The 433,137-nt window shown below is 43.0% G+C and overlaps 3 protein-coding genes and 2 non-coding genes across 5 annotated transcripts; 3 read left to right on the top strand and 2 right to left on the bottom strand.

Annotated features, from left to right (window-relative positions):
* Positions 1-409: 409 nt before the first annotated feature.
* Positions 410-255,285, bottom strand: LOC124718677 (ras-related protein Rab-8A). Its single transcript, XM_047244302.1, has 6 exons — positions 255,162-255,285; positions 138,280-138,340; positions 45,025-45,163; positions 31,174-31,263; positions 12,356-12,469; positions 410-511 (listed from the first exon to the last, which is right to left on the bottom strand). The coding sequence occupies exons 1-6, from the start codon at positions 255,283-255,285 to the stop codon at positions 410-412; spliced, it is 630 nt and encodes a 209-aa protein (XP_047100258.1).
* Trnat-agu lies at positions 125,916-125,989 on the top strand. The gene has a single exon. It is a non-coding gene; the product is annotated as a tRNA-Thr (tRNA).
* A 742-nt stretch (positions 255,286-256,027) lies between the features above and the next one.
* LOC124718988 (zinc finger protein ZFP2-like) lies at positions 256,028-341,080 on the top strand. Its single transcript, XM_047244658.1, has 12 exons — positions 256,028-256,136; positions 256,267-256,389; positions 256,521-256,796; positions 259,928-260,050; positions 272,738-272,864; positions 287,774-287,887; positions 290,338-290,487; positions 295,842-296,089; positions 297,864-298,103; positions 304,771-305,018; positions 320,360-320,533; positions 340,798-341,080. Exons 1-12 carry the CDS (start codon positions 256,074-256,076, stop codon positions 340,976-340,978), a joined length of 2,067 nt encoding a protein of 688 aa, XP_047100614.1. The 5' UTR covers positions 256,028-256,073; the 3' UTR covers positions 340,979-341,080.
* Trnat-ugu lies at positions 286,262-286,335 on the bottom strand. Its single transcript has one exon. It is a non-coding gene; the product is annotated as a tRNA-Thr (tRNA).
* Positions 341,081-398,546: 57,466 nt separating the features above from the next.
* Positions 398,547-427,300, top strand: LOC124718956 (coiled-coil domain-containing protein 12). Its single transcript, XM_047244623.1, has 3 exons — positions 398,547-399,022; positions 399,212-399,350; positions 426,577-427,300. The coding sequence occupies exons 1-3, from the start codon at positions 398,877-398,879 to the stop codon at positions 426,778-426,780; spliced, it is 489 nt and encodes a 162-aa protein (XP_047100579.1). The 5' UTR covers positions 398,547-398,876; the 3' UTR covers positions 426,781-427,300.
* Positions 427,301-433,137: the final 5,837 nt, after the last annotated feature.

Below are 433,137 nucleotides of genomic sequence, written 5' to 3'. Positions count from 1 at the left end.
TAGTGCAGCAGTAACTCATTCGAGGGCATTCTACTGGTGGCAAAATTTTTACTATTTTTGGTGAAAAGGAGGAAGAAATGAGAAGATTTATTTCAGTGTGTACAATACGGAAAACACATCCATGTTTCCTCTTCGCTCCCGCTATACGCGTCTCCGTGTGTGCAGATCTCTGCCACCTCTCGAACCGGCGGTGCTCTGCCACCGCCAACCTTCGGTGAGATGAACTACAAAAGGTTTTAAAAAAAGGACACACAACAAAAATGACTTTTCTGAAACGGTGACATCAGTGGAGTCACCAGAGACAGTAGCTGCCCAGACGACTGCAGGACGCCGGTGCAGGTGAAGCGCGCGTCCCCCGGCACTGCGACTCCCGGAGAGCCGGGCGGACGGGCGTGGGGCAGCAGGCAGACTAGCAGCCGCAGCGCCACGACTCAGCTCCGGCGGGCAGTTTCGACTTGCTCAGGTCCACTTTGGAGCCTTCGGACTTCTCGTTGCTGTCAAAGAGGCTCGCCTGCAAGCAGAATCGGGACAGAAATGTACAGTGCGTAATGGAACTGGCCGGTGATGCTCACACAAACTGTTTACTAAACAACATGGTACACTAGATTAATATACAACACAACACTAACATATTTCATTTACAATTTATGCAGATTTTATCATTTATTTGTCTAATCTATTCGTTTCATAATTTTTGTTGTTCAAATACGAGGGTCACTCAAAAATAAATGCACACTATTTTTGTAAAAATACAGTTTTCATTCTGCACATGTGAAAGTTTTACAGTTTGTAGCTACATCCTTCCCACTTGTTTTCGAACTTAGTTCAACCTGCTCCTGTGAGTGGCGCCGTCACAGCATGTCTTGAAGATGGCTGCTACACTTGACGTTCGTCAGAAGCAATGTGCTGTCATAGAATTCCTGTGCTGTGAAAACAAGACAGTGGGATACATCCACAACAGATTGAAAAAGGTGTATGGAGATGCTGCTGTTGATTGCAATACAGTTAGTCAGTGGGCAAGCAGGTTACGTGATAAAAGCGGGCACCTAAGGGGGGGGGAAATTTAAAACCACACCTTCTGCTGGAAAAGTTATGGTTACGGTGTTTTTCAATTCCAAAGGTCACTTGCTTGTGGACATCATTCTAAATGGAACCACCATAAATTCTGGTGCATATGTGACGGCACTGAAGAAACTTCAAGCTCGTCCGAGTCGTGTTCGACCACATCAGCAAAAGTTGGATGTTTTGTTGTTGCATGGTAATGCACGGCCACATGTCAGTCAAACAACTGTGGAAGCGATCACAAAACTTGGATGGACAACACTGAAACATCCGCCTTACAGTCCTGACCTGGCTCCATTTGACTATCATCTCTTTGGGAAACTGAAAGACTCTTCGTGGAACAAGGTTTGAAGATGATGACTCCCTTGTGCATGCTGCCAAATAGTGGCTCCAACAGGTTGGTCCAGAATTTTACCCTGTGAGTAGCCTGACGCTGGTTTAAAGGTGGCGTTAGGTAGTCGAGAGGGATGGAAATTATGTGGAGAAATGAAAATATTGTTCCTAAAGGATGTATCTACACACTGTAAGACTTTCAAACATGTAGAATAAAAAATGGATTAAAAAAAAAATAGTGTGCATTTCTTTTGGAGTGACCCTCGTAATGATAAAATTCTTGACGGAATGTTAAACGGTAAATTTTCTTCCTTCCTAGCAATTAGTCAAATGCTCATACAGAAAAATTGAGACCTTTTACAGCACTCTTTGCCAAACTTTAGAGGAAAGAGGGAAGAAATCTGTATCAACTCATGTCTCCGAGAAGTGAAAATTACAGTTCACTTCTAGTGACAATATCATGAAAAGGATTGACCGCTACTCACCATATAGTGGAAATGTTGGGTCACAGACAAGTAGTCGGGAGGTTAGATGGAGGGGCAGTGAAAAGGAAAGAAGTAAAAAGACTGTCGGTGTGTTGGTGGAATTGATGGCTGTGTAATGCTGCAGTGGGAACAGGGAAGGGGACAGTTGACTGAAGGTCAGTGGCTAACAAATGTTGAGGCCATGAGGGTTACAGGAATGCATGATATATTGCAGGGAGAGGTCCCACCTGAACAATTCAAAAAAGCTGGTGTTGGTAGGTAGGATCCAGATGGGGTAGGCTCTGAAGCAGTCATTAAAATGAAAACTGTTGTGTCGGGCAGTGTGTTCAGCAACTGAGTGGTCTCGTCTACATCTTCATCCATAATCCGCAAGCCACCTGACGGTGTGTGGCGGAGGGTACTTTGAGTATCTATCGGTTCTCCCTTCTATTCCAGTCTCATATTGTTCGTGGAAAGAAAGATTGTCAGTATGCCTCTGTGTGGGCTCTAATCTCTCTGATTTTATCCTCATGGTCTCTTTGTGAGATATACATAGGAGGAAGCAATATACTGCTTGACTCCTCGGTGAAGGTACGTTCTTGAACTTCAACAAAAGCCCGTACCAAGATACTGAGCGTCTCTCCTGCAGAGTCTTCCACTGGAGTTTATCTATCATCTCCGTAACGCTTTCACGATTACTAAATGATCCTGTAACAAAGCGCGCTGCTCTCCACTGGATCTTCTCTATCTCTTCTATCAAGCCAATCTGGTACGGATCCCACAATGGTGAGCAATATTCAAGCAGTGGGCAAACAAGTGTACTGTAAACTACTTCCTTTGTTTTCGGATTGCATATCCTTAGGATTCTTCCAATGAATCTCAGTCTGGCATCTGCTTTACTGATGATCAACTTTATATGATCATTCCATTTTAAATCACTTCTAATGCCTACTCTCTGATAATTTATGGAATTAACTGCTTCCAGTTGCTGACCTGCTATACTGTAGCTAAATGATAAAGGATCTTTCCTTCTATGTATTCGCAGCACATTACACTTGTCTACATTGAGATTCAATTGCCATTCCCTGCACCATGCGTCAATTCGTTGCTGATCCTCCTGCATTTCAGTACAATTTTCCATTGTTACAACCTCTCCATGTACTATAGCATCATCCACAAAAAGCCTCAGTGAACTTCCGATGTTATCCACAAGGTCATTTATGTATATTGTGAATAGCAATGGTCCTACCACACTCTCCTGTGGCACACCTGAAATCACTCTTACTTCAGAAGACTTCTCTCCATTGTTTCTCAGCCACTGTTTGTCAGTGGCCATTCATGTGGACAGACAGCTTGTCAGTTGTCATGCTCACAAAGAACACAGAACTGTTTGCAGATTAACTTGTAGATCACGTGACTACTTTCACAGGCAGGACTGTCTTTGATGGGATAGGTGATGCTTCTGACCAGACTGGAGTATGTGATTGTGGGAGGATATATGAGACACGTCTAGGACCATCAGAGGGATATGAGTCATGAGGCAAGGGGTTGGGAACAGGTGCAGAGTAGGGGTGGATGAGGATAGTACATAGGTTTGGTGGGCTGTGGAATACCAGCATGGGAGGGATGGGGAAGACAGTAGGCAGGACATTCCACATTTCAGGACACGATGAGAGGTAGTCAAAATCCTGGTGCAGAATGTGATTCAGTTGCTCCAGATTTGAGGGGTACTAAGACATGAGTGGAGTGCTTCTTTGTGGCTGGACAGACAGACATTGAGAGGTGGTGGGCGACTGGAGCAATATACCATGGGAGATCCGTTTTTGTACAAGGTTGGGAGGGTAATTTTGGTCTGTGAAGGCTCAGTGGGGGCCTCAGTGTATTTGGAGAGGGACTGCTCGTTGCTACAGGTGTGACGGCCACAGGTGACTAGGATGAACAAAGGGACTTCTCAGTACGGAATGAGAGGCAGCTGTCAAAATGGAGGTACTGCTGGTGCTTGGTAGGTTTGGTATGGATGGAGGTATTGATGTAGCCATCTTTGAGATGGAGATCAGCATCGAGGTAGGTGGCTTGTCAGGTTGAGGAGGACCAGGTGAAGCAAATGGGGGAGAAGGTGTTGAGATTCTGGGTGAATGTGGATAGGAAGTCCTCACCTTTGATCCAGATCACATAGGTGTCATTAATGAATCTGAACCAGGTAAGGAGTTTGGGATTCTGGATGGTTAGGTAGGATTCATCTAGCTGGCCCACAAATAGGTTGACACTGGATGGAGCCATGTGGATTCCCATTTCTGTAGCACAGATTTGTTTGTAGGTAACTCCTTCATTGGTGAAGTAATTGTGGGTGAGGGTATAGTTGGTCATGGTAACCACGACAGATGTTGTAAGTTCGGAATCCATCGTGCATTGGGGAAGGTGGTGTTCAATAGTGGCAAGGTCATGGGCATTAGGGATGTTAATAAAAAGAGAGATGGAGTCAATAGTGATGAACAGAACACTGTGTGGCAAAGGAAGGAGGGTAGGTTGCATGTGATAGCCTGAAGATACTAGAGATCCTCTAGGAGGTGGCACAGTAGTCAGCCATGATGGGGCATCTTATGTGGACTCATTTATGGACGTTAGGAGGTGGGAAATGGTAGTGGCGAGGACAGAGATAGACTCATAGGAGAGATTCTGGGATGGGCCTAAGAATTTGAGGAGGGACTGGTGACATTCTACATGACTTAATGTTCAATTATCATTCTTCAAACCAGGTATTGATCATTATTTTGAGGTAAGTTGCTTCAAAAGCCACATATGCGTCTAAAATTCTAAGTTATTTCTTAGCTGATTATTTTGTCAGTGTTCTTGTTGTCTCCAGTAGGGCACGGTGGTGACTGTGGATCCTATTCTTGTATGAAGATTAACTGCTGAAAGGAGTGTGATATTCGGGTGGTTTCCAAAGATTATTGAATGAAATAAAGTTTCTGAATTTTGAAATAATTATATTCAACAATATTTCACACCCCTAACTAGTGACATGAAATACATCTGTCTCCAGCAGTTCTACAAAAGCATACCATCTCCATTTACAACCAGAGTCCCACCAAGACTGTTCATAATAACAGTCGTATCACACATAAACGAAAGACTTTATGTCTCTGAGAATAACAATCAGTGGTACATCATTAAAAAATTATTAAAATGGGTAACAATTTTAGGCAGAATGCTTCAACATTAATTCAGATATGCAGAATATGAATATTTAAGTATGAAATAACAAGTTTTTATGAACATGCTTTTATATGAAGTCATTTTTTACAACCTAAGATATCAATACTCTCTGGACTCTTGTTGCTCTGTTGGCTTGATTTCATTATGCTAGCCATGAAGTTTCCCTTTTATGCAACATTATTCTTGTGTTAAAGGGCTTTTCTTCTTAACTTGGCATCAAATTTGAAAATTATGTATTCACCTTCCCCTTTCCACCACATAACATCTGGAGCACTCTCAATTCACAACTTGTAAGATTTGAAGATCAATGTTTGGACAAAAAACTTAAGAACACCACCTTCAAAAATTTGAAGATTTGCAAGTAAAAATCATTTCCAGTGTATTTTTGTATTCATTGGTAGGTGAGTGCATAGTGTAGAGATTGGGCAAATGTAAAGTCGGAGGTTCGAGTCCCACTGCAGCAACAACGTTTTGTTACTTTCATTAAAATTTGATGTTCATTACCAAATGAAAATGTTACTTGACAAATATTGAGCAATGATTTTATTAATAAAAGTAACATCTTTTAATTTAAATACAAGTGAAGAAAAATAAAAAAATGCCAACTCATGCACGCTACACACTCACTTCCCGAAGTATGTGAAAAGCAGCTGAATTTTTTATTATTGACAGCATTCTGAAATTATCTTATGTGCAAATGTAATTGTTTTTGAGGATTGTATGGTACTGATTTAGTGAATTGATGTCTGGGCATTGACCTTCAAATGCCATATGCTTGTGAGATGCCCATCCCCCAACCAAATCCCCGTGTCCTCTGTGAGGAAGGGACACGCTGTTCCAAAAGTTAGGAGTGTTTTTCCTTTCTTTTCTGCCTTCCTGTTTTAACTGTTTCTATCAACAGTACTGGCAGTTGTGCTGCTTAAGGCAAGCACTGGCTATACTTCCTTGTCTCTTTACAATTTTAAAAGGTTTCTCTTGTTTTTGCTTTGAATTTTCCATTTTATATAGGTAATTATATTCTCTGTAACTTGCTAAATCAACATTCTATGCCTGTGCACCTAAAGTAAACTAAGTGTTCATTGGGCACAAGTGAACATTAAGAATATTAAGCAAAGGAGATAATTGTACATTTTGCAGAAATGTATTTTAAGGATGTATTGGAATCAGATTCCTGGCCAGCATTGCTCTGTCTACGTTTGTGTTAATGTTTTTAGTTTTGACAGACATAATCCTATGATTATGCGTCTTTATTCTGTTTTAATTTTATCCTGTGATGTGGACAACATTTGGCCCTCAAAATAATTTAATTTTTGTTCTGAAGAAGATACAATTATTCACATCGACACCTGGGTAAACTAAGAAAATTTTACCTCGCAAATGTAGGCTGAATTTCTTAACTTCTTGAACATATTATCACTTTGAATATAATAAATTTTCTCGAGACAGAGAAGCTTATGTCAATGAATCAACATGTTTTTAGAAAGCATCACCTGTGCAAAACTTGGCTTGCCCTTTTCTCATATGATATATTGAGAACTATGGATGAAGGGCAACAGGCAGATGCCATATTCCTACTTTTGTGGAGGCATTTGACATGATGACTATTGGGGATTGTTAACGATGGTACAAGCATGTGGAATAGATTCAGAGATTTGTGTGTGGCTCGAAGACTTTTTAAGTCACAGAACCCAGTATGTTGTCCTCAACAGTGAGTGTTCATCAGAGAAAAGGGTATCATCTGGAGTGCCCCAGGGAAGTGTAATAGGATGGTTATTGTTCCATATATACATAAATGATTTGCCAGACAAAATGGTGTGGCATACGATAAGGTGTCAAAGTTGTGTGACTATAGGAAAATATAAGATGACTTAGACAAAATTTCCAATACGATGCTGTTGCGACCTATTCTCGACTATTGCTCGAGTGTTTGGGATCTGTACCAGATCGGACTTAAGGAAGACATCAAACTCAGAGGTGGACTGCTAGATTTGTTTTGATGCTTTCGGAACTCAAATGGGAATCCCTGGTGGGAAGGCAATGTTCTTTTTGAGGAACACTGTAGAGAAAATTTAAAGAACTGGCATTTGAAGCTGACTGCCAAACAATTCTATTGCCACCATCATACATTGGGCTTGAAGGCCATGAAGATAAAATATGAGACATTAGGGATCATATGGAGGCATGTAGACAGATATTTTTGCCGGCCAGAGTGGCCGAGCGGTTCTAGGCACTACAGTCTGGAACCGCGCTACCACTATGGTCACAGGTTCGAATCCTGCCTCGGGCATGGATGTGTGTGGTGTCCTTAGGTTCGTTAGGTTTAAGTAGTTCTAAGTTCTAGGGGACTGATGACCTCAGAAGTTAAGTCTCATAGTGCTCAGAGCCATTTTTTAGACAGATATTTTTCACTCGCCCTATTTGCCAGTGGAACAGGAGAGGAAATGACCAGTAGTGGTACAGCGTACCCTCTGCCATGCACCATATCGTGACTTGCGGAGTATGTTTGTAGATGTAGCTGTTTTACAAAACTCCAGTGACTCATACTCTTCCCATGTTGGGCCAAAGTATTTCTGCAGGAGATATTTTTATGTCCTATTTTTTTAGAGACAGGAAGACCAATGCCTTTGATCACTGTGTGATTGCAGTAATAATCCCACAAATACGTAAGTTATTAAGGAAGATTGTTATTGCCATTGTACAGATGAAATATTATGTCTTCAAAAAATGTACAATATAAGGAATTATTTTGCCTAATGATATGACCTCAATGTTGCATAACCTGGCAACACAAATTTCCAGACAAAAATGCTGTGACAAGAAGATTGTTGCTCACTCCTTGACACAGCTGGTTATGAATTCATTGTCTACAAGACTTGGCTCATTCTGTTATGTTATCAAGAATTCAGTGCTCTATAACATGAGGACATGGCTGATTTTGAAGCGTACCATTGTTTCACCTGATATACTTCTACTTTAAATTGATAACTGTAACTCATTTTCACAAATTTTGCGACTTGGCCAGTTTTGACACTAGATGCCTCATGTGTGATGAGGTGTGGACTTTCAGCAACTTCTCACCTACTGTCCCTCAACCAGTTCCCTAGATGCTTGCAAAACAGCTGCCCAACTTCATCTGCTAGATGCTCATTCCCAGGTACTGGACCATAACAACAGCCTTTTGTCAGAATTGCTTGTGTCAGTGGATCTCTACATTTGTACCCGGTTTCCCCAATCATCTGTGCTCTGTTTGTATACTATCCTTGCCACTTATTGTCCCTGCACTGCCACTGAGTAGTATTCAGTCTTGCAGTTGTCAGTGATTGTGATGTTCTTCTTCATCTGTACATAAATCTACAACAGTTAAGCGATAATTTTACATCACTGCTACTCTCATTAGAATTAACTTTCCATACAGGGTGAAAAGTATTTAAACCAACAAACTCTGGGAGGTTGTAGGGAGCATCAAAACAAATATTTTTCCTTAATGTCACTTTTTCCTATGAGGATTATTTAAACTGATGGAGGCTGTATTACGCTCTTCAGTTGTTAGAGGCCTTATTATGATCTTCAGTTGTTAGAGGGCATATTACGCTCTTCAGTTGTAGGCAACTGCTGTCCACCAGTGTAGTAGTGCATTGTCTGTGTTTACTAATGGAGCGATACACCTGGAGTGAGTACACTGATATGGTTGGTGCGTACTACGTAGCGCACTACAACGGATGAGCTGCACAGCAGGTTTATCAACAACAATATCCTAATCACCGTATCCGGCATCATACGACCTTTGCTGCTGTGTACCAACGTCTGGACAGGGACACCATTAACGCTAAGAATGCTGCAATTTGAGGAAGCTGTCTTGCAGCATGTGGAGTGGGATCCTTCAATCAGCACTCGTGCAACTGCACGTAACATGGGCACGAATCAGACAAATGTAAGAACAGTCCTTCGAGAGCAATTGTTATGTCCATTTTACTTACAGTGTGTACACAACCTGGAACCAGTTGATTATCCACCCAGAGAACAGTTTTCGCGGTGGTACCTGGAACAGTGTGAAATGTGTCCTACATTTCCATCTTCTATGTTGTTTACCGATGAAGCAATGTTCGGGCGCGATGGAGTCTTCAACATGCACAGTTCGCATGTTCGGAGTGAGGATAACCCACATGCCATAGTTAGTAGTGCTCATCAACTGTGGTTCTTCGTTAATTTGTGGGTCAGTGTTGTTGGGGACTGTTTAATTGGGCTGTATCTGCTACCTAGGCCATTAAATGGCAGGCACTATTTCAATTTTCTTGCCAGAGCATTGCCAGAATTGCTGGAAGTCATCCTGCTCCCTACCAGACAACACATGTGGTTCTAACATGATGAGGTGCCGGCACACTTCAGTTGCCATGTGCGTCGATTCCTGGACCGACGGTTCCGAGAAACGTGGGATGGCAGAGGTGATCCTGTACTGTGGCCTGCTCAATCCCCAGATATGTCGCCTCTGGGCTTTTTTATGTGGAGAGAGGTGCGCAACCTTGTTTACACAACTCCTGTCGCATCAGAAGAGGATCTGGTTACCCGGATAGTAGCAGCAGCAGGAACAATTCAGGATACTCCTGGGGTTTTTGCCCGTGTCAGACAGAACATGGTCTGATGGTGTAACCTTTGTTTACCTGTCAATGGAGGCATTTTTGAAAATATACTGTAATTGAAATTGAGTTGTCTTTATGTGTTGTCTCTTGGTCATAAAAAATGGAAAAGTGTTTGTTGGTTTAATTAATTTGCCGCCAGAGAAATCTTCCTCTACCGGTATAAATACTCATCATAGGAAAAAAATGACGTTAGGGAAAAATATTTGTTTTGATGTCCTCTACAACCTCCCAGAGTTTGTCGGTTTAAATACTTTTCACCCTGTATATACTCTAGTATTGTGTTCCTTATTTCACAAGGAGAAGTTTCAGGCCTGGAAAAGAAAAGTTGTCGGGTTGTATAGTGGTCAGACCATGCTATAATTATTTTTATTATTATTTTAGGGAAAATTAGTTTCATCATCTTGATCTCTTATATTTTACTTCAGAAAACAATATTTTTGCTCCTCAAAATTGACAATGCGTTCATTTTCAATAGTGTACTAACATTCAACTTACTCATGTAACATTGGGTTTCAAAACTTCTCCATACTTATCCAGCAAATCAGCATTTTAATATAATGGTGAAGAATCAAATTTTTTTGATAGCCTTAATTTTATACACAAATTGCAAATTCATGTTACATAAACAACAAATCAAGTACAGTGGAGATGCTGAGTCGCAGATAGGCACAGCAAAAAGACTGTCAGAAAATGAGTTTTCAGCCAACAAGGCCTACGTGGGAGATAGAACGTACACACACTTATGCAAATGCAACTCACACACACATTACCACAGTCTCTGGCTGCTGAGGCCAAACTGTGAGGAGCAGAACACTATGGGAGACGCAGCCTGGTGGTGGGGGTAAGGAGGAGTGTGGGGCAGAGAGAAAGGGGGGGTGGGAGGTTAACAGGGTAGGGGTTGGGGACTGTAAAGTGCTGTTTGTGAGAGCACACAGGGATGAGCTGGAGAGAGAGTAGCGCAGCTAAATGCGCCGGGAGGTGGGAGCTCAGAAGGAGGGTGAGAGGTGGCAGTACAGCAGCCAGAGACAGTGGTCTTGTGTGTGTGTGTGTGTGTGTGTGTGTGTGTGTGTGTGTGTGTGTGTGTGTGTGTGTTGTCTATTTCAGAAGAATACTTTCTGGCCAAAAGTTGACATGTTTGACAGTCTTTTTTGTGCCTGTCTGGGATTCAACATCGTCACTGTGTGATGAGTAGGAGTCTATCCTTTTCATAGTATTGTTATTATTCCACACTGGATTTTCCATTGTTTGATTTTGCCTCACAACTTTTCTTCCATACCATAACCCAGTGCTGTTTTCCTTTGTTACTATTTTCTATTGCATTACTTTACTCAGTGTCCATATCTTCTTCCAAACCACACCACACGCTCTGGCTTATGAGTCACACCCTATCGACTGTCTCATCCACGTGCAACACACGGCTGCGAGACCACGCTGACAGTTTGTGCAGCATCTTGCATCGCACATCACTCCCACTGATATAATTAATCCTAGACTTTCAAATTGATCACTCTTCCTGGCTCACTCTCGTGTATTTTCGCGTGCTATTTTCCATACCTTCCTGTACCATGTGATCTTGTACCTCATCCTGTCAACTCACATGTGGTGTGGCTGTCCCCATTCTTCAGATGTATCTTCCCACTGACCTGCAGCCCACATTACCATCTTTTTGCTTATTTTTATCTTTGATCTCATTGTGATGTCATGTCAATTTCAGTTTGTTTCTGCCTTTCACTATCGGGCCTACTCTCTCAGATTTCATCTTGATTCCCCACACTTCAACTGCTCCACCCTTTCTGTGATTTTTCCCAAGCATTTAGCATATTTCTCAAATATTTTCACATGTATTTCTATGTAATTTACATATTGTTATGCATTTCATTTTTATCCTCCAACTTGGATCCTCCTCCTTGCGCCAATACAAAAATTTTCCTTATCCCTGCCCAAAACCCAGTCTCACATACTATTTCTGCATTACTGCATGGCTCACAGAATCCGCCTAAATGGCCTTAACATCAAATCTACCCACCATTGGCTGCAACCACTCCTTCCACAGTGATATCCATCTGTTCAGTAACACATTGGTTACCACATGGGCTATTGTATATGTACAAATTTATTGAAACAGTTACATAATTTCAGAATGAATATTTCACACTGGAGCAGAGTGCATCCATTTTGATATTTCCCTGAAGATTAAAACCGTATGACACCCCTGGATTTGAACCCAGAAACTTGCCTTTTGAAGGCAGTGCTCTTACACCTAGGCTGTGGGCATTCTATTTCTCCAGTATATCCTTTCTGTAAGTAGTGCTCAACCAGCAAGGTATGCAGGTGAACTTCTGTGAAGTTTGGTAGGTAGAAAAAGATGTGATGACAGAAATAGTGCTATGAGAAGCAGGTTGTGGGTCACACCCCAATGAGATCTGCCTGAGAAAGGTGTGAACAGTCGGACTGGGCTGAGGTCTAATGTAGGATACAGTTATAGACTCTGCATTAAATTTTGATGAGGGACAGTTTTCTCAGTTCTCAATCCTGACTATTTCTGAAATTTTGGCCTGTAATGTCACATCCACCTGTATTCAGAATATGATATTAGAACAAAGAAAACACTAGCTTTGAGAAGTGAGATGCACAGATACATACCCTGCGCTCCCGCTGCTCTCTTATTCTCCTGGCTAACGTCAGGAATGCTTCTTCGATGTTTATGTTCTGTTTGCATGAAACTTCAAAAAATGGCATGTCAAAGTTTTCAGCAATCTGAAAAAAAAAAAAAAAAATCAAAGGACTAAGTACTCATGTGTTTAGGTCTCTGAAAAATAGCTAAGAGTTGTATGAATGAAACTTCAAGGGCTGTGAAGGAGTCACAGCTGGTTGTCACTATAAACTATATCAGTCACTTAGGACTAATGATAAATCCGTTCACACAGATGGTTATGGAAACTACTTCTACATTAATGCATGAAAATCAGACACTTCAAAAAAGTTACATGAAGTACATTAAGTACATTAATGCATGAAAACCAGACACTTCAAAAAAGTCACTTGTCTTCTACATACTTCACTCAGATATTTTAAATGTGAACATTTTATGTTAGGCTTTACCTTGAGTGTTATTGACATCAAATGAAACAACAAGTTTACTGTTACCAGTCACTGTTTATTTATCTCCATGCCACATTTCAAAGGCTTAAACCTCCATCATCAGGTGGATTTATATTTGTTGTATGACGTATGTGGATGTTGTGTTGTTATAATTTTAGGAGGAACTTATGGCACTGTCTGGTGGAGAAACAAAACACTATTTTGGAACATTCTTCTTTTTTTATATAAAAACTAAAAGTAGATCTACTGATAAAAATAAAATAAGTGAAATAGAATACCTCCAGTGGTCACAGGGTCCTTTCACAGTTGCATGTTATTTTTTATTCTAAACATTTATACTGCCACCTGGTTGGTGTTCAACTGTGAATTTTATGTTTTCATGGAAGTTGTTGTATAATTTTTTCAACTCACTGATGTCATATTTTGTGCCATTGATTAAAATGATGGTATCAGACTACATGTCTGTAGTAGTAGATGATATTTTTTGAATAGGTGGTGATTGGAATTCAGATTTTTGTCTTCTAATTATTTATAAATATTTCAGGTAACCATCTGGAAAGGTCTGAGCCCATTGCCAGGCCATCTGTTTGTTTGTTTGTAGAGTTTATTCTATACCACCTGAAATATTTATTTCAACATCTCAAAATAAAGACCTCCAAAGCCCTTTAAAATTTATTTGTGATAATGTTGTTATGATGTATATATTCTTTGTACTTTGTGATAATGTTTCTGTTTTGCTGTATGATCCTTGCACTTAATAGTTTCCAGATGTCATCTTTGTTTACAAAATATGACAATATACATGTCAATGTTACAAGAGTGAAAGAAACCTGTGACCACTAGAGGTATTCTGTTTTAATTATTTTATTTTTGCCGTTAGATATAAGTTTAGTTTTTGTTATGTAAAAAAAATATGTTCTGAGATAGTGTTTTCTGTCTCCACTAGACAATGCCTTAAGTTCCTCCAAAAATCATAACATGACACACACACATGGCATATTAACAAGTGTAAATCCACCTGATGAGGGAGGTTTAAACCATTTAAATGTATCATGGAGATAAATAAACAGGAACACGTATTATGTTCGAGTATAATGACTTTTCTGGAGACTAGAAATCTACTCTGTAGGAATCAGCATGGGTTTCGAAAAAGACGGTCGTGTGAAACCCGGCTCGTACTAATTGTCCACGAGACTCAGAGGGCCATAGACACTGTTTCACAGGTAGATGTCGTGTTTCTTGACTTCCGCAAGGCGTTCAATACAGTTCCCCACAGTCGTTTAATGAACAAACAAAGAGCATATGGACTATCAGACCAATTGTGTGATTGGATTGAAGAGTTGCTAGATAACAGAACGCAGCATGTCATTCTCAATGGAGAAAAGTCTTCCAAAATAAGAGTGATTTTAGGTGTGCAGGGGAGTGTCATAGGACCGTTGCTATTCACAATATACATAAATGACCTTGTGGATGACATCGGAAGTTCACTGAGGCTTTTTGCAGATGATGCTGTGGTGTATCGAGAGGTTGTAACAATGGAAAATTGTACTGAAATGCAGGAGGATCTGCAGCGAATTGACGCATGGTGCAGGGAGTGGCAATTGAATCTCAATGTAGACAAGTGTAATGTGCTGCGAATACATAGAAAGATAGATCCCTTATCATTTAGCTACAAAATAGCAGGTCAGCAACTGGAAGCAGTTAATTTCATAAATTATCTGGGAGTACGCATTAGGAGTGATTTAAAATGGAATGATCATATAAAGTTGATCGTCGGTAAAGCAGATGCCAGACTGAGATTCATTGGAAGAATCCTAAGGAAATGTAATCCAAAAACAAAGGAAGTAGGTTACAGTACACTTGTCCGCCCACTGCTTGAATACTGCTCAGCAGTGTGGGATCCATACCAGATAGGGTTGATAGAAGAGAGAGAGAAGATCCAACGGAGAGCAGCACGCTTCGTTACAGGATCATTTAGTAATCGTGAAAGCGTTACGGAGATGATAGGTAAACTCCAGTGGAAGACTCTGCAGGAGAGACGCTCAGTAGCTCGGTACGGGCTTTTGTTAAAGTTTCGAGAATATACCTTCACCGAAGACTCAAGCAGTATATTGCTTCCTCCTACGTATATCTCGTGAAGAGACCATGAGGATAAAATCAGAGAGATTAGAGCCCACACAGAAGCATACCGACAATCCTTCTTTCCACGAACAATACGAGACTGGAATAGAAGGGAGAACCGATAGAGGTACTCAGGGTACCCTCCGCCACACACCGTCAGGTGGCTTGTGGAGTATGGATGTAGATGTAGATGTAGACTCAGCTATTGTTTTTACCTGATACTTCTTACTAGACATAGAACATTGTTGCCTGTTTGTACAGGGTGAGACAGCTAAGACAGGCCATCCCAAATATATCCAGAATGAATAAATATATTGAGGTGCAATTTTCACCAAGTTATAGTGGACAATATGGCATATTTGATGATGTCTACAAGCAATTTTTAACATTTATAGTCAGAAAATTACAACACAGACTTTGCCTTTTTTCCATACTTTTTTCTGTGGCATATGAAAGAAGCTTCTATGAGAACTTCAGTGACATAAGATGTATGGGGCTCACTCAAATAGTATCGAGATAACAGTGCTGCAAACCAGTGTCTCACTGTCAGGAGAAAAGATTCGAGGAACATCTGGCCTATTATACCAAATGTAAGCAAACAGGTAACTCAGGTATGGTTCGCATGTTTACTATCATAGCTGCCATACCAAGGGCTCAAACTGTTGACCTTGAGTGTTACTACACACTGTAAAAAGATTCTGCAGAAACAACACTGCACATTTAATTTCATCTGGAATTAACGGCAGCACAGGTCTGTGTTAAAAGGCACTTCAGGCCTTCAGAAATCATCACCTCATTGATATTTCACAATAGACATCTCGTTTTAACTTTCACCACAGATAAAAGTATAGAAGTGTTAAGTTTGGTGAATGTGCAGACCATTCTGCATTTCCTGAATGACCTTTTGAATGCTCTCAGAATGTTCTCCTAAGAGCATCAGTTATTACATGTCCAGAATGGGAGGGACATCCATCATGTTGCTACCACCCTGATTGCCTTATATCCAGTGGAATATCTTCTTCCAATAACTGCAGCAGTAGCGTATCTTAGGAACTCTAGATACTTGAGTGTATTTGGATTCCCATCAATAAAACAGATAACAGTGATGCCTGTCTTGAAAAATATGCACCAAATACTGACAGAACAAAAATGTCACTTTTACACACTTCTTTGAGCCAGTGTGGATTTTCAACTGATGACTGGTGCATACTGTGAAGACTGGCTTGCCCGGGTTTGTAAACAATATTTACTTCTTAAACAAAATTTTGCACAGATGTGTCACACCTCTTGGCACTTTTGGCAGATAACATTTGGAGAGCTATGACCAATTTTGGAATTCTGCTGCTAAAATGTTAGTATTGTTTGTTTCACCAGTTTCTCTTCTTTTTCTTTGGTGCACTACATTCTGCACATTGCCAGTTTCTAGCACTTTTTTTATAATGTTTGCAAAAACAGATCATGAGTGCTTGGCATGATCTTGGTGCTCTTCAGCATACAACCTGCACTGGTGCTCTAATTCAATTCAATTTAATTCAATTCAATTTATTAGCGTCCTTGTAGTACATCATCGAAATGATATAGGACTTGTCAACAAACATTACAATTTAAAATACATATACATGAAAATTTGTAATTGAATTTACATGTCACAGACATTACAATTTTAATAGAACTTTTAGAACATTAACATAAAAATACACAAGTAGGATAACAATGTACAAAAAAAAAAAAAAGGTTAGTGATTCTCACATCAAAGATTATTTACATTCTTACATTAACAGTTTCACACTTTCATAGAAACAGCAAGTATTTAAATGTGAGCAATTACACATATTTAGTATGTCAGAGAAATATTAACTGCGCTTTTATTGTCAACGATTCACAAACTCTTCAATATTGTAAAAACTATTGCTCAATAACATGTTTTTTAATTCTCTTTTAAATATGTACAGTTTTGGTATTATTTTTAATTCTTTGGGGAGAGCACTGTAGAGGATTTTGGGTTGGTATAGTACACTTTTGTGATGCATAGCTGTTTTATGAATTTCTCTGTGGAAATCATTCCTATTCCTTGTTTTGTAGTTGTGAAATTCTCTGTTTAATGTAGAAAATTCCTCGTGTTCTTTTAAGAAACATATGCTTTCATATATGTATAAAGATGGTAGTGTCATGATTTTTAATTCTTTGAAAGCTTGCCTACAAGAGTCTCTATATCCTATACCTTTTATTATTCTGACTGCCTTCTTTTGTAGTCTAAATGAGTGTTTTGTTAGACTGATGTTCCCCGAAAACTGTACGCCGTATCTTAATAAACTGTGCATGAATGAGAAATAAACACATATACTGTTTTAATATTACACGAGCTTTTAAGCATTCTAAGTATATAATAGTTTGGCAATATTCACCCTAGACGGTACCCATTTTTTTTACTGTCGTATGCATTATGAATGTCTCAATAGCTTTACAAGCAAGTTATCTGATTGCTACAACAACAGAATACCGATAGGCTTCAAGTGCACAGGTAAACACAAGAACCTTATATGAGTTATGTGCTTGCTCACATTTGGTATGATGTGGAAAAAGTTTGTGGAACCTCTTCTCCTGGTGGTGGGACAGGGTCTGCATCACTGTTATCTTGATACTATTCGATCAAGTCCATACATGTTATGCAGCTGAAGTTCTCCTAGAAGATTCTTTCTAATGCCATAGAAAAGTATATAGTTCCACAAGAAAAAACAAAGTTGGTGTCATAATCTAGTGACTATAAGTGATAAAAATTACTTGTAAATGTCAAAAAATCTGCCATATTATCTTCTGTTACTTGGTGAAAACCACACTGTCATATATTTATTCATTCTAGATATATTTGGTGTTGGCTGTCTTAGCTGCCTAATGTACAGGGTGATTCAAAAAGAATACCACAACTTTAGGAATTAAAAACTCTGCAACGACAAAAGGCAGAGCTAAGCACTATCTGTCGGCGAATTAAGGGAGCTATAAAGTTTCATTTAGTTGTACATTTGTTCGCTTGAGGCGCTGTTGACTAGGCGTCAATGTCAGTTGATGCTAAGATGGCGACCGCTCAACAGAAAGCTTTTTGTGTTATTGAGTACAGCAGAAGTGAATCGAACGAAGTATGGTGTTAAACCTCCTGATAGGTGGTGTATTAAATGTTGGTATAAACAGTTTACAGAGAATGGGAGTTCGTGCAAAGGGAAAAGTTCTGGATGGCCGAGAACGAGTGATGAAAATGTAGCACGCATCCAGCAAGCATTTGTTCGCAGCCCAGGAAAATCGACTCGCAGAGCTAGCAGAGAGCTGCAAATTCCACGATCAACTGTATGGAGAGTCCTACGAAAAAGGTTAGTTATGAAACCTGAACGTCAACTACCCGAGGCGATGGATCGGCCGCCAGGCAGCCCGTGACAGAGCACTTCATCACTGGCCTCCAAGAAACCCTGATCTTACCCCCTGCGATTTTTTCTTATGGGGGTATGTTAAGGATATGGTGTTTCGGCCACCTCTCCCAGCCACCATTGATGATTTGAAACGAGAAATAACAGCAGCTATCCAAACTGTTACGCCTGATATGCTACAGAGAGTGTGGAACGAGTTGGAGTATCGGGTTGATATTGCTCGAGTGTCTGGAGGGGGCCATATTGAACATCTCTGAACTTGTTTTTGAGTGAAAAAAACCTTTTTAAATACTCTTTGTAATGATGTATAACAGAAGGTTATATTATATTTCTTTCATTAAATACACACTTTTAAAGTTGTGGTATTCTTTTTGAATCACCCTGTATATTAGAAACGTCGAAAACCATGTAATGTGAATGTCAGTGCCAACCGTAATTTACATACTGATATGTAGCTAGCCAACTGTGACAGCTGGTAAATGAAAAACCTGATCCCAAATCCATATAGGTGTGAGGAATGCACACTTCGAGTGAAGTATGTGATACATTGTAATTTTTATATGTTTTTACATATTTCTGATTTTATTTCTTTCCTTCACATATATAATATGAGGTTCTTTCAAATGAAACCTGGTCAGTGTGTCTACCTTTGCCTTACATGTAACTGCAGGTATGGTGGCGCCGTCTATGGGTAAAGAGACTGACAAGTGCGCACTGTTTGATGTCGCATAGCGCCAGTGTGGTTTCACACTGAAGAGAGTACGGTCATACAAGTTATCGTCCACTACCAAACATGCAGGCAAGTAAGCAGGAACAACGAGGAGTGATTCAAAGTTTGGTGGCAGAGGAGTTGGAAGCCATGAAATGTATTGACAGATGAAGGCTGTATACGATGAGTACAGTCTGAGTCATTCAAGTGTTGTGGAATCTTGCAAACGATTCCTTGAGGGACGCGAGTCACTGGAAGACAATGCTCATTCTGGACAGGCTCATCACATCGGAAATGGTTGTGGAAGTGAATGCTTTAACCTCGGAAAACCGCAGAATCACCATGTGTTTGGACCTCTAAAACAAGCTATTCACAGACATCAATTCACAATGGATGATGAAGTGTGTGACTGGGCCCAGGTGTGGATCTGACAGCATCCTACTAGCTACTTCAAGGATGGAATCGACCAGCTAGTGTCGCAATGGGGTAAATGTGCCAACAGTTTTGGCGACTATTTTTGAGTATCTGTACTGTGTATAACTACATTTTTGAGTTAATAAAATCATTACCACTACTTTACACTAGTGACCGGGTTTCATTTGAATTTCCCTTATAATATTTACCATCATTGGAAGTAATTTAATGATCTGCAGAGGACAAAGTTCATCATCTCATTTCTAATGCAAAATTATGAATCTGTACCAACTGAAATTTAGTGTAAACCTGTTTCTCTTCAGTTGATTCGATAGTCTTAAAGTCAGAAAGGCAGAAATTAATCCAAGTGATGCAGCTTTTTGTACAAAATATGTATTATTTTCAGATAGAAGTATCTGGAAAACACTGTAATTGTTATAGGTAACTGTTTAAAATGCAGAGAGTTCAAAGCTTCACAATCTCTAGCACAATTTTAAAGTTATATTAAAGTGTTGATATTGGAATGTGAGTAAATGGTGGAAGCAAAACTGATTCCTTTTTTCACAATTTGAATATTTCTTTTATTATTTTTTAAAATAAAATCTTGCAAAACTTTATATACGGAAGTTTTATGTTTAACAAAAATGTTTCTCTGCAATGTCATTTCTTTATGGAGAACATGTTGCCCTACTTAAAACTTTGTGCACAATCTACTTCTCTTTGCAAATCATGATAAATAAAAAATTGTAACAATTTAAATGTTATTCTTATTCATTTATGTATAGACTGTGCAAGGCCAAAGGCCTTTTCTAAGGAGTTGCTAATGGCTGGAGTTGTCAGTCAGTAATGTGGCAAATTTATAGCAACATTCAGACAGACAAAGGCAGTATATTTTCTCCATGTATATAATATATAAATAAATATGTAATATACAACAAGAAAATATCCACAAAAATCTTGGAAAGTTCTTGACAAATTTACTTCAAATTTTTACACATTTATCTAATAAACATTGGAATGGACATAGGCTATACATTTTTTTAAACAACACTGTACAGGTTTTTCTGTACTAACTGACCACAAGAAAGTTAATGCTGTGCTGTGCTGTGCCATGCTATGAAAATGTACAGGTTACGTTTTCTTTCCCGCGATCAGTTTTAACTGTGACAGCAAGCCATTTAAATCATTAGACGAATTGTTTTTACTCTGCATATACTTTTTCCTTACATATAATTTTAAACTGAATTGTATGAGCAACTATTTGCTGTTTTTTCTTCTTCCTTGTAGCCAGTTTCAGCAGAACACAGGAAAGTTGTATTTATGACTGATCAGCTTATGATTAGAATAGTACTAAGGAATCTGAATCGTTCAAAACTTTGTAATCCTATTGATTTACAGATCACAACTATGGAAAATACCATCACTGAATGTGCTATCCTCACAGATCCAGCAGTTGTAGAGGTCTCTCTCACACTCCGTATGCAACTGATTGATTTTAAGTGACTTCATTTCCCAATCAAGATGTTCTTGGCAAAAACAATAAATAATTAATGGAAAATCTCATATAAGATGTGAAACAAATACTAACAAAGAGATAGAGGGGCTGGCCAGTACTTACCTCAGCTCAGTACAGCCGATAGATACACATCGGCTGTACTGAGCTGAGGTAAGTACTGGCCAGCCCCTCTATCTCTTTGTTAAAACAATAAATAACATAGAGAGGGTAAGAGATGGACAGATTGGGGGGGGGGAGAATGGACATAGAGAGGGGGGGGGGAGATAATGAACAGGAAGAGAGAGAGGAGAGAAGGAGATCAGGATGTAAAGCCAACTCTCGTACATACAAGGGCTATTCAAAAAGTAAGGTGACTTTTAAAATTGCGTGGGCAATGTACATTCGATTATCGATCCTGAACGTATATTCACAGTTTCAAGTATACAGTATACTTTATTTGTTTTTGACAGATAGAAAGGTCAGACAGGTTTTAGTGTGCTCAGCAATTTTTGGCTATTATAAAAAAATGGAGCAAAGAATGTACATCAAATTTTGCATGAAAAATGGAATCAATTGCTCTAAAACACTTGAAATGTTGACAGTGGCATACAGTGAGCCTACTCTAAGTAAAAAAAAAGTTTACAAGTGGTGGAAGCTCATCCAACATATCCAACCCCGAACCTCGCTCTGGATGACCCAGCACATCGACAACAGATGATAACATCTAAGCTGTGAAGAAAATTGTTTTGGAAAATTCTCAGATTACCATAGGAGGAGTTTCTGAGGATGTTGGCATGTTGGTCGGTTCATGTCATGGAATTTTTTTGGATATTTTGGGCATAATATCTGTGTCAGTGAAATTTGTTCCAAAACTTCTCAATTTTGATCAGAAGAACTGTCACATGAGCATTGGTCAGGAGCTCTTGAATTATGTCAATGATGATCCTGATTTGCTCAAAAGGGTCAGAACTTGTGGTGAAACATGGGTTTATGGTTATGATGTTGAAACCAAAGCCCAATTGTCCCAATCAAAGCATACCCGAGAGCCAAGACTGAAAAATAGCACTCCAAGTTCGATTATGTGTCAAATTCTTGCTCACTGTTTTTTTGAATTACCATATATATAATGAATTTTTGCCTCAAGGTTATATGGTCAATAAGGATGTTAAGCACTGTTTGTGAGAAGCAATACACAAAAAACGGCCAATTTGTGGAAAAATAATTCATGGCTTTTGCATCACGACAATGCACCTGCTCATTCATTGTTGCTTGTGAGAGACTTTTTGGCGAAAAAAAAACACAACAATCATGCCTCAGCCACCATATTCACTGTGACTTTTTCCTGCTCACAAAACTGAAGAGCCCTATCATAGGATGAAGATTTTCAACAATTGAGGAAATAAAAACTGCATCGTTGGAAGTATTCAAGGCTGTACCAAAAAGTGCTATTGGAAGTGCTTCGAGGATTGGAAGAAGGATTGTATCTCATAGGGATTACTTTGAAGGGGACAACATGAACATTGATGGATAAATAAATATTTTCACAAAAAGTCAGCTTACTTTTTGAACACAGGTCGTATTTAGCAATTGTGAAACACTACTGGGTTCTCTAGGATTGTATATTATCCATTTTTCCCTATAGCTTACTGCTGTTTTCCTCAGAATTTCAAACATCAGGCACCATTTTAAATTGCTGAACACTTTTTTGAAGTTGACAGATTCTATGAAGTGTCTTGATTTTTCTTAAGTCATGATTCCATTATCAGTCACAATGACAGAAATGCCCCTCTGCTCCCTTTACCTTTCCAAAAGCGAAAAACCATCATCTAATGGATCATCAGTTTTCTTTTCCATTCTTATGTACATTATTTTTGTCAGCAACTAGGATGCATGGGCTATTAAGCTGACTGTCCTCGCTACCTTCAGAACTGTGTGAATGATATTTTTCTGAAGACGGTACACCTTCAGACTCATACATTCTACACACCAACTTGAATAGTGGCTAAGTTGCCACTCCCCCAAATTATTTCAGAAATGCTGAATGAATGTTACCTATACCTTCTGTCTTATTGACTGTGCACTTGAAAAGCTGACGTTACTATTGCAACCGCTATGTCTTCTGTATGGACTCCAATTTTTTCATCAATCACACCATCAGATAAGTGCTTACCTTCATTGATGCCTTCAATGTATTCTCTGTCATCAAAGTAATCTTATTATTAACCACATGTATCATTAGGCACTAAATTTGTAGGCTTACAGGTGTAAGAACCTGAAGGTCATGAAGAGGTTACACACTTTACACAAAACTTTTACTGCACAATGCACACACATGCATATTGGCCATCACAGACTGTGAAGCTCATGTGCTGACATTACAATATTCCTTCACAGACGGCAATCTCGTGCTCTCTTTGGATTCTGTTTTCGTGGACACCCAGCTGCTGAAGGTGCTTCTGTCGTTCAGCCTCCAATCACTTCCTTGATGTTCCAAATGAACGAGCTCTGTCAGAAGGCATATTCTCTGCACTTTCATTTTCTGAAAGGCATTCAGTTGTTTCATCAATCTTTACAGTTCCTGGTTCTCTCTATGTCTCCAGGTGTTCTCTTGGTGGACTGGTCCAAGGACATTTCTCACAATTTTCTGACAAAAATTGACAGGCTTTTTTATCTTTATTGGTGGTGCTTAAAGTGTCTACTCCATATGACAATACAGATACCATCACTCTTAACTGATAGATTTTATCTACTTCAGACTGAAGTAGGTTTTAGACAGATTGATAATGGATTGATTAATTTCTTGTTTTAGGTTTATGCCTTTTTAAACAGATGCCAAGGTATTAAAAATTTTCCACTTTGGCTGTGTTCCCCATTCCAACCTGTAAAAGGGTATTATTAGGGGCTTCTCTGAATATTTCTATCATTTCAGTCTTCTCTGTATTAATCCTCTGTCCAATTTCACTGACATTCTTTGTTAATTTGAAGAACAACATTTTTGCACTAGACTGTGTATAACTCTTTTTTTTATTTTTCACATTAACAGATTTGGGCATTGCCCATTCTCAAGTGTGTCTCTAGTAACGTATGTCGCTACAATAGTGTCATTAATTTAAAAATTGGTGTCATGCATAATTGTGCAAAGCACAGTCACCAAACATCCTCATTTGCAGTATTTCCTACAAAACACACTCTATACACTCATTCAATGAAGTGTCACATGTGCAATTTGCAATTTTTAAATTATCGATGACCATATAGTGACATATGTTACTAGAGACACACTTGAGAATGGGCAATGCCCAAAATCAGTACTGCGAAAAATAAAAAGAATTAGACACAGTCTAGTGGAAAAATGTTGTCCTTCAAATTTATTGAGGCTGTGGAGCTCACACAGAAGAAAATATTCTTTGGTAAATTCTCTATTATTTCTGCCATCTGTTCCTCTGACTCCACTATGGCTTCATGTCATCTGCACAACCCAATAACTGTGTTCTTCCATTTAGCTTCACCCTTTGTCTTCTCTTTTTATTTCCTGAGTTACTTTCTTGGGAACCAAATTAAAAAGCAATACTGAAATGGCATCACTTTCTCTCGTGACTGTTCTGATGCTGAACTCCTCGGTTAGCTCCCCATGGTATTTCCCCTTGGTTTTTGTCTCTGCTGTACACACCCTTCACCCAGTCAATTAACTTCATCGATATACAAAGCTGTCTTCGGATGTTGTGCAAATGTAATCTGTGTATTCTGTCATAAGCCTTTGAGAAATCTACAAATGTTACCACGACCCTATGGTTGAATCCTAGCATTTCTCCCAGAATTGTCTCATAGGGAAAATTTGATCCACAGTTGATCCTCCTGCCCAAAAACCAGCTACTCTCCAAAAATATATTCAGCAAATGGCTTCCACTTTTCAGGAATTATTAATGATAGAACTTTCTATGATACGCTTGACAGAGAAAACCTATGTAAATACTACAATTCCTTTTATTGTCTTTCTGTGCAGTCGGACAATGGTAGCTGACTTCCACTCTTTTGGGATCTACTTTCTCCATACTTCACTTCTGAGACTGTATCTCTCATTTGGAACTGTTTCACCTCCTGCCTTCAGTATCTCTGCCATCATTCTATCTTCTCCTTTTGCCCAATTATTCTTCAGTTTCTTGATCACTTACCTACACCCTGTAGAGTCAGTTCAATTTCTTCCTCCTCTACTCCCTCTCCAATTCTTCCTTTTGGGAAGACATTTTCAAGATTTTCAGCATTCAGCAACTCCTCAAATATTCCCTCCACCTGTCCACACTCCTTTCCTTATCCTTAGCATATATGCATTCTTTGATCATTCCTCACACATTTCATCTTCTGAAACAGACTGCACGCTTTGATAGAATTAATACTATTTTGATGTTAGCAGCACAGTCCACAGTGCATAGGAAAACAGGGGGGAAGAACATATGCAAGACCAAGGTGAAAGGTTGCCAGCCTTGCAGCCAGAGAGAGCATTCATTAAGCAACAACACATGAGTATTTGAACACAGCAGTCCCTCTTAGATCAATGCACTTTGTAGATTTCTTCAGTGAGCAGTTTCCATTTTGAGAAGCTGATTCTGAAAGGCCTATAAAATACAAATTCATGTTTGCCACTATCTCTTTGTTGGATTCAAAAAGTTTTCCAGTCAGAAATTTTTGTACATAAGGTGGAAGTGCGATGTTGACTACAAAACACATTAGGGAAGCAGGTTCACTGCCCTAAAAAAAGAAGAATTCTTTTTTGTGTGCTCCATGAGAAGAATGCCTTTAGCACTGCAGAAAACACTGGCTGTAGCCTTTGAAGTGGGTGAAACTGACTTCACATTCATCAGTGCTGATCGCGACATGTTCCGCCCTCAGCAGTGCTGATTTGTTTCTCATTTGAGGTGCTCCACCCACATTTTATTCGTGGTAGAAAATTGCCACACTAAATCAGTTTGATTATTTTTGCAGCAGTCAAAACACAGACGAGGAAGACATTACTCACTGACTTTGAACTTTCAGTTTCAAGTACGCTACAAGCTTAGCTACAACAACTCTGTTTAGTTTAGCAAAATCACTCCACACAATTTTTACTCTTCTAATATGATGTGATGATGATACTTTCATTATAAGGCCTTGCAGAGAAAAAGAACTCTCAGAATTTTTAAATTTTCTTGATTATATTAATTCTAATACAAAGTTCATTTCAGAAAAGGGGAAGGAAGGTCAGATTCATTTTTGAATCCACATGTACTTGGAAAAAAGACAGAACTTCAGGGCACAAGGTCTACAGAAAGGCCTCTTGCATGGATAGATACCTTCACAAAAATTCCAATCACCATCTGAAGCAGAAAAGGGGAGTGATCAAAACATTGGTGAACTAGACTAAAACAATCTGTAAACCACAGTAGTTGGAGGTTGAGTTCCATCTTTTAAGAACTGCTTTCAGAAGAAACAGATACTCTACCAAAGAAATATAAGGGGCATTACATCCTAAAAGGTTTAGCACTTGTAATGAAAAAGAACCAAGTAAACAGACGGTTTTCCCTCAACCTGTAAAAACAGTCACAGCTCGCAATGGCCGAGTACTCAGTAATGTAGTATTGATACAGTGTTTAAATCCATAAGGAAGGTGAGAAAATATTCAAACACTGCGTAGGATATACACCCACCATTTGCCACATTAGGAGCACACAAATTCAATTGCACATGCAGTCCAGTGCACATAGCAAATGCGAATAGAAGTACCGATACCTGCCTCAAGATAAACAAGGGTAATTGTCATCCAGGGAACATGTATAAATTGGCCATAGCAGATCGTGCACCATTGTCAAGGAACCATCGAATTTGTTTCTCCGATACTACAGTTTAATAAAGATCCAATCATTAGTATAAAAGGGTGCAGAGAGAGGCCATAGAATTTGAAAAGCACAAAAATAACTTTAATAGAAAAGAAAGTCTGAAATTAGAGAAGTTGTGTGCCTCAGTGTTAAATAGCACAAACAGTGACAACTCTTCTCCACTACGAGCTATGTAAACACACACTGCCTCAACTCGAGCGTCTGGTGACATCACAAACCAATGTTTGCTTGGAAATGTACAGGGTCTCTCAAAAGAAAGTTTATATTTGAAGAGCGCTCTGCATACGTGCAACAAATCGGAGGGGGCTGAGAGGTACATTCATCGCTCACTTCACCTTTACAAATTCAGTGAATATGGAGTGCCTCTCAGGAGCGGACAGCATGTTCTGTGTGCAAGAATTTTACAGAAATGGTGATTCAGTGACTTTAGCACGGAGAAAATTTTTGCAGTGATCGTGGATTGCATAATGTAAATGATGTTCCAAGTGTTCCCCTCATCCGGAAATGGATAAAAACATTTGAGGAGACCAGTTCAACAGTGGCCAGACTGAAACTCAGGTGGTCAAGGTCATAAAGAACGGATGAATCCATGGAGAGTGTAAATCAGTCTCTTCGTGACAATCCTAATCTCTCCATTCGTAACCACACAAGTTCTTTAAATGTGCACAGATAATCACTGCACCAAATTATGCAAAATGACCTTGAACTGCACTCTTGAAAAATGCAACTGGTGCACGAATTAAAGTCTCAGGACGCTAGACACAGGCTGCAGTTAATTAATGACATGACTGAGTGCGCTACAATTAACATCATCTTTTTTCTGACAAGGCTCACTTTCACATGAACAGTCACACCAGTAAGCAAAATTCCTACTAGTGGAGTGCAAACAGAAACATATGAAACCCTCTTCATTTTCCAACAGTTGCTGTAAGGGCTGCAATGTTGGCCCAAGGAATAATTGGCCTGTGTTTTTTCGGGGATGAGAGCGATCGTGCAGTTACAGTGAATTCAGAACATTATGTGACAAAGTTAAATGACTTTTTGGTGCCTGAATTGCAACAATTTTCTGGTTATTACCAAAGAACATGGTTTTAGCAAGACAGAGCCACAGCACACACATCCAATGTGGCTATACTGTGAGTTAGTGAGATTTTTCCCAGCCAAATTGATCACCGTGTAGCCTGACACGAACTGGTTGCCATGCAATCCAGATCTGATGCCAATGGATTTTTTTTATGATGTGAAGTCAAATCTAAAGTATATGTCAATAACCCAACTTCTCTGGTGTAAATGAAAGAAAATATCCGTAGCGAAGGTGCAGCCATCGCTTTGTCTACATACTGAGCAGTTGTGCAAAATTATGTTCCTCATTTAAATGAGTGCCACAGGTGTGCTGGATTGCATTTAAATGACTTTATTTTTGAGAACTGAATTCCTAAATTGTATATTTCAGTTATAAATAAAGATTTTGTTTATAGACTTCAACCTCTATTTTATTATGAGACATCATACATCTTATACAAACTTTATTTTGAGAGACACAGTTCATGTATATCTACATGATTACTCTACAGTTCACAGTTAAGTGCCTGGTAGATGGTTTATCAAACAAACTTCGAGCTATTTCTCCATCATTTTGCTCTCTAACAAAGAGTGGGAACAATGAGCACTTAAATTTTTCCGAGAGAGCTCTGATTTCTCTTACTTTGTTGTGATGATCATTTCTCACAATGCAGCTGGGCACCAACAAAACATTTTTGAATTTGTGGGGTAGAGTTAGTGATTGAAATTTTGTGTAAAGATCTCGCCACAGAAAAAAAAAAAGCCTTTGCCTTAACAATTATCACCCGAATTCGTGTACGATGTATGTGACACTCTCTCATAATTTGTAATATTACAAAACAAGCTGCCCTTAATTGAACTTTTTCAATCTCTTCTTCAATTCTATTTGTAAGGATAACATACCCACAGCAATACTCCAGCAGGGGATGGACAAGTGAAGTGTAGGTGGGCATTTTAGTACACCCGTTGCATCTTCTAAGTGTCCTGCCAATAAATCACAGTTTTTGATTTGTTTTCTGCACAACATTATCTACGTGACCATTCCAATTTAAGTTATTTGTAATTGTAATCCCTAAGTATTTAGGTGAATTAACAGCCTTTAGTTTTGTGTGATTACCATGTAAACAAAGTTTAGCACATTCCTGTTTGTACTCAAGTGGATTACATGACACTTTTCATCGTTTACAATTGGCAATTTATGAAGCACAAACATACCTTGCCTGAAGCATTTTCCAACTGGTTGGCTTGCTGAGCTCAATTGAGTTTACAAGTGTTTTCGGATTTTCTGAATTGATATTGACTGTGATGATGTCTTCGGCACTGGAAGGCAAAAGATAAGTCCTGCTGTCCATAAAACTAAAAACACCAAGGATGGTTTAACTCTCCTTTTTATTTCTTCTTCCATCCATCCAGTGGCTGCCATAGAAGGGTTGAAGAGGAAGGAAGAAGGGTGCAGGTAAAGGACTGGAGAGGTCTAGGAAAAGGGGTAGATTTTGGGAAAGTCACCCAGAATTGCAGGTCAGGAGAGACTTAGTGTATGGGATGAGAAGGAAAGACTGATTGTTGGGGACTGCATCGGACAAGATTTGAAAACCTGAGAGCTTAAAGATGGAAGACAGGCTAATATTAAAGACAGAGATTACTACTAAAACATTGTGCATGAGTTAATAAGAGGAAAAGCAAAGTGCATTGTACATAACAGAGGTGGGAGGGGGGCAATGAAAAATAGATGGTAAAGACAATGAAAAATGTAGAAAACTAAAATGGAGTGAAGCAAAAAGTAGTTATAGTGAAGAAATTTTTAGACGGAAGAAATTAGCGAAAATTAAGGCCAGGTGGGCGGAGAGAACCAAGGACATATTGTAGTTAATTTACGTTAATTTCTTCCTTCTCAGCATTTCTTCACTGTAACTACTTTTTGCTTCACTCCATTTTAGTTTTCTACATTTTTCATTGTCTTACCCATCTATTTTTCATTGCCCCCCCCCCCCCCCCCCCCCCTCCCACTGCTGTTACATACAATGCACTTAGCTTATCACTCTTATTAACTCGTGCACAATGTTTTAGTGTAATCTCTGTCTTGAATAAAACCTGTCTTCCACCTTTAAGCTCTGAGGTTCTCAAATCTCATCCAGTGCAGTTCCCAACAATCACCCCTTTAACTAGACCTCTCCAGTATTTTACCTGCACCCTTCTTCCTCCCCCCTTGAACCCTTCTACCTGAAGTAGGAGCCACTGGCTCCAAAAACTTGCCAATTACAACGGTCTTTTATGTGTGTGTTCTGCCACTGCTTGGTGAATAGATTTTTTTTATCTGTTCAGTTAAATTATTCTGTCAACGATTGATTGCATGTGTGTGTGTGTGTGTGTGTGTGTGTGTGTGTGTGTGTGTGTGTGTGTGTGTAAATAAACTGTACTAATTAAGAATGAAATATTGGGAGCATAAATTAAAGTTGTGTGAAGTACTTTTGATAAATGAAACAGTTCTGAAAAGACACATATCTGAACATTTAGCTGGGCAAACTATAAGAGACAGTCAAGTGAAAACAAGACAGATGGATAAAAAGAAGATAACTTTTTATTATTTCAAAAGTAAACATCATAACTATTAGTACCTTTACCTGACTGTGAGACAAGACAGTCAATACCTTCATGGAAAAATGTTTGCAATTGCCTATGGTATTACAGCTGTATATAGGCACGCATCTCTTCATCTGAAGCAAATTGACTGCCTCGAATGTCTTTCTCGAGGGTTCCAAAAATATGGATATTTCCTGGGGAGTGATTGGGACTGTATGGAGGATGTGTAAGCACTTCTCAGAAAAACTTCTGCAGCATAGTCAAAACAACATTGAGAACATGTAAGTGGGATGCAGAAGGTTTGCTGGGATGCCCTCACACATTCTCCATACAGTCTCGATCTCTCCCCACCCAAGTTCCATGTTTATGGAGTCCTGAATAAAGATATTCACACCAGTCAATTTATTTCTAAGGAAGTGGTACATGCCTGAGTACAATCGTGGTTCTCTAGGCAACCGAAACATTTTTCCACAAAGGCATTGAATGTCTTGTCTCACAGAGAGGTAAAGGTATTAACAGTTTGGCGATTACTTTTGAAGTAATACACTGTTTGTTTACTTTTATCTTTATCTGTCTTATTTCATTTGACTACCCCTTACAAATGAAAGTGGCACACTCAGAAGTATAGCCACGGATGAACTTTGAGTTCAGTAGTTTTAGCACAACAGCAGTGTTCATTGCATACAGTTTACCTTCTGGCCACGTTCCGCATCCACCGCCCTCTCAGCCACCGCGTCGCACTTGTTGCCGGCGAGAACTTTCACCACATCCGGGGATGCATTCTGCAGACAAAGAGAGTACAGAAACAAACTTGCATGCATTTACAATGAGAATGGCTATGCAGTGGAGTAATGCCTTGAAGAACTTTACCTACACTCATAAGCAGTGGAGTAATGCCTTGCAGAACTTTACCTACACTTATAAGCCTAAACATAATGATTACTGTGCACCTCAAGACTGAATACACAGTGGCACAGCAAACATGAGATGTGGCAATGAAAGTATACGAGTGCAAGTGATACAAATGTGGGATCATTCTAGCGACGATACAGACCGCAAACGGGGAAATACATTGACATAAGTGAAACAATGGAAAATCCAGGATGGAATGTAACAATATTATGAAAAGGAAAGTTGCTACTCACCAGAGTAGCGGAGATGCTGAGTCACAATAGGCATAACAAACACACAGTTCCCAATAGAGCTTTCAGCCATTAAGGCCTTCATCAACAATAGACGACACACACACACACACACACACACACACACACACACACACACACACACACACACACACGACTGAAATCTCAGGCAACTGAAACCACACTGTGAGCAGCAGCACCGGTGCATGATGGGAGTGGCAACTGGGTGGGAGTAAGGAGGAGGCTGGGGTGGGGAGTGGGAGGGATAGTACGGTGGGGATGGCGGGCAATGAAGTGCTGTAGGTTAGGTGGAGGGCAGGGGAGAGGTGGGGAGATGGGAGGGGGGGGGGGGGGAGTAGCGGAAAATTAGGGAAGAAAAAAGACTGGATGTGATGGTGGAATGACGGCTGTGTAGTGCTGGAATGAGAACAGAGGAGGGACTGGATGGGTAAGGACAGTGACTAATGAAGGTTGAGGCAAGGAGGGTTAGAGGAATGTAGGATATATTGCAGGGAAAGTTCCCACCTGCACAATTCAGTAAAGCTAGTGTTGGTGGGAAGAATCAATATGGAACAGACTGTGAAGCAATCATTAAAATCAAGAATGTCATATTTGGCAGAGTGCTCAGCAACAGGTTGGTCCAGCTCTTACTTGGCCACAGTTTGTCAGTGGCCATTCATGTCATGCGCACATAGAATGCAGCACTGTGGCTGCAGCTCAGCTTGTAGACCACATGACTGGTTTCACAGGTAGCCCTGCCTTTGATGGGATAGGTGATGTTAGGGACCAGACTGGAGTAGGTGGTGGTGGGAGGATGTATGGGACAGGTCTTGCTTCTAGGTCTATTACAGAGGTATGAGCCATGAGGTAATGGGTTGGGAGCAGGGGTTGTGTAAGGATGGACGACTATGTTGTGTAGGTTTGGTGGATGGTGGAATACCACTGTGGGAGGGGTGGGAAGGACAGTGGGCAGGACGTTTCTCATTTCAGGGCACGATGAGAGGTAGTCGAAACACTGGAAGAGAAAGTAATTCAGTTGCTCCAGTCCTGGGTGGTACTAGGTTACGAGGGGAATGCTCCTCTGTGGCCGGACTGTGGGACTTTGGGAGGTGGTAGGAGACTGGAAATATATGGCACGGGAGATTTTTTTTTGTACAAGCTTGGGAGGATAATTACAGTCTGTGAAGGCTTCAGTGAGAGTCTGGGTATATTTCAAGAGGGACCACTTGTCACTGCAGGTGTGATGACCACAGGCTGTACGGAAGAGACGTCTTGGTATGGAAGGGGTGGCAGTTGTCGAAGTAGAGGTATTGCTGGTGGTTAGTAGGTTTGATCTGGATGGATCTGTGCTGTATGGTGAGTAGCAACTTTCCTTTTCATAATACTGACGTAAGTGACTCTGATAAAGGGCATGTCATTACGGCCCAGTAGCTGCAAATGAGCACCTCAGAAATGACAAAGCTGGTCGGCTGTTTGTGTGCTGCTGTCTTGAGTATCTAAGGAAACTGGTGGACCAGTGGTGAGACCGTGACTAGGGGATGAGCGTCAGACATCCACGCCTCTCCACGGCACATGTAGGTTAGATTAGATTAGATTAGATTAGTTCTCGTTCCATAGATCCGTGCTGAGGAGATCCTCGTGGATGTGGAACATGTAATTTTTTGTTTTAAGCTAAAATAACAATACTAATAGTATGAATATATACAATACATCATTTGTTTCTATTAAAAAATTCGTCAGTGGAGTAGAAGGAGTTGGCCACTAGTAAGTCTTTCAGGCTCCTTTTAAACTGATCTTTATTTGTAACTAAATTTTTTATGTTTACTGGCAAATTATTACTGTAATGTAGGATAAGTGGCAATCTGTGGCAGATCAGATGACAGAGTACAGTGCCACAGCAGGCGCAAGCGTTTCAGAGCTCACCATTCACTGCACACTGTCAAGCATGAAGCTCCACAGCAAGTGACCTCTGCATGTTCCCGCATCGATGCGATGACGTTGTCAATTGAGATTGCTGCGGATACTGAGTCACTGCTGTTGGACCAGTAGAGATGACTCACTCGATCTGACGAATCGTGTTTCACATTGCACCAGACTGACGGTCATGCCGAGATACGCTTTCATCCAGGCAAGTTCGAAACATGCACCGTCTCACTGACACAGGCTGGTGGAGGCAATATTGTGCTATTGGAAACATTGACATGGGCTTCTGTGGAACTTGTGGTAGCAATTGCAGCAACCAGAAATCTGTGGAATACGTGAAAATTATTGCTGGTCACCTGCATCCCTTGACACTCTATGTCATCCCCAATGGCAATGGCATTTTCCAGCAGGATAATAGCCTTTGTCTGAAGTCCATAATCTTACTACAGTGGTTTCAGGAGTATGACAGTGAATTGGGGTGGAAGTCCTGGGCACAAAATTCACCTGGTAACAACCTGAAGGAACACGGGGGACGTTATGGGGGTGCCAGTTCAGCATTCACAAACCACTGGCCCGCAGTTTACAAGAAATGAATGGGCTGTGCATAGAAGTCTGGTGCCACATACCTCCAGAAACATACTTAGGACTTGTCGAATCCATGCCACGCAGAAACACCACTGTATTATGTGCCAAAGGTGGAGTGACATGCCATTGACTAGCTGACTGTTAATGCCTCATCATCAGAGTTATGTCTCATCATCAGAGTATACAGTATGTCATGGATAGGCTCCAAATACAACTGTCAGCACATGCGAACACAACAGAAGAGTGCACGGTGAAATAACTTGATGACTGAGGAGTACAGTGGAGTCTGCTCTCTTCTCAGAGCTTCAGTACTGCAGCACTATTTCAATGAACGACTACCCTTGGAGCAGGCCACTACATCTACACAAATACTCTGCAAGCCACCGTTCAGTAGAATGTGTGTAGTGTACCAGTATAATCTTCGAACTCAATGTGCTCTGCTGTAGGGTGTTCAACTCAAAGAACGGCTATCAATAAGGCTCTACACCAAAGAGCCAAGACATGATGACTAAGGTTCTTGTTTAGTCAATAAGTCCTCAGTAGGTTTCTGCAGGTGTGTGGCACCATACGAAATCGCATCAGTCATGGAATTCCTGTAAATTAAGGGCCGACCGATTATGGGAGCAGAGCTGGTCTTCAGTACCGTCACAGATGTCTTCTGCCAGGGTCACATCGGGCGGTTTTGGTAGTCGAGACATCAACTTGTGTTCCCTATCATGCTCCACAACCTCTACAGTGCGATTCTGGCCTCTCCACAGGGGCACTTATCCCGCTGAAAGATGCCACCACAATCGGGGGGACACATCGAGCATGAAGGAATGAAAGTGGTCCGCAATAATTTTCACGAAGTGCGTAGTTGTCATGGTGCCATCGTTTACTACAAAATATTCAGTGGAAGTACAGGTTATAATGAATCCAATCCTATCAGAACTTTTGTTCAGTTACTGAACTTTTCGATACCATGCAAATTTCGTTACATAAATTATATAAATCTTATCAGTGGATGTTGACAGAGATTTCTGACTGTCAAATAAAATCTCTACTTTTACTATGATATATGATGAGGTATCGATCTCAAGCATGGAAAACTAGCAGTCACAACTTTAAAAGTATATAATCTCAAAACACGGGGTGCACTCAGCCCTTGTGAGGCAAACTGAGAGGAGCTACTTGACTGAGAAGTAGCGGCTCCGGTCTCGTAAACTGACATACGGCCGAGAGGGCGGTGTGCTGACCACGTGCCCCTCCATATACGCATCCAGTGACGCCTATGGGTGAGGATGACACGGCGGCCAGTCGGTACCGTTGGGCCTTCATGACCTGTTCTGGGGGAGTTTGGTTTTTTTTTTTAATATGAAAAGAAGTCTACATTATATACAATAACTTTTATTCTTCTGTCAAATAAAACTATATGGTTCCAGACAACTTTTCAAGTCTGTAAAATGTATGATGTAATTACACAGACTGAAGTGACAAAATTTGTACCAAGACCAGGATTCGAACCCGTGTCTTCTGCTCACTAGGCAGATGCACTAACCAAACGGCGCCCTGGCACAGCGACTTTGCACAACTGCACAATCTATCCTAGAAAGCTCCCCTTCTAGATCCAAATTTCCATTCCCAGATTCGAATCCCAGCCTTCGCACAAATTTTCATTCGGCACTTCGGTCTGCATATACAGGGCGAATCACCTAAAACCTGCGCAAATATTCTGGAAATGGGAGGTGTTACTGACGTGCGGTTTTCACAGAATGGATTGGTAGTCAGGGGCTCGTGTTGTTAGCCAATAAACAACTGGTATAATACTTAGAAAGTGAATTTTGTGTGCAAGCATAGGCTCTTTAAATGGAACAAAGTAGGGTAACCTGGACTGTTGTGGTGTTTGTTGCACAATCAGATGATGGCTCTGAGCACTATGGGACTTAACTTCTGAGGTCACCAGTCCCCTAGAACTTAGAACAACTTAAACCTAACTAACCCAAGGACATCACACACATCCATGCCCGAGGCAGGATTCGAACCTGCGACCGTAGCGGTCGCGCGGTTCCAGACTGTAGCGCCTAGAACCGCTTGGCCACTTTGGCCGGCTGTTGCACAATCCTAGTGCGAGTGGTTTGTGATGTATTGTACACGACTGGCCATTAAAATTGCTACACCAAGAAGAAATGCAGATGATAAACGGGTATTCATTGGACAAATATGTTATACTAGAACTGACATGTGATTACATTTTCACGCAATTTGGGTGCATAGATCCTGAGAAATCAGTACCCACAACAACCACCTCTGGCCATAATAACGGCCTTCATACGCCTGGGCATTGAGTCAAACAGAGCTTGGATGGCGTGTACAGGTGCAGCTGCCCATGCAGTTTCAACACGATACCACAGTTCATCAGGAGTAGTGACTGGCGTATTGTGACGAGCCAGTTGCTCTGCCACCATTGACCAGACGTTTTCAATTGGTGAGAGATCTGGAGAATGTGCTGGCCAGGGCAGCAGTCGAACACATTCTGTATCCATAAAGGCCCATACAGGACCTGCAACATGCGGCCGTGCATGATCCTGATGAAATGTAGGGTTTCGCAGGGATTGAATGAAGGGTAGAGCCACGGGTCGTAACACATCTGAAATGTAACGTCCACTGTTAAAGTGCCGTCAATGCGAACAAGAGGTGACCGAGACGTGTAACCAATGGCACCCTGTACCATCACGCTGGGTGATACGCCAGTATGGCGATGACGAATACACGCTTCCAATGTGCGTTCACCGTGATGTCGCTAAGCACGGATGCGACCATCATGATGCTGTAAACAGAACCTGGATTCATCCGAAAAAATGATGTTTTGCCATTCGTGCACCCAGGTTCGTCGTTTAGTACTCCATCGCAGGCACTCCTGTCTGTAATGCAGCGTAAAGGGTAACCGCACCCACGGTCTCCGAGGTGATAGTCCAAGCTGCTGCAAATGTCGTCTAACTGTTCGTGCAAATGGTTGTTGTCTTGCAAACGTCCCCATCTGTTGACTCAGGGATCGAGACGTGGCTGCACGATCCGTTAAAGCCATGCAGATAAGATGCCTGTCATCTCGACTGCTAGTGATACGAGGCCGTTGGCATCCAGCACGGCGTTCCGTATTACCCTCCTGAACCCACCGATTCCATATTCTGTTAACAGTCATTGGATCTCGACCAACGTGAGCAGCAGTGTCGCGATACGATAAACCGCAATCCCGATAGGTTACAATCCGATCTTCATCAACGTCGGAAACGTGATGGTACGCATTTCTCCTCCTTACACAAGGCATCACAACAATGTTTCACTAGGCTATGCCGGTCAACTGATGTTTGTGTATGAGAAATCGGTTGGAAACTTTCCTCATGTCAGCACGTTGTATGTGTCGCCACCAGCGCCAACCTTGTGTGAATGATTTTAAAAGCTAATCATTTGCATCTTCTCCTGTTGGTTAAATTTCGCGTCTGTAGCACGCCATCTTCGTGGTGTAGCAATTTTAATGGCCAATAGTGTATTTTGAAAAGTGGTAGCACACACTAAAGAACAAGTGCATTCACTAGTGATATGGATCTGACCATTAAAGAGACAACTGATCTCACAGGTTGTGTTGAAAACGATCAAGATTCCAGTCTGGTAAGGAATGACTGCTGCACACGTGCTAGCTTTTCAGTAGCGATGTCTGGACAGTCCGCAGTAATACGTCGTCGCAAATCATTGGGTGTAGTTGGTATATCCTTGTAGACAACGTCTTTCAGCTTCCCGCCTTTGCGTCCAACCCAATGTTTGGTAACAATTGTTGAAGATATTCTGTAATAATTTATGCACTATGGGTTGGACAGCCATCATGCTGGTACCATGGGCTGCTCCTCGTCTACAAAGGAACGTCTTCTAGCACCTGTGGCAGATGGTTTGATAGCAGGCTGCAACACTTTTACGATTTCAGTGTTACGTTCATGAAAAACAGGCCTATAAGCTGACCGTTAACTATACCACACCACACGTTTATACTCCATGGACAATGAAGTTCCACCTGACAAAGCCAATGGGGATTGTCAACAGACCAAGAATGCACGTTTTGACGATTTATGTGGCCCTGATTGGTAAATGTAGCTTCATTGTTAACAAGATACATGATCCATTTGGAGTAGGTTGGTTGGTTTGGGGAAGGAGACCAGACAGCGTGGTCATCGGTCTCATCGGATTAGGGAAGGATGGGGAAGGAAGTCGGCCGTGCCCTTTCAGAGGAACCATCCCGGCATTTGCCTGGAGTGATTTAGGGAAATCACGGAAAACCTAAATCAGGATGGCCGGACGCGGGATTGAACCGTCGTCCTTCCATTTGGAGTATCATGTCTTAATGTCCATGTACAGAAGTTAATATGATTTCACAATTACTTCCATGATGGAGAGAGTTGTGATAGGGGTGGAACCCATGTCGATGGAAAACGCGTAGGACACTTGCCTGACTCATGCCACTTCCTCTTGTGATTGCACGGGAGCTAATGTGCGGATCAACTGCAACAGCAGCAAGAACATTAATTTCCTCCCTCTTCTGCCATCACTTGTTTCCTTTTGTTATGTTGTCTAGGTGTTACAGTACTACATTGACGTAACTTGTTGAAGAGATTGATAAATAATGACTGAGATGTTTGACGTCTTTTGTGATATCTTGCCACAGACACCGCACATGAACGAACTGCATTATTTCTACATTCTCTAAACACTATGAGAATATCGACTTTTCCTGCAGTCACGACCTACTCTTTGTACTGTCAACTACTAACTGACTAGCAAGTCGCGATGCACTGTATGCAATCATAACAATGTCATACCTAGCAACTACGCAGGCTGAATGTCACAAATAAGTGTCAGTGGGGGAACTTTTAAAAACACAATACCTAGTCAACTACTTCCACTAGAATCCTGCAACATAAACTACTGACAGTCAATTTACACTATTTTCAGTTCCCTTTAAAAAACTATATGTTTGCACAAAAAAAGCACTGCAGGGTAAAGTAGCCAGTAAGTACACTGCACAGGTTGTTATGCTACTCCCATTTCTTCAAGAGAAAGGTGGTGTGCTTTTTCAGCAGGACAATGCACGACCATGTACGGCTGCTGCAATGGAACGTGCTCTTCGTGGTGCGCAACAAGTGCCCTGGTCGGCAGGATCATCACACCTCTCGCCAACTGAACACATACAGGACACAGACGAGTGGAAACTTATTCGTTCTCCAGAGCCCGCAAGGACTGTTACCGAACTGCAAGAGAAGGTCAAAATGCTTGGGACAATTTACTGCAGGATGCCAGTCAGCAACTTAATGATCATTTGCATGCAAGAACACATGCTTTCATTGCCTGCAGAAGGGCATACACTCTGTATTGATGCGACTGTTGGCACCCTTTACTGTGGAATGTGTTTCATTCAGTCTGAATTTTCTATCGTATACTCGTACAATGGTGAATTACCTATCACACCACTTATTAATCAAATGATCTCATAAGAGTGTTTCTTTTTCTCCGGCATTGTACAACTTTTTTTTTCGCTAACAGCTTTTAATTATCTCAGGAATGGTCTCAAATAGAAATGAATTGTCTCTTCTCTTAATACAGGGTGACACAGAAAAACGGGAACAATTCCACACTACAATAAAATTAGAAGTGATGACGGAAAGAAATTGCATCCATAGTAATTGAAACCTTACAACTTTGCCATTTACGAAACACTGATTGCATTTTTCATTTTTTTAAAAATTACAACCTTTAGATGGCGTCCTCATGTACGAATACATTAGTGAAATCTGCTGTTGAGATTCCTCATTGACCGCTGCAACACTCAGCTGGGATACTGTGAATTGTGTCCCGAATTCTCTGTTTTAACTCATCCAGGTTTCTTGGTCGAGTCGTGTAGACTTTGATATTATAGTAGGCCCACAAGAAAAAAATCACAAACGGATAAATCTGGCGATCTAGGAGGCCAGGGAATGTTACCGAATCGTGAGATCACACGGTTGCCGACCAATTCTCGCACATATGCCATTGATTGCCGTGCAGTGTGTGACGTCATTCCGTCCTGTTGAAACCAGGCTTCTCGAACGTCTGGAAAGTTGTTCAATGTAGGTGTAACAAAAGTTCGTAACATCTCCATGTAATGATCGGCATTGACATTTACTGTGTTTCCCTGTTCATTTCCGAAAAAATACGGTCCGATAATCCCATGTGACGAAACACCACATCATACTGTCACTTGACTAGTGTGTAAAGAGCGCTCATTAGGATTTGTGTTTACCCAATGACGGTAGTTCTGCTTATTTACATAACCTGTCAGATGAAAATGTGCCTCATCTGACATCCACAACTTGTTTAGAAACTCATCGTCATTGTTTATTTTTCTTACCATTTCTTGACAGAATCCTAATTGTAACCGGTAATTGTTGTCCTTCAGTTGTTGCATCATCTGTAGATTGTACGGATGAAATTTTAAATCAAGATGAAGAATTCTGCGAAAACTCTCCCAGGACATCCCAATCACTGCTGTTCGTTTACGAATTGAACACCGTGGGCTCAGTAAGACAGACTCGCGTACATCATCAATGTTCGCTGGAGAACGCACACTTCTTGGCCGTCCTGTTGATTTCTTCTTGAGGGCACATCGAGTCTCTTCAAAGTTATTAATCCAACATTTTCTCGCGTGCTTAAAAGGAACGGTATCATAACATCCTAGATTATAAAAAACGTCAAAATACCCTCTGTGCCACTACCAGACTGTCATTGTTTTTATAAAACATTTTTATGGCTTACGCGCGCTGTTGTCCGTTCCACTGAGCCATGATTACTGAAATGGCTGACTGTTTAGTCGCTAACGGTCACGAACCCGCAGTGCTGCCATCTGCCCATGGCTGCCACTACTCATTTCAAACATTCCCATTACTCTGTGTCACCCTGTATTTAGCAGTAGAATAAAATTTAGACATTTGTTTCTGTTACAGAGTGATGTCCATGCAGGAGTTATTTTTGTTGTGGATTGGCAGAAGAGCCAACCCGTATGAATAGAGGAAGCCGAAAGGCACGCGTTTAGCTCACGCAGGCTGGCGTGAGGTCTGGAACAGGACAAGGATATTAGAACTTAGAAAAAAAGGAGGTAACTGGTGGAATACTTAACTGTAACCCATTAATGCTGAACGTAGCTCTTGTCTGTACATTATTTACAATATCAATAGCAACTGATAATGGCGCCTTGCTAGGTCGTAGCAAATGACGTAGCTGAAGGCTATGCTAACTATCCTCTCGGCAAATGAGAGCGTATTTTGTCAGTGAACCATCGCTAGCAAAGTCGGCTGTACAACTGGGGCGAGTGGTCGGAAGTCTCTCTAGACCTGCCGTGTGGCGGCGCTCGGTCCGCAATCACTGATAGTGGCGACACGCGGGTCCGACGTATACTAACGGACCGCGGCCGATTTAAAGGCTACCACCTAGCAAGTGTGGTGTCTGGCGGTGACACCACAATTTTAAAAGAAGGAAAACAATCCTCTTGCATGATCACTAGATTCAGATCTCTTTTTCACAGTCTTATCAAAAACCCAACGGAAGATAACATACGTCTGTGGGAGGGGGGGAGAGACAAATGACGTGTCGCTCGTGTGGAGAAACGTTTCCTTTACCGGTCCTGGGTTTCTACATCTACATGGATACTCCGCGAATCACACTTAAGTGCCTGGCAGAGGGTTCATCGAACCACCTTCACAATTTTATATTAATCCAATCTCGTATAGTGCACTTAATGAACACCTATACCTTTCCGTACGAGCTCAGTTCCCTTATTTTATCGTGGTGATCGTTTCGCTCTATGTAGGTCGGTGTCAACAAAATATTTTCGCATTCGGAGGAGAAAGTTGGTGATTGGAATTTCGTGAGAAGATTCCATCGCAACGAAAAACGCCTTTCTTTTAATGATTTCCAGCCCAAATCCTGTATCATTTCTGTGACACTCTCTCCCCTATTTTGCGATAATACAAAATGTGGTGTCACCGCCAGACACCACACTTGCTAGGTGGTAGCTTTAAATCGGCCGCGGTCCATTAGTACATGTCGGACCCGCGTGTCGCCACTTTCAGTGATAGCAGACCGAGCGCCACCACACGGCAGGTCTAGAGAGACTTACCAGCACTCGCCCCAGTTGTACAACAGACTTAGCTAGCGATGCACACTGACGAAGCCTCGCTCATTTGCAGAGCAGATAGTTAGAATAGCCTTCAGATAAGTCAATGGCTCCGACCTAGCAAGGCGCCATTAGCCTTACACAGCTTGTATCTAAAGAGTCTCACTTATATCATCAAGAACGATGTATACAACAAGGATGGATTAAAGTTAAGTATTCCAGAAGCTACGTACTTTTCTTTATAGCATTCATTACGTAACCTGTTTCAGACCTCACGCCCATCTGCGTGAGCTTAGCGCGTGCCTTTCGGCTACTTCCGAGTGGCGTGGCTGTCTTGTTACGCCAAAACACAAAACATGCTGCCTTTCTTTGAACATTTTCGATGTACTCCGTCAGTCCTATCTGGTAAGTATCCCACACCATGCAGCAGCATTCTAAAAGAGGACAGACAAGCATAGTGTAGGCAGTCTCCTTAGTAGGTCTGTTACATTTTCTGTGTGTCCTGCCAATAAAACGCAGTCTTTGCCTAGCCTTCCCGAAACATTTTCTATGTGTTCCTTCCAATTTAAGTTGTTCGTAACTGTAATACCTAGGTATTTTGTTGAATTTACGGCTTTCAGATTAGACTGATTTATCACGTAACCGAAGTTTAACGAGTTCCTTTTAGCACTCATGTGGATGATCTCACACTTTTCGTTGTTTATGGTCAACTGCCACTTTTCGCACCATTCAAATATCCTTTCTAAATCGTTTTTCATTTTGTTTTGACCTTGTGATGACTTTATTAGTCGATAAACTACAGCGCCATCTGCAAACAACCGAAGACGGCTGCTCAGATTGTCTCCCAAATCGTTTATATAGATAAGGAACAGCAAAGGGCCTATAAAACACTACCTTGGGGAACGCCTGAAATCACTTCTGTTTTACTCGATGAGTTTCCGTCAGTTACTACGAACTGTGACCTCTCTGACAGGAAATTGCAAATCCAGTCACATAACTGAGACGATATTCCATAAGCACGCAATTTTTCTATGAGCCGCTTGTGTGATGCAGTGTCAAAAGCCTTCCGGAAATCCAGGAATACGGAATAGATCTGAAATCCCTTTGAGAGGTGGCATGAGCCCCTCTCATATTTCTGTCTTACTCTGAGTAATTCCATTTTCCTCTTTAATTGCATGCGGTGAAAAGTTGTTATCAAATTTCTCTTCTTCGGGAAGGCTTTCCTTGCCATTGCCAGTCTACATTTTATATCCTCTCCACTTCGACCATCATCAGTTATTTTGCTCCCCAAATAGCAAAACTCCTTTACTACTTTAAGTGTCTCATTTCCTAATGTAATTCCATTAGCATCACCCGACTTAATTCGACTACATTCCATTATCCTCGTTTTGCTTTTGTTGACGTTCATCTTATATCCTCCTTTCAAGACACTGTCAATTCCGTTCAGATGACAGAATTACAATGTCATCGGCGAACCTCAAAGTTTTTATTTCTTCTCCATGGAATTTAATACCTACTCCGAAGTTTTCCTTTGTTTCCTTCACTGCTTGCTCAATATACAGATTGAATAACATTGGGGAGAGGCTACAACCCTGTCTCACTCCCTTCCCAACCACTGCTTCCCTTTGATATCCCTCGACTCTTATAACTGCCATGTGGTTTCTGTACAAATTGTAAACAGCTTTTCGCTCCCTGTATTTTACCCCTGCCACCTTCAGAATTTGAAAGAGAGTATTCCAGTCAACATTGTCAAAAGCTTTCTCTAATTTCCACAAATGCTAGAAACGTAGGTTTGCCTTTCCTTAATCTAGCAGGAGCCAAAGTCTTTTCTACTCCACTTGCAGGGTCGATTACAGTCAGTTCGCGTTTCTTCTTAATCGACGTGCAACAGAAAAAGTCGGAGTTAGAAAAGGGGGGGCTTAGAGCATAATTTCCATATGAAGATTCTAGAAGAATTTAGTCTTAAATACACTTCTAGCCCCGGCACCTCACAGCCTGTCAATAGCACTCAGCACTTCATGTGAATAAAGAGCTAGTTTTGTTTCACAGGAACGATGTTTTCTAAACCCATGTTGACTGTGTGTCAATAGACCGTTTCCTTCGAGGTAATTCATAATGTTCGAACACAATATATGTTCTAAAATCCTGCTGCATATCGACGGTAACGATACGGGTCTGTAATTTAGTGGATTACTCCTACCACCTTTCTTGAATATTGGTGTGACCTGTGCAACTTTCTAGTCTTTGGGTTCGGATCTGGATTTGGGAAACATGTGCAAGACTGAAACTTCCTGGCAGATTAAAACTGTGTGCCGGATCGAGACTCGAACTCGGGACCTTTGCCTTTCGCGGGAGAGTTTCATATCAGCGCACACTCCGCTGCAGAGTGAAAATCTCATTCCGCAAACATCCCCCAGGCTGTGGCTAAGCCATGTCTCCGTAATATCCTATCTTTCAGGAGTGTTAGTTCAGCAAGGTTTGCAGGAGAGCTTCTGTAAAGTTTGGAAGGTAGGAGACGAGATACTGGCAGAAGTAAAGCTGTGAGGACGGGTCGTGAGTCGTGCTTGGGTAGCTCAGTTGGTAGAGCACATGCCCGCGAAAGGCAAAGGTCCCGAGTTCGAGTCTCGGTCCGGCACACAGTTTTAATCTGCCAGGAAGTTTCGTATCAGCGCACACTCCGCTGCAGAGTGAAAATCTCACTCTGATGTGCAAGACTGCCTCACCTCCTGTATGTTTCGCAGCCAGTACGACAGGTGGTTGAAGGACTCCATGCTGGTGACGTCATACATGAGGAGGATGCCCATGGCGCCGCGGTAGTAGGCCGTCGTCAGAGTACGGAACCGCTCCTGGCCCGCAGTGTCCCTGTAACACAGCCAAGCAGTTGCAAGTCAGCAGTCGTCCAGAAAAACTCTACCCAAATGCAACATCTTTACAGTCAAGACTTGCTGCAGCGGCTGGAACCGAAGCGCCAACAGCAGGGCCATATTTACACAGCAGACCACCTGAAAAAAATCTGAAACGTAAAACCGTCATTGTTTTAAAACTGTTACCGTACTAAAAGACGTAGACATTGGTGAAAAATCAGCATAAAGGCAGGATTCATATGAAAGTAATATACACTACTGGCAATTAAAATTGCTAGACCACGAAGATGACGTGCTACAGACGTGAAATTTAACAAAAAGGAAGAAGATGCTGTGTATGCACATGATTAGCTTTTCACAGCATTCACACAAGGTTGGCGCCGGTGGCGACACATACAACGTGCTGCCATGATGAAAGTTTCCAACCGATTTCTCGTACACAAACAACTGATCAGCGTTGCCTGGTGAAACGTTGTTGTGATGCCTCGTGTACGGAGAAGAAATGCGTACCATCACGTTTCCGACTTTGATAAAGGTCGGATTGTAGCCTATCGCGATTGCAGTTCATCGTATCGTGACATTGCTGCTCGCGTTGGTCGAGATCCGATAACTGTTAGCAGAATATGGAATCGGTGGGTTCAGGAGGGTAATACGGAACGCCGTGCTGGATCCCAACGGCCTCGTATCAGTAGCAGTCGAGATGACAGGCATCTTATCCGCACGGCTGTAACGGATCGTGCAGCCACGTCTCGATCCCTGAGTCAACAGATGGAGACGTTTGCAAGACAACAACTATCTGCACGAACAGTTCGACGACATTTGAAGCAGCACGGACTATCAGCTCGGAGACCGTGACTGCGGTTACCCTTGACGCTGCATCACAGACAGGAGCGCCTGCGATGGTGTACTAAACGACGAACCTGGGTGCACGAATGGCAAAACGTCATTTTTTCGGATGAATCCAGGTTCTGTTTACAGCATCATGATGGTCGCATCCATGTTTGGCGCCATCGCGGTGAACGCACATTAGAAGCGTGTATTCGTCATCGTCATACTGGGGTATCACCTGGCGTGATGGTATGGGGTGCCACTGGTTACACGTCTCGGTTACCTCTTGTTCGCATTGACAGCACTTTGAAAAGTGGACGTTACATTTCAGATGTGTTACGACCCGTGGCTCTACCCTTCATTCCATCCCTGCGAAACCCTGCATTTCAGCAGGATAATGCACGACCGCATGTTGCAGGTCCGGTACGGGCCTTTCTGGATACAGAAAATGTTCGCCTGCTGCCCTGGCGAGCACATTCTCCAAATCTCTCACCAATTGAAAACGTCTGGTCAATGGTGGCCGACCAACTGGCTGGTCACAATACGCCAGTCACCACTCTCGATGAACTGTGGTATCGTGTTGAAGCTGCATGGGCGGCTGTACCTGTACACGCCATCCAAGCTCTGTTTGACCTAATGCTCAGGCGTACAACGGCGTTATTACGGCCAGAGGTGGTTGTTCTGGGTACTGATTTCTCACGATTTATACACCCAAATTGCGTGAAAATGTAATCACATGTCAGTTCTAGTATATTTGTCCAATGAATACCCGTTTCTCATCTGCATTTCTTCTTGGTGTAGCAATTTTAATGGCGAGTAGTGTACAATGTTAGAAGCATACATGTACCGAATTTATTCTGAAGATGTAGATACATACAAGACAGAAACATTCGTGACCGAATTACACTGAAGCGCCAAAGAACATGGTATAGGCATGTATATTCAAATACAGAGATATGTAAACAGGCAAAATACGGCGATGCGATAGGCAGCGCCTATATAAGACAAGTGTCTGGCGCAGTGTTACAGTCGGCGCAAGAGCGATGGGACACAGCATCTCCGAAGTAGCTATGAAGTGGGGATTTTCCCGTACGACTGTTTCACGAGTGTATCGTGAATATTAGGAATTCGGTAAAACAACAAATCTCCGACGTCGCTGCGGCCGGAAAAAGATCTTGCGAGAAAGGGACCAAGCCGGCCGCGGTGGTCTAGCGGTTCTAGGCGCTCAGTCAGGAACCGCGCGACTGCTACGGTCGCAGGTTCGAATCCTGCCTCGGGCATCGATGTGTGTGATGTCCTTAGGTTAGTTAGGTTTAAGTACTTCTAAGTTCTAGGGGACTTATGACCACAGATGTTGAGACCCATAGTGCTCAGAGCCATTTCAACCATTTGATCCAAAGGGACCAATAACGACTGAGGATAATTGTGTAATGCGACAGACGTGGAATCTTTCCGCAAATTGCTGCAGATTTCCATGCTGGGCCATCAACAAGTGTCAGCGTGTGAACCATTCAACGAAACATCATCGGTATGGGTTTTTGGAGGCGAAGGGCCACTCGTGTACCCTTGATGACAGCACGACACAAAGCTTTACACCTTGATTGGGCCCGCCAACACCGATGTTGGACCGTTGATGACTGGGAACACGTTGCCTGGTTGGACGAGTCTCGTATCAAATTCTATCGGGTGGATGGACGTTTTCGGGTATGAAGACAGCCTCACGAACCCATGTGTGTCAGCAGGGAACTGTTCAGGCTGGTGGAGGCTCTGTAATGGTGGGGGGCTTGTGCAGCTGGAGTGATATGGGACCCCTGACACGTACGTAAGCAGCCTGTTTGATCATCTGCATCCATTCGTTCCACTGTGCATTCCAACGGACTTGGGCAATTCCAGCAGGACAATGCTACAGAATTGCTACAGAGTGGTTCCAGGAACTCTCTTTAGATTTTAAACACTTCCGCTGGCCACCGGACTCCCCAGACATGAACATTGTTGAGCATAACTGGGGTGTCTTTCAACGTGCTGTTTAGAAGAGATGTCCATTCCCAGGTACTCTTACGGATTTATGGAGAGCCCTGCGGTATTCATGGTGTCAGTTCCCTCCAGCACTACTTCAGACATTAGTCGAGTCCACGCCACATCATGTTGTAAGTAGGGTGTACAGCGAATTTAAGAAAAAGGATTCCTTGAGTTTTCCAAGTCCATTTTTATTTTTTTCCATGGTCTTGTTGTGATTAGTCCCTAATAAACTTGTCTGTATATAGGAACATAATGGGGGCTTTAGTACTAGTTGAATGAAGAAAACCCTTGAAATAAAAGTGTTTTATTTTAACAAAAAAAGAAACATACCAGTGTTTGACAAAATAATTCAACTGTCAAAAGTAATATGGACAAAAAGTTACAAGATGAGAACAGGTTTCAAATGAAATAAAACATTATTATTAAAACATTTCCATCATAAAGAAATACGAGGGCAGTTCAATTGGTAATGCACCACATTTTTTTTCTCGGCCAATTTTGGTTGAAAAAACCGGAAAATTCTTGTGGAATATTTTCAAACATTCCCACTTCGTCTCGTATAGTTTCATTGACTTCCGACAGGTGGCAGCGCTGTACGGAGCTGTTAAAATGGCGTCTGTAACGGATGTGCGTTGCAAACAACGGGCAGTGATCGAGTTTCTTTTGGCGGAAAACCAGGGCATCTCAGATATTCATAGGCGCTTGCAGAATGTCTACAGTGATCTGGCAGTGGACAAAAGCACGGTGAGTCGTTGGGCAAAGCGTGTGTCATCATCGCCGCAAGGTCAAGCAAGACTGTCTGATCTCCCGCGTGCGGGCCGGCCGTGCACAGCTGTGACTCCTGCAATGGCGGAGCGTGCGAACACACTCGTTCGAGATGATCGACGGATCACCATCAAACAACTCAGTGCTCAACTTGACATCTCTGTTGGTAGTGCTGTCACAATTGTTCACCAGTTGGGATATTCAAAGGTTTGTTCCCACTGGGTCCCTTGTTGTCTAACCGAACACCATAAAGAGCAAAGGAGAACCATCTGTGCGGAATTGCTTGCTCGTCATGTGGCTGAGGGTGACAATTTCTTGTCAAAGATTGTTACAGGCGATGAAACATGGGTTCATCACTTCGAACCTGAAACAAAACGGCAATCAATGGAGTGGCGCCACACCCACTCCCCTACCAAGAAAAAGTTTAAAGCCATACCCTCAGCCGGTAAAGTCATGGTTACAGTCTTCTGGGACGCTGAAGGGGTTATTCTGTTCGATGTCCTTCCCCATGGTCAAACGATCAACTCTGAAGTGTATTGTGCTACTCTTCAGAAATTGAAGAAACGACTTCAGCGTGTTCGTAGGCACAAAAATCTGAACGAACTTCTCCTTCTTCATGACAACGCAAGACCTCACACAAGTCTTCACACCCGAGAGGAGCTCACAAAACTTCAGTGGACTGTTCTTCCTCATGCACCCTACAGCCCCGATCTCGCACCGTCGGATTTCCATATGTTTGGCCCAATGAAGGACGTAATCCGTGGGAGGCACTATGCGGATAATGAAGAAGTTATTGATGCAGTACGACGTTGGTTCCGACATCGACCAGTGGAATGGTACTGTGCAGGCATACAGGCCCTCATTTCAAGGTGGCGTAAGGCCGTAGCATTGAATGGAGATTGCGTTGAAAAATAGTGTTGTGTAGCTAAAAGATTGGGGAATAGCCTGGTGTATTTCAATGCTGAATAAAACAACCCCTGTTTCAGAAAAAAAAATATGTTGCATTACTTATTGAACTGCCCTCGTAGATGTTGGTAGCACACATGGGGTATAAAAAAAGCATTATCTGCTTCAGTATAAATTATACTTTTCACGAGCAACTCTAGAAATAAAATTCACATACAATTTTAACACAATAATTATTGAAAAATGGTAACATTTGTTTGGTATTGACACAAATGTGAACACTAATTCAAATCACGGACAAGCATTTTTAATGATATAACTTCTTGTTTGATCTGAGCAATCCCTCTATCAGTACTTTCTAAATGTTTAGTTTTTTTTTTTTTCTTTTGTAGCTCTCTTAACTTTTCGTTAATATCTTTGCTCTTTCTCTCATTTTCTTCTGAGGACTTTTCAGCTGCCCTCTCCTCCGCTAGTGCTTCACTGCATCTACAATGTGCATTTCGAAAGATCTGGATTAATTGTTTCGTGATGGGTACGGATCGAACACCACCAGCAACCTTGGCTGCATCATTAACAGTATTAAGGGCTATGAGAGACGGTTCGGTCAAATTTTCGACAAGAACGGAGGAGTTGTCAGAAAAACCTCTTTCAAGACTGGCCTTGCCATGGAAGAGTATGCAAGCAAGCTTGACAAATTTCTTCAAATTTTCGTATCCCTTATTATCCTCAATGATCATCATCCAGAATTTATCAGTTCGATCACGATTTGCATCAAATTCTTTCAGCATTTCAAAATGGCTCTGAGCACTATGGGAGTTAACTTCTGAGGTCATCAGTCCCCTAGAACTTAGAACTACTTAAACCTAACTAACCTAAGGACATCACACACATCCACGCCCGAGACAGGATTCGAACCCGCGATCGTAGTGGTCACGCGGTTCCTGATTTCAGGATTTCCTTTGTGGTCCTAGTCTCTAAAAGATTCTGGAATTCCCTAGCAATGGAATCAGCCTCATGACCGCCAAAGCAATTTAAGTCTGTCAGAGTTGTTAATGCTACACTTAGACATCTCTGCGCAAGGTCAGAGTTAATGGCCACTTCTGGGTCCAAACATGTGACGCCCTTCGTGAAGGAATATGGGCGGGGTGAATTGTCCAGAATTTTGGATACCATACTCTTCATATATGTACGACACTCATTTCAGAACACCAAGATATCTTCCTGAGATACATCACATCGATCCAGAGCTTTTCTAGTTCCATACCCATAGTCCACTTTCTGAGGTCCAATAGATTTGTGGCCGGCCGCGGTGGTCTAGCGGTTCTAGGCGCTCAGTCCGGAGCCGCGCGACTGCTACGGTCGCAGGTTCGAATCCTGCCTCGGGCATGGATGTGTGTGATGTCCTTAGGTTAGTTAGGGTTAAGTAGTTCTAAGTTCTAGGGGACTGATGACCATACATGTTAAGTCCCATAGTGCTCAGAGCCATTTGAACAGATTTGTGCTCTCACTCAAATCTATTTTGAACATACTCTGCCTCTCCAAAATTTCGGGCCTGACAAATTTTTTTCATTAACTCTCTGACAATAGGGTGGAGGAGGTGTAAAGGAAAGGCACTAAGGGGGGCATCCGACTGAAATTTCGTCAGGAATTGCCCAACGTGGGCAGCCATAGTCTCAAGAAAGGCGAAACGGTCCCTCAGCATCTTGTCTCTCAAAGACTCGTGCACTAGCTTTGTAGCTATGATTCTTTGGTATTCCAATATTGATCTTACATTTAGGCTTTTCCTGTTCATGTTCCTTCTTTAGCTTTTCTATTTCGTTCACATACTTTTGAACCACTATTAAAATCTGCTGAGCCCACACTACCACATTTTCCACCCACCGCATGGCACAAACCTTCTGCGGAAAAACAGAAGTGGTTCAAATGGTTCTGAGCACTATGGGACCCAACTGCTGAGGTCATAAGTCCCCTAGAACTTAGAACTACTTAAACCTAACTAACCTAAGGACATCACGCACATCCATGCCCGAGGCAGGATGCAAACCTGCGACCGTAGCGGTCACGCGGTTCCAGACTGTAGCGCCTAGAACTGCTCGGCCACTCCGGCCGGTAAAAACAGAAGTGCCTGTAATACTGGTGAAATCAGCTCTGTGAGAGAGAACATTTTTTAACAGATTATATAATGCTCTCAAAAAGTGAACAATGTTCCAACCAGCACTAGCACCATGAACTGTGTGCAATCCACATGTCCCAAAAGCATGGGATCTTCCGGATTACCCAGAAATTTAAGCTTGCTTTTTAGTTCTTTTTTGAATGACATGTTAACATTAGGGCCATCCATGGACACTTGGACAACCCGATTTTTCACATCTACTTCAGATTGGGATGCACATGCTTCAAACGCTTCAATTAAATTTTTTGCAGCACTTTTCAACAAAAACACTGATATGGGGTACCTGCTCGATACCTGTCCCAGAAACATACAAAGAGATCCATTTGCTGGTTTTGGCTAATCTTGTTAAGGCTCTCAACAAAGCCAAGTGTGACAATGTCACAGGAAGCAACAATATCTTCCAGCTCTTTCGTGAAAAATGGACCCGGTCCAAACACAATATCATAATTTGCTTTTGATTTTTGAAGCTGCACTTTGGAGGCTATGTCAGTGTCTGGAAACATATCTGGTAACAGACTAAAAAGACTGCCAATATCCCGTGAAGACTGGTGTCTCACAGCAGCGAACAGACACGGCCGGATTTCCGCCTTGGTCACAGCATCCCTCTGTGTGTAGCATAGCATCGTAGGTCGCCGTCCAGAACTTCCTGCAGTAGGTACCTGATGAGTTTGCCTCAGATTAGGACCTGGCTGCTTGGCCACATCATGACTGCACGACGCACTCCCTGTATGCATCGCAGAGAACTAAAACTACAGAGACTAATTAGAGATACTACTTTTCTCCATTGAAATTAATAATTTACTTTTATAATGCACCTGTCAAGTTGTGCACCGTCACAATTGTCCTTTTCATTGTCAACATTGACAGTAAGCTGACTGCGTTTAGCAGTGGCAGGCGGCACGAACGTGGCTAGAACTGTGGAAGCACAGCTGTGTCCAGCAAATACACTACTGGCCATTAAAATTGCTACACCACGAAGATGACGTGCTACAGACGCGAAATTTAACCGACACGAAGAAGATGCTGTGATATGCAAATGATTAGTTTTTCAGAGCTTTCACACAAGGTTGGCGCCGGTGGCGACACCTACAATGTGCTGACATGAAGAAAGTTTCCTCCCGATTTCTCATACACAAACAGCAGTTGACCGGCGTTGCCTGGTGAAACGTTGTTGTGATGCCTCGTGTAAGGAGGAGAAATGCGTACCATCACGTTTCCGACTTTGATACAGGTCGGATTGTAGCCTATTGCGATTGCGGTTTATTGTATCGCGACATTGCTGCTCGCGTTGGTCGATATCCGATGACTGTTAGCGGAATATGGAATCGGTCGGTTCAGGAGGGTAATACGGAACGCCGTGCTGGATCCCAACGGCCTCGTATCACTAGCAGTCGGGATGACAGGCATCTTATCCGCACAGCTGTAACGGATCGTGCAGCCACGTCTCGATCCCTGAGTCAACAGATGGGGACGTTTGCAAGACAACCATCTGCACGAACAGTTCGACGACGTTTGCAGTAGTAGGGATTATCAGCTCGGAGACCATGGCTGCGGTTACCCTTGACGCTGCATCACAGACAGGAGTGCCTGCGATGGTGTACTCGACGACGAACCTGGGTGCACGAATGGCAAAACGTCATTTTTTCGGATGAATCCAGGTTCTGTTTACAGCATCATGGTGGTCGCATCCGTGTTTGGCGAAATCGCGGTGAACGCACATTGGAAACGTGTATTCGTCATCGCCATGCTGGCGTATCACCCGGCGTGATGGTATGGGGTGCCATTGGTTACACGTCTCGGTCACCTCTTGTTCGCATTGATGGCACTTTGAAAAGTGGACGTTACATTTCAGATGTGTTACCACCCGTGGCTCTACACTTCATTCGATCCCTGCGAAACCCTACGTTTCTGCAGGATAATGGACGCCCGCATGTTGCAGGTCCTGTACGGGCCTTTCTGGATACAGAAAATGTTCGACTGCTGCCCTGGCGAGCACATTCTCCAAATCTCTCACCAATTGAAAACGTCTGGTCAATGGTGGCCGACCAACTGGCTCGTCACAATACGCCAGTCACCACTCTCGATGAACTGTGGTATCGTGTTGAAGCTACATGGGCAGCTGTACCTGGACACGCCATCCAAGCTCTGATTGACTCAATGTCCAGGCGTGTCAAGGCCGTTATTACGGCCAGAGGTTGTTGTTCTGGGTACTGATTGATCAGGATCTATGCACCCAAATTGCGTGAAAATGTAACAACATGTCAGTTTTAGTATAATATATTTGTCCAATGAATACCCGTTTATCATCTGCATTTCTTCTTGGTGTAGCAATTTTAATGGCCAGTAGTGTAGATTGGATTCTGGCACTGTTCTCTTTCTAGCAGCCTCAAGCCCAGTGTGCTTATTACCCCTCGCATGACTGCACAAGGCCTGCTTGCCCGTATTGCTGAGGGAGAAGTTCGTTTTGCTGAGCACGCAATGAACACTGGATTTTTCAGATGTGTGCTCAGTGGCCCACCAAAATTCTGGATCCTCAGCCCAGCGAGGGTTGAAAACACACTTGCAGTTCTTTGGTTCCGACCTATGTAAACATATAAATTAGAAAGAATTACATAAACAATATAGACCTAGTGAGACGAGTCCAAAAGCGCACAAACAGATTCAGACATTATTTTACGCATACTACTAGAACTCTAGAACCAGTTTTATTCACACACTAGCTGAGAGCCCACTGCTTAACCATAATTTTCATAGACGCAGCTTTAACAATGCTTTAGTTATTCTCTAACCATGATTTATTTTCAAAAAAATTTCACCTACTATTTCACCCCCCTTCAGGGTTGATTTTCCAAAAATCCTGGAACACGTATATTTTAATTTCTGATTGAGAAACCAAATAGCAATTTTCTTAGTTCTATCTTCGAAATTGCCTTTTTTTTAAAAAAAAAATGTTCATCCCCATTCCAGCGCCTCAGGGGTGGAATTTCGAAAAATCCCTCCCCAAATTTCAAGTTTTTTCTTTAGTAGGTTGGGCCTAGGCGTTGATGAGTCAGTCAGTCAATCAATCACTCAGTCAGGACATCGCCTTTTGTGTATAGAGAGAACAGCAATCAGAGGGATAGCTACGGGCATACTTTAGTAATAATTTTTCGGAATTCATCTAAAACAACGTATACTACAATAATTGCCATACTAGGGATCTAGGGATGATCGATATTTATCGATGTTAGATTAACATCGAATTTTAGTGGGGAAACATCGGATTTTTACATTAATGTCAAGTCCTTTAAAACATCTACACATCGATGGCAAGAGAATAATATCGGAACATCGATATTTCCGTACTCAACTCGTTGATCGAATGAAATTTTGGTATACTTTAGGATGAAAAGCCACAAACGAAATACACACATCAACAAAAGTTTTGCATCACCCCAGTTCCCGGAACTCCCGAAAATAGACGTTGACTGTGGATATTTTATCACAGACACAGTTCCTCTGACTGTTCAGAGAAACCCACCCAAAGATGTAAACAGGCATGTATGAGCAGCGCCTATTAGACGGAGGGGGTCCGACAGCCGATCAGTTCCGGTCATTCCACCAGGAAGAGGGCACACGGCTCGTGTTCTCTGCAGTTCAACCACGCCTAGACGGTGAATACCGCGCTTCGATCGCGTCCGCATTGTTACTCTGTGCCAGGAAGGGCTCTCAACAAGGGAAGTGGCCAGGCCTCTCGGAGTGAACCAAAGCGATGTTATCCCGACAAGGAGGAGATACAGAGAGACAGGAACTGTCGATGACATGCCTCGCTCAGGTCGCCCAAGGGCTACTACAGCAGTGGATGACCGCTACCTACGGATTATGGCTCGGAGCAAACCTTACAGGAACGCCACCATGTTGAACAATGCTTTTCGCGCAGCCACAGGACGTCGTGTTATGACTCAAACTGTGCGCAATAGGCTGCATGATGCGCAACTTCACTCCCGATTTTGAGATATACGAGTAATATGTGTCCATAGCTTATCTGTAAGAGGAGTGATGCCCTACTTCCTAAACTGCATAAGTGCCGAAAATTCTTCTGAAATTGGGCCACTTGAGACTGATGCTTTTCAGGAACATGTGCGAATTTTCACACAAATTTTATGGAAATGCGTTTTAAGCTCATGTTGGAATCTCTACACCACTTGGCACGGAATGATGAAAATCAATTGATTCGAATTGGTCGCGACATTCCTTTTTTGGACACGTCTCTGTTACCATATAGTGTTAAAACAACGCAATACTTACATTTGAACAGCAGTAAATGTGAACCACGACAATTATTCTTCAGTTCCTCAGAACACCGCGTCAAGATTTAAGTATGCACAACACAGCACAACAAACGTTAGCACAGGCACTGCAAGGTTACTACTGGAACTGCGACTGAAACCATCTACTTTGCTAGGCAATTCGAAATAAACCATAAAGCCACACCGTAGTTGCTGTACAAACTGGAGAACATATGTAGCATGGAGACAGAAATAAAACAGAAAACTACCGTCCCATATCACTTCTTCCTGCTTCCTCCAAAATATTAGAGAAACTGATGAAATTGAGAGTCACTAGTTACCTAGACAATAATAAACATTGGAATAGTAATCACATGGTTTTCGTGCAAAACGAAGCACAGAAACTGCAGTCATAGACTACACCCAAGAAATAATTAAAAATTTGGAGAAAAACAAAAGTGTAGTAAGAATCAATTTAGATCTATCTAAAGCTTTCGATATGGTCTGTCATGAAATCCTCTTTGATAAGCTGGAAGCAGTAGGTATTAGAGAAAGAGTTAAAATGTGGTTTGAGTCGTATCTCAAAAACAGATCTCAGATTGTTGAGCTCACCACTGTAAGTTCAAATCAAAAAATAAGGTTAGTTTCAGAAGCAAAAGAAGTTCCATTAGGAGTAACCCAGGGCAGCATCTTAGGGCCACTGCTCTTTCTCATATATGTCAATGATTTACAGTTACAATATGATACAGCCAAAATTGCACTACATGCAAATGACACAAGTCTGATAGTGAGCCACTTTAAAAACTCGATACAATCAACTACTGACAAAATCCTAAAAAGTATTGAGACTTGGTTCAGTGCAAATAAACTTACACTCAATGCAAAGAAAACAAATTACATACAGTTTGGTAAAATGATTCAGGATGAAGACATTAATCTAGAACTGGATGACAGACTAATAAAGAGAGTGCATTTTGCAAAAGTGTTACGAATGCATATAGATGAAGCTATAAATTGGGAACACCATGTAAAATTTCTTACACACTGACTTAACTCAGCCTGCTTTGCACTGAGAGTTATTTCAAATGTTTGTACTATAGAAGGCATCAGAATGGCATACTTTGGATACTTTCATTCTGTTGCCTCATTTGGAATAGTGTTCTGGGCCAGCTCAAATTCTAATTTGAAAGACATTTTTGTTTTACAAAAATGGGCTGTTCGTATAATTACCCACAGTCCGACACAAGCTCACTGCAGACCTCTTTTCAAAAAGTTAGGAATACTTATTCTGCCATCAGTCTATATACTTAAATGTGTACTCTTAACCAAAGCTAATCTAAGCGATCTCCACACAAATGCAGACTGTCACAACTATAACACAAGGAACAAGAATGATCTCCACATAGAACAAGTAAGAAAAACACGAACTCAGAAGCATGTAAGCCACATGGACATTAAGCTCTATAATGCACTGCCTCAGTACATTAAAGATTTAAAGTGTGGTGTCACCGCCAGACACCACACTTGCTAGGTGGTAGCCTTTAAATCGGCCGCGGTCCGGTAGTATACGTCGGACCCGCATGTCGCCACTATCAGTGATTGCAGACCGAGCGCCACCACATGGCAGGTCTGGAGAGACTTCCTAGCACTCGCCCCAGTTGTACAGCCGACGTTGATAGCCCTGGTTCACTGGCAATTACGCTCTCATTTGCCGAGACGATAGTTAGCATAGCCTTCAGCTAAGTCATTGGCTACGACCTAGCAAGGCGCCATAGCATTTGATATTATTTTATGAAGCATGTACAATCAAGAGCGATGTACACCGATTATGGATTAAAGTTAAGTATTACAAGACTTTCGTACTTTATTGCAATTCTCAAGACATTGTCCTGTTCCAGACCACACGCCAGTCTGCGTGTATTTAAACGCGTGCATTTCGGCTTCCTCTAACAACACAGTGTTGGCTCTTCTGCCAACACTACACATGGTGACGAGCTAAATCGCGTTTGTACTAATTGATAGACTGATTTCATTGTGTCATGGCTTCGCCACATTCTCCAGATGTACTGTCCGAATTTTATCGTTTGCAGAATAAGCAGACGCAGACCTTATTGGATGCCCTTGGACAGCTCGTCCAGGGTCAACGTGCAATGCAAAACGATGCGGCAGCCGCCGCTCCACTGCTACCGCAGCCACAACACGCTATTGCACCACCTTTTCATCCGTTTGATGCGGCACTGGAAAGCTGGATGGAGTGGTCACGCCAATTTGGATTCCATCTCGCCGCCTACAGAATTCAAGGTAACGAGCGGCAGCCTTTTTTGTTGGCATGTGTAGGTGTGTCCACCTACCGTGTGATAGTGAAATTGTTTCCCGGACGCGACGTAGCAACTCTGTCCTACGAAGAAATTTTGTCTGCATTGGATGCATATTTCAAGGAATCAGTCAATGTAGTTGCAAAAAGGTATACTTTCTTTCGTACCAAACGTACGGCCGGTCAGACTGGGTTGCCACTTTGCAAGGCCTTACTAGGGATTGTGCTTTTGAGTGTGAATGTGGACTCCCTTATTCAGATACAATGGTACATGATGCAATTGCACAGAACGTTTCTGATGTTTGTATAAGGGAACAGATTTTGAATTTAGTCAATCCCTCCCTTCAACAAGTGATGGACATCTTGGATAGGCAGGACACACTTGACTTTGCTCAGAAATCATTTGAAACTTCGCCGGCCATGTGTCACATTAACCGGCCCGCCGGGCGCGCTGCGCGGCCCGGTAAACTGCCCTCGCGCTCATCCGCGCAGCTGCCGCCAAGCTCTCCACTATGTTTTCCGCGTCAGCAAGCAAATGCAGTGCTAAAATCATGCCCGCGGTGTGCTACTAGATATTCGCATGAGAATCGCCCATCACGCCAAGCTATTTGCTTTTTCTGTAATAAAAAAGGACATGTTCAGAGTGTTTGCCAGAGAAAGCTCAGATCGGACACTAACAACCATTCCAGGCCATTTGCTTCGCGCCGGAATCGAACCAAGAATACTCAGGCTCGTGAACCTTCGCCCATGGACATTCATGTAGTTCATTCCACTCCGCCCAGTGCCAATCTCTCTAACAGTGACTGTCCCACAAAAAGTGTGCATCGACGTCGCCGGAAATCACGTCAATTAGCAAGTGATTCTGTACCAGTGTCTGTTCACGTTGCACGAGACAGTCGCTCTTGTCGTCAGCAGGACAATAAACTTTTTGTAGACTTAGACATTCATGGCCACGTGATACCATTCCAGCTCGATACCGGAGCTGCAGTTTCATTGATCAATAAAGACACGTACAAACAACTGGCCACACCTCCGTTGCATGCCACAAATGTTAAGTTAACTAGCTATTCCGGTCAGAATAACCCTGTGTTAGGACAGTGCAGCTTTCTTGCAACATACAATGGACAAACAAAACTTGTGTCATTTTACGTCCTTCGTTCTTCTTCTGCAGTGAACTTGTTTGGTTTAGATTTATTTCAGTTGTTTAACTTGTCTATAGTAAATCAGGTCCTATCAGTGAACCAGACTGTGCCTTCAGCCAGTGTTTCTCGTCTATGTGAAGAATTTGCAGACATTTTTGCACCGGGCCTTGGTTGCGCTAAGAACTATAAAGCACAATTGGAACTGAAAGTAAACGCGCAACCGAAATTTTTCAGAGCGCGCAATGTTCCCCATGCATTGCGTGATGAGGTCGCACGAACATTACACGATTTGGAATCACAAGGTGTGATTGAACGTGTGCAGGCTTCTCTCTGGGCATCACCCTTAGTAATTTTGCCTAAACCTTCCGGAAAATTGAGACTTTGTGTGGACTTCAAGGCCACATTGAATCCACAACTAGTGATTGCAACTTTTCCTTTACCCTGCCCGGAAGATCTTTTTGACAAACTGTGCCCGGGTAAACATTTTTCGAAGTTGGACCTAGCAGATGCGTACTTGCAAATACCAGTGGACGACGAATCCCAGCGCGTCTTGGTGGTTAACACGCATCTTGGTTTGTACCGATTCAAAAGACTGCCATTCGGGTGTGCATCCGCCCCTGGATTGTTTCAGCAATATCTGCAAACTGTTTGTGCGTCGGTCCCTACTGCAGCAAACTATCTGGACGATATTGTGATCTCCGGAAAGACGGAAGAAGAACATTTCGCCAATCTCAGAACATTATTTCAGGTTTTGCGACAAAATGGTCTTCGATTGCGGAAGGACAAATGTGTGTTTTTTGCTCGTGACTTACCATATTTGGGACATGTAATCAATGCACAAGGCATGCATCCCAGTCCCGAGCACCTCCGTGCCATACGGGACTTGCCTTCGCCGCAGAATTTGAAGCAGCTCCAGAGTGTGTTGGGAAAAATTAACTATTATCACGGATATATCCCGCATGCCTCTTCCATTTCAGCTCCGCTTCATCGCTTACGCCGTACAGGTGTTCCGTTCGTCTCGACGACGGAATGCGAACGCGCCTTTCGCCAGTTGAAATCGGCGTTGCTTTCCAATACTTGCCTTACGCCATTCGATCCCCAGAAACCCCTTTTGTTGATGGTAGATGCATCGGATTTCGGGATCGGCGCTGTGCTTGCGCACAAAGATGGATCGCATGATCGCCCTATTGCCTTTGCGTCCAAATTGCTCTCGTCTGTGCAAAGAAGTTATTCTCAGATCGAGAAAGAAGCTTTGTCTCTCGTCTTTGGTGTTACTAAGTTTCATGATTTCTTGTATGGGCGTCACTTTACCATCATCACGGACCACAAACCTTTGACATCGCTTTTTCATCCGACCAAGGCTGTACCTCCACGTACAGCGCAAAAATTCATTCGCTGGTCTATTTTCCTCTCGCAGTACCGCTACGATATCTTGTATTGGTCCACTGCTAAGCACGGAAACGCTGATGCGTTGACCCGTTTGCCTGTTGCTGAGGATAGAGCATTCGATTCTTCCGAACTTGATTGCCTGTTCATTGATGCGGAAACTGATGACGTGGTCGAATCGTTTCCTATTGATTTTCATCGTGTGGCTACAGCCACAGCTGCTGACCCTGTCCTTGCTACCATTTTGCGTTTTGTTGCTACGCAATGGCCCTTGTCAAAGTCACGGATCGAGGATCCGTTGGTTCGCCGATTTTTTGCTCACAAGGAGAAACTTTTTGTTCGACGTGGTGTTTTGCTGTTGCGTTCTGATAATGATCAGTCCAGGGTCGTGGTCCCATGTTCGTTACAGTCCTCTGTCTTACGGCTTCTCCACCAAGGACATTGGGGTATAGTGCGAACGAAACAACTTGCTCGTCAGCACTGCTATCTTTTGCATTGAAGGTCTTCCACAGACTATTGTTTCCGACAATGGCCCACAATTCATGTCTGCAGAATTTCAGTCATTCTGCAAGGCCAATGGTATTCAACATCTGACATCCGCGCCGTTTTCGCCTCAGTCAAACGGTGGCGCTGAACGATTGGTCCGGACTCTCAAGTCACAGATGTTGAAGTTGAAAGAGTCGCATTCTCGGAAGGACGCGTTATAGCTCTTCTTGTCTTCATATTGCTCTCAGCCCCGAGATGGTCGCTCGCCGGCTGAGTTGCTCCACAGTCGTCCTCATCGAACCTTGATGTCTTTGCTGCACCCGCCGCATCAGGTTCTTGTGCAGCGGCAGCCACCTGCTTTTGCTCCAGGCGACGTTGTATTCTATCGCAACTATCGAGGAACACGGCGTTGGCTCGCAGGGCGCATTCTTTGCTGCCTCGGCCGCGCTCTGTATTTGGTTTTGGGGGCCTCTGGTGAGGTGCGTCGGCATCTCAATCAGCTGCGCCTCTGTCGTCGCACGGGTTCTGCCGCTCCCCGTCTGCTTTCAGCGACGGTGCCGTCCGGTCAGCGCCCTGGGGCCGCCCGCAGTGGACGCTTCGCTGCTGCCGCCGGGCATTGTCCTGTTCCAGACCACACGCCAGTCTGCGTGTATTTAAACGCGTGCATTTCGGCTTCCTCTAACAACACAGTTTGGCTCTTCTGTCAACACTACATAAAGGACAATACAACTTTTAAATGGGAACTTACAAAATTTTTAAATGATAAATGTTACTACTCAATAAATGAATATCTTGAAGACCAAGAAAATGACTTTACAAAATAACCTCCAAAATTTTCTATCTTCGTTTGTTTCAGCTTTTATTATACTTCACCATCTATAGTACTAGTTATATATTGTTACTAAGAAACAAATTACTATAAACCATTTATGTCGAAAGAAACTGTAAGATTGTTGTCATTTGTTGTAGACAATTTCATTTTGTACATTCTATATTTTAATTTCTGTGTATGACAAGTCCAATTGTACACAATTTCATTTTGTATATTTTATATTGTTAATTTCTATGTATGACAAGTCCAATATCGTTTGTACGATGACACGGATGCTAAATAAATAAATAAAATAAATAAATAAACTAATTTCCACCTAGTAATAAAATAATAATAATCAAAAACTCATGAAATTAATTAAACAATCAGACTGCCATAAGTAAATACTCGTAATCGCCAAATTTCACAATCATAATCTATTGCAAAGCCATATCCTCAACTATGTCTAAAAATGTGGTCACAAACTAACGGGTAGGTTAGTTGACAGAGCCTGCAAAAGATCGGAAATAGTTTCGAATTAACGATTTTATACTAAGTTTCGTGGAGCGTTTCTAAATAACTGTACAATGTGCCAATTGCCCCTGTGTACTCATATAGTTTATGTGAAAAAATGAAATCAGATTAATGAGCCGATTATGAGGTACAGACTCCCGAAAATCATCCAAAATTGTGAACCGAACGATTTTATAGCAAGTTTATAACGGGGTAACTAAATAACTATACGATATCGTCACATACGGCTGTGTACATACGTAGTATAGCATGTCCTCAAATATATGTGAAAAACTAGACGCATCTGAATGAGACGATTAGGAGATACATTCCTGAAAATCGTCCAAATTTCAGAAACGGCCGATTTCATTCCAAGTTTAGACTGCCGTAAGATTCGACAATTTGGCGAATATTTTGGAGCCTGAATCTCCCAATCAGCTAATTAACGTGCGTTCATTTTTTTCCGGGACAAGTTGAGGAAATGCCATGAACGCAGGTACATGCGGCGACGCCATGTAGTCTTTTAGTTACGTTGCTCGGAACTTAGTATGAAATTAGCAGATTCGCAAATTTAGTCCATTTTCTGAAGTCTGTGTCTCCTGATTGGCTCAGTAATCTGCGTCCATTTTTTTTTCATATATATGTCTGAGGATGTGCTATACTATGTTTCTACACTGCGGCATGTGACGACAGCGTATTGTTCTATTAGTAAAACATCGCTGATCCGCAACTATTTCCGATCTTTTGTAGTCTCAGTCTACTAGGCCTCATGCGCTAAGCAATTTGTTATCACATTTTAGACATAAGCGTATTTCACGTAATGTGCCATTTCACAATGATGAGTAATTACTTGTGGCGTCCGATTTTTGATTTGCCTTGATACGTTTTACGTTATTATTATTTAGATGGGTCTATGTATAATAATTTTCAGAAGAGTGTTACGAACACAAATTTATTTTATTACTAGTGAGAGGGTGGCGATTACGGTTTCTTGGCTATATATTTTCTCCACTTTGTACAGTAACTACGGACTGAGCGTACGGTTTATTTCGTAAATTAACAGTTGGTAGTACGGCTCTTGCGCCTGGCAGTGAAACGTAGAAGAAAACAAAGCGCCTTTGAAACCGGCAGGCCTTTGTATTGGACTGTGGCAGGGGTTGGGGGTGTAGGGGACGAGGGTTTGGAATCGGGAAATCCTGTCGGCGACCGGCTTTAGGATAACGGCACTGAGCAGAACAGAGCAGAAGGTTCTGCCGAAAACCGAAGCGGGTACTGAGCGGACGAAAAGTGAATCGGGCACTGAGCTTTTTCCAGGTGTTTTTTGAAAAAGCCAGAAATTCCCTGAGTGGTGGTGGGGAGGGGGGGGGGATTTTCTATGGGGTAAAAATTAAACGATTCGATTCTGTTTCAGTCATGAAACTAAATGAGTTTCAAAAGACCATTATTATTATCACATCTTTGTAAAACTCCAATAGTAATTATATATGTTATAAATAATTGCTTTTTCTCAATTAGTGGCATTAATGCTGTGGTGGTTACACGTTCCTCAAATAGTCCACCCATTACAAACATATGTTGCGCATTGCCCTGTACATCGCTGATGATAAAATTGAGACATATACATTATGTGATCAAAAGTATTCGGACACCTGGCTGAAAATGACTTACAAGTTCGTGGCGCCCTCCATCGGTAATGCTGGGATTCAGTATGGTGTTGACCCACCCTTAGCCTTGATGACAGCTTCCACTCTCGCAGGCATACGTTCAAGCAGGTGCTGGATGGTTTCTTGGCGAATGGCAGACCATTCTTCACGGAGTGCTGCACTGAGGAGATGTATCGATGTCGGTCGGTGAGGCATGGCAGGGAGGAGGCGTTCCAAAACATGCCAAAGGTGTTCTATAGGATTCGGGTCAGGATCCTGAGCAGGCCAGTCCATTACAGGGATGTTATTGTCGTGTAACCACTCAGCCACAGGCTGTGCATTACGAACAGGTGCTTGATCGTATTGAAAGACGCAATCACCACCCCCAAATTGCTCTTCAACAGTGGGAAGCAAGAAGGTGCTTAAAACATCAATGTAGGCCTGTGCTGTGATAGTGCCACGCAAAACAACAAGGCGTGCAATCCGCGTCCATGAAAAACACGACCACACCATAACACCACCGCCTCCGAATTTTACTTTTGGCACTACACACACTGGCAGATGACGTTCACCGGGCGTTCGCCATACCCACACCCTGGCATCGGATCGCCACATTGTGTACCGTGATTCGTCACTCCACACAACGTTTTTCCATTGTTCAATCGTCCAATGTTTACGCTCCTTACACCAACCGAGGCGTCGTTTGGCATTTACCGGCATGATGTGTGGCGTATGAGTAGCCGCTCGACCATGAAATCCAAGTTTTCTCACCTCTCGCCTAACTGTCATAGTACTTGCAGTGGATCACTGGATCCTGATGCAGTTTGGAATTACTGTGTGATGGTCTGGATAGATGTCTCCCTGTTACACATTACGACCCACTTCAACTGTCGGCAGTCCCAGTCAACAGACGCTTTTGTGCTGTACGTGTCCCTTCACGTTTCCACTTCACTATCACATAGGAAACAGTGGACCTAGGGATGTTTAGGAGTGTGAAAATCTCTCATACAGACGTATGACACAACTGACACCCAATCACCCAACAACGTTCCAAGTCCATGACTTCCGTGGAGCGCCCCATTCTGCTCTCTCACGATCTCTAATGACTACTGAGGTCGCTGATATGGAGTACCTGGCAGCAGGTGGCAGCACAATGCACCTAATATGAAAAACGTATGTTTTTGGGGGTGTATGGATATTTTTGATCACATAGTGTACGTAACAAATGCTAAGAATGTCAATTAAATTTCTTCTCCAAGTCGTAGATAGTACATGCAGTTGTCCAGAAATTGTTTCGTTACTAGCTTCCAAACAGATAAATGATTCAACTGACAGCACGACACAGCAGTAACTACATCAGGACTATTATTATTATTATTATTATTATTATTATTGTTAGTGGCACATTGTGACACAAAGCATTAACAGCCAGAAGTCTCCCAATCTCTGCCAGTTCACAAGTGCAGCAATCAAGTGATTTACAAACAGTAAGTATAATACACACATTCTAACTTCATTCATTTTACATGGGGTTGCAGTGCGGCAATGGAGAGGAGTAATGCAGGGAAACCATGTTTTGTAACAAGTCTTTACCCTCACTGTGGAAAAGTTAGCTTTCTTTTCTGAGAAGGAGTTGTGAGTAGCACTTGGAGTGCACAACGAATTCCTTTGCCACTCATTCTAACACCCCGCCCCTACACACACACACACACACACACACACACACACACACAGACACACACACACACACACACACACACAGACTAAATATCATACATGTTTCACCATTTTAAACATAAAAGTGTTCCAACAAAAGTTTTCATTCTGCAGTTTAGTTAGGTGCTAAAGTTGGTGATATTGTGGGGGGAGGGTGGGGGGCACAGCAGACGGCAGGGGGACAGGGAGGTACAAGTTAATGTCTAATTGCAATCAAGGATAATGGTCTAAGAAAGGCTACGAACCAGGACCCTATGATGACTCATTTATGATAAATATAGTCAGTTAAAATATCATAATCAAATGCAGTCTCACAAAAAGCCTCTCAGATTCCACATGGTAACGTATACCCTTGATGACTGCGTGACACAAAGGTTTACGCCTCGCCTGGACCCGTCAACACCAATATTGGACTGTTGATGACTGGAAACAGTCTCGTTTCAAATTGTATAGAGTGGATAGACATATACGGGTATAGAGACAACCTCGTGAATCCATGGGCGCTGAATGTCAGCAGGGGACTGTTCAAGCTGCTGCAGGCTCTGTAATGGTGTGGAGCGTGTGCAGTTGGAGTGATATGGGACTCCTGATGCGTCTAGATACGATTTTTGGCAGGTGACACCTACGTAAGCAGCCTGTCTGATTACCTGCATCCGTTCGTGTGCTTTGTGCATTCCAACGGACTTGGAAAATTCCAGCAGGACAATGCGACACATCACACAATTGCTACAGAGTGGCTCCAGGAACACTCTTCTGAGTTTAAACACTTCCACTGGCCACAAAACTCCCTAGAAATGAACATTATTTATCATATCTGGGATGCCTTGCAACGTGCTGTTCAGAGATCTCCACCCCCTCGTTCTCTTACGGATTTACAGACAGCCCTGCAGTATTCATGGTGTCAATTCACCTTCCTCGTTCTAACAAACAACCTTGTCATCACTAATTCTGCAACTATTCCTGCCATTGTCAAAACTTATTCTCTGGTGAACTTCACTAAGCCTGCCAGAATCACTAGTTTAGTTACCACTTGTTTATGCTCCGGCTAGGCATCATTACGTGTTCGTACAACGCGTTTTCCGCGCTATTCGGGGAATAGAACTTCATCGGCTGCTAGCTGGGGACTGTAAAACTGACCCTTAGTGTAGCGATCTGGCAAAAATTTTCTGTGGAAAGTTCATTTTCTTGGATACACCGACAAGATTGTATATTATCTTTATTACATGTTATTTCTGTTAGTCGTTTATTTCCACTTTGCCAGTCTGAATCTACGGATTTTGCTAGTAATTATAATAATGCTGATCATTTGCACACCAAATCAACCACATAAACAAACAGCGATTGGCATTCACCCGTTCGCATAGCCCCATCTCGTTTTGTCTGTGAGGAAGTTTTCTATTTCTAGATGCGACTGGGATTCACCAGGCAGAGACATCACGTACACTATGCACGCATTCAAAAAACGTGCACTGGATTAGAGGCGCTTTGTGAAACATGGGTTTTTTCTTCGAGAATATGAATTTGTCGTTCCCTGAAATTGCCGCCAGGGGCAAGTACTGTCCCCCCCCCCCTCTCCCCTAGACCCCAGGGGAATATTTTGCAGCAGAACATTATCGTTATAGTCGGTGTACATGTTCTTGGACGATCAGTTTTACTGCGAATCTCGTGTTCAGACGTGCTGCACTGTTATTATTAATGCATCACCAACACAAAACACTTGTCCAAATTCCTGACTACTGCAGAACATTTCAGCGCCAGAAAGTATCACTTTGCAGCGAGAGCTAATGAACTTATACGCATCTAATACGCGACGCTATGTTGCCCACAGGTGGTGCTTTACCAACTGCATTGCTGGCGGCGTGATACGGAAAGCCACACCTCGATTGGTGTTACCAGGGCAATGGCGTCATGTCCCCTCCAGTGAGTCAAACATCAAAGATCGCAACTGATTTTAATCGCACTGTAATAATTATAATGAATACCAAAACTCAGCGCCTATATAGCTATTACGACTAAATGAAAAATATTTAGCTTTTTTTATTACACCTACACCAACAGATGGCTTGGGTCTCTCAGACTTATACAGAACTACTGACTGATAAATAGAGTTCCTCTGTTATGCCAGTCCCGCCTGCATATCTGCCTCCCCCCAAATTCTGTAAGTCCCTCCAGATCCTCGAGTGCCATGCACTCCGCCTCGTCTTCCATATATACCTCCCATCCCCCACGCGGATCCTCTACGACCTGATTCCTTTCCCCCATTTACTCCTATTCCTCGAACATATCCGCATACTCTACACTTCACGCCGCCTTGACCCCCTCACCCCCTGGTTGCTCCTCTCCTCCCCAACCCCCACCCTCTGCCGCGCCTTCACTGTTGTGTCCCCCTAACCTCCATCTCTACGCCCTTCATCTCCTTTCCCAAGATGGCTTCCGTCAACTCCCCCTCCATTTATCCCTCCTATCAACTCTGACCCTCACCTCCCCCTCCCTTCCCCTGTCCTTTTCCTGGGTTCCCTCCCCTCCCCCACTTCCATCCTGTTTTTTCCCCGCCTATCCTGTCTCTGCCCCCCTTCTCTCCCCCGAGTCTTTTGCGTTTCCCTCCTCTGCCTTTCCCCATTCCCTCTCGCGACTGCCCCCCCCCCCACCCCCCGATGAGTCCTCTCCCTCCTTCGGGTGTTTGTAAAAAAGAAAAAAAAGCACTTTCTGAGTTTCTCTTCAAAATGTAATATGTATGACATCTGTACAATGTTTAGTTCTTGTGCAATAAATAATTGAAAGTGTTCCCGGACTTTATGTACACCCTGTATTGTAGAGCTAAGAGCTGCCATTGGACACTTGCATCTCTGCGGCGTATTCAAGGTTGCTCACACAAATTTATAAGAACTTTGGTCTCTTAAATTTGGTAATGCCCTATTCGCCCTACAATGTCACAAAGGTAATTTCAGTTTTTGACTAACATTTGATGACAAAGCAACTAGCATGCACCCATTTGAGACATCTGGACCAAAATTATTGGGAAGTGCAACACTCCTTTCGAATACTGTACAACAGACGTCCAGGTAATGGGTTTCAGTGGCAGATGTCCATTCATAATACACATGTCTTCAAAGCCGGAGATATACGGAATTAGGATTTTGATGTTGAATGATTCCAAGACTTATTACATGCTAAACGCTATTCCATAGATTGGGAAGGTAGTAACAGAAAAAAACTTTCTCGTCTTATTATGTTACAAAGTTATCAGAGCCCATTCATGGCACCAATAGGGACCTGACTGCTGACAACTGGCTTATGTCAGTTCCTCTTTATCAGACAATGATTGAAAACTTTGGCTTGAAAATGTTGGGAACTGTAAGAAAAAATAAACCTGAGATACCATAATCATTTTTACCCTTTCAAAATGTCGAAACAACACTATTTGCCTGTGATGTCAATAAGTCGCTACTGCCGTATGTCTCGAAGAAGAATAAAATTGTACTCTTGCTGTGTACTATGCACTACTCAATCGACATGGACAAAACAACAGGAAAACTTTAAATGATAATTTCATAGAATAAAACAGAAGGTGGTACTGACACTTTTGATTAGCTGTGCAAAATTTACACCACTACATGTGCAACATGAAGATGGCCTATGAGGGTTTTCTGTGGGGTTTTGGATCAGTGAGATAAACGCCATGGTTCTGTTTATTCTTTCCAGCACTCAAGTAAAGAAGCCACGAAGGAAATTTCTGCATGCACTGGCATGGAACTTAATTGCGCCTCACCTAAGGTCAAGATTGAATGTACTACCTACAAACGAATGTGATGAGAACTGTAGAAGAAATATTGGAGATATATACTGTGGAACCAGACAGAGCAGAACCTCTAACCAGCAAAGGGAGATGTTGACTATGTTCTAGCAAAAGGAACAAGAAAACAAAAATGTGTTGCCAGGATTGTAAAAGGACGATCTGTGATGAACTTAGAGGCCTAATTTGTACCGAGTGTACTCATTGACAATACAAATGGTGACTGATATATTAGTTACAGTTTTTCCACTTGATTCTAATGTACATTAATTTCATTTTTCTTATGCATTTTTGCACAAACATGCCACCTAATTTTGTAAACACCCTATATCAATTATCCAGTAAAAATCAAATAATCCATTATATTACATTACATTATATTACTTTATACATTCAAGTCCAGACTCATGTTGAATTTATACATTAATATATATATATATATATATATATATATATATATATATATATATATATATATATATATAAACTCATTTTCAGTATAGTATTGAAGTGTAACATGTTCCAAATTTGTAAATGCCGAATGTTACTCATTGTAATAGCTAAATAAAGTCAAGTAAGATATTCTATTGCATTATAATCATTCAAATATGAGATAGTTAAACATAAAAAATACAAAACATTATTTATTAACAATACTGTGCACATTTTATAAATACCATGTGTTACTCATTGTTGTAATAATAGAAGAGTCACCATAGGTAACTACATAGTTATTTACAATGTCCCATATACATACGACAGTTCAATGTATATATTAATAAGCTTGGGACACATGATATACCTTATGATAACATTTTACTGGGGTCCAGTGCAAGGTAATTCAAATCAATTGTGCAGTACGAGGGTTAAAAGAACGTAAATAGAATTTCCAAGAAAGGGAAAGGGGTGGGGGGGGGGGGGGGAGTGGATGAGGGATGCAGTCGGGTCGGACGAATTCAATCCGCCGAAAAAAATCATTTAGAAACGAACCACAGGATGTGCTGTCATCGTATACCCACCATCCCTTCTCCAAACTCCTCCCCCCCCCCCAAAAAAAATCGTTCCGTAAAGGAACTGGTTTTCGTAACTGAGTACCGCCCGAGTGACCATATTGTGCAGTATTTTGCCATTTGCGTTGCTAATGACAAACGATAGAAATGCTACCATCATCGTTTTGGCGATATTTCTGTTGATCAATGCGATTTTTGGGCGACACAGGCAAATCCGAATGTATTTTTATCCGCAGACTCTTATTTTATGTTATTTGTAATGATGTTTATTGCTCTGCTGCCTTGTGAAATAGTGAAATACTGCAACCCCAAAGTTCTACCAGTTTTCAAATAACGACTCCAGTGCTAATATTAAACTTCTACAGTTAATTAGGCCATTACAGTAGTGTGTACATACTTTTAACTTACCATAATGCTAGTGAACGAATCAAAATCGTGTTTACTCTCGTTGCCTGTCACAAATGCATCCATAATTAGAAACTATCACAACAGCACACAGAAAAAAATAATAAACTGCAGCGGTTACAATAAATTCAATTAGAAGTAATAACTGAATTGATTAACAAAACACCTGAGCTCAAGCAAGGCCAACAATGTACAGTAGTTGGTCTTATCTAAAGAAGGGATGGACAATAGTCGATAGTGTTATCGATGTATCGATACATCAGAACTATCTATAACCTTGCTGAATATCGATAGTAAGTACCCTGAGATAGCAGAACGCCACTTACCTCAGATGCACGCTATCTCCCGAAGGTGCAGAGTTGTGAGGTCCCATATTGGCTTTCACTTGAAAACCTGAGGTGCTCTCGAAAACCCAACGCTAATTCTATGATTCGTTGTAATAAAATGTCGAGAAACGACATATTTGTGGTAAAAGAATTATTACAACTTGCGCATTGTGAGAGTATGCCATTTGAAGGTAACAGCATGTTGAGGATCCATTGGAAACGCATTGTTCTTGGTACAGTTTGTTATAATTAAATTTCAATTAAAAATATAACTACGATTAAAGCTTTCAGGACATGGTAGCACGCTAGATATGGGTAAATCACCACCATGGTTGCTTTAGCGCAACGAATACAATCACAGGATGATAACGAAGTTATGACATGTTGGTGGTTTGCATCCCACTACATTTTTTCTAACCTTTGCATTTTTAATAGGTTTTGATACTTCCTTATTCCCGTGTGGAGTTGCTAGTTTTGCATAGGGTGCCTCCCCAGGCGGCGGATTAGGCAACGTTCACCAGATATGGTAGACACCAGTGAAATAAAATACCCGGGGCAGACCAAAACTAGCAAAACAACAACTGCTGCCTTGCAGTTGGGAGTTGGGTGTCTAAAGGCTAAGGGAAGAAAATCCTGATTAAAAATCACCCGTCCCCCGTCTGGTATGATTTTTTTTTCTAGTAATTTAATTGAAAGCTTTGTTGCTTTGGTAAAAATAAAATTGGTTCTTTTTGTCGTGACAGAATAAATTACTATTAATCACACCAGATTTGTCGGAGAACAGCAGCAACATGTGTAATTGATCCAGCTTTAAGAAATTCTATTACCTTTTAGCGGAAAATTCGTGTGGTACTCTCTGACGTTAGAAAAGTCGTGGTGTTCCGTTCGGAGCAGGAGGCGGCTGTCTTTTCTCCTTCGTGATATCGAAAATTACTAAAAAAAATGAACAGAAATTTTTTTTCGGAGGAAGATCGCGCGGAGAAAACAGACGGAAGTTACATGAAAGAAACCTAAGGGACCAACTAATTGGATTTGTACGAACACATAAACGGAACTGAAAGAACTTGGAATAAATACTATAACGATGTCGTCACGACAGCCTCCTGTTCCGACAGAACACACGCTGGATCATAGGCTGCATAAATCTTTTAAACAGGAAAGATTATCACAAGTATAATTAATGAAAATAAGGTTGAGAGATTTTCTTTGAAATTAAATAAACTTCAAGGCTTCAAGTATTATATTATGAAACGGAAACTTACATTAACATGGCCACCCATTGTGGCGGTGGAGCGAATTTTCATGATATACATTCTCGCTTCTTTGTGGCTACATATATTTTTTAATCACTTAAACTCTTAAAGTTACAATAAAATGATTATATCAGTATGGAGCACAATACTTTTGTGTCCGACTCGCAACACATTCACAGAACAGCTAGTGAGCGGCGCGGCTCCCTCCAGAAGTAAAAATTGGCAATTGTTATTTTGAAACATAGGTGCATCTTTTTTTTTTTTACTGATCGATAGCAGCGTATAACAGTTAATAGCTATCGTGATATTCTGCGCTTTTCAGGAGCGCGGCAAAGATATCTGGTTACAACATTCATTGGTATATGTTAAAAGTTCGCACATACTGACGCGAATACAGAAAAAAAAAAACTTTTACATGTTAAAAATCGCAGTGATAAAGGCTGTAATGTCACACCCGGTAGGGGTTGAACGCAGGGTTGACAGCCCGCTCTGTAAAAAACATTGTTGCGAAACTTCTACAGAGTAAAGCTGCTCGGATGAAGGAAGACGGACCTGGCATGGAAAAGGACAGTGACTATGGAATGCAAGTAAACCAAGGAGGGAAAATAAGGAAGAAGAGAAATATAAGGTGTAGATCAAATCTATACATTGGTACTTGGAATGTGAGATCCCTATATCGCCCAGGAGCACTGAAAGTGATGCTGCATCAAATAATGAATCTGATGCAACGTGTAATAGCACTACAAGAAATTAAAAATAGTTCAAATGGCTAAGCACTGTGGGACTTAACATCTGAGGTCATCAGTCCCATAGACTTAGAATTACTTGAACCTAACTAACCTAAGGACATCATACACATCCATGCCCGAGGCAGGATTTGAACCTGCGACCGTAGGAGCAGCGCGGTTCCGGCCTGTAGCGCCTAGAACCGCTCGGCCACAGCGGCCGGCCTACAAGAAATTAGATGGACGGGGAGTGGAGTTTTAGAAAAGAAAGATACGAATATATTCTACAACTGCAGCGAAATATATCATGAGCTGGGGACATGATTTGTTGTACATAATCAATTAAAGCATTCGGTAATAGGGTGTACACCCATTAGTTCAAGGTTATCAACACTCAGGATAAAAGGGAAATTCTTTAAGTATTCCATAATTAATGCCCATGCACCAACAGAAGAATCCGAAGAAGAAGAGAAAGAAGTATTCTACGAATCTTTGGAGAGAGCATATGATGAGTGCCCTGGGCATGATATTAAAATAATAGCCAGAGACCTAAACGCTCAGGTAGGGAATGAACAGATTTATAGAAGGATAATTGCCCCCCCCCCCTACAGCAAACATGCAACAAGTAATGAGAACGGATCAAGGCTTATACTGTTCACAGCATCTAGAAATATGGTAATAGGATCAACACTGTTCCCACATAGAGAAATACATAAAGGAACATGGACCACACCGGATGGAAAACCAGTAAACCTGATCGACCGTGTGTTCACAGATGTGAGAAATTGGATCTATTGGACATGTGGAGTCTCACACACCCAAACATAAATACAGACCATTTTCTGGTATGGGCATGGGTGAGGGCGAGGATATCTAATGCAGCGAAAGGAGTCTGACCCAAGGCACAGAAATATAATATAAAATCTTTAGAATCAGTGGAAGTTAGAGAATAGTGCAGGAGAAGATAACTCGGATTCTGGAAAATGTTGGAGAATATAATAACATCGAAGATCACTGGGAAGCGATAAAAAAGACGGTAGAGACAACGGCAAGAGAGATACTTGGAATTGGGACAAGACAAGTAAGACCATCATGGTTTGATACTGAATGTGAAATAGCAACTGAAGAATACAACGAAGCACACAGAAGGGCACTGCGATCACACTGTACCAGGAGGATAGTAGAAGAAAACAAAGAAAAACGGAGGATTGAAAAGAGTACTCACCAAAGAAAAAAGAGAGAATGGAGCTCATGAGAAGCAGAAATGAAATAAGAAAATTCTATAGCGAGGTGAATGTGACACCGAAGCCCTTTGCTAGTAAAACAAGCTTAATAAAAGATGAGAAGAATATAACAAGTGAAGAGAATATGCGAAAGATGGCGCAGGTATTTTGATAGTCTCTTCAACCCTAGAATAATTATACCAGGGAATCCAATAAAAACGAATGGGAAAGAGCACCTAGACAACAACACTGCCCCACCAAATACAGCAGAAGTGAAACCTGGCATGAAGAAATTGAAAAACGACAAAGCGGCAGGGATAGATGGTATTCCAGCAGAAATGTTTAAGCAAGGAGGAAGAGAGTTGGAACGAAGACTTCTGAAAATGGTCACCAGAATATTGGAAGAGGAGAAAATGCCCCAACAATGGAAAGAGGGTATCATATGTCCCATATATAAGAAAGGAGATCAGATGGAGTGTGGCAATTACAGAGGGATCACACTACTTAATCTGGGATGTAAAATATTCTCTAATATACTATTCGACAGACTCCTCCCAATTATACATAGGGAGATGGGGCCATACCAATGCGTATTTCTCCGTGGGAAGTCAACTATGGATCAAATATTCATCTTAAGACAAATCCCGGAAAAACAAACGAATATGGGGTTGGCACGCGTCACCTCTTTATAGATTTCAAAGCAGTTTATGACTTCATTAATAGAGAGCACTTATATCAAGCTCTAGATGAAATGGGAATCTCGAGAAAGTTGGTAAGGCTGGTGAGAATGACAATTCGCGAAACACAAGGTAGTGTAAGAATAGGAGAAATGATGTCCAATACGATGAGTATTAAAAACGGAGTGCAACAAGGGGATGCATTGGCATGTCTTCTTTTTAATGCCGCCCTGGAGAGGGTGATGAGAAACGCAAACCTTTTGAATAGGGGAACGATGTTCTATCAGTGGAGATACTGGCCTACATGGATGACATAGATATAGTAGCAAGAACCTAAAAAGCAAACGAAGAGACATTTACGGCTCTCGAACAGACTAGTAGGAACATGGGGTTAATTATTAATGCACAGAAAAGAAAATGTATGACAGCTGGAAAAGCACATAGAGAAAATATGCCAAATGCAATAACAATGGTCAATTATACGTTTGAGAGAGTTGAACATTTCAAGTACCTGGGTTCAAAAGTTACCCATCTAAACGATACCTCCTATGAAATTAAGCAGAGATTAATACTAGCCAATAGAGCCTATTTCGCCCTAACAAGACTTCTATCCACAAGGCTCCTGACTCTTACCGCTATAAATCACTTATACGACCAGTACTTACATACGCCTCTGAAACCTGGACATAAACAACTAAAGATATTGAAATACTGGATGCATTTGAAAGAAAGATACTTAGGCGAATTATCGGCCCAATCTGAAAGAGGAAGATGGAGGAGGAGATAGAACCACGTGTTCTATATCATATACAAAGACTAACCCATCAGAAGGACAGTGAAATCATGCAGACTGAGGTGGGCGGGACATGTGACTCGCACGAATGATACAGAAGTACCAAAAAGAATATTACAAGGAAAGCCAGGAGGGCACAGAGGACGTGGTCGACCAAGAGACAGATGTAAGATGGAGTAATCGAAGATCTTAGGAAGATGGGCTATAGAAACCGGATGATGATGATGATGATGATGATGATTGGTTTGTGGGGTGCTCAACTGAGCGGTTATCAGCGCCCGTACAAATCCCTAGTCTTTTCTCAGTCCAATCTCGCCCTGTTTCATGGATAGTGATGAAATGATGGGGACAACACAAACACTCATTCATCTCGAGGCAGGTGAAAATCCCTGACCCCGCCAGGAATCGAACCCGGGACCCAGTGTTCGGGAAGTGAGAACGCGACTGCGACACCATGAGCTGCGGACTATAGAAATTGGAGAGTATTGGCAAAGGACCGAGAGAAATGGAAGGAAATTGTAGAAGAGGCCTAGGCTCATCATGCGCAGTAGAGCCAGGAAAGAAGAAGGACACTTCCTTATTAGTTTAATGTAAATATACACTATAATATTCGATGTTACGTACATATAAGTTCTTGAGGAGTCAGTTTTTTCAATAGACTTAATATATTGGACAGCTTGCACCACTTGCAGCATGGTATTTTATCCTTTTTTTCCTTTAAGTTTTGTAATTCATATGTTGTAGAGATTCTGTTACTGAGTAGGAACAGTGATCAAGTAAGAGTGACCGTAGTGCTTCATTGAAAAGTTCTGATGATCGAACAGTATGTGCATGTACATGTCACCTGTCACAGGACGAACCAGGGGTCCCGTATCACTCCAATTGCACACGCCCCACACCATTACAGAGCCTTCACCAGTTTGAACAGTCCCCTGCTGACATGCAGGGTCCATGGATTCGTGAGGTTGTCTCCGTACCAATACACGTCCATCTGCACTATACAATTTGAAACGACACTCATCCGATCAGGCAACATGTTTTCAGTTATCAACAGTCCAATGTCAGTGTTGACGGGCCCAGGTGATGTGTAAAGCTCTGTGTCGTGCAGTCATCAAGGGTACCCGGGTTTCGTTGAATGGTTTGTACGCTGAGACTTGTTAATGGTCCAGAAGTGAACTCTGCAGAAATTTGCGGAACGGTTGCACTTCTGTCAAGTTGAATGATTCTCCACAATCGTTATAGGTCCCGTTCTTGCAGCATCTTTTTCTGGCCGCAGTGATGTCGGAGATTTGGTGTTTTACCAGATTCCTGACACTAATGGTACACTCTTGAAGTGGTCGTACGGGAAATCCCCACTTCATTGCTGCCTCAGAGATGCTGTATCACATCGCTCGTGCGCCAACAATAAGACCCCATTCATACTCACTTAAATATTGATAACCTGCCATTGTAGCAGCAGTAACCGATCTAACAACTGCGGTAGACACTTGTCTTGTACAGGGTGTTACAAAAATGTACGGCCAAACCTTCAGGAAACATTCCTCACACACAAATACAGAAAAGATGTTATGTGGACATGTGTCCGGAAACGCTTAATTTCCATGTTAGAGCTCATTTTAGTTTCGTCAGTATGTACTGTACTTCCTCGATTCACCGCCAGTTGGCCCAATTGAAGGAAGGTAATGTTGACTTCGGTGCTTGAGTTGACATGCGACTCATTGCTGTACAGTACTAGCATCAAGCACATCAGTAAGTAGCATCAACAGGTTAGTGTTCATCACGAACGTGGTTTTGCAGTCAGTGCAATGTTTACAAATGCGGAGTTGGCAGATGTCCATTTGATGTATGGATTAGCACGGGGCAATAGCCGTGGCGCGGCATTGTTGGTGATGTCTTGATTGGGCCCCATGTACTTCCACCTACACTCAATGGAGCACGTTATCATGATTTCATACGGGATACTCTACTTGTGCAGCTAGAACATTTTCGTTTACAAGTACGACACAACATGTGGTTCATGCACGATGGAGCTCCTGCACATTTCAGTCGAAGTGTTCGTACGCTTCTCAACAACAGGTTCGGTGACCGATGGATTGGTAGAGGCGGACCATTTCCATGGCCTCCACGGTCTCCTGACCCCAACCCTCTTGACTTTCATTTATGGGGGCATTTGAAAGCTCTTGTCTACGCAACCTCGGTACCAAATGTAGAGCTCTTCGTGCTGGTGTTGTGGACGGCTGTGATACAATACACCATTCTCCAGGGCTGCATCAGCGCATTTGGGATTCAATGCGACGGAGGGTGGATGCATGTATCCTCGCTAACGGAGGACATTTTGAACATTTCCTGTAACAAAGTGTTTGAAGTCACGCTAGTACGTTCTGTTGCTGTGTGTTTCCATTCCGTGATTAATGTGATTTGAAGAGAAGTAATAAAATGAGCTCTAACATGGAAAGTAAGCGTTTCCGGATACATGTCCACATATATTTTCTTTCTTTGAGTGTGAGGAATGTTTCCAGAAAGTTTGGCCGTACCTTTTTGTAACACCCTGTATAGGCGTTGCCGACCGCAGTGCCGTATTGTGCCTGTTTACATATCTTTGAATTTGAATACGCATGTCTATACCAGTTTCTTTGGCGCTTCAAGGTATAAGAATATTCCCATCAGCAGTTCGTTTACAGTACACACAATAAATGAAAATCTCCTTCCAGTCAAACTGGACAGGAACTCTAACACGCCACACAGCATTTCAAAAAGGTCAATAAAAAAGAAAAAGAAAAAATGTTAAAGCATGATGCACTGGGAGTGTTACTGCACAAACACTATAGTCTGGTGGATCTGCGTACGGCGAGAGCTTGCTGTTTCTCACTTCTGCCATTGTGTATCTAATTCAGGCATCGCCCTCTTTGTTACTATCCCAGACAAGACAGTTAACCCGTTAATCGTTAATTTACGAAGTTAGCTTTTCGAATAATGTACCTTTTAGGTTAATTCTGGGGAGCGTTAACATACTCTTTAATTTCCGTTCACTTTCTTTGAGTCCGTAAATTTTAATTAGGTACCCACTACACTACTGGCCATTAAAATTGCTACACCAAGAAGAAATGTAGATGATAAACGGGTATTCATTGGACAAATACACTCCTGGAAGTGGAAAAAAGAACACATTGTCACTGGTGTGTCAGACCCACCATACTTGCTCCGGACACTGCGAGAGGGCTGTACAAGCAATGATCACACGCACGGCACAGCGGACACACCAGGAACCGCGGTGTTGGCCGTCGAATGGCGCTAGCTGCGCAGCATTTGTGCACCGCCGCCGTCAGTGTCAGCCAGTTTGCCGTGGCATACGGAGCTCCATCGCAGTCTTTAACACTGGTAGCATGCCGCGACAGCATGGACGTGAACCGTATGTGCAGTTGACGGACTTTGAGCGAGGGCGTATAGTGGGCATGCGGGAGGCCGGGTGGACGTACCGCCGAATTGCTCAACACGTGGGGCGTGAGGTCTCCACAGTACATCGATGTTGTCGCCAGTGGTCGGCGGAAGGTGCACGTGCCCGTCGACCTGGGACCGGACCGCAGCGACGCACGGATGCACGCCAAGACCGTAGGATCCTACGCAGTGCCGTAGGGGACCGCACCGCCACTTCCCAGCAAATTAGGGACACTGTTGCTCCTGGGGTATCGGCGAGGACCATTCGCAACCGTCTCCAGGAAGCTGGGCTACGGTCCCGCACACCGTTAGGCCGTCTTCCGCTCACGCCCCAACATCGTGCAGCCCGCCTCCAGTGGTGTCGCGACAGGCGTGAATGGAGGGACGAATGGAGACGTGTCGTCTTCAGCAATGAGAGTCGCTTCTGCATTGGTGCCAATGATGGTCGTATGCGTGTTTGGCGCCGTGCAGGTGAGCGCCACAATCAGGACTGCATACGACCGAGGCACACAGGGCCAACATCCGGCATCATGGTGTGGGGAGCGATCTCCTACACTGGCCGTACACCACTGGTGATCGTCGAGGGGACACTGAATAGTGCACGGTACATCCAAACCGTCATCGAACCCATCGTTCTACCATTCCTAGACCGGCAAGGGAACTTGCTGATCCAACAGGACAATGCACGTCCGCATGTATCCCGTGCCACCCAACGTGCTCTAGAAGGTGTAAGTCAACTACCCTGGCCAGCAAGATCTCCGGATCTGTCCCCCATTGAGCATGTTTGGGACTGGATGAAGCGTCGTCTCACGCGGTCTGCACGTCCAGCACGAACGCTGGTCCAACTGAGGCGCCAGGTGGAAATGGCATGGCAAGCCGTTCCACAGGACTACATCCAGCATCTCTACGATCGTCTCCATGGGAGAATAGCAGCCTGCATTGCTGCGAAAGGTGGATATACACTGTACTAGTGCCGACATTGTGCATGCTCTGTTGCCTGTGTCTATGTGCCTGTGGTTCTGTCAGTGTGATCATGTGATGTATCTGACCCCAGGAATGTGTCAATAAAGTTTCCCCTTCCTGGGACAATGAATTCACGGTGTTCTTATTTCAATTTCCAGGAGTGTATATTATACTAGAACTGACATTTTCACGCAATTTGGGTGCATAGATCCTGAGAGAACAGTACCCAGATACGCCTGGGCATTGAGTCAAACAGAGCTTGGATGGCGTGTACAGGTTCAGCTGCCCACGCAGCTTCAACACGATATCACAGTTCAAGAGTAGTGACTGGCGTATTGTGACGAGCCAGTTGCTCGGCCACCATTGACCAGACGTTTTCAATTGGTGAGAGATCTGGAGAAGGTGCTGGCCAGGGCAGCAGTCGTACATTTTCTGTAACCAGAAAGGTCCGTACAGGACCTGCAACATGCAGTCGTGCATTATCCAGCTGAAATGTAGGGTTTCGCAGGGATCGAATGAAGGGTAGAGCCACGGGTCGTCAGCATATATGAAAAGTAACGTCCACTGTTCAAAGTGCCGTCAATGCGAACAAGAGGTGACCGAGACGTGTAACCAATGACACCCCATACCATCACGCCGGGTGATACGCCAGTATGGCGATGAAGAATACCTCCTGAACCCACCGATTCCATATTCTGCTAACAGTCATTGGATCTCGACCAACGCGAGCAGTAATGGCATGGCAAGCCGTTCCACAGGACTAAATCCAGCATCTCTACGATCGTCTCCATGGGAGAATAGCAGCCTGCATTGCTTCGAAAGGTGGATATACACTGTACTAGTGCCGACATTGTGCATGCTCTGTTGCTTGTGTCTATGTGCCTGTGGTTCTGTAAGTGTGATCATGTGATGTATCTGACCCCAGGAATGTGTCAATAAAGTTTCCCCTTCCTGGGACAATGAATTCACGGTGTTCTTATTTCAATTTCCAGGAGTGTATATTATACTAGAACTGACATTTTCACGCAGTTTGGGTGCATAGATCCTGAGAGAACAGTACCCAGATACGCCTGGGCATTGAGTCAAACAGAGCTTGGATGGCGTGTGCAGGTACAGCTGCCCACGCAGCTTCAACACGATATCACAGTTCAAGAGTAGTGACTGGCGTATTGTGACGAGCCAGTTGCTCGGCCACCATTGACCAGACGTTTTCAATTGGTGAGAGATCTGGAGAAGGTGCTGGCCAGGGCAGCAGTCGTACATTTTCTGTAACCAGAAAGGTCCGTACAGGACCTGCAACATGCAGTCGTGCATTATCCAGCTGAAATGTAGGGTTTCGCAGGGATCGAATGAAGGGTAGAGCCACGGGTCGTCAGCATATATGAAATGTAACGTCCGCTGTTCAAAGTGCTGTCAATGCGAACAAGAGGTGACCGAGACGTGTAACCAATGACACCCCATACCATCACGCCGGGTGATACGCCAGTATGGCGATGAAGAATACCTCCTGAACCCACTGATTCCATATTCTGCTAACAGTCATTGGATCTCGACCAACGCGAGCAGTAATGTCGCGATACGATAAACCGCAATCGCGGTAGGCTACAATCCGACCTTTATCAAAGTCGGAAACGTGATGGTACGCATTTCTCCTCCTTACGCGAGGCATGACAACAACGTTTCACCAGGCAACGCCGGTCAACTGCTCTTCGTGTATGAGGAATCGGTTGGAAACTTCCCTCATGTCAGCAGGTTGTAGATGTTGCCATCGGCTCTGAAAAGCTAATCATTTGCGATCACAGCATCTTCTTCCTGTCGGTTAAATTTCACGTCTGTAGCAGGTCATCTTCGTGGTGTAGCAATTTTAATGGCCAGTAGAGTATTTATAACAAAACTGACACCGCGCCGCCCGCGGAAATCATGTTCTAACAAAGAGGCAGTGTTCTCAACTATGGCACACGTGATTCAGCTGACCAACTTGCAAAATAAGCTAGGAATCGGCTAGAAAAAATATTTGTATGGGGCACAAGATTACTTCTAAATAGGGAATATTAAAGGCTCAACTGGGGTTTTATTTGCATTATGTTCCTTTCTTCAGACTAACTGAACATTAATGTTTCCATATCACAGTAACGTTTTTCATAAGCACAACATGTGAATTCTGAATGGAACAATTCGCGCTATATGAATAAGAGGTACTTCACGGTTCATTTCTTCTCCCATGAATTGTGTTAATGTTGAGGAGGGCTCTGGGTTGTCACTGCTAACAATCTTGCCGTAGGCTTGGATAGTACCTATGAAACAAACAATATTTTGTAAAAAACTGTGGTGCAGACAACCCAAAACGTTTATAAATCTATGCATTATCCCATTATTTCTGATATTACCTATTTTTTCAGAACTATATCTTCAAATTGAAAGCCGTGATAGCACATTTCGAGGCTCCGAAGGTTAGTGCCATTGAACAATTTATTTTCCGTCAGCTGCGTCAATGGCTATCAGTTTTCAAACATGTTGAAACTGTACACCCTTTGTTTCCCGATAAGTTGATGTTTTACTGGATTCCTTATGTTCACGGTCCCCCCCATGAACCATGGACCAAGCCGTTGGTGGGAAGGCTTGCGTGCCTCAGCGATACAGATAGCCGTACCGTAGGTGCAACCACAACGGAGGGGTATCTGTTGAGAGGCCAGACAAACATGTGGTTCCTGAAGAGGGGCAGCAGCCTTTTCAATAGTTGCAGGGGCAACAGTCTGGATGATTGACTGATCTGGCCTTGTAACATTAACCAAAACAGCCTTGCTGTGCTGGTACTGCGAACGGCTGAAAGCAAGGGGAAACTACAGCCGTAATTTCTCCCGAGGACATGCAGCTTCACTGTATGATTAAATGATGATGGCGTCCTCTTGGGTAAAATATTCCGGAGGTAAAATAGTCCCCCATTCGGATCTCCGGGCGGGGACTACTCAAGAGGACGTCGTTATCAGGAGAAAGAAAACTGGCATTCTACGGATCGGAGCGTGGAATGTCAGATCCCTTAATCGAGCAGGAAGGTTAGAAAATTTAAAAAGGGAAATGGATAGGTTAAAGTTAGATATAGTGGGAATTAGTGAAGTTCGGTGGCAGGAGGGACAAGACTTTTGGTCAGGTGATTACAGGGTTATAAATACAAAATCAAATAGGGGTAATGCAGGACTAGGTTTAATAATGAATAAAAAAATAGGAGTATGGGTAAGCACCTACAAACAGCATAGTGAACGCATTATTGTGGCCAAGATAGACACAACGCCCATGCCTACTACAGTAGTACAAGTTTATATGCCAACTAGCTCTGCAGATGATGAAGAAATTGATGAAATGTATGGCGAGATAAAAGAAATTATTCAGGTAGTGAAGGGAGACGAAAATTTAATAGTCATGGGTGACTGGAATTCGTCAGTAGGAAAAGGGAGAGAAGGAAACATAGTAGGTGAACATGGATTGGGGGGAAGAAATGAAAGAGGAAGCCGCCTTGTAGAATTTTGCACAGAGCATAACTTAATCATAGCTAACACTTGGTTCAAGAATCATGAAAGAAGGTTGTATACCTGGAAGAATCCTGGAGATACTAAAAGGTATCAGATAGATTACATAATGGTAAGACAGAGATTTAGGAACCAGGTTTTAAATTGTAAGACATTTCCAGTGGCAGATGTGAATTCTGACCACAATCTATTGGTTATGAACTGCAGATTGAAACTGAAGAAACTACAAAAAGGCGGGAATTTAAGGAGATGGGACCTGGATAAACTAAAAGAACCAGAGGTTGTACAGAGTTTCAGGGAGAGCATAAGGGAACAATTGACGGGAATGGGGGAAAGAAATACAGTAGAAAAAGAATGGGTAGCTCTGAGGGATGAAGTAGTGAAGGCAGCAGAGGATCAAGTAGGTAAAAAGACGAGGGCTAATAGAAATCCTTGGGTAACAGAAGAAATACTGAATTTAATTGATGAAAGGAGAAAATATAAAAATGCAGTAAATGAAGCAGGCAAAAAGGAATACAAACGTCTCAAAAATGAGATCGACAGGAAGTGCAAAATGGCTAAGCAGGGATGGCTAGAGGACAAATGTAAGGATGTAGAGGCTTGTCTCACAAGGGGTAAGATAGATACTGCCTACAGGAAAATTAAAGAGACCTTTGGAGAGAAGAGAACCACTTGTATGAATATCAAGAGCTCAGATGGCAACCCAGTTCTAAGCAAAGAAGGGAAGGCAGAAAGGTGGAAGGAGTATATAGAGGGTTTATACAAGGGCGATGTACTTGAGGAGAATATTATGGAAATGGAAGAGGATGTAGATGAAGATGAAATGGGAGATACGATACTGCGTGAAGAGATTGACAGAGCACTGAAAGACCTGAGTCGAAACAAGGCCCCGGGAGTAGACAACATTCCATTAGAACTACTGATGGCCTTGGGAGAGCCAGTCATGACAAAACTCTACCATCTGGTGAGCAAGATGTATGAGACAGGCGAAATACCCTCAGACTTCAAGAAGAATATAATAATTCCAATCCCAAAGAAAGCAGGTGTTGACAGATGTGAAAATTACCGAACTATCAGTTTAATAAGTCACAGCTGCAAAATACTAATGCGAATTCTTTACAGACGAATGGAAAAACCGGTAGAAGCGGACCTCGGGGAAGATCAGTTTGGATTCCGTAGAAATGTTGGAACACGTGAGGCAATACTAACCTTACGACTTATCTTAGAAGAAAGATTAAGAAAAGGCAAACCTACGTTTCTAGCATTTGTAGACTTGGAGAAAGCTTTTGACAACGTTAACTGGAATACTCTCTTTCAAATTCTGAAGGTGGCAGGGGTAAAATACAGGGAGCGAAAGGCTATTTACAATTTGTACAGAAAGCAGATGGCAGTTATAAGAGTCGAGGGGCATGAAAGGGAAGCAGTGGTTGGGAAAGGAGTGAGACTGGGTTGTAGCCTCTCCCCGATGTTATTCAATCTGTATATTGAGCAAGCAGTAAAGGAAACAAAAGAAAAATTCGGAGTAGGTATTAAAATTCATGGAGAAGAAGTAAAAACTTTGAGGTTCGCCGATGACGTTGTAATTCTGTCAGAGACAGCGAAGGACTTGGAAGAGCAGTTGAACGGAATGGACAGTGTCTTGAGAGGAGGATATAAGATGAACATCAACAAAAGCAAAACGAGGATAATGGAATGTAGTCAAATTAAATCGGGTGATGCTGAGGGGATTAGATTAGGAAATGAGACACTTAAAGTAGTAAAGGAGTTTTGCTATTTAGGGAGTAAAATAACTGATGATGGTCGAAGTAGAGAGGATATAAAGTGGAGACTGGCAATGGCAAGGAAATCGTTTCTGAAGAAGAGAAATTTGTTAACATCGAGTATAGATTTAGGTGTCAGGAAGTCGTTTCTGAAAGTATTTGTATGGAGTGTAGCCATGTATGGAAGTGAAACATGGACGATAACCAGTTTGGACAAGAAGAGAATAGAAGCTTTCGAAATATGGTGCTACAGAGGAGTGCTGAGGATAAGGTGGGTAGATCACGTGACTAATGAGGAGGTATTCAATAGGATTGGGGAGAAGAGAAGTTTGTGGCACAACTTGACTAGAAGAAGGGATCGGTTGGTAGGACATGTTTTGAGGCGTCGAGGGATCACAAGTTTGGCATTGGAGGGCAGCGTGGAGGGTAAAAATCGTAGGGGGAGACCAAGAGATCAATACACTAAGCAGATTCAGAAGGATGTAGGTTGCAGTATGTACTGGGAGATGAAGAGGCTTGCACAGGATAGAGTAGCATGGAGAGCTGCATCAAACCAGTCTCAGGACTGAAGACCACAACAACAACAACAACATGTTCACGGTGCACTCGTGAATAGTCGTACGGGAAAATCCCCACTTCATCGCTACCTCGGAGTTGCTGTGACTCATGGCTCGTGTGCCAACTATAACACGACGTTCAGACTTATTTAAATCCTGATAACCCACCATTGTAGTAGCAGTAACAGATCTAACAACTGCGCCAGACACTTGTTGTCTTATATAGGCGTTGCCGACCGCAACGCCGTATTCTGTGTGTTTGCGTATGTCTGTATTCGAATAAGCACGCCTACACCAGTTTCTTTGGCGCTTCAGTGAACGTACGTTAAAAGCATAGAATTGGACCTTAAGTTAAATTAAGTAGTTCAAAATGGATCTGAGCACTATGGGACTCAACTGCTGAGGTCATCAGTCCCCTAGAACTTAGAACTAGTTAAACCTAACTAACCTAAGGACATCACAAACATCCATGCCCGAGGCAGGATTCGAACCTGCGACCGTAGCGGTCTTGCGGTTCCAGACTGCAGCGCCTTTAACCGCACGGCCACTTCGGCCGGCCTAAATTAAGTAGTGTGTAAGCCTAGGGAGCGATGACTTCAGTAGTTTGGTCGCATAGGAACTTACCACAAATTTCTAATTCTTCCAAACATGAAACAAAATATCAAGCCAGTGTCCTCCACAGCTTTGTCTGTACACATCCACTCCGTGAACAAAATTTTCGACGACTCTAGAGCAAAGTTCTCCTTGAATTTGTTCCATGACACGTCTAATTTTTACCTCGAGTTGAGGGATTGGTCGGGAATTGTTCACATAAACACAAGATTTGACATACCCACACAAAAAACGTCACTTGTAAAATCACAGGATCTCGGCGGCCAGATCTGATAGCCATTGCGAGAGATGGGACGAGCAGAGTATCTTTCTCTCAGCACCTTGTTGTTTCAACAACAGTGTGGTAGGTTGCCAAATCCTGTCGGAACCACGTGTGCTCCACACTCAGTTTTTGCAATTGCGGCCATAGAAGCTGTAACCATGAAGCGATAACGATCACCAGTCAGTGTCATTTCTTTTCCAGTCTCATCTTCAAAAATTTATGCCCCATAATCCACAGCAAACAGTGACTCTACATCTACGTGATTACTATGCTATTCACAATAAGGTGCCTGGCAGAGGGTTCAAAGTACTACCTACAAGCTGTCTCTCTACCGCTCCACACTCGAATAGCGCGCGGGAAAAACGAGCACTTAATTTTTTTTTGTGTGAGCTCTGATTTCTCTTATTTTACGGTGAAGATCATTTCTCCCTATGTACAAGGTGTACAACTTTGCTTCCGCAATTTTTTTCCCCAACATTTGAGGCTTTAATGAAACAAATTGGTTACACATGCATCATTCAAAGTATTTTCCATCGCTGGCCACTACTTTCTCCCATCTTTCGGGCAGTGTACGAATCCCGCGTCGAAAAACTGGTTCATCTTTTGAAGCGATCCACGAATCGATCCAATTTGTGACTTCTTCGTGTGATCGGAAGTGTTGGTCAGCCAGGCCATGCGCCATTGATCTGAACAGGTGATAGTCAGAGGGAGCAGTGTCTGGAGAATACGGCGGGTGGGGTAGGACTTCCCATTTTAACGTTTCCAAGTACGTTTTGACCTCTTTTGCAACGTGTGGTCGAGCGTTGTCGTGCTGCAAAATCACTTTATCGTGCCTCTCGCTGTATTGCGGCCGTTTATCTTTTAATGCTCTGCTCAAAAGCATTGATTGAGTTCGATAACGAGCACCTGTGATTGTTTCACATGGTTTTAACACCTCACAGTATACGACGCCGAGCTGGTCCCACCAAATGCAGAGCATGATCTTGTTGGAGCATGAATATTCGGTTTGACAGTCGACGTGGAAGCATGACCGGGATATCCCTATGATTTTTTGCGTTATCGTACAAACCCATTTTTCGTCCCCGCTCACAATGCGATGCAGAAATCCCTTCCGTTTTTGCCTCTCAAGCAACTGTTCACAAACACACAAACGCCAGTCAACGTGTCTTGGTTTCGGCTCACACAGGACCCAAGTTCCTTCTTCCTAAAACATACCCATAGCCTTGAAACGTTTTGAAATAGCTTTCTGTGTCACTCTCACTAATCGTGCCAATTCTTCTTGAGTTTAACGCGAGTCTTCACTCAGCAATGTCTCCAATTCTGCATCTTTGGATACATTCTCTCTTCCACTCCTGTGCCGGACTACGGCGTTAAAATCACCGTTCTTGAGGCGTTGTAACCACTCACGACACGTTCTTTCACAAATAGCGTCCTTACCATACGTACTTGAGAGAATTCGATGAGACTCAGCCGCTGTTATCTTCATACTGAAACAAAACAGTAACATCTCCCGCAAATGACGAGAATTAGGCTCGTAAATTGACATTTTCAATCGAAAACAACGTTGTGATGCAGACACAAATTAACTAATGTTTGAATGAGGTTACGTTGACCGAGGTTCAAGCTAAATACCTGAAGTCCGCGATCTGTTTCTTTCGACCGCTGCTTACCGTTGTCGCCACCTATCGACAAACGCCGGAAGCAAAGTTGTACACCTTGTAGGTGGGTGCCAACAGAATGTTTTCGCAATTGGAGGAGAAAACTGGTGCTTGAAATTCCATGAGAAGATCCCGTCACAACGAAAAACGCCTTTGTTTTAACGATTGCCACTCCAATTCACGTATCATGTCTGTGGCACTATCTCCCCTATTTCGCGATAATACAAAACGAGCTGCCCTTCTTTGAATTTTTTCGATGTCATCCGTCAGTCCCACCTGATGCGGATCCCACACCGCACAGCAATACTCAAGAATGGGGCGGACAAGCGTGGTGTGAGCAGAGTCTTTAGTAGACCTGTTGCACCTTCTAAGTGTTCTGTCAATTACCAGACCTGTAGCACCTTCTAAGCTGCCAATGAATCGCAGTATTTGGTTTGCTCTACCATCAATAGGCCTATTATCTATGTGATCGCTCCAATTTGGGCATTTGTAATTGTAATCCCCAAGCATTTAATTGAATTTACAGCCTTAAGATTTGTGTGACTTACCGCGTAATCGAGATTTAGCTGATTTCTTTCAGTACTCACGTGAATAGCTTCACACTTTCAGGGTCAATTGCCACTTTTCGCATCATACAGATATCTTACGTAAATCATTTTGCATTTTGTTTTGGTCATCTGATAACTTTACAGGCGGTAAATGACAGGATCATCTGCAAACAATCTGAGAGGGCTACTCAGATTGTCTCCTATGTCGTTAATATAGATCAGGAACAATAGAGGGCCTATAACACTTCCTTGGGGAACGCCGGATATTACTTCTGTTTTACTCCATAACTTTCCGTCTATTACTACGATCTGTGACATTTCTGTCAGGAAATCACTAATCCAGTCACACAATTGAGGCGATACTCCATATGCAAGCAGTTTGGTTAGAAGACGCTGAAAGGGTCCTGTAGTCCCCTATCATTATCATTTTATTTGCTTTCCAATGATACAGAACTCTCTGGCATGCGTGAGTGAATGAAAGTGGGTGTGTTTCATTTTGCTACACACATGGCTTACCCTGCTCTAGGATTTCGGTAAACCATAGAACTTCGTATGCGCAGTTAGGTTTAGTTTAATTTCTTTTGGATGTGCAATCTTGTAAATTGCCTTTCCACAACGCAGAACAACTTTTGCATTGATTTGAACTATAGGTGTAGATGGCATTGTGTCCGTGTTTTATCTTTTTATGTATTGCTTTATATACATTGTAATTTATTATTTCTTTGCAAACCATATCAACCAAAACCACTAAACTTAAACGCAAAACATATCTATTTAAACCAGCAGATAAAAATTCGCTTGATGCCTTCCTAAGAGAGTGTCTCCATTCCTTCCAAGCTAATTGCATAAGTGTAGACCAGATATGGCTCATATTCAAAGATACAGTACCGACAGCAATAGATAGATTCATACAGCATAAGTTAATAAGAGACGGGACTGATCCACCATGATACACAAAACACGTCAGAACACTGTTGCACAAGCAACGAAAAAAGCATGCCAAATTCAGAAGAACGCAAAATCCCCAAGACTGGTTAAGTTTCAGGGAAGCTCGAAATTTAGTGCGGACGTCAATGCGAGATGCTTTTAATAGTTTCCACAATGAAATATTGTCTCAAAATATGGTAGAAAACCCAAAGAGATTCTGGTCGTATGTAAAGTACACCAGTGGCAAAAAGCACTCAACACCATCACTGCGCGATAGCGATGGAAATGTTACCGATGATGGTGCCACTAAAGCGGAGTTACTATACACAGTTTTCCGTAATTCCTTCACGAAAGAAGACGAAGTAAATATTTCAGAATTCGAAACCATAACAGCTGTTAACATGAGTGACATAAAAGTAGATATCTTAGGTGTTGCGAAACAAATCACTTAAGAAAGGCAAGTCTTCCGGTCCAGATGGTTTACCAATCAGCTTCCTCTCAGAGTATGCAGACACAATAGCGCCTTTCTTAGCAATCATATACAACCGCTCACTTGACGAAAGGTCTGTTCCTGAAGACTGGAAAGTAGCACAGGTCATACCAATATTCAAGAAAGGAAATAGGAGTAACCCATTGAATTACAGACCCATATCACTGACCTCAATTTGCAGTAGGATTTTGGACCATATACTGTACTCGAACTTTATGAATCACCTTGAAGAAAATGACTTATTGATACATAACCAACACGGATTCAGAAAATATCGTTCTTGTGTAACACAGCTAACTCTTTATTCCCATGAAGTAATGAATGCTGTCGACAAGGGATCTCAGATCGATTCTATATTCCTACATTTCCAGAAGGCTTTTGATACCGTTCCGCACAAGCGACTATTAATCAAATTGCGTGCATATGGAGTATCGTCTCAGTCGTGTGTGGATTCGTGATTTGCTCTCAGAGAGGTCACAGTTCGTAGTGATAGACGGTAAATCATCGAGTAGAACAGAAGTGATATCTGTCGTTCCGCAAGGTAGTGTCATAGGCCTTCTGCTGTTCCTGATTTATATAAATGATCTAGGTGATAATCTGAGCAGCCCTTCGATTGTTTGCACATGACGCTGTAATTTACCGTCTAGTAAAATCATCAGACGATCAATTCCAATTACAAAATGATCTAGAGAGAATTTCTGTGTGGTGCGAAAAGTGGTAATTGGCACTAAACAAAGAAAAGTGCAAGGTCATCCACATGGGTACTAAAGGAAATCCGATAAATTTTGGGTATACGACAAATCGCGACAAACCCACTAAAGAGACAGCCTAGATTACACTTGTCTGTCCTCTGCTAGAATATTGCTGCGCAGTATGGGATCCTTACCAGGTAAGATTGACGGAGGACGTCGAAAAAGTGCAAAGAAGGGCAGCCCGTTTCGTGTTATAGCGCAATAGGGCTGAGAGTGTCACTGATATAATACGCGAGTTGGGGTGGCAGTCACTGAAACAAAGGCGGTTTTCTTTGCGGCGAGATCTATTTTCGAAATTTCAATCACCAACTTTCTCTTTCGAATGCATAAATATTTTGTTGACACCCACCTACGTAGGGAGAAATGAGAGCTCGAACGGAAAGATTTAGGTGTTCCTTTTTCCCACGCGCCATTTGAGAGTGGAATGGTAGAGAAGTAGTATGAAAATGGTTCGATGAACCCTCTGCCAGGCACTGAAGTGTGAATTGCAGAGTAACCACGTAGATGTAGGTGTAGATGTAGATGGTTCAAATGGCACTGAGCACTATGGGACTTAACATCTATGGTCATCAGTCCCCTAGAACTTAGAACTACTTAAACCTAACTAACCTAAGAACATCACACAACACCCAGTCATCACGAGGCAGAGAAAATCCCTGACCCCGCCAGGAATCAAACCCGGGCGCGGGAAGCGAGAACGCTACCACACGACCACGAGCTGCGGACTAGATGTAGATGCATTGCAAGTGTGGTATGAGGGCAGTTCAATAAGTAATGCAACACATTTTTTTTCTGAAACAGGGGTTGTTTTATTCAGCATTGAAATACACCAGGTTATTCCCCAATCTTTTAGCTACACAACACTATTTTTCAACGTAATCTCCATTCAATGCTACGGCCTTACACCACCTTGAAATGAGGGCCTGTATGCCTGCACGGTACCATTCCACTGGTCGATGTCGGAGCCAACGTCGTACTGCATTAATAACTTCTTCATCATCCGCGTAGTGCCTCCCATGGATTGCGTCCTTCATTGGGCCAAACATACGGAAATCCGACGGTGCGAGATCGGGGCTGTAGGGTGCATGAGGAAGAACAGTCCACTGAAGTTTTGTGAGCTCCTCTCGGGTGCGAAGACTTGTGTGAGGTCTTGCGTTGTCATGAAGAAGGAAAAGTTCGTTCAGATTTTTGTGCCTACGAACATGCTGAAGTCGTTTCTTCAATTTCTGAAGAGTAGCACAATACACTTCAGAGTTGATCGTTTGACCATGGGGAAGGACATCGAACAGAATAACCCCTTCAGCGTCCCAGAACCATGACTTTACCAGCTGAGGGTATGGCTTTAAACTTTTTCTTGGTAGGGGAGTGGGTGTGGCGCCACTCCATTGATTGCCGTTTTGTTTCAGGTTCGAAGTGATGAACCCATGTTTCATCGCCTGTAACAATCTTTGACAAGAAATTGTCACCCTCAGCCACATGACGAGCAAGCAATTCCGCACAGATGGTTCTCCTTTGCTCTTTATGGTGTTCGGTTAGACAACAAGGGACCCAGCGGGAACAAACCTTTGAATATCCCAACTGGTGAACAATTGTGACAGCACTACCAACAGAGATGTCAAGTTGAGCACTGAGTTGTTTGATGGTGATCCGTCGATCATCTCGAACGAGTGTGTTCGCACGCTCCGCCATTGCAGGAGTCACAGCTGTGCACGGTCGGCCCGCACGCGGGAGATCAGACAGTCTTGCTTGACCTTGCGGCGATGATGACACACGCTTTGCCCAACGACTCACCGTGCTTTTGTCCACTGCCAGATCACCGTAGACATTCTGCAAGCGCCTATGAATATCTGAGACGCCCTGGTTTTCCGCCAAAAGAAACTCGATCACTGCCCGTTGTTTGCAACGCACATCCGTTACAGACGCCATTTTAACAGCTCCGTACAGCGCTGCCACCTGTCGGAAGTCAATGAAACTATACGAGACGAAGCGGGAATGTTTGAAAATATTCCACAAGAAATTTCCGGTTTTTTCAACCAAAATTGGCCGAGAAAAAAAATGTGTTGCATTACTTATTGAACTGCCCTCGTAATTAGTGATTCTTCATCAGTGGCGTGTGTCGGTTACTGTACTGAGTGCTTTGCGGGGAATGTCAGTCGATTAGGAGCCTTTGGTTTTATTTTTTTGTCTTGAGCACGGAGTAACTAACTACACGATGGAGACGCGTAGGCGTTCAGGGAGCCGCAATCGGGAGAACCGGTCAGACAATAATGCTGAACAAGGACGAATTCAAAACGTAGAGTCCGCCCAGGAGGAGAACACGGAAAACGCATGTCCAAGCGTTGTCCGTCCTGAGCCCGTTGTAGTAAATTCGAACAATCGGTAAATGTAAATTAGTAGAGGGTAATAAAAAGCAAGCAGAAGAGTTTAAAAAGCAAGCAGAAGAGGATGAGAGGCATCTCGAGGAAGTTACTATAAAATTAAGTAACGAAATACAGAGGAGTCCAAAAAAATGTATCTACTGTTTAAAAGACCATAACTGGCAAACTAATTGACGGTGTTGACTCATCTTTGGTAGTGTAATAGTTTGTAGTTCCGGCAGTCGCCACACAAGCGTTGTATAGCGTTGTTTTGTTTTGTCAGATGACAGTCGCCAGATAGTCAGTGTTTTGTTCTTAGTTGCACCTAGTTACTCGAGTAAACATGGCTGGCGCAAGGCCTACATTCGATGAAAGTTTTGAAGTGGTATTTTAAGTACGAATTAATGAGGTTCAAAGGCAATGGCGAAATGAGTATCAAACAGAGCCACTGACACGTTTAACGATTCGTCGCATTCGAGACAAATTTGAAGCCGAACGCTGTGTTAAAGATGTACACAAACAACAGTCTGGACGACCTGTAACAGTAACAAGTCCAGCTAACTCCCGTCGTGTGCTACAACAATTCACTCGCTCACCACAGAAGTCGCTCAAGTGTTCGGCGAATTTGGAAGACAGCAGACTGGAAGTGCTACATCCCACGATTGCTAGACACAATGAACGAGGACGACCCAGATCGTAGAATGGAGTACTGCGAGTGGTTTACTAACATGGTGCGCAACGATGAAGAGTTTGAAGAGATGATTGTGCGGTCTGATGAGGCACAGTGGTACAGTAAATAGCCACAATTGCATCTACTGGGCCGCCGAAAATCCGAACGTCCATGTAGACAAAGCCGTGTATTAGCCAGGAGTAAATGTGTGGTGTTGGTTGTCTTACCAGGGCTTGATTGGGCCATTCTTCTTTGACGGCACAGTTACCGGTGAGGTGTACCTTCAGAAGCTTCAGACACCCATTTTACCTGCCATCCGAGATTTGTATGGAGACGGAAGAGTTTACTTTCAACAAGATGGTGCCCCAGCCCACTACCAAAATCGTGTTACGGTGTATCTCGACGAAAATCTACCAGGAAGATGGATAGGCAGTAGAGGTGCAGTGGAGTATCCAGCACGTTTCCCAGACCTAACTCCTTTGGACTTTTGCCTGTGGGGAACACTAAAGGACGTCGTTTATCGACAAAAGCCACGCACATTGGATTAACTTCGAGAATCCATCGTACATTGATGATCTGCTGAAACGTTTGAGTTCAGCTACTTATGCAATAAGGGTCATTGCAAATTTTGGTGATAAACATCTTATAAATTAGCTTACTACGCCTATTTTCACTCATTGCTTTCATATGGCATCATATTTTGGGGGAATTCATCACTGAGGAATAAAGTATTTATTGCACAAAAGCGTGTAATCAGAATAATAGCTGGAGTCCACCCAAGATCATCCTGCAGACATTTATTTAAGGATCTAGGGATATTCACAGTAGCTTCTCAGTATATATACTCTCTTATGAAATTTGTTATTAACAACCAAACCCAATTCAAAAGTAATAGCAGTGTGCATAACTACAATACTAGGAGAAAGGATGATCTTCACTATTCAAGATTAAATCTAACTTTGGCACAGAAAGGGGTGAATTATACTGGCACTAAAGTCTTTGGTCACTTACCAAATAGTATCAAAAGTCTGACAGATAACCAACAAGTATTTAAGAAGAAATTAAAAGAATTTTTGAATGACAACTCCTTCTACTCCATAGAGGAATTTTTAGATATAAATTAAGAAAAAAAATATTTAAAAAATAAAAAAAAAGAAAAATAAAAAAGAAAAACAAAAAAACACAAAAAAATAAAGTTGTTATATTAACTTAAGTATGTTGTTAAATTAACCTAATTATGTCATGTATTAGAAAATTCGACTCGTTCCACATCATTACGAAATATCGTATTCATGATCCATGGAACTAGTATTAATCTAATCTAATCTAACATTCATGTGCAAATATCCAACTGAACGCGTTGCAGTTCGGCGGCATCGTTTGTGTGTGGATGTTAATGGTGACCATTTCGAACACCTACAATGATATCTTTAAGCTACACTTTCACCAAAAATGAGACAACTCCGTCAATTAGTTTGCAAGTTATGGACTTTTAGACAGTGGATACATTTTTTGGACCCCTCTGTAGTACAGGGTATCGGAGATACTGGAGAACATCCAACAACGCATCTGCGCTTTAGAGGAGGGGCAGCGGGTCATTAGCAAGCGTGTTGTGGAGCACGAAGAAAGGGTCGCTGGGAATCTCCACGCGTTAGAGGAACAATACCGTAGTGGCCACGCGCCTATTGTATCCCGAATAGAAGACGCTTCCGTTAACTGTCCCGTCAACTTCAGAGCCCAGGTAGAAACCCATAGCCAGGCGCTAATGGCCCTCGAGCGAGATCTAGGGCGAATACAATTGCAGCAGGACACGGCACACCGAAAGATGCGGGAAGAGGTAGCCAAAACCTCGGACACAATAGCAGGCAAATCTGGCGGTAATATGGAAACGAGTCCACCGTCATAGCTGAGAGAGACGACATACGGTCGCTAATGAAATTCAACACGGACAGTGTGAGATAAACAGGCAACAAGAAGGGGTAACCAAAGTGCACGTGAGGGCATGGCCCGCTTACAAGTACACATGAAAGTTGTAACGGCCCACGAACCTAAAATAGATGAGCACAAGGGCAATTCGACAGTAGGAAGATTTTTCTGTTTAGCAAAAGTGACAAAAAGCAGATTTCAGAGTTTTATCTCAAGTACAGATAGTGTTGAGGATCAGTGGACAAAGTTCAAAGCCATCGCACAATATGCATTAGATATGTGCCAAGCAAGATCGTTCAAATGGTTCAAATGACTCTGAGCACTATGAGTTAACTTCTGAGGTCTTGTCCCCTAGAACTTAGACTACTTAAACCTATCTAACCTAAGAACATCACACACACCCATGCCCGAGGCAGGATTCGAACCTGCGACCGTAGCGGTCGCGCGGTTCCAGACTGTAGCGCCTAGTGCCGCTCGGCCACCCTGGCCGGCAGCAAGATCGTAAGAGATGGAAAAGAGCCACCGTGGTACAACAGTCGAGTTAGAAAACTGCTACGGAAGCAAAGGGAACTTCACAGCAAACATAAACATAGCCAAAGCCTTGCAAACAAATAAAAATTACACGAAGCGAAATGTTGTGTGAGGAGGGCTATGCGAGAGGTTTTCAACGAATTCGAAAGTAAAGTTCTATGTACTGACCTGGCAGAAAGTTCTAAGAAATTTTGGTCTTATGTCAAAGCGGTAGGTGGATCGAAACGAAATGTCCAGACTCTCTGTGACCAAAATGGTACTGAAACAGAGGATGACAGACTAAAGGCCGAAATACTAAATGTCTTTTTCCAAAGCTGTTTCACAGAGGAAGACTGCCCTGTAGTTCCTTCTCTAGATTGTCGCACAGATGACAAAATGGTAGATATCGAATTAGATGACAGAGAGATGGAAAAACAATTAAAATCGCTCAAAAGAGGAAAGGCCGCTGGACCTGATGGGATACCAGTTCGATTTTACACAAGAGTACGCGAAGCAACTTGCCCCCTTCTTGCAGCGGTGTACCGTAGGTCTCTAGAAGAGCGTAGCGTTACAAAGGATTGGAAAAAAGGCACAGGTCATCCCCGTTTTCAAGAAGGGACGTCGAACAGATGTGCAGAACTATAGACCTATATCTCTAACGTCGATACGTTTGATACAGTTCCCCACAGTCGTTTAATGAACAAAGTAAGAGCATACGGACTATCAGACCAATTGTGTGATTGGATTGAAGAGTGCTTAGATAACAGAACGCAGCATGTCATTCTCAATGGAGAGAAGTCTTCCGAAGTAAGAGTGATTTCAGGTGTGCCGCAGGGGAGTGTAATAGGACCGTTGCTATTCACAATATATATAAACGACCTTGTGGACAACATCGAAGTTCACTGAGGCTTTTTGCGGATGATGCTGTAGTATATCGAGAGGTTGTAACATTGGAAAATTGTACAGAAATGCAGGAGGATTTGCAACAAATTGACGAATGGTGCGGGGAATGGCTATTGAATCTCAATGTAGATAAGTGTAACGCACTGCGAATACATAGAAAGAAAGATCCTTTATCATGTAACTACAATATAGCAGGTCATCAACTGGAAGCAGTTAATTCCATAAATTATCTAGAAGTACGCATTAGGAGTGATTTATAATGGAATGACCATATAAAATTAATCGCCGGTAAAGGAGATGCCAGACTGAGATTCATTGGAAGAATCCTAAGGAAATGCAATCCGAAAACAAAGGAAATAGGTCACAGTACACTTGTTCGCCCACTGCTTGAATACTGCTCACCGGTGTGGGATCCATACCAGATAGAGTTGATAAAAGAGATAGAGAAGATCCAACGGAGAGCAGCGCGCTTCCTTACAGGATCATTTAGTAATCGCGAAAGCGTTACGGAGATGATAGATAAACTCCAGTGGAAGACTCTGCAGGAGAGACGCTCAATAGCTCGGTACGGGCTTTTGTTAAAGTTTCGAGAACATACTTTCACCGAAGAGTCAAGCAGTATATTGCTCCCTCCTACGTATATCTCGCGAAGATACCATGACGATAAAATCAGAGAGATTAGAGCCCACACAGAGGCATAGCGACAATCTTTCTTTCCACGAACAATACGAGACTGGAATAGAAGGGAGAACCGATAGAGGTACTCGAGGTACCCTCCGCCACACACCGTCAGGTGGCTTGCGGAGTGTCGATGTAGATGTAGACAGTTATTCCGGGAACAATAGTGAGTTTGATTACCGTTACGATCACGGTTGTCGTAGCACGTGCGATCGGCGTGGATCCCCTCAGGAACGTTCGCCAAGGAGTGGAAATCATGAATTTGATTCAAATACTATTTGACGGTGAGGAAGTTTGAAGTTTTCCTCAATTCGGCCACAGGAATTCACCCCCAGGCCTGGTTGCAACAATTCGAATTCTCCCTTTCTCCGACGTGGCCAAATGCGCACAAAATTGGAATACATGTGGGGTTATCTCGAAGGCGAGCCAGCGGTGCGAATGAGGTCAATGCACCCAATTGCTACTCAGGGAATTTCGACAGCATTTTCTTTCTATTTATTGGTCAGTAGCAGCCCAAAAGTCGAGTAAAACACGGACTTATCACGCTACCAGAACTCAACTGGTCGAAATTCTCCAGGCCTGTGCAGATGTTCGAACTTATGCTTCAGGCGAATGAGTATTTAGATAATCCCTAAGGGCCTGCAGAAATTATTCGCATTTGTCAGGTAAAATTTCCCATGCAATTGCGGCATGTTATCCTTGCAGGACGGTGTAAGGACGACATAGAGGGTTTCCGGAATCTGCTCCTTGAACTTGAGAGTGATGCAAACGGCAGCGCGCATATTTACCCCGCAGCCGTTGGGGCAAATGGCACTCAAGTCGCAACAGGTCAATTATAAACAGTACAGCGCAGAAAACAACGCAAAATGCCAAAAACTGCAGATGTGAAATGAAACCTGGCGACATCAGCCATTGCTAGCAGGAGTGGAAGGTGCAGACTATGTACAGAAACACCAATGCCACAGAAGATGCTTTGTAAACGAAAGCGAAACGCATCTGGTGTAATTATTTTTAATTACATTGCAGTCAGCTCAACACAGATAACCTATAACAATAGATTTAATCGCATATTCCTGTTTACATTTCAAATATATATTCTTAATTATCAATATTTTATGAAAGACTGGTAATAAAGGTTGCTTAAATTTATAAGAAAGACATAACAGTTTAGCTTTATAAGGCAAAAATGAAAAACGAAATACTCTTTATTTGGGCTGTGTTCATTGTTTCATACCACAGATGTAGATAGGTGTAGAAACATGAAAAACAATCATTTTCAAAGCATCTAGCACACCATACAAATGCTGCATTTTTACATTTTCCACTGTACCATTACAGTATGAAACCAACAGAACTGATCTGGAGCCAACTTAAGGGATTTGGCCCGAGAAATAAGACTGTTACGCTGCCAGAGGCACTGAAACTAAAAAAAAAAAAAAAAAAAATGTTCAAATGTGTATGAAATCCTATGGGACTTAACTGCTAAGGTCATGAGTCCGTAAGTCCCTAAGCTTACTCACTACTTAACCTAAATTATCCTAAGGACAAACACACCCACCCATGCCCGTGTGAGGACTCGAACCTCCGCCGGGATCAACCGCACCGGCCATGACTGCATCGCCTTAGCAGCTTTTTTTTTCTTTTTTCTTTTTGATCTCATTTTGTTCGATTTCGTTCGTTGCATCTGCTCGGCGCGGACGTCGCAAGACACCCGTTTCAGTTCGTCGTTGACCCATTAACTCAGTTTTTTTATTACAGAGGGCAGCTAACCCTATGACCGAACACGCTGAGCTGCCAACCGCTCGGCTATTCCCGCGCTGCACTGGAACCAACACACGCAGCTTTTCCACATGTCACTGCCGAACGCTGGCGGGATATAGAACAGCACGTCTTAAAAGAAGAGGAGAAAATGCGGCGCCTGGTTAGCTTCGTGGATTCTGTTGTTGATCGACTCGTTATCAATATAGCAGGTGACGATTCCAGAACTGAAATGTATTTCTCGGATTCGGATAACGAAGGAAATAAGAGATTACCAGATAACTGACTGTAATGAATACCTTCGGTGGCTTCAGTATTCAACAGTACGGTGAAATTCATGTAGTATACTTATGCGTCACACATAGCTCGCTCAGAAAAATTACGCTGTTGTAACACATACGGCGCCTCTCGGTGATGAAAAAACAAAAATAGCTCCCAAATTAGCTCCCATGTCCTTAAAATATCAATTCACAAAATGACCAAAGTCCCTCCACAAGTAGTAATTGTTGTTGTTGTTGTGGTCTTCAGTCCTGAGACTGGTTTGATGCAGCTCTCCATGCTACTCTATCCTGTGCAAGTTTCTTCATCTCCCAGTACCTACTGCAACCTACATCCTTCTGAATCTGCTTAGTGTATTCATCTCTTGGTCTCCGTCTAGATTTTTACCCTCTGCGCTGCCCTCCAATACTAAACTGGTGATCTCTTGATGCCTCAGAATATGTCCTACCAACCGATCCCTTCTTCTAGTCAAGTTGTGCCACAAACTCCTCCCCAATCCTATTCAATACCTCCTCATTAGTTATGTGATCTACCCATCTAATCTTCAGCATTCTTCTGTAGCACCACATTTCGAAAGCTTCTATTCTCTTCTTGTCCCAACTAGTTATCGTCCATGTTTCACTTCCATACGTGGCTACACTCCATACAAATACTTTCAGAAACGACTTCCTGACACTTAAATCTATACTCGATGTTAACAAATTTCTCTTCTTCAGAAACGCTTTCCTTGCCATTGCCAGTCTATATTTTATATCCTCTCTACTTCGACATCATCAGCTATTTTGCTCCCCAAATAGCAAAACTCCTTTGCTACTTTAAGCGTCTCATTTTTTTTAATCTAATTCCCGCAGCATTACCCGACTTAATTCGACTACATTCCATTATCCTCGTTTGCTTTTGTTGATGTTCATCTTATATCCTCCTTTCAAGACACTATCCATTCCGTTCAACTGCTCTTTGCTGTCTCTGACAGAATTACAATGTCATCGGCGAACCTCAAAGTTTTTATTTCTTCTCCACGGATTTTAATACCTACTCCGAATTTTTCTTTTATTTCCTTCAATGCTTGCTCAATATACAGATTGAATAACATCAGGGAGAGGCTACAGCCCTGTCTGACTCGCTTCCAAACCACGCTTCCTTTTCATGGCCCTCGACTTTTATAACTGCCATCTGGTTCCTGTACAAATTGTAAATAGCCTTTCGCTCCCTGTATTTTACCCCTGCCACCTTCGGAAGTAGTAATTACGAAAAATAAATAAACAAATAGAGGGAAATATCTAGTATAGAAAGCAAAAGAAAAGAAAAGGAAAATTTAATTATAAACTTTAGAAGTATGGGAAGGGGGAAAAACAGTAGAAAATATTAAAATATTAGTTATTCCAATACGTAAGCAAATCAATATTATAGTCATAGAGCGTAGGTCTGGGACACCAAAGATAGTGTTTATTAAAGTAGAGATAGCCATACGTTGTAATTACGATACTCCAGTCTGTTGTAGTTCGGAAGTTATTTAGGACGTATTTAGAGAACAACAATTGGGACTTTATTAAACGGGGATCAAGAATAGATCGTGACGAGATTGTTTTTGAGGATTGTCAATTCAAGACTTTAATTTGGACATTTATCAGATTAGATAAACGGGAAGGTGAATAGTAATTTGGCTTTAAGATCAATTCGTGTGAATATTTAAACGCTTTACTGAATTGAGAATTTTAATCGGATTCGGACTTTGAAGTGTGATAGTGGGAAACTTTAACTTCACGCGACTAGTGATCATAGTTAATGACTGTTTGCTGATATTAAATAGAAATAACTTATTTACCGAAAGTGACAGGGTAGTATCTAACATCTCTGATGCTAGCGGGAATCCTACTTTGACATCTAATTAAAGAACTTCTTTGAATGAGAGTGTATGAGTGAACCTATTTATTAATAATTCTTGTCAATAAACTGACGTTGTTAATTTGAAACATTGAACATTAATTTAACTTAGATTAATAAACGTTAAGGTTTCGTGATCTATGCCAAGAACAAACTAGCGATTCTCTTCGTTTTCTGGCAACAGGAGATTCATTTCAGAGCCTTGCGTATTTATTTCATATTCCGAAGCAAGCAATATCTCAAATAGTACCTGAAGTATGTGGAACTCTGGTGGCAGTACTGAACGCTTATGTAAAGGTAAGTAAATGAAAAACATCGTAAAATAAGCATCTTTTCCAAATGTTATTATTTGTCAATTACATTACAGATCTCATCAAACGCAACTTCTTGAGTTGTGTTATCACTGTCTTTATAAGTCGTAAATGTAACAGCGGAATTATTACTTGATGATGATGATGGCCCTGCCACATTCATACCCACTGTCAACTGCTGACTTTCCAAATATGCTACATGCTGTATCGTTAACACTTCATTAAGCGCCGGCCGTTGTGGTCGAGCGGTTCTAGGCTCTACAGTCTGAACCGCGCGACCGCTACGGACGCAGGTTCGAATCCTGCCTCGGGCATGGATGTGTGTGATGTCCTTCGGTTAGTTAGGTTTAAGTAGTTCTAGTTCTAGGGGACTGATGACCTCAGCAGTTAAGTCCCATAGTGCTCAGAGCCACGTGAAACGAAATCCAATGAGATTCAGACTAACGTGGAAGAATACATGGCGTAATGCTTACATCATATTTATTCTTATAATGCACGGATATAGTCTCTACATTGTTGACGCATTAGACGCATTTCGCCTCACAAAAATTGCACGAAGCCTTCGATCAGTCGCTGCATAACATTCACCGTACTTTAATTGCACATTCAAAATCTATGTGCGTTGATCCATCGTGTAACGCTCCACTGTAGCTGACAACAATACTCACAAATGCCAACTGACAATGACAATCGGTAATCGCAATGTCAACAGATGACAGTCGATTAAATTTCAGGCCTGGCAATCTAAGAAACTGAAAGAGGCGCTCAATTTAAAAATTGCATTCTTTATGGGACACCCTTTATAAATCTGGTTACCCTTCATCACCCTGTGCTAACATACAGTCTGCCAGAAAAATGTATACACTCTTTGCCAGGCTCTATCGAGATATCGATATTGCAGTTCGATTTGAGTTACGAGTGTCTTGTAGTACGGTCTTTGGTTCGACAGATGTTAGTACTTTAATCTCCGTATTGAGAAAACAAGATGGCTCGAGCACGCATGACATTCGAGCAACGAAAATGTATTGTGAAGTGGTTTTTCAAGTTTGATAATACCGCTGTATAACGTCAGTGGAGGCGGGACTTTGAAACACAACTGCCAACCCACTAACGCACCATTGACAAGTTTGAATTGCACCGAACGATTTGTAATATTCACAAAGGAATATCAGGAAGACAACGTACAGCTACAAGCTCTACTTCGTCAGCTCTCGTGTTGCAAAAGTTTGTTAATTCTCCACAGAAGTCTGCTAAGAAATGTGCACGTGAAGTGGGGGTTAGCAGTACAAGTGTACGAAGAGTTATGAAAGCTGCAGAGTGGAAAGTTTCAAACGGTTCAAATGGCTCTGAACACTATGGGACTTAACATCTGAGATCATCAGTCCCCTAGAACTTAGAACTAATTAAACCTAACTAACCTAAGGACATCACACACACCCATGACAGAGGCAGGATTCGAACCTGCGACCGTAGCGGTCGCGCGGTTCCAGACTGAAGCGCCTAGAACCGCTCGGCCACAACGTCCGGCGTGGAAAGTTTACATTCCACGATTACTGGACGCGATTAATGATGACGATCCTGATCGCCGAATGCAATTTTGCGAATGGTAACAGCAAATGGTAATTGATGACGAACAATTTGTGAGGATGGTAGTGTGGAGTGATGAGCCACAATTTAAACTTAATGGAACCGTGAATCTGCGTAATAGTGTGTACTGTGCACCGGAATATCCGCAAGTTTATGTGGATAAAGCGGTCAATCTACCAGGGGTTCATTTGTGTTGTGGACTATCATCTAGGGGCTTAGTAGAACACTTTTTCTTTGGTGCTACTGTTGCTGGAGAAGTGTACCTGGAAATGTTACACACACCAATTTTGCTAGGTACTCGTGCATTTTATGGAGCTGACGAAGAGGTCTTCTACCAACAGGACGGGACGCCACCACACTACCACCTACCCATACGAGCTTTCCCGGATGACAATTTTCCAGGGCATCAGATTGGACGAAGAGTTCCCTCCACGATCGCCAGATCTAACACCTGTGGACTTTTACTTGTGGGGAACTGTGAAAGATAACGTCTGTCGAGGTAAGGCATACATGCTGGAGGGACTTCGCCAGCAGATTACAGTGACACGTGCAGCAATCTCAGCCGGCCGCGGTGGTCTAGCGGTTCTGGCGCTGCAGTCCGGAACCGCGGGACTGCTACGGTCGCAGGTTCGAATCCTGCCTCGGGCATGGGTGTGTGTGATGTCCTTAGGTTAGTTAGGTTTAAGTAGTTCTAAGTTCTAGGGGACTTATGACCTAAGATGTTGAGTCCCATAGTGCTCAGAGCCATTTGAACCATTTTTTTTTACTTTATTTTTTGCAGCAATCTCCACTGTAACACTGACTGACGTAGTTATGGCGATGGCTCGTCATTCTGTTATGTGTATAGACGCCAACGGTGAATATTTTGAACATTTAAAGAAACTATGTGCTAAACTGAAAATTGTACAACATGTGTGATCAATTATTAAATGTAAAATTGTTGTGTACATAGTTCCGCGTAGTCAGTGCGTACACAACTTTCCCACTAGAGCACGCCCCGCTAAGCACACAGCCAATGAGATTGCTGCTAACGTAGAACCTTTTCTCCTCGCGAATCACACTCGCGCGGTGATACATGAACGCGCGAGGTATTATAACGAGTGTACAGACCTCCGATTAGTCAGTCTGCATTTGTCTGCACCAGTCTGTACGAGTTCTACATTTGTCTGTACCAGTCTGTACGAGTTCTACATTTGTCTGTACCAGTCTATAGTCAAGTTTCAGTCTGCGCCTAATAAGGTTACCATATTCCTGTACATAGCCATGAAGATAAATGTACAGACACTTTTGTCAAGTATCAGAGATATATGTGAGAATAAGATTAACGTACCAAGACCAAAGGAACTTCAGATTGTCAATTGTAAATAGCATCCAGAACCAAGCTAAGTAATTTTTATGCTTGTTATTAGCTAGTAATCGATGGGCATAGTGTGTCAAATCTATTTAACAAGTACTTTATATCCGTTACTGATAGAATGGGATTGTCAGGATCAGTAAATAATGCCCTTGAATATCTGTAACTAGCCTTTACAAATAGCTTCAGGTACATGAATATGTCACTCACTTCACCAAAAGAAATAACCTCCATACTAAAATCTTTAAAACCAAAGCATTCTAGTGGTTACACTCAAATATCAACAAAGTTAATTAAGGCATGTTCTTGTGAGTTTAGTACAATTCTAAGTTACTTGTGTAACCAGTCAATTATAACTGGGACACTTCCTGATGAGCTAAAATATGCAGATGTTAAGCCTCTATTCAAGAAATGGGATAAAGAGAAGGCTATTTACACCTACAGTGAAAAGTACTTAATTCATTAAATAACAAATTACAAGCAGCAGGTATTTTCTGTGATTTGTCAAAGGCATTTGATTGTGTGAACCACAACATCCTTTTAAATAAATTAGAATTCTATGGTGTCACAGGCAGTGCTGCAAAATGGTTCAAGTCATACCTCGCTAACAGGAAACGAAGGGTGTCAGTGCAAGGGACTAGTGAATTAAGTCATCAGTCACCATCAGAATGGGAAGTAATTACATGTGGTGTCCCAGAAGGATCCATGTAGGGCCATTGCTTTTTCTTGTGTACATTAATGGTCTCTCATCAGTTACACTACCAGAGTTCGTTTTGTTTGCAGATGACACAAGTATTGCAATAAATAGTATGTCGAGTGTAGTTCTAGAAAGATCTGCTAATGATATTTTCATGGATATTAATAAATGGTTTAAAGCGAACTCACTGACATTAAACTTCGAAAAGACTCACTATATGCAATTCAGAACCTGTAAGAGGTTTCCACCCAGCATATACAAAAGTATGAAGCAGAGCAGATAGAAGAGGTTGACAGTCTTAAATTCCTGGGGTTACAACTTGATAATACATTCAGTTGGGAGGAGCACACCACAGAACTGCAGAAACGCCTTAACAAATCTGTATTTGCAATTCGAGTGTTAGCGGACACAGACGACATAAAAATAATAAAGCGTGCATACTTTGCCTACTTTCATTCCATAATGTCATATGGTATAATATTTTGGAGTAACTCTTCAAGCTAAACAAAAGTTTTCAGAGGCCAAAAGCGTGTAATACGTATTATTCGTGGAGTAAATTCACGGACGTCCTGTAGAAACCTCTTCAAAGAACTGGGTATACTAACTACTGCCTGTCAGTATATTTACTCCTTAATGAAATTGGTCCTAAATAATATATCTCTTTTTCCAACAAACAGCTCGGTTCATACAGACAGTACCAGGAACAAAAATGATCTGCACAAGGACTTAAAAGCACTTACTTTAGTTCAAAAAGGTGTCCACTACTCAGGAACACTCATCTTGAATAATTTGCCAGCAAACATAAAAAAAAAAAATTTCTTACAAATAAAGATCAGTTTAAAAGGAGCCTGAAAGACTTACTAGTAGCCAACTCCTTCTACTCCATTGACGAATTTTTTGATGGAAACAAATGATGTATTGTATATACTCATAGTATTAATACTGTTATTTCAGCTTTTTTTCTTAAAAAAATGTGACACATTCCACATCCACGAGGATCTCCTCAGCACGGACCTATGGAACGAAAAACTAATCTAATCTAATCTACACACGATGTTCCCGCAAACCGCGCCAGACAGTAACTTTGGGAGAGTCACGTTGATGCTGAATAGCTTCATGTGGATGCTCTGCCGCCCCCCCCCCCCCCCCCCCCCACCCGCAAATTCTGCAGTTATGACGATCATACCTTTCGATTTTAGCAGTAGGTTTTATTTCGCGTAACAGTTGCAGTTTGTAGGCGTGTAACTTAAATCTTTTACACACAACATCATACACAGTATCTTTAGGCCACTTTAGTAATTGTAGACTACGTCTGGCCAATGGCTTCTTCGGGCTCAGAACACAGGAAACGGAAGTCTGTTCAACAACATCTTCAGAAGTTCCGGGTCTACCTGGTGATTTTGCTTTTAAAACACTATCGGTTTCCCTGAAAGACTTTAGCCAATGACGGATAATTTTTGCTGTAGGTGGTTCACCACCATACTGACGTCTAAAATTTTGTTGCACTGTTTAACTGACTCAGTTTTCACAAGAAAAGTAACACTCTGGGCTTTCTGTTGCGGAGTCCACATTGTTGCTGAGTTGCTCTGCACTGCACTGCATGGACGCCTGGACTAACTGAGGGAGCAGAGTAAAAAAACAACAGTGGTGCCGTCTCGAGTTCAAGCAGACCTGCCAACTGCAGGGGAGTCAAAGTTGATGAATCAAACATCACAAACTAGAATATTGTATGTCACTGTGCAGATTCTAGGACATATTAAAACTAGGGTGTTCTTTTTCAAACACACTGTATTTCGTGGATGCACATGATACGAACGTTTGTGCTCAAGTGTGATACTTATCAATAGTGACGAATATGAAATTAAATTAAGCATGCTCTGACAGTGTTGGATCTCTAAGGTTGGCAATGACCCACTACTGAACGAAGTTTATGGACAGTATGCAGCAGGTCATATGGAATACGAATTGGTTAATCAAGGCATCTTCTTGTCTCGGCCGGCATACAGAGGAAGCAGTGCAACACAGAAGTCCTATCACCTTGGCTGTGCATATTACCAAAGATCGCTAAGAATAATGTTCCGTTAAGACCAACTGATCCTGGCTCAACGACGTATAAACTGGCCAAACATTTGGCCCCTCTGCTCCAGCTGCATGTGGGAAAGACTGACACATATGTAAAGGACTCAGGAGATTTCATTGAGAAGCTGAAGGAACTAAAACTTGGACCAAACAACATGCTAGTCGGCTTTGATGTTGTCTCTTTGTTTACCAAAGTGGCGCCACTCAGTGACTCTCTCTAGTACATAGGATCCATTTACCCACATGACATCACCAAGCTCTTTGATGTATCAGAAACCATTTCGTGTGGAATGGCAACTTCTATGAACAGCTGGTATGCGTCGCCATGGGTAGTTCACTTAGTCCAGTGGTGACCAACTTCCTCATGAAACATTTCGAAGCATTGGCGCTGAATTTGGTAACTTGTAAACCTAAAGTGTGATACAGGTATGTCGAAGATACTTTCGCTGTGTGGAGTCATGGTGAGGAAAAGTCCGTAACTTCCTGATCCACCTGAACACCCTCTATGCCGACATTAAACTTACCACAGGGGTACAAAAGAACCAACAGTCATCCTTTCTAGATGTGCTAGTCGCGAGGGATGGTTAAAGCCTGGCATACAGGATGTATTGATTGATTGATTGATTAATTGAGGGAGTTTATGGGACTAAACGGCGAAGTCATCAGTCCCGTGATTCAAAAGTTACTCGCAGAAGAGAGAGAGGGCTGCTAAAACTGGATGGATCCAGTCACAGGAGTCAAACCTTAAAACGAGGAAATTAAAACGCACACAGCAGAAGGCATAAATGGGTATACTAAATCTTAAAAAAAAAAATATGGAAAAACAGAGGGGTAAAAGAGCGCTCTTTGCACAGGGGAGTGGTTGGTCATGTATTTCAGACTGAGAAAACATGCAGAGAGGTCCCAAGGTCCCAACGACAGCCACCCCACCCTTGCTCGAGGAGTAAAGCAAAGTATTATATCCAAAAATAATAACCACTTTCAAGGAGCAAACTGATGACCAGGTCAACCATCTGTGAATGAAACATGTAACACGTCAGGTTCAGTTGCAAAATTTCTATTTTCAACTGAGGCTGACGTGTTACATGTTCAGTTATCACAGTTGCTGACAGGGCTGCACAATGTTAAAACTTCTTAAATCCGTGAATCATCTACTAATATTAAAATTATGGAATCTGGAACTTCATACTTAGCACAAAGAGCCAAACGAAGGGGACATTCCATCAATATATGGGATATCGCCAGTCTGGCTCCACAACCATAGTGTGCGGGTGGTTTGTTATAAAAAAAGAAAACAATGGGTGAGCCTGGTGTGATCAATGTGTAGATCACATAAGTCAGTAGACTCCTTCAGAGAGGAGCACAAGGAACAGCACCAGACTGCACTAGTGTCATTGATTCCACAGAGTTTATTACTGAGCTCAGCAGCACGCCACATGTCATTCCAGTTTTGGTCAAAGAGAGATCTGACATAGATCCGCAAATTCGCAGCTAGAATCTTGAAAGGGTGTGGAGGGCAAGTATCTGCTTCTCTAGTCAAACAGTAAGACAGTTCATTATCTGGGATGCCGACATTACTCGGAACCAAGAGAGAGACAACTGTGCAGGGGGCATAGCCAAGGGCACAGAGAAGGTCATGGACAGCAGAGACCAAAAGGTGACGAGAGCAGCAATGGTCGATAGCCTGCAAGCTGGTCATTGAATCGGTACATATCAAAACACTGGAAGGAAGTCTGAGTAACGAAATGGAGAGCCCTGTTAATTGCTAGCAGCTCCACTGTAACGCACTACATGATCCCAGCAATAAATGGTGTTCTAAGGCAGTAGGAGACGTGAAAGCGTATCTCGCCTTACCTATCGTCTTAGAACCATCAGTGTAGAAGATGGTAGCACCCTGGAACGCTGCAAGGGTGGAATATACACTCCTGGAAATTGAAATAAGAACACCGTGAATTCATTGTCCCAGGAAGGGGAAACTTTATTGACACATTCCTGGGGTCAGATACATCACATGATCACACTGACAGAACCACAGGCACATAGACACAGGCAACAGAGCATGCACAATGTCGGCACTAGTACAGTGTATATCCACCTTTCGCAGCAATGCAGGCTGCTATTCTCCCATGGAGACGATCGTAGAGATGCTGGATGTAGTCCTGTGGAACGGCTTGCCATGCCATTTCCACCTGGCGCCTCAGTTGGACCAGCGTTCGTGCTGGACGTGCAGACCGCGTGAGACGACGCTTCATCCAGTCCCAAACATGCTCAATGGGGGACAGATCCGGAGATCTTGCTGGCCAGGGTAGTTGACTTACACCTTCTAGAGCACGTTGGGTGGCACGGGATACATGCGGACGTGCATTGTCCTGTTGGAACAGCAAGTTCCCTTGCCGGTCTAGGAATGGTAGAACGATGGGTTCGATGACGGTTTGGATGTACCGTGCACTATTCAGTGTCCCCTCGACGATCACCAGTGGTGTACGGCCAGTGTAGGAGATCGCTCCCCACACCATGATGCCGGGTGTTGGCCCTGTGTGCCTCGGTCGTATGCAGTCCTGATTGTGGCGCTCACCTGCACGGCGCCAAACACGCATACGACCATCATTGGCACCAAGGCAGAAGCGACTCTCATCGCTGAAGACGACACGTCTCCATTCGTCCCTCCATTCACGCCTGTCGCGACACCACTGGAGGCGGGCTGCACGATGTTGGGGCGTGAGCGGAAGACGGCCTAACGGTGTGCGGGACCGTAGCCCAGCTTCATGGAGACGGTTGCGAATGGTCCTCGCCGATACCCCAGGAGCAACAGTGTCCCTAATTTGCTGGGAAGTGGCGGTGCGGTCCCCTACGGCACTGCGTAGGATCCTACGGTCTTGGCGTGCATCCGTGCGTCGCTGCGGTCCGGTCCCAGGTCGACGGGCACGTGCACCTTCCGCCGACCACTGGCGACAACATCGATGTACTGTGGAGACCTCACGCCCCACGTGTTGAGCAATTCGGCGGTACGTCCATCCGGCCTCCCGCATGCCCACTATACGCCCTCGCTCAAAGTCCGTCAACTGCACATACGGTTCACGTCCACGCTGTCGCGGCATGCTACCAGTGTTAAAGACTGCGATGGAGCTCCGTATGCCACGGCAAACTGGCTGACACTGACGGCGGCGGTGCACAAATGCTGCGCAGCTAGCGCCATTCGACGGCCAACACCGCGGTTCCTGGTGTGTCCGCTGTGCCGTACGTGTCATCATTGCTTGTACAGCCCTCTCGCAGTGTCCGGAGCAAGTATGGTGGGTCTGACACACCGGTGTCAATGTGTTCTTTTTTCCATTTCCAGGAGTGTACAAGACGCCAGAAGACCATAGAGGCAACAGAGATCTTAAGACCCTGGAGTAGGTCAATCCTAATCTGTGGTCTAGGCACTACCCAAGGAGGCGTGTGGGAGGAAACACACACATTGCAGTGAGTCGAGATGGATATCCTGACGTTCAAAATAGTTCAAATGGCTCTGAGCACTATGGGACTTAACATCTGTCATCAGTCCCTTAGACTTAGAACTACTTAAACCTAACTAACCTAAGGACATTACACACATCCGTGCCCGAGGTAGGATTCGAACCTGCGACTGTAGCAGCCACGTGGTTTCGGACTGAAGCGCCTAGAACTGCTCGACCACAGCGGCCGGCCCTGACAGAGGGAAGTGAGATGCATTCTAACCGGCCAGCAATCCCATACATGGGCAGTTATCAGAAGGGTGACATCCCTCGTTCGCAAAGAGGACAGGGTACATGGGATGATCAGGGAACTGGCGACTGGTAATTGTATAAGAAACCAGAAGTTGGCTGTGTAGAGGAGGAATCCTCACTTCTATGAGGAGTCTGTCAACAGGATTAGTGCGAAAGGCACCAATAGTCAGACACAACCCACAATGGTAAACAGAGTCAAGTATTTTCAGAATGGAAGGAGCCACTGAACCATACACCTGACTATCGTAATCTACTTTGGACACGACCACAGCACAATAAAGACGGAGAAGAGTAGCATTGCTGCATCCCAAGAAGTGTGGGCCAGGAAGTGCAGAGCATTAAGCTTCCACAAGCTTGTAGTCTTCATGTGGTGAACATGGGGCAGCTATGTCACCTTTTATCAAAAATAAGGTCCAGAAAACAGGCTCGTGCTACAACATCTTAGAGCTGGTCGCCTAAATGAAGTTCTAGAACGGGGCTGACGACAAAAATGCATAACCCACGTTCTGGAGGGAGAAAAGTTGAAGCCATGGTAGATGGCCCACACAGAGGCCCATCAGATGGCATCTTGGAGCCAGCACTCAGCAGATGCTAACGAGTGGGAGCTGCACCAGATGGAAAAAAATGGTTCTAATGGCTCTGAGCACTATGGGACTCAACATCTGAGGTCATCAGTCCCCTAGAACTTAGAACTACTTAAACCTAACTAGCCTAAGGACATCACACAACACCCAGCCATCACGAGGCAGAGAAAATCTCTGACCCCGCCGGGAATCGAACCCGGGAACCCGGGCGTGGGAAGCAAGAACGCTACCGCACGACCACGAGCTGCGGGCGCCAGATGCAAAAATCGGCGACATAAAACGACGGGGTAGCCAGAGCATATTGATGGCTATGAGGAAGAGTGTGGCACTTAACACAGAACCCTGTGGTATACCATTCCCCTGAATCCGAGAGTGCTGAGTGAAGTGCCAACTCGAACCTGGAAGAGTTGGTGGGATAAAAACTAGCGGATAGAAGCTGGAAGGGGTCCACGAAAGGCCCAGTCATGGAGGGTAAATAAAATGTGACGGCGCCATGTTGTGTGCCTCATGTAGGTCAAAGAAGACCGTTACCAGTGGCAGTTAATAAGAGCCTCTCGGATTGCTGTTTCCAAGCTCAGTAAATGGTCAGATGGAGATCGTCCTTCCAGAAGCCACACTGATATATGGTCAAAAGGCCTCATGATTCGAGTACCCAACATAATCAGAAGCTAACCATCCCCTCAAGCGGTTTACAAAGTACGAGTACATTCGTCAGGATGATCGGAAAGTAGCTGTCGAGAGATATTGGGCTCCTCCCGGGCTTAAAGACAGAGATAACTACACTGTCTCGCCATTGCAGAGAAAGGCATCCGTAACCCAAATGTGGTTGAGGACCCAGAGTAGATGTTTCCTCTGAGTAATGTCCAAGTGTTGAATCATCTGGCTGTGGCTGGAATCCAGGCCTGGGGCCATGTCATGTGAAGAGGTAAGAGCCCATAAGAACTACTATTCAGGTGAAGGGTGTTATAGGGTTCAGCTTGGTGGTAGGTTGAAATAGAGGGGGAGGGGGGGGGTCTGTTCAACTCAGCATTTCTGACAGAGAAAGGTAGGAGGACAGGAGAAGGACGCCAATGCTGTAGCACAGTGTTTCACAAGGTGTTCTGCAAGGAGCAATGGCTCAGTATGCAGAGCGCCTTGCAGGATAAGATTCTGGCGGCCCAGAAAGCTATATGGCTTGGAACAAACTTGCGAGGAAGAGACAAACGTCCCCAGGGAGGAGACATAGTGCTCCCAGCATTCCTTTTTACTCTACTCAATCAAGTATCGAGCCTTAACACAGAGACACTTAAAAGCGAGGAGGCTGGTCTGTGAAAAGTATTGTTTAAATCGCTGCAGTGCTTGTCAGCAGTCCTCGACAGTGACTGCTACATCCTTCGTCCTCCACAGTACCGGTCAACGACGAGGAGGACCAGTGGCAGTAGCAAGAAGAATAGTGACAGAGATGCTGTGCATGACTGCACCAACGCAAGTCGAGAGAGAGGTGTCGAAGTGCACAGCAATGACTATAAACGCCAATTGGCCCTGTGGAATGCCCAACGTGGGGACCTGTCTGCCTGTCGGCGTCAGGAAAACGATAGAATCGCCGGAAAGTACAGTTACAAAGATTATCATGGGGTGACCAATGTAGGGAAGCCAATAGAGCAGGGGAGGAGATTTCGAGATCGATAGCAGTAACGGTGCCACGAGTGGCCTTGAACTGGGTACGGGAATCGTCATTGAGGAGACACTAATCAAAGTCTGTAATATGTTGGTCAATTAGAAGACCCTTACCAGTCGATGTGGCACTCTCCACAGGGGTTGGTGAGCACTGAGGAGGAGATACAGGTGTGGGAGGCGCTGTGTTAAGGTAGACAGTTTAACAATAGGAAGTGGCCTACCTGGAGGGTTTGCACTCTAACCACTATTGCTTCTAGGCTGGTATGAAGGGGATCCCAGCCACTAATGATATCGGCGCGAACCAAAGTGCAGACCCATTCAGATGCTATCCTGGGGCTAGCACGGTTCTGACAGAAAGCCCAATAACCACAAAACACTGGGTACTGGTCATCATGGAAATGCATTTCGTAAAGAGCAAGACAAAGTGCAGAATAGGAGAAAACAAGGCGTTGTATTTCCGGGTGACAATAATACCGCTGCAATTCCACTGGATTATCATGTAGCAAGAGTCCAGGATAGACATAAAGAAGCTGAGTAGAGGTCATGCCACATGGTCAGTGGTCGTGAGAGACATGGATGGGGGGGAGTTGGCACCTTTGGGGGCACTGTGGGGGCCTTGTACTGAGACTTATGTTTCTTCTTCGTCTCTTTTGGAGGTGGAGAATGGCAGGGCACAGAGGAAGAACAGGCTTCTGCAAGATCAGGAACGGAAAGAGACCAGGTGACTTGGGATGCACAGATGGTGCATCTCGTGGCCGAGTTGTGTTAGTAGGCTTCCGCCCTCAGAGACGTTAGGAGGAGGGGAGGGGTCCCAGGATGGGCCCCATCACCAGAAGGAGCCGAAGAATGGGGGCACTTCTTTGGCTGGAGAGGGGAAGTGGCTCCCAGAGGGGAGGGTGTGGGAACTGCAGGGGAGGAGGAGGTGACATGTGGATACCGCTGCAATTCCACTGGATTATCATGTAGCAAGAGTCCAGGATAAAGAAGCTGAGGAGAGGTCATGCCACATGGTCAGTGGTCGTGAGAAACAGTCGATGTGGCAGAGACAAAGCTGAAGAAAGTGACAAAGAAGAGTCTGTTATATTTTTGGCAAGTCCCAGCATAAGATAGGCTATTTGATCGTCTTTTCTCTCTTGTAAGCTGGGCAATCTGGTGAGTGAGGACAGTGGTGGTCATGACAACTGATGCGTGCACACACAGATGGAGGAATACAAGGGCTTCCCTCACGGAGTGGGTGTCCAGTCACCACACAGAGGGCCTACCATACAGTGGAAGACATATGCTCAAAATGCAAGCAGCAAAAGCAACTCGTGGGAGGTTGAATGTAGCCTACGACTTCATGTCACATGTGTAGCACACAACCTTCACCTTCTCTGGGAGTGCAGTTGTCTTTACAACCCTTCTGCACATGTCGAAAAAATGAATGCTACATCACTCCAGATTAGCCTGGAATACCTCGTCAGTTTGCAGGATGAGGTCCCAAGGAAAAATCACTGCATGGACCATATTCAGAGACTGGTGAGGGGTAGTAGACAGTGGGACATTGCCAAGACGATCAGAAGGACTGGGAGGCTGGGTGGCAGAAGCAGCTTTGATCAACAGGGAGCCCAATCGCTTCTTACTGAGAGACTCCACTTTGCCAAGCTTGTCCTCGATATTCTCCACAAAAAAAACAATGGCTTTGTGGCGATGAAAGTGTCCCCGTCCATCCTAGTACAGACGAGATAGTGGGGAAAGGGTTTCGTCCCAAGATGGGGAGCCTTTCCCTCCTACCAGTGTGTAGTCAAGGAAGTGAAGGCTGCCGGATCATACAAAGCAGCATTGAACGATCCTTTACCATTTGGAGAGATGGCCATTTGACAATGGACAGAGATTGCCCTGATAGCACCCACTCCAATCAAGGTCTCTCCCCACGGGTGCCACCCAGCAAGGGTCGTCTGGTACGGTGGCCGATACCAGGAATTCCGATGCTCCAGGAAGACAAGCAACCATTCCTTGGCAAAGATGGGGAGGGCACAGCTCAGGTATCAGTAGTGTGATGGCTGTGTTGTAAGGGCGCTCAGCCAGATGAGTCATAACAGCCCCACCACACAGACTGACTACACCTGCTGTTGCTCTACAGCAGGGAAGGAAGAGGGGAAGGAAGGAGTGAGAGGAATCCACACGGTAGATGCTAGGGAGTGAGTTCTTCCCCAAATGGCTCACATTAAAAACAGATTTAGAAGTGGAGGTCAGACCTCAAGCAGGGGCGTAAATGCCAAAAAGGATGAAAGAGAACAGGCAGGAGGAACAAAATTGCAAGCGACGGAAGGAACCAGGTGGACAGCAATGTCGACGAACACAGAGAGGGGAAGGAGAACCGGCGGAGAAGGAGTGAGGATAGGGAGGGATGGGGACGGTAAAGGAAGTGCAGCCATGGAAGGGAAAATGGGCTGCAATAACTCGGGGCCCTGTGTGCGCCACACACAAACTCACGAAAGAACCGTGAGCCCCCTGGGGAGAGGGTGTATCGACTCACATGGACCAATTACTGCACAAAGTGTCAAATCACCATGAGAGCCGGAAAAGAGGCGTGATTAATACGCTTGAAATGCGAGCAAGACAAATATGTTAGCCGCAGCACCTCAGATGCGAGATGCAACACTTGGAAAGCGTTCTGAGGAGCAATGGCTACTTCACCAGTTACATGAAAGTGTCACAGAATCAAAAACTCTGTGAAGTGACAGAGCGGAAAAAGAAATGTTGGGTATGGCCCTTTCTGCCATACATTTTTTAAATTAATTAACATTGGAGAAATAACTGAAGTTTCAATCTCACTACATTTCCTGTTATTGATTTTTTCTTCAAGCAATTCTAATTCCTCAGCTGACAGAATCAGCTGTAGGGTTATACTGCGCAAACACGGCATAAATACTATTTATAAATGTAGGGTTATACTGCGCAAACACGGCATAAATACTATTTATAAATCGACATGGAAGGTAAAAGAGTGCCTCAAATCGGCAAAGGAGAAAAGGGAACCACTTGTAGATCGAAGATATACCGTATATTATGTACCTGTGGAAAAGTAATCACAGTGAGACATCTGTACTTCAGATCTTGGATGCTTTTTACCAGGAGCACAAAGGGATCACACCTGTGGAGATTATGCCTTTCCAAATTTTTGTAACCGATCGTACAGATACGCCAGCATACTAGGCAGCGAGAAGATAAGCTTGTTTTACTGCCTTGCTTCTTAATCACATGATTTTATAATATTCCTTGCTTCCTTATTCACTACCGTCTGTCCCTTCTTGCGATCTGAAAACATCGCGGAGGCATACGATACAATTCCAGCGGACAATGGCTCACCAGTTACCAAAGTATGCATTTTTCTCGACAGAAGAAAAACGAAACAAAACTATACGGGTATAAATAACAGAAAAATATAATGTACTAACGAAGAAGAAAATTCGTGAGACAGTAAATTCATGTTCGATGATTCAGGTAAATGATGATGAATTATTCGACGAGTTAGGATATGTGAACGAATATGTTTCTAGAAAACCTGAAGAATGGGCACTCCGTTTCGGAATTCTGTCCCAATAGCTGCTGTGAGATGAGTTTGGCAAATTACACTGTGAGAAAGAAAGTACAATTAAACCAGTCACCAAGATAATTGTGGCCGTTACTCATAAACGGTGATGCTTCTTCGAATGAGAAAAGGTTAACAACTCACACAAAAATAGATTGCCAGTTCTGTTGGAATTTTGGTGGAATCCCCGTAACCTATCGTATTTTTAACACTGAGCGACTGGAATGGAAACTTACCAAATGATTTTATTCCTTCTCTCGATCTGAGTAGTATTTAAATAATGACGAGCGTTCCTTCAGGCGGAATGATAGGCACATGCCAGATACTTGTTTCTTACCTACGGCTTGCCAAACTGACAATATGTGATCGCGAATAAAATAGTTGTTATTGAGAAAAATAAACAATTGATCTGTCGCACAACACAATCGTCAGTGTATTGTCAGCAGCGGAGGATAATGCGCGCGACAGGAATGCACAAGCTAACCATGTGTGCCTTGTGAGCTGGAGTTAGAAAAACATAGTCATGAAAGTAGATCTGCCTTTGTCAGCGGTACATTTCAACAAATTAAATATATCTAATCATAACACTCTTTTAGGACATTCCTACTTTCGTAATAATACCGACCATCTTCTTCATTTTTGTAGCCTGTTGTATAATTAGTTTGTTAATACTGATAAAGTGCATGTAACAACTGAAATGCTTTTTCTCATCATTAAGACATTGTTGTCACGGCTGCAAAATACTAACGCGAATTCTGTACAGACGAATGGAAAAACTGGCAGAAGCTGACCTCGGGGAAGATCAGTTTGGATTCCGTAGAAATGTTGGAACACGTGAGGCAATACTGACCTTACGACTTATCTTAGAAGAAAGATTAAGGAAAGGCAAACCTACGTTTCTAGCATTTGTAGACTTAGAGAAAGCTTTTGACAATGTTGACTGGAATACTCTCTTTCAAATTCTAAAGGTGGCAGGGGTAAAATACAGGGAGCGAAAGGCTATTTACAATTTGTACAGAAACCAGATGGCAGTCATAAGAGTCTAGGGGCATGAAAGGGAAGCAGTGGTTGGGAAGGGAGTGTGGCATGGTTGTAGCCTGTCCCCGATGTTATTCAATCTGTATATTGAGCAAGCAGTAAAGGAAACAAAAGAAAAATTTGGAGTAGGTATTAAAATCCAGGGAGAAGAAATAAAAACTTTGAGGTTCGCTGATGACATTGTAATTCTGTCAGAGACAGCAAAGGACTTGGAAGAGCAGTTGAAGGGAATGGATAGTGTCTTGAAAGGAGGATATAAGATGAACATCAACAAAAGCAAAACAAGGATAATGGAATGTAGTCGAATTAAGAAGTGTGTTGGTGTGGGAATTAGATTAGGAAATGAGGCACTTAAAGTAGTAAAGGAGTTTTTCTATTTGGGGAGCAAAATAACTGATGATGGTCGAAGTAGAGAGGATATAAAATGTAGACTGGCAATGGCAAGGAAAGCGTTTCTGAAGAACAGAAATTTGTTAACATCGAGTATAGATTTAAGTGTCAGGAAGTAGTATCTGAAAGTATTTGTATGTAGTGTAGCCATGTATGGGAGTGAAACGTGGACGATAAATAGTTTGGACAAGAAGAGAATAGAAGCTTTGGAAATGTGGTGCTCGAGAAGAATGCTGAACATTAGATGGGTAGATCACGTAACTAATGAAGTGGTACTGAATAGAATTGGGGAGAAAAGTTTGTTGCACAACCTGACAAGAAGAATGGATCGGTTGGTAAGGCATATTCTGAGGCATCAAGGGATCAGCAGTTTAGTATTGGAGGGCAGTGTGGAGGGTAAAAATCGTAGAGGGAGACCAAGAGATGAATACACTAAACAGATTCAGAAGGATGTAGGTTGTACTAGGTACTAGGAAAATGAAGAAGCTTGAACAGAATAGAGTAGCATGGAGAGCTGGATCTAACCAGTCTCTGAAGACTACAACAGTAACAACATGGAGCAGGCGCAAAATCGTAGGAACTCCTACTTTTTGTTGCAACGTTTTTGTATTCGTACTCATATGTGAAATGTCACAATAGCTACGAGCACTAATGATGTGAGAGGCATTTCACCGCGAAGCTGATGTGTAAAGCTACAAGAAACATTGAAATAAGGATTTTTTGCAGAATGGATTCCATAAAATCGTCTGAGAAAGATGGCAGGGCGTGCGCCATGATTCTGTCAGCGCAGCGACTCGGCGAAGCCTGGCCCGATCTGGATGACGTCACACCGAGCGCTGCGCGGCTTCTGTTTACGATTTATGTGGTGGCTTTGCGGTGCGCTCTCGCCGGAATTCGAGTTCCTGCGGCACAGGCGGAACGTAAACGCTATGCTCGATGTATACCCACAAGAAAAAATCTCGCGGTGTCGAGTTCGGCGACCGCGGTTGCCACTCGAGTAGCGACAGAACGAACAGTTGGCGCAACACGACCTGTCCAGCGACGCGGCTCCGCTGTCAGTTTCAAGTTGCGCGCGCGCCACAACAGTAGTATGCGATACCACTGACAGTCCTCTCAGCGGGAAATCAGGATCCACAGGCTGCCATGTCGCACACAGCAGAGAACGCGTAAACTTTCTCAAAACGCCGAATGTGTTCCACTGTAGCATGTGGATTCTCTGCCTCCAATACGCTTGTGTCGGGTCATTCGATCTTCCCCGAAAGGTGAGAAGTGACTTCGTGCCTGAAGATTAATTTTCTTGTGAAGTCGTCTTTGGCGCAGACTGCCGCCACAGCTAATGGCTTGCACGAGCGGTAATTTGTACAGGTTCACTCTTAATCGAATACTCAATAAAAGCAGGTCTTCTGGTGCAGACTGCCTGAGTATGCTGATGCAGTAGCTCCATACTTAACAATCATACGAGGTGCGGCTAGAAAAAAACCGGACTGATGCTGGAAAAAACATTTATTTACAATTTCATGTTATCTCCTTCAATGTACTCTCCTCCTCGGTCTCCACACCGCTCCATACGAATTTTCCACTGTTCATACCAATGCTGCAGATCATTTTCGGTAAGTCCATACATTACTTCCGTCGCTTTTTCTTTTACTGCTTCAACAGTCTCAAATCTAGTTCCTTTCAAAGCTGACTTGACTTTAGGGAAAAGAAAAAAGTCACAGGGGCCCAAATCAGGTGAGTAGGGTGGATGATCTAAGATGGGAATGTTGTGTTTTGCCAAAAACGCCTTCACTGACAACGCACTGTGAGCTGGGACATTGTCTTGGTGAAGGATCCATGACTTTTTTCTCCACAAATCGTCCCGTTTTCTCCGTACTCGCTCACGTAGGGTAGCCAGGACGCTAATGTAGTAATGCTGATTCACTGTTTGTCCCTCTGGTACCCAATCAATGTGCACAATCCCTTTGATGTCAAAAAAAAAAACCAATCATCATTGCCGTGAATTTCGATTTTGACATTCGTGCTTTTTTTATCGTGGAGAACTAGGAGTTTTCCAATGCATCGATTTGCGTTTAGTTTCGGGATCGTAAGTAAAAAACCACGATTCATCGCAAGTAATAACATTTTGTAAGAAGGTGGGATCACTTTCAATGTTTTCCAGGACGTCAGAACAAATCATTCTTCGGCGTTCCTTCTGTTCAATTGTCAGACACTTTGGAACCATTTTTGAACACACTTTGTTCATGTTGAAACTTTCATGAAGAATCTGCCTAACACTTTCCTTGTCAACTCCTGTTAACTCAGACACTGCTCTGATTGTTAAACGGCGATCTTGTCGAACAAGTTTACCGATTTTTTCAATGTTTGCATCAGTTTTTGCTGACAATGGTCTGTCAGTGCGAGTGTCATCACTGGTGTCTTCGCGGCCATGTTTAAATCGTTTAAACCACTCAAACACTTGTGTTCGCGATAAACAATCATCGCCGTACACTTGTTGTAACATTACAAACGTTTCACTTCCAGATTTTCCTAGTTTGAAACAAAATTTGATGTTAACACACTGTTCTTTCTGTACACTCAACATTTTCCGACGCACAGACAAAACGTCAACTACTTAAAACAGACGCCACGGGCAGACTGAGTGCAGGAGGCAGATGAAACTCGAGCAGTAGGCGGAGCGAGAGTCACGTGACAGACCACGCGACTTTCAGCCTTATTGCATTCGTTTTATTGTTTCACCAGCACTAGTCCGGTTTTTTTCTAGCCGTTCGCTCGACAGTAAGATCCGTACCCAAAGACTGGAAATTTGCGCAGGTCACACCAATATTCAAGACAGGTAGTAGGAGTAATCCACTAAATTACAGACCTATATCATTAACGTCGATATGCAGCAGGATTTTGGAACATATATTGAGTTCGAACATTATGAATTACTCAGAAGAAATCGGTCTGTTGACGCACAGTCAACATGGGTTTAGAAAACATCGTTCTCTTGAAACACAACTAGCTCTTTATTCGCATGAAGTGTTGAGTGCTATTGACAAGAGATTTCAGATTGATTCCGTATTTCTGGATTTCCGGAAGGCTTTTGACACTGTACCACACAAGCGGCTTGCAGTGAAATTGCGTGCTATGGAATATCGTCTCAGTTATGTGACTGGATTCGTGATTTCCTGCCAGACAGGTCACAGTCCGTAATAACTGACGGAAAGTCATCGAGTAAAACAGAAGTGACTTCTGGCGTTCCGCAAGGTAGTGTTGTAGTGTTACTGTCGCAGTAAGTAGAAAACTTAAATTTGCATCCATATCGACAGCTATCATGGCGATACATAAAAGCATGTTCCATCCTCTTGTTACGTAGCCAGCACCCCGTTATGCTACAAATAGTGATGTAACTTCTAGAAAACCATCTGAAGATGATCCTGAAAAGGTTCGAAAAGCGGTTCCTGAAATAACAAATAACTATTAAAAAAGCGACTGGTTGCAGCTTTATGTATTTAAATTAACAGTCACGCGTGTTAAAATATCCATAATGGATAAGCTTAATTAAGCGGAGGTGTATCTTGTTGTGGCTGTTAGTAGTTTCCTGCGTATCGCTTGCAATCATGCCGCCCAAGTGCAATGTCACAAGAGTGTTCGAGCAGTGGTCGATATTATATCGACCCTACGCTGTATCGAGAAATCTCGAGCACGTTCGAACGTGAATATCGCCCTGTCCCTGTGCCCAAAAATTTTTAAAGTTTTTCGACAATTCAACACGTAAGATCTTGCTTCCGAACTAACCGAACACTACCTTGTTTTTGAGTTCATTGAGATTTTGTTTGCCCGCAAGGACTGCACTGTGCTTGGTAGACCCCGCCACATGCAGTGAACATACAGAAGAGACGGAGATGATGTATCTGTAAATACATCAACTTCAGTAGAGAAATTTATTTCTGTTTAATAGCTTGTTTCGTTAAATGGTTCGCACATTCACACTTGTTGATGGCCCAGCACTGAAATCTGCAGCAATTTGAGGAAAGGTTGCAATACTGTCACGTTGAGCGATTCTCTTCAGTCGTCGTTGGTCCCGTTCTTGTAGGATCTTTTCCGACCGCAGCGATGTCGGAGATATGATGTTTTACCGAATTCCCGATATTCACGGTACACTCGTGAAATGGTCGTATGGGAAAATCTTCGATTCATCGCTACCTCGGAGATGCTGTGTCCCATCGCTCGTGCGGCGACTGTAACACCACGTTCAAACTAACTTAAATCTTGATAACCTGCCACTGTAGCAGCAGTAACCGATCTAACAAGTGCGTTAGACAGTTGTCTTATACACTCCTGGAAATTGAAATAAGAACACCGTGAATTCATTGTCCCAGGAAGGGGAAACTTTATTGACACATTCCTGGGGTCAGATACATCACATGATCACACTGACAGAACCACAGGCACATAGACACAGGCAACAGAGCATGCACAATGTCGGCACTAGTACAGTGTATATCCACCTTTCGCAGCAATGCAGGCTGCTATTCTCCCATGGAGACGATCGTAGAGATGCTGGATGTAATCCTGTGGAACGGCTTGCCATGCCATTTCCACCTGGCGCCTCAGTTGGACCAGCGTTCGTGCTGGACGTGCAGACCGCGTGAGACGACGCTTCATCCAGTCCCAAACATGCTCAATGGGGGACAGATCCGGAGATCTTGCTGGCCAGGGTAGTTGACTTACACCTTCTAGAGCACGTTGGGTGGCACGGGATACATGCGGACGTGCATTGTCCTGTTGGAACAGCAAGTTCCCTTGCCGGTCTAGGAATGGTAGAACGATGGGTTCGATGACGGTTTGGATGTACCGTGCACTATTCAGTGTCCCCTCGACGATCACCAGTGGTGTACGGCCAGTGTAGGAGATCGCTCCCCACACCATGATGACGGGTGTTGGCCCTGTGTGCCTCGGTCGTATGCAGTCCTGATTGTGGCGCTCACCTGCACGGCGCCAAACACGCATACGACCATCATTGGCACCAAGGCAGAAGCGACTCTCATCGCTGAAGACGACACGTCTCCACTCGTCCCTCCATTCACGCCTGTCGCGACACCACTGGAGGCGGGCTGCACGATGTTGGGGCGTGAGCGGAAGACGGCCTAACGGTGTGCGGGACCGTAGCCCAGCTTCATGGAGACGGTTGCGAATGGTCCTCGCCGATACCCCAGGAGCAACAGTGTCCCTAATTTGCTGGGAAGTGGCGGTGCGGTCCCCTACGGCACTGCGTAGGATCCTACGGTCTTGGCGTGCATCCGTGCGTCGCTGCGGTCCGGTCCCAGGTCGACGGGCACGTGCACCTTCCGCCGACCACTGGCGACAACATCGATGTACTGTGGAGACCTCACGCCCCACGTGTTGAGCAATTCGGCGGTACGTCCACCCGGCCTCCCGCATGCCCACTATACGCCCTCGCTCAAAGTCCGTCAACTGCACATACGGTTCACGTCCACGCTGTCGCGGCATGCTACCAGTGTTAAAGACTGCGATGGAGCTCCGTATGCCACGGCAAACTGGCTGACACTGACGGCGGCGGTGCACAAATGCTGCGCAGCTAGCGCCATTCGACGGCCAACACCGCGGTTCCTGGTGTGTCCGCTGTGCCGTGCGTGTGATCATTGCTTGTACAGCCCTCTCGCAGTGTCCGGAGCAAGTATGGTGGGTCTGACACACCGGTGTCAATGTGTTCTTTTTTCCATTTCCAGGAGTGTATATGGATATATGAAGACAGTAACTGTTCTCGAAAGAACAGATACTGCCGGCCGTGGTGGCCAAGCGGTTAAAGGCGCTACAGTCTGGAACCGCGCGGCCGCTACGGTCGCAGGTTCGAATCCTGCCTCGGGTATGGACGTGAGTGATGTTCTTAGGTTAGTTAGGTTTAAGTAGTTCTAAGTTCTAGGGGACTGATGACCTTAGAAGTTAAGTCCCATAGTGCTCAGAGCCATTTGAGCCATTTTTTTTCCCGGCAAATGTATATAAGGTAGATTACATAGGTAGAATTGTGGACAGTTGGGAATATGAGTCTCACGGGAAGCGTGCAAGGGATAAGTCCCTGCAGTCGCGCTATTTATCTGTGTCCTCGGTGGCTCAGATGGATAGAGCGTCTGCCAAGTAAGCAGGAGATCCCGGGTTCGAGTCCCGGTCGGGGCACACATTTTCAGCTGTCCACATCGAGGTATATCAACAACACCTGTCGGCAGCTGAGGGTTTCAGTTAAGTCGTCATTTATGTATGGGTTACCGACCGCAGTGCTGTATTCTGCCTGTTTACATATCTCTGTTTTAGAATACGCATACCTAATCCAGTTTCTTTGGCGCTTCAGTGTAGAATATAGGAACAACAAATCGACAGAGATATAGTGAGAAGTGCCTCAAACTTAAAGTGAAAGCTTGTGTAGCGAAAATAAACCATCAGCAGAAGTGATGGACACGAAGATGTGTACTAGTGTGAGACAGTGTTATCAGTAGCTGACAGAGCAGGGAAGGGATCTCATTGTGGATCTATAAACGTGAGGGCAAGCATGTTATGTTATGTTATGTTAACCGGGGACCTAGAAACGACAGAGAGGCTCCATCCCCGCCGCAGCCGCAGTGGTCCACAACCCCACGACGACTGCCGCAGTCCACTTCACCCCTCCGCCGCCCCACACCGAACCCAGCGTTATTGTGCGGTTTGGCCCCCGGTGGACCCCCCAGGGAACGTCTCACACCAGACGAGTGTAACCCCTCTGTTTGCATGGTAGAGTAATGGTGGTGTATGCGTACGTGGAGAACTTGTTTGCGCAGCAATCGCCGACATTGTGTAGCTGAGGCGGAATAAGGGGAACCAGCCCGCATTTGCCGAAGCAGATGGCAGCTCACCGGACCTCAACACAAATCTGACGGGCGGATTCGTGCCGAGGACCAGGCGCTCCTTCCCGCCCGGAAAGCCGTGTGTTAGACCGCACAGCCAACCGGGCGGGGGCAGGTATACCCCAGTTTCCAATCGACCACCACGAGGGGGGACCGCCATATTGTACAGTAAGCTCACGGTAGCAGGCTCACACCTGTGCCCGCCATCCGAGAACACGTAATGGACTGCGTGCAATATTCCGCGTCATCCCGCACCATTAGTCAGAGACTAAGCGGCAGTCGGACTGGGGAATTAACGTTCGATGTGCAGGCCGTCAACGCCACAACCGAAACGGCTGAGTCTGGTGTGCCAGCGTGATGGGGAAGAACATACTGCTGACGAATGGTGCTGTACACCAGATGATCATCTACGGCAAGAATGATGGTGGCCTAAAGAGACGCCTCATTCTTCTTACGTTTTGGAGAGGCTGGTTGGTTGATTTTTGGGGGAGGGATCCAAATAGCGAAGTCATCGGTGTCATCAGGTTAGGGAAGGATGGGAAAGGACGTTGGCCGTGTCCTTTCAATGGAATCATCCCAGCACTCGCCTGGAGCGATTTAGGGAAATCACGGAAAACCTAAATCAGAATGGCTGGACGCGCATTTGAACCGATGTCCTCACGAATGTGAGTCCAGTGTGCTAACCACTGAGCCACCTCGCTCGGCTTTTGGAGAGGCACCCCAGTGTTACCACCATCGTTTAGTAACGAAATTCGGCGGATGCTCATGCAGCAGAGGCTGCTGCACTCTAGGTTCAAATCGGAACGAAGAAATTGTTGTGTACATAGTTCCACGTAGTCAGCGCGTACACAACTTTCCCACTAGAGCGCGCCCCGCTAAGCACAACAGCGCAGGCGCAGCGCTCGTCCGTCTCCGCACTACAAGATGGCACTGCCTTAGAGACGGACCAAATTCTTCTTCCGCCAATCCGCGTATTAATATTTAACGCAGCCAATGAGATTGCTGCTAATGTAGAACTTTTTCTCCTCGCGGATCACACTCGAGCAGTGATACCTGAACGCGCGAGGTATTATAATGAGTGTACAGACCTCTGATTAGTCAGTCTGCATTAGTCTGCACCAGTCTGCATTAGTCTGTACCAGTCTGCATTAGTCTGTACCAGTCTATAGCCAAGTTTCAGTCTGCGCCTAATAAGATTATCATATTCCTGTCCATAGCCATGAAGATAAATGTGTAGACACTTTGTCAAGTATCAGAGATATATGTGAGAATAAGATTAACGTACCAAGACCAAAGGAACTTCAGATTGTCAATTATAAATAGCGTCCAGATTCAAGTTAAGTAATTTTATGCTTGTTATTATTTTAATAAATGTGTGTGAAAATTAATCAAGTTCTGTTTAAAGTTGGTCACCGTCAATTTGCTACTCTAAGCGTGAAAGTGGCATTTCTTTCGTCTGACCTAGCAGCAGAATATAAACACGCCACGATAAGACCACGAGACATATTGCTGACACTCGCCTACTTTGTTAGAGCGACAAGTCAAATAATCTGATGGTGTGTGTACCGAACGTCTTACAGTATGCACACCACACAAATGACGACAAGCAAAGGTTAGTAGAGGTTCGTGCGTCTGTGTGAAAAGATCTATGCGTGAAGCATACAACAACTACCACTGTCATATCGTATGAAAAGAACAGGCAGAGAATCCGAGAGAATTCTGGTCTCACGTAAAATCGCTAAGCGGGTCTAAGGTCTCCATACAGTCCCTTGTTGACCGGTCTGGTGTGCAAAGCGAAAGCCGAAGTTTTAAATTTCACATTCAAGAAATCGTTCACACAGGCGAATCGGACAAACATACCGTCATTTGAGTATCTGACAGGCTACCGTATGGACCACATAGTAATAAGCAACCCGCTGCCGTAGAGAAACTGCTGAAGGATTTGAAAGCAAATAAGTCACACACACCCATGCTCGAGGGAGGACTCGAACCTCCGCCGGAACCAGCCGCACAGTCCAGGACCGATTTTCAAAAAAATGTTTCAAATGGCTCTGAGCACTATGGGACTTAACTTCTGAGGTCATCAGTGCCGTACAATGTAGAACTACTTAAACCTAACTAACCCAAGGACATCACACAGACCCAAGCCCGAGGCAGGATTCGAACCTGCGACCGTAACGGTCGCGCGGTTCCGGACTGAAGCGTCTAGAACCGCTACGCCACCAGCGGCCGGCGGCCGATTTTGCAAAGAGTACTCTACGGCACTGGCCACTTACTTAGCTTGGATTTATCGTGAATCTCCCGCCCAGCACAAAGTCGCAAGCGACTGAGAAAAAGCGCAGGTTACTTCAGTATATAAGAAGGGTACAAGAACGGATCCGCAATATTACAGACCAATATCCCTAACTTATGTTTGCTGCAGAATCCTCCAACATATACTCAGTTCGAATATAATAAACTTTCTTTAGTCCGAGACTCTTATGTCCACGAATCAGCGTGGTTTTAGTAAACATCGTTCGTGCGAAACTCAACTTGCCGTTTTCTCAGAGGACATACTGCGAACTATAGATGAAGGGCAACAGGAAGATTCCGTGTTTCCAGGTTTACGGAAAGCGTTTGGCATCTTGCATCATTGCCGGCTGCTAACGAAGGTACAAGCTTATGGAATATGTTCACAGATATGTGGGTGGCTCGAACACTTCTTAAGTAATATGACCCAGTATGTTGAGGATAATGAAGTCGAATTAAGTCGGCTGATGTTGAGGGTATTAGATTAGGAAATGAGACGCTTAAAGTAGTAGATGAGTTTTGCTATTTGTGGAGCAAAATAACTGATGATGGTCGAAGTAGAGAGGATATAAAATGTAGACTGGCAATGGCAGGGAAAGCGTTTGTGAAGAAGAGAAATTTGTTAACATCGAGTATAGATTTAAGTGTCAGGAAGTCATTTCTGAAAGTATTTGTATGGAGTGTAGCCAAGTATGGAAGTGAAACATGGACGATAAATAGTTTGGACAAGAAGAGAATAGAAGCTTTCGAAATGTGGTGCTACAGAGGAATGCTGAATATTAGATGGGTAGATCACATAACTAATGAGGAGGTATTGAATAGAATTGGGGAGAAGAGGAGTTTGTGGCACAACTTGACAAGAAGAAGGGACCAGTTGGTAGGACATGTTCTGAGGCATCAAGGGATCACAAATTTAGCATTGGACGGCAGTGTGGAGGGTAAAAATCGTAGAGGGAGACCAAGAGATGAATAAGTAAGCAGATTCGGAAAGATGTAGGTTGCAGTAGGTACTGGGAGTGAAGAAGCTTACACAGGATAGAGTACCATGGAGAGCTGCATCAATCCAGTCTCTGGACTAGAGACCACAACAACAACGACAATATGTTGTCCTAGACAGCGAGTGTTCATCAGAGACAAGGGTATCGTCAGGAGTGACCCAGGGAAGTGTGATAGGAGCGCTGTTGTTCTCTGTATACATAAATGATTTGGGGGACGGGGTGGGGAGCAATCTGCGGTTGTCTGTTGATAATGCCGTGGTGTATGGTGAGGTCTCAGTGAGGTGGAACGAGCATGTGAGAACTGTGCTGGGGAAGGTGTATTTTCGACTTCGGTTTATTGGGAGAATTTTTGGAAAGAGTGGCTCACCTGTAAAGGAGACCACATGTAGGACGCTGGTGCGTCCTGTTCTTGAGTACTGCTCGAGTGTTTTGAATTCGTACTAGGTCAGATCAAGCAAGATATGCAAGCAATTCAGAGGTGGGCAGCTAGCCTTGTTACCGGTACGTCCAAACAACACACAAGTGGTACGGAGATGGTTCGCAGAGGAACGCGATTGAGAAAATTTAGAGAACCGGCATTTGAAGCTGACTGCAGAACGATTCTACTGCTGGCAACATACAGTGTGCGCAAGAAACACGAAGATGTTGTTGTTGTTGTTGTTGCGATCTTCAGTCGTGAGACTGGTTTGATGCAGCTCTCCATGCTACTCTATCCTGTGCAAGCTTCTTCATCTCCCTGTACCTACTCCAACCTACATCCTTCTGAATCAGTGTATTCATCTCTTGGTCTCCCTCTACGATTTTTACCCTCCATGCTGCCCTCCAATACTAAATTGGTGATCCCTCGATGCCTCAGAACATGTCCTACCAACCGATCCCTTCTTCTAGTCAAGGTGTGCCCTAAATTTCTCTTCTCCCTACTTCTATTCAATACCTCCTCATTAGTTATGTGATCTACCCATCTAATATTCAGCATTTTTCTGTAGCACCACATTTCGAAAGCTTCTATTCTCTTCTTGTCCGAACTATTTATTGTCCACGTTTCACATCCATACATGGCTACACTCCCTACAAGTACTTTCAGAAACCACTTCCTGCCACTTAAGTCTATATTCGATGTTAACAAATTTCTCCTCTTCCGAAACGTTTTCCTTGCCACTGCCAGTCTACATTTTATATTGTACCTACTTCGACCATCATCAGTTATTTTACTCCCCAAATAGCAAAATTCCTTCACTACTTTAAGTGTCTCATTTCCTAATGTCCCTCAGCATCACCCGAGTTAATTTGACTACATTCCATTATCCTCGTTTTGCTTTTGTTGATATTTATCTTATACCCTCCTTTCAAGACACTGTCCATTCCGTTCAGCGTTCAGCTGCTCACACGAAGATAAGACACGAGAGATTGGGGCTCATACGAAGGCATACAGACAGATGTTTATCCCTTGCTCTATTTGCGAGTGGAACAGGAAAGGAAATGACAAGCAGTGGCACAGGGTACCCTCCGCCACGCACCGTACGGTGGCATGCGGAGTGTCTGTGTAGACGTACTCTATGCGTCCCAGTTGGTGTGACTTTGGGTCAGGCCTGGTACTGAACGAAGGAAATCTTAACAGTACAACGGCACATCACAGGCATCGTTCGTCCTCATGTGTTATGGTATTTCTGCAGGCAGCCGATAGCCAGATGTGTCCCCGATAGAACTCGTCCGAGACCTGTTATATCAGTCGCGGGACAGACTGGAGTCAGCATAGGATGTAACAGCTTTATAACACCCTTCCGACCCGAACTAGTGCATGCATCCGTGCCAGAGGGATACAATACCATGGTCACATGTGCTGCCACACTGCATAGTTCTTTATAAATTTGATTGCATTTTGTAATCACCGCAGTAGCATCACACAGCCTCTGGAACAGTGGAGATTCATTTCGTTTCTTCTTGCCTTCCGGGTGCTGGACTTTTTTGTCCGGCAGTTTATTTTTAATTTGTACTGTTAGAAGCCAAGATCTCTCCATGTGAAACAGTTTATCTCATGACCAGTTTCGACAGTAACTTTTGGATCCCGCCTGGAAGGCGGCGCGTGGGTCTGCTCCTGTAAATTGAAGGATAGTCCGTATGTGGGAAGCTAGGAGGAGCAGGTGATGGTGAAGTACTTCGGTACTGCGTTTAAACTTAATCACCTTTACTATAGTCAGAATTAGGATTACATTCGGCTTACGTAACTTTGGCTGAGATGAGCACGTAGGTGCGAAGTCGTACAGGTGTCAACGCTAACAAAAGTTACACAGGCAAAATCTGTAGTGGCTCGCTGACTATGAAATAGAAACAATGTTGCTTGGTCGTCTACTCAGAATTAAATGGACTAGAATTTGGAGCAGCGCTCTTAGAGGTGCACAGCGCCGGCTAGAGGGCGCTGTCGTCTGTGTCGGTGTCGTAGTGCCAACCTATGAACTAGCACCTACGCCGTGGCATCAAAGCTATCGATACCGCAGTAAGTACCTCTCATCTTCAGGTTCTCGATCTCCAAGAGATATATCTACGCATCAGTCTCGTCGACATACTGAGAACATGCTCCATTTATGCTGAAGCGCCAAAGAAACTGGTATAGGCGTGCGTATACAGAGGTATGTAAACAGCCAGAATACGGTGCTCCGGTCGGCAACACCTATGTAAGACGACAAGTGCCTAGCGCAGTTCTTAGATCAGTTACTGCAGCTGCAATGGCACGTTATCAAGATTTAAATGAGTTGCAACGTGGCGTTATAGTCGGGGCACGAGCGATGGAACACAGCATGTCTGAGGCAGCGATGAAGTGGGGATTTTCCCGTACTACCATTTCACGAGTGTACCGTCAATATCAGGAATCGTGTAAACATAAAATCTTCGACATCGCTGCAAGAACGGCACCAACGGCGACTGAAGAGAAACGTTCTATGTGACAGAAGCGCAAACTTTCTGCAAACTGCTGCATCTTTCAAATACATGTGTCAACGTGCGAACCATTCAAAAATGGTTCAAATAGCTCATCAGTCCTCTAGACTTAGCATTACTTAAACCTAAATAACCGAAGGACATCACACACATCCATGCCCGAGGCAGGACTGGAACCTGCGACCGTAGCAGTCATGCGGTTGCGGTCTGAAGCGCCTAGAACCGCTCGGCCACAGCGGCCGGCTGCGAACCATTCAACGAAACATGATTGATATGGACTTTTGGAGCCGAAGGCTCACTCGTGTACCCTTGATGACTGCACGACACAAAGCTTTACGCCTCGCTTGGACCCACCAACGTCGAGATTGGACTATTGATGGCTGGAAACATGTTGCCTGGTCGGACGAGGCCCATTTCAAATTGTATCGAGCGGATGGATGTGTATCCGTGGACCCTGCATGTCAGCAGGGCACTGTTCTAGCTGGTGGAGGCTCTTTAATTGTGTGGGGTGCGTGCAGTTCGAGTTATGTGGGATCCCTGATACGTCTAGATACGACTCTGAGAGATCACAGGTAATTAAGCATCCTGTCTGATCACCTGCATCCATTCATGTGTATCGTGTATTCCGACGGACTTGGGCAATTCCAACAGGACAACGCGACACCCCACGCGACCAAAATTGCTACAGAGTGTCTCCAGGAACACTCTTCTGAGTTTAAACACAACCGCTGGCCACCAAACCCCCCATTATTGAGCACATCTGTGATGCCTTACAACGTGCTGTCCAGAAGAGATTTCCACCGCCTCGTTCTTTTATGGATGTGTGGACAGCCGTGCAGGATTCATGGCGTCAGTTTCCTCCAGCATTACTTCAAACACTAATCGAGTCCCTGCCACGCCGTGTTGCGGCACTTCTGCATGCTCGAGGGGGCCCTACACGACATTAGGCAGCTGTGCCAGTTTCTTTGGCTCTTCAGTGTATAATAATACAGCTCCACACTGGTTTGTCAGATAGATAAAACTTGCTGAATAAAATACCCATGGCAGCGATAGGTAGTACTGGAGCAAAAACGGGTACATCAGTAAAGATGATCCGTTGACAGCAACTCGCGAAGACTGAGTCGGTGCACCTTAGAGGCAGAGTCAAGTGGTTACAACCACTCTAAAACGCACCAGCTCAGTCTTCGTGAGTTGCCGTCGACGTATCATCTTTACTGATGTACCTGTTTTGGTCCTGTACTCCTTATTGGCATCCGTTTGGCGACTGGCGCCTTTAACACTAGCCCAGTGGAGAGTCTGTATGCAGAAGCTGCCGAACTACCACTGACATACTGCGCTGACTTTCTCCTCAGCATGCACGCATGCCGTTTGTCTGCCATGCCCAGCCACCCATCCCGCGCCTCCTTCTTTGATCGCCAGTATGCGGCGTACCTCTCTTGTCTGCCACCTCCTGGAGTTCGCTTTTGGCTCTTGCTCCGGGAGCTTAACCTCACGCTACCCGCCACTTCCCAGTGCGCCTTCACCACCTTGGCTTCGTGTTCACCTTGCCCTTCATTCGCTCCCTAATGACACTATTCCAGCCTCGCCCTATTGCCTTCAGTTTCACGACCTTTGCGTGATACTTCGCGATAGTACCTTTCTGTTTCTGATGGCTCTCGCACTGACCGTGGTGTCGGGTTCAAATGGCTCTGAGCACTATGGGAGTTAACATCTGAGGTCATCAGTCCCCTAGAACTTAGAACTACTTAAACCTAACTAACCTAAGGACATCACACACATTCATGCCCGAGGCAGGATTCGAACCTGCGACCGTAGCGGTCGCTGGGCTCCAGACTGTAGCGCCTAGAACCGCACGGCCACCCCGGCCGGCGTGGTGTCGGGTGTGCCTTCGTCATTGGCACTGACGTTTCTCGGTATCGCCTTCCGGAACACTGCATAGCTCTTTGCCCTGTATCAGGCCACACAGTACATCCGGCGACACAGGCTTTTCAATTGCGCCAGCTGCTCAAACTCACTCAGAGCCCTTGAAAGCCTCTGCCCGCTGTACACCGTCCATCCCTTAGTGCAACGGGTCCAGGAAAGCTGCCACTTGCTCACTCTTGGTGGAGTCATTGCGATATTTACGTGGGTTCGTGGTCACGTCGGTATGACGGGAAACGAGGTCGCTGACGCTGCTGCCAAGGCTGCAGTCCTTGTACCCCAGCCCCCGAGTACCTACGAGGGTCACTCCTAAAGAAATACACACTATTTTTTTAAATACATCTTTTATTCTACATGTTTGAAAGTCTTACATTACGTAGATACATCCTTTAGGAACAATATTTTCATGTCTCCACATAATTTCCATCCCTCTCAACTGCGCCGGCCAGAGTGGCCGAGCGGTTCTAGGCGCTACAGTCTGGAATCGCGCGACCGCTACGATAGCACGTTCGAATCCTGCCTCAGGCACAGATGTGTGTGATATCCTTAGGTTAGATAGGTTAAGTAGTTCTAAGTTCTAGGGGACTGATGACCTGAGAAGTTAAGTCCCATAGTGCTCAGAGCAATTTCGAATTTCAACCTCTCAACTGTCTTACTTCATCTTGGAACCAGCGCCTGTATACCCGCACGGTAAAATTCTGGACCAACCTGTTGGAGCCACTGTTTGGCAGCGTGCACAAGGGACTCAACATCTTCAAACCTTGTTCCACGAAGAAAGTCTTTCAGTTTCCCAAAGAGATGATAGTCACACAGAGCCAGGTCAGGACAGTAAGGCGGGTGTTTCAGTGTTGTCCATCCGAGTTTTGTGATCGCTTCCATGGTTTTTTGACTGAGATGTTGCCGTGCAGTGTAGTGCAACAGCAGAACATCCTGCTTTTGCCGATGTGGTCGAACACGACTCAGTCGAGCTTGAAGTTTCTTCAGTGTCGTCACATATGCATCAGAATTTATGGTGGTTCCACTTGGCACGATGTCCACAAGCGAGAGTCCTTCGGAATCGAAAAACACCGTAGCCATAACTTCTCCAGCAGAAGATGTGGTTTTGAATTTTTTTTCTTCGGTGAATTTGCATGATGCCACTCCATTGATTGCCTCTTCGTCTCTGGTGAAAAATGATGGAGCCATGTTTCATCACCTGTCACAATTCTTCCAAGAAATCCATCTCCATCGTTCTCGTACTGTTCCAAAAGTTCGCTGCATACCGTTTTTCTTGTTTCTTTGTGAGCCACTGTCAACATCCTGGGAACCCATGTGGCACAAACCTTTTTTAACGCCAACACTTTCAGTATTCTGCAAACACTTCCTTCCCCTATCCCAACGTAGCGTGACAATTAGTTCACTGTGATGCGTCTGTCAGCAGTCACCAATTCGGTAACTCTTTGCACATTGTGTGGAGTGTGTGCAGTACGAGGCCTGCCGCTGCGAGGACAATCGTCAATATTGCCGTGCCCGCTTTCATCACGTAACCTGCTTGCCCACCGACTAACTGTACTGCGATCGACAGCAGCCTCTCCATATAGCTTTTCCAACCTCTTGTGGATGTTTCTCACCGTCTCGTTTTCAGAGCACAAGAATTCTATGACAGCACGTTGCTTCTGACGAACGTCAAGTGTAGCAGCCATCTTGAAGACATGCTGTGACGGCGCCACTCACGGAAACAGGTTGAAGTAAGTTTGAAAACAAGCGGGAAGGATGTATCTACACACTGTAAAAATTTCACCCATGCAGAATGAAAACTGTATTTTAACAAAAATAGTGTGCATTTCTATTGGACTGACCCTCGTACATTCCCGCCGATGGTCTCTGTGTTGCGTCTGTCGGCAGGTGGTGTCACTTTGACATCGCCAATGCTCCTCCCTTCATAGGAATAAGCTCCAGGTTAAAAAGCCCCTCTCAGCGGCTTGGAGGAGCTCCTTTTGACCCTCTCGCCACGAGAAGATCATTTTAGCTAGGTTGCGTATTGGACACTGTCTTTTTAGCTATCGCCATTTGTTAAGTGGTGCTTCCCCATCACTTTGTGCTCATTGCCCTCAGCCTCTGACGGTTCGCCATTTTCTGACATAATGTCCCTTTTTTAACCACTTACGTTCTCGTTTGTGTTTGCCGTATGACTTATCGGCGAACGATGCGCGCGCTGTCGACCGCGATTTACTTCTTATCCGTCGTAGCAATATGGTGAAGGAAATTTAACCTTTAGTTCAGGACGTTTCTCTATGGCTAATTTTATGGTCCTTTCTCAAATTCCCTCTTTTTAGATGTCTTTCCTTTCGTCAGTTGGCCTTAACGAGTAGTCGTTTTTAACTCCTTTTCTCTCCTCGTGTTCTACGGTTCTGACATGGGCGCGTATGATGGTAGTTGGTTTTGCGCCCTAAAACAAAACAAGTCAAACTGACAAACTCCTTATTGGTGGTATGGATATTCTGTTTAGCAACTTTAAGTATCTGACAAACCAGTGTGGAGCCGTATTATTATAATTGGAGCATTTTGTCATTATAACGACGAGACTGGTGTGGAGTTATACTTCTGGGACATCTGAGAATCTTAAGATGACAGCTAGTAACTATGAAAACTGGTCGTGAAATAAACAACTGCGCATTAAGCGAACTTGGCTTCTAATACTACAAATTACAACATCAGATCGGCCCAACAACACATGTAAATTGAATACTATATGTTCACGTACCACTGAATTTCTCAAGTTTTGATGGAAGTTTTTGAAGACTAGTCTTATTGCTTTATTTCTATAGTTTGCATTTACACGTTATATTTATAGACTGGGGTTTTTTGTTAATCATGTAGCAACCTAAAAATATTTGATTGTAATCGGTACTATATAAAGCAGAAAATTAAGCATAACAGTGAGTTACTTACTCGATGCTTTTTTTCGGGCCGTGTTTGTATAAATTGACACAGTGGAAAAATTAGGATAGATGTGGTGTCATGTAAAAATTAACCGTCCAAAAGTTATTATCTCAGCAGTCATTTACGGATACATGGATGGGAGTTTTGGAACAAATCCCATTATTTTAAGAACGCGGTGTTACGATTAATAAAAAAATTACTTTCGGTGCGCCAAATTCCCTCATCTTCCCCTACTGTTATTGAACTGTCTTCCGCGGCACCAACTTAACTAGTGATATAATTACAGACGAGCTATATTTTTACTTTCGTAAACATTCTCGTGTCCAACTTTGTAGGTTTTGCTGATCACGTACTGGCTTTTCGACAGTTTTTCTGCGATCCGCAGCGCTGCTCTAGCGGGCTCTTGGGTGTAGCCAATCGCCAATTTATTGTGGTGTTCCGAAAATTACGCGCGGCAAGACCGTGTGCCTGCTGACCGCTGGTTTTCTTCACTTCATTGCAAAAAGTAGTGCAATGGTGTACTCACCATATCTGCAGTTTTATCGGCGTCCCGTCTAAGTTGATGATTTTCTGTTTGAAGTCCAGACCTGGAAACAGGATAGAGAACTAAAATTAGTGGATCTGTAACTGTCAAATAAATTAGTTTCGGCTTTTACGGAATGATAAAACTAAGTTATTTTTTAACATATACACTACTGGATATTACAATTGCTACACCAGAAAGAAATGCAGATGATAAACGGGTATTCATTGGACAAATATATTATACTAGAACTGACATGTGATTACATTTTCACACGATAGGGGTGCAGAGATCCTGAGAAATCAGTACCCAGAACAACCACCTCTGGCCGTAATAACGGCCTTGATACGCCTGGGCATTGAGTCAGACAGAGCTTGGATGGCGTGTACAGGTACAGCTGTCTTTGCAGCTTCAATACGATACCACAGTTCATCAAGAGTAGTGACTGGCGTATTGTGACGAGCCAGTTGCTCGGGCACCATTGACCAGACGTTTTCAATTGGAGAGAGATTTGGAGAATGTGCTGGCCAGGGCAGCAGTCGAATGTTTTCTGTATCCAGAAAGGACCGTACTGGACCTGCAACATGCGGTCGTGCGTTATCTTGCTGAAATGTAGGGTTTTGAGGGATCGACATGGGTCATAACACATCTGAAATGTAACGTCCACTGTTCAAAGTCCCGTCAATACGAACAAGAGGTGACCGAGACGTGCAACCAATGGCACCCCATACCATCACGCCGGATGATATGCCAGTACGGTGATGACGAATACACGCTTCCAATGTGCGTTCACCGCGATGTCGCCAAACACGGATGCGATCATCATGATGCTGTGAACAGAAATTGGATTCATCCGAAGAAATGACGTTTTGCCATTCGTGCACCCAGGTTCCTCGTTAAGTACACCATCGCATGCGCTCCTGTCTGTGATGCAGCGTCAAGGTAACCGCAGCCACGGTCTCCGAGCTGATAGTCCATGCTGCTGCAAACGTCGTCGAACTGTTCGTGCAGATGGTTGTTGTCTTGCAAACGTCCCCATCTGTTGACTCAGGGATCGAGACGTGGCTGCACGATCCGTTACAGCCATGCGGATAAGATGCCTGTCATCTCGACTGCTAGTGATACGAGGCCGTTGGAATCCAGCACAGCGTTCCGTATTACCCTCCTGAACCCACCGATTCCATATTCTGCTAACAGTCATTGGATCTCGACCGACGCGAGCAGCAACGTCGCGATACGATAAACCGCAATCGCGATAGGCTATAATCCGACCTTTATCAAAATCGGAAACGTGATGGTTCGCATTTCTTCTCCTTACACGAGGCATCACAACAACGTTTCATCAAGCAACGCCGGTCAACAGCTGATCGTGTACGAGAAATCGGTTGGCAACTTTCCTCATATCAGCACGTTGTAGGTGTCGCCACCGGCACCAACCTTGTGTGAATGCTCTGAAACACTAATCATTTGCATATCACAGCATCTTCTTCCTGTCGGTTAAATTTTGTGTCTGTAGCACGCTCATCTTCGTGGTGTAGCAATTTTACTGGCCAATAGTGTAGTAGTTGCCGTACACTAACGAAATGTTACGACAGCTTAAAACTAGAAGTGTTTGGCACCACATGACAAATAGGCCTATTACTGAACGAGAGCACATCTCGCATAGGCTGAATAGGAAAAGCGTTCGAGATAAATGAGGATAGATGCTGCGCATCAAAGGAACAGAGGCAAATGTCATCAATCTCCGGTGTGGCCACACTTACAAGGGAATCTCGAAAACGCAGATTTTGTCGTACGATGGTCCGGTGGATGGTCTGTCAAAAGCTGAACATGGACAAGCACGGGAACAGGAAGAAGATGTATTGAATTGTAAAAAAAGAGCAAAATATAATCATTTAAGGGTCCAAGGTTATCAAGTATAACATAGAGCGCACTGGAAAACTCCTACTTGGACGACCCAGGTTCAAAAACATTTCATTCCATTTACCTTTTTATTTCAGAAAATTGTGAACTGTCCGTGTATTTGTGGTGTCACCGCCAGACACCACACTTGCTAGGTGGTAGCCTTTAAATCGGCCGCGGTCCGTTAGTATACGTCGGACCCGCGTGTCGCCACTATCAGTGATTGCAGACCGAGCGCCGCCACACGGCAGGTCTCGAGAGACTTCCTAGCACTCGCCACAGTTGTAGAACCGACTTTGCTAGCGATGGTTCACTGACAAAATACGCTCTCATTTGCCGAGACGATAGTTAGCATAGCCTTCAGCTAAGTCAATTGCTACGACCTAGCAAGGCGCCATTACCAGTTACTATTGATACTGTGCATAATGTACCGTCAAGAGCGACGTTCACCATTTATGGATTAAAGCTAAGTATTCCACCAGCTACGTCCGTTTTTTCTAAATTCTAATTTCCTTGTCCTGTTCCAGACGTCACGCCAATCTGCGTGAGCTAAAACGCTTGCCTTTCGGCTGCCTCTAGTAACACGGTGTTGGCTCTCCTGCCAACCACAACATTGGCGATGAGGCAATACCGTGTTCTTAACCACACTGCCCTGATTTACTTGTGTAATGGCTTCGCCACCATCTCCAGATGTACTGTCCGAATTTTATCGCTTACAGAATCAGCAGACGCAGGCATTACTGGATGCCCTTGGACAGCTCGTCCAGGGTCAACGTCCAATGCAAAACGATGCGGCAGCCGCCGCTCCACCGCTAACGCAGCCACAGCACGCTGTTGCACCAACCTTTCGTCCTTTTGTTGCTGCACTGGAAAGCTGGACGGAGTGGTCACGCCAATTTGGATTCCATCTCGCCGCCTACAGAATTCAAGGTAACGAGCGGCAGCCTTTTTTGTTGTCCTCAATAGGGGTGAACACGTACCGTGTGATAGTCAAATTATTTCCCCGACGCGACGTAGCAACTCTGTCCTACGACGAAAGGTTGTCTGCATTAGATGCATATTTCAAAGAATCAGTCAATGTAGTTGCCAAACGGTATACCTTCTTTCGTACTAAACGTACGGTAGGTCAGACTAATTGGGAGTGGGTTGCAACCTTGCAAGGCCTTACTAGGGATTGTGCTTTTGAGTGTCAATGTGGACTCCGTTATTCAGATACTATGGTACGTGATGCAATTGCACAGAACGTTTCTGATGTTCGTATAAGGGAACAGATTTTGAAACTAGTCAGTCCCTCCCTTCAACAAGTGATGGACATATTGGATCGGCAGGACACACTTGACTTTGCTCAGGAATCATTTTAAACTTCGCCACCCGTGTGTCACGTTAACCGGCCCGCCGGGCGAGCTGCACGGAACAGTAAACAGCCGAGGGCGCCCGGCAGCGCCTCTGCCGCCAGGCTCTCAGCCACGTGTGCCATGCAAGCAAGCAAATGCAGTGCTAAAATCATGCCCGCTGTGTGCTACTAGACATTCGCGTGAGAATTGCCCGTCACGCCAAGCTATTTGCTTTTACTGTAATAAAAAAGGACATGTTCAAAGTGTTTGCCAGAAAAAGCTCAGATCGGAAACTCAAAATCATCCCAGGCCCTTTGCTTTGCGCCGGAATCGGAATCGAACCAAGGATACTCAGGCTCGCGACACTTCGCCGATGGAAATTCATATAGTTCACTCCACTCCACCCAGTGCCACTCTCTCTAACAGTGACTGTGTTCGTTGCACAAATAATGTGCGTCAATATCGCCAGAACTCCCATCAAGTTGCAAGTGATTTCGTACCAGTGTCAGTTCCCGTTGCACGAGACAGTCGCTCTTGTCGTCAGCAGGGCAATAAACTTTTTGTGGACTTGGACATTAACGGCAAAGTGATACCATTCCAGCTCGATGCCGGGGCTGCAGTTTCAGTGATCAATCAAGACACTTAGAAACTGCTGAGCACACCTCCGTTGCATGCCGCAACTGTTAAGTTAACTAGCTATTCAGGTCAAGAGATCCCTGTGTTAGGACAGTGCAGCCTTCTTGCAACATACAAAGGACAAACAAAACTTGTGTCATTTTACGTCCTTCATTCTTCTTCTGCAGTGAACTTGTTTGGTTTCGATTTATTTCAGTTGTTTAACTTGTCTATAGTAAATCAGGTCCTATCAGTGAACCAGACTGTGCCTTCAGACAGTGTTTCTCGTCTATGTGAAGAATTTGCAGACATTTTTGCACCGGGCCTCGGTTGCGCTAAGAACTATAACGCACATTTGGAACTGAAAGTAAACGCGCAACTGAAATTTTTCAGAGCGCGCAATGTTCCCCACGCATTGCGTGATGAGGTCGCAAAAACGTTACACAATTTGGAATCACAAGGTGTAATTGAACGTGTGCAGGCTTCTCTCTGGGTATCACCCTTAGTAATTCTGAAAAACCTTCCGGAAAATTGAGACTTTGTGTGGACTTCAAGGCAACAGTGAATCCACAACTAGTGACTGCAACTTTTCCTTTAGCCTGTCCAGAAGATCTTTTTGACAAACTGTGCCCGGGTAAATATTTTTCGAAGTTGGACCTAGCAGATGCGTACTTGCAAATACCGGTGGACGAAGAATCTCAGAGCGTTTTGGTGGTTAACATGCATCTTGGTTTGTATCGATTCAAACGACTGCCATTCGGGTGTGCATCCGCCCCTGCATTGTTTCAGCAATATCTGCAAACTGTTTGTGCGTCGGTCCCTACTGCAGCAAACTATCTGGACGATATTGTGGTCTCTGGAAAGACGGAAGAACAACATTTAGCCAATCTCAGAACATTATTTCAGGTCTTGCGACAAAATGGTCTTCGCTTGCGGAAGGACAACTGTGTGTTTTTTGCTAGTGACGTGCCCTACCTGGGACATGTACTCAATGCCCAAGGCATACATCCCAGTCCCGAGCCATACATGACTTGTCTACTACCGCCACTATCGAGGTTCACGGCGTTGGCTCGAAGGGCGCATTCTTCGCTGCTTCGGCCGCGCTATGTATCTGATTTTGGGGGCCTCTGGTGAGGTGCGTCGGCATCTCAATCGGCTGCGCCTCCGTCGTCGCACGGGATCTGCCGCTCCCCGTCTGCTTTCAGCGACGGTGCCGTCCGGTCAGCGCCCTGGGGACCCATCCACTGGCTCCCCTCATCCCCAGGTGTTACCGGCGCTGCCTTCCATTTTGCCCCATGGCGACGCGCCGCCGCCTGTTCTCCCGCCGGCGCCGCCCGCAGTGGACGCGTCGCTGCAGCCACCGGGCTCCTCCCTGGGTCACGCGCCGCCGATCGCTTCCCGTGACCGGCTGTCCTCCGACATGGAACTCTTGCCCGCTCCGGACCGTATGTCGTCTTCGCCCGTCGGGTGCCCCAGCCCGATGGACGTCGACCCTTCGGCCCCTCCTGTCTCTCTACGGGCACATACGCCGCATGTTGGCGTGCACCCTGGAGCAGGTTTTCAGGCGTTTTCTAGCTCCCCGCGGTCCGAATGGTAGGGTGCGGGTGGCACAGCCTCGCCTGTTGTTAGGCTCCCCACCTCGTCGCATACGTCAACATGGGGTCCTCCCCACGGCGGGCGGAAGCCTTATGCCACAACCGTACGCCGATTTGCGGGGGGATGAATGTGGTGTCACCGCCAGACACCACACTTGCTAGGTGGTAGCCTTTAAATCGGCCGCGGTCCGTTAGTATACGTCGGACCCGCGTGTCACCACTATCAGTGATTGCAGACCGAGCGCCGCCACACGGCAGGTCTAGAGAGACTTCGTAGCACTCGCCCCAGTTGTACAACCGACTTTGCTAGCGATGGTTCACTGACAAAATACGCTCTCATTTGCCGAGACGATAGTTAGCATAGCCTTCAGCTACGTCATTTGCTACGACCCAGCAAGGCGCCATTACCAGTTACTATTGATACTGTGCATAATGTACCGTCAAGAGCGACGTTCACCATTTATGGATTAAAGTTAAGTATTCCACCAGCTACGTCCGTTTTTTCTAAATTCTAATTTCCTTGTCCTGGCCGGCCGCGGTGGCCGTGCGGTTCTGGCGCTGCAGTCCGGAACCGCGGGACTGCTACGGTCGCAGGTTCGAATCCTGCCTCGGGCATGGGTGTGTGTGTGATGTCCTTACGTTAGTTAGGTTTAAGTAGTTCTAAGTTCTAGGGGACCTATGACCTAAGATGTTGAGTCCCATAGTGCTCAGAGCCAGCCTTGTCCTGTTCCAGACCTCACGCCAGCCTGCGTGAGCTAAAACGCGTGCCTTTTGGCTTCCTATAGTAACACGGTGTTGCCTCTCCTACCAACCACAACAGTATTCATTGAACTGTTTGTTCTATTTCTGTAGTCCTGGCAGTTGTCATGCTATGTATTGGTCACAGAATATGAGGTGTGTGACGTTACTATCTCAAGTAAACGTGATGAATAGTGAGAGCAGGCGAGATACCACATAGACGTCCCACAGAAATGAAAACAACAAATAAGCGGGAGTGAAATATGTTACAACAAAGGAACTCAAGAGTGAAAACTTCCAAAACGAAATGCAAGTTCTAAAACGTTAAAAACATATATTTTTGACCGAGCACAGAGGAACTGTGTGACTCTGAAACTGTTGCGTTAATTTTTTACAGCTTATGTGACAAACTATTATGTTTTCATTATTTCCTTGGGAGTGATCACATGCCCATTCATGCGAACACTTCAAGGGGGACGTTGATGAAATTGACCAAAAATGTCAATTTTCGATTTATTTTTTGTTTGTTATTAGAACTCATGGAAAATAAGTTTCCGACTAGTTTCAATGTTAACATCGCATCCGAAGTGCCTGAAAATTAATTAAAAGCGTGGCCTCCCTGCCACGCCCACGTTTTGAAGCAGCAGTTCAATACCAGCTCAGAGAACAACGATTCTGTGTATTACTTTCAATCCAAGGTGTGCGGGATACATCTAGAAGGCCGTGATATATACCCTTTGGTTTTATAGATCATCTTTGACTCTGTTCCGCATCTTATGAACTCATATGGAAACCATAGAGTAAATATCTCTAGAGTAAGCATTCACATGCGCAGAACAGATTTTGTGTTGTCAACATACATTGCCGGCATAGAGTAAATATCTCTGGAGTGAGCATTGCGTTCTGCGCATGTTGTCAACATTAAACCAGGATTGTCACGTGATCTCGGGACTTCGCTGTGCCTGTGTGCTTTCTGCAGCGTTTGAAGTTTATAATACCGAGAGTTTTTGTTGTGTTTCACCATTTGTTGATAGTGTAATAGCGATGGTGAATTACGTTGTTGCTACGGATGCAAAGAAAATATGTGAAAGGAGGGATAGTAACTTTTCATGGGTACATTCCATATAGCTCTAATTATAGTTTTCATTTTAGTAAGAGACACTGTATACGTTTAAAAATTTCGAGACGCATTATAATTAAGACTTGATTCTGTAGATCTATTTTTCTACGATTTTATGACTATATAATAGATATTACGGCTCGTACAAAAGCTTACAAAGAATCGCTTCCTCTCGTAAATTTGCTAGTGGAACAGGAAAGGGAGAGGTTAGTTGTTTCAATAAATACTATCCTCCATGCATTTATCAGTGACTTGTCAATTATGTATATAGATTACTCAGTCTGCTATTTATTTAATAAACTGGGGGCAAGTACTTAAAATGCGTTAAATAAATACCTCAAAGCGTCACCAGTAAGAAAAATTGTGCTTTAGGTCGCAAAAACGAGAAAATAAATACGCAGAAATACAAGAAAAAAGGACGAATTAGCAGGGATATAATCGCTAATGTGTGGTAAATTCGGTGTTTTTTGGACACTTGCGAAAGTACTAACGTACTGTCAAGTCGTTTTGCAGGACTATCACTGCAAACATGTACTTCCGGCTCTGTAATACTATAAAGTGCGGTATCATACCAAAAACTACCACAAATCGAGTGCATCTGAACTATGACACCTATCGCAAAGAAGCTGAATGTAATATCACTTGCCCTTAAAAGTTACGTAGCTGGTTTGTTCCCGGTATCAAATGTATACTGTTAAAATGTCTGCGCAACATATATAAATAATCCACTACACGTACGAAGAGAATCCGTCTGTACTAGGGATTTAGTGACATTCTAAATATACAGGGCGCAATACGGACAAACACACGACGTCCCGAGAACACGTGACCAGGCCGGGAATGTATGTTGACAATACAAAATCTGTTCTGCGCATGTGAGTGCTCACTCCAGAGATATTTACTCTATGATTGCCGGCCTGGTCACGTGTTCTCGTGACGTCGTGTGTTTGTCCGTATAGCGCCCTGTATATTTAGAATGTCACTACATCCCTAGTACAGATGTATTCTCTTCGTACGTGTCGTGGATTATTTATATATGTTGCGCAGACATTTTAACAGTAACCATTTGATACCGGGAATAAACCGGCTACGTAACTTTTAAGGGCAAGAGATATTACATTCTGCTTCTTTGCGATAGGTGTCACAGTTCAGATGCACTCGATTTTTGGTAGTTTTCGGTATGATACGCCACCTTATAGTATTACAGATCCTGACGTACATTTCTGCAGTGATAGTCTTGCAAAACGACTTGACAGTACGCTAGTACTTTTGCAAGTGTCCGAAAAACACCGAATTTGCCACACATTACATTAGCGATTATATCCCTGCTAATTCGTCTTTTCAGCGTATTTATTTTCTCTTTTTTGCGACCTAAAGCACAATTTTTCTTACTGGTGACACTTCGAAGTATTTATTTAACGCATTTTACGTACTTGCTCCCAGTTTATTAAATAAATATTACTCAGTGAAAGAAACTAGCAAATATGATAACCACAAGTTATATATACGAATCTGACAAATTTCGTTTTACAGGTGGTTTTCGTGTGGGTACTTTTGGTAGTAGGTGCTGTGGAAAATTAAAAACTGTTGGTATAGCATCTACCTTCAGCCACACACGTCCAAATTTTTCTCTGTCTAAACATTCCTCTTCAAAGTGTTTTGAACACACTTTGGAATATTTTGTGGGGACAAAATTACTCCTCCTCATTTCTGGAGCCACATCTTTACTCGTTGTTCATCCTTCGGGAAACTAAAATATATATCACACATAATCATTGTCCATGTCCCAGACACACTTAACATGGTTTCCTACTGTAACTTTATAGTAAACAAAAAGGTTTGGACACACACATCATACGAAGACAATTAAAGACTCCCACTCTACTGAATTTATCTCCCGTCTTTAAAATCTATATACATAATTCCTATTCCACTAGCAAATTTACGAGAGGAAGCGATTGTTTGTAAGCTTTTGTACGAGCCGTAATATCTATTATATAGTCATAAAATCGTAGAAAAATAGGTATACAGAATCAAGCCTTAATTATAATGCGTCTCGAAATTTTTAAACATGTACAGTGTCGCTTACTAATATGATAACTATAATTAGAGCTACATGGTATGTACCCATGAAAAGTTACTATCCCTCCTTTCACATATTTTTCTTTCCATCCGTAGCAACAACAGTAATTCACCACCGCTATTACAGTATCAACAAACGGTGAAAACAACAAAAAGTGTTGATATTATAAGCTTCAAACTCTGCGGAAAGCACACACGCACAGCAAAGTCCCGAGAACATGTGACAATCCTGGTTTAATGTTGACAACATGCCCACAACGCAATGCTCACTCCAGAGATATTTACTCTATGATGGAAACGATGCCCTAAAAACACATTTGCATCTGCTACAGTTGTCAGAATTGCAACTTATGATGCAGTTACTGTATTTAATGATGGGAACGTCGGGAGGATAAAGGTATTAGAAAGAATGGGCTTCAAGACAGGAAATTTTACTCAAGACATTCTGAGAAAAATAGATTTACAGCGCGTCTCTGCAGCTGAAAAGTCAGTTGAAGTCCTGGTAAATGAAAGAAGACAGATAACAAGAAATCTGAAGAGAAGCCTTGAAGGGAAAGACGACCCAGAGTACAAATGTGGTGTCTTCTGAAAAAGTGACATAAGGAAAGTTTAAATTGCGTTTCCTGAAAAGATTGTTATTTAAAGTTTATGTACCTTTTCCTCAGATTCTATGAATTCTAGAATTATGAAATTTTGTACACATATTTCTGTAAACCTAATAAACGTTGTCTCAAGAGAAAATTTTCAAATTGTGATTGCAAGCTGAGATGTGGGACAAAGTGCTTGGAATTTTGCATGAATTTAAAATTGTACTTGTGGAATTATAATTTAAAAAATGTGAAAATTCACCTATTTGACCTATTCAAAAAACCTCAAGAGAGAAGCTTACAGCATATCAAGAGATGAAACAGAGAAATTTTTGTATAAATCTCTTGAATACTTTCTGAGAAAAAGCAACATACATTATTCTTTAAAAATAAAACTTCAAATTTCATTAAAAAAGTTGAATATGTATAATCAAAGGATTTTATATGTAAATGTGTTACGTTCTTGTAAAGCGTGGTACAAAATTTCATTGCCATATCTCCAAAACTGCGAATTTGGTGCATTTTTGAAATAGTGTGTGTTTTTCATCAACGTCCCCCATTAATCGGACGACGAGGCAAATCAAAGTCGCTCACCAGGCGTACAAATTAGGGGTGTCGGTAAGAGATGCCCGTCATATGACACACGCACAATCACTAATGGCGTGTGTGACACACCAGACGAGTTTTCCGGTGGGGGATTCGGTTCACTTATCGCCTCGTCATCAAACGTCTGCAGTTTCTATTCGAAAGCCATTGCCTTTCAGCTGGTAATAGAGTAGACGTGCAGAATCAACTCTCCTTATGGATCCCTTCTTTAGACCTCGCTGCTGCAAACGGACTTTACACCACGACACAGTCACAAATTTGATTACAGCGAGTAGGAAGGAAAAAAAAAATTGGCAGGAGGGAGGATTGATCACAGCTCACCAACTTGGCAGTCCAACCCAGTGACCACTTAAACCACGACGCCGTTGTTCTTTTAGGCTGTTGTATATTGCAGTTCTTGTCCTAGGACAAGTAAAATTCAATACATATTTTTCCTGTTTTGATGTCTGATCTGTGTTCAATTTTTGACAGGTTGCTCCCCGGGCCATTTTACCACTAAATCTGAGGGGACTGCGATGTGGAGTTTGCCTTGTTGGGTCGCCACAAGCACTGCAACATATCTGTCGACCAACCAACAAATTCTATGTGCCGAGCCTAGTTGGGCGCCTGAACGACTGATTTTGCTTGTCGAGCGGTCTCTTGGATCTGATGTTAAACAATAAACCTTAGACACGCACACTGCGCTCGCTCTATCTCTGCCGTATTAAGATTTAAAATGGATCCCTAAATCATGTGGCGAAGGGCAAAAAACAGTTTCTGTCATTACACACAGCGACAAGAGTAGTCGCCAGTTGCAGATTTTCATTTGCACCTGAAATCAAGCTTTAATTTTTAACAAATGAACCTCTCATAGCAGTATTACACTTGTATTAGTACAGTTAACCGTGCTTCCCAATACTACATTACTGGCCATTATAATTACTACACCAAGAAAAAATGCCGATGATAAACGGGTATTCATTGTAAAAGGATATCATACTAGAACTGACATGTGATTACATTTTCACGCAATTTGGGTGCATAGATACTAAGAAATCAGTACCCAGAACAACCACCTCTGGCCGTAATAACGGCCTTGATACGCCTGGACATTGAGTCAAACAGAGCTTGGATGACGTGCACAGGTACAGCTGCCCATGCAGCTTCAACACGATACCACAGTTCATCAAGAGGAGTGACTGGCGTATTGCGACGAGCCAGTTGGTCGGCCACAATTGACCAGACGTTTTCAATTGGTGACGGACCTGGAGAATGTGCTGGCCAGGGCAGCAGCCGAACATTTTCTGTATCCAGAAAGGCCCGTACAGGACCTGTAACATGCGGTCGTGCATTATCCTGCTGAAATGTAGGGTTTCGCTGGGATCGAATGAAGAGTAGAGCCACGGGTCGTAACACATCTGAATTGTAGCGTCCACTGTTCAAAGTGCCGTCAATGCGAACAAGAGGTGACTGGGCCGTGTAACCAATGGCACCCTATACCATCACAATGGGTGATACACCAGTCCGGCGATGACGAATACACGCTTCCAATGTGCGTTCACTGCGATGTCACCAAACACGGATGCTACCATCACGATGCTGTAAACAGAACCTGGATTCATCCGAAAAAATGACGTTTTGCCATTCGTGCACACAGGTTCGTCGTTGAGTACACCATCGCAGGCGATCCTGTTTGTGATGCAGCGTCAAGGTTAACCGCAGCCATGGTCTCCGAGCTAATAGTCCATGCTGCTGCAAACGTCGTCGAACTGTTCGTGCAGTTGGTTGCTTTCTTGCAAACGCCCCCATCTGTTGACTCAGCGATCGAGACGTGGATGCACAATCCGTTACAGCCTTGTGGATAAGATGTCTGGCATCTCGACTGCTAGTGATACGAGGCCGTTGGGTTCCAGCACGGCGTTCCGTATTACCCTCCTGAACCCACCGATTCCATATTCTGCTAATAGTAATTGGATCTCTACCAACGCGAGCAGCAATGTCGCGATCCCATAAACCGCAATCGCGATAAGCTATAATCCGACCTTTATCAAAGTCGGAAACGTGATGGTACGCATTTCTCCTCCTTATACGAGGCATCACAACAACGTTCCACCAAGCAACGCCGGTCAACTGTTGTGGCATGGACGCGACTAATGTATGAAGCAGTGCTGGAGGGAATGACACCATGAATTATGCAGGGGGTAAGAGGGCGAGGGGGTGGAGATCTGTTCTCAACAGCACGTTGCAAGGCATTCCAGATACGTTCAATAATGTTCATGTCTGGAGAGTCTGGTGGCCAGCGGAAGTGTTTACTCATAAGAGTGTTCCTGGGGCCACCCCGTAGCAAATCTGGATGTATGGGGCGTCGCGTTGTCCTGCTGGAATCTACAAAGTATCTACACGTACCAGGTGTCCCATATCACTCCAACTGCACGTGCCCCACACCATTACAGAGCCTCCACCAGCTTGAAGAGTCCCCTGCTGACATGCAGAGTCCATGGATTCGTAAGATTCTCTCCATAGCTGTACACGTCCATCTGCTCGATACAGTTTGAAACCAGACTCGACGGACCAGGCAACATGTTTCCAGTCATCAACAGTCCAATGTCAGTGTTGACAGGCCCAGGCGAGGAGCAAACCTTTGTGTCATGCAGTCACCATGGGTACACGAGTGGCCCTTCAACCCCGAAAGCCCATACTGATGAAGTGTCGTTGAATGGTTCGCACACTGACACTTGTTGATTGCCCAGCATTGAAATCTGCAGCAAATTGCAGAACGATTTTCTTCAGTGGTCGTTGGTCCTATTCTTTAGGATCTTTTTCCGGCCAAAGCGATGTCTGAGATTTGATGTTTTACCGGATTCCAGATATTCATTGTACACTCGTGAAATGGTTGTACGTGAAAATACCTACTTCATTATTACCGCGGAGATGTTGTGTCCTATCGCTCGTGCGCCGGCTATATGGTGTCGTTCAAACTCACTTAAATCTTGATAACCTGCCATTGTAGGAGCAGTAACCGATCTAACAACTGCGCCAGTCACTTCTTGTGTTGTGTAGGCGTTGTCGACCGCAGATTCGTATTCTGCCCGTTTACATATCACTATGTTTGAATATGCATGCCTATACCAGTTTGTTTGGTGCTTCATTGTAGTATTTTTTTGGTATTCAATGGAAGTGACGAAAGCTTTATATTTTCATTGGCTATGTCAATATTTCATATGTCTATGCTAAGGATCTTTGAAACAGTAGTCTTCAACAGTGAATATATTGGGACACAGAGGTTCTCAGTACGATCACTGTGATCTTTGGTTGCCAGTAGTATTGTCGTTGCGCCGGCATTCTAACAGAATCTAGCAAATGAGTGAGTGAGTCACGTGTTGGCTATGTAACACAGCGGTCTGAAATAGCTTGAAGAGAACAGAGAAAAAGATACTGAGGTAGATGAGTTTAGGAGTATGGTTTGGTAAAGAGTAATTTGACAAGTGATTTGATGTAATGCTGTTGATCCACTGCTTGCTTTTCCATAGTTACTGTACTGCTTGCCCTGGGGAGAACAATATTTATTCACATAGAATTACGAAAAGTGCAATGAATTCAGCTTTCATGATCCTTGAAAGACGCACGGAAAAGTGCACAGAAAAAACATTTATTATTCAACGTAATTGTATTTACAAACAGTATCGATTTATTATGCGTATTATTTCTTGTTCTATGTTAGAAATATTAGGAACTTCAAATGGTTCAAATGGCTCTGAGCACTATGGGACTTAACATCTGAGGACATCAGTCCCGGTTAAATGCGCTGCAGTCTGGAACCGCAAGACCGCTACGGTCGCAGGTTCGAATCCTGCCTCGGGCATGGATGTTTGTGATGTCCTTAGGTTAGTTAGGTTTAACTAGTTCTAAGTTCTAGGGGACTAATGACCTCAGCAGTTGAGTCCCATAGTGCTCAGAGCCATTTGAACCATTTTTTTTGTCATCAGTCCCCTATAACTTGCATGCACTCCGTTAACAGGCCACAAGTGGCCCGTCGGGACCATCCGACCGCCGTGTCATCCAAAGTGGAGGATGCGGATAGGAGGGGCGTGTGGTCAGTACACCGCTCTCCCGGTCGTTATGATGGTTTTCTGTGACCGGAGCCGCTACTATTCGGTCGAGTAGCTCCACAATTGGCATCACGAGGCTGAGTGCACACCGAAAAATGGCAACAGCGCACGGTGGCTGGATGGTCACCCATCCAAGTGTCGGCCACACCCGACAGCGCTTAACTTCGGTGATCTCGCGGGAACCGGTGTATCCACTGCGGCAAGGCCGTTGCCCCCCTAGAACTTAGAACTACTTAAACCTAAGTAACCTAAGGATATCACACACATCCATGCCCGAGGCAGAATTCGAACCTGCGACCGTAGCAGTCGCGCGGTTCTGGACTGAAGCGCCTGGAACCGCTCGGCCACAGCGGCCGGCTATTAGTAACTGTGTAACAGTCGAATGATTTTATGCAATTGATTACTCTGTCCTGATCTTGGATGAGGAAGACGTGAGAGTCATTGTAAGTGTACTTACGTTGTATTTCTGTCAAAAACAGGTGTTTACTTGTTCTTAAAACTTTTATTTACAGGGTGACAACTACTGAACTATATGAAAAAAACTTTAATTAGTTACGAACTAAGCCGTAAACACTTTGTTCAATATATAAACGTCACTACAGATATTCGGATTTAGGTTATGACGTGTTCGATATGCGTGCCGTCATTGGCGATGATGTGGCGCAGACGAATAGCGAAATTCTACGAGACCCGCTGAAGTGTCGGAACACCGATGCCATCGATGACCTCCTGAATGGTTGTTTTCAGCGCAGCAATGTTTTTAGGGTTGTTCTGTATACATTATCTTTAATATAGCCCCATAAAAAAGAGTCGCATGTGTTCAGATCCGGAGAATATGGCGGCCAATCGGGGCCCATGACAGTGGCCTCTGGGTACCCCAGAGTTAGAATGCTGTCCCCAAAGTGCTCCTCCAAGACATCAAACACTCTCCTGCTTCGATGGGGTCAAGCTCTGTCTTGCACTAACCACATCTTGTCGAACATAAACAATACAATAATACATAAATCAGAGTCACTTTGGATAATGGGGCTTAAATCATCTTCCAAAACATTCACGTACCGTTCGGTAGTCACTGTGCCATCAAGAAATATCGCACCGATTATTCCGTAACTGCCGGCCGGAGTGGCCGAGCGGTTCTAGGCACTACAGTCTGGAACCGCGCGACCGCTACGGTCGCAGGTTCGAATCCTGCCTCGGGCATGGATGTGTGTGATGTCCTTAGGTTAGTTAGGTTTAAGTAGTTCTAAGTTCTAGGGGACTGATGACCTCAGAAGTTAAGTCCCATAGTGCTCAGAGCCATTTGAACCATATTCCGTAACTGGACATTGCACACCACACAGTCACCCGTTGAGGGTGAAGAGAGTTCTCGATCGCGAAATGCGGATTCTCAGTCCCCCAAAAGCGCCAGTTTTGCTTGTTGAAGAACCCAGCCAAATGAAAGTGGGCTTCATTGCTAAACCAAAGCATGCATGCACATACTGATTCCCAATATGTCCCGAGACCAACCATGAAGTTTGGAAGTCCTAATGCAAACCGTTCAGTAGTTATGATCAGTTTATTTCATACAGTTCAATAATTACCCTGTATGTACCTTTAGCATCCCTACATGTTAGAAAACTAATGACTTATTTTTTCAGAATGTCAGAACGCTCAATACAGCGCGAGCATATGATTTATTGCTGTCGACCATTCGCACGGCCACAGCATTTTATTAGAATATTTCCAATATTAAACGGCACAGAACCGCGGAAATAACTCACAAAATTTGCATTTTAATTATATCATTTAACTTCAGTGTCATTTTAATTTATTTGCAACAGCTATATTTTATCTCAGCTAAGTAAATCCACAGAAATTAACTTACTCCGAAATGATCAGTGATAAATACGCCACACAATAATATTTCCCTACGCGACGAACCCATGACATTAAAGCACTATTAATTTAAATGAAATTACGATGCAAAAAGAACCTGAGACATTTTGTTAACATACGAGCTAGTAGGGTCATTCACATCGCTCTTTACGTGTTTCTAATTGCACTTATTAAAGCTTCAAATAACATTTCCATAACAAAAAAGGCTGTGTAATTTGCCCGTCACAAGCTATGTTGTCATTTTAGTGTGTGTGTGTGTGTGTGTGTGTGTGTGTGTGTGTGTGTGTGTTTGGCGGCATTAGGTGTGGAATTGCACGTATATGTGCTTACAAATTGTTGTGACTTGGCAAGACAGCCAAGCCACTAGGAGGTGAAACCGAAAGGCACGCGTTTAAGCTCACGCAGGCTGGCGTGAGGTCTGGAACAGTTAAAGGATTTGAGTCTAGCAAATAAAGTACGTAGCTGTTGGAACACTTAACTTTAATCCATAATTGGTGAACATCGGTCTGACGGGACATGCATCACAAGATAAATAGCAAATGATAATGGCGCCTTGCTAGGTCGTAGCAAATGACGTAGCTGAAGGCTATGCTAACTATCGTCTCGGCAAATAAGAGCGCAATTTGTCAGTGAACCATCGCTAGCAAAGTCGGCTGTACAACTGGGGCGAGTGCTAGGAAGTCTCTCTAGACCTGCCATGTGGCGGCGCTCGGTCTGCAATCACACGCGGGTCCGACGTATACCAACGGACCGCGGCCGATTTAAAGGCTACCACCTAGCAAGTGTGGTGTCTGGCGGTGACACCACACAAATCATACAGTTTAATCAACTGCATATGTAAGCACAATTAAAGCACACCACTTTGCGTACAGAACAGAAGACACGAACATACATATTAAAAACAAAACATTACTATATGTTTGAATAACGGAAGCTTACAAAGAAATTTTTCCTTTACTAGTTTGGGTTAGTTAATGTCATTGTTCAGATGTCATTAAATGAAGTCATCAGTTGGTATGGCTTGCACTCAGTTCGAGCAGCACTGAATTACCATTCCCACAGGTAAGCCATGAAAATTAGTTAGGACCAATCTTACATTACAGCAAGGACAATAAGATCATTAACGATTAGGTGTTGCTTTCCAGAATTAATATCCGGTTCAGTTTAGGTAAAATTGAGTTTAGACTGCATTTCTTGAAGCAGACAGTCTCTTTCCTATACACTGAAGAACCAAAGAAAATGGTATAGGCATGCCTATCCAAATACAGAGATATGTAAACAGGCAGAATACGTCGATGCGGTCGGCAACGCCTGTATAAACACAACAAGTGTCTGGCGCAGTTTTTAGATTGGTTACTGATGCTACAGTGGCAGGTTATCAACATTTAAGTGAGTTTGAACGTGGTGTTATAGTCGGCGCGCGATCAATGGGACACAGCATTTCCGAGGTAGCGATGATGTGGGGATTTTACCGTACGACCATTTCACGAGTGTATCGTAAATATCAGGAATCCGACAAAAAATCAAAAATATTTCAAATGGTTCTAAGCACTGTGGGACTTAACATCAGAGGTCATCAGTCCCCTAAACCTAACTGATCTAAGGACATCACACACGTCCATGCCCGAAGCAGGATTCGAACTTGCGACCGCCGTACTGAAGCGCCTAGAACCGGGCAAAAAATCAAGTCTTCGTCATCGCTGTAACCGGAAAAAGATCCTGCAAGAACGGGACCAACGACAAATGAAGAGAATCGTTCAGCGTGACAGAACAGCAACCCTTGCGCAAATTGCTGCAGATTTCAATGCTGGCCATCAACAAGTGTCAGCGTGTGAACCGCTCAATGAAACATCATCAGTATAGTGTTTTGGAGCCAAAAGCCCATTCGTGTACTCTTGATGACTGCGTGACACAAAAGCTTTACGCCTCGGCGGGAACTGTCACCATCAACATTGGCCTGTTGATGACTGGAAACATGTTGCCTGGTCGGACGAGTGTCGTTTCAGATTGCATCGAGCGGATGGACGTGTACGGGTATGCAGACAGCATTAAGAATCTGTGGACGCTGCATGTCAGCAGGGGACTGTCAGAGCTGGTGGAGACTCTGTAATGGTGTGGGGTGTGTGCAGTTGGACTGATATGGGACCCCTGACACGCCTAGATACAACTGACAGGTGACACGTACGTACGCATCCTGTCCGATCACCTGCATCCATTCGTGTCCATTGTGCATTCCGACGGACTTGGGCAGTACAGCAGGACAATGCCACGCTCCGCACGTCCAGGATTGCTACAGACTGGCTCCAGGAACACTCTTCTGAGTTTAAACACTTCCGCTAGCCGCCGAACTCCCCATACATGTACAATATTGAAGATATCTGGGATGTCTTGCAATCAGCTGTTGGGAACAGATCTCCACTCCCCCGTACTCGTACGGATTTATGGACGGCCCCGAAGGATTCATGGTGTCAATTCCCTCCAGCACTAATTCAGTCATTAGTTGAATCCATGCCACGTCGTGTTGCGACACTTCTGCGTTCTCGCGGGGGCCCTACACGATATTAGGCAGGTGTAACAGTTTCTTAGGCTCTTCTTTGTACGTCTCAGCAGTGTACCGTATGCTAACCAACGTAAAAATTATTTCACAACAATCGCTCATTTTACGCATTTAAATACACACGTCAAAAACAGTTTTGCATCACCTCGGTTCCGAGAGTTCCGGAACCTGTACAAAAAATTGGAATAGAGATCATTTCCGAATTTTTCAGTGCTCATGAAAACCAGACATTGCATGTTGTACCACCATACAGCGAGACCTTCAGAGGCGGTGGTCGCGATTGCTGTACACATCGATACCTCTAATACCCAGTAACACGTCCTCTTGCATTGATGCATGCCTGTCTTCGTCGTGGCATACTATCCACAAGTTCATCATGGCACTGTTGGTCCAGATTGCCCCCTCCTCAATGGCGATTCGTCGTCCATAAACAGCCCTTTTCAATCTACCCCAGGCATGTTCGATAGAGTTCATGTCTGGAGGACAAGCTGGCGACTCTAGTCGAGCAATGTCGTTATCCTGAAGGAAGTCGTTCACAAGATGTGCACGATGGGGGCACGAATTGCCGTCCACGAAGACGAATGCCTCGGCAATATGCTGCCTATATGGTTGCTGTGTCGGTCGGAGGATGGCATTCACGTATCGTACAGCTGTTACGACGCCTTCCATGACCACCAGTGGTTTACGTCGGCCCCACATAATGCCACCACAAAACGGCAGGGAACCTCCACATTGCTGCACTCGCTTGACAGTGTTTCTAAGGCGTTCAGCCTGACCGAGTTGGCTCCAAACACTTCTCCGACGATTGTCTGGTTGAAGGCATATGCGACACTTATCGGTGAGGAGAATGTGATGTCAATCCTGAGCGGTCCATTCGGCATGTTGTTGAACCCATCTGAACCGCGCTGCACGGTGTCGTGGTTGCAAAGATGGACCTCACCATGGACGTCACGAGTGAGGTTGCTATCATGCAGCCTATTGCGCACAGTTTGAGTCGTAACACGACGTCCTGTGGCTGCGCGAAAAGCATTATTCAACATGGTGGCGTTACTGTCAGGGTTCCTTCAAGCCATAATCCGTATGTAGCGGTCATCCACTGCAGTAGTAGCTCTTGGGTGGCCTGAGCGAGGCATGTCATCGACAGTTCTTGTCTCTTTGTATCTCCTCCATGTCCGAACATCATCGCTTTGGTTCACTCCGAGACGCCTGGACACTTCCCTTGTTGAGAGCCCTTCTTGGAACAAACTAACTATGTGGACGCGATCGACCCGCGGTATTGACCGTCTAGGCATGGTTGACCTACAGAGCCGTGAACGTCCTTCCTGGTGGAATGACTGGAACTGATCGGCTGTCGGGATCCTTTCGTCTAATAGGCGCTGCTCTTGCATGGTTGTTTACGTCTTTGGGCAGATTTAGTGATATCTCTGAACAGTCAAAGGGACTGTGTCTGTGATACAATATCCACAGTCAACGTCTATCTTCAGGAGTTCTGGGAACTGGACTGATGCAAAATTTCTTTTGATGCGTGTATTTTTACCAAAAGTTTCTTTGAAGATAAGATGAAACAACAGTTTTGCAGAATAAAAATAAGTAAATAAACCGACTATAGATATCAAAAAATGTGCTGAAACATGTCTGGGTGGATACGAAACTACCAGTACGTCTTGCAGAAGACGGAGTACATCTCCAGTTGTGGCAGACATACTTGTCAGTTTGTGCCTGCATCTCATGATCTACTCAGGGAAGGAGAATACAGTATTTTGCGCTGCGTCGCACGAGCGATGGAGGCAGACAGCAGGCGGCTGTGACCGGAAGACGGCAGTTAACTGAGCTCATCAAACTGCGCGCCGCGTCAGCAACGCAATCGTTGTGCGTGCCTGCTTTGCGGCCAACCACGAGAGCAAACGTTCCATTTAACTCTCTGAGGCGCAGTTAAAGGCATTCAGAATCCACCCTAACAGGACGAAACAATAATTTACACCTGCAACTTTTGTAGTCGTGTCGTGCTCAGTTGCGAATAAAATTACTGGTTGTTGATAATGTTTGCTTTCGGACCGTCTAATCACAATTGAATATAACAATTTTTGCGCCAAACGCGTTCCGCCTTAATTCTTTGCGAGACATCTTCAGCGTCCTGGGATATGCATATACAGCTATTTTTGTTGATATTGAGCGGTTAAAGGCGCTACAGTCTGGAACCGCACGACCGCTACGGTCGCAAGTTCGAATCCTGCCTCGGGCATGGATGTGTGTGATGTCCTTAGGTTAGTTAGGTTTAAGTAGTTCTAAGTTCTAGAGGACTTATGACCACGGCAGTTGAGTCCCATAGTGCTCAGAGACATTTGAACCATTTTGTTGATATTATTTAGTTTACGTTTAGGACGTAGTGTGTTTAGTGTGTTTTACAATTTTTGTTTTGAGCCTTAGCACGACATAATAGTACAGCTAAGTCTCGTCACTCGTCGCGATGTTACTCTCATACTCAGACTGTCCCTCAGAAAACTTTTCTAACATCTCCCAGCACCAAATCATCTGCTCGTCCGCCAATCTGTCCAGCACCCAGAGGCAACAAAGTTCCATTACTTGCAATTGATCACACAGAATCGATCGAATTGCTGGTGCATTTATCTCTAAGGTATTCTCTATCCGCTTACGGTTACGCGCCATTCTTCATCTAACATTTTCCTCACAGCATCAATGTTTTCCTCTGTTACTGATGATCGTGAACTTCCCATCCTCTCAGCGTCCTTCAGAGCCACATTTCGTCTTTGGAATTCTCTTTACTGCCTGAATATGGTTGTACGATGTGGTCACACGTCACCAAGTGCGAGAGTCATTTCTTCAAAGCACTGGTCTATGTTTAAACCACGCGCGAAGTTGTACCGTAAAACTGCCCCACCATGATCACGATGCCATAGCATGCACTGCGAACTAACCCCGCTGGTGGAAGCCTGCGCACACAGACTTGCCACAGCGGCTACAGTGCAAGTATTAAGTATTCTCATAACACAGCAACAATTAACTTCCTGCGGCTTATTACTGCGTCGTCCAAAAGATTGGAAAAGGGCACAGGTCATCCCAGTTTACAAGAAGGGAGGTCGAACAGATGTGCAGAACTATAGACCTATATCTCTAACGCCGATCAGTTGGAGAATTCTGGAACACGTATTATGTTCGAGTATAATGACTTTTCTGGAGACTAGAAATCTACTCTGTAGGAATCAGCATGGGTTTGGAAAAAGATGATCGTGTGAAACCCAGCTCGCGCTATTCGTCCACGAGACTCAGTGGGCCATAGATACGGGTTCACAGGTAGATGCTGTGTTTCTTGACTTTCGCAAGGCGTTCGATACAGTTCCCCACAGTCGTTTAATGAATAAAGTAAGAGCATATGGATTAGCAGACCAATTGTGTGATTGGATTGAAGAGTTCCTTGATAACAGAATGCAGCATGTCATTCTCAATGGAGAGAAGCCTTCCGAAGTAAGAGTGATTTCAAGTGTGCCGCAGGGGAGTATCGTAGGACCGTTGCTATTCACAATATACATAAATGACCTTGTGGATGACATCGGAAGTTCACTGAGGCTTTTGCGGATGATCGAGAGGTTGTAACAATGGAAAATTGTACTGAAATGCAGGAGGATCTGCAGCGAATTGATGCATGGTGCAGGGAATGGCAATTGAATCTCAATGTAGACAAGTGTAATGTGCTGCGAATACATAGAAAGAAAGATCCCATATCATTTAGCTACAATATAGCAGGTCAGCAACTGGAAGCAGTTGATTCCATAAATTATGTGGGAGTAGACATTAGGCGTGATTCAAAATGGAATGACGATATAAAATTAATCGGCGGTAAATCAGATGCCAGACTGAGATTCATTGGAAGAATCCGAAGGAAATGCAATCCGAAAACAAAGGAAGTAGGTTACAGTACTCTTGTTCGCCTACTGCTTGAATTCTGCTCACCGGTGTGGAATCCGTACCTGACAGGGTTGATAGAAGAGATAGAGAAGATAGAGAAGATGCAGCAGAGAGCAGCGCGCTTCGTTACAGGATCATTTAGTAATCGCGAAAGCGTTACGGAGATGATAGATAAACTCCAGTGGAAGACTCTGCAGGAGAGACGCTCAGTAGCTCGGTACGGGCTTTTGTTGAAGTTTCGAGAACATACCTTCACCGAGGAGTCAAGCAGTATATTGCTTCCTCCTACGTATGTCTCGAGAAGAGACCATGAGGATAAAATCAGAGAGATTATAGCCCACACAGAGGCATACCGACAATCTTTCTTTCCAGGAACAATACGAGACTGGAATAGAACGGAGAACCGATAGAGGTACTCAAGTTACCCTCCGGCACACACCGTCAGATGGCTTGCGGAGTATGGATGTAGATGTAGATGTACTGCAAAACTTTCCTAGTACCCTTTGTAATTAATCTAATCTTCTTCTCACGATCCCTGTGTAAGCGATACGTAGAGGGTTGTAGTTATCGGCCAGCCTGAGTGGCCGTGCGGTTCTAGGCGCTACAGTCTGGAGCCGGGCGACCGCTACGGTCGCAAGTTCGAATCCTGCCTCGGGCATGGATGTGTGTTATGTCCTTAGGTTAGTAAGGTTTGATTAGTTCTAAGTTCTAGGCGACTAATGACCTCAGAAGTTAAGTCGCATAGTGCTCAGAGCCATTTGAACCATTTGTAGTTATCGCTACAGTAGTCATCAAGCGGTTCTCGAGACTTTGTTAATAGACTTTCTTGCGACACTTTGTATCTGCCTTCAAGAGTCTGCCAATTCAGTTCCTTCAGCATCTCTGACACTCTCCCACGGGTCAAGCAAACCTGTGATCATTTGTGCTGACCTTCTCTGCATACGTTCAATATCCCCTGTTTATTCTCTTTCATACGGGTCCCACACATTTGACTAGTATTCTAGGATGGATCCCAAAGAGAGATTTGTAAGCAATCTCCTTTGCAGGCTGATTGCACTTCCCCAATAGTCCGCCAGTGAACCGAAGTCTACCATCTGGTTAACCCACGACTGAGCCTATTTGATCATTCCATTTCATCTCTCTACAATGTGTTACTCCCACACAATTGTAAGAGGTGGCCGATTCCAATTGTGACGCACTAATATTACACTGATAAGATAACTAAGTAGGCAATCTTACATTTCTTAACATTTAAAGCAAATGGCTAGTCTCTACGCAGTTTACAAATATTATGGTGATTTGACTGATTATTTATGCAGCTTATTTCTGGCAGTATTTCATTATAAATAACTGCATCTACAAAAAGTCTGAAGACACTATTAATAATATCCGCACGGTCATTAAGATACACCATGAACAGCGAGGCTCCCAAGACACTTCCCTGGACACAACCGAAGTTACTTCTAGATCTGGCGACGACTCTCAATCCAGGATAACATGCTGTGTCCATTCTACCAAGGAGTCGTTAATCTAGTCACAAACTTCGCTCGCTACCACATACGATCGTATTTTCGATAATAAACGTACACGTTCTACTAAGTCGAATTCTTTTCGGAAGTTTGAAGGTCATTTTCGCCATATGACTGTCAAAACGTCTAGTTTACACTGAAGCGCCAAAGAAACTAGTATAGGCATGTGTATTCAAATACGGAGATATGTGAACGGGCAGAATACGGCGCTGCGGTCGGCAACGCCTATACAGGGTGTTACAAAAAGGTACGGCCAAACTTTCAGGAAACGTTCCTCACACACAAATAAAGAAAAGATGTTATGTGGACATGTGTCCGGTAACGCTTGCTTTCCATGTTAGAGCTCATTTTATTACTTCTCTTCAAATCACATTAATCATGGAATGGAAACACACAGCAACAGAAAGTACCAGCGTGACTTCAAACACTTACAGGAAATGTTCAAAATGTCCTCCGTTAGCGAGGATACATGCATCCACCCTCCGTCGCATGGAATCCCTGGTGCGCTGATGCAGCCCTGGAGAATGGCGTATTGTATCACAGCCGTCCACAATACGAGCACAAAGAGTCTCTACTTTTGATACCGAGGTGGCGTAGACGAGAGCTTTCAACTGCCCCCATAAATGAAAGTCAAGAGGGTTGAGGTCAGGAGAGCGTGGAGGCCATGGAATAGGTCCGCCTCTACCAATCCATCGGTCACCGAATCTGTTGTTGAGAAGCGTACGAACATTCCGACTGAATTGTGCAGGAGCTCCATCGTGCATGAACCACATGTTGTGTCGTACTTGTAAAGGCACATGTTCTAGCAGCACAGGTAGAGTATCCCGTATAAAATCATGATAACGTGCTCCATTGAGCGTAGGTGGAAGAACATGGACCCAATCAAGACATCACCAACAATGCCTGCCCAAACGTTCACAGAAAATCTGTGTAGATGACGTGATTGCACAATTGCGTGCGGATTCTCGTTAGCCCATACATGTTGATTGTGAAAATTTACAATTTGATCACGTTACTGACGAAACTAATATGAGCTCTAACATGGAAATTAAGCGTTTCAGGACACATGTCCACATAACATCTTTTCTTTATTTGTGTGTGAGGAATGTTTCCTGAAAGTTTGGCCGTACCTTTTTGTAACAGCCTGTATAAGACAGCAAGTGTGTGGTGCAGTTGTTAGGTCGATTACTGGTGGTACGATAGCAGGTTATCAAGAGTTGAGTTTGAACGTGGTGTTATAGTCGGCGCACGAGCGTTGGGTTCAAATGGTTCAAATGGCTCTGAGCACTATGCGACTTAACTGCTGAGGTCATCAGTCGCCTAGAACTTAGAACGACTTAAACCTAACTAACCTAAGGACACCACACACATCCATGCCCGAGGCAGGATTCGAACCTGCGACCGTAGCTGTCCGAGCGTTGGGACACAGCATCTCCGAGGTAAGCGATGAAGTGGGGATTTTCCCGTACAATCAATTCATGAGTGTACCGTGAGTATCATGAATCTGGTAAAACATCAGATCTCCGACATCGCTGCAGCCGAAGAAAGATCCTGCAAGAACGGGACCAACGACGACTGAAGAGAGTCGTTCAACGTGACAGAACTGCAACCCTTGCGCAAATTGCTGCAGATTTCAATGCTGTGTCATCAACAAATCTCACTGTGCGATCCATTGAAAGAAGCATAATCGGTATGGGTTTTTGGAGCCGAAGGCCCACTCGTGTACCCTTGATGACTGCACGACGGAAAGCCTTACGGCTAGCCTGAGCCCATCAACACTGACGTTGGACTGTTGATGACTGGAAACGTCTTGTCTGGTCGGACGAGTCCCGTTTCAAATTGTATCGAGTGGATGGATGTGTACGGGTATAGAGACAACCTCATGAATCCATGGACCCTGCATGTCAGCAGGGGACTGTTCAAGCTGGTGGAGGCTTTGTAATGGTGTGGAACGTATGCAGTCGAGTGACATGGGACCACTGATATATCTAAATATGCCTCTGACAGGTGACATGTACGTAAGCATCCTGTCTGATCACCTGCATCCATTTATGTCCATTGTGCATTCCGACGGTCTTGGGCATTTCCAGCAGGACAATGCGGCAACCCCGCACGTCCAGATTTGCTATAGAGTGGCTCCAGGAACACTCTCCTCAGTTTAAACACTTCCGCTGGCCACCAAACTCCCCACACATGAACAGTATTGAGCATATCTGGGATCGCTTGCATCGTATTGCCCCTCGTATTACTGATTTATGGATAGCCCTGAAGGATTCATAGTGTCAGTTCCCTCCAGCACTACTTCAGTGATTAGTCGAGTCCATGCCATGGCTTGGTGCAGCACTTCTGCGTGCTCACGGGGGACCTGCACGATGTTAGGCTGGTGTACCAGTTTCTCTGGTTCTTCAGTGTATATTCCTATCACGATTTCTGTCCGACAGTGTCGGGTATAATTAGACTTTCTTAAGCCAAGTCGTTGCCACGATCTGTTGAACTGGGTGTCCCAGCGTGTATATCTACATCTACATGACTACTCTGCAATTCACATTTAAGTGCTTGGCAGAGGGTTCGTCGAACCACAATCATACTATCTCTCTACCATTCCACTCCCGAACAGCGCGTGGGAAAAACGAACACCTAAACCTTTCTGTTCGAGATAAGTATAAAGTCATCGAATCGTATGGCAGACGGGTAGCAAACTTTCTCCAGCCATAGAATAATCAAGCTTAGAACTATTAAGCCTCAGTATGAATATCAATACAGTAGTTACATGTGCAGTGAACATGGTCCGAATGTATAGTAGGGAAGATACTTGTTGACTGGTCTGCCTTATCGAAAGGTTAGAAATAATGCATCTATCTGTCCCGGTCCATGGCTTTCAGGAAATCCACGAGTTGGGTTTCACACGATCGATGTCTTCGGAATCCTTGTTGGTTGGCATGGAGGAAGCCATTCTGTTCAAGATACCTCATTATGTTTGATCTCAGAATTGTTGTTCTTGTGGCCTTCAGTCCTGAGACTGGTTTGATGCAGCTCTCCATGCTCCTCTATCCTGTGCAAGCTTCTTCATCTCCCAGTACCTACTGCAACCTATATCCTTCTGCATCTGCTTAGTGTATCCATCTCTTGGTCTCCCTCTACGATTTTTACCCTCCACACTTCCCTCCAATACTAAATTGGTGATCCCTTGATGCCTCAACACATGTCCTACCAACCGATCCCTTCTTCTAGTCAAGTTGTGCCACAAACTTCTCTTCTCCCCAATCCTATTCAATACTTCCTCATTAGTTATGTGATCTAGCCATCTAATCTTCAGCATTCTTCTGTAGCACCACATTTCAAAAGCTTCTATTCTCTTCTTGTCCATGTTTCACTTCCATACATGGCTACACTCCATACAAATACTTTCAGAAATGACTTCCTGACACTTAAATCTATTCTCGATGTTAACAAATTTCTCTTCTTCAGAAACGCATTCTTTGCCATTGCCAGCCTACATTTTAAATCCTCTCTACTTCGACCATCATCAGTTATTTTGCTCCCCAAATAACAAAACTCATTTACTACTTTAAATGTCTCATTTCCTAATCTAATTCCCTCAGCATCACCCGACTTAATTCGACTACATTCCATTGTCCTCGTTTTGCTTTTGTTGATGTTCGTCTTATATCCTCCTTTCAAGACACTATCCATTCCGTTCAATTGCTCTTCCAAGTCCTTTGCCGGCTCTGACAGAATTACAATGTCAGAATATGTTCTAAGATTTTACAGTAAATTGGTGTCAGTGATATTGGATTGAAATCTGCTTCCCTTCATGTAGACGGGTGCGCCGTGTACTTTCTTCCAACTACTGGGCACAGTTTTTTGTTTCAAGAATCTACAGTAGGCTTTGTTTAAACGAGGGACTAAGCCGGAAAATCTTTATATCGAAAACAGTCGCAGTTTTTAAACAGTGGCCTGTGCGGGTGTAATGAGATTAATTGGCGAGACGTGTTTGCCGTTCGGGCGAGGTGCCGTGAACTGCGAAACAGGAAGGCGCCGTGAGTTTGCTGCGGATGCGTTGTACAGCCGCAACGCTTCCGCGGTTCTGTTAATGAGGAGACGGCGGAGGGCCCTCACCCCCACACAGGGGCTGCCGCGGTCCAGACTCCACGCAGACAGGTCGCCGCTGAGTGTACACGACACCATCCTCTGAGCTGGTTGTATGAGGGGCGTTTGAAGGGTCCGTGCAAAAATAAATACTTACGCGTTTGGGTAAACCTTTTTTTATTTTTCGACATAGTTTCCTTATTAGACTTATAAACTTCGTCCAACGCTGTTCTAATTTGTTGATCCCTTCCGAATAATAGGAATTGTCCAAATCTGAATAATAGCTATTAGTTGCTGCAATCACCTCCTCATTTGAATAAAATCTTTGTCCCGCCAGTCATTTCTTCATATTGGGGAACAAATTGTATTCTGAGGGAGCCAAGTCTGGAGAATAGGGGAGATGTGAAACGAGTTGGAATGCTATTTCCATTAATTTTGCGACCACAACTGCTGAGGTGTGTGCTGGTGCATTGTCGTGGTGGAAAAGGACATTTTTGCGGTCCAATCGTCGGCGTTTTTCTTGCAGCTCGGTTTTCAGACGGTCCAATAACGATGAATAATATGCACCTGCAACAGTTTTACCCTCTTCCAGATAGTCGATGAGGATTATCCCTTGCGAATCCCAAAAGACAGTAGCCATAACCTTTCTGGCCAAAGGAATGGTCTTCGCCTTTTTTGGTGCTGATTCTCCCTTGGTAACCTATTTTTTAGATTGTTGTTTCGTCTCAGGAGTATAGTAATGTATCCATGTTTCATCCACAGTGACGAAACGACGCTTAAAGACCTGCGGATTCTTACTGAAAAGCTGCAAACCATCCTTGCAACGACACGATTCCGTTTTTGGTCAAGCGTGAGCAATCGCGGAACCCATCTTGCGGATAGCTTTCTCATGTCTAAATGTTTATGCAAAATATTATATAACCATTCATTACAGACGCTTGCAGCACTATCAATCCCACAAACCTTAACTCTTCTGTCATCCATCACCATATCATGGGTTTTATCAATGATTTCTGGAGTCGTAAGCCGGCCGGAGTGGCCGAACGGTTGTAGGCGCTTCAGTCTGGAACCGCGCAACCGCTACGGCCGCAGGTTCGAATCCTGCCTCGGGCATGGATGTGTGTGATGTCCTTAGGTTAGTTAGGTTTAAGTAGTTCTAAGTTCTAGGGGACTGTTAACCTCAGATGTTAAGTTCCATAGTCCTCAGAGCCATTTGAACCACTTTTGTAGTCGTAACCTCCACAGGGCGTCCAGAACGTTCAACATCACTTGTGCCCATATGGCCACTCCGAAAATTTTGAAACCACTTATAAACTGTTCTAATCGAAGATGCAGTCACCGTAATGGTTATCAAGCTTCTCTTTAGTCTCCTGAGGCGTTCGGCTTTCATAAAGTAATGTTTAAACACCACGCGAAATTCTTTTTCGCCCATTTTTTGACAATCACTCGACTTGCTTGATTCACACGAATGCCAAACACAAAGAAATAGACCTATATGGCTGAAACTTGGTGTGCGTTCTTTCCAAAGATGCTACTAACTGAACATGACCTCGATACGCGCTGGTGGTGCCATCTCTCAGACTTTGCACGGACTTTTCAAACGCCTCTCGTGCTGCTGTTGTGGTCTTCAGTCCGAACACTGGTGTGATCTATCGACGCACAGTCAGCGCGGATTCAGAAAATGTCGATCCTGTCCAACACAATTAGGTCTTTATACTCCTGACGTAATAAGCGCTATCGACAAGTGATCTCAAGTTGATTCTGTTGTGTCTAGACCAGACAGCCTAGACACAATGAGAGGAAGCCGAAAGGCACGCGCAAAGCTAAAGCTGGATGGCGTGAGGTCTGAAAGAGGATTCGTAATGAATGCTATAAAGAAAAGTACGTAGCTTCGGGAATACTTAACTTTAATCCATCCTTTTGGTACATCTGGAGATTGTGGCGATACAAGTGAGACTGTTTAGATACATGCAATGTTACTAATGGCGCCTTGCTAGGTCGTAGCCATTGGCTTAGCTGAAGGCTATTCTAACTATTGGCTCGGCTAATGAGCAATGCTTCGTCCATTTAGTCGCTAGCTACGTCGTCCGTACAACTGGGGCGAGTGCTAGTCCGTATCTCGAGACCTGCCTTGTGGTGGCGCTCGGTCTGCGATCCCTGACAGTGGCGACACGCGGGTCCGACATGTACTAATGGACCGCGGCCGATTTAAAGCTACCACCTAGCAAGTGTGGTGTCTGGCGGTGACACCAGAGATTCTATATTTCTAGAATTCATATTTTTAGATTTCCAGAAGTCCTCCGACACCGTTCCTCACAAGCGTCTTCTAACCAAACTGCGTGCCCATGTAATATCGCCTCAGTTGTGCGATTGGATTCGTGATTTCCTGTCAGAAAGGTCATAGTTCGTAGCAATAGACGGAAAGTCCCCAAGGAAGTGCTATAGGCCTCTATTGTTCCTGATCTATGTTAATGACATAGGAGACAATCTAAGAGGCCATCTTAGATTGTTTCCACACGATGCTGTCATTAACCCAGTGTGCAATTTGCAGGGGGGGATTTCCCCCCCCCCCCCCCCTCTGCATCAGACCACCCCCTCCTCTGGTTTTAGTTTATGCATCCCAACCTGAGATGTTTATTTCCCAAGCACTGGAGTAAAACTTTACATATAATTTAAATTTGTGGAGCCGAACACTGAAAGTTTTTAATAAGTCTTACTATTAACATTATTAATATGTTTCAGTTTTCTATCATCAGAATAAGTACAACTTTTCACAAATGTGCCTTCACTTTTTGAATTCCCCTCGTATATCTGTACCTGTATGTAGATGATTTTGTAAATAAGCTTTACCTATATTGTACTTTTAAAGATATAACAAGGGATGGCTTTTCTGATAGTGCATACGCGTCAATAGTGAGTTTCGGCATTAACATCTATTTATAAATAGCTGTTTAACCATGCGTAACGCCACGGTCCAAGCTAGTAACAATTTAATTCTACTAACCCCCTAAGACATCTCCTCCCCCCCCCCCCCCCCACTGGTAAATGCACAAATCGCACCCTGCATTAATCATCTTGTAAAGTCATCAGATGACCAAAACAAATTCCAAAATGGTTTAGATAAGATGTATGTATGATGCGAGAATTGACCCTGAATAAAGAAAAGTGTTAAGTTATTCACGTGAGTACTAAAAGAAATCCGCTAAATTTCGATTACGTGATAAGTCACACAACCTTGAAGGCTGTAAATTCAACTAAACACTAAGGGATTACAATTACAAATAACCTAAATTGGAACGATCACGTAGATAATATTGTGGGTAGAGCAAACCAAAGACTGCGATTCATTGGCAGAACACTTAGAAGGTGCAACAGGTCTACTAAAGAGACTGCTTACACTACGCTTGTCCGCCCTATTCTGGAGTGTTGCTGTGCGATGTGGGATCCGCATCAGGTGGGACTGACGGATGACATCGAAAAAGTACAAAGAAGGGCAGCTCGTTTTGTACTATCGCGGAATAGGGGAGACAGTACCGCAGACATGAATTAGAGTGGCAATCATTAAAACAAAGATGTTTTTCGCTTCGAAGGGATCTTCTCACGAATTTTCGATCACTAGTTTTCTCCTTCGATTAAGAATACATTCTGTTGGCACCCACCTACATAGGGAGAAATGAACATCACGATAAAATATGAAATGTCAGGGCTCGCACAAAAGTATTTAAGAGCTCGTTTTTCCCGCGTGCCGTTCGAGAGTGGAACGGTAGAGAGACAGCTTGAAGGTGGTTCATTGAACCCTCTCCCAAGCACTTTATTGTGAATAGCAGAGTAATGACGTAGATGTAGATACAATTATTCAGATGCAGTTTCTAATCAAATTGCGTACGTATGGAATATCGTCCCATTTGTACGTCTGGATTCGTGATTGCCTGTCACAAAGGCCACAGTTCGCAATAAAACAGAAGTGGTACCTGGGGTTCCCCAATGTAGTATTGTAGACCTTTTGCTGTTCCTAATCTATATATACGATTTAGGAGACAATCTGAACAGCCCTAATTGCTTGTTTGCAGATGATGCTGTCATTTTCCGTCTGACAAAGTCATCAAGTGATCAAAATCAATTGCAAAATAATTTAGAAAAGATATATCTGTGATGCTAAATTGGGAAATTGACTCTAAATAATGTAAAGTGTAATGTCATCTACATGAGTACTAAAAGGAATTATTTAAATTCCGGTTACACGATAAATGACTCAAATCTAAAAGTTGTTGATTAAACGAAATACTTAGGAATTACAGTTACTAATTTTAAGGTTGGTTGGTTGGTTTGGGGAAGACCAGACAGCGTGGTCATCGGTCTCATCGGATTAGGGAAGGATGGGGAAGGAAGTCGGCCGTGCCCTTTCAGAGGAACCATCCTGGCATTTGCCTGGAGTGATTTAGGGAAATCACGGAAAACCTAAATCAGGATGGCCGGACGCGGGATTGAACCGTCGTCCTCCCGAATGCGAGTCCAGTGTCCAACCACTGCGCCACCTCGCTTGGTCTAATTTTAAGGACTACATAGATAATGCTGTGGGGAAGGGAATCGAAAGGCTGCGTTTTATTGGCAAAACAGAAGATTCAAAAGGCTTGCCTAAGAGACTGCCTATACTACGCTTGTCAGTCCTCTTTTAGAGTACTGCTGCGAAGTGTGGGATCTTTACCAGATAGGGTTAACGGAGTACATCGAAACAGTTCAGAGAAGGGCAGCAAGTTTTGTATTATTGAGAAATAGGGGATCGAGTGTCACGGATACGGTACGGGAATTTTGGTGGGAATCATTAAAACAAAGAACCTTTTCGTTGCAGCGAGACCTTCTTACGAAATTTCTATCTGCAACTTTCTCCGCCGAATAAGAAGATAAAATGGTTCAAATGGCTCTGAGCACTATGGGACCTAACTTCTGAGGTCATCAGTCCCCTAGAACTTAGAACTACTGAAACCTACCTAACCTAAGGACATCACACACATCCATGCCCGAAGCAGGATTCGATCCTGCGACCGTAGCGGTCACGTGGTTCCAGACTGTAGCGCCTAGAACCTCTCGGCCACCCAGGCGGGCGAATAAGAAGATATTTTGATCGCGCCAATCTACATAGGAAAAAATGATCATCATAATAAAACAAGCGAAATCAGAGCTCGCACGGAAAAATTTAAACGTTCGTTTCTCTCGCGCTCTGTTAGACAATGGAATGCCCGAGAAATAATCTGAAGGTCGTTCGATGAACCCTCTGCCAGGCACTTACGTGCGTATTACAGAGCAGTCATGTAGAGGGGGTGGAAACACCAAAAACAATAGATTAGCATGCCTAATACGGTGTAGCAAAACAGCTGGCCTTGAAAACAGTTTCCACTCGTCTCGAGATTGATAAATATCGGTCTTGTAGGGTGTTCTTCAGCATTTCATAGCATTCTTGGTGCAAAACACTAGTAACTTCAGGTAAAGATGGAGGGGGACAGCGATCACGAATCCTTCACTCCAAAGTAAACCACACAGGGTCAATAATACGCTACTGGCCATTAAAATTGCTACACCACGAAGATGACGTGCTACAGACGAGAAATTTAACCGACAGGAAGAAGATGCTGTGATATGCAAATGATTAGCTTTACACAGCATTCACACAAAGTTGGCACCAGTGGCGACACCTACAACGTGCTGACACGAGGAAAGTTTCCTACCGATTTCTCATACACAAACAGCAGTTGAGCGACGTTGCCAGGTGAAACGTTGTTGTGATGCCTCGTGTAAGGAGGAGAAATGCGTACCATCACGTTTCCGACTTTGAGAAAGGTCGGATTCTAGCCTATCGCTATTTCGGTTTATCGTATCGCTACACTGCTGCTCGCGTTGGTCGCGATCTAATGACTGTTAACAGAATATGGAATCGGTGGGTTCAGGAGGGTAATACGGAACGCCGTGCTGGATCCCAACGGCCTCGTATCACTAGCAGTCGAGATGACAGGCACCTTATCCGCATGGCTGTAACGGATCGTGCAGCCACGTCTCGATCCCTGAGTCAACAGATGGGGACGTTTGCAAGACAACAACCATCTGCACGAACAGTTCGACGACGTTTGCAGCAGCACGGACTATCAGCTCGGAGACCGTGGCTGCGATTACCCTTGACGCTGCATCACAGACAGGAGCGCCTGCGATGGTGTACTCAACGACGAACCCGGATGCACGAATGGCAAAACGTCATTTTTTCGGATGAATGCAGGCTCTGTTTACAGCATCATGATGGTCGCATCCGTGTTTGGTGACATCGCGGTGAACGCACATTGGAAGCGTGTATTCGTCATCGCCATACTGGCGTATCACCTGGCGTGATAGTATGGGGTGCCATTGGTTACACGTCTCGGTTACCTCTTGTTCGCATTGACGGCATTTTGAACAGTGGACGTTAAATTTCATATGTGTTACGACCCGTGGCTCTACCCTTCATTCGATCGCTGTGGAATCCCTACATTTCAGCAGGATAATGCAAGACCGCATGTTGCAGGTCATGGTCAATGGTGGCCGAGCAACTGGCTCGTGACAATACGCCAGTGACTACTCTTGTTGAAACTGCATGGTCAGCTGTACCTGTACACGCCATCCAAGCTCTGTTTGACTCAATGTCCAGGCGTATCAGAGCCGTTACTACGGGCAGAGGTGGTTGTTCTGGGTACTGGTTTCTCAGGATCTATGCACCCAAATTGCGCGAAAATATAATCACATGTTAGTTCTAGTATAATATATTTATCCAATGAATACCCGTTTATCATCTGCATTTCTTCTTGGCGTTGCAATTTTAATGGCTAGTAGTGCAACTAAACTGAAAGCCCGAATACATGAGCCCGGACACCGCCTCACGGTACAGAGCACCGACGCGTCCAGAAAACTAGGCCATAGTCGGTCAATCTTGCCACACCATATCGTCACTGGCAGAGGCCGACAAGTACAAATACTCTGACTTCCAAAGCTCAGTTCTAATTTGGCAGCTATCCTGTCTCGAGGAGCCGCCTGCAACGCTGCATCTGCGGTGCGCTAAAATCACTTTGATCTACGATGGAACATCCGGCGCAGTCTCGAGGACTTTGCCGCCGTGGGCTGATGCCGCCTCATCCTTGCCTTCGCTGATGAGAAAACTTGGGCGCCCCCTGCTACCAGGTCTCCTGCAGCCATAGCTGATGTTACCTACTGGTCTCCAAAGTTCCACCATTCCACGGGAGTGCAGTAGTTGCCGGCCCCCCGACCTGTGTCTGCGAGCAGATGCCGGCGTCTCTGGCCGTTCTCTCAATGAGAGGCTGTCACTTAAACATCGATAGCTGGCACATGAAAGACGGTTGTATATGTGGAAGAGGGCTGGAGACACTGGAAGCTATCAGATACATTATACAGGGTGGTCCATTAATCGTAACCGGGCCAAATATCTCACGAAATAAGCGTCAAACGAAAAAACTACAAAGAATGAAACTCGTCTAGCTTGAAGTGGGAAACCAGATGGCGCTATGTTTCGCCCGCTATATGGCGCTGCCATAGGTCAAACGGATATCAACTGCCTTTTTTTTTTAATAGGAACCCCATTTTTTATTCCATAATCGTGTAGTAAGTAAAAAAAAATATGAATGTTTTAGTTGGATCACTTCTTTCGGTTTGTGACAGATGGCCGGCCGCAGTGGCCGTGCGGTTCTAGCCGCTACAGACCGGAACCGAGCGACCGCTACGGTCGCAAGTTCGAATCCTGCCTCGGGTATGGATGTGTGTCATGTCCTTAGGTTAGTTAGGTTTAATTAGTTCTAAGTTCTAGGCGACTGATGACCTCAGAAGTTAAGTCGCATAGTGCTCAGAGCCATTTGAGCCATTTTTGTGACATATGGCGCTGTAATAGTCACAAACGTATCTCTCACAATTTTAGACCAACGGTTGCTAACAGGTAGGTTTTTTAAATTAAAATACAGACCGTAGGTACGTTTGAACATTTTATTTCGGTTGTTCCAATGTGATAAATGTACCTTTGTGAGTTTATCATTTGTGAGAACGCATGCTGTTACAGCGTGGTTACCTGTAAATACCACATTAATGCAATAAATGCTCAAAATGATGTCCGTCAACCTCAATGCATTTGGCAACACGTGTAACGACATTCCTCTCAACAGCGAGTAGTTCGCCTTCCGTAATGTTCGCACTTGCATTCACAATGTGCTGACGCATGTTGTCACGCGTTGTTGGTGGATCACGATAGCAAATATCCTTCAACTTTCCCCACAGAAAGAAATCCGGGGACGTCAGATCCGGTGAACGTGAGGGGCATGGTATGGTGCTTCGACGACCAATCCACCTGTAATGAAATATGCTATTCAATACCGCTTCAACCGCACGCGAGCTATGTGCCGGACATCCATCATGCTGGAAGTACATCGCAATTCTGTCATGCAGTGAAACATCTAGTAACGTCGGTAAGAACATTACGTAGGAAATGAGCATACATTGCACCATTTAGATTGCCATCGATAAAATGGGGGCCAATTATCCTTCCTCCCATAATGCCGCACCGTACATTAACCCGCCAAAGTCGCTGATGTTCCACTTGTCGCAGCCATCGTGGATTTTCCGTTGCCCAATAGTGCATATTACGCCGGTTTACGTTACCGCTGTTGGTGAATGACGCTTCGTCGCTAAATAGAATGCGTGCAAAAAATCTGCCACCGTCCCGTAATTTCTCTTGTGCCCAGTGGCAGAACTGTACACGGCGGTCAAAGTCGTCGCCATGCAATTCCTGGTGCGTAGAAATATGGTACGGGTCCAATCGATGTTGATGTAGCATTCCCAACACCGACGTTTCTGAGATTCCCGATTCTCGCGCAATTTGTCTGCTACCGATGTGCGGATTAGCCGCGACACCAGCTGAAACACCTACTTGGGAATCATCATTTGTTGCAGGTCGTGGTTGACGTTTCACATGTGGCTGAACACTTCCTGTTTCCTTAAATAACATAACTATCCGGCGAACGGTCCGGACACTTGGATGATGTGTCCAGGATGCCGAGCAGCATACATAGCACACTCCCGTTAGGCATTTTGATCACAATAACCATATATCAACACGATATCGACCTTTTCCGCAATTGGTAAACGGTCCATTTTAACACGGGTAATGTGTCACGAAGCAAATACCGTCTGCACTGGCGGAATGTTACGTGATACCACGTACTTATACGTTTGTGACTATTACAGTGCCATCTATCACAAAACGAAAAAGTGGCCCAACTAAAACATTCATATTTCTTTACGTCTGAATATGAGATAAAAAATAGGGGTTCCTATTTTTAAAAAAGCGCAGTTGATATCCGCCATAGCGCCATCTGTTTTCCCCCTTCAAGTTAGACGAGTTTCGTTCTTTGTAGTTTTTTTTCTTTTGATGCTTATTTCGTGGGATATTTGGCCTGGTCGTTATCAATGGACACCCTGTATAATGGTAAGACAGAGATTTAGGAATCAGGTTTTAAATTGTAAGACATTTCGAGGGGCAGATGACCACAATCAATTGGTTATGAACTGTAGATTAAAACTGTACTGCAAAAAGGTGGAAATTTAAGAAGATGGGACCTGGATAAACTGACTATAGCAGAGGTTGTACAGTGTTTCAGGGAGAGCATAAGGGAACGATTGACAGGAATCGGGGAAAGAAATACAGTAGAAGAAGAATGGGTAGCTCTGAGGGATGAAGTAGTGAAGGCAGCAGAGGATCAAGTAGGTAAAAAGACGAGGGCTAGTAGAAATCCTTGGGTAAGAGAAGATATATTGAATTTAATAGATGAAAACAGAAAATATAAAAATGGAGTAAAGAAATATTAACGTCTCAAAAATGAGATCGACAGGAAGTGCAAAATGGCTTAGCAGGGATGACTAGACAACAAATGTAAGGATGTAGAGGCATATCTCACTAGCGGTAAGATAGATACTGCCTACAGGAATATTAAAGAGATTTTTGGAGAAAAGAGAACGACTTGTACGAATATCAAAAGCTCAGGTGGAAAATCAGTTCTAAGCAAAATAGGGAAAGCAGAAAGGTGGAAGGAGTATATAGAGAGTCTATACAAGGGCGATTTACTTGAGGGTAATATTATGGAAATTAAAGAAGAAGTAGATGAAGATGAAATGGGAGATATACTGCGTGAAGACTTTGACAGAACACTGAAGTACGTCGAAACAAGGCCCCAGGAGTAGACAACATTCCTTAGAACTACTGATAGCCTTGGGAGAGACAGCCCTGACAAAACTCTACCATCCGGTGAACAAAAGGTACGAGACAGGCAAAATACTCTCAGACTTCAAGAGGAACACAACAATTCCAATTCCAAAGAAAGTAGGTGCTGACAGGTGTGAAAATTACCGAATTATCAGTTTAATAAGTCACGGATACAAAATACTACCACGAGTTCTTTACAGAAGAAGAATGAGGAAACTGGTAGAAGCCGACCTCGGGGAAGATCAGTTTGGATTCCGTAAAAATGTTGGAACACGCGACGTAATACTGACCCTACAACTTATCTTAGAAGATAGATTAAGGAAAGGCAAACCTACGTTTCTAGCGGTTGGTAGACTTAGAGAAAGCTTTTGAAAATGTTGACTGGAATGCTCTCTTTCAATTTCTGAAGGTGCCAGGGGTAAAATACAGGGAGCGAAGGACTGTTCACAGTTTGTACAGAAACCAGACGGCAGTTATAAGAGTCGAGAGACGTGAAAGGCAAGCAGTGGTTGGGAAGCAAGTGAGACAGGGTTGTAGCCTCTCCCCGATGTTATTCAATCTGTATATTGAGCAAGCAGTAAAGGAAACAAAAGGGATTAAAATTCATTGAGAAGAAATAAAAACTTCGAGGTTTGCCGATGACATTGTAATAATATCAGAGCCAGCAAAGGACCAGGAAGAGCACCAGATTGGAGAGTCTCGTGAAAGGAGGGAATAAGATGAACATCAACAAAAGCAAAACGAGGATAATGGAATATAGTCGAATTAAATCGCGTGATTCTGAGGGAATTAGATTAGGAAACGAGACACTTAAAGTAGTAAAGGAGTTTTGCTATTTGGGGAGCAAAATAACTGTTGGTAGACGAAGTAGAGAGGATATAAAATTTTTGACTGGCAATGGCAAAGAATGCGTTTCTGAAGAAGAGAAATTTGTTAACATCGAATATAGATTTAAGTGTCACGAAGTCTTTTCTGAGTGTATTTGTATGGAGTGTAGCCGTGTACGGAAGTGAAACGTGGACAATAAGTAGTTTAGAGAAGAAGAGAATAAAAGGTTTCGAAATGTGGTGCTACAGAAGAACGCTGATGATTGGAAGGGGAAATCACGTAACTAATGAGAAGGTACTGAGTAGAACTGGAGAGAAGAGGAATATGTGGCGCAACTTGACTATAAGAAGGGACCGTTCTGAGACATCAATGGATCACCAATTAAGTATTAGAGGGAAGTGAGGAGGATAAAAATCGTACAGGGAGACCAAGAGATGAATAGACTAAGCAGATTCAGAGGGATGTAGGTTGCAGTAGGTACCTGGAGATGAAGAATCTTGCACAGGATAGAGTAGCATGGAGAGCTGCATCGAACCAGACCACAACAACGGCAACAACAGTTGACACATACGATATTATCGGTACTTTTTTTTAAACAATCGTTAATCGACCAATTATCGATTGATTTTTGCAGGTATTTCAAATGAAAAAAAAACTTTCTACGATTTTTTATTGTTTAAAATACAACATTACAAGACATACAAAATTTGTTTTATGAAAAGTAAACATGCTATCCTTTAGTCTGCTGCGTTGTTCATCAATTATTTCTCTTGCCTTGGAGAAAAAGCTCTCTGCAAGAACTGAAGTCGCTGGAGAGTACAAATATTCAATGGCCATTATACGCTACTACTATTAGATTTTGCACAATATTATATTCCACAAGCATGCTTGTCTGCTGCAGGTGTTTCAAAATACTGACATAGGTCAGTTATAGAATCACTGACTGATACAACGGCCGGCCGCTGTGGCCGAGCGGCTCTAGGCGCTTCAGTCCGGAACCGCGCTGCTGCTACGGTCGCAGGTTCGAATCCTGCCTCGGGCATGGATGTGTGTGATGTCCTTAGGTTAGTTAGGTTTAAGTAGTTCTAAGTTCTAGGGGACTGATGACCTCATGTGGTAAGTCTCATAGTGCTTAGAGCGATTTGAACCATTTTTGAACTGACATAACGACATCGACCTTATTGTGTTGTTGATCGAGTAATAAAAGCAGATCATCCTATTTCAAACTGAGCCAGTAGACGTATTAGCACTGCTCGTGGATGCTTCTGTTTCAGGTATTATTCTTGGTGTTGATGCGATGATAACAGCATACTATTTTTGAAGGGATTGTTCAGCGTTATTTGCCTCTCGAAATGTTCTGAAACCAAGATTTTAAAATCTAGGATCTAATAATGTCGCAAGCATATTAACGGTCCGTGCATTAAATGGTTTCAGACTTTCTGTGACTGATTTAATCAAGGAATGCAGACCTCTTCGTGCTTCATTAGTTGTTAAGGTGCTTTGCCAGCCTGACAACTTTGCAGAAATACCTCGTATAAGCGGTATAATTACGGAAGCAGTCACGTATGACCGCATTGAGATTGTTGTTGTTGCTACATCAGAATGTTTATGAAGACGTGTAGCTGAGTAATTTTTTGCTGTCATGGCCATCGGTGCTTTTGGACTTTTATTGACTGCAATCGCAAGCTCTTTTCGTACTTCAGATATTCTTTAGAGTACGTAGTATGAACTGTTCCTCCGAGAGCAGGCATTGGCTGCAGGGGAAACAGTGAGTAATGGAATTTATTTTACACGACACTCAGAAGTCGCACTCAGTATGTTTTATTGACTGGTTTTGTACCTTAATTTAACAGCCAAACACTGTCCATTAAACTGTAAATTCGAGGGTTTCTGGTGACGCTCGCATTAGATTAAACACCGAAACCGGCCAATGAAATACACTCGTGCTCATAAATTAAGGATAATGCTGATACACGGAGAAACAACGCTCTGGTGGGCGGTTTGCGGGTTTAAATCACCTCGGGGTATGACCATGCGGTGCATTTGACCTGCAGTGGTCGCACGGTGGCGCTGGCAGCAGTCCACATACGCTGAGGTGTGTTGGTGCATGTCAGAGTACGGTGCAGCGAGTAAGTGTGCAACCGTTTTCAGACGTGCTAATGGTGACTGTGTGTTGAAAATGGCTCAGAGAACACATATTGATGACGTTATGAGGAGTAGAATACTAGGGCGACTGGAGGCTGGTCAAACACAGCAGGTCGTAGCACAGGCCCTCCGTGTGCCACAAAGTGTGATCTCAAGACTTTCGCAACGATTCCAGCAGACATGAAACGTGTCCAGGCGCTACAGTACGGGACGTCCACAGTGTACAACACGACAAGAAGACCGATATCTCACCATCAGTGCCCTCAGACAGCCACGGAGTACTGCAGGTAGCTTTGCTCGGGACCTTACTGCAGCCACTGGAACAGTTGTCTCCAGACACACAGTCTACAGATGACTGAACAGACACGGTTTATTCGCCCAGAGATCTGCAAGGTGCGTTCCACTGAACCCTGGTCACAGGAGAGCCCGTAAAGCCCGATGTCAAGAACACAGTACATGGTCACTGGAACAGTGGTTCCAGGTTATGCTCACGGACAAGTCCAGGTATAGTCTAAACAGTGATTCTCGCCGGGTTTTCATCTGGCGTGAACCAGGAACCAGATACCGACGCCTTAATGTCCTCGAAAGGGACTTGTATGGAGGTCATGGTTTGAGGGTGTGGGGTGGGATTATGATTGGTGCACGTACACCCCTGCATGTCTTTGACAGAGGAACTGTAACAGGTCAGGTGTATCGGGACGTCATTTTGCACCAGTATGTCCGCCTTTTCAGGGGTGCAGTGGGTCCCACCTTCCTCCTGTTGGATGATAACGCACGGCTCCACCGAGCTGCCATAGTGGAGGAGTACCTTGAATCTGTTACACTTAATTTCAGTCACCAAGTCACGATTTCTATACAGTTCTTCCAATTCCTTGTTTCTCCTTATCCTCCATTGCCCCGCCTCATAGACGGCTCCAGAAATCTTTCTTAATATTTTCCTCTCCCATCTTCTCAAGAGCTCTTCTTCTGCTGCAGTCATTGTCCATGTTTCTGAGCCATACATTACCACCCGTCTTACGACTGTTCGATAGACAGCCACAGTTCTATTTTCTGCTCAGGCTACGTGACTGAAGGATCTTGACCATGGCCCAGTAAGCTCTATTTCCTGCAGCAATCCTAGATTTTATTTCTCTTATTCAGCTATCCCTTGCAACCAGCACTCCCAGGTACTGTAACTTCTCACATCTCTCATTATTGCCTCTGTTCAACTTAATATATTTCTCTTTAACAACAGCATTTTTCCTGGAAGCAAAGAGATACTGTGTTTTCGTGTTGTTTACTCTAAGCCCCAACTGTTCTGCCTCCTTCTCAAGTCTGCCAAATCCTTCTTCCATTTCTTTCAAACTTCTAGACAGCATACACGCATCATCAGGATGAGCTAGATTTTGGTGCATACAGTTACACAGAGTGCCACCTCGATTATCAATCTCCACCCTTCGCATCATTCTCTCCAACACTATGTTAAAGAGTAGCGTGGATAATACATCACCCTGTCTTAACCCTTGGTTGACCTCAAATTGTCTAGAAAGGTTTTCTTCTACTTTTACCTGGCATTTTGAGCTGGCATGGGTCATTTGTACCAGTCTGATAAGTTTGCTTGGGAATTCCATCTCCATTAAGGTGTCATATAGCTTTTTCCTTTTAACGATACCATAGGCCTGTTTAAGGTCTACAAAGAGCTGGTGTACATCCACATTATATTCATAACACTTTTCCATTATTTGCCTTATAATGAAGATCTAGTGAGTTGTTGATCTGCCCCGCCGAAAACTGCACTGGTTACCTCCGAGTATTTCTTCTGCAATTGGTGTAAAGCTCATAGCAATGAGTTTAGCTAATACGTTGTACACCACGCTGAATAAAGCAATATCGCGATAATTTTCAATTTGTCCTTCTTCTTATGTATTGGGCATATAATGTTCCACTGGTCGGACATCTTTTCCTTTTCCACTATCAGCTGATATACCAATCTTGTTAGATGTTCACATCCACCATTGATCATCTCTGCTGAAATGTTGTCGTTACCTAGAGCCTTATTATTCCTTAAGCTTTTAACTGCCTTCCTAACTTCCTCTATTGTTGGTATAGGTACAGGTCTTTCATCCTGACTAACATTCTGCCACGGTTGGTCACCCTCTGTTTCATTTACATCACAACACTCGAGTACCACATTGTGCGAGGGTTACTCCAAAAGAAATGCACACTTTTTTTTTTTAAATCCATCTTTTATTCTACATGTTTGAAAATTTTACAGTGTGTAGGTACATCCGTTAGGAACAATATTTTCATTTCTTCACATAATTTCCATCCCTCTCAACTGCCTTACGCCATCTTGGAACCAGCGCCTGTATACCCGCACGGTAAAATTGTGGACCAGCCTGTTGGAGCCACTGTTTGGCAGCGTGCACAAGGGAGTCATCATCTTCAAACCTTGTTCCACGAAGAGAGTCTTTCAGTTTTCCAAAGAGATGATAGTAACATGGAGCCATGTAAGGACTGTAAGGCGGTTGTTTCAGTGTTGTCCATCCGAGTTTTGTGATCGCTTCCACGGTTTTTTGACTGACATGTGGCCGAGCATTGTCGTGCAACAGCGAAACATCCTGCTTTTCCCGATGTGGTCGAACACGACTCAGTCGAGCTTGAAGTTTCTTCAGTGTCGTCTCATATGCATCAGAATTTATGGTGGTTCCATTCGGCATGATGTCCACAAGCAACAGTCCTTCGGAATCGAAAAACACCGTAGTCATAACTTTTCCAGTAGAAGGTGTGGTTTTGAATTTTTTTTCTTGGGTGAATCTGCATGATGCCACTCCATTGATTGCCTCTTCGTCTCTGGTGAAAAATGATGGAGCCATGTTTCATCAGCTGTCACAATTCTTCCAAGAAATTCATTTCCAACATTCTCGTACTGTTCCAAAAGTTCGCTGCATACAGTTTTTCTTGTTTCTTTGTGAGCCACTGTCAACATCCTGGGACCCCACCTGGCACAAACCTTTTTTAACGCCAAAACTTTCAGTCTTCTGCGAACACTTCCTTCCCCTATCCCAACGTAGCGTGACAATTCGTTCACTGCGATGCGTCTGTCAGCAGTCACCAATTCGTTAACTCTTTGCACATTGTCTGGAGTGTGTGCAGTATGAGGCCTGCCGCTGCGAGGACATCCTCAATATTGCCGTGCCCGCTTTCATCACGTAACCTGCTTGCCCACCGACTAACTGTACTGCGATCGACAGCAGCCTCTCCATATACCTTTTCCAACCTCTTGTGGATGTTTCTCACTGTCTCGTTTTCACAGCACAGGAATTCTATGACAGCACGTTGCTTCTGACGAACGTCAAGTGTAGCAGCCATCTTGAAGACATGCTGTGACGGCGCCACTCACGGGAACAGGTTGAACTAAGTTTGAAGGGGAAGGATGTATCTACACACTGTAAAACTTTCACACATGCAGATTGAAAACTGTATTTTTGCAAAAATAGTGTGCATTTCTTTTGGAGTGACCTTCGTACATTAGCCAAAATAATTCCAGAGACGTGTAAAGACGTGAACGGGGTATATGTGAAGGTCAATAAATGTTTAGTGCACTATATGGGCAATAAGAGCTATTTTTATTTTTGACTGATTTAATTATGGAATTAATGTTAAAATAACTACAAAATTAATAAAAAGTACAAAACAGATAAATCGCTTTTTAACTCGTGGCATCCAAAGTTCAAAAATAGACAATGTAGAATGGAAAGCTGAGAAAGAATTTTTTATTTTAGAGTGCGAACACACACACGTGGATCGCTGTAGCTGTGACTGTGGACATGAAGTCAAGTCGCCTGCTGCATATTCCACCTGTCCATCCCCCTCCCCCCTCCCCCCCCCCCCGTCGAAACAAGTTTATTAAAAAGAAAGAGTCGAGGGGACACACCAACTCTGAGCCAAGTTTCCAAACACGTTACAGAGATGTCAAGTAGCTGTAGCGACGCCCGAGCTCCAAGCGGTTACATTTCATGTTGCAGTGCAGTGAACAGAATACGAACGACTTTTATGGTCAAATCTACGGCGAACCCTAGATTTGATCATATGTATTTTATGACGAACGTGATTTGACAAAGTTCCCTACTATACCATCAAATTTCTTTGGCATAAATATCTGACATATCAACTTTGACAAAAAATGACGAAATATCGGCCAACAAAGCAGTTCGTTGTCGTTCGTTTGCCTAGTGTGTACGCAGCTTAAAATAAGTCGCGTGTTCCTACATTTTTCTGGAATCCAAACTGATCTTCCCAATGGTCGGCTTCTACCAGTATGTCTGTACTAATATACACTGAAACGTCAAAGAAACTGGTATAGGCATGTGTATTCAGAGATACGTGAACAGGCAGAGTACGGCGCTGCGATCGGCAACGACTATATAAGACAACAAGTGTCTGGCGCAGTTGTTAGGTCGTTTACTGCTGCTACAATGCACGGTTATCAAGATTTAAGTGAGTTTAAACGTGGTATTACAGTCGGCGCACGAGCGATGGGAAACAGCATCTCCGAGATAGCAATGAAGTGACGATTTTCACGAGTGCACCGTGAATATCCTGCACCTGTAAAAGATCAAATCTCAGACTTCGCTGCGGCCAGAAAAAGATCCTGCGAGAATGAGACCAACGGCGACTGAAGAGAATCGTTCAGCGTGACAAGAGTGCAACCCTTCCGCAAGTTGCTGCAGATTTCAATGCTGGGCCATGAACAAGTGTCAGCGTGTGAACCATTCAACGAATCATCATCCGTATGGGCTTTCTGAACCGAAGGACCACGCGTGTACCCTCGATGACTGCACAACACAAAGATGTACACTCCTGGAAATGGAAAAAAGAACACATTGACACCGGTGTGTCAGACCCACCATACTTGCTCCGGACACTGCGAGAGGGCTGTACAAGCAATGATCACACGCACGGCACAGCGGACACACCAGGAACCGCGGTGTTGGCCGTCGAATGGCGCTAGCTGCGCAGCATTTGTGCGCCGCCGCCGTCAGTGTCAGCCAGTTTGCCGTGGCATACGGAGCTCCATCGCAGTCTTTAACACTGGTAGCATGCCGCGACAGCGTGGACGTGAACCGTATGTGCAGTTGACGGACTTTGAGCGAGGGCGTATAGTGGGCATGCGGGAGGCCGGGTGGACGTACCGCCGAATTGCTCAACACGTGGGGCGTGAGGTCTCCACAGTACATCGATGTTGTCGCCACTGGTCGGCGGAAGGTGCACGTGCCCGTCGACCTGGGACCGGACCGCAGCGACGCACGGATGCACGCCAAGACCGTAGGATCCTACGCAGTGCCGTAGGGGACCGCACCGCCACTTCCCAGCAAATTAGGGACACTGTTGCTCCTGGGGTATCGGCGAGGACCATTCGCAACCGTCTCCATGAAGCTGGGCTACGGTCCCGCACACCGTTAGGCCGTCTTCCGCTCACGCCCCAACATCGTGCAGCCCGCCTCCAGTGGTGTCGCGACAGGCGTGAATGGAGGGACGAATGGACACGTGTCGTCTTCAGCGATGAGAGTCGCTTCTGCCTTGGTGCCAATGATGGTCGTATGCGTGTTTGGCGCCGTGCAGGTGAGCGCCACAATCAGGACTGCATACGACCGAGGCACACAGGGCCAACACCCGGCATCATGGTGTGGGGAGCGATCTCCTACACTGGCCGTACACCACTGGTGATCGTCGAGGGGACACTGAATAGTGCACGGTACATCCAAACCGTCATCGAACCCATCGTTCTACCATTCCTAGACCGGCAAGGGAACTTGCTGTTCCAACAGGACAATGCACGTCCGCATGTATCCCGTGCCACCCAACGTGCTCTAGAAGGTGTAAGTCAACTACCCTGGCCAGCAAGATCTCCGGATCTGTCCCCCATTGAGCATGTTTGGGACTGGATGAAGCGTCGTCTCACGCGGTCTGCACGTCCAGCACGAACGCTGGTCCAACTGAGGCGCCAGGTGGAAATGGCATGGCAAGCCGTTCCACAGGACTACATCCAGCATCTCTACGATCGTCTCCATGGGAGAATAGCAGCCTGCATTGCTGCGAAAGGTGGATATACACTGTACTAGTGCCGACATTGTGCATGCTCTGTTGCCTGTGTCTATGTGCCTGTGGGTCTGTCAGTGTGATCATGTGATGTATCTGACCCCAGGAATGTGTCAATAAAGTTTCCCCTTCCTGGGACAATGAATTCACGGTGTTCTTATTTCAATTTCCAGGAGTGTATGTCTCGCCTGGGCCCGTCAACACCGACGTTGGACTGTTGATGATTCGAAACATGCTGCCTGGTCGGACGAGTCTCGTTTCAAATTGTATCGAGTGGATGGACTTGTACAGGTAAGGAGTGAACCTATTGAATCCATGAACCCTGCATGTCAGCAGTGGACTGTTCAGGCTGGTGGAGGCTCTGTAATGGTGTGGAGCGTGTGTAGTTGCAGTGATATGGGATCCCCGATACCTCTAGATACAACTTTGGCAGGTGACACGTAGTTACATATACTGTTTGAATACCTGCATCCATTCGTGTGCATTGTTCATTCCGACGGACTTGGGAAATTCCAGTAGGATAACGCGACGCCCCACACGTCCAGAATTGGTACAAAGTGGCTCCAGGGACACTCTTCTGAGTTTAAACACTCCTGCTGGCCACCAAACTCCCCACTGTTGTGGTCTTCAGTCCCGAGACTGGTTTGATGCAGCTCTCCATGCTACTCTATCCTGTGCAAGATTCTTCATCTCCCAGTACCTACTGCAACCTGGATCCTTCTGAATCTGCTTAGTGTATTCATCTCTTGGTCTCCCTCTACGATTTTTACCCTCTACGCTGCCCTCCAATACTAAATTGGTGATCCCTTGATGCCTCAGAACATGTCCTACCAACCGATCCCTTCTTCTAGTCAAGTTGTGCCACAAACTCCTCCCCAATTCTATTCAATACCTCCTCATTAGTTATGTGATCTACCCATCTAATCTTCAAGATTCTTCTGTAGCACCACATTTCGAAAGATTCTCTTCTTGTCCAAACTATTTATCGTCCATACATGGCTACACTCCATACAAATACTATCAGAAACGACTTCCTGATACCTATATCTATACTTGATGTTATCAAATTTTTCTTCAGAAACGCTTTCCTTGTCATTGCCAGTCTACATTTTATATCTTGTCTACTTCGACGATCATCTGGTATTTTGCTCCCCTAATAGCAAAAGTGTCTAATTCCCTCAGCATCACCCGATTTAATTCGACTACATTACATTATCCTCGTTTTGCTTTTGTTGATGTTCATCTTATATCCTCCTTTCAAGACACTGTCCATTCCGTTCAACTGCTCTTCCAAGTCCTTTGCTGTCTCTGACAGAATTACAATGTCATCGGCGAACCTCAAAGTTTTTATTTCTTCTCCATGAATTTTAATACCATCTCCGAATTTTTATTTTGTTTCTTTTACTGCTTGCTCAATATACAGATTGAATAACATCGGGGAGAGGCTACAACCCTGTCTCACTCCCTTCCCAACCACTGCTTCCCTTTCATGTCCCTCGAATCATGTAACTGCTATGTGGTTTCTTACAAATTGTAAATAGCCGCCCACTCCCTGTATTTTACCCCTGCCACCATTAGAATCTGAAATAGAGTATTCCACTCAATACTGTCAAAAGCTTTCTCTAAGTCTACAAATGTTACACGATATTAGGAAGGTGTACTCGTTCCTTTGTTTATTCGGTGTGCATTAAAAACGAAAATGTTCTTTTCAAAATGGTTTAACTATTTACTCTTGCGTCAAGTCTGTGTGTGTGTGTGTGTGTGTGTGTGTGTGTGTGTGTGTGTGTGTGTGTGTGCGTGCGGGGGAGAGAATCGCAGCGAGAGCGATCGTGTCTTCGAAGTTCTGGTGGGTTGGGAAATGGGGCAGGGGCCCCACTTGACGCTCTTGTCCCGGGATGCCCACGCCTGCAGTTAGGCCGCTGGTTGTTCTACGAGCTGAGTTGTTTGTTGTTTGGCAGGGCGCACGGGGGAGGAGCCGGAGCGACCTTTGGCCGTAACGACCGCTTGCCGGCTGGGGAGGCGAAGCGGGTCAGCGCGTCTCTGTTTGGTCTGGGCCGGCGGGCCGCATATCGATCCCGGGGCGGCCCAGCCGGCCTGCGCTGGTGACTCACCCGACGCCAGCGCCCCTGGCGGCCGACGCCGCAGGCGCTGGCGCCGCTGCACGCGTTCTCTGGTAGACGTCTGACGTCTGCGGGCAGCGGCGGCGGCGGAGGCTTCGGGTGGATGGAGCAAGCAGGTGCGAGATATTACATCACTACACTGCCGTCTGTTCCTCTCGCTGCTCTTCGAATACACTATCGGAAAGCAGTGAAGAACCCGCACATACAGGGTGGTCCATTGATCGTGACCGGGCCAAATATCTCACGAAATAAGCGTCAAACGAAAAAACTACAAAGAACGAAACTTGTCTAGCTTGAAGGGGGAAACCATATGGAGCTATGGTTGGCCCGCTAGATGGCGCTGCCATAGGTCAAACGGATATCAGCTGCGTTTTTTTTTTTTTTTTTTTTTTTTTAAATACGAACCCCCATTTTTATTACACATTCGTGTAATACGTAAAGAAATATGAATGTTTTAGTTGGACCACTTTTTTCTCTTTTTGATAGATCGCGCTGTAATAGTCACAAACATATGGCTCACAATTTTAGACGAACAGTTGGTAACAGGTGGGTTTTTTAAATTAAAATACGGAAGATAGGTACGTTCGAACATTCTATTTCGGTTGTTCCAATGTGATACATGTACCTTTAACATATTGCTCACTATTTTAGACAAACATTTGGGTTGAGTTGGGTTGTATAGGGGAAGAGACCAAACTGCGAGGTCATCGGTCTCAATGGATTAGGGAAGGATGGGAAAGGAAGTCGGCCGTGCCCTTTCAAAGGAACCATCCCGGCATTTGCCTGGAGCGATTTAGGGAAATCACGGAAAACCTAAATCAGGATGGCCGGACGCGGGATTGAAGCGTCGTCCTCCCGAATGCGAGTCCAGTGTGCTAACCACTGCGCCACCTCGCTCGGTACAAACATTTGGTGACAGGTAGGTTTTTTAAATTAAAATACAGAACGCAGGTACGTTTGAACATTTTATTTCGGTTGTTCCAATGTGATACATGTACCTTTGTGAAATTATCATTTCTGAGAACGCATGATGTTACAGCGTGATTACCTGTAAATACCACATTAATGCAATAAATGCTCAAAATAATGTCCGTCAACTTCAATGCATTTGGCAATTCGTGTAACGACATTCCTCTCAACAGCGAGTAGTTCGCTTTCCGTAAGATTCGCACATGCATTGACACTGTGCTGACGCATGTTGTCACGCGTTGTCGGTGGATCACGATGGCAAATATCCTTCAATTTTCCTCACAGAAAGAAATCCGGGGACGTCAGATCCGGTGAACGTACGGGCCATGGTATGGTGCTTCGACGACCTATCCACCTGTCATGAAATATGCTATTCAATACCGCTTCAACCGCACGCGAGCTATGTGCCGGACATTCATCATGTTGGAAGTACATCGCCATTCTGTCATGCAGTGAAACATCTTCTAGTAACGTCGGTAGAACATTACGTAGGAAATGAGCATACATTGCACCATTTAGATTGCTATCGATAAAATGAGGACCAATTATCCTTCGTCCCATAATGCCGCATCATACATTAACCCGCCAAGGTCGCTGATGTTCCACTTGTCGCAGCCATCGTGGATTTTCCGTTGCCCAATAGTGCATATTACGCCGGTTTACGTTACCGCTGTTGGTGAATGACGCTTCGTCGCTAAATAGAACGCGTGCAAAAAATCTGTCATCGGCCCGTAATTTCTCTTGTGCCCAGTGGCAGAACAGCACACGACGTTCAAAGTCGTCGCCATGCAATTCCAGGTGCATAGGAATATGGTACGGGTCCAATCGATGGTGATGTAGCATTCTCAACACCGACCTTTTTGAGATTCCAGATTTTCGCGCAATTTGTCTGCTACTGATGTGCGGATTAGCCGCGACAGCAGCTAAAACACCTACTTGGGCATCATCATTTGTTGCAGGTCGTGGTTGACGTTTCACATGTGGCTTTACACTTAAATAACGTAACTATCCGGCGAACGGTCCGGACACTTGGATGTCGTCGTCCAGGATACCGAGCAGCATACATAGCACACGCCCATTGGGCATTTTGATCACAATAGCCATACATCAACACGATATCGACCTTTTCTGCAGTTGATAAAAGGTCCATTTTCACACGGGTAATGTATCACGAAGCAGATACCGTCCACACTGGCGAAATGTTACGTGATACCACGCACTTATACGCTTGTGACAATTACAGCGCCATCTATCACAAAGCGAAAAAATTGGTCCAACTACAACATTCATATTTCTTGACGAACTACACGAATATGTAATGAAAAATGGCGGTTCCTATTTAAAAAAACGCAGTTGATATCTGTTTGACCTGTGGCAGTGCCATCTAACGGGGCAACAATAGCGTGATCTGGTTTCCCCCTTCAAGCTAGACGAGTTTCGTTCTTTGTAGTTTTTTCGTTTGACGCTTATTTCGTGCGATATTTGGCCCCGTCACTATCAATGGACCACCCTGTACAGGGGGGAGAAAAATTGTGTCACGAAATTTTAACCCTGGATAGTTGATGCCGGTAGGAACCAAAATTACTAGTGTTGTGTAGCTCGACAGTGCACCATTTTTAAAGTGCGGAAACTTGGCGCCACACGCTCCGATTGGCCGTGGGATTGCCCTGTTGCCGTTCGTCGGTTGATGTGCGGCGCCATGGTTGTCGGTTCTCACATACAAACGTCCCTCGCCCTGTCACTGCCCCAACGTGATACGCACGCGTGTCGAACAGGTTTTGCTGTTTGTCTCCACCTCACGTCAGAGGCATTCACGCGTAAGCTTCGCTTTGGAGCACACAAACGTCACCGCGATTTAGTCATACAGTAAGCATGGCTGAACAGTATTCGTTTGAAGAACGAGATACAGTTTTTGTTTATGGGCCAGCTGACGGTAACGCACATGAAGCTCGACAGTTGTATGAGGGACAGTACCCAACAAGATGCAACCGACACTCGCAAACGTTTACAGTAATTCACCGGCGACTTGGCGAAACAGGCCGTTAGTGGGATATCGTGGTGATGCTGGAAGATGTCGAACAGGCGGGATGCTGCATTTGAAGAGACCTCGAGCGCTTCGAGGAAGCAACTAAGGCAAGAACTCGAGTGGTAGGACACGACACGGAGTTCATTCACCGGTTAGTCTGGGAGATTTTGAGGAATGGCAGCCAGCATCCATTTAGTTTCCACCCTGTCAGAGACCCAAATCCTGTGGCGGACTATGAACACAGACTAGGGTTTTGCCAGTAGTTTCTGGGACGTGTTACACGAGAGTGAATTGGCATATCTGAGAGTGTGCTACCGCCTAGCGGGATTTATGCGAAGGAAATGGGGAAAAAAATCTGCTGCATTGTGTTACCATCAGGTGGCACTGACGTAAACGTTTAGTTGAGTAGTACGGGATAGCTGTGCATGCGGGAATGCCCTGTTGCCAGATGCTCTGGACAACGCAGGACCGCAATGCTTCGCCTGCCAGAGGTCACGATGTATCCATGGCGGCTCACATGGTCGGTGGTAGCGCGCCAGCATTCCACTCTGGCGGCGAATTCGCCAGGGTCCCGAAACATCCATTGACAAGACATACCGGAAACAAACCTGTCAACAGCTGCAGTTCGCATACAGAAAGTGTTTTACAAACTGTGTCGGCCCTGACAAGGGCCTTTCTTGTAGCTGGGACACTGTCTACTTAAAGCAGGTGCTCGAACTGGCGACTTTCTGACACGACACAAGCTCGGTAACTCTTTCAAAGATTCTTGGCATTGTCCTGATTGGCGCCATGTTGAATGCGATCCATTAATGCCTCTTCGTTTCTAGGTGGTTCGCGTCCAGGTGGGTGAACTGGAACCTTGAAGAATCCCCACAGGAAAAAGTCCGGTGGCGTGAGGTCCGGTGATCGCGGGGGCCATGTCCTACGAGCACCTCTGCCAATTACTCGGCCGTCGAAGAGTTCATTTAAATATCTGCGCACAGCACAATTGTTACATGCAGGCGCCCCATCGTGCTGGAACCACATGCGTAACCATATGTCCAGGGGAGCATCTTCCAGCAGGCCGGGAAGAGTTTCTTGCAAAAGTTGAAGGTGATTTGCCCCAATAAGTCGAGGAGGTAGACAGTCTGGCCCAATCAGTTGGTCACCCACAATGCCTGCTCAAATGTTGAACGAAAATCGTTCCTGGTGTCTGTGGACATATGTGGCGTGAGCATTTTCCTTTGCCCAGTAATGAATGTTTGGAGTGCTGTAAAGGCCATCCCGATGGAAGGTGCACTCGACAGTAAACAACACAATGGCGGGGAAGTCGGGATTTTGTGCAACACATCGAAGAACAACCAACAAAACCATAGTCTGTGGTCATAGTCCACCTCAGGATTTAGGTCTCAGAGGGTGGAAACTAAATGGTTGCTGGCCGTCATCTCTCAAAAACTCCCAGACTAGCTGATGAGTGATCCCCATGTCGAGTTCAACCGCTCAAGTACTTACTGTAGGTGCTTCCTCAAAGCGCTTGAGAACAGTCTCTTCAAATGCAGCATTTCGTCCTGTTCGAGGTCTTCCAGCATCACCACAATATCCCGCTAATGAGCCTGTTTCGCCAAGTTGCTGGTGAAGAGCTTTAAACATTTGTAGGTGTGGGTGGCTTCTTGCTGGGTACTGTTCCTCATACAACCGTCGAGCTTCATGCGCATTCCTGTTGGCTAGTCCATAAACAAAAACCATATCTCGTTCTTTTTCAAACAAATACAAGGTGCATTCAAGTTCTAAGGCCTCTGTTTTTTTTTTCTCCGGACTGGAAAGAGATAGAAATATGCGCATTGTTTTAAAATGAGGCCACGTTCATTGTCAATACGTCCCAGAGATGGCAGCACCGTACGGCAGATGGAATTTTACCGCCAGCGGCGAGAATGAGAACTGTTTTAAATACTTAAAATGGCGACGTTTTCCTTACTTGAACAGCGTGCAATCATTCGTTTTCTGAATTTGCGTGGTGTGAAGCCAATTGAAATTCATCGACAGTTGAAGGAGACATGTGGTGATGGAGTTATGGATGTGTCTAAAGTGCGTTTGTGGGTGCGACAGTTTAATGAAGGCAGAACATCGTGTGACAACAAACCGAAACAACCTCGGGCTCGCACAAGCCGGTCTGACGACACGATCGAGAAAGTGGAGAGAATTGTTTTGGGGGATCGCCGAATGACTGTTGAACAGATCGCCCCCAGAGTTGGCATTTCTGTGGGTTCTGTGCACACAATCCTGCATGACGACCTGAAAATGCGAAAAGTGTCATCCAGGTGGGTGCCACGAATGCTGACGGACGACCACACGGCTGCCCGTGTGGCACGTTGCCAAGCAATGTTGGCGCGCAACGACAGCATGAATGGGACTTTCTTTTCGTCGGTTGTGACAATGCATGAGACGTGGATGCCATTTTTCAATCCAGAAACAAAGCGCCAGTCAGCTCAATGGAAGCACACAGATTCACCGCCACCAAAAAAATTTGGGGTTACCGCCAGTGCTGAAAAAATGATGGTGTCCATGTTCTGGGACAGCGAGGGCGTAATCCTTACCCATTGCGTTCCAAAGGGCACTATGGTAACAGGTGCATCCTACGAAAATGTTTTGAAGAAGAAATTCCTTCCTGCACTGCAACAAAAACGTCTGGGAAGGGCTGCACGTGTGCTGTTTCACCAAGACAACGCACCCGCACATCGAGCTAACGTCACGCAACAGTTTCTTCGTGATAACAACTTTGAAGTGATTCCTCATGCTCCCCACTCACCTGACCTGGCTCCTAGTGACTTTTGGCTTTTTCCAACAATGAAAGACACTCTCCATGGCCGCACATTCACCAGCTGTGCTGCTATTGCCTCAGCAATTTTCCAGTGGTCAAAACAGACTCCTAAAGAAGCCTTCGCCGCTGCCATGGAATCATGGCGTCAGCGTTGTGAAAAATGTGTACGTCTGCAGGGCGATTACGTCGAGAAGTAACGCCAGTTTCATCGAAATCGGGTGAGTAGTTAATTATAAAAAAAATCGGAGGCCTTAGAACTTGAATGCACCTTGTACTGATCCCCATGCTTACGTGTGTGTGCTCAGAAGCGAAGCGCACGTGTTAATGCCTCTGATGTGAAATCGAGACAAACAACAAGACCTATTCAACAAGTGAGCGTATCATGTTGGGACAGTGACGGGGTGAGGAACGTTTGTATATGTGAACTGACAACCATGGCGCTGCCTGTCAACCGACGAACGGCAACAGAGCAATCCCACGACCAATCGGTGCGCGTGGCGCCAAGTTTCTGTAGTTTGAAAATTGTGCATTGTCGACCTACACAACATTAGTAATTTTCGTTCGTACTGGCATCAGCTATCCAGGTTAAAACTTCCTGACACAATTTTTCTCCACCCTGTACAGCCACATTCAGACGTCCAACTGAAGTGACACCATAGTTCGTGGTAAGAATCATGTAATCTGAGGTGAAATGTCCGCACGATTTCCCCACAGTATAGATATTCATACTTGTTTACATACGAGTCACGATGCGAGTAGAGATTTCTAATTAAGGGTGCTGAAGAATTTGTCATAATTATGGGTAGCTGCGAACTGCACTAACGGTTTTCGCATGTTTAGATTTCCTAGTGACCCTGAATGAAGAAAAAGATGACCCATAGACTGTCGGAGAACCAATTCGGGAAAAACGGTGCTCAATTGTATATTGTAAATATACGATAATAAAAATAGTTATAAACATGAAATCAGCCATATGCAATTGCGTTTCTTCCCAGTCGAAAACTGTATTTAAGCAGTTCGTCTCAAAATTTTTCGATCCCCGAGATATTTTCGCAACTGGAAAAGTGGAGAGGAATATTTTTTGCTATGGCGTCAAGTCAAGCGCCGGTACGCCAGTCAGGAACGATAGAGGCAATCGCACGCTGACCGACCCCTCTTCAGGACGACAACGCGACAGCAGCGGCCTCTAGGCGAAGAGGACATACGTGCCGCGCCCGACTGTTCGCTGCCCAGTTGATGAACAGCTTCAAGACTACTTATTTCCCTTCTACTATGTAGCATTATCTATACTGAAGAAAATTGCTTTAGGTTCAAATGGCTCTGAGCACTATGGGACTGAACATCTGAGGTCATCAGTCCCCTAGAACTTAGAACTACTTAAACCTAACTAACCTAAGGACATCACACACATCCATACCGGAGGCAGGAGCGGTCGCGCGGTTCCAGACTGAAGCGCATAGAACCGCTCCGCCACGGAGAATATGTCAGAAACGTTCCGATTACTCCACTTGGCACTCCATTTTTTAGCGTCCACAGCTCCACTCACTATCTCTAAATGACAGAATGACAATATGTAAACTCAAAAAGCAACAGTGAATTACAAATAAAAATGACAATCGGTAAATAAACCCATAACAACCGGAATATCAACATGTGAAACAAATTCGCTACGAACTTATGCTCCAACCTAATAGGGCAGTACAAAAGTCCGACAGCCGCGTGGTCCCCTTAGCTGGAGAAAGTTAGAGAAAGGAATCTGCATGCCCATTCAAAGGAGAAACGCTGTTTTCCGCAATACCATATATAAGGAGGTAGGACGTCAAAAATTTTTAAAAATCTGATTTCTCAAAAAATTTGCCTATATGGAGCGCAAGTTTTCGTGAATAGTTTGAAGTATAAAACATACACACTATGTGATCAGAAGTATCCGGACACCTGTGTGAAAATGACTTACAAGTTCGTGGCGCACGTCCTCGGTAATGTTGGAATTGAGTATGGTGTTGCCCCACCCCTAGCCTTTATGACAGCTTCCACCCTCGCAGGCATATGTTCAACCAGGTGCTGGGAGGTTTCTTGGGGAATGGCAGCCCATTCTTCACGGAGTGCTGCACTGAGGAGAGGTATCGATGTCGGTCATTGAGGCCTGGCACGGCGTTCCAAAACATCCCAAAGGTCTTCTATAGGATTCAGGTCAGGACTCTGTGCAGTCCATTACAGGAATGTTATTATGTAACCACTCCGTCACAGGCCGTGCATAACAAACAGGTGCTCGATCGTGTTGAAAGGTGCAATCGCTCCTCAACAGTGGGAAGCAAGAAGATGCTTAAAACATTAATGTAGACTTATGCTGTGATAGTGCCACGCCACACCCAACCCTGCCATCGGATCGCCACTTTGTGTACCGTGATTCGTCACTCAACACAACGTTTTTCCACTGTTCAATCGTCAAATGTTTACGCTCCTTACACCAAGCGAGGTGTCATTTCGCATTTAATGCCGTGGTGTGTGGTTTATCAGCAGCCGCTCCACTATGATATCCAAGTTTTATCACCTCCCGCCTAACTTGCATTGGATCCTGATTCAGTCTGGAATCCCTGTGTGATGGTCTAGATAGATGTCTGCCTATTACACATCACGGCCCTCTTCAACTCACGGGGTCTCTGTCAGTAAACAGACAAGGTCAGCCTGTCTGCTTTTGCGCTGTACGTGTCCCTTCACGTTTCCACTTCACCATCACATGGGAAACAGTGGACGTAGGGATGTTTAGGACTGTGGAAATCTCGCGTACTGACGTATGTCACAAGTGACATCCAATCACGTGACCACGTTCGAAGTCCGTTGAGATCCGCGGAGCGCCCCATTCTGCTCTATCACGATGTCTAATGACTACTGAGGCCGCTAATATACAGTACCAGGCAGTAGGTGGCTGCACAATGTACCTAATATGAAAAATGTATGTTTTTGGGGGTGTCCGGATACTTTTGATCACACAGTGTATATCTGAGAGATTATAAGGCACGTTATTTGGTCTTAAGTGTAGAAAGATGCAGCGACACACCCCTTTGCACGGCATTCTTCTGTCATACGTAAGTGTATTTCGCTCTGTAGAATATCATCACAGGAGTTCTCTAACACCTGCTGTAATGGAAGCCATCAAACCTATATTCAGGGACCTTGAAAAGTCATTGAGGAAATTTCTTCCTGGCGGTACCCAAAACCCAAATGACAGTTTTAAAGAATGTGTATGGGAAAGAGTGCCAAAAACCATTTTTGTGGGAAGAAATGCACTTCTATTGGTGTTTATGATGCAGTTTGTGTTTTAATGATGGTGTGCAAAGCAGGAAATATGATTTAGAGGAGATGGGAATTAAGCCCGGAGTGAACTGCATCAGAGCTTTGTATGTGGTAGACAGAGAGCATGTAGTGAAAGCAAATAAATCATTTTCTGAGGTGATAAAATCAAGAAGAGTGCACCATAGGAATGTGAAAAGGAAGAAAACTGATTTAGAAAATTAAAAAAAAAAAGAACCTGTTTATGGTGCTCGACGTTTCTAAAAGAATTCCATATCAAGCAGAAACTTTAACAGCCATTTTCCGCAAAACACAAATTCCTGTACTTAGGTACATGCGACACCCAAAATAAAAATCCTATTACTTTCAAACTTTATTTATTAAACACAAACTCCTTAATGAAAAACTCTAGAATTTTCCAAATCTATTAAAAACTGTGGTAAGAATTGAAATAATGAGCTAAAAAATTTGAGTTTTTTTCTAAATATTAAAATTTAAAATGTAACAGCTCATTCATTTTTTTCATAAATTAAATAAATTCTAGAGTTTCATTCACTTGTAAGTATGGTTTGTATGCTGTGCAAATTTCATCGAAGAATCTCTCTTACTTATGAAGGGCCGGCCGGGGTGGCCGAACGGTTCTAGGCGCAACAGTCTGGAACCGTGCGACCGCTATGGTCGCAGGTTCGAATCCTGCCTCGGGCATGGATGTGTGTGATGTCCTTAGGTTGGTTAGGTTTAAGTAGTTGTAAGTTCTAGGTGACTGATGACCTCAGCAGTTAAGTCCCATAGTGCTCAGAGCCATTTGAACTTATGAAGGGAAGTGCAATTATAGCAACAAATGCAGCCAATAGTAAGTGAAAAAAATGGTGAAATTTCACATGTAAAAAAATTATTTTGTTTTGTTATTGGATGACCACTGTTATGAGTGTGAATCCTGAATCATTCCTGGTCATACTGACAAAGTTTTATGAATTTATTCGTAAAAATATAGACAGTGGAAATTAAAATGTTTTGTGGTGCCCCTCCTGCTTGAAGTCGGCCCGTTTGAAGTCCTACCGCCCTTAACTAAATTGTGTAAGACCTAAATATGGGACGGCCGATGTGACCGAGCGGTTCTAGGCGTTTCAGTCCGGAACCACGCTGCTGCTACAGTCGCAGGTTCGAATCCTGCCTCGGTAATGGATGTGTGTGACGTCCTTAGGTTAGTTGGGTTTAAGTAGTTCTAAGTCTAGGGGACTGATGACCTCAGACGTTAAGTCCCATAGTGATTAGAGCTATTTGAACCATTTTTTAAACCTAAATCTGGATGGGCAGATGCGGATTTGAACTGACTTTCTCGTGAATGCCGTCCTAGTGATCTAGCCACACTGTAACGTTACGAGCATGTGGGTGAGTTCTCCTCTCGCCTAGGGCTGGTTCTGGGGGGAGCTGGATCTGCACTCTCACAGGATTGGGGCTGAACATCATTACAAGAAAGGCGTTTTTCGTTTCGACGGAATCTTCTCACCAAATTCCAATCACCAACTTTCTCCTCCGAATGCGAAAATATTTTGTTGACACCGACCTAAATAGGGAGGAACGATCACCACGATAAAATAAGGGAAGTCAGAGCTCGTACGGAAGGATATAGGTGTTCATTCTTTCCGCGCTATACGAGATTGGAATAATAGAGAATTGTGAAGGTGGTTCGATGCACCCTCTGCCAGGCACTTGAATGTGATTTGCAGAGTATCCATGTAGATGTAGAGTAGATCTCGTCTGGGTGCGAGTCGCCGGGACTAGGACGATGCGCAGCCGCCCCAGGTGCAGAACAAGAGGTGCATCGCCGCAAATGGGTAAATCCCAAACCAGGGAATTTGAAAGATTGTTGCTCACATGGCCTTTGTGCAGGAGATGTACCAAAAATGGCGGAGTCCGCAGAAAAGCTGAGGAATGGGTTCTTACAGCTATTGGAGGATCTATAATAATTTAGAATCAAATATTAATACAATTTTCACAATGAACCTTTTAATTAACAACTTTTACACACTTCACGCGATTTCAACAATAATTCTCGTATCTTTAAAACAACAATTACAATATTTTCACAATGAACCTTTTAATTAACAACTTTTACATGCTTCACGCGATTTCAACAAATGATGTCTCAAATGATAGCACTGCACGACAGCTATCATCCTAGAAATCCATTAACCTGCATCTAGTTTATTCATTGACTTACGACGTCTTTAACAGCTTTTTTAGTGTGCAAATGTTAGTCAGAACATCATATTCTCCACAATCACACAGCAAATGACAACAGCGAGAATACTTCACACATTGTCACACTTGTGTATTTATTTAATGAACAGTTTACTATTATACCAGAAATTTTATTTAAATGTTAATTGCAACTGCCATTAAAACTTTACTAATTTATAAATTGTCAGTCACATGTGTTAGTACATTCCACAACTGGAAAGAGAACCAAAAGACACTCCTGTCAAGGCGGCATAATAATTGTTTAAAAAATGTTTAACAACAATCCGTTTTCATTTAATATGAGTCCACTTGCACAAGAATACTAATTTATTTATTTCTGAACTAACTATTACTTACATTTATTATAAATTATCTGAGAGTAACCAAATGTTTATGTGGGTGACAAAGAAATGCCAAATAACTATAGATCAATATCAATTGTCCCTATACTAGCCAAAATCATAGAGAGCTGCTCACACAGACAGATTTACATGTATTTTGAGAGCAATAACTTACTTAATGACAGTCAGTTTGGATTTAGAACTAATCAGTTAACCATAAAAGCTATTGAAAGCCTGATAACTGAAATCCACAACGCTTGTGAATGAAACTGACCACCTGTGCAACACTCATAGACTTAAGCAAAGTATTTGATTCAGTATCACATGAGATAATTATTAAAAAATTAGAATATTATGGTATTGTGGACAAACCACTTAAATTAAGTAATACCAACAGTCAGTGTATGTGAACAATGAAAGGTCAGATATAATGAAAATTAAGAGAGGAATTCCACAGGGCTCCATTCTTGGGCCCTTCCTCTTTATTATCTATGTTAATGACTTCTCAAACTATATAGCCTGCAAAAATGTTTTATATGCTGATGACATGACCATGATCCCCACAGGTGAGAGTATGCAAGAGGTGGTAAACAAAAATAATGAACTTTTTGAAAAATGTAGGGTGTGGTGTATTGCTGAAGAGTTATGTATAAACAACACAAAAACAGAGGAAATTTATTTTAATCTGAAGGTATGGAAAGCAGAGAATCACAGCGTCAAACTACTGTGACTAAAAATAGACCAAAGGCTATCATTGGATGACCGTATAAGCTATCTGACAGGTAAACTTGCACGCATAATATTCCGGCTGTATAAACTAAGATATTCTGTCAGTAAAAGTTTATTGATGATTTGTACTATGCATTCTTTCCGTCACAGCTACAATATGGGACTCTGTTATGGGCTAATTCACCAGGCACAAACTGTGTATTCAAATGGCAAAAAAAGCAATTAGATATTTACAAGGATTGGGTCCATGAGAAAGCTGTAAGGAGCACTTCAGTAAATTAAACATAATAACACTCCCAAGTCTCTATATTTATAACTGCTTAATATATGTAAAAGAAAATATACAATAATTTACACAGAGAATGAATTTACATTTGCACAGCACTTGAAACAACTGCGTGCTTGATATACTGTATTCTAGGCTGTCACGGACACGCAACAGTCACAAACATTAAATCTATAGTTATATAATAAACTGCCACAATCCGTCAAAAACCTCACCCACTTTAAATTTAAAGGGATATTAGACACATGGCTAAAAAATAAAGCATATTACTCAATTGAAGAATGTCTTGGAAGTAATTTGAAAGGAATGTATAAACAATGAAATAATGTAACTATCATTAATTAATGTGTAAAACCCTATACTTAATTGGCTCTGAGCACTATGGGACTTAACTTCTGAGCTCATCAGTTTCCTAGAACATAGAACTACTTAAACCTAACTAACCTAAGGACATCACACACATCCATGCCCGAGGCAGGATTCGAATCTGCGACCATAGTGGTCGCCCGGTTCCAGACTGTAGCGCCTAGAATCGCTTGACCACATTTGCAGAGCATTTAAAACACTACAACCATCATCCTACAAACATGGAACAAGAAATGAAAATAATGAGAATAAGCAACCATGACAAACATCTTATACAAATGCAGGAAAACTTCCACATCCAGAAAGCCATAGCAGAAAACAAACATGTGATAAATGAACAAACACACATCAGCACAGGCTCCCTACTACACTTAATAAAGGAAATGATAACATAAAATATATATATATAATACTAAAATACACACACACACACACACACACACACACACACACACAAATGCATACACGAACAGACCACAGATACTTCAATAGTTACACTCATAAGTTTGGCACTTCGACCATAGATATTAGTATCTATGGTCGAAGGTTTGGCAGCAATATTCGATCTTTGGCAAAAACAGTTGACAGTCGGCAACAAAACCAAAACATTGCATTAAAACAAGTGTTCAGTGCATAGTGCTGTGGAATGTGGAAAAAACAGCAAATTGCCGCTCATAGGAAGAAGAACAACACCAAAAATGCAACAGGAGCGTAATATGTAAGAAACTGTCTACGCAACCTGTAAGTATAGTTCAAAACATTACTACTTAATAGGAAATACCAACCACCAGAACTGTTTATAACCTATAGGCACAGTGACAAAAATGTAAATAAAATAGCTAACATATGTACATATTCCAGGCCACTGATGATGCCTTGCAGAAAATAAAGGCGAAACGCGTATGGCACTAAAATTGTGTTTTATTCGGTTGCTGTCAGACGGTCCATAAGTGAAACTTATCAATATACCGTAGTATTACGCGCAACTGAGGAGGACAGGACCACAAAAGTTGAAGATGTCAATACAGCTATGTCAAGCATTCCCTGTCAACGTGTACAACAGGTTCAAGAAAATACATCTGAGACTCCATAAGACGATACAACATATAAAATTCAACAGAACATGCAAAAAGAAAGATTTAATTTCAAGTTACATTAATGTAAAGGTTAAAAACAGTTCTACAGTGGCACAAAAGTCGAAATCATTTGCAGAACGATATTGGTTACTACATGAAATTAAGATGCTCTATTCGAAAAAACAGCACCTAAACATGATGCTCTATGAGAATCATCTAGAATTGGCAAAAAACGTAGGAAACGCCGCAGTTTTCATGGCACTAGTAGAAAAAACTGAGCACAACACATACATAGCAATGTAACATTTACAAAACAAACATAAACACAAGATAATGAAACTAACAGTAAAAAAGACGCAAAAATACATTTACATTTTAAATGTGAAACCACATGAACACCAACACACATTCCATCCACGCTTAGTTAACCTAACAGAGACAGAACTACACGCAAACGAAAAAATGCTCTTGGAAAAAGGTTTGAAACACTGCACCAATAGCAAAGTGAACAATCAATACATAGAAAATCTCATAGTAGAAACCGAACACATCCTTACACGTGAAGAACAACAAAATAATTGTGAAATAAACATAGGACTGACAAGAGAACTAGTAAAAGAAGAAATAAAAGGCATAATAAAACAAACACAGCAGACACACAATAAGAACAACCAAACAGAAGCAGCTACTATGAAAAGGTTAAAACAAAAGTTAACAAACAACAACGTATTAATAACAAGAGCAGACAAGGGAAATGTAACAGTACTCATGGATAAAGAGCAATACATCACAAAAACCAAGGAATACATAAACACCAACGCAATACAAAAACTGAAGTCAGATCCAACTACACGATTCCAGGCAAATGTGAAACAAACATTGAAAAACATTGAACACACACTCACAGACAAACAGAAATACTACTTAACACAGAAAAACCCACAAGCACCAACACTCCGCAGCCAACCGAAAGTACATAAAGACGGAATGCCAATGAGACCTGTTATCAACTTCAAGAAAGCCCCAACATACTGCATAGCCAAACACCTCCAAAAGTTAGTTACAAACCACTATAAAGTAGAAAACAACAGAACAGTGATAAACACAGGAAAATTAATAGGAAACATACAGATACCACACACAGCATCACTGATTTCATTCGATATAGAAAATATGTATACCTCCATCCCTATCACAGAAACAATAGAAATCATAGAACAAAATCTCTCATCCCACAGCAACCTCACCACAGACGCAATAAAAGAAATAACAGATATGCTCAGACTGACAACTGAACAAAACTACTTTCAGTTTGAGGAAGAATATTATCTACAAACTGATTGACTGCCCATGGGATCCCCAATATCAGGAACACTAGCAAACATTTTCATCAGTCACCTTGAAAATCAGATATTTGATAAGATAACCACAAATGAAAGTTTCAAAATCATATATTGGTACAGATATGTGGATGACATTTGTCTGGTAGACAAATTGAAATTGAAAAAAAAAGAAAATCAAATGAATTTTCTTGACATTACAATTAAAAAAGAAAATGGAAAACATACATTTAACATCTTTAGAAAACCAACAGCCATGGACACAATAATACATTCCACATCCAACCACCCCCAAAGCCAGAAACTTGCAGCACTAAGACACATGTTACATAGATTAAACAGAATCCCACTCAGCAAGAGAAACTATGAACAAGAAATGAACACGATCATACAAATAGCTAGGAACAACGGGTATGACACACATGTGGTACACAGGCTCAATCAAAAAATAAAAACACAAATAAAAAACAAACACAACATTTCCACAATACAAAAGAACTCACAAGCTGAAAACTTACAAACACACTCAACAAACACACACAATGACAACACCACACAGAAAAGAACCAGATGGTACACCATGACCTACACACATAAACTAACACACAGAGTTGCAAACATCCTAAAGAGACAGGGCTTCAAAATAGCATATAAGCCTGGGCAAACCCTTCAATCACACATAAGCCAGCCAGCTACCAAACGGGACAAATTCCAACAATCAGGAATATATAAACTTGAATGTCAAAAAGTTGTGATGCAGTATGCATAGGCATGACATGCAGGAATTTTGAAACAAGATACAAAGAACATATCAGATGTTGGAAGTATAAAACAAACCCTTCCACATTTGCAGAGCATTTAAAACACTACAACCATCATCCTACAAACATGGAACAAGAAATGAAAATAATGAGAATACGCAACCATGACAAACATCTTACACAAATGCAGGAAAACTTCCACATCCAGAAAGCCATAGCAGATAACAAACATGTGATAAATGAACAAACACACATCAGCACAGGCTCCCTACTACACTTAATAAAGGAAATGATAACATAAAATATATATATATATAATACTAAAACACACACACACACACACACACACACACACACACAAATGCATACACGAACAGACCACAGATACTTCAATAGTTACACTCATAAGTTTGGCAGTAATATTCGAGCTTTGGCAAAAACATTTGACAGTCGGCAACAAAACCAAAACATTGCATTAAAACAAGCGTTCAGTCCATAGTGCTGTGGAATGTGGAAAAAACAGCAAATTGCCGCTCATAGGAAGAAGAACAACACCAAAAATGCAACAGGAGCGTAATATGTAAGAAACTGTCTACGCAACCTGTAAGTATAGTTCAAAACATTACTACTTAATAGGAAATACCAACCACCAGAACTGTTTATAACCTATAGGCACAGTGACAAAAATGTAAATAAAATAGTTAACATATGTACATATTCCAGGCCACTGATGAAGCCTTGCAGAAAATAAAGGCGAAACGCGTATGGCACTAAAATTGTGTTTTATTCGGTTGCTGTCAGACGGTCCATAAGTGAAACTTATCAATATACCGTAGTATTACGCGCAACTGAGGAGGACAGGACCACAAAAGTTGAAGATGTAAAATACAGAATGTAGGTACGTTTGAACATTTTATTTCGGTTGTTCCAATGTACTTTTCTGAACTTATCATTTGTCAGAGCGCATGCTGTTACAGCGTGATTACGTGTAAATACCACATTAATGCAATAAATGCTCAAAATGATGTCCGTCAACCTAAATGCATTAGTCAATACGTCTAACGACATTCCTCTCAACAGCGAGTAGTTCGCCTCCTGCAATGTTCGCGCATGCATTGACAATGCGCTACGCATTTTGTCAGGCATTGTCGCAGAAAGACATCCGGGGACGTCAGATCCGGTGAACGTGCGGGCCATGGTATGGTACTTCGACGACCAATCCACCTGTCATGAAATATGCTATTCAATACCGCTTCAACCGCATGAAAGCTATGTGCTGGACATCCATCATGTTGGAAGTACATCGCCATTCTGTCATGCAGTGAAACATTTTGTACTAACATCGGTAGCACATTAAGTAGGAAATCAGCATACATTGCACCATTTAGATGGCCATCGATAAAATGGGGGCCGTAATGACGCACTATACATTAACCCGCCAAGGTCGCTGATGTTCCACTTGTCGCCACCATAGTGGATTTTCCGTTGCCCAATAGTGCAGATTATGCAGGTTTACGTTACCGCTGTTGGTGAATGACGCTTCGTCGCTAAATAGAACACGTGCAAAAAATCTGTCATCGTCCCGTAATTTCTCTTGTGTCCAGTGATAGAACTGTACACGAAGTTCAAAGTCGTCACCATGCAATTCCTGGTGCACAGATATACGGTACGGGTGCAATCGATGTTGATGTAGCATTCTCAACACCGACGTTTTTGAGATTTCCAATCCTCGTGCAATTTGTCTGCTACTGATGTGCAGATTAGCCGCAACAGCAGCTAAAACACCTATTTGGTCATCATCATTTGTTGCAGGTCGTGGTGGATGTTTCACATGTGGCTGAACACTTCCTGTTTCCTTAAATAACATAACTATCCGGCGAACGGTCCGGACACTTGGATGTCGTCGTCCAGGATACCGAGCAGCATACATAGCCCACGCCCGTTGGGCATTCTGATCACAATAGCCATAAATCAAGACGATATCGACCTTTTCCGCAATTGGTAAACGGTCCATTTTAACACGGGTAATGTATCACGAAGCAAATACCGTCCGCACTGGTGGAATGTTACGTGATACCACGTACTTATACGCTTGTGACTATTACAGCGCCACCTATCACAAAGCGAAAAAAGTGGTCCAACTAAAACATTCATATTTCTTTACGCACTACACGAATATGTAATAAAAATGGGGATTCCTATTTTAAAAAAACGCAGTTGATATCCGTTTGACCTATGGCAGCGCCATCTAGCGGGCCAACCATAGCGCCATCTGGTTTCCCCCTTCAAGCTAGACAAGTTTCGTTCTTTGCAGTTTTTCCGTTTGATGCTTATTTCGTGAGATATTTGGCCCGATCACTATCAATGGACCACCCTGTATAGCCGATAGCAATTTACAAGCAATGTAAGTACATGATTAAATTCCATATGACGTCCAAAATTCTGCCGTTTGAACTGCTGTATCATTGGCGATAATCAGATAGCCCATCGGGCATGGGGCTGAGAGATTTCTACCGTTGAGCAGGTGTCGGTGATCTTGCTGTTCGCCACATTCGCATAGTTCATCTCTTGGAGAGGAACGCCATTTCTTCAAATTGGTCTTGCATCGGCATACACCAGTGCACAGCCTGTTGAGGACTTTCCGTGTTTTATATGGGAGGCAACGCCCTTTAGCAAGCTCTTCTTTAGGGTTGTTCTGATGGTGAATTACGCCAAAGCGATATTCGACGATTTGCAGGTGGCGTTAAAAGTGGTTGCGTTGAACGGAGGAAACTCTTTCTTGATCTTAATCTTGGATGTTGCTATTCACATCAGAAGAAGGGGTGTCTTGGATCTGTTTCTTGCTTCCGCTTCTCTTTTTCTGCTGCTGTTCTTCTTCTGATATGTGGAGGTGCTATGCCAATGAGATGGTATATTTTATTAATAGGAGTTGCCCGAAAGCAGTTAGTGACAGTGGGTCCTGTTTCATTAAGAGCAATTTCCACTTGTTTGGCATTGTTGGAGTTCTGCCACATGGGTGCTGCACATTCAGCAGCGGAGAAGTATAAGGACAGTGCAGATGTGTGAAGAACATCTGGTTGTGCGCTCCAATCATTATCTGTCAGTTTCCGAATGATGTTGTTCCTAGCAGATACTTTCATTTTTGTGTCCTTGCAGTGGAGGGAACGGTCTAGCTTTACTCCCAGGTATTTTGGGGTATCGCAGTTGGTCAGTTGTTGTCCTGTCCAAGTTATGTTTAGGTTCCTTCTAGACGAGGGGTTCCTAACAAAGTTTTCTCGAGGACCCTCTCATCGTGCATGATTGGTACCTTGTCATATGACAGTATCAAGCACCTAAAAAAGCCATATTAAGAGTCTTTTTATACGTTTTCTATTTTTGGTACTTAGAAAAAACATTGACATATTCATTACTGAAAAAATATTAAGCATAAAACTTTTTCAATTTAGCCATCATTGTTATTCTTAAATTTTTGATTATTGCTGAAAATCTTTGTCTTCAAATCTGGGTGTTTAGTATAACGAACACCTTAAAAAAGTAAAAATTGAGTATGAACTGAAAATGACAGGAAAAAATTGAAACTGATTGTATTGGTCTTTCAAGTGTACTACACTTGAGGTTGCATTGAGTAGATATGTGAAAAAATAAGAAAACACTAATATCATAGAAGGTATTATTTATTTGAAAAAATACGGTTACAACAGAGTACATCAGTATACAGTTAGTTTTAATTTTCAGTTCTTAATGAGATGAGTTCAGTCTCACCTTTCAGTCCATTAATTCTGAAATATTAGGTTCCAAACTTGAAACTTTCACTCTGAAATCCGACCGCATGTCGAGCCGATTCCTATATTTGTTTTTCATGAACGCTTTACAAACTCTACTGTTTTAAAACAGAATATTGAATATGTAAACAGCACGGTCTATGGATGTGGTGTCACTGCCAGACACCACACTTGCTAGATGGTAGCCTTTAAATCGGCCGCGGTCCGTAAATATACGTCGGACCCGCGTGTCGCCACTATCAGTGATTGCAGACCGAGCGCCGCCACACGGCAGGTCTAGTCTAGGGACACTCCCTAGCACCCGCCCCAGTTGTACAGCCGACTTTGCTAGCGATGGTTCACTGTCTACATACGCTCTCATTTGCAGAGGCGACAGTTTAGCATAGCCGTCAGCTACGTCATTTGCTACGACCTAGCAAAGCGCCATATTCAGTTACTCTAATTACTTCAAGAATGTATTCTGAACAGATAATATTGTGAATCATGTACCTTCAAGAGCGACGTTCATCGTTAATGGATTAAAGTTAAGTTTCAAACTAATTACGTCCGCTTTCTGAATTCTCATTCCTTGTCACGTTCCAGACCTCACGTCAGTATAGTTCTTCCCTCCTCACGCCAGCCTGCGTGTGCTAAAACGCGTGCATGCGTGCATTTCGGCCTCCACTCGTAACACGGTGTTGGCTCTTCTAACACAAAAATGAAAGCACTGGCAATAAATTAACAATAGCCGATTGTCGTCTGAAATGCTAGTTTCTGTGTAATGTGACTGTCAGTTGTCAGCAGCAAAGAGGCAGCGCGCGCAGTCTAACGGCATACAGCGGAACTATTTGCCTGTATCTAATTTTAGTTTTGCGCTAGAGTGTGCTAGTGTCAGTTGGCTCTAGGAAGACGATAGACGCAGAAGTTAGCGTTCGCTGATGCTCTGCTCATGCAGGAATCGGCCAAAGCAAAAAATCTGTTATCATACGAAATATATTTAATATATTTTTTATTCTAATACCATCTTGCGGTCCCCTGTGGCATAACTGGCGGACCCCTAGGGGTCCGCGGACCACCTGTTGGGAACCACTGTTCTAGACTATTTGACTGGAGCATCACAGCTACAGGTCTTTTGCTTGCAGTGAATTAACTGAGGGGCATGAAAGCATGTGTGTGCGGCTCGACCCTGTGACTACATCGAGCTATTCTTTTCAAAGAGAGCCGTGCATAGACCAAGTACCTAGAGTATGAGTAACCGCAGGTAGAAACTCAACTTGATCGCTTGTATGGTATGATGTTTACAAGAACAATTAGCAGTAACCGTCGGCTACCGTCGCAAACTCGCCGTTGCCTGGTTGGGCGGTTGTTGTTGCTAGCTGTTCGCAGATATGTATGACCGAGCCCAAGAAGGACGGAAAGAAGTCTACTAGAAGGAGCAATATTCGAGCTGTCGAATATGCCATCTCCATTGTCTTCTCTTTTAAAAACCTCAGTTATTAAACTTTCGTCTTTATGGCTCCGAGGAGCGATATTGGCGAATGATCTATTGTGAATGACGACTTCAATCGCAGCAAAGATTACTGCTCTAAATATCGCTGAGCGTTCGTTTCATAAGGGGAGCCGGCAGCACGCAGGATCAAGGGCACAATTCGGCGTCAGACGCCCGGGCGCTTCAGGGAGATGCCAAACACGTTTACCACTGCCGCTTTAGTGGACATTTTAACGTCGGTAGTAATAAAACAGCTTATGGTTCTCATTCAAATTGATGTGGACGTAGAGAGGGCGTATTATCAACATGTCCGGCTTAAACACACTACTGGTCATTAAAATTGCTACACCAAGAAGAAATGCAGATGATAAACGAGTATTCATTGGACAAATATATTATACTAGAACTGACATGTGATTACATTTTCCCGCAATTAGGGTGCATAGATCCTGAGAAACCAGTACCCAGAACAACCACCTCTGGCCGTAATAACGGCCTTCATACGCCTGGGCATTGAGTCAAACAGAGCTTCGATGGCGCGTACAGGTACAGCTGACCATGCTGCTTCAACACGATACCACAATTCATCAAGAGTAGTGACTGGTGTATTGTGACGAGCCAGTTGGTCGGCCACCATTGACCACATATTTTCAATTGGTGAGAGATCTGGAGAATGTGCTGGCCAGGGCAGCAGTAGAACGTTTTCTGTATTCAGAAAGGCCCGTACAGGACCTGCATCATGCGGTCGTGCAGTATCCTGCTGAAATGTAGGGTTTCGCAGGGATCGAATGAAGGGTAGAGCCACCGGTCGTATCACATCTGAAATGTAACTTCCAGTGTTCAAAGAGCCGCCAATGCAAACAAGAGGTGACCGAGGCGTGTAACCAATGGCACCCCATACCATCACGCCGGGTGATACGCCAGTACGGCGATGACGAATACACGCTTCCAATGTGTGTTCACCGCGATGTCGCCAAACACGGATGCGACCATCATGATGCTGTAAACAGAACCTGGATTCATCCGAAAAAATGACGTTTTGCCATTTGTGCACCCAGGTTCGTCGTTGAGTACACCGTCGCAGGCGCTCCTGTCTGTGATGCAGCATCAAGGGTAACCGCAGCCATGGTCTCCGCTGATAGTCCATGCTGCTGCAAACGACATCGAACTGTTCGTGCAGATGGTTGTTGTCTTGCAAACGTTCCCATCTGTTGACTCGGGGATCGAGACGTGGCTGCACGATCCGTTACAGCCATGCGGATAAGATACCTGTCATCTCGACTGCAAGTGATACGAGGCCGTTGGGATCCAGCACGGCGTTCCGTATTACCCTCCTGAACCCACCGATTCCATATTCTGCTAACAGTCATTGGATCTCGACCAACAGGAGCAGCAATGTCGCGATACGATAAATCGCAATCGCAATAGGCTACAATCCGACCTTTATCAAAGTCGAAAACATGATGGTACGCATTTCTCCTCCTTAGACGAGGCATCACAACAACGTTTCACCAGGCAACGCCGGTCAATTGCTGTTTGTGTATGAGTAATCGGTTGGAAACTTTCCTCATGTCAGCACGTTGTAGGTGTCGCCACCGGGGCCAACCTTGTGTTAATGCTCTGAAAAGCTAATCATTTGCATATCACAACATCTTCTTCCTGTCGGTTAAATTTCACGCCTGTAGCACGTCATCTTCGTGGTGTAGTAATTTTAATGGCCATTAGTGTACGTAATAATCTGAGACGTACCGTAGCTAGCCACATCATTAGATGAACCTAGAATTTTTAACACACGAGGGTAATCCCAAAAGTAAGGTCTCCTATTTTTTTTTACAAGTACATAGACCTGTTTATTTCTATAATGATTTACGTCAGTTTACAGCTTGAACATTTAGCTATTTTTCGACATAATCACCATTTCAAAAAATGTTCAAATGTGTGTGAGATCTTATGGGACTTAACTGCTGAGGTCATCAGTCCCTAAGCTTACATACCACTTAACCTAAATTATCCTAAGGACAAACACACATCCCCGTGCCCAAGGGAGGATTCGAACCTCCGCCGGGACCAGCCGTAATCACCATTTCTGCCGATGCATTTTTGTAGACGCTGTGGCAGTTTTTGTATGCCCATGTCATACCAGCTCGCCGCCATGCTGTTCAGTAAGTTATGAACCTCTTCTTTCACCTCGTCGTCGGAGCTGAATAGCTGGGACCACAATTAACGCTGACAGATACTGTGAGACTCTGATAAAACTCAGACGGGTAATTCAGAACCGGAGAAGAGGAATGTTGAGCAAGGGCGTACACATTCTCCATGTCAACGCTCGCCCACACATCTCTCGGCAAACCGTTGCTTTCCCTGCAGCAGTTTCAGTGGAACATAATCACCCACCCACCCTATAGTCCTGACTTGACGCTCAGTGACTATCACCTGTTCCCTAGGTTAAAACAATATTTGGCCAGAAAGCGATTCAGCTCCGACGACGAGGTGAAAGAAGAGGTTCATAACTTTCTGAACAGCATGGCGGCGAGCTGGTATGACATGGGCATACAAAAACTGCCTCAGCGTCTACAAAAACGCATCGATAGAAATGGTGATTATGTCTAAAAATAGCTAAATGTTCAAGCTGTAAACTGATGTAAACCATTGTAGAAATAAACAGGTCAATGTACTTATAAAAAAAAAACAGGAGACCTTACTTTTGGGATTACCCTCGTAATACGAGTTTAGTAGGTGAAAAAAAGCCGCAAAGGTTATTTTGATCAGCCTAACTGTGTCTGGCGCAGTTGTTAGATCGGTTACTGCTGCTACCATGGCAGGTTATCAAGATTTAATTGAGTTTGAACGTGATGTTATAGTCGGCGCACGGGCGATTGGACGAAGCTTCCCCGAGGTAGCGATGAGCTGGGGATTTTCCCGTACGATCATTCCACGAGTGTACTGTGAATATCAAGAACCCAGTTAAACCTCAAATCTCCGACATCGCTGCCGCTTCAAAAAGATCCTGCAAGAACGGAACCAACGACGGCGGAAGAGAATCGTTCAAGTTGACAGAAGTGCGACCCTTCCGAAAATTGTTGTAGATTTCAATTCTGGGCCATTAACAAGTGTCAGCGTGCGAACCATTAATCGAAACACCATCGATATGGGCTTTCGGAGCCAAAGACCCACTCGCGTACACTCGATGACTGTACGACACAAAGCTTTACGCCTCACCTGGGCTCGTCAACACTGACATTAGGACTGTTGATGACTGGAATCATGGTGCGTTGTCGGACGAGGCTCGTTTCAAATTGTATTGAGCGGATGCACGTGTACGGGTATGGAGACAACCTCATGAATCCATGGACCCTGCGTCCTAGTAGGGCACTGTTCAAGCTGCAGGGGGTTCTGTAATGGTGTTGAGCGTAAGCGGTTGTTGTGATATGAGATCCCTGATACGACTCTTGACACGTCACACGTATATACGCATCCTGTCTGATCACCTGCATCCATTCGAATCCATTATGAATTCCGATGGAGTTCGGCAATTCCAGAAGGACAATGGAACACCACACGCGTCCAGAATTGCTACAGAGCGGCTCCAGGAACACTCTTCTGCATTTAAAACTTCCACTGTCCACCAAACTCCCCAGACATTAACATTGTTGAGAATATCTGGGATGTATTGCAAGGTGCTGTTCAGGTGAGATCTCCACACCCTCGTACTCTCACGGATTTATGGACAGCCCTGCAGGATTCATGGTGTCAGTTCCCTCCCTCACTACTTCACACATTAGTCGAGACTATGCCATGTCGTGATGTGGCACTTCTGCGTCCTCGCGGAGGCCCTACACAATATAAGGTAGGTGTACCAGTTTCTTTGGCCCATCAGATTAATTGTTATTTGTTTTTAAAAAAGTCCAGTAAGTAGAACCACACCGAAGGTTGGTTGGTTGGTTGGTTTGGGGAAGGAGACCAGACAGCGTGGTCATCGGTCTCATCGGATTAGGGAAGGATTGTGAAGGAAGTCGGCCGTGCCCTGTCAGAGAAACCATCCCGGCATTTGCCTGGAGTGATTTAGGGAAATCACGGAAAACCTAAATCAGGATGGCCGGACGCGGGATTGAAACGTCGTCCTCCCGAATGCGAGTCCAGTGTCTGACCACTGCGCCACCCCGCTCGGTACACCGAAGGTCTTAATACTTTGTTACAGCACCTTTAGCAGGTATTAAAGCTTCAATTCGCCTTGTCATACTGCTGATACAGGCTTGTACAGTGACCTGCATATGTTGGTGACTGCAACAATATTTTCAATGAGAGGAATTTTTGTCATGATTGTTTCCTTCGCCACATCTCTTTTCAGCAGCTCCCAAACATTTCCAGTTGGGCTCAGGTAGGGCGAATTTTTGGCCTAGTCTACAAAGGGACGTTTTATTGGTGCAAAAGAGTTTTTACTGATCATTCTATGTGACATGGAGTATCGTCCTGCATAAACACAAATGGTTCTCTATTAGGGAACCACTGTTTTATCTGAGGTAGTAGCCACCTTACCAGCACCATGCATTGCTCCCTTAACCAAGTACAGACATCTAGTGCCTTTCCCACACATGACACACCATATCACGACTTTAGTGAACTACACTCATGCTCATAAATTAAGGCTAATGCTGATAGATGGTGAAACAACGCTCTGGTTGGCTGTTTGCGCGTTTAAATCACCTCTGGGTATGACCATGCGGTGCATTTGAACTGCGGTCATCGCACGGTGGCACTGGCAGCAGACCACATACACAGAGGTGTGTTGGTGCATGTCAGAGTACGGTGCAACGAGTAAGTGTGCAACCGTTTTCAGACGTGCTAATGGTGACTGTGTGTTGAAAATGGGTCAAAGAACACATATTGATGACGTTATGAGGGGTAGAATACTAGGGCGACTGGAGGCTGGTCAAACACAGCAGGTCGTAGCACGGGCCCTCCGTGTGCCACAGAGTGTGATCTCAAGATTAAGCAGACAGGAAACGTATCCAGGCGCTACAGTACGGGATGTCCACAGTGCAAAACACCACAAGAAGACCGACATCTCATCATCACTTGTGCGACCTATACTTGAGTATTGCTCATCACTGTGGGATCCGTACCAGGACAGGTTGACAGAGGAGGTAGGGAAGATCCAAAGAAGAGCGGCGCGTTTCGTCACAGGGTTATTTGGTAAACGTGATAGCGTTACGGAGATGTTTAGCAAACTCAAGTGGCAGTCTCTGCAAGACAGGCGCTTTGCATCGCGGTGTAGCTTGCTGTCCAGGTTTCGAGAGGGTGCGTTTCTGGATAAGGTATCGAATATATTGCGTCCCCCTACTTATACCTCCCGAGGAGATCACGAATGCAAAATTAGAGAGATTCGAGCGCGCACGGAGGCTTTCCAGCAGTCGTTCTTCATGCGAACCATACGCGACTGGAACAGGAGAGGGACGTAATCACAGTGGCACGTAAAGTGCCCTCCGCCACACACCGTTGGGTGGCTTGCGGAGTATAAATGTAGACGTAGATGAAGATCAGCGCCTGCAGATGGCCACAGAATACTGCAGGTAGCCTTGCTTGGGACTTTATTGCAGCCACTGGAAGAGTTGTCTCCAGACACACAATCAACAGACGACTGAAGAGACATCGTTTTTTCGCCCGGAGACCTGCTAAGTGCATTCCACTGGACCCTGGTCACCGGAGAGCCCGTAAAGCCTGGTGTCAAGAACACATTACATGGTCATTGGAACAGTGGTCATAGGTTATGTTTACGGACGAGTCCAGGTATAGTCTGAACAGTGATTATCGCCGGGTTAGGGACTTGTATGGAGGTCATGGTTTGATGGTGTGGGGTGGGATTATTATGGTGCTCATACAACTCTGCATGTCTTTGACAGAGGAACTGTAACAGGTCAGGTGTATCAGGACGTAATTTTGCACCAGTATGTCCGCCTTTTCAGGGGTGGAGTGGGCCCCACCTTCCTCATGATGGATGATAACGCACGGCCCCACCGAGCTGCCATCATGGAGGAGTACCTTGAAACAGAAGATATCGGCCTGCCTGTTCTCCACACCTAAACCCCATCAAGTACGTCTGGGATGTTCTCGGTCGACGTATCGCTGCACGCCTTCAAACCCCTAGGACACTTCATGAGCTCCGACAGGCACTGGTGCAAGAATGGGAGGCTATACCCCAGCAGTCGCTCGACCACCTGATCCAGAGTATGCCAACCCGTTGTGCGGCCTGTGTGCGTGTGCATTGTGATCATATCCCGTATTGATGTCGGGGTACATGATCAGGAAACAGTGGCGTTTTGTAGCACATGTGTTTTGGGACGATTTTCTCCACTTATCACCAATACTGTGGACTTACAAATCTGCGTCGTGTGTGTTCCCTATGTGCCTATGCTATTAGCTCCAGTTTTGTGTAGTGCCACGTTGTGTGGCACCACATTCTGCAGTTATCCTTAATTTATGAACATTAATGTACTTCACAGTCTGAGCAATACTGTTGGGTTGGTACTGTTCACCAGGGAGCCTTCGTAATTGGTGAGATTTGTTTACTACAATTTTAAATGTGGGGTCACCACTGAAGCAGACTTTAAACATAATGAAAAAGTCATCAAGATTTGCTTTAGGTGTGGCGCTGTACTCGGTATATTTATTTATCAGTACTGTATGAAGGGAAATACTGTCTAATTAATGACACTGATTTCCAGAAGTCCAACTTTCGATGCTTGTGCCCCTTTCGCTGCGCATCACGTTTTGACATCATAGCAACGCACAGTTTTGGATTTCGGGCAGGTCTACCAGCCTCGAAGTTCATTTGTAAGAGTTTGCGTCCGACAGTTCTTTCAGATGCAATAACGCCACTGTGTTCGTTTGGTTTTAATTCTTTTGTACAAGTATACCGTTTCTCAAGGAGCACTCAGACCTTAGTGAAAGTATTTCTCTTCTGCCACTCCTGTTCTTCCTTTCAGGGACTAATTCTTCACCAAAATCACCCATCTTCTTTAGACGCCTTTTAGATGACTCCGACATGCCCAACATTCGAGATATCTCCTGATTTGAATGCATATTGGTGCCAAGTGCTTTTACCTCTGCGATCTAAATGGTTCAAATGGCTCTGAGCGCTATGGGACTTAACATCTGAGGTCATCAGTCCCCTAGAACTTAGAACTACTAAAAACCTAACTAACCTAAGGAAATTACACGCCCATGTCCGAGGCAGGATTCGAACCTGCGACTGTAGCGGTCGCGCGGTTCCAGACTGAACCACCCAGAACCGCTCGGCCGCAACGGCCGGCCTCTGCGATCTTTTGAGGCGTCAAATCATTTACATTATCCAAGATTTTCGTTTCTAATTGCTTCTAAAGCCACTCGGCAAACTTTGTAATCAAAGGCTACAGATGGAAAATACACCAGGAAACCAACAATACTAGACATTAATAATGCGCTCACACTTGGAAGACGCCAGCATTTCCTGTTCTCAGAACTATAACCGGCAACTGTTCATCAAGAATCAGTTCTGACAAGAATGATGTAGCACAGAAAATTATCTCTTTGGATTCAATAATAATTGTTTGAATATTGTTAAGCTATTAAACAATGATAGCTGCCAAGTGCTTTTACCTCTGAGACCACAACAACAACAGCTGAGCTAGTTTACAAAACCAAATCCCTGAAATAAACGAATTGTACGGGTGCCTATAATAATACAGAGTGCTTTCCGTAAGTAATGCGACCAATTTTTTTCTGACGCAACGGTACACCACAGCGTGTTCTAACCGGCTGGGCTATGTGGAGGGGGGAGTTACCTTCAAAACGCTCTTTGTCTCATTCGGCTGCGAGCTGCCGGAGAGTCAGGACGTGCGTTTCTGTCAACCGCATTTTGAGTTTATTTAACACGGCACAATGGATCACTCAGTAGAGCAACGGTACACTATCAAATTTTGCGTTAAACTTGGGAAGTCCGCCACCGAAACGTTTCCATTACTTCAGCATGCCTTTGGGACTGATTACTTGTCCAAATCACAAGTATTCCGATGGCAGAAGTCGTTGATAGAGGGCCGAGAGGAGATCAGCGACGAACATCGCAGTGTAAGACCATCAACCGCACGAGTCGACGAAAATGTGATGCGTGTGCGCGGTAGTTTGAACTCTGACAGACGACTGAGCCTTCAATTGACAGCACAATCTCTAAACATGTCAAAAACAACCGTTTTCCGCGTTGTGACTGAAGATTTGAACATGAGAAAGGTGTGTGCCAAACTCGTCCCAAAAGTGTTGACCGACGAACACAAACCCGTGTGAGTGCTTCGGTGCCAAGATATGTTGGAAATGTGTGAAAACGATCCTCATTTTTTAAACTCAGTTGTCACTGGTGATGAGTCGTGGATTTTTGAGTACGACCCTGAGACAAAAGGGCACAGTTCAGAGTGGCACACCACACCATCGCCCCGTCCCAAGGAGGCATGCACGAGCAAGTCCAGGATCAAAACCATGCTCATTGTCTTCTTTGACGTCAGAGGCGTTGTCCACCACGAATTCGTACCTACTGGGACTACAGTGAACTCAGCTTTCTACTTGGAAGTGCTCAAAAGACTGAAAAGGAGGGTCTCGCACTGCCGAAGCGACATCAAGGACACGTGGAAAGTTCACCATGACAACGCCCCGAGTCACAGCGCCTTCATTATCAACGACTTCCTGGCCACGACCAAGACCCCATTGGTTCCCTAGCCTTTCTACAGTCCTGACCTGGCTCCCGCTGACTTTTTTTTGTTTCCTCGGTTAGACGGAGCCGTGAAAGGAAAACATTGGGACACCATTGAAAGCATCCAGGCGCATGTTACATCAGCTCTAAAGTCCACCCCGGTAGCTGAGTGGTCAGCGTGACAGACTGTCAATCCTAAGGGCCCGGGTTCGATTCCCGGCTGGGTCGGAGATTTTCTCCGCTCAGGGACTGGGTGTTGTGTTGTCCTAATCATCATCATTTCATCCCCATCGACGCGCAGGTCGCCGAAGTGGCGTCAAATCGAAAGACCTGCACCAGGCGAACGGTCTACCCGACGGGAGGCCCTAGCCACACGACATTTCCATTATCAGCTCTAAAGGACATTCCGGAATAGGCATTCCAGGATGCCTTCCAGGCATGGAAACACCGCCTCCAGAAATGTATGGACGCAAGAGGGTGCTATTTTGAAAGTTTTTGATTATTTGTACGAATGTATTCAATAAATGATTTTTTATGAATTTGGTCGCATTACTTATGGTACGCACCTTGTATGACCAGGGACTGGGTTTGTTTGCGCATAACTGCTTTGTTCACCTAAACGCACGACAGCAGTCATGTGGACTCCACAGCAGACGGTCTTGTGTGCTTTCTCTCCCGGAGCTAAAGTCTGTTACCCTGGTACAATGTCGTTTTCGACGTGTGCATGGTCTGCGACCAACTGACGATATTCTGACTTAGATAACAATCAAGAAATGCGACAAGTGGTTTCGAGAAACAGGGAACTTCCTTTCGATGTTGGACCACCACAGCAATGTTAGGCCACCACGGCAAACACTCAGTTCCAGAGGCTGACGTTAAAACGTAAATGTCGTGTGACTAGGGCCTCCCGTCGGGTAGACCATTCGCCGGGTGCAAGTCTTTCGATGTGACGCCACTTCGGCGACTTGCGCGTCGATGGGTACGAAATGATGATGATTAGGACAACACAACACCCAGTCCCTGGGCAGAGAAAATCTCCGACCCATCCGGGAATGGAACCCGGGCCTCTTGGGACTGACGTTCTGTCGCGCTGACCACTCAGCTACCGGGGGCGGACAGAGGCTGATGTTGAATTAATACGTACGCCCTGTCAGCGCAAACCTCTGTAGTCAATCCGAAATTCAAATGTACCAGACACCAGTTCGTGATCTATCAGATTTGCGCCATCGAATGCGTCCAGCTGTCGAAAATGTTACGCCTCAATAGCGAAAAACTTCGAGAGAAGTGGAATACAGATTAGATGTCTGTTGCGATATTAACAGTGCGCATATCGACTAGGAGTGTTCATATTTTTAAAGATATCTGGTAATAGATATATCGATAACTAAAAAGCCGCACTACCGCGTCTCGATATAGCGGGAGAGAGTATCGATATATCAATGAAATAGTATCGACATAGCTGCCTATAAAAATATCGGCTGCACAATGTAAGTACAGGATGGTCCATTGATCGTGACCGGGCCAAATATCTCACGAAATAAGCGTCAAACGAAAAAACTACAAAGAACGAAACTTGTCTAGCTTGAAGGGGGAAACCAGATGGCGCCATGGTTGGCCCGCTAGAAGGCCCTTTTTTTTTGTAATAGGAACTCCCATTTTTTTATTACATATTCGTGTAGTACGTAAAGAAATATGATTGTTTTAGTTGGACCACTTTTTTCGCTTGTGATAGATGGCTCACAATTTTAGACGAACAGTTTGTAACAGGTAGGTTTTTATAAATTAAAATACAGAATGTAGGTACGTTTGAACATTTTATTTCGGCTGTTCTAATGTGATACATATACCTTTGTGAACTTATCATTTCTGAGAACGTATACTGTTACAGCGTGATTACCTATAAATACCACATTAATGCAATAAATGCTCAAAATGATGTCCGTCAACCTCAATGCATTTGGCAATACGTGTAACGACATTCCTCTCAACAGCGAGTAGTTCGCCTTCCGTAATGTTCGCACATGCATTGACAATGCGCTGACGCATGTTTTTAGGCGTTGTCGGTGGATCACGATGGCAAATATCCTTCAACTTTTCCCACAGAAAGAGATCCGGGGACGTCAGATCCGGTGAACGTGCGGGCCATGGTATGGTGCTTCGACGACCAATCCACCTGCCATGAAATATGCTATTCAATACCGCTTCAACCGCACACGAGCTATGTGCCGGACATCCATCATGTTGGAAGTACATCGACGTTCTGTCATGCATTTAAACATCTTCTGTTTGCTGATGACACAAACTTGGTAGTAAAGATGATGTGTGCAACATTGACTCAGTTTCAAACAGTGCAGTTCATGACAAGTTTCATGGCTTGTAGAAAATAAACTAATGCTAAATCACAATAAGACTCAATTTTTACAGCTTCGAACACACAATTCAACAAAATCTGACGTTTTAATTTCAGAGAATGGACGCATGATTATTTAAACTGAACAGCTCAAATTTCTAGGCGTTCAGATAGATAGTAAAGTGTCATGGAAAGCCCACTTTTGGGATCTTGTTCAACGACTTAATGCTGACTTTTTACTATTTGAACGGTTTCTGAAGTGAGTAATCGTTCAACACGAAAATTAGTCTACTTTCCTTATTTCCAATCACTTATGTCGTATGATATTATATTTGGGGTCACTCTTCCCATTCTGAAAGGATATTTTTGGCTCAGAAATTGGCGGTTCGGGCAATAAGTGGTGTAAGTTCACGTACCTCTTGTCGACACTAGTTCACTAATCTGGGTATTTTCACATTGCCCTATCAATATATATATTCTCTAGTGGCGTTTCTTGTTAACAATATCAGCTTACCCAAGAATATGCAGCTTTCAGTCGGTAATACTCGGCAGAAATCTAACCTGCATTTGGATCGGATTTCCTTAACTCTTGTGCAGAAAGGTGTCCATTATACTCCTGAATCCATTTTCAATAAGCTACCACAAGAATTCAATAATCTTAGCAGTAATTCACGCGCTTTCAAATCTAAACTGAAGAGTTTCCTCATGGGTCACTCCTAATCTGTTGAAGAGTTCCTTGAAAAATTAAGCTGATTCTTACATTATGTTGTTGACTGCGTTTACGGAATCTGATGGCTTGACGTTTTTGGGTTCATAAACATTTCATTTTTATCTGTTATTACTCTTATGTTGTAATTTCATCTACTGACACGATCCATGACCTTGGAGATTTGCTCCTCAATTTGGCCCTACAGAATTTGATGTGTAAATAAATAAATAAATAAACGATCATTTGAAGCTAAGAAGTCTAGTGAATATGGGCTCCAAAACGCATGCCTTAAGAGCTATGCATCACCCTTCAGAACGATTCTCATTTCTTGTTGAGTGTTCTGTGTTTCAGGTTGCTGCCACGCTCAGTGATCCCAAAGTTGTGATACTGTAACAGCGTAACAGTATGTTCGTTTGTTTGTCTCTGTGGATAATTAAAAAAATGGCTCTGAGCACTATGGGACTTAACATCTGTGGTCATCAGTCCCCTAGAACTTAGACCTACTTAAACCTAACTAACCTAAGGACATCACACACCTCCATGCCCAAGGCAGGATTCGAACCTGCGACCGTAGCAGTCGCGCGGTTCCGGACTGAGCGCCTAGAACCGCTAGACCACCGCGGCCGGCGTCAGTGGATAATTGTTTCATTAATAAGACTAATTCTACTTACAAGTAAATAGTTGAAGCTTCTGGTCCTGCTGGTCTAATTGGAACCGACATCCTCTGCCAATAGAGTTACTACACTGAAGAGGCGGAGAAACTGGTACACCTGCCTAACATCGTGTAGGGCCCCCGTGAGCACGCAGAAGTGCCGCAACACGATGTGGCGTGGACTCCATCAATGTCTGAGATAGTGCTGGAGGTAACTCACACCATGAATCCTGCAGGACCGTCCATAAATCCGTAAGATTACAGGGGGTGGAGCTCTCTTCTGAACAGCAGGTGGCAAGGCAGTAAAGATATGCTCAATAATGTTTATGTCCGCATAAATGTATAAACTCAGAAGAACGTACCTGGAGCCACTCTGTAGCAATTCCGGACGTGCGGGGTGTCGCGTCGTCCTGATGGAAATGCCCAGGTACGTCAGGCTGCACAATGGACATGAATGGATGCAGGTGATCAGATAGGATGCTTACCTACGTGTCACCTGTCAGAGTCGTATCTAGATGTGTCAGGGGTTCCATATCACTCGAACTGCACACCCCCCCACACCATTACAGAGCCTCCACCAACTTGAACAATCCACCACTGACATGCAGGGTCCATGGATTCACGAGGCTGTCTACATACCCATACTCGTCCATCCGTTCCATACAATTTGAAATGACACTCGTCCCACCAGGCAACATGTTTGCAGTCATCAAGAGTCCAATGTTGGCGTTGACGGGCCCAGGCGAGACATAAAGCATTGTGTCGTGCAGTCATCGGGAGTACACACGTGGTCCTTTGGGTCCGAAAGCCTATATACATGACGTTTCGTTGCATCGTTTACACGCTGAGACTTGCTCATGACCCAGCATTGACATCTGCAGCAATTTGCGGAAGTGTTGCACTTCTGTCCTGTTGAACGATTCTCTTCAGTCGACGTTGGTCCCATTCTTGCAGGATCTTTTTCTGGCCGCAGCATTGTCGGAGATTTGATGTCTTACCAGATTCCTGATATTCACACTACCGTTGTGAAATGGTCGTGCGGGAAAATCCCCACTTCGTCTCTATCTCAGAGGTGCTGTATCCCATGGCTCGCACGTTGACTATAACACCATGTTCAAACTCACTTAAATCTTGATGACCTGTCATTGTAGCAGCAGTAACGGATGTAACAACTGCGCCAGACACTTGTTGTCTTATGTAGGCGTTGCCGAACGCAGGCCGTGTTCTGCCTGTTTACCTATCTCTGTATTTGATTACGCATGCCTAAACCAGTTTCTTTGGCGCTTCAGTGTAGATGCGTTGTAAATGTGAACGAGGTGTCAGCAACCCGCTTTGCCAGCAGTTGTCGGCTTTCTGGACCTTAAGTCGCTAATTCTCACTCAAGTAGCTCTTTAATTGATTGAATGCGATCCGTCCCAGTCATCCCGCCAACGACGCTGACCGCTTTTTTTCTGTCGTCTTTCTTTCGATGTGTTCCTTTGTCGTTATGTCGCATTACATCTTTCAGATTCTGTCGAGGAGAATGTCACTCAGTGTTTTTTAAGTGGAGAGAACGACCAGTCCCCTGGTCGAACATGCCGAGCTACCTTGGCAGCAACCACCTAGCAATGGAGACGATTATATTTGAATGCATTGTGCAATATGAAACTCGATCACAGACGTTTAGTATATGTGTTAAATGAAATTTACTACTTATTGCGTTGTATTACAATGGCCCTAATTAATTTAAAGTTCCTTGCTATAAACAAGTGATTCATTCGGAAATGACTGTATGTGGAATGTGCATTCATACATGTTACTTCTGCGCCAAAATTTATACTATAGCAAACTAATTGTTACAAGTCGCACACGCCACTGAGTTATCGGCACTGGAAGAAAAACGGGAAAACACTTACTCTCTTATATTGTCTGTCCCTGCAATGGCCACACAGCTACCTGCTCTGACCCTAGGTAAGCACCCACCTTTACTTAGCTCATGGACGTTACTTAGCTCACGACTGAAATCATCAAAATCAATTAAAATTAATCTACTCGATTCGGGCAGCATGACGATCACTGCTATAGTACACACTTTGATCAGTCATAAAATCATGACCACCTACCTAATGGCCAATAAGTCGACCTTTGGCATGGATAACAGCGGCGATGAGTCATGGCATGGAAGCAAAGAGGCTTTGGTAGACCGCTGTTGGGAGTTGGCACCACATGTGTACAAACACAAGTCACCAAATTCCCGTAAATTCCAGGGAGAGGGCGATAAGCTCTGACGCCAATTTCAATCACATCCCAGCTGTTTTCGATCAGGTTCAGATTTGACAAGCCAAGGGGCGGGGGGCAGCACATCAACTGGAAATCGCCACTGTGTTCCTCGATCTGGATCCACTCCATTATAATCCTGGCCTTGTGATATGATGCATTATCTTGTTGAAAAATGTCACTACCATCAGGAAACATGATCATCATGAAAGAGTGTACATGGTATACAACTGATGTATGACACTCTTTGACCATCATGGTGCCTTGCACAAGATCCACTGGACCCACAGATTCCCACATGAATGCTCCCCAGAGTGTAACAGAGCCACTGTGTGTGTGTGTCCCACAGTACTGGTGTCAATTAGTTGTTCTCCTGGAAGATGACCCATTCATACCCTCCTACCAGCATGATGAAGAAGGTATCGGGGTTCATCAGATATTGAAATGCTCTGCACTGTACCAACCTCCGGTGCCTATGGTCACGTGCCCAATTCAATTGTAGTTGCTGATATACTGGTATTAACAATGACTGGCACATGCATGGGTCACGGGCTGTGGAGGCCCATCGTGAAGTGTGTTTGGCGCACTGTGTGTTCAGACACACTTGTACTCTGCTCAGCATTGAAGTCTGATGTTAGTTCCACCACAGTTCACCATCTGTCTTGGTTTACCAATCTGCCCAGCCTACAATGTCCGACATCTTTAACCAGGGGTGGCCGCCCAACCCCACGATGTTTGGGTGTAGTTTCACCTTGGTTTCGCCACATGCTGGAGACACTCGCCACTGCACTCAAACATCCAATAAGTCATGCAGTTTCTGAAATGCTCGTGCCAAGCCTCTGGGCCAACACAGTCTGCCCTCAGTCAAACTCAGATAGATAGCGCATCTTCTCCATTCTACACACAGACAGCACATTCACTGATACTACATGCACCATGCATGTGTGTGACTAGCAGGCATTCCTCGCCAGGTGACACTGCTATCGCCTGAATGGGTTTACATAGATAGACAGTTGGGGCTTGTAATGTTCTGACTGATCAAAGTAGACACCCACTCGGACCGTCGGCGACGCTAAAGCGCCTATTGGGGATATGGGGTTGTGAGCCTCTCCCATATCTAATCCACCTCACAGATTAACGAGGAGCATCAGTGTGCAGACCAGTGTGGATGTGGTTTTTAGGCGGTTTTCCACATGCCACTAAGTGAATATTGCGCTGCTACACACGTCCCACTGGAGACAGATGCTACACAACACTTAGAAAACATTTTCAAACTTAAAGATGACATCTATAATAGATAGATAGATCTATAATAGATAGATAGATCTTCCCTAAGAAGAGTGGGAACGTCAGAGGGGGCACCAGCCACCGGATGATGCCAACACTGCCAGGTCCGATATCTAACAAGGCTCACCCAGCAAAGAACTGGGCAAAGTCGAAAGGAAAAGAAAAAGAACATACACAGTATTGTGCTTTCCATTTACAATTATCATCTGATGATAGCTTGTTAACCTCTAGAAATCGGTTATGATACTGTTTGCGGGATCTGAGACTGGAATACACTGTCCATCACATTAACGAGACCACCCCTCAAAACCTTGAATAACCATCATTTGCAGCGTCCAACTCGCAAGACACGGCTGGAATGCCCACAGAGAGATGTGCACCCTCCGCTACCCCCACCACTGCAGCATCAACCTCCCCCCCTCCATCCCCTCACGCCATCCCGCCAAATGGTACGCAGCCTACCATACCCAGCTGCAGATCGCTCCCTTAGTTTCAATATCACATCATCCCCATACCTCCAGAAGATGATGACTATGACACTCTTCAAAACGTCACAGTACTTTGTCACTGCCAGCCAGCTGGAAACCTGACAGCTTTTCACCAACAGATGGTCGTAATCTTCTGGCTCATCAGCATATATCATAAGCACTGACTGCCCTATCACATTTCCTTTCTGGTCTTGTTCCGTTAACCGAGCGAGGTGGCGCAGTGGTTAGCCCACTGGACTCGCATTCGGGAGGACGACGGTTCAATCCCGTCTCCGGCCATCCTGATTTAGGTTTTCCGTGATTTCCCTAAATCGCTTCAGGAAAATGCCGGGATGGATCCTTTGGAAGGGCACGGCCGATTTCCTTCCCCATCCTTCCCTAACCAGAGCTTGCGCTCCGTCTCTAATGACCTCGTTGTCGACGGGACGTTAAACACTAAATCTCCTCCTCCTCCTCTTGTTCCGTTAAGATGAATGTACTGACTTCTGTTTGCAACCAAGTTCTACATCTACTCACAAATTTGGTCCTATGCTGGGCAATGTCGTATTTTGTACTGTATTCACCACCTTCATGAAGTAGAAGAACCCATCATAAAGGTGCACGGCGCTATCTTTGGTGCTCTGGATGTCACGAACGAACAAAGTAAGGTGCGGAATGAATGTGGATTTTTGTAGACAACAGCAAGAAGATTTGGTTTGAAATCCGAGAGAAAAAATACGACCGAACCATTTACAGCATACAACTTCAACTTTGCCTTTTTTTATGCAGCACCACCAGTCTATGAGCTACTTCTTGAATTGTCACTTCTGTTCTGACGTGCAGTACCGGTCTAACGTCTCATCCACACTATCCCGAAACTTTATGAATTCTCATCAAAGCAATACAAGCAGCGCGAAAAATTTCATTTACATATTCACTCTTGGTGACCATTCTCCAAATGTGGCAACCACTTTCTGTAATGCTTGTCCATCATTTAATTATCTGTGTAATGTTTTAATGTTTGCCTTACTCCCTCTTCTAATACACCTTTCACGTTATCTATGCCATATACCCTTAATTGCTGATCGTCCTTGATAGTATAATAGACCTTCTAAGAGTCGTCAGGCGCGTTATCCTACATACACACACACACACACACACACACACACACACACACACACACACATATATATATATATATATATATATATATATATATATACACACAGAGTCCTCCAGAAAAATGTGTACACACTTTAAGGAACAAAAAGTATTACTTATGTGTTTATTTTACATCTAATAATTGATCACACGTATTGTAGAACCTTCAGTTTAGCACACAGTTACTTTAAATGTTCAAAATGTTCACCGTTTGCGGCTATATACATAACAGAACGACGAGCGGCCGCCGCAACTACGTCAGTCAATGTTATAGTGGAGATCGCCGCACGTGTCGCTCTAATCTCCTGGTAAGTTCCTCCAGTATGCGTGGCTTACGTCGATACACGTTATCTTTCACAGTTCCCCCACAGGTAAAAGTCCCTAGGTGTTAGATCTGGCGACTGTGGAGGGAACTCAATGGGCCGTCTTCGTCCAATCCGATGCCCCGGAAACCTGTCATCCAGGAAAGCTCATATGGCTATGTGGTAGTGTGCCCCTCCTGTTGATAGAAGACCTCTTCATCAGCTCCATAAAGTGCATGTATACCTGGCAAAATTGATGTGTGGAACATTTCCAGGTACACTTCTCCACTGACAGTAGCATCAAAGAAAATGGGTCCTACTGAGACCCTAGATGATAGTCCACACCACACATGAACGTCTGGAAGATTGACCACTTTACCCACATAAACACGCGGATTTTCCGGTGCCCAGTACAGACTGTTATGACGAGTCATGTATCCATTATGTTTAAATTGTGCCTTGTCACTCCACATTACCTTCGTCACAAATTGTTCGTCATCAGTTACCATTTACTGATACCATTCGCAAAATAGCATTCGGCGATCAGCATCGTCATAATTAATAACGTGCAGTAATCGTGGAATGAAAACTTTCCACTTTGCAGCTTTCAGAATTCTTCGTAGATTTATACTGCTAACCCACACTTCACGTGCACATTGCGTAGCGGACTTCTGCAGAGAATTAACAAACGTTTCCAACACGAGATCCGATGGAGCAGGACTTTTAGGTGTACGCTGTTATCCTAATCTTCCTTTGTGCATATCACAAATCGTTCGAATTCAAACTTGTCAATGATGTGTTTATTTCTTAGGCAGGTTGGCGATTCTGTTCCAAACTCCTGCCTCCACTAACGTTGCATTTCAACGGCATTACCAAACTTGAAAAACCACTTCACAGCACATTTTCGTTGCTTGAATGTCAAGTGTGCTTCAGCCATTTTGTTTTCTCGATACCGAGATGGAAGTACTAGCACCTGTTGATCCAAAGACCACACTCCAACACACTCGTAACTTAAATCGAACAACAATATCGATATAGCCTGACAAAAGGTGTATACATGTTTCTGGCGCGCTCGCGCGCGGACACACACACACACACACATATATATATATATATATACAGGGTAAGTCACCTAACATTACCGCTGGATATATTTCGTAAACCACATCAAATACTGACGAATCGATTCCACAGACCGAACGTGAGGAGAGGGGCTAGTGTAATTGGTTAATACAAACCATAAAAAAATGCACGGAAGTATGTTTTTTAACACAAACCTACGTTTTTTTAAATGGAACCCCGTAAGTTTTGTTAGCACATCTAAACATATACACAAATATGTAATCAGTACCGTTTGTTGCATTGTAAAATGTTAACTACATCCGGAGATATTGTAACCTAAAGTTGACTTGAGTACCACTCCGCTGTTCGATCGTGTGTATCGGAGAGCACCGAATTATGTAGGGATCCAAAGGGAACGGTGATGGACCTTAGGTACAGAAGAGACTGGAACAGCACATTACGTCCACATGCTAACACCTTTTTATTGGTCTTTTTCACTGACGCACATGTACATTACCATGAGGGGTGAGGTACACGTTCGACGGGCGTTTCATAGGACGTGGAGGACGCATAAATTGGCCAGCCCGTTCTCCTGATCTTACACCTCTGGACTTCTTTCTGTGGGGTACGTTAAAGGAGAATGTGTACCGTGATGTGCCTACAACCCCAGAGGATACGAAACAACGTATTGTGGCAGCCTGCGGCGACATTACACCATATGTACTGCGGCGTGTACGACATTCATTACGCCAGAGATTGCAATTGTGTGCAGCAAATGACGGCCACCACATTGAACATCTATTGGCCTGACATGTCGGGACACACTCTATTCCACTCCGTAATTGAAAACGGAAACCACGTGTGTACGTGTACCTCACCCCTCATGGTAATGTACATGTGCGTCAGTGAAAAAGACCAATAAAAAGGTGTTAGCATGTGGACGTAATGTGCTGTTCCAGTCCCTTCTGTACCTAAGGCCCATCACCGTTCCCTTTGGATCCCTACGTAATTCGGTGCACACGATCGAACAGCGGAGGAGTGGTACTCAAGCGTCAACTTCAGGTTACAATATCTCCGGATGTAATTAACATTTTACAATGCAACAAACGGCACTGATTACGTATTTGTTTATATGTTCAGATGTGCTAACAAAACTAACGGGGTTCCATTTTAAAAAACGTAGGTTTGTGTTAAAAAACATACTTCCGTGCATTTTTTTATGGTTTGTATTAACCAATTACACTAGCCCCTCTCCTCACGTTCGGTCTGTGGAATCGATTCGTCAGTATTTGATGTGGTTTACGAAATATATCCAGCGGTAACGTTAGGTGACTCACCCCGTGTATAAAGACCACACTCCTACACACTCGTACCTCAAATCGAACAACAATATCGATATCTCGATATAGCTTGACAAAGACTTTATACATGTTTCTGGCGCGCCTGCGCGCCCACAACCACACACACACACACACACATATATATATATATATATATATATATATATATATATATATATATACGGGGTGTTGGTCAGCTTCTAAGCTTCTAAGGATGTTGCACGCTGGGTTGCGCTGAGAAATAATTGTTAACACATACGATGTCGCCAAACGTGTTGTTCGTTTGGTTTCCTAAACGGAACGAGAGAGAGCGATACAAAACTTGGACGTGGGATGGTACTAATAATCGAACCTGAGCCAAAGGCTGAGCACTCTCGTGCGCTATCATCCCAAGAAATCGCAAATTATTAGTCTTCTCACCATTAGCTCATAAGCTTGTCATAACTGTCCCACACCCACATTGCATAGACGGTTTTCTTCTTCTCCCTTTATTCAATCTGTTCCTCACACTCACCAGCTTGTCCACACGGCATAGTCGCCTGGGAAATTACTCACATGTAGAACATTTTTGTTTTATACACTCTCATAGTATTAACCTTTGAATATACTGTAATGTAAGATTTATTTGTCAGTGTCTGTTTAGGTATTACATCATGATTTGTCTTGTATCGAACAATGTCTCCCTTGTACAGCTATGAAATCTCGCTAAAGTTACGTGGAGGATATGTTTAACATAAAGCAACTTGACGATAGCCTAAGAAGCCGAAAGTCGATTCATAACGAACTAACAAATAGTATTTTGGAACATTACTATGTTATGTTCAAGTTATTAAAGCGCATGATTATCAGAAATATTGGGCGATTCTAACGAAGCAGCTAGATCAGCGATAAACAACAATAAATGACAATTTTAGTAGCTAAATGAAAGTGCGCCTCCAAGCCACATCCCTCCACAGTATGTCTTGAAATGGTAAGTGCTAAGAGTGAAATCAAGAAAAACGAGTTAACTGACGGCAGTTCCAAAGGGATGGCAGAAAAAATAAGTGGTGCCCTGACAGAGAATAATACAAGAAAATTAAACATCGTTCAGAGGACTGAGTGTGTAAACATACTGGCCCAATCCAAAATGAGGTGTACCGGACGAATAATAATCATCATCGATAGAAAATTTATTACACAAACTAAAAAGTACATAGTCTAATTTATTTGGAAAGGTGTGTTACTTCTGGTTGCTACGGTTCATGTGACGAAATCACTTAATGAAGGAGAGCTAGTCTTAACAGACTGTGGGGCAAAACATTCAACCCTTGTAGTGAAAAATTTCAAGTCAGCAGGGTGGGGTATCGCGAGTGGCAATCGATGTGACACGAGGATGCCATTAAATATAGCTCGTGCCTTGCAAACTGCAACATATGTTTTACAGAAGACTACCAACCTAAGATTCTGTGCGTCAAAGAAAACAATCGAAGCTACTGAGGGAAAAAACCGTGTCCCATGACAAACCAAATGAAACACAAAGACTTAAATTGGAAGACGGCCTGTTCTAATTTTGCAGAAAATCCTGTAAGGCCTAGGTTACGCTCAGCAGCCTGCATGTTTTCAAATGATAAAATGACGACGGCTGCGCGACGCCAAAGGAAACTGACTTTAGTCCGATTAAAATTACATGATAGTTGATACTTCATACATTGGAGATGGTTCCCCCCAATCAGAGCGCTCAACGTCACACCCGAACATTTCGCCGTTCAAGCTGCCACAACAGTTGATCAGTTCCTTTCCAGCTCATTGTCTGGCATTGTTTCTGAATACGTTTGGTTCCCGAATAGTGTCGCCAGACGTTCCGAATTTCCCAGGACGTCTCGTATTTCCGGCATAATACATCACTGGCCATTAAAATTGCCACACCAAGAAGTAATGCAGATGATAAACGGGTATTCATTGGACAAATATATTATACTAGAGCTGACATGTGATTACATTTTCACGCAATTTGGGTACACAGATCCTGAGAAATCAGTACCCAAAACAACCACCTCTGGCCGTAATAACGGCCTTGATACGTCTGGGCATTGAGTCAAAGAGAGCTTGGATCGCGTGTACAGGTACAGCTGCCCATGCAGCTCCAACACGATACCACAGTTTATCAAGAGTAGTGACTGGCGTATTGTGACGAGCCAGTTGCTCGGCCACCATTGACCACATGTTTTCAATTGGTGAGAGATCTGGAGAATGTGATGGCCAGGGCAGCAGTCGAACGTTTTCTGTATCCAGAAAGGCCCGTACAGGAGCTGCAACATGCGGTCGTGCATTATCCTGCTGAAATGTAGGGTTTTGCAGGGATCGAATGAAGGGTAGAGCCACGGGTCGTAACACATCTGAAATGTAATGTCCACTGTTCAGAGTGCCGTCAATGCGAACAAGAGGTGACCGAGACGTGTGACCAATGGCACTCCATACCATCACGACGGGTGATACACCAGTATGGTGATGACGAATACACGCTTCCAATGTGCGTTCACCGCGATGTCGCCAAACACGGATCGACCATCATGATGCTGTAAACAGAACCTGGATTCATCTGAAAAAATGACGGTTTGCCATTCACGCACCCAGGTTCGTCGTTGAGTACACCATAGCAGGCGATCCTGTCTGTGACCCAGCGTCAAGGATAACCACAGCCACAGTCTCCGAACTGATAGTCCATGCTGCTGCAAACGTCGTCTAACTGTTCGTGCAGATGGTTGTTGCCTTGCAAACGTCCCCATCTGTTGACTCAGGGATCGAGATGTGGCTGCACGATCCGTTGCAGCCATGCAGATAAGATGCCTGTCATCTCGACTGCTAGTGATACGAGGTTGGTTGGTTGGTTGTTTGAGGTTAAAGGGACAGCAAGGTCATCAGTCCCTTGTTTCAAATAGACTCCATTCTGCTAACGGGACATCTCAGTATAGTCAGAAAAATAAAACGGATAAAGGGGAAACGTAAAAGGGCAGTCACGTTGTCATTAGTAAAAACAAATGAGGGAAGTTGGCAAGAGAACGAACCCAACACTATGCTGAAGCAGCATAGGCAAGACCACCTGTGACTTAAAAGGTACAACTGCTATAATGCAGAAAGTACGTATGGGAATAGAAAAACTAACCAAGCCTTAAAAAGAAGGGGTAAAAACAGAGTAAAAGGGAAAGAAAAGAGGATTCCGGTCAGGGAGGTGAATCGGGAATCTCTGAACACTGCCTACAGTGGGAGACACCCAAACACTCACCGCCCTGCCCCAACACCAGAGGGAGATTAAAAACTTTAAAACTGAGAATAAAAACCACTCTCCCGGAGGAAACCTAGAACCAGAGAGACCATCCGGGAATCGTCAGCCAACATCAAAGGTAAAGTGTGGGGGAGTCTGTACTTAGCACGCAGAGCCAAAAGAAGGGGGCATTCAACCAAAATGAGGCTCCACAACCACATAGCGGGGGTGGCTCATCACGCAAAAGGAAACCATGGGTCAGCCTGGTATGGCCAATGCGGAGACGACACAGTGTGGTCGAGTCCTTGCGGGAGAGGCTAAAGGAAGAACACCATGGGCCTGGATTCACCTTAATGGCACGAAGTTTATTAGACAGTGGAGTAGCCTCCCAAGAATTGGCCCATGACTGTGCAAAGTGAGATTTGATGTGAAGCCGTAAATCCGCTGCAGGAGGGGTTACAGAAAACGGGGGGTAAGTAACTGCTCCCCCAGCCAAACGAGCAGCGAGCTCATTACCCGGGATACCCACATGGCCCGGGACCCATAGGAAGTCAATGGAACAAGCAGCACGGTGAAGATCAGCGAGATGGTCATGGATGGCAGAGACCAAGGGATGGCGCGAAAAACACCGGTCAATAGCAAGAAGGCCACTCATCGAGTCCGTACATAACAAAACGCGGTTGTGTTGGGATTGTTTAATAAAGGTAAGGGCCCGGGAAATTGCCATCAATTCCGCGGTAAACACCCCACATGAGGGTGGCAGTAGATGATTTTCCGTTCCAACAAAGGACGTGAAGGCATACCCAACATGATCAGCAGATTTAGAGCCATCAGTGTAAAAAACAACAGCATCCCGAAACTCCCATAAAATTTGGCGGAAAAAGGAACGGAACACCACCGGGGGGATGGAATCTTTCGGACCGCGGCGGAGATCCATCCGAATTCGAGGCCGAGGAACTAACCAAGGAGGGGTGGAGGGGAGGGAGCGAGGAAGACAGGACAAAGAAGGAAGCCGAAAATCACGGTTAAGAGACGCAAGGCGCAGCCCAACCGGTAAACCCGCCCGAGGGCGGGAGTCAGGCGGGCGACGTCCATGGTCTGGGAATAGGATAGAATAGGAAGGATGAGCGGGAGAAGAACGGATAGTAAGGGCATAAGACACCAGAAGCTGGGACCGCCGAACAACCAGGAGACTATCAACAGGGCTAGTAGGGAAGGCACCGGTGGCCAAACGGATACCACGATGGTGGACTGGATCCAGCACGTGCAGCGTGGAAGGAGCAGCTGAACCATAAACTTGACAACCATAGTCCAAACGTGACAGAACTAGAGCACGATAAAGACGGAGGAGGAGGGAACGGTCCGCACCCCAGGAGGAGTGGGCAAGGAAGCGAAGGACATTGAGTTTACGGAAACAACCTACCTTCAGGAGTCTGATATGGGGCAGCCAAGTGAGCTTGTTGTCGAAAAGAAGACCTAGGAAACGAAACTGTGGAACCACAGGCAATCTTTTTGCAGCGAGATAGAGCTCTGGATCAGGGTGGACCGTAGTACGGCGACAGAAGTGGACCACCCGCGATTTTAAAGGAGAGAATTGAAACCCGTGTGAGAGGGTCCATGCAGAGGCACGCCGTATAGCCACCTGGAGCTGCCGTTCTGCAGATGGCATCGAGGAGGAACTAACCCAAATGCAGAAATCATCCACATACAGGGCAGGGGCGACCAAGGGACCGACAGAGGCCACAAGTCCATCGATAGCAATGAGGAAAAGAAGGACACTCAAGACAGAACCCTGTGGGATGCCCGTCTCCTGGGTCCGTGGAGAACTAAAAGCAGTACCAACTCGAACTCTGAATGACCGATGGATCAGGAACTGGCGGATAAAAATCGGGAGTGGGCCCCGAAGACCCCACTGATGAAGGGTTAGTAAGATGTGATGGCGCCAGGCTGTGTCATAGGCCTTGCGAAGGTCAAAAAACACTGCAACCAAATGGCGGCGCTGGGAAAAAGCCTGCCGAACTGCGGATTCCAAGCGAAGCAAATGATCGATTGGAGATCGTCCCTCTCGAAAGCCACACTGGTAAGGGGACAATAGATCCCGAGATTCGAGGACCCAAGTGAGCCGACGGGCTACCAGCCGTTCAAGTAACTTACAACCAACATTGGTCAAACTAATTGGCCGATAGCTGTCAACAGATAGGGGGTTCTGAACAGGCTTAAGGACAGGAACCACAATGCTATCCCTCCACTGAGAAGGGAAGTCACCCTGGAGCCAGATACGGTTAAACACCCGAAGAAGATGGTGCCGTTGTGGAGCACTGAGATGTTGAAGCAGCTGGTTATGAATGGAATCTGGGCCAGGGGCCGTATCATGAGAAGAAGATAGAGCAGAAAGAAATTCCCATTCAGTGAAAGGTTCGTTGTAAGATTCTGACTCACAAGTGGTGAAACATAAGGTGACAGCTTCAGCCTGCTGTTTTTGATGAAGGAAAGCAGCTGGATAGGAGGCCGACGCTGATGCCACTGCAAAATGGGTCGCAAGATGTTCTGCGAGAACTAATGGGTCCGTACAAATGCCATCTGGGAGGTGAAGGCCTGGGAGGGTGGACTGCCGATGGCAACCCTGGAGAGAGCGAAGTGTAGCCCATACCCGTGACAGAGGGACAGTGGAACCAAGGGAAGAAACGAATCGTTCCCAACATATCCGCTTGCTCTGTTTGATTAAATAACGGGCTTTAGCGCGAAGGCGCTTAAAGGTAGAAAGGCTGGCTACAGATGGGTGCCTCTTAAAGTGTTGCAAAGCTCGACGGCGATCACGGATGGCAATGGCAATGGCCGTACTCCACCACGGGACTTGCCGACGACGAAATTGTCCAGATGAGCGCGGGACAGCAAGGTTAGCAGCGCGAACAATCGCGTCAGACACGTCACGTAGGACGTCATCAATACAACCCGACAAAGAGGGAGAAAACTCGACCTGTGCATTATATAGAGGCCAATCGGCGCGGTGGAAAGACCAACGAGGTAACCTGTCCATCGGGGAGCGGGAAGGGAGCGTGATAATCAACGGGAAATGGTCACTATCACAAAGGTCGTCGTGTGGCGACCAGTGTAATGAAGGGAGGAGAGAGGGAGAAGAAAGAGAAAGATCAATAGCAGAAAAGGTACCATGACCAGCACTGAAATGAGTAGGGGAGCCATCATTAAGAAGGCACAGGTCGTGGTCTGCAATAAATTGGTCTATAAGAAGACCTCGTCTAGATGGAAAGGCACTGCCCCACAAAGGATGATGAGCGTTAAAATCCCCAAGGAGGAGGAAGGGAGGAGGAAGTTGCTGAAGAAGGGTGGTTAAGGCAGCAGGTGTAAGAGTCCTGTCAGGAGGGAGATAAAGATTGCATACTGTGACTGCAGAGTCTAAGTGGACCCTAACAGCAACCGCTTCCAATGTAGTTTGGAGAGGAATCCACGTGCTAGCAATGTCTGTACGGACCAACGTACAAACGTCACCAGAAGCCCACAAGGGTCCGACCCGATTTCGACAGAAAACACGGAACCCACGGAGGGTCGGTGAGTGAGCATCAGTAAAATGAGATTCCTGGAGAACCACACAAGCTGCTGAGTAGGACGAAAGAAGGGATTTCAATTCCGGAAGGTGACGATAGTAGCCATTACAATTCCATTGGAGAACCACAGAACGATGGTTTAAATGAGGGCTGAACACGCTAAATCCAGTCATACCGCCGGGTCCCCACCCGTCACCGACAAGGAGGGGGCGACATCCATAAACGACAGGTCAGAATCCGGTTGTGAAGCCGGGGAAGGGACCTCCGGTGACACCAGAGGCTCTTTGTCCCGGGACTTATGTTTCTTCTTCTTTTCAGGCTGAGATCGAGGAGGGCTGTGTGGCATAATGGAGCCAGCTGCAGCAAGATCAGGAACAGAAAGAGACCGGGCGACCTGGGGGCCGATAGACCGCGGCTCTCGCGGTCGCCGCGCTGCAGCAGACCTTTGACCTGGAAGGTGCCGGGAAGGGGCATCCCGGGAGAGGCGCCCTTGACCGGCAGACGCCGAAGGAGTGGGACACTTCTCCGGCTGGGGAGGGGGAGCGGCGCCCAGAGGAGAAGGTGTGGGAGCCGCAGGGGAGGGGGGAAGGAGAGGGGTCCGGGATGGGGGTAAGGAAGGGGGACGAAGGGATGAAGAGGTAACCAAGGCGTAACTAGATGTCATGGACACAGGGTGCAATCGTGCATATTTCTTACGGGCCTCTGTGTAGCTTAAACGATCAAGAGACTTATACTCCTGTATCTTTTTTTCTTTCTTATAGACTGGGCAATCTGCTGAACGTGGAGAATGACTACCATGACAATTTACACATACAGGAGGGGGAACACAGGGACTCCCCTCATGGAGTGGACGTCCAAAGTCACCACAGAGAGGGTCCTGGGTACAGCGAGAAGACATGTGGCCAAAACGCAAGCACTTAAAACACCGCATAGGAGGTGGGATGTACGGCTTCACATCACAGCGATAGACCATAATCTTAACTTTCTCAGGAAGGGTATCCCCTTCAAAGGCCAGGATAAAGGCACCAGTATCAATACGATTATCTTTAGGACCCTCCTGAACACGCCGAACAAAGTGAACACCCCGCCGTCCGAGATTGTCCCGAAGTTCCTCATCAGTTTGAAGGATGAGGTCTCTGTGAAAAATCACACCTTGTACCATATTTAGAGACTGGTGAGGGGTAATGGACACGGGAATTGTGCCAAGATGGGTACAGGCACGAAGGGCCGCAGATTGGGCAGCCGAAGCAGTTTTTATCAGTAACGAACCCGACCGCATCTTGCTCAGGGAGTCCACTTCGCCGAACTTGTCTTCAATGTGTTCCACAAAGAATAAAGGTTTGACACTGGTGAAAGTATCTCCATCAGTCCTGGTGCAAACTAGATAACGGGGGAAAGGTTTTGCCCCTAGACGACGGGCTTGACCCTCCTCCCAGGGGGTAGCCACGGAAGGGAAGGCCGAAGGGGCAAGAGAAGCAGCACTTGAGGAATCAGTACCACGCAGAGAGACGGCCGCAGAAGAGCGGCCAGAGTTTTGGACCCGTATGCGTTTCATCTGCATAGCGTCCGCCCTGATACCACCCACTCCGATCAGGGGCTCTCCTCACGGGCGCCACCCAGCCACAGCAAGGGCCGTCTGGCACGGCGGCCATTGCCGGGAGTTCCGATGCTCCAGGATGACGAGCAACCACTCCAAGGCATGCATGAGGAGGTCACAGCTCAGGTATCAGAAGTGTGATCCCTGTGTGTTCAGGGGGCTCAACCAAAAGGGTACATAGCGACCCCACCACACGGGCTGGCTACCGTGCTGGCTATGCACCCTAGCATCAGACAACGACGTAAAAGAAAAGGTGGAATGTACTAGTAGGGCACACGTCGGAGACACTAGGTAAGGTGCTCTTCCCCAAATGGCTCACACTACGGAAGAGAAATTTTGGAATGGAGGTCAAACCCCAGAGGGGGACCAAGGAATGCCAAAAGGAGGAGATGATTATGCAACAAAGCCGGAGTGTAAAACCAACAGAACCAGGAGGATAGCGGGGGCCAACATAAAAAAGGACACCAATAGAGGGAGAGGAGAGGGCGAGGGGAAAGGGGTATGGAGGGGAAAGGAGGGGAAGGGAAAGGAAATGCAGCCCGGGAGAGAAAGAAGGCTGCAATGGCTCGGGGCCCCGTGCTCGCCACGCACGTATCCACGAAAGAGTTGTGGACCCCCTGGGGGGAGTGATACGAGGCCGTTGGAATCCAGCACTGCGTCCATATTACCCTCCTGAACCCACCGATTCCATATTCTGCTAACAGTCATTGGATCTCGACCAACGCGAGCAGCAATGTCGCGATACGATAAATCGCAATCGCGATAGGCTACAATCAGACCTTTATCAAAGTCAGAAACGTGATGGTACGCATTTCTCCTCCTTATACGAGGCATCACAACAACGTTTCACCAGGCAACGCCGGTCAACTGCAGTTTGTGTATGAGAAATCGGTTGGAAACTTTCCTCATGTCAGCACGTTGTAGGTATCGCCACCGGCGCCAACCTTGTGTTAATGCTCTGAAAAGCTAATCATTTGCATATCTCAGCATTTTCTTCCCGCCGGTAAATTTCGCGTCTGTAGCACGTCATCTTCGTGATGTAGCAATTTTAATGGCCAGTAGTGTATGAAATGTCCCGCCGAGACAGGCTCTGAGCCGTATTTTCAACCTTGTTCTATTACTGGGATTATTTTGGTACAGTTCCGATCTCTCAGTTAAGAGAGAGGAGGGCAGGGCCGCCCACGAGTGACATCAGATAGAGAAAGCATTATTTGGTTGTAAGGGTACGCTGCAACTGGCACCTGGCCTCACAGCAACCACTGGACGTGATGTATCGAGACAAATGTTGTACAAAGGGCTTCGGCAGAGTGGTGTTTATTGTTGGAGGCCTGCTGTATGTGTAACTCTGACGCTTCTTCACAGAAGGGAATGCCTAGAGTGGAGACGTCAACATCCATCCTGGATGGTCGAACAACTGCCCAATGTTCTTCTCAAAGATGAGTCCCGATTTGGTCTGGAGAGTGATTCTCGAAGGATTCGCCTCTAGCGGTAACGTCGAACACGATTTCAGGAACCAGACATTGTGGAAAGAGACCGATATCTTGGAGGATCCCTAAATGTGTGCACAGGGGCTATCCTGACCAATAGAACAGCTCTTCATGATATTTTACAGGTGAATCGGTTAGGTTTAACTGCTGTCAGGTATCGTGACGAAATCTTGGGACATCATCTGCGGTTACTGCGAGGTGCTGTGGGCCCAGACTTCGTACTGCTGGACAATAGTGCTCATCCTCAGAGTACACGTGGTTGATGTTTTTTCAGGAGACTGAAGATATTGCATGACTTGGCCTGCTAGCTCTCTCGATCTGAGGTCCATAGAGCATGTATGGGATGTGCTATACAGGTTGCATCACGGCAGCATCCACCAACCACTCTCCAAAACTTGTGAGCAGCTCTGCAGGAAGAATGGATGTTACTGTCTTTAGCATGAGACGCATCACTCACAGCATGCCCCATCGTTTATCAGGCCTGTATTGCTGCCACAGGTGGTCACACCCCATACTGAGCGCATTACCTGCACTCATGCTCATAAATTAAGGATAATGCTGATACATGGTGAAACAACACTCTGGTGGGCAGTTTGTGGGTTTAAATCACCTTGGGGTACGACCATGCTGTGCATGTTACCTGCAGTTGTCGCACGTTGGTACTGGCAGCAGTCCACATATGCAGAGGTGTGTTGGTGCATGTCAGAGTACGGTGCATAGAGCAAGTGTGCAGACGTTATCCGACGTGATAATGGTGACTGTGTGTTGAAAATGGCTCAAAGAACACACATTGATGACGTTATGAGGGGTAGGACACTAGGGCGACTGGAGGCTGGTCAAACATAGCAGGTCGTAGCATGTGCCCTCCGTGTGCCACAAAGTGTGATCACAAGATTATGGCAACGATTCCAGCAGACACAAAGCGTCTCCAGGCGCTACAGTATGGGATGTCGAAACCACAAGAAGACCGATATCTCACCGCCATTGCCCGCAGATGGCTACGGAGTTCTGCAGGTGGCCTTGCTCAGGACCCTACCGCAGCCACTGGAACAGTTGTCTCCAGACACACAGTCTACAGACGACTGAACAGACATGCTTTATTCGCCTGGAGACCTTTTTTTTTTTTTTTTTGTGGTTTTAGGGCGCAAAACTTCTATGGTCATTAGCGCCCAGCCCGTGACGTAGAAAACAGGAAAAAAACGAAATTTAAAATCAGCAGCAATGGGAACCAAGTCATAAAATTTGAGAAACTAAAGGCAGAAGGAATGCTTAAAAATCCACTATAGAAAGGGGTTGGTTGTCCCCCAAAAAAAAAGGCTTCAAATGACTGACGTCATTTCACTGTCACTAATAAACTGTAGAACGCGGTCAGCTGAGCGCGTGTCATCTGCTAAAATCGACGATAGATCAGGCGATAGCTGTAGACGGGAGCGTAACGGATTAAAATAGGGGCATTCAATTAAAAGGTGTCTGACCGTCCACGGCTGAGAGCAGTGGGGACAGAGTGGGGGAGGATCACCGCTTAAAAGATGTCGATGACTAAAAAGACAGTGCCCTATCCGGAGTCTAGCTAAAATTACCTCCTCCTGACGACGCGATCGGGAGGAAGAGGTCCATGCGTAAGGAAGGGTTTTCACTTCCCGCAATTTATTATGGGGAAGTGTTGACCAATGCGCATGCCATAAATGAGCAACTTGGCGACATAAACCGCTCCGTAGGTCGGTAAACGGAAGAGACTGAATAGCTGGCCGAGGAAGAGAGACTGCAGCCTTGGCCGCTATATCGGCCGCCTCATTTCCACAGATACCAGCGTGTCCTGGGAGCCAGAGGAACGCCACTGAGACGCCCCCCAGGTGGAGCAAGCGCAGACAGTCCTGAATCCGGTGGACCAGAGGATGCACAGGGTAAAGAGCTTGGAGACTTAGGAGAGAGCTGAGAGAATCTGAGCAGATTACGTATTGTATCCGCTGATGGCGGCGGATGTAGTGGACAGCCTGGAGAATAGCGTAAAGCTCCGCAGTATAAACCGAACACTGGTCGGGAAGCCGAAAGTGATTTGGGGTGTCGCCAACAATATAGGCACTCCCTACACCTAATGATGTTTTCGAGCCATCGGTGTAAATAAATGTGGCTTCCGTCATTTTTGCACATAGAGCAGCAAATGCCCGACGGTAAACAAGTGTAGGGGTACCATCCTTGGGAAATTGACATAGGTCTCTGAGCAAGTCGATCCGGGGACGGAGCCAAGGCGGTGCTGTACCCCAAGTTGTCAAGAAGGTTTTAGGAAAGTGGAAGGAAAGAGAATGGAGCAGTTGACGGAAGCGGACTCCCGGGGGTAGTAGGGAGGAGGAGCGGCCTGCATACCCGACATCAAGGGAGGCGTCGAAAAAAAGGTCATGGGCTGGATTAGCAGGCATGGAAGACAAATGGCTAGCATAACGACTCAGAAGGACTGCCCGCCGATTGGATAGCGGAGGTTCAGCAGTCTCAGCATAAAGGCTTTCCACAGGGCTGGTGCAAAAAGCTCCAGACACTAAACGTAATCCACGGTGGTGGATAGAGTCGAGACGCCGAAGAATAGACGGCCGAGCAGAGGAGTAGACTATGCTTCCATAATCCAATTTCGAGCGCACTAAGGCGCGATAGAGGCGGACAAGGACCACTCGGTCCGCTCCCCAAGAGGTGCCATTCAGGACACGGAGGGTGTTAAGGGAACGCAGACAGCGAGCCGAAAGATAGGAAACGTGGGGGGGACCAGCACAGTTTTCTATCAAACATAAGACCCAAGAATTTAGCGACGTCGGAAAACGGAAGGTTGACAGGACCTAGATGTAAGGAGGGCGGAAGAAACTCCTTACGTCGCCAAAAATTAACACAAACGGTCTTACTGGGTGAGAAACGGAAGCCGGTTTCGATGCTCCACGAGTGGAGGCGATCGAGACATCCTTGAAGACGTCTTTCAAGAAGGCTGGTCCGTTGAGAGCTGTAGTAGATCGCAAAATCGTCCACAAAGAGGGAGCCCGAGACATCAGGAAGGAGACAATCCATAATTGGATTAATGGCAATGGCAAACAGTACAACACTCAGCACGGAGCCCTGGGGTACCCCGTTTTCTTGGGAGAAAGTACGGGATAGAGTAGTGTTCACCCGCACCCTAAATGTGCGCTCTGCCATAAATTCGCAAAGAAAAAGGGGCAGCCGGCCTCGAAAGCCCCAAGAGAACAGTGTGCGGAGGATGCCTGTCCTCCAACAGGTATCGTATGCTCTCTCCAGATCAAAAAATATTGCTACCGTTTGGCGTTTCCGGAGGAAATTGTTCATGATATAAGTGGAGAGAGCAACAAGATGGTCAACGGCAGAACGATGTTGTCGGAATCCGCATTGGGCTTGTGTTAAAAGACTGCGGGATTCCAGCCACCAAGCTAAACGGTAATTCACCATACGCTCCAAAACCTTACAGACACTACTCGTGAGAGAAATGGGGCGATAGCTAGAGGGGAGATGTTTGTCCTTTCCAGGTTTCGGAACGGGAACGACAATAGCTTCCCGCCATCGCCTGGGAAAGGTACTGTCAGTCCAAATTCGATTATAAAGGCGAAGGAGGTAGCGCAGGCTATGGGTTGATAAATGCAGCAACATTTGAACATGGATACCATCCGGTCCTGGGGCGGAGGAGCGAGAAAAAGAGAGTGCATGTTGGAGTTCGCGCATGGAGAAAACAGTATTGTAGCTTTCGCGATTTTGAGAGGAGAAAGCAAGATGTCGCACTTCCGCTGCACGTTTCTTGGGGAGAAACGCTGGCGGGTAATGAGAAGAGCTCGAAATCTCAGCAAAGTGCTGACCCAATGAGTTAGAAATTGCGACGGGGTCCACTAAGGTATCATGCGCGACAGTGAGCCCAGAGACCGGGGAGAAACTAGGCGCGCCTGAGAACCGTCGAAGCCGACTCCAAACTTCCGAGGAGGGAGTGAAGGTGTTAAATGAGCTAATAAAGAATTGCCAGCTTGCCTTCTTGCTATCGCGGATGACGCGACGGCATCGCGCACGGAGCTGCTTATATCGGATACAGTTGGCCAAAGTTGGATGGTGACGGAAAATGCGAAGAGTACGTCGCCGCTCACGTATTGCCTCGTTCCACCAAGGGACTGGGGGGCGCCGGGGCAATTCGGAGGTGCGTGGTATTGAACGTTCCGCAGCTGTGAGAATAACGTCGGTAAAATGTGTGACCTCATCGTCGACGCTGGGAAAGCGACGGTCATCGAATGTCGCTAGAGACGAAAAAAGTGTCCAATCGGCTTGGGCAAACTTCCAGCGTCGCGAGCGCATATATGGCAGTTGAGGCTGCAGTCGAAGGACACATGGAAAGTGGTCACTCGAGTGTGTATCATCAAGGGCGAACCATTCGAAGCGCCGGGCTAGCGGAACAGTACCGACCGCAAGGTCCAAATGAGATAAATTTGCCGTGGAGGCAGACAAAAATGTGGGGACCCCAGTGTTGAGGCAGACTAGATCCGCTTGGTGGAAGACGTCTAGCAATAGTGAGCCACGTGGACAAGGATGTGGAGATCCCCAAAGCGGGTGGTGGGCATTGAAGTCCCCAACCAGCAAATAGGGGGGTGGAAGCTGATCAAGAAGATGAAGGAGATCAGCTCGTGCCAGTGGTGTAGACGATGGAATGTATACCGTACATAGAGAGAACGTGTATCCAGAAAGGGAAAGACGGACGGCGACAGCTTGGAAGGAAGTGTTTAAGGGGATTGGGTGATAATGGAGAGTATCATGGAGCAGAATCATGAGTCCTCCATGGGCTGGAGTGCCTTCAACAGAGGGGAGGTCATATCGGACGGACTGAAAATGAGGGAGAACAAAGCGGTCATGAGGACGCAGCTTTGTTTCCTGAAGACAGAAGATGACCGGCGAGTAGGATCGTAAGAGGATCGACAATTCATCCCGATTTGCGCGAATGCCGCGGATATTCCAGTGGATAATGGACATAGGGTCAACAGAAAATGGAGAAACGTGACCAAGGGTGCTGTCAACTCAACGACTGCTCAGAGCTTGCGACCGACAGCATGGAATGGCATTCAGTCGAAGGCAGAAGATCCTGATCCATAGGTTGGTCAGGAGCAGCTCCTGCCACCAACGATCGGCCAGTTGACCGGCCACCAGCAGTGCGCCTCGGCGACACGGAAGATGGCCGAGGGCGATTTCCGCCAGGTGGTGCTGTAGTTGGGACACGCCTTGGCGGAGAAGGAGAGGAACTGTGTTTCTTCGTAGCCTTCTTGGAGGTATGATGTTTAGATGAAGGAGGAACTGATGGTTGTGAAGTTGCAGTACGTAAAAACTCTTCACGAGAATGCTCTTTTTTCGAAGACTTGGCGTCTGACTTTTGGGCTCGAGATTTAGCAGAACCCGACGAAGGGTGAGCCATAGAGTGGGCAGGCGAAAGTGGTGAGGTTGAACGGGCGATCTTTGCGCTGGCCGATCTGACGACCGTGGTACTAAATGTGAGGTCGCAAGTCTGCGTGGCCGCCTCCTTTGTTGGCCGAGGAGAAGCAAGGACAGTGTTGTATTTTCCTTTCTGAGGCACGGTGGGCTGTCGACTGGCGAGTAACTTTCGAGCAGCAAAGGTCGACACCTTTTCCTTCACTCTTATTTCCTGGATGAGCTTTTCATCCTTAAAAACGGGGCAATCTCGAGAGGAAGCAGCGTGGTCACCCATACAGTTGATGCAGTGAGGGGATGGAGGTGGACAAGCACCCTCATGGGCATCCTTGCCACACGTAACACATTTGGCCGGATTGGAACAGGACTGGCTGGTGTGATTGAACCGCTGACATCAATAGCAACGCGTAGGGTTTGGGACATAAGGGCGAACGGAAATTATCTCATAGCCTGCTTTGATTTTTGATGGGAGTTGAACTTTGTCAATTGTCAAGAAGACAGTGCGGGTTGGAATGATGTTCGAGTCAACCCTTTTCATAACCCGATGAACAGCGGTGACGCCCTGGTCAGACAGGTAGTGCTGAATTTCTTCGTCAGACAATCCATCGAGGGAGCGTGTATAAACGACTCCACGCGAGGAATTTAAGGTACGGTGCGGTTCCACCCGGACAGGGAAGGTGTGGAGCAGAGAAGTACGCAGCAATTTTTGAGCCTGGAGGGCACTGTGTGTTTCTAACAACAGGGTACCATTCCGTAATCTGGAACAAGACTTTACAGGACCCGCAATTGCGTCGACACCTTTCTGAATAATGAAAGGGTTGACCGTGGAAAAGTCGTGACCTTCGTCAGACCGAGAAACAACAAGGAACTGTGGCAACGATGTAAGAACCGTCTGTGGCTGAGACTCAGTGAACTTACGTTTGTGAGCAGACATAGTGGAAGGTGAGGAAACCATTGCGGAAGAATCCCCCATGATTACCGGCGTCTCCGATGGCGCGCTCCTCCCTTGTGGGGGCCCTCACCGAGGGCACACCCGCCTTAGGTGATTGTTCACACCTCAGGTCACACCTCCCGACAAACGGACGGAGGGACCAATCGGCACTTTCGGAAGGTATCAGCTCGGGTAATCACCCCTCCCTGGGCCTGGCCTTTACCAGGGGGTACGTACGTGTCTTACCTGTCTACCCGGGGCGGGGAATTACGCGTTACCCCGTCACCGGCTACGCATGGAAGTGCGTGGGTCGGCCTTCAGACACGCACAGGGAGGAAGAAAGAGAAAGGGAAAGGAAAGAAGAGGGGGTCTCAAACGCCGCAGCGGAGAAAAGGGTAAAGAGAAGAGGTAAGGAAAAGAGAAGGACAAAGGAAGGAAGAAGACATACAAGCAAGGAAGAAGAAGAATGCGGTACATTTACAAGCGTCCGTCTCCGGACGTAGGCGCAAACCATACTCCCAGAGGGGGAGAAAGTGAAGGAAAGAGCCAGAGGTGAGGGGGGGGGGGGTGAAGACAGGGGATGGGGAAGGATGCGGAAAGGGAAGGTATGCAGCCCGGAAAGGAAGGAAGGCCACATTAGCTCGGGGCCCCGTGCTCGCTACGCACGTATCCACAAAAGAGTTGTGGATCCCCTGGGGGGGCCTGGAGACCTGCAAGGTGCGTTCCACTGACCCCTGGTCACAGGAGAGCCCGTAAAGCCTAGTGTCAAGAACACAGTACATGGTCACTGGAACAGTGGTCCCAGGTTATGTTTACGGACGAGTCCTGGTATAGTCTGAATAGTGATTCTCGCAGGTTTTTCATCTGGCCTGAACCAGGAACCAGATACCAACCCCTTTAAAGGGACCTGTATGGAGGTTGTGGTTTGATGGCGTGGGGTGGGATTATGATTGGTGCACGAACACCCCTGCATGTCTTTGACAGAGGAACTGTAACAGGCCAGGTGTATCAGGACGTAATTTTGCACCAGTATGTCCGCCTTTTCAGGGGTGGAGTGGGTCCCACCATCCTCCTGATGGATGATAACGCATGGCCCCACTGAGCTGCCTTCATGGAGGAGTACCTTGAAGCAGAACGTATCAGGTGAATGGAGCGACCTAAACCCCATGGAGTACGGCTGGGATGCTCTCGTTCGGCGTATTGCTGCACGTCTTCAAGACCCTAGGACACTTCAGAAGCTCTGGTGCTGGTGCAAGAATGGAGGCTATACCCCAGCTGCTGCTCGACCACCTGATCCAGAGTATGCCAACCCATTGTGCGGCCCGTGTACGTGTGCATGGTTATCATATCCCATATTGATGTTGGAGTACATGCGCAGGAGCCGGCCGGAGTGGCCGAGCGGCTCTAGGCGCTACAGTCTGGAACCACGCGACTGCTACGGTCGCAGGTTCGAATCCTGCCTCGGGCATGGATGTGTGTGATGTCCTTAGGTTAGTTAGGTTTAAGTAGTTCTAAGTTCTAGGGGACTGAGGACCACAGCAGTTAAGTCCCATAGTGCTCAGAGCCATTTGAACCATGCGCAGGAAACAGTGGCGTTTTGTAGCACTTGTGTTTTGGGACAGTTTTCTCACTGATACTGTGGACTTACAGATCTGTGTCATGTGTATTCCATATGTGCCTATGCTATTAGCGCCAGTTTTGTGTAGTGCCACGTTGTGTGGCACCACATTCTCCAATTATCCTTAATTTATGAGCATGAGTGAGTTGTCAGAATGTGTGTGCAAATCCGTTAAGTTGGGAAAAATCGAAGAACATTTTTGTCTACTGTTACGCATATTGCAGGTTCTGAATTCTTTAGTGTTTACATCATACTATCACCTGTTTATACGATTTCGTGGCAAAATAAACGCAACCTTGAAAAAATTCCATTTGTTGAACACCAGTGTATTTTACTTGGCAGTGACATCATGCAAAAGTTGCTCCGTCAGTAAGTTTCGAATACTAATGTAACTGTAGGTGTGTATCGTTATTTGAAGCTATTTTAGTAAGTTTTTACTGTCTTTTGCTAGACGTGTTGAGCACTTTATTCTGTTTTGCCTATTTTTCAGCATATTTCATTAGTCTGCTGTTTTAATTCAGTTCATGATGTGTATGCGACCTCTCGATTTGTTTGGCGCGCGTCAGATTCTCCTTCCGGTTGCTTCTGTCTCGTTGGTGACAGAATAATGTCCCTTACGTATTAGCGTTAAACATTCAAGTATGGCCTTTACACACAACTGATCAAGCATCCGTCATAGCGACACATGCTAACGAGTCCCGATTGTGGCACGAACTTATGGGTAGTGTGTCATGTAACTAAGTGCAAGAAAAGTAGCCCTCATTTCTCCATGTATTTCTGGTTTGCAATTTACTTGTCAGATCTAAAAAAATAGCTTTATCACTAAATTTGACGTAATGAAAACTAGTATTCTGAAAAAAATACTGTTTGAGAATAAATAAAATGTAGCCAAAAGATTTCTGTGACCCACCAGGATAGCCGAGAGTGCTAACGCGCTGCTTCCTGGACTCGGGTAGGCGCGCTGGCCCCGGATCGAATCCACCCGGCGGATTAACGAAGCTGACTGGTGTGCCGGCGAGCCTGGATGTGGTTTTTAGGCGGTTTCCCACATCCTACTAAGTGAATACCGGGCTGGTCCCCACGTCCCGCCTCAGTTACACAACTCGCAGACATTTGGAACACATTCACACTATTTCACGACTTACACTAGACGCAGACAGCTGGGGTACACTACTTCCGTCGCAGGGGGTATGGGGTGGTGGCAGGAAGGGCATCCAGCCACCCCTTAAAATCAACCGTGCCAAATCCGTTAAACCTGCTGGCCCTCCGCCCACTGCGGGATAAAGGCAGTAGCAAAAGAAAGAGCAAGAAAGAAAGAAAGAAAGAAAGCCAAAGGCTTTCTGTATGTCCCTCGTTCAGTGAATAAAAGAAACAAAGTTGTACTATTTTATTGATAAGAATATGCATCAACAAGTTTTCAAATATAGAACCGCATTTCCGCAGGAAATCAATGTCATACTAGCAACATTATTACATAAATAAATGTATATCAGCTAAAATGACGTTATGTCCTTAGTCATAGAAATTTATGCTGTAGCCTAGAATACGAGGTCCGTTCCAAAAATTTCAGAACATTTGTAGTTTCACAGCAACGGTGAGTTGAAGCGAAGTGCGGTTGGCATACCTGGCCACGCCTGTGTTTAACGTGTAACTGCCAGATGTTTCATTGTCGTAGGTCTGTTAGTTATTGTCCAGTACAGAGTAGAACGTTGTGTCGCACAGTTTGCGAATTTCGCCATAGCAGAGTTAAGGGGAGCCGGAGGTGCCTATGCTGCCCATGTTAAAATCACTAAGTTTGAGGAACATTTATTAATAAACTACCAAATAGAAAAATTTGAATTTTTTTTTACATATAGAGTGGTTTAGTATTGCAGTTATAACAGAGGGATTTTGGAGTATCTTTTCTAGTTTACTTCCAATTATTTTTTTTATTAATGACCCAAATTTTTTTACAAATAATTGCTTTATAATAAAACTGAAATGAAACTACTGAACATATTGCCAAATGGCTGTGTCACAATGTAAGTTTGACCACTAGGAGTGCTGTATAAAAATTTCATCTCTCTAGCTTGAGTGGATTTTGAGAAAATGTTCCTTATATTCGAAAAATTCTAATTTACGGGAAATGGCTATCAAAGTTTCTCAATACATTCCTGCACTATAGGATGGATTATCAGGGTATTCTTCTTCATCTTCCAAAAGCTTCCTCTTCTGTCTTCTTTTCTGGCCTGTTGTTCCATCATACTTCATATGCCTTTCTCTTCTTTCTGCCCCTCTTATCCTTTCTCTGTCAATATTTCTTAGTGCTCGTACAGTGTTGACTCCAGCTGTAAATCCTAATGCCTTCAGAACTTCACACTTCACACTGTTCCCTTGGTTGTAGGTTGCTATTGCATCATAAATGCCAAAGTGCAGTGTTTTTATGCTTACAAACACCCTTTTAGGAATCACTTTCCAAATCAAATTGTTTACACTCTCATTAGGATTCTGCGTCTTTCCGTGTAGACATTTCTGTAACAATTCTGGCTGTGCTAAGTCATGAAAAATTGGTTTTATTGTTACCTCCTGATTCTTGTACATACTGCATATTACCCGCTTTACACAAGAAGTATAATACTACCAACAACAGACGGAACACTGAACTAATTCGGAACGGTAAACACCAAAGAGACGATGTTCCGCGCTCTTATTCATTGTAGTATCGCAACTTGGTATTAGTGTTAATTTTCTTTTCCCTACATTCTTCCTCTTCTTATGTACACGGTTACTAAATCGTGGCATCATAACCAGAACAAAAGTGTACGACAATATTAAATGTAGCAAGATGTTCGAAATTCTGAGGAAAATAGGAGTAAGCTCTAAGGAAATACGGGTAATATTTGTCACAGAAAACAATGTAGCCAACCCTTGCACGCTCGCTGTATGCGTAACATAAGGCGCTATATGCGTAACAGGACGAGAAAATCCCAAGCAATTCGCCAGGAAGTCACGAGAGGGTGTTAGATGCATTCAGCGGCCGCCCATTTCCTCTGCAGGCGCGGGGGAAAATAGTAATAACTCCACTTCTAGGGCGAGGAGAACAATAATTCAAAGTTTACGTTAAAGAGGAATGTTCCAATTAATTTTCGGTAGCAAAAAAAAAAATCGTAATTTTTCGGATTTGACCACCTCCGGCTCCCCTTAAAGGAACTACGCGAACCTTCAGACTGATACATCAAATGATGCAGGAAGCCTGGGATGACGAGTGCTTAAGCCGTACTCGTTACGATTCGTTGACACGGTTTAAAAATAGCCAGTCGGAAGTTAACATATGACGCTCGTTCAGGACGCCCTGCGACGTCTACCGAGAACACTCATGTCAGGAACGTTAACGAAATCGAAGATCGACTCTCCGAGATATAGCAGAAGAATTTATCATTGCAGCTGGATCATGTCATGAAATCTTGACGCAGGATTTTGGAGTGCATTGTGTTGCCGCCAAGTCCGTAACATGGCTCATGATTCAAGACCACAGAGACCTGTGAAGAGGTTTTGGATCGTGCAAATGAGAACTAGATGTTCCTTAAGATAATCATAACTAATAATGAGACGTGAGTATATAGTTGTGATGTTGAGACCAAGGCTCAGTCTTCACAATGGGTCGCGAAAGGTTCTTCTACACCAGGTCAAGTCAAATGTCAAAGCCATATTCATAGTTTTCTTTGATTTTGATGGATTAGTTCACCATGGACAGGCGAAATACCCTCAGACTTCAAGAAGAATATAATAATTCCAATCCCAAAGAAAGCAGGTGTTGACAGATGTGAAAATTACTGAACTATCAGATTAATAACTCACAGCTGCAAAATACTAACGCGAATTCTTTACAGATGAATGGAAAAACTAATAGAAGCTGACCTCGGGGAAGATCAGTTTGGATTCCGTAGAAAAGTTGGAACACGTGAGGCAATACTGACCTTACGACTTACCTTAGAAGAAAGATCAAGGAAAGGCAAACCTACGTTTCTAGCATTTGTAGACTTAGAGAAAGCTTTTGACAATGTTGATTGGAATACTCTCTTTCAAATTCTAAAGGTGGCAGGCGTAAAACACAGGGAGCGAAAGGCTATTTACAGTTTGTACAGAAAGCAGATGGCAGTTATAAGAGTCGAGGGGCAATCTGTATATTGAGCAAGCAATAAAGGAAACAAAAGAAAAGTTCGGAGTAGGTATTAAAATCCATGGAGAAGAAACAAAAACTTTGAGCTTCGCCGATGACATTGTAATTCTGTCAGAGACAGCAAAGGACTTGGAAGAGCAGTTGAACGGAATGGACAATGTCTTGAAAGGAGGGTATAAGATGAACTTCAACAAAAGCAAAACGAGGATAATGGAATGTAGTCGAATTAAGTCGGGTGATGCTGAGGGAATTAGATTAGGAAATGAGACACTTAAAGTAGTGAAGGAGTTTTGCTATTTGGGGAGCAAAATAACTGATGATGGTCGAAGTTAGAGGATATAAAATGTAGACTGGCAATGGCAAGGAAAGAGTTTCTGAAGAAGAAAAATTTGTTAACATCAAGTGTAGATTTAAGTGTCCGGAAGTCGTTTCTGAAAGTATTTGTATGGAGTGTAGCCATGTATGGAAGTGAAACGTGGACGATAAATAGTTTGGACAAGAAGGGAATAGAAGCTTTCGAAATGTGGTGCTACAGAAGAATGCTGAAGATTAGATGGGTAGATCACATAATTAATGAGGAAGTATTGAATAGGATTGGGGAGAAGAGAAGTTTGTGGCACAACTTGACCAGAAGAAGGGATCGGTTGGTAGGACATGTTCTGAGGCATCAAGGGATCACCAATTTAGTATTGGAGGGCAGCGTGGAGGGTAAAAATCGTAGAGGGAGACCAAGAGATGAATACACTAAGCAGATTCAGAAGGATGTAGGCTGCAGTAGGTACTGGGAGATGAAGAGGCTTGCACAGGATAGAGTAGCATGGAGAGCTGCATCAAACCAGTCTCAGGACTGAAGACCACAACAACAACAACAACAGTTCACCATGAATTCGTGCTGCAGGGACAAACTTTTAATCGATGGTAGTATCAGGACGAGTTGCGACGCCTGCAAGAAAATGTGAGAAATGTGGAAGACAATAGCTCTTGCATCACGATGACGCATTCGGAAATTCATCCGTGTTGGTGCATGACTATGGCACAGAAACCGAAATCACTGTGCTGCCTTCATCCTTCCTACTCCCCAGACCTGGCTTCAGCGGCCTTTTTTTTTTTATTTCCAAAGTTGAAAACCACGTTGAAAAGACGAAGATTTACAATGACAGACGAGTTAAAAGAAAATTATCAGACGGCACTTTGCGCGATCCAGCAAGTCGCGTACCAAGATTGCTTCCAGAAGTGGAAATGGCGGTGGAGACGGTGTATAAACTGTGAAGGAGGGTATTTCGAAGGAGACCATGCACAATAAGTAAAAGGTAAGCGCAGAAAATCTTTGTGCACAAAGTTCCGGAATTTTTTTGAACAGACCTCGTAAGTGCAATAAATATGTCTTTGCAGCCTGTCAATCCAAACATCTATTTATCAATATTTCCGTAAATAATGTAATTTTTAAAACTTTTTTGTTTTTTTTTTATTTTGCGGGCGTTCTAGAATAGTGTGTAAAGCTCTGCTTGATCAGAAACTAATTATAGAAAAAATAGCTTTCATGAATTATTTATTTCCGTCGCAGTACTGCTGCAAAAATATGCACACTGCGTTACTAGTAATGTTTGCTGTAAACAAAATGGCTGTGTTTGAAATATGAAGTAAGTATTTGTGGCTCATTACTGATTTTTGTACATGTCATCGCCATGGTGTGTAGTAGAAGAAAATGAAAGTACATCTGTACTCTTATTTTTTCCGGGTACATACCATGACGAAGACAGGTACAAACATCAGTAACGAGCAACAAATATTTATTTCAGGTTTCAAACACAGTCTTTTTGTTTACAGCTTGCAATATGTGCATATTTTCGCAGCGTTACTGCGATGAAAAGAAAATTTTGATATGAAGTTGATTCGGAAACAGTTTCCAGAACTAATTTAAACACGCCAATAGCAACATGCTGAAAATGAATAGGCTATAAAATGCCTTCACAGCCGAGACTGTTCCACGCCTCCTTTTTATTATCTCGTAACGTGCCCTATGGAATAGGCCTACTGAATGGTTAAACGTGTGTTAAATGTTATTGTTGATTTCTAAATATTATTTGCTGTCCTAAAAGCGTCACTCCTGTCTCTTCACATGCAAAGTATTATCTTACGAGCATGAGAAATGCAATCGGATTCATGTGAGAGCGAATGAAGGATTTGTGTTTGTCACAGGTGAAGAACAGCCTCATTCTAAATTGTGTTTATAAAACCGTCAAAAATACCAACAATATTATAGACACAGCTGCTCGTCTTTGATAGACAACGTGAAATATTTATAGACACTAAATAACTTGCGCAGCATATAAGAACAGACATGCATTCGGATAAAAAGTTATCTTGTCCACTACACACGACTGCGCGCGGTCTAATTGCCATAAACGGTAATTCGGTAAAATCTTAAGGCAACATCACAGCGTTAACACTGGTTTAGATAAAAAATTGGAAACTCACACTATTACTTCCAAAGTGATATTAAACCATCGTAACAGAGCAAATAAATTAAAATGCGGGCTTTCAGCCATTGGTAGAAGAATGTGAATTGTTTTGATCAATTCTCAACAGTTTTATGGCATTCACTCGACCTAGAAGAATTGCCTACCGAAACTTTTGTCTCATAATAATATTCGAACAAGATGACAGTGTATTATCTCTGTTAACGTATAACTTAATTTTCAGACTAGTAGAGTGTCCGCTTGCCATTGTTCCATTAAATCTCCGTACACAGCGCATAAAGGGTATACTGCTGAAACAGTAAGGATGTATATCAAAATTAATTCTGTAACACAGCTTCAACGACATGATTTACCATTCAACATTGACTATTGGTGTCCAGCGCGTTGTCAGATGTTATCATTCGATATTCGAACAAAGGTAGCTGCAGTGGGTGGAGACAACTTTGTGAAAATGACAGGTGTATGGTGCTAACGTGATGATAGGGGACTTACCAATGGTGGCGATATACACGTCGTAATATCGTTCGTCGCAATAGCGGTGTACGATGCACGTCTTGCCTACGTTTGAGTCACCCAGGACCAGAACTTTGTAAGTCGCAGCAAAATCAAGCGCCATCTTGCTCGATGTGACAAGTACAGGAACACCCAGCGATTCGCTAGGCGAACACCGTCTGCTGCGATACGCGAATCGATCGGCACGGAAGCGAACGCATCTGCGCGCGCCGGCCGCCCGAGTGCGACTGCGCCAGCGTCAGCGTCAGCGGAAATTTCAGCAACGGTAGACGGCAAGGCGCCATGTTACCACTCGTGGCGTGGTTGGAAATGATAGTTAAATAAGATCTGCGAATGTCATTAAAAAATTACATCATACCATGGAGAACGTCACTAGCGCTAGCTTTAAACACAAACTGTACTTTTCGTATTGCCGCGCCGTTAGTTCGCACAGTCTGCTGTTAACTCAGAGATCACTGTGTGTACCACAACCAACGAGGTTAGAATCTAGCCACCTTGATCACAACTTAACTGCATTACTGTCATACTACCAGGACTATTAGCATATTATAGAAGCAAGGAATACTAAAAAGTTTGAGGTCAAGATTAAAACGAAAGAAAGTACTTTTTCAAGTACGCAGGTTCATGTACGATGCAATACCAGCGAACACCGCAGAAGCAATTTTAAAGCAACCAAGCTGTGAAACATATAACGAGAGACACTTTAAATACCCTTAGCATTAGGAGTACTTGATTTTAATTAAAAATGAAACTATTATTTATTTTCTTGATAAGTTGCTCGAGGTATTTGGGGACAAAAATCGACTTTGCATTGTAAACAAATACGAACTTCTTTGGACGAGCTGTCAGTTTTGTTTTGAAGACGGTGAGGTAGAGAATCCATCTCGTCGAATGGCTATACAAAGTGAAACACTGACGAGTATTTATGTGTTCCTCGGCGACTTTCTGGCGTTTGTGCGTAAATAATACCAGTATTTTATGTTTCATAAATCTATGTTGGTTTTTGTTCCATTGTTGTAAAGTTAATCGCTTGTTATTTATTTCGTACAGTAGAGTTAGTGATGACTTGAGCTTGTTCTTTCAGCTGAAGAGCCACAGATTTTTAGATAGTTACATACTCGTACATCCAGATGTAAACGACGCTGTCCTTGCGCAGAGGGATGAAGAATTTGTTGAAAAACTACTTAATTACCTAGAGCAGCTGCAGGTATGAGGATGATCTTCTGAATATCTTTGATGTCAGTTATGATTTTACAATAATCTGTACGAGACAGGCCGTCGGTGATAAGTTCGGTATATATGACGCGATAAATTTTCTTTCCCTTGTATGCTTGACAGGGGTTGCTGGGAACATGTTCAAGAGAGAAACATTATGGACAGCTCGATGCCACAGAGCCATATTCTTGCTTCGATGAGAGGGAAAAGGCATGCAAGTTACCGAGGCACAGCAGCGATGCAGCGAATACAGCAGAAGACGATAATCCAGGAGTGGAATGGCAAGACAACGCCGCTGGATTCGAAGTAACACCGAGAGCTGAATCATTTGATGCTCTTTTTGAAATAACGCCAAAGGCTGACTCATTGGAACCGCAAGCTGATTGTCACAATTCAGAGGTATGGACACAGTTATGCTTTCTCTCGGCCATGATGTATTATAGTGAAGTGTTTTATACACATCAACCTAGAGTTTGCTTTGCACACGATATTGCTTTCCAAAGTATGACTACGTGGGTGCTGGTGGCAGCGGTGGAGGAGGAGTGGTTTTTATGTGATTTCACATGCTTTGGGCAGTGCAACCAGCCTACCAAGCAGCTATAAAAGAACTTGCTGTTTAAAATGTGTTCAAAGCGTAAGTGTTGATCAATTTTTTTCAGAAGTTTGTTAAGTTGCTAATTAAAAAATTGTATTAACTATCAAAATAAATCCTACAACCAACTACAACATTAGAGCATAAAATAAAGCCGTCTTCAGTCCAAAAATTGTCCAAACACAACTGTGCTATACTAGACATAATCTTCTCAATCAATATTCTGCAAACACTGTGAAATGCACGGCAGAGGGTACTTTCTGTTATGCAACACGTTAGGGTTGCTACCTGTTCAATTCGTGTACACAGAGTAACGAGAATGATTGCTCAAACACCTCTGTGCATGCTGCAGTTTATCTAATTGTGCCTTCATTGTCGATATGAGGGTCATATGTGACGGACTGTTGTGTATTCCTAGACTTATCTATTAATGCTTGTCCTTGAAACTTTTTAAGATGGCTTTTATGGTATTTTTAGTGTCTGTCTGCAACAATTGAGGCACTCTAGGCGCTACAGTCTGGAACCGCCCGACCGCTACGGTCGCAGGTTCGAATCCTGCTTCGGGCATGGATGTGTGTGATGTCCATAGGTTAGTTAGGTTTAAGTAGTTCTAAGTTCTACGGGACTGATGACCTCAGAAGTTAAGTCCCATAGTGCTCAGAGCCATTTAGCCAATTGAGGCACAAAATGTTACAAACTGGAGCAAGGAACTGAAGGGCATAAGAAGCTGTAGATATTGGCTTGCCAAAACCTTCCCATGTTCTGCCCACTTCAGTTGACAGTCAACATGCAATCCCAAGAATTAGGTCTAATTTACACATTCTGATAAGGCATTATTCACTTTGAGTCTAGCACCATCGTGTTTCTTGTTCAGTCGAGAGTTCATACACTTTGTCTTGTTTACATTTAGTGTTACTCTGTTGTTCAATGACCATTTGTGGACATCTTTGACAGCATAATTGTCTTTCTTTTGGTCAGCAGTGTTGGTGTATTATTTGTGATAATTATGGTGCTGTTGTCATTAAACAGCATTTTTTCTCTGTTCTGAACACACTGTGGGAAATCATGACTTGAGATTAAGATATTCTGACTAGCTCCAGCTCTTTGAATGGCTTATCATGTCGTAGATGCTGGTGAATCGCATCGCTTTGAGTCATCTGTGTCAGAGTGAACCTCTGTATATCAATGACTATTGAAGCTCCAGTACCTTAGTAATGTCCCACTTGTCAGTATCATGTCTGATGACATAGATGAGTGGATCTGACGACATAGGCGAGTTGATTTTCCCTTTCCTTTAGCTGAGATACTACTGACCAGTCATACCCAAAGCTGTTTGCAGGCACAATTAGAAATACAGAAGCATCCGATTCCACCCGTCTACTTTGACCCATGACGTCACAAATATGGCGGAAGCGACCATCACTACGACTCCAACATGGCGCCTATGACGTCATTACGTAAACATGACAACAAACACGAAAATACATTGAAAAACCAACACACACACGTTCCAAAAAAAACATAATGCAACTAACAGGACAAGTGTGGGAAATTGGGGGTTTTTAGGTGGGGACAGAGTAAATATAAACAAATTTAGGCACACACCACCATACCAAACCACACAAAACGACGAAAAAAAAACCAACAACACAAAACTCCCCAAATTCCACTAAACACAATATCCTCTGGAATCGGACACTTCCCTTGACCTATATAAGTCAAAAGCAGCTCCCGATCCCACAAATTGGAATCGAACACATCCCTTGACCTATATAGCTCAACATCAGCTCCCAATCCCACAAATAACACTTCCATTGACCTATATAGCTCAACAGCAACTCCCGATCCCACAAACTGGAACTGAACTCTTCACTTGACCTATATAGCTCAACAGCAACTCCCGATACCAGAACACCCACAGCCACAAGCACACATTGGAATCGAACACTTTCTTTGACCTATATAGGTCAACAGAAACTACCGATACCAAGTCATAAAACCCAAAACTACAACCATGTCAACAATCATCACTACCTCAAAAAACACAAAAAACCAACAAAATTGGAATTGAACACTTCCCTTGACCTGTTATCCTTACGGCATCTCCACATACAGCCGTCCCTGGTCTGAGACGCCGGAACTTTAGTAAGCCTCATTTCTTCACAACATACTGAACATTTCACAACTTCATCCAAAATTCTGAATAATTGAAGAAATTTTATTAGAGGCAATGCACTGTCCCCCATTATCGCCAACAACCGAAAACTGTTGACTTTGTCAGTCATATCCATACCTACCAAAGACATAAAAAAAAGCAATTTACCAAAATTCACACACGACGAACAGAAGAAAACTACAGTAATGTCGAAATAACGAAACTAAAATTGTTAACTCACTGACAAATATTCCTCTGAAAGCACAGTCCCGGTACCAAGCACATGCAATGCTATCAGTACCACGCACGTGCAATGCTATCACACAAATGAACCCCATATGCCACGTAAAACGCTACCCATAAACACACCACCAGACAGAACCACCAACTGCAACAATACGCCACTCATAAACACGCCACACACGCAAACTAAACCAAAAACATCACCTGACACACCATCAGAGATCACAACTGATCACACAAAATGACATCTACAAACACGGCAATCTCACAAACTAAATTTGGCGCCGTCGTGATGTCACACATCACAACAGCCTTACGTCACGAGTCAAAGCCGACGGGTGGGATCGGATGCTTTGGTCGACCCGCACAATTTTCCGTCAGGACCCAACAGTACAGCGAGGCTCATCTGCTAATCGTTCTGAGCTTTTTAGTTACTATTTCTGTGGGCTGTATGCACTTTCACCAAATATAATTCTGTTATTGATCTAAAGATGAAAACTAGTTTGTTTTCATCTAAAATAATCTTTGTTTATTTTTTAGAAATCTTCAACAGAGGAAGAAAGTGGAGATGAAACTGCCCAAGATCAGGTTGCTGTTGATCAAGAAGAAAGTACAAACTGCAGTGGAGAAGTGGCCAAAGACAACAGTGTTCAGAATAAAAAGGTCAGCAACCACAATAGTTGAGTAATGTATAGTTATATTTATGACTTGTAGCAAATAAATGATTGGAATAGTAAAACATCAACTCACTGTGTAGTCGAGGAGTTGAGCCGTTGACAGGAATGCAAACAAGATGGATAACATCACTGAGTATGTAGGCAGTTATTTTTTTAAAGAGTAAACTAGCAAAAATCAACAACCGTGCCTACATTGTCCGACTTGACAATGGTCCCCTGATGCTGCAGCTCTGAAAGATATTCTCTGAAAGCTTAGAATTTCGAACACACTCAAACTCAGTACCAAAATATAGCATTATAGTCTCAGTACTTTGATTACAATATACATTTTGCTTTTATTCAACATTTTGATATAGAAAAAATACAGATTTACCAAAGTTTGTTACCTTCAGAGTATAAAAAATAAAGTCGTGGACTTTATGAAGATCACTCTAGTAAGGTATTGTACTTAAAGTATGAGGTGTGTTAAAAAAATTCTGGAACATTCGTAATTTCACGCCATTGGTGGGTTGATCCAAAATGCGGTTGGCACCCCCGCAAACGCCTGTGTTTAATGAGTAACTGCCAAAAGTTTCATTGTTATATGTCTGTTAGTTATCAATCAGTGCTATCGAGTAGAATGTTGGGGTCGACAGAAGCGTCCGATCCCACGCGTCGGCTTTGACCCGTGACGTAAGGGTGTTGTCGTGTGTGACGTCATGACGGCACGGAGTTTGGTTTGAGTGTGGCTGTCTCCAGTTCTGTTTTATCTTACTTTATTTACTTTTCTGATCTGTTTGTTCTATCTCGTGAGATTTTTTTTAAAATTTAAAAACACTTATTACGTATTTTAATTATCTGTTTCACCCAATTTCTGTTTTAGTTTATTATATTTATCTTTCTGATTTGTTCGTTCTATCCCATGAGATATTTTTTTTTAAAAAGACAAAAAACACTAATCAGCTACTGAAGCATCTTTATCTTCTATGGGTTGCAGGGGTTACGACCCCTGGGGAGGTGGGTGGGTATTCATGTATGGCTGTCTTCACTTACACGTTGTAGCTATGCAAGGCATCTAAATTTGTTTATATTTAGTTTGCCCCCCACCCAAAACACCCCATTTCCCGCACTTGTCCCGTTAGTGTCATTAGGCTTCTTGTGGAAAGTGTGTGTGTTTGTTTTTGTTTCCGCCATATTTGTGACGTCATGGGTCAAAGCAGACGGGCGGGATCGGACGCTTCCGTATTTCCAAATGTTATGTCACACAGTTTGCGAATTTTGAGATGGCAGAGTTAAAGGAGCAATGTGTCTGCATTAGATTTTGTGTGAAACTCAAGAAATCCGATACAGAGACACACCAAATGGTGGAGGAAGCCTACGGTGATGAGTGCTTAAGCTGTAATTGGTGTTACGAATGGTTCACACGGTTTAAAAATGGCTCAACAGAAATTATAGATGACACTCATTCAGGATGACCTTCAGCTTCTTCCAATAACCCTCATGTCAGCAACATCAACAAATTTGTGCATGCCAATCGAAGACTGACTCTCAGAGAGATTGTAGAAGACTGTAACATTTCAGTCGGATCATATAATGAAATCTGGTAACGGTATCTTGGAGTGCATTGTGTTGTCGCCAAGTTCATCCCGAAGCTCATGAGTCGTGACTGGAAAGATCTTCACGTGGCAGTGTGCGAAGAGCTTTTGGATTGCGCAAATGAGAGCGATATGTTTCTTAAGAGAATCATAACTGGTGATGAGATGTGGGTCTACGGTTGTGATGTAGAGACCAAGGTTCATTCTTCACAATGGGTCAGGAAAGGTTCCCCCAAGAACAAAAAAAGCTCATCTGTTCAGATCAGGTCAAATGTCAAAGCCATGCTGATAGTTTCCTTTGACCTTGAAGGATTAGTTCATCATGAATTTGTACCACAGTGACAACTCCCTCACCCCTTTTTGCTGCTTGGTGACTTTAATGCCCACTATCCCCTTTGGAGATCTCAAAGAACCAGTCTGAGAGGTGTCCTCTTGACTGACCTTCTCAGCAACTCAACCTCATCTGCCTTAACATGTACCCACTTTCCTCTGAGGCTCCACACACACCTATTCCCATTTGGACTTCTCCTTGTGCACTGCCCAGCTTATCTGTTATCTCTAGTGATCTGCTCTCTCTAACACATACTCATGCTATCCACTTGCCAATTCCTACCCCACCTAAGTGCACCTCCAAATGGCAGCTTTCTATGGCCGAATGGAGGCTTGACTTCTCCCTGCAGACCTTCAATGAACAACATTTCAGTAGTTCTGATAGCAAGGTAGAATATTTTACAAATGTTATCCTTACCGACCAGAATGTTCTATTCCTCGCATTTCATCTTTACTGCGCCATGTCCAAGTCCCTTGCTGGAGTGAGGTGTGTCTTGACGCAATTCGCAGGCAGAGACGTGCGCTCAGCATTTCTAACAGTCATTCTACAATGCATTCATTATAAAGTTGTGTGCACAGTGTTGTCACATTTTCCAAGATAGCAAAAACACTCGCTGGATTTCATTTACTAGTTCCTCTAAAAGTTGTACTCCCTCTTCAGTCAAGTGGGCCAACCAGTGTTAGCTTTCCGGGACCAAGGTTCGTTCCCCAATCTCCAGCCTGACCATAGCAGATGATGTCATAGTGAATCCTACTGCTATCTCCAACACTTTGGGCTACAATTTTGTGGGGATTTCGAGCTCCACCAACTATCACCCTGCCTCCCTCCGTTGGAAATGAGTGGAGGGCTACAATGCCACCTTTACTATGAGGAGCTAGATCCTGCTCTCACTTCATCTCAATCCTCTGCCCCAGGGCCAGGTGAAGTTCACATCCAGATGATGCAGAACTTTTCTCTTGCAGGCAAGCACTTCCTGCTTCACACATACTACTGCCTTTAGGCAGAGGGCACGTTGCACAGATACTGATGTGTCATACCCCTACTGAAGTCCAGTAAGGACAAACACCTCCCTTCTAGCTACCGCCCCATTTCTCTCACCAGCTGTATTTGCAATGTTATGGAATATATGATTCCTGCCTACTGGTATGGTGGATTGAGTCTCGCAGGTTACCAACCACTGCACAGTGTGGATTTTGAGCACTCTGTTCTGCAATTGGCTGTCCTGTCACTTTTTCAACCTGCGTCATGAATGGTTTTCTGCACATTTGTCTCCTCAAGTGGTGTTTCCAGTGCCGTCTTCTTTACTCGTGGAGCAGTGACAATGGCTATTCCTTTTCCATTGACAAAACTGTTTGCATGAATTCCTGGCAGTGTAATTGCTTCCCTACTATCCTTACATTTTCGGCCTGTTGCTCTTCTGTTGATCGAAACTATGAAATTCCTGGGGCTCATGCTTGATAGGCAACTTTCTTGGTCCTCCCATGCGTCTTCCCTGCCTGCCGCTCTATGTGGACCCTCAGTGTGCTACGTATCCTCAGCAGTACTTCCTGGGGAGCAGATTCGACTACCCCCCTCCATTTGTTCTGGTCTTTTGTCTGATCAAAACTAGAGTATGAGCATTTCATTTATGCATCTGCATGCCTGTCTGTCTTATATTGTCTCAGTGGAATCCACTGTAGTGGCATCTGTTTGCCCACTGGTGCCTTGTACACTAGCCCAGTTGAGAGTCATTATGCACAAGCTGCTGAACTACCGCTGTCGTACTGCCACAATTTTCTCCTTAGCAGATATGCATGCCATTTGTCTGCCATGTCTGGCTACCCATTGTATGCCTCCTCCTTTGATGACTCCTTTGATTGCCAGTATGGGGCCTGTCCCTCTTCTCTGTTACCTCATGGAGTTCGCTTTCAGCTATATCCCTGGCAGCTTAACTCCACTCTAACTGCCACTTTCCCAATTGGTGTGAGCCCTTCACCACGTTGGCTTTGTGCGGCGGTCCATGTTCTCCTTGGACTTCATCTGCTTCCTAAGGGTACTACTCCAGCCTCGCTCTATTGCCGTATGTTTCTCGACCTTCACACGGAACTTCATGATAGTTCCTTTGTGTACACTGGTGGCTCTGAGAATGACTGTGGTGTCGGGTGTGCCTTCATCATTGGCACCAACGTTTTTCAGTATTCACTTCTGGAACACTGCTTAGTATTTACAGCAGAGCTCTTCAACCTGGCCGGCCGCGATGGCCGAGCAGTTCTAGGTGCTTCAGTCTGGGACCAAGTTAAAATTAAGAGAACATCCAAAAAATACACAAGGTCCATCGACGAGAGCATAGGCTGCAACACTCTTCACTGGAATCCGATTCTTCTTGTCCCCAGATGTTGTAGGCAGTTACATCTCTTTCATTAAAACTTTCAAGTCCAGGTACACTAGACACTCCGCTACCACCTCTCACTATAGCAACAGTGAACCATCCATTTCCATGAGAGAATGTATCGTTTATATCCAAGCTAAAATTAAGAGAACATCCAAAAAATACACAAGGTCCATCGACAAGAGCATGGGCTGCAACACTACCACCTCTCACTATGGCAACAGTGAACCATCCATTTCCATGTGAGAAAGTATTGTTTATGTCCAAGCTAAAATTAAGTAAACAACCTAGAAATACACAAGGTCCATCGACGAGGGCGTGGGCTGCAACACTCTTGACTGGAATGCGATTCTTCTTGTCTCCTACTGTTGTTGTATGTTCAATGTTTTCTATATTTTTGTAGACTGTTGAGTGACGATGACGACGACAGATCTTTATTTATGAAAATATACAGTACAATCACCAACAAATTTTACATATTCACATACACCTTTACCTTTAATCCAAATAAATACAGATTCATTAGGATTGAGTTTTCTTTTGTTACGTGTATACAATACAAGTGTAGAAGTAGAATCATAAGCAGATTTACCAAAGTCTTTATTAGCAATTTCAAACATATGATAAGTACGATAGGCAATTACATCTCTATCATTAAAACTTTCAAGTGGAGGCCCAGCTTGGGGAACTATGCTTTATAAATTTTTTCAAACTGACAAGATAGACAAGAAAAATTGCATTCCAGTCAAGAGTGTTGCAGCCTCCGCCCTTGTCGATGGACCGTGTGTATTTCTAGGATGTTCACTTAATTTTAGCGTGGACATAAACGATACTTTCTCACGTGGAAATGGATGGTTCACTGTTGCCATAGTTAGAGGTGGTAGTGGAGTTTCTAGTGTACCTGGACTTGAAAGTTTTGATGATAGAGATGTAATTGCCTATCGTACCTATCATATGTTTGAAATTGCTATGGTCGCAGGTTCGAATCCTGCCTTGGTCATGGATGTGTGTGATGTCCTTAGGTTAGTTAGGTTTAAGTAGTTCTAAGTTCTAGGGGACTGATGACTTCAGATGTTAAGTCCCATATTGCTCAGAGCCATTTGAACCATTTGAATCTTCAACCTGTGTCCGACACTACAGTACATCTGGCAACACAGGCTTATGAATTGCGTCATCTGCTCAGAATCTCTCAGTGCCCTTCAGAGCCTCTGGGTGCTGTACACCACCCATTGTGTACTACAATGGCACCAGGTTAGCTTTCACTTGCTCGCTCTTGAAGGAGCTACTGTGACGTTTATGTAGGTCCCTGGTCACACCAGTCTGACGGGAAACGAAGCCGCTGACACTGCTGCCACGGCTGCAGTCCTCCTATCTCAGGCCACTAGTTCTTCCACACCCTCTGGTGATCTCTGTGTTGCCGTTTGTCAGCAGGTGTTGTCACTTTGGCATCACCACTGGTGTTCCCTTCACGGGAACAACCTCCGTGGAATTAAACCACTTCCAGGGGCTTGGTCGACCTCCTCTCGACCCTGTCGCTGTGAGGAGATTATTTTAGCTAGGTGCGTATCGGGCACTGTCTTTTTAGCTATCGCCGTTTGTTAAGTGGTGATCCCACACCACATTGTGCTCATTGCCCACAACTTCTTACTGTTCACCATTTCCTGACGGATTGCCCTTTTTTGTAATCACTTAAATTCTCATTTATGATTGCCGTCTGAGTTATCGGCCATTTTAGCGAACAGCACGCAGACTGTCAACCGCATTTTACTTTTTATCCATCGTAGCAATATGGTGAAGGACATTCAATCTTTAGTTCAGGACCTCCATTGTCTCTATGGCATATTTCTACATCTACATACATCTATGTATTTGCAGCACATTACACTTGTCTACATTGAGATTCAATTGCCATTCCCTGCACCATGCGTCAATTCGTTGCAGATCCTCCTGCATTTCCGTACAATTTTCCATTGTTACAACCTCTCGATACACCACAGCATCATCTGCAAAAAGCCTTAGTGAACTTCCGATGTCATCCACAAGGTCATTTATGTATATTGTGAATAGCAACGGTCCTATGACACTCCCCTGCAGGACACCTGAAATCACTCTTACTTCGGAAGACTTCTCTCCATTGAGAATGACATGCTGCGTTCTGTTATCTAGGAACTCTTCAATCCAATCACACAATTCGTCTGATAGTCCATATGCTCTTACTTTGTTCATTAAACGACTGTGGGGAACTGTATTGAACGCCTTGCGGAAGTCAAGAAACACGGCATCTACCTGTGAACCCGTGTCTCTGGCCCTCTGAGTTTCGTGGACGAATAGCGCGAGCTGGGTTTTAGATGACCGTCTTTTTCGAAACCCATGCTGATTCCTACAGAGTAGATTTCTAGTCTCCAGAAAAGTCATTGTACTCGAACATAATACGTGTTCCAAAATTCTACAACTGATCGACGTTAGAGATATAGGTCTATAGTTCTGCACATCTGTTCGACGTCCCTTCTTGAAAACGGGGATGACCTGTGCCCTTTTCCAATCCTTTCCTACGCTCTTCTAGAGACCTACGGTACACCGCTGCAAGAAGGGGGGCAAGTTCCTTCACGTACTCTGTGTAAAATGGACCTTTCTCCAAGTCCCTGTTTTTAGCGATTTTACCCTCCGTCGCTTGGGCTTAATGTGTAGTCATTTTTAACACTGTTTCATCTTCACGTCCTATGTTTCTGACAAAGGTGTGCATGACCCTAGTTGTTTGCGTGCCCTACAACAAAACAAACAGAAAACTAGATTACCATACAGGTAGCTCATTTGCCAGAAATGTCAGTATGTTGCCATATTATTTGTACTGTACAATCACATTTGCAACACTAGAACAATGTTTGAACATCAATATGAATTATTAGAGCACAAAGGTTTACAATTACATCGTAAATTAAATGTAGAATCGAATGTGTCGGTTCTTAATTGCAAAAACAGGCACACTTTGTATTTGTTAATTACCATGTCATCTACCATGAATAGGAAACAATGGTTTGACTAAACTGTACATTTTTTTGGCATAGAATCCAAATATGGAATAAATATTGGGGAGGAGATGTTGCGATTGGAAAATACAAAGCTGACTATGCCCAAGCAGGAGGGATGGTTAGGTGGTGGCTAGTTTTAGCACAGACAGATGTCTCCATTACTGATGTTAACTTTTCACCTAGAACATTCTTTTTTTCCTTCTTTTTTTTGTGCGATGCATTGTTTTTGAGATATTTAGCTGTCTCAAGTTAGAACAGACAATCTGTATACACTGAAAAGACGTGGATGGGTAACCATTCTAACAGTGATACAGCTCGTGAATCGAGAAATCCACTGACGTAATTGACTTTGGCAAAAGGCAGATTGTTATGGCCCAGCACCTGGGAACATGCATCTCAGAAATGGCAATGTTAGTTGGCTCTTTATTGGCTACTGGCGTAAGCACCAATGGGAAGTGGTTGAAAGATGGCAAAACTGCAAAAAGACAGTGTATTGGGCATCTGTGCTTCGTCACAGAATGTGGTGGTTGAATGCTTGCCCATCCTGTAAAACGTATAGGCAGCAATCTGTGGAAGATCCAATGATGGAGAGCAGTGGTGTTGCAAGCATGAGTGTTTCAGAGCACATCGTTCTACACACATTGTTGAACATGATGCTTCACAGAAGACTACTCCTACATGTCCCCATGTTGACACGATGACATCGTCAATTAAGAAGGCAGTGGGCAGGGGTAATTCAGATTGGATCACACGTTGATGTAAACATGTCACCCAGTCAGTTGAATCGTGTTCCTCATTACACCAGATTGACATTCATCTGTGGATACGCCGTCACAGAGTTGAAAAGGTATATGAAATGTGCTGTGTGCCATGGATGTGGCTTGTGGGGGCAGTATTATGCTGTGGAGGACATTCACCGTGGCATCCGTGGGACTTGGAGTAATAGAAGGCACAGTCACAGCTATGCAATATGTACAAAATATTATGGGATACCTGCTTCCCTTCATGCTTGATGTCTTCCCCATGGCAGTGCCATCTTCCAGCAGGATAACTTCATGTGCCACAAGGCCAGAACAGTGCTATAGTGGTGTGAAGACCATGACAATGAACTCACATTGACATGTCTCAGCCACCAAATTTGCCCAGTTTGAACCTGATGGGACACATGTGGGATGCTTCACACACTCAGACCATCGACATGTAATACAGGGTGTCTCAAACAAAAGTGTATATTTGAAGAGCTCTCTGTGCGTGAGCAGCAAGCCAGTGGAGAATGGGGGGCAGGATGGGTTACGTTCATCGCCTGCTTGGCCTTTAGGATCTCAGACGATACGGAGCCCTTCTCAGGAGTGGACTGCACGTTCTGTGTGTGAGAATTTTACAAAGACTGCAATTTGGTATCTGTAATGTGGACAAAGTTTTGCAGTCATCACGGATTGCATAATGTGACTGATGCCTCAAGTATTCCCCTTGTCCGGAAATGGATCAAAACATTTGTGGAGACCGGTTCAACACTGGAAAAAAAGTCTAGGTGGTCAAGGTCATCAGAACAGGTGAATCGGTGGAGAGTGCAAATTGGTCCGTTTGTGATGATGCTAACCTCTCCATTCGTAAGCATGCAAGTTCTTTAAATGTACATAGCTCATCAGTGCACAAAATTCTGCAAAATTACTGTTAACTGCACCATTACAAATTCCAGTTGGTACAAGAATTAAAGTCTCAGGATGCCAGGTATAGGCTTCAGTTTGTTAATGATGTGACTGAGTGCCCTTCATTTATCGTCATTTTGTTCTCTGTTGAGACTCATTTTCACCTGAACAATCACATCAAAAAGCAAAATTGCAACTACTGGAGTGCACCAAATCCTAAACAGACACAGGAGAAACCGCTTCATTCACCAAAAGTTACTGCAAGGGCTACAATGTCGGCTCGAGTAATAATTGCCACATACTTTTTTGAGGACAGGAACGGTTGTGCTGTTACAGTGAATTTGGAACATTACGTGACAATGATAAATGACTCATTTGGTAACTGAATTGCAAAACATTTCTGGTTATAACAAAAGAACATGGTTACATCAAAATGGAACCACAGCACACACATCTATGCATCTATTCTGTGAACTCATGAAGTGTTTCCTGGCAAACTGATCTCCAGGAGAGGTGACACAAATTGCCCCACGTAATCCAGATTTGAGCATCATGGATTTTTTTCTTGTGGGGATCTGTCAAATCTAAAATATATGTCAATAATCTGACTTATCTGGATCAATTGATAGAAAATATCCGTAGAAAAGTGGCAGCCACCCCACTGTCTATGTGCCGAGCTGCCATGCAAAATTTTGTCGTCATTTAAATGAGTGCCATAGGCATGCTGATTTGCATTTAAATGACATTATTTTTAAGAAGAAAATTCCTAACCTGTATATTTGAATAATAAATAAAGATAGTGTCCGTAGACTTCAGCCTATATTTTATTTTGACACATCAAATATATACTTTCTTTTGAGACACCCTGTATATGGTAACTGTGTGACCTGTGTGTAGGCGTCTGGTGACACACACCTCTGGAAACCTGCCGAGAATTTGTCATGCAGAATTGCTGCTGCATTGCCTTCCAAAGGTGGTCTGACATGCCATTAAATGTTTTATTTCATCTGTGTTGTGGTGTAACGTGGAGTCCCACCTCTTCCTCACAATCAGATAAAAGATGTTCATGTGAAAACATTGTTTATGCAGTTAGTATCAAGAGAATCTCAACTGTGCACACTTTGTTTCATGTAAATGCAGAGGTGATGAAGGAAGCATCGTGGAAGTGTGACAGTGATAGTGTCTGCCTGATAGAAGGAGTTGCTTTTGCTTTGGCTTCACGGCTTGGCAGTGTTTTGAAAGGCAGAGACAAAGAGGTGCTATCTACAATGCCAATGCCCAATTTAAAAGCTGAAGGTAAATGTCACTCTCTTCTGTGATGTAACAATATTAACTTTGAAAATGTTTTTCTGGTGAATATGAGACCTGTTCATACAATGCATGTAAATGTTTCATAAGAGCAACAAAATACAGAAGAGCACTTTAAAAGGCAGTTATTTCATTTCATAACTTGTCGATTACGGAGCTCTTACAGCTCTCAACCCTCTACAGACAGAAATGAAGTCGCACGTTGAGAGTTTTTGGCACTGCATAGCAGGTGCACAGTATGAAGAAACTACGAGAAGGTGTTTATAAGAAAATAGTCAAGGTAAAAGTTCATGAGCAGTATCAGGCTGACAGGTAATTTGTGAGTTTATTGGTTCAATCACAACACATAACCAGAACCCTTTTAAAACTTCAGTGTATGTACACTGATCAGCCAGAAAATTATGACCACCTGCGTGATAGCTGGTATGTCTACCTTTGTAACAGATAAAAGTAGCGATATGTCGTGGCATGGAAACAATGAGGCCGTGGTAGGTCGCTGGAGGGAGTTGGTGCCACATCTGCATGCACAAGCCACCTAATTCCTGTAAATTCTAGGGAGGAGGGCAACGATCTGTGACACCATGTTGAATTGCATGCCAGATGTTTGATCACTTTTAGATCTGACAAGTTGCTGTCCAGCACATCAATTGGAACTCACCACTGTGTTCCTCGAACAACTCCATCACATTCCTGGTCTTGTGACATGGTGCATTTAAAAATGCCACTATCATTAGGAAACATGATTGTCATGAAGGAGTGTGTGTGGTCTGCAACCAGTGTACGATACTTCTTGGCCATCTACTGGACCCATGGATATCCTTGTGAATGTTTCCCAGAGCATAATGAAGCTCCCGCCAGCTTGTCTCTGTCCCACAGTATAAGTGTCAAGTAGCTGTTTCCCTGGAAGATGACGGATTCGTGCCCACCCATCAGCAGGATGAAGAAGGTATTGGGATTTATCAGACCATTCAACGCTCTGCCACTTGTAATCTTACCCTCCCACACATCGCTATTATAGTTCTCTGTCTTTGCACAAATTTTAAAATCTACAAGAGGCGTAAGATAATACAAAAGGAAAAACTTTTTACTTATCTTCATTTTCTCTTCTTGTTGTTGGCTCCGCTTTTTGTGTCCTGGGGTACACTGTTGCGGCTGTAATTTTTATAATGTTGAGGGTTCCTGTTAAACTGAATAATTGATGAAGATTTGACTGTATATTTCTTGAATTTTATTCCTTGTCACATTATTAAATATCACACTGACTTTACGTTTTACACATTAAAAAAAACAATTATTACATTGTTCTTGACAAACTTAGAAAAATTCTACTTTCATCAGAAGCATGCCCACTACTCCTAACATTTTGCAGTACTCACAATATTCCAAAGAGTTTACAAACTATCTTTACAAAACAAGAATCATCGCCAAGATATATCATTATTTTACAAATGAGTCCAGGAATAAATTTAATAATTAGCATTGGATCACATAATTAATAATATTAATTTTAAATATGCCAGAAATTTCGTAATTTCAAATATTTTTTAAAAAAGAGTAATTTTAACTAACAAATTAATTTCTTTTTACACATTTTAGCCTGAAATACAATACATTTTAAAATCTACAAGAGGCGTAAGATAATACAAAAGAAAAACTTTTTACTTATCTTCATTTTCTCTTCTTGTTGTTGGCTCCACTTTTTGTAGAATATGAAATTCATTTAATTAAACAGCTGAGGTAATGTTCACGTATATAAGAATCGATAGTATACATGGTATTGGTTATTTTTAAAAAAATATGGTATTATTAGAGGAGGGTGTCACATTAACACACTGCACCACCATCCAGTGCTGATGGTCGTGTGCCCATTTCAGTCATAGTTGCCAATCTCATGGTGTAAACAGTGGCACATGGGTCGTCGGCTGTGGAGGCCCATCATTAGGAGTGTTGGTTGGCTGCACTGTTTAGAAACACTTGTACTCTGCCCAGCATTAAAGTCTAATGTTAATTCCGCCACACTTTGCCGCATGTCCTGTTTCACCAGTCTGCCCAGCCTACGATGTCCTGACATCTGTAATGAGGGGTGGCCACCCAACATCTGGACATGTTTTACCTTAGTTTCACCAGGTGTTGAAGATACTCACCACAGTTCTCCTTGAACATCCGATAAGTTGTGCAGTTCCTGAAATTCACAATCTGGCTTCTACACACGGGCCACACACTCTGTGATACTACGTGCACCGTGCATTCGTCTGAGCATCAGTCATTCCTCACCAGGTGATGCTGCTATTGCCTGGATGGGTTTATGTCAATACTAGGTCAGTGTTCATAATGTTCTGGCTGGTCAGTGTATTTACTCTGTTTGCTTCATGTTGCACATGCAATATGGTAATGATTTTGTGTTTTGATTATAGGCAGAAGTGCAACAGAGCTTCCCACTGGGATTGACTATTCCCAGGGGTGGGCCGTACATCTGTACAGCATGCCACAAGGAATTCCGGGACAAGGCGACTCTCAGCAGGCACTTCCGCAGACATACAGGTTTGACGCTCTAGTGGATGATTTATTTCTATAGCTTTCTTGTCTTGAGTTTACTGTGCTTTGTGTTTGCCTCCATTGTTGTTACTGTCTTATGGTTCTTTAGAGTTAAATGTTTGCAACCATGTACATAGATTGAGGGGGAGGGGGGAGGTTGTGGGGGCTCAAACCCATCCCGAAATATTGATGAAGCTAAAAAGGGGGAGAAGTGATCTTAAAATCAATTGCAGTGTATGCATTATTTTAAACTTACTGCATATTCAAATGGTGGCTATTGCCAGTGTGGCGCAATGCATGAGGGGCTTACGGCAGTGACGATCCAGAATTGGCTACGATGTTGGCACCAATGTGTTGACTTAGCCTCAAATGAATATTGTTTGTTTGGAGTCCTGTAAAGTCCAACTAGCACTGTCCCTACACTAATTGTCACAGATGTTGAGGCGGATTGTAGTGGGAACACATTCATTGACATGGCTGCAGCTTAGAACTACCATTGGCATTGCACTTCCTAGACAATGCAGAAATCATTGTTATCATGATGAGTATTTTCTTAAATGTTCATTTTAATTAGTGTTATGTAGGAGAGAGGAACAGTTAGCATGCAAAATGCTAGTGTCCGTGCTTTGTTACATTTGTGTTTCGACATTTATGCTTGTTGTGTATTTGTACTTCACAAGCCACAACATGGTATGTGAGGCAGAGTACTTTAGTATCAGCACACTTGCTACCAGCAGTTCCATTCGCGTACAGTACGCATAAAAAGTTTGCTTTTATGCCTGAGCATTTGCTCTGATTTCCCCAATGTTGTCCTAATGATCCACATGCAGTATACGAAGGGGTGTTCAATAAGTAATGCAAAATACTTTTTTTCAGCAAGTTCTGTTGAAACAATGCAGAATTTGTCGTGGAACATTGGAATATTCCTGCTTCAGCCACCATAGTTTCATGAAGTTCTGGTATGTGGCACCACTAAACGTAGCATTCAAGATGGCATCTATAATGGAGGTACGATGCAGGCGGTGTGACATCCCCTCTCTGCCATGTGCTGGTGTTGTCGACGCCGTGGAGCTGTTACTGCTACAGCTCGGTCGGCAATGATGGATATCTCCATCTCAATCGGTTAATGAGAGACAAGATCTGAAAAAGCTCTTAAGAAATTGTTCCTCGTGTAATGATTAAAGTTTGATTGCGAGTCTGCACAGTTTCCTTATTAATGCGAACTGTGCACTTTGATTGTCTCTTATGGTTTGAAGTTGGATTATTATGTGCCCGGTTAACACTTTAGTGCAGTAATTAATGAATCTTCCCTCATGCGCATCGTCCACATAACCAAAAGTAAGGAAAAAGTTCAATTGCAGATCGTATTGGTCATTGTTTGTCTGTTGCTAAGTAAAATTGTTCGCTCTATGTGATGCGAGATCCACAGATACTATTTAACAATGTCTTAATTATCTTGCATCGTAATATTATGTATGTCCAAACCTTCCTTGTCACAACTAACAGTCCATGAATTTATTTCCAAGTTAAATAGTCACTGTTCATTAACTTTTGATGAGCATTTACCAAATATTCATAGAATTATGGAGTGACACATTGAATTTCCACTTTTGATGAACAATTTTATTGTTCCTTTTCGCTAAATACTTTATAAATGTCATGCCACACGCCCACGTAGTTACGTAGCACTGGCAGTTCTATTAGTTTCAAGTATCTTGACAATTACAACAGCTTTAACCCTCGGTGTAATTGTATCTTCTTCATGTATTTGTGTGAATGTCTCCTAAATGTGTATTATAGTCTTTTGAAACTTTGTCCATTCACTTATATGAATGTTGAGTCCAATATTGCCTACTTCCGTTAATAAAGTCCAACAACTCAGTATACACAGTCAGCATACTATCTCGCTTCAAGTCACTAGTCTGAATATCAGTTCACAAAATCCATGCGTCTACGTCATGCAACAGCAACTCTTGAAAGTAAAACAATCTCGTCGCACTCCATTTGCTCAACTATGGCAAGAGCTGCTCTCATTTGACTTGATAGCACGATAGCTAGCAACTGACTTACTTTTTCTGTGAATGAGTATTGTAGACACATCGAATTTCTTTGTTGCATTTACAACTCTCTTCCACATAAAAGTTATCTCTGACAGACATTTCTTTGGACTTAACTTTCATGGTGTTAATTTGCAATTATTACTTAAATGTTTGGCAAATAGCTAAAGATGACCTTTCTTCCTTCCTTTCTACCAAAACACACTCTGTAATGCTTAATGTTGGTGTTTATCAAGACTTTCTGGTGTTATATCATTGGCAAAGTTGTCGTACCTGTCAGGATAACTTTTCCCTACTTTACATCATGATGGTCTTTCCTAATTGGGTTTTGGGGTTCATTAGGGTGTCACAGCGGCGAGCTGCCATTGAATTTCTTTTGGCAGAAAACCAGAGCATCACAGATATTCATAAGCACCAGCAGAATGTCTACAGAGATGTAGCAGTGAAAAAAACACTGCAAATTGTTGGTGAAGCATCTGTCACCATCGCAACAATTTGACACAAATTTGTCTGATCTCCTGCATGTCAGCCAGCGGCAAACACCTGTGACTCCTACACTTTGTGAACATACAGACACTCTCATTCGAGGTGATTGACTTACCACAAATACCTCGCCGCACACTTGGACGCATTGCTGAACAACTGGACGTCTCTGTTGGCACTGATACACTTGTCCACCAGTTCGGGTACTCAAAGGTGTGTACTCACTGGGGATACTCACCACCTAATAGAAGACTACAAAGAACAATGAAGGACTTTTTGTTCAGAACTGCTTGCACATTACAGGTCTGATCATGACAGATTTTTGTCGAACATCGTCACGTGGGTTCGTCACTTCCAACTGGAAACAAAACGGCTATCCACTGTGTGGTGTCACACCACCTCTTTTCTGAAGAAAAACTTCAAAACTGCATCCTCAGCCGGTTAAGTCAATGTGATGGTCTTCTGGGATGCTCAAGGAGTTACTCTGTTTGATATCCTCCCTCAGGGTGCACTGAGCAGCTCTGAAGTACAGGGTGGTCCGGGCCAAGTATCTCGCAAAATAAGCATCAAACGGAAATACTACAAAGAACAAAACTCGTCTAGCTTTAAGGGAGAAACCAGATGGTGCTATGGTTGGCCCGCTAGATGGCGCTGCCATAGGTGAAACGGATATCAACTGCGTTTTTTAAAATAGGAACCCCCATTTTTTTATCACATATTCGTGTAGCACGTAAAGAAATATGAATGTTTTAGTTGGACTACTTTTTTCACTTTGTGATAGATGGCCTGTAATAGTCACAAATGTATAAGTACGTGGTATCACGTAACATTACACCAGTGCGGACGGTATTTGCTTCCTGATACATTACCCGTGTTAAAATAGACTGTTTACCACTTGCGGAAAAGGTCGATTTGTGTTGATGTAAGGCTATTGTGATCAAAATGCCCAACAGGTGTGTCGTATGTATGCTGCTCGGTATCCTAGACGACATCATCCAAGTGTCCGGACTGTCCACCGGATAGTTTCCTTATTTAATCCGCACATCAGTAGCAGACAAATTGCATGAGAATCGGGAATCTCAAAAACATTGGTGTCGAGAATGCTACATCGACATCAATTGCACCCGTACCATATTTCTGTGCACCAGAAATTGCATGACGACGACTTTGAATGTCGTGTACAGTTCTGCCACTGGGCACAACAGAAATTACGGGATGATGACAGATTTATTTGTACGTATTCTATTTAGCGACGAAGCGTCATTCACCAACAGCTGTTACATAAACTGGCATAATATGCACTATTGGGCAACGGAAAATCCACAATGGCTGCGACAAATGGAACACCAGCGACCTTGGTGAGTTAATGTATGGTGCAACATTATGGGAGGAAGGATAATTGGCCTCCATTTTATCGATGGCAGTCTAAATGGTGCAATGTATGCTGATTTCCTACATAATGTTCTACCGCTGTTACTACAAGATGTTTCACTGCATGACAGAATGGTGATTTACTTCCAACGTGATGAACGTCTGGCACACAGCTCACATGCGGCTGAAGCGGTATTGAATAGCAAATTTCATGACGGGTGGCTTGGTCATCGAAGCACCATACCGTGGCCCTCACGTTCACCATATCTGAGGTCCCCAGATTTCTTTCTGTGGGGAAAGTTGAAGGATATTTGCTATCGTGATCCACCAATAATGCCTGACAACATGCGTCAGCGCATTGTCAATGCATGTGCGAACATTCAATGCATGTGTGAACATTACTGAAGGCGAACTGTTGACAGTAATGTCGTTACGCATATTGCCAAATGCATTGAGGTTGACGGACATCATTTTGAGCATTTATTGCATTAATGTTGTATTTACAGGTAATCACGCTGTAACAGCATGCGTTCTCAGAAATGATAAGTTCACAAAGGTACATGTATCACATTGGAACAACCGAAATAAAATGTTCAAACGTACCTACGTTCTGTATTTTAATTTAAAAAAACCTACCTGTTACCAACTCTTCGTCTAAAATTGAGCTATATGTTTGTGACTATTACAGCGCCATCTATCACAAAGCGAAAAAGGTGGTCCAACTAAAACATTCATATTTCTTTACGTACTACACAAATATGTAATTAAAAATGGGGGTTCCTATGTAAAAAAACGCAGTTGATATCCGTTTGACCTATGGCAGCAGCGCCATCTATCGGGCTAACCATAGCGCCATCTGGTTTCCCCCTTCAAGGTATACGAGTTTCGTTCTGTGTAGTTTTCATTTGACGCTTATTTCGTGAGATATTTGGTCCGGTCATGATCAATGGACCACCCTGTATACTGTGCTACCCTCAGGAAACTGGAGAAACTACTTCAGCGTATTTGTCACCATGAAAATGGGAAAAAAACTTGCATAACAACGCAAGGCCTTGCACAAGTCTGTCTGTGAAACTTCATTGGACTAATCTTCCTCATTCACCCTGCAGGCTAGATCGCAACCTCTCGACTTCCATCCATTTAGCCCAAGTGCTGCTCCGCAGGAAGCAGTATGTGGATGATGATGATGTTATTGATGCAGCAAGACATTGGCTCCAACATTGATTAGTGGAGCAGTACCCTGCGGGCGTACAGGCCCTCTCAATAAAGTGGCATTCATATCTGCATCAGTATGGTAACTGAATGGCAGCAATATACCTTGATCTTCATTTGTAAAGGAACACTTGAAGACTGAATTTAACATTTCAGCTATATTTTTGCTGTTTTCTAGTTTGGGTCTTGTATCAGTGATTGATTGAACACTTTAGTTGCTTATCTTCAGCTCACACTTTGCCTTGTGTCCATTATGGAGAATGTGTTGTTTCTTAAGAAGTTTCTTAATGTTGTTTGTATACCGTGGTGGGTCTCTACTGTCTAGTTCTTTGAAGTGAAATATTCAGAGTATATTCTTTCATGCCTAACACTTCTGTTCTTACATCAGATACCAATTTGCTTTGAAGCACGTTATCTTTTGTGAAACAGTACAAAAATACCCTGAATTTTCTTGCAACAATAAATGGTTTTATTTACTTTCGCTAAAGAACTATAATAGCAATTTACACACAAACTCGCAGTGAACAAGCAATTAAATACTGACTCACGAAATAAATCTAGAACCCAAGGTGTAGCAAAATATACATGATTTGATGCAGAATTAATGCTCTACATCCCTGGTAACTTTGAAGTTTTTGAATTTTGGAAGACTTTGAGAAATACAAGAAAAAGTTGGAATTTCGTTAGTTATGATCATGGCTGAAGTTCCACTCAGAAATTGGGAAAAAATCAGATTATTTATACCACAAGGCTATTTGAGTGATTAAAACAGTTTCCAGTACTCCACTAGTTTTTGGATGGCAGAACTCTAATTTTCTTAGCATGCTAGCTGTTACATGTCATTTTGTGGGCGTGGTAATTTGTATTGACAGTAAACTTTATTCAGTAGCCATTCATTGCCAACCGTAGTGATCTTACATGGTTAGAACATGCATAATTCAATTTCATATTCATTACTGTTAATAAGTATAGCATTTGAACATAAACGTTCCTATTCTGTGCTTTCAGGAAATGTTATATTTTTAATGTGTTATTTCAAGCAAAGCACTGAGCAGGGTAGTGTGGTACCTGATGCTCCAGATTCACAGCCATCAAGATTTCAGACTTGGAAGCGACCGGCTCAAGGGAGGTGGACGGTCGGAATGTTGGCAGCACTGTCTACCTCCACTGATCCCGCCGCTTCTGTGTGAAAGCGGCAGCCGGCACAGCACATCGACGAAGGTGACGCGAGACCACTGCTGGCATAACAGCTTGACATCGTCAGGAATACAGGAAGTGGGAGCACTACATGTGTATTCTTAATGCAAGCAAATTCCTAAACACTCCTGTTGAAATTAATTGAATGAAGTTTCTTGTTAGCTATGCTCATTGCTGGCCATTTTGTAGTACTGTGAGCAAAATTAGAAATCGTTGCACTGTTGTTAAATGCTTTATATGGAACTGCAGATGTCACTTATCGTTGATTTCCGAAAGACAGAACTACAGCACAGTTGGACGCCAAAAGAGCTGATCCTGTTAATGTGAATAATGCAAGGATTTGTTCATATCATTTCCTCTCTGAAGATTATGAATGGGACTTAAAGAAGGAGCTACTGGGGTTGCCTTTGAAAGGAAGGTTAAAGGGTGATGTTGAGACACCACCAAAAAATCCAAATTGACTTGTAGATGTGTTTGAGATTGTCACAAGCACCAAAGAAAATAGGAGCACTATGTTTTGATGGGATGAATGTAGGTGGTCATGTGTGCTATGTCGTATCAGATGATGTAATTTTAGAGTCAAACAAAAATTTTATGGTTGCGGTGTTTTGATGTTATCATGGAAACAGCCTTTATTATCTTGACTTGAATTGTACCCTGACTAACGACTTACTCCTGAACATAATAAAGCAGTTGGAAGCAGCTGGAATACAAACTGTAGCAGTAATTTGTGATATGGGAGGGAAGAACTCAAAGGTCTTGAAGGAGCTTGGAGGTTCCACAATAAAAATGTACTGTTGAAACCCTACAGATCCAACAAGAAGATTGTGGTTCTCTGGGATATGCCACGTTTGCATGAATTTCTTAGAAATTGTATTTTGTATGCTGGAGTAACTATGCCCAACATTACAGTTTTGAACAAGAAACTTCTTGAAAACCTGTTACCATCACAGCCTGTACTTAATGCTGCTTGCAGAACGTTTTTCTTAACTTTGTGGTCAACCCGAGGGGAGTGAAAAACCGAATGCATTTTCTAATATTGACTGGTAATAGAGAATACATCCCCTTGTTGGCAAATACAGTGAGGTGACAAAAGTCACGGGGTGGCGATATGCACATACACGGACAGTGGGCATATTGTATGCACAAGATATAAAAGGGCAGTGCATCGGCAGACCTGTCATTTGTACTCATGTGAAAAAGTGTCCGACGTGATGAGGGCCATAAGACGGGAATTAACAGACTCTGAAGGCACGGGATATTCTGTTTCGGAAATCATTAGGGAATTCAGTATTCAGACATTCACAATATCAAGAGTGTACTGACAAGGGAACCTCCCCATCGCACCCCCCTCAGATTTAGTTATAAGTTGGCACAGTGGATAGGCCTTGATAAACTGAACACAGATCAATTGAGAAAACAGGAAGAAGTTGTGTGGAACTGTGAAAAAATAAGCAAAATATACAAACTGAGTAGTCCATGGGCGACATAGGCAACATCATGGACACTGTGAGCTCAGGAGCGCCGTGGTCCCGTGGTAGCGTGAGCAGCTGGAGAACGAGAGGTCCTTGGTTCAAATCTTCCCTCGAGTGAAAATTTTACATTCTTTATTTTTGCATAGTTATTATCTGTCCGTTCGTTCATTGATGTCTCTGTTCACTGTAATAAGTTTAGTGACTGTGTTTTGCGACCGCATCGCAAAACCGTGCGATTAGTAGACAAAAGGATGTGCCTCTCCAATGGGAACCGAAAACATTTGATCGCAAGGTCATAGGGCAACCGATTCCTCCACAGGAAAACACATCTGATATATTCTATACGACACTGGTGACGGCATGTGCGCCACATGACAGGAATATGTTGTCGACCCACCTAACTTGTACACTTGGTGAATGGCTAAAAAGATTCTTCTACCTTGCCCGATTTAGGTTTTCTTGTGGATGTGATAATCACTCCCAAAAAAGTGATGAAAACATAAGAGTTTGTCACATAAACTGAAAATAAAAAATTGAACTTTTCACTCGAAGGAAGATTTGAACCAAGGACCTTTCGTTCCACAGCTACTCACGTTACCACGAGACCACGGCGCTCCTGCGGCCCCAGTGTCCTTGATGTTGCCTATCCTCCCATGAACTACTCAGTTTGTATATTTTGCTTATTTTTTCACAGTTCCACACAACTTCTTCCTGTTTTCTCAATTGATCTGTGTTCAGTTTTTCAAGGCCTATCCACTGTGCCAACTTATAACTAAATCTGAGGGGGGTGCGATGGGGAGGTTCCCTTGTGAGAATACCAAATTTCAGGCATTACCTCTCACCACAGACAGTGCAGTGGCCGATGGCCTTCACTCAACCGAGAGCAGCGGCGATTGTGTAGAGCTCTGAGTGCCAACAGACTGTATGAAATAACTGCAGAAATCAAAGTAGGACACACGACTGACGTATGTGTTAGGACAGTGTGGTGATATGTGGCATTAATAGGCTATGGCAGCAGACGACGGATGCGAGTGCCTTTGCTAATAGCATGAAATCGTCTGCAGTGCCTCCCCCAGGCTCATGATTGTTTCAGTTGGACCCAAAATGACTGGAAAACAGTGGCCTGGTCAGACGAGTCTCGATTTCAGTTGGTAAGAGCTGATGGTAGGTTTTGTGTGTGGCAGAGAACCCATGAAACTGTGGACCCAACTTGTCAACAAGGCACTGTGCAAACTGGTGGTGGCTCCATAATGGTGTGGGCTGTGTTTGCATGGAATAGACTGGGTCCTCAGCTCCAACTGAACTAATCATTGTTACTGGAAATGGTTATGTTGATTTACTTGGAGACCATTTGCAGCCATTCGTAGACTTTATGCTCCCAAACAATGATGAAATTTTTATGGATGACAGTGCGCCATGTCGGCACGTTCTGCACAGTTCGAGTGAATGATTTGGCCGTCGAGATTGTCCAACGTGAATCCCATCCAACATTTATGTGACAGAATTAAGAGGTCAGTTTGTGCACAAAATCCCTCACCGACAACACTATTGCTATTACAGATGGGTGTAAAGGCAGCATGGCTCAATATTTCTGCAGGGGACTTTGTAGTGCCCCCAGAATTTTACGAAAGTCTGGAGACACTTGTGTTTATTTTAAAGCATCGCGTAAAGATGAGCATGGGATACTGCACCCGTTTATTGTTTGTGCAGGTGAAACTGGAAGGGAGATAATTCGTCGGCACTGGCAAGTGTTCAGCACGACCTGCCAAGAATGAGCAAATACGGCCCGGAAGCTGCGTGGCCGGCTGCAAAGAGTAATGTAGCATTGTATTGTTAAAAAACAAATGGAGAGACTTGAAATAGTGGCTGTTTACTAGACGTTGAACTGCTGTTGAGAGTATGGGGACTGGACGTGGATAGTCAGCCACGATAAAAGCTTATGTATTAATTGTGTTCAGAAATGTTTAATTAACTGATTCTGGGTGCCCGGTAATATGTGGGCTTATGTCATAAAGTTTAGTTGTTTTTTTGTACAAAGTGGAAATAAATATGTTCTAGTGCATTGAATGATATTCCAAGAGTAGCGTATTTTTTAAATAAAGAGAGAAAGAGATAGCGAGAGAGTGAAAATTTCCCCTTCCGAGCAGTGAAATCTTCAGAGAAGCATCCGGTGCTAGCAGAAGACATCGGCGCTGTAAGAAGGCAGAACCTGCATTCTTCAACAAGTAAGTCCACGAAAATGCTCAAGCTGTATAGAGAGAGCTTAACATTACACCGGGCCACCGCAACTTCCATTGACTTGTTGAGCTGCTGCACTATGCTGGGCAAAAGAATGTCTGACATGATATTAGAAGGCATCCATGACTTTTGTCATCCCAGTGTACATAATTTTTGATAGTACTAGTGAAGGAACTGAACAGGACTTCATACAATTCATCACAAGTGAGTTGTTTACTCACATAACTGGAAACATGACAGCTGATTTGGATTGCACTAAATTTAACAAACAAGAACTATAACTGATGCAGTTTCCTAGTTATGAACCAAGAACCAGTGATGTATGTGAATTCCAAGATGCACTGAAATACAGTGTGGGTTACATAGCATTTAAATGCAAGCACATTAACAGTTCCTTCTGCTCATGCTCAGACAAACTTGTTCCTGATTCATATTACACCACCGGTAATGACTGGATCTCCATAATGTCCACAGATGGGATCACTTGTCCAACAACTGACTGGTTTAATGAAATAAAGGAGTTTGAAACAATATTTTGCAGTTTCCATGTGGTGACAGAGTGATGCAAAAGTTAATTTCCAAAATAAACTTAGTTTTGTGAAATGCATCACAAAATGATTTCCCTGTACACAGGAACAGGAACCTTCGTTGGAATTAGGCAAGCATTTGAACACAGAATCTAAAACAGAAAACATAAAAAATATTTATAAATTATAGAGTGCAGCAATCAGTCGTTCCTTTTAGATTTTATTACGCAAATCCAGGTTTCAGCTAGTAGCTAGCCATTTTAAATGCACTATTTTCTACTGTCAATGCATGTAAGTCCCTGTTGTTTAGGTGTCAGTCACAGTTCTTTGAATACTCAAAGGGACTTACATGCACTGACAGTAGAAAATAGGGCATTGAGAATGGCTAGCTTCTAGCCGAAACCTGGATTTACGCAATAAAATCTGAAAAGGATGACTGGTTGCTGCACTCTATAATTTATAAATCACATAACAGTCGTTGAATGCAGTCACTTTCCGAATGGAAGGTAATCTGATAAAAATATTTGCCGTGAAGCAGAATCTTCAGTGGGTTGCGTTGTCATCTGCCTGAACTGTAGCAAGTATTTATGAAAGGAGTAAGATGTTGTAGCTCTTAATATTAAATATTTGAAAGTGGCTTTTATTATAACATACAACTGTTCATTTCTTGTATCGTTAGAATTGTTGTTGTTGTTGTGGTCTTCAGTCCTGAGACTGGTTTGATGCAGCTCTCCATGCTACTCTATCCTGTGCAAGCTTCTTCATCTCCCAGTACCTACTGCAACCTACATCCTTCTGAATCTGCTTAGTATATTGATCTCTTGGTCTCCCTCTACGATTTTTACCCTCCACGCTGCCCTCCAATGCTAAATTTGTGATCCCTTGATGCCTCAAAACATGTCCTACCAACCGATCCCTTCTTCTAGTGAAGTTGTGCCACAAACTTCTCTTCTCCCCAATCCTATTCAATACCTCCTCATTAGTTACGTGATCTACCCACCTTATCTTCAGCATTCTTCTGTAGCACCACATTTCGAAAGCTTCTATTCTCTTCTTGTCCAAACTGGTTATCGTCCATGTTTCACTTCCATACATGGCTACACTCCATACAAATACTTTCAGAAACGACTTCCTGACACTTAAATCTATACTCGATGTTAACAAATTTCTCTTCTTCAGAAACGATTTCCTTGCCATTGCCAGTCTACATTTTATATCCTCTCTACTTACTCCCTAAATAGCAAAACTCCTTTACTACTTTAAGTGTCTCATTTCCTAATCTAATCCCCTCAGCATCACCCGATTTAATTTGACTACATTCCATTATCCTCGTTTTGCTTTTGTTGATGTTCATCTTATATCGTCCTTTCAAGACACTGTCAATTCCGTTCAACTGCTCTTCCAAGTCCTTTGCTGTCTCTGACAGAATTACAATGTCATCGGCGAACCTCAAAGTTTTTATTTCTTCTCCATGGATTTTAATACCTACTCCGAATTTTTCTTTTGTTTCTTTTACTGCTTGCTCAATATACAGATTGAATAACGTCGGGGAGAGGCTACAACCCTGTCTCACTCCTTTCCCAACCACTGCTTCCCTTTCATGCCCCTCGACTCTTATAACTGCCATCTGGTTTCTGTACACAAATTGTAAATAGCCTTTCGCTCCCTGTATTTTACCCCTGCCACCTTCAGAATTTGAAAGAGAGTATTCCAGTTAACGTTGTCAAAAGCTTTCTCTAAGTCTACAAATGCTAGAAACGTAGGTTTGCCTTTTCTTAATCTTTCTTCTAAGATAAGTCGTAAGGTTAGTATTGCCTCACGTGTTCCAACATTTCTACGGAATCCAAACTGATCTTCCCCGAGGTCCGCTTCTACCAGTTTTTCCATTCGTCTGTAAAGAATTCGCGTTAGAATTTTGCAGCTGTGACTTATTAAACTGATTGTTCGGTAATTTTCACATCTGTCAACACCTGCTTTCTTTGGGATTGGAATTATTATATTCTTCTTGAAGTCTGTGGGTATTTCGCCTGTCTCATACATCTTGCTCACCAGATAGTATAGTTTTGTCATGACTTCCACTCATTAAGGAAGTGAAAATGTGGCTACGGTACTTGAGTAATGCTAACAGTGTCCAGAACAATAATACTTTTCATAAAAATTCCCCCACTCTTACTCTGCCTGTCTCGCTTTTATCCAGTGATGATGGCCCACCATTGGTAGCTGCAGGAATTTTACCTAGGAATGACACATCTCCAGCATAAGCACAAGAAAACTCCCTTTTATAAGAGCAGGCATCACTGGTATTGGACAGTGTTGAGCTAACTGTGAGCAGCACAAGAGCCTGAAGGAGATCCCAGCAGAGGGATAGAAATGTCGATCGCATAGAAGAAATACGATCCGCTGTAATAACCCCAAAGATTTTACCTTTGATGACAGTGGCCATGAAACTCTGTAGACTTATACAATAACTTTTGTTGTTAGATCTTCCAGGATATAATAGCATACAAAGTTGCTTTGTCACCTTTGTTTTAGACTCATTTATTTTCATGTTATACTCTTTTACCATAACTTCACCTATTTTAATTAACCTGGCTTTGAGGTCTTCTCCACTCTCCAGAATTAAGTATTTTTAATACTTAACATTTCTTAAATGTTATCCACAGGAAAAGTTGCAATGTGTACTGAGCATTATGCAGTCTGTGGAATACAATTTTATGGTCCTTGATCCACATTTCATTGTATGCTCCACCTGCCACGTATGTTACTAAAATGATGACTAACTGACAACCTCAGCTGCCAACAGGTGTTGTTGATATACCTCAATGTGGACAGCTGAAAATGTGTGCCCCGACCGGGACTCGGACCCGGGACCTCCTGCTTACATGGCAGACGCTCTATCCATCTGAGCCACCGAGGACACAAATGAATAGCGCGACTGCAGGGACTTATCCCTTGCACGCTTCCCGTGAGACTCACTTTCCCAACTGTCCACAATTCTACATATGTATTGTACCTTATAGAACATTTGCCCACCCACTCATTACTTGCGCACGCTTTGGCGATTCCCGTAAGAGTTTGGGCAACCTGTGCGCATTCGCACAGACAAAGGTCAATGGCTGGGTAACCTTTAACTATATATACGAATGCGCACAGACGAAGGAATGTGGCTGGGTAGCCTTTAACTATATATACGAATGCGCACAGGTTTCCCAAACTCTTACGGGAATCGCCAAATCGTGCGCGAGTAATGAGTGGGTGGGCAAATGTTCTATAAGGTACAATACATATGTAGAATTGTGGACAGTTGGGAATGTGAGTCTCATGGGAAGCGTGCAAGGGATAAGTCCCTGCAGTCGCACTATTCATCTGTGTCCTCGGTGGCTCAGATGGATAGAGCGTCTGCCATGTAAGCAGGAGATCCCGGGTTCGAGTCCCAGTCGGGGCACACATTTTCAGCTGTCCACATCGAGGTATATCAACAACACACGCAACACAGTGCAGACAGTATGTAAATGTACCACTGAATGTATCCACAAAATCATATCATTGTACGACAGACAATTTGGGAGATATAACACCATAAACACTGAGATATGTGAAAAAGTAGCTGTTTGCTTCAAATGGAGCGCAAATTACCCACTTTATGTTCAACCGGCATTTCATAATGTAAGTATTTAATGACATCTGTCAAACTTTAAGCACAATTTCAAACCTTTCCCAAACTTTTTCTAGCTTACTTTCTCAAAGCGAAGTATTTAACACATTAAGTCACTTGTAAAGTAATCACGCATTTGAAGTTTTTGTATGCGTGGGAGTTCAGTTCTTTAGAGGATCACAAATTTACTGATACATGCATAACATAATCCATGGGTAATAAACTGTGTTTTGGCAATAAACCATGTTTAGGCTATATACCACACACGATCTTGGTCAAACTGTCCGCAGCTCGTGGTCTCGCGGTCGTGTTCTCACTTCCCGAGTGCAGGATCCTGGGTTCGATTCCCGGTGGGGTCAGGGATTTTCACCTGCCTCGAGATCACTGGGTGTTTGTTTTGTCCTCATCATTTCATCATCATTCCTGAAAGTGACGAGATTAGACTGAGCAAAGGTTGGGAATTTGTACGGGCCTGATAACCACACAGTTGAGCGCCCCCACAAACCAATCATCGTCATCGTCATCATCATCATCATCATCATCTTAGTCAGACTGATGCTGCATCAGAATATAGTGAGCAGTAGTGGAATGGTCCATCATACACCCTAAGTGTAGGAATATCATGTTGTGGTGAATGCTGTTATATTTCTGTGTCTTAATTTTGTGATAGACAATAAAAAAATATGTTTTCTGTGTTCAGGTGAGAAGCCATTCAAATGTGAGCACTGCCGAAAGTGTTTCTCATCGAAAGTGAATCTGAGCGCCCACCTGCTCCGCAGTCACAACATCGGCATTGAAAAAGCCCTCTGCTGTGGTAAGTGCTTATATTTTATTAAAAATGGATAACTAATTGGACTGTTTTAGGAGAGTAAGTGATTTGTGTGTGTGTGTGTGTGTGTGTGTGTGTGTGTGTGTGTGTGTGTGTGTGTGTATGTATGTGTGTGTGGGCGCGTGCGCACGCGAGCATGCGCACATGCACATTGGTGGGGGGGCATATCTGTGATACATTTAAGTGCCATGCATGATGTGCTAGTTTTTTACACATCCCACAGTTTATCTTCTTAACTATGATAGGTAGATGTTGTACACACACACACACACACACACACACACACACACACACACACACACACACACACACACACTTCTATAATATGTATTGACAAATAACAACAGCCATTGCATTTGCTGCCACATCTATAGACTTCAATGCAATAACAGATTAAAGCTTCTGTACTACTGGATTCACATTCAGGAGTGCGACGGTTCAAATCTGTGTCCAGCTATCCAAATTAATATTTTCATGATTTTCTAAAATCACTCCAGACAAATGCCGGGATGGTTCCTTCGAAAGGGCACAGCCAATTTCCTTCCCTATCCTTGAAACATTCCAAGCTTGTGCTCCGTCTCTAATGAGCTCGATGTCAATGGGACATTAAACCCCAACTCCCTTCCTTCCTTCCTTCTATCCTTCCTTCAAGTTGCAATAGAACAGATTACGGATAATGATAGACAAGGAAGTCAGTACATCTGATCTACTTCAAGGGCACACCAGAACTGTGTTCGTTGTCCTCTTTTTAAGAAAGAAGGAGATGTTGGAGTAGGGGCAGGGACAATTTATAATTGTCATTGGTGGGCTGCATAATCATAGCTACTCACTGATAATCTCTATATATAAAAGGCAGTGTCCCAATTGACTGACTCATCATCACTCTCCCCCGAGTACTAACGGCAGAAACCTGAGATTTGGCGACAGTGTTCATCGTATACTGGAGGCATCATTTCAGAAGGGATAGTCCAAAATTCGACCCCTAAGGGGTGAAATAAGAGATGAAAGGTTTTTTGAATAATGTTGCTGTTAAGACAGTTTTGAAGGGAGACCTACGGAAATTGGTATTTGGTTCCTCAGTCACAAATAAAGGAACATGTGTTTCAGTATTTTTGGAAATTTAACCCCTGTGGGGGGTGAAATGATGGGTAAAAGATTGTGTTGGAAATAAATTGTTTATTAGAGAACTACTAAAGTATTTTTAAAGTTAAATCTATGGAAATTGGTATTTGACCACTTAAGAAAGTAAAAACAAATTATGTGTTTCGGTGTTTTTGGAAGTTAACCATCTGAGGATGTAAAATAGGGGATGAAAAGTTTATGAAATTATTTCATTATGAAGGTATTTTCAAAGCTAAATTGATAAAAATATTGTATGTGGCACCTCAGTTGGAAATAAAAAAAATATATGTTTCACTATTCAACCACTATATGAGGGGAATAGGGGATGAAAATTTTTATGCAAATATTGCATTTCATTTTTGAAGCTAAACCTATGAAATTTGGTATTTGACTTCTCAGTTAGATACAAAGAAATATGTGTTAGGGGATAAACGTTTCTGTGGTAGTATCACCGCAAGAATTCAAAAGGCATGTTTAACAAAAATGCTGGATTCCAGTTGCCTGAAGTACATTTGGAAAGGACTGTGCTTCTACAGCCTTAATTAGCGTGAAAGTTTACAAGGTGTTGCAATTTGTGAACAGCATAAAAATATGATTAAAGGGAAAAAAAATCTGTGCAAACTATACACCTGCAAAATTGCTAATGCAAATCCTACCTATGGTGGAGGTGGAAAATGAAGAAATATTACAACCTTGAAGCTGCTACTTTTCTTCACAGTACCTGTGTGTATCCTATTCCCATACTTTGATGGCAGTACCAAGATTTGGAGCCTAATCTTCCACATGGCAATCTGCCGAATGCTCAGTCAGTGAGGCAGTCAGGAATGAGAATGACAGCTGTACAAAGTTAAAAGACAATTGCATCAATTTGTGTTCAATGTGCAGCAATATGCTGAGGAGGAGATGTACATTGTTGGAGTGACTTGGCTGTCAAAAGGTCTATGCATGACTTATTCAGTGACTACCTTAGCTAAATATTATTAAGAAAAACCTCCTACAAAACTGAGAGAAATTCTGGTCGTACGTGAAGGCAGTTAGCGAGACCAAATTTAGTTTACAGCCACTCGTGCATCCACAATTCTTTCCATTTTAGACGGTCTCTTTAAATTTACTTTTGCGGTTGATGATCGTAAGTGAAATTGAAGTGTTGTTAGAGAAACTGTTTAACATGCTTCCATACTGTCTTCTTCAATCATTTGCTCAAGTAATTGGAACATTTTTTTTCTGCAGCATTGTGATTTCGGAAAATGTTTCACTTGTTACTCGGTGCAGTCCTTGCCACATGTAACACAGTACTCTATTTTGATTTGCAGCTGTGTGCGGCAAGCTTTTTTCTCGCAAGAATTCGCTGGAAGTGCACATGTCGATCCATCGGGACAACAAGCCGTTTGAATGCCACATGTGCCATCGTACGTTTGCACAGAAGATCTCTCTCAATATCCATATAGCTTCACAACACACAGGTCAGTACTAGTAAATACAGTACGTGGTCCAATTGTTAATAAAAAAACTATTTAAGGGCACCGTAAGCAATGAATATCACAGAGGAAAAAAGAAAAACACTGGTGGGAATGAAAATGTGGTTATTGTGTGGAGGCAACTGCTCCAGTAACTTGTAATGATCCATCTGTGACTTGTTTTGATTAGAACACTAATCATTCTCAGGTGAAGTGTCATTGTAGCTCACAATGTTTTTTTGCATGTAGAAAGATTAATTGTGTGACAAAGTATAATGCAGGTGTATTTGTAAAACTGACTGTTCTGGGATTGTACTGTGTATAAATGCTACAGTTGGGACCATTTAAGTGACACTTAATTACCATTCCACTGAAAAGTTGTTATAACTGGCTGATAAATTATGCTCATTTTGCAGATAAGGAAAATTCTGTCAATTATAAATACAGGGTGTTTATAAATGAATATTGGGGTTTTAATACTTTATAATATTTATTACATTAACTTAGTTATAAATCATATGTCAAATGAAGGAGCAACTCACAGTTTTACCAGAACCTTATAAATGTTCAATGTGAGCACCATTTGTGCCGTATCCCAGCGGAAAGTTTGTGGGCCTTTCTTTTCTGGTGAAACTACTGTAATGACACACTAGAGCAATGGCTCTTCACTCAGTTTGAAGATGATGAGCTGGAGAACTTCATTTTCCAGCAAGATGGTGCGCCACCTCACTGGTGATTGGTTGAACTTCACTGTACCCAAGTGTTGGATAGGCCGCAAGGGGCCCAATGACAGGGCTTGCTTTGCATGGCCTCCACATTCACCCGACCTAACACCATGCAATTTTTTTCCTTTGGGGCTTCATCAAGGATTGTGTGTGCATGCCTCCGCTACCAGCAGACCTCCCTGAATTGAGAAACTGGATGGAAGCAGCTGTTGCTACAATCACTGAAGACACACTTATCAAAATTTGGGAAGAACTCGGCTATAGACTTGATGTGTGCCGTGTGACAAATGGTGCTTAAATTAAACATTTATAAGGTTCATGGTAAAACTGTTTGAGCTGCTCTTTCATTTGACATATCATTTATAACTGTAAGTTTAATATAATAAATATTATAAAACATTAAAACCCCGATATTCATTTATAAACACCCTGTATTTTCTTTTGAGATTTGTTGCATCTCCGGTCAGATACTTAAATGATCTAACTATTTACAAATATATGGTTATGATTTATCACTTACTTTCATATTCAAACAATGGAAAATCCGGAATGGAATACTGACAGTATTATGAAAATGATAGTTTCTACTCATCATATAGCAGTGATGCTGAGTCACAAGTAGGCGCAACAAAAAGACTGTCAAACAAAGCTTTCGACCAAACAAGCCTTCGTCAGAATAGACAACTTACACTTACACGCACACTCACACAAATACATGACCATACTGATGATAAAATTTTCTCGGGTTGACAGCCAAGTCAATGCGTCATTCTCCGGCAACGTTTCAGCAAGTTTCTTACTTGCCACATTCAGGCAAAGACACTCGAGGAGTAGCATCTTGACAAAAATGATATTATGGTCAGCTTTGATGTTAAATCCTTCTTTGTGAGGGTACTGCTAGAGGTCTCCTTGAAACTACTGGAGAATCATTTTGATGAAGACACGGTGGAATTATTCTGCCCTGCACTCACAACCAGGTATCTCCACTGTGAGGCACAAGTTTTACCAACAGGTGGATGGAGTCACTTTGGGATCCCCACTGGCACCATGTATCACCAAACTGTACGTGGAATACTTCGAGCATATCGCCTTGGAAACAGCATGCCTTAAACCCAAGGTCTTTTATCAGTTCGTGGATTATATTTTTGCAGTCTGGCTGCATGGCAAGGACACTCTAATGGAATTTCTCAACCATCTGAACAGCATACACGAGAACATCAAGTTCACAATGGAATTAGAAGAAAATGGGTGCATAACCTTCCTCGATATCCCAATAAAGAGGAAAATGGATGGCACACTGAGACACTCGGTCTACTGAAAGAAAATGCACACAGTCCTGTACCTCAATGCCAACAGCTGCCATCACCTAGCACAATGAAATCTGTGCTCACTACCCTTGTCCATAGAGCTCATGACATATGCGACAAGGACAGTTTATCTGCTGAGATTCAGCACCTGAAGAAAACCTTCCAGGAGAATGTTTACACTGAAATGCAGATTAGGCGCACTCTCAAGATGAGCAAGAAGAAGAAGAAGGAGGAGGAGGAGGAGGAGGAGGAGGAGGACCTTCAGGAAGAAGAGAACAACAAAGGCCTGGGATTCCTCCCATATGTAGGGCCACTCATAGACAGGATTGCCAAAATACTGGAGAAAAACAGGATAAAAACCATCTTCTGTCCTCCAGCAAAAATCAGGAATATGCTGGGCTCAGTGAAGGACAACTTGGGTCTAAGAATACCGTGTGTCCACAGCATTTCTTGTGGATGTGGAAAACAATATATCGGACAGATGCAGCATTATAATACACAACGCATCTCTGAACATGTGAAAAGCGTTCGCCTCAGACAAAAGGAAAACTCTGCGGTAGTGGAGTACAGCTTCGGTGATGAACACACGTTGCAGTTTGAACAAACCAGGAGACTGTGTAGAATGAAAGGTATCTGGGACACTATTATTAAAGAGGCAGTGAAGCTACGGTGTAGAGCTTTGAGAATTTCGGAGTAAATTCTAAAAACACTTGTCTTTCCTCTTTCTTGAACACCCGATATTTTAAGTATCAGTGTGGAATAGTGGAAAAGTATCTACTGTGCCACCAGTTTCTGTGTGCAGGTGGGAAGCTGGCTATGAGAAGACTCTAAGCGTGGCGGTCGATCGGTGCCGACAAGTGTTTGCCGCTCGTGCCATAGGAGCTGTACAGACAGTACAATGAGTAATTACGTGTTATTCCTATGCGGTGGAATAATTGTAATTGTTATAGACAAAGGAAACATGATTTGACTAGAGACTCGTACTTAATCCTTGGTGTAGACTTACTAGAAGCAAGACCTTTCTTTGATATTGTAATTATACTTAATAGAGTCTAGTGGTTAACGACTCAGTTGACTTGCAAGAGTTTGAATGCTTATGTGAAACTTGTGATGTTGTAGTTGTGGGAATGAAAATATACCAGAACTGAACTCAAAGTAAGAGGATCGGCTAAACATTTCAAGTAAGTCAACTGACGTGAGGGTGGTGTGAATTTAGCAACCTAGTCTCGCACCACTTCTCTTGTCGCCAAAACCCATTAGAACGGGTCAGTGATAACCTGGTCAACCAGGACAGCGGCTACCAACTCAGCTCTTGTGGGACACAACATTAGTGAGAATAAGACGAGAGCACACCAAAGCAGGACAGTGGTGGCGGGTGGAAAAACGGCCCCCACCGAGATGAGACGCCGGGACCTGGTGCCCGTGGCTGCCCTCCACCACAAGCCAATTCCGCTTGCACCCGATTGGCCCAACTGTCACTGAAGATGCAGAGAAACCTGTGGTTCAGCAGCTGCAAAGATCCAGACGAGATGTGAACCCGACATTTCACCTGAATCCGTGCATATTTTTTCCCCAGTTTGAAGACAAATACTGGGGTGCACGGATTTATTGCCGTAAGGTTGGTAAGCTCTGTGTGCAACAGTAGATTGTGTTGTACTGTAGCGTTGTTGCGACCTCAGTCTTCGATGTGTCTCTAGTATGTTGGATATTAAGTATTAAGTATTATTAATAATAACTACAAGTTCTTGGTATCACTCATACCCAGCTAAGGAAAAATTTAAAATCATTGAAGAAGCAGAGGGAAGAAAGCACAATGCGAGCAATGACCGGATTCGTGGCTGGCAGGAAAAAAAAGAAAGAAAAAAGCATGGCTTCAAGAAAGAAAGAAAAGTGATTGCTGGGCATTTCACAGCCATAGAGTGTAGCACCTGTAGCTTTTTTTTAAAGGCTCTTACAAGTACATAGATATGAAGCGATAATATGAATATATGGTGACTAGTGAAATGTATATATGGCAATGAAAACATTGATTCTTCTGCTAGTGATGATGACTAGAATCATGATGATAGGAAAAAACGCAGGTGGGCATTTGCTGAAATGTAAGCCCAGGACGGCTCACTATGAAGGACAACAAAATGGTGCCTAGAACATTATTGATGTACCACTGTGCTGTAAGTGTGCCACATGTGACAACTGAAGGTTTTCTGCTGAGAAAAGAAGTGTCACCTGAGACCAGCACTTCTGGTTGTCAGGCTGTATGGAAGACAACACTCAGGTCTGTATCCCACTGCTGTCCGGGACTCGATTTCAAGTGGGACTCATCATTGAAGACAGTTCTACTCCGTTCAGTGAGATTCTAGGCCAAAGACGTGTGTGCAGGTGCCCCGGGTAGCGCTAGGATACCGACCTGTCACCCACCTACCATATGACCTGACAACCGAGAGTAATGGTCCGGAATGTCAGTACTTTTGATAGTAGAACCCCTTTGGTTATCATCTGTGGCACCTTTTCAGCACGGTAGTATGTCGATGATATTCAGAGCCCCAATTTGTTGCCGATCATGGCAAGTGATCCTGAGGTTACATTTCAGCAAGATAATGCCTGCCCACACATGGTGAGAGTTTCTGCCACTTTCTTTTTTTTTTTTTTTTTTTTTTTTTTTTTTTTTTTTTTTTTTTTTTTTTTCATGATTTGATTTGGTACCTCCTCGCCAGTTACTCGATTCACTCATCTGATGGTCAGCATTCTTCTGTAGCAACACATTTCAAAAAATTGTATTCTGTTCTTCTCTGATTTGCTTGTTGCCCTCATTCACTTCCAGACAGATACCTTCAGAGTACAAAATGTTAACAGATTCCTGTTTTTCAGAAAAGCTTCTTAATCTAATTACCTTAGCATCTTCTGGGTCAGTTCAGCCACATCCCATTACCTTTGTTTTACTTTTGTTCAAATTCATCGTACAAGTGCTTTGCAGGTCACTATTCATGCAATTCTCTGGTCTTCAAACTCTTCTGCTCTGTCTGACAGAAATGTTGTCGGCAAACCTCAAAGATTTTATTTCTCCTTCCTGAACTGTGATTCTCTTTTCAAATTTCTGCTCAGTTTTCTTTCCTGTTTGCTCTGTGTAGAATCCCTCACACAAATAAAATCTGTGGTAAGGGTCCTCATCTACAGTATAAATAGCAGCACAAAAAGTTGGACTGGTTCAGTTGTGTAGATATAGCACAGGAAAATGGAACTGTCAGTCTCGTCGAGAACTCTGAAATGTATCTTCCATCAGTAGGATTAGGAAAACCTCATAAACTGAATCTTCACTGTTGCTCGCCAGGTGAACTAAACTACTCGTGCGAAGTCTGCGACAAGTCCTTCGCGTCAGCATCGGCGCTCAACACGCACAGGCTGTCACACGGTGCGCCCCGGTTGCAATGTGATCTGTGTGGCCAGATGTTCCGCCGCCCTGATGTCCTGAAGTTGCATCGTGAGGTGCGCCATGGGCTGCCGTTCCCGCGCACCCGCCGCTGCCCCACCTGTGACGAGGCATTCCGCACGGCTTCCCAGCTCGCTGCACACATGCGGGTCAGTACAGCACTGACCTCTGATATTTCTGTGTGTATTCCTCCGTTCAAGTACGTTCTTCCCAGGTCTACAACTGGATTGCAGAATCACCTCCACACTTATGCAGGGTGTTTCAAAAAGGATTTTACAACTTTACAAATTCATAGAAATTTATTGAAAAAATATATAGAGCTGGGTTTAGCGTTTTTTGTAGGGAAACACATTAAGTTTTTTTTGTTTCTTTTTTCTTTTTTTTAAAAAAATCTAAAGATGCTGCATGTGGCTTCCGTTGGTTATCCTGTACACATCACATCGGAAGTCAATTTCTTCCCAAGCTCACTGCAGCATTGCAGGTATAACTTGCTCAATGACGGTGTAAATTCGTGCTCTAAGTCCAGGTAGAGAAGCTGGCACAGGAGATACAAACACAATACCCTTGATGAATTCCATAAAAAAAAATCCACTGGTGTTAGGTCTGGGGAACATGGGGGACATGGAATTGGCACATCACGGTCAATGTGTTGACCTGGAAAGTGGTCGCTGAGAAAATCTCGGATGTCACCCAGGTAGTGGGGTGGTGCACCATCTTGCACAAAGTAAACATTTTGTTCTTGGTCATCCTCATTGATCTGTGGTATCAAAAATTGTTGGAACATATGCAGGTACACTATCCCATTGATGGTTCTCTCACGGAGAAAAAGGGGGCTGTACACTTCGTTCTTGATCAATGCACAAAAAACATTCAGTTTAGGGCTATCATAAACATGTCGCAAATCCTGCCCCAAATCCTGCAGTTGTGTGTGTTAACCTTGCCACTTAATTGAAAAGTCAAGAAATGTTGATCCTCGTGTAATCACTTTAACATATCCACGCAGAAGTTCTTGGGAGCAATTTTATTAGTGTCCTATTGCTTGTACAAGATTGTCAATCTGTACAGTTGCAAACAGTTTCTTAATACATGCCAAATAGTCATGTGTGAGATTTGCAGTTCACAAGATGCACGCCGGGTCAATTTCGTAGGGCTGTTAATAAAATGTTGTCTCACTCGCTCAGCGACGTTATAAGATGTGCTTGGACGACCTGATGATTTCCCATGTCTTAACTCTTCTGTCATCCATCACCATTACATGGATTTTATTAATGATGTCTGGAGTCGTAACCTCCACAGAATGTTCAGCATAACTTGTGCCCATAGGGCTACTGCGAAAATTTTGAAACCACTTATAAACTGTTCTAATCGAAGGTGCAGAGTCACCTTACTGTTTATCAAGCTTCTCTTTAGTCTCCTGAGGTGTTTTGCCTTTCGTGAAGTAATGTTTAATCACCACTCAAAATTCTTTTTCTTCCATTTTTTGACAATCACTTGACTTCCTTGATTCACACAAATGCCAAACACAAAGAAATAGTCCAATATGGCTGAAACTTGGTGTGCGTTCTTTCCAAAGATGCTACTAACTAAACATGACCTCGATACGTGCCGGTGATGCCATCTCTCGGACTTTGCACGGATTTTTCAAACGCCCTTTGTATTTGTCCACACCTTGTATACCACGACTGGTTCGACAAGCCCGAAGATTGTCTTTTACGATGACACTTCTGGGATATGGTGAACAAATTAATATTGTCCCAGTACTGTGCCTGCTCGAATGTCTTCCGCACAGTTAGTGATTGTCTTAACACAATGTTGTCCAGACCGAGATGACACCCTTTCTCTAATGATATTTGAACTCTATATGTGTTTCCCCTCCTTACATTTTAAGTAGTAGTAACCGTGCTGTACTTTGCTGCATTGCAGACACACGGCGTCAACTCGGAGCCGAAGAAGCTACACGGGAAGGCAAAGAGGACACGAGTGAAAGCGTCGTTCCTGTGCTCGACTTGCGGCAAGAAGTGCTGCCGTCTGAAGGAGCACGAGAGGCGCCACCACGGGGACGGCCAGGCGCCTGCACCCGTGCCTGGCTTTGCGTGCACGTACTGCCCCAAGACGTTTGTCCACAAGGCCAAGCTGCAGATGCACATTGTCAGCCATCTGGAGGTACTGCTCCTTTTAATGCGAACAGTTTGCTCTGGCTTTGCTTCAGACGTGAAATTCAGATGGAGTAGTGTCACTCTTGCATTCGTTCTTAAATCGTGTTCTGGAGGTACCATTGCGAGCGTTCTTTACAGGTAAAGGTATCGTCAGGAGTGCCCCGGAGAAGTGCAATGCGACTGCTCTCGATCTATATATGAGGTGCTACCCAAAATATTCGAGACTTTCATTGTAAAAAGCAGAAAATTATACTTATGTCACGATGTCTTGCATCACCTTTAAAGTAGTCTCCTTGAGCACATACTGTAAAATTAAGTGAATCGAATAAAAAATGGCACTTTTTTTAAAATTTTGCCCATTTACTGTTGTAAAATCGGAATAAAAATTCAGTATGTTAATTTCACAATCTTGATAGTGATATATTCATGTATTACGTTATTTTTTGTTTATACTTGCAGTTATTATTTTAAGTTAACTGTTGAACGGTTTCACCTCCTCAATTGGGGCAAATCCGAACACCATTATATTTTGTATGCGGGAACAGAATCAGACTTCCAGTGGAGTGAATCCAACCACTACTTTGATGTTTAAGAAATATGTTGCTGTACTTGCAACAAAATTTTACAATTTCTAGGCTAAACAAATTGTTACAAGCACATTAAACTTGAGATTCTTGCTATAAAAATACTTGCATTCGTCAAATTTCACAAACAGATATTAATTTTTAGTTATTGTTTGTCATAATCAATATGAAAAGTATTTACTCAATGTCATAATCATCTGTCCCTTCAAAAATAAATTTACCTCGCCTTCTATGTCCTGTAACAAGTTTTTTTAATAATTTGTGCTCTTTCTATCTCAGTTGCATCATCAATTTCTGGAAAGACAAAATAAACATTACCATCAAGAACTTTCTTTCTCAGAAATGTCGTTTCATAGGTGCCATTAGAGATGCTTTCAATTTTACCAATAAAAAACCTTAACCTTTTTTTCATAGGAAATTTTACTATAGTGAAATCATTTTCCTGAAATTCATGCCAATCTTTATCATTATCATTGTCCATTTCTTTATTTTCATTTGACTTATGCTGTTCTGAACCACTTGTAGATGTACCGGATAGGGACCCCCTGCTTGCAGCCCCATCACTATCATTTTCATTGAAGTCGCTGACAATATTTCCTTTTCCTGGAGTTAATGCTAAACGCTTTGCTTGGTGTGGCTTTCCTTTTGTTTCATTAGAGCGAATCTGTTTCAGTTGTATTTCAAAAGCTACTGCCCAAGAAACTTCTGATGAGCGGTGCCATGTGCATTGTTATCAGTTGCTTCTGGAATCTGTGAAATGACTTAATCAGAACAGAAAGGAAAAATTCCTGCTTTTTGAAACCAGATATTACATTTGATTTGGACTTGAAAGCTGTATTTTCAAAGGTTTTTTTCAACAACCTAGAAAATTTGAATTTTGGCTCTACCCCTCTATTCTTCCTTTTCCAGTCATCTAACACATTTATGCAAGCAAGTTTTAAAGATCTAAAAATCCTCACATGAAGTGGCTGACACAAATGAGTAGACTTAGGGGGTAGAAGCACAAATTTAATGTCCTGTTCCTGGTACAGTTTAATCATGATACATGACAGATGACTTGAGAGATTGTCACCTATAATCACTTTAGGTCTCCTTAATTGCCAGGCATAAGGCAAGACAATTTCAACAAAACATGGTTCAAAGATTGTTCAGTCAAACCAACCACTTTGATTTCTGTTATAACCTGCACCAGTTACACCCTCTTTAGTCCAAGTATTGTAGACATGTTTTGCCATATAAACTGTGTATGGTGGGAGCACTCAGCCGTCGGCAGCTGCTACTATCATCACACTGACACTTGACTTAGAACTATACACTATCCTTTCAGGCTGTCTTGTGCCTCGCTTCATTATTACTTTCACTTGTCCAGGATCGTCACAAAAGTTTGTCTCGTCATAGTTTATAACGTTAGAGGGAGGGACACCACTCAAGGTCACTTCAAGGTTTTTAAAATAATCAGTCACTGTTTCTCGGGCAACTGCTGCCTTTGCCCTCTTCGTATGTTCACTTACTCTAACAGTTAGTTCTTTATTTCTTTTCAGAAAAGATTTTACCCACTCGTGTGCAGGTCGATTGTCACAAAATCTTTTTTCAATCCTCCCTACTCGATTGAGATATGCCTGTACAATGTCCCTAACACCTTTATTCCTCAGGCACCCCTCTCCCCATTTTGCACAACCCAATAATCCTTCAACCAGGCTTCTTTCCTCACTAATGATTAACACTGGTTGGCTGTCTGTTTTGTATTTGTACCTTTCCTTGATTTTGTCATTTAATGTGGTATATGGAACTGTGTATTGCTCTGAACCTTTCCAGATGCTTAATTTTCCTGATTTGACAGCTTTGACCACATTTAGAAGAAATTCTGGTTTGTAGTTAGATTTCTGTGTTGGTCCCAGAACCTTTTGGCATACTCGCATGATCGGATTCACCCTATGAAAATGCAGTTTTGCAATTAGGCCTGCATAGTTTCTAAGCAGTATTAGCAATGAACAAATAAACAAAGCTGTATCGCTTAAGACGTTCATATGCAAGCAGTAACATTGCAACTTACCAGTTACACTTTGGAAGTAACAGGCGCCAGCAGTTTTCACACTGTTGTGGTAACTATATGAGCATAACACAAGAATCACACACCTACTGACAATGTGATTTGCTGGTTGCCCACACTCCAACACGCCATTGTTGTTGATAGATTAGTCAAGAATTCACGTCAATGGTCAGCTGCAATGTAATTGTTAAAATGCTACACTCAGTTATCCAAACATGGAAAAATGGGTAAATTATTGGATTGGTACCACATGATCGGATTCACCTCGTTGTATGGTATGCAACGAACCTGGTGGTGTTCCCATTTTTGGAAGAGCTTGTGCAAGTCCGCAGGGTGAAAGGTGTTCGGGATCTGTTTTGTGATTCCACTCGGATGTCTTTAGTCAAGTGAAAATGTCTTCAGAAACAGGTAGACGTCACACTGGGCTAGGTCTGGCAAGTGGGGAGGTTGAGGGACTGTTGCCGTGTTGCTTTTGCCGAGGAGTTCTTCAACAAGATGCGAAGCGTGCACCGTTGCATTGCCATGGTGCACCGATTGGTCTTTTTCCACAACTCTAAACATTTGGGCCTAATATTTTTCCTCAGCAGCCTAAAAATCTTGCAGTGAAACTGCCTGTTGACAGTCTGACGAGGGGGAACAAACTCTTTATGCACTATCCCCAGAATGTCAAAAAAGAATGATCAGCATCAACTTCATGTTGCTGCAAACTTGCCGAGCTTCTTTTGGCCTCGGAGGGGATCGGGTTTTCCATTGTGACGATTGCTTCTCCAGTTCAGGGTTATAACTGTAGACCCCACATTCCTCACCTGTTATGACACTGGATAAGAATTTTGGACACTCTCGAGCTCTTTGTTGCAACTCAGTGCACATCTGGATCCTGGAAGTTTTGGTGGTCGATGCTGGGAAAGCGAGGGACAAACTTTGCTGCAATTCGTCTCATGCTTACCGTATTTACTCAAATCTAAGCCACACCAGACAAATGAGACTCGAAACCGAGGGAAAAAAAATTTCCCGAATCTAAGCCGCACCTGAAATTTGAGACTCGAAATTCAAGGGAGTGAAAAGTTTTAGGCCGCACTTCCAAATCGAAACAAAGTTGGTCCATTGTAATATGAGACACAATTTAGGTTGAATAAATGACGATACAGCTACAGTAGTTTGGTTCGAGTCGTAAGCTTAGCAGTTAAGCTTTACCAGGTAGCCATTGCTATGCGTCAGGCGCTCCGTCCGTATTTATACGGGTACTCTTCCTTTTTCACGTGCTTTGTCTGGTTTGAATCGATTGCTTATTTTTCTTTGATCTGATAAGTGCTGTTCTCTTTGTTATAGGTGTTTACGTCACTCTAAGCTGAAAATGCATAACTGTTCTGTGTCATGCATTGTTTGTCGCATTCTGATAATGTGTGTTTACGACCTGTCGCCGCTCGCGGCATGGCTTGCTTTTGTGCACGCTACCACCGCTTACGATAAAAAAAAAAGAGAGGAATTGTCTCATTAGCGAAACAATGGCAAGAGACTGATATTTGTTGTTACTTACACTGCTGCTTTCTTTGATAATGATCAACAAGAACCAAATAATAGACTGCGTATGATAGAAGATGTTCTGAACGAGAGTTTAGCTAAAATTTTTTGCCGTTTGAAAATCTTTGCAGATGCCTCTTTTGTACATTACATTCTGCACAGAAATCAGAGTCATCTTAGATTTAAAAATCTAGTCAATTGCCGTGCTTCATCTCTGACTATCACTATTAGGCATAAGAATGATACGAATATAAACATGACATGATATGTATATTCTTCCACGTGTGCTGTTGTCTCACACTAGTTTCGTAGTTTATTAGGCAGACAAGATTTAAATGAGAAAGCAGCAAACACGAAAGAATACATGGTAAAATGGTTATATTCGTATTATTCTTATGGTGAAGAGAATACTGCATGTGATTCACAATTCATAAAAGTTCCTAATAGCAACCATCTCTTCTCATAGGTAGGAAAAAATTCAGAACGTAGAGTTGGCCATATTGACAAACATCCCAAACAGTCTTGCCAGTCGGATTTTCATAGTACATTGAAATGCTGCTGCATTCGAAGATGAACAATACGGAATTTGTATTTACTTCGTTGAATAATGTATGAAAATGCAGTGGTCGAAACTCGGGGTGGAGAAAAAAGCTCGTCTTCCACCTTTTTTTAAATTTATTTACTGAATTAGAGGTTTTGGCGCCAGTATTTATCTTTGTGCCTGCAAATCATGTCTGTGTAGCGCTATATATATTTGATGGCAGAAGTTAGTTGTGGCGGCACCAACCAACATTTTTCAGAGCTTCCGCTTACTTTGCACTCGATTCTAAGCCGCAGGCGGTTTTTTGGATTACAGAAACCGGAAAAAAAGTGCGGCTTAGATTCGAGTAAATACGGTAGTTCATTGGCTAGGATTCGTTGAGACACACCGTATGATTGCCCAATTCTGTTACAAACATTGTGAATTGTCTCCCTTCGATCTTTGTGGATCACGAGATGCACTTCCGCGATAATTTCCAGTGTTGTGCATGTTAACGGTCAACCACAATGTGTGTCATCTTCCACGGATTCTCAGCCTTGAAGTGCTTTAACCACTCAAATGTTCACGCTTGACTTCATGCATTCTCACCAAATGCCTCTGTCAGCACCTGGTGAAATTGAGCTGCAGTTTTCTTCAACTTGAAACACAATTTGATGCAAATCTGTCACTCCTTCACATGATCCATTTCACAGTTTTCAGGAGCACTGAAACATGTTCTGATGTGCACCACAACTACTCCCAAATGCAGCCGCCAAAGATGACACAACTTTGTGCCATAGTGGCTAAAATGTGTACCTGAAGACTTCTTGCAGCAGAATATTGTACTGCTACTGGTTTGACTGGTACAATGAATTTCTCAGATATTTTGAGTTGCACCTTGTACATATGAGTCATGTCTGGAAAGTAAGTACTGTACTGGAAAAAACTCTAAAGAACATTTTTTTCACACCAAATTTATTGTTACAAGAAAGACCATTTCTTAAACTATTTTTGTACATAGTTTCCACCATTGTTCAGACATTTGTTGTTATGGAAAACCAACTTTTCTATGCATTCTTCATAGGAAGCTGCTGTCAGTGAAGACCTGCACTGCCGAACACCATTTTTTTAGTCGTTTTCTGCTTGTTGAGTTCCTTCCCAGAGGTGAAACCATCAGTGCAGTATTACACATTGAGAAAACTTCGGTGCTCAATTCATGACAATCCACCACTCTGTTTCACATCACTTGTTTGCTGGAATCCATCTGCCTTTTCATTTCCGACTTTCACACAACTTGGACTTCCACAGTGCATCTCCTCCACTCTGCTTGTTGTCTCTTTTTCCACTCCCTTCCTTTCTAGTGCTTCCCAGACCTTTCTTCTACAGATGCTATCGACTGCTGCTCAAACCCTGTTCAGATTCTGCTCCTGAGGATCTTTTGGTATACCTTGGCACAGTGTGGTATCAGTGTCAAGCGAGGTGGCGCAGTGATTAGCACAGTGGACTCTCATTCGGGAGGACGACGGTTCAATCCCGCCTCTGGCCATCCTGATTTAGGTTTTCCGTGATTTCTCTAAATTTCTCCAGGCACATGCTGGGATGGTTCCTTCAAAACAGCATGGCCAACTTCCTTCCCTATCCTTCCCTAATCCGATGAGACCGATGACCTTGCAGTTTAATCTCCTCCCCTAATTAACCCAACTCTGCTGCCTGCACCATTTCGACAGCTGCTTCGTCCATACCTGGTGTCTTTCCTCCTTTCATCTTGTGTAGTGGCATTTCAATTTTTTTCGGCGCAGAGGTGGACCCCCTTGTAATTTGGTTAAACAGAATAGTTGCCGACATCATGCCTTCCAGAAGTCTGGAAATTAGTGTTACGTATGTTGTGCATTACTTGGCGAAAGTTGAAAAAAATTAAAACTTCGTACATATTAACTGTAAGAGCGACACCAGTGCGAGTGGAGATGCCACACTAGCTTACATTTTCCCGGTGTGACAGGAGCCGCGGTACTCGTGCGAACTTTGTGGGACCCGTTTCCGGCGGAAGGACACCCTGGACCGCCACGTGGCACGCCACGCGGACCCGCAGCCGTTCGCTTGCGACCGCTGCCGACGGCGCTACTCGTCGCGCTCCAGCCTGCGGGCACACGTGGAGGCGCGTCACACCGAGCGGCCGGAGGCGAGCCACTTCAGCTGCGGCACCTGCGGGAAGGTCTACCTGCAGAAGAGCAGCTTCATCGAGCACACGTGAGTGTAGGAGCACCTCTCGCATTAACTGTTGTGTCAGTTCTCTACGGAACCTTAGCTTCCGACAGTATCTGCCACTGTCATTTACATCCACACACGTGTGGTGTATGGTCCCTTGTACCACTTGAAGTCAGCTCTTTTCCTGTTCCACTTCCAAATGGAGGAAGCAAAAAACTGTCTGTATATTTCTGTAGGAGTGTCGATGTCTTCTATCTTTCCTCTGTGGTCCTTACGTGAGGTGCACCTCGGTGGCAGTGGGATAGATCTGCAGCAGTCATAAATACTGGTTCTTTAAACTTTCTCAATAGTAATCCTGTTTAATAAACATGCACAACTGAGCATTATTGTAGATATGGAAGGGTATTAAAAAACTGGAGTAACAATGCTGCGAGCAGGGCTTTTTTAATACACATTTCTGCCGCTAGGTGTGTGTTGCGCAACTCGTTGCCCGTTCAGTACCAACTGTGTTGTCGAACTGGCCTGTACTGTTCATCTGCAGTGATTCTTTTTTATACTGCTGTTTTGTTCTTGTTTTATTTTTTATAATGGGAAGTTTAAGTGAACAATGTATAGCTGTGAAATTTTGTCTTCTACCCAGCACAAATGCTACTGAAACTGTTTCAATGTTGAAAACAGCTTACCAAGGTGACACTATGGGAAAACTCGAGTCTATGGGTGGTTTGCTTAATTTAAAAATGGCAAAATGTCGATTGATGACAAATCTCATTCCGGACGTCCATCAGCTGCCCGAATTGAGCAAAAAATATTGAAAAAGTTCTAGAGATTTTGTTTACAGACAGTATACAGACAATTACTCAACTGTCAGAGATTAGTTGGTTATCTTGGAGCTAGGTTCAGTGATTTTGTGGTAGACAGGAGTTTGGTTCTTCCACCAAGACAAGGCACATGCACTCACAGCCATCTCTGTTAGACAGTTTTTGACTAAAAATGGCACGGCTTCGCTGCCCCACACACCTTATTCACCTGACCTGGCTCCGTGTGACTTTTTCTTGTTTCCAAGCATGAAAAGGGGATGAAAGGACACTGATTTGATGACACTGAAGAAGTCAAGAAAAAAAATGACTGAGAAGCTCTTAGCCATTTCTAAAGATGACTACAAAAAGTGTTTCGAACAGTGGAAGCACCGGTGGGACAGCTGTATTAGTTGTAATGGAGAGTATTTTGAAGGGGATAAGGTTGTTTTGTAAACAATTTGAAAATATATAGTTCTTTTTGTGCTGCCTCATATGGAGTTAAACTGCTTCAGTTGTAAAAGGTTTTTATAAGGTAGTGGATACCAGTAAGAACTATCTTAGCTAGAGTTCTACCTGTGATTGGGCTAGTTCAAGTAAAAAATATAAGAAATGTCACCCAATCCTGGTGACTGGGGAACTGAGAATGGAAATAGAGCCTATATAGATGTAGAGGCATAAAGTAGAGTAAGAGGTTGAAAATCGTGTCCCATCCTACGACCGTGAACTTTGCAAGAGTGAGCAATGCAGAGACGACCACCACAAGCAAGAGGACACAGAGTTGCCCACTCAGATGGGGGAAGTAAATAGGTAAGTTGCTGAATTGGTGGAGCGATGCTATTGCTGTCTGTTAGGGTGAGTCAAAGTGACTACCGTATTTACTCGAATCTAAACTGCACTCAAATCTAAGCCGCACCTGAAAAATGAGACTCGAAATCAAGGAAAAAAAGTTTTCCCGAATCTAAGCCGCACCTGAAATTTGAGACTCGAAATTCAAGGGGAGAGAAAAGTTTTAGGGCACACCTCCAAATCGAAACAAAGTTGGTCCATTGTAATATGAGACACAATTTAGGTCCAATGAATGACGATACAGCTACAGTAGTTTGCTTCGAGTCGTAAACTTAGCAGTTAAGCTTTACGAGGTAGCCATTGCTATGCGTCAGGCACTCCGTCCGTATTTATAAAGGTACCCTTCCTTTCTCACGTGCCTCATCTGGTTCGAATTGATTGCTTATTTTTCTTTGATTTGATAAGTGCTGTTCTCTTTGTCATAGGTGTATATGTCACTCTAAGCTGGAAATGCATAACTGTTCTGTGTCATGCATTGTTTGTCGCATACTGATAATGAGTGTTTACGGCTTGTCACCGCTCGCGGCGTGGCTTGCCTTTGTGCACGCTACAGCCGCTTACAACCTTTTTTAAAAAGAGAGAGAGAGAGAGAGAGAGGAATCGTCTCGTTAGCGAAACAATGGCAAGAAAGAGACTGCTATTTGTTGTTACTTACACTGCTGCTTACTTTGATAATGATCAACAAGAACCAAATAATAGGCTGCGTATAATAGATGTTCTGAACAAGAGTTTAGCGAAATTTTTTCTCCGTTTGAAAATCTTTGCAGACGCCTCTTTCTGCACAGAAATTAGAGTCATCTTAGATTTAAAAATCTAATCAGTTGCCATGCTTCATTTGTAACTGTTTCACTATTCAACATATGAATAATACGAATATAAACATGATATGATATGTATATTCTTCCGCATTTGCTGTTGTCTCACTCTAGTTTCGTAGTTTATTAGGCAGACAGGATTTAAATGAAATAGCAGCAAACACGAAACAATTCATGGCAAAATGTTTATATTTGTATTATTCTTATGGTGAAAAGAATACTGCATGTGATTCACAATTCATAAAAGTTCCTATTAGCAACCATCTCTTCTCACAGGTAGGAAAAAATTCAGAACGCAGAGTTGGCCATATTGACAAACATCCCAAACAGTCTCGCCAGTCGGAGTTTCGTAGTACATTGAAATGCTGCTACATTCGATGATGAACAATACGGAATTTGTATTTACTTCGTTGGATAATGCATGAAAATGCAGTGGTCGAAACTCGAGGCGGAAAAAAATAAGCTCGTCTTCCACCTTTTTTTTTAAATTTATTTACTGACGCAGAGGTTTTTGTGCCAGTATTTATCTTTGTGCCTGCAAAGCATGCTGTGTAGCGCTACATATATATTCGACGGCAGAAGTTAGTTGTGGTGGCACCTACCAACATTTTTCAGAATTTCTGCTTACTTAGCACTCGATTCTAAGCCGCAGGCAGTTTTTTGGATTACAAAAACCGGAAAAAAAGTGTGGCTTAGATTCGAGTAAATACGGTACTCTGGCTGTTCACCTCAATTGACAATCTTAAATACAAGCTGAGGAAGTATACTGTGCAACTTTGCATTTTTTAAATGGTCAGTTTCATGTTTGTCTTATAATACCTCTTTACACTTGAAACAATGGAAACTGCAGGTAGGAATGTCAGCAATGTAGGAAAAGACTGATTGCTTCTAACTGTAAAGAAGACACATTAAGTTACAGACTGGCACACTTAAAAGACAATTAGGCCTACATAGAGTTTTCAGCCACAGCCAGCATCAGTAAAGAGAGATGTACACCTCACACACACATGACCACCAACTCCAGCATCTCAGGCTGGAATGCTATGAGCATTCCGGCTCAAAATGTTGCAATTCGCCGTCATGTGTACATGAGGTGTGCTTGCTTTTGAGTGTGAGTTGTTTGTACGTCTCTCTTACTGATGAAGGTTGTGGCTGAAAGCTCTATGTAAGTGTGCCTGTCTGCAACTTAATATGTCTTCTTTACAGTAAATTGCAGTCTGTCTTTTTACATTTTATGCGCCTTTGTCGTCATTTACATCGTTTCGTAATATGCTTTCTCAGCTAGTAAAGATTGTCAGTTGATGTGAACATCTGAGCTGGTCACTTTCCCAACAGGTCATCCTAATAGGTGGCTATAGTGTTGCTCCACCATTTATTTACTTCCTTTCTCTGCAGGTGCCACCTGTGCTCTGCTCTCACTTGTGGCAGTCACCTCCAATCTGCGCAGCCCATGGCACTTGCGGTAGCACTAAATTTCAACCTGTTATTCTGCATTATGCCTCTCCAGCTATAAAGGCTCTGTCTGCATTTTTAGTTCCCCAGTCGCCACTGCTCTGGGACATTCGTTATACTTTTTAGTGCAACTAGCCCATCCACAAGAAGAATTTTAGCGAAGATAGTTCCCAATTGTATACATTAACTTATGGTTACAAAGATTTGTAGAAGAAGAAGAAGAAGAAGTTCCTTAGTGTCATCTCTTGCTTGTTTTCAGTAACAATACACTTGATGTTGGGCATATGTTAGCCAGAAATGGGTCTTAATATTGGAAGAAATAAAATCCTTTTACAACTGAAGCAATTTATCTCCATATTTATTTTCTCAATAATGTTTCATGAAAAAGAACATCATCTTCTCTATGGGGATGCCGATTTGAGTTACAGAGCATTTCCATAATATCTGCGTGTTGATTGAACATACCAGTAATAAATGTAGCTACATGCTTCTGAATTGCTTTGATATCTTCCTTTAATCTGACTTGCTGTGATCCCTAACACTTGAGCAGTGTTTGAGAATGGGTCACAAAAGTGTTCTGTATGTGGTCTGTACTATAAATGAGCTTCACTACCCTAAAATTCTCCAAATAAACTGAAGACGACCGTTCACCATCTTTACTAGTGACCCCATGTGCTTGTTCCATTTCATATCGCCTTATGATGGCATGCCCTGATTTTTAATCAAAGTATCTCTGTCAATCAGTGTACAACGAATACAGTATTAGTACATTAAAGAGCCATTTTTTCTGCTCATCGGCATTAATTTACATTTTTCCACATTTAGAGCAAGTTGCCAAATGTCATGCCAAATATAGATTTGACAAAAATAATCAATTTTTGAAAATATAATGTAATTGTATAGATAAAAATCTACTCACTGAGTGGCAGCAGGAGAACACACACATATAAAAGTATTTAAATTTGCAAGCTTTTTGAGGCAATGGCCTCTTTTTTTTTAAAAAAAAAAAAAGTCTTATGGGGCTGCTAAGGTCATCAGTCCCTAAGCTTACAGACTACTTAACCTAAATTATCCAAAGGACAAACACACACACACCCATGCCCGAGGGAGGACTCGAACCTCCGCTGGGACCAGCCGCACAGTCCACGACTGCAGCGCAATGGCCTCTTCTTCTGGCAGATGGACTGTAGAGAATTGAAGGGACAGGACTGGTAAGGTTTAGGAAATGGGGAGAGTTTGGAAAAGTTGCTCAGAACCCTAGGTCAGGAGAGACTTACCAGATGGGATGAGTAAGAAAGACTGACTGTTGGGGAGTGCACCCAACAAGATTTGGAATCCTGAGAGTTTAACACTGGATGCTAGGGTGATATGCAAGACAGAGATTACTGCCAAAAGATTGTGCACGAGTTAATAAAAGTGGAAAGCTAAGTTCGTTCTATCTGGTAGAGGTGGGGAATAGACAGATCAGAAAATAAAAGACATAAAAAACTAAAAGGGAGTGAATGAAGGAATAATTACTGCTAAGAAATGTCAAGACTGAAGAAATGAACATAAATTAAGGCCAGATGGGTGGCTAGAACTGAGGATGTGTCTTAATGCCATTTCCCACCTGCAGAGTTCTGGGGAATTGATGTTTGGGAGAAGAATCCAGATATCACGTGTGGTGAAACAGGCATCGAGGTTATCATTGCCATAATGTAAAACATGCTCTGCAACAGGATATTGTGCGATGCCGGTATACACCCTATGCCTATGCCCATTCTCCTAATCGATAACTTTGTGGTAGTAATACCAATGTAAAAGGCTGAACAGTGTTTACATAACAGCTGATATACAACGTGTGTCATTTCACGGGCGGCTTTCCCTTTGGCAGTATGTGTTTTGTCAGTTACAAGGCTGGTGGAGGTGGATGTAGCAGGGTACATAAGGCAAATCTTACAGTGAGGACGGTCACAGTGGTAGGAGCTGCAGGCTAGGAAAATGGGTGGAGAAGAGGCAGGCATCTGACATGGATGTTACAGTGACTAAGAGGGTGATGAAAGGCTATTCTAGGTGTGATGGACAAAATGTTGGACAGAATGGACCTCATTTCAGGGCAAGATTTTACGAAGTCATAGCCTTGTTGATGTAACAGATTGATACATTCTAGACCAGGATAGTACTGAGTGAGAAGAGGTGTAATCCTAAGTTGGTTTTTGGAGGGATTAGCAATACCAGGATTGGATGTGATGGCCCGAGAAATCTGCTTTTGAACTAGGTTGGTGGGGTAAATACTTGAGAATGGTGGTGTGTTGCTGTAAATACTCCGTGTCTGAAGAAAAGTGTTTGCTTCGAATGCCAAGGCTATGTGGGAGGAAATGTTTTACATTGAAAGGATGGTAATTGTCAAAATGTAAGTACTGTTGTTCGTGAGTAGGCGTAATGTGAACGGAATTGTGTAGCTGACCCTCGCTGAGGATGAGGTCAGCATCAAGGAAAGTGGTATGGGATTCAGAATAGAACAATATGAAACTTAATTGGATGAATCTATTTAGAGATTCCAATAATTCTGACAGGTCAGCCATACCACGGATCCTTACGAAAAAGATGTCAACAATGTATCTAAGCCAAACCAGGAGCTGAAGGCTTTCAGATCCCAGGAAAGCCCCTTCTAAGCCAACCACAAGAAGTTTGGCATAGGAAGGAGCCATCCTGGTTCCTGTGGCCATGCCCTTGATCTGTTTGTATGCCTGCCTCTCAAAAGTAAAGTACTTGTTGGTAAGTATAAAGTTTATTAAGGGGAGCAAGAAGGTTGTCTGTAGTTTGGAATCAAGACAGCTCCTTCCCACGCCAGCCTTTTCATGGGTTACTTTGGGATCTTTCCTGGGATTTATAAACCTTCAAACCATAGTTTGGTTTAGATACATTGATGACATCTCTGCATTATGGACCCATATTGAAATTGACCTGTTAAAATTCTTGGAATCTTTAAATACATTCTCCAAATTAAATGTCACATGGTTCTATTCCGAATCCCGTGCCACTTTACTTGACGATCTCATCCTCACTGAAAGTCAGTTACACACTTCTGTTACATTTTGACAGTTGCCGTCCTTCCTGTGTCAAACTTTAGCTTCTATACAGCCTTGGCATTGGAGGCACACACATTTGTTCAGATGCAGACTCTTTACAGCAGTACACCATTTTTCTCACCTTAGCCCTCTCTGGACATAATTATCCCACCAGCCTTGTTCAAAGGCAGATTTCCCGGACCATCACACCCAGTCCAAATGCTCTACTGAGAGAGGTGGCATGGTGGTTAGCACACTGAACTCGCATTCAGGATGACGACGGTTCAAACCTGTTACTGGCCATCCTGAGTTTGGTTTTCCCTGATTTCCTTAAATCACTAAAGGCTAATGCCAGGATGGTCCCTTTTCCTACCCTTCCCTAATCCAGTGGGACCTTGCTGTTTGGTCCCCTCATTCCAAATCTACCAACCAAACTAATGCTGCTGATCCCTCCAAAAAACAACTTAGGGATACACCTCTTGCCCCTCAGTATTATCCTGGTCTTGAATGTATTAATCAGCTACTTTGATATGGCTATGACTTCCTAAACTTGTGCCCTGAAATGAGGTCCATTCTGTCTGACTTTTTCCCCACCAACCAACAATGGCTTTTCATCACTCTCCCAATCTCCACAATTCCTTGTCAGACCCTATACTCCTTCCGCACCCATCTCCCTGCCCTATGGGTCCTACCCCTGTAAGGCTTGCCTTGCACACACCCCTACCACCATCTATGTCAGCCCTGTAATTGCCAAACATGCACTGTCAAAGCAAGAGTAATCAGTCAGGATGAATGGGCATAGGCAGAGGGTGTATACAGGCAACACACAATACTGTGGTGCAGAATATTCTGTAAGACATGGCAATTGTGATCTTGGTGCCTGTTTCACCATACGTGCCATCTGGATTCCTCCCGAAGACACCAGTTTCTCAGAACTTCACAGACAGGAACTGGCGTTACAACACTTCCTCAGTTCTAGCCACCCACCTGACCTCAATTTACATTAACTCCTTCTGTCTCAACATTTCTTCACAGTAACTATTATGTTCTTCACTCATTTTTAGTTTTCTGTAGTCTTCATTTTCTGACCTGTCTATTTTTCATCACCGTCACCTATACCTCTGCCACATACAACACACTTAGCTTTCCATTCTTATTAACTCACGCACGATGTTTTGGCAGTAATCTCTGTTTTGCATATTACACTAGCATCTAGCTTTAAGCTCTCAGGTTTTCAAATCTTGTCTGGTGTTGTCCCCAGTAATCAGTCTTTCCTTATCATCGTGTCCTTAAATCTCCCCTGACATGGGTTTCTGGGTGACTTTTCCAAAATCTGTCCCATTTCCTAAACCATACCAGTGCTTTTCCTACAGCGCTGAGTGTTCCTCTTCTGCCAGGAGGAGGATCATCTTGCTGTAAAAGCTTGCAAATTTAAATACCTTAATAGGTGTGTTCTCCTGCCACCACTTGACAAATAGAAATTCAGCATGCTCCTCTCCCTGTCTGGCACATTGTATTGAAGTGTGACACGAGATTTGTAGGATGGCATGTCCCATTTCCAAGTTCCTGTGACAGTAGTTAGTCAGTTTCGGAACATCCCACTGTGGAAGATGTTATTGTGATATGTGCAGATGGAAGAATGGTTTGAACGCATCAGTTCTACAATGCTAGTGAGTGTCTGTACGTGCTGTGTGTGACCACTTGTTCTGTGGAGCCAGGCATGTTGTTTGGAAGACAAGGAAAAAAAAAATGGCTACAGTGGACACTGCAACAAATGACTGTTGAATTGGCTTTGTAACTTCATGTGATCGTTTGTGACAGGCAGTAGTAATATACACTTTGAGGTGTTAATGTGGGCAGCTCCGCATAAAGTGTTACCCATTTTGCTAGGTTTTTCCATCCTTCTGTTATTTTGTTATCTAGTCCAGACTATGTCCGCAGCTCGTAGTCTCGCGGTAGCATTCTCGCTTCCCGAGCACGGGGTGCCGGGTTCGATTCCCGGCAGGGTCAGGAATTTTCACCTGCTCAGAGATGACTGGGTGTTGTTGTGTTGTCTCCATCATCATCATTCATCTCCATTACTGTTGGAGAAAGGCAACAGCAAACCACCTCCATTAGGACCTTGCCTAGTAAGGCGGTGCGGGTCTCTCGCATCATTCCCCTATGCTGTGTCAAGAAGCATGGGTCTTCATTTCCAGTCTACACTGTTTCAAAATCCTCAGTAATGTATTTTTAGTAATAGAACCATATATATTTTAAAAGTGAGTTGACTTTAAAATATGTTATACATATGTATGTATTAATTGTTTTTATTTATTTATTTATTTATTTGTTTAACCTGATCACATTAGGGCCATCAGGCCCTCTCTTACATCGGACCAGTGTTTCCCACATGCAGCATTTCACACATCAGAGTTACATCATGACAACAGTTTAAATAAGAAAAATTAGATTACTCTAGTGACAATATGAATAAAGAATAATGACTAAGACCTAACATTATTGTTGCTGGTTTAAGAGGACAGTTAGATAATTAAAGCAGATGACAGCTTTAAAAATTTGTTAGATACCTTCAGGTCATGTGGTGTTCTTCCCACCTTGGAATTGGACATTACCATGTATTTTGTCTTGTTTTTCTTTACAGTAAGTCCAATTTTTTGGTCCTTCTGCTAGCTAAATTATATTTCATTAATAACTTCACTTCCTGCCTTTGAGATTCTAAGAGGAAGTTTCACCATATGTAACAACTGCTCTTCTTATAGTGAATAATTATTTAGGAGATTTATGTTTACAATTTTCAGATGTAAGTTTACATTTTGATCTACCTATAGGTTGTAAATTACTCATCGATAAGTCCAGTGTACTGAAATTTGTTTTAATATTTCCAAAAGTGGTCACCCAAATAGCACGGTCAAAAGCTTTGTACCATGCTGTCGTCAAACATAAACGTAGCGCCTCATTTATATTTAAAACCTTCTTTGACACTACTCTCAACACTTCAGTAGCACCTCTAGCCCTTTTTCTGAATTGAAATCAGTTTTTCTCCTCAATCCATTGAGAAGTTATTTGTTCAGTGATCTTATCTCTACAAAAAGTAAGACTGAGGGTCCTGTGATTAGTGCATCTGTTTGTCATTTTGTTTTAAGCCTATATTCACAGATTAAAAAGTTGCTTTAGCTTCATGGCTAGTAACACTATTTATTATAAACGTGTATGACAAGATATAATGTACTGGAAATAGGAGTCTGTGTTTATTGATACTGGTAAATACTTACTTTGAAAAATAATATTGCAGTCAAATAATATTAAGCTAATAACAACAAAAAACAGCAGCTATTTATTATAGCTGAGGAGCAGCAGTTTTCCCCCCCAGATTACCAGCTTTCTTTCTAACTTCACCTTCCTCTTCTTTGTCTTCTTCTCCTCCTCAGCAACTACAGTCCATGATGGATGGAAGCGTCCTCAACAATCTTAATACGCATGAGTACATCTCTCTTTCTGCTTTTCTCTACCATCCTCGGGCCTTCATCTTGGTAAGGCAGCCAACACATTGTCCAGCCATCTAGCTCTAGGTCAGCCCTTCCTTCTGGTGGAATACAATCTGCTTTTCATTATTTGTTTGGATATCCTGTCACCTGTCATCTTCGCCATATGTTCTAACCAACTTATTCTTTCAGATTTAACAAATTTCACTGTACCTTTCCCTTTTATAAGCTCTTGTATTTCATGGTTATACCTTACTCTTCTACCCTCTGATTCTGTAACACACCCATAAATTTTTCACATGATTTTCCTCTCAAATTCTCTTAGGTTTTTCATATCTGCTACTGTAGTTGCCAACATTTCTGGCCCACAAGAAACAACTGGCCACACCATGGAATGGTTTACTATTAACTTGGTTGACATTGTTATTAGAGAATTCTTGAATACTTGTAAGATTGTGTAATATGCTCTGTTTCTGATTAGTATCATTATTCTAATACACAGTCTCATATTATTATCACTAGGTAAGAGGAAATGTGGAAAATGGAAGCAGCTGACAGTTTTAAAACATTTATTAGAAACTTTCAAGTCGTATGGTTTTCTTTTAACTGTAAAATTGGACATTACTATGTATTTTCTCTTGTTTTTGTTTACAGTAAGTTCAATTTTTATTCCTTCTGCTTCCATTATTTCCTGAATTTTTTTTAAAGGATGTTTACATGCCATGTCACAATTGCAGTGTCATCTATGTATGGACATACCTGACTGGATTTCATCATTATTGTTCTTCTCTTGTCATTTTTTTTGTATCAGACTGTGAAGTGCAAAGTTGAACAGGACTGTAAAAGATCATCACCCTGTTCCACTCTGTTTGTAAAACTGAAGCTTTTGGTCATTTTGGTTTCACCTCTACTTTTGCCTTTGTGTTCTTCATTGCTAACTATCTTTTGTAGCTTGTCACAGATGCCCAATTCTTTTAATGCTTTATACTGTTAACACTATCCAAAGCTTGCTTAAAAACAAAACACAGGTTGTGGACATTGTCATATTCACAAAATTTCTCCATTATTTGTCTAATAACAAACAACTGTTCACAGGTGCCTCTATATGGCCAGAAACCACATTGCTATTCTTCAAGGATATTTCCGGTGCACTTTTTTATTGTTTCACTCAGCATCCTGCAAAATATCTTGTAGACAGTGTTCAACAATGTTATGCCTTTATAATTCACAAGATGACTTTTCTCCTTTCTCATTAATAACGCATAGTGTTGCAATTCTCTGGTCTCAGGCATGCTTCCATTTTTCCCATGTATTATTTAGTAGTGTATGTACTTCACATATTACAGGTTTTTCCGTCATTCATGTAGCATTATTGTGGTCTTAGAGTTCTGGGTGTTTACAACATTCCATATGAATTTTGCAGAAGCTACATGGACCAGTCTGTTTGAACCATTTCCCAGCAATGTACCAAAGATTAGCAGCACATCAACTACAGTACTCTAGAATTGTCTCCTGTTGCTGAACACAGCCTTTCAAATAAGTACAAGATCTTTTTCAGGGAGACACAGATTCCAGCCTACACTTCAAACTACACTTATGGGAAAAAATTGCAACATCAAAAAATAATTAATGCAGAGTAACAAAATTTCAGGAATACATTTGTGTAGTTAGCATATTTAAATGATTTACATCACAAGAGTTAATGTAAGCATGAGATAATTTATTGCAAATATTAAATGCTGGTACATAAATAACCAGAGAAATGTCCGCCCCTGGTAGCTGAGTGGTCAGCGCGACGGAATGTCATACCTAACAGCCCGGGTTCGATTCCCGGCTGGGTCGGAGATTTTCTCCGCTCAGGGACTGGGTGTCGTGTTGTCCTTATCATCATCATTTCATCCCCATCAACACGCAAGTCGCCGAAGTGGCGTCATCTTGAAAGACTTGCACCAGGCGAGCAGTCTACCCGACAGGAGGCCCTAGTCACACGGCATTTCCATTTACCAGTGAAATCCCCAGAAGGTGAACGCAAGCATGCAAATGTGCTTGCATTGTGTTGTACAGGTGCCGTATGCCTGTTGCACTTGATCAGTCAATACAAGGATGGTTAATGGTGGTTGTGTGTACTCTTAAGTTGTCATTAGGTGTAGGTCCAGTGTGTTTGGCACACAGACAGTTGGTTGCAGGTCATCAACTGGCCTCCATCTAGCCAATACACAGCCATCAGTGGCACCAAGGCAGAACCAGCTTTCAGCAGGAAAACACAGTAGACCTTCACCCTGCCCTCTAGCGAGCTCTCGCTTGACACCACTGAAGTCACAAATGGAGGCAGTTTGGGGCGAGTGGAATGTGTGCTACAGTGTGTGTGGCTCAGAGCTGTCATTGAAGTAACCAATTTATAATACTTCCTCGCGTCACTGTGATGCCGACTGTTGCCCAAATTGCTGCTGCAGGTTCGGTACAATGTGAGAGAGCCTTACACCGAACACGGCGGTCTTCTCTTTCGGCAGTGCCACTTGGTCATCCGAAATGTAGTCTTCTTGTGACCACACATTCTTGCCATCAATCATATGTGGTGACTACAGTCTTGCCAAATCTTTCTGCAGTATCACAGAAGGTAACTTCTCATAGCCCCATTACGTGACCTTGTTCAAACTCGGTGAGGTGTTGATAATGGCTTCTTCATCACCTTAAAGGCATTCTTGACTTAATATCAATACACCATGTCCAATCTTAAAGCATGTGTGTAAAGTAAACTTGATTTGCCTCCTGATAGCAGTTCTACTGGCACTACTCTTAAGTGACTGGCGCAAAATCTGAATACACGTCATCTTTCAGAGGTAGGGATATGCATGCCAACTTTTGTTTATATCGCATAACTTCTTCTTGGTATTGCAATTTTTTTTCTGTCAGTGCATTTATCAACACCACCAGTGACCTCCATGAAGAAGCAAATATACGAGGGTCACTCCAAAAGAAATGCACACTATTTTTGTAAAAATACAGTTTTCGTTCTGCATATGTGAAAGTTTTACAGTGTGTAGATACATCCTTCCCGCTTGTTTTCAAACTTAGTTCAACCTGTTCCTATGAGTCTTCAAGATGGCTGCTACACTTGATGTTCGTCAGAAGCAATGTGCTGTCATAGAATTCCTGTGCTGTGAAAACGAGACAGTGGGAAACATCCACAAGAGGTTGAAAAAGGTGTATGAAGACGCTGCTGTCGATCGCAGTACAGTTAGTCGGTGGGCAAGCAGGTTACATAATGAAAGCAGGCACGGCAATATTGAGGATTGTCCTCGCAGCGACAGGCCTCATACCGCACACACTCCAGACAATGTGCAGAGAGTTAACGAATTGGTGACTGCTGACAGACGCATCACAGTGAACGAATTGTCATGCTACGTTGGGATGGGGGAAGGAAGTGTTTGCAGAATACTGAAAGTGTTGGCGTTAAAAAAGGTTTGTGCCAGGTGGGGTCCCAGGATGTTGGCAGTGGTTCACAAAGAAACAAGAAAAACGGTATGCAGCGAACTTTTGGAACTGTACGAGAATGGTGGAGATGAATTTCTTGGAAGAATTGTGACAGGTGATGAAACATAGCTCCATCGTTTTTCACCGGAGACGAAGAGGCAATGAATGGAGTGGCATCATGCAAATTAACCCAAGAAAAAAAAATTCGAAACCACACCTTCTGCTGGAAAAGTTGTGGCTACGGTGTTTTTCGATTCCGTAGAACTCTTGCTTGTGGACATCATGCCAAGTGGAACTACCATAAATTGTGACACATATGTGATGACACTGAAGGAACTTCAAGCTCAACTGAGTCGTGTTTCATCACATCGGCAAAAACAGGATGTTTTGCTGTTGCACGACAATGCACAGCCACATGTCAGTCAAAAAACCATGGAAGCGATCACAAAACTCGGATGGACAACACTGAAACACCGGCCATACAGTCCTGACCTGGCTCCATGTGACTATCATTTCTTTGGGAAACTGAAAGACTCTCTTCGTGGAACAAGGTTTGAAGATGATGACTCCCTTGTGCACGCTGTAAAACAGTGGCTCCAACAGGTTGGTCCAGAATTTTACCGTGCGGGTATACGGGTGCTGGTTCCAAGATGGCGTAAGGCAGTTGAGAGGGATGGAAATTATGTGGAGAAATGAAAATATTGTTCCTAAAGGATGTATCTACACACTGTAAAACTTTCAAACATGTAGAATAAAAGATGGATTAAAAAAAAAAAATAGTGTGCATTTCTTTTGGAGTGACCCTCGTATAACAAATGCATAACAGAGGGAAAATTTTTAAAAAAAGCACCAAAACAGACATACATTAATGTGTAAGTGTTGTTTAAAGTGGAGCCCAATTTGACAACCAAGAAAACATGTACTGCAGGAAATTAGTCTAAATTATGTCTGTGATCTCTCAGAATGAGGATAGTGCAAGAGGAAAGTCTGTAAATTTAGCTTAAAAAATCTGAGTTTGCTCGTAACTTTCATTTCTGTTAGAAGCATGCTCAAAATATAATTTACAAGATAATGCACACTTTTCTGTACAGCCTTGAAGCAGGTTTTATGCAGGTGGACATTATTCTTCTGTTTAATGTTCATTTTGTGAATGTTGCTATTCATAACAATAGAAAGCTAATGGGCAAAGGGAACAAACTTGTGTGTTTTAGTGTCCTCAACACTGGGTCTTTGTGGTATTACACATTCATGATGCTGAAAATATTCAGCTACAGTACAGTCCCTTTTTTTCTCCACATTGTTTATTCCTTTTGTCCTTACAGTCTTAACACTTCTTGGTTTCACAGATGCCGTGGTATGGTAATGGAATTAATCATCTTTGCAAGTTAACTGGTTTTCTCTGTGTTACAACCACAAGGTTGTTATTACGCTGATGTGCTGTATTGAGTGCTTTCTCCAATTTAGGAAAACCCACACCGGAGAGTTTCGTTACCAGTGCGAAACTTGTGAGAAGCGATTTGTGAAGCGCAGTCACTACGAGTCCCACGTGCGTGTTCACAGCAGCGAACGGCCGTACCGGTGCGATACATGCGAGCGCTCGTACAAGGAACAGAAGCACCTCCGTGAGCACGTGCGAAGGTGAGTGTGGTGGAGGTGGCAGATTTTCGTGTGTGTACTACAGCGGTGCCAGCTGAAAACTTGATTGTGTTGCTGTGTGTCTGAGACAACAGTCTTAGGGTTCCTCACAGTATTTTATAACAACAAAAATTATTGATGAAATTATTTGCTTGTATAGATAAAAAATCTATTCACCAAGCGGCGGCAGAACACACACATAAAAGACTGTTGATGATTGGTAAGCTTTCAGAGCCAGTGGCTCCTTCTCCAGGCAGAAGGGTTGAAGAGGAAGGAAGAAGGGTGAAGGAAAATGACTGGAGAGGTCTAGGAAAAGGGGTAGATTTTGGGAAAGTCACCCAGAACTGTGGATCTGGGGAGACTTAGCGTACAGGATGAGTAGGAAAGAGTGATTGTTGGCGACTGCATCGGATGAGATTTGAAAACCTGAGAGCTTAAAGGTGGAAGACAGGGTAATATGCAAGACAGAGATTGCTACTAAAACATTGTGCACAAGTTAATAAGGGTGAATAAGCTAAATGCATTGTACGTAACGTAAGTGGGAGGGGACAGTGAAAAATAGACTGGAAAGGCAATGAAAGATGTAGAAAACTAAAGAGTAGTGAAGCGAAGAGTAGTAACAGTGAAGAAAGGCTCAGACAGAAGAAATTAACGTAAATTAAGCCCAGGGGGGTGGAGAGAACCAAGGAAATGTTGTTGTGCTAGTTCCCACCTGCGGAGTTCTGAGAAACTGGATTCTTCCCACAGACACGCTTCTGCTTGAAGAAGGAGCCACTGGCTCCAAAAGCTTGCCAATCACAACAGTCTTTTATGTGTGTGTTCTGGTCAGTAGATTTTTTTATCTGTCCAATTTAATAATTTCACTGCATTTTACATAACAGTAAAAGTGATATGTTTATCTAAACTGCTTTACCTCTGTCTGATGAGATCTGAATTCAAAGTGTCTGAAAAGTCCCTGTACCCCTCGCTGAAAATACTACATTATAGAGGGTAGTCAGAAACATTCTAAAAAGCTCATAGGGATGTCGCAGGGTAGGCTGTGCTGTGGGATCCTTATCAAAAAAATTCGATATGTTGCACCATTTCTGAGTTAATTATCATCAAAGTTAGCCAATCAGGCTGTTGTGTGTACAAATTTGAGCAGCCCGCCAGATACAATAAGCGTCAGTCGTTCTCATAGCGCAGATGACAGTGTAAAACATTGCCCGGGCTTTTGTATGGGTTGGATCCTTTCTACTGTCTCACGTCCGATATCTGTATCGGTCTCTCATTTGGTTTTAGGAAACCAAACAAAGAACATATACGGTGACGCCATTCCGGTGGGCCGCTCATAAATTTGCATGTGCGGTGGCCCGATCGGTTAACTTCACTGTTAATTGACTCAGAAGTGGTGCAATGTATGAGGGTGATTTGAAAAGTTATTGGAATGGAATAGAAAAAAAGTACTTACATCACTGAAACTGTTTTTATTGTTTAATGTAGTCTCCTTGTAGATTAATGCACTCAATCAAATGATGTTTCAGTGCCTTGATTCCATCTTGAAAATGAGCTTCCTTGAGGCCTGCAAAATAGTTGCCAACTCTGGATATCAATTCTTCATTTGAAGAGAATCTTAATCCACCAAGAAAAATTTTCGGTTTTGGGAAGAGATGGAAGTCTGACAGACCATATAAGGTGAATAAGGCAGGTGTGGCAACAATTCATTCCTTAGTCTGTGTAATTTTGCCATGGCGACGGCATATGTGTGCGGGTGTGCATTGTCTTCATGGAAGATGACTTTCTGCCCTTCTAAACCTGTTTTTTTTTCTTTTCTTTTCTTTCCGTTTTTCTTTTTTCCCCTCGCCCCGTGTATCTTTTAATGCAATTTGTCCATGAGGTTAGCGTAGTATTCTCCAGTAATTGTTTACCCAGTGGGGAGATAATCTACAAACAGAATCCCCTTCACATCCCAGAACACTGATGCCATGACCTTTCCTGCTGAAGAAATTGTCTGTGCTTTCTTTGGTGGCAGAGAATCAGCGTGTTTCCACTGCTTCGAGTGGACAGTGTTCTGTGTAGCCATTCTGCAGAACTCACAGACTTCGAACGTGGTCAGGTGACTAGCTGTCACTTCTGTCATGCATCTATACATGAGATTTTCACACTCCTGAACATCCCTAGGTTCACTGTTTCCGATGTGTTAGTGAAGTGGTAATGTGAAGGGACATGTACAGCACAAACCCATACAGGCTGACCTCTCCAGTTGAATGATAGAGACCGCTGACAGTTGAAGAGGGTCGTAATGTGTAATAGGCAGACATCTATCCAGACTGCTGTGTTGGCAGAAGAGCCAACACAGTGTTGCTAGAGGAGGCCGAAATGCACGCATTTAAATACACGCAGACTGGCGTGAGGTCTGGAACAGGACAATGTCTTGAGAATTGCAATAAAGTACGAAAATCTTGTAATACTTAACTATAATCCACAATTGGTGAACATTGGTCTGACTGTACATGCATCCCACGATAAATAACAATCTCCATATAAAATGTTAATGGCGTCTTGCTAGGTCATAGCAAATGACGTAGCTGAAGGCTATGCTAACTATCGTCTCGGCAAATGAGAGCGTAATTGTCAGAGATCCGTCTCTGGCAAAGTAGGCTGTACAACTGGGGCGAGTGCTAGAAAGGCTCTATAGACCTGCCGTGTGGTGGCGCTCGGTCTGCTATCACTGACAGTGGCGACACGCGGGTCTGACGTATACTAATGGACCGCGGCCGATTTAAAGGCTACCACCTAGCAAGTGTGGTGTCTGGCGGTGACACCACATTCCTCCCCCGCAAATCGGCGAACGGTTGTGTTATAAGGCTTCCGCTCGCCGTGGGGAGGACCCCATGTTGATGTATGCGACGAGGTGGGGAGCCTAACAACAGGCGAGGCTGTGCCACCCGCACCCGGCCATTCGGTCCGACGGGAGCAAGGAAACGCCTGAAAACCTAGTCCAGGGTGCACGCCAACATGCGGTGTATGCGCCCGTAAAGAGACAGGAGGGGCCGAAGGGTCGACCTCCATCGCGTCGGGGCACCCGACGGGCGAAGACGACAGACATCTGGTCCGGAGCGGGCAAAAGTTCCATGTCGGAGGACAGCTATTGAGGCGCCCGGCGGTTGCAGCGAAGCGTCCACTGCTGGCGTCGCCAGTGGGAGAACAGGCGGCGGCGGCGGCGCGTTGCCATGGGGCAAAATGGAAGGCAGCGTCGGTAACACCTGGGGATGAGGCGAGCCAGTAGATGGGTCCCCAGGGCGCTGACCGGACGGCACCATCGCTGAAAGCAGACGGGGAGCGGCAGAACCCGTGCAACGACAGAGGCGCAGCTGATTGAGATGCCGACGCACCTCACCAGAGGCCCCCAAAACCAGATACATAGCGCGGCCGAGGCAGCGAAGAATGCGCCCTGCGAGCCAACGCCGTGAACCTCGATAGTTGCGATAGTATACAACGTCGCCTGGAGCAAAAGCAGGTGGCTGCCGCTGTACAGGAACCTGATGCGGCGGATGCAGCAAAGACATCAGGTTTCGATGAGGACGACCGTGGAGCAACTCAGCCGGCGAGCGACCATCTCGGGGCTGAGAGCGATACGAGGACAAAAAGATCAATAACGCGTCCTCCCGAGAATGCGACTCTTTCAACTTCAACATCTGTGACTTGAAAGTTCGGACCAATCGTTCAGCGGCACTGTTTGACTGAGGCGAAAACGGCGCGAACGTCAGATGTTGAATACCATTGGCCTTGCAGAATGACTGAAATTCTGCGGACATGAATTGTGGGCTATTGTCGGAAACAATAGTCTGTGGAAGACCTTCAATACAAAAGATAGCGGATAACGCTTGGATGGTGGCAGATGACATCATGGAAGACATCCGGACAACAAAACGAAAATTACTGAATGAATGTACCACAACCAACCATCGAGCATTCCAGAATGGATCAGCAAAATCGATGTGCAAGCGTTGCCAAGAGGAAGTGGTGTTCGGCCATGCAAAGAATTTCCGCGGTGGTGCGGATTGTTGTTCTGCACACACCATGCAAGAAGAGCACATATTCGTAATCGCAGCATCGAGTCTGAACCAAGTACAGTGCTGACGAGCAACTTGTTTCGTTCGCACTATACCCCAATGTCCTTGGTGGAGAAGCCGTAAGACAGAGGACTGTAACGAATGTGGGACCATGACCCGGGACTGATCATTATCAGAACGCAACAGCAAAACACCACGTCGTACAAAAAGTCTCTCCTTGTGAGCAAAAAATCGGCGAACCAACGGATCCTCGATCCGTGACTTTGACAAGGGCCATTGCGTAGCAACAAAACGCAAAATGGTAGCAAGGACAGGGTCAGCAGCTGTGGCCGTAGCTACACGACGAAAATCAATCAGAAACGATTCGACCACGTCATCGGTTTCCGCATCAATGAACATGCAAGCAAGTTCGGAGGAATCGAATGCTCTATCCTCAACAACAGGCAAACGGGACAACGCATCGGCGTTTCCGTGCTTAGCAGTGGACCGATACAAGATATCGTAGCGGTACTGCGAGAGGAAAATAGACCAGCGAATGAATTTCTGCACTGTACGTGGAGGTACAGGCTTGTTCGGATGAAAAAGCGATGTCAAAGGTTTGTGGTCTGTGATGATGGTAAAGTGACGACCATACAAGAAATCATGAAACTTAGTAACACCAAACACGAGAGCCAATGCTTCTTTCTCGATCTGAGAATAATTTCTTTGCGCAGATGAAAGCAATTTGGACACAAAGGCAATAGGGCGATCATGCGATTCATCTTTGTGCGCAAGCACAGCACCGATCCCGAAATCTGATGCATCTACCATCAACAAAAGGGGTTTCTGGGGATCGAATGACGTAAGGCAAGTATTAGAAAGCAATGCCGATTTCAACTGACGAAAGGCGCGTTCGCATTCCGTCGTCCAGACGAACGGAACACCTTTACGGCGTAAGCGATGAAGCGGAGCTGAAATGGAAGAGGCGTGCGGCACAAATTTGTTATAATAATTAATTTTTCCCAGCACACTCTGTAGCTGCTTCAAATTCTGCGGCGAAGGCAAGTCTTGTATGGCACGGAGGTGCTCGGGACTGGGATGTATGCCTTGGGCATTGATTACATGTCCCAGATATGGTAAGTCACGAGCAAAAAACACACATTTGTCCTTCTGCAAGCGAAGACCATTTTGTCGCAAGACCTGAAATAATGTTCGGAGATTGGCCAAGTGTTCTTCTTCTGTCTTTCCGGAGATCACAATATCATCCAGATAGTTTGCTGCAGTAGGGATCGAGGCACAAACAGTTTGTAAATATTGCTGAAACAATGCAGGGGCGGATGCACACCCGAATGGCAGTCGTTTGAAGCGATACAAACCAAGATGCGTGTTAACCACCAAGACGCGCTGGGATTCGTCATCCACTGGTATTTGCAAGTACGCATCTGCTAGGTCCAACTTCGAAAAATATTTACCCGGGCACAGTTTGTCAAAAAGATCTTCCGGGCGGGGTAAAGGAAAAGTTGCAATCACTGGTTGTGGATTCACTGTAGCTTTGAAGTCCACACAAAGTCTCAATTTTCCGGAAGGTTTTGGCAAAATTACTAAGGGTGACGCCCAGAGAGAAGCCTGCACACGTTCAATTACACCTTGTGATTCCAAATCGTGTAGTGTTCGTGCGACCTCATCACGCAATGCGTGGGGAACATTGCGCGCTCTGAAAAATTTTGGTTGCGCATTTACTTTCAGTTCCAAATGTGCTTTATAGTTCTTAGCGCAACCAAGGCCCGGCGCAAAAATGTCAGCAAATTCGTCACATAGACGAGAAACACTGTCTGAAGGCACAGTCTTGTTCACTGATAGGACCTGATTGACTATAGACATGTTAAACAACTGAAATAAATCCAAACCAAACAAGTTCACAGCAGAAGAAGGACGTAAAAAGACACAAGTTTTGTTTGTCTCTTGTATGTTGCAAGAAGGCTGCACTGTCCTAACACAGGGATATTCTGTCCTGAATAACTAGTTAGCTTAACATGTGCGGCACGCAACGGAGGTGTGCCCAGTTGTTTGTACGTGTCTTTATTGATCAATGAAACTGCAGCTCCGGTATCGAGCTGGAATGGTATCACGCGGCCATGAATGTCCAAGTCAACAAAAAGTTTATCGTCCTGCTGACGACAAGAGCGACTGTCTCGTGCAACGTGAACCGACACTGGTACAGAATCACTTGCGACTTGACGGGATTTCCGTCGACGTCAACACACACTATTTGTGAGACGAACACAGTCACTGTTAGAGAGAGTGGCACTGGGCGGAGTGGAAATAACTACATGAATGTCCATGGGCGAAGGTTCACGAGCCTGAGTATTCTTGATTCGATTCCGATTCCGGCATGAAGCAAAGGGCTTGGAATGGTTGTGAGTGTCCAATCTAAGCTTTTTCGGCAAACACTCTGAACATATCCTTTTTTATTACAGAAAAAGCAAATAGCTTGGCGTGACGGGCAATTCTCACGCGAATGTCTAGTAGCACACCGCGGGCATGATTTTAGCACTGCATTTGCTTGCTTGTGTGGCACACGTAGCGAAGAGCTTGCCGACAGCTGCGCGGACGGGCGCGAGGGCTGTTTACTGTTGCGTGCAGCTCGCCTGGCGGGCCGGTGAATGTGACACACAGCTGGCGAAGTTGCAAAAGATTCCTGAGCAACGTCAAGTGTGTCTTGCCTATCAAATATGTCTATCACTTGTTGAAGGGAGGGATTGACCAGTTTCAAAATCTGTTCCCTTATATGAACATCAGAAACGTTCTGTGCAATTGCATCATGCACGATAGTATCTGAATAAGGGAGTCCACATTCACACCCAAAAGCACAATCCCTAGTAAGGCCTTGCAAAGTTGCAGCCCACTCCCTATTAGTCTGACCGGCCGTACGTTTTGTACGAAAGAATGTATACCTTTTTGCAACTACATCGACAGAGTCCTTGAAATATGCATGTAATGCCGGCAAAATTTCTTCGTAGGATAGAGTTGGTACATCGCGTCGGGGAAACAATTTCACTATCACATGGTAGGTGGACACAACTACACATGCCAACAAAAAAGGCTGCCGCTCGTTAGCTTGAATTCTGTAGGCGGCGAGATGGAATCCAAATTGGCGTGACCACTCCGTCCAGCTTTCCAGTGCCGCATCAAAAGGACGAAAAGGTGGTGCAACAGCGTGTTGTGGCTGCAGTAGCGGTGGAGCGGCGGCTGCCGCATCGTTTTGCATTGCGCGTTGACCCTGGACGAGCTGTCCAAGGGCATCCAATAAGGCCCGCGTCTGCTGATTCTGCAAGCGATAAAATTCGGACAGTACATCTGGAGATTGTGGCGAAGCCATGACACAAGTAAATTAGTGCATCAATTGGTACAAACGTGATTTAGCTCGTCGCCATGTGCTGTGTTGGCAGAAGAGCCAACACAGTGTTGCTAGAGGAGGCCGAAATGCACGCGTTTAAATACACGCAGACTGGCGTGAGGTCTGGAACAGGGCAATGTCTTGAGAATTGCAATAAAGTACGAAAATCTTGTAATACTTAACTTTAATCCACAATTGGTGAACATTGGTCTGACTGTACTTGCATCCCACGATAAATAACAATCTCCATATAAACTGTTAATGGCGCCTTGCTAGGTCGTAGCAAATGACGTAGCTGATGGCTATGCTAACTATCGTCTCGGCAAATGAGAGCGTAATTGTCAGTGATCCGTCTCTGGCAAAGTAGGCTGTACAACAGGGGCGAGTGCTAGGAAGGCTCTCTAGACCTGCCGTGTGGTGGCGCTCGGTCTGCTATCACTGACAGTGGCGACACGCGGGTCCAACGTATACTAATGGACCGCGGCCGATTTAAAGGCTACCACCTAGCAAGTGTGGCGTCTGGCGGTGACACCACACAGACCATCACACAAGAATTCCAAACTGCATCAGGATCCATTGCAAGTACTATGACAGTTAGGCAGGAGGTGAGAAAACTTCGATTTTGTGGTTGAGCAGGTGCTCATAAGACACACATCATGCTGGTAAATGCCAAATGATACCTCGCTTGGTGTAAGGAGGGTAAACATTGGACGATTGAACAGTGGAAAAACATTGTGTGGAATGACAAATCACAGTACACAATGTGGCGATCCAGTGGCAGGGTGTTAGTTGGACGAATGCCCGGTGAACGTCATCTGCCAGCATGTTTAGTGCCAACAGTAAAATTCGGAGGCAGTGGTGTTATGGTGTGGTCATGTTTTTCATGGTGGGGGCTTTCACCCCTTGTCGTTTTGCATGGCACTATCACAGCACAGGCCTACATTGATATTTTAAGCACCTTCTTGCTTCCTATTGTTGAAGAGCATTTTGGGGATGGTGATTGCATCTTTCAACATGATGGGGCACCTGTTCATAGGGCACGGCCTGTGTCGGAGTGGTTACACGACAATAACATCCCTGTAATGGACTGGCCTGCACAGAGTCCTGACCTGAATTCTACAGAACACCTTTGGGATTTTTTGGAACGACGACTTTGTGCTGGTCCTCACTGACCGACATTGATAACTCTCCTCGGTGCAGCAGTCCGTGAAGAATGTGCTGCCATTCCCCAAGAAACCTTCCAGCTCCTGATTGAACATGTGCCTGCGAGGGTGGAAGCTGTCATCAAGGTAACAGGTGGGCCAACACCATACTCAGTTCCAGCATTACTGATGGAGGGTGCTACAAACTAGTAAGTCATTTTCAGCCAAGTGACCGGATACTTTTGATCATATAGTGTATGTTGGAGCTAAATAAATTTGAATGTGGGTTAATTGTTGGCACTCATATGGTAAGCCAACCGAGGCAGCCAAAACCTTTGGTGTTTCAAGAGGTACCATATCAAAGATTTGAACCACATCCAAGGAAACTGGAGAAATGTCATCTGCTAAGTCTTAATCATAGTAAAGTACATGTTGAGTGATCATGGCACATGATCATTGAAGAGGATTGTGACAAAAAATAAGAAGATGAAAGCTGTAAAAGTTGCTGTAGAACTGAATGTCACACTTTCTAACCCGTCAGTGCCAAACAGAACATGAAGGGAACTCCATAAGCTGGAAATTACAGGGTGACCTGGAATTTCAAAAGCACTCACCAATGGTGCAAATGCTTGTAACAGGAAAATGTGGTGCTGAAGTCTTAAAACCTGGACTATGGATCAGTGGAAAATCCTTGATGGAATGTAGCAATATTATGAGGAAGAAAGTTGCTACTTACTATATAGTGAGGAAGAAAGTTTCTACTTACTATATAGTGCAGATGCTGAGTCACAGATAGGCAAACAAAAAGATACTCTCACATTTATAACTTTAGGCCATTAAGGCCTTTGTCAACCATAGATAGAGTAATTTGGTCGGATGGGTCTTTTTTCTCACTGTTCCCAACTTGTGGCTGAGTTCACATCCCAAGACTGACACGTGGCGGAGATTCGATGATAGTTTGGGCAGCCATATTGTGATATTCCGCAGGGCCCACAAGTACTATGCAAGGTCGCATACTGGTTTATGTGGGGAGGTCCATCCCACAGTAGAATGTCTGTTCTGCTCCAATTCACACAACTCGTATCATCCAGGACTGCTTTTGTGAGCATGAGGATGAATTGTCACATCCATTCTGGTCATCACAGTCATCAGATCTCAATATTATTCAGTCTTTGGAGAGAAGGGTGCATGATCACTATTCACCTCCATCATCATTCCGTGGACTTGCTCCTATTTTGCAGGTAGAATGGTAAAAAATTCCCTTGAATACCAGAGAGGACGTGTATTCATCCATTCTGAGATAACTGGAAATTGTTTTGAATGCCAACGGGATTCTTCCATGTGAAGTCAACCAATAAAAATATAAATTGGAATCTTGTTACTTTAGGAATTTGTAATTTAATTAAAGATTTTTGGACATTAAAAATATTTTTTGGTCATTTTGAGGTATTAATTTTTAAAGTTTCTGAAATTTTGTAATTTTTGCCATGTTTTGAAACTTTAAAGCACCATATCCCAAAAAGTATTTGATGTACAGACCAGAAATGTATACAAATTGTTTCAGTTTATTACAGGCTTTAAAAATTTATTATAGGCTTTAGAAATGTGTGCTGTTTGACAAAATTCATCAAAATGCTACAGTTTCCTAAAAAAAAAAACTTAAATTTTGAAAATTTCCACACTGGAATGTTTTTTTGTTTTGAAAAAATGTATGCCAATCATTCAATATTTTTGAATGTGCGTGCAAAATTTCATGATGGTATTCCAAAGGGAATATATGGAATAAATTTTATTTGACTGCTATTCGTATTGTCAAATGTATCTCAACTGCTCATAGTTTGGAAGCTGGTTCATTACAGTATTATTAAAATGAAATTATTGAGTCCTAATTAAGCATACTCTAGTTTGCCATTTAAAATCTGTTCTAAACTATGTCATATAAAACATAAATAACGTAAGAGATAGTATGCAGTTTTCACTTTATATAACTTTTAATTTACTGTAGTTCGTATTTGCAGAGCAACAGAGGTGTGGTGGTGGTGGTGGTGGTGGTGGTGGTGGTGGTGTGTGTGTGTGTGTGTGTGTGTGTGTGTGTGTGTGTAACAAGTGAAACAAAAACAGTCACTTCTATTGACAGTAATTCAGTTCAGTAGAGATGAATTGAGATAAAACTAGCAGAGCACTGCTGAGTGTATAGGACCAGCTTGTTGTGTGCGTGTGTAACTCGTTAAGCACGTCTCCTCAGGGGATAAAGTAGCACAAAAGAACAGGCGTCATGATTTAAAGTGCTTAATCGCCGAACATGACAAGTACTAAGCACAGCCAATGAGGTGGAATGTTGCAATTGTTGTATTCTGACATGAGCGGTTCACTGTTTTATTGGGAAATCAAGCATTTTAACTCTTTGTAACACTGGCAGATATGTGCCACTTTGTCACGTGAGGATGTTCATGTAGAATGAAACCATTGGGTGTTATGCACATAAAATAAAAGACCAAATAACTTTCTTAACATTCGAATTAATCAGTTGTTGAAGCACAACATGATCAATTGTTTCAGTGGGGTAAAGCATGTATTCATCAGTCACTTCTATGTGACAAAGAATGAGGATGCAGCATAAAAAATGAACTTGACTAACAGATTTTATAAAGCCATAACAGTCACTGGCATGCAGAAGTATCATGCATTTATTCGTAGGAGCTGAGACAAATGTAAAGCAGAAATTGTTTTCAGTTTTAATGATTTTGATGTTCATAAAATTCATGTGTCCAGATGCTGCAGCTTGTGAACAGATTACAGGACTTGTTGCTTGTGCCTTCGACAACAAATGGTGGATGTTAGTTAGCGCGTACACAACTTTCCCACTAGAGCGCGCCCCACTAAGCACAACAGCGCAGGCGCAGCACTCATCTGTCTCCGCACTATGAGATGGCGCTGCCATAGAGACGGACCAAATTCTGCTTCCGCCGATCCGCATATTAATAGGTAACGCAGCCAATGAGATTGCTGCTAATGTAGAACCTTTTCTCCTCGCGGATCACGCTTGCGCAGTGATATATGAACGCGCGAGGTATTATAACGAGTGTACAGACCTCCGATTAGGCAGTCTGCATTTGTCTGCAACAGTCTGTACGAGTTCTACATTTGTCTGTACCAGTCTATAGTCAAGTTTCAGTCTGTGCCCAATAAGATTACCATATTCCTGTACATAGCCATGAAGATAAATGTATAGACACTTTTGTCAAGTATCAGAGATATATGTGAGAATAAGATTAACGTACCAATACCAAAGGAACTTCAGATTGTCAATTGTAAATGGCATCCAGAACCAAGTTAAGTAATTTTTATGCTTTTTATTATTTTAATAAATGTGTGTGAAAATTAATCAAGTTCTGTTTAAAGTTGGTCACCGTCACTCTGCTATTCTAAGCGTGGCATTTCTATCGTCTGCCCTAATGGCAGAAGATAAACATGCCACGATAAGACCACGAGACATATTGCTGACTCTCGCCTACTTCGTTAGAGCGACAAGTCAAATAATCTGATGGTGTGTGTACTGAAGGTCTTACAGTATGCACACCACAATCATCATTAAATTTGGCACATACATTAACAAGTAATTTGTGACCAATGTAAATATGTTTTTCAAAACAAAAAAGTTCTGATTTAAAAATTTTCAAAAATCACATAACTGATCATTCAAAAATGAAGGTTTGAAAAATTTTTAATTTGGAATTTTTCATGCAATCAACTACTAGTTCAAATGTACAAAAAATAATGAAAATCTGAGTTGTCAAGAATCAGACTGCTGGCTGATTTCACATGGGCTTACCACTACAACATATTAAGCATGGTAATACATTAAGAATTTGGTGTTTCCACGGTTTCGTCCAACCCCTGTATGTGCCACTGTGAGCAGTGGTGCTGCCTGCTGCATGCAGTTGCCTTCAGTCAGAAAGTGGTAGAGATGGACCTCCATTCACTAGCAGCAGCATTTCCTGTTGACTTTGAAACCAATTATCACTGACAATGTGTTACCTTCATCTCTGGTCCCTGTCGGTTAGAATCTTTTCCGACCTCTGTACTCGTACTGCGTTGCAGGGCCCTGAGTGATACTCCATTCCTTGTGCACACGTTGGGCAATCCGTGTTGATATACCAACAAATCGGGCAGCTTTCTTCATGGTGTGGTCAGTTCAAGCATGATAGTTCCTTTCTGCCATTCTGTCACACCTCCATATTGACCCTTCTTACTGCAGTGACTCCATATGATTGAGTTGTGCGCATGTGCGCGCGCGCACACACACACACACACACACACACACACACACACACACATATATCAGCTTTGTAAACTGCTGGATATCACTATCTTTGCACAAGTCAGTAAGCTACAAAAACTCTGAGTATGTTCAAAATTTTCACAAGTGGCAATACTCGACAATACAACTGCACAAATTATTAGATTTGCTGTGAATGTGATACAATAACTACACACTCTGAATGGCCAAAAATGACTCACTTAGATTTACACACTGTGACTCCCAGGTGCTGGCTATCTGAAGCCGTGACCACACAAATATTTATTGATGTGCACGTTAAACAAACTACAATTTGGTAGAATACTAATCTATTTCATTTCAGATATTAACATAAAAGATTTGAAATTTTTAAAAAAGATATAGGTATAACAGGTAGTGAAGTAAGTTTATTTAATCAAGAGCTGTACTACTAGCAAATAGAAAAATTGTCAGTACTTGTTTTTGGGAGAGCAGTTTTAACGTGTGCAGGAATTCTCAGAGTTCATCAAAAAGTTTTGAAAAGGTGAAATTTTCTAATTGTAATAATTAACAAACTAACAAGTTATATAAGCAACTCTAGATATTTTTGGAAATAGAAAAGTCGAAGCTATAAAACTATTGTACCAAATTTTTGAAAGAATTACTTTTTGGAGATTGGAACATTGTGGAACACAAAAATAACAATAGAAATTGACAAATGGAATAATACATAAAATGAAAGAAAAGGAAGCAATCACCTATAGTAGAATGATGTGTCTAACCTGTTTCCTCTCTCTCTCTCTCTCTCTCTCTCTCTCTCTGTCTCCCCCCCCCCCTCCCCCCCCCTCCCTCCCTTCCTCGTCTCACTCTAGTTTCGTAGTTTATTAGGCAGACAGGATTTAAATGAGATAGCAGCAAACACGAACAAATACATGGCAAAATATTTACATTCGTATTATTCTTATGGTGAGGAGAATACTGCATGTATTCATAAAAGTTCCTATTAGCAACCATCACTTGTCACAGGTAGGAAAAAATTCAGAACATAGAGTTGGCCATATTGACAAACATCCCAAACAGTCTAGCCAGTCTCGGGGCGTAGAAAAAAAAACTCGTCTTCCACCTTTTTTTAAAATTTATTTACTGACGCAGAGGTTTTGGAACCAGTATTTATCTTTGTGCCTGCAAAGTATGCCTGTGTAGCGCTACATATATTCGACGGCAGAAGTTAGTTGTGGCGGCGCCTACCAACATTTTTCAAACTTCCGCTTACTTTGCTCTCGATTCTAAGCCGCAGGCGGTTTTTTGGATTACAAAAACCAGAAAAAAAGTGCGGCTTAGATTCGAGTAAATACGATAACCCTTGCAACTGCTCTCACTAATCAACAGTTAGCGTCACTGTGGCCAAAGTTGTGCGCATTTTGGGTGTCTGTGCGATATAGTATGTATGTGTGTGCTTTCATTAGACAAAGAGTAAAAAGCTCGAAAGATAGCATAAATTTTACGTAATTTTTGACTGTTTGAAAGAGGAAAAGAAGAACTTTCAAATAAGCTTTTCAATCTGGAAGCAAACAGTTTACATCATAATTGAATTCTGACATTTACATGACTTGCAGGTATACTATAAGGGGCAGTCAAATGAAAACGAGACATGTGGAAAAAAATAAGTAAATTGTTTATTATTTCAAAAGTAATTCCTATAACTGTTAATAAATTTATCTCGCTGTAAGATAAAATGGTTACTGCCTTCACGGAAAAATGTTCGCGGTTGCCTATGGAACCTCGATAGTACCCAACCGTGCTCGTCTTCATCCAAAACAAATCGACAGCCACGAAATTGTTTCTTCATAACTACATAAATGTTGAAATCACATGGGAAGAGATTGGGATTATATAGAGGATGTGTAAGGGCTTCCCAGTGAAATTTTTGCAGCATAGTCAAACAACCTGCCAACAAAATGACTGGCCAGATGTCGCCGAGGTTGTTTCAGATATGTTGCAGAAGTTTTTCCCAATGCAGTTCCCATATTCTTGGAGTCCTGACAAAAGATGTCAGTGGCCGTGGATTCACTTTGGATGAAGAGGGGGGTATCTCTGTGCACAGTTGTAATTCCAAAGGTAATTGCAGACATTTTTCCGTGAAGGTGGTTACCATCTTGTATCATTGTAATATAAATGTACTAACAGTTATGGCCGTTACTTTTGAAGTAATAAATAGTTTACTTACTTTTTGCCATCTATCTGATTTTCATTTGACTGTCCCTTATAAATCATAGACATTCTGTAAATAAAATGTTTCTATAAGAACAAACTATACTATTGTCATCAGCAATGGGCTACCATAAGTTTCCCCAAGTGCAGTTCCCTGATATTTCCCCAATTTCCAGACAAGTTTTAGCATTTTTCTGACAAATTTTGAGAGCAAAAGGATAAGTTAAGATATAAATCGACAATCTGTCTTTGCAGCTGTGGTACAAGAAACAATAGTTCAGTGAGGAAATATCTAAAAGAACCTTGCAAGCAGATGGCGTTTTCTGATGTGAGCCAAAATCTCAAGTACTAACATCAACATCTTTTGTAATGAACTGTTTTTAGATGGCAAAAGCAAGCCAATGGTGTATGTGTTTTATTAATACCACTGATATTTTGTTTCAATAAAACAAAACACATTTGGTGGCAAAAATACGCATTTACATGGAGTCACAAGATGGATTTAAAATACCTTCACTGTTTTCAGAAATAAAGAAGTGTATAAGGGGGAAAAATTATGTAAAGAAACACTGTAGGTGACCAGCAGTAAAATTTTGGTTCTACTATGTTCGTTATTGTCAGTTATTATGCACTGTGTTATATCTATCATGAGGGGCGTTTGAAACGTCCGTGCAAAAATAAAACCTACTTACGTGTTTGGGGTAAACCTTTTTTATTTTTCGACATAGTCTCCTTATTAGACTTATAAACTTCGTCCAACGCTGTTCTAATTTGTTGATCCCTTCCAAATAATAGGAATTGTCAAAATCTGAATAATAGCTATTAGTTGCTGCAATCACCTCCTCATTTGAATAAAATCTTTGTCCCGCCAGTCATTTCTTCATATTGGGGAACAAAGTGTATTCTGAGGGAGCCATGTCTCGAGAATAGGGGGGATGTGAAATGAGTTGGGATCCTATTTCCATTAATTTTGCAACCACAACTGCTGAGGTGTGTGCTGGTGCATTGTCATGATGGAAAAGGACTTTTTTGCGGTCCAGTCGCCGGCGTTTCTCTTGCTGCTCGGTTTTCAAAGGTCCAATAACGATGAATAATATTCACCTGTAATAGTTTTACCCTTTTCCAGGTAGTCGATGAGGATTATCCCTTGTGAATCCCAAAAGACAGTCACCATAACCTTTCCAGCCAAAGGAATGGTGTTCCCCTTTTTTGGTGCAGATTCTCCCTTGGTAACCCGTTGTTTAGATTGTTGTTTTATCTCAGGAGTATAGTAATGTATCCATGTTTCATCCACAGTGACAAAACAATGCTTAAAGTCCTGCGAATTCTTCTTGAACAGCTGCGACAATCCTTGCAACACTTCACATGATTCCGTATTTGGTCAAGCGTGAGCAGTCGCAGAACCCATCTTGTGGTTAGCTTTCTCGTGTCCAAATGTTTATGCAAAATATTATGTACCCATTCATTCGAGATGCCCACAGTACTAGCAATCTCACACACCTTAACGTTTCTGCCATCCATCACCATATCATGGATTTTATCAATGGTTTCTGGAGTTGTAACCTCCACAGGGCGTCCAGAATGTTCAGCAGCACTTTTGCCCATATGGCCACTCCGAAAATTTTGAAACCACTTATTAACTGTTCTAATCAAAGGTGCAGAGTCACCGTAATGTTTAGCAAGCTTCTCTTTAGTCCCCTGAGGTGTTTTGCCTTTCATAAAGTAATGTTTAATCACCACTCGAAATTCTTTTTCGTCCAGTTTTTGGCAATCACTAGACATCCTTGTTTCATGCGAATACCAAACACAAAGAAATAGACCAATCTGGCTGAAACTTGGTGTGCGTTTCTTTCCAAAGATGCTACTAAGTAAACATGACCTTGATACATGCCGGTGGTGCCATCTCTTAGGCTTTGCACGAACTTTCCAAATGCCTCTCATATTTTACAGGTGTCGTGCGATTTTTCTTTCGAGAAATATATGAACACATAGCATACGAACTGCAAGCAACTGACAGAATTTTCTTCTTCTTATTGTCCATACTTTCTAACATATAAACTACTTTGGAAGTGCCAAAATGTACTAGACCAAAAAAGTCTATAAAACGCCACACTGTACAAAGTACTTGTGGTGAGACAGTCGCAATTCCTGAAATCCAGCACCTATAGCCTCCTGCTTGCTGAGGAGCACCACAGTCCTGGGTCCATGGATAAATCATGAAAATCCGCAGCATTATGGCACACATAGATAGATGCAGCCAGTGGGCAGATTGGTGAGACCAGATCTGACAGGCAGGGCCTGCACATTAGTGAGAACCGAACGGCTTCAGATCGGCAGGCCCGATCCGTTACAGATACCCACAGAAATGGTCTGTGGCTTTGGCCCGTTGTGGAAATCCACTCTTGTGGATGAGACTGCAGTGATTGATCCGTGCAACAGATAACTTGTTCAAATATTTTGAGAATCAATAATAATGTACTGTGTGCGCGACCGAGACTCGAACTCGGGACCTTTGCCTTTGCCTTTGCTGAGCCGCAGACAGGCTCATAGAAAAGTCGATCTCACACTAACAATTAAATTTTCAAGCATGGCTTTTGTCAGAAAACGGGAGCGCACACACACACATTCACACAATCGCTCATGACTGCTGTCTTCGGTCACTGTACCTACAATCTCTGATAATCATATCCCAACAAACCACTCCTCATGCCTCCCCGCCTCTCTTCGGCAGCTACTAGGCTGGCGGCAAGAAGAGGTGGCAGCACTGACTGCGAGCTGATGGGGGTGGTAGGAAGGAGAGAGCTGGAATGAGATTTTCACTCTGCAGCGGAGTGTGCGCTGATATGAAACTTCCTGGCAGATTAAAACTGTGTGCCCGACCGAGACTCAAACTTGGGACCTTTGCCTTTCGCGGGCAAGTGCTCTACCGTCTGAGCTACCCAAGCACGACTCTCACCCCGTCCTCACTGATTTACTTCTGCCAGTACCTCGTCTCCTACCCTCCAAACTTTACAGAAGGTCTCCTGCGAACATCTGTCGTGCTTCGGTAGCTCAGATGGTAGAGCACTTGCCCGCGAAAGGCAAAGGTCCGGAGTTCGAGTCTCGGTTCAGCACACAGTTTTTATCTGCCAGGAAGTTTCATATCAGCGCACACTCCGCTGCAGACTGAAAATCTCATTCTGGAAACATCCTCCAGGCTGTGGCTAAGCCATGTCTCCGCAGTATCCTTTCTTTGAGGAGTGCTAGTTCTGCAAGGTTCGCAAGAGAGCTTCTGTAAAGTTTGGAAGGTAGGAGACGAGACACTGGCAGAAGTAAAGCTGTGAGGACGGGGCGTGAGTCGTGCTTCGGTAGCTCAGTTGGTAGAGCACTTGCCCGCGAAAGGCAAAGGTCCCGAGTTCGAGTCTCGGTCGGGCACACAGTTTTAATCTGCCAGGAAGTTTCAGGAGAGAGCTGATGGGGATGGTAGGAAGGAGAGAAGCAGTAGTGATGAGGGAGTAGGGAAATGGCGCGCGTACTCAGCTGCACCCAGTGAGCGATGATGCGTGACACCTCAGTAAATGAACCATTTCATCTACTGAGACAGCAACAAGATTTTTCCAGCCTTTTTGTTTTCCAAATGTGCTTGATATTTCCCTGATTTTCCTGATGTGTTTGAAATTTCCTGAGTTCCAGAACCTGTGGCAATCCTAACAGTGAATAATGAAATTCTGCTTGAACAAGAAGTTAGTTGTACAAAATAACTATTGTACAGGGCTATTACAAATGATTGAAGCGATTTCATAAATTCACTGTAGCTCCATTCATTGACATATGGTCACGACACACTACAGATACGTAGAAAAACTCATAAAGTTTTGTTCGGCTGAAGCCGCACTTCAGGTTTCTGCCACCAGAGCGCTCGAGAGCGCAGTGGGACAAAATGGCGACAGGAGCCGAGAAAGCGTATGTCGTGCTTGAAATGCACTCACATCAGTCGGTCATAACAGTGCAACGACACTTCAGGACGAAGTTCAACAAGGATCCACCAACTGCTAACTCCATTCGGCAATGGTATGCGCAGTTTAAAGCTTCTGGATGCCTCTGTAAGGGGAAATCAACGGGTCAGCCTGCAGTGAGCGAAGAAACCGTTGAACACGTGCGGGCAAGTTTCACGCGTAGTCTGTGGAAGTCGACGAATAAAGCAAGCAGGGAGCTAAACGTACCACAGCCGACGGTTTGGAAAATCTCACAAAAAAGGCTAAAGCAGAAGCCTTATCGTTTACAATTGCTACAAGCCCTGACACCCGATTACAGTCAAACGCTTTCAATTTTTAGCGCGGTTGCAACAGCTCATGGAAGAGGATGCGTTCAGTGTGAAACTTGTTTTCAGTGATGAAGCAACATTTTTTCTTAATGGTGAAGTGAACAGACACAATGGGCGAATCTGGGCGGTAGAGAATCCTCGCGCATTCGTGCAGCAAATTCGCAATTCACCAAAAGTTAACGTGTTTTGTGCAATCTCACGGTTTAAAGTTTATGGCCCCTTTTTCTTCTGCGAAAAAAACGTTACAGGACATGTGTATCTGGACATGCTGGAAAATTGGCTCATGCCACAACTGGAGACCGACAGCGCCGACTTCATCTTTCAACAGGATGGTGCTCCACCGCACTTCCGTCATGATGTTCGGCATTTCTTAAACAGGAGATTGGAAACCTGATGGATCGGTCGTGGTGGAGATCATGATCAGCAATTCATGTCATGGCCTCCACGCTATCCTGACTTAACCCCATGCGATGTCTTTCTGTGGGGTTATGTGAAAGATTCAGTGTTTAAACCTCCTCTACCAAAAAACGTGCCAGAACTGAGAGCTCGCATCAACGATTCTTTCGAACTCATTGATGGGGACGTGCTGCGCCGAGTGTGGGAGGAACTTGATTATCGGCTTGATGTCTGCCGAATCACTAAAGGGGCACATATCGAACATTTGTGACTGCCTAAAAAAACTTTTTTAGTTTTTGTATGTGTGTGCAAAGCATTGTGAAAATATCTCAAATAATAAAGTTATTGTAGAGCTGTGAAATCGGTTCAATCATTTGTAATAACCCTGTATATGCAGTGTTAATGAAAAGAGGTGAAACAAGGAAGAGAAAATATTGCCATGAGGAGTGCTTTAAGAACAACCCCATGTTGCTCTGTTACAAGAGGCTGCAATCTCTGTGTGCAGGGTCCACCCGCAGGTGCTGAGCCTGGAAGCCCTGGTCGCCTCCCTGGGGGACGAGGAAGTGGCCACAGTGGATGGTGGCGTGGATCCGGCAGCCTCCGGCGTGGGCGTGACGCTGGTGGCGGGCCACGCGGAGGTGGCCGCTGTGCTGACGCCATTTGTCATCACGGATCTTCCCGGGTAGTGTCGACCTTGACTGATCACTCTGACCGCCTCGCACTGAGTGAGCTCACTCCACAGTGGCATTGCAAACTAATAAAGGAGCTTTTAAAATCATAAGTGTTAAGAGTTGTCCAGTGGTGGCTTATGATTCTTCCACAACCTTGTCTCTCCACTTGTCCTAAGATCCAAATATCCATTTTACACACACACACACACACACACACACACACACACACACACATACGTGCATGGTACGTTATACCGGACGCGCACGCTGGGTGTTTTAGGTGTGTGCGTCCGCTGGCGCGCCGCCGTGATTTTGTAAGCCCGACGCAGCTGCGGGAGGTCAGAACATTCCGCTAGCACTGTGAAAATATTCTAAGTCCAAGCTACTGCATATACTATACAGGGTTATTACAAATGATTGAAGCAATTTCACAGCTCTACAATAACATTATTATTTGAGATATTTTCACAATGCTTTACACACACATACAAAAACTCAAAAAGTTTTTTTAGGCATTCACAAATGTTCGATATGTGCCCCTTTAGTGATTCGGCAGACATCAAGCTGATAATCAAGTTCCTCCCACACTCGGCGCAGCATGTCCCCATCAGTGAGTTCGAAAGCATTGTTGATGCGAGCTCGCAGTTCTGGCACGTTTCTTGGTAGAAGAGGTTTAAACACTGAATCTTTCACATAACCCCACAGAAAGAAATCGCATGGGGTTAAGTTGGGAGAGCGTGGAGGCCATGACATGAAATGCTGATCATGATCTCCACCACGACCAATCCATCGGTTTTTCAATCTCCTGTTTAAGAAATGCCGAACATCACGATGGAAGTGCGGTGGAGCACCATCCTGTTGAAAGATGAAGTCGGCGCTGTCGGTCTCCAGTTGTGGCATGAGCCAATTTTCCAGCATGTCCAGATACACGTGCCCTGTAAAGTTTTTTTCGCAGAAGAAAAAGGGGCCGTAAACTTTAAACCGTGAGATTGCACAAAACACGTTAACTTTTGGTGAATTGCGAATTTGCTGCACGAATGCGTGAGGATTCTCTACCGCCCAGATTCGCACATTGTGTCTGTTCACTTCACCATTAAGAAAAAATGTTGCTTCATCACTGAAAACAAAATTTTTGCACTGAACGCATCCTCTTCCACGAGCTGTTGCAACCGCGCCGAAAATTCAAAGCGTTTGAGTTTGTCATCGGGTGTCGGGGCTTGTAGCAATTGTAAACAGTAAGGCTTCTGCTTTAGCCTTTTCCGTAAGATTTTCCAAACCGTCGGCTGTGGTACGTTTAGCTCCTTGCTTGCTTTATTCGTCGACTTCCGCAGGCTACGCGTGAAACTTGCCCGCACGCGTTCAACCGTTTCTTCGCACACTGCAGGCCGAACCGTTGATTTCCCCTTACAGAGGCATCCAGAAGCTTTAAACTGCGCGTACCATTGCCGAATGGAGTTAGCAGTTGGTGGATCTTTGTTGAACTTCGTCCTGAAGTGTCGTTGCACTGTTATGACTGATGTGAGTGCATTTCAAGCACGATATACGCTTTCTCGGCTCCTGTCGCCATTTTGTCCCACTGTGCTCTCGAGCGCTCTGGCGGCAGAAACCTGAAGTGCGGCTTCAGCCGAACAGAACTTTATGAGTTTTTCTACGTATCTGTAGTGTGTCGTGACCATATGTCAATGAATGGAGCTACAGTGAATTTATGAAATCGCTTCAATCATTTGTAATAGCCCTGTATAAGCTAGCGAGAGCCGCGCAGAGGCTCATTCGTGCTGCTGCTGCTGCTGCACAGGCAACTGCATTGAACGCCGCCACAATGCCTTACAGGAGAATTCGTCGCCGTTCTAAACAGACAGTTTATAAAACCATCGAGAACATTTAGTTCGCCACCACAGCTGGAGACAAGAAGAACCGCGTACCAGTTAAGAGTGTTAGCTGCTACTGCACTTGTCGACGGACCTTGTGTTTTTTGTGGATGTAGACTTAAGTTTAGTATTGACATTAACGATACTTTTGATCATGGTAATGGTTGGGTCACTGTAGCCATTGTACGTGGAGGTACAGGAGTTCCTAATGTACCCGGACTTGAAAGTTTTGTTGATAGAGACATTATTGCGTATCGTACCTATCATATGGCAGAACTTGGAAGCAAAGACTTTGGTAAATCTGCTTATATCTCACCTTCTGCATTACGTACGTACATTCTGGTCATGGAGCAGATTTTCAGTGACAGGACAGTCACATTATTTCAGACAAAGCTCCGCAATTCCTCAATCGCAGATCTATATCACTGTTGATTTGCAGCAGGTTGGTTGGTTTGGGGAAGGAGACCAGACATCGTGGTCATCAGTCTCATCGGATTAGGGAAGGACGGGGAAGGAAGTCGGCCGTGCCCTTTCAGAGGAACCATCCCGGCATTTGCCTAGAGTGATTTAGGGAAATCACGGAAAACCTAAATCAGGATAGCCGGATGCGGGATTGAACCGTCGTCCTCCCGAATGCATTTGCAGCAGGTTTTTTGAACATATACTGTGTGCAAACATTATGAATTACCTCCGAGAAAATGATCTGTTGACAAATAGCTTGGATACAGAAAATATTGCTCTTCTGAAACACAACTAGCTCTTTATTCTCATTAAGTAATGAGTGCTATCGACAGAGGATCTCAAATTCATTCCATATTTTTAGGTTTCCAAAAGGCTTTTGACACTGTTCCTTACAAGCAACTTCTAATCAAATTGCATGCCTACAGAGTACTGCCTCAGTTGTGCAACAAGATTCGTGATTTCCTATCAGAAACGTCACAGTGCATAGTAACCGATGGAAAGTTGTTGAGTGAAGTGGACAAGACATCTGGTGTTCCCCAAGAAAGTCTTCCTAATTTATATAAATGATTTTAGAGACAATCTGAGCATCACTCTTAAATTGTTTGCAGATGTGCTGTCATTTCCCGTCTCGTAAAGCTATTGGAATATCGAAACCAATTGCAAAACAATTTAGACAAGATATGTGCAAGGGGCAAAAACTGACAATTGACTCTAAATAATGAAAACTGTGAAGTCATCCACACAAGTACTAAAAAGACTCTGCTAAATTTCAATTACAATACAAATCATACAAATCAAAGACTGCCATTTCAACTACATACTTAGATGGTACAATTACAAAAAACTTAAACTGGAATGATCACTGTTTGGGGGAGTTGATTTGATGGAAGTGACCAAACAACGAGGTCATTTGGGAAGGATGGGGAAGGGAGTCGGCCATGCCCTTTCAAAGGAACCATCCCGGCATTTGCCGGAAGCGATTTACGGAAATCACGGAAAACCTAAGTCAGGATGAACCATCGTCCTCCCGAATGCGAGTCCAGTGTGCTAACCACTGTGCCACCTTCCTCGGTAAGGGGACCCGGAACGTCCTATACCTCCAATGTTAAATGTAAGCAACATTTTCTTATGAACTACTAACACCAGAATGATGAAACTTTTACAGTATAATATTACATATATTTAATACCATGTACCATATGGATTTTAATTTATTGGTGTTTTTTGGGAAGATATTAATTATTTTGTTACTGAAAATAATTGACACATTTTTTGGCATAGTATCTTTGAAATAAAATCTGTTATCAATTATGTATCATAAAAAGGCTATGATACAAGGTGTATATTGGGACTGTTTACATTCCTTGAAAATTTAGTCTTTATCTCTAATAGTTTAGCAGAAAATGTTCCTTACATGGCAAAAAAGTGAACTTGTGGAAAAAGAGTTTCAAAGTTTCACTAACATTTTAGTGGAGTCCAGCACCATAAGAGGGGTTTTCACTGTCACTAGACATCTCCCCATCTAGCCTTCTTTTCACACCTTTCATTCTTTGTCTGGCTTGCCTCTCACACTCCTTTTCTTTCCTTTCAGCATCCCGTTACCTCTCATTGTCTATCGACATCATTACACTCACCATGTTCTTTCTGGGCATCACATCCAACTTCTGCAGCACATTGCACTTTATAATGTTACCTTTGTTGTACGTAGCAATGGCATCATATACTCCAAAATGAAGGATATGAATTTCCACAAACACATTTTTTGGGGTTCTGGTCCAAATTACATTATTCACACTCATTTTGATTTTGTGTACGTCCATGGAGACATTTCTTCAAAAGTTCAGTTGCAGAAAGATCTCTGAAAATTGGTTTTATAGCCTTCATGACAGTTTCTGGTAGACTGTGATGATGCTTGTATACACGTTCAGATCCCTGATATTTGTTGTACTGCACCAGGAATTGGGTCCCTGTGGGCATAGTCCATGTAGTGGTTCCTCGTCAGTCGATAAGGTGGGATAGTAAAGTGCCATTACAGCCTTTTCCATTGCATCAACACTGAGTATTTTGTCTTATTGTCAGTCCATAGTCTCTCTGCAATCTGTTGATTACCTTATCTATCAATCTTTTAGCTCCACCCAAAGATTTTCCATCACTGAGTACTTGGCCTTTCATTGTGTCTTCAGTCGACGCAGCCTTGTTCCCATACGTTTCTGAATGTGACCTATGCACTCCTGTTTAGTAATGGTAACATCATTTCCTTAAGGTTTCAGCCCAGGTACAGCAACAAAAGACTTCGAACCACCATCACCCAGGAACTGTAGGTATCTGACCTTGTACCACTGAAGAGAGCGACTGAAAATTTCTTTCACACGGAAACTTCCATGGTCCCACTAGACCCACTGTAATTCCTTCGACAGTTTTCTCATCCTTCACTCTTTTAGGACACCTACAGTGCTTGTATTTAATTACAACATCTATAACTTTTGTAGTATCAGCACTTGTTGCCGTTATTACCCCATTATGTGAAGTGTGCCCGCGCTTCTGCCACGTACCATCTAGTGCGACAGTCAGGTCCCGAGGATTCTGAACATCTGGAATTTCTTCATTCACTGCCACAGCCTCCTCCACTGCTTCTTTCACGGATTTTTGGGCAATATCTTCAACACAGGATCCAACAACTGAGTTATATTTTGAAAATTTCATTGGTGGTGGTGGTAGATTCATTACACCACAAACATTTGACCAGCAGAGTATCCCTTACCGATTGACCTTAGAGCATAAACACATCTAATATTTACGCCATAGTACTTGCTTTTCTCACTATTAGTTTCACCTTGGCCTGTTTCGACATATTCTGAGTTCCAAAATGAAACACTGTAATGACAACTAGTACAATGGAGACAGATTTCTGGTGCAAATCCTGTGTGTCACTTGACATTTACTGACATACTCAATTTGCAACATTCCTTACACAGTACTGAACTCTCAATCACCTTTGAGAGCAATGAAATGTTAATTATTTCGTTCACATTATCCTCACTACAATTCTCCAATAAACTGCAGTATTTTTCAGTTGATCCATGCAACTTCTTGCTTGTGCTAGAGACAGGAGTAGATTTCACTTCGTGAATAACGTCACTATTTTCAGAATCATTTCCCAAGGTCGGAGAAATTGTCACAGTTCCACTAGTGTATTTTGGAGAAGGCATCTTTCTCTTGTAAACTCTGTTACTAAATCGAGGCGTATTTGATAAGTTCCAGTTACGCAATAGAAATACAACACAAATCGTGCAATAACCACCAAATGCTCAATGTAAACAACAGTATCCAAAGACTACAATATACAGACAAAACAATTGCCTATCAAATCGTGTTGCCAACATAATGTAAAGTCTTTGGAAAGACCGGAAGTTTTGAAAAACGGTGTTTTCAATGAACATGTATCCATGGAAATTCAATGTCGCGACATGCTCTCTACAGCACATTATTGAAAATAATATTTTCAATACTTGGAGTTGAGCTACAGGTAAGATTAATATGTCATTTTAAAGAGGAAGATCTGTAGTATTTTATTTCACAATAAACTAAAAACCCAAAATTTCACCATTTTTAGGTTCCGGGTTCCCTCCAGTGTGCTAACCACTGTGACACCTTGCTCAGTAATGATCACTGAGATACTGTTGTAGAGAAAGTGAATTAGATACTGTGTGTATTGGCAGAATACTCAGAACGTGTTTTTCATTGCGACTGGATGTTTTCAAGAAATTTCGAACACAGGCTTTCCCCTCCGAATATGAAAATATTTTGTTGGCAGAGGGAGAAATTATCATTGTAATAAAATCAAGAGAAATCAGAGCTCGCATGCTAAAATATTAATGTTTGTATTTCTCCATACGTTTTTTTGAGAGTGGAGTGGTTGAATGAAGCTTGAATGAATGTGGTTCAGTGAATTCTCTGCCAGACACTTAATTCTGAATTGCAGACTAGTCATATAGATGTAAAATTCAAACTGCCAGCTCCTGTGGTCCTGGGATAGTGTCTCTTTGTTGGATCCCACACATAAGATTGGACACAAATGGAAAATATGGGAGTCGATAACAGTATAAAATGGATAGATTGCTACTCACATCACAAAGAATACTGTGAGCAGCATAAAGGCACATTGAAAGAAAGCCTTTATGTATTATAAGCTGTTGGAAAAGTCCTCCTGCAGATGTAGAAAACATACATACAAGAAAATTCTCAAATTTAACTGAGCCTAATTCTGTACCCTTCCTGCTCAGTATTCAGTTTCTCCACACTCCAGAAAGGCCATGTGGACTGCCATACTTACTGGAAGCCGTGCATAAATGGCGCTCATCAGAATGAAGATACATAATGCCTTATAACCAGGGCTGTTTACCATGGAGTTGCACATTGCTTCCACAGCGAAAGGGGACCGGGGGAGCCAACTTTGCTGTCAGGTGATCAGGTGACGTGCACACTGCAGCAGAGTGCGCCGTCAGCAGAGGACTATTTTGCTACGGCAGGTCACGCGCCCTCGCAGCGCCACGTGGATATCCATCTGTGCACGACTATTTAGGCCACTGCTGTACAATGCTAAGTGAGTTATGCCTTATGCCTCGAGTTGGCAGTACTGGCAGTTCAGTCCCAGCACTACAAGTCAGCTGTCCTGGCAGTTTTGTCTTGATGCTCCGTGTGCTAGACCCAGCCCAGTACTGTCCCGGATCTTCATGCTGCCACCGTGACTCTCAAGTTTGTCGTGTAGGCACATCACAGTGTCAGAGGAGAGGCACATTTATTGTATGTACTTGCGTGGATATTCATCTGAGGACATTATAAATGAGTTTTGCTTAGTTAACAATAGCTGCTCCTCACCATATAGTGGAGATGCTGAGTCTCAGATGGGCACATCAAAAAGACTGTTACAAAATAAGCTTTCAGCCAACAAGTACTGTGTCAAAAATAGATGACACACACACACACACACACACACACACACACACACACACACACACACAAAATCACAGCCTCTGGCAGCTGAAGCCGCAGTGGCCTTGTTGGCCGAAAACCTATTTTGTGACATCTTTTTATTGTGACTATCTGCTACTCAGCATCTCCACTATACGGTGAGTAGCAACAGTCCTTTTCATAATATTGTTACATTCCATTCTGATTTTGTTTAGTTAATAAACAGTTATTCTTTCAAAGTGTCTTTGATCACTCCTCAGTATGAGCACACTTAACTCTCAATCGGAAAACACAGCGTCACTGTCTGTCTGCCATCTTCTGTCAAGTGATCGCCTCGTCCATTCCCTCATTGCCTCCTCTGACAGCACTGTAGGTAACTGGAGGGCACGCACTAGTCATAATGTTTATTTACTCACCTGTTAACTGGGTCTTCAGACTAGCTGAACCCCGGTGAAATGATCGCCGTTGCGCTCCAACTGCCTGCCGCCTTCTACAGCAGTGTCAGGCGGAGCACGCTACCCAGAAACTCTGAGTCACTGTTAGCCATTACTATTACAGTGTTTTCACAAGAGTATGAATATACTAATGTGATCAGAGTTCTGTTACGGAGATGGAAATGAATCGTATCCTACATTAAATGAGTCGCAAAAGTAAGTGCGCCGTATGTGGTAAGTAAAGTAGAGGTGACTATTTGTAATATCTAAACGTGCATCACAGATACTTGGAAGTGGTCTCACCATTATACTACTTGGGCATGCCTTCAAGTAAGGTGAGCATTTGGTCCTGCATGGCTTGGACATTTTCTTAAACAAATCATACTGAACAGCTGATGTCACCTCTTAAGTCACTGTGGAGATTGCAGAAGAGATATTTCAGAGTGTCCTTTGACAGTTCTATTTCTCTGAACAGTAGTTTGATGACAGAATGACATTGTTTGCAATATGAATCTTGTTATGTGTAGGAGGTGTGAAGGAACAATATGACTTTGCTCTCTTCCATTATATGAATTCATTCGAAACACAAGGTTAAGTCAATTACTATCTGCAATTTAGTTATATTTTTGTTTATTTGGTAGTACTGCGTTTTATGTTGATGACGCATACTTCGTTTATTTGCTTTGCCATTGCCAAGCTGCTAGGTTAGTTTCATTATCGCTGCTGTGCTGTTAATCATGGCTGCTCCACTGTCTATTTGCACCAAAGAAGAGCAATGTTCAGAGATCCGTTTTTTGTGGTCGGAAGGCGTATCAGGGGACGAAATTCATCAAAGACATTTGGTACAGTACGAGAACAGTGTTTTGCCACAATGGAGTCTATACGAATGACTTGAAAAATTCAGAAATGGTCACACGACCATTTACCACCACAAATGAAGAACCCATTGAGTGTTCACATGAAATGATTCTCTTAGACAGACGATTAACTGTTGACAAAGTGGCTCATTGTCACAGTTCTGCCTACGAAATCATCCACAACAGACTTGGGTTTTATAAAGTTAGTGCAATATCGCTCCAAAAACAACTCACACAGCTGCATAAACAAATGTGCTTGGACATGTGCAAAAAACATTTGGATTGCTATGGTAATGAATGGGACAACTTCTTAGACAGGATCAATTTTGGTGATGAAACATGGATCCATCATTACGAGCCAGAGAGTAAACGGCAGAGTATGGAATTGAAACATCCAAATTCGCTGTTCAAGAAAACGTTCGAGACCCAACCATCTGCAGGAAAGCTGGTGCTTACAGTTTTTTGGGACACACAAGGTCCTGTACTGGAACATTATAGAGAAAGGGGCACAAAATAAACAGTGTATGTTACAGTGAGATGCTCACTCCCAGGCTAAAGCTTGCAATTCAAAGCAAACACCGAGGATTGCTGTCAAAAGGTGTTGTGTTGTTGCACGACAATGCCTGTCCGCATACTGCTGCCCACATTGCTGAAATGCTCCAGAAACTCAAATTTGAAGTACTGGATCATCCTCCAGATAGTCCCGATCTTGCCCCTTCTGACCATCACTTGTTTGATCCACTCAGACAGGCATTAAGGGGCCGTCGATTTGCCTCGGACGAAGCAGCGAAAGAAGCGATGCATTCCTGGCTCGCAGCTCAACCAAGAACTTTCTTTTGTGAAGGCATCAGGAAGCTTGTACAATGATGGACCAAGTGTGTTGAAATGCAAAGAAACTATGTCGAAAAATGATGTTCTTGTAAGTTTCCTATTCGATTACAATAAAATTTTATAGCTACTTTGCGGATAATAATTGACTTACCCTTGTGTTTTTTAGTAACTCATCAAATAGTGGTAAAATCTTCCAGTTCCAAAGAGGTGTAATATAAATGATTGGGGGTTGAAATCGAGAACGTCTTGCAGAGACTGTGATGTTTGCCTGCATTATTTCTTCATTGACTGTCCTCAGAGTCAACGTACAGCATTGCTATACTGGCTGAAAAATGGGGGGAAGGGGTGGGGTGAAGTTCAACACTGACTATTTTAAATGATGTAACCGACAGTTGCGTTTCACTTCATTGTTTACTTTCAATGTTCGCAACCCCCTCTCCCATAACACACAGTTACATGGCCAATTAACTATTGGCAAATTATGATAAGCCTCATTAATAGTTTGCAGGCAAACGTCAGCATACTGCTACAATAGTTTACTGTTGAATATCTACGAGCAGTAAAAGCCCAACCACACAATTCAGTCCTTGCAGAATAATATGGTACATATTGAGCAAACACTGTCGTTATTTAACACATGGCATATTTGTATTACACTTATTTCACAGTTAAGTTGATGCATTGTTGTTGACACAACCAGCACGGGTTTCTTGTCTCAAAATCATCCGTGGACTGACTGTCGCAGAACCAAAAATCAGGCCTTTATATATCGTCACAATAATGGCACTGAAACTATACATTATTCGATGTTTAAGTTACAGAAATTACAATTGAAACATACTTCATTCAGTTAATTGAATATATTGAAAAATTCCATCTTTTTAACAGTTTTTTCTACTACAAGGGTTAAGCTGTATTATTTGTTTAAATCATGGAAACTAACAGATATAGTTACACAAACAATACTTTTGACAAAACTGGTTATTACTTTGGAATTAATTAAGACCTGGCTTTGCTAACATGTTTTCGAATAGAGCCAAACAAATACTTAAAGAATGCCAGTGTTTCGTCTTCCAAATGTTTATAATTAGTACAGAATTTATATTTGTTTATAAGTCAACAACAGAATTTAAGATATGAAACAATTACTGATTTCTCCCTATAACAAAAGATACTAACTAGGAATAGTCAAAATAAATTAGAAAATCAATTACATACATAGCACAAATTTAGATCTGGTGGTATATTCTTTAAGACTGAGGGCCAATGTTTCTCTCATATGGAAATGCAGATTATACTCGTGTAGGTTAACAGTAATTAGTGAAAAATGAATTTTAAGGAGGCAGTTGGCAAAACAAGAGGGGAAGGAAGAATATCCCAGCTTGCTTTGTCACAAGACCAGTCAAGGAACTGGGAATACTAACTACCACTTCCCAACATATTTGAGGAGCCCGATATCAAAGTTGAATACACACAACTTTAATCGAAAACTAGTTAAGAGGTTATTCTACAGCGTGTCCCATATAAAACAGATATACCACATGCCCAAGATTTAAGTAAAAGTCAACTAACTAAAAATGAATAGATAATACAAGTAGTAATGTTAAAAAGTTTCTGAAAGTATTTGTATGGAGTGTAGCCATGTATGGAAGTGAAACGTGGACAATAAATCGTTTAGACAAGAAGAGAATAGAAGCTTTCGAAATGTGGTGCTACAGAAGAATGCTGAAGATTAGATGGGTAGATCACATAACTAATGAGGAGGTGTTGAATAGGATTGGGGAGAAGAGAAGTTTGTGGCACAACTTGACTAGAAGAAGGGATCGGTTGGTAGGACATGTTCTGAGGCATCAAGGGATTACCAATTTAGTATTGGAGGGCAGTGTGGTGGGTAAAAATCGTAGAGGGAGACCAGATTCAGAAGGATGTAGGTTGCAGTAGGTACTGGGAGATGAAGAAGCTTGCACAGGATAGAGTAGCATGGAGAGCTGCATCAAACCAGTCTCAGGACTGAGGACCACAACAACAACACAATGTTAAAAAAGACATCCAGTCACAGGTTTATAAGAGATGCTGAAAATGGTGGTCACGAGTATCTGGGTATCACTGGCTTGTGTGATCAAACAATGGAAAATCCAGGATGGAATGTAACAATGTTATGAGAAGGAAATATGCTGAGTTCCAATAGGCACAACAAAAAGACTGTCACAAATATAGCTCACAGCCATTAAGGCCTTCGTCAACAATAGACAGACATGCGTGTGACACAAACGCAACTCTCACACAGACGACTGCAGTCTCAGGCAAATGAAACCACTTTGTGTGTGTGTTTGTGTGTGTGTGTGGGCCCACATTCGCTTGCATATGTCTGTCTGTTGCTGATGAGGGCCTATACGGCTGTGAGCTATAATTGTGACAGTCTTTTTGTTGTTCCTGTCGAGCATATCCGCCATATGGTGAGTAGCAACTTTCCTTCTCATAAAATTGTGACTTTGTGTGATGACATTACCAGCAACACTCTGTAATTCTGCAGGCTTGATGTTGTAAATTTGTCTAATAATGTTCTACTTAAGATCGTCTTTTGTCCAAAGATTGTCAGCAGACACTTTGATTTTTAGTGTGCCCCATAAATAAACATCACACAACATTAAGTCCTATGACCTTGTGGGGTGACAAGTCTGTCCTCGGCAAATACGTGGTGATGTGGGCCATGCTTTGGCCAGATGTGTGAGTGGTTACTCCATCTTGCTGGAGTACTGCATACAGCTTCTCTGCATATATTAATTGTGGATAGAAAGAGTCCAAGATCTCTAGATATCTGGCAGAGTTTAAAGTGTAATTGAAAAATGTGAGGCCACGGCTGACCATTTCTTATACAGATCTCGAATAGTTCTGTTTGTGGGGAGTTTACCACCAGGATACTTTTCTTGAAACATTTCTTTACATTCCTTGATGGAGCCTGTGTTTATGTAACACTCCACAATATCAATTTGTTGTTCTGATGAAAACTGCTCCATTTCTGTAACAACTCAGCAATATGAGCTTCTCACGACGACTGATGCTCAAACACACATCTGCAGTCAACCTTCCGATAACATGCAATGTAGCCAACTTTTGAGACTGTGTTCCCACTGCACAAGCAATTTGACTAGAGATGATTAAGTGGCATGTGAGGAGTGCCGGTTTTATGTGGAACACCCTGAAGTACAAGTTTTCATCGGCCTTTTAATTCTAGATGTAGTGTGTTTCAGAAGCAGCCAGGAAGTATTTGTTTTTGCATCTGAAATACGAGAATTGTATTATAAGTGGACATTTTGTACACCAGTTTGTATCAGTCATGGACGTAGACATTTTCAGCTAGGAAGGAAGCTTCAGAGTAATAATTTTCAATATGATGATGAATGTGTTGATGCTCTAACTGCTGATTATTAAGTCAGTTTATTGTAAACTGCTGCAGTTTTTAAGTGGCGAAGGAGTTATTTGCGTTAATTATAGTCAAACTGTTGCCAGTTCAAAATATCAACATCCATATTTAATTACAAATATGTTAGTCAGAGAAATGGATCTCCTGTAAAATATGGTTTGATCCTAATCCTCTCATTTATTCCTTAGCAAAATTGGTTACAGTGATATACCAGTATGCCTTTTTCAAAGAGACAACTTGGATCATTGAATCAATACTAAATTAAGAATAATTTACATAAATATAGAATGTCAGTCACTTAGGTCCAGAGAGATATGCACTAGCCAGAAACACACACAATCAATAACTCTCCAGCAACCATAAAAAGTTTTAGTACTAATAAAGTTTATTATAAGGGGAGGCCTAAAGTACTTGTTAGTGGCCAACTCCTTTTACTATATTTCTGAATGTATCTACAAAACCAATACTTTGTTAATGGCATCAATCAAATAAACGTTATATAATCCTGTCTTCAGTGCAGTAATGTGATACATGTGTGTGTTTTTTATTTTCTTATTTATTTTATTTGGCCTTCAGCAGTACAACAGTCTTTAGCCATGGACAGGTGTAATAACTATGATATCGGTCTATCATCTACACAATATTTTAGTAAACACAGACACTAGAAAAAACACTTCACTTGTAATCAATTCCTGATAAAAAAAATGGTCATTACATTGTTTTTATACAATGTTGGTCAAATTTTATATCACTCCTTAAAATGAATCTTGCAAGACATTGAAGCACTGCACGATCTTCACTTATTAGCAGGGTAATAATATTTAAAGGAAATGGAATCCCAAGATGTCCCAGCTCAGACAGGATTTTTTTCTCTATCGTAATCATACTTTTGGCAAGCAAAGTTCAGATAATTAACGTCCCCCATATCTGAGTAGTTTCAGTCATAGGTATTCAAAGTCTTAAGATGAAGGTGAAATAAATGAGTAGGAAAGCTTCTGTGATTGAGTCTCATTCTTGTAACTGTAGAGATCGTGCTTCTATATACAGACAATTGTGAAACCAAGGTAATCTTGGTTGGTGGGGTTGTGTCCATTTATAACATTTGCCATTAGGTGCAGATGTGTGGCATACCTCTTCTTACTGGGTTCTGTTTTCCATTTTTATGTAATGCAAAAGTTCTGAATAAGGTAACTGAGTATTTAAGAAGGTTCCAGAGATTGCAGCTTCCTTGGCCAGCTGATCCACAGATTCATTGTATAAAATACCCTTATGAGTTTTAATCCACAAGAGAAAATTTACCTGTTACGTCAAAAGTGTACAGTCATTTTGTGGGCTATGTCTGTGACAGGTTTACTACTGTACTTGTCCCAATTTCTGCTCTCTATGGCACTAAGAAAGCTTTTTGAGTCTGATATAATTAAGATCCTTTTGTAATTCTGGGTTACCAAGAACTTGATGGCCTTCATGATTGTTACCACTTCCACCGAATAAGAAGCAGCTGTTGGTGGAAGCTTGTATTGTTTGTAGTGACCCGTTTGTGGACATAAGATAGTGCACCCAACCTCACCTTCTGCTGTGATTAGTGATCCATCATTGTAACTTTTGAGAGTGTCATTCCATGTCTCATCGAGGTATGTGCTTGCTATCACATTGTGGCTGCTGTCGTAGCAATTGCCGGATTTCAACTAAAGCACTGGAGCAGGGGATAAGCACACTTGAAAATCACACTCCTGCTTAGGAAGTCTTCTTGATCTTATACGAGGATGGTTTGATAAGTTCTCGAAATCACCACGATAGGTCAGCACTAGCACAACAAGTTGTTCACGTGATATTCATTGGACTGTTGCCTGCAAACACATGCCATGTCAGTGCTCTTGTAAGAGAGATGTGGCGGTGACTTGGCTCTGTTATTGTCCTGCATAGTGATTTGCGAAGACACAAAAAATTGAGATTCGAGCAATGACTAAACACTTCATAAAGAAAGGTATGAAAGCAAAGGACATTCGTGCCGATTTCCAGAATACACTGGGGGACTCGCTCCTTCATATTCAATTGTTCCCAAGTGGACAAATGAATTTAAATTTCGTAGGGAGAGCTTAGATGACGATCCGTGCAGTGGTCGGCCACAACTCCAGAAATCATTGCAAAAGTGCAAAAAACGGTCATGGAGGATCGCCGATTGAAAGTGTGTGAAATTGCTCACTTGCCAGATATCTGAAAGGGTATATCACATGTTAACCGAAGAATTAGAAATGAAAAAATTATCTACAAGATGGGTGCCGCAACTCTTGACACTGGATCAAAAATGCACGAGAATGGACATATTGGAACAATGTTTGGCACATTTTAGGAGAAACGAACAAGATTTTTGTGACCACAGATGAAACTTGGGTGCACTACTATACGCCAGAGACAAATCAACAGTCAAAGCAGTGGAAAAATGCTGATTCTCCGCCACCAAAGAAAGCAAAGACAATTCCTTCAGCAGAAATGTCATGGCATCAGCGTTCTGGGATGCAAAGGGGATTCTGTTTGTAGATCATCTCCCCACTCGGCAAACAATTACTGCAGAGTACTATGCTAACCTCCTGGACAAACTGCAACAAAAGACACGCAAAAAAGGCCAGGTTTAGCAAGGAAGAAAGTCATCTTCCATCAAGACAATACACCCGCACACATGTGCCATCGTCATGGCAAAATTACACAAACTAAAGTGTGAATTGTTGCCACACCCACCTTATTCACCTGATATGGCTCTGTCAGACTTCCATCTTTTCCCAAAACTGAAAATTTTTCTTGGTGGATGAAGATTCACTTGAAAACTAAGAATTGATAGCCGGAGTTGACAACTATTTTGCAGACCTACAGGAAAATCTTTCAGGATGGGATCAAGGCACAGGAATATGTTTGGATCAAGTGCATTAATCTACAAAGAGACTATATTGAAAAATAAAAAAAAATAAAAATTCAGTGATGTAAGTATCTTTATTTTTTTCTATTCCGCTCAGAGAACTTTTCAAACCACCCTCGTAATAGTTTTGGAGAGGTTTTTGAATGAGAGGAAACTTCTAAAAAAAAAAAGGCTTGTAGATAGTATAAGACTGTGCTATTCAAAATAGTGTGTAGCCTATAACATGTATTGATTGTTGGGTGGAGTGTGAGCGCCAACTTTTCCATTACATACTTGTTAGCGAGCCATTGATGCCTGTAAAGCCATTTCCAGTGCTTCTACTAAGAGTACATTGGCAGGAGTTGGTCTGATCACTCATAAAAAAGTCTAGATGCAACTATATTGAAACGTCTCTAACTTATGGAGATACTTGACTCAGGCATTCATATATACTGTGCAACTATACTCACTCCTACTACTGATTAAAGCTCGATATAAGGTTAATAGAATGTCAGGGCTCACAGCCTACTGTACTCTAGTTAAACTGATGTCACATGTAAGAATAATGATATTAAAAACTTCTTTCTTGAAAAGCAGACAGAATTTAATTGCAAAACATTGTTAAGTTATCCAATGTTCCTCTGCTCTTGATGAAGCCAAACTGGAATGGAGGTAACAATCCATTAGTTTCCAGCCAAGCCTCGAGACAGTTATTGACAAGTCTTTCAAGAGTTTTCCCCACAAGACAACTGGTATGTAAGTGGTGTCATTTTTGGGATCTTTCCTAGGTTTCAGTGTGGGCATAATCATCTGTATAGACCATTCCTCCATAAGCTCTCCTCTTCCCCATGTTTCATTGAATATCCAAAGAAGAAGAACTGAAACCTCAGTTGGAATATTTTTTATTATCTCATAATGTACATAGTCTGTTGTGGAGTAATATTTGTAGAATTTTTTAGAGCCACCTCAACTCATGTCTGGAGAATGGAGCTAATAGAGGATGACTGACATCTGTTTCCTGTGGAATAGCCATGGGGGCTTCAGAACAAGATGGAGCAGCTACGTTCAACACACAGCCTTCTAACCATACAGTATCCACTATTGAAGATACAGTTGAATGGAGATGTTTGAGGGAGCGAATTTTCTTCCTCACTTGTGACACATTAGAGCCCTTATTCAGTAATTGATCCAAGCCACTTTTTTATTTTCCTTCAAGAATCTCCTGGTGTTTGCATCTATTCTCCAGGAATCTATGCAGTGTTTGTTCCCTACGACATTTAGTTAGTGCTAACCTTTTAGATGCAGCTTTGGAATATTCAGTATCCCACCAAAAAACACGTGATCTACCAGAGAAAAATTCTGTTTTCCATTGTAAAACTGCATTGCAACCTACTATATCATTAGCTGGCATAAGGGCTGTATAGGCTTCCCTGGTATGAGTGCTGGATGCAGTTTCCCGATTACTTCCTGTATAGGTCATTGATATGTTTTCCAACAGGTATCCTTTATTTTCCATGGGCTGTTTGAGTAACATCTCCTTCTCAAATTTATATCAAGGCCCAGTATTATTTTAATGGGGTAATGGCCTGATCCCATAGAATACTGTAATGTCTTCCCCTTGGAAATTTTGTGAAAATCCAGTGACACAAGAGTCAAGACCACTGCCTATCATTGCCTATAAGGAGAAGATAACATTTTTGGAGACCCGTCATTCAAAATGACCAAATCTGAATCCCCAATTGTACTGAACAGATGACAACATTCTGAATTATTGACAACATTGCCCCAAGCACTGTGATGAGAGTTGAAATCCTCACAGATAAGGAAGGGTGGATGAATCTGAGTAAACAGTTGTTGCCAGATACTGCTACTGGTTACAGTCCTAGAAGCTTTATATATGGATATGATACACAAGTTACCCTCCAGTGTTTCTGTTTCTGCAGCTGCTACACGAAATAATAAAAGTTTAAATGTATCACATTGTAACTAATGGTATTCTTAATTAATAACACTGATCTTCCTTTGCCTTCTGGCCTGTCTGACCATACTAAATTATATCCATTGAAATGAACTGGTTTGTGGTTTGAACCATGTTTTGTCTAGAGCCACAGTGGACATATTTTGTTTTTTTGTCTTTTTCCAGTATTTCTGTGTTCAAAATTGCTGGCCTAGCATTTGATTGTAATATATTATGGGCCACCCGGAAGTGAGAAGATGCTTCTTACTGTTTCTGAACCATATTTTATTTCTTACATAAAATTGAGGAAACCGTATTGCAAATTTATGCTCAATCTACATTGTCTGTATTAGAAGAGGTTAACTGAGTTACTAAATATAATATTTCAGATACTATCCCTCCCATGAACCACGGACCTTGTTGTTGGTGGGGAGATTTGGGTGCCTCAGTGATACAGATAGCTGTACCGCATGTGCAACCACTACGGAAGGGTATCTGTTGAGAGGCCAGATAAACATGTGGTTCCTGAAGGGGCCTTTACAGTAACTTCAGGCGCAAGAGCCTGGATGATTGACGGATCTGGAGTTGTAACATCAACCAAAATGACCTTGCTGTGCTGGTACTGCGAACGGCTGAAAGCAGGGGAAAACTACAGCCATAATTTTTCCTGAAGGCATGCAGTTATGCTGCCTGGTTTAATGATGATGACATCGTCATGAATAAAATATTTTAGAGGTAAAAGAGTCCTCCATTTAGATCTCTGGGCAGGGATTACTAAGGAGGATGTTGTTATCAGGAGAAACAAAACTCACATTCTACGGATCGAAGTGTGAAATGTCAGATTCCTTAATCGAGCAGGTAGGTTAGAAAATTTAAAAAGGGAAATGGATAGGTTGAAGTTATATATAGTGGGAATTAGTGAAGGTGGTGGCAGGAGGAACAAGACTTCCAGGCATATGAATACAGGGCTATAAAACAAGACGAAATAGGGGTAATGGAATAGGTTTAATAATGAATAAAAAAATAGGAACATGCATAAGCTACTATGAACAGCATAGTGGACATGTTACTGTAGTGAAGATAGAAATGAAGCCCACACCTGCCACAGTAGTACAGGTTTATATGCCAACTAGATCTGCAGATGAGGATATCGAGGAAATGTATGATGAGATAAAAGAAGTTATTCAGGTAGTTGAGGAAGCCAAAAATTTAATAGTCATGGGGAACTGGAATTCGGTAGTAGAAAAAGGTAGAGAAGGAAAAGCAGTAGATGAACATGGACTGGGGGAAAGGAATGAAAGAGGAAGCTGTCTGGTAGAATTTTACACAGAGCATAATTTAATCATAGCTAAAACTTGGTTTAAAAATAATGAAAGAAGGTTGTATACACGGAAGAGACCCGGAGACAATGTAAGGTTACAGACTGATTACACAATGGTAAGACAGAGATTTTGGAACCAGGGGCAGGGGTAGATGTGGGCTCTGACCACAATTTATTGGTTATGAACTGTAGATTAAAACTGAAGAACCTGCAAAAAGGTAGGAATTTAAAGAGATGAGACCTGGATAAACTGAAAGAACCAGAGATTGTACAGAGTTTCAGAGAGAGCATTGAGGAACGATTGATAAAAATGGGGGAAATAAATACAGCAGAAGAAGAATGGATAGCTTTGAGAGATGAAATAGTGAAGTAGGTAAAAAGATGAGGGCCAGCAGAAATCCTCGGGTAACAGAAGAGATACTGAATTTCATTGATGAAAGAAGAAAATATAAAAATACAGTAAATGAAGCAGGCAAAAAGGAATACAAACGTCTCAAAAATTAGATCGACAGGAAGTGCAAAATGGCTAAGCAGGGATGGCTACAAGACAAATATAAGGATGTAGAGGCATATAACTCTAGTGGTAAGATAGATACTTTCCACAGGAAAATTGAAGAGGCCTTTTGAGAAATGAGAACAACTTGTATGAATATCAAGAGCTCAGATTGAAAACTAGTTCCAAGCAAAGAAGGGAAAGCAAAAAGATGGGAGGAGTATGTAGAGGGTCTATACAAGGGTGTTGTTCTTGAGGGCAATATTATGGAAGTGGAAGAGGATGTAGATGGAGATAAGAGGTATGATACTATGCAAAGAATTTGACAGAGCACTGGAAGACCTAAGCTGAAACAAGGCCCTGGGAGTAGACAACATTCATCTGGAGTTACTGATACACTTGGGAGAGCCAGCCATGAAAATGCTCTTCCATCTGGTGAGCAACATGTACGAGACAGCCAAAATACCCTGACACTTCAAGAAGAATGTAATATTCCAGTTCCAAAGAAAGTAGGTGCTGACAGGCGTGAAAATTACCAAACTATTTATTTTAATGAGGACAGTTGCAAAACACTAACACGAATTATTTGCAGAAGAATGTTAAAACTGGTAGAAGCTGACATGAAACTTCCTGGCAGATTAAAACTGTGTGCCAGACCGAGACTCAAACTCGGGACCTTTGCCTTTCACGGGCATGTGCTCTACCATCTGAGCTACCCAAGCATGACTCACGCCCTGCCCTCAGAGCTTTACTTCTGCCAGTACCTCACCTCCTACCTTCAAAACTTTACAAAAGCTCTCCTGCGAACCTTTCTTTCAGGAGTGCTAGTTCTGCAAGATTCGCAGGAAAGCTGCTGTAAAGTTTGGAAGGTAGGAAGCAAGGTACTGGCAGAAGTAAAGCTGTGAGGGTGGGGCGTGAGCCATTCTTGGGTAGCTCAGATTGTAGAGTACTTACCCGCGAAAGGCAAAGGTCCTGAGTTTGAGTCTCGGTCAGGCACACAGTTTTAATCTGCCATGAAGTTTCATATCAGCACACACTCCACTGCAGAGCAAAAATCTCATTCTGGTAGAAGCTGACCTTGTGAAAGATCAGTTGGGACTCTGGAGAAATGAAGGAACATATGAAACAATACTGACGCTACGACTTAGCTTAGGGGAAAGGCAAACCTAAGTTTAGAGTAAGCTTTTGGCAATTTTGGCTAGAATACACTCTTTCAAATTCTAAATGTAGCAGGGAGCAAAAGGCTATTTACAATTTGTACAGAAACAAGAAGGCAGTTATAAGAGTCGAGGGGCATGAAAGGGAAGCAGTGGTTGAGAAGGGAGTGAGACAGGTTTGTAGCCTATCCACAATGTTATTCAGTCTGTATATTGAGCAAGCTGTAAAGCAAACAAAAGAAAAATATGGAGTAGGAATTAAAGTTCAGGGAGAAGAAATAAAAACTTTGAGGTTTGCCAATGAAGTTTAATTCTGTCACAGACAGCAAAGGACTTGGAAGAGCAGTTGAACCGAATGGACAGTGTCTTGAAAGGAGGATATAAGATGAGCATCAACAAAAGCAAAATGAGGATAGTGGAATGTAGTCAAATTAAATCAGGTGATGCTGAGAGAACCAGATTAGGAAATTGAGACACTTAAAGTAGGAGATGAGTTTTGCTATTTGGAGAAGCAAAATAACTGATGATGCCCGGAGGATATAAAATGTAGACTGTCAATTGCAAGAAAAGTGTTCCGGAAGAAGAGAAATCTGTTAACATTGAGTATAGATTTAAGTGTCAGGAAGTTCTTTCTGGAAGTATTTGTATGGAAGTGAAGCATGGATGATAGTTTAGACAAGAAGAGAATAGAAACTCTTAACGTGCTGCTACAGAAGAATGCTGAAGATTAGATGGGTAGATCACATAACTAATGAGGCCGTACTGAACAGAATTTAGGAGAAAAATTTGTGATATAAACTGACTAGAAGAAGGGATCCGTTGGTATGACACATTCTGAGGCATCAAGGGATCACCAATTGAGTACTGGAGGGAAGCATTGGTGCATAAAAATCGTAGGAGGAGACCAAGAGATGAATATAGTAAGCAGATTCAGATGGATGTAGGTTGCAATAGTTACTCCAACAATAACAACAGTTTGTCATTCAATGCAGAGTTCTTGTCCTCCCCCTTCTAGAAGTTGTCCACATGTGTGTGGTAGCTGGGGAGTGCAAGCATGGTAATGGGAAGCGTAAGCGTGCTCTATAATGCGGGCTGCAGGTAAATTTATACTGACAAAGAGGCTTAGATTTTTTGGTGTGGATGATTGTCTTGAATATATGCTGTGTATTTTGTGGGAGAGGAAACTCCTTTTCCCAATCCAGTTTACTTTTACACCGTTTTCCTGCCACTCAAGCATATGGTCTATGGCTAACATATTCTTAAGCTTCTTTCAAAGAAATATTGGGGACAGCTGAAGCTTTTTTAATGTTTTGCTGTTTTAGATACACTGGACAAATTTTGTCTCTTGACATGTGATTGCCTTTGCAGTGTACACAACCTGTAGTTTGGCTTGAGCATGTTGGCTCCTCATGGTTACCTCCACAGACTTGAAGCCCACACTCATCACAGTAGTACAAGTTAATATGCCAACTAGCTCCATAGCTCATGAAGAGATCAAAGAAATGTAGAACAAGATAAAAGTAAATACTCAGATAGTTAAGGGAGATGAAAATTTAATAGTCATAGGGGACTGGAATTCAATACTAGGAAAAGGAAGAGCAGGAAAAATAGTTCATAAATATGGACTGGCGGAAAGGAATGAAAGAGACATCCGCCGGGTAAGAGTTTTGCACAGAGTATAATTCAATCGTCACCACCACTTGGTATAAGAATCATGAAAGAAGGTTTTAAACTGTAAAACATTTTCAGGGGCAAATGTGAGATCTGACCACAATTCACTGGTTATGAACTGTAGATTAAATCTGAAGAAATTGGAATAAGGTAGGAAATAAAGGAGATGGGACCTGGATAAGTTGAAAGAACCAGAGGTTGTAGAGAGTTTCTCAAGGAGCATTAGGCAATGAATGACTAGAATGGGGGAATGGAATACTGCAGAAGATGAATGGATAACTTTAAGAGATGAAATAGTGAAGGTAGCAGATGATAAAATAGGTAAAATAATTAGTAGAAATCCTTGGATAACACAAGAGATATTGAATTTAATTGATGGAAGGAGAAAATATAAAAATGTAGTAAATGAAGCAGGCAAAAGCGAATACAAACATAAGAATTTGCGATATTTCTTTAGTGGAAAGAGAAACACTGCCTACAGGAAGATTAAAGGGGCCTTTGTAGAAATGAAAAGCAACTGAACAAATATCAAGAGCTCAGATTGGAGACCAATCTAAGAAGGGGAAGCTGAAAGTCTGCATGGAGGGTTTACACACGGAAGATAAACTTATGAAGGGAAGTGGACGTAGATGAAAACGAGATGGGAGATACGATACTGCAAACAGAATTTGACAGAGCTCTAAAAGATCTCTGTCTAGACAAGACCCCAGGAGTAGATGATATTCCATCAGAACTACTGATAGCCTTGGGAGAGCCAGCTGCAACAAAACACTTCCATCGGGTGCGTAAGATGTACGAGACACGCAAAAATACTGTCTGAATTCAAGAAGAATATAATAATTTCAATTACAGTGAAAGCAGTTGGTGATGGGTGTGAAAATTACCGAACTATCAGTTTAATAAGTCATGGTTGCAAAATACTAGCACGAATTCTTTATAAAGGAATGGAAAAACTGATAGGGGTAATGCAAGAGTAGGTTCAATAACGAATAAGAAAATACGAATGCGAGTTAGCTGCTATGAACAGCATAGTGAACGCTTTATTGTGTCAGTCTTGGGAAAGATCAGCTTGGATCCCGAAGAAATGTAGAACCATCTGATGCTGTATTGACCTCACCACTCATCTTAGAAGACAAGTTTACAGCATTTATACACTTACAGAAAGCTTTTGACAGTGCTATTTGGAGTACTTCCTCTGAAACTCTGGAGGTTGCAGGGATAAAATACGGGGAACGAAAGGCTATTTACAACTTGTACAGAAACCACATAGTAGTTATTAGAATTGAGGGGCACGAAAGGGAAACAGTGGTTGAAAACAGAATAAATAGGGTTGTAGCCTATCTGCGATGTTATTCGATCTGTACATTGAACAAGCAGTAAAGGAAATCAAAGAAAAATTTGGAATAGCTATTAAAGTTCAGGGAGAGGAAATAAAAACTTTTAAGTTTTCCAAAGATATTGCAATTGTCAGAGGCAGCAGAGGACATGGAAGAGTAATTGAATGGAATGGACATTATCTTAAAAGGATGATATAAGATGAACATCAACAAAAGCAAAACAAGGATAATGGAATGTAGTCAAAATAAATCAGATGTTGCTGAGGGAATTAGAGTAGGAAGCAAGACACTTAAAATAGTAGATGAGCTTTGCTATTTAGGAAGTAAAATAACTGACAATACCTGATGTAGAGAGGATATAAAATGTAGGCTGGCAATGGCAAGAAAAGTGTTTCTGAAAAAAGAGAAATTTGTAAACATTGAATATAGGTTTAAGAGTCAGGAAGTCTTTTCTGAAAGTATTTGTAAGGAGTGTAGCCATGTATGGAAGTGAAACATGGACAATAAACAGTTTAGTCAAAGAGAGAAAAGAGGCTTTCAAAATGTGGTGCTATAGAAGAACGTTGAAGATTAGATGAATAGATCACATACCTATTGAGGAGGCACTGAATAGGATAGGAGAGAGAACCAATTTGTGGCACAGCTTGACCAAAAGAAGGGATCAGTTGGGAAGACACCTGAGACATCAAGGTATCACCAGCTTAGTAATGGACAGCAGTGTGGGGGTAAAAATCGTAGAGGGAGAACATGAGATGAATGCAGTATGCAGATTCAGAAGGATGTAGATTGCAGTAGTTACTCAGAGATAAAGAGGCTTGCACAGGATAGAGTAGCATGGAGAGCTGCATCAAACCAGTCTTCGATCTGAAGACAACAACAACAACAAATGTACGCATCTGCTACAAATGTTATGCGGATTTATTGACTGACAGTAAAACTTAACTTTTTGATGGTAAGAACCAAAGTGAATTTACTGTAAGTTTACTGTGACAGACATGTTTACAAATCCTCTATTGAAGAAGTGCTTATAGCTCTTAAGGTATGCATTTTAGAGCTCATGTTTACTAGCCTTTTTTTTCTTGTTTTGGTCCGTACCCCCCGACACCTCTGAAAGTTGCCTACCCTGCAGTCTTAGTAACAAGAGTACCAGTACCTGTATCCCACTGCCAGAGGTACCAGAACGGTTTTCACTTACAACTGTCTACTCATTCATTTCTACTGCAGAGACCCTTACCTCACATTGCTACATTCATCCTTCTCCATTATCCCAGAAAGTTTTAACGTCATCATGGAATCACCTTGTATATACATACATTTACATGTGCCGGTGCCTATAAATTTGATGTGTGATGTTTCCAGACTTGGCTTACTATGTAAAGCTTGTTCTACTAAGTTTTCTCTACAATCTCTATAAGTGTGTTACATGAATTGCGGAAGATCCCTTATAGGACGACATACAAAATGTCAAGAACCACTCATTTTTGTAAACCAAAATGAATGGAAAAACATGAACAGACAGCCATTTTATAAATGTGGCAACTTTCGTAGATAATTACTGGAGAGTGCCTTTAAAATCCAAAACCAGTTGTGAAACAAAATAAAAGTTTAGATAAATAGCAGCCTGAATGGGGAAAAATGACAAGTTCACACCAAACTTTGTTTCTAAGAATAAAACATAGCAAATACCAAGTCAGCAAATCCACAGAACTTTTGAATTGTGTGTTCAATTACTGAAATGGATGGAATGCATTGGAATGCCATTCAGTGAAGACTCAGAACATTAATTCCCTTGAGAGAGCAGATATAAAATGAGTGGTTTCTTCATTTTCTTTAGCTGAAAATCCTCCTCTTGGTTGACAAAGCTGTTTGTAAACCAACTGAAATTTATAGCAACCTTTGTGATGTATACAGAAAAGGAATAATAAGTGAAAGCTAAGCGAGGCAACAGTGCATTGATTTTAAAAATGCCCATACCAATATTCAAGGTGAGGACCATAAGAATGGGTGTAGGTTTGGGACTGGCAAATGGGTGATGAGCCTTAGGGAATGATTCTTGTTGATTTCCTTGAATGTGGCACAACAATTAACTCAAAGAGGTATTGTCAAACACTGATAAAGTTAAGCCAGGTGACACAAAAGAAGCACCAAGGAAAACTTAGTGCAAAAGTTTTGTTTCTTCATGACAACACATGTCCCTACACGACCAATTGTATCTGAGAGCTCCTACAGTATTTTGGATGGGAAGTGTTTGATCATCCACTATACTGTCCCACTTTGGTGCCAAGGGACTACCACCTATTCCCAGCAACAAAGACATGGCTCACTACAAAACGTTCCGATGCTGACGCCAAACGGCATGCCGATATAAACCAGTGGTTGCAATCACAGGTGGCAGATTTCTATATAGATGGTATTTAAAAACTTGTGCCGCTGTGTGATAAATGCCTTATTTTGAATGGCATTATGTAGAAAATCCATGCTGGAATAATGACAGTATTTGAGGATAGATTGATACTCACCATACAAGATCTGTTCAAATAATTCAGGAACATTCATAATTTCATGGCAATGGTGGGTTAGAATGAAATGCTGTTGGCATCCCTGCACACGCCTTTGTTTAATGTGTAACTGTCGGAAGTTTCATTATTAAATGTTTACGCTTACCAGGTGGCTGCAGTAAGAAAATTTTACTCTCCCACTTCCCAATTTGTGGCGAAACAGCCAGAAGGCTGGAGATTTGTATTCACTATCATCATACGGATCAAACAATTGTTATGAGATACTGTTGAGTACATAAAGCAGTCCCCTCTGGCTCTCATAGCTGGCAATTTCGCTTGGCATCCATTACATTGATGACACAGTGTGTTAGTTATTGTTCAGTGTTGTACTGAGTAGAATGTCGTGTTGCACAGTTTACAAATTTCAAGGTGGCAGAGTTAGAGGAACAAGGCGTGTGCATTAAATTTTGCATGAAACTCAAGAAAAAATTTATCGAGACACACCAAATGATGCAGGAGACCTGCAGTGATGAATGTTTAAGTCATACTTGGTGTTACAAATGGTCACATGGAAGTCATCTTTAACTTCCATGACCCTCATTCAGGACGCCCATCAATGCCTACTGACCACACTCATGCCAGGAACATCAACAAAATTGTGTGTGCCAATCGAAGACTGACTGTCCAAGAGATTTCAGAACAACATTTCAGTTGAATGATGGCATGAAATCCTGACACAGCATCTTCGAAAGCATCATGTTGCCGCCAAGTTCATCCTACAGCTCATGAGTCAAGACCAGAAAGACCTTCGGCTCACAATCTGTGAAGAGCTTTTTGGATTGCGCAAATTCCTTAAAGAGAAACATAACTGGTAACGGGATAAAGGTTCAGTCTTCACAACGGGCTCTCCAAAACAAAAAAAAAAGGTCATCAGCTCAGGTCAAATGTCAAGGCCATTCTGATAGATCTCTTTGGCTTTGAAGGACTAGTTCATCATGAATTCACGCCACAGGGACAAACAGTTAATCGGTGGTACTATTGGGACATGTTGCGACATCAGGAGAAAGAAACTGCTTGAAATGTGGGGGAGACAATTCACAGCTCTTGCATTGCAATAACACGCATGCACATTTATCCCTGTTGGTGCGTCACTATTGTGCAAAAAACAAAATCACTGTGCGGCCTCATCCTCTGTTCTCCGCAGACTTGACCCCTGCACACTTTTATTTCCAAACTTGAAAACTGTGTTGAAAGGAAGATTTCCAATGACAGATGAGATAAAACAAAATTTGCATATGGCACCTCATGCAGCCCAGCAAGAGGTGTACCAATATTATATTGCCTCTGGAAGTGGAAACAACATTGGGAGCAGTGTTATCAGTTGTGGAGGAGAGAATTTCGAAGGAGACCACACACAATAAGTAAAAGGTAAGTGTAGAAAAAATCTGTGGAAAATGTTTTGGAATTTTTTTAACAGACCTCATGTACCAGAGATGAGTCGCAGACAGGCACAACATAGATTGCTAAACAAGTCAGATTTCAGCCAGAAGGCCTGAATTAGACATATATACCATACACACATTCACGGCTGCCAGACACAGTGGTTTGTGTGTGTGTGTGTGTGTGCGTGTTTTACATTTGTGTGAATGTGTGTTGCCGCATTCGGAAGATGCCTTTCCGGCTGAAAGAATCCTTTTTGATGGTCTTTTTGTTGCGCTTGTCTGTCACTCAACATCTCTACTATATGGTGACAGGGTTACCACAAAGTCTGAAAATAGGGGAATTTCAAATGTGTCAGGAAAATTAAAAAAGAAAAAAAGAAACACGGGAAAAATCTCGTTTTTGTCTCAGAAGATAAAATGTTTTTTTTACTGAGATGGAGCATTGGCGCCGGCTTGGTGCAGCTGAGTGCATGCACTGCTTCCCTACTCCCTCATTCTTACTGCTTCTCCCCTTCCTACCTCTCCTCTCAGCTTGCAGTCAGTGTTACCACAACTTCTTGCCACTAGCCTAGCAGCTGCCGATGAGAGGTAGCGAGGTGTGAGGAGTGGTTTTTTGGGGTCCGATTCTCAGAGATTGTTGATATAGCGGCTGGAGACAGTGGTCACGTGTGCACGAGCTGTGTCAGAGTGATTGTGTGTGTGTGCTCTCGTTTTCTGACAAATGCTAAGGCCGAAAATTTAGTTGTGAGAACGTGATTGTCTCTGGCTGTGGCTCAGTGATCATCTTTACGGTAGGTTGCTACCTATCCTCATTAGTATTGATTCTCAGAGTATCTGCGCAAGGTATCTGTTGCACGGATTGATCACCAAGGTCACATTTCATCAACATGGTGCCTGTGGAATGAGACTGGCTGGCTACACAACTGGATTTTCGCGACTGGACTAAACCACAGGTACCTTTAACAGATTGGGCCTGCCCATCCGAAGCCCATCATTTCCCACTGATGTGCAGGCCCTGCCCATCAGATCTAGCCTCACTGATCTGCCCGCAGTGTGGGTCTGTTTGTGTGTGGCGTAACACGGCGGATTTTTGAGGTTTATCCATGGACTGCAGTGCTCCTCTGCACACCAGAGGCCACAGGTGATGGATTTCAGGAATTGCGACTCTCGCAGCAAGCACATTGTGCAGTGCAGCATTTTATTTATTGTAGTGCATCTCGGCACTTCCAAAGTAGTTTATATATTAGAAAGTATGGATGATAAGAAGAAAATTGTGTCAATTGCTGGAGGTTTGTATGCTATGTACTCATATATTTCTCAAAGGAAAAATCACACAATACCCGTACAATAATAGACTTAACACAGTGAGTAATAATCAACAATAACGAACATAGTAGATCTAACATTTTATTGGCAGTCACACAGCTCTTCCCCACCGATACACTTCTTTCAAGAGGTTTTCTGAGGTTATTTCTACAATCAGTGATGGTATATTAAATCTGTGTTGCAACTCCAAGGAAATGGGTATTTTTGTCAAAATGGTTCAAATGGCTCTGAGCACTATGGGATTAAACTTCTGAGGTCATCAGTCCCCTAGAACTTAGAACTACTTAAACCTAACTAACCTAAGGATATCACACACATCCATGCCCGAGGCAGGATTCGAACCTACGACCGCAGCGGTTCCATACTGTAGTGCCTACAGCCGCTCGGCCACCACGGCCAGCTATTTTTGTCACCAAACATGTTTTGTTTTATTGAAATAAAATAACAACAGTGGTCTTAATGGAACACACATACCCTTTGGCTTGCTTTCTCCAGCTAACAACAGTTCTTTACAATAAGTGTTGATGTTAGTGCTTAAGATTTTTTGTCAACTTATGGCTTTACTTACCCTTGAGATCTCAAAATTTATCAGGAAAAAATGCTAAAACTTGTCTGGAAATCAGGGAATTTTACTTGGGGAAACTTAAGGCAAACTTGAGTAAGGAGCAATCTATCCTCCTCATAACACTGTGATTGCGGAGAAAAATAGCTCAGGAGTGTGCCTTTAAAAAGTGTACAATAAAATTTGGTTTTTCCATGTTGTTAATTTTATTTCAAAACTTCTGTTACTTTCTGGATAACCCTTGTAGTTTTAATTCAATCAGAAACTTGCCATGTAGTTTGTACAGCTAACAGACAAAATATAGGAGCCTGAATATTTCTTTTCAAGATGCACATCAAAATGATGATGGAATGCATTACATCATATCCTGTGGCATTTTCTAATACTTCTGCCACTGATTGCTGACACGATAACACAGGTGCTGCTATCAGTAATGAAAACTTTGCAAAGTACACAGGTAGAGCGTTCAACAACTGCATCTAGCTCTTGCTCAGGGGGAGCTTCCGTTCATGTAAATTAAGAGAATTAATGCAAGCAAAAACAAACACACACACACACACACACACACCCCTTGCAAGGCTGTCTGCATTGCCACCCATGCCGCCACCACGTCAGCCCACACGCTATTCGTTCATTTCTTTCTTCAGTTGACTTGACTCGACTGAATCAAGTAGTTGTACTTTCGTATTTAGCACGTGCATCCGCGTCATCGTATTTTATATGCTTAAGTCTGGCGGAAACAGCGATCATAATGATGATGCTATGAAATATTGGAAAAGAACTGTTTTTATTCCAACACTGGACCATGTTACGACTGACATGAGAGAACGTTTTGCTGAAGAAAATATTTATCATTTAAAATTCAACATAGTTTTGCCCTCACAACTACTGAAATACGACGGTAATGATCTGAGACATACACTGTATCACTGTTTAACTGAACAATCATTCTTTGGAGAAGAATCACTCCTTGTGATTAAAGAGAGACTGATGGGAGAGAATTTTCAATACAACCAAACGTGCATAAACGTCCTTAATGATCAAGATTCTGTTATGCAAGCATTGTCTGTCTGTCCTGGATCTGACTATACTACTTTGCACACGCTGCACAAAATATTTGCTTGTCTACTTGCATCTGTTGCTAAGGTAGAAAGAAGTTTTTCAACACTGCGGCGTACAGAGACGTGGCTGAGGTCGACAATGGAGGAGGATCGACTTAATGGCTTAGCTCTGTTGAACACTCACCCTGACATTGATTGTCCTGTTGACAATGTAATTAACCAATTTGCCAGGAAGAAAACCACAACTGTAACTTTTTTATATCATAAGATGGCATTGTATTATACACTCCTGGAAATTGAAATAAGAACACCGTGAATTCATTGTCCCAGGAAGGGGAAACTTTATTGACACATTCCTGGGGTCAGATACATCACATGATCACACTGACAGAACCACAGGCACATAGACACAGGCAACAGAGCATGCACAATGTCGGCACTAGTACAGTGTATATCCACCTTTCGCAGCAATGCAGGCTGCTATTCTCCCATGGAGACGATCGTAGAGATGCTGGATGTAGTCCTGTGGAACGGCTTGCCATGCCATTTCCACCTGGCGCCTCAGTTGGACCAGCGTTCGTGCTGGACGTGCAGACCGCGTGAGACGACGCTTCATCCAGTCCCAAACATGCTCAATGGGGGACAGATCCGGAGATCTTGCTGGCCAGGGTAGTTGACTTACACTTTCTAGAGCACGTTGGGTGGCACGGGATACATGCGGACGTGCATTGTCCTGTTGGAACAGCAAGTTCCCTTGCCGGTCTAGGAATGGTAGAACGATGGATTCGATGACGGTTTGGATGTACCGTGCACTATTCAGTGTCCCCTCGACGATCACCAGTGGTGTACGGCCAGTGTAGGAGATCGCTCCCCACACCATGATGCCGGGTGTTGGCCCTGTGTGCCTCGGTCGTATGCAGTCCTGATTGTGGCGCTCACCTGCACGGCGCCAAACACGAATACGACCATCATTGGCACCAAGGCAGAAGCGACTCTCATCGCTGAAGACGACACATCTCCATTCGTCCCTCCATTCACGCCTGTCGTGACACCACTGGAGGCGGGCTGCACGATGTTGGGGCGTGAGCGGAAGACGGCCTAACGGTGTGCGGGACCGTAGCCCAGCTTCATGGAGACGGTTGCGAATGGTCCTCGCCGATACCCCAGGAGCAACAGTGTCCCTAATTTGCTGGGAAGTGGCGGTGCGGTCCCCTACGGCACTGCGTAGGATCCTACGGTCTTGGCGTGCATCCGTGCGTCGCTGCGGTCCGGTCCCAGGTCGACGGGCACGTGCACCTTCCGCCAACCACTGGCGACAACATCGATGTACTGTGGAGACCTCACGCCCCACGTGTTGAGCAATTCGGCGGTATATCCACCCGGCCTCCCGCATGCCCACTATACCCCCTCGCTCAAAGTCCGTCAACTGCACATACGGTTCACTTCCACGCTGTCGCGGCATGCTACCAGTGTTAAAGACTGCGATGGAGCTCCGTATGCCACGGCAAACTGGCTGACACTGACGGCGGCGGTGCACAAATGCTGCGCAGCTAGCGCCATTCGACGGCCAACACCGCGGTTCCTGGTGTGTCCGCTGTGCCGTGCGTGTGATCATTGCTTGTACAGCCCTCTCGCAGTGTCCGGAGCAAGTATGGTGGGTCTGACACACCGGGGTCAATGTGTTCTTTTTTCCATTTCCAGGAGTGTATATGTGTACAATCAGTTTAAATAAACTTTCTTAAACTTTGCATATGACTTGATTATTTTTTATTACGGTATAAGTAAAGGTAACTCAAGATGTCTCTAGTGCCCCTCCTGGATGTTTTTCTGTATCTGCCACTGTCCTTGTACTAGCTGGACACAATGCTGGATGATTGTGTCCACAACTGGCACAATCTATGGCACAGGTGGTACATACATACATTTTTTTCAGAAGTTTTTGAAAGATGTTTACTGAAACATTATGGGTTTGGACTCAGAAAAAAGGGTTCCCACTTTTTTTTTTTTAAATTAGATCCTAATGGCACTCTCAGTCATGTAACAATGATGGTACTTGTCATGCAGTTATTCCAAGTATATAGAAACATAATGAAAAACAAGAACAATTTTATTGGAAATATCCCAAACCTCTCTTGGAGTGATTGAAATATCAATGCAAAATACTTTCAAGAATAGGAAATTGAACACTTTGACTGCAGGCACATAAATGTTGAAAACTTGAAGCAAAGAGTATAATTCTAGAATAATAATGTCTTCCTTGTTGTGGCAGTCTTACAGCTGTCACCGCACCCAGTGTCTGTCACCAAATCCCTTGATCTTCCCATCCATCTTCACCTCTTCTCTCCACTGCTTCTTGGATACCAACTAGCCACACTTTCCGTGGTCTACCTCTTCTCCCACTTCCAGGACGATGGCATTAAATTCCTCTCCGGGCCATTTGTCTTCATCCATTCTTTCGATACGCCCAAACCATGCTAGCTATCTTTCTTCTATTTTATTTGTAATACTGTAATGAGACTATGTCCTTTCTCTTATTTACTCACTTCTTCTGTGGTCAAGTATGGAAATTCTACGGGTTGTCCTCAGGTGGTCCATTTTTAAAGCTCTTTCTACTTATTTCTGTGAGTTCCAAGCACTCACTCCTATAGGTTGTTATCAGTTCCGTGATGGATTTGTATAAATGAAATTTAATCTTTAAACTTACATTTGAGGACCAAAGTACGAGGTTTAACTTTTGTATAGCCACCTTTCCAGATCTGTTGTTACGAGGGTAATCCCCAAAGTAAGGTCTCCTATTTTTTTAATTTTTTTTTGTAAATACAGAACTCTGTTTGTGTGGCAGTTGGTCACACTGTTACGAAGAGTGCTTCACGCACTGTGTGTAAACATGCGCATGCCGCACTGAGGCGATTAGTCTTGGCTCGGCAGCCGTTGAGACTGGAGCTCCCATTGGATGTTACCGCCAAGTGTGAACTGCGCACAGTTATTCAGTTTTTGAACGCAAAGGGCACTGCGCCGATTGAAATCCATCACCAATTGATGGAAGTGTATGGTGAGTCGTGCATGGATATCAAAAATGTTTGTAGGTGGTATAGAGAGTTTGCAGCTGGTCGGACCAAAATTCTCGACAAACAAAGAAGCGGAAGACTGTCAATTTCTTGAGCAAAGCATGCGTGAAGATCGGCGGATCACCCTGGATGATCTCTGCACGTTAGCTCCTGAGGTTTCCCAAAGTCCCGTTCACAGAATTTCAACAGAAACATTGAACTACCGGAAGGTGCGCACAAGATGGGTGCCACGCATGCTGACTAAGGACCACAAGTGGCAACAAGTTGATGCTTCCCGCGCATTTCTTCACAGCCTTGCAGCCGAACAGGCAACTTTCTGGACTCAATTGTCATGGGTGACGAAACCTGAGCATACCACTTTACACCTACAACCAAGCAACAACAATCACGCCAGTGACAGCATCCTTCTTCACCAAAGCTGCATAAATTCAAACAAGCACAGTCCGACGGTAAAGTCATGAAACCGTTTTTTTGGGATCAGAAAGGGGTATTGCTGGTCGACTTCATGCCCACTGGGACCACAATTAATGCCGACAGGTACTGTAAGACTCGGAAAAAACTCAAACAGGCAATTCAGAACCGGAGAAGAGGAATGTTGAGCAAGGGCGTACACATTCTCCATGACAACTCTCGCCCACACATCGCTCGGCAAACCATTGCTCTCCTGCAACAGTTTCAGTGGAACATAATCACCCACCGACCCTATAGTCTTGACTTGGTGCCCAGTGACTATCACCTGTTCCCTAAGTTAAAAGAACATTTGGCCGGAAAGGATTCAGCTCCGCCGACATGAAAGAAGAGGTTCATAACTTTCTGAACAGCATGGCGGCGAGCTGGTATGACATAGGCATACAAAAACTGCCACATTGTCTACAAAAATGCATTGACAGAAATGGTGATTATGTCGAAAAATAGCTAAATGTTCCAAGCTGTAAACTGATGTAAACCATTGTAGAAATAAACAGGTCTATGTACTTATAAAAAAATAGGAGGCCTTACTTTTGGGATTACCCTCGTAGATATATTTGTCACATCTTCCATCATGTAATAGGATACTAACCAGGTACTTAAACTCTTTACACACTTTAATAAGATGTTCATCAACGTCCAGGTTACTTTCTGCTCCTCTGCAATGTAGATATTATGTCTCCTAAATATTAATTTTCAAACTACACATTTTACACTCTTCCAACAACTTCCCAAGCATGTAAGATATCCTCATTATTTGCTCCAACAACCTGATCATCATCATCCAAGAAAAGTGTGTACATGCACTGGTTCCTTACTTCAGTCCCCATGCCCAGGCACTTACTACAACACAGATCCAGCACCTTCTGCCCATACACCTTAATGGGTGTGGGAGTCAGAGAGCATCCTTGCATCAGTCCTTTAGTTATTCTGAATATGTGTCTAGACATTTCTTTCCCTACTTTAATGACACATTCTTGGCTGACTTGAAGAGGTTTATAATCCTCCTTACATAATGTTTTGCATTTCCCCTGACCACAGAACCTCAGACAATAACTTTAGTGGGACTAAGCTTTCTCCAGATCTATAAAAACTAAATGATGGGTTAGATTCATTTCTGATCTCTTCTCCACTATCTGCCTTAGGGTAAAGATGATATCTACACACGACCTGCCCTTCTAAAACCACTTTGTTTTTCCACTTCATTTACAAACTTCTCCACTATTGATTTTAAAATCCTCTTTACAGACTGCTAATTGTACTTGTGAAACCTACTCCATGATAATATCAAACAACGTAAAATCCAGGATGGATCATGAAAAGGGTAGTTGTTACTGACCAAATAGTGGAGATGCTGAGTCGCAGATAGGCACAACAAAAAGACTGCCAGAGAGTGAGCTTTTGGCCAACAAGGTCTTCATCATGGGGGCAAAAAAAAAGGTGCACGCGCATGCAGAGTCTTTGACTGCTGAGGCCTTGATAGATCACTTTCTGACAGTCTTTTTTTTTTTTTTTTTTTTTTTTTTTTTTTTTTGTCCTTATCTCTGAATCGGCATTTATGCTATACGGAGAGTAGCAACTATCCTGTTCATAATATTGTTTTATTCCATGATAACTGCTAAATACTTTCTTGCTTCCTTTTTTATGTATGGATCTTAGATAAGTTACACTCTATTGGAATTTCCTCCCTGTCCCATATACATTTATTTAATAACTGTGATTTCTCTAAATCACTCTGTCAGTATGGTTCCTTTGAAAAAGCACGGCCTATTTCCTTCTGAGCTTGGGCTCCGTCTCTAATGACCACAATGTTGGCAGGACATTAAACTGTACTTTTTCTTCCTCATTTTAGAATAACAATAACTTTGTCAGACTGCATAATATTCAATGAATGCTGACACAGTATACAGACGGTAGTACAGAAAAAGCCTGCAAATCATAAATTATTCCTGTCTAAAAATAACACAGAATGTACTGTGAGGGTCAGGTAAATTAAAAAGTAAAATATATATATAATAGAGGGAAACATTCCACGTGGGAAAAATATATCTAAAAACAAAGATGATGAGACTTACCGAACGAAAGCGCTGGCAGGTCGATAGACACAAACAAACACACACACACACACACACACACACACACACACACACACACACACACACACACACACACACACACACACACACACACACACCCACACCCCCCCCTTGCAAGGCTGTCTGCATTGCCACCCATGCCGCCACCACGTCAGCCCACACGCTATTCGTTCATTTCTTTCTTCAGTTGACTTGACTCGACTGAATCAAGTAGTTGTACTTTCGTATTTAGCACGTGCATCCGGGTCATCGTATTTTATATGCTTAAGTCTGGCGGAAACAGCGATCATAATGATGATGCTATGAAATATTGGAAAAGAACTGTTTTTATTCCAACACTGGACCATGTTACGACTGACATGAGAGAACGTTTTGCTGAAGAAAATATTTATCATTTAAAATTCAACATAGTTTTGCCTTCACAACTACTGAAATACGACGGTAATGATCTGAGACATACACTGTATCACTGTTTAACTGAACAACCATTCTTTGGAGAAGAATCACTCCTTGTGATTAAAGAGAGACTGATGGGAGAGAATTTTCAATACAACCAAACGTGCATAAACGTCCTTAATGATCAAGATTCTGTTATGCAAGCATTGTCTGTCTGTCCTGGATCTGACTATACTACTTTGCACACGCTGCACAAAATATTTGCTTGTCTACTTGCATCTGTTGCTAAGGTAGAAAGAAGTTTTTCAACACTGCGGCGTACAGAGACGTGGCTGAGGTCGACAATGGAGGAGGATCGACTTAATGGCTTAGCTCTGTTGAACACTCACCCTGACATTGATTGTCCTGTTGACAATGTAATTAACCAATTTGCCAGGAAGAAAACCACAACTGTAACTTTTTTATATCATAAGATGGCATTGTATTATACACTCCTGGAAATTGAAATAAGAACACCGTGAATTCATTGTCCCAGGAAGGGGAAACTTTATTGACACATTCCTGGGGTCAGATACATCACATGATCACACTGACAGAACCACAGGCACATAGACACAGGCAACAGAGCATGCACAATGTCGGCACTAGTACAGTGTATATCCACCTTTCGCAGCAATGCAGGCTGCTATTCTCCCATGGAGACGATCGTAGAGATGCTGGATGTAGTCCTGTGGAACGGCTTGCCATGCCATTTCCACCTGGCGCCTCAGTTGGACCAGCGTTCGTGCTGGACGTGCAGACCGCGTGAGACGACGCTTCATCCAGTCCCAAACATGCTCAATGGGGGACAGATCCGGAGATCTTGCTGGCCAGGGTAGTTGACTTACACTTTCTAGAGCACGTTGGGTGGCACGGGATACATGCGGACGTGCATTGTCCTGTTGGAACAGCAAGTTCCCTTGCCGGTCTAGGAATGGTAGAACGATGGATTCGATGACGGTTTGGATGTACCGTGCACTATTCAGTGTCCCCTCGACGATCACCAGTGGTGTACGGCCAGTGTAGGAGATCGCTCCCCACACCATGATGCCGGGTGTTGGCCCTGTGTGCCTCGGTCGTATGCAGTCCTGATTGTGGCGCTCACCTGCACGGCGCCAAACACGAATACGACCATCATTGGCACCAAGGCAGAAGCGACTCTCATCGCTGAAGACGACACGTCTCCATTCGTCCCTCCATTCACGCCTGTCGTGACACCACTGGAGGCGGGCTGCACGATGTTGGGGCGTGAGCGGAAGACGGCCTAACGGTGTGCGGGACCGTAGCCCAGCTTCATGGAGACGGTTGCGAATGGTCCTCGCCGATACCCCAGGAGCAACAGTGTCCCTAATTTGCTGGGAAGTGGCGGTGCGGTCCCCTACGGCACTGCGTAGGATCCTACGGTCTTGGCGTGCATCCGTGCGTCGCTGCGGTCCGGTCCCAGGTCGACGGGCACGTGCACCTTCCGCCAACCACTGGCGACAACATCGATGTACTGTGGAGACCTCACGCCCCACGTGTTGAGCAATTCGGCGGTATATCCACCCGGCCTCCCGCATGCCCACTATACCCCCTCGCTCAAAGTCCGTCAACTGCACATACGGTTCACGTCCACGCTGTCGCGGCATGCTACCAGTGTTAAAGACTGCGATGGAGCTCCGTATGCCACGGCAAACTGGCTGACACTGAAGGCGGCGGTGCACAAATGCTGCGCAGCTAGCGCCATTCGACGGCCAACACCGCGGTTCCTGGTGTGTCCGCTGTGCCGTGCGTGTGATCATTGCTTGTACAGCCCTCTCGCAGTGTCCGGAGCAAGTATGGTGGGTCTGACACACCGGGGTCAATGTGTTCTTTTTTCCATTTCCAGGAGTGTATATGTGTACAATCAGTTTAAATAAACTTTCTTAAACTTTGCATATGACTTGATTATTTTTTATTACGGTATAAGTAAAGGTAACTCAAGATGTCTCTAGTGCCCCTCCTGGATGTTTTTCTGTATCTGCCACTGTCCTTGTACTAGCTGGACACAATGCTGGATGATTGTGTCCACAACTGGCACAATCTATGGCACAGGTGGTACATACATACATTTTTTTCAGAAGTTTTTGAAAGATGTTTACTTAAACATTATGGGTTTGGACTCAGAAAAAAGGGTTCCCACTTTTTTTTTTTAAATTAGATCCTAATGGCACTCTCAGTCATGTAACAATGATGGTACTTGTCATGCAGTTATTCCAAGTATATAGAAACATAATGAAAAACAAGAACAATTTTATTGGAAATATCCCAAACCTCTCTTGGAGTGATTGAAATATCAATGCAAAATACTTTCAAGAATAGGAAATTGAACACTTTGACTGCAGGCACATAAATGTTGAAAACTTGAAGCAAAGAGTATAATTCTAGAATAATAATGTCTTCCTTGTTGTGGCAGTCTTACAGCTGTCACCGCACCCAGTGTCTGTCACCAAATCCCTTGATCTTCCCATCCATCTTCACCTCTTCTCTCCACTGCTTCTTGGATACCAACTAGCCACACTTTCCGTGGTCTACCTCTTCTCCCACTTCCAGGACGATGGCATTAAATTCCTCTCCGGGCCATTTGTCTTCATCCATTCTTTCGATACGCCCAAACCATGCTAGCTATCTTTCTTCTATTTTATTTGTAATACTGTAATGAGACTATGTCCTTTCTCTTATTTACTCACTTCTTCTGTGGTCAAGTATGGAAATTCTACGGGTTGTCCTCAGGTGGTCCATTTTTAAAGCTCTTTCTACTTATTTCTGTGAGTTCCAAGCACTCACTCCTATAGGTTGTTATCAGTTCCGTGATGGATTTGTATAAATGAAATTTAATCTTTAAACTTACATTTGAGGACCAAAGTACGAGGTTTAACTTTTGTATAGCCACCTTTCCAGATCTGTTGTTACGAGGGTAATCCCCAAAGTAAGGTCTCCTATTTTTTTCATTTTTTTTTGTAAATACAGAACTCTGTTTGTGTGGCAGTTGGTCACACTGTTACGAAGAGTGCTTCACGCACTGTGTGTAAACATGCGCATGCCGCACTGAGGCGATTAGTCTTGGCTCGGCAGCCGTTGAGACTGGAGCTCCCATTGGATGTTACCGCCAAGTGTGAACTGCGCACAGTTATTCAGTTTTTGAACGCAAAGGGCACTGCGCCGATTGAAATCCATCACCAATTGATGGAAGTGTATGGTGAGTCGTGCATGGATATCAAAAATGTTTGTAGGTGGTATAGAGAGTTTGCAGCTGGTCGGACCAAAATTCTCGACAAACAAAGAAGCGGAAGACTGTCAATTTCTTGAGCAAAGCATGCGTGAAGATCGGCGGATCACCCTGGATGATCTCTGCACGTTAGCTCCTGAGGTTTCCCAAAGTCCCGTTCACAGAATTTCAACAGAAACATTGAACTACCGGAAGGTGCGCACAAGATGGGTGCCACGCATGCTGACTAAGGACCACAAGTGGCAACAAGTTGATGCTTCCCGCGCATTTCTTCACAGCCTTGCAGCCGAACAGGCAACTTTCTGGACTCAATTGTCATGGGTGACGAAACCTGAGCATACCACTTTACACCTACAACCAAGCAACAACAATCACGCCAGTGACAGCATCCTTCTTCACCAAAGCTGCATAAATTCAAACAAGCACAGTCCGACGGTAAAGTCATGAAACCGTTTTTTTGGGATCAGAAAGGGGTATTGCTGGTCGACTTCATGCCCACTGGGACCACAATTAATGCCGACAGGTACTGTAAGACTCGGAAAAAACTCAAACAGGCAATTCAGAACCGGAGAAGAGGAATGTTGAGCAAGGGCGTACACATTCTCCATGACAACTCTCGCCCACACATCGCTCGGCAAACCATTGCTCTCCTGCAACAGTTTCAGTGGAACATAATCACCCACCGACCCTATAGTCTTGACTTGGTGCCCAGTGACTATCACCTGTTCCCTAAGTTAAAAGAACATTTGGCCGGAAAGGATTCAGCTCCGCCGACATGAAAGAAGAGGTTCATAACTTTCTGAACAGCATGGCGGCGAGCTGGTATGACATAGGCATACAAAAACTGCCACATTGTCTACAAAAATGCATTGACAGAAATGGTGATTATGTCGAAAAATAGCTAAATGTTCCAAGCTGTAAACTGATGTAAACCATTGTAGAAATAAACAGGTCTATGTACTTATAAAAAAATAGGAGGCCTTACTTTTGGGATTACCCTCGTAGATATATTTGTCACATCTTCCATCATGTAATAGGATACTAACCAGGTACTTAAACTCTTTACACACTTTAATAAGATGTTCATCAACGTCCAGGTTACTTTCTGCTCCTCTGCAATGTAGATATTATGTCTCCTAAATATTAATTTTCAAACTACACATTTTACACTCTTCCAACAACTTCCCAAGCATGTAAGATATCCTCATTATTTGCTCCAACAACCTGATCATCATCATCCAAGAAAAGTGTGTACATGCACTGGTTCCCTACTTCAGTCCCCATGCCCATGCACTTACTACAACACAGATCCAGCACCTTCTGCCCATACACCTTAATGGGTGTGGGAGTCAGAGAGCATCCTTGCATCAGTCCTTTAGTTATTCTGAATATGTGTCTAGACATTTCTTTCCCTACTTTAATGACACATTCTTGGCTGACTTGAAGAGGTTTATAATCCTCCTTACATAATGTTTTGCATTTCCCCTGACCACAGAACCTCAGACAATAACTTTAGTGGGACTAAGCTTTCTCCAGATCTATAAAAACTAAATGATGGGTTAGATTCATTTCTGATCTCTTCTCCACTATCTGCCTTAGGGTAAAGATGATATCTACACACGACCTGCCCTTCTAAAACCACTTTGTTTTTCCACTTCATTTACAAACTTCTCCACTATTGATTTTAAAATCCTCTTTACAGACTGCTAATTGTACTTGTGAAACCTACTCCATGATAATATCAAACAACGTAAAATCCAGGATGGATCATGAAAAGGGTAGTTGTTACTGACCAAATAGTGGAGATGCTGAGTCGCAGATAGGCACAACAAAAAGACTGCCAGAGAGTGAGCTTTTGGCCAACAAGGTCTTCATCATGGGGGCAAAAAAAAGGTGCACGCGCATGCAGAGTCTTTGACTGCTGAGGCCTTGATAGATCACTTTCTGACAGTCTTTTTTTTTTTTTTTTTTTTTTTTTTTTTTGTCCTTATCTCTGAATCGGCATTTATGCTATACGGAGAGTAGCAACTATCCTGTTCATAATATTGTTTTATTCCATGATAACTGCTAAATACTTTCTTGCTTCCTTTTTTATGTATGGATCTTAGATAAGTTACACTCTATTGGAATTTCCTCCCTGTCCCATATACATTTATTTAATAACTGTGATTTCTCTAAATCACTCTGTCAGTATGGTTCCTTTGAAAAAGCACGGCCTATTTCCTTCTGAGCTTGGGCTCCGTCTCTAATGACCACAATGTTGGCAGGACATTAAACTGTACTTTTTCTTCCTCATTTTAGAATAACAATAACTTTGTCAGACTGCATAATATTCAATGAATGCTGACACAGTATACAGACGGTAGTACAGAAAAAGCCTGCAAATCATAAATTATTCCTGTCTAAAAATAACACAGAATGTACTGTGAGGGTCAGGTAAATTAAAAAGTAAAATATATATATAATAGAGGGAAACATTCCACGTGGGAAAAATATATCTAAAAACAAAGATGATGAGACTTACCGAACGAAAGCGCTGGCAGGTCGATAGACACAAACAAACACAAACACACACACACACACACACACACACACACACACACACACACAAAATTCTAGCTTTCGCAACAAACTGTTGCCTCATCAGGAAAGAGGGAAGGAGAGGGAAAGACGAAAGGATGTGGGTTTTAAGGGAGAGGGTAAGGAGTCATTCCAATCCCGTGAGCGGAAAGACTTACCTTGGGGGAAAAAAGGACAGGTATACACTCGCACACACACACACAGCTTGTGTCTGTATATGTGTGGATGGATATGTGTGTGTGTGTGCGCGAGTGTATACCTGTCCTTTTTTCCCCCAAGGTAAGTCTTTCCGCTCCCGGGATTGGAATGACTCCTTACCCTCTCCCTTAAAACCCACATCCTTTCGTCTTTCCCTCTCCTTCCCTCTTTCCTGATGAGGCAACAGTTCGTTGCGAAAGCTTGAATTTTGTGTGTATGTTTGTGTGTCTATCGACGTGCCAGCGCTTTCGTTTGGTAAGTCACATCATCTTTGTTTTTAGTTTTATATATATATATATATATATATATATATATATATATATATATATATACGCTCCTGGAAATTGAAATAAGAACACCGTGAATTCATTGTCCCAGGAAGGGGAAACTTTATTGACACATTCCTGGGGTCAGATACATCACATGATCACACTGACAGAACCACAGGCACATAGACACAGGCAACAGAGCATGCACAATGTCGGCACTAGTACAGTGTATATCCACCTTTCGCAGCAATGCAGGCTGCTATTCTCCCATGGAGACGATCGTAGAGATGCTGGATGTAGTCCTGTGGAATGGCTTGCCATGCCATTTCCACCTGGCGCCTCAGTTGGACCAGCGTTCGTGCTGGACGTGCAGACCGCGTGAGACGACGCTTCATCCAGTCCCAAACATGCTCAATGGGGGACAGATCCGGAGATCTTGCTGGCCAGGGTAGTTGACTTACACCTTCTAGAGCACGTTGGGTGGCACGGGATACATGCGGACGTGCATTGTCCTGTTGGAACAGCAAGTTCCCTTGCCGGTCTAGGAATGGTAGAACGATGGGTTCGATGACGGTTTGGATGTACCGTGCACTATTCAGTGTCCCCTCGACGATCACCAGTGGTGTACGGCCAGTGTAGGAGATCGCTCCCCACACCATGATGCCGGGTGTTGGCCCTGTGTGCCTCGGTCGTATGCAGTCCTGATTGTGCCGCTCACCTGCACGGCGCCAAACACGCATACGACCATCATTGGTACCAAGGCAGAAGCGACTCTCATCGCTGAAGACGACACGTCTCCATTCGTCCCTCCATTCACGCCTGTCGCGACACCACTGGAGGCGGGCTGCACGATGTTGGGGCGTGAGCGGAAGACGGCCTAACGGTGTGCGGGACCGTAGCCCAGCTTCATGGAGACGGTTGCGAATGGTCCTCGCCGATACCCCAGGAGCAACAGTGTCCCTAATTTGCTGGGAAGTGGCGGTGCGGTCCCCTACGGCACTGCGTAGGATCCTACGGTCTTGGCGTGCATCCGTGCGTCGCTGCGGTCCGGTCCCAGGTCGACGGGCACGTGCACCTTCCGCCGACCACTGGCGACAACATCGATGTACTGTGGAGACCTCACGCCCCACGTGTTGAGCAATTCGGCGGTACGTCCACCCGGCCTCCCGCATGCCCACTATACGCCCTCGCTCAAAGTCCGTCAACTGCACATACGGTTCACGTCCACGCTGTCGCGGCATGCTACCAGTGTTAAAGACTGCGATGGAGCTCCGTATGCCACGGCAAACTGGCTGACACTGACGGCGGCGGTGCACAAATGCTGCGCAGCTAGCGCCATTCGACGGCCAACACCACGGTTCCTGGTGTGTCCGCTGTGCCGTGCATGTGATCATTGCTTGTACAGCCCTCTCGCAGTGTCCGGAGTAAGTATGGTGGGTCTGACACACCGGTGTCAATGTGGATTTTTTTTCCATTTCCAGGAGTGTATATATGGAATTTGTTTTGTTTTTACCTCAGACTAGCATATTCCTTGACATGATATACAAGACAACATCTTGTCCAGAATAAACTCTTGTCAACAGAAAAAGAATAAATACAGCACATTATTTTGCCACTTTACCAAAGTAACAAAGAGTTCACAACAGTAGTTTCGTAATGAGGCCAAAAGCAACGAAATCCAGAGAGAAGCCTGACACATGGACTAATGAGAGCATTCCTTCTGAATTAACTCCAGTTCCAAAGATAAAAGTTCTTGACATGGGAAAGCTTTAATAGATAATACAAAATTTTGAAATGAATCAGTCAATTTAAGAAGGACCATATTTTGAAATAATTGTTTTTCAAGCACTGGGGGAAAAAAGGGCAAAACAAAACCCATTTTATCTTGTATGAGTAAGAATGTAAACAGCTTTTTAATGGTACCAAAAATAAGTTCATAATAACTGTCAGAGAATACATTAACTGTAGCCCATTGGAAGGTTTCTTGGGGAATGGCAGCCCATTCTTCACGGAGTGTTGCACTGAAGAGAGGTATCGATGTCGGTCGGTAAGGCCTGGCACGAAGTCAGCGTTCCAAAACATCCCAAAAGTGTTCTATAGGATTCGGGTCAGGACTCTGAGCAGGTCAGTCCATTACAGGGATGTTATTGTCTTGTAAACACTCCGCCACAGACTATGCATTATAAAAAGGTGCTCGACTGTACTGAAAGATGCAATCGCCATCCCCAAATTGCTCTTCAACAGTGGGAAGCAAGAAGGTGATTAAAACATCAATGTAGGCCTGTGCTGCGATAGTGCCACTCAAAACAACAAGGCATGCAAGCCCCCTCCATGAAAAACACGACCACACCATAACACCACCGCCTCCAAATTTTACTGTTGGCACTGCACACACTGGTAGATGATGATCACTGGGCATTCGTCACCTTGTCATCAGATCGCCATATTGTGTACCGTGATTCGTCATGCCACACAATGTTTTTCCACTGTTCAATTGTCCAATGTTTCCGCTCCTTACACCAAGCAAGGTATCATTTGTCATTTACCGGCAAGTTGTGTAGCTTATGAGCAGCTGCTCGACCACGAATACCAAGTTTTCTCACCTCCTGCCTGTCATAATACTTGCAGTAGAGCCTGATGCAGTTTGGAATCTCTGTGTAATGGCCTTAATAAATGTCTGCCTATTACACATTACAACCCTCTTCAAATGTTGGCGGTCTCTGTAGGTCAACAGACGAGTTCGGCCTGTACACTTTTGTGCTGTACATGTCCCTTCATGTTTCCACTTCACTATCACATCGAAAACAGTGGAGCTAGGGATGTGTGGAAATCTCACATACAGACGTATGACACAAGTGACACCTAATCACCTGACCACGTTCAAATTCTGTTGAGTTCTGTGGAGTGCTACATTCTGCTCTCTCACGATGTCTAATGACTACTGAGGTCGCTGATATGGAGTAGATGGCAGCAGAATGCACCTAATATAAAAAACATATGTTTTTGGGGATTTCCAGATACTTTTGATCACATAGTGTACTCCCCAAGCGGTGGCAGCAGAACACACACAAAAAAAAGGTTTAACTTGTGCAATCTTTCGGAGCCAGTGCCTTGTCCTTCTGGAAGATGAGTTTAAGGGGAAGGAAGAGGGGTGAAGAGAAAGGACTGGAGAGGTTTAGGGAAAGGAGTACAGTTCGGAAAAGTCACACAGCCCGTGTCAGGGGAGACTTACTGGACGGGATGAGAAGGAAAGACTATTTCTCGGCCTTTCCTTTTCATGATCAGACAAGATTATTAACAATGTTTATCTTTATATAAAGATACCAGAAATATTTTAAACAGGTCTACTTATATGAAATGAGCCTAGTCAGCATGCAGACCAAATCTGTATTATAGATGTTTTGTATAAATTTTTAAAAGTGCCCAAAAGGGGACACATATATGTCTCTATTTATGGCTACGGCCATAACGTTGAACAAAGATTAAATTTGGATCTGTTAATTGCCATAGAAATTTAATGGTATGTTTTTGAATTGTATCATTTTTAACTTGTAAGAAATGAAAGTATAACATTATTCCGCCAAATTAAGTTTCTTCTGATGTTTTAGTTTACTGTGTAGAATACAAATAACCAATCATGCATTGCTGAAAGGAAAATTCTATACAACTCAACTTCTTCAACACAGAACTTTTCATGAAATTAAGATTCCAAACAAGAATGAACAAAGAAATGTTTATACACCTACTCAAACAACGCATTTCATGTTGTTTATAATAAGCTACTGTAAAATTCACTGTTATTCAAAAGAGCTTAAAAATTCGCTAATTACATCAGAGTGGCTGTAAGTGGCCGAAACTGGGGACTCAATTTTATGAAAGCTTATGAGTCTGTTTACAGACAAAGCCTGTGTAACGCAATGACAAGCTTGAGATTTCCAACTAAACTTACAGATCTTTGTAGAACGTGCATCGATGATAACATAAGCAGGGTTTTGCTAAATGAAAAAAATCTGACCATTTTAAAAACAAAACTTGACTACGAGATGGACATGTTCTGTGCCATTTTCTTTTTAATGCAGCCCTTGAAAAAAGGTTGTGAGGGAACTCAAAACTAGTACCTGCTGGAACCCTCAAAAGGAATTAAGTTACAGTTTTAGTGTATGCAGATGGTGTAATACACACTGAAAATGTGAAACAGAGATTACACAGTTATTTATGGAGCTTATAGAAGAACCACCCAAACTTAGCCTAAAGAAAATTATCAGAAAACAAAATACATGAACGTTCAAAGATGTAGAAATGAACAACACAACCAACTGGACTCTAATATCGGCAACTATAATATCTAATGCTTTTGAACAGTTCAAAGTTCTGTGCACATTGATGAAAAAGCAAAATCAAAGACAAACAGACATGAAAATGGGACTGTAAATTGCTAATGGAGCCTATTACTATATACAAAAACTACTAGGATATAAACTACTGACAAGGATAACTAAAATGAAGCTATATAACACAATCGTGAGATCAGTCCTAACCAATGGAGCAGAAACAAGTAGTTTAACTAAAATGGAAGAATACCTGTTACGAGTATTTAACAACAAAGTTTACATGAATATCTCTGGTCCATGCAGTGACAATGAATCAAAGTTGGAAGAGAAGGCACAACACAGAAATCTGCATGCTAAACCAACAATAATGAGCACAATAAATTCCGTAAGACTTTAATGGCCGGGCCATCTGATTAGAATGAAAGAGGATGACGTAGTTTCAAGGGCATTCACAGAAAAGTCATTTGGTAAAAGACCAAGAGGGAGACCCAGAACATTGGTAACTGAAACAAATGCAACCTGTAGCAGAATGGGCATAAGCAATCCGCAGAAAGTGGCACGAGATAGAAGCATTTGGAGACAACATGTGAAATCGGCATATGCCCTTTGAGTCCCTTAGAAGCTAAGAAGAAGAAATGAACATCTCATCTCATGTGTTGGGCTGCATACAAATTAAGTTTATTTGCTATACTGTATTTTCTCTCTCTCTTTTTTTTTAATAAGAAAAAACAACTTTCATTTTCATTCTGAAGGAAAGTATCAATATAGTAGGCTTTTTCAAGGTCTATATCACCTACATAATGTCTTGCATTACAATCATATCTTTTTTATTTTGGCTTGGACTTGAGATGATTATTGTTAGTGATTTTTTAATTTATTTATTGTTTATTCTTATTTATTTATTGTCCACTCCTGTAGCGTAGCGGTAGCGTTACCGCCTACCATGCAGGGGCCTGGGTTTGATTTCCGGAAGGGGACTGGGTGTTGTGTGCCCTTTATCATTATTGACTCGCTAGTCGCCGAAGTGGCGTCAACTAAAACGGACTTGCAATACAGCGGCCGAACTCCCCAAATGGAGCCTCCCGGCCAACAATGCCATACGACCATTTCAGTGATTTATTTTCATGCATGGAATGTGGAGAAAAACAGCCTACAATGGTGGAACCATACAAATGCAACCATCACTCCTAATAATAACAATCTGGAAGACATGAAATACAGAACATTAATAAGATAAAAATTTTATTCTATTTATATACAGGTTGTTATTGCTCATCAAATTAAAGGCTAGACAGTCATGATCCTTGGAATGGTGTACATGCCATTCGTCCTGTAGAGAATAAATTCCACCCCAGCAGAAAAGAAAAAACATCAACCACATTACTAGGCCACCAAAGATTACATGTCCCATTTCCCGTAGCACATACTCCCCCATTTGTAAAATAAAATATTCCAGTGGTTCACGGGGACAATTATACTTAGGAAATTACTTATTGAGTTCTGCATTTTCAGCCACAATGCTAGGCAGTGGATAATTTCTGAAATGGGTATCTGGCTGGTGAAGTGGATATCTGATAGCCTATTACCATTACCTTATAATACAGATTCAAGGATTGAATATCACAATTACAAAGTAGTGATGTTTATTGTAAATAGCATGACTAGCATCAGTGTACTGGAGAAGGCCTATGTTCTTATAAGCATAGGTACCTATTTTCTTGGAAAAATATCAGTGTAGTACAGTAAATATCAAGCTACCAACAGAATATGAATATAAACTATTAAATACAACTGAGGGAGCAGCAGCTGCTTTCAAAGTAGTGGTTGTCAGCTGAGGCAGTGATATGCAAACTGCTACCAACAGTACTGAAATAATTGCAATATTATGGCAACTTACCTTAATGCAAATAAAAACAGCAAGGAAAGTTTTGGCATGATATAAATACTTCAGAAGTAAAGGAGATCACACACCAAATTGCAAAAGTGTTGAGTCGTCAATAGGCAAACATGAAAGAGAAAGTTTTACAACACTTATGCTCTTAGACGAATGGTCTCCTTTATTTCTAAACTACTGACTTGTTGCAAATAAGCTAATTGTAAATAATGAAAGGTGCCGGGCGGGAGGGTTTGCGTGCTTCGGTGAAGTCGAGAGCTATGCCGGCGGTAGCATAGCTACTGGCAGGGTCTCCCAAGCCGGTCTGGTCTCGACAGAGGAGCCAGACAAAGTGTGTCCCACAACATAGTGCAGGGAGAGCTCTAGAGGCGCAGTCAAGCCAGCTTCCCTAGAGGAGTAAACCTCATACAAATTGTGGTCCTCCAGGTTGGGGGTTGGGCATGGGGCTAATAACCCCATACTGTAAAAAAAAGAATATTACGGAAACTCAACAGAAGCCTTGGAAACTGGATGGAAAGCATGTATCATGACCCCGGCAAAGGAAACGGATAAAGGATCTAACTGTAGCATCGTGGAATGTGAGGACAATGCTTCAGGCTGGAAAAATGAAAGAAATAGCCAACGAAATTTTAAAATTCAAATATGATATTGTAGGGCTACAGGAAATAAGATGGCAGGGGAATGGGCAGATAGATAAACCTGATTACTCATTGGTATATAGTGGACCAGAAGAAAGAACAGGCCAATTTGGAACAGGGTTTATAATAACTAGGGAAGTTAGGAAAAGCCTTCTAGAATTTGAACCTATAAATGAAAGGATGTGCAGACTCAGACTAAAAGGTAAATTTAGGAATATATCAATAGTTAATGCACATGCACCAACAGAGGAAAAAGAGGATATAATTAAAGAACAGTTCTACGAAGACTTGGAAAAAGTATGCTGTGCAGTACCTAAATATGACCTGATGCTAGTAATAGGAGATTTTAATGCAAAAATAGGGAGGAATGAACATCCGTATGGAGTTTCTGGAAAATATTCACTACATGAAGAAAACAATGAGAATGGAGACTTACTATGCCAATTCGCAGCAAGGAATAATATGATTATTAAAAGTACCTGCTTTCCACATAAAAGGATCCATCTGGGTACTTGGAAGTCTGCAGCCAATGGAGTAATCAATCAGATTGACCATATTTTAGTGATTGCACGCCACTCCACGTCAGTTACGGATGTACGAAGCTGCAGAGGACCAAACTGTGATTCAGACCACTTTTTGATAAAATCAGTCTTGAGAGAGAAACTGTCACTAACAAAGGGCAACAGAATGGGAAAGATGATGAAATGGAATACAAACAAACTGAACATTCCTGATGAAGTAAAAAAATACCAAGTAACACTAAGCAGAAAGTTGAGCAATGAAGAGACCACAGTAGGAGTAGATGAAAGGTGGAACAGATTTGAAAAAGCCATTAAGGATGCTGCAGAGGAAATAATAGGCATAAGAAGGAACAGAAGAACCCAGGAGTGGTTTGATGAAGATTGCAGGTCAGCAACAGAGGAAAAGAACAGGGCAAGAACAAAAGTGCTACAGAGAGAAATCAGAAATAACGTGGAACAATATAGAGAATTAAGGAGAAGAGCTAACAGACTGTGCAAGAGAAAGAAAAGAGAGTGGAATAAGAAGAAATTTCAAGAACTAGAAGAACTAAAGGAACAGAGTGAAATAAGAAAGTTCTATCATGCCATAGGCAAAATGAAGAATAGATTCCAACCAAAAACAACGGCCTGTTCCAGTAAAGATGGGAAAATGATAAGGGAGGAAGAACAGATAGAGGGAAGGTGGGCAGAGTATTTCAAAGATACACTAAGCACCAGCCTAGAAGATGAAGAGACAGCTGCACAGGAGGGAAGAGTGGAGCTGGAAGTAGACAATGAAACCAATGAGGCAAGGAAGCCAACTCTACAAGAGGTCTCCCAGGCTGTGCAGAAGTCAAAAAACAATCGACCCCCTGGGGAAGACAGCATAATTGCTGAATTAATAAAAACTGGTGGTGAGGCTGTAATAAAGGAACTGCACACATTAATATCAGATATATGGGAAACAGAAACTATGCCAGATAATTGGAAAATTGGAATAATAGTCCCCATTTATAAGAAAGGGGACAGAACAGCATGTGAAAACTATAGAGGTGTAACACTCCTGAGTACAGCTTATAAGATCTTCACAAGTATATTAAACGAAAGGATACAGAAGTGTGCAGAAGGCATACTAGGGGAATATCAGTGTGGCTTTCGACCAGGCAGAGAAACAACTGATCAAATATTTGTGATAAGGCAAATGATGGAAAAGTTCTATGAATATGATATAGATCTGCATTTCTTATTCATCGATTTCAAACAAGCCTTTGACAGCATAAATCGGCAAGAACTATACAGAGTACTGAAAGAAGCTGGTATATGTGCTAAATTAATAAGACTAATCAGAATGACAATGACAGAGACAAGAGCAAAAGTAAAGGTCCTTAGCAGAACAAGTGATAGCTTTGACTTTAATAAAGGTGTGAAGCAAGGGGATAGTCTCTCCACTGTCCTATTCAACATAGCCCTGCATAGTGCAGTAAATAAAATCAACAAAAGAGGCACCATATTTATGAAAACTAGCCAGATATGTGCATATGATGATGACATTGCTATAGTAGGAATATACTCCAATATACTCCTAGAAACATACCGGACAATGGAAACAGAAGCCTTAAAAATTGGCCTCATAGTAAATGAAAACAAAACAAAATATATGGTAATGTCACAATCTGAGGCCAGAAGAACCCCTAAAAACCTAAACATCAATGGAGTGTCCTCTTTTAACTACTTGGGAGCCCTAATAACAAATGATAACAGTATTGGAAAGGCTATAAGGGAAAGAATACAAGCAGGAAACAGAGCTTACTTTGCAAATATGCAGCTTTTCAAAAACAGCCTTGTTACAAGAAAAACTAAACTGCTAATATATAATTCCCTAGTCCGCCCAGTTCTCACGTACGGCTCAGAGGTATGGACGTTGACAGAACACGATAAAAATGCTCTAAGAAGCATTGAGCGGAAAATACTACGCAAAATCTATGGGCCAATAAGGGAGGAAGAAGGCTGGAGAATACGCTACAATGCCGAATTACAAGAGTTAATACAAGGCAGGGACATAGTAAAATTTGTGAAATCACAGCGAATACGATGGCTAGGACACTTTGAGAGAATGGCAGAGGATAGAATTCCAAAGAAAATGATGAAAGGTATGATCCATTCAGTTAGGCGAAAAGGGAGACCTAGAAGAAGATGGATCGATGAGGTAATAGTGGATATCACCAACATGGGAGTCCGGGGGTGGAAAAGAGCAGCAAATAACCGAGAAGTGTGGAAGAAGATTGTTGAAGAAGCCAAGGCTCACCAAGGGCTGTAGAGCTACTGAAGTGACAATACAGTTCATACTTAACTATAATTTAAATGTAAATGCTACACCATTTACACCTCAAGTGGCACTCAGCTGCACAAACAAACACAGTTTTTTGGGAATAATTCTGGACGATCACCCTGTCATGTAAAGAGCATATACATTACATTTGTAAGAAATTTAATACAAATATGCACTTACCGAAACAGGTCTCGGCATTCCTGAACTATACGTTAAGGCAAATATATTTCAGACTGATAAATCTGCATCTGGGTCTGATACAAGATGTGAGATAGGGCACTAGCAGACTATACAGACAGGGTTTTTAGTCTAGGGGGGGGGGGGGGGGGGGAACGGGGGTGAGAAGAAGAAGAAGAAGAAGAAGGAGGAGGAGGAGGACGAAGAAGAAGAAAGAAAGAAAGGCATTAAGAACTGTAGCTGTGGTACACAACAGAGACCCGTGTAGAGGTATTTTCAGAAAATATCAAATACTTATTATCAGCTCTACGTGCATTCTGCAGGCAATCACGATTATGAAACTAAATCCTGAAATGAACAATAATGTATGTAACTATACCACACGAGGAAGGGAAAGCTTTCACAGGATTACATGTAATAAACAGGCTGCAGATTGCAGTCTGCATATAAAGGGGATAGTTTTTTTACAACAGACTACCATCTGATTTTGAGATAGTCAATCTAAATACCTTAAGAATAAACTGAATCACTTATTAACACAGAAAATCAATTTAATTTCAAACTATAATGCCTGCCTGTTAAACTACTCATTTATTCAGCCATAAGCTTGTTTCTGTAACAGAAAATTGGTAACTTCTAATCCTTATTTTTTTTATATGAATATATGCACTTTTTTCTAGCAAGAGGAGTACAACACTGGATCTTACCGTAATATGTGAAGTAAAACTATGACAAAATCCGAAACTGATTGTTAATCTGATAGCAAATAAGTGAATACAGAAGAAAATTACTGGGTTGAATTTCACTATTGTAAACACTAATAGTATTAAGCAATACTGTGTGAGTTTAGGCCTAATGTGAACACAATGAACAATTTTGAGTACCTAAAGAGTTGTTTCTCTTATGTCAAAGTGTGTCTTTATTTGATTGACATCCCTGAAGTTTATTCTTTTTCTTGATGGAATCTGTGGAACATGATGAATGAATGATAGGAATGAGACATGGGTGGGTAGGCTATATAGTCAAATCACTCTTTTGGAGGATTGCTTTTGAAGCCAAAATCATCGATAGGAGTGCCCATACATTGTTTATGCCCATCCTTCCTGTGCTCCTGTTTTAAATTTCAAGAAAAACTACATCACTAGACACATACCAAAAGCTATCTTTGACATACATAATGTTCACTCATCATCCTGAGAGTTAATCTCAAAAACTGTAATTTCTGAGCAAGAATGAAAATGTTAATCCCCAAATGTAGCCTACACAATGTGACAAAATACTATGTTTTTACATGGATAACCTATTAACATGCTAGGCTGAGATAAAGGTGATTCTTGTAATGACGATGTTCCAAATCGAACTCTAAAATAAAGTAGTAAATACTCTGATACACAGTATATAAGTTAGTGGCATCATAAAAGAACTTACTCTAAATGACATCTGTCTGCAGCCTTACATAATATGATCTCCATGGATCCAAAAGAAACCCTCCATCTTTAAGGTGAATTAGAATGCACAATTACATAGAGATGTACATGGCACAAATATGTGACAGTCTATTTATTTTTTTCCTCAAAACAATAAAATTTACTTTAATGCATGTTATAAGTGATTGATAACTTAAACAACATCTCAAAAAAATAGGAAATCAATACCGTTTGAACTAGATCACAGCAAATGCTCACATATAGGGGGAACACTGAGAGGAATACGGAACAAGATCACAGCAAATAGTTATACATAGCAGGAATTCTGAGAGATATAATTCGGATCAAGATCACAGCAAATGCTTATACTGTATATCAGCGGAAAAGTGAGTGATAAACAGTCAAACAAGAGAAAAGTACTTAGAAGGGCAATGACAATCTCAGAAATAAATGGTTGATCCTTGAGATTTTAAGAGTACTTTCACATTCTCACAGAACTCACCCTGTGAAAGTTTGGTGGTTGGGAAGTTGGTAGAATTTCTTCTAAAATCTAAAGTTAGAAGACATTTGCCAAACGTACACAACGTGGGAAAACATCTCAACTATCCTCCACCCCTACCTCACCTCCTTGACTCATATTTCTGTCCATTTTTTGAAGAAGGAAGCTGTGGTATCAAATCTCAAGATAATTTCTGAAGGAAGCCATTGCCCACACCAAAACTTTTCAGATGCCTGATTGTCGTGTATGTTTCCTCTATACCATTTACAAAAAGTAACTGTAGTTTACCTCCCTACCACAATTAAACTGACTTTAATTTTACATAAAAAATATCAATATATAACTTTTTAAAATAAAAACACACAATAACTGCTGCTGCACACTTTGGAAACATGAAAGTTGTCAATCAACACATAATTACACAACAGTTAAATAAACAATAAATAGGCCTACAGAGATCAAACTAACATGCGATTCTAATAAAATTTCCAAATCAAACTTCAGTAGGGCCTAAGTTCCAAATAATATATCAAAATATTCTGTTGATAAACATGGTTGTAAATCAGTGTACGTGAAACTAAAACATGATTTTTAAAAAAGGTACACCAATTTATATAGTAAAAATTTAAACATTGCCTTCAAACCTTTAATAGTCAGTAACAATTCAAATATTTCAGTAATGTACTATCATCTTTGGCTGTAAAATATCACTTCTGGAGTATCAAAAACTTGAATAATATACATTTAAACAACAACTGGAGATCAACAGGATTCAGTCAATTACAACGTATGGGAGGACACTCAATAAGTCTCCCTTATAGGATCTCTTTGATAAACACTCATGCCATTCCCTGAATCCATCATCAGTTTGATTCCTTCCGGGTCCTTCATCAAATATTCCTGTGACACCCTCAATTTTCACGAAACTAACACTGCAGTTTGCATCCTCATAACCTTTGACAGTAACTGCTTCCTCACACTGAACGACACTGCTGTCAGTCACATTCAACTCACTAGCAGATACTGTTAACTCAGGCTGTACCTCCCTTATAGTCTCATCCGGAGAGGCATCTACTGTTTTTCCTGGTACGTCTCTCTTTTCTGCAACTGTATCTTCATGATTTGCTGGAGACTCAGCAGCAGTACTCACGCTTTGTTCTGCTGAGGTGCCTACCCGCCCATTGTTGCTGTCTTCTAATCGCAGCAAGTGATCTTCAGTTACTGGTGTAGAGGAAGGCACGAATGTCCTTTTCGGCTGCAGCTTCAACTCACATGTTCTTTTTATATGCTCTCCTCGGCTTGTCTGGCTGCCAATACGTTGAGCACACAAATTTCGAGCACCTCCCTCAGGTAAGTCTGAATTATTTAGCACAGTTTTAATTAGCTCTTGCGTAGTTTTCACTTTTTTCCTTGGTGTGAAGTTCGTAGCAGCTGTAGCCATTTTAGCGCAACCCGAGAGCTGCATATTTGTTGTCAGCTGCTGTCCTCTGTGCACTTTTTGCTCACAAAGTGACTTATTGTCTGTCACAGAAAAATGCTTCTTGGCGTCCCAGTCTTGAGGGTTCATAGTAACTACCATCTCCTTAGTAGCTCGTATCGTGCTGGCAAGATTTTTGCACTTTCCTTCAACAAACCGATTTAAACTATCATTTCGCATTTTATTGTCAAATACTTCAGCCGCCGGCTCTTGTTCCTGAACAGACGACGAGCGAGTTGCATTAGCTCCAAGGAGACCGTAACGCTCCTTGGAAATCGTGGAGTCGCAATTCCTTGTTTTTGAGTTTCCATTAGCAGCCCATTCATGGGACATTTTTTTCCCATCTGTGCTATCTACATCGGCGTAATTTTCTATATTGTTTGCCTGCCCATTGCCCATCCGCGTGCCCTGTACAATTGCTGCTCCAGCGCGCAACAATATGTATTTTCTCCATCGTTTAACCAACTGCTTAGCTCGCTTCGCTAATGTTTCGTCCTTCAAGTTCCGACGTAAATCGTTCACAATTTTACCTAACCTCGTCGATCTCAGTAACTCTTCATTAATTTCAATATTTTCCAGACCTTCTAACACTTCCGTAATAGTTTCCGCGTCACGCACATTATGATTTCGATCTATCGCGTCTAATAACTTACACTTAAGCTTCAACACATCTGCCTCCATTGCTTGCTGCACGCGTACTGACGGACAAGTACAGAGTCACTGGACGCCAAAGAAAGTAGTACCTCAATGTCAACAGGTAGTAACATTTATTTGCAGATCGCTGTTGTAAACATACGAACATATGACTATGTTTTACGTCTAACAGATGTCTGTATGGGGCACAAAATACGTTACTGAAGAAATACAATATTTGTCGTGAATTTCACTAAGTTATTTAAATGCACATAGCATCTATCAGTATCCTTCCGCCAACTATTATGTGCTGTTCTTTGAATAATATATTTTAGTTGGGGCAAAGACAAGGTCATGTCATTCTGACAATACTTCATGAACTGGGGAGATATCTTACAGACATGCTAATTCAGTCATACCTACTTCCCCATTAACCACAACATTACTGACAACAATGAGTGAAAGTCATCTGCAAGCACTCTTGTGTTTCAGGTTCCGCCAACCTTCTCAATGACATTCGAAGTCGTTTCTCATAATAATAAAATCTCTCTTTGTAATTATTACGTTATGTTACTCACTCCAATCCAAAGAATACTATATAAGAAAATTACTTCAATGAAAAGGTGATTGATTTTTCGACTACTTCCTGATGGGAATAAACTAATTGGAGACAAATTTAAATTCAGTGTCTCTACAGACGACAAGAGCTACTTAACTAACATTTTATATGTGCTGTAGTACGCCATTAAGCTTACAGAATATGTGTACAACTTTGAATCCTGCGTTCTCGGTACAATATGTGATATTGGTGACACTTAATACTAAAGCCCCTCCAGAATTTAGTGTTATTAAACTTGCAGGGACAAATAGATGCTAGCAAGCTGTTAGTAAATGTGCTTGGGACAAGCTAACGTCAGAAAAGGAGAGATTTTATTCTCGGCTGTGGAGAAAGAGATCAACACAGACTATAGTTACCTGTAGTCTATGGATAAAAGTAACCGTTGTAGCTAATGTCTGTGGCGGAAGGAATATGAGGCATGTAAACAATAAATAATATTGTGAATGCGAACTTTACTTTCCCAGTTATGGAGCAGGAGGACAAAGTGGGGTGTATGGAAGCAGAAGCACTGAAAAGGAAAGAAAGGTTGAAGCAATTGAAGAGGAAACATGAAGAAGTGAAGGATGGTACAGCGTCAGAAGAAAAATCGGAATCAGTTTCTGTTCTTCCAAAGTAAGTGCAACTAAATGACCTATAACGGAAGGTATTGTTTATGTGCTATCATTAATTTCTGTCATGGTAGAATTTCAGTTGCTTTATAGTAAAGTTTGTAGTTTACTGTTTCATACATCTGTTTACAGAGAGGTGAAGAGATGCTCTTGTACTTGCTGTAGTAAACCCCCATACGTGAACTTGTTATAGGCCGAAATTCCGAAGCTATCGACCCCAAGATGAAACGTTGAAGGAAAATGTTGTTCCTGAAGCTAAACCCGGAGATGTGGAGGAGGAAGTAAAGGATCAATTGAGCTCTGCACATTCGAAAGTTGTCATCGAAGAGTTGGTAAGTTTTATTTTAGTTTGTTAAGTACGTCAAATGCACACAGTATATTACGTATCCGCAGGGGTCGATTTTAAGACAGGGTTGTCATAATTTTGGTGACTCGTAGATGTCAACGCTAGTAAGGTTTTTCATTTGTCACGACACTTAATTACATGCAACTTACTTTTTAATACTCATAAAGGCATATATATATATATATATATCCTATAATCGTATAGAAAAGGTTTCGCTTGTGTGATACGTTGCAGTTTGCTTACAATTTTTTTTTATTTTTAAGTAAATGTTTTGCTGTTGGGCTAAATAAGTTTACAGGTGTGTGTCCCCCCCCCCCCCCCACCTTTAGAGGAGTGCAGTCATTTAAAGCTTTTACTAAACAAACTGTAAATAATAATCTTCAAACATTTCTCTTTTTGCCTTGATTGATGCAAAATTTAGGAATGAACACCAAAGTGCTTCTTTTTGTGCTGCATAAGGTAGCCCTAAAGTAAAATTCATCTGTGAACCTTACATGTTTGCAATCCACAAGTGTTATCTAGGGTCAAGCTACATAGAAACTAAAAAGGACATTAAGTTTCAGGATTGTTGGTCAAAGTACAGTGGACAAGTATATTCAGAATTTTCTCATTGGTGATGTTCCAAAATTTGTAACTAATTATTTTGAGTTTTAAAAGCTATCATTATATGTCCATATGTAATGTCATTATTTACAGGATGTTTTCCATTTAGAAAATATTATTTTTTGGAACATAATTTGAAAAACATAAAGGTCAGTATGTTAAGGGATTGAATCAAAATGTAATTATGATTTACCACAGTGCCAGTTTGTGCCAGTATGCATGGAGCAGAATTGGGGACTAAAGTGAGACTGCTGCATGGACAGATGGTATGACCTGTTGTTTATATAAAATCTTGTGGTTTTATTGTTTTGATTATGAGAAATTATGTTATGAAAACCTGAACTTCATAATGGTGCCATGTAAAAAAATGATTTCTCATTGCAAGTTTTGTCACAAGTTTCAAAAATCTGTAGCTTGGGGGCAAAGGAGTGTTGTATGGTTGATGAGGTGCATCCCAGCTCCTGACATTTTAGAAATTAAGCATTTGGCACTGTTAATGTTGAAATGTTATCTGAACCTTGGTTGTGTTGACAGAATGATACCAAGTACGCATGTTATATGGGAGGCTTTTTTGTTTTGTCACGTAAAGCCTGTTTCTTTCATTGGTATGTACAGCAATTTTTACACAGTTTGTGTTACACTACAGTAGTTGTATTCCATGGATCCAACAAAGAGTGGTCTGTGAGATGTGGAATGAAGTCATGATTAAATGCAATACAGTGAAATGACATTACATTATTGTATTAGTCCAGGTTTCCACATGTAGCCAAAGTGACACTATTTGATCATCATTCAGGTGGTGTCACTGAAGTGCATGTGGAAACATGCAAAATCCTGTGGTGTCGCTCGAATTGTCCCACTAATATTTGAAGTTGCTTAAACTTTGTGATGCGACTTTTCAGTAAGTATCACCTGCTAGGTAGAGAGAATACATGATATAACATATCCATGATTACTGCTAGCTAAAGAGACTACATAATGTAACCTCTCCATGATTTTCATTCGGCTGCCAGTTTGTGGCTGAATTTTGAACCACCGCCACTGTACTCTGCTTTTAGTTGAACACTTGTCCATAAAATTTGAGAAAGGAAGTAACCAAATATCTGGCAGCAGTATAATTTCAGCTTTGTTGTAACTTTAAATAAATAAACATGAATATTAAATCATCAGATATGTTACAGTGTCTTTTAGCACAGTTGGTCAAAGTATAGCTTCAAAGTGATACATGTGATGTCTTATTTAACAAATTGATGTGGGGTGCAAGAGTTAAAATATTAGCATTTAAATGAGTCTTCAGCTCACTGTGGAGGGTGTCCAACACACCACACAACTAGTTAGGTGGTTAGTTTACATGTTCCCTGGATTATTTTGCATGACAGGTTGTAATGATTTGGAACAATTTATTTTACATTCACATCTCAAAGAACTTCAAAATTCTGCTTTTGGATCATAATATATGTCTACATCTATATCCATACTCTGCAAACCATCATGAAGTGCATGGCAGAGGGTACTTACCATTGTACCAGCTATTAGGATTTCTTCCCATTTCTTTCACATATGGAGCCTGGGAAGAAAGATGTTTGAATACCTCTGTGTATGTCCATCTTAAAGTGTTTGCCAGTTCAGTTTCTTCAGCATCTCTGTGACTCTCTACCATGGATCAGACCTATCTGTGGGTATTCATACTGCCCTCCTCTGTATATGTTCAATATCCCCTGTTAGTCCTGTTTGGTATGGGTCCCACACACTTGAGCAATATTCTAGAAGTGGTCGCATGAGTGATTTGTATTCAATTTTCTTTGTAAACTGACTGCACTTCCCCAGTATTCTACCAATAAACTGACATGTACTACCTGATTTAGCCACAACTGAACCTATGTGATCATTTCCCATTAATATTCCTACAAAGTGCTACACTTGCGTACTTAAGAGTTGGTTGATTCCAATTATAGTCAAATGATACTATGTTTTTTTCATTTTGTGAAGTGCAAAATTTTACATTTTTGAACATTTAAAGCAGATTGCCAATCTTTGCGCCATTTTGAAATTTTATCAAGCTCTGACTGAATACTTATGCAGCTTCTTTCAGATAGTGCTTCTTTATAGATAGCTGCTTCATCTGCAAAAATCTGAGGTTTGCAAGGTTGTTAGTATACAGCATGAACAGCAAGGGTCCCAACACACTTGTCTGGGGTATACCTGAATTTACTTTTACATCTGATGATCCAAGATAACATGTTGTGTCCGTCCTATCAAAATGTCCTTAATCCAATGACACATTTCACTTTATACCCCATATGATCATACTTTTGACAATAAGCATAGGTGTGGTACTGACTCAAATGCATTTCAGAAATCAAGAAATACTGCATCTACCTGCCTGTTTTGATTCAAAGCTTTCAGTATGTTATGTGAGGAAAGTGAGAGTTGGGTTTCACATGATCACTGTTTTCAGAATCCATGCTGGTTGGCATGGAGGATGTCATTCTGTTCGAGATACCACATTGTGTTTGATCTCAGAGTATATTCTAATATTCTACAACAAACCAGTGTCAGTGATACTGAATGGTAGTTTCTTTTAGGGGGATGTGACCTATGCCTTTTTCCAGGAATTGGGCACTTACTTTTTTTGTCCGAGGGACCTATGATGGAGAGGGCCTAACTCGACAGCAAATTCAGTATAGAATCTGATGATTCCACTGGGCCATCGAGCTTTGATCAGTTTTAATGATTGCAACTGTTTCACAACAGCACTGATATGAATACTGATTTCACTCATCTTCTCAATGATATACGGATTAAATTGGGACAGTCCTGGGTTTTCCTTTGTAAATGAAAATTTGAAAATGGAGTTAAGCATGGATTGGACACTAACTTCGGCACCACTAAAGGCCTTTACATATAACAAGTATTTCTTTGGATTTTGTGAAGGATCATTTGACAATATTCTACTATGGTAGTCATTGAAGGCTTCATGTATTGATCTCTTGACAGCCAAACGTGTTTCATTCAGCATCTCTGTATCTATAGCCGTATGCTTTGTTTTGCATCTATTATGCATTAATCTCTGTTTTTTTAGTAGTTTCTTTTTAGTGACTGTATGCCATAGAGGTTCCCTCCCATTATGAACTGTTCTACTGGATACATATCTGTCCATTGCATGGCCAACTGTTCTTTTAAACTTGAGCCAGAGTTCCTATACATGCTCATGTCTTGGAAGTTTCAAGCTCCTCTTCTTGAGATATGACATTACTGATTTTTTTGTCTAGTTTACTGAACATATAAAGCTTTTTGCTTTAAGTTGTCCTTTGTACTTTGGTGATCATTGTTGCCACAACCGTGTCATGGTCACTGGTACTGGTTTTGATATGGACATCCTCAAAGAGTTCAGGTCCAATTCTTGCCATTAGATCCAATATATTTCCATCATGGGTGGGGTTCCAAACAAACTGTTCGAAGTGATTTTCAGAGAAGGCATTGAGTTAGGTTTCACAGGATGTCTCTCTCACCCACCACTAACAAAACTGTAATTTTCCCAATTGATTGTTGTATGATTAAAGTCTCTACCAATGATTACAGTATGTTGGGGAACTTATGTAAAAGTGAAATGGAGAGATGATAGATAATCACCAGAAGTGAAACATCAGAGTGTCACTTTTAGCTTCACTTGACCAAAAACTGCATTTCTACAGTAGGAGTTGTATTTTTTAATTGAGATCAGCACACAATTTGACAAATACTTGAAATTTACTTTTTTTTCTTCAAAAGTGCTCAACAAATGAATCTTGTTTATAAGTGGTACTTCCTTTATAAGTGTGTGCGTGGTGCCCCTGTGATATTTCTGTGCAAAATGCTTAGAGATGAAACAGTTATGTTTTTTTTTCTATTTATTGGACTCTTAGCTGGATTCTAATGCCATAACCTCAATGATAGCTTTATTGTCTGTCCCAGAAATCTCGGATTGTTTTATCTCATAAACAGTGCCACTGGAATTTTGACAGGTTTACATAGAAACAGCAGCACATGTTACCACTGCAATAGCAGCCATTGTACCACTTGCTGTGGCATTAATTTAGTCACATATGAAAATGCAGCTTTACAGTGCTTGTTTTAATTATATGTGAAACTAAAACATTAAATTTAAGAGTTCCTGGTACGATACTCTTCAGTTAAGTATGAATTTTGCCATAGAAAGTTGCCGAATTGGTCTCAAACACCGCTACATTCTCTACGTGACATTTCATGTGCTGTGGTAGGTTGTTGACTATATGTATACTCGTGTATCTAACTCTTTCCTGTACTGATGTTAACCCCATTAGGTCTTTGTGGAGATTGTTTGGTTGCAGGCTTACAGTCATGCATTTCACTATTTTTTGTGAAAAAAGGAGTATAGAGAATGGCAAAGAACATACATTCACTATATGTATTGTGAAGCAGTTTTTTTTTTTTTTTTTTTTTTTTTTTTTTTTTTAAAAAAAAAAAAAGAGGTCTCAAAAGGATGTTCTTGATGATGTCGTTGACGACGACGATATTTGGTTTGCGAGTTTCTTAACTGCATGGTTATCAGCACCCGTACAAATTCCTAATCTTTTCACTATCCAGTCTCACCAGTTTCCCGAATGATGATGAAGTGATAAGGTCAACACAAACATCTAGTCCCCGGGTGGAGAAAATCCCCGACCCGATGGGGACACGAACCTGGGACCGTGTGGTCTGAGAATGTTCCTGAATTAACACCAAATATACACTGTTTGATGGAAAAAGTGAGGCACCCAGATGATGTTGTCAGATGTCAAGTGTCAACACAATCAACACCATTGGCTGGTTTGTGGATAAGAGCTGCAGTGGTCTGTGATGGATAGAGTGGCCACAAGTGTGTGTTAGTGGTGTTCTTATTTTGTATTGTTAACAGGCCTGGTAGAGTATCTACATCTGCATACGTACTTCACCATATGGTGCTTGGCAGATGATACCTTGTACCCCTAGTAGTCACTTCCTTTCCTGTTCTACTCATAAACAGAGCAAGGGAGAGTTTTCTGTCCATGTGCCTCTGTACAATCCCTAATATCTCTTATTTTATCATACCTTTGTGGTCCTTACTGAAATGTACATTGACAGCCGTAGAATTTTTTCTACAGTAAGCATGAAATGCCAGTTCTAGAAATTTTCTCAATAGTGTTCCACAAAAAGAATGTTGTCTTTCATCTACGGATTTTCAGTTGAGTTCATGTAGTATTTCTTTAATACTCACATGCTAATTGGACCTACCAGTAACAAAACTAGCAGTCAGCCTCTCAATGCTTTGATGTCTTTGTTTAATCTGACCTGATGAGGATCCTAAACACTTGAGCAGTACATTAACATTCTATATATGGTCTCCTTTGTGGATGAACCACACTTTCACAAAACTCTCCCAGTAAACCAAACTAGACCATTTGCCGTCCCTACTACCATCCTTATATGCTCGTTCCATTTCATATCGCTTTGCATCATTACACCCAGATATTTAATTGATAATTGGTGTTACTCAGGGTTGCCACAAGTTCTGGAAATCAGGGAATTTCAAACATGTCAGGGAAGTCGGAAATATCAGGTAAATTTGGAAGAAAGGGGGGGGGGGACACTGTAAGAATCTTTTTTGTCCCAGTAGATGAAATGGTTTGTTTACTGAGATATCGTGCATAGTCACTGGCTGGGTGCAGCTGAATAAGTGCACTGCTTCCCTGCTCCCATATTGTTACTGCTTGCAGTAAGTACTGCCACCATTCTTGCTGCTAGCCTAGCAGCTGCCATTGAGAGGCAGGGAGGGGCGAGGAGTGGTTTTTTTTTTTTTTCCTGATTCTCAGACTGTTGACACAGCGGCTGGAGACGGCAGTCATGTGTGCATAAGTTGTCTGAGTGATTGTGTGAACGTGTGTGCGCTCTCATTTTCTGACAAAGGCTAGGGCCCAAAGTTTAGCTGTGAGAGTGTGTTTCTTTCCTACGTGCCTGCCAGCACCTCAGTGATCATCCTTACTGTGAGTTTTACCTATCTTCATTTGTGTGGATTCTCAGAGTATTTGTGCAAGTTATCTGTTACATGGATTGATCACTGTGGTCTCATTTTATAAACATGTTGTCTGTGACATTTGAATGACTGGCTACGTGAGTGGGATTTTGCAATGGGCCAAAACCATAGGCCATTTCTCCCAGTATCTCTTAATGGATCAGGCCTGCCGATCTGAAGCCCATCGTTTCTCACTAATATGCAGGCCCTGCCCGTCGGATCTAGTCTCACCGATATGTCCACGTCAGGTCTGTCTGTGTGTGGTGTAATGCGATCAGGTTTTGTGGTTTGTCCATGGACGCAGGACTGCAGTGCTCCTTGGCAGGCCAGAGGCCATGGGCGATGGATTTCAGGAATTGCGACTGTCTCGCCACAAATCTCCAAGCAGGCTGGGAATCGAACCCAGGCCTGCTGTGTATTAGGCAAACATGTTATAGAAGAGCTTCTGTAATGTTTGGAAGGTAGGAGACGAGGTACTGGCAGAAGTAAAGCTGTGAGTACCGGGCGTGAGTCGTGCTTCGGTAGCTCAGATGGTAGAGCACTTGCCCGCAAAAGGCAAAGGTCCCGAGTTCGAGTCTGTCGGGCACACAGTTTTAATCTGCCAGGAAGTTTCATATCAGCGCACACTCCGCTGCAGAGTGAAAATCTCATTCATGTTACCACTCAGCTAAACAAGTGGAGACACAATACCTCTAAATAATAGACATAGCACAGTGGGTAATAACTGACAATAATGAACATACACTACTGGCCATTAAATTTGCTACACCACGAAGATGATGTGCTACAGACGTGAAATTTAACAGACAGGGAGAAGATGCTGTGATATTCAAATGATTAGCTTTTCAGAGTATTCACACAAGGTTGGCACTGGTGGCGACACCTACAACGTGCTGACATGAGGAAAGTTTCCAACCGATTTCTCATACACAAGCGGCAGTTGACCGGCGTTGCCTGGTGAAACGTTGCTGTGATGCCTGGTGTAAGGAGGAGAATTGCGTACCATTACATTTCCGACTTTGATAAAGGTCGGATTGTAGCCTATCGCGACATTGCTGCTCACGTTGATCGAGATCCAATGACTGTTGGCAGACTATGGAATCGGTGGGTTGAGGAGGGTAATACGGAACGCCGTGCTGGATCCCAACGGCCTCGTATCACTAGCAGTCGAGATGACAGGCATCTTCTCCGCATGACTGTAACGGATCGTGCAGCCATGTCTTGATCCCTGAGTCAACAGATGGGGCGTTTGCAAGACAACAACCATCTGCACGAACAGTTCGATGACGTTTGCAGTAGCATGGACTATCAGCTCGGAGACCATGGTTGCGGCTACCCTCGACGCTGCATCACAGACAGGAGTGCCTGTGATGGTGTACTCGACGACGAACCTGGGTGCACGAATGGCAAACCATCATTTTTTCAGATGAATCCAGGTTCTGTTTACAGCATTACAATGGTCTCATCCGTGTTAGGTGACATCGCGGTGAACGCACATTGGAAGCATGCATTCGTCATCACCATACTGGCGTATCACCCAGCGTGTTGGTGGTATCAGGTGCCATTGGTTACACGTCTCGGCCACATCTTGTTCGCATTGACGACACTTTGAACAGTGGACGTTACATTTCAGTTGTGTTATGACCCGTGACTCTACCCTTCATTCGATCCCTGCGAAACCGTACGTTTCAGCAGGATAATGCACGACTGCATGTTGCAGGTCCTGTACAGGCCTTTCTGGATACAGAAAATGTTGCCCTGGCCAGCACATTCCCCAGATCTCTCGCCAATTGAAAACGTCTGGTCAATGGTGACCAAGCAACTGGCTCGTCAAAATACCCCAGTCACTACTCTTGATGAACTGTGGTATCATGTTGAAGCTGCATGGGCAGCTGTACCTGTACACGCCATCCTAGCTCTGTTCGACTCAAAGCCCAGGCATATCAAGGCCGTTATTACGGCCAGAGGTGGTTGTTCTGGGTACTGATTTTTTCAGGATCTATGCACCCAAATTGCATGAAAATGTAATCTCATGTTAGTTCTAGTATAATATATTTGTCCAATGAGAACCTGTTTATCATCTGCATTTCTTCGTGGTGTAGCAATTTTAATGGCCAATAGTGTTATTGAACCAAAATTTTATTGGTGGTCACCTATAGTGTTGGTTTATACTTCTTTCCAGAGGGCCACTTCTTTCTGAGCTTATTTCTGAAATCGGTGAAGATATTTTAAAACTGTCTTGCGAATCCAAGGAAATGCATATTTTTGTCACCAAATGTCTTTTGTTTTCTTGAAGTAAAATAACAGCAGTGGTCTCAATGGAACACACATACCGTTTGGCTTTCTGTCTCCATCTAAAAACAGTTCATTATAAAAGATGTTGATGTTAGTACTTAAGATTTTTTCTCACGCGTTTAGAAATACAGAAGTCCCTACATTTTTCTGTCAACTTATATCTTTACTCATCCTTGAGATCTCAAAATTTGTCAGGGAAAACTGGTGAAACTTGTCTGGAAATCAGAAAATTTCACTTGGGGAAACTCATGGCAACCGTGGTTACTCTGTCGGGTGCCACAATTCTAATGTATTCAAACATTCCAGATATTTTCCTACTCATCTGCATTAATTTACATTTATCTACATTTAGAGCAAGCTGCCGTTCATGACACCAACTAGAAATTCTCTGCACGTTATCTAGTGTCTTCCTGTGCTTAGTCAACAGTGACCCCTTCCCGCACAACACAGCATCGTTGGCAAACATCTGCAGATTGATGCTCACCCTGTCCTTCAGATCAGGGAATAAGAGCGGCCCTATCACACTTGCCTGGATCACTCCCGATGTAACTCTCGTGTCCGATGATCTCTCGTTATTGAGGACAACGTACTGGTTTCCATTATGTAAGAAGTCTTGGAGCCACTCTGGTATCTGGGAACCTAATCCATATGTCTTGCATATCTAGTAACCTGTTCCATATGCTTATATTTTCGTTAACAATGTGCAGTGGGGCACCGTGTCAAAAACTTTCCGGAAAGCTAGGAATCCGAAATCTATCTTTTGCCCTTCATCCATAGTTCACAGGATATTGTGTAAGAAAATGGCGAGCAGAGTTTTACATGAGGGATGCTTTCAATACCGTGCTCATTCGTGGACATAGGATTCTCGATCCCAAGAAAATTTATTGTATTCAAACTGAGAATATGTTCAAGAATTCTGCAGCCAACTGATGTTAAGGACATTGGCCTGTAATTTTGTGGATCTGTTCTTGTACCCTTCTTATATGGAGGAGTCAGCTGCACTTTTTTTCCCATTTGGTTGGGAGTTTGCACTTAGCTTGAGATTTGTGATAAATGTGAGCTAAGAGAGGGACCGTTGCAGGAAGTGCTGGTAGGTGGATTGGTCAGGTCTTGCAACTGGGTCTTCCACAGGGATATGATCCCCGTGGTAAGGGGTTAGGATCGGTTGTGGCACATGGATAGACTAGGATACTGTGGAGGTCGGATGGGCAAAGAAACACTATTTTAGGAGGGGTGGGAAGAATCTTGCGTAGGATGCCCCTAATTTCACGGCACAATGATAGATAATCAAAGTCCTGGCAAAGGATGTGGATGTGTGAGGTTGCAGCATGGGAAATCTGTTTGTGGATTAGGTGTGGGGGGATAGTGCCTGTCTGTGAAGGTCTCTGTGAGACCTTCAGCATACTGCACAAGAGAGCTCCCATCACTGCAGATACGCAGTCCCCTGTGGCTACGCTGTATGGGAGGGATTTTTTGATGTGAAAGGGATGAATGCCAGGCAGTGCCGGTTCCTCTTCTCCCACCTGTACGCTATTATCCCTCCTCCTTCCCCAGCCCACTCTGAGCTCTTCCCATTCAGTGTGTATCTTTTGCAGTCTGGCTGGAGTGGCCGAAAGTAGCAGTCATGTATGTGAAGTGTGTTTGTTTGTGCGAATGTGTGTGCATTTTTCTTTTCTGAAGATGATTTTGGCCGAAAGCTTATATATGTTAGACTTCTCATCATGCCTGTCTGCAACTCAGTGTGTCATCTTTACAGTGAATAGCTATATGCCCTTCCCATAATATTGTTGTTGCTATTATGTTTGCGTGCATTTGATCCTGCAAATGAAGAGTTTTTCTCCCAAAATTCGCCTAATATGTGGAGTTTGTTGTTACTGTAAATATTTCTTCAGCATTTCAAATGGAAACACTGTTATATTACTGACTGTACAAATCAGCAATTATGCTGTCATCGTTTCCCAGTACTGCCCATGATAGATTTTACTAACAAACCTTTTAAAGTTAGGTAGGTTTTAGCGTATTGGAAAGCTTGCCGTTTGAATAAAATCATGTTAGGTACAACACCAAGTCACATTGTAAAATGAAATAAACCAAATCAAGAAGTGAGGCTTCCATTTATAAAACATTTCTTTGGTTAACAAAAAAATTGTAATCAGTTGCCTTCTGTTTTGATAGTTTTATTTTACTTTTACCAATTAGATAGTAATTTAATGTAGCAGTAACGGAGATGGATGTATGGAACAGTATGTGAAGTACGGGGAAGGTACACTTCGTAGACTGAATCAACAGATCTGTTTGGTTTGCACTGCATTCTTTATTGTGATCTTGTAGCAGTGGAGAGATGTGTACGTTCTTTTACAAGATGTGCACCTATCCTTCCCAGCAGTGTATATTTTGAACGAAATGTGGTTGGAATTGTGAATATGATTAGATTGCAGCAGCACAATTTATTAGTAACAAATGAGAATTTGTGCCACACTTGGACTCGAACCTAGATTTCCTGGTTTATGTGAGCAGTCGCATTACACTTCGGCTACTCGAGGACACCTGCAGGGCCGACCCATCTCTCCGTATGTCACTGAGAGTCTACATCCTGCACTCACTCAATTGCTGTGATTCCTGCGCAGGGATATACATGTATTATTATTGTAGTGGTCTGTCTAGGCATGTAATACCTTTTGCAGTGTCTTGTGTTTTTCAGTGTACTATGCAGTGATCTTCGGGCATGCATGCGTTTCTGAAGGACATTGCATAGTACATAAAAAAACACACATTTGCAAGGAGTAGTATATTTTTGTTTAAAGCAAACATAGAACTTTGAAGTGCTCCAATTATTTCTTCCTGTTCTCCAATTACTTCTCTAAATCTCTATATATAAAACATGATGTCCCGACTGACTGACACATCATCGCTCAGCCCATATCTCTAAGGACAGAAGCCTTAAGTTTGGCGAGGGTATGGGTCTTATACTGTAGGCATCATTTAAGAAGGGATTGTCTGAAGTTCCACTCCTAAGGGATTGAAATAAGGGATGAAAGGCTTTTTTAAAGTACACCAGTGTTAAGGGAACTTTGAAGTTAGAACTACGAAAATTGGTATTTGGTTTCTTAGACAGAAAACAAAAAATGTTTTTCTGGAAATTCAACCACTGGGAGGTAAAATAGTGGGTGAAAGTTTTTTGAAAATAATTAATTACTAAAGAACTACTAAAAGATTTTTAAGGCTTCGTCTATGACAATTTGTATTTGACTTCTCAGTTACCAAAAAGAAAAAAAAAATACTTTTCATTGTTTCTGGCAATTCAACCTCTAAGGGAGTGTAATAGGGGATGAAATTTTTTCATTACATTAGAAAAATTTTGAATCTAAATTTATGAAAATTGGCATTACACTTCTGAGTTAGACATAAAGAAATATTTGTTAGGATATGAAAATTGCTATGGAAATTCCCGGCAGGAATGCAAAAAGCATGATTAACAAAATACTTTTTACTACAATTACCAGAATTACTTTTTGGTCAGAAGCACATTCGGAATAGAATTAGCGTAAAAAGCTTAGGTGTTGCAAATTGTGAATAACTTAAAAATTTTATTAAATAAAAATGAAAAAGATCTCTGCAGGCCATACAGTCTATGCAAGTAAAGCAGTAGGTTCTAAGCTAGTTTCAATATAAAACAAAAGTGAACGCATGTCAAGACAGACAACCAGTAAGATACAAATTAGTCTTGAATAATCACATCTTGGAGCAAGTAAAACTAGTAGAATGCGACATCTCTTCCAAATATAACCATGATGTGGACCAGAAATTAAATAAATGTACATCCATATATGAAACCATCATAACATGTTTGCAGAATAAAGCCAGGAAAGAAACCCAGCTGAAGTTTTATGCATAATAGGAGTACCAACCCTTATTTATGGAAGTGAAGTATGGGCAACAAGAACTCCCCAAGAAAGTAGAATACAGGCTCAAGAAATGATCAAAAAAGAAATTAAGATATAACTAAAGATTTAAGAATATATAACATAAACGAGAAAAAGGGAAAAGAGGAGAAAATGGGACATGTAGACCATGGATGGAGAGAGATAGTCCCAGTATAGGCTCTAAATTATAAATGCACTGGAAGTAGTAGTGTAGGAAGACCATACAAGAGATGGGTACTGTATCAGGCAATTGGCCTAATACATGAAGTAAAGGAGAAGAAGAAGAAGAAGAAATTTGTTATCACAGGCATCACTAGCACACATGAGAAAAGACCGTGAATAATAATCTGTCACAGAACCAATGGTGACAGATGCTACACTGAATACCGTTCATCACTTTCTTGTTACAATTATTGCAGTTGTTCACACTTTGATTCATTTTTAGTGGTGCAATTTTCACTTTCTGACTTTATCATGTGGTGCCATCTAAATTAGGTCACCGACTGTGTGCACAATCTCTTTCCCTCTTTTTATAAAGTGCTTTCACTATCAAATATTTGATTCTGTCACTTTATTGAATATTATTGTATAAAGAAACTTTTTTCCTCCAGTGGATAGTTTTTCCATTCAGTTTGTTACCTCTGTTACCTTTGCAACTATTACCCAGATAAACCCTGTACACTGATGCAAACGTGTGTTATACTGAGTGGGTGCCACATGAAAATTTTTTTCGTAGGCTCATCATAGTTGCATTGACAGCACTTAAATACCCCAGCTCCCCAACATTTTAATTGTGACAGTGGCAGTACATTATAAAGTGAACAGGAGTAGAGAAAAGAAATTTTATAAAACAGAGGAGAGAGCAGAAACTTCATAACTGTTCAGCGAAGCATGTGACAGATGAGCTAGTTCTTTTTAGGTGCAATACAAGATGTTGAAGTCATTGCTCAATAAAAGTGGGCCACAGCTCGAAACTCGTCATATCTGAGCTGTAACTCAATTTGGTACCAGTAAATGTGTATCTCCAGCATAGTGTGAGCTGTGGCTAGCAGCAACTCGTCCTCTACTGCTGTGTCCTGCTACTAGTGCAAGTGAGTGTGTGGAGTGTAGTGTTAAATCAACCGCCAATTGTATAAGTGTGGACTGGCCACTAGAGGCTGCCGATAGGAAGCATGCACACGGCACAATCCCCACTGCACTGTCTGCCGGTGAGTGCATTTATATTCACATGGAGACAGCACTGACTCACTCTCACTATGTTCTTTTAGTTTGTACCTCTCACATCAGATGCTGTGTGTGTCATTTATTTTGTACCTTCTGTATAAAGTCAAGTCTACATCTATACTCTACAAACCACTGTGAGGCGCATGGCAGAAGGTATGTCCCAGTGTACCAGTTATTAGGGTTTCCTCATGTTCCATCCACATATGGAGCACAGGAAGAATGATTGTTTTGAATGTCTCTGTGCATGCAGTAATTATTCAGATCTTACTATCATGATCACTGTGTGAGCAATACACAGGTGCTTGTAGTATATTCGTAGAATCATTCTTTGAAGCCAGCTATTCAGACTTTCTTAATAGACTTTCTGGGGATAGTTTGTCCATTTGCAAGAGTCTTCCAGTTCAGTTCCTTCAGTATCTGTGCGACACTTCCACAGGCTAAGCTAACCTGTGACCATCCATGCTGCCCTTCTCTGTATACAATCAGTATCCCCTGTTCGTCCTATTTGGTGGGGGTCTAACACATTTGAGCAGTGTTCTAGGATGGGTCGCACGAATGATTTATAAGCAATCTCCTTTGTGGACTGATCCCACTTCCCCAGTATTCTACAAATAAACGGAAGTCTCCCACCTGCTTTACCCACAACTGAGCCTATGTGACCATTCCATTTCATATCCCTACAGAGCATTATACCAAGGTATTTTTATGAGTTGATCGATTCCAAGTGAAGTGCACAATTTTACATTTCTGAACATCTAAAGCAAGTTGTCAGTCTTTGCACCACTTTGAAATCTTATCAAGATATGGCTAAATATTTATGCATCTTCTTTCAGCTAACGCTTCATTATAGATAACTGCTTCATCAGCAAAAATCCTGATGCTACTGTTAATATTGTCAGCAAGGTCATTAATATACAACATGAACAGCAAGGATCCCAACACACTTCCTTGGGGTACGCCGGAAGTTAGTTCTACATATGTCAGTGATTCTTCATCCAAGATAACATACTGTGTCCTCCCTATTAAAAAGTCCTCAATCCAGTCACAAATTTCATTTGATACCCAATATGATCAAACATTTGAAGAGAAGTGTAGATGTGGTACTCAATCAGATGCTTTTCAGAAATCGAGAAATACTGCAACTTACCTGATTGCCTTAATCCAAAGCTTTCATCTTCACATGACAAAAGTGCAAGTTGGGTTTCAAATGATCAACGTTTTTGGAATCCATGCTGATTGGCATTAAGAGGTCATTCTGTTCAAGGTACCTTGTTATATTTGAACTGAGAATATTTTCTAAGATTCTACAACAAATTGATGTCAAGGATACTGGATGGTAGTTTTGTAGATCACTTCTACTATTTTTCTTGTAGACATTTGTGACCTCTGGTTTTTTGAAGAACAGGGCATATTTTTTTTGTTCAAAAGATCTAGGGTAGATTATAGGTAGAAGAGGGACTAACTCAGCTGCAAATTCAGTATAGAAGCTGACGGAGATTCCATCAAGATCTAGATCTTTGTTCAATTTTAACAATTTCAGCTCTTTCTCAACACCATGTGTGGAGTCGCAAAAGACTTATTTCTGTTACTGTCAAAGGTTCATGAATAAAGCCATATTTGTGTTACTTGGATTGGTTTCGTGTATTGGTTACTGCAGCTACACTGGTAAAGTTTGTTGTACTAATAAAAGCAATCATGACTTGCAAAAGTGAGGTGTGGCTTGCAGCTCCTTAAGTCAACTCAGCTAGCTTCTCAGCACTGGAGAGTGACAACTTCTGTGCCATCACAGACTTAGTGGCAATGTTTCCTTCAGAAAGAAGAGTGAGTTATAAAACAGAGACTGTGGAACCTCAAAATAAAGATCTGCCATTAAGTGGATGAGAACTGGCAACCTCTGCAGCACTTAACACCACTCAGTCACCTTATGCCGGCATTGAAAAACATGTTATTCTATTTCATGTCTGAGGAAAAATCATTTGGTGCTTTTAAATAATAATTTAATTGAAGATTATTTTATATAACAATAACAAAGAATAACAGATCTATGATGTGCAATCATCTTTAGTCCGCCTAAATCTTTGGTCTTTCTTCAACATGAGTTTTCTTTTTTTCTTTTCTGTACATAACACCCCTAACTGTAGTTGTTTAGTTTGTTCTTCTCTCCTTGCACCGCAAGCATGTTTGACGGTTTTATCATAAGCAATCTATGTACTTATAAAGCTCTATTTGTATATCACATCTTAATCTACACAATTACTCTGTAACAAACATTGGAAATTCCAGTTTGGAATATCAAGAATATTAGGAAAAGGATAGGTTGATAGCCACCGTAAAGATAACCTGTTGAGTTGCAGACAGAGGCGGTCGAAAGACTGTTGCACATAATAGTTTTTGGATGAAGCCTTCTTCAGCGTGTGTGTGTGTGTGTGGGGGGGGGGGGGGGGGCTCTTTGCTGAATAAAACATTGGCCAAAAGCTATAATGCATCTGCAACTCGATGGGTCATCTTTACGATGACTAGCAATCTATCCTTTTCCTAATATTGTTGATTACTCTGTATTTCACACTTACGTTTTTGGCATGGGCTTCATACAGCTACTTTTACAATTTTTCAATCTTTTCACTTTTAGATGTTTTTTTTGTTGTTGTTGTTGTTGTTGTTGTGGTCTTCAGTCCTGAGATTGGTTTGATGCAGCTCTCCATGCTACTCTATCCTGTGCAAGCTTCTTCATCTCCCAATACCTACTGCAACCTACATCCTTCTGAATCTGCTTGGTGTATCATCTCTTGGTCTCCCTCTACGATTTTTATCCTCCACGCTGCCCTCCAATGCTAAATTGGTGATCCCTTGATGCCTCAAAACATGTCCTACCAACCGATCCCTTCTTCTAGTCAAGTTGTGCCACAAACTTCTCTTCTCCCCAATCCTATTCAACACCTCCTCATTAGTTATGTGATCTGCCTATCTAATCTTCAGCATTCTTCTGTAGCAACACATTTCAAAAGCTTCTATTCTCTTCTTGTCTAAACTGTTTATCGTCCATGTTTCACTTCCATACATGGCTACACTCCATACAAATACTTTCAGAAACGACTTCCTAACACTTAATTCAATACTCGATGTTAACAAATTTCTCTTCTTCAGAAACGCTTTCCTTGCCATTGCCAGTCTACATTTTATATCCTCTCTACTTCGACCATCATCAGTTATTTTGCTCCCCAAATAGCGAAGCTCCTTTACTATTGTAAGTGTCTCATTTCCTAATCTAATTCCCTCAACATCACCCGACTTAATTCGACTACATTCCATTATCCTCATTTTGCTTTTGTTGATGTTCATGTTGTATCCTCCCTTCAAGACACCATCCATTCTGTTCAGCTGCTCTTCCAAGTCCTTTGCTGTCTCTGACAGAATTACAATGTCATCGGCGAACCTCAAAGTTTTTATTTCTTCTCCATTGATTTTAATACCTACTCCGAATTTTTCTTTTGTTTCTTTCACCGCTTGCTCAATGTACAGATTGAATAACATCGGGGACAGGCTACAACCCTGTCTCACTCCCTTCCCAACCACTGCTTCCCTTTCATACCCCTCGACTCTTATAACTGCCATATGGCTTCTATACAAATTGTAAATAGCCTTTTGCTCCCTATATTTTACCCCTGCCACCTTTAGAATGTGAAAGAGAGTATTCCAGTCAACATTGTCAAAAGCTTTCTTCAAGTCTACAAATGCTAGAAACGTAGGTTGGCCTTTCTTTAGTCTAGCTTCTAAGATAAGGTGTAGGGTCAGTATTGCCTCACTTGTTCCAGTATTTCTACGGAATCCAAACTGATCTTCCCCAAGGTCGGCTTCTACTAGTTTTTCCATTCGTCTGTAAAGAATTCGCATTAGTATTTTGCAGCCATGACTTATTAAACTGATAGTTTGGTAATTTTCACATCTGTCAACACCTGCTTTCTTTGGGATTGGGATTATTATATTCTTCTTGAAGTCTGAGGGTATTTCGCCTGTCTCATTCATCTTGCTCACCAGATGGTAGAGTTTTGTCAGGACTGGCTCTCCCAAGGCTGTCAGTAGTTCTGATGGAATGTTGTTTACTCCCGGGGCCTTGTTTCGACTCAAGTCTTTCAGAGCTCTGTCCAACTCTTCACGGAGTATCGTATCTCCCATTTCATCTTCATCTACATCCTCTTCCATTTCCATAATATTGTCCTCAAGTACATCGCCCTTGTATAGACCCTCTATATACTCCTTTCACCTTTCTGGTTTCCCTTCTTTGCTTACAACTGGGTTTCCATCTGAGCTCTTGATATTCATACAAGTGGTTCTCTTTAATTTTCCTGTAGGCAGTATCTATCTTACCCCCTAGTGAGATAAGCACCTACAACCTTACATTTGTCCTCTAGCCATCCCTGCTCAGCCATTTTGCACTTCCTGTCGATCTCATTTTTGAGACGTTTGTATTCCTTTTTGCCTGCTTCATTTACTGCATTTTTATATTTTCTCCTTTCGTCAATTAAATTCAATATTTCTTCTGTTACCCAAGGATTCCTACTAGCCCTCGTCTTTTTACCTACTTGATCCTCTGCTGCCTTCACTACTTCATCCCTCAAAGCTACCCATTCTTCTTCTACTGTATTTCTTTCCCCCATTCCTGCCATTTGTTCCCTTGTACTCTCCCTGAAACTCTGTACAACCTCTGGTTCTTTCAGTTTATCCAGGTCCCATCTCCTTAAGTTCCCACCTTTTTGCAGTTTCTTCAGTTCTAATCTACAGGTCATAACCAATAGATTGTGGTCAGAGTCCACATCTGCCCCTGGAAATGTCTTAAAATTTAAAACCTGGTTCCTAAATCTCTGTCTTACCATTATATAAGCTATCTGATACCTTTTAGTATCTCCAGGGTTTTTCCATGTATACAACCTTCTTTCATGATTGTTGAACCAAGTGTTAGCTATGATTAAGTTACACTCTGCGCAAAATTCTACAAGGCGGCTTCCTCTTTCATTTCTTACCCCCAATCCATATTCACCTACTGTGTTTCCTTCTCTCCCTTTTCCTACTACCAAATTCCAGTCACCCATGACTATTAAATTTTCGTCACCCTTCACAATCTGAATAATTTCTTTTATTTCATCATTCATTTCTTCAATTTCATCATCTGCAGAGCTAGTTGGCATATAAACTTGTACTACTGTAGTAGGCGTGGGCTTCGTATGTATCTTGGCCACAATAACGCATTCACTATGCTGTTTGTAGTAGCTTACCCGCATTCCTATTTTTTATTCATTATTAAACCTACTCCTGCAGTACCCCTATTTGACTTTGTATTTATAACCCTGTATTCGCCTGACCAAAAGTCTTGTTCCTCCTGCCACCAAACTTCGCTAATTCCCACTATATCTAACTTAAACCTATCCATTTCCCTTTTTAAATTCTCTAACCTACCTGCCTGATTAAGGGATCTGACATTCCATGCTCCGATCCGTAGAACGCCAGTTTTCTTTCTCCTGATAACGACGTCCTCTTGAGTAGTCCCTGCTCGGAGATCCGAATGGGGGACTATTTTACCTCCGGAATATTTTACCCAAGAGGACGCCATCATCATTAACCATACAGTAAAGCTGCATGCCCTTGGGAAAAATTATGGCTGTAGTTTCCCCTTGCTTTCAACCGTTCGCAGTACCAGCACAGCAAGGCCATTTTGGTTAGTGTTACAAGGCCAGATCAATCATCCAGACTGTTGCCCCTGCAACTACTGAAAAGGCTGCTGCCTCTCTTCAGGAACCACGTGTTTCTCTGGCCTCTCAACAGATACCCCTCCTTTGTGGTTGCACCTACGGTACGGCTATCTGTATCGCTGAGGCACACAAGCCTCCCCACCAACGGCGAGGTCCATGGTTCATGGTTCTCTTGTGAAACATGAGCATCTAATCTTTTTGTGCGAGCTCTGATTTGTCTTATTTTAGTACAATGGTCATTTCTTCCTAATTAGGTTATAGTAAACAAAATATTTTGGCATTAATAGGGGATAGTTGACAATTGAATTTTTATGAAAATATATCACCTCAATGTAAAATGTCTTAGCCTTAATGATTGTCAGCCCAATTCACTTATCTTGTCCATGAGACTCTTTCACCCCCATTTCACAATAATACAAAATGAGCTGCTCTTCTTCAAACTTTCTCGAAGTCCACTGTCAGTCCTATCTGCTAAGGATCCCACCCATGCAGCACTACTCAAAAGGAGGATGGACAAACACAGTGTAGGCCATCTCTTCAATAGATTTATTGCATTTATGTGATGGTTCCAATTTAAGTTGTTTTTAATTGTAATTATATGTACAGTATTTAGTAGAATCTGCAGTCTTTCATCTTGTATTATTATGAAACTGAAATTTGATGGAATTTTTGTTGTACTTTTTTACATGACCTCACACTTTTTTATTGTTTAGCATTAGTTGCCACTTTTGACATTGTGCAGGTATCTTTCTAAATAATTTTTAAATTGGTTTTGATCTTCAAGTGATTCTAGTAGATAGTAAATGGCAGCATCGACTGCAAACAATCTAAGAAGACTGCTCAGATTGTCTCCTAAAACATTAATGTATGTATTCAATAGCAGAGTGCCTATAACATTCTCAGGGAAGCCAAGATACTGTTTGCGAGATGACTTCCCCTCAGTTACAGGAAATCATAAATCCTGCCTCACAGCTGAAGTGATACTCCATGGGTCCGCAGTTGGATTAGAAGCTGCTTATGATAAATGATATCAAAAGCTTTCTAGAAGACTAGAAATATGGAACCAACTTATTTCCTGTCAGTAGCATTGTTACCACTTGTGAATAAATAACCTGTTGTTTTCCACAAGAACAGTATGTTGTTAATCAGACCTGGTTAGGTGTCAGTAGATCATTTTCTTTGAGCTATATTAATAGTGGTTGAATACAATATATGTTCAAAAAGCTTACTACTTACTGGTATTAATGATATGGGTCTAAAATTAGTGGATTACTTGTATTTACTTTTCTGTATGTTGATGTTACTGTGCAATTCTCCAGCCTTCAGTTATGCACCTTTCGTCTGGCAAAAAGTTGTATATGTGGAGCTACTTCATCAGCATATTCCAAAAGGAAGAAAGATTAATATGGAACCTGGACCTCGTCAGACAAGAGTTATTTCCTGCTCACAATAGACCCATAAATGCTTTCCTGTTAATGATATGCCATTTAAACATGCGGAGCAACTCTTATTTTCTTCCTTTTCGGTTCCAGCAGGTGTGTTTTGTTTAAAAGAATTAAGTGAGGTGGTGGACAGTCTATTTCACTGACTTAATAGACAGCAGAGCAAGCCAAGTCTCCATTCACTGTAGGTATGAATTGTCCAGGATAGGGTGTCTGAATCAATAAAGAGCAGACAAGTCGTGGCTTGAGTTTTCCAATGAACTGTGACTTGCAACTCAAGTCTCCACTGCATTAATACTACCCCATTGCATGCAGTCCATACAGTAATTGTGTGTCAAGCGAACTCTGCGTACCTTAGCCCATCCATATTGTATCATTCCTTGCTTAAACTAACTTAATCAGAAAAGGAACCTGACACAGGATGCATGAAATTGAGGAGGCAAGAGGGCATTTAAATATCTGGGGAACAGTGAGGAAATGGTTTTCTCTACAAACGTTCCATGTACTTGTATGACATGACTTGATGGCTGAACTTTTGTTTTAAAATTCTGTCCTCAGCTTAAATTTTTATTTTTCCAACAATCTGTGGCAGGCTTTGAGAGGTTCCACAAGTAATACAGTAAAAGCCCTTAATACCACAGATGTGTAGGAGATACAACATCTGGGAAACCAGAAGGTCCATTAGTGTCTGCTTAGCAGACCAAGTGTGCTGTTTGCAGTCCTACCCATTTGTGCACACACAACAATGGAAAGCCCAGGATCGAATAAGAATATGGAATGGACAGATTGCTGCTCATCACATAGAGGAGGCTTTGAGTTGCACTCAGGCACAATGAGAAAAAAATAGTAATTATAACCAACCAGTGTTTCTGAAGTGGAGCTGCTCAGGAGATGTCCAGTACTGGCAGTAATCATCATACGGCAATGAAACGTGACAGACGTGCTAATGCGGAACCGATGTAAACTGGGAAAACAAATTAGTTCCAGTTGTGGCCACCAGATGCAAATGTAGTGCTGCACACTGTTTCTATGATGGTCTGACATCCACACTGTCATTTGACATGCCATAATACGAGGGAATGGTATGGCTGTCAAGAGACAGTGTGCTGTTAGTGAAACTGTTCTTTGTGAATGAATGCAATTAAAGTGCAGCACTGAGGGAGTATCGCCAACTAAAAGGTCTGAGGAGAGGCCTGATGTCATTAAATGGTTTAAAGAAGATGGTAATGAAATTCGAAAACATGGGTGATCTTGGTGTGGGCATCATATCCCTGTGGAAGTTATTGCTGTTGCTGTAATGGACCATGCAGTATTTGCCCCACATACTGCTAGTGTTCGTGCAGTGTCACGACAATTGTCCATCCCGAGGTCAGCAGTACGGAAACTTTTGCAGACTATTTTACACCCATACAAGATCCAGACTGTCCAGCAACTGAAACCTCAAGATCACCAACGTTTTGTATCTGCTCTTTGTTTTCTGGCACGGATTAAAGTTGACAACATGTGGCCGGGCAATATTCTGTCGAGTGACAAGGCACATTGTACACTACAGGGGTGACTGTGGGGTGTGTGTTCACAAGCCCCTTTATTCTTGGTCCATTCTTCTGTGAAAAGAATACACCCAGAAGGCCTTTCAGGTGTACCCTGTCAGCTGCACATTATCGAGTTCACTTGTACAGTATGTGTTTGCTGCTTTGGAAGAGTGAAACTGTGTGGAAACCACTGTTCTCATGCAAGTTAGGGCAACACCTTGTACTGATAGGCCAATGAAAGATCTGCTTAATACAACAATCCACAAACATGTTATCTCCAGAGGTTTTCTAGCTGCATGGCCTGCAAGGTTACCAGATCTGAATCCTTGTGACTTTTGGCTCTGGGGATACATAAAAGAATGCTTTTAGCAGTGAAATGTTTGGTCACAACCTGATCTGAAGGCCAGTATTCAGGACGATATTGCTCAGATTGTGTGGGAACAGCTGTGAGAAACTGTTGATTACGTCATTTTGTGGATGAAACATCTCAGCGATGTCTCCGGTGTTCATATTTACCAAATGTGTAAGTCACAGTTAATAACAAAATCAACTTACACCTTTCTCACTTGTGTAACCTTTTCTGCTCACATCCCGTTCCTAATCCAGTACATATGGAAACATTTGGGTATGTCTTTCTTGAATTAACAGTGCCAAATTTGCACCTGCTGGCCAAAATTGGATTTATTTATTTATTCCCAGCATAAATTGGTTCTGCATTAGTGCTTTAGAATATCTACCTAGTTTCACTGTCAGACTGTAATTACAGCCCATGCTGGATCTCTGGGAGTAGCTGCACTGTAATTATAACTACCTGGTATTTGCAGCTTTTTGGCAGAGTCCTCATTCAGAAGCAGAACTCTCTCACATTTATGCAACAAGAACATGTGTAAATGTGGCCACGTGACTTGATGCTAAGGCCTAAGTGTGCATGTGTCTGATATGAGAGCAAGCTATGTGTATTGAGCAGTGGGGATATGGAGGCGGCATGGGGCAGGAAGAGGGGAGATATAGCTGGGTAGCGGTGGGAGGTGATTCTAATACTATCTGTGGGAGCTTGCAGATACATGGTAGGGACAGGATACAGCTGCTAGGTTGGGCTATAATGGAGCAGGGAGACGAGAGAAGTAAGAGAAGAGGAAAGGGGTTGTAGGTGCATTGGTGCATTAGCAGGACAGAAAGCGTATGTAATAGTGGAGAGGGTGCAGGAAAGGGGATAGGCAGGTGGAGGACTAGTGAAAGTTGAGGCCAGGAGGTTACGGGGACAAAGGATGTGTCCTGAAGAGGGTTTCCACCTGCACAATTCAGAAAAGCTAGTGGTGGAGGAAAGAATCCAGATGGCATAGGGTGCAAAGCAGTCATTACAGTGAAGCACATAATTCAGGGCGGCATGTTCAGTCAGCAAGTGAGTGGTCCGACTGTCTGTTGGCCGCAGTTTGGTGGTGGGCATTCATGCAGTCAGTCAGTTTATTGGGTATCATGCCCATGTAGAATGTGGCACAGTGGTTGTAGCTAAGTCTGCTGATAACATTGTTGCTTCCGAAGGTGGCTCTGCATTTGATGGAGCCGTAAATGGCAGTGGCAGGACTGCAGTAGGTGGTGGTGGTGGTGGTGGTGGTGGTGGTGGGGGGAGGATGTGTGAGGTAGATCTTGCATCTGGGTGTTTTGCAGGGATATGAGCCATGAGGTTTGGGAACAGGGGTGCAGGAGGGACGGCCAAGGATGTTGTGTAGGTAGGGATGGGGAGGATAGCTGGAATGATATTTCACATTTTAGGACACATCAAGTTATAGTCGAAATTCTGGCAGAGAATGTGATTGAGTTGCTCCAGTCCTGGGTGGTATTGATTCAAGAGAGGAGTTCACTTTTGTGGACGGATAGTGGGTATGTGGAGGTGGTAGGGAACTGGAGAAACAAGGCATTATATCTGTTTGTGAACACAGTTGGGAGGGTCATTTTGGTCTGTAAAGGTCTCAGTGTGGCTTCTGTCATATCAGGAGAGGGACTGCTTGTCACTACAGTTGTGATGAACATGGATGGCTAGGGTATATGGAAGGGAGTTTCCAGTGTGTAATAGGTGGCAGTTGTGGAAATGAAAGTATTGCTGGTGGTTGGTAGGTTTGATGTGGACAATAGTAGTGATGTAGTCATTCTTGAGGTGAGGTGTACATCAAGGAAAGTGCCTTGGTGGACTGAGGAGGGCCAGGTGAAGTGAATGGGAAGAAAGTGTTGAGGTTCTGGAGGAATGTGGACATGGTGCCCTCACCCACAGACCAGATCATGAAGATGTCATGAGTGAATCTGAACCAGGTGAGGGGCCTGGAATTCTGACTGGTTAGGAAGGATTCCTCTACATGGCCCACGAATAGGTTAGTATAGGATGGTGCCTTGTGGGTGCTTATTGCTGTATCATGGATTTGTTTGTAGTTGATGTCTTCATAGGGAACAGGTGAAGGTGTAATTGGTCGTGGTGACCTGGGAGGAGGTTGCATGTTTGAAGTCACTCGGGAGGTGGGAAAATTAGTGTTCACTAGCGGCAAGATCATGTCTTTGGGATTGTTAGTGTAGTGGGAGGTGACATCGACAGTAACAAGTGGGATACCATCTCAATTTTTTGAACTGGCGCTAGCTTTTCTAGATTGTGCATGTGATAACTCTGCTTAGCCCCCCTGCCCCATCCCCGTGCCCCCCTCTGTGACCTCCAGTTTTACTAGTCCCTGTCCACCACCTGCAAATCCCCTTTCCTGTTCCCACTACAGTATTGCTCAAGCCGTCTATCCTGCCGACAGACCTATGTAATCTCTCTGCGCCACTCACCTCCCTCCCTCTTTCCCTCCTCCCTCCCTCCCCCACCTCCTTTGCCACCCACCCCTCCCACCACAGTCTTCTGACACAGCACCTTGCAGCCCTATCCTGTGCATACCATGCCTGTGCAAGCTCCATCAGGCAGCACTAGAATCTTCTCCCAACCCCTACCCTTCTACCCCTCCCCCTTCTGGCCCCATACCTCCTCCTTACTCCCACTACCCCCTCCAGGTAGATTGCTGCTCATATCAGTCTTGGTCTCAGTCAGGCCTTAGTGCTGTTCAACCAGTTTGTCCATATTTTTGTGATAAGGTGTCGAAAGACCTGGTTTTTGGCTACTGAGAAACAATAAAGTTACCAACTAAAGCCTGACATTCAGTGCATGTTTGTTACCTTTAATTAGGTAAGACAGCTGCAGGGAAACAACAAGACATGCAGAAAATACATACACACATCAGTATCTCTCCAAATCTTTAACTCACGTCACAGCTGCTCAATATGGGCACCATTTGTGATGTGGCAAACGTCAATGTCACAGTCATTATCAGTGACCACACTAATTATCCTCCCTTGTAGCTCTTACAAATTAAACAGCAATCAACGCAGCAACACGTGATCTGACATAACCTCATAAGGAAAAAATCATATGGGGTTAGGTCAGGTGATGGTGGGGCCAACTGAAGAAGAGAGTCTCAATGGGAAGTACATCCAGTCCAGTGCTTAGGCGTTTGCCTTGAGGTAATCTCAAAAATATGAAAGCAATTGTAGTGGAGCACCATCTTGTTGCAAAGTAAAGTTTCCACTGTGTTGCTGTGATTGTGACTAAAGCCATTGCTGCAGCATATCCAAGTACTTGAAACCAGTCACAATTTACTCCACTAAGAAAAATGGTCTGTAAACTTTTGTAGAGGGCATGGTACAAAATATGTTAACTTTAGGCTAAACACGAATGTGTAACACAGTCTCGTGAAACCATTGCAAAAATCAGAATGAAGCTCAATGTCCCGAGTTGTCAGTGCATGTAGCAACTGCAACCAATATGAATGTATATGTAAATGTTTGTGTTGAATCTTCCAGACCATTGCTGCAGTACCTGCTGTTCTCAGTTTGCACATGTCTTCAATTTCTTTGGACTCCTGATGAATGATAGCTGCTCATACTCCACATCTGTTGACAATCCTGGCAAGCCTGTTTTCTTTGCACCACAAAGGCAGTCAGTCTCAGTATTTGCTGTGCTATTCAGAGATAGGCTTGTTTGTTGCATCTTTCCCCAGTATTTGGTACAAAATCGTCGCTGGCCGTCACAACTTGATGAACTCGAGGACACAAAATGCACTCATTGCTCTATTAGATGCCATATTCTGATGTGCCTGCTTCCAACTGGTGCGCATCATAACTGTACCACTGTGGATATTACAAATCGCAACTTGGAGAGATGCCGTAGCCACTGTATGTGTCATTTTTCTGTATGTCTTGTTGCTTTTGTGCAGTCATCTTCTGAAACACAGAAAGTACGTGTGAGTAACCCTCTAATTACTTCCCCTTTTAGTGACCAATGTGGTCTCGAGTAACTGAGTCAATTTTTTAATGTTGCACAGGACATAACAAATCTTGCACCACGCAAACCGGACTGGGACCTGAAACGTGACGTCGCCAAGAAGCTGGAGCGGCTCGAGAGGAGGACGCAGAAGGCGATTGCGGAGCTGATTCGCGACAGACTCCGGAAGGGTCAGGAGGACCTCGCCAACAGTGTCAATGCCGGTGCACGCATCAACCAGATGGATGCTGCCAACGAAGATTGACGGGATGCGGCCCTCTTTCTGTAGAGTCTGCAGGTTCCTGTAATAGGTGCTGAAGCTGCTGGGAATGCTGCCTGCTGCCAGCAAGTGGCAGTAACCCCGTCAGTCACAGTGGCTTTCACCTGCAATCGCAGAACGGTTGATGTTTCAAGCTGTGAGCTAATCTGCTCGGTAGCGTGTCTTTAGCTGATGCACTGAACTGTTTCCCGTATATCGAAGTGCAGTCAGTTGCACTCAGGCATATACCAGTACTAGCGAAAGTGCGACTGGAGTCTCAGATTGTGTATGGAAATTTGTACTGAAAGACTGTATTTGCAATGCATCTTGTCTGTAATTGTGCTACTGGCACAAATTATATAATTCGTGATCATAATGATTGATAATTACATCTTATACAGCACAATTAAAGGTACACCTTCAGACAGTTTTATTATTTTTATTTTTAACTTGTGTGTCTGTTCAGAAAGGCATTTTCAGAATTTTGTAGTTGACAAGACCTTGCCATTAATGTTTAAAACATTTTCTCTAAAAACTTTTGTTAGGAGTATGAGGTGTAATCAAATAAAACAATGATCTCAATACATTATATAAATGTAATGCTTTGCCGTTATTGCTTTCCTCTAATTAAAACATGTTACTCTCATCACATTTCTGTGTGACACCTTGCTTTGTGTTCTAATGGCAATGTTTTACTAACATTGCCATTAGAACACAAAGCAAGGTGTCACACAGAAATGTGATGAGAGTAACATGTCTTAGAGTAAAAACATTAAGAGATTTGAAAAAATGTAAAAACTATGGTTATCAGAACAGGAGAACTTATGTAATTGCCATCAGAGCCTTTTACTTTACTGTAAATTATCATTAAAATGCATGTGCCTGCGCAACCAACATGCCCCAACCCCGCGCGCACTCTCTCTCTCTCTCTCTCTCTCTCTCTCTCTCTCTCTCTCTCTCACACACACACACACACACACACACACACACACACACACACACACACACACACACACACACAATGTGAAACAGAGTACAAAAAATTTGCAGTCCTAAAAGTAAACATCATGCATTTATTTTGGCATATTACGTACTGCTTATGCAAATGGAGTTATCAAACTTTGACTATAGGCAGTACCGGCAGTGTGCTACATTGCCAACTGCCTGTTAAGTTGTATTGTTCACAAAACAGTACAACCGTATCGAAGATAATAGGAAGGGCTGACTACATAAGAAATAAAACAATACTGTAGGCTCATGAGTTCTGCAAAATTTGTCCTGAGGTAATGACTCTTGGCTAGATCCTGTCATCCAGAGCACATACTTCCATTAGGTGAGTCATCAGGTAGCCACAACTGGACATGACATACTGAATGTACACAGTTAAAGAAATACAACTATCCCTCTACTACTATCATTGTTCCAAAGGTTGCGTGGGTAATAATTTTATTTTCGTCGTTTTGCAGCTTTGGGCGTACATGGACACCTGGGAGGTAGAACGTCCAGAAGGTGCAGGCATTCATTTATGCCCAGAGAGTAGGACGGCCTGACTGCTGTGGGCATTCATCTACACTCTGGCACAGGAGCGTAAACAGTAGGATGGCAGCTTCCTGTTGTCTGCGTGTCAACATTTGTGTCAGTGCTGCCATTATTGTAATCTCAAAAAGCACTATGGCTTTTACTTGCTCCTGGGCCCCTTCCGTTTACAAGTTGAGCATTGGGCTAGTCCTGTGTCTGCATTTAGTGAGATATAGCATCTGCTATATTACTTTTGAAATGTCGGAACATGATTTATCAGGCAAGGAAATCAAGGAAATCCTCATGAATAGTAGTGATGAATCTGGTATTGCTACTTTTTTTAGGTGAAGATATGGGTACGTGTGGACCTATTGCTAAATCTTCAAACTATTAGGAACTTTATCAGAAGATTCTTCTTCTGAAGAAGGTGAAGAAGATGAACTTGGGAAGGACAATTTTGTTACAGAAAAGAATATATGACAAGGTTGAGCAATCATCTCTTGACGAAATGCCACCACAGTGCGAAGACATTTAGTAGTGTAAAAATAGACTTCTAAGATTCAACAAGTCATTTGGATTTCTTGCACTTTATGTGCTTCTGATTTCTTTCTGCCACTTGTACATACATGAATAATTATTTTATATTTATCACTGAAAAAATTACAATTACCATGCGGCTTTTTGCGGATGATGCTGTAGTATACAGAGAAGTTGCAGCATTAGAAAATTGCAGCGAAATGCAGGAAGATCTGCAGCGGATAGACACTTGGTGCAGGAAGTGGCAACTGACCCTTAACATAGACAAATGTAATGTATTGCGAATGCATAGAAAGAAGGATCCTTTATTGTACGATTATATGATAGCGGAGCAAACACTGGTAGCAGTTACTTCTGTAAAATATATGGGAGTATGCGTACGGAACGATTTGAAGTGGAATGATCATATAAAATTAATTGTTGGTAAGGCGGGTGCCAGGTTGAGATTCATTGGGAGAGTCCTTAGAAAATGTAGTCCATCAACAACGGAGGTGGCTTACAAAACCGTCATTCGACCTATACTTGAGTATTGCTCATCAGTGTGGGATCCGTACCAGGTCGGGTTGACACAGAAGATAGAGAAGATCCAAAGAAGAGCGGCGCGTTTCGTCACAGGGTTATTTGGTAAGTGTGATAGTGTTACGGAGATGTTTAGCAAATTCAAGTGGCAGACTCTGCAAGATAGGCACACTGCATCGCGGTGTAGCTTGCTGTCCAGTTTTCGAGAGGGTGCGTTTCTTGATAATGTATCAAATATATTGCTTCCCCCTACTTATACCTCCCGAGGAGATCACGAATGTAAAATTAGAGAGATACGAGCACGCACAGAGGCTTTCCAGCAGTCGTTCTTCCCGCGAACCATACGTGACTGGAACAGGAAAGTGAGGTAATGACAGTGGAACGTTAAGTGCCCTCTGTCACACACCGTTGGGTGGCTTGCGGAGTATAAATGTAGATGTAGACAACAGTACCGAGCAGATTAGCATGATGGAAGCATATAGAACCTGCAGATTTTTATTACTACTTGGCCTTTTCCCGGCTTATGCCAAGAAGTTAGAAGTGAGTGAATTTGGTCAACAGATCCTTTGCTTCAAACACCAATATTTTTTTACTTAATGATCTGAGGCCTATACAAACTGATTCTGTGTTTATATCAATTTGGTGACAGTTTGACAGCATCTCAATGTATTTTTGTAAAAGTTTGTCTCATTGTAAAACACACAAGAAAAAAATCTGAGAGGCCATAGTCCCATTTGAAAACTTAGTGATAGATGTAAGTGTGTTACTTTCTTTTTGTGACGTACAAAGCAGTTTGTGGTTAAATTGTCTACACTGGTGGTGCCATAGAAATAGAATCTGGAAATGTTGACTGGGAAAAATCATGTGTTTTATTGCCATACCTCAACAAAGATGATAACATCTATTTAAACAATTGGTATTTGAGTCCCAAGTTATTTTCATGGCTCTGTGAGAAATATACTAATGTCATTGGCACAGTATGTTTCCTATTGTTGCCTGAAAAAAGGGAAATAAAATTTAAATCCTGTGGAAGACGGTTGGCACTAAAATGGATGGAGAGCGGAGAAGTTCTTTCCATGCTACAAGCTTATACTTCTACTATCCCTTTCCCCCTCTGCCTCTCCATTGGATGGTTTTCTTGGTGCAGACCCTGCTAGAACCTGATTTATGATTTAGGACTTGAGTTTGCATTTCTGGTATTTTCTGCAACTTTTTAATAAATAAATACATGGTCCCCGTTTTTGGATTTGACCTGCCATGAATTTCCAAAATTCTCCAGAAGTGTGGATTGTGCGGGGAAGGTCACCCAATGTTGTGTATACTCCACCTTCGTGCCTTTCCATGTTTACACCCTTCCATTTAATAAGGTAGTACACCCAAAAACACTGCATGGTAGCCATCTCATGGTAGGAAAGGAGGGAAGGGTAATTAAATATGTGCACAGTGGAATCGCTGTGTTGATGCCTGAGCTGAAAACTCCCCATGTATGTCAAGGAGTATGTGCATGACTGGGACATGGGCCTCTGAGCAATGGTTTACCAGCCAGATAGCCATTGCCTGGCCAGATAGCTCCTTGCCTAGGTCCCACACACAGTAAAATGACAGAAGTGAGAATGCTGGGAACAATACATTTCAACCATCAGGCCACATCTCTCTCCTTCGAATGTTTGTGCAAAGATCAGTTATCTCCCACTGGTGGCTAAACAACCCCAGCAGTCTCAATGGAAGGAAAATACTCGTTTACTGCAGTGAGGTATGACCCTGGCTGCGCCATGCGAGAAATATAGAGCTAAGTGTCAAACAGAGAAATACTCTCCCCAACACTTGGTTTGCGCAAGGGCTGGTGGGGTTTCCTTCTGGCCACACAGTGATTATTCTTTGTGGAGAACATACATGACAAGTGTGGGGAACTGGCAGCCATCTCTAAAATGAAAAGTGGGTCAATTTTCATCAAAAGTGCATGTCCTGGCCAGACACGGGTGCTGCTTGCTTGTAACGAGCTGGGTGACATACCGGTGATTGTCACTCCCATAATAGAGTAAATATGGTTCAGGGCATAATTTTCCACCAAGATCCACTCTAGCAAATTTAATGAGCTACGTGCCAACTTGGAGTGACAGTGTTCAAAGAATGCACAAAGCGCACTGTTGACGTCAGAGACCACGGGTGGGGGGTTGCTATTGGCAAGTGGTCAGTCAAGGCTGTCCAAACAAATATAGGTATAAAAGGACTGTAGTATGCGACAGATGCAGTACTACTGTCATGGAATAATTTGCTCTCCACCTCTAGTGGCGTCTTTATGTTATGTACCCCACAGGGGGTCCACAACCCTTTTGTAGATACGTGTGTGGCGAGCACGGGACCCTGAGCTAGTGTGGCTCTTTCCTTTCCGGGCTGCATACCTTCCTTCTCCACACACTTCCCCAACCCCCATCCTCCCTCCCCCTCATCTCCGTCTCTTCCCTTCCCCTTCTCCTGCGATGGGAGTATGTTTCGTGCCTATGTCCAGAGACGGACGCTTGTAATTGTAAGACAGTCTCTCTTCTTCTCTTTCTATGCTGGAAAGTCTCTGTCCTTCCTTTGTCCTTCTCTTTTCCTTGCCTCTTCCTTTGTCCTTCTCTTTTCCTTGCCTCTTCCTTTGTCCTTCTCTTTTCCTTGCCTCTTCCTTTACCCTCTTCTCCCCTGCGGCGTTTGAGACCTCTCTTCTTTCCTTTCCTTTTCTTTGTTTCTCCCTTTCTCTTTTTTTCCTCCCTGTGCGTGTCTGAAGGCCGACCCACGCATTCCCACGCGTAGCTGATGATGGGGTAACGTGTAATTCCCAGCCCTGGGTAGACAGGTAGGACACGTACGTACCCCCTGGTAACGGCCAGGTCCAGGGAGGGGTGATTACCTGAGCTGGCACCTTCTGAATGTGCTGATTGGTCCCTCCGTCCATTTCTCGGGAGGTGTGACCTGAGGTGTGAACAATCACCTAAGGCGGGAGTGCCCTCAAAGAGGGCCCCCACACGGAAGGAGCGCGGCATCGGAGGTGCCGGTAATCATGGGGTATACTTCCGAAATGGTTTCCTCATCATCTACAGTGTCTGCTTACAAGTGAAAGTTAAATGAGTCTCAGCTGCGGACCATTCTTCCATCAGTGTCACAGTTCCTTGTTGTTTCTCGGTCGGACGAAGGTCAAGACTTCTCCACAGTCAACCCTTTCATTATTCGGAAAAGTGTCGACACAGTTGCAGGTCCTGTAAAGTCTTGTTCCCGATTACGAAATGGCACCTTGTTAGAAACAGTCAGAGCCCTCCATGCACAAAAATTGCTGCGAACTTCACTGCTACACACCTTCCCTGTCCGGGTGGAAGTTTACTGCACTTTAAATTCATCACGCGGGGTGGTTTATAAACGCTCACTCGACGGATTGTCCAAAGAGGAAATTCAAAACTACCTGTCTGACCAGGGTGTAACGGCTGTACATAGTCATGAAAAGGGTTGACAAGGACTGGTTCCAACCTGTACTATCTTCTTGACATTTTACAGAGTTCAACTTCCTTCAAACATTAAAGCGGGCTATGAGATAATTTCACTTCGCCCTTACATCCCCTATCCTAGACGTTCTAGCGGTGTCAGCAGTTTAATCATACCAACCAGTCATGTTCCAATCTGGCCAAATGCGTTACGTGTGGCAAGGATGCACATGAGGGTGCTTTCTGCCTCCATCCCCTCGTTGAATCAACTGTATGGGTGACCACACTGCTTCTTCTAGAGATTGCCCCATTTTCAAACATGAATGTCTTATTC

This window comes from Schistocerca piceifrons, chromosome 10 (genome assembly GCF_021461385.2).
Source record: "Schistocerca piceifrons isolate TAMUIC-IGC-003096 chromosome 10, iqSchPice1.1, whole genome shotgun sequence".
NCBI lineage: Eukaryota > Metazoa > Arthropoda > Insecta > Orthoptera > Acrididae > Schistocerca > Schistocerca piceifrons.
Note: the sequence above shows the minus strand (reverse complement) of the source record. Positions and strands in the feature narration are given on the sequence as shown.

Bases quoted from the DNA above. Each gene is read 5' to 3' on its own strand.
- LOC124718677 (XM_047244302.1), bottom strand. From the start codon at position 255,285: ATGGCGCTTGATTTTGCTGCGACTTACAAAGTTCTGGTCCTGGGTGAC. The intron at 31,264-45,024 runs GTGAGGCAGTCT...CTTTGTCTGCAG, and splicing joins GGCTGCGAAACATACAGGAG to AATGCATCCCCGGATGTGGT. The intron at 512-12,355 runs GTATGTATCTGT...TTCTGCTTGCAG, and splicing joins GAGAGCAGCGGGAGCGCAGG to GCGAGCCTCTTTGACAGCAA.
- LOC124718988 (XM_047244658.1), top strand. From the start codon at position 256,074: ATGGCTATACAAAGTGAAACACTGACGAGTATTTATGTGTTCCTCGGC. The intron at 256,137-256,266 runs GTGCGTAAATAA...TTGTTCTTTCAG, and splicing joins TCGGCGACTTTCTGGCGTTT to CTGAAGAGCCACAGATTTTT. The intron at 256,390-256,520 runs GTATGAGGATGA...TATGCTTGACAG, and splicing joins ATTACCTAGAGCAGCTGCAG to GGGTTGCTGGGAACATGTTC.
- LOC124718956 (XM_047244623.1), top strand. From the start codon at position 398,877: ATGGAGCAGGAGGACAAAGTGGGGTGTATGGAAGCAGAAGCACTGAAA. The intron at 399,023-399,211 runs GTAAGTGCAACT...AACTTGTTATAG, and splicing joins TCAGTTTCTGTTCTTCCAAA to GCCGAAATTCCGAAGCTATC. The intron at 399,351-426,576 runs GTAAGTTTTATT...AATGTTGCACAG, and splicing joins AAGTTGTCATCGAAGAGTTG to GACATAACAAATCTTGCACC.